Source organism: Chiloscyllium plagiosum, unplaced genomic scaffold, assembly GCF_037043375.1.
Source record: "Chiloscyllium plagiosum isolate Xiang-an unplaced genomic scaffold, Cpla_swu_hap1 HiC_scaffold_4, whole genome shotgun sequence".
Lineage (NCBI taxonomy): Eukaryota > Metazoa > Chordata > Chondrichthyes > Orectolobiformes > Hemiscylliidae > Chiloscyllium > Chiloscyllium plagiosum.
The window spans coordinates 145931130-146507845 of record NW_028270142.1 but is presented as its reverse complement, the minus strand read 5'-3'; the positions used below and the strand labels follow the sequence as shown (position 1 = coordinate 146507845).

General features: G+C 44.8%; 11 protein-coding genes, 2 long non-coding RNA genes, 1 other non-coding gene and 1 pseudogene across 30 annotated transcripts in view; 6 read left to right on the top strand and 9 right to left on the bottom strand.

Moving 5' to 3' along the window:
* The window catches only part of LOC122548758 (uncharacterized), an 81316-nt gene extending 71893 nt beyond the window's left edge, over nucleotides 1–9423 (bottom strand). For both annotated transcript variants that reach the window (XM_087986768.1, XM_087986769.1), the window contains exon 1: nucleotides 9315–9423. In XM_087986768.1, coding sequence (XP_087842894.1) covers nucleotides 9315–9338 — 24 coding nt within the window. In that variant the 5' untranslated portion in view covers nucleotides 9339–9423. The remainder of the gene's footprint in view (nucleotides 1–9314) is intronic.
* A 3161-nt stretch (nucleotides 9424–12584) lies between these two features.
* LOC148150499 (uncharacterized) lies at nucleotides 12585–183975 on the top strand. Its single transcript, XR_015756873.1, has 3 exons — nucleotides 12585–12720; nucleotides 29201–29273; nucleotides 183891–183975. It is a non-coding gene; the product is annotated as an uncharacterized LOC148150499 (long non-coding RNA).
* On the bottom strand, nucleotides 22354–25967 carry LOC122548799 (actin, non-muscle 6.2). The gene is made up of 2 exons (XM_043687576.2): nucleotides 25819–25967; nucleotides 22354–23941 (listed from the first exon to the last, which is right to left on the bottom strand). The coding sequence occupies exons 1-2, from the start codon at nucleotides 25942–25944 to the stop codon at nucleotides 22937–22939; spliced, it is 1131 nt and encodes a 376-aa protein (XP_043543511.2). The 5' UTR covers nucleotides 25945–25967; the 3' UTR covers nucleotides 22354–22936.
* LOC122548803 (L-lactate dehydrogenase B chain pseudogene) lies at nucleotides 94753–95560 on the bottom strand (annotated as a pseudogene).
* Nucleotides 112283–122297, bottom strand: LOC122548800 (actin, non-muscle 6.2-like). The gene is made up of 3 exons (XM_043687577.2): nucleotides 122165–122297; nucleotides 121733–121881; nucleotides 112283–113682 (listed from the first exon to the last, which is right to left on the bottom strand). Exons 2-3 carry the CDS (start codon nucleotides 121856–121858, stop codon nucleotides 112678–112680), a joined length of 1131 nt encoding a protein of 376 aa, XP_043543512.1. The 5' UTR covers nucleotides 121859–121881; nucleotides 122165–122297; the 3' UTR covers nucleotides 112283–112677.
* Nucleotides 128662–134854, bottom strand: LOC122548801 (actin-3). Its single transcript, XM_043687578.2, has 3 exons — nucleotides 134778–134854; nucleotides 134353–134501; nucleotides 128662–129727 (listed from the first exon to the last, which is right to left on the bottom strand). Exons 2-3 carry the CDS (start codon nucleotides 134476–134478, stop codon nucleotides 128723–128725), a joined length of 1131 nt encoding a protein of 376 aa, XP_043543513.2. The 5' UTR covers nucleotides 134479–134501; nucleotides 134778–134854; the 3' UTR covers nucleotides 128662–128722.
* LOC122548802 (actin, non-muscle 6.2-like) lies at nucleotides 150410–155664 on the bottom strand. Its single transcript, XM_043687579.2, has 3 exons — nucleotides 155541–155664; nucleotides 155131–155273; nucleotides 150410–151769 (listed from the first exon to the last, which is right to left on the bottom strand). Exons 2-3 carry the CDS (start codon nucleotides 155254–155256, stop codon nucleotides 150765–150767), a joined length of 1131 nt encoding a protein of 376 aa, XP_043543514.1. The 5' UTR covers nucleotides 155257–155273; nucleotides 155541–155664; the 3' UTR covers nucleotides 150410–150764.
* A 14368-nt stretch (nucleotides 183976–198343) lies between the features above and the next one.
* ttc19 (tetratricopeptide repeat domain 19) lies at nucleotides 198344–228526 on the top strand. The gene is made up of 10 exons (XM_087986766.1): nucleotides 198344–198503; nucleotides 199586–199677; nucleotides 204648–204758; nucleotides 214700–214738; nucleotides 214967–215023; nucleotides 215574–215635; nucleotides 218649–218743; nucleotides 220449–220603; nucleotides 225110–225272; nucleotides 227782–228526. The coding sequence occupies exons 1-10, from the start codon at nucleotides 198344–198346 to the stop codon at nucleotides 227934–227936; spliced, it is 1089 nt and encodes a 362-aa protein (XP_087842892.1). The 3' UTR covers nucleotides 227937–228526.
* A 14936-nt stretch (nucleotides 228527–243462) lies between these two features.
* LOC122548806 (uncharacterized) lies at nucleotides 243463–255234 on the bottom strand. Of its 3 annotated transcripts, none has more exons than XM_043687584.2 (2): nucleotides 255081–255234; nucleotides 243463–245189 (listed from the first exon to the last, which is right to left on the bottom strand). In XM_043687584.2, the coding sequence occupies exons 1-2, from the start codon at nucleotides 255172–255174 to the stop codon at nucleotides 243964–243966; spliced, it is 1320 nt and encodes a 439-aa protein (XP_043543519.2). In that variant the 5' UTR covers nucleotides 255175–255234; the 3' UTR covers nucleotides 243463–243963. The 3 variants fall into 3 exon arrangements, with proteins under 3 accessions (XP_043543519.2, XP_043543520.2, XP_043543521.2); XM_043687585.2 differs by having other exon boundaries at nucleotides 243463–245350; nucleotides 255081–255169; XM_043687586.2 differs by lacking the exon at nucleotides 255081–255234 and adding an exon at nucleotides 253994–254242.
* Nucleotides 255235–281578: 26344 nt separating this feature from the next.
* On the top strand, nucleotides 281579–305203 carry riok3 (RIO kinase 3 (yeast)). The gene is made up of 13 exons (XM_043687587.2): nucleotides 281579–281755; nucleotides 287639–287760; nucleotides 289883–290025; nucleotides 291097–291204; nucleotides 292773–292882; nucleotides 294127–294270; nucleotides 295908–296035; nucleotides 296971–297153; nucleotides 299022–299181; nucleotides 299377–299457; nucleotides 301851–301940; nucleotides 303241–303348; nucleotides 304843–305203. The coding sequence occupies exons 1-13, from the start codon at nucleotides 281699–281701 to the stop codon at nucleotides 304936–304938; spliced, it is 1530 nt and encodes a 509-aa protein (XP_043543522.2). The 5' UTR covers nucleotides 281579–281698; the 3' UTR covers nucleotides 304939–305203.
* A 7828-nt stretch (nucleotides 305204–313031) lies between these two features.
* Nucleotides 313032–384601, top strand: rmc1 (regulator of MON1-CCZ1). 6 transcript variants are annotated; one of them, XM_087986761.1, is made up of 20 exons: nucleotides 313032–313186; nucleotides 330354–330430; nucleotides 349747–349831; nucleotides 349929–349985; nucleotides 350086–350172; nucleotides 352320–352460; nucleotides 356792–356889; nucleotides 357866–357955; nucleotides 358043–358148; nucleotides 359067–359178; nucleotides 359908–359952; nucleotides 362520–362573; nucleotides 364472–364600; nucleotides 367809–367915; nucleotides 369795–369914; nucleotides 374914–374991; nucleotides 375075–375179; nucleotides 382434–382502; nucleotides 383944–384169; nucleotides 384406–384601. In XM_087986761.1, exons 1-20 carry the CDS (start codon nucleotides 313079–313081, stop codon nucleotides 384483–384485), a joined length of 1974 nt encoding a protein of 657 aa, XP_087842887.1. In that variant the 5' UTR covers nucleotides 313032–313078; the 3' UTR covers nucleotides 384486–384601. The 6 variants fall into 6 exon arrangements, with proteins under 6 accessions (XP_087842887.1, XP_087842885.1, XP_087842886.1 ...); XM_087986759.1 differs by having other exon boundaries at nucleotides 383929–384169; XM_087986760.1 differs by having other exon boundaries at nucleotides 374911–374991.
* npc1 (Niemann-Pick disease, type C1) lies at nucleotides 384508–422223 on the bottom strand. Of its 4 annotated transcripts, XM_043687589.2 has the most exons (26): nucleotides 422067–422223; nucleotides 413978–414109; nucleotides 412744–412850; nucleotides 408116–408276; nucleotides 407024–407191; nucleotides 405272–405521; nucleotides 405111–405187; nucleotides 404541–404908; nucleotides 403420–403646; nucleotides 401510–401610; nucleotides 400628–400730; nucleotides 399768–399957; nucleotides 397722–397904; nucleotides 397521–397635; nucleotides 397144–397271; nucleotides 396317–396451; nucleotides 395275–395364; nucleotides 395006–395196; nucleotides 394251–394366; nucleotides 393009–393138; nucleotides 390993–391193; nucleotides 389334–389565; nucleotides 387732–387845; nucleotides 385596–385758; nucleotides 384811–384886; nucleotides 384508–384713 (listed from the first exon to the last, which is right to left on the bottom strand). In XM_043687589.2, the coding sequence occupies exons 1-26, from the start codon at nucleotides 422127–422129 to the stop codon at nucleotides 384677–384679; spliced, it is 3858 nt and encodes a 1285-aa protein (XP_043543524.2). In that variant the 5' UTR covers nucleotides 422130–422223; the 3' UTR covers nucleotides 384508–384676. The 4 variants fall into 4 exon arrangements, with proteins under 4 accessions (XP_043543524.2, XP_087842881.1, XP_087842882.1 ...); XM_087986755.1 differs by having other exon boundaries at nucleotides 384508–384886; XM_087986756.1 differs by lacking the exons at nucleotides 408116–408276; nucleotides 422067–422223 and having other exon boundaries at nucleotides 413978–413992.
* Nucleotides 422224–433266: 11043 nt separating this feature from the next.
* LOC122548811 (uncharacterized) lies at nucleotides 433267–464252 on the top strand. The gene is made up of 3 exons (XR_015757059.1): nucleotides 433267–434892; nucleotides 451906–451979; nucleotides 459317–464252. It is a non-coding gene; the product is annotated as an uncharacterized LOC122548811 (long non-coding RNA).
* On the bottom strand, nucleotides 448984–559344 carry ankrd29 (ankyrin repeat domain 29). 6 transcript variants are annotated; one of them, XM_043687599.2, is made up of 10 exons: nucleotides 528640–528985; nucleotides 510379–510489; nucleotides 510058–510156; nucleotides 507913–508011; nucleotides 506549–506647; nucleotides 483311–483409; nucleotides 466675–466773; nucleotides 457145–457240; nucleotides 452243–452341; nucleotides 448984–449212 (listed from the first exon to the last, which is right to left on the bottom strand). In XM_043687599.2, the coding sequence occupies exons 1-10, from the start codon at nucleotides 528649–528651 to the stop codon at nucleotides 449132–449134; spliced, it is 894 nt and encodes a 297-aa protein (XP_043543534.1). In that variant the 5' UTR covers nucleotides 528652–528985; the 3' UTR covers nucleotides 448984–449131. The 6 variants fall into 6 exon arrangements, with proteins under 6 accessions (XP_043543534.1, XP_087842891.1, XP_043543535.1 ...); XM_087986765.1 differs by lacking the exons at nucleotides 510379–510489; nucleotides 528640–528985 and adding an exon at nucleotides 558738–559344; XM_043687600.2 differs by lacking the exon at nucleotides 457145–457240.
* On the top strand, nucleotides 551415–551486 carry trnaa-ugc (transfer RNA alanine (anticodon UGC)). The gene has a single exon. It is a non-coding gene; the product is annotated as a tRNA-Ala (tRNA).
* Nucleotides 559345–576716: the final 17372 nt, after the last annotated feature.

The following is a 576716-nucleotide window of genomic DNA, read 5'->3' as shown; positions in this document are numbered from 1 at the left end:
CGTGTGCTGTAGGTAGACCCACAATGCCCTTAGGGAGGGAATTCCAGGATTCTGACCCAGCAACACTGAAGGAATGGCGATACTTTTCCATGTCAGGATGGTGAGCGTCTCGGTGAGGAATCTGCAGGGGGTGGTGGTCCCATGTATCTGCTGCCCTTGTCCTTCTAGATGGAAGTGGTTGTGCGTTTGGAGGCTGCTGTTTAAGATCTTTGGTGAATCTCTGAAGTGCATCTTATAGATAGCTCAGCAGCAGTAGCGTGTGCTTCGGTGGTGGAGGGAGTGGATGTGGTGCCAATCAAGCGGGCTGCTTTGTCCTGGATGATGTCGAGCTTAATGAGTGTTGTTGGAGCTGCACTCATCCAGGGAAGTGGGGAGTATTCCATCCCACTCCTGAATTGTGCCTTGTAGATGGTGGACAGGCTCTGGAGAATCAGGAGGGGAGTTACTCACTGCAGTATTCAGAGAACAATACAGCACAGGAGCTGGCCCTTCAGCTCTCCAGGCTTGCACTGACATATTCTGCCCTTCCATATTAAAACTGCCTTCTGTTACAGGATTCTGGATTAGTGGTGCTGCAGATCAGGCAGCATCCGAGAAGCAGTAAAATCGACATTTCGGGCAAAAGCCCTTCATCAGGAATAAAGGCAGAGAGCCTGAAGCGTGGAGAGATAAGCTAGAGGAGGGTGGGGGTGGGGAGAAAGTAGCATAGAGTACAATAGATGAGTGGGGGAGGGGATTAAGGTGATAGGTCAGGGAGGAGGGGGTTGAGTGGATAGGTGGAAAAGGAGATAGGCAGGTAGGACAAGTCCGGACAAGTCATGGGGACAGTGCTGAGCTGGAAGTTTGGAACTGGGGTGAGGTGGGGGAAGGGGAAATGAGGAAACTGTTGAAGTCCACATTGATGCCCTGGGGTTGAAGTGTTCCGAGGCGGAAGATGAGGCGTTCTTCCTCCAGGCGTCTGGTGGTGAGGGAGCGGCGGTGAAGGAGGCCCAGGACCTCCATGTCCTCGGCAGAGTGGGAGGGGGAGTTGAAATGTTGGGCCATGGGGCGGTTTGGTTGATTGGTGCGGGTGTCCCGGAGATGTTCCCCAAAGCGCTCTGCGAGGAGGCGTCCAGTCTCCCCAATGTAGAGGAGACGGCATCGGGAGCAACGGATACAATAAATGACATTGGTGGATGTGCAGGATCCATATCCCTCTAGTCCCTTCCTATTCAGGTATTCGTTCAGGTACTTCTTGAATGCTGCTATTGTGCCTGCTTCCACCACCTCCTCCAGGCACTCACCACCCTGTGTGTGAAAAACTGTTTCACAATCTCTTTTAAATTACCTCCCCCGCCCCGTGAACCTGTGTCCCCCAATAATAACCCCTCCACCCTCGGAAAAAGCTTCTTACTTCCCACCCTATCCATGCCATTCACAATCTTATAAACTTCTATCATATCACCCCTCAACCTCCTGTGTTCCTGTGAAAACAAACCTAGTCTACCAACCTTCCTTCATGGTTAAAATCCCCCGTACTGGCAACATCCTGGTTAACCATATCTGTACCTTCTCCAAAGCATCCACATCCTTCTGGTCATGTGGCAACCAGCACTTTATACAATAATCCAGGTAGGGCCTCACTAAAGTTATGTGAAGCTGCAGCATAACTTGCCTACCCTTATACTCACTGCCCCTTCCAATGAACACACGTATGCCATCAGCCTTTTTCACTACTTTATCTCCCTGCACTGCCCCCTTCAGTGAACTATGGACCTGCACACCCAGATCCCTCTGCATTTCAACATTCCTAAGGGTTCTGCCATTCACTGTATAATTTCCACCTGTACTTGACCTTCCAAAATGCATCACCTCACATTTGTCTGGATTAAACTCCATTGGCCATTTTACTGCCCGTGCCTCCAACTGATCTATACCCTGCTGTATCCTCTGACAATCCTCACTATGCACAACTCCACCAATCTTTGTATCATCTGCAAACTTACTAATTGGACCAGCTACGTTTTCCTCCAAATCATTTATGTAGATTACAAACAGCAGAGGTCCCAGCACTGATCCCTGCGGAACACCACTAGTCATAACTGTCCATTCTGAAAAGCATCCTTCCCCCACTACCCTCTGTCTCCTATGACTAAGCCAGTTCTGTAACCATCTTGCCAGCTCACCCTGATACCATGTGACTTCACCTTTTGTACCAGTCTACCATGAGGGACCTTCTCAAAGGCTTTACTGAAGTCCATGTAGACAACATCAACCACTTTTCCCTCATCAATCACCTTCATCACCTTCTCAAAAAACTCAATCAAGTTAGTGAGGCACGACCTCCCCATGTACAAAATCATGCTTTTTATCATAATCAGTCCACTTACTTCTAAATGCTTATAGATCTTGTCCATGAGAATCTTTTCCAAGAATTTCCCTAGCACATGTGAGGTTCACAGGCCTGTAATTTTCTGGATTTTCCCTGTAACCCTTTTTAAACAATGGGACAACATTTGCTATTCTCTAATTCTTTGGGACCTCACCTGTGGCTGGAGAGGATACAAAGGTGTTTGTCAATGCTCCAGCAATTTGTTCTGTTGCCTCCCTCAATATTCTGGGATAGATCCCATCAGGACCCAGGGACTTATCTATCTTAATACTTTTTAAGATCCACAACACCTCTTCCTTTTTAATAGCAACTTGGCTTAGAAATTCAACATTCCCTTCCCTGAGATCATCATCCACCAATTCCTTCTCTTTGGCGTATACTGATACAAGGTATTCATTTAAGACATCACCTACCTCTTCTAGCTCCACACATACATTCCCTCCTTTGTCCTTGAGTGAGCTGACCCTTTCCCTCGCTACCCTCTTATGTTTTATGTCTGTATAAAAAGCCTTGGGATTCACCCTAATCCTGTTTGCTAACAACTTTTCATGACCCCATTAGCCCTAATTCCTTGCTTAAGTTCTTTCTTGCTTTCCTTATATACTTCAAGGACTTGTCAGTTCCCATCCTCCTAGACCTTACATTTGCTTCCTTTTTCTTTTTGACTAAGGTCATAACAACCCTGGTCATCCAAGGTTCACGTAACTTGCCATAACTATCCTTCATTCTCACAGGAAAGTGCCACTCCTGAACTCTTATCAACTGCCGTTTGAACTACTTTCATCTGTCCAATGTGGATTTACCCTCAAACAGCCGCCTCTGATCAAAATTCTCCAGTTCCTGCCTAATATTGTTGTAGATCACCTTCCTCCAATTTAACACCCTCACCCGAGGACTCCTCTCAATCCCTATCTGTGCACATCTTAACATTCTAGCTCTGACCTGCTTTGATAGCTACTGTGCTTATAATCTCCCATATATGTAAGAATTGTAAGGTTCAAATAGTAGGTGATTTTAATTTTCCAAACAGTGACTGGGACTACTATAAATGTCAAGGCTTGGATGATGAAGAATTTGTTAAATGTTAACAGTAGGAAGATTTTCTTTATCAATATGTAAATGTTCCTACTGGAGAAAGAGCAAAACTTGACCTTCTCTTAGGTAATAAGGCAGGGCAAGTGACTGAAGTGATAGCAGGGGAACATTTTGCAACCAGTTGTCATCATTTTATTTATGTTTAAATAGTTATGGAAAAGATTATAAAGGTTTGAATTGGAATAAGGTAAATTTTAATGGTCTGAGACAAGAACTTTTGCAAGTAGATTGAGTAGACTGTTCACTGAGAGTAGTAGGGGCGTGGAACCCACTGCCTGCCACAGTAGGAGACTCGCCAACTTTAAGGGCATTTAAATAGTCATTGGATAGACATATGGACAAGAATAGAATAGTGTACGATAGATAGGCTTCAGATTGGTTCCACAGGTCGGCGTAATATCGAGGGCTGAAGGACCAATACTGCACTGTAGAAGGATGTAAAAGGATGTCCAAATAAATGGGAGGCTTTCAAGAGTGTGATAACAAGAGTTCAGAGTCATCATGTTCCTGTTAAGAGAAAAAGATAAGGCTGGTGGGATCAAAGAACAATGGATGAATAAAGGTCTTCAGGTTCTTGCCAAGAAGAAGAAAGAATCATATATTAGATATTGACAACTGGGCACAAATGATCCTCTTGAACAGCATGAAGAGTGTAGGGGCATTCTTAAGAGGGAGATCAGGAAGGCAAAGAGGGGATATGAGATAGCCTTGGCAGGTAAGGTTAAGGATGATCCAAAGAGATTCTACAAATACATTAAGAGCAAGACAGCAAGTAGAAAGAGAGTAGGATCTCAAAGATCAAAGATGTCATCTAACTCAGGAGATGGGAGAGATATTAAATGAATATTTCATGTCAACTTTTACTATAGAGAAAGAAATGGAGGCTAGAGAGCTCAGGAAAATATTGATATTTAAAAAGTTTACATTACAAAATAGGAAGTGCCAGATGTCTTAGAAAATATAAATGTGGATAAATCTCCAGGACCTTATCTAGTGTATCCTAGAACGTTATGGGAATTAGGGAGGAAATTGTGGGGCTCCATGCAAAAAAATTCATACAATTTATAAATATGGGTGAGATGCCAGATGGAGCAGTGGTTAGCACTGCTGCCTCACAACGCCAGGGACCCAGGTTCGATTCCAGCCTCGGATGACTCTCTGTGTGGAGTTTGCACGTTCCCCCCTTTTCTGCATGGGTTTCCTCTGGGTGCTCCGGTTTCCTCCCACAGTCCAAAGATGTGCAGGTCAGGTGCTACAGTGCCCATAGTATTCATAGGTGCATTAGTCAGGGGTAAATGTAGAGTAATGGGGAATGGGCTTGGGTGAGATATTCCTTGGTGAGTGGGTATGGACTTGTTGAGCTGAAGGGCCTGTTTGCACACTGTAAGGATTCTAAGACTGGAGAGTGGCTAATGCTGTGCCTTTGTTTAAGAAGGGATGTTAGGAGAAGCCTAGAACCTACAGACCTATGATTCTGACATCAGTCAGGGTAAATTGTTGGAGGTGATTCTGAAAGATAGGATTTATATACATTCAGAGAGACAAGGACTGAATAGGAATAGTCAGCATGGTTTTGTGCAAGGAGACTTAGATTGAGGTTTTTGATGAAGTATCCGAGAAGATTGCTGACAACGGAGCAAAAGATGTTGTTTATTCAGACTTTAGTGAAGCCTTTGGCAAGGTTCCACACGGTAGACTAATTACTGGAGAAAAGTTAGGTCACATGGGGTTCACGGTGAGCTTACCAATTGCATACATAATTGGCTTAATGACAGGAGACAGAGTAATGGTGGAGGGTTGCTTTTCAGACTGGAGGCCGGTGACCTGCGGTCTTCCACAGGGATTGGTTCGGGGTCCTGCTTTGTTTGACATTTATATAAATGATTTAGATGAGAATATAGAAGGCATGCTTAGTAAGTTTCTGGATGACTCCAAAATTGGTGGTATAGTGGACACTGAAGAAGGTTATTGAAGATTACAAAGGGATCTTGACCAAATGGATGAATGAGCTGAGGAATTTATCCATTATGCATTTATCCAAATTAAACTCCATCTGCCACTCCTCAGTCCGTTCACCCAATTGATCAAGATCTCTCTGTGATCTCCGATAACCTTCTTCACCGTGCTACATTTTGGCAAAACAAACAAAGGCAAGACTTATATAATTAATGGTCGGGCCCTGGGGGGTGTTGTAGAACAGAGAGACCAACGGGTTCAGGTACATAATTCTTTGAAATTTGCATCACATGTGGATTGGATGGTTAAGAAGGCATTTAGCATATTTGTGTTCATTGCTCAGACCTTGGAGTATAGCAATTGGGATGTCATGTCGAGGTTGTACAGCGCACTGGTGCAATACTATGTCCAGTTCTGGTCACCCTGTTATAGGAAGGATATTATTAAGCTGGAGAGAGATTTATCAGGATATTGCCAGGACTGGAGGGTTTGAGTTTTAAGGAGAGGCTGGATAGTCTGAGACTCTTTTCACTGGAGTGTGGGACGTTGAGGTGTGACCTCATAGAGGTTTATAAAATCATGAGAGACATAGATATGAATGGCAAGTGTCTTTTCCCTCAGGTGGGGGATAATAAGACTAGGGGGCATGTTTTTAGGTTGACAGGAGAAGGATTTTAAAAAGACATGAGGGGGATTTTTTTCTTGGGACGCAGGAGTGGTTTGTGTGTGGAATGAACTTCCAGAGGATGTGGTGGATGCAGGTACAGTTATAATGTTTAAAAGACATTTGGATAAGTACAGGAATGTTTGGAGAGGGATATGGATCAAGCACAGGCAGGTGGGACTAGTTTAGTTTGGGATTATGATTGAACTGAAGGGTCTGTTTCTGTGCTGTGTGACTGTATGTGGCTGGTTGAGTTTCTGGTCAATGGTAACACCCAGAATGTCAATAATGGTGGATTCAGTAATGATAATACCATTGAATGTCTAGGGGTAGTGATTAGATTGTCTCTTGTTGAAGACAGTCATTGTTTGGCACGTGAGGCCATGAGGTTACAGATTGTGCTGGAGTACAATTCTGCTGCAGTTGATGGCCCACAGCACTTCACGGATACCCAGTCTAGAGTTGCTAGATCTGTTCAAAGTCTATCCCATTTAGCACGGTGGTAGTGCCACACAACACGACAGAGGGTATTCTCAGTGTGACGGCAGGACTTCGCCTCCACAAAGACCGTGCAGTGGTCACGCTTACCGATATGGTCATGGACAGATGCATCTGCAGCCAGCAGATTGGTAAGGATGAGGTCAGGTATGCTTTTCCCTCTTGTTGGTTCCCTCACCACCTGCCGTAGACCCAGTCCAGCAGCTATGTCCTTTAGGACCCGACCAGCTCAATCAGTAATGCTGCTGAAGGAGAGAGTGGGTACTGCAGATGCTGGAGATTAGAGTCAAGATTAGAGTGTGGTGCTGGAAGGGCTTTTGCCCGAGACGTCGATTCTCCTGCTCCTTGGATGCTGCCTGACCTGCTGTGCTTTTCCAGCACCACTATAATGCTGCTGCTGAGCCCCTCTTGGTGGTGGGACACTGAAATCCCCCGCCCCAGAGGACAGTTTGTACCCTTACCACCCGCAGTGCTTCCTCCGAGTGATGTTCACATGGAGGGGTACCGATTCATCAGCCAAGGACAGTACGCAATAATTACCAGGTGGTTTCCTTGCCCATGTTTCACCTGAAGCCATGAGACATCATTGGGGCCAGAGTCAATGTTGAGGACCCCCAGGGCAGCTTTCTCCCAACTGTGTCTCACTGTGCTGCCACCTCTGCTGGGTCTATCCTGCTGGTGGGACAGGACATATCCATGGACGGTGATGGTGGGGTCTGGGACATTGTCTGCAAGATATGATTCCGTGAGTATGACTATGTCAGACTGTTGCTTGACTAGTCGGTGAGACAGTTCTCCCAATTTTGGCACTAGCCCCCAGATGTTAGTGAGGAGCACTTCGCAGGGTTGACAGGGCTGTTTCTGCCATTGTTTTTCCAGTGCCTACATCAATGCCAGGTGACCAGTCCAGTTTCATCTCTTTGTTGAGATTTTGTTGCAATTGAAACAACTGCATAGCTAGGGCCTTTCCCCACAATGCTGAGAGTCTGGAGTCACATGTAGGCCAGACTGCAGGTTGGGACCACACCTTTCACATAATACATTAACAATGTAGAGGAAGGAACTGAAGGCATTGTTACTAAATTTGTAGATGACACAAAAATAGGTGAAAGGACAGGTATAGTGTTGAGGAAGCAAGGAGGCTGCAGAAGGACAGGCAATGAGAGTGAACAAAGAAGTGGAATACAATAACCAAAAGAGAAAATGCTGGAAAATCTCAGCAAGTCTGGCAGCATCTGTAAGGAGAGAAAAGAGTTGATGTTTCGAGTCTAACTGACCATTTGGTAAAGCTCAAAGTGGAATACAATGTTCGAAAGTGGGAAATTATTCACTTTGGTAAGAAGGATAGAGTCACAGACTACATTCTAAACTAGGAAAGGTTTTGGAAATCTGAAGCACAGACAGACTTGGGTGTCCTAATTCAGGATTCTGTTAAGGTTAACACAAATGATCAGTTGGCAGTTAGGGAGGCAAATGTATTGCTAGCATTCATTGCAAGAGAGCTAGAATACAAGAGCAGGGATATACTGCTGAGGCTGTATCAGGCTCTGGTCAAACCACATTTGGAACGTGGAGAGCAGTTTTGTACCCCATATCTAAGGGAGAACATTCTAGTGCTACAGGGAGTCCAAAGGAGGCTTACAAGAATGATCATTGGAATGAAAGATTGGTCCATATGAGGAGTGGTTGAGGACTCTGGGTCTGTAATCGATGGAGTTTAGATAGAAGGGAGAAGGGGTAAATTCTCATTGAGAATCTCTTAAAGAATACTGAAAGGCATGGACAGAGTGGACATGGAGAAGATGTTCCTGTTAGTAAGAGAGACAAGGATCCGAGAGCACAGCCTCTTAGTGAAGGGACAATCCTTTAAGAGGTGAAGAGGAAATTCTTCAGTCAGAGGGTGGTGAATCTGTAGGACATTGCGATGGAGGCTAAGTCTTTGAGAGTAATTAAGACAGAGATAGATAGGTTCTTGGTTGGTGAGGGGCTCAAAGATTACAGGGAGAAGGCAGGAGAATGGAGATGAGAAATATATCACCCCTGATCGAATGGCCCCATTCTGCTCCGACACCTTCTGCAGAAATCCAGGATCTAATCTCATGCTGCCCCTGACCCTGCCCCAGCCTTCACCCTGACCCTACCTCAGACCCAGCCCCTGACCCAATCCCTGACCCTGTCCCAGGTCCAGCCCCCTCCCCGGGGAGTGTTGGACAGGGTCAGGGTCAGGGTCAGGGACAGGGTCAGGGTCAGGGTCAGGGACAGGGTCGGGGTCAGGGACGGGGTCAGGGACAGGGTTGGTATTGGGCTCAGGGACAGGGACAGGGACAGGGACAGGGTCTGGGTCAGGGACGGGGACGGGGACGGGGTCAGGGACAGGGTCACAGTCGGGGTCAGGGACGGGGTCAGGGACAGGGTCACAGTCGGGGTCAGGGACAGGGTAAGGGACAGGGTTGGTGTTGGCCTCAGGGACAGGGACAGGGTCGGGGTCAGGGACAGGGACAGGGACAGGGACAGGGACAGGGTCGGGGTCGGGGTCGGGGTCGGGGTCGGGGTCGGGGTCGGGGTCAGGGACAGGCTCAGGGACAGGGTCGGGGTGTTGATCTCACTCTAACCCAGGCCTGGACGGGAGCAGCTCAGTCCCTGGCTCCTGTGAGGCCTACTCCCCCGCGGTCTCTCGTACTTCCAGAGGCCGGGCCTACCCCCTCCCGCCTCAGGCCGACAGTCACTCACCGCGGGGCCACCCGACCGCTCCATGGCCGCCCACTGCCGGAAACAGAGCGGCCCGAGGTCCGGACGCGGCCTCCAGACACCGGACACCGACCACCGGACACCGCAGAGCCCCGCCCCCTGCCCCTGTCAGTCACACAGACCCCGCCCCCTGCCCCTGTCAGTCACACAGACCCCGCCCCTGCCCCTGTCAGTCACACAGACCCCGCCCCCTGCCCCTGTCAGTCACACAGACCCCGCCCCCTGCCCTGTCAGTCACACAGACCCCGCCCCTGCCCCTGTCAGTCATACAGACCCCGCCCCTGCCCCTGTCAGTCACACAGACCCCGCCCCCTGCCCCTGTCAGTCACACAGACCCCGCCCCTGCCCCCTGTCAGTCACACAGGCCCCGCACCCTGCCCCTGTCAGTCACACAGACCCCGCCCCCTGCCCCTGTCAGCCACACAGACCCCGCCCCCTGCCGCTGTCAGTCACACAGACCCCGCCCCCTGCCCCTGTCAGTCACACAGACCCCGCCCCCGTGCCCCTGTCAGTCACACAGACCTCGCCCCCTGCCCCTGTCAGTCACACACACCTCGCCCCGTGCCCCCGTCAGTCACAGAGTCCCCGCCCCTGCCCCTGTCAGTCACACAGACCCCGCCCCCTGCCCGTCAGTCACACAGACCCCGCCCCCTGCCCCTGTCAGTCACACAGACCCCGCCCCCTGCCCCTGTCGGTCACACAGATCCCGCCCCCTGCCCGTCAGTCACACAGACCCCGCCCCCTGCCCCTGTCAGTCACACAGACCCCGCCCCCTGCCCCTGTCAGTCACACAGACCCCGCCCCCTGCTCCTGTCAGTCACACAGACCCCGCCCCCTGCCCCTGTCATTCACACAGACCACGCCCCCTGCCCCTGCCAGTCACACAGACCCCGCGCCCTGCCCCTGTCAGTCACACAGACCCCGCCCACTGCTCCTGTCAGTCACACAGACCACGCCCCTGCCCCTGTCAGTCACACAGACCCCGCCCCCTGCCCCTGTCAGTCACACAGACCCCGCCCCCTGCTCCTGTCAGTCACACAGACCCCGCCCCCTGCCCCTGTCATTCACACAGACCACGCCCCCTGCCCCTGTCAGTCACACAGACCCCGCCCCCTGCCCGTCAGTCACACAGACCCCGCCCCCTGCCCCTGTCAGTCACACAGACCCCGCCCCCTGCCCCTGTCAGTCACACAGACCCCGCCCCCTGCTCCTGTCAGTCACACAGACCCCGCCCCCTGCCCCTGTCATTCACACAGACCACGCCCCCTGCCCCTGTCAGTCACACAGACCCCGCGCCCTGCCCCTGTCAGTCACACAGACCGCGCCCACTGCTCCTGTCAGTCACACAGACCACGCCCCTGCCCCTGTCAGTCACACAGACCCCGCCCCATGCCCCCTGTCAGTCACACAGACCCCGCCACGTGCCCCCTGTCAGTCACACAGACCCCGCCCCGTGCCCCCTGTCTGTCACACAGACCCCGCCCCGTGCCCCCTGTCAGTCACACAGACCCCGCCCCGTGCCCCCTGTCAGTCACACATACCCCGCCCCTGCCCCTGTCAGTCACACAGACCCCGCCCCGTGCTCCTGTCAGTCACACATAGCCCGCCCCTGCCCATGTCAGTCACACAGACCCCGCCCCGTGCACCCTGTCAGTCACACAGACCCTGCCCCATGCCCCCTGTAAGTCACACAGACCCCGCCCCTGCCCCTGTCAGTCACACAGACCCCGCCCCCTGCCCCTGTCAGTCACACAGACCCCGCCCCCTACCCCTGTCAGTCACACAGACCCCGCCCCGTGTCCCCTGTCAGTCACACAGACCCCGCCCCCTGCCCTTGTCAGTCACACAGACCTCGCCCCCTGCCCCTGTGAGTCACACAGACCCCGCCCCCTGCTCCTGGCAGTTACACAGACCCCGCCCCCTGCCCCTGTCAGTCACACAGACCCCGCCCCTGCTCCTGTCAGTCACACAGACCCCGCCCCCTGCCCCTGTCATTCACACGGACCACGCCCCCTGCTCCAGTCAGTCACAGAGACCCCGCCCCCTGCCCCTGTGAGTCACACAGACCCCGCCCCCTGCTCCTGTCAGTCACAGAGACCCCGCCCCCTGCCCCTGTCAGTCACACAGACCCCGCCCCCTGCCCCTGTCAGTCACACAGACCCCGACCCCTGCCCGTCACACAGACCCCGCCCCCTGCCCCTGTCAGTCACACAGACCCCGCACCCTGCCCCTGTCAGTCACACAGACCCCGCCCCCTGCCCGTCACACAGACCCCGCCCCCTGCCTGTCACACAAACCCCGCCCCCAGCCCCTGTCAGTCACACTGACCCCGCCCCCTGCCCCTGTCAGTCACACAGACCCCGCCTCCTGCCCCTGTCAGTCACACAGACCCCGCCCCCTCCCCCTGTCAGTCACACAGACCCCGCCCCCTCCCCCTGTCAGTCACACAGATCCCGCCCCCTGACCCTGTCAGTCACACAGACCCCGCCCCCTGCCCCTGTCAGTCACACAGACCCCGCCCCCTGCCCCTGTCAGTCACACAGACCCCGCCCCCTGCCCGTCACACAGACCCCGCCCCCTGCCCCTGTCAGTCACACAGACCCCGCACCCTGCCCCTGTCAGTCACACAGACCCCGCCCCCTGCCCGTCACACAGACCCCGCCCCCTGCCTGTCACACAAACCCCGCCCCCAGCCCCTGTCAGTCACACAGACCCCGCCCCCTGCCCCTGTCAGTCACACAGACCCCGCCTCCTGCCCCTGTCAGTCACACAGACCCCGCCCCATGCCCCTGTCAGTCACACAGACCCCGCCCCCTCCCCCTGTCAGTCACACAGACCCCGCCGCGTGCCCCTGTCAGTCACACAGACCCCGCCCCCTGCCCCTGTCAGTCACACAGACCCCGCCCCCTGCCCCTGTCAGTCACACAGACCCCGCCCCCTGCCCCTGTCAGTCACACAGACCCCGCCCCCTGCCCCTGTCAGTCACAGACCCCGCCCCCTGCCCCTGTCAGTCACACAGACCCCGCCCCATGTCCCTGTCAGTCACACAGACCCCGCCCCCTGCCCCTGTCAGTCACACAGACCCCGCCCCCTGCCCCTGTCAGTCACACAGACCCCGCCCCCTCTCCCTGTCAGTCACACAGACCCCGCCCCCTGCCCCTGTCAGTCACACAGACCCCGCCCCCTGCCCCTGTCAGTCACACAGACCCCGCCCCCTGCCCCTGTCAGTCAGCCTCTCTTGCCCCCCTGAGATTTTGATGGAGGGGGGCATCTTGTTCCTCCTTTTGCCCTGATCCAGGGCCATGGTCGGATCTGATGGATGTCAATGTTCCACCATTTCCTGTGAGGAGCTTTGGGAGGCTGAGTCTGTGCTCGGCGCTAGAGAAATGTAAGACTGCAGTGACCTTCAGTTCTGCCTTGGGCCTAGCTGAGGTCCTTTAACTTTGTGTATTTTGGGTAATTTGCTGTGATATGGATTGGGGAGGAATCATTTGGGACCATCTTTACCTCACGGTTCAGTCATCAAGGTTTTAATTTTCAATCTTTGGAACATTCTGGAAATCTGAAATGAGAGTCGGAAAGTTCTGGAAATCCTGAGCACGTCTGGATAGGGACTGTCTCCGGAATGTGATCTCTGGACATTTAAACCACCCACCTTGTTTCCCTCTGTGTGTGTGTGTGTGTCTCTCTCTCTCTCAGACCGTCACCTGACGTCCGTTAGCGAGGGAAATCTGCCATCCTTACCCGGTCTGACCTACATGTGACTCCAGACCCACAGCCATCCGGCTGACTCTTCAAGGCCTTCTCAGGATGGGAATTAAATGCTGGCCTGGCCAGTGACACCCACAAATACAGTGAACACCTCTATCGAACCTCCCCGCCTGCTCCACTTGATGAGGTTCACCAGCCGTGTCTGGGCATTAATGTCCCTCAGCCCTTGACTTTGTCCAGTAAATCCGTCCCCTCCGCAACCTCTCCAAGTTCTTGTCAGCCTTCCCACAGGACAGGGCTCAGAATTAGACATTGCTGGGCGTCTAGGAGAAAGTGAGGGCTGCAGATGCTGGGGATCAGAGCTTAAAAATGTGTTGCTGGAAAAGCGCAGCAGGTCAGGCAGCATCAAAGGAGCAGGAGAATCGACGTTTTGTGCATAAGCCCTTCTTCAGGAATCCTGAAGAAGGGCTTATGCCCAAAACGTCGATTCTCCTTCTCCTTTGATGCTGCCTGACCTGCTGCGCTTTTCCAGCAACACATTTTTAAGCCTGGATTTCGCCCACCATTCAGCTTAATACACCCAGTGCATTAATGAAAGAACTGTCAGAGACAGGGACCTGATGAAGTGTATCCCAGGACTTTGTGGGAGGCCAGGGAGGAAGTTACAGGACCCATAGCAGAGATATTTGTATCATACACAGCCACAGGTGAAGTGCCGGAGGGTGGCTAATGTTGTGACATGGTGGGTTGTTGAGTCAGCTTAAATCTCACAGGCTCCAGGGAGAAATAGCCAGTTGGATACAACATTGGCTTGACCATAGAAGACAGAGGGTGGTGGTAGAGGGTTGTTTTGCAGACCAGATGCTGTGACTAATGGTGGCCCACAGTTATTGGTCATTTATATAAATGATTTAGATGAGAATTTAGGAGATATGGTTAGTAAGTTTGCTGATGGCATAGAGGGCATAGAATTAAGGTGAAAGGGGAGAGACACAAAAGAATACAGGGGGCAAATCTTTCACACAGAGGGTGGTGAGTGTCTGGAGCGTACTGCCAGAGAAAGTGGTGGAAGCAAATACAATTTTGTCATTTCATAAACATTTGGATAGGCACATGGAAGGGATAGGTATGGAAAGATACAGACCAAATACGACAAATGGGACTAGTTTAAATTGTGAAAACTGGGCAGCTAGACAAGTTGGGTCAAAGGGCCTGTTTCCATGCTGTAGACCTCTATGACTGTATGGGTCTAAGACACAGAAGTGAAGGACCGCATACTGACAAAACATCACAGAGAGTGCTGCACTGTTGGGGGGGCAGCGCTGAGGGAGTGCTGCATTCCTGGAGGTTGAGTACGCGCTGTCAAAGGGTCAGTATTGTGGGACGGCTGCACAGTTGGAGTGTCGATACTGTTGGAGTGCTGAACCTTCTGAGGGTCAGTGCTGCAGTATTGGAGGTCATTACTCAGGTATTGACACACTGTCTCATAGTAAGTGGTGAAAGCACTGGTGTGCTGGCCATCTTCATTTTCTGATATTATACCGAGACCCAGTCTGCTGTCTCATGCTGGTGGATGTAATTGATTCAAGGCCAATATTCATTTTGAGGAAGCGTTGGAAGTTTGCCCTGAGTGTCAAAATATGTATCTCGGTCACCAAAAAAAAATGCAGGACATGTGGCATATTGCATTTTTTTTAGATCCTCATTGTGTGCAAATTAGCTCTAATGATTCCTATGTGTAAAACAGTAACTACATTTCAAAACTATTGTTTGCAAAGTCCAATTTAATGTCCCCAACCAGGTATGAAACTAACATGGATTCTGAGCCCACCAGCTCAGAGTTGCAGGTTCTCAACCACTGAACCCCTTCTCTGGAAGGGACATTGAGGCTCCTGATTAAGATCTCTTTTTGACATTACATGTCATTTACTCGTTCTCTCACCTGCCACTCCTATAACCGACACTCTTGTGTGCTGGAGTTTTCTTCCATATAAGGTATGGAATGTGGAGTGTCTCTGCAGTTTCCGTTGGGGCAGGTTCCTGCCCTCAGGGTTCTCTCTGTCTCACACACTCTGCCTTCCTGTATGTCTCACTGGCCCGTGCTCAGGCTTGTCTCAGGCTCTCCAACTTTTCAATGTGTGCCTCAAAACTTTTATACTGTTTTCCACTGTTTGCTTGTTTGTGGTTGGCATAGAATTTACAACCCGGAAACAGGGCATTCAGAAGTCTGGTCTGCGATAGTGGGTTTCTTTTCACTTCTTTCACAGGATGTGGGTATTGCTGACAAAGTCAGCATCTGTTGTCCGTCCGTAAATGCCCTGAAACTGAGCGGCTTGTTCAGTTGTTTCAAAGGACAGTTAAGAGTCAACCACACTTATGCAGATCTGGAGTCACGTGCAGGCCAGGCCGAGTAAGAACAGCAGATTTCCTTCCCCAAAGAATATTATTAAACTAGATTACATTCTACATAAGCCGCCTCTTTGCCAATTCACAACTGATTTCAGCAAAGAAGGATAAAAGGATTGACCATGGGGGAGAAATAGAATAGGAGCGTAAGCTTGCCGGACCATCCAAACTTGGTAAGATCATCCTTCAGGCTTCTGTGCTACAGGGACAAAAGGCCCAACCTATCCAAACCTCACTTTATAACTCTTCCAGTCCAGGTAGCATCCCAATAAATCTTTTCTGAACTCTTTTTCGTTTAATGATATAGTAGGGTGACCAGAACTACATGCAGTACTGCAAGTGTACCCTCACTAATGTCTTGTACAGCTGACATAAAATGTCCCAATGCCCACACTTAATGCTCTGACTGATGAAAGCAAGCACACCAAAAGCCTTCTTCACCTGTCTACCTGTGACTCTACTTTCAAGAAGCTTTGAACCTGTACTCCTAGATCTCTTTGTTTTTTAACATTTCTGTACAAGTGCTAGAAACATAGAAACATAGAAAAAATACAGTGCAGTACAGGCCCTTTGGCCCTCGATGTTGCGCCAATCCAAGCCCACCTAACCTACACTAGCCCACTATCCTCCATATGCCTATCCAATGCCCGCTTAAATGCCCATAAAGAGGGAGAGTCCACCATTGCTACTGGCAGGGCATTCCATGAACTCACGACTCGCTGAGTAAAGAATCTACCCCTAACATCTGTCCTATACCTACCACCCCTTAATTTAAAGCTATGCCCCCTCGTAATAGCTGACTCCATACGTGGAAAAAGGTTCTCATGGTCAACCCTATCTAAACCCCTAATCATCTTGTACACCTCTACCAAGTCACCCTTAAACCTTCTTTTCTCCAATGAAAACAGCCCCAAGTGCCTCAGCCTTTCCTCATACGATCTTCCTACCATGGGAGAAAGTGAGGTCTGCAGATGCTGGAGATGAGAGATGGAAATGTGTTGCTGGAAAAGCGCAGCAGGTCAGGCAGCATCTAGGGAACAGGAGAATCGACGTTTCGGGCATTAGCCCTTCTTCAGGATTCCTGAAGAAGGGCTAATGCCCGAAACATCGATTCTCCTGTTCCCTAGATGCTGCCTGACCTGCTGCGATCTTCCTACCATACCAGGCAACATCCTGGTAAACCTCCTCTGCACCCGTTCCAGTGCCTCCACATCCTTCCTCTAGTATGGCGACCAAAACTGCACACAATACTCCAGATGCAGCCGCGCCAGAGCCTTATACAACTGCAACATGACCTCAGGGCTCCGGAACTCAATTCCTCTACCAATAAAAGCCAGTACGCCATATGCCTTCTTCACCGCACTATTTACCTGGGTGGCAACTTTCAGAGATCTGTGTACATGGACACCAAGATCCCTCTGCTCATCCACACTACCAAGTATCCGACCATTAGCCCAGTACCCCATCTTTTTGTTACTCTTACCAAAGTGAATCACCTCACACTTACCTACATTGAACTCCATTTGCCACCTTTCTGCCCAGCTCTGCAGCTTATCTATATCCCGCTGTAACCTGCCACATCCTTCCTCACTGTCTACAACTCCTCCGACTTTCGTATCATCCGCAAACTTGCTCACCCAACCTTCTAGCCCCTCTTCCAGGTCATTTATAAAAATGACAAACAGCAATGGTCCCAAAACAGATCCTTGCGGAACACCGCTAGTAACTGCACTCCAAGATGAACCTTTACCATCAACTACTACCCTCTGTCTTCTTCCATCCAGCCAACTCCTAATCCAAACCTCCAACTCACCCTCAATGCCATACCTCCGTATTTTTTGCAGTAGCCTACCATGGGGAACCTTATCAAACGCCTTACTAAAATCCATATACACCACATCTACCGCTTTACCCTCGTCTACCTCCTTAGTCACCTTCTCAAAGAATTCAATAAGGTTTGTGAGGCACGACCTGCCCTTCACAAAACCATGCTGACTATCCTTGATCACATTATTCCTATCCAGATGTTCATAAATCCTATCCCTTACAATTCTCTCTAAGACTTTGCCCACAACAGAAGTGAGACTCACCGGCCTATAGTTACTAGGGTTATCCCTACTCCCCTTCTTGAACAAGGGAACCACATTTGCTATCCTCCAGTCTTCTGGCACTATTCCTGTAGACAACGAGGACATAAAAATCAAGGCCAATGGCTCTGCGATCTCCTCCCTTGCTTCCCAGAAAATCCTAGGATAAATGCCATCAGGCCCAGGGGACTTATCTATTTTCACCCTTTCCAGAATTTCCAACACCTCTTCCCTACATACCTCAAAGCTGTCCATTCTAATTAATTGTGACTCAATATTCACATCGGCAACAATGTCCTGTTCCTGAGTGAATACTGACGAAAAGTATTCATTCAATGTCTCCCAAATCTCTTCAGCCTCCACACGCAACTTCCCACTACTATCCTTGACAGGACCTATTCCTACCCTAGTCATTCTTTTATTCCTGACATACCTATAGAAAGCCTTTGGGTTTTCCCTAATCCTACCAACTAAGGACTTTTCATGTCCCCTCCTTGCTGCTCTTAGCTCTCTCTTCAGGTCCTTCCTGGCTACCTTATAACTGTCAATTGCCCCAATTGAACCTTCACGCCTCATCTTTACATAGGCCGCCCTCTTCCCTTTAACAAGGGATTCCAATTCCTTATTAAACCACGGCTCCCTCACACGACCCTTTCCTCCCTGCCTGACAGGTACATACTTATCAAGGACACTCAATAGTTGTTCCTTGAACAAGCTCCACATATCAATTACGCCCTTGCCTTGAAGCCTACTTTTCCAAGCCACGCATCCTAAGTCATGCCTCACCGCATCATAATTTCCCTGCCCCCAGCTATAACTCTTGCCCTGCAGTGCACACTTATCCCTCTCCATCACTAGAGTAAAAGTCACCGAATTGTGGTCACTGTCCCCAAAGTGCTCACCTACCTCTAATTCTAACACCTGGCCTGGTTCGTTACCCAGAACCAAATCCAGTATGGCCTCACCTCTTGTTGGCCTATCTGCATATTGTGTCAGGAAACCTCCTGCACACATTGGACAAACACCGACCCATCTAACGAACTAGAGCTATAGCTTTCCCAATCAATATCAGGAAAGTTGAAGTCCCCCATAACAACCACCCTATTACTTTCACTCTTCTCCTGAATCATCCTTGCAATCCTTTCTTCTACGTTTCTAGGACTATTAGGAGGCCTGTAAAAAACTCCTAACAGGGTGAGCTCACCTTTCCTATTCCTAACCTCAGCCCAAACTACCTCAGATGGCGAGTCTTCATCCATCGTCCTTTCCACCGCTGTAATACTATCTTTGACAAGCAATGCCACACCTCCCCCTCTTTTACCCCCACCTCTGACCCTACTAAAACATTTAAACCCTGGAACCTGCAACAGCCAATCCTGTCCCTGTTCTACCCATGTCTCCGTAATAGCCACAACATCGAAGTCCCAGGTACCAACCCACGCTGCAAGTTCACCTACCTTATTTCGTATACTTCTTGCATTGAAGTATACACACTTCAAGCCACTTTCCTGTTTACAGGCACCCTCCTTTGAGATTGATGCCATGTTCCTAACCTCCCTACACTCCAAGTCCTGCACCCTAAAGCTACAGTCTAGGTTCCCATGCCCCTGCAGAGTTAGTTTGCTGCCCTGGTTTGACTCACCAAAATGCAACATCTTACATTTATCTAAAATAACCTCCATTTGCCGTGCCTCAGCTCACTTGCCCATTTGATCAAGCACAGCTATATTTCCAGATAACCTTCTTCACTGTCAACTATACCAGCAAGCTTGGTGTCGTCCTCAAACTTATTAACCATACCTCCTAAATTCTCATATAAATCATTTATGTAACTGATGAATGACAGTGAACCCAGCACCAATCACTGTGGCCCACCACTGGTCACAGGCCTCCAGTCTGAAAAACAGTCCTCTGCCACCATCTTCCGTTAGCTACTGTCAAATCAATTTTGTATTCAGTCAGCTAGCTCTCCCTGCATCCCATGAGATTTAACCTTACTCAACAACCCACCAAAGACCTTGCTACAGTCCACTGCACTGCCCTCATCTACCTTCTTGGTCACCCCAGTTGCTATACCAAGCTGTGATGCATCCCAACAGGATGCTTTCTGTGGTGCATCTGTGAAACATTGCTCGGAGTCATTGTGGACATTTATGTAACAGCAGACCATATAATCACAAGGCTGCTGTGTGCGGTTTGGGGTAAGGCCATGGGAGGAGGTACCTCAAACCCTAAAATCGTTGAATTCGATATTGAATCAAGAAGGCAGCAGAGCTCAGCAGCAGAAAATGAGACCCTGTTCATCCAGCTTGCGCCAAGCCCTGCTGGAACACTGCAGCCAGCCTGAGACAGAGATGTTGACCAGGGAATATGATGGTGTGTTGAAGCGGCAGGCAACTGGAAGCTCAGGGTGTTTTTTTTTTGCAGACAGAATGTAGGTGTTCTGTGAAGCAGTCACTGAGTCAACCCTTTGTTTCCCCAATGTAAAGGAGACTACACTGTGATCAGCGAATGCACTAGACTAGATTGAGTGAAGTGAAGGTAAAACACTGCTTCACCTGGAAGGTGTGCATGGGGCCCTTGGATACGGAGGAGGAAGTCAATGGGCAGTTGTTACACCTTCTGAGGTTACAGGGGAAGATGCTGTCAGGGGGATGTTGGAGTAAAGGTGGAGTAGACCAGGGTGCACTGGAGGGAACTGTTCTTGCGGAAAGCTGACAAGGGAGGGGAGCATGTGTCTGGTGGTGGCATCACCTGGAGGTGGCAGAAATGACAGGTAATGATCCTCTGGATATGGATGCTGGTGGGATAGTAGGTGAGGACAAGAGGGAGTCCTGATGAAAGGTGCGGACCTGAAAGGTGGACTCTCCTGCTCCTCTGATGCTGCTCGACCTGCTGTGCTTTCTCCAGCTCCACACTTTATTGACGAGGATGCTATTGTGGGAGGGAAGAGAGAGGGTGAGGTCTGAAGTGCAGGAGGTGAAAATGGACCCAGCTGAGGGCCCTGTCAACTACTTTGGTTGAAGCAGGTGGACAACCTTGTCAGAGTTAGCATCATCAGAACAGACGTGACAGAGACCGAGGAACCGAGAGAATGGAACAGAGTCATTACAGAAAATAGGGTGTGAGGATGTATCGTCAAGATAACGGTGGGAGCCAGTGGTTTTGTAGTGGATATTGGTGGCCAGCCTATCCCCAGAAATGGAAACACAGACGTGGAGGAGAATGGAGGAGTCAGAAATGGACCAAGTGAACGTGAGAACAGGGTAGAAATTGGGAGCGAAATAGATAAACATTTCCAATTCCGGATAAGGAAGGGAAGCAGTACTGGTGATATCATTGACGGACTGGAGAAAGTGCTCCGGTTTCCTCCCACAGTCCAAAGATGTGCAGGTCAGGTGAATTGGCTATGCTAAATTGCCCGTAGTGTTAGGTAAGGGGTAAATGTAGGGGTATGGGTGGGTTGCGCTTCGGCAGGTTGGTGTGGACTTGTTGGGCCGAAGGGCCTGTTTCCACACTATAATGTAATCTAATCAAAGTGTTGTGGGTGATGACCAGAACAGGATCGAATAAGGAATGTTCCACACACTCTACAGACAGACATAACTGGGGTGTGCAGATGGGTCTGTTTCCCTGCTGTACATCTCTAGGACTCTATGTTGAGAGCAAAGACAAGCTCTGCCAAACGGAGGCGGAAAAAAGGCCCGAACTATCTTCATCCACCACCACCACCCTCATCCTCGACAACCTTCCGACTTAATACTTGTCAAAATATCTTTTGAATGTTGTAATGGTACTCCCCTCTACAAACTTGTTCTATTTACACACCATTCTCTGGAAAAGTTGCCCCTCAGCTCCCTTTTAAACCAGAGATGAAACTACTAGGAGTGGTAGTGAAAATTGTAAATAGTTGAAAGTGGACCAGCTATGCTGGGAACTCATCCAGATCAGGACCTAGAGATAGGAGGGGGAAAAGTAACAAACCAGGAAGAGGGCGGTTCACATTCTGATATTGTAAAGCTGGAGGGTACCTGTCTGGAGGAGGAGAGGGTCCTCCAGCTTGTGTTAAGTTTTGCTGGAACACTGCAGTAGGCTGGATACAAATGTTAACAACAACAGCAACAGCATTGATGTGGCAGGCCCCTGGAAGCTGTGTTTTGTTTTAAAAAATGTCTTTCCCTATTTCAGCAATATCTTACAGGCCAAGACCAGAATTAGGCCATTTAGCCCAAAGTCTCCTCCACCATCAAGATGGGTCTAGTGGCCTTCTTGAGTGAGTGACCCAAGAAAGGGAATGCATTGGTGGGCATTTCCAAAATTCTGTAGACTACAGAACAGTCCCTCCACGGTGGTGGGTCGCTAACGTAACCCCTGCATGGAAAAGGCAAAGGAAGGTAAAACCAGCAGTTACAGACTTGTCAGCCTGGTGTCCATACTGGGAGGAGTGTAAAGATAGACTAAAAGGAAGTTTCTGTTGACTGGGAAAATTCAAACTAGGGGCTACAATGGGCCCCACTTATGCCTTTAACTTTATCCCTATAAAGGCTGAAATTTAGAGAATTGTTTTGGTGATGAACCGGTGGCATTATTTGCCCTGAAAATGCTTCAGGCAAAATTGAATATTTAAATAAAGTTATATACACATACACCACATGAGGGATCAAATCATACAAGGGTAAAGCAGGATCAGGCCAAGTTAGATGGATTACAGAGTAGGCTCAGGCCAACTCTTGCTTCTGTTCTGTCCCTTGTAAAGTGATTAGATTCTAGAAATTGTCATTTAGTAATTGAGAGCAATTAATGATTGAAACAAGATATCCATGACCAAAAGTCCATTTTATTATTCTACAATTGAACATGTATAAACAAGCAGTTATGTAACATTTCATAGTTTAAGCTTCCAGAAATCCAGAACATGGGGATTGGAGCAAAAATATAATGCCTGCAAGCTCCAACATCCCAAAAATCTTCCAATCCTATCATGAGCTATTGACAGGTTATAGGTGATTTCTTGAAGATGCTAATTGGTAGTGTGCACAGCTGCATAAAGGCAAGGTTTCTGTTACTATCAGAAGTTAGCAATCAGACGTTCTCATGTTGGGTCTAATTCTCAAGTGGAGCACAAATGCTGCTTTCATTCCCACCTCGACTGTCTTTTAAAAGAATTGAAAGAGAACTCTTACCAGTCATTCCAAAAGGAATGAAACTTGGATGTTTCACCAAAGGCTTCAATATTTCACACATGCCATTTAACCCAAGGATCAAAAGATGATCTTGGATTCAAGTGGGTTTTACAATGTGGCAAGGTGAAAGTTAGACCAACCAAATTCATCAATAGAAAGTGTTTTGGGAAGGTGACAATCAAGACAAGTCTAAATTAGTTCTGATCCCTACAGCAAGTTAGAAGCACTTGCGATGGACGATGGATGGTCCAGACTCATCATACTCCTGCTTACTGATCCACATTTGCTGGAAGGTGGAGAGAGAAGCTAAGATGGAACCTCCGATCCATACTGAATACTTCCTCTCCGGGGGAGCTATGATCTTAATCTTCATTGTGCTCGGAGCCAAGGCTGTGATTTCCTTCTGCATCCGATCAGCAATACCTGGGAACATGGTGGTTCCACCAGACAGGACAGTGTTAGCATACAGATCCTTCCTGATATCTACATCACATTTCATTATACTGTTATAAGTGGTCTCATGGATGCCAGCTGACTCCACACCAATGAAGGAGGGCTGGAACAGGGTTTCTGGGCACCTGAAGCGCTCGTTGCCGATGGTGATGACTTGACCATCAGGCAGCTCGTAACTTTTCTCCAAGGCTGAGGAGGTGCTGGCTGTCTGCATCTCAGCTTCAAAGTCCAGGGCAACGTAAGCAAGTTTCTCCTTGATGTCACGCACAATCTCCCTCTCGGCTGTGGTCGTGAAGGAATACCCACGTTCGGTCAGGATCTTCATCATGTAATCAGTGAGATCCCGGCCAGCCAAATCCAATCTCAGGATGGCATGAGGCAAGGCGTACCCTTCATAGATGGGCACGGTGTGGGACACACCATCACCAGAATCGAGCACAATGCCAGTCGTACGCCCAGAGGCGTACAAGGACAGCACGGCTTGAATGGCAACGTACATGGCTGGTGTGTTGAAGGTCTCAAACATGATCTGGGTCATCTTCTCCCTGTTGGCTTTGGGGTTGAGGGGTGCCTCCGTGAGGAGAACAGGATGCTCCTCTGGGGCCACTCGCAATTCATTGTAGAAGGTGTGGTGCCAGATCTTCTCCATGTCATCCCAGTTGGTCACAATACCATGTTCAATCGGGTACTTCAGGGTCAGAATGCCCCTCTTGCTCTGGGCTTCATCACCAACATAACTGTCTTTCTGACCCATTCCAACCATCACCCCCTAGAACAAGAAACAAACAGGATGGAACAAATCAGGATATTTTCAGGAGGCAGCTTGACTGACAACAATCTTGGGCTGTAAGTGGTTTTGGAATTCCTTTGTATTGGGATTAAGATCATGTTCTAGCTTGTTACTACACCTAGTGATTAATAGGCAATTTCACATGTTTAGCCATTATTCAACCAACCTTTTACTAACGAGCATAACAGGACCAATTAGATCTTCCTTCCTAGTGGAGGGATTAATTGCAATTCAAATTTGGTGAGAAAGTTTTAAAACTACAAAGGAATTAACAAGCTAGTATAAATAGAGTCATGGTACAAAAAGACTGCTTGCCAGTTTAGTCTACAGTGATATCACATCTGAGGAGACAAGTTCACTTAACAGTTTGTTTATGGCTGTGGCCCAAAAGTGTTTAAACTCCATTTCCCTGACCCCTAAATTTCCAATAATTAAGAGGCTAACTTTGCCTATTTCTAGGCAAAAGTGAGGACAGCAGATGTTGGAAGCCAGAGTTTAGATTAGAGTGGTGCTGGAAAAGCACAGCAGGTCAGGCAACATCCAAGGAGCAGGAAAAAAATATGTTTTGGGCAAAAGCCCTTCATTAGGAATCGCTTAAAAAGTTAACTTTCCTGCTCCTCAGATGCTGCGCTTTTCTAGCACCACTCTAATCTAAACTTTGCCTATTTCTAGCAAAGTGGGAATTGGGGCTTAGCAACCACTGTGAACCACTGAGTTTCAGTAATAACACGTTGTTATCACTAACATAGAAAGGAGGCAAAGCTTAAGCCTACAGTGAATTCAATTTATACCTTCCAGTGATTAATTGAAGATGTTCTGTACAGATGCAAGGGTGCCAGTATAGGACCAGGGTGGACAAAGTCAGAAATCAATGCTGGGGGGCTTCACTCAACAAAAGGATCAGCACGCAAAAGCTTGTAATTTCAAATACGACTGTTGGACTATAACTTGTTGTGACTGCTGACTGTGCTCCACACTAACATGTGATTAAACATGATCTGTAAACATTAAAAGTACACTTAACTGTACAATTTAATTCCCAGTACTCTGAAGTGCAACTACTTCAACCGGAACATCCCACAAACAGCAAGCCAGTGTTTGAAAGGTCTTAGAGGAGACATTTACATAATGAAATAGGAATTTCTCACAGCTCTAGGTATTTCCAGTACCTGAGGAGATGCATGACTTTCTGAACAAAGGTAGACACCTCTTGGACAGCACAGCATTAGAGCTTATCCACAGGACAGACCATTACTGAAAAATGTCTGTCAATTTTCTCAAACTGAAGGGCCACCACCTACACCAAGGGGAACAGCTAATTAATGCCATCAAATGACACCCATATTCCAGGAATTGAGTAAAGTTAGCTAAACTGTCACTTTATAGAGGGGCTAAAGGGGAAAGGAACACAAGTGCCATTCCCAATCTATTCTGGGGAGACTGCTCTTTGTACTAAAGTTGTATCAAAAGGGAAAGTTTATAAAAACTTGGAAAGGTTGAGGTACCAAGAGGATAATCAAATGACACAGCTTTGATAAACTCAAGTCACCACATGTTGCCAGTTTTGAAAGTGATAAGGTAAATTTTGGTCCTGTTGTATCCCTCACTCAATTGGAGTAGGCTCAAACCCTTGCCTCAAAAAAAGTCAAAGTCAGTTACATCCCACACTTGAAGACAAGTTTCCCCATCACTAAATGAATGAAATTAAATGGACAAGTAAATCAGTTGTTCACACTTTCATTTCAGTAATTGTTAAGCACTACAGCTTTAGTGACTAAATTACTTCAAGTTAATTGACATTTACATCTTGGATGAGCCAAAAAAAGTAGCAAATCACTTCTCATTTAAAAACTCACCTGGTGACGGGGGCGTCCCACAATGGAGGGAAACACAGCCCTGGGAGCATCATCACCTGCAAAGCCGGCCTTACACATTCCAGACCCATTGTCGACCACCAGAGCGGCAACCTCATCATCGGCCATGGTTTAGAATCTGCAGGAGGTGACTGAAAGAGAAAAAGGGAAAGACAGCCATTAAAAAATGGCCAAAGTACACATTTTACAGACCAAATTGATGTCCCCCTCAAGGACAAGTTACAAGAATCCCAGCAACTTGCACAGTTTAAGAGTAACAGCAACAATTTTTCAGGAAAAAACCTTCCCATCACCTTCTGGACACGATCCTGTTTAAGCTGTTACTTCCAAGGTAACAGATATGCTTCCTTATAGAGCCACTTTCTTTAAAGAGCATGAATCTCCACCCACATTCCCATCACATGAAGCAGCCAGCCAATGAAATGCAGCCAGACAAGCCATTGATGTGCAAGTGGGTGGAGTTCAATCATGCAATTATTTTGTGACTTCCTGGTATTATTCACTCCTTGAAACATAAAATATCCCATCCCAAGCCTAATTTTGGTATTCATTTCTCGTTTGAATTAATATTCATAATTGGATTTAACCATTTAGGGAGTGGACTTAGTAAGTCCACAATTCCCTGGTGACTATCAAGTGATGCTAAACTCAGGCACCATACCCTGGACACAGAAGGCATAAGCAGCAATTTGAAATGATGCTGGTTCATCCATTTTAAACGCTGAAATATTTTACAGGAAGGATTACCAAACTGATTTATACACTGAATTAGTTAAACTGGTGGGTTTTTGAAGGAGCTCCTTAAAGGATTGGGGAGAGGATTAGGGAGGGAATTTCAGAACAAGTAAAGCCACAGATGTCAAAGGTGCAATGATTAACACTGGGGAGATGTCCAAGATGTGGCTGTGAAGCAGACATCGTGGAGTGTTGTGGTGCTGAGGAGGTGACAGAGATAGGGGATGAGTTGTAGGAATGGAGGGATTTGAAAAGAGAGGTGAGAATTTGAAAGTGAAGTGTTGGTGGAGCTGGGCTCAGTGTAGGTCTGTGAGGTTGGGGCATGATGATAGGAGAATGGGACTTGGAGTAAGAAATTTGCCCAAATATTCACTGTCGATAAGATGTAAAGGATACTCCAGTCTTGGGCTGGTAGGTTTGGATCATAACACCTGACCTTTTATTTCTGTGCTCCGTTGAGTGAACCCAGCAAAGAAAGAGTAAGTCAACCTTAAATGATCCTGAATCTCCCTGAGTAAGTTAGGGCTGGGGAAATAGAACATACTGTTGTTCATCAGTGGCTGTGGTGATGCTCACCAGAGAATGTTTCCTCTCATGCTCAATATTCACCGTTTGCGTTTTGATGGAAAGAATGACAGCTCACTGTGAGCTGGCAGAATGTTCTTATAGCCAGCAAGTTTCAGTTCCAAAGAGCTGGGGAGCAATCAGTATCAGTACAATGGCAATCACCATAAAGCAAAGTGTTCCAGCACACAACGAGTTAAAGCACACACATTCTGTGCACTGTCTGACAAGCTGCACAGAATTTACCTTCTTTGGTAATTTACCTGCAGAGCTTGCTCAGCCACACCTTGATATTTAAAGCAACAGGCTAATGGAGAGCACTTAGCAAACTTTACACAATGTTCTCTGGTCCCAGAGAGTCTCCAGCTCATGAGGGCACCAAAATGAAACCAGACTTGTGCCAAATTAATTGGTTTCCACAACAGCAATCAGCACTGTTTCTTTTTCTTTTGTTTTGGACAAAAGCCCTTCATCAGGAATGAGGCAGGGAGTCTCGTTCCTGATGAGGTGCTTTTGCCCGAAACATCGATTTTCCTGCGCCTCGGATGCTGCCTGACCTGCTGTGCTTTTCCAGCAACACACTAATCTAGTCCATGAAAAGATTAGCAATGATCTTATTGAATGGTGGAGTGGGTTTGAAGGCCCAGATGGCCTACTCCTGCTCCTGGTTCTTATGTTCTTATATGGGAGACTGATAAAGAAGGTAAAAGCACATCTGATCCAGGGCATATGGTGAGATGGATCCAAAACTGGTATCATTGTAGGAGTCAGAGGGTGGTGGTGGAAGGCTGTTTGTGTGACTGCAGGTTGGTGTCTAGTGGCATACCACAGGGAGCTGGCTGGGTTGCTTATTGTTTGTGATATATATTCAAAAGGTATCAAAGAAAATGTGGGTAGATGATAAGTAAATTTGCAGACACAAAAATTGGCTAATAGGACATTAGGAAGCTCAGAGGAACAGAGGAATATGGAGATCCTTGTCCACAGATCCTTGAAGGCAGCAGGAGAGATTAATAAAGTATTAAGAAAGCATATGGGACACTTATGTTTATCAGAAAAGGCAAAGATTATAAGAACAGAGAGGCCATGTAGAACTGTACAAAACTTTACTTAGGCTACATTTGGAGGACTGTGTGCAGTTGTAGTCACCACTATAAGGAAGGATGGGATTGCATGGGAGGGGGTGCATCATGTAATGTCCTGGGTTAAAGCATTTAATGATGGAGAGAGGCTGGATGGACTCGGGTTGTTTCTTTAGAACAGAGATGGCTGGTTGGGAAATAGATTATAATGGACAAGTACAGTGTGGATAGGAAGCAGCCGTTCCCCTGAGGTGAAGGGTCAGTATTGAAATGGCATAATTTTAAGATGAAGGGCAGGAGATTTATTGGGGATTTGAAGAAGAGCTTTTTTATCGAGAGGGTGGTGTTAATCTGGAATGCACTGATTAGAAGAGTAGTAGAAGAGGGAATCTTCACAAACTTTAAAGGTTAGTGGGACAAGCACAACCTTCAGGGCATGGGCCTAGTGCTGGCAAGTGGGATTAGTATAGATAGGTTGGTGCAGACAGAAGGGTGTCTTCTGTGCTGTAAGACTGTATGACTTCAGATGAAGAGGGGTGGAAGGGGGCGCATGTGTAGCCCCAACATAGATCTGTTTACATTTCTCATGTGAGAAGACATTAAACCTGAGTATCTATCAGCATTGTTATTTCTAATTGGCCTTTGTGTTTTTAATCTCAGCTGGGACAGGTATCACCCGAAAGGCTAATGTTGCCCTCCCTGGTTTCCCTATTTTCAATACCATTCAGTAGTATTTTGGGCCGTTTCAGAGAGTATAGAATGTTGATATGGGTCTGGGGCCAGGTAGAATGGGTACGGACAGTAAGTTTCTCTCCCTAAACAATGTTAGTAAACCAGTAACAACCCAATAGTTAACTCTGCTTTCTTCCCACTGATGCTGCCAGATGTGCTGAGTTTCTCCAGGAATTACTGGATTTGTTTCAATATTTCATGGTTACCATTTCTGAAACTAATGTTTGCTTCCCTGATTTTTTTTTTGACAGAACGAGTCAGAGAAATGGGAAGGTGTGGCTGTAGAATGCAGGGAGGGGAGGAACCTGCCAGCGTAAGCACCAGGTAAACTCAGCATTCCATACCTTATATGGGAAAAACCTCATGCACAGCAGGGAGTCATATATCTGACGGTAAACAGGATGATAAGGGGGATGGGAATGCTGAAGGTGTAACCTTTATTATCTGGGCAGTTTTCAAGTTGCAGGGAGCAGTGTCTCCCAGGCAATCTGTACAATCTGCACCATGAAACCTCACAATTTATGACAAAATCTTACTGTATCTTCCACCTTCTCCACTCCACAGACACACTCTAATTCCCTTACTCACACACATTCATGTACGCAGTCACTCATGGTCTCACACACATTCGTGCATTAACTCACCGCCCCTTACACACGTACATACACACACTGACACATACTTTCACACAATAACTCATACATACACATAATGACATACGTACACATACATGCCCAATCACATCTCATCCACATTCAGAAACATACTCTCTCAAATACAAGTGACATTCATGCACACTCAGACTGACACAACCCTTGCAGTTGATAGTACCACTCGTGGATTGTGGTATTGTCACTAGATTTGTAGTTCTGTGGTCCAGGTACATGTGTTCAAATCTCACCACAGCAGCTGAGGAGTTTAACTCCAGTTAATTAACTTGAAATTAAAAGCTAATCGAATAGTGTCCATGGAAGTGCTGTTGATTTATCATGTGGTTCACTAATATCCATCAGGGAAGGAAATTTGAAGCCCTTGTTTGGTCTGGCCCACATGGGACTTTGGATCCACAGTAATGAGAGTAACTGTTAAAACATTCCCCTCTGCTGTCTGTCATCAGGATAAATACCACCTTAGCTGCTTTCAGTTCTGATGAAGTGTCACTGAACTCAAAATCTTAACTGTTTTATCTCTCCACATCTATTGGGTTTCTCCAGAACCTTCTATTTTTGTTTCAATATTTCATGGTTACCATTTCTGAAACTAATGTTTGCTTCCCTGATTTTTTTTTGACAGAACGAGTCAGAGAAATGGGAAGGTGTGGCTGTAGAATGCAGGGAGGGGAGGAACCTGCCAGTGTAAGATGAAAAGTGGGCGGCACGGTGGCACAGTGGTTAGCACTGCTGCCTCACAGCGCCAGAGACCCGGGTTCAATTCCCGCCTCAGGCGACTGACTGTGTGGAGTTAGCACATTCTCCCCGTGTCTGCGTGGGTTTCCTCCGGGTGCTCCGGTTTCCTTCCACACTCCAAAAATGTGCAGGTTAGGTGAATTGGCCACACTAAATTGGCTGTAGTGTTAGGTGCAGGGGTAAATGTAGGGGTATGGGTGGGTTGCGCTTCGGCGGGTCGGTGTGGACTTGTTGGGCCGAAGGGCCTGTTTCCACACTGTAATGTAATCTAAAAACCACTTGCTAGTTTGATGAGAAAAGCCTCTTATCTTAAACAAGATGTAGTCTATTGCATATGCATTATTAATTACAAGTCACACTGTCACAATTGACATTCTTACAAAGACTATGGGGTGAACCTTAATCTTTTTGGCTAAGTGTGAGTTATGTTGAATTCTTTTGGAGGGTTTTTGCAGTGAGGCTTGATGAAATTTCTCATCCTTTCTTACCAAATTTGCATCATTAACTACCTACCCAACCCATAATGTCCATCAAGTCCAATTCAGGCCTTGTCCTACCACATGCCATTTCCAGAAAAACTCACCACTCAGCAGATATCCACTAGAAGATTAGCATCTCTTGTATCCGTGCAATATTTGATAGTATGTTGTACACCCTGACAAACACTATCATCCAGAGCTGCCTTGCACAGCTCGTGATATTTACTTCGGACATGATAGACCAGATGTAATTGGTGCCACGCTGTGCAGCCAGGGTGCTGGAGGCACTGCTGGTTGGGTGGAACAAAGGCAGAACTCCCTCTTACCCCAGGACCAACAGTAGAGGCCACAATATCAGACCATGCCAGCCTGGTCTGAGATTGCCACCCAGTTTAAAGCAGTCTCAGCTGTCTGCAAGAAGAAGGTCAGTACTGGAGGAAGAAGATCAATGACTTGCATTTTGGAAAGTCAAGTAGGAGTTTCATGGTGAATGGTAGGGCCTTCAGTGGAACAAAGGGACCTTGGGGTTCAGGTGCATTGTTCTCTGAAAGTGGAGTCACAGATAGACAGGGCAGTGAAGAGGGCTTTTGGCACAATGGCCTTTATCAGTCAGGCATTGAGTATAGAAGTTGGGAAGTTATGTTGCAGTTGTACAGGATGTTGGTGAGGCCGCACTTGGAGTATTGTGTTCAGTTTTGGTCACCTTGCTATAGGAAGGATGTTATTAAACTGGAAAGAGTGCAGCAGAAATTTCCAAGGATGTTGCCTGGACTTAAGGGTCTGAGTTATATGGAAGCTAGGACTTTTTTCTTTAGTGCGTAGGAGACTGAGGGGGGGGGGTTCTTATAGAGGTGCATAAGGTTATGAGAGGCATGGAAAGAGTGAATGCACTCAGTCTTTTTCCCAGGATTTGGGAATCAAGGACTAGAGGGCATCAGTTTAAGGTTAGAGGGGAAAGAACAAAAGGGAACTTGAGGGGCAACTTTTTTAAACAGAGGGTGGTACACATATGGAATGAGCTGCCAGCAGAAGTGGTCGAGGGAGGTATGTTAACAACATTTAAAAGGCATTTGGACAAATACCTAGATAGGAAAGGATTAGAAGGATTTGGGCCAAGTGCAGAGAAATGGGTTAGCATGGATTGGTATTTTGGTCAGCATGGACCAGTTTGGGCCAAAGGGCCTGGCTCTGTGCTATAGGACTCGATGACTTTCTCCTCTCCAGCAGGGTAAGTGCCACCATCCTCTCTCTGTTACCTCACACTCACATTATCCCTGCTACTATCCTAGGACAGGCTAAGCAAAGACATGCCAGAGAATTCCTAGAGGCCTGGCACTCCAACCACAACGCCATAAACAACTGCATAGATCTAGACACCATCTACCAACCCCTCAGAAAATGAACAGGAAATGATATCACCACAAACCCCAGGAACCCCATCCAGGACAAACATATAAATAGAAAGCAGGAGACAACAGCTTCTCTTCACTTGGAGGTCGCCACTGATGATGTTACCTAGCCAGGTAATGAAACGTCTGGATATCAAACCTACAGCTCAGCGAGCAAACCTACACCCTAAACCTCTATCCCTGCTACTGTACCCACTAAGGCTCAAACGCTATTATTCTACCCAGTGCCTGTGACAACTTCGCTGACTCACTGTCACCTACCCTAAACCCCAACAGCACTAACCCTTTATACTGCCTATCCACTCGCTCAGGTCACTTCCTCGCATGTAATAACTATGGCACCCACTTTCATTTCCCTTACTACCCACATTTTAAAAATTATGTTACTGGGATGTGGGCATCGCTGGCTAGGTCAGCATTTATTGCCCACCAGATGGTAGTTAAGAGCCAACCACATTGCTGTGGGTCTGGAATCACATGTAGGTCAGATCAGTTAAGAACAGCAAATTAAATAAAAACTGAAAGAATGCAGATGCTGTCAATCAGAAAAAAATCCAGAAATTGCTGGAAAAGCTCAGCAGGTCTGGCATCATCTGTGGAGAGAAATCAGAGTTAATGTTTGGGTCCAGTGACCCTTCCTCAGAACAGATTTGTGGCAGATTTCCTTCTTTTCTTGAACCAGATTTTTTTTATTTACAACAATTGACAGTGGTCTCATGGTGTCCATTCCAGATTTTCTTTTTGAATTCACACTTCACTATCTGCCATGGTGGGATTCGAGCCCATGTGCTCAGCGATAGGGTTCTGAATTGCTAGTCCAACTAAATTACCACCTGTTACATGACCATATGTTCCAGTCACTCCTCCCGCTTTGTCAAAAGCATGAAAAACCCCATCAGTTTCCAACCTCTTCTAATTCCAAAGAAGAGTCATATTGGACTTTAGACAGTAACTTGGTTTCTCATAGAGTCATAGAGATGTACAGCACGGAAACAGACCCTTCGGTCTAAATCGTCCATGCCGACCAGATATCCCAACCCAATCTAGTCCCGCCTGCCAGCACCCGGCCCATATCCCTCCAAACCCTTCCTATTCATATACCCATCCAGATGCCTTTTAAATGTTGTAAGTGTACCAGCCTCCACCACATCCTCTGGCAGCTCATTCCATACACGTACCACCCTCTGTGTGAAAACATTGCCCCTTAGGTTCTTTTTTATATCTTTCCCCTCTCACCCTAAACCTCAGCCCTCTAGTTCTGGACTCCCCCACTCCAGGGAAGAGACCTTGTCTATTTATCCTATCCATGCTCCTCCTGATTTTATAAACCTCTATAAGGTCACCCCTCTGCCTCAGACGCTCCAGGGAAAACAGCCCCAGCCCATTCAACCTCTCCCTATAGCTCTAATTTTCCAACCCTGGCAACATCCTTGTAAATCTTTTCTGAACCCTTTCAAGTTTCACAACATCTTTCCGATAGGAAGGAGATCAGAATTGCACGCAATATTCCAACAGTGGCTGAACTAATGTCCTGTACTGCTGCAATAAGACTTCCCAACTCCTGTACTAAATGCTCTGACCAATAAAGGAAAGCATACCAAACGGCTTCTTCACTATCCTAAATACCTGCAAATCTGCATTCAAGGAGCTTTGAACCTACACTCCAAGGTCTCTTTGTTCTGCAACAAGGGACCTTAGCATTAAGTTTATAAGTCCTGCTAAGATTTGCTTTCCCAAAATGCAGCACCTCACATTTATCTAAATTAAACTCCATCTGCCACTCCTCAGCCCATTGGCCCATCTGGTCCAGATCCTGCTGTAATCTGAGGTAACCCTCTTCGCTGTCCACTACACCTCCAATTTTGGTGTCATCTGCAAACTTACTAACTGTATCTCTTATGTTCACATCCAAATCATTTATATAAATGACGAAAAGTAGAGGACCCAGCACCGATCCTTGTGGCACTGCACTGGTCATAGGCCTCCAGTCTGAAAAGCAACCCTCCACCACCACCCTCAGTCTTCTACCTTTGAGCCAGTTCTATATTCAAGTGGCTAGTTCTCCCTGTATTCCATGAGATCTAACCTTGCTAATCAGTCTCCCATGGGGAACCTTGTTGAGAACCTTACTGAAGTCCATATGGATCACATCCACCGCTCTGCCCTCATCAATTCTCTTTGTTACTTCTTCAAAAAACTCAATCAAGTTTGTGAGATATGATTTCCCACGCACAAAGTCATGTTGACTATCCCTAATCAGTCCTTGCCTTTCCAAATACATGTACATTCTGTCCCTCAGGATTCCCTCCAACAACTTGCCCACCACCGAGGTCAGGCTCACTGGTCTATAGTTCCCTGACTTGTCTTTACCGCCCTTCTTAAACAGTGGCACCACGTTAACCAACCTCCAGTCTTCCGGCTCCTCACCGGTGACTATCGATAATACAAATATCTCAGCAAGAGGCCCTGCAATCACTTCTCTAGCTTCCCACAGAGTTCTTTGGTACACCTGATCAGATCCTGGGGATTTGTCCACTTTCATGTGTTTCAGGACATCCAGCACTTCCTCCTCTGTAATATGGACATTTTTGAAGATGTCATCATCTATTTCCCTACAGTCTATATCTTCCATATTCTAGATTCTCCATAGTAAACACTGATGTAAAATGCTCCTTTAGTTTCTTCCCCATCTCCTGTGGCTCCACACAAAGGCCGCCTTGCTGATCTTTGAGCGGCCCTATTCTCTCCCTAGTTACCCTTTTGTCCTTAATGTATTTGTAAAAACTCTTTGGATTCTTCTTAACCCTGTTTGCTAAAGCTATCTCATGTCCCAATTTTGCCCTCCTGATTTCCCTCTTAAGTATACTCCTGCTGCCTTTATGCTGTTCTAAGGATTCATTTGATCTATCTTGTCCATACGTGACATATGCTTCCTTCTTTTTCTTAACCAAACCCTCAATTTCTCTAGTCATCCAGCATTCCCTACAACTACCAGCCTTTCCTTTCACCCTAACAGGAACATACTGTCTCTGGTTTCTCGTCATCTCATTTCTGAAGGCTTCCCATTTTCCAGCTGTCCCTTTACTTGTGAACGTCTACCCCCAATCAGCTTTTCAAAGTTCTTTCCTAATACCGTCAAAATTGGCCTTCCTCCAATTTAGAACTTCAGCTGTTAGATCTGGTCTATCACTATTTTAAAATAAATATAATTATGGTCGCTGGCCCCAAAGTGTTCCCCGACTGACACCTCAGTCACCTGCCATGCCTTATTTCCCAAGAGTAGGTCAAGTTTTGCACCTTCTCTAGTAGGTACAAATTTTGATGTTTTTAGGAAATAACGTCTCTAGTAGGTACACCCACATATTGAATCAGAAAAGTTTCTTGTACACACTTAGCAAATTCCTCCCCATCTAAACTCTTAACACTATGGCAGTCCCAGTCGATGTTTGGAAAGTTAAAATCCCCTACCATAACTACCCTATTATTCTTACAGATAACTGAGATCTCCTTACAAATCTGTTTCTCAATTTCTTGCTGACTATTAGGGGATCTATGATACAATCCCAATAAGGTGATATCCCCTTTTTTCTTTCTCAGTTCAACCCAAATAACTTCCTTGGATGTTTTTCCAGGAATATCCCCCCTCAGTATAGCTGTGATGCTATCTGTTATCAAAAAGACCACTCCCCCTCGTCTCTTGCCTCCCTTTCTGTCCTTCCTGTCCCACCTCCACAGATGCTGAGCTTCTCGGAAGCTTTCTGTCTCTACTTCAGATCTGCAGCATCTGCATACTTTGCTTTCATTTTATCAAATATCCTTGGTTACTTGTCTTGTAATTTAAAAATGGCCTTCAGATACACTCAGCTAAACGCCAGCCTGGTTACATGTAAACAGAAACTCTGGAAAGTGATAAATCTAGCTGGCATTACAGTTGCATAGCTGCACATGTTCCAATGCAACACTTGCTGCTAACGATGTCCATTAGTCATATAGACTGTATTTGTAATGTACATTAAGACCATAACACATAGGAGCAGCCCTTTAAATCTGTTTCACTATTGAATGAGATCATGGTTAATCCTGCAGTTTCCTCATACCCTTGATTCCCTGAATAATTAAAAACCTGTCTGTCTCAGCTTTGAATATACTTAATGACCCAGCTTTGACAGCTGTGGCCAAAGAATTCCCCAGATTCACTGCCCTCCGAGAAAAGGCATTCCTCCTCTTCTCTGTCTTAAATGTGCAATCACTTATTCAGAAATTACACCCTCTGGTCCTGGTCTCTCCCAAAAGGAGAAACAACCTAGCCATGTTTACCCTGTCAAGTCTTCTGACTGACTGTGTGGAGTTTGCACATTCTCCCCGTGTCTGCGTGGGTTTCCTCCGGGTGCTCCGGTTTCCTCCCACTGTCACAAAGATGTGCATTTCAGGTGAATTGGCCATGCTAAATTGTCCGTAGTGTTAGGTAAGGGGTAAATGTAGGGGAATGGGTGGGTTGCGCTTCGGCGGGTCGGTGTGGACTTGTTGGGCCGAAGGGCCTGTTTCCACACTGTAAAGTAATCTAATCTAATCTTATATATTTCAATAAGGCTGCTTCTCATCCTTCTAAACTCCAATGAGTACAAACCCAACATACCCAAATACTCCTCATAAGACGGTCCTTCCATACCTGATATCAGACTCATGAAACACACAAATACAGAAATTACTGGAGGAACTTGTAGTGACTGTCATGAGGTCAGCCTGGTGGACAGAATATGAATTCCCTGATTGAGTCTGTTAATCTGGTCCAATCACGGAGCCCTGGCTGACCGATATAAACAGGGGTGTAACAAAAAACGGGAAGGAATAAAAACATGGTCAAGACATTCATTTTAATGCAAAAAACTTCTGTACTTTAAAGTTTATTTACAAGTATAATGCTTTTGTTAATTAAGTTTATTACCGCATTCACATAATCTAAAGCATTTTCAGCCTAACTTGCCAGCACTTACTTTCTGAAATAGATACCCAATTCACCTGTTCTTTTTCCAGTGCCTGCAAATATGTCTTTTAAAAGTGTTTACCCAAATCTCTTTGAGAAATTACAATTACAATTACAATTTTTTAGGTTTCAGTCTGGTTTTAGTCAGTTATCTTCATTCATGTTAGGAAAATATAAACAGGAGTGTCAGAGGTTTTGTTCAATCTGAGAGCTGGCTCTGAGGGAGCTGGATCAGTGTCAAGGACTCGCCACGTGTGAATAAAGGTGAACTTGGCGACAGGATACCAGTCTCTGTGGAGTTATTTCAAACTGAGCAGCTCTGGCAACGTCTGTGGAGAGAAATCAGAGATAACATTTTAAGTCCAGTGACCCTTTTCCAGAACTGAAGAACTGTTCTGAAGTTTGTTCAGCAATTTCTTTTTTTTGTGTGTTTGAGATTTCAAACATCTGCAGTTCTTTGAAATATTATCAGCCAAGTGGACCTTTACTGAGTCAAAGAGGCATAGAGTTATACAGCACGGAAACAGACCCTTCAGTCCAACTCGTTCATGCCAACCAGATATCTTAAACTGATCTAGTCCCATTTGCCATCATTTTCTTGCAACTAATGCAACTTTGGCAACATAAAGTGTTCTAAAGAGCACAAGCAACCTTGTAATGGAATATTAGCATCCCAATCACATTTATCACCTTTGTCTGGATTTATGTGGACACCTTAGTGCTGACTCTCTGTGGCATTGCTCACAAACAAACCACAGAGATTGAGAAATTGGGCATTCACCGTAAATTGCGCCACTCATTTCCCGCTGTCAGGGGTGAATAAGTCATGTCAATTCTCGTCACACTGACCCATGGACAGCAATCAAAATGGCTCATGGAATGTTGTCCTTTGAGGTTCATAACCAAAAGAGAGGACTTAGTGCTGCTCCCATTTCTCATTAGAACCCTGTTGTAGCATTCTGGTCAGACTCCATGTGATCCCTGCACTCAGTCCTGAGCACTTCACCTCATGATGGATAGAATGACTTCGAAGGGGGTGCAGCCCCGGTTCACCCAGAATGATACTGGGGATAAAAGGGTTAAATTATGAAGGCAGTTTAAGAAGACCAGGTTCACATTCCCTTAAAAGATTAAAGGGTGAGCTATTTGAGATGCTGGAAATTTTCAAAGCATTGATAGGGTACAAAGAATTAATCTCTGTCCCTTGATTTGAGCAAAGGCAGCTAAATGGAGTTTAGATACAGATCAGCTATTGAGTGGTAAAACAGCCTCAGGAAGCTGACTAGCTGAAGAATGCGCCTAATCTCCTTTGGAGGCTGGAATTGCATCCACCCATTTAATAATCCTTTTACCTGGAGCACCCCATCAGTCCCTACCCCCTGTCTGGTGATCTTACAACAACAATCCGCTGGGCTTGCATTTTCTGCCATATAAGGTATGGAATGCTGAATGTAGCTGTTGCTTACGCCAGGACAGGTTCCTTGCCCCGAGGCACTCTGAAAGGTAACAACTTGTGTTCACCTGTCATTGCACAGTTTGAGGTAGTTTTCAAGTCGCCCACATTTTTGGAATCATTTTGCATCTCGAGCTCCACCCTTGCAGTGAGTGCCTAGAGAGTGCAGGTGGTGAGGGCAGGGAGTTGAGAAAGATGGGAGGAAATTGGCCTCCTGCTGTGCAAACCAGGTTTGTATGCTGTACTGCAATAGCGTATCCTTTTCCAAAGTTCATATTTTAAGTCTGAGTGAGTTGTTCTCCCCACCAGAACTTACTGCAAACAATTTACATGGGTGTTACTGTAGCATGTACTCACTTCTCTGGAAGTGGTTCACAGTCAATGAAATAGTTTTGAAATGCAGTTATATTATACTGTAGAAAATACAACAGCTAATTTGCACTGAAGCAAATTCCCCTACACATAGAACATAGAACAGTACAGCACAGTACAGGCTCTTTGGCCTATGATGTTGTGCCAACCTTTGATCCTAGTTCAAACTAACCTACACATTCTGTTCTCCTTTGAATAATGCCCGGACATCTTTTACATTAATTTGTCAGAACACATTAAGTCTTGGTTTAATGGTCCTATCTGAAGCAGGAGACTTTTGATAGTGCAACACAGTTTCTGTACTGCCTGTCCAAAGTGCAGTATTCCTTTGATCAGGACTGATCCTCCAACAGTGCAATGCTGTGTCTGCACTATCCTCTGACAACTCAGCTTTTCCTCTGTACTTACGCTCTGACAGTGCAGCTTTCCCTCAACATTGACAATACAAAGGTGTCAGACTTCCTCAGTACTGACCCTCTGTCAGTGCAGCTCTTCCTCAGTACTGACTTTCCTACAGCGTGGCATCCCCTCGACATTGACTGATAGTGCGGCACTCCCTCAGCACTGACCCTCCAACAGTGCGGCACTCCCTCAGCACTGACCCTCCGACAGTGAGGCACTCCCTCAACACTGACCCTCCGACAGTGCGGCACTCCCTCAGCACTGACCCTCCGACAGGGCGGCACTCCCTCAGCACTGACCCTCCGACAGGGCGGCACTCCCTCAGCACTGACCCTCCAACAGGGCGGCACTCCCTCAGCACTGACCCTCCGACAGGGCGGCACTCCCTCAGCACTGACCCTCCGACAGGGCGGCACTCCCTCAGCACTGACCCTCCGACAGGGCGGCACTCCCTCAGCACTGACCCTCCGACAGGGCGGCACTCCCTCAGCACTGACCCTCCGACAGGGCGGCACTCCCTCAGCACTGACCCTCCGACAGGGCGGCACTCCCTCAGCGTGGACCCTCCGACAGTCCGGCACTCCCTCAGCACTGACCCTCCAACAGGGCGGCACTCCCTCAGCACTGACCCTCCAACAGGGCGGCACTCCCTCAGCACTGACCCTCCGACAGTGTGGCTCTCCCTCAGCACTGACCCTCCGACAGTGCGACACTCCCTCACCACTGACCCTCTTACAGGGCGGCACTCCCTCAGCACTGACCCTCCGACAATGCGGCGCTCCCTCAGCACTGATCCTCCGACAGTACGACACTCCTTCAGCACTGACCCTCCGACAGGACGGCACTCCCTCAGCACTGACCCTCCGACAGTGCGGCGCTCCCTCAGCACTGACCCTCTGACAGAGCGGCAATCCCTCAGCGCAGACCCTACGACAGTGCGGTGCTCCCTCAGTGCAGACCCTCCGACAGTGTGGCACTCCCTCAACATTCACCCTCCGACAGTTCAAACTCCCTCAGCACTGACCTTCCAACAATGCGGTGCTCCCTCAGCATTGACCCTCCAACAGTGCGGCACTCCCTCAGCATCCACCCTCCAACAGTAGGCACTCCCTCTGCACTGACCGTCCGACAGTGCAGCGCTTGTTCAGCACTGATTATCTGACAGTTCAACACCAGCCGTCCCAGTTCGCAGAGTTCTTCCTAGATGGAACAAAACTCTAACAATTGAGAGTAGTTACTAAATCTATTCTCAGAATTGTCATTGGCAGGGCCAGAATCATAGAATGGTTCCTGCACAATAGAAGACAATTAATCTCATCATGTCCATATGTCTCACTTTAAGACCTAATCACCAAGTACCACTCCCTTATATTTCCCCGTAGTCTGCAAATGTCCACTTTTCAGATAATCATTCAGTCACTTTAAAATGCTTTGATTGAACATATCTCCAGCACATTCCCAGAGCCTGGGCTCTCAGTGCATGGAAATAGTATTCCTTTTATCACCAATTGAACTCAAGGTGCAATGCAGATTAATAGACAAGTTGTGCCATTTTAAACAAAAGGCAATTGCTGCCAAACATCTAGGAGAGATTCTAAGAGTCTTTTAAGAATTTCCTCTGTCCGCCCCTACATTAAAGGGAGGGGGCAGTGGTGGCAGCAGAGTTGCAATGTTAATGATCTAGCAATCCTCAGTCCCACAGTAAGCCCTGGAGGGCATAGGTTCAAATCCCACCATGGTGAAATTTGAATAAAATGAAGAAATGCTGTCTTAATAATTGACTGTTGTAAAACCCATATAGATCACTAATGTCCTTTAGGGAAGGAAGTCTGGCTACATGTGACTCCAGACCCACAGCAATGTCATTAACTGGGATTAGGGATTGGCAATAAATACTGGCCCAGCCAGTGACACTCACATCTTCCAAATTAAAGCAAAACGATAGTGGCCATTTGAGACTTGAGAATGGGATCTGGCAGGGACGAAGCCAGCTGTAGTCAATCAGACACCGTACACAGGCCAAAGTTGCAAACAGAACCCCACTCACAGTCCTGCCAATGTCCTTGTTATACCATTGCAGTAAGGTGTATTCACTGTTGTACTCCAATCCCTCTTGTACGAAAGCTAACAGAGCATTTTCCCTGTTGATTGCTTTCAGAGTTTGTATGTTTAATTTCTACGATGCATAAGTTGAGGGTAACTAAGCATTCTGGAGATGAAGGTACTTTTATTTTTTAATTTTTGGTCCCACATCCCTTAATGGACTCCATTTGTGATTAATTTGTAACACAGTTTCTGGGATACCAAGCCATGAAAACTTTCGTATACCTCTGTTTTTCTTGTCACTGTCCCCGTGTGCCCTCCCTACTCTGCTCTTACATGTACTTTACCATCCCATTGCCTGGTGTTCTTTATTTTACTTCATAAGGGATGTTAAATCTGAAGTACAGTCAGGTCTTTCTGAATACCTAGTCTCTTGACATTCTGAAAATCTGCTCCTTTATTTTTGTTTAGAATTAATTAGATTCCCTACAGCGTGGAAACAAGCCCTTCAGGCCAACAAGTCCACACCAACCCTCCAAAGAGTAACCCACCCTATATTTACCTCTGACTAATGCACCTAACCTACACATCCCTGAACACTATGGGCTATTTTAGTGTGGCCAGTTCACCTAACTTGCACACCTTTAGATTGTGGGAGGAAACCCACGCAGACAAGGGAAGAATGTGCAAACTCCACACAGACAGTCACACGAGGCTGGAATCGAGCCTGGGTCCCTGGTGCTGTGAGGCAGCAGTGCTAACCACTGAGCCACCGTGCCACCCACCTTAATCTGTCAAAGTGAGTGCAGTCATTTGTTGCCAGACAGTTACTCCTTGAGAAACTCCAGACAGTTTGCCTTTTTGTTGAATGGTGGGACCAGTGACCAGGCTCAAGGGGAATCTTTGGCCCAGGCTAGAAAAAAGTTAACTTCAGGGAACACAAAGGATCCTACAACACAAACAGGAACCAGAGAGAAGGATAGCAAAGCTCAACTGTCAATAGGTGCTGGTGATAAATATTGAGGAACTACCAGGATTTACAGTCAGTCAACCAGCCACACCCTTTTCACCTAATCTGTTCAATGTGGAAGGAATTCTATAGTGCCCTTCATCTCAAGGTGTCTTTTTGAAGTCTCGTCACTGTTATAGTGTGGGAAATACAGTGGCAATTTTATGCACAGCAAGAACTCACAATAGCACATGTAAACTTATAAATGGAGATAGGAGTAGGCCGTTTGGTTAGCTCAATTGGCTGGATGGCTGCTTTACAATACAGATTGACACCAGTAGTGTGTGTTCAATTCCTGCTCCAGCTGAGGTCATCATGAAGGTCCCACCTTCTTGGCCTCACTCATTACCTGAGGTCTGGTGACTCTCAGGTTAAACCTGCCACCAGTCCTCACTGTCCAATGAGAGAGTGGGACTATGGCTATGTCCCTTTGTAGACTCCTCATTTTCTATTCACACTCTCTGGTTCCTGTGAGCTACCCAATTGACTATCCATGTTAATATGTCAGCCCTTACACAAATGTTAATTGCTCAATGAACACTGTTAAGTTAGTCAATAAAGTGACAATCAGCTGTGTTTTTAGCTACATTGATGGAAAGACATATATTGACCAGGATACTAGAGATAACTACCCTACTCTTCAAGGATAGCGGTGGGCCATTTTATTTTAACAATTTCTTTGGATATAGTATTATTGCCTGGGCTTACTTAATAACCATTCATAATTGCCCTTGAGAAGGTGGTGATGAGCATCTTCTCAAACAGCTGCAGTGCATTTGGTGAAGGTAGACCCACAATGTTTTAAGGAAGGGAATCCCAGGGTTTAGACCCAGCAATAGTGAAGGAATGGATTGATATATTTCCAACACAGGATGGTAAGTAGCTTGAACAGGAACTCAAGGTTTCCATGCATTTGCTGTTCTTGTCCTTCTATATGGTTGTGGGTTTGGAAGATTCTATCTAAGGAGCCTTGGTTATTATCTGCAGTGCATCTTGTAGATAGTGCACACTGCTGCTCCTGAGTGTCAGTGCTGGAGGGGTGAATGTTGAAGGTGAATTGGTGCAATGCTGGCATTTGTGATGCTGGAAAGCACAGGAGGAGCCTGTGGACAGACGCATGTACTGGGCACTCCCATCATTGAAGGTGCAGATCTTTCTTGAGTCTTCTTCTCCTGTTAACTGTTTTATTGTCTATCACAATTGATGACTGGACGTGGCAGGAGTGCAGAGCTTAGATTTGATCCATTGGTCATGGGATCTCTTACTTCTGCCTGTTATTTGTTTTGCTCATGCAATCTAGCATGCAAGTGGTCTTGTTTGGTAGCTTCACTCGGCTGACACTTCAGTTTTAGGCATGCCATCCTGCATTGTCCATTGAACTAAGGTTGATCCCCTGGCTTGATGGCAATGGCTGAGTAGGGGATATGCTGTGCCATGAAGTTGTAAACTACACTGGAATATAATTCTGCTGCTGTTGATGGCCCACAGTGCCTCATGGATGCCCGGTCTTGTGTTGCTAGATCTGTTCAAAGTCTGTCCCATTTAGCACGATGATAGTGTCACACAACACGATGGAAGTTATTCTCAGTGTGAAGCCAGGACTCCACCTCTACAAGGACTGTGCAGTGGTGGCTCTTACCGATACTGTCATGGATAGATGTATCTGCAGTCGGCAGATTGGCAAGGATGAAGTCTAGTATGTTTTTTCCTCTTGCTGGTTCCCTCACCATCTGCTGCAGACCCAGTCCAGCAGCTATGTCCTTTAGGACCCGACCAGCTCGATCAGTAGTACTGCTACCAAGCCACTCTTGGTCATAGACATTGAAATCCCCTAGTCCTATGGATCTCTGGGAATTTGGCAACTTTATTAAGATTTTAATATTAGGTTCATACTGAATTTGAATTTCAAATGTGTAACGCAGGCTGCATCTCCTTTTTGGCATGGAAGTAATCCAGTGTTGTAGCTTCACGTGTAGTATTCTATTTATGTTATGCCTCATGCTACTCCTGGCATGCTTTCCTGCATCGAACCAGGATTGATCTCCTGGCTTGGTGGTAATGGTAAAGTGGGAGATCTGCCAGGCCATGTTGTTACGGATTGTGACTGAATACAATTCTGCTATTGTTGGTGGTATTGTCTCATGGATGCCGTTTTGAGTTGCTAACAGGACTTATACACTTAATGGTAAGGTCCTGGGGAGTGTTGCTGAACAAAGAGACCTTGGAGTGCAGGTTCATAGCTCCTTGAAAGTGAAGTCACAGGTAGATAGGATAGTGAAGAAGACGTTTGGTATGCTTTCCTTTATTGGTCAGAGTATTGAGTACAGGAGTTGGGAGGTCATGTTGCGGATGTACAGGACATTGGTTAGGCCACTTTTGGAATATTGTGCACAACTCTGGCATCCCACCTATAGGAAGGCTGTTGTGAAACTTGAAAGAGTTTAGATAAGATTTACAAGGATGTTGCCAGGGTTGGAGGATTTGAGGTGTAGGGAGAGGTTGAATAAGCTGGGGCTGTTTTCCCTGGAGCATGAAGGTTAAGAGGTGAACTTATAGAGGTTTATAAAAACGTGAGGGGTATGGATAAGATAAATGGAAAAAATCCCTTCCCTGGGGTCGGAGTCCAGAACTAGAGGGCATAGGTTTAAGGTGAGTGGGGAAAGATATATAAAAGAGACCTAAGGACAACTTTTTCACACAGAGGGTGGTACGTGTATGGAATGAGCTGCCAGAGGAAGTGGTGGGGGCTGGTACACTTGCAACATTTAAAAGGTATTTGAATGGGTATATGAATAGGAAGGGTTTGGAGGGATATGGGCCGGGTGCTGTCAGGTGGGACTAGATTGGGTTGGGATATCTGGTCGGCATGGACGGGTTGGACCGAAGGGTCTGTTTCCGTGCTGTACATCTCTACGACTCTCTCACTCTCTATGACTCTCCTTTCCCCAGCGATTTTTGTGATGTCCCGTGTCGTCATCTTCAGTGATCGAGGTTCCTAATGCTGTGCTTGGCAGGATGCCATCTTTCAACCATGTTGTTCATAAAAATTGACAACAGAGGGTGATGGTGGTGTAGTGATAATATCACTGGACTCATTAATGGGAGGTCCAAGCTAATGTATTAAATCCCATTGCAGCAGCTATGGGCTTGAATAATTCATCAAAAAATGAAAATAAAGAAATAATATTTTATTGTTAAAATCCCCAGCTGGTTCACTAATATCTTTCAAGTGAAGAAAGTCTGCCATCCTTACCCAGCCTGGTCTACATGTGATTGCCAATGACATCCACCTCCAATGAAAGAATTTTAAAAAACAAGTTGCATCTGATCCCATTCACCTGCTACACATGTGGCTCTCTGACCCACGCCATGTCAAGTTTTGGTGACCTCTCAAACATACAATTCTCCTGTGTTTAAATTCCACCATTACCCTCCCTGTCTCTGTAAATCCTTCCAGTCCTATGATTCCACAAGATCTCTACAAAACTCCAACTTTGACCTCTTGCACACACCCATTTTTAATAACGGCATCATTGTGCCGTCAGCTGCTGAGACTCTAAATTGTAGGATTCTCTCCTTTAAGCTATTCACCTCTCTAGAATCTACGGATTATTACAATCCTGCAAGCCATTCTGTCTATGCTGGCCCTCTGAAGGAGAATTCAGCCAGTAGCAACTGCCCTGTCTCCTCCCATAACCCTTCAATTTTCCACTTCTCAGATAATGATCCAATTTCCTTTCTAAGGCCTTGTCTGAATCATTCTCCAAGACACTCAGGCAAAGCATTCCAAAATAAATGCGCAGATGCTGGAGATTTGAAATAAAAACAAAGTGCAAGAGAAGCTCTGTAAATCTGACCGCACCTATGAGAGAGAAACCAAGTTAACATCTCTTCGTCACATCTGAAGGAGTGAAAGAATTTCTGAGGAGACATGCCAGACTCCAAACATTAACTCTAACTCTCTCTCCACAGATGTTGCCAACCTGCTGAGTCTCCAACACCTTCTGTTTTATTTTGGTGCATCCGTAATCCAAACCACTTGCTGTGTGAAAATGGTTTTCCTTATGTTGCCGTTGTTTCTTTTTGCCAATTACCTTAAATTTGTGTCTTCTTGGCCGCACCTGCTCCCCCAATGGAATTTCCCATTCCAATTTATCTAGGGCCCCCTCAATTTTCCAAACTTCTATTAAATCTCTTTTCAACTTTCTGTTCTCCAAAGAAACAGTCCCCACTTCTCCATTGAGCCTCAGAATTGAAGTTCCTCTTTCTTAGAATCAGTAAATTTTTAATTACAGATTTGACATAACTTCTTTGCTTGTGTACTATATGCCCATCTTGATTATATAATGTTTTAACTAGTTTTTCAACCTGTCCTGCCACCTTTGACAATTTGTGTACGTATACACCCTTTCCCTCTGCTTCTACAGGTCCTACAGATTTGGACAGTTTATTTTATATAACCTGACCTTGCTTTTCCTACCAAAATGAATCGCCTCACACTTCCCTGCACTAAATTCCATAGAGTCATACAACATAGAAACAGGCCCTTTGGCTTACCATGTCTATACTGACCAGCAAAGAACAAACTACACTAATATCATTGCCTGCACTTGGTCCATAGCCCACCATGCCGTGGCATTTTAATTGATCACATGAATGCTTCTTAAATGTTGAGAGTACCTGCTTCCAACACCCTCTTAGGCAGCATGTTTCATACTTCTACTACCTTACAGGTGAATTGTTTTTCTCCGATCTTCTCTAAGCCACTTAGTCCTCACCTTAAAATTGTGGCCTCTGGTCTTGGCCATGTCTGCCATGAGGAAAAAATCCTCATGATCTACAGTGTCTGTGCCTCTAATAATTTTGTATACCTCAATCAGATTCTCCCTCAGCCTCCTTTGCTCCTAAGAAAACAAACACAGCCTCTCCAGTTTCTCCTTATAACTGAGACTTTCCATCCAGGCAACATTTGGCTCAAACCCCTCTGTATTTGGCTTGCTGTCTTTCTCTCCTCTGCGCTCTCTCGCTGTCCCTCACGATGGCTCAATCTCTTCGCAGAGGGTAAGTAGATTAAAGTAAGAAAAAAATGCTGTGAAGGCAGGAAAAAATGTAAAATCAAATGAAGCAGATGAGCTCTGGGCAGGAGCATGAATACATTGAGGGTAAACGGATAATTAGGGAAAGAGGATGTAGGTAAGGTTCTGAATGAATAATTTGTGTCGGTGTTCTCTAGTCAGAGGGGTAATGTGGGCTTAGAAATCAGAATAAGAACCATAATTTACTGGTCCCTTAAGGTAGTGGTACAGGTAGATAAAGTTGTTATAGAATGCATATGGGATACTTAACAGTATTAGCTGATGCGTAGAATTTAAATGCAGAAAGGTTTTGCCAGAACTGTATAAAATGTTGAGTCGGCCATGGCCAGAGTATTGCTTACAGTTCTGGAATCCACATTATAGGGAGGATGCATTAGCACTGGAGATGTGTTCAGAGGAGATTTACCAGGATGTTGTCTGGGCTAGAAAGTTTCAGTAATGAAGAGAGATTCGACAGACTAGGGTGGTTTTCCTTAGCACAAAGAAGATGGAAGGGGACATGATTAGATGTAAAAATTATTATAAGGGGCATAGGTAAGGTAGAAATAAAAATACTGTAGATGCTGGAATCCAAGGTAGACAAGCAGGAGGCTGAAAGAACACAGCAGGCCAGGCAGCGTCAGGAGGTGGAGAAGTCAACGTTTTGGGTGTAACCTTTCCTCAGGAATGTGGGTGGATGTAAGGGGAGCTGCAGATAAAGGGCACGGGGGGGCAGGGTGGTGAGGTGGGGATAGGTGAAGGCAGGTAGAGGGTAAGACCTGGTTGGTCAGTGGGGGTAATTAATCCAGTTGGTAGCTGGAAGGAAGGGTGGATGAGAGGAATGGAAGCGAAGGGGGAGGGGCTGGGAAGGGAGTCAGGGGATGGGATGGGAAGGGAAGGGAGGTTATATGAAATTGGAGATCTCAATGTTGAGTCCTCTAGGCTATTGGCTACCCAGGTGGAAGATGAGGTGTTGTTCCTCCAATAGATAGGGTAGGTAGGAGGAACTTTTGGGGGAGGGATCAATGACTGAGGCAAAGTAAGGAGCAGTAGGTTTAGAGGGGATATGAGGAAAAGTGTTTTCACCCAGAAGGTGGTTGGTATTCTAGAACTCAGTCTGTAAAGCTGGTAGACGCAGAAACCCTCAGAGCATTGAAGATGGATTTAGATGTGCCAAGGCATACCAGGCTATGGGTTTGAGTGGTCAGCTGGCTGGGCCAAAGACCCGTGTTCTGTGCTGTAGATCTCTATGACTAAGGCAGCTCACCATCATCTTCAGCAGGACATTTAGGATGCCAGTAACACCCACATCTTATGAATTGATAAATTAAAAAAGGACTTGTTTCTCAATCTTATTATCCATTTGACATCAGTCATAAGCCTACTTCTCCTTTTTACATTCTCCTGTCTCTTTGAGCAAGCTTTGAGTCACTTGCCTTAATATTTCCTTATATGGCTTGTTTCAAATCGTATTTGACAATGCTCATGTAAATTGCCCGAGGATGTTTAACTATATTAGCATTTTTTTTTTGGTGTTGGTTTTTGTGATGAGCTGATCAATCTCTTTTCCCCTTTGTCGAATGGTTTGGAACCCTCAGCAAACTGTGTTACATTGGTTGAACCCTCAAAGTGTTGTAAGTTCGCTTTTGTGGTTATCCTGTTTCATCACGAACCATTGTGCTGCCCGACTTAAAATTGTGACCATATATGGTAGCGCAGTAGTCAAGTTGCGCAAGGCTAGGAAGTCAGAGTACAATTCTCAGAATGCATTCAAACTAGCAATTTGCAGCCCGAATTGCCAGACCTGGTGCAGGTGTCAGGTTGTACCTTGCATGGCCTGGCTTTTAAAATAATCCAGCAGTTTTCATGATATGGGCCCAAAACACAGCATCCACACTTTAGTTTCTGCTTGTCATTTTTGTTTCCTTTCCCAATCATTTTAAGGTGTGCCCCCTCATTCCTGATCCCTTCACCAGCAGGGACAGTTTCTCCCTGTCTGGTTTGTAACGTGAATTAGCTTCCATGTTGAACACCATTTGGAGGAAGCACTAAAGGTGACAAAGACATGGTATGTTCTGGGTGGGGGGGGCCTCCATGGTCATCCCAGAGTAGCTCAGTAGCAACACCATTGTCTGCGTACTGAAGGATGTAACTGCTAGACTGGGTCTGCAACATGTGGTCAGAGAACCAATAAAAGGGAGAAATCTATCTATGCCCTTCATCAGCTCCTGTTGAAATTATATCTTTCTGTTAGAGTATCAATAGCAAAAGCCACCACATGGAGATAGTGTTCTGCCTTCACATTGAGGTTACCAGCCATCATGTTGTTTGACACTAACACTTTGCTAAATAGGACAGACTTCAAACAGATCTGTCAGCTCAAGTCTGGGCACTATAGCCAAGTCAGAATAGGTTAAGAATTCTGCAGTGAATAACTCACCTTCTGACTCCCCAGAACATGTCCACTGTTGATAAGGCAGAAGTCAGGAGTGTGCTGGAAGACTGTTCAGAATTAGAATTAAAATTAGATTTTACTCTCACATGTACTCAAGTACAGGAACACATTGCTGGTGAAAAATGTACAAAGTCAACATTGCTGGCACCATCTTAGGTACAAAGGTGATTAAGTACAAAATCATATAAATTAGAAAAATAAGGAAACAAAGTGAAAGATTCAGCGTTACAGTCTTTCTAAAACAGAGCATTCCAAAAAAAAAGATGCACGCTGCTCTGGGGCTCAGCGTGAGGATGGGAGTCTGCACTGGGCCTCAGCGTGAGAATGGGAGTCTGGCCTAGCCTCAGCGTATGGATGGGAGTCTGCACGGGGCCTCAGCGTGAGGATGGGAGTCTGGCCTAGCCTCAGTGTGAGGATGGCGGTCTGCTCTGGGCCTCAGCGTGAGGATGGCGGTCTGCTCTGGGCCTCAGCGTGAGGATGGCGGTCTGCTCTGGGCCTCAGCGTGAGGATGGCGGTCTGCTCTGGGCCTCAGCGTGAGGATGGGAGTCTGCTCTGGGCCTCAGCGTGAGGATGGGAGTCTGCTCTGGGCCTCAGCGTGAGGATGGCAGTCTGCACTGGGCCTCAGCGTGAGGATGGCAGTCTGCACTGGGCCTCAGCGTGAGGATGGGAGTCTGCAGTGGGCCTCAGCGTGAGGATGGGAGTCTGCAGTGGGCCTCAGCGTGAGGATGGCAGTCTGCAGTGGGCCTCAGCGTGAGGATGGCAGTCTGCTCTGGGCCTCAGCGTGAGGAGGGCAGTCTGCACTGGGCCTCAGCGTGAGGAGGGCAGTCTGCACTGGGCCTCAGCGTGAGGAGGGCAGTCTGCACTGGGCCTCAGCGTGAGGATGGCAGTCTGCACTGGGCCTCAGCGTGAGGATGGCAGTCTGCACTGGGCCTCAGCGTGAGGAGGGCAGTCTGCACTGGGCCTCAGCGTGAGGAGGGCAGTCTGCACTGGGCCGCAGCGTGAGGAGGGCAGTCTGCACTGGGCCGCAGCGTGAGGAGGGCAGTCTGCACTGGGCCGCAGCGTGAGGAGGGCAGTCTGCACTGGGCCGCAGCGTGAGGAGGGCAGTCTGCACTGGGCCGCAGCGTGAGGAGGGCAGTCTGCACTGGGCCGCAGCGTGAGGAGGGCAGTCTGCACTGGGCCGCAGCGTGAGGAGGGCAGTCTGCACTGGGCCGCAGCGTGAGGAGGGCAGTCTGCACTGGGCCGCAGCGTGAGGAGGGCAGTCTGCACTGGGCCGCAGCGTGAGGAGGGCAGTCTGCACTGGGCCGCAGCGTGAGGAGGGCAGTCTGCACTGGGCCGCAGCGTGAGGAGGGCAGTCTGCACTGGGCCGCAGCGTGAGGAGGGCAGTCTGCACTGGGCCGCAGCGTGAGGAGGGCAGTCTGCACTGGGCCGCAGCGTGAGGAGGGCAGTCTGCACTGGGCCGCAGCGTGAGGAGGGCAGTCTGCACTGGGCCGCAGCGTGAGGAGGGCAGTCTGCACTGGGCCGCAGCGTGAGGAGGGCAGTCTGCACTGGGCCGCAGCGTGAGGAGGGCAGTCTGCACTGGGCCGCAGCGTGAGGAGGGCAGTCTGCACTGGGCCGCAGCGTGAGGAGGGCAGTCTGCACTGGGCCGCAGCGTGAGGAGGGCAGTCTGCACTGGGCCGCAGCGTGAGGAGGGCAGTCTGCACTGGGCCGCAGCGTGAGGAGGGCAGTCTGCACTGGGCCGCAGCGTGAGGAGGGCAGTCTGCACTGGGCCGCAGCGTGAGGAGGGCAGTCTGCACTGGGCCGCAGCGTGAGGAGGGCAGTCTGCACTGGGCCGCAGCGTGAGGAGGGCAGTCTGCACTGGGCCGCAGCGTGAGGAGGGCAGTCTGCACTGGGCCGCAGCGTGAGGAGGGCAGTCTGCACTGGGCCGCAGCGTGAGGAGGGCAGTCTGCACTGGGCCGCAGCGTGAGGAGGGCAGTCTGCACTGGGCCGCAGCGTGAGGAGGGCAGTCTGCACTGGGCCGCAGCGTGAGGAGGGCAGTCTGCACTGGGCCGCAGCGTGAGGAGGGCAGTCTGCACTGGGCCGCAGCGTGAGGAGGGCAGTCTGCACTGGGCCGCAGCGTGAGGAGGGCAGTCTGCACTGGGCCGCAGCGTGAGGAGGGCAGTCTGCACTGGGCCGCAGCGTGAGGAGGGCAGTCTGCACTGGGCCGCAGCGTGAGGAGGGCAGTCTGCACTGGGCCGCAGCGTGAGGAGGGCAGTCTGCACTGGGCCGCAGCGTGAGGAGGGCAGTCTGCACTGGGCCGCAGCGTGAGGAGGGCAGTCTGCACTGGGCCGCAGCGTGAGGAGGGCAGTCTGCACTGGGCCGCAGCGTGAGGAGGGCAGTCTGCACTGGGCCGCAGCGTGAGGAGGGCAGTCTGCACTGGGCCGCAGCGTGAGGAGGGCAGTCTGCACTGGGCCGCAGCGTGAGGAGGGCAGTCTGCACTGGGCCGCAGCGTGAGGAGGGCAGTCTGCACTGGGCCGCAGCGTGAGGAGGGCAGTCTGCACTGGGCCTCAGCGTGAGGAGGGCAGTCTGCACTGGGCCTCAGCGTGAGGAGGGCAGTCTGCACTGGGCCTCAGCGTGAGGAGGGCAGTCTGCACTGGGCCTCAGCGTGAGGAGGGCAGTCTGCACTGGGCCTCAGCGTGAGGAGGGCAGTCTGCACTGGGCCTCAGCGTGAGGAGGGCAGTCTGCACTGGGCCTCAGCGTGAGGAGGGCAGTCTGCACTGGGCCTCAGCGTGAGGAGGGCAGTCTGCACTGGGCCTCAGCGTGAGGAGGGCAGTCTGCACTGGGCCTCAGCGTGAGGACGGCAGTCTGCACTGGGCCTCAGCGTGAGGACGGCAGTCTGCACTGGGCCTCAGCGTGAGGACGGCAGTCTGCACTGGGCCTCAGCGTGAGGCTGGCAGTCTGGCCTAGCCTCAGCGTGAGGCTGGCAGTCTGGCCTAGCCTCAGCGTGAGGCTGGCAGTCTGCACTGGGCCTCAGCGTGAGGATGGCAGTCTGCACTGGGCCTCAGCGTGAGGATGGCAGTCTGGCCTAGCCTCAGCGTGAGGATGGCAGTCTGCACTGGGCCTCAGCGTGAGGATGGCAGTCTGCACTGGGCCTCAGCGTGAGGCTGGCAGTCTGGCCTAGCCTCAGCGTGAGGATGGCAGTCTGGCCTAGCCTCAGCGTGAGGATGGCAGTCTGGCCTAGCCTCAGCGTGAGGATGGCAGTCTGCACTGGGCCTCAGCGTGAGGATGGCAGTCTGCACTGGGCCTCAGCGTGAGGATGGCAGTCTGCACTGGGCCTCAGTGTGAGGATGGCAGTCTGGCCTAGCCTCAGCGTGAGGATGGCAGTCTGGCCTAGCCTCAGCGTGAGGATGGCAGTCTGGCCTAGCCTCAGCGTGAGGATGGCAGTCTGGCCTAGCCTCATCGTGAGGACGGCAGTCTGCACTGGGCCTCAGCGTGAGGATGGCAGTCTGGCCTAGCCTCAGCGTGAGGATGGCAGTCTGGCCTAGCCTCAGCGTGAGGATGGCAGTCTGGCCTAGCCTCAGCGTGAGGATGGCAGTCTGCACTGGGCCTCAGCGTGAGGCTGGCAGTCTGGCCTAGGCCTCAGCGTGAGGATGGCAGTCTGCACTGGGCCTCAGCGTGAGGATGGCAGTCTGCACTGGGCCTCAGCGTGAGGATGGCAGTCTGCACTGGGCCTCAGCGTGAGGAGGGCAGTCTGCACTGGGCCTCAGCGTGAGGAGGGCAGTCTGCACTGGGCCTCAGCGTGAGGCTGGCAGTCTGGCCTAGCCTCAGCGTGAGGCTGGCAGTCTGGCCTAGCCTCAGCGTGAGGCTGGCAGTCTGGCCTAGCCTCAGCGTGAGGATGGCAGTCTGCACTGGGCCTCAGCGTGAGGATGGCAGTCTGGCCTAGCCTCAGCGTGAGGATGGCAGTCTGCACTGGGCCTCAGCGTGAGGATGGCAGTCTGCACTGGGCCTCAGCGTGAGGCTGGCAGTCTGGCCTAGCCTCAGCGTGAGGCGGGCAGTCTGGCCTAGCCTCAGCGTGAGGAGGGCAGTCTGCACTGGGCCTCAGCGTGAGGACGGCAGTCTGCACTGGGCCTCAGCGTGAGGACGGCAGTCTGCACTGGGCCTCAGCGTGAGGACGGCAGTCTGCACTGGGCCTCAGCGTGAGGACGGCAGTCTGCACTGGGCCTCAGCGTGAGGACGGCAGTCTGCACTGGGCCTCAGCGTGAGGACGGCAGTCTGCACTGGGCCTCAGCGTGAGGACGGCAGTCTGCACTGGGCCTCAGCGTGAGGACGGCAGTCTGCACTGGGCCTCAGCGTGAGGACGGCAGTCTGCACTGGGCCTCAGCGTGAGGACGGCAGTCTGCACTGGGCCTCAGCGTGAGGACGGCAGTCTGCACTGGGCCTCAGCGTGAGGACGGCAGTCTGCACTGGGCCTCAGCGTGAGGATGGCAGTCTGGCCTAGCCTCAGCGTGAGGATGGCAGTCTGGCCTAGCCTCAGCGTGAGGACGGCAGTCTGCACTGGGCCTCAGCGTGAGGACGGCAGTCTGGCCTAGCCTCAGCGTGAGGATGGCAGTCTGGCCTAGCCTCAGCGTGAGGATGGCAGTCTGGCCTAGCCTCAGTGTGAGGATGGCAGTCTGCACTGGGCCTCAGCGTGAGGCTGGCAGTCTGGCCTAGCCTCAGCGTGAGGATGGCAGTCTGGCCTAGCCTCAGCGTGAGGATGGCAGTCTGCACTGGGCCTCAGCGTGAGGCTGGCAGTCTGGCCTAGCCTCAGCGTGAGGATGGCAGTCTGCACTGGGCCTCAGCGTGAGGATGGCAGTCTGCACTGGGCCTCAGCGTGAGGCTGGCAGTCTGGCCTAGGCCTCAGCGTGAGGATGGCAGTCTGCACTGGGCCTCAGCGTGAGGATGGCAGTCTGCACTGGGCCTCAGCGTGAGGATGGCAGTCTGCACTGGGCCTCAGCGTGAGGAGGGCAGTCTGCACTGGGCCTCAGCGTGAGGAGGGCAGTCTGCACTGGGCCTCAGCGTGAGGCTGGCAGTCTGGCCTAGCCTCAGCGTGAGGCTGGCAGTCTGGCCTAGCCTCAGCGTGAGGCTGGCAGTCTGGCCTAGCCTCAGCGTGAGGATGGCAGTCTGCACTGGGCCTCAGCGTGAGGATGGCAGTCTGGCCTAGCCTCAGCGTGAGGAGGGCAGTCTGCACTGGGCCTCAGCGTGAGGCTGGCAGTCTGGCCTAGCCTCAGCGTGAGGCTGGCAGTCTGGCCTAGCCTCAGCGTGAGGCTGGCAGTCTGGCCTAGCCTCAGCGTGAGGATGGCAGTCTGCACTGGGCCTCAGCGTGAGGATGGCAGTCTGGCCTAGCCTCAGCGTGAGGATGGCAGTCTGCACTGGGCCTCAGCGTGAGGATGGCAGTCTGCACTGGGCCTCAGCGTGAGGCTGGCAGTCTGGCCTAGCCTCAGCGTGAGGCGGGCAGTCTGGCCTAGCCTCAGCGTGAGGAGGGCAGTCTGCACTGGGCCTCAGCGTGAGGACGGCAGTCTGCACTGGGCCTCAGCGTGAGGACGGCAGTCTGCACTGGGCCTCAGCGTGAGGACGGCAGTCTGCACTGGGCCTCAGCGTGAGGACGGCAGTCTGCACTGGGCCTCAGCGTGAGGACGGCAGTCTGCACTGGGCCTCAGCGTGAGGACGGCAGTCTGCACTGGGCCTCAGCGTGAGGAGGGCAGTCTGCACTGGGCCTCAGCGTGAGGACGGCAGTCTGCACTGGGCCTCAGCGTGAGGACGGCAGTCTGCACTGGGCCTCAGCGTGAGGACGGCAGTCTGCACTGGGCCTCAGCGTGAGGATGGCAGTCTGGCCTAGCCTCAGCGTGAGGATGGCAGTCTGGCCTAGCCTCAGCGTGAGGACGGCAGTCTGCACTGGGCCTCAGCGTGAGGACGGCAGTCTGGCCTAGCCTCAGCGTGAGGATGGCAGTCTGGCCTAGCCTCAGCGTGAGGATGGCAGTCTGGCCTAGCCTCAGTGTGAGGATGGCAGTCTGCACTGGGCCTCAGCGTGAGGCTGGCAGTCTGGCCTAGCCTCAGCGTGAGGATGGCAGTCTGGCCTAGCCTCAGCGTGAGGATGGCAGTCTGGCCTAGCCTCAGCGTGAGGATGGCAGTCTGCACTGGGCCTCAGCGTGAGGCTGGCAGTCTGGCCTAGCCTCAGCGTGAGGATGGCAGTCTGCACTGGGCCTCAGCGTGAGGATGGCAGTCTGCACTGGGCCTCAGCGTGAGGCTGGCAGTCTGGCCTAGGCCTCAGCGTGAGGATGGCAGTCTGCACTGGGCCTCAGCGTGAGGATGGCAGTCTGCACTGGGCCTCAGCGTGAGGATGGCAGTCTGCACTGGGCCTCAGCGTGAGGAGGGCAGTCTGCACTGGGCCTCAGCGTGAGGAGGGCAGTCTGCACTGGGCCTCAGCGTGAGGCTGGCAGTCTGGCCTAGCCTCAGCGTGAGGCTGGCAGTCTGGCCTAGCCTCAGCGTGAGGCTGGCAGTCTGGCCTAGCCTCAGCGTGAGGATGGCAGTCTGCACTGGGCCTCAGCGTGAGGATGGCAGTCTGGCCTAGCCTCAGCGTGAGGATGGCAGTCTGCACTGGGCCTCAGCGTGAGGATGGCAGTCTGCACTGGGCCTCAGCGTGAGGCTGGCAGTCTGGCCTAGCCTCAGCGTGAGGCGGGCAGTCTGGCCTAGCCTCAGCGTGAGGACGGCAGTCTGCACTGGGCCTCAGCGTGAGGACGGCAGTCTGCACTGGGCCTCAGCGTGAGGACGGCAGTCTGCACTGGGCCTCAGCGTGAGGACGGCAGTCTGCACTGGGCCTCAGCGTGAGGACGGCAGTCTGCACTGGGCCTCAGCGTGAGGACGGCAGTCTGCACTGGGCCTCAGCGTGAGGACGGCAGTCTGCACTGGGCCTCAGCGTGAGGACGGCAGTCTGCACTGGGCCTCAGCGTGAGGACGGCAGTCTGCACTGGGCCTCAGCGTGAGGACGGCAGTCTGCACTGGGCCTCAGCGTGAGGACGGCAGTCTGCACTGGGCCTCAGCGTGAGGACGGCAGTCTGCACTGGGCCTCAGCGTGAGGACGGCAGTCTGCACTGGGCCTCAGCGTGAGGACGGCAGTCTGCACTGGGCCTCAGCGTGAGGACGGCAGTCTGCACTGGGCCTCAGCGTGAGGACGGCAGTCTGGCCTGGCCTCAGCGTGAGGACGGCAGTCTGGCCTGGCCTCAGCGTGAGGACGGCAGTCTGGCCTAGCCTCAGCGTGAGGATGGCAGTCTGGCCTAGCCTCAGCGTGAGGATGGCAGTCTGGCCTAGCCTCAGCGTGAGGACGGCAGTCTGCACTGGGCCTCAGCGTGAGGAGGGCAGTCGGCACTGGGCCTCAGCGTGAGGAGGGCAGTCGGCACTGGGCCTCAGCGTGAGGAGGGCAGTCGGCACTGGGCCTCAGCGTGAGGAGGGCAGTCGGCACTGGGCCTCAGCGTGAGGAGGGCAGTCGGCACTGGGCCTCAGCGTGAGGAGGGCAGTCTGCACTGGGCCTCAGCGTGAGGAGGGCAGTCTGGCCTAGCCTCAGCGTGAGGCTGGCAGTCTGCACTGGGCCTCAGCGTGAGGATGGCAGTCTGGCCTAGCCTCAGTGTGAGGATGGCAGTCTGCACTGGGCCTCAGCGTGAGGCTGGCAGTCTGGCCTAGCCTCAGCGTGAGGATGGCAGTCTGGCCTAGCCTCAGCGTGAGGATGGCAGTCTGGCCTAGCCTCAGCGTGAGGATGGCAGTCTGCACTGGGCCTCAGCGTGAGGATGGCAGTCTGCACTGGGCCTCAGCGTGAGGATGGCAGTCTGGCCTAGCCTCAGCGTGAGGATGGCAGTCTGCACTGGGCCTCAGCGTGAGGCTGGCAGTCTGGCCTAGCCTCAGCGTGAGGCTGGCAGTCTGCACTGGGCCTCAGCGTGAGGAGGGCAGTCTGCACTGGGCCTCAGCGTGAGGATGGCAGTCTGGCCTAGCCTCAGCGTGAGGATGGCAGTCTGCACTGGGCCTCAGCGTGAGGCTGGCAGTCTGGCCTAGCCTCAGCGTGAGGATGGCAGTCTGCACTGGGCCTCAGCGTGAGGAGGGCAGTCTGCACTGGGCCTCAGCGTGAGGATGGCAGTCTGCACTGGGCCTCAGCGTGAGGATGGCAGTCTGCACTGGGCCTCAGCGTGAGGCTGGCAGTCTGGCCTAGCCTCAGCGTGAGGATGGCAGTCTGCACTGGGCCTCAGCGTGAGGATGGCAGTCTGCACTGGGCCTCAGCGTGAGGATGGCAGTCTGCACTGGGCCTCAGCGTGAGGAGGGCAGTCTGCACTGGGCCTCAGCGTGAGGCTGGCAGTCTGGCCTAGCCTCAGCGTGAGGCTGGCAGTCTGGCCTAGCCTCAGCGTGAGGCTGGCAGTCTGGCCTAGCCTCAGCGTGAGGCTGGCAGTCTGGCCTAGCCTCAGTGTGAGGATGGCAGTCTGCACTGGGCCTCAGCGTGAGGATGGCAGTCTGCACTGGGCCTCAGCGTGAGGATGGCAGTCTGGCCTAGCCTCAGTGTGAGGATGGCAGTCTGCACTGGGCCTCAGCGTGAGGCTGGCAGTCTGGCCTAGCCTCAGCGTGAGGATGGCAGTCTGGCCTAGCCTCAGCGTGAGGCTGGCAGTCTGGCCTAGCCTCAGCGTGAGGATGGCAGTCTGCACTGGGCCTCAGTGTGAGGATGGCAGTCTGGCCTAGCCTCAGTGTGAGGATGGCAGTCTGCACTGGGCCTCAGCGTGAGGCTGGCAGTCTGGCCTAGCCTCAGCGTGAGGCTGGCAGCCTGCTCTGGGCCTCAGCGTGAGGATGGCAGTCTGCACTGGGCCTCAGCGTGAGGATGGCAGTCTGCACTGGGCCTCAGCGTGAGGATGGCAGTCTGCACTGTGCCTCAGCGTGAGGATGGGAGTCCATTCTGATCTTTACCTTGGAGCTTGGTGACCTCGAGTCCGTGCTGCGCCTCACTTAAGTTCTACTCTGGCCTTTGTATAGTGTCCTCGCTGGGTCAACTCACTGCCAGTGATGCCATCTGAGGATGGAAGGTAAGTAGAAACAAAAAGAAATTTGAAGTGAAAAATCGAAGAAAAGAAATTGACGAAGAAGAGGAATGTTCTGTTGCTTGGATGAATGCAGCTCCAATAACATTCAGGAAGCTCGACACAATTCAGGAACCTACTTAATTGGCACCCAATCCCCCACTCTCAACATTTATTTTCTTCACCAGTAACACACACTGACAACAGTGTGTGTCATTTACAAGATGCAATGCAACAATTCACTAAGGCTTCTCTCACATACCTTCCAAACCTGCAACCTCTACCACCTAGAAGGACAAAGACAGCAGATGCATTGGTTTAATGGAGGGTGCCAGGGAGCTGTGACAGGAGAAGCAACAAGCTTACCCAATGAAGGATTACTTGTGTGCTAATCCACAACCAATGTATCAGTTCTAAGCACTGCAGTCCTGCCACATCCAGTTTTGAATGGAAAAACTCCACAGTCTGGCAGCATCATGGGGAGAAAACAGAGTTAACATTTCAAGTCTGATGTCTCTTCATCAGAACAGTGATCACTCCTTGTTATATTAAGAAACAGATGGAGACTCTGGATACTGCAAAGTATAGGCTCTGGCAACAAAGTTGAAAACTTGTTCTCCAAAACTTGATTTGCGCCGAACCAAGCTGTTCCGGTATCACTCCAACATTGGCATCAGACCATCACGTCGTTCAGCCCATCAAGTCTGCTGTGCCATTCAATGACATCATTGCTGATCTGATAATTATCAACTCCATTTTCCTGCCTGTTCCCTTGAACTGTTGATTCCCTGACTAATTAAAAATGTGTTTACCTCAGCCTTGAATATACTTAATGACCCATGCTTGACAGTCCTCTCCATTAAAGAATTCTACAAATTCACTACTCCCAGTCTTAAATGTGCAGCCCCTTATTCTGAGATTATACTCCTCCTTTTCACATTTTCTCTGTCAAGTCCCCTTAGTGGGTGGCACAGTGGTTAGCATTGCTGCCTCACAGCGCCAGAGACCCGGGTTCAATTCCCGCCTCAGGCGACTGACTGTGTGGAGTTTGCACATTCTCCCCGTGTCTGCGTGGGTTTCCTCCGGGTGCTCCGGTTTCCTCCCACAGTCCAAAGATGTGCAAGGTCAGGTGAATTGGCCATGCTAAATTGCTCGTAGTGTTAGGTAAGGGGTAAATGTAGGGGTATGGGTGGGTTACGCTTCGGCGGGTCAGTGTGGACTTGTTGGGCCAAAGGGCCTGTTTCCACACTGTAATGTAATCTAATCTGTAATCTAATCTAATCTAAAATCTTGTATGCTTCAGTAAGGTCGCCTCTCATTCTTCAATGATCCGACACCCTGGAAAATTACTCCTTGTACAAAAGGACAAATCCAACCAAGTCAATTACCACCCCATCAATTTACTCTCAACCATCAGTAAAGTGATGGAAAATGTCACCAACAGTGCTATTAAGCAGCATCTGCTCAGCAATAACCTGCTCAGTGACACCCAGTTTGGGTTCCACCAGGGCCACTCAGCTTCTGACCTCATTACAGCCTTGGTTCAAACAAAAGAGTGACAACTCTTGACATCAAGGCTACATTTTACCATCTACTGGTATCAAGGACCCTTAGCAAAACTGGAATCAATGGGCATCAGGGGCAACCTGTCTGCTGGTTGGAGTCATACCTGGTTATGGTTATTGGAGGTCAGTCATCTCAGCTCCAGAACATCCCTGCAGCAGTTCCTTCGGGGAGTGTCCTAGATGCAACCATCTTCAGCTGCTTCATCAATGACCTTCCCTCCACCAGAAGGTCAGAAGTGGGGATGTTTTCTGATGATTTCACAATGTTCAACACCATTGGCAACTCCTCAGATACTGAAGCAGTCCGTGTTCAAATGCAACAGTATCCAGGCTTAGTCATTGTCTGGCACGTAAAGCCTATCAGAGATAATCTAGCCTTTGCCCCTGACATTCCCTGGCATTACCATCACTGAATCCTGTACAATCAACATATTAGGGGTTACCATTGACCAGAAATTCAACTAGACTGGCCATATACATAGGCTAGGAATCCCGCACTGAATGACTCACTCCCCAAAGCCTATTCGTCAGCTACAAGGCATAAGTCAGGTGTATGATGGAATGCTCCCCACTTGCTCGGATGAGTGCAGCTCCAAGAACACCCAAGATGCTTGACACCATCCAGGACCAGCAGCCCATTTGATTGGCACCACATTCACAAACATTCACTTCCTCCATCACTGACACTCAGTAGCAGTCGTGTACTATGTACAAGGTGCATTGCTGACATTTGCTGAGGCACCTTAGACAGCACCTTCCAAATCCACAATCCCCAGTACTATCTAAAAGGACAAATGCAGTAGGGGACACCATCCCACCAAGTTCCCCTCCAAGCCACTCAACATCCTGACTTGAAATTCTGTTGTTGTTACTTCAGTGGCACTGGGTCAAAATCCTGGAACTCCCTCTTAAACAGCATTGTGGGTGTTACACACCTTAAGAGCTGCAGCTGTTCAAAAAGGCAACTCACCACGACTTTCTCAATAGCAACTAGGAATAGATAATGAGTGCTATCCCTGTCATCAAAGAATTTTTACAAATCCTTCAGCACTAACAAGCCAACAGAGCAATGCCCCCTCAGACTGGTTGTCCCATAGAGCACTGACCCTTCAAAAGTGCAGCTTGTCTTCCAAACTGACCCTCCAACAGTGCGGCACTTCCATGGCACTGACCCTCTGACAGTGCAACGCTTCCTCAGATCTGAGCCTCCGACAGTGCGGCACTCACTCAGCACTGAGCCTCCGACTGTGCGGCACTCCCTCAGCACTGACCCTCAGAGACTACAGTGCTCCCTCAGCACTGGTCCTCCTAAAGTGTGGCACTCCCTCAGCACTGACCCTCTGACAGTGCGGCGCTCCCTCAGCACTGACCCTCTGACGGTACGGCGCTCCCTCAGCACTGACCCTCTGACGGTACGGCGCTCCCTCAGCACTGACCCTCTGACAGTGTGGCACTCCCTCAGCACTGACCCTCTGACAGTGCGGCGCTCCCTCAGCACTGACCCTCTGACGGTACGGCGCTCCCTCAGCACTGACCCTCTGACAGTGTGGCACTCCCTCAGCACTGACCCTCTGACAGTGCGGCGCTCCCTCAGCACTGACCCTCTGACGGTACGGCGCTCCCTCAGCACTGACCCTCTGACGGTACGGCGCTCCCTCAGCACTGACCCTCTGACAGTGCGGCGCTCCCTCAGCACTGACCCTCTGACAGTGCGGCGCTCCCTCAGCACTGACCCTCTGACAGTGCGGCGCTCCCTCAGCACTGACCCTCTGACAGTGCGGCGCTCCCTCAGCACTGACCCTCTGACAGTGCGGCGCTCCCTCAGCACTGACCCTCTGACAGTGCGGCGCTCCCTCAGCACTGACCCTCCGACAGTGCGGCGCTCCCTCAGCACTGACCCTCCGACAGTGCGGCGCTCCCTCAGCACTGACCCTCCGACAGTGCGGCGCTCCCTCAGCACTGACCCTCCGACAGTGCGGCGCTCCCTCAGCACTGACCCTCCGACAGTGCGGCGCTCCCTCAGCACTGACCCTCCGACAGTGCGGCGCTCCCTCAGTATGAGAGTGTGGGCTTCGGTTTAATGCTCAAGTGTCAGGTTTGGGGCTGGATTCCATGAGCTTCAGAGCTCGAAAAGTAAGTGCTATCCATTGAACCTCAGTTCTGGTGCCATTGTAACCCCTCATGAGCAATGCTTTTCCCCGATTTTCCCCCCCCCGCCCCCCCCACTCCTTTTATGTATTGATCAGCTTGTTGCCTTTCTCTGCCTGCAAGGTTTTTTTCCAGGTTTGGGTGTTTGCTGGGTCTTATGGGGGATATACTGTGAGCTTCCAGAAACACTCAGCCCTGGTGCAAGAGTGCACACAGTGAATGGTCTCAGGCAAGAAAACAGGAAGAGCGGTTAGTTCAATATGTTTAGGAACAAAGCTGTCATATGACTTCCCATCAAAAAAGATTGACAGAAGTTTCCTCATATTCAACGACAAACAGCACAAAATACAAGAGGAAACCACATTGTGGCGAAACTCTGATTGGTGGAGCTGTTCCTCTTTCACCACACTGCATCCTCTTCATGTCATCCTTCTCCCCCCCCCCCCCCCCCCCCTCATCTCAAAGGAGACAGAGTTTGAGGGCACAGAGTGCAGACTGATCTGGTTGTGCAATGGGCTATCCCGTTGTTCCTCTGAAATGCAATGAGCCTTTGGAATGAAAAGAAAAGTGAAGATTTAAATTCTATCATGACTTTCCCCTCATGAAATGCTAAATCAACTTGCCTGCGTTAAATAGCTCTGAAATGAACCATTGTTGTAATGTAAGAAATGTCACTGTCAATATGCACAAGATAAACTCCGAAAAACAACAAAGCGATCATGGTCCAGGATTCTCTGCTGTTGAATGATGTTGGGTGAGAGATATGTACTGACCCAGGAAAATGCAGGAGAATGCCTTTGCTCAATATTTTCAGAAACATGAATAAATGTGGAGTTGTACATTTCAGTCTGAAAAACGGAAAGGAAGAATATTATTAAACTGGTGTTTTGTTGAGAGGTGTGGATGTACAAAGGGATCTGAGTGACTTTGTACAAGTAGACAAGCAGGTGCAGCAAGCAGTTAGGAAGGCAAATGGTCCGTGGGTCTTTATTGCAAGAGGATTAGTGTTCTAAAGTAGGAATGTCTTACTGCAGGGCCTTGGTGAGGTCACGCCTGAAATAATCTGTGCAGAGTTGGTCTCCCTTCCTAAGAAAGAATATAGTTGCCATAGATGTAGTGCTGCAGACGTTCACTAGGCTGACACAGAGATAGCAGCACTGTTGTATGAGGAGAGATTGGTTCGACAAGGCCGTTTTCACAAGAGTTCAGAAAAATAGGAGGGGTTATAATTGAAACATTAATAGAGCTGGACAGTCAAGATGGAAGGAAGATGTTTTCCCTTGGGGAGTCGAGAGCTAGGATACCTTAGGACTGAGATGAGGAAATATTTCTTCAATCAGATGGTGGTCAACTTATGGAATTCTTTCTTGGTCACTGAGTATATTAGAGTCATAGAGATGTACAGCATGGAAACAGATCCTTTGGTCCAACCCGTCCATGCCGACCAGATATCCCAACCCAATCTAGTCCTACTTGCCAGCACGCGGCCCATATCCCTTCAAACCCTTCCTATTCATATACCCATCCAAATGCCTCTTAACTGTTGCAATTGTACCAGTCTCCACCACTTCCACTGGCAGCTCATTCCTTACACGTACCACCCTCTGCATGAAAAAGTTGCCCCGTAGGTCTCTTTTATATCTTCTCCTCTCACCCTAAACCTATGCCCTCTACTTCTGGACTCCCCAATCCCAAGGAAAAGACTTTGCCTATTTACCCTAACCATGCCCCTCATAGTTTTGTAAACCTCTAAAGGTCACCCCTCAGCTTCCGACACTCCGGGGAAAACAGTCCCAGCCTGTTCAGCCTCTCCGTGTAGCTCCAATCCTCCAACCCTGGCAACATCCTTGTAAATCTTTTCTGAACCCTTTCAAGTTTCACAACGTCTTTCCGATAGGAAGGAGACCAGGATTGCAGACAATATTCCAACAGTGGCCTAACCAATGTCCTGTACAGCTGCAACATGACCTCCCAACTCCTGTACTCAATACTCTGACCAATAAAGGAAAGCATACCAAACACCTTCTTCATTATCCTATCTACCTGCGACTCCACTTTCTAGGAGCTATGAACCTGCACTCCAAGGTCTCTTTGTTCAGCAACACTCCCCAGGACCTTACCATTAAGTGTATAAGTCCTGCTAAGATTTGCTTTCCCAAAATGTAGCACCTCGCATTTGTCTGAATTAAACTCCATCTGCCACTTCTCAGCCCATTGGCCCATCTGGTCAAGATCCTGTTGTAATCTGAGGTAACACTCTTTACTGTCCACTACACCTCCAATTTTGGTGTCATCTGCAAACTTACTAACTGTACCTCTTATGCTCGCATCCAAATCATTTATGTGAATGACAAAAAGTAGAGGACCCAGCACTGATCCTTATGGCACTCCACTGGTCTCAGGCCTCCAGTCTGAAAAACAACCCTCCACCACCACCTTTGAGCCAGTTCTGTATCCAAATGGCTAGTTCTCCCTGTATTCCGTGAGATCTAACCTTGCTAATCAGTCTCCCATGGGGAACCTTGTTGAACACCTTACTGAAGTCCATATAGATCACATCTACTGCTCTGCCCTCATCAATCCTCTTTGTTACTTCTTCAAAAAACTCAATCAAGTTTGTGAGACATGATTTCCCACGCACAAAGCCATGTTGACTATCCCTAATCAGTCCTTGCCTTTCCAAATACATGTACATTCTGTCCCTCAGGATTCCCTCCAACAACTTGCCCACCACCGAGGTCAGGCTCACTGGTCTATAGTTCCCTGACTTGTCTTTACCGCCCTTCTTAAACAGTGGCACCACGTTTGCCAACCTACAGTCTTCCGGCTCCTCACCTGTGACTATCGATGATACAAGTATCTCAGCAAGAGGCCCAGCAATCACTTCTCTAGCTTCCCACATAGTTCTCGGGTACACCTGATCAGGTCCTGGGGATTAATCCACCTTTATCCGTTTCAAGACCTCCAGCACTTCCTCCTCTGTAATATGGACATTTTCAAGATGTAACCATCTATTTCCCTACAGGAGAAAGTGAGGACTGCAGATGCTAGGGATCAGAGCTTACAAATGTGTTGCTGGAAAAGCGCAACAGGTCAGGCAGCATCCAAGGGGAAGGAGAATCGACGTTTCGGGCATAAGCCCTTCTTCAGGAATGAGGAGGGTGTGCCAAGCAGGCTAAGATAAAAGGTAGGGAGGAGGGACTTGGGGGAGGGGCATTGGGAATGCGATAGGTGGAAGGAGGTTAAGGTGAGGGTGATAGGAGGTCGGGAAGAAGATTGCAGGTCAAGAAGGCGGTGCTGAGTCTGAGGGTTGGGACTGAGAAAAGGTTCCTAGGAACCCTCCAACCACAGGGGATGAATGCAGATTTCTCCAGCTTCCTCATTTCCCCTGTCCTCACCTTTTCTCAGTCCCAGCCCTCAGACTCAGCACCGCCTTCTTGACCTGCAATCTTCTTCCCGACCTCTCCGCCCCACCCTCTCTCCGGCCTATCACCCTCACCCTTTCCTCCTTCCACCTATCGCATTCCCAACGCCCCTCCCCCAAGTCCCTCCTCCGTACCTTTTATCTTAGCCTGCTTGGCACACCCCCCATCATTCCTGAAGAAGGGCTTATGCCCGAAACATTGATTTCCCCTTCTCCTTTGATGCTGCCTCACCTGCTGCGCTTTTCCAGCAACACACTTTTAAGCTCTATTTCCCTACTGTCTATATCTTCCATATCCTTTTCCACAGTAAATACTGATGCAAAATACTCATTTAATGTCTCCCCCATTTTCTGCGGCTCCACACAAAGGCCGCCTTGCTGATCTTTGAGGGGCCCTATTCTCTCCATCGTTACCCTTTTGTCCTTAATGTATTTGTAGAAACTGTTTGGCTTCTCCTTAATTCTATTTGCCAAAGCTATCTCATGTCCCTTTATTGCCCTCCTGATTTCCCTCTTAAGTATACTCCTACTTCCTTTATACTCTTCTAAGGATTCACTCGATCTATCCTGTCTATATCTGACATATGCTTCCTTCTTTTTCTTAACCAAACTCAATTTATTTAGTCATCCAGCATTCCCTATACCTACCAACCTTCCCTTTCACCCTGACAGGAATATACTTTCTCTGGATTCTTATTATCTCATTTCTGAAGCCGTCCCATTTTCCAGCCGTCCCTTTACCTGCGAACATCTGCCCCCAATCTGCTTTTGAAAGTTCTTGCCTAATACCGTCAAAATTGGCCTTTCTCCAATTTAGAACTTCAACTTTTAGATCTGGTCTATCCTTTTCCAACATTATTTTAAATCCAGTAGAAATTGAATACTTTTTTAGGTATTAAAGCTATCATGGGGGATGGAGAGATACAAGGAATTTAGCATTGTGTTGGATGATCAGCCAAGATCATATTGGCTCGATGGGCCAATTGGTCGACTCCTGCTCCTACTTTCTAAGTTTCAAAGCTTGATGACCAGTGCAGACATAACGAGCTGAAGAGCTTTTCTCCATGCTGTTAAAAATTCTTTTACTCTAAAATTCTATATATTTTTACATATTGGCACAGAAGGAACAGCAGTAGATTTTCAAGTCAGAATGGTGAGTGCTTTGGAGGGGAACTTGCAGGGGGTAGTTTCCTATTGCATCTGCTGTCCCTTTCCTTCTCGCAGCCATGGGTTTGGAAACTGTTGTTTAGGGTACTGTAGAGAATTCAGTTGCTTCATCTTCCCTGCTTCATAAGGTCAGAAGTGGGGATGTTCAGTGATGATTGTACATTCTGAACTCCTCAGATACTGAAGCTATCTAAGTCCAAAGATCTGGATAATATCCAAGCTTGGTCTGGAAAGTGGTAAGTAACATTCTTGCCACACAAATGCTAGGTGTCACCCCACCCACTGATGGAGCATACTGGAAATCAAGCCTCACTATTTTCAGAGTCATCACAAAATTAAAATTCCATAAAATTCCTCAATTTACCTGTTTTTCATACACAGGTTGACAAAAAAACATAGACCAGGCTTCTGTACTTAACAAGAATGACTATTTATCCCAAATAAATACTGTAGCTACAGATAAATAATTATGAACCTTCAGCATATAATCTACATGTTAAAACTCTAATCCCACTCCTCTTTATAAACTCCTAATTGTGTAAGCAGTACACACAATGCTTTTAAAAAGTGCAGCAATGCTTCAACAATTCTTTGTTTCTAAGATAATCCTTTAGCTATTTCAATTCACAATCAAAAAAACAGAACAATATTAAGATAGAATCTTTACACAGGCTCATCTTTTATGAGGAGAAAGTGAGGTCTGCAGATACTGGAGATCAGAGCTGAAAATGTGTTGCTGGAAAAGCGCAGCAGGTCAGGCAGCATCCAGGGAACAGGAGAATCGACGTTTCGGGTATAAGCCCTTCTTCAGGAATGAGGAAAGTTTGTCCAGCAGGCTAAGATAAAAGGTAGGGAGGAGGGATTTGGGGGAGGGGCGTCGGAAATGTGATAGGTGGAAAGAGGTCAAGGTGAGGGTGATAGATCAGACTGGGGTGGGGGCGGAGAGATCAGGAAGAAGATTGCAGGTTAGGAAGGCGGTGCTGAATTCGATGGATTTGACTGAGACAAGGTGGGGGGAGGGGGAATGAGGAAACTGGTGAAATCCGAGTTCATCCCTTGTGGTTGGAGGGTTCCTAGGCGGAAGATGAGGCGCTCTTCCTCCAACCGTCGTTTTGTTGTGGTCTGGCGGTGGAGGAGTCCAAAGACCTGCATATCCTTGGTGGAGTGGGAGGGGGAGTTGAAGTGTTGAACCACAGGGTGGTTGGGTTGGTTAGTCCGGGTGTCCCAGAGGTGTTCTCTGAACCGTTCCGCAAGTAGGCGGCCTGTCTCCCCAATATAGAGGAGGCCACATCGGGTGCAGAGGATCCAATAGATGATGTGTGTGGAGGTGCAGGTGAATCTGTGGCGGATATGGAAGTTTCCTTTGGAGCCTTGGAGGGAGGTGAGGGGGGAGGTGTGGGCACAATTCTTGCACCTCCTGCGGTTGCAGGGGAAGGTGCCGGGAGTGGAGGTTGGGTTGGTGGGGGGTGTGGATCTGACGAGGGAGTCAAGGAGGGAGTGGTCTTTACGGAATGCTGATAGGGGAGGGGAGGGAAATATATCCTTGGTGGTGGGGTCCGTTTGGAGGTGGCGGAAATGACGGCGGATGATGCGCTGTACATGGAGATTGGTGGGGTGGTAGGTGAGGACCAGTGGGGTTCTGTCCTGGTGGCGGTTAAAGGGGCGGGGCTCAAGGGCGGAGGAGCGGGAAGTGGAAGAGATGCGGTGGAGGGCATCGTCGACCACGTCGGGGGGGAAATTGCGGTCCTTGAAGAAGGAGGCCATCTGGGTTGTGCGTTTTTGGAACTGGTCCTCCTGGGAGCAGATGCGGCGGAGTCGAAGGAATTGGGAGAATGGGATGGCGTTTTTACAGGGGCAGGGTGGGAGGAGGTGTAGTCTAGGTAGCTGTGGGAGTCGGTCGGTTTGTAGTAGATGTCCGTGTTGATTCGGTCGCCTGAGATAGAAATAGAAAGGTCGAGGAAGGGGAGGGAGGAGTCTGAGACTGTTCAGGTGAATTTGAGGTCGGGGTGGAAGGTGTTGGTGATGTGGATGAACTGTTCAACCTCCTCGTGGGAGCACGAGGCGGTGCCGATACAGTCATCGATGTAGCGGAGGAAAAGGTGGGGGGTGGTGCCAGTGTAGTTGCGGAAGATGGACTGTTCCACATATCCTACGAAGAGGCAGGCATAGCTGGGGCCCATGCGGGTGCCCATGGCTACTCCTTTCGTTTGGAGGAAGTGGGAGGATTGGAAAGAGAAGTTGTTCAGGGTGAGGACCAGTTCAGTCAGTCGAAGGAGGGTGTCAGTGGAAGGGTACTGGTCGGTACGGCGGGAAAGGAAGAAGCGGAGGGCTTTGAGTCCTTCGTGATGGGGGATGGAGGTGTACAGGGACTGGATGTCCATGGTGAAAATAAGGCGATGGGGACCGGGGAAGCGAAAATCCTGGAGCAGGTGGAGGGCATGGGTGGTGTCCCAAACGTAGGTGGGGAGTTCTTGGACTAATGGGGACAGGACCGTGTCAAGGTATGCGGAGATGAGTTCAGTGGGGCAGGAGCAGGCTGAGACAATGGGTCGTCCAGGGCAGTCAGGTTTGTGGATTTTGGGCAGGAGGTAGAAGCGGGCGATGCGGGGTTGTGGGACTATGAGGTTGGAGGCGGTGGATGGGAGGTCCCCTGAGGTGATGAGGTTATGGATGGTCTGGGAGATGATGGTTTGGTGGTGGGGGGTGGGGTCCTGGTCAAGGGGGCAGTAGGAGGAGATATCTGCGAGCTGTCTCATCTTTTATGAGACAGAACCTAACCATCACCTCTTGACATTCAATGACATTATCTTCACTAAATCTCCCAAAATCAACATTCTGGGATATCATTGACCCAAAACTGAATTGGATCAGATATAAAAATACTGTAGCTCCAAGAGCAGGTCAGAGGCTAGGAATACTGCACTGAGAACTCACCTTCCTGACTCCCACAAGCCTATCCACCATCTACAAGGCACAAGTCAGGAGTGTGATCGATAGATGCAACTTGAATAACACTCAAAACATTTGACACTATCCAGACCAAAGCAGCTCCTGCTTAATTGGCACCACATCCACCACCTTCAACATACATTCGCATGACCATTGATATGCCACAGCAGGGGGGTGTAGTATCTACAAGATGCCCTGCAGTAACTCCCAAATTTCCTTTGACATCATGTTCTAAATGTTTAACCTGTGGCTTAGTTTTCATTTTCTTGGCTTGCCTGCATATATGAGTACATCTTTGGGTTTCAATCAGTTTAACAAAATGTTATTGAGACTTCAGTGATTGATCCCAGTCTTTACTAATAATCAGTCAACCTTACCTCTAAAGATTCTGTTGTTTTTTTTTGTGTGAACTATGTCCCTCATGCAAGGTTCATGCTGCATTTGGGATGTCAGACAATGGTGGGACATATTACCCAATTCTCTCTTACCTCGGGTTGTTTCTGAATAATTGCATTCACCTTGCTACTGCTTATCTGTGGTTTTCTCCCACCCTCAAAATCAGCTTTTACAAGATGCTTTAACTAGAAATTTCAGTTTTGGAACTTGTTATCCAAGGTCTTATTAGAGCCAAAAATTGTCTTAGTTCTCACTTTGTCAGATCCAGTTGGAAATTAACAGGATCTTTTAGGTGTTGGAAGCAGGAAAACACATAGATGAGCAAAGGTAGCTGAGATGATGATTTCATAGGATTTTGGATTAATTCCTTAGAACAGCACATTCTGGGGCCAACCACAGTGGAGGCTATAATAGACTTGTATTGTGTAATGAGATAGGACTAATTAATGACTTTCTAATGAAGGTGCTGTGACACATCAGTGATCATAGGAAGGTTGAGTTTTACATTCAGTTTGAGGCAAAGAAGTGTTGTCCATGCGGTGCGGGACAGTCGACCTCGGACCTTCGGGTGACCATCCTACAAGGTGGACTTTGGGATAGGCAACAATGCAGAGTGGCCAAGCAGAGGCTGATAGCAAAGTTCGGTACCCATGGGATGGCCACAGCCGGGACCTTGGGTTCATGTCACAATACATGTGACACCGCTGCACTATACACACAGACGAACACACAGACACTCAGACCCTCTCTCATACACTCACACATACACTCCCACACACAACCTCTCACAGACTTAAACCCGTTTACACTCACAAACAAATACACACACTGACATGCACACATACATATATAAGGTTGTGAGGTGAATTTGTACTTGCAGAATTACATTTTACTTTGCATGAATCCATGTAAGATTCTGAAAATCCCTTGTTTAGAATCAGTCTGACCATTGTGGCACAGACAGCCTCACAGGGAGTAAATACCTTCAATACCTTATCTGGGCCGACATGACACCAATTGTTAAAGTGCACTTGAGAATGTAACTTTTTAAAAAAAGTTTTGCGATTTACATTAGAAAGAACTGATACCAACATGGTCATTTTAAAAGATGAGAGACATAACAAACATTTGAGTCTTTTTCAATATATAATTTCAGTTACATCACACTGGAAATAAATTCTGTCTCCACAATCACCTGTTGAAGGAGCAGCACTCCGAAAGCTAGTGCTTCCAATTAAACCTGGTGTTATGTGATTTTTAACTTTGTACTACCCGGTCCAACACCGCCGTCTCCAAATCTTGTCCAAGACTGGCTTTCAATACTTAAAAAGGGCAACTATGAGGGCATGAAAGCAGAATGAGCTAAAGTGAACTGGGAAATTACATTAAAGGTTAAGTCACTAGAGATACAGTGGCAAACATTTGAGGGGCTTTTCAGAATATACTCTCTCAAACTGAATGTAAAATTTATCATTACTACAACTGCTGATATGTAACAGCACCTTCAATAGAAAGGCATTAATTAGTCCTATCTTGTTGCACAATACCAGGTCTGTTATAGCCTCCTCTTTGGTACATTCCAATGAGAAAGAAAAAATTCAGGGGAAGGATCTGCCATCTATGGTTAACTAAAACATTAAGGATGGTACCAAACTTAAAGAAGAAGCATATTGTGTAAAGAATCACATAGGTGGGAGACAAATCAGAAGATTTGACAGAATATTTTAAAAAGCAAATAATGACTAAAATATTAATAACAATGGGAAAATGAGAACACAAGAGAAAGGCAGCAAGAAATAAAAAAAAGTTAGTAAACATTTCACCAGTTATTTAAATTGAATTGAATTGAATTTATTATCACGTGTACAGAGGCACAGTGAAAGCTTTGTCTTGCGAACAATACAGACAGATCACAGAGTTAAGTAGAATAGATAGTAAATAATAGGCAAACAGCGGCAAAAACAAAAACACAGTTTACAGGTGAATGCCTAGAGTTTGAGAGTCCATTCAGTATTCTAACAACAGGAGGGTAGAAACTGTTTTGAAACCGGCTGGTGCGTGTGTTCAGGCTTCTGTACCTTCTCCCCGATGGTAGAGGTTGTTGACAAACATTGCCAGGTTGGAATGGATCTTTGAGAATGCTGGCAGCCTTTCCTTGACAGTGGACCTGGTAGATGGATTCTATAGATGGGAGGTTGGCCTTTGTGATTGTCCGGGCTGAGTTCACCGCTCTCTGTAACCGTCTCCGATCTTGAATGGTACAGTTACCATACCAGGTAGTGATACATCCAGACAGAATGCTCTCGATGGTGCACCTATAAAAGATGGTAAGAGTATTCGCCGTCATGCTAAATTTCCTCAGCTGCCTGAGGAAGAAGAGACACTGTTGGGCCTTTGTAACCAATGTGTCCAAAACCAAAGGGGTATGAACATGGGTGTTGGTCCGAAAGAAAATGTTTTGGGGAATTAATGATGGCAAATAAGGAGAAGGCCGGTCAATTTTGCATTGGTCATCACTATAGAGGTTATAAGGAACATCCCAGAAATAGTTGTAAGTCACAAAGTGGAAGGGAGGAAGGGGCTCAGGAAAATCACAATCACCAGAGAAGTGATTTTGAATAAATTGTTGAAGTTGAGGACTAGCAAGTGCCTAGGTGCTGATGGATGTCATCTGAGGATCAGAAATGAAGTGGCTCGTGAGATGGTTCAAGTCTTGGTTTTCATTTTTCAAGATTCCCCAGATTCTGTGAGGGTTCCGTTAGATTGGAAAATAGCAGTGATAAATCCTTTATTCAACAAGGATGGGAGACAGAAAACAGGAAAGTAGAGATCAGTTAGCTTAACAGCTGTCAAAGGGAAGATGTTAGAGGTTAATATCAGCAAGGTACCTGGAAAAATTCGAGGTAATCAGGTAAAACCAACAAGGTTTTGTGAAAGAAAAATCTTGTTTATTTGCAGAAATAATGTGTGTTGTGGGATAAGGGGAACCAGTACTTAAAAGGTACTTGATAAGTGTTGCATCAAATGTAATTGCAGAATACAAAAACTCATCTTGTAAGGGGAAGCATGTTGGCAAGGATAGTGGATTTTCTAGCAAACAGAAAGTAGGTGTAAATAGATCGATTTCTGGTTGATAAGATATAACAAGTAGTGTCCCTCGAGAGCAGTACCGGGGTCTCAACTGTTTAGAATTTATCTAAATTTTGGATGAAAGGACAGATGTTTTGATAGATAAATTTATTGATGCCATAAAGTTAGGTAGGAAAGTGAAGAGGACATGAGGTTTGAAAAGGCAGGACCTGCATGGTAACATCAGTGGATTTAGGAACTAAACCTGTGCAGTTGATATCACTCTACATTATGAACTAGCTGTCTAGCCAACTGAGCCAAATGACGCTCCCCTGCCCCCTCCCCTTCCCCAGGATATATTGAAAAGGCTACAAACATATATAGATAGATTAAGTGAGTGAGTAAAAATCTGGCAAATGGAATACAATGTGAAAGATGTGAAATTGTCCATTTTGTCAGGAAGAATAAAAATGACGCATATTATCAAAATGGTGTGAGAGTGCAGAACTCAGAGATGGTATCGCAGTGCTCGAACTGAAAAGCTTAGTTTGCAGGTGCAGCGTGTAATTACGAAAGTTAATAGAATGTTTTCATTTATCACAAAAGGAAGTCAATACAAAAGGAGGGAAACTATCTCTCACTTATAAGGGCATTGGTGGGACCACATCTGTGGTATTGTGCACAATATTGGTCTAGGAAGCATGTAAAAGTATTGGAAGCAGTTTAGAGATGGCTGATTAAGCCAATAGCTGCAATGATTGCATTGTCTTGAAGGATCTTGACAAGGGAGATGTGATAAGGGTATTTCCTCTTGTGAGAGAATCTCGAACTGGGGTCACTGTTTAAAAGTAAGGGAATGCCATTTGAGATAGGGACGAGGAGAAATTTTTCCTATCAGAGGCTTGTGAGTTTTTCAAACTCTTTTTCCTGAAAGAGTGGAAGCAAAGTTGTTGAATTATTTTAAGGCAGAAGTAGATTGATTCTTGATGAGCAAAGGGAGTGAAAGGTGATTTGGTTTGGTGGAAATGCAGAGTATTCAAATCAGCCATTGTTTTATTGACTGGTAAAGGAGGTTCAAGGGCCCGAGTGCCTACACATGCTCCTGATTCCTACATTCATATGTTCACATGGAGCCTTGTCAACCCAGAAATTAGCCTTCTGTTTATTTTCATTCTATCCTTATCCTTTAAGAATTCTGGTGATCCAGTTAGGTTTTTAATAGCAACCTGCAAGTTTCCCTGGTGAATTTTCATCCTGCTAGCCCACAAATTTGCAGCTTTATTCAATCCATTTTCACAATTTGCTTTAAACACCAAAGATCAGACTTGCAACCATTTACTTCCCTCTCCATTTTACACTCAGTAAAAAAAGCTCAGTCACTTCCCCTTTCCTGGTCCTGTTTCCTCATTTTGAAACTTTTTCTCCTGGCATTTGGTTGATTTCAATCACACCTCCCCATCAGCTCCACAACTTCCTGATGTTAATAACATCATTGACTCTCACAGCATTGAAGGACACCATTCAAGCCCTTCTAGTCTGTGCCGGCTGTTTGAAAGAACTATTCAATTAGTTCAAATCTACTGCTCTCTCCTCAGAATTGCTTTGTGCATATTTCATCTTAAAGCACTTCTCTAGTTCCTTTTGAAAGTTACCATTGAATCTGATTTCATTTCCCTTTTGAAGAATCCATTCCAGCTCAGAGGAATTCACTGCGTAAGACTCCCCATCCTACTCTTTATGCAGTTGCCTTAAATCTGGGTCCTTCGGTTAGCAGATCTCCAGCCAGTGGAAACAGTTTCTTTTTATCTTTCATTACAATTCAAGATTTTTAATAATTCTACTAAATCTTTCATTAGGTTTCTCTGATTTAAGCAGAATGATCCCAGCTTTTCCAGTTACTCCATTAATGTTTTTGTTCACTTTGCTGGCTGGGCCAACATTTATTGCCTGTCGCTAGTTGCCCTTGAGAATTTGATGGCAAGCTGCCTTCTTGAACAGCCACAGTCCATGTATTGTAAGTAGACCCACAATACCCTTAGGGAGGAAATTCTAGGATTTTGGCCCAACACTGCTGAAGGAACAGCGTAATACTTCCAGGTCAGGATGGTGAGTGGCTTGGAGGGGAATATGCAGATGGTGGTGTTCCCATGGATCTGCTGCCCTTGTCCTTCTAGATGGGGCTTGGAAGGTGTTATGTAAGGATCTTTGGTGAATAACTACATTGCATTTTGTTGATGGTGCACCCTGCTGCTACTGAAAGTCAGTGGTAGAGTAACTGCAAGTTTGTGGTGCCAGTCAAGCAGGCTGCCTTTCCCTGGATAGGGTCAGGATTCTTGAGTGTTGTTGAAGCTGCGCTCATTCAGGAAAGTGGGAAGTATTCCACCATACCTCTGACTTGTGCCTTGTAGATGGTTGACAGGCTTTGGGAGTCAAGAGATGAGTTACTCATTGCAGTATTCTGAACCTTTAACCTCTCTTTTTTCTGCATTTATATGACTAGTTCAGTTCAGTTTCTGATGAATGGTAACCCCTAGAATACTAGCAGTAGGGTATTCAGTGATGGTAACACCATTGAATGTCAAGGGGTGGTGGTTAGATTGGAGATGATCATTACCTGGTATTTGTATGGCATGGAAGTTACTTGCCATGTTTCTGGATATTGTCCAGGTCTTGTTGCATTGGACATGAACTGTTTCATTATCTGGGGAGTCACAAGTGGTGCAAAACATCTTCACTTCTGACCTTATGATGGAGGAAAGGTCATTAATGAAGCATTTAAAGATGGTTGGACCGAGGACATAATCCTGAGGCGCTCTCACAGAGATGTCCTGAAGCTGAGATGACTGACCTCCAACCAACACAATCATCTTCCTACGTGCCAGGTATGACTCCAACCAGCAGAGTTTCCCCAATGATTCATAATCCTCCTTGATGCCACACTTGGTCAAATGCGGCTTTGATGTCAAGGACAGTCACTTTTATCTCCCCTCGGGATTTCAGCTTTTCTGTCCATGTTTGAACCAAGGCTGTAATGAGATCAGGAGTTGAGTGGCCCTGGCTGAACCCAAGCTGGGTGTCACTGATCATGTTATTGCTAAGCAACTACTGCTTGATAGCACTGTTGATGGCATCTTCCATCACTTTACAGAGCAGACTGATGGGGCGGTAATTGGCTTGGTTGGATTTGTCCTGGTTTTATGTACAGGACATACCTGGACAATTTTCCACATTGTCAGGTAAATGCCAGTGTTGTAGCTGTACTGGAACAGCTTGACTAGGGGTGTGGCTAGTTCTGTACTATTGTGGTACTATTGTCATAATATTGTCAGGGCCCATTGCCTTTGCAATATTCGGTGCCTCCATCCATTTCTTAATATCAGGTGGAGTGAACCAAATTATCTGAAGACTGGTATCTGTGATGCTTTGGACTTCTAGAGGAGGCTGAGATGGATCATCCACTTGGCACTTCTGGCTGAAGATTGCTTCAAAGGTTTAGCCTTATCTTTAGCACTGATGTCCCTTCCATCATTGAGCATGGGGATAGATTGTGGAGCCTGCTCTTAAGTTGTTTGATTGTCCAAAACCATTCACAACTGGATGTGGCAGGACTGTGGAACTTAGATCTGATCAATTGGTTGTTGGATCGTTTAGCTCTGTCTATCAGTTGCTGCTTATACTATTTGGCATGCACGTAACCCTGTTTGGTAAGGACATCAGGTTGACACCTCATGTTTTAATTATGCCTGCTACTACTTATGGCATGCCCTCCTGTACTGGCCATTGAAGCAGAGTTGTCCCCTGGCTTGATGGTAATGGTTGAGTGGGGGATATGCTGGGCCATGAGGTTACAGATTTTGCTGCTTTTGATGCTGTACAGTGCCTCATGGATGTCCAGTCTTGAGCTGCTAGCTCTTTTTGAGGTCCATCCATTTAGCACGGTAATAGTGCCGCACAAAACGATGTAAGGTATTATTAATGTGATGGCGGGACATCATCTCCACAGGGACAATGTGGTGGTCACTCTTATCGATACTGTCATGGACTGATATATCTGCAGCGACAAATTGGTGAGGATAACATCAAGTATTTTTCCCTCGTCTTGGTTGCCAAGTTTCCTGCCACAGTCTAGCAGCTTGTCCTTTAGGGCCTGACCAGCTCCAGCGGTAGTACACTAGTCTTGGTGGTGGACATTGCAATCCCCCCACCCAGAGCACATGTTTGTGTCTTTGCTATCTTCAGTGCTTTCTCCAAGTGTTGTTCAACATGGAGGAAACACAGAATCATAAGCTGAGGGAGAATGGTATGTGATAATCAGTAGGAGGTTTCCTTGCCCATGTTTGACCTGATGCAGTGAGACTTTTATTGAGGTCCAGAATCAATGTTAAGCTCTCCAAGGACAACTCCTACATGACTGTATACAATTGTGCCTCCACCCCAGCTGAGTCTGTCTTGTTGGTGGGACAGGACATTACCAGGGATGGCATAGTGGTGTCTGGGACATTACAAGGTATGATTCCATGAGTGTGACTATATCAGGCTGTTTAACTAGTCTGTGAGACTGCTCTCCCAATATTGACACTAGCCTCTAGATGTTAATAACTTTGCAGGGTCAACAGGGCTGTTTTTGCTATTATCATTCCTAGGTAAATACGAGGTGGTCTATCTGGTTTCATTTCTGTTTTGAGACCTCATAGTGATTGATACAATCAATTTACAGAACAGTTGCTATGCATTTGAAATCACACGAAGGCCAGACCAAGTAAGGATGGCAGATCTCCTTCCCTGAAGGACATTAGTGAACCAGATGGGAGGCAATGGTGTAGTGGTATTATTGTTGAGCTGCTAATCCAGAGACCAAGGTAATATTCTGAGGAATCGGGTTTGAATCCTGCCCTAGCAGATAGTGGAATTTGAATTCAATAAAAATCTGGAATTTATGGTCTAATATTGACCATGACTCCATTATCAATTTTTGGGGAAACCCCATCTGGTTCAGTAATGTCCTTTTAGAGAAGGAAATGGCCATCCTTACCTGGTCTGGACTAGATGTGATTCCAGACCCACAGCAACGTGGTTGACTCTTATCTGCTCTTTGGGCCATTAGGATCAGGCAGTAAATGCTGGCCTGGTCAGCGATGTCTACATCCTGTGATATTTTTTTAAAATGGTGTTTTCCTGACAATTGGCAATGGTTTCATGGTCATCATTAGATTCTTAATTCCACCATCACCAGAAACTCGGGTCACTTGATTAATAGTCCAGCTAATACAACTAGGCCATTGGCTTCCCTTAAGTGAAGTCCCTCCTGTCTTTGTTTTTTTTTAAATTCCTGTCAAAGATGTGAGTGTAAGTGGCAAAACCAACATTATTACCCATCCCTAATTCTTTTTGCGTAGCTGGTCGTCAGCTGCCTTCTTGAGCTGCTGTAAACTCACAATGCCCTTACAGAGGAAGTTCCACAATTTTCACTTAGTGACTCGTAAGGAATAACGATATATTTCCAAGTCAGGATGGTGGTTGGCTTGGAGTAAAACTTGCAGATGATGATGTTCCTATAGAACATAGAACATTACAGTGCAGTACAGGCCTTTGGCCCTCGATGCTGCGCTGACTTGTGAAACTAATCTGAAGCCCATCTAACCTAGACTACTCCATTTTCATCCATATGTCTATCCAGTGACCATTTAAATGCCCTTAAAGTTGGCCACTCCGATGTATCTACTGGTCTTGTCCTTCTAGATGGTAGTGGCCATTGGCATGGAAAGTGCATTTGAAAGAGCCATGTGAGACGCTACAGTGAATCATGTATTTAATATTGGTGTAACTGTGTGGTGATAGTAGAAAGAGCAAATGTTGAAGCTTGTGGATGTGGTGCCAATCAATGACTGCATTGTCTTGAATGGTGTCAACTTCTTGAATGTTATCAACCTCTTGAATTGGGTCTTGTAAATGTCGGACAGGTTTTGGAGAGTGAATTGCTACAGGATTCCTAGTCTCTGACCTGCTTTTTAAACTGTTGTATTTATATGGCTGGTGCAGTACAGTACCTGGTCTTTGTCATCCCCCAGGATGTTGATAGTGGGGGGTTCAGTATTGGTGATGCCACTGGATGCCTAGGAGAGATGTCATATTTACTCTTATTGGAGAAAGGCATTGTCTGGCACTTGTATGGTTTGAAAGTAATGTGTTATTCATGATTTGTTGTGATTGGAGGTTATACCAAGTGAGCAGGTGACTTTGGTTCTCAGGTTCCCAAATCTCTCAAGCCCCCCACTTCAAAAAACATAGAACATTACAGCGCAGTACAGGCCCTTCGGCCCTCAGTGTTGTGCCATCCTGTCATACCAATCTGAAGCCCATCTCACCTACACTATTCTATGTATGTCCATAAGCCTGTCCAATGACGACTTAAATGCACTTAAACTTGGTGAATCTACTACCGTTGCAGGCAAAGCATTCCATGCCCTTACTACTCTCTGAGTAAAGATTTTTTTTTTGCTCCCTCTCTGACTCAGGGCTTGTTTCTGAGCAGACACACACTTGTGTGTAAGGGGCCTGCAACACTGCAGAAGCCTCCTGCTTCCCCCTCCCCCCCCCCCGACCCCCATCAACGGGATTGACACAGCGAGCACTTGCTAAGTCTAGGCAGCTGCCCATCACGTGTGAGCTCCTTCCCCCACCCCACCCTCTCCCCCCTCAACCCTGTCCAAACCTGCCTCCCATCCATCTCCGCACAGAGAGAGCAAGAGATCCATCATTTGGAGATGGTGCCTGGACTCCCATCGATGTCCAGGACTGTTCTCAGCAGTATTTCAGTAAGCCGAGATCATTTCAGTCTGGGTCTGCCGTGACTCGGATTGACCTTAAGACCATAATATGTAGCAGCAGAATTAGATCATTTGGTCCATTTATTTTGTTCTGCCATTTGATCCTGGCTGATATATTTCAAAAACCTGGTGCTGGAAAAACACAGCAGGCCAGGCAGCATCAGAGGAGCAGGAGAATCGACGTTTCGGGCATAAGCCCTTCTTCAGGAATGAGGCTGGTGTGCCAAGCGGGCTGAGATAAAAGGTCGGGGGAGGGAACTTGGGGTAGGGGCGCTGGGAATATTATAGGTGGAAGGAGGTGAGATGAGGTGGGGGAAGGGGAAATGAGGAAGCTGGAGAAATCTACCTTCATCCCGTGTGGTTGGAGGGTTCCTAAGCGGAAGATGAGGTGCTCTTCCTCCAGGTGTCGTGTTGCCATGGTCTGGCGATGGAGGAGGCCAAGGACCTGCATGTCCTTGGTGGAGTGGGAGGGGGAGTTAAAGTGTTCAGCCATGGGGTGGTTGGGTTGGTTGGTCCGGGTGTTCCAGAGGTGTTCCCTGAAACATTCCGCAAGGAGGCGGCCTGTCTCCCCAATATAGAGGAGGCCACATCGGGTGCAGAGGATACAGTAAATGATGTGTGTGGAGGTGCAGGTGAATTTGCGACGGATATGGAAGGATGCATTGGGGCCTTGGAGGGAGGTGAGGGGGGAGGTGTGGGCGCAAGTTTTGCACTTCTTGCGGTTGCAGGGGAAGGTGCCGGGAGTGGAGGTTGGGTTGGTGGGGGGTGTGGATCTGACGAGGGAGTCACGGAGGGAGTGGTCTTTACGGAATGCTGATAGGGGTTGGGGAGGGAAATATATCCCTGGTGGTGGGGTCCGTTTGGAGGTGGCAGAAATGACGACGGATGATACGATGTATCCAGACGTTGGTGGGTGAGGACCAATATTGTTCTGTCCTGTTGGCGATTGGAGGGGTGGGGTTCAAGGGCGGAGGAGCGGGAAGTGGAAGAGATGCGATGGAGAGCATCGTCGACCACGTCGGGGGGGAAATTGCGGTCTTTGAAGAAGGACGCCATCTGGGTTGTTCGGTATTGGAACTGGTCCTCCTGGGAGCAGATGCAGCGGAGGCAAAGGAATTGGGAATATGGGATGGCGTTTTTGCAGGGGGCAGGGTGGGAGTCGGTCAATTTGTAGTAAATGTCCGTGTTGAGTCGGTCGCCCGAGATAGAAATGGAGAGGTCTAGGAAGGGGAGGGAGGAGTCTGAGACGGTCAAGGTAAATTTGAGGTCTGGGTGGAAGGTGTTAGTAAAGTGGATGAACTGTTCAACCTCCTCGTGGGAGCACGAAGTCGCACCAATGCAATCATCGATGTTGTGGAGGAAAAGCTGGGGGGTGGGGCCAGTGTAGCTGCGGAAGATCGACTGTTCCACATATCCGACGAAGAGGCAGGCATAGCTGGGGCCTATGCGGGTGCCCATGGCTACTCCTTTGGTTTGGAGGAAGTGGGAGGATTGGAAGGAGAAGTTGTTATGAGTGAGGACCAGTTCAGTCAGTCGAAGGAGGGTGTCAGTGGAAGGGTAATGGTTGGGTCGGTGGAAGAGGAAGAAGCGGAGGGCTTGGATGCCTTCGTGATGGGGGATGGAAGTGTATAGGGACTGGATATCCATCGTGAAGATAAGGCGTTGGGGGCCGGGGAAGCGAAAATCATGGAGGAGGTGGAGGGCGTGGGTGGTGTCCCGAATGTAGGTGGGGAGTTCTTGGACTAAGGGGGACAGGACAGTGTCGAGGTATGCAGAGATGAGTTCGGTGGGACAGGAGCAGGCTGAGACAATGGGTCGGCCGGGGCAGTCGGGTTTGTGGATTTTGGGCAGGAGGTAGAAGCGGGCGGTGCGGGATTGTGGGCCTGTGAGGTTGGAGGCGGTGGATGGGAGATCCCCTGAGGTGATGAGGTTATGGATGGTCTGGGAGATGATGGTTTGGTGGTGGGGTCATGGTCAAGGGGGCAGTAGGAGGAGGTGTCCATGAGATGGCGTCTAGCTTCAGCGGTGTAAAGATCGGTGCGCCAAACTATCACCGCGCCTCCCTTGTCTGCCGGTTTGATGGTGAGGTTGGGGTTGGAGCTTATGCCAATACAATCATCGATGTAGCGGAGGAAAAGGTGGGGGGTGGTGACAGTTTAGCTGCGTTACGCCAATACAATACAATACGAGGAGGTTGAACAGTTCATCCACTTTACTAACACCTTCCACCCCGACCTCAAATTTACCTGGACCATCTCAAACACCTCCCTCCCCTTCCTAGACCTCTCCATTTCTATCTCGGGCGACTGACTCAACACAGACATTTACTACAAACCGACCGACTCCCACAGCTACCTAGATTACACCTCCTCCCACTCTGCCCCCTGTAAAAATGCCATCCCGTATTCCCAATTCCTTTGCATCCGCCACAGCTCACCTTGTGTGAAAAATTTGCCCCTTAGGTCCTTTTTAAATCTTTCCCCGTTCATCCTAAACCTATGCCCTCCAGTTCTGGACTCCCCCAATACAGGGAAAAAAAACCTTGTCTATTTACACTATCTATGCCCCTCATGATTTTATAAACCTCACCGCTCAGCCTCCGACACTCCGGGAAAACAGCCCCAGCCCATTCAGCCTCTCCCTATGGCCCAAATCCTCCAACCCTGGCAACATTCTTGTAAATCTTTTCTGAACCCTTTCAAGTTTTACAACATCCTTCCTATGGGAGGGAGACCAGAATTGCTCACAGTATTCCAAATCCTTCAAAACTCCATTGACTACAGAGATAGAGTCCTCAATTGCTCCTCATATGATGAACCCTTCATCCCCGTGATCATTCTTGTAAGCCTCCTCTGGACCCCTCTAACGCTAGCATGACCTTCCTTAGATACGGGGCACAGAACTCACCATATTCCAAAATATAGGCAGCATGGTGTCTCAGTGGTTATCACTGCCGCCTCACTGTGTCAGGGACCTGGCTTCAATTCCACTGCCTGAGCGACTGTCCGTGTGGAAGCTTGCACATTCTCCTTGTGTTTCTTATGTGGGTTTTCTCTGGGTGCTCCAGTTTCATTTCACAGCCCAAAGGTGTGCAGATTAGAGTGGATTGGTCATGCTAAATTGCCCCTAGTGTCCAGGGCTGTGCAGGCTACGTGGATTAGCCATGGGAAATGTAGGGCTACAGAGATAGGGGAGGAGATGTGGTCAGGGTAGGATCCTAGTTAAAAACAAGGGCTGCAGATGCTGGAAACCAGATTCTAGACCAGAGCGGTGCTGGAAAAGCACAGCAGCTCAGGCAGCATCCGAGGAGCATGAAAATTGACGTTTCGGACAAAAGCCCTTCATCAGGAATAGAGCCTGTTTGGAGGGTTGGTGTATACGCAATGGGCCAAATGGCCTCCTTTCACATTGTAGGGATTCTATTCTATTCCAAATATAGGCTCTGATCAGAGCCTTGTACATCCTCAGCAGTTCATCTCAGCTGTTGTATTCTAACCCTCTTGAAATTAATGCCAACATTGCATTGCATTGTATTGATAGTCTTTTGCCTTCTGGCTCCCTCCCTTCTTAAACAGGGGTGTTACATTACCCATTTGCCACCCCTCTGGGTCTTGCTGCCACATCTCTGTGATACCCACAGTATCACACCTGCCAATTTCAATCTGCATCCCCCTTCTCATAGTTGTCCCCTTATTGGCTGTGCTTGAAGTTAGATCCCTGACCCTTTCCATAGTCCGTGTCTTGTTATTTGTTCTGGAAACTTTAATAACCTTTGCTGAGCATCCCACACCCCCACACCCCCTTTAAATTTCTCCATAGTTCAAGCAACTGAACGCACTCCCCCCTTCCCCCCCCCAACCTCAGTGTTCGGTTTAAAGTGCTATCCAAAGCCCTGGTTATGCGATTAGTCCCAGCATGGCTCAGGTGCAGCCTGTCCCACTGGAAGAGCTCCTTCTTTCCCCAGCACTGCTGCCAATTTCCCATGAATTCAAACCCGTTTCTCCTAACCAAATCTGGAGCAACCCATTTATCTCTTTAATCTTGTGGAGAGCCTTTGGTCACAGAAAACAGTGTCTATTCCCTGACTATGCTATCCCCGATTACAATTACATTTGTCTTTTCTCTCTTCCTTGAATGGCTCCCTGTACTATGGTGCTATGGTCAGTTTGCTCATCCTTCCTACAGCCACCATTCTCATCCACACAGGAAACAATGGACTAGCTCAAAGGCTGAGGCTCCTTCAGCACTACCTCCTGGATCCTTCCACCTGCCTCTTCTGTCCCTGACTACTGACTGGATTCGAGTTAGTGAATCTGAGGGGTGTGACTGCCTCCTGAAACACTGCACCCAGATAACCCCTTCCCTGATGTGTTGCAGTGTTTGAAGCTCAGACTCCAGCTCATCAACTCTGAGCCAGAGTTCCTCAAGCAACCAGCATTTGCTACAGATGTAGTCACTGAACCATAATAGGGTCCACCCCCATCTTCCATATCATGCAGGTACAACACATCATCTGGCCTGCATCTCTATTTTAATTAGTTTGTTCTTAATATGATATGAAAACTTTTTTTTTTGCTGGTCTTGTAATTTACAGCCTGCAAATATTTACCTTATTTACTTTTAATCTGAAAGTATCATATAAAAGGTAGTCAAATTAGTAGCTGTCACCAGTCGATGAACTTATGGTTCAACTATCATGTCAATTCTTTGTGATGGGCACCTGATCCTGGGCTTCAATTTATCCTGTTAAAGAAAAACTATCAAACTGTGAGCCAAAAAAAAGGCAGAAAGCACCTCTTCCCCTTTGCAGTGAATTCCCAGATTGCCTTCAAATTCACCAAATTATAAACTCATTTGGGCTGTGTCTCACTGTGGATAGGATCACTCCTTCCTGCCAGTGTGAAGGTTATTGAGATTGATATGCATTAGTTACATTATTGTTGTATCACGTGATTAACAGAACAATGTATGGTGAATTAGGTTGGCCCCAGCTATGCCTGTCTCTTTGTTGGCTACATAGAACAGTCGATCTTCCGTAATTACACCAGCACCATTCCCCACCTCTTCCTCCGCTACATTGATGACTGCATTGGCACCACCTCGTGCTCCCGCGAGGAGGTTGAGCAATTCATCAACTTCACCAACACATTCCACGCTGACCTTAAGTTTACCTGGATCATCTCTGACACCTCCCTCCCCTGCCTGGACCTCTCCATCTCCATTAATGACGACCGACTTGACACTGATATTTTTTACAAACCCACCGACACCCACAGCAACCTGGATTACACCTCTTCCCACCCTACCTCTTGCAAAAATGCCATCCCGTATTCCCAATTCCTCCGCCTCCTCCCAGGAGAACCAGTTCCACCACAGAACACACCAGATGGCCTCCTTCTTTAGAGACCGCAATTTCCCTTCCCACGTGGTTAAAGATGCCCTCCAACGCATCTCGTCTACATCCGGCACCTCCGCCCTCAGACTCCACCCCTCTAACCATAACAAGGACAGAACACCCCGGTGCTCACCTTCCACCCTATCAACCTTCGCATAAACCAAATCATCTGCCGACATTTCCGCCACCTCCAAAAAGACCCCACCCCCAGGGATATATTTCCCTCCCCCACCCCTTTCCGCCTTCCGCAAAGACCGTTCCCTCCGTGACTACTTGGTCAGGTCCACGCCCTTCTACAACCCACCCTCCCATCCTGGCACCTTCCCCTGCCACCGCAGGAACTGCAAAACCTGCGCCCACACCTCCTCCCTCACCTCCATCCAAGGCCCTAAAGGAGCCTTCCACATCCACCAATATCATTTATTGTATCCGTTGCTCCCGATGCGGTCTCCTCTACATTGGGGAGACTGGGCGCCTCCTAGCAGAGCGCTTTAGGGAACATCTCCGGGACACCCGCACCAATCAACCACACCGCCCTGTGTCCCAACATTTCAACTCCCCCTCCCACTCTGCCGAGGACATGGAGGTCCTGGACCTCCTTCACCGCCGCTCCCTCACCACCAGACGCCTGGATGAAGAACACCTCATCTTCCGCCTCGGAACACTTCAACCCCAGGGTATCAATGTGGACTTCAACAGTTTCCTCATTTCCCCTTCCCCCACCTCACCCTAGTTCTAAACTTCCAGCTCAGCACTGTCCCCATGACTTGTCTGGGTTTGTCCTACCTGCCTATCTTCTTTTCCACCTATCCACTCCACCCTCCTCCCTGACCTATCACCTTCATCCCCTCCCCCACTCACCTATTGTACTCTATGCTACTTCCTCCCCACCCCACCCTCCTCTCATTTATCTCTCCACCCTTCAGGCTATCTGCCTTTATTCCTGATGAAGGGCTTTTGCCCGAAACATCGATTTTACTGCTCCTCGGATACTGCCTGAACTGCTGTGCTCTTCCAGCACCACTAATCAAAAATATGGTGGATTAGATAAAGCTTAAAAATCACACAACACCAGTTTATAGTCCAACGGGTTTAATTGGAAGCACTAGCTTTCGGAGCGATGCTCCTTCATCAGGTGGTTGTGGAGGACACAATTGTAAGACACAGAATTTATAGCAAAAGTAGCAAAAGTTTACAGTGTGATGTAACTGAAATTATACATCGAAAAAGACCTTGATTGTTAAGTCTGTCATCTGTTAGAGTGACCATGTTAGTTTCCCTTTTTTTCATATGTAAATCACAAAGGTTTTTTTAAAAGTTACATTCTCAGGTTAACTGTAGCAATTGGTGTCAGCCTAGATATGTTGAAGGTGTTAGCCCCCTGTGTGCTGCTGTCTGTGCCATAATGTTTAGACTGATTCTAATCTAAAAAAGAATTAACAGAATCTTAGATGGATTCATGCAGTTTTTGAGCAAAGTACAATGTAACTCTGCAAGTACAAATTCACCCACAAACATATGTGTGCATGTGGGTTTATGTGTGTGTGGGGGGTGGGGGTTGTGAGTGTCTGTGAGAGAGAGTGTATATGCATGTGTGTGAGTGTAAGAAGCTCTAAGTCTGTGAGAGGATGCATGTGTGAGTGAGGGAGTGCGTGTGTCTGTGTAGAGGAGTGTCTGTGTGTGTGTGTGTGTGTGTGTGTGGGGGTAAGAGTGCCTCTGTGTGTGTGTGTGTAGGAGTGTCTGTGTGTGTATATAGTGCGATGGGGTCACCTGTAATGTGACATGAACCCAAGGTCCCGGTTGAGGCCCTCCCTATGGGTACCGAACTTGATCTTTTTTCACTCCTGTGATTCCTTTCTTTCGATGTTTCCATTTGATATTACCTGGACTTTGTGTTCAAATTCCTCTGGCATTTGTTAGTCTCATCTTATCTAGGCCTTGGCATGGATTTCTGAAGTAGTCTGTGCGCATATGCAACAAGACCTGGGACGTCTCCAGCCTTGCTTTGATAAGTGGCAAGTTACCATTCGCAGTAATGAGGCACATTTCTACTCCATCAATGCTGCAGGTCTTCTGATCAAACATTAGATCAAAGAGGTCTATTTGGTGTCAAAACATCAATACTGCTTCCAAACCACATCCAGGTCAGTGTCTGCATACACAACAACTATGATCTTTTTGTTAATATCCAAGCTCAAAGCATGTGAATACTCGTCATTCCACATTGCTGGCATTACCAGTCAGCCAGAAGCCAGAATTGAACATTGTCAGCTCTGGCTCAGTGAGTAGCATTCACATCTTTATAGCAGAGTGGCCATCAGGAGAAGACTTTGCTGAGTAAAGACAAAATAGTGATATGCCCATATAGCAGGTTATTGGCAATTGCATTCTGATTGGTTGAGGTGTTGCCATGGCGAATGCATCATTAATGCTGATTCACAGTTAACTACCAAGCTCTGTTTAATGTAGAACCAGGCAGTTTGACAAACTTCTCAGGGCATTGATCTGAGAAATGAACAACCCTTGTTGCTACTGCATAGTAACAGCTAGCTTCACCTGTTGGTTCACTTGGAAAGAGAATGTATCTCAAAACTTTCAGCAATAGTTGAAGTGAGCTGTTTCATGCTGCTATTCTGCAGCAGCAGTTCTTGTGGTGCTCACCACTAACAGGATGCTGCCAAAGAGACGTCCTGTCTATCACACAAATGAGTAATGTGGTATTTGAATTTCAGTTCCGGTGCGATGCTAGATATTTAGGCTATAGACCTCTGACTGATAGATTCCATCAAACAGCAAGACTCTTTTTGCTGTTTGCAGTAAGCAAGGCACTGACTGTATGCAATCAGACTGTACTTGTAAAAATCATAATCATGTCCAACATTCGGTTTGATTCTGTAATTGGTCAACATGTGCTGAAATCCTGAGCGTGTGAAGAAATACATTGGCAACCAGTTGTTTAAATGGTCAGTCTGGTTCGCAGTGGGCAGCGCTCACATATACTGAATCAGCATTTCTCCCGAAGTTCGCACTAATGAGTGTTACTGATTATAACGAGGTCAGCCAGGTGGACCTCATAGAATATGAGCTCCCTGATCCGGAATGTTAACCTGGTCCAATCAGGGAGGCCTGCTGCAAATCAGAACAAGAGTGTAAGACATCCTACTTGCTCTGCGAGCTGGCTTTGAGGGAGCTGGGTCAGTTTCAAGGACTCTCCACTTGTAAATAAGAAGGGACTTGGTGATGGGATACCAGCCACTGTGCACTTATTTCAGTGGGAATGAGAGAAAAGTACGCTCTTGAAGAAATTTGCTTGCAACAGTCATCTTTGGATTGGGATAAGCATTTCTGGCATCATATTGTTATTTGTGAAGCTTGACTTGTTTGATTCTGCTGTCAAAGATTGGGCCTAGTATGTAGAAAGGATGCATTATTTTTTTCAGGCAATTATATTGTACAGCACAGAAACAGACCCTTTAGTCCAACTTGTCCATGCCAACCAGATATCCCTACCTAATGTAGTCCTATTTGCCAGCACCTGGCCCATATCCCTCTATACCCTTCCTATTCATATACCCATCCAAATGCCTTTTAAATGTTGCAATTGTACCAGCCTCCACCACTTTCTCTGGCAGCTCATTTCATACACTCCCCACCCTCTGAGTGAAAAAGTTACCCCTTAGGTCCCTTTTATATCTTTCCCCTCTCACCCTAAAACCTATGCCCTCTGGTTCTGGACTCCCCATCCCAGAGAAAAGACCTTGTCTATTTATAAATCACACAACACCAGGTTATAGTCCAACAGGTTTATTTGGAAGCACTAGCTTTCGGAGTTCTGCTCCTTCATCAGGTGGTTATGGAGAATGAGATTGTAAGACACAGAATACATAGCAAATGTTTACAGTGTGATATCACTGAAGTTAAATATTGAAAAAGACCTGGATTGTTTAAGTCTCTCATCTGTTAGAATGACCATGTTGGTTTCAGTTCTTTCAGATGTATATCACAAAACAGTTTTTAAAAAGTTACATTCTCAAGTGAACTTTAACAATTGGTGTCACATTGGCCCAGATAATGCACTGAAGGTGTGAGCTGCCCTGTGTGAGGCTGTCTGTGCCACAATGTTCAAACTGATTCTCCTCTAAAATACAGATTTACAGAGTCTGACATGGATTCATGCAGTTTTTGAGCAAAGTAAAGTGTAATTCTGCAAGTAAAAATTCACCCCACAAACTTATATGGGTATGTGTGCATGTGGGGTGTGTGTGTGTGTGTGTGATGAGTGGCTGTAAGAGAGAGAGAGTGTGTGTGTGTGTGTGATTAGAGGGGTATAAGTCTGTGAGAGGGTGTGTGTGGGAGTTTATGTGTGAGCGTATGAGAGAGGGTGTGTGTGTAGTGTGATGGGGTCACCTATAGTGAATCCAAGGTCCCGGTTGAGGTCATTCCCATGGGTACCAAACTTGGTTATCAGCCTCAGCTTGGCCACTTCTCATTGTTGCCTGTCCCAAAGTCCACTTTGGAGGACGGTCACCCGAAGGTCTGAGGTAGATGGTACCTTGTCACGGTAGATGCTGCAAGACATGTTAGAATGTCGATACCACCATTACGCATGGGGACACCTCCCACCATATACGTGGCAGGTACTAATGCAACTCAGCCAATGTTGTCTATCTCATACGCTGCAAGCAAGGATGCCCTGAATCAAGATTAGAGTGTTTTTGCCCAAAACGTCGATTTTCCTGCTCCTTGGATGCTGCCTGACCTGCTGTGCTTTTCCAGCACCCCTCTAATTTTGACTCTAATCTCCAGCATCTGCAGAACCCACTTCTGCCAAGAATGCCCTGAGGCATGGTACATTGGTAGACTAAGCAGAGGCTACGGCAATGGATGAATGGGCACCGCACAACAATCAATGGACAGGAGTGTTCCCTCCCAGTCGGAGAACACTTCAGTGGTCCGGGACATTCAACCTTGGACTTTCGGGTGGCTATCCTCTAAGGTGGACTTTGGGATAGGCAACAATGCAAGTGGGAGAAAGTGAGGACTGCAGATGCTGGGGATCAGAGCTTAAAAATGTGTTGCTGGAAAAGCGCGGCAGGTCAGGCAGCATCCAAGGAGCAGGAGAATCGATGTTTCGGGCATAAGCCCTTCTTCAGGAATGAGGAGGGTGTGCCAAGCAGGCTAAGATAAAAGGTAGGGAAGAGGGACTTGGGGGAGGGGCGTTGGGAATGTGATAGGTGGAAGGAGGTTAAGGTGAGGGTGATAAGGTGAGGGTGATAGGCTGGAGAGGGGGTGGGGGCGGAGAGGTCAGGAAGAAGATTGCAGGTCAAGAAGGCGGTGCTGAGTCTGAGGGCTGGGACTGAGAAAAGGTGGGGGGAGGGGAAATGAGGAAGCTGGAGAAATCTGCATTCATCCCCTGTGGCTGGAGGGTTCCTAGGCGGAAGATGAGTAAGTCCCTCCTCCCTACCTTTTATCTTAGCCTGCTAAGGAGATTCTCCTTCTCCTTGGATGCTGCCTGACCTGCTGCGCTTTTCTAGCAACACATTTTTAAACAATGCAAGTGGCCAAGCAGAGACTGATAGCCAAGTTCTGAAATTCATATACACTACATCAACTGAATTTCCCTCATCCATCTATTTGGTCACCATCTCAAAGAACTCAATAAGGTTTGTGAGGCCAGACCTACCCTTCACAAAACCGTGTTGACAATCTCTAATCAACATATTCCTCTCTAGATGATAAGTCCTATATCTTATAACTTTGGGTTTGGAGGGATGTGGGCCGGGTGCTGGCAGGTGGGACTAGGTTGGGTTGGGTTATCTGGTCGGCATGGACAGGTTGGACCGAAGGGCCTGTTTCCATGCTGTACATCTCTATGACTCTATGACTTTACCCACAACCAAAGTAAGGTTCACTGGTCTATAATTATCAGGGTTGTCTCTACTCCCCTTCTTGAACAAGGGACAAGGGTTTAATTTATCTAAATTAAACTCCAGCTGCCACTCCTCAGCCCATTGGTCCATCTGATCAAGATCCTGTTGTAATCTGAGGTAACCTTCTTCAATGTCCACTACACCTCCGATTTTGGCGTCATTTGCAAACGTACTAACTATACCTCCTATGTTCATATCCAAATCATTTATGTAAATTTTGAAAAGTAGTGGACTCAGCACGGATCCCTGTGGCATACCAGTTTTGTATTGAAATAGCTAGTTCTCCCTGTATTTTATGAGACCTAACATTGCGAACCAGTCTCCCATGGGGAACCTTGTCGAATGCCTTACTGAAATCCATATAGATCACATCTACTGCTCTGCCCTCATCAATCCTCTTTGTTACTTCTTCTAAAAACTCAATCAAGTTTGTGAGACATGATTTCCCATGCACAAAGCCATGTTGACTATCCTTAATCAGTTCTTGCCTTTCCAAATACATGTACATTCTGTTCCTCAGGATTCCCTCCAACAACATGCCCACCACCGAGGTCAGGCTATCTAGTCTATAGTTTCCTGGCTTGTCCTTACCACCCTTCTTAAACAGTGGCACCACGTTTGCCAACCTCCTGTCTTCCGGCACCTCACCTGTGACTATGGATGAAACCAATATCTCAGCAAGAGGCCCAGCAATCACTTCTCTAGCTTCCCACCGAGTTCTAGGGTACACCTGATCAGTTCCTGGGGATTTATGGGTTTCTTTTCCCTGGGGTGGGGGAGTCCAGAACTAGAGGGCATAGGTTTCGGGTGAGAGGGGAAAGATATAAAAGAGACCTAAGGGGCAATATTTTCACGCAGAGGATGGTACGTGTATGGAATGAGCTGCCAGAGGATGTGGTGGAGGCTGGTACAATTGCAACATTTAAAAGGCATCTGGATGGGTATATGAATAGGAAGGGTTTGGAGGAATATGGGCCGGGTGCAGGCAGGTGGGACTAGATTGGGTTGGGATATCTGGTCGGCATGGACAGGTTGGGCTGAAGGGTCTGTTTCCGTGCTGTACTTCTCTATGACTCTAAGACTAACTGAGCTGTCAGGCTTCACAATCGGTACAACCGGTGCTGCCCATTCTGCAATCTGCACTGGTTTGATGATTTCTTCGCTCTCCAGCCTCCTGTGTTCCACCTCTACTTTTACCCGTAAGGCTAATGGTACCAGGCAGGCCTTGCAAAACTGTAGAATTGCTTCTTAGTCAACATGTAAAATGGCTTTGGCCCCTTTGATAGTTCCAAGCCCTTCCTGAAAAGCTCCTGGGTATTTCACTAGGACTTCACTGAGGCAGCCATTTTGTATTCAAAAAATGTTGAACCAATCAGGGTGAATCCTTCTCGACCAATTGTTCTAGTAGGCTTGGGCTTGAGCCTTTTACTACCATCAGTGGTAACTGTACCAACTGCTTCTCATAGGAGACCGGAACCAAAGTCATAGCCTTTATTTGCAATGGTTCCCCCGTGTATGTGCTCAGTCTGGCTGAGGTTTTGTGCAAACTGAAGGGTTGGAGTCCCAAATGAATCTTGTTAAAGACAGATTCTGCAACCACATAAAGCTGGATCAGTATCAACCTCCATGGGAACTGAGTGACCATTTAACCAAACATTAATTTTAAGTGGTTCCAATTTGGATGTTGCTAAGCCATTTAATTGTTCCAACCCACATATAGAGGAATTTTCCAAGGTGTGCACTCTCCTGGGTACCGGCCTGTGAGTTGTCTTACTCAAGACAGACTGTGTAAGACTCCTTTGCTGTCTTGAGTCTACATATTGGCAGCAACTACAATGGTTTGCCAGCCCAGATCCTGAAGAACCTTTTAACCACTTGGCTGAGCCTGGCTTTGTTGTGGGGGGTCTGCTGTGGGTTGGCCTAGGGTCCCCCTGCTCAGGATATGTCCTGCGTGAAGCTCTTCACTCAAGTGGTGTTCCCCAAGCTCAGCTGGACCGGTGAGGGTGACTACTTCCATTGGGATGCCCTGCAGCTCCCATGCTCCACTTGTCACATTTCCTTATGACAAGGCCAGCTGCAGTGCCTGCTTGAAGTTCAGTTAAGCTTCAGCTAGTAGGCACCTCTGCATGGTTACATTATTAATCCCACATACCAAACAGTGTCTCCCCATCTTGTTCAGAGTTAACCCAAAATCACATGCCTTTGCCAGTCTTCTTAACCTCGTTGAAAATCCCAATATGGATTCCCCTAGTTCTCAACAGCCAAATAAAACCAATAGTGTCTTTTGATTAGAGGAGGTTTGGGGTTATATTATTCCAGGAAGATTTTAGTGTCTGGTGCCTCTGGGAAAGTTAAGCCCCTTGTAACCAAAGAATGCTGTGGGTCCACAAGCAGTAAGAAGGACTATTCATTGCTTTTCATCTGCCTGGAAAAGATATTGCATTCTTTCCACATACTGGGCCCAGTCTTCGACAACAGGATCAAACCAGTTGGACTGAAGGGTCTGTTTCCGTGTTGTACATCTCTATGACTCTATGTGTCAAGCTTTCCAAATAAAGGCATAATGCCAGAAATGCTTACCCCAACTCCACATGACTGTTCCAAGCAAATGTTCTTGAAGCACATCCTGTTTACCCCTGTCGCCACTGAAATATCTGCATAGAGGCCGGTATCCTGTCACCAAGTCACCCTTTAGTTACTTGTGCTCAGTACACTGGGCTGTGACCAGCCAGCTCAGAGTCAGTCCCCAAACTGACCCCAAAAGGAGCACTGCAGTCAGCCTGAAAATTACAGATCCTTCTGTTCCCTCTGAACTTTCCACAATGTCTCAGCACTCTCTCTCAGCTGGGCGACCTCATCATCTTTCAGAGTTTGATTGATGACATCAGTTAGATCGTCTGCACTGAGTACATACGACAGGCTGAGGAAGACTTCATCCTCTATGCCATACATACCCTTTACCATGCTGGATACTGGGCAAATCTGTTTCAGATTCTTCCCAATGGATTCAGTCAGTTCAGCAACACTGAGGCCAATGGCCCAGTTACTATATCCTTTCAGGTTAATCACTTCATAAGCACTATCTGCCACCATTTTGTGGATGTCTTTCCAGTTCTCCTTATCCTGAGCAGTTCCAATATCAGGGCTCAGCTGCTGCAGTCCAACTCCCACTACATTGACAACACTCCAAACGGAAACAGTAGAATCTCGGTGTTCACCGAGCACACAACCATGGCAACTGGATGGATGGAGCCCATGTTTCTCAGCCACCAGGTAATGGAATCGAGTAGAATCCAAATGCTACCAGTCACACGGTTCTTTGGAAACCTGCTCATCTTCCACCGTATGTACGCCAGAATATCAACTGGATTGGATACTACAATGAGTGTGCAGTTGAGGTTGTACTTTACAATCTGGGTATGATGAATTTAAAGATGTTGACATTTCTCTGGACCAGATTCAGTCGGCTCTCACCCTCTTGTTGACAAGTTCCAGTAACGACCACAACTCAAGAATTAGCAGTTAACATATAATCTTTATCAGCCATAATCTTTGGAGTTTTGAGAAACAGGCTGCCATGAAGAAGATCCATCATTTCTCCCATCAGTTTGTCTTCCAGAACATCAACAAAGGCCACCTTATTGGTTAGTTCCCTTAAAAGAATGCTAACAGCACACGCCATCCCAATCTGGCCCACACCTACAATGGTGACCTTATTTCTTGAGGCTTCAGATCCATCTCGAGAAACAGGACGAATAAGTTTCTGCAGGACTTCCTGAGTGGCCTAGGTTACAACCCCAATCATAGTCAACAAGGTCCGCCTGATTCCAATCACTACAATTCCCAAATGGAAAATGAGGTACTGTTCTTCCAGCTTCTGCTCACTGCAGTAAGCCTAAGACAGGGATGTTGACCTGGGAACATGATGGTTTGTTAAAGTGGCAGGCTGGAAGCTCAGGGTCTTTTTTACAGACAGAACGTAGGTGTTCTGTGAAGTGGTCACGCAGTCTACGCTTTGTTTCCCCAGCGTAGGGGAGACCAAATTATAAGTAGCAAATGCAGTAGACTAGATTAAGAGAAGTGCAGGTAAAGCACTGCTTCACCTGGAAGATGTGTTTGGACTGTTGGATACTGAGGAGAGACAAAGTAAATAGGCATGTGTTACCCCTTCTACGGTTGCCAGGAAAGATGCTGTGGGAGTGATGTTGGGATTGAAGGTGGATTGGACCAGGTGTCCCGGAGGAAACGGTCTTACAGAAGGCTGACAGGGGAGGGGAGGTGGCACCCCCTGGAGGTGATGGAAATGGCGACCAATGATCCTCTGGATGTGGATGTGGATGCTGGTGAGGACAAGGGGGACTCTATCGCTGTTGTGGAAGGAAAGAGAGGGGGTGAGGGTAAAGTGCAGAAGATGGATCAGACCCAGTTGAGGGTGCTGCCAAGTACCATGCTGAGGAATCCTCAATTTAGGAACAAGATGGAAATTTTGGAAGCCCCTTGTCAAAGTTGGCATCATCAGAACAGCCATGACAGAGACAGAGAAACTGGGAGAATTAAATAGAGTGTTTACAGGGAGCAGGGTGTGAGGATGTGTCCTCCAGGTAGCTATGGGAGTTGATTGGCTTGTAGTGGACATTGCTAGCCAGCCTATCCCCAGAAAGGGGAACACAGATGTTGAGGAAGGGAAGGGAGGAGTCAGATTTGGACCGAGAGTGAGGTGGAAACAGAAAGTAAAATTGATAAACATTTACAATGTCAGGTGAGAGAGGGAGCAGCATGGATGATATCATTGATATCCTGGAGAAAGTGGGTTGTGGGTGGCAGCCAAAATAGGATGGAACAGGAAATGTTCCATGTACCGCACAAAGAGACAGGCATAACTGGGGCCCTGAAGAATTTCTGAAGAAAGGCTCGTGCCCGAAACGTCGATTCTCCTGCTCCTTGGATGCTGTCTGACCTGCTGCGCTTTTCCAGCAACACATTTTCAGCTCTGATCTCCAGCATCTGCAGTCCTCTCTTTCTCCCATGCAGGTACCCTTCTGACCTGAAGAAAATTAGAGGAGTTAAAATAGAAGTTATTTAGAGTAGGATGAGCTCAGCCAGGTGGAGGAGGGTGCTGGTGGATGGGGACGGTTCAGGCCTTTTTTCCAGGAAGAGCTCACCACATTAAATGACCCATTTGGCTGCAGAGTCGACAAGACTGAGTTACGCCCATTGGAAGATCAAGTGAGGGCAATCAAAGATGTCCTGGCTCCCACGTCTATACTGGATCCCTGGTGATCCCTGGAATGGTAGGCCTAACATATGATGAACGGCTGAGGATCCTGGGATTGTATTCATTAGAATTTAGAAGGTTGAGGGGAGATCTAATAGAAACTTACAAGACAATGCATGGCTTAGAAAGGGTGGATGCTGGGAAGTTGTTTGTTAGGCGAGGAGACAAGGACCCGTGAGCACAGCCTTAGAATTAGAGGGGGTCAATTTAGAATGGAAATGAGGAGACATTTCTTCAGCCAGAGAGTGGTGGGCCTGTGGAATTCATCGCCACGGACCATGGACCACAGTAGAGGCCGGGATGTTAAATGTCTCAAGACAGAGATTGATAAATTCTGAATCTTGCAAGGAATTAATGACTATGGGGAGAGTGCAGGTAAGTGGAGTTGAAATGCTCATCAGCCATGATTGAATGGTGGAGTGGACTCAATGGGCCGAATGGCCTTACTTCCACTCTTATGGTCTTATGGAACTTAGGTCTTTCCTTGGGCTAATGAAAATTATTATGAAAAGTTCCTACATAACCTGGCCTTCATCCTGATATTGTTGCACCAACTCTTAAAGAAGGGTCAGCCTTGGAAATGGTCACATAGCCAAGCTATAGCTTTCAGGGAAGTGAAGAAACAGCTATCATCCAGTAAGGTGTTGGCACATTATGACCCCAAGTGAGATCTTTTATTGACATGTAATGCCTCCCTGTACAGCATTGGGGTGGCATTAGCTCCGAGGTGGCCCGAGGGAGAGGAACACCCAATTGTGGATGCATTCAGGACTTTGGCTAATGCAGAGCATAAATAGTCCAGATAGAGAAGGAAGATTCAATGGTCAAATTTGGAGTCAGGGATACCTTTAAGGACATACATTTGTATTAATAACAGATGACAAGCCCCTGCTGGTCTACTTAAAGAGGAAAGGCAGTGCTGCCCATAGTTTCAGCCGAATTCAGTGCTGAGCCCCAATTCTAATTGGTGTAGAGTTGCAAGTTGGAACACCAGTAGCAAATGCAATTGCATTGAGCCACCTCCTGATACAACAACTGGAAGGGTCTGGAATGGTTTTAAATTTTCTGGGCACATTTCCAGTCACAGCTGCCAATATCAGGATTTGGACACAGAAAATTCCAGTCCTGGCATAACTGAAACAGCTGCTGGTGATGCAGGAAATCAAAGGGCCGTAACAACCAGAACTGAAACTTCTTTGGACCCAGAGAGACCCGATCACAGGAGAGGATGACATATTATGGGGAGCAAGAGTGATTATCCCGGTCAAAGGTCATCGCCAGATACTGGTTAAACTCCACCAGGGTCATCCAGGGGTTTCCAAAGTGAAGATGTTGGCGAGACATTATGTCTGGTGGTCAGGATTGGATGCAGACATAGCTGTGTTTGTGGGGCAGTGCCCAGAGTGCCAACAAGGACAAAAATTGCCAGCACTCTGTCACTTTTGTGGGAACAGCCAGATAAACCCTGAACTTGGTGACACATTGACTATGCAGAATCTTTTAGGCTACATGTTCTTAGTCACTGTGGATACCCACTCAAAGGGACTGGTCCTTCATACAGCTCATTTGTCAAACATAGGGATGACAATAAAAAACTGCGCGCAATTTTTGCAATTCACGGAATCTTGGAAGTGTTGGTCACAGACAATAGGACTTCGTTTACCAACAGGTAATTTGAGTAGTATTTCCTAAAGCCGAATGTTATTCGGCATATAGGGACAGTTCCATACCATCCATCATCCAATGGTCTGGCAGGAAAAGGAATCTGAACTTTAGCAGGCTTGAAAAACAGCCTAAAGTTTTACTAGATACCAAACTGTCCTGGTTCCTGTTTGATTATAGGACTACCCCATATGCAACTATAGGCATAGCTCCAGCAGAGTTGCTAATGAGAAGAAGACTCTGCACCAGGTTAAATCTAATCTTCCTGGTCTTGGGGGTGAGGGTAAAATGGCATCGGGAATGCAAAAGTCAGACCCAAGACTATGCTAAGCGGGAGAGACAACATATGGACTATATGAAAACTGCAAACTCACAAACATTGTGAGAGGAAAATGTGTCCGGCTCCTTGACTGCCTTTCAGACTATTCAGAAACCCGTGGGTTCTCACTCTCTGTCAAGCATTTAAAATATTTCAGAATCTGAGATGGATATGGCAGGTATCATTGCCTCAATGCCTTTGCCACCTGAAGAAGGGAATGAAGTTTTTGCAATTATATCTCTGCCTATAAATTCTGTGCCTGTGTTCTTCCCTCCACTTCACCTGACAAATAAGCAGCGCTCTGAAAGCTGTGATTTCAAGTAAACCCGTTGGACTATATCCTGATGTTGTGTGACATCTGAATTTCTTCTGAGATACTCCGGTGTAAGAGGCAAGTTACTGTGCATTACACACCACCAGTACCAGAGAGAGATTTGGAGGTACCTGACCTGGTGCTAAACCGCCCCAGGAGGAACTACAAAAAGAAAAGAGTAGGACTCGGAGGGGGAGGGCTGCAGTGATCGTAATGAGGTCGGCCAGTTGGACCTCATGGAATCTGAGTTCCCTGATTAGGGCTGTAATCTGGTCCAATCAGGGAGTCCTGGCTGACAGATATAAACAGGAGTGTCAGACATACTGTTCACTCTGAGAGCTGGCTTTGAGGGGGCTGGATCAGTGTCAAGGTAGTGTCAAGATCAGTGTCTCCTATAAGTAAAGGGTGACTGGTAATGGGATACTGGCATCTATAGAGTTATTTCAGGGTGCATTCTCCATGACACCTCTACCATTATAGATTCACTTACCAACCAATCAGCACTCTCTTTACATGCAGTATAAATGTTGGATTTCTCTTTGAATTTATATTCTTATAAATTGTCCTGATAAGTGCAAGACTGATATCTGGGATGTCAAGAGACTGGATCAGTTGGGAATATCTTCACTAGGGTTTCGAAGAATAATGGGTGGTTTCATAGACATCTATAAAATTCTGCAAGACTGGACATGGGTAAACACAGGAAGGGGAATCTAGAGAAGGGATCAAAAGTGTAAGGATATAGGATAGGCCAGAACAAAGAAGTGGAGAAATGCTTCATCCAGACAGTAGTGAGCCTGTGGAATTTGCTGCCACGGACCGTGGTTGAGGTCAAAGCATTGAATTAGACATCATACTTAGAGCTTAAGGTATCAAAGGTGGTGAGGAACAAATAGAGACATGGTATTGAGTTGAACAATCAGTCATGATCATACTGAATGGCACAACAGGCTCCAAGGGTTGAATGGCTTACTCCTGGTCCTACTGCTATGCTTCTAAGACGGAAGTTAAAAATCACACAACACCAGGTTATAGTCCAGCAGGTTTATCAGGAAGCACTAGCTTTCAGAGCGCTGCTTCTTCATCAGATGGTTATGGAGCAGGACCTGCTTCAGGACTTGATGAAGAAGCAGCGCTCTGAAAGCTAGTGCTTCCTGATAAACCTGCTGGACTATAACCTGGTGTTGTGTGATTTTTAACTTTGTACACCCCAGTCCAATACCAGCTCCTCAAAATTTAATTGTCTTTTTTGTTGAAGTATTAGGTCATTCAATCCCCAGATTTATCCACTGATCCATAAATGATTAGACAAGTAAGTAATTTTATGTTTTGCTTTGGGAGGACTATCTGGTGCCAGGATTGGGGATGTCACTGAGAAGCTGCAGGGCATCCTGAAGAAAAAGGGTGATAAGGAAAACATTGTACCAACAATATAGGTAGAACAAGGGATGAGGTTTTGCATGAAGTGTTCAGGAAGATAGGCAGTAGAAACAGGACCTTGAAGGTTGTAATGTTAAGATTACTTCCAGTAAAGAAATAAGGGAGTAAAGCAGATGGATGCATGCGTCAAGAGTTGGTGCAACAGGGAGTGTTTAAGATTCCTGGGACTGTTTCTGGAAAATGTAGGACTGCGACAAATGAGACGGTCTGAACATGAACCAGAATGGAATCAACATCTTTGTGGAAATGTTTACTAGTGCTGTTGGGAGCATTTTAAACTAGTTTTAGCAGGGACAGGAGCCACAGTGCATTAGTTTAATGTGACACAGCATAACTTAGAAAAGGAGACAAGTTCAGCCATGTGGTGCCTCAAAGGCAAGTCTGGATGGCCTCTACTTTAATGCCAGGAATATTAGAGGTAAGATGATGGACTGACACGTAGGACTGCAATGTTGTCATTGGAGAGACGTGGTTGAGGGAGGGACAAGACTGACAACTTAATATTCTGGGATGAAGGACCTCCAGGTTGGACAGGGGAGAGTGTAAAGGTGGAGGTGGTGTTACGTTATTAGTTAGGGAGTTAGTTACTGCAATAAGGTCAGACAATACGTTGGAAGGGTCATCAAGTAAGGCTCTGTTGGTAGAGTTTAGGAATAAGAAGGGAGCAGCCACACTGTTAGGAATATACTATAGGTCCCCAAACACTCAGTGGGCAATTGAGGAACAGGTATGTAGACACTTCACTAAGGCATATAAAAATAATAATAGGGAAATATTAGGGAATTTTAACTTCCTGATAATTGGGATAACCAGAGTATAAAGAGGTTAGAGGGGGCAGAATCCTTGTAATGTACTCAGGTGAGCTTTTTATCTTAACATGTAGAAGGTCCAACAAGGGACAGTATGGCGTTGGAGCTCATTCTAGGGATGAAGCCAGACAGATGTTTGAGGTGACAGTGGGGAGCATGTTAGTGATAGAGAAACCCCATATTGTATTCTTTTAGATTTGTAATGGAGAAGGAGAAAGGGGATCTGCAAAAGAGAGTTTTGGATTGGAGTAAGGCAGATTTAATTAAATTAAGGCAGTATCTGGCCAGAACAAGTGGGAATAGCCATTTGAGGGTAAACCTACAGCAAAACAGTTGGAGGCATTAAAAAGGTCTGGGGGGAGTACTGGCCCAACATGTTCCCTTTCGGGTGAAATGCAGAAGCAATCAGCCCAGAGAAGCTTGGATACTGAGGACTGGACAGAAAGGAAAAGAGAGCTGGAAATAGGTACAATGGGAGCAGAACAATTGAGGCCCAGGAGGAGTATGGGAAATGCGGGAGGGACTCAAAAAGCAAATGGGAGAGCAAAGAGAGGCTTGAAATAACACTGACGGACAAGTTTAGGGAGACTCCCAAAATATTCTACAAGTATATTAAGGGGAAGAGAATAACCAGGAAAAGAGAAGTGTCTAATCAGAACCAAGGAGGCAATCTATACTTGAGGCTGAAGGGCATTGGTAGAGAGTTAAATGAGTATTTCACATCTGTCTTTAATCAGGACACGGAGGGTGTAAGTACAGAATTCAAGAAGATGGACTGTGAAGTTTTTGAGCAGATTGATAGAAGAAGCAAAGTGGTATTGGAGGCTTTGGTGGATTTAAAAGGGGATAAATCCCCAAGTCTGGATGAGCTGTATCCCAGAGTGCTGTGGGAGATGAGGGAGGAAGTTAAACAAAGTTTGAAATCATCTCTGGCCACAGAAGAGGTGCCAGAGGACTGGAGGACAGTTAAAGTGGTTACACTTTACAAGAAGGGTGGTAAAGATAGACCAGAGAACTATAGATAAGTCAGACTCACCTCAGTGGTGGGGGAACTATTGGAGAAAACACCAAAGGAGAAAGTTAATCTCCATTTAGAGAGGCAAAGTTTGATCACCAATAGTCAGCACAGCTTTGTCAGAGAGAGACCACGCCTCACAAATCTGGTGGAAGTTTTCAAAGAGGTGACCAAGTGTTTGGATGAGGGTAGGGCAGTTGCTATGGTGCATATGGGTTTAAGCAAGGCCTTTGACAAGGCCCCACATAGGAAATTGATAAAGAAGGTAAAAGCTCATGGGAGTAGAAAGTGAGGACTGCAGATGCTGGGATCAGAGTCAAGAGTGTGGTGTTGGAAAAGTGCAGCAGGTCAGGCAGCATCCGAGGAGCAGGAGACTCAACATTTCTGGCATAAGGCCTTCATCAAGAATAAAGTGCTTATTCCTGATGAAGGGTTTATGCCCGTAATGTCAATTCTCCTGTTCCTCGGATGCTGCCTGACAGGCTGTGCTTTTCCAGCACCACACTCTCAACACTAAAAGCTAATGGGATCCAGGGTAACTTGGCAAGTTGGATGCAAAATTGGCCGAATGTCAGGAGACAGAGGGTGGTGACAGAAGGCTGTCTGTGTGACTGGTGCATAGTGTGTGGTGATGTATGACAGGGATCAGTGCTGGATCTCTTATTGTTTGTGGTATTCATAAATGATTATAGATGACAATGTGGGGAGGATAATAAGTTTGAGGATGACACAAAGATTGGCTGGGTTGTTGATAGTGAGGAGGAAGGTGTTAAGTTACAGGAGGATATAAATGGATTGATCAGATGGGCAGATCAATGGCAGATGGAATTTAACTCTGATAAATGAGAAGGGACACAGAAGGAACTAGACAATGAAGTACTCAATGAATGGCAAGACATTAGGAAGCTCCGAGGAATTGTGGGATCTTGGGGTAAGTGTTGCACAACAGATTAATAGGGTAATTAAGAAGGCATACGGGACACTTGCCTTTATCAGAAATGGATTATATGAGCAGGGAGATCATGTTGGAGCTGTGCAGAACTTTGGTTACTACAGCCTTCCTTATCTCTTCATGTTCCTCCAACTCCACATAATTCCCACTCCACATTCAGCTCCTTCAACCATCCATATCTATGTAAACTCCTCCAAACTCCTACAGTGCTACCTGCCTCTAAAATCTCCTCCAGCTCCTACATCATTCCCTTATCTATGCAACTCCACCAGCCTCTATATCCACCCCTAACTCTTTAAGATCAAAACATACATGAGCAGGCCATTAAACCCAAAGAGTCTGCTCTGCTATTTAATCGTAGCTGATACATTCTTCAACTGCATTCTCCTGCCTTCTCCCCGTAACCCTTGATCCCCTTACTAACCAAGATCCTATCTATCTCTGTCTCAAATACAATGATTTAGCCGCCACAGCCTCTCCAGCAATGGGTTCCACAGATTCCTCATCTCAATTCTAAAGGGTCGTCCTTTCAATTTGAGGTACTAGTCTCCCTTGTCAGTGAAACCATCTTCTCCATGCCCACTCTATCCAGGCCTGCCAGTGTTCTGTAAATTTCATTGTTCTAAACATTGTGTACAGACCAAAAATCCTCATACGAATCTTGGAATCATCATAGAATCCATACAGTGTAGAAGCAGGCCATTCGGCCCATCGAGTCCACAACAGCCCTCCGAAGAATATCCCACCCAGACCCACCCCCCTTCTCTAACCCTGTAACTCTATTTCCCATGGTTAACCCACTAAGCCTATACATGATGGGCAATTTAGCATAACCAATCCTCCTAACCTGCACATCTTTGGACTGTGGGAGGTAACAGGACCAACTGGAGGAAGCCCACGCAGACACGGGGAGAATGTAAAACCTTCACACAGACAGTTGCTCAGATCCCTGGTACTGTGAGGCAGCCAAGCTGTCTCTGTAAACCTTGTCTGGACCCCCTCCTAGGCTAAAACACCCTTTGTTTGATACGGGGCCCAAAACTGCTTGCAATATTCCAAATAAGTTGTCTGTGCGGAACATTGTGAGAAACTTGGGCCGTGTATCTAAGGAAGGATGTGCTGGCTTTGAGAGGGTCCAGATGAGGTTCACAAGAATGATCTTGGGAATGAAGGGCTTGTCATATGAGGAGCATATAAAGATGGTCCCAATCTCTCTTATCTCCTCCAATTCTTACAACTATACTCTTATCTCCACAATCTCCCCATATCCTTGCATCCCTCCCTATCTCTTGACTACCTCCAGTCCCCTCAACCATCCTAACTCTGCAAGCTCATTCAGTCCTTCTTCATTATGGGAGGCTATTGTGTAGTAGCAATGTACCAGAACTCCAGGGTAATGATCTGGGTATATGGGTTTAAATTGCACCCTTAGCAGATGTTGAAATTTGAACTCAATTAAAACAAAACTGAAACTAAAAACTAGCCTAATGCGAACCACAAAGCCATTATTTAATTTTGTGAAAACCCATCTGGTTCATAAATGCCCTTTAAGGAAATCTGCCATCCTTACCTGGTCTGGCCATGTGTAACTCCAGACCCACAGCAATGTGGTTGAATCTTAACTGCCCTCTGAAATGACCTAGCAAGCCACTCTGTTCGAGTTGGAGATGGCAACAAATGCTGGTCTAGCCAATGAGGGTCACATCCCTTGATCAAATTACGACAAAATCATTCCTATCCATGTAATGTATTCTAACCCCTGTGTTCCCTTTCTCTGTAATCTCCTCTAGACCCACAGCTGACTGACATCTCCATACTTCCTTAATTCTGGTCTCTTAAACTGTCACAATTTTCATCAATTTACCATTAGTAACCATGGTTTCAGAGTTTGGGATGCAAGGTCTGGAATTCTCTCCCTAATAAATATTTAAGGTGCTTCTTGAAACCTAACTCTTGGACCAAACTTTGAGTCACTTCTCCTAATGGAGGAGAAAGTGAGGTCTGCAGATGCTAGAGATCAGAGCTGAAAATGTGTTGCTGGAAAAGCGCAGCAGGTCAGGCAGCATCCAAGGAGCAGGAGAAGGGCTCATGCCCGAAACGTCGATTCTCCAGTTCCATGGATGCTGCCTGACCTGCTGCGCTTTTCCAGCAACACATTTTCAGCTCACTTCTCCTAATGCCTTGTTGCTATTTTTTTTCTGATGATGCATCTTGCAAAACCTTACTATGTCAACGGCACAATATACATCAAGTTTGATGTTGATGCTATTGTTGTATTTATATTCAAAGTCATATCTATCCACAGACATTCCTAGTAATAGAAATCCCAGAAGGTTGGGGGTGGGGAGGGGGAGAGTCTGGTTGTGGTTGGTAAGACTGGCATGAAGACAGAGGGAAATGTGGTGGTGAGCCTCTGAGTTCTGTGACTAAGTCAAATGGAAGCCACCATGGAAATCTTGTTGCCTCCTGGTCTCCTCAAATTACATGGCGCCAGGTGAAGCGATATTATGGAATCCTCCCACCCATGATGACTACCTAAAAACCACCACCAAGATTCTTCACCTTACATTGAGAGGGTACAGAAGTGATTTACCATAATTGTTTCAGGGATGAGGGATTTTAGTTACAAGATTTGTTTGGAGAAACTGGGGTTGTTCTCTTTGAAGAAAGGGGATCAAGGAGAGAATGAACAAAATTATAGCGGTTTGAGATAAGATGGACAAAGGAAAGCCATTTCCATTAGTTGATGATCGATGGACTAGGGGACACACATTTGCGGTTATAGGCTGGAGATGTTGAGGGGAATGTGAGGAAGAACATTTCATCTCAGCGAGTGGTAACAACTTAGAAACCAACGCCCACAAGGGTGATGGAGTGATGCCAATTAATGATTTCAAAAGGAAATGGGATGGGCACTTGAGAGAACAACAGGAATGGAGCTGGCGATTGGGCCGAATTGGATTGCTGTATAGAGAGGCAGCATAGACTCCTTGGGGCAAATGCCCTTTTCTGTGTCACAGTGAGTCCATGGCTTTGTGACATGCTTTATAACTGTGACCAGAGTAAACTATTCCTCCTTGTGCTTGTTGACCAGTTCCTATAGTTTACATAGTTGAACACAGTGTGAGGAAATGCCATTCAGGTAGATGATCATCCATGGTTTCAAATGACAGAGCAGCTTTCTGGGACCAAATGGCCTACTCTGCTCCCATGTTCCTATTCTCCTCCATTGCCTGTCCCCACATATCTATACTTAGCTCCCTGCTGTTTCTCAGTTTTGTGCTGTTTCCCCATCACATCATCACAAAATACAGTGTTAGCTTCCATTGTTGATCACTCTAAACTATATCACTCTCTTTTTATCTCTTCCAATCTGTCCAGTTCATATTACCCAGAGCAACAGCCAATGTAACAACTTTACTTAAAACAGGAAGGGGTCAAAAAAAGAGGTCACTCATCGGCCAGTAATCCCAATGTCTGTTATTGGGAAAATGTTAGAATTAATGTTAAACGATATAGTAACAGAACATTTAGAAATGCATTATATGATTAAGCAGTCAGAGTGACTTCATGAAGTAAAAGTCATTTCTGAGAAATTGACTAGAATTCTTTGAGGAGGTAACAGCATGGGAATGGAGGTAGACCATTCAGCCCCTCAAACCTATTCCAACATTCAATGAGGTCATGGTTGATCTTTGGCCTAACTTCATATACTTTTCTTTGGCCTATATCCCTTAATACTTTTGCTTAAAAAAGAATTATCTCAGGTTTAAAACTAACAACTTACCTAATATCAACTATAATTTGTGGAAGAGAGTTCAAAATCTTTACAATCCTATGTGTGCAGAAGTGCTTCATAATATCTCTCCTGAACTGCCTGACTCAAATTTCCTTGACAACCCAAAGAGAGCACCAGTGGGCAGTTTAGTGATAAGCAAATGCAGCTTAGTAGCCTGTCGATGACACTTTCCTTTGCTGATTCAGGATGGGGAGATAATTGACTGGACTGGATTTTCTTGCTGTTTGAGGAAAGAATTTGGACAATTTTTTTACATTATTGAGTAGCTACCGATGTTGGAACTGTACTGGAAAAGCTAAGATGAGATGGAGCTAGCTCTTGAACACATTTTCATCTAGAATGTTAATAGATGCATAAACATAGCTGTATCCAATGCCTTCAGCCATTTCTTGATACCTCATAACATGGATTGAATTGACTGACTGAACATTGGTCTATGCAAAGAGATCTTTCGCTGAAACTCAAAAGAAGAAATCAAAGTCAATTGTTGGAACAATCTTGTTATTATCATCCAGAAAGCTGGGTAATATCAAGAAGAACAACAAGATACTAATTAGAAGTGGGTGCTGAGATGGATGTGCGCCATTTTGGTCTCTGCATTTAAGGAAGAATGTAAGTGCATTAGACACAGTTCAATGGAGATTTTCTAGATTAGTATCTGGGATTATTAGGTTGTCTTTTGAGGATAGGTCGAATGAGACTGGGCTTATTTTCATTGTAGTTTATAAATGCAAGGGATGATTTGATTGAAGTGTATAAGATCCTGAATGGTCTTTGATAAGATGGAAGTGGAAAGGACTTTTCTTCTTGTGAGTCAGTTCAGAACTCATAGCACTGTTTAAAATTAAGGGTCACTCTTTCCAGACAAAGATGAGAAATACTTTCTCTCAGTGGATTGTGCAACTTTGGAACTCTCTGCATCAGAAGACGATGGAGGTTGGATCATTTAATATCTTTAAAGTGAAGGTAAGGCAATTGGGGGTTACTGTAGTAGATGAGAATGTGGAATTCAAACACAAACAGATCAGCCATGATCTTATTGAAAGGCAGGGTAGGCTTGAGGAATCAAATGGCTTACAGATTTACAGATTACATTACAGTGTGGAAACAGGCCTTTCGGCCCAACAAGTCCACACCGACCCGCCGAAGCGCAACCCACCCATACCCCTACGTTTACGCCTTACCTAATACTACGGGCAATTTAGCATGGCCAATTCACCTGACCTGCACATCTTTGGACTGTGGGAGGAAACCGGAGCACCCGGAGGAAACCCACGCAGACACGGGGAGAACGTGCAAACTCCACACAGACAGTCGCCTGAGGCGGGAATTGAACCCGGGTCTCTGGCGCTGTGAGGCGGCACTGCTAACCAGTGAGCCACTGTGCCACTTACTTCTGCTCTTACTTCGTGTGGAGTACAGCAACACTTAAAATAATGAACCAGCAGAGGATCGGTGAGAATTGTGTGGACAAAGAAAGTAGAAGAGATTGGATTGATCTGGTCATCTATTGAGATGAGAAAGAGGAAAAGGGTGTGTGTGTATGAATGTTTGAGGTGGAACTGTCAGGAAGAAGGGGAAGACAACAGCTGAAGACCCAATGGAAAAGTGAGGTGATAAGAGACTAGTATATTGAGGGGTTGGAAAGGGAATGACAGGAGGAGATGAATACAGAGGTGACCAACTCTAGTTGTGACTTCATATGAAATGAGAGAAAAAGATGACAACAGGATAACATGGAGGTGGGGATTTCAGTAAGGGTCTGAGACTGATAATTCATTTAGCATTTCTCACTTTGCTTTTGTATTGACCAGCTGACCATCAATGATAGGAACGCTGAGAGTTCAAGAAGTCATTTGATGAAGACCCTGATCATAGGCAGTTAACTAAAATTGAAGCTTATGAAGTGGAGGGCAAATTATTGATCAAAGGATGTCCTCTCTGTAATCTTGCAATAGTCTCCACAACAGCTGTATGGTGGTCACTCCTACTAATACGGTCATGAACAAATGCATCTTTCTCAGGTAGTCTGCTGAGGATGAGGCCAAGTAGGTTTTTTTCTTCCTCTGTTACATTGGGTCTGTACAGGTGATGGAACAACCAGTCTAACAGTTCTGGGGTGGCATAGTGGCTCAGCGGTTAGCACTGCTGCCTCACAGCACCAGGGTCCTGGGTTTGATTCCAGCTTTGGGCAACTGTCTGTGTGGAGTTTGCACATTCTCCCCATGTCTGTGTGGGTTCCCTCCGGGTGCTCCAGTTTCCTCCCATAATCCAAAATACGTGCAGGTTAGGTGAATTGGCTATGCTAAATTGTCCATAGTATTCAGGAATGTGTAGGTTAGGTGTATTAGTCAGGGGTTAATAGTGTGTAACAGACATATGGTGATAGTGACTGAATTCCCCTCTCCAGACTACACACATTCTCTTTGTGCCAGCCTTTGTGATGCTCAAGGAAGGTTCATCAGTAGGATGAAGGGAGCAGGAAGTAATTATTGGGAGGTTTCCTCACCCACATTTAATCTGTGCCAAGAGACATCATGGAGGCTGGAGTTGACTGTCAGGATCAGTTTCTCCTGTGTGTTATTGTACTACTGAATAGAGGTGACATTGAGACAGGACCAACCAAGGGCAATACTGAAGGATCCTGGGAAATTGTCTGTCAGGCACAACTATGTCAGGTAGTAAGTTAGAACAATGAACTGCAGCTGCTGGAAACCTGAAACAAAAAAAGTAATGGCTGGAGAAACTCAGGTGGTCTGAGAGAGAGAGAGAAAGGGAGAGAGAGAGAGACTGACTTGTGAAATTTATTCATTTCTGAAAAACGTTCACAGGAATTGAAGCCATGATTCGGTTTCTCTCTCTCTCCCTCCGCAGACGCTGCTAAGATTCGTTGATAATTTCTGTTGTTAGTTTCAAGCTGTAGCTTGTCCCACTGTCTCTCCTGACATCCCCAGCTACAAACTAAGGGAATGCAACAAGGTTGCCTATACTGTGTGTCTTTATGGAGTCAGTATCAAGTGGTTTGTCAAATCTTATAAAACCACTGAATAGCTTGCTAGAGCAGTTCAAAAGATACTTAACTTTTTAAGTAAATGGTTATTCCAAATTTGTTTTAACATACCCCACTTCTAGAATGAGATTTTAAACTCCTGTTCCAAGACCATTTGTTCAATGCTCCAGATTGCCCTTATATCTTCATTAACCTCCTAGAGTTATTAAAATTTACTTTTTCATAGCCTAAGTGTATGGCTGACAAGGCATTTCTAGATAATATCTTTGAGGAGAAAGTGAGGTCTGCAGATGCTGGAGATCAGAGCTGAAAATGTGTTGCTGGAAAAGCGCAGCAGGTCAGGCAGCATCCAGGGAACAGGAGAATCGACGTTTCGGGCACAAGCCCTTCTTCAGGAATTCCTGAAGAAGGGCTTGTGCCCGAAACGTCGATTCTCCTGTTCCCTGGATGCTGCCTGACCTGCTGCGCTTTTCCAGCAACACATTTTCATTTCTAGATAATAGACTATCATGCAGATGGGATGATTAGTGAAACCCATTCTAAGGTTACAGATTAGAGACATCTGAAGTACTGTTAAAAATGAAGCTAAACAAACACTGAAGGTACCAACTAAATTCATTTAATAGAACTGTTTCAGCAGGTCATGAGATTTCATTTGTGATGCTGGGTGTTTGCTGGCGTGTCCATTCTCAAAAGATGCTTTCACATGACCCAGAGGCAGGGAGAATCCAGAGGGTCTGGGTAAACTTGGCAGCTGTAGTGAATAACAGTGCTCTTGTATTTTTATTCTTTGCTGCAGCTAGCCTAGAATATTTATCATCATGAGTTAGGTATCTCCCTCTTCCTCCTTCCTATGGAGTGAAGGAAGGATACAGACAAAAGTGAGGACTGCAGATGCTGGAGATCAGAGTCTGGATTAGAGTAGTGCAGGAAAAGCACAGCAAGTCAGGCAGCATCCACAGAACAGGGAAAAAAAACCACAGCGTTTTGGGCAAAAGCCCTTCATTCATGATGAAGGGTTTTTGCCCAAAACGTCGATTTTCCTGCTCCACAGATGCTGCCTGACTTGCTGTGCTTTTCCTGCACCACTAATCTAGACTCTGAAGGAATGATATAGGTTAAGAACCACCTAAACCAAATAAGCTATTGAACCCAGTATGCATCACACTTTCAACTGAGCCAATTATCCCTTTCATTTACATAAAAGCCCTTGAATGAAAGGGTAAGATTAGCAGTTATGACTTCTAATCTTCAGTATTTCCACTGGAATCATTACTTCCATTCTGTATTAGAAATTTTCATGGACTGTTATTGAGTGGTCAAAATGGTTTTTCCTAGCCATTTTGAATAAGGTAACCAGTTGGTCATCAATTTGCTTGCAATTTTATGCTGTTTGTATGTAAATGGCAATCTACACTTAATACAATAAGCTAAAGGAGCAGAACTAAATAGACCAGAGGTCTGAGCCTGCATATTTGACTTTTACCTCCATGTCCAAGGCCATCACATGCTACTGTTTATGGTAAAACTGACTAGCTAACTTACATGGCAGATTGACCAAATGGTTACAATGAAGAATCACAACATAGCTGTAGTCTTCAGGAGGTCCATATTTCATCAGTATAGCCTTATTCATTGCAAAAGTCAACATCCCCATCCCTGCTGCTGGGTACTTAAGCCTAGAAATGAGTTTAAATTCTTAAAGGAGGAAGAGAACAGGAAATCAATTCAAGATTTTTTATTTCAGAATGTCAAAGATAAAATACAGACCCATTACAAAAGCAGATTTCTCAACTGTAGCACTGAAGCCTCGAGATTTGCATAATCCTGCCTGCTCCCTCTGAAATATTGGTATTCCTTGAAGCAAACTCTGGAACTATTACACCATTTCATATCTCAGACTGGTCTCCATTATTCATTGGAATATTAAACAGCAGTTCTCCTAGCTTTGAACAGAATTTAGAGGGAAGGATGTGAAAAAGGCACTAGGAAAGGCAGGATGTATGCAACGTGTCACAGTGGGCAAATGTAGAGTTGACAACCTGTGAAACAGCAGAGACTTAAAGTCACATTGAAAGTGACTAAGCTCTGGACAACGGCTAGAGCCCTAGAAGCATGTTAGAAACACTTGCGATGGACAATGGATGGCCCAGACTCATCATACTCCTGCTTACTGATCCACATTTGCTGGAAGGTGGAGAGAGAAGCCAAGATGGAACCTCCGATCCATACTGAATACTTCCTCTCCGGGGGAGAGATGATCTTAATCTTCATTGTGCTCGGAGCCAAGGCTGTGATTTCCTTCTGCATCCGATCAGCAATACCTGGGAACATGGTGGTTCCACCAGACAGGACAATGTTAGCATACAGATCCTTCCTGATATCTACATCACATTTCATTATACTGTTATAAGTGGTCTCATGGATGCCAGCTGACTCCATACCAATGAAGGAGGGCTGGAACAGGGTTTCTGGGCACCTGAAGCGCTCGTTGCCGATGGTGATGACTTGACCATCAGGCAGCTCGTAACTTTTCTCCAAGGCTGAGGAGGAGCCGGCTGTCTGCATCTCAGAGTCAAAGTCCAGGGCAACGTAAGCGAGTTTCTCCTTGATGTCACGCACAATCTCCCTCTCGGCTGTGGTCGTGAAGGAATACCCACGTTCGGTCAGGATCTTCATCATGTAATCAGTGAGATCCCGGCCAGCCAAATCCAATCTCAGGATGGCATGAGGCAAGGCGTACCCTTCATAGATGGGCACGGTGTGGGACACACCATCACCAGAATCGAGCACAATGCCAGTCGTACGCCCAGAGGCGTACAAGGACAGCACGGCTTGAATGGCAACGTACATGGCTGGTGTGTTGAAGGTCTCAAACATGATCTGGGTCATCTTCTCCCTGTTGGCTTTGGGGTTGAGGGGTGCCTCCGTGAGGAGAACAGGATGCTCCTCTGGGGCCACTCGCAATTCATTGTAGAAGGTGTGGTGCCAGATCTTCTCCATGTCATCCCAGTTGGTCACAATACCATGTTCAATCGGGTACTTCAGGGTCAGAATGCCCCTCTTGCTCTGGGCTTCATCGCCAACATAACTGTCTTTCTGACCCATTCCAACCATCACCCCCTAGAACAAGAAAACAAAACAAAAAATGAATCAGTTCACAATGAATTCAAATAAGGTTGAACTACTAGCCATCAGGGACCCAGTGATGAGGAATACCCAGCATCCAGATATTGTGCCAACAATTGAATTTTCTCAGATAAGGTTGGACATTGTTTAGAGAGATTTCTCAAAAGTTGCTTATCACCTTTAAGGACAGTGAATTTTTATTTTAACATCCAGTGACTGCACATCTCTTGGTTAAAGAAGTTGCAATGCATTTTGGGACTGAGATCAGAAACTTTTATTTCTACAGCTGCCTTTTACAATTATATTTTGATCATCTTTACTTCATTTCAAGAAATGAAGATTCAGCAATAGAGAGATAGTGACAACAGCAAAAAAGCAGGCAGATCAAAGCTGGTTAGTAGCTGACATTGAAGAGTTTGGATAAACGTGGAATGGATATTCAAACGGTGGTGATGGAGTTGATTCGTTTAAAATCAGAACTACTTGGTTTATGATGGACTGGGATCTTCTGACACTGGTAGTGTCACTATAAGACAGGACCAGACAGTCAGCATTTGCTAAAGAGATGACTGCTTGACAAATCTACTAGAATTTGAGGATGTTGAGTAGAGTTAACAAAAGGAGCCAGTGTTGTTTACTTGGACTTTCAGGAGGCTTTCGGTAAGGTTGTACATTAGCTTGGAAAGTTAAGAGTATGGGATTGGGAGCCATTTACTGAGAACTGGAATAAGGCACAATGCTAACAGATGCTGGTCTAAGAAAACGAAAGAAAGAGAGATAATATACTTAATGTTGAGTATGGCATGTCCCTTCAGTTCCATGTATCATACTGGATTAGAAACAACTTTCTCTGAAGATGCTGCCCAACCTGCTGATAAGCACAGATTTGGAGATACCTTAAGATACCGGGGCAGCACAGTGATTAGCACTGCTGCCTCAGCACTAGGGTCGATTCCAGCCTCAGGTGACTGTGTGGAGTTTGCACATTCTCCCCGTGTCTGCGTGGGTTTCCTCCGGGTGCTCTGGTTTCCTCCCACAGTCCAAAGATGTGCAGGTCAGGTGAATTGGCCATGCTAAATTGCCCGTAGTGTTAGGTGGATTAGTCAGAAGGAAATGGGTCTGGGTGGGTTACTCTTCAAAGGGTCGGTGTGGACTGTTTGGACGGAAGGGCCTGTTTCCACGCTGTAGGTAATCTAACCTAATCATTAAGTTGCGGTAGATTTGGGCCATTTGACCCACTGAATGGCAGATGATATTCAATCATAGCTGATTGTTTCTCAACCCTATTCTCCTGCCTTCTCCCCATAAATCTTGCTCCCCTTACTAAGGGGAGGCCCCAGCCGTCTTAAAGACATTCAATGACAGCCTCCACAGCCTTCTGTAGCAGTGAGTTTCACTGATTCACCACCTTGGGTAGAAGGAACTCCTCCGTCCTAAAGGGTTACTCATTTGGAGACTGTGCCCCCAGGTCCTCATCTCTCCTAGAATGGAGAGATGTTCTCCACAGCCACTCTATTCAGTCCTCAATTTTCTGAGAATTTCAGGAGATCACTCATCCATCTAAATTCAATGAGTACAGATCCTTACGTCTCTGTTGCTCCCCATAAGTCAAGGCCTTAATCCCAAGTTAATTCTTGTGAATCTCCTCTGGACCCCTTCAAGGCCAGCACATCCCTCTCCAATCTGCTGACTATTTTTTTTTAGATTAGATTACATTACAGTGTGGAAACAGGCCCTTCGGCCCAACAAGTCCACACCGCCCTGCCGAAGCGCAACCCACCCATACCCCTACATTTACTCCTTACCTAACACTATGGGCAATTTAGCATCACCAATTCACCTGACCTGCATATCTTTGGACTGTGGGAGGAAACCGGAGCACCCGGAGGAAACCCACGCAGACACGGGGAGAACGTGCAAACTCCACACAGTCAAATGCAGTCTGATCAGAGCCTTATAGCCTCAGCAGTAGTAACTCTTAGAACTGAGCTGCTCTTGTATTCTAGCTTTTCAGATGAATTGCATTTTCCTTCTGACTACCTAATGCTGCAAGTTATCCTTAAACTTGAGCTAGGACTCCATCCCTTTGTGCTTCAGATTTCTGAAGCCCTTCCCATTTGGAAAATAGACTATACCTCTTATTCCTGTCAAGTACATAACCTCACTTTCCCACATAGGAAAAGTGGCAGATGGCACACATTCTCCTAGCAACCTCCCCACCTCAACACTACTGTCCCAACACTCATGTAGTATCTGCAAACCTATCCACAAAGCACTCTGTTCCATCTTTCAGATCATTACAGTATAATGTGAATAGTTGTGGTCCCAATTCAGACCCCTGCAGAACTCAACTAGTCACCAGCTGCCATCCTGAAAAGACCCCTTACCCCACCTCTGCTTTCTGCAAGTCAGCCAATCCATTATCATGCCAGTAGCTTGGCTCTGACACCATAGACTCTTATTTAGCAGCTCCTGTGGCACCATGTCAAAAGCCTTCTGGAGATAGAAACAGACCACGTCCACCAACTTTCCTTTAACTTGCTCATTACCTCAGTTCCAATAGATTTGCTAGACATAACCTTCCTTTGAAGCCATGCTGACCCAGCCCTATTTTACCATGAACTTCTAATTACTTCACAATCTCATTCCTGATAATGGACCCTGAAAATCTTACCAAGAACAGAGGTCAGGCTAATCAGTCTATAGTTTCTGGTCTTCCGCCTCCCTCCCTTAAAACGGTTTGGGGGGTGGTGGGGGTGTATTAGCCCATTTTCCAGTCCGCTGGGATCCTCCTAGACTCCCATATTTCCTGGAAGATCAACATCAATGCCTCCACACAACCTCCTCAGTTATCTCCTTCAAAAGGGGGATGAGTCCATCCAGTCTGGTCTTTCAGCTTCCCAGCATGTTCTCCTTAGCGATAGCCACCACACTCCCCACTGTTCCCAACCACCCAAAGATCTGCTAAAACTACAGTGTTTTCTACCATGAAAACTGATGCAAAGTACCTATTCAGTTCCTCCACTATTTTGTTTGCTTATTACAACTTCACCACACATTTTCCAGAAGTTTTACAACCACTCTTCCTATTTCCCTTACATATAGTCTCAAAATAACTTCTATTCTTTTGTTTTATTCACTAACGTACCATATTTCATCTCACCCCCCCCCACATTGCTTTTTAAAAAGTCGCTGTCTGCTGGTTTTTAAAAAAAGGGCTTCAAATCCTCTGCTTTGAGAGAAATCTTAACCATGTTGTATACTTTCTCTTTTGCTTTTAAGTTGTCCCTGACTTCCCTCAGCCACAATTGCCTCATTCTCCCAGGAGGTGGTTTCTTCTTTGGGACACAAATTTTTGCTGTGCCTCCCAAATTATCCCCAGAACCTTCCAACATTGCTGCTCCACCATCTTTCCTACAAGACGCTCCTTCCAATTAATTTGTCCCTCACATTTCTGTAGTTACCTTTACTCCATTGTAATCCTGTTACATCTGCTTCCAGCTTCTCCCTCTCAAGCTACAGGGTTAATTCTATCATATTGTGGTCACTGCTCCTCAAGAATTTATTCATTCATCGGATGTGGGTTTCTTCATAAGGCAGACTTTATTAGGGAGTTATTAAGCATCACTAAATCCAGAATTGCCCATTTCCTAGTGGGCTGTACCACAAGCTATTCCAAAAACCCATCCTGTAGACATTCCACAAACTCCTTTTGTTGGGACCTAGTATTAACCTGGGGCTTTCCCAGTCCAACTACAGATTGAAGTCCCCCAGGATAGTTATTGTTAAGTCTTTCTGACATGCCTTTTTATCTCCTGCTTTATTTTCTGCCTCTCATCCCTACTGATAGGAGGCCTGTACAGGGTCTTTTTCCTTGGCAAAGAACTGGTTGGAAGACAAAACAAAATATCAATTAAAAGTATCTGTTTTCGGAGTGGCAGGCAGTGCCTAGTGTAGTATCACAAGAATAATTGACTATGGGGCCCAAGCACTATGTATTAATGATTTGGATAAGGAAACTAAAGGTAATACCTCCAGGTTGCAGATGACAAAGCACATAGGATAGTGAGGAGAGACAAGCAGAAATGCTTCAGTGTGATTTGGATAAGTTTTGTTTCAGACTGACAAGGAGAGATCGAATCAGTTTGTAAAAAGCAACAGACAGGATGCAGAGCTGGGCTGAGAAATGGCAGATGGAATTCAACCTGGATAAATGCGAAGTGATGCATTTTGGAAGGTCGAACTCGAATGCTGAATATAGGATTAAAGACAGGATTCTTGGCAGTGTGGAGGAACAGAGGGATCTGGGTGTGCAAGTACATAGATCCCTCAAAGTTGCCATCCAAGTGGATAGAGTTGTTAAGAAAGCATAGTGTTTTGGCTTTCATTAACAGGGGGATTGAGTTTAAGAGCCGCGAGGTTTTGCTGCAGCTCTACGAGTCCCTGGTGAGACCACACTTGAAATATTGTGTCCAGTTCTGGTTGCCCTATTATCGGAAAGATAGAGGCTTTGGAGAGGGTGCAAAGAAGGTTTACCAGGATGCTGCCTGGACTGGAGGGCTTGCCTTAGGAAGAGAGGTTGAATAAGCTCAGACTTTTCTCTCTGGGGAGAAGGAGGAAGAGAGGAGACCTGATCGAGGTGTACAAAATAATGAGAGGAATAGATAGAGTCAATAGCCAGAGACTTTCCCCAGGGCAGGATTGACTAGTATAAGAAGTCATAGTTTGAAGATATTAGGAGGAAAGTATAAAGGAGACGTCAGAGGTAGGATCTTTACGCAGAGAGTTGTGAATGCATGGAATGCGTTGCCAGCTGTGGTGGTGGAAGCAAAGTCATTCGGGCCATTTAAGCGACTGCTGGACATGCACATGGATAGCAGTGAGTTGAGGGGTGCATAGGTTAAGTTACTATATTTTACATTAGGATTAAGTCTCGGCACAACATCGTGGGCTTGAGGGCCTGTTCTGTGCTGTACTGTTCTATATTCTGTGTATATTGACTGAGTTTAGAAGAATGGTTACAGTAGAGGGACAGAATCTTTAAAAAACTCTACAGTACTAGATTAGATTAGATTACTTACAGTGTGGAAACAGGCCCTTCGGCCCAACAAGTCCACACCGACCCGCCGAAGCGTAACCCACCCATACCCCTACATTTACCTCTTTACCCAACACTACGGGCAATTTAGCATAGCCAATTCACCTGACTAGACAGTAAACATCAGGAAGAGTTTTCCCTGTTGTCAGGGGAGTCCAGAACCAGGGGGTCACAGTTTATAGGTGTCAGATGACTATCTACAATAGAAATGGGGAGAAATGTCTTCACCCAAGGAATAGTCAACCTGTGGAACTCACTGCCATAGAAAGCAGTGGAGGCTAAACGTTGAATATTTCCAAGAATTAGATATATTTCTTAGGGCTAAAAAGGGACCAAAAAAGGGCATGGGAGAGAAAGTTGTAACAGTGTACAAGTTTGATAATTAGCCACAATCTCAGGAACAGGCTTGAAGGGCTAGATGACCCACTCCTACTTTCTAAGTTACTAAAATTAGAGGGGGGGGGGGGGGGGGAAAAGGGACAGGGTTAAACCACTGTTTGGGAGGAGACTAATTGATTGATTTTAAAATTTGTATCATGATTGACCAGGTTTGAGGGAAGACCATCTGAGCTGTACGTAATGAACAGGAGTCTGCAAGCAGCATTAATGTGAATTTCAAATCACTCAGTTATGCAGGAAATATCTTGCAATGAAAAAAAAACACCCTATTAAACAGGTTGAGAAGGTTGTTGCAATAATCCAAAACAGATATGGGCAGAGCTGAAACACTACTTGCTTCAAATAACCACATTTCATAGGCAAGAAGAAAAAAAAAAAGAGGTTCCTTAGCAAGACAGGGCAGCATGTTAGCTCAGTGGTAAGCACTGCTGCCTCATAGCACCAGGTTTGATTCCAGCCTCGGGTGAATGTGTGGAGTTTGCACACATTCTCCATGTCTGCATGGGTTTCCTCCCACAGTCCAAAGATCTGGCAGGGCAGGTAAATTGGCCATGCTAAATTGCCCACTAGCATTAGTGCTGTTAGGAGGGAAATGGTTCTGGGTGGGTTACTCTTTGGAGGGTTGGTGTTGACTAGTTGGGCCGGAGGGCCTGTTTCCACACTGTAAAGGAAACTAATCCTCCATAACATTTCCCCAACCCAGCTCCAAAGTGGAGATCAAACAAAATCATGTCCACAAAACAGACTACTGTTGCTTTGTTTATATAGACTCTCCTTCCACTGGAAGAGCTCTGCCCTACTGCCCTTTCATTCTTCCTGTTAAACTTCTCAATCATTAGGCAGTCTATTGCCGAACTTCACAATCATCCCCCATTCTCCACCTAGAAACTTCAAAGATCCCAGCCACTGGTCTGTTTCTCTAACATTGTCCAGTAGAATTGAACAGGAGGTATTCAGCCCCTTGATCTGTTTTCTCAAAAATATTCAATTTCCCCCAAAGACCTTCTCTGTAGCATTCAAATGCAAATATTTCAGTTTAAGTATGGTCGAAAATGTCAGAGGCATCACACCCAGCAAATTTTGGAATTTTTCAGGTGGTGTTCAGGTATGTAGGTGCAGATGGTGCAGTTATGTTTATACAATACCACTAGTTTTGACAAGGTCCCACATGGAAAACTGAAAGGCCATTAATGCCTATGGGATCACCAGGGCAACTTAGTAAGATGGATCCAAAATTGGCTGTGTGGCATATCACAGGGTCGCTCATTGTTTGAGATACATTTAAAACAACATAAGAATGTTGGGTAGGGGAGATGTATTAATTTGCAGATAAACACTAAGTTGGCTAATAGTAATGAATGTACTCTTGGGCTGACAAAGATTAGATTGCTTTGTGGCTCAGTTGTTAGCACTACTGCCTCACAGCAGAGTCCCAGGTTCAATTCCAACCTCAAGTGACTTCCTGCATGGAGTCTGTACATTGTCCCAGTGTCTGCGTGGGTTTCCTCCCACAATCTAAAGATGTGAAGGTTAGGTGAATTGGCTACGCTAAAGTTGCCCATAGTATTGAAGGATGTGTAGGTTAGGTGCACTAGTCAGGGGTAAACAGAGTAATAGAGTAGGGGAATGGGTCTCGGGTTACTGTTCAGAAGGTCGTTTCCATGCTGTAGGGATTCTATGCTTTATCAGGTAGGCAGATCAAGTTTAACCTTAAGAGAAGGCCAGAGCAGAGGACAATGACATTATACAGAGCCAGGCCAGAGGTTATATCAGGAAGAATTTCTAACAGGCGAAATTCAATACAAAACCAAATAAAGTGTTGACACAAGTGGTAACGAAGGAAGCACTTCACAATTTCAAACAGGCCAATCAACATCAGTACACAAGCATATCAACCCATATAAAGCAAGGTTTCAGATAACCAAAAACCACAACCTAATTTGAATCAGAGAAGTGGTTCAAGGAACTGAGTAACTTCCTCTCACTGCTTCTGAGGCACATCGAACCATTTACTGACAAGGTTAAAGCACACCAGGGAGATTAAAACTATACAGAATGAAGAAGAATCTTAAGGGAGGAGCAAACATTGCCTGAAACACTGCTCCAGGAGGAGAGACTGGGAAAGGAATGCCTAGGTATAAGCTAGATCATCCCACACCTGGCTTAACCCTGTCCTGGCCACAATTCAAGGCCCAAAAAGGTCCAGCTTTCAGCCATTGGCAGTTTCCCCACTGACGCCAGATAAGGCCATCTGGATTTGCCAGAAACAGGAACAACTCAGTAAAGGGGTCAGATAGAACCCCAAACAGGAACAACCCCACACTAATGACCACACCCAAACTGCAAGAGCAGGAGCTAGCAAGGGTTAAAGTCAAACCCCAGTCTCTAAAGGAAAGAGAATGTAGACCACAAACAGTGTAAAAGAGGAAGCCGTAACAAGTGACAAGTTTACAGTTACAAGAAACAACAGTCTCCACACCCAAAGGGGAAAGAAAAACCAAGTCATAAAGGATAGGGACATTGAAAGACCATCCACAGAGAGCTCACCTGGTGACGGGGGCGTCCCACAATGGAGGGAAACACAGCCCTGGGAGCATCATCACCTGCAAAGCCGGCCTTACACATTCCAGACCCATTGTCCACCACCAGAGCGGCAACCTCATCTTCAGCCATGGTTTAGAATCTGCAGGAGGTGACTGAAAGAGACAAAAAAGATGTCCATTGACGCAGACACAAGACAGAGGAATTTAAAAAAAGCACTAACACAATACAGGAAGAGACATGGCTCACTAACTTGAAACAGACCCCACTACAACTTCTGGAACTTCCTTTTTTTTACCAAAAGGACAAACCCCAACACAAACTACAGACCCCCATAAACCAATGTCCCAACATTCAAAACTGAGAGCCCATTAGACACCCTCTGAGCAATGACAAGCCTTCACTCCTGCCACACCTTATTTTCCAAGCAGCACCTACCTCTCACACAAAATGCTACCTCTGCTTCTGCAAGAAGGAAATGAGACTGTTACTCTGCCTGCCTGTTGTCTTTATTAGTACTGAGCACCCCCCAGTCTCATCATTCAGCAGCCAGCCAATGAGCTGCAAGGGGAGGAACTGGTCCAGTTCAGGCTGCCTGTCAGGAGCTTCCACCTTCACCTTTTCGACCAGGGCTTTGTATATATATATATATATAGCCAGTAGCATAGCAGGGAGGGTGTGCTGCACTGTCAGAGGGTCGTAACTGTGGGTTTGCCACATTGGCAGATGATCAGTTCTGAGAGAATGCTGCACTCTGTTGTCATAGGGTCAGTGCTGAGGGAGTGCCGCACTGTCGAAGGGTCAGTGCTGAGGCAGTGCCGCACTGTCAGAGGGTCAGTGCTGAGGCAGTGCCGCACTGTTGGAGGGTCAGTGATGAGGCAGTGTGACACTGTCGGATGGTCAGTGCAGAGGGAGTGCCGCACTGTCAGAGGGTCAGTGCTGAGGGAGAACCACACTCTTGGACGATCAATGCTGAGGGAGTGCCACACTGTCAGAAGGTCAGTGTTGAGGGAGCACTGCATAGTCGAACGGTCAGTGCTGAGGAAGCGCTGCACTGTCGGAGGGTCAGCGCTGAGGGAGTGCCGCACTGTTGGAGGGTCAGTGCTGAGGGAGATCTGCACTGTCGGAGGGTCAGTGCTGAGAGAGTGCCACACTGTCGGAGGGTACGTGTTGAGGGAGCACTGCATAGTCGAACGGTCAGTGCTGAGGAAGCGCCGCACTGTCGGAGGGTCATTGCTGAGGGAGTGCCATACTGTCAGAGGGTCAGTGCTGAGGGAGTGCCGCACTGTCGGAGGGTCAGTGCTGAGGGAATGCTGCACTGTCGGAGGGTCAGTGCTGAGGGAGTGTCGCACTGTCGGAGGGTCAGTGCTGAGGGAGCGCCGCACTGTCAGACGGTCAGTGCTGAGGGAATGCTGCACTGTCGGAGGGTTAGTCCTGAGGGAGTACCATACTGTTGGAGGGTCAGTACTGAGCGAGTACCACACTGTTTGGGGGGGTCAGTGCTGTGGGCACACTTTACTGTCAGAGAGTCAGTTCTGAGGGAACGCCACACTGTTGAAGGGTCAGCGCTGAGGTAGTGCCGCACTGTTGGAGGGTCAGTGCTGAGGGAGTACCGCACTGTCGTAAGGTCAACGCTGAGGAAGTGCTGCACTGTCGGAGGGTCAGTGCTGAGGGAGTGCTGCACTGTCGGAGGGCCGCACAGTCGGAGGGTCAGTGCTGAGGGAGTGTCGCACTGTCAGATGGTCACTTTTGAGGAAGCGCTGCACTGTTGGAGGGTCAGTACTGAGGGAGTGCCGTATTGTCACATGGTCAGTGCTGAGGGTGTGGGCACTGTCAGAGGGTCAGTGCTGAGGGATTACCGCACTGTCGTAGAGTCAGGACTTGGATTGCTATATTGTTGGAAGGTTAACGCTAAGCAACAGCTGCACTTTCAGAGATTCAGTGCTGATGGATCGACATACGGATGGGTGAGTTCTGAAAGAGTGCCATATTGTCGGTGGGTCAGTACTACAAGAGTATCGCCTTGTCGGAGCTTCAGTGTTAAGGGAGAGTCACACTTTCAGGAGGTCAGTGCTGAGGGCATGGTGCATAGTCACAAGGTTGGTGCTGAGGGAGAACCACACTCTTGGACGGTCAGTGCTGAGGGAGTGCCACACTATCAGAAGGTCAGTGCTGATGGAGCACTGCATAGTCGAATGGTCAGTGCTGAGGGAGCGCCGCACTGTCGGAGGGTCAGTGCTGAGGGAGTGCCGCACTGTCGGAGGGTCAGTGCTGAGGGAGTGCCGCACTGTCGGAGAGTCGGTGCTGAGGGAGTGCTGCATTGTCGGAGGGTCGGTGCTGAGGGAGTGCCGCACTGTCGGAGGGTCAGTGCTGAGGGAGATCTGCACTGTCGGAGGGTCAGTGCTGAGGGAGTGCCGCACTGTCGGAGGTCAGTGCTGAGGGAGTGTCGCACTGTCAGATGGTCAGTGCTGAGGGAACGCTGCACTGTCGGAGGGTTAGTCCTGAGGGAGTACCACACTGTCGGAGGGTCAGTACTGAGCGAGTGCCACACTGTCGGAGGGTCAGTGCTGAGGGAGTGTCGCACTGTCAGATGGTCAGTGCTGAGGGAACGCTGCACTGTCGGAGGGTTAGTCCTGAGGGAGTACCACACTGTCGGAGGGTCAGTACTGAGCGAGTGCCACACTGTCGGAGGGTTAGTCCTGAGGGAGTACCACACTGTCGGAGGGTCAGTGCTGAGGGAGTGCCGCACTGTCGGAGGGTCAGTGCTGAGGGAGTGCCGCACTGTCGGAGAGTCGGTGCTGAGGGAGTGCTGCATTGTCGGAGGGTCGGTGCTGAGGGAGTGCCGCACTGTCGGAGGGTCAGTGCTGAGGGAGTGTCGCACTGTCAGATGGTCAGTGCTGAGGGAGTGCCGCACTGTCGGAGGGTCAGTGCTGAGGGAGTGCCGCACTGTCGGAGAGTCGGTGCTGAGGGAGATCTGCACTGTCGGAGGGTCAGTGCTGAGGGAGTGCCGCACTGTCGGAGGGTCAGTGCTGAGGGAGTGTCGCACTGTCAGATGGTCAGTGCTGAGGGAACGCTGCACTGTCGGAGGGTTAGTCCTGAGGGAGTACCACACTGTCGGAGGGTCAGTACTGAGCGAGTGCCACACTGTCGGAGGGTTAGTCCTGAGGGAGTACCACACTGTCGGAGGGTCAGTACTGAGCGAGTGCCACACTGTCGGAGGGTCAGTGCTGAGTGAGTGCCGCACTGTCGGAGGGTCAGTACTGAGCGAGTGCCACACTGTCGGAGGGTCAGTGCTGAGTGAGTGCCGCACTGTCGGAGGGTCAGTACTGAGCGAGTGCCACACTGTCGGAGGGTCAGTGCTGAGTGAGTGCCGCACTGTCGGAGGGTCAGTACTGAGCGAGTGCCACACTGTCGGAGGGTCAGTGCTGAGTGAGTGCCGCACTGTCGGAGGGTCAGTACTGAGCGAGTGCCACACTGTCGGAGGGTCAGTACTGAGCGAGTGCCACACTGTCGGAGGGTCAGTACTGAGCGAGTGCCACACTGTCAGAGAGTCAGTGCTGAGGGAACGCCATACTGTTGAAGGGTCAGCGCTGAGGTAGTGCTGCTGCACTGTTGTAAGGTCAGCGCTGAGGGATGCCGCACTGTCGGAGGGTCATTGCTGAAGGAACGCCGCACTGTCGGAGGGTCAGTGCTGAAGGAACGCCGCACTGTCGGAGGGTCAGTGCTGAGGGAGCGCCGCACTGTTGGCGGATCAGTGCTGAGGGAGTGGGCACTGTCGGAGGGTCAGTGCTGAGGGAGTGCCGTGCTGTCAGAGGGTCAGTGCTGAGGGAGTGGACACTGTCGGAGGGTCAGTGCCGAGGAGCGCAGCACTGTCGGTGGGTCAGTGCTGAGGAGCGCAGCACTGTCGGTGGGTCAGTGCTGAGGAGCGCAGCACTGTCGGAGGGTCAGTGCGGAGGGAGTGCCGCATTATCAGATGGTCAGTGCTGAGGGAACTCTGCACTGTTGGAGGGTCAGTCCTGAGGGAGTGCCATACTTTCGGACGGTCAGTGCTGAGGAGTACTGCATTTTTGGAGGGTCAATGCTGAGGGAATGCTGTACTGTCGGAAGGTGAGTGCTGAGGGAGGGCCGCACTGTTGGAGGGTCAGCGCTGAAGGAGTACTGCGCTGCCGGGTTTGGTGGGGGGGGGGGGGGGGGGGGTGGCGGCGGGGTCAGTCCTGATGGCAGGCTGCACTGTTGGGGTTCAGTGTTGTGGGCACAAACTGTCAGAGAGTCAGTGCTGAGTGAGTGCTGCACTGTTGGAGGGTCAGTGCTGAGGGAGAGCCGCACTGTCAGGGGGTCTGTGCTGAGGGAGTGCCACACTGTTGGAGGGTCAGTGCTGAGAGGGCCGCACTGTCTCAGGATCAGTGCTGCAATATCAGAGGGTCTTGTTACGCTAGAGCCACACTGTCAGATGGTCAGTATTGAGAGAACACTATTGTTGATGGGTCAGTACTGAGAGAATGGGTGCAGTGTCCGAGAGTCAGGTGTTGAGGGGGAGTACAGTGGCAAAGTGATTAACGCTGCTGCTTCACAGTATCAGGGACCCCAGTTTTATTCCAGCTTTGGGTGACTGTCTGTGTAGAGTTTTCACATTCTCTCCATATCTGCGTGGGTTTCTTCCAGGTGCTCTGGTTTCCTACCACAATCCAAAGATGTGCAAGTTAGGTCGATTGGCCATTGAATACGCAGGGTTACAAGGAGATGGTAGGGGTGAGATGCTGTTCAGTGGGTTAGTGTGGACTCAGTGAACTGCTTCAACTCTGTCAGAGACTCTGTGCCGAGGGAGCACCAGAGTTTTAATGCTGGAAATATTGTCACTCACCGCTATTCCAGTCTACTGTGGATCCCCTCTTTTTCCAGTCATCCAACTCCATATTGTCTCACCATGTCCTTCTGTGCACTTTATTTCAACCCTAAAACTAACTCAGTTTGGTATCAGCATGTACTAAACCCTCCCACACCATTCTCATCAATTTTGATGAATGTACTTTAATTACAGGAGTGGATCTGTAGATATTCATTGCCCATCCCTAATTACCCTGAAAAAGGAATGATCACTGTACTGCTAGCCCCCTCCACATATGTTGCTTATTCCAGACCTATGTACTCAACTAAGTGTGTAGTGTTGTGAGAAAAAGCAATCTCTACAAAAGAGAAGTAGAACCTGTGAATAGTTGCAGTAAGGTCAAGGCTTTTCTAGAGCCACGGCAATTGGAATACACGAGTGTCAAGCTGGAGGCCCCACTTTACATTTCCTCCCACCTTCTTCCCAGTGTTATGGGTGCAGAGATGATAACTGAAGAAATTACTTGATTAGTATTGTGTTATGAAACTCTCGTGATTCACTTGCAGTTGTGGCTGATGTAAAGAAGCAGTAATTACACTGAAGTCAGTTTAGATTACACAGTGTGGAAAAAGGCCCTTCAGCCCAACAAGTCCACACCAACCTGAAGCGCAACCCACCCAGACCCCTACATTTACCCCTTCACTTAGCACTACGGGAAATTTAGCATGGCCAATTCACCTGACTTGCACATCTTTGGACTGTGGGAGGAAACCCATGCAGGCATGGGCAGACTGACTGTGGAGTTTACACAGTCACCTGAGGTGGGAATTGAACCCAGGTCTCTGCCACTGAGAGACAGCAGTGCTAACCACTGTGCCACCATGCTGCCCACAATTTCTGTTAATGTCCCAAAGTATCGACAATCTGTTGAAGTACAGGAAATAGGAGCAGGAACAAAGGAAAACTTAATTTATATAGTACCTTTCACAGGCAGGCATCCCAGAGTGCCCATCCCTCAATTATGTACACTTGAAGGCAACTCAGGTGGAAAATGTGTCAAACTCATTTAAACATCAAGTGCAAGAATGGCTCAGTAATCTTTTTAATAATCCAAGATAAAATTTCTTCAGGTAAGGTAGAAAAAAGGTTTCCTATTACCTCAGTGCAATGAGTGGGGAAACAAATTTAAGTTTTGGACAAAAGCTGTAGTGAAATGGGAACATTTGAAGATAAAATGCAGGGAGTGGTAATGACTGAATTCTCTACCCAGCTCTCTTCACCACCACCCCCCCACCCCCCCAAAAACAAAACATTGATGGAAACAGAGACAAATCAGAGTTTAGAAAATTCACAGATGAAAACAGACCAAGGACTTGTAAAATGGGACAGCTGGATGGCTCGAGACCGGACATGTTTCAAGTGGCCTCCTGCTACGTAGCAAGTGACTCAAAGGATAATCTGCATGCTCTTAAATCATGTCAGCTTAATCACATCCTGAAAACTACATCCAACCCTACAGCAGAGTATGAGGACAAATCAGTGTTCAAATCCTGGATGTGAACCCACAACCTTTCACCCAAAACTAGAAGGATGCCTAAATTAGCTGTCAGCCAGCATAATTACTGACTTCACTTCCCTCACACAAGTCCCTCCAAAATTCATTTTTAGTGATTTATATGTTTAAATTGACATTTAAAGTGGTGACTTACAATATCCTTAAAGGGTTTAATGGAAGTTGCCACATTCAGGTCTCTATACTTTAGAAACTATGACACATGACAACTAAACATCAGCCAAAAGGAAATCTGAACAATCATTTATTTCAGAATGTTTACTTGTTACAATGAAACAAATTCAAAGCAAACCTTCAGCTTCACATGGAGATATCCTTCAAGTACATGATCAGGCAGGCAAAGTGAAGCTGCTTTAGAAAAATGTCAATCTTCACTGGCAATTGGACCCATTTCACAGCTCACATTAGCACTGTGTCCATTACCCATCTATAAAGTGGTCTAAAGCAGAATCTGCACAAGTGCAGAGGAATGGAAGAGGAAGCAGAAGGAACTGGGCAGAATGCATTATATCAGGATGGGCAAAGGCAGAGTTGTGAAAAAAACTGATTGTCCAGGGCTTGGTTGCTTTCAAAAAGACAGTGACAGACACCCTAGAAGTTAGAAGCACTTGCGATGGACAATGGATGGTCCAGATTCATCATACTCCTGCTTACTGATCCACATTTGCTGGAAGGTGGAGAGAGAAGCCAAGATGGAACCTCCGATCCATACTGAATACTTCCTCTCTGGGGGAGCTATGATCTTAATCTTCATTGTGCTCGGAGCCAAGGCTGTGATTTCCTTCTGCATCCGATCAGCAATACCTGGGAACATGGTGGTTCCACCAGACAGGACAGTGTTAGCATACAGATCCTTCCTGATATCTACATCACATTTCATTATACTGTTATAAGTGGTCTCATGGATACCAGCTGACTCCATACCAATGAAGGAGGGCTGGAACAGGGTTTCTGGGCACCTGAAGCGCTCGTTGCCGATGGTGATGACTTGACCATCAGGCAGCTCGTAACTTTTCTCCAAGGCTGAGGAGGTGCTGGCTGTCTGCATCTCAGCTTCAAAGTCCAGGGCCGCGTAAGCAAGTTTCTCCTTGATGTCACGCACAATCTCCCTCTCGGCTGTGGTCGTGAAGGAATACCCACGTTCGGTCAGGATCTTCATCATGTAATCAGTGAGATCCCGGCCAGCCAAATCCAATCTCAGGATGGCATGAGGCAAGGCGTACCCTTCATAGATGGGCACGGTGTGGGACACACCATCACCAGAATCGAGCACAATGCCAGTCGTACGCCCAGAGGCGTACAAGGACAGCACGGCTTGAATGGCAACGTACATGGCTGGTGTGTTGAAGGTCTCAAACATGATCTGGGTCATCTTCTCCCTGTTGGCTTTGGGGTTGAGGGGTGCCTCCGTGAGGAGAACAGGATGCTCCTCTGGGGCCACTCGCAATTCGTTGTAGAAGGTGTGGTGCCAGATCTTCTCCATGTCATCCCAGTTGGTCACAATACCATGTTCAATCGGGTACTTCAGGGTCAGAATGCCCCTCTTGCTCTGGGCTTCATCGCCAACATAACTGTCTTTCTGACCCATTCCAACCATCACCCCCTAGAACAAGAAAACAAACACAGAGGATGAGTTCACAGTGAACTCAATCAAGGTCGAACTACAAGCCAGTCGGGAACCCCCTGTTGAGGAATACAGCAGCATAATTATGTGTTCTTCAGTGCTAACAGTTCAGCCTGCTCACAGACCTATAACTGATCAGGACATTCTTTCAAGTTGTTGATCACTTCATGTCGGGTATATAGAATGAGTTTTACAGTCCAAAGGCTACATTTCACTATAGGCATTTTAGGATTTTGATATCAGAAACTTACATTCGTCTCCTTTCCACAATTACATCCTCATGATCTTTACTCCATCCCTTTAATGAAAGGTTCAGCAATAGAGATAGTGATGTCAGCAAGAGTGGAGTATATACAAGCTCTAGATAATAGTTTACATTGGACATTCAAACTCTGGTGACAAAATGGAGTTGATTCAATGCTAATGCATGAAGCAGGGACTCAGGAATAGTGTCCCTATATCTTCGCCAGGGGGACTGGGTTAAAGTCAATTTTAAAAATGAACTTGGACATATAGTTCAAATGGGTCAATCATATGTTGTGAACTGAGTCTACAAGCAGCATTAATGTGAATCTCAGTTGCTGTAAGGGTCTCAAAAACAAAAAAAACATCCACCCTATCCAACAGGTTGGGAAGATTGCTACAATAACCTAATGCTCACATTAGAATAACAGACAAAAAAGTCAATGGGACTGGAACAATATTTGTGGAGTGGAAAGAGACATTAGGCAGCATTTTGGGCATAAGCCATTTATCAGGCATGTACCCCCAGCACCACCATCCCTCCCCCAACTACTGGAGGGGGTGGGGGGGGGGTGGGGAGGATGGTAGCTTGGAAGGAAACAAGTCAATGCAGGTGGGGAGCAATGGTGATAAGTCAGTTAGGGTGGAGTGGACAGGTAGGAGAAGTTCACGAGGGCAGTGCTGAGTTGGAGGGTTGGATCTGGGATAAGGTTGCGGGGGGGGGGGGCAGGAAAACAGATGAGGAAGCTGTTGAGAGGGATATTGATGCAATGTAGTTGGAGGGTCCCAAGGCAGACGATGAGGTGTTCTTCCTCCAGGCATTGGGTAGCAAGGATGTGTCAGTGGAGACGGCTTTGGACTTGGATAATGTGTAATGGAGGGGGAGCACAGGGAGTTGAAGTGTTTAGCCACAGGGCAGTGAGGGTTTGGTGCATCTCAGATGCAGAGCATTTGAAACAACATCTCCAGAACACATGCACCCAACAACCCGACTGCCAACCACTTAACTCCCAAAGACATGCAAGTCCTGGGTCACCTCCACCGTCAAATCCTAGCTACCCAATGCCTGAAGGAAGAACACTAGTCTGTCGTGGGACCCTCCAGCCACATTGCATTAACATCTATTTCACCAGTTTCCCCATCTCTCCTCCCCTACTTTATCCCAGATCCAACCCTCTGAATTGGTACCACCCTCTTGAACTTCTCCCACCTATCTGCTCCACCTTATCACCCCACACCTGCAATCAACCCATCTTCTAAGCTACCTTCCCCACTGCTATTATCTCAGCCCCATAGCCTCTCTCCCCCCCCCCCCCCCCCCCAAAATAATCCTGGTGAAGGGCTTATGCTGAAATAAGAGTCTCCTGCCTCTGATGCTGCCTGTCCCTGCTGTGCTTTCCCAGCACCACACTGATCTCAAGCATCTGCTGTCCTCACTTTCTCCTGGAACAAATTTGAGTCACAGTGAACATATATCAATGAGCTTCATCCACAATATTTCCCCAACCCAGCTCCAGAGCGGAGATTAGTCAAACAGAATCACTTCCACAAAAGTTTATGTTGTTGACTGGGAGTGGTATAGAGTCTCTCCTTCTTTCACTGGAAGAGCCATGTCACACTGAATTTTCACTGCTCCTGTTATTAAAACCTTCCATGCTCTTTATGCATTATTGCCAAATTTCACCCAATCATCCCCTACCCAGCACTTTAAAGATCACAGCACTGGTCTGTTTCTCTAACCTTGCTTTAAAGGTCCAGTAGATTCTCAGTGCACAAGGAGAATATCAATTCCTTGAAAGAGAGAGTTTCTCCCACACCTAGTGGGAAATTTTCCATTTCAGTATGGGCAATTCCTTTTTAAAGTGCTCCTGTTGGATCTGCATCAGTTATGGCCATACAGCATTATCCAAACCAAGTTGTTTGGAGAAAATCTAAACCCAACTGCATCGTTCTCCCCTTGTGTTCCTCTTCCCCCCCCCCCCCCCCAAGTCTGGAGAGCAATGTTGGAAAAACTCAAGGTCTGGCAGCCTCTGTGCAAGAGGAACAAGATGGACATGACTCAGCAGAAATGGAGGCAGCTGGAATGATGCTTTGTTTTTTTAAAAAATGTTGATGACCAGGGTGGGGGGGATGGTAATAAAGAGGAGGAGAAGAAACATATTTGATGGCACCCAGAATAAAACAAAAAAAAAGAGACAGGCATGCTAATGGAGTGAGAGTGATCTACAATAGGTATGGGTCCTCTGTGCAGAACTCAATCAAAAAAGGTAGAGGGAGAGGGATGAATAAGATTGGAGAACAGAGGTCATGTTTTGTACAACTGTATGGAATCAGTCTGTAGAGGGACTAGGTATTACTCCTCCAGCTTGCAAACAGCTTGGTTGGTACCCTGAAGCAGGAACAGGACAAAAAGCATGCTAACACAGCCGGTCATTGCCTTGAAATCCTGGACCCAGAGGAATTTTGTTAGCAAACACCAGTCATCTTTCGTTATTTGTGTCAATGGGAATGTTCACAAATGTCTGCTTCTTCTGGCTTTACTTAAATCAAGAAAACAAAACACTCCACTTAGTCTCATGATGTTTTGGGATTCTCAAACATATTCAATCCACGACAGCATTCCTTTTCATCAAACTCACCACTTCGATAGTGGTGGGGTTGTTAGCTCAGTTAGCAGTTTTCATACAGAGCACTACCAACATGTTTCTCTGCTGTGCTTTATGAAGGACTCTTTCTCAACCTCCCCCCTCAGAGGCATCATGACCCTCAGGTTAAACCACCAGTCATCTTTCTCTAAGGGAGCAGTCCTCTGGGATTATGTCAACTTTATTCTTTAATGTTGACTACATTGGTGTATCTGAAAAGCTATTGGGCTCTCAAACCAACTGAATTCAACAGTAAAGCCTATGACTGACTAGCAACTTTAACTTGGAGATAGAGAAAACTGCAGCTGCAGTAGAGTTAGGTTACAGTATCTGCCTTTCCAGATCCACTATCTACAGCAATAATATTTTGGGTTGGATACACTGGATATCAATACTTAGCAACAATTTACATAATTCACTGCTTTTCTTTTGAAAAATCTAATCTGGAATTTAAGTAACAGCAGAAGATTTGAGGGGTCTCCAGTGGGGATGAAGCACAGATACACCAGAAAGATGTTGGGATAAGGTGGTCCTGGATACAACTTACTTCGTTTTCTCACTGTGGGAAGGGGTGGCAGTACCAGATAGAGAAGCCCCCCACCCCCTCCCAAAAAAAAAGGGAACAATAATGTTAAATACAGAGCCAGACCAGAAGGTACCAAGAAGCAATTCTTCAGAACACAGGAGAAACTCAACACAAAACCAAATAAAGTGTTGATACAAGTGGTAACGGAGGAAGTACTTAGCAATTTCAAACAGGCCAATCAACATCAGTACACAAGGATATCAACCCATATAAAGCAAGGTTTCAGATAACCAAAAACCACAACCTAATTTGAATCAGAGAAGTGGTTCAAGGAACTGAGTAACTTCCTCTCACTGCTTCTGAGGCACATCGAACCATTTACTGACAAGGTTAAAGCACACCAGGGAGATTAAAACTATACAGAATGAAGAAGAATCTTAAGGGAGGAGCAAACATTGCCTGAAACACTGCTCCAGGAGGAGAGACTGGGAAAGGAATGCCTAGGTATAAGCTAGATCATCCCACACCTGGCTTAACCCTGTCCTGGCCACAATTCAAGGCTCAGGTTTCAGTTCCCTCAGCTTAAAGCTGGTTTTACAAAAAATGGAGCATGTTACTGCACAAGGAGTGAGAAACTCTGTACTGACTCATTCCAACAGCAAAGCCATCAGTCCCACTTCTAATACCCCTGCAACGCCAGCTGGGAGAGATATTTAAATTATCCTTCAGCAGTTACTATTACCACCATATCCAAATCAAACTGCACTTCAAAATGTCACCCATGTGTATATATTTCAGCCTCATTTTATGGAAGAATGAAAAAGTGACCTCAAAAGGATTCCCTTTTATGTAAAGTGCAGAATCTAACTTTCAGCATTGACAGTTTCCCCACTGACGCCAGATAAGACTATGATTCAACAGGAACAACTCAGTAAAGGGGTCAGATAGAACCCCAAACAGGAACAACCCCACACTAATGACCACACCTAAACTGCAAGAGCAGTAGCCAGCCAGGGATAAAGTCAAACCCCAGTCTCTAAAGGAAAGAGAATGCAGACCACAAACCAGTGTAAAAGAGGAAGCCGTAACAAGTTTACAGTTACAAGAAACAAGTCTCCACACCCAAAGGGGAAAGAAAAACCCAGTCATAAAGGATAGGGACATTGAAAGACCATCCACAGAGAGCTCACCTGGTGACGGGGGCGTCCCACAATGGAGGGAAACACAGCCCTGGGAGCATCATCACCTGCAAAGCCGGCCTTACACATTCCAGACCCATTGTCGACCACCAGAGCGGCAACATCATCATCGGCCATGGTTTAGAATCTGCAGGAGGTGACTGAAAGAGACAAAAAAGGAGATGTCCATTGACGCAGACACAAGACAGAGGAATTTAAAAAAAGCACTAACACAATACAGGAAGAGACATGGCTCACTAACTTGAAACAGACCTCACTACAACTTCTGGAACTTCCTTTTTTTTAACCAAAAGGACAAACCCCAACACAAACTACAGACCCCCATCCAACCAATGTCCCAGCATTCAAAACTGACACCCTCTGAGCAATGACAAGCCTTCACTCCTGCCACACCTTATTTTCCAAGCAGCACCTACCTCTCACACAAAATGCTACCTCTGCCTCTACAACGAGGAAATGAGACTGTTACTCTGCCTGCCTGTTGTCTTTATTAGTACTGAGCCCCTCCCAGTCTCATCATTCAGCAGCCAGCCAATGAGCTGCAAGGGGAGGAATTGGTCCAGTTCAGGCTGCCTGTCAGGAGCTTCCACCTTCACCTTTTCGACCAGGGCTTTGGTACATTATACATTATATATATATAGCCAGTAGCATAGCAGAGAGGGTGTGCTGCATTGTTAAAGGGTCGTAACTGTGCGTGTGCCACATTGGCAGATGGTCCGTTCTGTGAGAATGCTGCACTGTCGGAGGGTCAGTGCTGAGGGAGTGCCGCACTGTCGGAGGGTCAGTGCTGAGGGAGCGCCGCACTGTCGGAGGGTCAGTGCTGAGGGAGCGCCGCACTGTCGGAGGGTCAGTGCTGAGGGAGCGCCGCACTGTCGGAGGGTCAGTGCTGAGGGAGCGCCGCACTGTCGGAGGGTCAGTGCTGAGGGAGCGCCGCACTGTCGGAGGGTCAGTGCTGAGGGAGTGTCGGAGGGTCAGTGCTGAGGGAGCGCCGCACTGTCGGAGGGTCAGTGCTGAGGGAGCGCCGCACTGTCGGAGGGTCAGTGCTGAGGGAGCGCCGCACTGTCGGAGGGTCAGTGCTGAGGGAGCGCCGCACTGTCGGAGGGTCAGTGCTGAGGGAGCGCCGCACTGTCGGAGGGTCAGTGCTGAGGGAGCGCCGCACTGTCGGAGGGTCAGTTCTGAGGGAGCGCCGCACTGTCAGAGGGTCAGTGCTGAGGGAGCGCCGTACTGTCGGAGGGTCAGTGCTGAGGGAGTGCCGCACTGTCGGAAGTTTGTCTCTCTTTCCCTTCATTGCCTTATTTTGTTATTTTGATACATTCATCTTGGTAAGTCCTTGTCTCAATATTTGTTTGCTTGTTATGTCCAGCCAGTGACTCCTTCCTCTCAGTGTAGTGGCAACATACAACATCTCTACCACTTTCTGATTTTTACTGATAATATCAACATTACCAATTTTGGGGAATCCACATTGATCCTGATCACATTTTTCCCTAATCTCTTTGTATTTATTTGCCTTGACTTTGATGTGCCTCAAACTCCCATTTGAAAATTTTCCTGTTTCTTTATTGCTTTTCCATTTGCCAAAGTTTGTTAAGATTAACCTACTTCTGTTCCTTTTTACTTTTATAACCAAGCTTGGTGTTTTTCTGTTGTGCCTGAGCACATTATTTATCGACAGCTCTACCTCCTGGCAGGAGAGCTGTTGTCTCCTATATGTTTGTTCACATTGATTTCTTCTCTTGAAGACTTTCAACTAATCTTGTCACTGTTGGCCATGGACAGATGGGCCCAGTTTACTGTGGATCTTGTCAGTTGCAATGCACATTGAAATGAATTGAACTGAGGCACAGTGAAAAGCTTTGTCTTGCGAGCAATACAGGCAGGTCACAGAGTTAAGTCGCATAGATAGTAAATAATAGGTAAACAGCAGCAAAAACAAAAACACAGGGACAGGCGAATATTAAGAGTTTGAGAGTCCATTCAGTATTCTAACAGCAGGAGGGTAGAAACTGTTATGAAACTGGCTGGTGCGTGTGTTCTGGCTTCTGTACCTTCTCCCCGACGGTAGAGGTTATAGAAAAACATTGCCAGGGTGGGATGGATCTTTGAGAATGCTGGCGGCCTTTCCGTGACAGTGGACCTGGTAGATGGATTCTATAGATGGGAGGTTGGCCTTTGTGATTGTCTGGGCTGAGTTCACCGCTCTCTGTAACCGTCTCCAATCTTGAATGGTACAGTTGCCATACCAGGTAGTGATACATCCAGACAGAATGCTCTTGATGGCACACCTATAAAAATTGGCGAGGGTATTCACTGTCATGCCAAATTTCTTCAGCTGCCTGAGGGAGAAGCGATGTTGTTAGGCCTTTGTAACCAGTGCGTCCGTATGAAGAGTCTAAGAAAGCTTGTTGTGGATGACCACTCCCAGGAGCTTGACACTCTCCACTCATTCCATTTCTGTGCTGTTAATGTGTAGGGGGGCATGAGTAACATCCCATTGGAAGTCAATAATGAGTTCCTTCGTTTTGCTGGCATAGAGAGCTAGGTTGGTCTCAGTGCACCATTTTTCCAGGTCTTCCATCTCCTGTCTGTTGTCTGTTTCATTGCCATCTTGAGATTTGACTGACTATGGTGGGGGCATCAGCGAACTTGTAAATGGCATTAGTCTGGTAAGTCATTGAAGGCAGAATTAGCTGAAGGTAGAACTTTAGTCACTGTTTCATGGTTCTCCCTCTGAAACACTATGTTGTAATCTTTAAAGCACTATTATTTAAACTGCTGATATATTTTTCCTCCTATCTTTCCTGTATCCCTGATATTCAGGAATTTTGATTATCCAGGCCTCTTTTCTGGAGCTAGATCTCAGTGAATATTTTCCTGTGTGATTATTTGTGATGGAAACATTGCTACACTAACTTCCATTCCAATCTACTTTGGACCGTATCTGCTGTCACCCAATTCCATATTGTTTCAAGCTGTTTCTCCTACTCTTCTGTGTACCTCATTTCAACTTTAATACTCGCTGATACCAAAACTAATTAATTTTGAATCATCTCCATATTCTCATGAATTTTTAAAAATGTATTTATTGATGGGATGTGGGTATTGCTGTCTGTACCAGCATTCACCCCCGCATTCCCCCCCATCCCTAATTAGATAATAGACAATAGACAATAGGTGCAGGAGTAGGCCATTCAGCCCTTCGAGCCTGCACCGCCAATGGCTGATCATTCCTAATCAGTATCCTCTTCCTGCCTTATCTCCATAACCCTTGATTGCACTATGCCCGAGAGAAGATGATGATCACAATGTGTACTGCCATCCATCATTTCTAAGTGCCTCGGTTCCTTCCTGTTTACATGCCAATTTTCAGTTTAGCAAGAAGAGGCTTATAAAGTAATTAGGTAGTTTCTTTTGCATCTCTGAAACCATTTATCAGTTATAAGAATAGATTTGCCCTAACTACAAAGACTATGGGGAGGTCTGTCACCCAGAAGGTCTTATTTTACTCTAATCTTAAATCCACATGATATTATCACAATGTTTGGTGCTTATTGAACTCAATTAAAAAAATCCTTCATATTCATGGAGAACACTGGGGAGCTGCCTTCTTGACTGATCACAACTCCTGTGGTAGGTATGCGCACACTGATGTTGCAGGATCTCGAGGCTGTGACAGTGAAGGAGTGACGGTCTGTTTCCAAGTCAAGATTGTGTGTGGCTTGGAGGGAAATATTCTTTTGGTATTATCCCCGCTCACCTGCTGTCCTCATCTTTGAAATGCTACAGGTTGCAGGTTTGAAAGATGCTGCTGAAGGCGCCTTAGTGAGTGGCTGCAATGTTTTTTGTAGAAAATACACACATTTGTCAAACTACGTCCTAGGTGGAAGGAGTGTAGGTGTAAGGAGAGAATGCAGAGTGAATAGAATGGGATACCAATCCCAGCAGGCTGCTTTGTCTTGGATAGTATCAAGTTGGAGTTGCACTCATCCAGGAAGTGGAAATTATCCTTTCACATTCCTGACTTCTGCTTTATTGTTAATGGACAGGCTGGGTAGTCAGCATAACTACCAGCTTCTTACCTACTCCTCTTGCTGCGGTAATGGTCCAATTCAGTTGTTAGTCAATAGGAACCCCAAGGATGTTAAAGCCTTTGAACATGTTTTTAATAGCCAACCTCTTATTCTGAGATTATGCCATCTAGTTCTAGATTCTCACACAAGGGAAACAACTGTAGGAGCGAATTAACACAGATGCTGAAACCTGTACTGAAAACAAAAAATGCTGGAGATCACGGCGGGTCAGGCAGTATCCATGGAGAGAAAACACGCTAACGTTTCAACTCTTCATCAGAGAAACAGCCTTTCTGCATCTAATTTATTTCAACAAGCTCACCCATTTTCAGCAGCAACAGAAGCGGGGAGAGCGAGGACCGGGGGCTGCTTGGAAGGTAAACTTCCCCCCGAAAGGACTTACCTCAAGAGTCAGGGAGAGCGAGGAGCTGAGTGGGAGTGGTCGAACTGCACTCTGGGATGGTGAGTGAACTAATATATTTGGGCAATGGCTGAACTCGAGATACGACGTGTAGCATCTCCCACCTGCCGCCTAGGTGTTGATAAGGTAAGGGTTTTCTATTTCTTTTTTATTGTGTGATTGGTACAACATTTTCTTTTTCTCTTTTATCTATTACTTGATATTATGGTTTGACTAAGTTAAATTTAAGATTAAAAATGGCAGGAGATCTCAGACCCGTGTTATGCTCCTCTTGCTCAACATGGAAGTTCTGGGACGTGGCTGATGTCCCTGGCTCCTTCACATGGAGGAAGTGTGTCCAGCTGCAGCTCTTGTTAGACCGCATGACAGCTCTGGAGCTGCAGATGCACTCACTTTGGAGCATCTGTGATGCTGAGGTGGTCATGGATAGCACTTTTAGTGAATCGGTCACACCGTAGATTAGGATTGCTGAGGGAGAAATGGAATGGATGACCAAAAGGCAGAGAAAGAGCGGGATCCAGTGCAGGTGTCCCCTGCGGTCATCTCCCTGTGGTTGAAAATGAGACTCCCTAAGGGAATGTTGCCTCCCAGTTGCACAGGTCAGGGATGTCTCCGATTGGCTGCAGAACATTCTCAAGGGGAGGGTGAACAGCCAGTTGTCATGGTGCATATAGGCACCAATGATATAGGTAAAAAAAACAGGATGAGGTCCTACAAGCAGAATTTAGGGAGTTAGGAGTTAGTTAAAAAAGTAGGAGCTCAGAATTAGTAATCTCAGGATTGCTAACAGTGTCACGTGTTAGTCAGAGTAGGACTGAAACAATAGGCAGGATGAATGCGTGGTTTGGGAAATGGTGGGGGAGGAAGAGGGTCAGAGTTTTGGCAATAGTTCTGGAGGAGGTGGGACTATTACAAATTGGACAGTCTACACCTTACAGATAACACCTCAGACACCGCCTTTACCATCCCCAGATAAGTCCCGTCCCACCGGCAGTGCAGACCCAGCAGAGGTGGTGGCACAGCAGTATACAGTCGGGAGGAAGTTGCCCTGGGAGTCCTTGACGTCAACTCCGGACCCCATGAAGTCTCATTGTTTCAGGTTAAACATTGGCAAGGAAACCTCTTACTGGTTACCATGTACCGTCCTCCTATGGCTGATAAAGCAGTACCCCTCCATGTTGAACATCACTCGGAGGAAGCACTGAGGGTGGCAAGGACACAAACTGTCCTCTAGGTGGGGGATTTCAGTGTCCCACCACCAAGAGTGGCTCAACAGCAGCATTACTGATCGAGCTGGTCGGGTCCTAAAGGGCATAGCTGCTGGACTGGGTCTACGGCAGGTTGTGAAGGAACCAACAAAAGGGAAAAACATACCTGACCTCATCCTTACCAATCTGCTGGCTGCAGAAGCATCTGTCCATGACAGTGTCAGTAAGAGTGACCACTGCACTGTCCTTGACATTGAGAATACCCTCCATCATACTGTGTCACATTAACACCATGCTAAATGGGACAGACTTTGAACCAATCTAGTAGGCCAAGACTGGGCATCCATGATGCACTGTGGACCATCAATAGCAGCAGAACTGTTAGGCAGCACGGTGGCACAGTGGTTAGCACTGCTGCCTCACAGCACCAGAGACCCGGGTTCAATTCCTGCCTCAGACAACTGTCTGCGTGGCGTTTGCACTTTCTCCCCGTGTCTGCATGGGTTTCTCCTGGGTGCTCCGGTTTCCTCCCACAGTCCAAAGATGTGCAGGTTAGGTGAATTGGCCATACTAAATTGCCTGTAGTGTTAGGTGAAGGGGTAAATGTAGATGAATGGGTCTGGGTGGGTTGCTCTTCGGAGGGTCAGTGTGGACTTGTTGGGCCGAAGGGCCTGTTTCCACACTGTAAGTAATCTAATCTAATCTAAACTGTATTCCAGCACAATCTATAACCTCACGGTCCGGTACATCCCCCACTCAACCATTACCATCAAGCCAGGCGACCAACCCTGTCCAATGGAGAGTGCAGGAGGCCATGCCAGGAGCAGCATCAGGCAGACCTGAAAATGAGGTGTCAACCTAGTGAAGCTACCAAACAGGACTACTTACCAAACAGCATAAATAGTAAGTGACAGACAGAGCTAAGCGATCCCACAACCAACAGATCAGATCGAAGCTCTGCAGCCCTCTTACTTCCAGTGGTGAATGGTGGTGGATAATTAACTCACTCACTGGAGGAGGAGGCTTCACAAATATCCCCATCCTCAATGATGGAGGAGCCCAGCGCATCAGGGCAAAGATAAGGCTGATACATTTGCAGCAATCTTCAGTCAGAAGTGCTGAGTGGATGATCCATCTTGGGCTCTCCTGTGATCCCCAGCATCACAGATACCACGCTTCATTAGTTCACTCCACGTGATATCAAGGAAGGGCTGCAGCCACTGGATACTGCAAAGGCAATGGGCCCCGAGAACATTCCGGCAATAGTACTGAAGACGTGTGCTCTAGAACTTGCCGCTCCGCTAGCCAAGCTGTCCAGTACAGTTCCAACACTGGCATCTACCCGACAATGTGGAAAATTGCCCAGTATGTCCTGTACATAAAAAGCAGGAGAAATCCAACCCAGCCAATTATTGCCCAATCAGTCGACTCTCCATCATCAGTAAAGTGATGGAAGGGCTCATCAACAGTGCTACCAAGCAGCACCTGCACCTTCCTGATGAAGGGCTTTTGCCCGAAACGTCGATTTCGAAGCTCCTTGGATGCTGCCTGAACTGCTGTGCTCTTCCAGCACCACTGATCCAGAATCTGGTTTCCAGCATCTACAGTCATTGTTTTTACCTGCTCAGTGATGCCCAGTTTGGGTGTCACCAGGGTCACAGCTCCTGACCTCATTACAGCCTTGGTTCAAACATGGGCAAAAGAGCTAAATTTCAAAGGTGAGGTGAGGTGAGAGTGACAGCACTTGACATCAAGGCTGCATTTGACTGAGTATGGTATCAAGGAAAGGAACATGATGAATGTTGAGACTAGAGTTAGAAGTTTGATTAGTCTGGATCACGTTGACATAAGTAGGGAAGATGTGTTGGGTAGGCAAGTGGTTATTAAAGTGGACAAATCCCCAGGACTGGATGGGATCTATTCCAGGTTGCTGAGGGAGGAGATAGAGGAAATAGCTGGGGCCCTGGCAGATATCTTTGTGGCATCCTTAAACACAGGTGAGGTGCTGGAGGACTGGAAGGTTGCTCATGTTATCCCCCCTGTACAAGAAGGGTAGGAGGGATATTCCGGGTAACTACAGACCAGTGAGCCTGACGTCAGTGGTGGGGAAGTTGCTGGAGAGGGTACTGTGGGACAGGATCTATTTATATTTAGAAAAGAATGGGCTTATCAGTGATAGGCAACATGGATCTGTGCAGGGGAGATCGTGCCTTACCAACTTAATAGAGTTCTTGGGGGAAGTGACCAAGTTGATAGATGAAGGAAGGGCTGTGGATGTCATATACATGGACTTTAGTAAGGCGTTTGATAAGGTTCCCCATTGTAGACTAATAGAGAAAGTGAAGTCACATGGTGTGCAGGGTGTTCTAAACAGGTGGATAAAGAACTGGTTGAGCAACAGGAGACAGAGAGTAGTAGTTGTTGAAGGGAGTTTCTCGAAATGGAGAAAGGTGACCAGTGGTGTTCCACAGGGGTCAGTGTTGGGGCCACTGTTGTTTGTGATATACATAAATGATCTGGAAGAGGGCACTGTTGATATGATCAGCAAGTTTGCAGATGACACGAAGATTAGTGGAGTAGAAGAAAATATAAGGGACTGTCAGAGAATACAGGAGGATATAGATAGACTGGAGAGTTGGGCGGAAAAGTGGCAGATGGAGTTCAATCCAGACAAACGTGAGGTGATGCATTTAGGCAAGACTAATTCTAGAGTGAATTATACAATGAACGGAAGAGAAGTTGGGAAAAGTTGATGGGCAGAGAGATCTGGGAATGCAGGTCCATTGTACCCTGAAGGTTTCTTCACAGTTGGCTAGAGTGGTCAAGAAAGTATGCTTGCCTTCATTAGACGGGGTATTTAGTATAGGAGCTAGCAACTCATGTTAAAATTGTACAAGACATTGGTTCGGCTGCATTTGGAATACTGTGCACAGTTCTGGTCGCCAGGTTACCAAAAGGATGTGGACGCTTTCGAGAGGGTGCAGAGAAGGTTTACGAGGATGTTGCCTGGTATGGAAGGTGCTAGCTATGAAGAGAGGTTGAGTAGGTTAGGTTTGTTTTCATTAGAAAAAAGATTGAGGTTTACAAAATCATGAAGGGTATAGACAGGGTAGATAAAGATAAGCTTTTTCCCAGGGTGAAGGATTCAATAACGAGAGGTCACGCTTTCAAGGCGAGAGGTGAAAAGTTTAAAGGGGATACACGCGGCAAGTACTTCACACACAGAGGGTGGTGGGTGTCTGGAACGTTTTGCCAGCAGAGGTGGTAGAGGCAGGCACAGTAGATTCATTTAAGATGCGTCTGGACAGATGCATGAGTAGGTGGGGAGCAGAGGGATACAGATGCTTAGGAATTGGGCGACAGGTTTAGACAGTAGATTTGGATCGGCTCAGGCTTGGAGGGCTGAAGGGCCTGTTCCTGGGCTGTACATTTTCTTTGTTCTTTGTTCTAAGGAGCACTGGCAAAACTGAAATCAATGAGTCAAGAGTGTGGTTCTGGAAAAGCACAGTAGGTCAGGAAGCATTTGAGGAGCAGGAAAATCGATGTTTTGGCCAAAAGCCCTTCATCAGCAACATCGATTTTCCTGCTCCTTGGATGCTGTCTGATCTGCGGTGCTTTTCCAGCACCACACTCTTGACTCTAACCTCCAGCATCTGCAGTCCTCACTTTCGCCTGGAATCAATGGGTATCAGGGGGCAAGCACTCCGCTGGTTGGAGTCATACCTGGCACAAAGGAAGATGGTTGTGTTTGTGGAGAGTCAGTCATCTCAGCTCCAGGAGTCCCTCAGGGTAGTGTCCCAGACCCAACAATCTTCAGCTGTTGCATCAATGACCTTCCCTGTGTCATAAGGTGAGGATTGTTAGCCGATGATTGCACGACTCCTCAGATACTGAAGGCTTGGGCCAACAAGTGGCAAGTAACATTTACACCACACAAATGCCAGACAGTGTCCATCACCAAGAAGAGACACTCTAACCATCACCCCTTGACATTCAACAGTATTACCATCACTGAATCCCCCACTGTCAACATCCTTGGGGTTACCATTGACCAGAAACTCAACTGGACTCCCCACATAAACACAGTGGCTACTAGAGCAGATGAGAGACTAGGTACACTGCAGCGAGTAACGCACCTCCTGACACCCTAAAATCTATCTACAAGGCACAAGTCAGGAGTGTGATGGAATACTCCCCACTTGCCCTGGATGGTGCAGCTCCAACAACATTCAAGAAGTTTGACACTGTCCAGGACAAAGCAACCCACTTGATTGGCACTAATCCCTCCACCACCGATGCTCAGTAGCAGGATTGTGTACTACCTATAAGATGCATTGCAGAAATTCACCAAAGATCCTTATACTGCACCTTCCAAACCCACAACCACTTCCAGCTTGATGGACAAGGGCAGTAGGTACTTGGGAACACCACCAGCTACAAGATCCCCTCCAAGCCACTCACTACCCTGACTTGGAAATATGCTGCCATTCCTTCAGTGTCACTGGGTCAAAATCCTGGAATTCCCCCCCAAGCAGCATTATGGGTCAACCCACAGCAAGTGGAGTGCAGCGATTCAAGAAGGCAGCTCACCAGCACCTTCTCAAGGGCAAATAGGGATGGGCTATCAACGCTGGCCAGCCAGCGACACATAAATCCCACAAATTAATAAAAAAAACTTTGGGCCAGATTGGAACCAATGTCCTTGGGGGTGCTTTTGCTAATGCTGTTGGGGAAGGTCTAAACTAATGTGGCAGGGGGATGGGAACCAAATGAGGAGGTTAGTGGACAGTAAGGGGGCAGTAACTAAAGCCTGTAAAAAACTGGATCATGAAGTCAGCGTGACCAAGGGGAAGAGAAGGCAGGGAGACGTTGATGAAAGGGACAGCTGGTCTCAGATGTATTAGTTTTAATGTGAGAAGTGTAGTCAGAATGGCAGATGAACTTAGGGGTTGGATTAGTATCTGGGAGTATGATGTTATTGCTGTTACTGAGGCTTGGTTGAGGGAAGGGAACGATTGGCAACTAAATATCCCAGGGTATAGATACTTCAGGAGAAAGTGAGGTCTGCAGATGCTGGAGATCAGAGCTGAAAATGTGTTGCTGGAAAAGCGCAGCAGGTCAGGCAGCATCCAGGGAACAGGAGAATCGACCTTTCGGGCATAAGCCCTTCTTCAGGCAGGATAGAGAGGGAGGTAAAAGGAGTGGAGGAGTTGCATTACTGGCCAGAGAGGCTATCACAGCTGTGCTGAAGGAGGGCACTATGGAGGACTCAAGCACTGAGGCAATATGGGCAGAGCTCAGAAATAGGAAGGGTTTGGTAACAATGTTGGGGCTGTACTACAGGCCTCCCAACAGTGAGCGTGAGATAGAGGTATAGATTATGGAAAGATGTAGGAGTAACAGCGTAGTGTGAAAGGAGATTTTAATTTTCCCAACATTGACTGGGATTCACTTAGTGTTAGAGGTCTAGATGGAGCATCCAGGAGGGTTTTCTAGAGTAGCATGTAAATAGTCCAACTTGGGAAGGGGCCATACTGGACCTGGTTTTGGGGAATGAGCCCAGCCAGGTGGTTGAAGTTTTAGTCGGGGATTACTTCGGGAATAAATGATCACAATCCCATAAGTTTTAGAATATTCATGGACAAGGACAAGAGTGGTCCTAAAGGAAGAGCTAAATTGGGGGAAGGCCAACTGTACCAAAATTCGGCAGCAGCTGGTGATTGTAGATTGGAGCAGCTGTTTGAAGGTAAATCCACATTTAATATGTGGGAGGCCTTTACAGAGAGGCTTATTAGAATGCAGGACAGACATGTCCTTTTGAAAATGTGGGATGGAAATGACAAGATTAGACAACCATGGTTGAGAAGTGAAATTGTGAGACTAGCTCAGAGAATAAAGGAAACGTACATAAGGTTTAGGCCACTGAAAACAGACGAAGCTTTAGAAGAACATTAGGAAAGTAGGACCAATCTGAAATGAGGAATTAAGAGGGCTAAAAAGGGTCATGAAATATCTTTAGAAACAGGGTTAAGGAAAATCCCAAAACCTTTTATTTGTATATAAGGAGCAAGAGGGTAAAGAGAGAAAGGGTTGGCCCACTCAAAGGAGGAAAGTTATGCGTGGAGTCAGAGAGAATGGGGGAGATTCATAACAGTACCTTGTATCAGTATTCACAGATGAGAGGGACATGATGATTGTTGAGGCTAGGGATTTGATTACTCTAGGTCAAGTTGGCATAAGGAGAGGGGAAGTATTGGTATTCTAAGGTGGACTAGTCCCTAGGTCTGGATGGGATCTGTCCAGGTTACTGAGGAAGAGAGGAGATAGCTGGGGCCTTAACAGATATCCTTGCAACATCCCTGAACACAGGTGAGGTCCTAGAGGACTGGAGAATTGCTCCTGTTGTCTCCTTGTTTAAGAAAGGTAGCTGGGATAATCCAGGTAATTGTAGTCTGGTGAGCCTGATGTTAATATTAGGAAAGTTGCTAGAGAAGATATTGAGGGATCGGATCTATTTACATTGGGAAGAAAATGGGCTTGTCAGTAACAGACAACATAATTTTGAGCAGCTTAATAGAATTTCAACTTAATAGAATTCTTTGAGGAAGTGACAAAGTTGATTGATGAGGGAAGGTCTATAGATGTCATATACATGGACTTCAGTAAGATGTTTGATAAAGTTCCCAATAGTAGGCTGATGGAGAAAGTGAAGTTGCATGGGGTGCAGGGTGTACTAGCTAGATGGATAAAGAACTATCTGGGCAGCAAAAGACAGAGAGTAGTAGCGGAAGTGAGTTTCTCAAAATAGAGACCTGTGACCAGTGGTGTTCCACAGGGATCTGTGCTGGGACCACTGTTGTTTGTGATGTACATAAATGATCTGGAGGAAGGTATAGGTGGTCTGATTAGCAAGTTTGCAGATGACACTAAAATTGGTGAAGTAGCAGATAGTGAAGGGGTCTGTCAGAATACAGCAGAATATAGATAGACTGGGCAGAGAAATGGCAGATGGAGGTCAGTCCGGGCAAATGCGAGGTGATGCATTTTCAAAGATCCGATTCAAGAGCAAACCATAATGTAAATGGAAAAGCTGTGGGGAAAATTGATGTACGGAGAGATCTGGGTGTTCAGGTCCATTGTTCCCTGAAGGTGGTAACACAGGTCAATGGAGTGGTCAAGAAGGCATACAGCATGCTTTCCTTCGTCAGACAGGGTATTAAGTACAAGAGTTGGCAGGTCATGTTACAGTTGTATAAGACTTTGGTTTGGCCACATTTGGAATACTGTGTACAGTTCTGGTTGCCACATTACCAAAAGGATGTGGATGCATTTGAGAGGCTGCAGAGGAGGTTCGCCAAGATGTTGCCTTGTATGGAGGGTGCCAGCTGTGAAGAGAGGTTAAGTAGATTAGGATTATTTTCATTAGAAAAACAGAGGTTGAGGGGAGAACCCGAATAAGGTCTACAAAATCATGAGAGGTATAGACAGGGTGGATAGGAAGAAGCTTTTTCCCAGAGTAGGGGTCTTAATTACTGGTCACGAGTTCAAGGTGAGGGGGGAAAATGTTAAGGGAGATATACATGGAAAGTTCTTTATGGAGAGGGTGGTGGGTGCCTGGAACATGTTGCCAGTGGATGGGTAGAGGTGGGCACAATAGCATTATTTAAGATCTATCTAGACAGATACATGAATGGACAGGGAGCAAAGGGATACAGATCCTTTGACAGGTTTAGGTAGAATCATAGAATCCCTAGTGTGGAAACAGGCCCTTCAGCCCAACAAGTCCACACTCTTGACAAAAGCACCAAACCTACACACCCTTGAACACTATGGACAATTTATCATGGCCAATTCACCTAACCTGCACACCTTTGGATTGTGGGAGGAGACCGGAGCACCCAGAGGAAACCCACAGAGACACTGGGAGAATGTGTAAACTCCACACAGACAGTCACCTGAGGCTGGAATTGAACTCGGGTCCCTAGCGCTGTGAGGCAGCAGCGCTAACCACTGAGCCACCGTGTTGCCCCTAAGGGGAGGATCTGTATATCTCTAAAGCCTGTGTATCTAAGGACTGAGATGAAGTGAAATTGCTTCATCCAGAGAGTGGTGAGCCTGTGGAATTCTATGCCACACAAAGCAGTTGAGGCCAAAACACAATGTTTGAGGAATTATCAATTTTGTTTTCAAAAAAGGTTCACTTGTGGGATGTAGGTGTCCCTGGCTGGGCCAGCATTCATTACCTGTCCCGAGCTGCCCTTGAGAAGACAACGAACTGTCCTTTTAAAATCACTGCAGTCCATGTGCTGCACATGGAGACGGAGGGTTAAATATATCAAAGGGTGTGGGGAGAAAGCAGAAACAGGGTACGGAGTTAAACAGTCAGCCATGATTACACTGAATGAGTTTGAAAATGAGAATGTCCTACTTCTTCGGATGAGGACTCCTAAATCCCTGTGCTATATAGCTTTCTGCATTCTTTATCAATTTAAATAATATTCAGCACCTTTATTCTTCCTGCTAAAGTGCCGAACCTCACATTTTAGTCGGTCAAGTATTTTGCCTACTTACTGGTCTCTATCCTTCCACCTACATCCTCCCACTTATTTTTTTGTCATCTACATTCTTAGCTATAGTGCAATAGTTTTCCTCATCCAAATTAACTTGCTGCCCCAGCACTGAGCTATAGATTTTCTCTTTTAGGAGAGAATCAGTCATTGTCTGAGCGACAAGCATTACTTCTCACTTAATCAGCTCAAACCAGCAGGGATGTTGGTTTAGGTGTAAGGTTCTCCATTTGGACTAGCCCCCACTACCACTGAACATCTACTCCTTTCCCTGGGGAGGCATACCTCCCTCTCTCACCTGGTCCCAAACTGACACAGGTCTGCATTATCTTCAAATCTATTCTCCTATTGATACAGCTATGCAAGTGTAGATTGAAGGCCTTTTAGGTATGGCATATTATGTCAAATTTTAAATCTCTTCCTCTCTACAGTATTGCTGCAAGTGTGAAGCCAGGTTAGACCCTTCATTGTGGTTAGTGATGGGTTGATTTGTCGCTGCATAAAACTTTGCTCTTAGATCTTCAGTTCTGCTTTTGTCAAAAATCCAAACAATTCACGATCGCCAGTTTAAAAAGGGGAAAAGCAGTTAATAATACTGCGTGAACAAGTTAGTAGAGATGTTGTCATGACACAGTCTCCAGGGTCAGGTTCCCACTGGAGGTCAGTACTGGTCATTCGGTCACTATTCTCCTTACCAGGACAACTAAGAAATAGTGATGTTAAGTACAAGATGAAAACCTTGCAGTGTCCTTTTCTTCAAAAAAAAAATTAAGTACACGTTTGTTGTGAAGAATCCAAAGGAGGCCATTCAAGTCCTTGAACCTGACCCAATATTTGACAAAATTAGTCTGATCTGCCCATACCTTGGCTGATAGGGACCCTCATCATGGACCTGGTTTTTAAGAAAAACAATCCCCTTCAAGTGCTTTGATGCCAGCTACAGCTTCAGTGTTTACAGTTGTGCTTTAAATGCATATGTAGATGGCAAGGAATCTCTCGAGAGGACATAATGTGCTCTAGTTAGAGAAATCTCCCTCAAGTGGAGGTATCAAAGTGTTATTTACATGAAATCCTATTAAATAAATGAAGTTATGTAAAAAAAATTCCCTCTCAGACCTCAGAAAACAGGAGCAAGAATAAAGACTGCAGCTTTTGTGAGCAGATAGAGTGTACTAGTGAACAAAGTGCAGTCACTGAAATGGGGCAGCAAACTGCTACATGAAAACAGGTGGAAAGGTGTTGCTGGAAAAGCGCAGCAGGTCAGGCAGCATCCAGGGAACAGGAGAATCGACGTTTTGGGCATAAGCCCTTCTTTCGGCTTATGCCCGAAACGTTGATTCTCCTGTTCCCTGGATGCTGTGCTTTTCCAGCAACACATTTCCACCTCTGATCTCCAGCATCTGCAGACCTCACTTTCTTCTCAATGAAAACAGAGGTGTCTGATTAAGACACCACTTAGAGCTGGTAGAAAGTGGAGTACTGTAGATAAATGCTGTTCCGGTTATGAAAAGAGCTTCAGCCAACTGAAGCCACACAATGCTGAATATGCTCCTTCAGGCAACATCTTGCTAAATAAGATGTCCTCCAATCAGTCCCATTAAAATTTGTTTTAGCAGTTATAATAAATATAAATTACAACATCTGCTATCTTAAAATGAAAGTTGTTGCAGTGAGGAGAAGTATAAATTTGAAACTGAGTCCAATTCTCAGCCTGACTGACTGCAAAACTCACTGAATTCACGTTTCTTGTTCTCAAAAGAAATGATTATCCAGAAAAAAAAATTGACAAAGTGATTTATTTTCACATGATAAAGTTACATTCACCACTATGTAAACCTTCAGTGTCACAGACATTATCCATCAGTTCATGAATTAAAGGACAGTAATGCTGCTTTTTAAAAAAGAAATTATTCTTCACTGGCAATTAGAGCCCATTTCAGATCATAATGGTATGGTCTCCATTGCCCAAAAAAGGAGATATTCAAACTGCACATGACTAAAGGAGGAAGTGGAAGAGGAAGCAGGAGGAACAGGGGAGAATGTATTAGATCAGCCTGAGCAAAGGCAGATCAGAGAGAAACAAAACATTATTCTCCAGGGATTTGTCACTTTCAACGGCTAGAGCCCTAGAAGCATGTTAGAAGCACTTGCGATGGACAATGGATGGCCCAGACTCATCATACTCCTGCTTACTGATCCACATTTGCTGGAAGGTGGAGAGAGAAGCCAAGATGGAACCTCCGATCCATACTGAATACTTCCTCTCTGGGGGAGCTATGATCTTAATCTTCATTGTGCTCGGAGCCAAGGCTGTGATTTCCTTCTGCATCCGATCAGCAATACCTGGGAACATGGTGGTTCCACCAGACAGGACAATGTTAGCATACAGATCCTTCCTGATATCTACATCACATTTCATTATACTGTTATAAGTGGTCTCATGAATCCCAACACACTCCATACCAATGAAGGAGGGCTGGAACAGGGTTTCTGGGCACCTGAAGCGCTCGTTGCCGATGGTGATGACTTGACCATCAGGCAGCTCGTAACTTTTCTCCAAGGCTGAGGAGGTGCCGGCTGTCTGCATCTCAGCTTCAAAGTCCAGGGCCGTGTAAGCAAGTTTCTCCTTGACGTCACGCACAATCTCCCTCTCGGCTGTGGTCGTGAAGGAATACCCACGTTCGGTCAGGATCTTCATCATGTAATCAGTGAGATCCCGGCCAGCCAAATCCAATCTCAGGATGGCATGAGGCAAGGCGTACCCTTCATAGATGGGCACGGTGTGGGACACACCATCACCAGAATCGAGCACAATGCCAGTCGTACGCCCAGAGGCGTACAAGGACAGCACGGCTTGAATGGCAACGTACATGGCTGGTGTGTTGAAGGTCTCAAACATGATCTGGGTCATCTTCTCCCTGTTGGCTTTGGGGTTGAGGGGTGCCTCCGTGAGGAGAACAGGATGCTCCTCTGGGGCCACTCGCAATTCATTGTAGAAGGTGTGGTGCCAGATCTTCTCCATGTCATCCCAGTTGGTCACAATACCATGTTCAATCGGGTACTTCAGGGTCAGAATGCCCCTCTTGCTCTGGGCTTCATCACCAACATAACTGTCTTTCTGACCCATTCCAACCATCACCCCCTAGAACAAGATGATAAAGATAAGAATAACTCAAGCACAGATTAATCTTTTAAAAAAAAAACACTCCTATTCAGACTATTTCAGTTGACATTCCAAAGTAGTCTTTTTAAAAGCCATTGCTGGGACAGTCACTGGGCCAACATTTTCCCTGGATTTCACTTTTTAAAGATACTGGTGAACTGCCCCGAACTACTGTAGTTGCAAGGTGGTGTCAAAAACTGTACCTTTAGAGGTAACTCCTAGATGGAAATACACTGCTCCAGTGTCATTCAAAGACAGGATTCAGTGTGGTTTGTCTGATGCACTGGTCCTTTCAGGTGGAACTAGGTTTGGCATACCCTCCCCATCATTTTGGGTCTACCTGGGCAGCATGGTGGCACAGTCATTAGCACGGTTGCCTCACAGCACCAGAGACCAGAGTTCAATTCCCACCTCAGGCAACTGACTGGAGTTTGCACATTCTCCCAGTGTCTGGGTGGGTTTCCTCCAGGTGCTCCGGTTTCCTCCCACAGTCCAAAGAAAAAAAAAAGTGCAGGTTAGGTCGATTGGCTATCCTAAATTGCCCATAGTGTTAGTGAAGGTAAAATGTAGGGGAATGGGTTTGGGTGGGTTGCACTTCGGTGGGTTGGTGTGGACTTGTTGGGCCGAAGGACCTGTTTCCACATTAAGTAATCTAATCTGACAGCTCAGAGGGTAGTAAGTGCTGGCCAACCATTGAAGCCTACCTTCCATAAAGGAATAATAAAGACTCTGGCATAAGGAACAAGATATCGGCTCATGAAGAGGATCTAGGCTACTTCTTTCATTCTGAGAAAGAGGTTATTTTCAGGATTAGGCAAAAGCTCATTTCACAAACAAGTGAAGTTAGCTTGTGGAGTAATATTACAAGTCACACTCACCACCAATGCTGCTGTCAAACCAAGACCATTTTTTGCCTATTACACAATGATGTCATAGGTGAATTTCAGGGCTGGGTTAATATCAGGCACATTGACCATGTATCCACACACTAGTGTTTGGTATCAAATAAGTAGTTTACAGGAGATAAGGTCTTGACTTTAATTAGGTTACACTGAAGATTCCAATATCCAAATGCAGTACCATAAGTGTTGGATAGCATTTGCTGAATAATCCAGGAATGCTAAATAATTGTAGAAAACCCAATTTAAAATAGACTGTTCAGCTCAGTTGTCTGTATTGGGAGTTCTGTTAGCATCCAGCCCCTGTCTTGGCAAGCAAACCTGTAAACAGTCGTTGTTTGAACAATTCTGCTTCATTCTTCAGAACAGTTCCTTTAGTGAAGTTATATCTAAAGCAAACTCTAGTTAGTGATCAAATATTTAAATAGTGCATTCTCCAGGTGACACCAGTTAGTATTCTTGTAAACTGTCTGTAAGCTTGGACTTTCACCATTCACACTAATGCAGTCATAATGGGGTGTACCATCCACAAGTTGCCCTATAGTAATGGGTCAAGTCCCCTTGGCAGCACCTTCTGAACCATGACCACTACCACATGGAGGACAAGGGCAGATGACATCACTGCCAGAAAACTCCACTCCAATTCACACCATCCTGATTTGGAGCACTGTTCTGCCACAAGTCAAACTCTGGAGCCCTTTCCAGACAGCAACCGTGGCTGCCTCCACACACCCAAGAGACCATAGAAATGCGAGTGAGCAATACCTTCACCAATGAGCCACAAATGTTGACTTTAGCATCACTACCTGGATCTCAGTTAAACTGAGTCCAAACATTGCACTTTAAACCTATGCACAAGTCTCAGCTCAGTGTAGCCAACACACCAAAAATGAAAGGCAAAAAACTAAAAAAAATGACCAGATCTATTTGGAGTCTGGATAAATTGTTTCCTTCTCAGGGAAAGATGCCCAAGAGTGGCTCGTGTAACTGCAAAGTTTTCAGATGTAACATCAGGAAACATGTTGCACAATACCAGAGAGTCAAGGGTACACACCCAAGATAGTGAGGTTAGTTAGGAATTTCAAAACTGGTTGCTGAATGAGGATTGTAGAACACTGGCAGTAAAGTGGATGAGGCTACAGATAGACAACAGCTGAACAGCCTCCTCCATATTCCACTGGGAGGAGAGACACCAGGACATTTTAAGGAAATGTAGAGCTTCAAAAGAGGAAGAGGAATTCTGTGGGAGGGACAGCCAGCCAGCCAACTTTTCTTCTCAGCAGGATTGAGGAATCAGGAAAGGAATGGCTACATAATCTGACCCATTCCACCGCTATCCTCAGCATATGCTAGGCTAAAAAAACCCAAAAATACCAGGTTTTAGTCCAGCAGGACTACTTGGAAGCACTAGCTTTTGGAGGACTGCTCCTTCATCAGGTAGTTATAGAGTATAACATTGTAAACCTTTGCTATAAATTGTGTCTTACAGTGTAATGTAACTGAAATTCTATATTGAAAGAGACCTGGATTGTTTGCCAATTCTCTCAGCTTTTAGATTGAGCATGTTGGCTTCAGTTTTTTCACGTGTAAAGAAAGAAACTTTAAAGTTACATTCAAGTAAACTTTAAAATTGGCATCATGTCAGCCCAGATAATGCATTTAAGGTGTGAGGCTGTCTGTGCCACAATCTTAAAAAAAACAGATTTAGGGACACTCAAATAAACCCCCTCTCATTCACTTCCACCGAGTTATACCACTTTACAAACACCGCACCCATAGGGTGAATTTGTACCTGCAAGATTACATTTGTTTTGTTCAAAACTGCATTCTGTAATTTCATTTTTAAAGATTAGAACCATTCTGAACATTGTGGCATGAGTCTCACACAGGGCACCTCACCTTCAATGCATTATTTGGCAGACATTACACTAACTGTTAAAGTTCACTTGAAAAACGTAAATTTTAAAAAGTTCTGTAATTTACATAAGAAATAACTGAAACCAACATGTTCATTTTAAGAGGTGAGACTTAAGCAATCCAGGTCTTTTGCAATATGATTTGTTACATCACACTAAACTTTTGCTATAAATTCTGCACCTTACAATCTTATTCTCCACACTTCCTGTGGAAGGAGCAGCACTCAAAGCTAGTGTTTCCAAATAAACCTGTTGGACTAACCTGGTGTTGCAAGATTTTTAAAACTTTGTTCACCCCAGTCCAGCACAACTAGGCAACAGCTCAGGTTTCAGGTCTTCAAATGATTTCAGGTCTGCTTTGATGTTAATTAGAAATATCAAATACAAACTGCTACTACAACATACTGCAGTTAAAAAAAAGACAGACTACAAAACTAGAGACATGTTATGTTTACACGAGAGATCGAGTTCCCTACATAACACTAGAGAGGAACAAAGGATCTTTTTGTTAAAATCAGAGCTCACCTGGTGACGGGGGCGTCCCACAATGGAGGGAAACACAGCCCTGGGAGCATCATCACCTGCAAAGCCGGCCTTACACATTCCAGACCCATTGTCCACCACCAGAGCGGCAACCTCATCTTCAGCCATGGTTTAGAATCTGCAGGCTAGAGGAAAAACGTTTTCTAAATCATAACACATTTTAGATCAATTTTTAATAAAAATAATCAAAATAACATCAGCCAACATGCCAGAACCAGCCCTTTTAATTGAAAAAAAGGGTTACAAAAACATTATATTCAACACAAACTAAAGTCTTTAAAGTCACAACAAACATCATAATATTTAAAGTTGAAACAAAACTTATTCCAACCAATTTAGTTAGAGCACAAATTCTACTTCCTCATACTCCTTAATTGCCAAACCCCACTTACCAGCTCACAGAGAACAGCAGGATTGTCTAACCAGGAAGAATACTACAGCAGGCTACTACCACTTCTGCCTTTATTGGTGTTGGTCCCCTTCATAGCCTGTGTTAGAACAACCAATCACTGAGGCTGAAGAAGGCGGAGGCGTGCCAATGCAACCAATTGAGAACTGGAGTGGGGTGGAGTGAAGAATAGCTAATTAAGGGAGGATGGGTATCACTAACAGTAATTGAAGGTCGAGGGAAAAAAAGTGCCTGGATCAGAGCTAAGAATCTCATTAACTCACCTTTTACACCTTAAATTCCTTTGAAGAATTGTTCACTTTTTTAGTTGTTTTTAATATTCATATTTACATCGAGACTGCTGCTCACATGAACATACCAAAAAGGAGTAGGCCAATCAGCCCCTTGAGCTGGCTTCTTCATTTATTAAGATCATGGTTGATTTGACTGTAACCTCAAGCACACATTCTCTCCTACCCCTGGTAATTTCAATACCTTGCTCGATAAGCATTTATCACCTCACAATAAAAATATTCAAGAAGTCAATTTAACTGCATGAGTCTCTGCCTTTCTCCCCCCTTTCCCCCTTCACTTTCTATCCTTCTCCCTGAAAGTGTTTCATATTCGTGTAGGGTTCTAGACCTAAGGGACATGGTTTCAAAATGAGACATCTCCCATTTAAGACAGAATGAGGAGAAATTGCTTGTTTTTGAGGATCATAAGTCGACCCCTCCTGGGCAGCGGATACTACGTCATTGACATTATACAAGGCGACGTCAGTCGGATTTTAGAGTAATGAATGTTTTGGGATTAATGTCGTATCAGATCAGCCACGATCTTATGGAATAGCTGATCAGGCTGGAAGGGCAAAATGGCCCACTGCTCCTGTCATGTTCTTATATGGAGGTTCTTGACACAGCAGTTCATGCAGGAGTGTGGAAACATAACCTTGTAACAGTCTGAGGAACATTGTTAGTATCTTGCTTCATCTTTTATGCTTTTCACAAGAAGCGTGGTGAGTTTCTCACTAGGCAGCAATGAGTAACCTTTTAAGGAAGATTTTTGCTAATGAAACGCCCTGTTAACAGCCCAGCTCACTTCATTAATATTCAGCTTCCTATATTACCAAACAAGCAAGACATCAAGAAAACTCGACCTAGATTTCGGAATGAAATCCGGCTGAATTCAGCTTGCCACTCGTTCTGAAGGACACCATTTAAACAGCAATTTAGGGCACAATCAACAAGCACCAGCTGCATCCAAGGACATTGCTGTCTGCCATTTACTGCCATAGCTCCCATATACTTGCAGCACATTCAGGAAAAAAAGACTGGCGTTGCAGGGCTCACCAGCAACTAACATTGAAAAACAGCAACAGAGAGACTTTGTGCACAGAGCCAGGGACTCTGCTCACCATTGACTGTATCTCAGGTGTTCACCTCGGTGGTGGGCAAGTTGTTGGAGGGAATCCTAAGGGCCAGGATGTCCATGTATTTGGAAAGGCAAGGACTGATTAGGGATAGTCAACATGGCTTTGTGCGTGGGAAATCATGTCTCACAAACTTGATTGTGTTTTTTGAAGAAGTAACAAAGAGGATTAATGAGGGCAGAGCGGTAGATGTGAGCTATATGGACTTCAGTAAGGTGCTCAACAAGGTTCCCCATGGGAGACTGGTTAGCAAGATTAGATCTCATGGAATACAGGGAGAACTAGCCATTTGGATACAGAACTGGCTCAAAGGTCGAAGACAGAGGGTAGTGGTGGAGGGTTGTTTTTCAGACCGGAGGCCTGTGACCAGTGGAGTGCCACAAGGATCGGTGCTGGGCCCTCTACTTTTTGTTATTTGCATAAATGATTTGGATGCAAGCATAAGAGGTACAGTTAGTAAATTTTCAGATGACACCAAAATTGGAGGTGTAGTGGACAGCGAAGAGGGTTACCTCAGATTACAACAGAATCTGGACCAGATGTGCCAATGGGCTGAGAAGTGGCAGATGGAGTTTAATTCAGATAAATACGAGGTGCTGCATTTTGGGATAGCAAATCTTAGCAGGATTTATACACTTAATGGTAAGGTCCTGGGGAGTGTTGCTGAACAAAGAGACCTTGGAGTGCAAGTTCCTAGCTCCTAGAAAGTGGAGTTATAGGTAGATTGGATAGTGAAGAAGGTGTTTGGGATGCTTTCCTTTATTGATCAGAGTATTGAGTACAGGAGTTGGGAGGTCATGTTGCGGCTGTACAGGACATTGGTTAGGCCACTGTTGGAATATTGCGTGCAATTCTGGTCTCCTTCCTATTGGAAAGATATTGTGAAACTTGAAAGGGTTCAGAAAAGATTTACAAGGATATTGCCAGGGTTGGAGAATTTGAGCTACAAGGAGAGGCTGAACAGGCTGGGGCTGTTTTCCCTGGTGCGTCGGAGGCTGAGGGGTGTACTTATAGAGGTTTACAAAGTTATGAGGGACATGGTTAGGGTAACTAGGCAAAGTCTTTTCCCTGGGGTCGGGGAGTCCAGAACTAGAGGGCATAGGTTTAGGGTGAGAGGGGAAAGATATAAAAGAGACCGAAGGGGCAACTTTTTCACACAGAGGGTTGTACGTGTATGAAATGAGATGCCAGAGAAAGTGGTGGAGGCTGGTACACTTACAACATTTAACAGGCATTTGGATGGGTATTTAAATAGGAAGGGTTTGGAGGGATATGGGCCGGGTGCTGGCAGGTGGGACTAGATTGGGTTGGGATATCTGGTCGGTATGGTCAGGTTGGACCGAAGGGTCTGTTTCCATGCTGTACATCTCTATGACTCTATGTTTGATGAAGCTGAAGCTGGTTGGGCCTAGGACACTACCCTGAGGAACCCCTGCAGAGATGTCCTGGAGCTAAGATGGCTGATCTCCAACATCCACACCAATGTTTTATATGCCAACCCATTAATTGTCATTGATTTTAGTTTTGCTCGGGTTCCTTGATGCCACAGTCAGTCCAACACAGCCTTGATGTAAGCCACTATGTATGAAATCAAGGGCTGTCATTCTCACCTGTCCTCTGAAATTCAGCTCTTTTGTCCATGTTTGATCCAAGGCTGTAATGAGGTTGTGAAGGTTATTGCTGTGTAAACTGCTGTTTGATAACATTATTTATGATATCTTTAATCCCTTTACTGATACTTGAGATTTGGAGATGCTGGTGTTGGACTGGGGTGGACAAAGTTAAAAATCACACAACATCAGGTTATAGTCCAACAGGTTTAATTGGAAGCACTAGCTTTCGCAGCACTGCTCCTTCATCAGGTGGTTGTGGAGGACACAATTGTAAGACACAGAATTTATAGCAAAAGTTTACAGTGTGATATAACTGAAATGATATATTGAAAAAGACCTTGATTGTTTGTTAAGTCTCTTCTCTGTTAAAATGACCATGTTAGTTTCACTTCTTCCATATGTAAATAGCAAAACCTTTTTTTAAAAAGTTACATTCTCAAGTGAAGTTATAAATTTTGCTATAAATTCTGTGTCTTACAATCGTGAACTCCACAACCACCTGATAAAGGAGCGTCGCTCCAAAAGCTAGTGTGCTTCCAATTAAACCTGTTGGACTATAACCTGGTGTTGCGTGATTTTTAACCAATTAAATCTGTTGGGCTATATCCTGGTATTGTGTGATTTTTAACTCTGATAATTGAGTAGACTGATGGCTGGATTGCAATTGTCCTGCTTTTTGTATATAGAGATTTGTGACATTCCTGATGAAGGGATTAAACCCAAAACGTCGATTCTCCTGCTCCTTGGATGCTGCCTGACCTGCTTTTCCAGCACCAAACGTTTTAACTCTGACTCTCCAGCATCTGCAGTCCTCACGTTTTCCCAATTTTCCACATTGTTAGGTTGATGCCAGTGTTGTAGCTGTACTGGAACAGCTTTACTAGGAGTGCAGCAAGTTCTGCACCACAAGTCAGCAGGACTATTGCTGCAATGTTTTCAGGTCCCAGCAATGTGGTTGATTCTTAACTGCCCTCCAGGCAATTAGGGATGGCCAAGAAATTCTGGCCTCCCCAAGATGCCAATGAATAAAAAAAGTCCAATGCCTCTTACCATTCCTTGACATTAGATGGATTAGCTGAAGACTGGAAGCTGTGATGATGGAGACCTCTGGTGGAGGGAGAGGTGGATCAGCCACTTGTCACTTCCAGCTGAAGATTGCTGCAAATACTTAGCTTTTGCACTGATGTGCTGAGCTCTTTCATCATTGAAGATGTTAATATTTATGGAGCCTCCTCCTCCTCCAGTGAATTGTTTAATTGTCCACCACCATTCATGACTGGATGTGGCAGGACTGCAGAGTTTGGATATGATTCATTATTTGTGGGATTGCTTAACTCTAGTTATCACTTGATGCTTTTGCTGTTTGATATACAAGCAACCCTGTTTTACAGCTTCACCAGGTTAGAACATAGACCATAGAAAAGTACAGCCCACGATGTTGTGCCAAATATAGTAACTTAACCTACGCACCCCTCAACATCCATGTGCATGTCCAGCAATCGCTTAAATGTCCCCAATGACTCTGTTTCCACCACCACAGCTGGCAACGCATTCCATGCATTCACAACTCTCTGCATAAAGAACTTACCTCTGACGTCTCCTTTATACCTTCTTCCTAATATCTTCAAACTATGACTTCTCATACCAGTCAATCCTGCCCTGGGGAAAAGTCTCTGGCTATTGATTCTATCTATTCCTCTCATTATTTTGTACACCTCGATCAGGTCTCCTCTCTTCCTCCTTCTCTCCAGAGAGAAAAGTCCAAACTTAGTCAATCTTTCTTCACAAGGCAAGCCTTCCAGTCCAGGCAACATCCTGGTAAACCTTCTTTTCTCCCTCTCCAAAGCCTCTGTATCTTTCCTATAGTAGGGCGACCAGAACTGGACACAATATTCCAAGTGTGGTCTCACCAGGGACTTGTAGAGCTGCAGCAAAACCTCGCGGCTATTAAACTCGATTCCCCCGTTAATGAAAGCCAAAACACCATATGCTTTCTTAACAACCCTATCCACTTGGGTGGCAACTTTGAGGGATCTATGTACTTGCACACCCAGATCCCTCTGTTCCTCCACACTGCCAAGAATCCTGTCTTTAATCCTATATTCAGCATTTGAGTTCGACCTTCCAAAATGCATCACTTCGCATTTATCCAGGTTGAACTCCATCTGCCATATCTCAACCCAGCTCTGCATCCTGTCAATGTCACACTGCAGCCTGCCGTAGCCCTCAATACTATCAATGACACCTCCAACCTTTGTGTCATCTGCAAATTTACTAACCCACCCCTCAATCTCCTCATCCAAGTCATTTATAAAAACTACAAAGAGCAGAGGCCCACGAACAGAGCCATGCGGGACCCCACTCAACACTGACCTCCAGGCAGAATACTTCCTATCTACAACCACTCTCTGCCTTCTGTCAGCCAGCCAATTCCGAATCCAGATAGCCAAATCTCCCTGTATCCCATACTTCCTGACTTTATGAATGGCCTAACACGGGGATTATCAAATGCCTTGCTGAAGTCCATATACACCACATCCACTGCTCGGCTGTCGTCGACCTGTCTTGACACCTCCTCAAAGAACTCAATAAGATTAGTGAGGCATGACCTGCCCCTCACAAAGCCATGCTGACTGCCTTTAATCGCACTATGCTTTGCCAGATAGTCATAAATCCTATCCCTCAGAATTCTTTCCAAAACCTTGCTGACCACAGACATGAGACTGACTGGTCTGTAATTGCCAGGGATTTCCCTATTACCCTTCTTGAAAAGAGGAGCAACATTCGCCTCCCTCCAATCCTCCGGTACGACTCTTGTGGAGAGTGAGGAGGCAAAGAGCTTCGCCAGCGGCTTCGCAACCTCCTTTCTCGCTTCCCGGAGCAGCCGAGGATAAATCTGGTCTGGCCCTGGAGACTTATCAGTCTTAATGTTTTCCAAACTTTCTAGCCCATCAACTTTATCAGTCTTGATCTGGTCAAGACTGTATCCCAGCTCCTCTAAGCTGACTAAGTTTTCATTTACAACAAGTTCCCTTTCCTTGGTGAAAACCAAAGCAAAAAACTCATTTAGGGCTTCCCCTATCTGCTCAGACTCCACGCACAAGTTCCCCACGCTATCCCTGATCGGCCCTACCTTCTCCCTGATCATTCTCTTATTCCTCACGTATGAGTAAAATGCCTTTGGGTTCTCCCTAATCCTTCCTGCCAAGTCTTTTTCGTGCCCCCTCCTGGCTCTCTTCAGTCCATTTCTGAGCTCCTTTCTAGCAAGCCTGTAATCCTCTATAGCTGTGCTAGATCCTTGCTTCCTCCACCTTATGTAAGCTGCTTTTGACGAGACATTCCTCTGTTCTCATCATCCAAGGTTCCTTCATCTTACCCCTTCTTACCTGTCTCAGAGGAACAAATTCGTGCATCACTCGTAATAACTGCTCCTTAAACAGTCTGTACATGTCTGCTGTGCCCTTTCTGTGGAACAATTGCTCCCAGTCTGTACTTCCCAACTCCTGTCTGATAGCGTCATAATTTCCTTTTCCCCAATTAAATATCTTCCCTCAGTAACTGCTCCTTTCCCTCTCCAAGGCTATGGTAAATGTGAGACTTACCTCAGGCGTTGGGGCCTCCATTTGCTGAGAAATATGAGGGAGGAGTGAAGGAATTCTGGGAAGTGTTTAAGTGGGTGAGCTCTAAACCCGAGACCCTACACCGTAGGGCCTCCCTCCCACCCACCTCCTCTAACCTTACTAAGAGTCTGTAAACTAGGTAAGTTTTCAGGTTTCTCTGTTTTTTCCTTCCCTTCCCTTGTTTAATCCTGTGCGGGCTTTCAGAGTAGCGGGATATGGATGTTAGGGCAGTTGCATGTTCCTCCTGCAGAATGTGGCAGGTGAGGGACACTTCACATGTCTCTGTCGACTACATCTGCGGGAAGTGCACCCAACTCCAGCTCCTCGAAAACCGAGTTAGGGAACTGGAGCTGGAGCTGGATGAACTACAGATCATCCGGGAGGCTGAGGGGGAAATTGAGAGGATGTACAGGGAGGTGGTCACTCCCCAGACACAGGATAAGGACAGCTGGGTTACTGTCAGGGGGAGGAAAGGGAACCGACGGTCAGAGCAGGGATCCCCTGTGGCCGTTCCCCTCAGCAATAAGTATACCGTTTTGGATACTGCTGGTGGGGACAGCCTACCAGGGGAAAGCCATAGTTGTCAGGTTTCTGGCACTATCCTGGCACTGTGGCTGAGAAGGGAAGGGGAGAGAATAGAAAAGCGCTAGTGGTAGGGCACTCAATAGTTAGAAGGAATTACAGGAGATTTTGTGGTCAGGAACGGGACTCCCGGAAGGTTTGTTGCCTCCCTGGTGCCAGGGTCCGGGATGTCACCGATCGGGTTTACAGGATTCTGAAGGGGGAGGGTGAGCAGCCAGAAATCGTGGTACATATTGGCACCAATGACATAGTCAGGAAAGGGATTGAGGATCTGAAAAGTGACCACAGAGAGTTAGGTTGGAAGCTGAAGAGCAGGACGAGTACAGTAGTGATCTCAGGTTTGCTACCGGTGCCACGAGACAGTGAGATGAGGAACAGGCAGCGAATGCAGCTTAACATGTGGCTGCAAGGCTGGTGGAGGAGGGAGGGCTTCAGATACCTAGACCATTGGGATACCTTCTGGGGAAGGTGGGACCTGTACATGAAGGATGGGTTGCACCTGAACTGGAGGGCCACAAATATCCTGGATGGGAGATCTGCTCGTGGGATTCAGGAAAGTTTAAACTAGTTTGGCAGGTCGGGGTGGGAATCAGAGTCACATGTCTGAGAGGGGGTCAGTTGCAGATGGGGCAGTAACAGGATATATTGAATCTATCAGGAAGGTTTCTCACGCGATGAAACAAAGGGATTGGTTAAAGTGTGTCTGCTTTAATGCAAGGAGTGTCCGAAATAAGAGTGATGAACTTACAGCATGGATCAGTACTTGGGGCTACGATGTTGTGGCCATAACGGAGACGTGGGTTTCACAGGGGCAGGAATGGTTGCTTGATGTTCCAGGGTTTAGAACGGTTAAAAAGAACAGGGAGGGTGGAAAAGAGGAGGGGGTGCAACATTGCTAATCAGAGAGTGCATCACGGCGACAGAAACGAAGGTTGTTGAGGAAGGTTTGTCGACTGAGTCAGTTTGAATGGAAGTTAGGAATAGCAAGGGAACAGCCACCGCATTGGGGGTTTTCTACAGACCCCCTAATAGCAGTAGGGGATTGAGGATCTCATAGGTGGGCAGATTCTGGAAAAATGCAGATGTAGCAGGGTTGTTGTTATGGGTGACTTCAACTTTCCCAACATCGACTGGAGCCTCCTTAGTGCAGATGGTTTGGATGGAACCGTTTTTGTCAGGTGTGTTCAGGAGGGTTTCCTTACTCAGTATGTAGACAGACCGATGAGGGGAGAGGCCATTTTGGATTTGGTGCTCTGCAACGAGCCAGGACAGGGGTCAGATCTCCTGGTGGGAGAGCACTTTGGTGACAGTGACCACAACTGCCTCACGTTTAGCATCGCCTTGGAGACGGAAAGGAGCAGTTACCGAGGGATGATATTTAATTGGGGAAAAGGAAATTATGACGCTATCAGACAGGAGTTGGGAAGTACAGACTGGGAGCAATTGTTCCACAGAGAGGACACAGCAGACATGTGGACACTATTTAAGGAGCAGTTACCGAGGTTGATATCTAATTTTTAATTATGACTGGTGCTGCTCCTGGCATGTCCTCCTGCACTCTCCACTGAATCAGGTTTGATCCCCTGGCTTGATGGTAAAAGGTTACAGATTGTGCTGGAGTACAGTTCTGCTGCTCTTGGTGACCCACAGCTTTTCATGGATGGCCAGTTTTGAATTGTTAGATATGTTCAAAGTCTGACCTATTTAGCACAGTGATAGTGCCACACAACACAGTGGAGGACATTCTCAGTGTGAAGAGGGACTTCGTCTCCACAAGGACTGTGTGGTGGTCAGTCTTACTGATACATTCATGGACAGATGCATCTGCACATGGCAGATTGGTAAGGATGAGGTCAAGTACATTTTTCCCTTCTGTTGGTTCCCTCACCACCTGCTGCAGACCCATTCTAGCAGCTATGTCCTTTAGGACCTGACCAGGTCAGTCAGTAGTGCTGTTATCCAGCAACTCTTAGTGGTGGAAAGTGAAATCTCTCACCCAGACTCTATGCCTTTGCCACCCCCTTGCAACACAAAGGATTACTAATTCATCAGCCGAGGGAGGACAATACATAGTACTTAACAGGAGATTTCATTGTCCATGTTTAACCGGATGTCATGAGAATTCATGGAGTCCGGAGTCAATGTTAAGGCACTCCATACTGTACACCACCTCTACTGGGTCATAGAGTCATACAGCATGGAAACAGACCCTTCAGACCAATTTATTCGTACCGAACCTGTTTCCTAATCTGAATTAATCCCAAATGTCTGTGGTTAGCCCATATCCCTCTAAACCTTTCCTATCCATGTACCTGTCCAAATATCTTTTAAATGTTGTAATTCTGCTCATTTATAGAGTCATAGAATCATAGAGATGTACAGCATGGAAACAGACCCTTCGGTCCAACCAATCCATGCCGACAGATATCCCAACCCAATCTAATCCCACCTGCCAGCACCCGGCCCATATTCCTCCAAACCCTTCCTATTCATATACCCACCCAACTGCCTCTTAAATGTTGTAATTGTACCAGCCTCCACCACATTCTCTGGCAGCTCATTCCATACCCGTACCACCCTCTGTGTGAAAAAGTTGCTCCTTAGGTCTCTTTTATATCTTTCTCCTCTCACCCTAAACCTATGCCCTCTAGTCAGTCTCTATGCCTTTGCCACCCCCTTGCAACACAAAGGATTACTAATTCATCAGCCGAGGGAGGACAATACATAGTACTTAACAGGAGATTTCATTGTCCATGTTTAACCGGATGTCATGAGAATTCATGGAGTCCGGAGTCAATGTTAAGGCACTCCATACTGTACACCACCTCTACTGGGTCATAGAGTCATACAGCATGGAAACAGACCCTTCAGACCAATTTATTCGTACCGAACCTGTTTCCTAATCTGAATTAATCCCAAATGTCTGTGGTTAGCCCATATCCCTCTAAACCTTTCCTATCCATGTACCTGTCCAAATATCTTTTAAATGTTGTAATTCTGCTCATTTATAGAGTCATAGAATCATAGAGATGTACAGCATGGAAACAGACCCTTCGGTCCAACCAATCCATGCCGACAGATATCCCAACCCAATCTAATCCCACCTGCCAGCACCCGGCCCATATTCCTCCAAACCCTTCCTATTCATATACCCACCCAACTGCCTCTTAAATGTTGTAATTGTACCAGCCTCCACCACATTCTCTGGCAGCTCATTCCATACCCGTACCACCCTCTGTGTGAAAAAGTTGCTCCTTAGGTCTCTTTTATATCTTTCTCCTCTCACCCTAAACCTATGCCCTCTAGTTTTGGACTCCCCAACTCCAGGGAAAAGACTTTGCCTATCCACGCCCCTCATAATTTTGTAAACCTCTCAGCCTCCGACACTCCAGGGAAAACAGCCGCAGCTGTTCAGCCTCTCCCTATAGCTCAAATCCTCCAACCCTGGCAACATCCTTGTAAATCTTTTCTGAACCCTTTCAAGTTTCACAACATCTTTCCGATAGGAAGGAGACCAGAATTGCACACAATAATCCAACAGTGGCCTAACCAATGTCCTGTACAGGCACAACATGACCTCCCAACTCCTGTACTCAATACTCTGACCTATAAAGGAAAGCATACCAAACCCCTTCTTCACTATCATATTTACCTGCGACTCCACTTTCAAGGAGCTATGAACCTGCACTCCAAGGTCTCTTTGTTCAGCAACACTCCCTAGGACCTTACCATTAAGTGTATAAGTCCTGCTAAGATTTGCTTTCCCAAAATGTAGCACCTCGCATTTATCTGAATTAAACTCCATCTGCCACTTCTCAGCCCATTGGCCCATCTGGTCAAGATCCTGTTGTAATCTGAGGTAACCCTCTTCGCTGTCCACTACACCTCCAATTTTGGTGTCATCTGCAAACTTACTAATTGTACCTCTTATGCTCGCATCCAAATCATTTAAGTAAATGATAAAAAGTAGTGGACCCAGCACTGATCCTTGTGGCACTCCACTGGTCACAGGCCTCCAGTCTAAAACACAACCCTCCACCACCACCCTCTGTCTTCTACCTCTGAGCCAGTTCTGTATCCAAATGGCTAGTTCTCCCTGTATCCATGAGATCTAACCTTGCTCACCAGTCTCCCATGGAGAACCTTGTCGAATGCCTTACTGAAGTCCATATAGATTCTAGATTAGAGTGGTGTGGAAAAGCACAACTGTTCAGGCAGCATCCGAGGAACAGGAAAATCGACGTTTCAGGCAAAAGCTCTTCATCAGGAATAGAGGATGAAGGGCTTTTGCCCGAAACGTTGATTTTCCTGCTCCTTGGATGCTGCCTGAACTGCTGCGCTTTTCCAGCAACACTCTAATCTAGAATCTGGTTTCCAGCTTCTGCAGTCCTTGTTTTTACCTAAATTCCATATAAATCACACCTTCATCAATCCTCTTTGTTACTTCTCAAAAAAACTCAGTCAAGTTTATGAGACATGGTTTCCCACGCACAAAGCCATGTTGACTATCCCTAATCAGTCCTTGCCTTTCCAAAATACATGTACATTCTGTCCCTCAAGATTCCCTTCAACAACTTGCCCACCACCGAGGTCAGGCTCACCGGTCTATAGTTCCCTGGCTTGTCCTTACCACCCTTCTTAAACAGTGGTACCACGTTAGCCAACCTCCAGTCTTCCTGCACCTCAACTGTGACTATCCATGATACAAATATCTCAGTAATCACTTCCCTAGCTTCCCACAGAGGTCTTGGGTACACCTGATCAGGTCCGGGGGATTTGTCCACTTTTATGTGTTTCAGGACATCCAGTACTTCCTCCTCTGTAATATGAACAATTTTGAAGATGTCACCATCTATTTCCCTACAGTCTATATCTTCCATATCCTTTTCCACAGTAAATACTGATGCAAAATACTCATTTAATATCTCCCCCATTTTCTGTGGCTCCACACAAAGGCTGCCTTGCTGATCTTTGAGTGGCCCTATTCTCTCCCTGGTTATCCTTTTGCCCTTAATGTATTTGTAAAAACCCTTTGGATTCTCCTTAATTCTATTTGCCAAAGCTATCTCATGTCCCCTTTTTGCCCTCCTGATTTCCCTCTTAAGTATACTCCTACTTCCTTTATACTCTTCTAAGGATTCACTCAATCTATCCTGTTGATACCTGACATATGCTTCCTTCATTTTCTAAACCAAATCCTCAATTTCTTTTGTCATCCAGCCTTCCCTATACCTACCAGCTTTTCCTTTCACCCTGACAGGAATATACTTTCTCTGAATTCTTGTTATCTCATTTCTGAAGGCTTCCCATTTTCCAGCCGTCCCTTTACCTGAGAACATCTACCTCCAATCAGCTTTCAAAAGTTCTTGTCTAATACCATCAAAATTGGCCTTTTTCCAATTTAGAACTTCAACTTTTAGATCTGGTCTATCCTTTTCCATCACTATTTTAAATCTAATAGAATTATGGTCGCTGGCCCCAAAGTGCTTCCCTACTGACACCTCAGTCACCTGCCCTGCCTTATTTCCCAAGAGTAGGTCAAGTTTTCCACATTCTCTGGTAGGTATATCCACATACTGAATCAGAAAATTGTCTTGTACACACTTAACGAATTCCCCTCCATTTAAACCTTTAACACTATGGTAGTTCCAGTCTATGTTTGGAAAGTTAAAATCCCCTCCCATAAACACTCTATTTTTCTTACAGATAGCTGAGATCTCCTTACAAGTTTGTTTCTCAATTTTCCTCTGCCTATTAGGGGGTCTATAATACAATCCTAATAAGGTGATCATCCCTTTCTTATTTCTCAGTTCCACCCAAATAACTTCCCTGGATGTATTTCCAGGAATATCCTCCCTCAGCACAGCTGTAATACTATCTCTTATCAAAAATGCCACTCCCCCTCCTCTCTTGCCTCCCTTTCTATCCTTTCTGTAGCATTTGTATCCTGGAACATTAAGCTGCCAGTCCTGCCCATCCCTGAGCCATGTTTCTGTAATTGCTATGATATCTCAGTCCCATGTTCCTCACCATGCCCTGAGTTCATCTGCCTTCCCTGTTCGGCCCCTTGCATTGAAATAAATGCAGTTTAATTTATTATTCCTACCTTCTACCATTTCCTCTGGCAATTCGTTCCATATACACGTCATTTTCTGTGTGAAAAAGTTGCCTTCAAGTGCCTTTCAAATTTTTCCCCTTTCATCTTAAACCTATGCCCTCTAGGTTTGGACTACCCTACCCTGGGAAAACGAAGTTTTCTATTCACCTTATCCATGCCCGTCATGATTTTATAAACCTCTATAAGGTCATCCCTCAGCATCCTATGCTCCAGGGAAAAAGTAGGCGAAAGTGAGGACTGCAGATTCTGGAGATCAGAGTCGAGAGTGTGGTGCTGGAAAAGCACAGCAGGTCAGGCAGCATCCGAGCAGCAGGCGAATCGACATTTTGGGCAAAAACCCTTCATAAGGAATGAGGGGGTGGAGAGATAAATGGGAGGGGGGTGGGGCTGGGGGGGAAGGTAGCTGAGAATGTGATAGGTGGATGGAGATGGGGGTTAATGGTGACAGCTCAGATGGGAGGGTGAAGTGGATAGATAGGAAGGAAGATGGGCAGGTAGGACAGGTCATGAGGGTGGTGCTGAGCTGGAAGGTTGGACCTGGGATAAAGTGGGGCGAGGGGAAATTAGGAAACTGGTGAAATCCACATTGATGTTGTGGGGTTGGAGGGTCCCAAGGCAGAAGATGAGGTGTTCTTCCTCCAGGCATCAGGTGGTGAGGGAGTGGTGATGGAGGAGGCCCAGGACCTGCATGTCCTTGTTGAAGTGGGAGGGGGAGTTGAAGTGTTCAGCCACGGGGCGGTGGGGTTGGTTGATGCGGGTGTCCCAGAGATGTTCTCTGAAGCGCTCTGTGAGTAGGCATCCTGTCTCCCCAGTGTAGAGGAGACCGCATCGGGAGCAACGGATACAATAAATGACATGCTTCTGGTCCCCTTTGAGAATTTTTTGCAACCACTCTGAGATCGCCTTCAACCTGGCATCAGGGAGGCAACACACCACCCTAAAGCCAAGATATCAGCTGCAGAAACACCTGTCTGTGCTTTTGACTATCGAGTCCCCTATCACAATTGCTTGTTTGGACTTTGCCACTCTCTGCTTTACAGCAGAACCAGTCGTGGTGCCAAAGACCTGCTGCTGCTGCTGCTACATTCCACGTCAACAGTATCCAAAATGGTATTGGATAGGACAGGACACTCCTGCACGACCTTAGACAGCACCTTCCAAACCCACGACCACTTCCATCTAGAAGGACAAGGACAGCAGGTATTTGGAAACACCACCCCCCTGCAAATTCTCCTCCAAGCCACACACCACCCTGATTTTGAAATATATCACCGTTCCTTCACAGTTGTTGGGTCAAAATCCTGGAATTCCCTGCGTAAGGGCATTGTGGGTCAACCCACAACAAGTGAACTGCAGTGATTCAAGAAGGCAGCTCACCAGCACTTTCTCAAGGGCAACTAGGGATGGGCTACCAATGCTGGCCAGACAGTGACTCCCAAGTCCCACAAATGAATTTAAAAAGAAACCTGCCTACCTTTCCTGGCAGTCAGCCATCTACCTGAGTGTACCTATGGTGTGACCACCTCCCTGAAACTCCAATCTGTCACGTTGTCTGCCTCCTGTATGCTCCTTATTAAATAACTCCACAGAGGCCAGTATCCTGTCTCCAAGCCACCCTGTACTTACACATGGAGAGTCCTTGACATTGATCCAGCTCCCTCAGAAAGAACAGGATGTCTGACATGCCTGTTTATATCTTGTCATCCAGGGCTCCCTGATTAGATCAGATAAACAAACAGCCCCAATCAGGGAACTCATATTCCATGAGGTCCACCTGACTGACCTTGTTACAATCACTACACCTCAGTGCTTCCAAAGGCTGCTCCATCTGATCCATATTGTCTGAGAGGAACCACAGCCAGTCACACTCTGTGCAGATATCAGCACCAGGGATAATCAACAGCTCCCTGAATTCCTATATTTGATAGGAAGGGTGTACCAGTGAGACATGACATACCCAGGGATGGGGTTGGTGGTGTCTGGGACATCTGTTTCAGATCTCCTCAAGGCAGTTGCGATCATGTCATTATGATGCAGTTGCGCGATTGTGATGAAGTTTCTTGGAAATTAAAATCTCTGGTGAGTAATCGACAGAGTCCTTTGAATTCCTTGAGTCAGATACTTTGGTCATGTCAATGGATGCAATGAAGAATTTTTTGTGTTGTCATAGTTATAATTCTTGAATTTTTCTGGTTACAATGGTCATGACAGATGTTCTGCTAGAAGGTCTAAAGCTGCACTGAGTCTTTAGGAGGGTTTCCTCAGTCACAGGAAGGAAGTGAATCAACAGGGAGGTGGTCAGGATCTGGAGCAGAGGGCACTAACCCAATATTTTCCACAGATGACTTTTCTCCCTTCTTGAAGGCAGTTAGAATGGTTTGTATCCCTGAAGTCAGGAATGGAGGAAGTTAATTTTTTTCCCAAATCCATAGGATGAGTGCACAAAATTGTGATGTCAGCAAAATCCCACCAGCAGCTTTGAAGATCTCAGCTGGAATATTTCCAGGGCCAGCAACTTTGTTTTTTTCCATGTGTTTGAATGCTTGTTGCAGCTCTCCATCGATTGGACTCCACTCATAGATTCTAACATACTTACCAGGGCTGCCGCTGGTAATTTATAGTTGAGCAGTTGTTGGAAATGTTCTTTCCAGTGTTGATGGATGGCACCATCATAAACTTTAAGAAGAGAGACACTGTCCAGTGAGTGAGGGAGATTTAGTCCATTTGACCTTGGCAGCTTCAGACAAGCTTTGCATATTGTGATTGAACATAGAACATAGAACAGTACGGCTCAGTACTACCTCTAACATCTCCCCTATACCTTCCTCCAATCACCTTGAAATTCTGCCCTGGGGAAAGGCCTCTGGCTATCTACTCTATCTATGCCTCTCGTTACCTTATACAACTCTATCAACACCTCTCTTCCTTCTTCTCTCCAGTGTGAAAAGCCCTAGCTCACTCAACCTCTCTTAATAAGACAAGCTCTCTAATCCAGGTAGCATCCTGGTAAATCTCCTTGGAAAGCATCTACATACTTCCTATAATGAGGCAATCAGAACTGGACACAATATTCCAGAAGGTGAGAGTGGTCCTAAGGGAAGAGTACTAAACTGGGCCAAGGCCAATTATATCAAAATTCAGCAGGAGCTGGGAAATGTGGATTGGACACAGCTATTTGAAGGGAAATCCACATTTGAGATGTGGGAGGCTGTCAAAGATAGGTTAAAGATAGTGCAGGATAGGCATGTCCCTTTGAAAACAAGGATTAGGAAGGGCAAGATTTGTGAACCGTGGATGACAGGAGAAATTATGCGACTAGCCAAGAGGAAAAGGGAAGTGTACATAAGGTCCAGGCAGCTAAGAACAGAACAGGCCCTGGAGGAATAGCGGGAGAGTAGGACCAATCTTAAACGAGGAATCAAGTGGGCTAAAAGGGGTCATGAAATAACTTTAGTGAGCAGAATTAAGGAGAATGCCAAGGCCTTTTATTCTTATCTAAGAGGCAAGAGGGTAACTAGAGAAAGGGTTAGTCCACCAAAGGATAAGGAAGGAAGGTTGTGTGTCGAACCTGGGAGAATGGGTGAGATTCTCAATGATTACTTTGCATTGGTGTTCACCGAGAAGAGGGACATGAGATTAGAGAGAGAAGTTTGTTTACTCTGGATCACATTGACATAAGGAAGTAAGATGTGTTGAATAGGCTAAAGGATATTAAGGTGGACAAATCCCCAGGACCAGATTGGATCTATCCCAGATTGCTGAGGGAGGCAAGAGAGGAAATAGCTGGGGCCCTGACAGATACCTTTGTGGCATCCTTAAACACAGGTGAAGTGCCGGAGGACTGGAGGGTTGCTCATGTTATCCTCCCATATAAGAAGGGTAGTAGGGATATTCCAGGTAACTACAGACCAGTGAGCCTGACGTCAGTGGTGGGAAAGTTGCTGGAGAAGGTACTGAGGGATAAAATCTATTTAAATTTGGAAAAGAATGGGATTATCATTGATAGGCAACGTGGTTTGTGATGGGATGTCGTGCCTTACCAACTTAATAGAGTTCTTTGAGGAAGTGACCAAGTTGATAGATGAAGGAAGGGCTGTAGATGTTATATAAATGGACTTTAGTAAGGCGTTTGATAAGGTTCCCCTTGGTCAACTAATGGAGAAAGTGAAGTCACATGGTGTGCAGGGTGTTCTAGCTAGGTGGATAAAGAACTGGTTGAGCAACAGGAGACAGAGAGTAGTAGTTGAAGGGAGTTTCTCGAAATGGAGAAAGGTGACCAGTGGTGTTCCACAGGGGTCAGTATTGGGTCCACTGTTGTTTGTAATATAAAAATGTCTGGAAGAGGGCACTGTTGGTCTGATCAGTAAGTTTGCAGATGACACGAAGATTGATGGAGTAGCAGAAAACATAGGGGACTGTCAAAGTATACAGGAGAATATAAATAGACTGGAGGGTTGGGCAGAGAAGTGGCAAATGGAGTTCAATTCAGGAAAATGTGAGGCGATGCATTTTGGGAAGTCTAATTCTCGAGTGAATTATACAGTAAACGGAAGAGCCTTGGGAAAAGTTGATGGGCGGAGAGATCTGGGAGTGCAGGTCCATTGTACCCAGAAGGTGGCTGCATAGTTGGATAGAGTGGTCAAGAGGGCATATGGTATGATTGCCTTTGTTGGAGAGGGTATTGAGTATAAGAGCTGGCAGGCCATGTTAAAATTGTACAAGACATTGGTTAGGCCGCATTTAGAATACTGTGTGCAGTTCTGGTCGCCACATTACCAAAAGGATATGGCTTTGGAGAGGGTGCAGAGAAGGTTTACAAGAAAGTTGCCTGGTATGGAAGGTGCTGGCTATGAAGAGAGGTTACGTAGGTTAGGATTGTTTTCATTAGAAAAAAGGAGGTTGATGGGGAACCTGTCTGAGGTTTACAAAATCATGAAGGGTATAGACAGGGTAGATGGAAATAAGCTTTTTTTTCCCAGGGTGAGGGATTCAATAACAAGAGGTCACACGTTCAAGGTGAGAGGTGAAAAGTTTAAGGGGGATACACGCGGCAAATACTTCACACAGAGGGTGGTAGGTGGAATGTTTTGCCAGCAGAAGTAGCAGAGGCAGGCACAGTAGATTCATTTAAGATGCGTCTGGACAGATGCATGAGTAGGTGGAGAAGAGAGGGACACAGATGCTTAGGAATTGGGTGACAGGTTTAGACAGTAGATTTGGATCGGCTCAGGCTTGGAGGGCCAAAGGGCCTGTTCCTGGGCGGTAAATTCTCTTTGATCTTTGTTCTTTCTTTATTTCAAGTGTGGTCTAACCAGGGTTTCAGGGAGCTGCAGCAAAACCTCGCAGCTCTTAAGCTCAATCTTAAGCTTAATGAAAGCCAAAACAACATAGGCTTTCTTAGCATCTGTATCAACTTTGAGGGATTTACGGACCCCAAGATCCTGCTGTTCCTCCACACTGCCAAGAATCCTGTCTTTAACCCTGTATTTAACATTCAAATTTGACCTTCCAAAATGAATCACTTCACATTTATCCAGGTTGAACTCCATCTGCCACTTCTCAGCCCAGCTCCGCATCCTGTCAATGTCTTGTTGTAGCCTGCAACAGCCCTCGACACTATCTACACCACCAACCTTTGTGTCATCAGCAAACTTACTAACCCACCCTTCCACTTCTTTATCCAAGTCATTTATAAAAACTACAAAGAACAGAGGCCCACGAATAGATCCCTACTGGACACCACTGGTCACCAACCTCCATGCTGAGTATTTTCCATCCACTACCACTCGCTGTCTTCTTTTGGCCAGCCAATTCTGTATCCAGGCAGCCACATTTCCCTGTATCCCATACCTCCTAACTTTCTGAATGAGCCTACTGTGGGGAACCTTATCAAATGCCTTACTGAAATCCACATATACCACATCCACTGCTCGACCTTCGTCAATTTGTCTCATTGCATCCTCAAAGAACTCAATAAGGTTTATGAGGCATGACCTGCACCTCACAAAGCCATGGTGACTATCTTTAATCAAACTATGCTTTTCCAAATAGTCATAAATCTCAGAATCCTTTCCATTACCTTGTTTACCACAGATGTAAGACTGACTGGTCTGTAATTCCCAGGGATTTCCCTTTTCCCTTTCTTGAACAGAGGAACAAAATTCACCTCCCTCCAATCATCCCGTACTACTCCAGTGGAGAGTGAGGATGCAAAGATCATTGCCAGAGGCACAGGAATCTCATTCCTCACTTCCTGTAGTACCCTTGGATATATCTGGTTCAGTCCTGGGGCCTTATCTTTCTTGATACTTGCCAGAATTTCCAACACATCCAATTCCTTAATATCAATTTGTTCAAGCCTATTAACTTGGTCCACAGTGTTCTCACTATCAACATGGTCCCTCTCTCTATTGAATACCGAAGCTAAAAATTCATTTAGGGCCTTCCCCCACCTCTTCAGACCCCAGGCACAAGTTCCCTCCACTATCCCTTATTGGCTCTATCCTCTCTCTGATCATTCTGTTATTCCTTACATAAATGTAGAAAACCTTTGGGTTTTCCCCAATCCTTCTCAGAGTCTAGATTAGAGTGGTGCTGGAAAAGCACAGCAGTTCAGGCAGCATCCGAGGAGCAGGAAAATCGATGCTTCGGGCAAAAGCCCTTCATCAGGAGTACAGGCAGAGAGCCTGCAGGGTGGAGAGATAAATGAGAGGAGGGTGGGGGTGGGGAAAAAGTAGCATAGAGCACAATAGGTGAGTGGGGGAGGGGATGAAGGTGATAGGCCAGAGAGGAGAGTGGAGTGGATAGGTAGAAAGGAAGATAGGCAGGTAGGACAAGTCATGGGGACAGTGCTGAGCTGGAAGTTTGGAACTGGGGTGAGGTGAGGGAAGGGGCAATAAGGAAACTGTTGAAGTCCACATTGATGCCCTGGGGTTGAAGTGTTCCGAGGCAGAAGATGAGGCGTTCTTCCTCCAGGCGTCTGGTGGTGAGGGAGCGGCGGTGAAGGAGGCCCAGGACCTCCATGTCCTCGGCTGAGTGGAAGGGGGAGTTGAAATGTTGGGCCATAGGGCGGTGTGGTTGATTGGTGCGGGTGTCCCGGAGATGTTCCCTAAAGTGCTCTGCGAGGAGGCGTCCAGTCTCCCCAATGAGGAGACCACATTGGGAGCAACGGATACAATAAATGATATTGGTGGATGTGCAGGTAAAACTTTGATGGATGTGGAAGGCTCCTTTAGGGCCTTGGATGGAGGTGAGGGAGGAGGAGTGGGCACAGGTTTTACAGTTCCTGCGGTGGCAGGGGAAAGTGCCAGGATGGGAGGGTGGGTTGTAGGGGGGCGTGGACCTGACCAGATAAGTTCAGCTTTTGCCCGAAATGTCGATTTTCCAGACTCTAGACTCTGGTTTCCAGCATCGGCCATCCTTGTTTTTACCTAATCCTTCCCACCAAGGTTTTCTCGTGCCCCGTCCTAACTCTCCTCAGTCCATTTTTGAATTCTTTCCGAACTACCCTGTAACCCTCTAAAGCTGTGCCAGATCCTTGCTTCCTTACCCTTAAGTAAGCTTCCTTCTTCCTCTTGACAAGAAGCTCTTCTTCTCTTGTCATCCGTGGCTCCTTCATCTTGCCATTCCTTGCCTGTTTCGGTGGGACAAAGTTATCCAAAACTTGCAACAATTGCTCCTAAACAGCCTCCACATTTCTGTTGTGCATTTCCCGTGGAACAGTTGTTCCCAGTTTATATTCTACAATTTATACACCACAGCTCCTGCCTAATAGCTGTATAATTTCCCCTCCCTCAGTTAATTACCTTCCCATACTGTCTATTCCTAACCCTCTCCATGGCTATGGGGAAGGTGAGGCAGTTGTGGTCACTGTCACCGAAATGCTCTCCTGCTGAGAGATCTGACACCTGGCCTGGTTCATTGCCTAGCACCAAATCCCACATGGCCTCCCCCCTAATTGGCCTATTGACATATTGAGGAGAAAGTGAGGACTGCAGATGCTGGAGATCAGAGCTGAAAAATGTGTTGCTGGAAAAGCGCAGCAGGTCAGGCAGCATCCAAGGAGCAGGAGAATCGACGTTTCGGGCATGAGCCCTTCTTCAGGAATATTGAGTCAGGAATCCTTCCTGGACACACCTGACAAAATCGGCTCCATCCAGACCATCTACACTAACGAGATTCCAATCAATATTGGGGAGGTTGAAGTCACCCATAACAACAACTCTGTTACATCTGCCCCATTCCAAGATCTGCTGTCTAATCTGTTCTTCCATCTCTCTGCTGCTATTCAAGGGTCTATAGAAAACACCCAATAAAGTGACTGCTCCTTTCCTGTTACTGACTTCCACCCATGCTGACTCAGTAAACAAACCCTCCTCAACAACCTCCTTTTCTGCAGCTGTGATGCCCTCTCTAATTAACAATGCTACTCCCCCTCCTCTTTTCCCCCTCCCTGTGTTTTTTTTAAAGATCTAAACCCTCAAACATCCAGCAACCATTCCTGCCCCTGTGAAATCATGTCTCTGTTATAGTCACAACATCGTAGTTCCAAGTGCTAATCCATGCTCTAAGTTCATCACTTTTATTCCTGACACTCCTTACATTGCAACAGACATATTGTAACCCTTCTCTTTTCTCTATCATTTGTATATTCTTCCTGATAACTACCCTCCTCCTCTGATCTGTACCTGTGGTTCCCAACCCCCTGCCAAACTAGTTTAAACCCTCCTGAAATGTTCTCGCAAATCTCCTGCCCAGGATATTGGTACCCTTCCAGTTTAAGTGTAACCCATCCTTCATGTATAGGTCCCACCTTCCCCAGAAGGTATCCCAATGGTCTAGGAGCCCTCCCTCCTGCACCAGCCCTGTAGCCACGTGTTTAGCTGCATTTGCTCCCTGTTCCTCACCTCACTAGCATGTGACACCAGTCATAATCCTGAGACTACTACTCTGCTTGACCTGCTTTTTAGCTTCCAATCTAACTCCCTGAAATCACCTTTTGGATCCTCATCCCTTTTCCTAGCTATGTCATTGGTACTAATGTGCTTCATGACTTTAGGCTGCTCACTCTCCCTCTTCAGAATCTTGTAGACGCGATCAGACACATCCTGGACCCTGACAACAGGGAGGCAATATACCTTCTGGGAGACTCGTTAGCGAACACAGAATCTCCTGTCCGTTTCTCCAACTATTAAGTCTCTTGCTGCTAACACTTTTCTGTTCTCCCCCCTTTCCTTTTGAGCCACAGAGCCAGGCTCAGTGCCAGAGACCACTGCTTCAACACCCAGGATGGTAAGCTTCCTGTTGCATTGCCCTTTTGTTTCCCCTTTTCTCTTCCAGTTTTGTCTCTGGGATACGGCATTAAGTTGTTGACGTTCTGCCATGTTGCTTTGTGACTTCACATTATTCTGCTTTGTGGTAAGGTCTGCTCACTTTAATTCTCGAGCCAGAGGAGGGGGGGGGGGGGGTCACATAATTCTGCATTGTTTGCTCAAACCTAATGTTCAGGACACAGGTGACTACTGTCGCTGACTTTATTTCATCCCATCATTCTGAAATTGAGCTGGCTATGTGGAGATTGTGAGCTGCTTTTGAAATTCCACTACGTTGTCAAAGTCATTTGACATGAAACAATCTGGCTGCCAGAGATGGATCCTGTCAGTTTCTATTCCAAAGAATAACTGCTGTTCCCACAGATTGAAGGTGAATCTGGGCTTATTGTTTGTGGTGTAATAAAGTTGCTTTTTCTTCCTTTCTTCTTTTATACACAACCTCGTCACTGTCAATAAACATATTCTCTTTTTTAAATATTATCACTAATATTATCATTTAAATTGTTTTCGAATGAGTATATTGACTTCACCAGTGTATTGAATGAGATTATTGTTTAGCACATTACCAGGTATCATTACTCATTCCTGAACTGTAGCTCCAAACTCCAGACATCTCCTGGAGCTGGTGGCGTAGTGGTAATGCCACTGGACTAGTATTCCAGAACACCATGCTCACTCTTCTCTGGGGAATAGCTTCAAATCCCAACATGCCAGCTGGTGAAATTTGAATTCAACACAAAAGAAATATGGCATTAAAATCTAGCCTAATTGATTGTTGTAAAAATCCATCTGATTTACTAATGACCTTTAGGGAAGGAAATCAGTCCGATATGTGGCTCCAGCCGCACAGCAATGCAGTTGACTTGTAACTGCTTGCTGGGTTATGAGGAGTGGACAATAAATATGAGTTTATCACTTTAGATGTACCTGGGCAATTTTCCACATTGTCAGGCAGATGCTAGTGTTGTGATTGTACTGGAACAGTTTGATTAGGGGAGCAGCAAGTACAGGAGCACAAGCCTTCAATACTATTGCCAGAATGTTGTCAGGGCCCATTGTCTTTGCAGTATCCAGTGTCTTCAACAGTTTCTTGGTATCATGTGGAGTAAATTGAATTGACTGAAGACGGGTATCTGTGATGCTGGGAACCACTGAAGCAGACTGAGCTGAATCATCCACTTGGCACTTCTGTTTGAAAATTGTTGCAAATGCTTCAGCCTTATAGATACATAAAATCCTGCAATAGAGAAGCAGCCCTTTGACCAATCAAACGTGTATTGCCAAAAGTATACCACTGGTTCCACTTTCCTGCACTGCGCCCATAGCCTTGAATGTTAAAACACTTCAAATGCTCATCCAAGCACATTTTAAAGGTTGCGAGGTTTTCTGCCTCATCTACCCTCCCAGTCAGTACATTCCAGACCCCAACCACCTTTTGGGATTTTCCTCTTGTTGGTACCCTCACCACCTGTCACAGATGGAGTTTAGCAGCCGTCCCCTTTAGGACCCGACCAGCTCGATCAGTAGTACTGCTGCTGAGCCACTCTTGGTGGTGAATATTGTAGGACTGCCCAGGTACATCTATTTCACAAAAAGCAGGACAAATCCAACCCAGCCAACTACCGCCCCATCAGTCTCCTCTCGATCCTCAGTAAAGTGATGGAAGGGGTCATCCACAGTGCTATCAAGCAGCACCTGCTCAGCAATAACCTGAAGCCACGGAACTTCATTGGAGTCTGGATTCAATGTTCAGGATTCCCAGGACAACTCTCTTCTTACTGTATCCCACAGTTACTTGACTAGTCTGTGAGACAGCTCTCCTATTTTTGGCACTAGCCTCCAGATGTTTTTACATTAGATTACTTAGTGTGGAAACAGGCCCTTCAGCCCAACAAGTCCACACCGACCCACCAAAGCGTAACCCACCCAGACCCATTCCCCTACTGACTGTTTCCACACTGTAAGTAATCTAATGTTATTAAGGAGGACTTTGGAGAGTTGTGATTGCCATTTCTAATGCCTTTTCCATCCAGTAGCATTACTTTTTTGACACTTTTAAGTGCTTTAATACATCTGAGAGATTTGCTGGGACATTTCAGGGAGCAGTTAAGAGTCAACCATATTTCAGATTAATGTGTAGACCAGACCAGGTAAGATGAACCAGATGAGATTTTACAAAAATCAACAGTGGCTTCATGGTCACCATTAGACTTTAATTCCATAAGACCGTAACATGTGGGAGCAGAAGTAGGGCATTCAGCCCATCAAATCGGCTCCACTATTCAATGAGATTATGGCGGATTTGGTAATCCTCAAATTCACCTTCCTGCTTTTTTCTCCACAACGCTTGATTTCCTGACTGATTAAAAATCTGTCTTTCAGCCTTGAATATGCTTAATGACCCTCTCTCGACAGCCGTCTGCGGTAAAGAATTCCACAGGTTGACTACTCTCTCTGAGAAAACAGTCTCTTCTCATCGCTCTTTTAAATATGTGACCCCTTATTCTGAGATTATGCCTTCTCAACCTCAATTCTTTCAAAACAGAAAACAACCTTGCTGCATCAACCCTGTCAACCCATCCAAGTCTTTAATATATGTATATTGTAAATAACTGGCACTAACACTGATTCCTATGGCCAGTTACAGGTTGCCATCTTGAAAATCCAAGCAGGAGATGACTGAAACAGAGAATGAGAATTTTAATAAAGGTCAGCTCAATATTTCAGTAAATTATCTGCTCAGTTTTAACATTTGTAAGTGTGTACTACTCTCTCTGTAAGGCAAGATCTGGATCAATAAAAACGTCTATCAGTCCTGCTTCTTTAATATCACATTCCCACACCCTTCCCCATCACATGAGACCACCATCCAATAAGGGTCAGGCCTGTGGATCTGAAAACATCCAATGCAGTTCAGAGGGGAGGAGGGGAAGCTGCACGCAGCCATTGGGGATTAGGGGTGTACCCGAGGTAATATTAAGATAATGAGGTTTCTTTCAATCCACTGCTTTGTGCATGAGACAGCTGTGGAATCCATAATCTCATTTTTCTTGTTTTTACACCTGAACAAGGAAAACTGTAATTTAAATGGATAAAATCATGAAATGGTTATCTCACAGAAGGAGGCTATTCAGCCCATCTTCTCAGCACCCAATCTCTGCAAAGGCAGCTCAGCTAATCCCACTCCCTCACATCTTTCCCCAAAACAAATAGTTGTTTTCCAATGCCTGTACAATTCTCTTTGGATACAATCTCAGACAGTGCGTTCCAGACCCTAACCACTTGAGAGTACCTGACCCTATCACACTCCCAGACAGCAATTAAGCTGTTATGATTAACTCTTGATGGTCTGCTGTGAAGATATAATTTTTAAAGCCCATCAGTACTGGAATTCTGTTCACTAGTGAGCAATGGAGGCTGTGTAAATGAATGTATTTAAAGCTGAGATTTTGGATCGTTAACAGTCAAGGGTTATAAGCAGCAAGCAGGAAAGTGGAGGAAGATCTCTATCAGAAAAGCTATGGTCTTAGTGAATGGTCGACCACAGCAAGGTCAAGTAACCTCCCTTTTCCTAATACTTGTGTTCTCGTGATTTCAAACATCACAGTCAAATCTCCCCTCATTCATCTCCTCTTTAATGAAACTTTCTCAGCTTCTTGAATCTGTCCTCTTCACTGAAGTTCCTTATCCTGGAACCATTCCTGTAAATCTATTCTGCATTCTGTCTAATCCCTTCAAAGTCGGACACAATACCCCAGCCATAGAACATAGAACATTCCAGCGCAGTACAAGTCCTTCGGCCCTTGATGTTGCGCAGACCTGTGAAACCAATCTGAAGCCTCCTCTATCCTACACTATTCCATTTTCATCCATATCAAAGACCATTTAAATGCCCTTAACGTTGATGAGTCTACTACTGTTGCAGGCAATGAGTTCCATGCCCCGAATACTCTCTGAGTGAAGAAACTACCTCTGACATCTGTCCTATATCTATCATCCCTCAATTTAAAGTTATGTCCCCACGTGCTAGCCATCACCATCCGAGGAAAATGGCCACGGCTAATCCTGTGTTAAAAACTCTTTGTTTTTGTACTCCATTCCTCCAATTGTAAAGCTGAGGATTTTGTAAGCTTTATTGACCACTCACCCAGTCTGGCCTGTTACCTCCAATGAAGTGTGTCATAGAGTCATAGAGATGTACAGCATGGAAACAGATCCTTTGGCCCATCCCGTCCATGCTGACCAGATATCCCAACCTAATCTAGTCCCACCTGCCAGCACCTGGCCCATATCCCTCCAAACCCTTCCTATTCATATACCCATCCAGATGCCTTTTAAATGTTGCAATTGTACCAGCTTCCACCACTTCCTTTGGCAGCTCATTCCATACATGCACCACCCTCTGTGTGAAAAAGTTGCCCCTTAGGTCTCTATTATATCTTTCCCCTCTCACCTTAAACCTATACCCTCTAGTTCTATACACCCCATCCCCATGAACAGACCTTGTGTATTTACCCTATCCATGCCCTTCATGATTGTATAAACCTCTATAAGGTTACCCCTCAGCCTCCGATGCTCCAGGGAAAACAGCCCCAGTCTGTTCAGCCTCTCCCTATAGCTCAAACCCTCCAACCCTGGCAACATCCTTATAAATCTTTTCTGAACCGTTTGAAGCTTCCCTCTGCTCCTATGTACCATTTGGAATGGTACTGTTTATTTTGTATGGTCAGTCCAAGTTCTTCCTACTAAAATGAATCAGTTCACACTGCTCTTCACAGTTCCCAAATCCACTCTATTCCCCATCCTTCTCTCGTCCAATTCCATTTCCTGGTTTCTCCTCTCGCTCCTCAATCTCTTAAATGACACTTTCCCTCCCATTCTCCTGCCCCCCACTCTCCAAACCAAATCCCTTTGGATTTTCTTTTAGCAACTCAGTGTCTTGCTGTGCCAGTTCAGAGGACAGCAAAAACCTGAAACATCGATTCTCCTGCCCCTCGGATGCTGCCTGACCTGCTGCGCTTTTCCAGCACCTGCAGTCCTCACTTTCGCCCATTTCAGGGGACAGTTAAGACTAAGTCACGTTGCTGTGGCTCTGGAGTCATATGTAGGCCCAGACCAGTTAAGGGGGCAGATTTGCTTTCCTAAAGGGCATTGGTGAACCAGGTAGGTTTTTATAACAATCAATTCATGGTTGCCATGGCTGGCTCCGGCTTTAAAGTCCAATCTTATAGATTTCTTATTATGTATTAATCGGACATGGGAGGGTCGCAGTCTGGGCCAGCATTTACTGCCCATCCCTAAATGCCCTGAGAAGATGATGGTGAGCTGCTGCAGTCCGTGTCATCTAAAGATGTCCACACTACTGTCATGGAGGAAGTTGCAGAATTTTGTACCATAACAGTGAAGAAACAGTGATACAATTCCCAGTCAACATGGTGTGTGGCTTGGAGGAGAACTGGAAGTGGTGATTATTAAACCCCATCAGGTGCCCTGTTAGGATTCGATCTGGGTTTCCGGCGCATTAGAGTTGATCTCCAGATTTCTGGTCAAGTGGCAAAACCATTATTGTTACCTTGGACATGTCAGACTTGTGTCTTGTAAATGGTGAACAGGCTTTGGGGAGACATGTATTGAGTTAATCACTGCTGTATTCCCACCAGCTCGGAGTTGCAGGTTCTCAACCATTGAACCCCTTCTCTGGAAGGAACACTGAGGCTCCTGATTAAGATCTCTTTTTGACATTAATGTCATTTACTCGTTCTCTCACCTGCCACTCCTATAACCGACACTCTTGTGTGCTGGAGTTTTCTTCCATATAAGGTATGGAATGTGGAGTGTCTCTGCAGTTTCTGTTGGGGCAGGTTCCTGCCCTCAGGGTTCTCTCTGTCTCACACACTCTGCCTTCCTGTATGTCTCACTGGCCCGTGCTCAGGCTTGTCTCAGACTCTCCAACTTTTCAGCGTGTGCCTCTAACTGTTTTTACAATTTTTCCGGAGTGGTCGGTTTGCTGGGATTGGAGGAGGTATTGGGGTGATGAGAAACAGGGGTGGGGGTTTGTTAAGGAAAGATTGAGTGGAATTAGTTGGATGGGAAGAGGTGTGAGGAGTTGGTGTTGCGTGAACCATGTGAGTGGGAGAAATGACAAGAGACAAAGACTGAACTGAACTAAACTGAATCCAAGGTTGCCTATACCTTTAAGGACATGCCTGCATGTCTCCTTTAAGGTTCCTGTTCCTTGAAGATCATAGAGTACATACAAACATATGATAAACCCATCAGACATAGGAGCAGAATTAGGCCATTTGGCCCATCAATGGCTCTGCAATTCCATCATGGCTAATATGTTTCTCAATCCCATTCCCCAATAGAAATTGAAGTTAAGTGGTCTGCAGTTTAAGGACCATTCGGTCCATCACATCTGCTCCGCTATTTGATTATGTCTGACATGTTTCTCAACCCCACTCTCCTGCCTTCTCCCCATAACCCTTGATCCCCTTACCTATCTATCTCTGTCTTAAATTGAGTGCCTTGGTCTCCACAGCCCTCTGTGGCAATGAATTCCAGACTACCACCCTCTAGCTGAAGAAATTCCTCCTCATCTCAATTCTTTCATTGTCCTTTCATTCTGAGGCTGTGTCCTTGGGCCCTAGTCTCTTCTCTATCCAGGCCACTCAGCATTTCGTAAGCTTCAATCCAGTCCCCTTCATTCTTCTAAACTCTATTGAGTACACACCCCAGAGTCCTCAACCTTCTTCATATTGATAAGCCTTTCATCCCCAGGATCATTCTTGTAAATCTCCTCTGGATCCTCTCCAAGGCCAGCACATCCTTCCTTAGATAGGGAGTCCAAACCTTTTCACAATATTCCAAAAACAGTCTGATCAGAAACCTTATACAGCCTCAGCAGTATATCTCTGCCCTTGTATTCTAGCCCTCTTGAACTGAATTCTAACCAGTCAGGGTTGAGTTGCCAATCCTGGACCCCATTTACCTTCCTAACCACCAACTGAACCTGTTATTAACCTTAACAGAATCCTGAACTAGGATTCACAATCCTGAGGGTCATGACTGTTGCTAGATAAATGCGAGGTTCATTCTCCATATCAAGGATTTATTTGATCTTTTGCAAAATCATTTCTTTCAGTTTCAAATCTGCTGAAAAGTCTGATAACATGGAATGTTAGCTCTGTTTCCCTCTCCACACACACTCCCTGACTTTCATTTTGATATAGATTTCCATCATCTGCATTGGTTTGCTCTTGTTTAAATGTTTCAAAAAGTTCACTAGTGAGGGTCTGAAACTGCTGGTGCCATGTAACTTGAATTTTCAGAAAGCCACACACTTCCATGGTTTGGATCCAGAAAGACCTAACTTGATGCACTGCCTGTGAAATACTAACTGAGGGATTTGCTGGTTGTCTGAGTGTTGAAATTGGAGAAACTCCCAGTTGGCTCCAACAGGAAGTCCACTCTGTGAGTGGGTTTGACTGGAATCAAAATGTGTCATTAGACATTGCTTTTACAGGTGTTGTTCGGATCTCTGACTGTCAACGTGAGAAGCAATTATATTTTCCTCATTCTGATGGACGATATTGAAAAGGAGTTGTCCACAGGCAACCTTTTTGTCTGTGATCTACTTACAAGGGTTGAGTTGCCAAAGCTGGACCCCAGCGCTTCCCAACAGATTTATCAACTGGACACTTTCTCCCTTTCACCAGTGAGACGACAGTTCTGGCCAAAGGGATAGAGTGTGGATGGTGCAGTTTCTTGACTGCACGCAATGAAAATACCTCACATTTCTATAATAACCAAGTGCTTTGATAAGTGTGTAAGCAGACTAAAACTGACTCCAAGCCAGAGAGGAGATTTTGGCATGTGTTACTAAAACCTTCGTAAGAGGTAATGGTTATTAGAAGGCACTTTCCACAAGGACAAAGATTCAGAGAGACCAGTTTAAGAAGGACATTCTACTGGGATGTACTGGGACGATAGCAGAAGGCACTGCTGCCACCTGGTGGTTTTAAGAGTCAAGAACGAATAACAAAATGGCATTGCAGGAATGTGGGAATGGTGGATTGCTTAATTGTCTGTTCCACAAGATTATAGGTGGCCAGATTATCTGGGCTCATTGTACCCTATGCATGGAGCTTGTGAGACAGTAAGGTTTTTGGTGTGGTTGCATGCAGTTTTGAAATGGAGTATAGTTAGCATTTGCTGAAAATGTGTTGCTGGAAAAGCGCAGCAGGTCAGGCAGCATCCAAGGAGCAGGAGAATCGATGTTTCGGGCATGGAGAATGGCTCATGCCCGAAACGTCGATTCTCCTGTTCCCTGGATGCTGCCTGACCTGCTGCGCTTTTCCAGCAACACATTTTCAGCTCTGATCTCCAGCATCTGCAGTCCTCACTTTCCCCCCCATAGTTAGCATTTGGTCAAGCTTGAATGCAGTCAGTAATGGGGTCCTGCCTACATGATGTCATTGATTGGCACCGCCCTCCTTTGCTGCAATTTATTTTAAAGCAGTTAGCTGATGTAATCTGGTCACTTTCCCACTGACCCCATTCCCGCTATTGGGGTTTTCAAAACCAGTTCAGGGGTCTTCTCCACTATTTCCTCATGATATTGCCTCTTTAAAGGTGTGTGCTCAAGCCATTGTACAATGCATCTGGTCTGCTATAACAACTAGCCTGAACTAATTATCTCATGAGTTATCCATAGATAAATCTTTCACAGTGCCTTGAAGTCTCCCATTTCCCACAGGAGTTGAACTTTTGGCTCACACCCTGTACATCAAGTTACATTGAAATTGCAATACAGCACCACTCATTCTGTTTCCTCTGTGTCAAACTCTATATTGAAACAATTGCTGTTGTCATCAGCTATTACATATTGCATCTGCTTCTTTGCTCTGTAAATTAAAGCTATTGACTGATGTACTTGCGACTTTTGGCCATTTCATAATAACATCAATAAGGTGTCAGGACCTTCATTGACCCTGCTTGCAATTGATAATGACTTGTTTCACCAGCAGGTCAGTAATGGAGACCTCCTGCTGTATCATGTTGCCAACCTGTTGGTCTGTTTCACTGTACAATGCTGTCTCAAAGGAATTGTGGTACTTTAAGAATGCATGAAATCATTCTATGAAATCGCCCTATTTGGACAACCTCCCTAGGATGCCAGACTGTGCTCTGATCCATGTGACTGTAGAATATTTTCAGGTGATGTTGACAAAACTCCGGTAACAGTGTAATAGTAGACTGAATGAAGGATGTGGTTGTAGTGAGTTGCTTGCTGCTGAATATTTCCTCCCTTGATCAGATCCTTGACAGCCTTTGTGTCTTGCTCAGTCCCAAATGGGATATCCTGCTACAATATTGTTTGTTTACTTCTCCTCTTACACCTAATACTCCTTCCTACTTTCCTTTACTTCTATTGCAAACTAACCCTAACCTTCTCAGATATTTCTGGAGTACTCTCCTTGCTGGCTTGTGTGTACCAACTAGCAACTCCCCTCTTCTTTCCTATTGCTCTGTGACCTGCCTCCATGCAGATGTTCTGACCTGAGCCTGTGGCCATCTATGTCCTGAAGACCCTCTCCATTCTGCTACCAGTGGCAAAGCTTCCACCTGTATAATTTGTATTGTATTGTGTCTGAGTCTCTCCCCCTCACTTCCCCATGCCTCCACTTCCAAAACATACCCCTTCAAACCAGTCTTTTGGTCATCATTCTAAATCCCCACATGCAAATTTTTTTCGAGACATTTGAAGAGCTTTTGTTGTATTTTCTAGCCACATAAATACAGCTTGTTATCAGCTCTTTTCAGGCAGGCAGGGAAGGGGAAATGACTATCTGGAAGACCGATGAATACTGATATCGACTCTCTATCCAACTGCTTATCGCTGTTACTATAGGAATGAAGCATTGGCAGAAAGCTGTTGGAGATTGTGTACTTTGCTTGTGGCAGTTTGCATTGTAATCAAACTGCCAGCCATGAATTCTGACTTTACTGATGTTTAAGCACTTCTAAGTTACTGATCACAACAAAAGAAACATAATTTCCTGTCCTTAATAAAAACAATAAATGGTAGCCTTTTGCCCATAAGGATATGTGGGAGAATCGTGCTGAAGGCTTGATATTTAAAGCTCCTTTAAAAATGTCCCAAAGAACGCAAGTACAATTAACAATTTTGAATTGTGGCATGTATTTGTGTAAGACTGTGGTACTGTCACTGTGCTAGTAATCCAGAAACCCACCTCTGTGTTGTGAGGACTGGGCTTCAAGTCCCAAAACTGCAGCTGGTGAAACTTTGAATTTGTTTAATAAAAACTGAAATTATTAAACTAAGTGATGATGACCATGAGACTATTGATTGTTGAAAGTAATTCAACTGGTTCACTAATGCGCTTTGGGGCATGAAATCTGCCATTGTTGCCTGGTTTGACCTGTATGTGTCTTCAGAGCAATAGGAGTATTGTTGATTCTGGATCACTCTCTGAGACGGGCCGCGTGAGCCACTCTGTACCAGAACAGTTAGTGATGGACAACAAATGCTGGCCTTGCAAGTGATGTTCCAAATCCATGAAAGAATAATAATTTTAAAAGCCATGTTGTGCTCAGCAAGATGGGCAGCACGGTGGCACAGTGGTTAGCACTGCTGCCTCACAGCACCAGAGACCCAGGTTCAAATCCCACCTCTAGCGACTGACTGTGTGGAGTTTGCACGTTCTCCCCGTGTCTGCGTGGGTTTCCTTCGGGTGCTCCGGTTCCCTCCTATAGTCCAAAGATGTGCAGGTCAGGTGAATTGGCCATGCTAAATTGCCCGTAATGTTAGGTAAGGGGTAAATGTAGGGGGATGGGTGGGTTGCTCTTCGGCGGATCGGTGTGGACTTGTTCGGCCGAAAGGCCTGTTTCCACACTGTAAATAATCTAATCTAATCTAATCAAGATACTGTTCAGTGATTGATGCTAATTGTTCCAACCGTGACAAAATGATCTGGCTGATTCACTTGAGGCAGTGGGCTGCAATGGGACAGCAGAGGGAAGTGTTTCTCAGGAGAAAGTGGGGACTGTGAATGTTTCTCACACCTCTTTGTGTGCATTTCTGTCTAACCATGAAAAGTTGGTGTTGTATAAAGAAATATTATTATTTTGACGGTTTTCGGACTGTATGGAGCAAATGTCATCACATCATCAGTTGACAGAAAGCCAAAGGTGAAGCTGTTTGTACTGATCCTAAAAAAGGAGTCACCCTGAATGTCTCCTTAGAGTCAGAGAATCATAGAAATGTACAGCACAGAAACAGACCCTTCGGTCAAACTCGTCCATGCCGACCAGATATCCCAAACTAATCTAGTGCCATTTGCCACCACTTGGCCGTTATCCCTCCAAACCTGAAGAAGGGCTTATGCCCGAAACGTCGATTCTCCTGTTCCCTGGATGCTGCCTGACCTGCTGCGCTTTTCCAGCAACACATTTTCAGCAGCTTCCTATTCATACACCCATCCAACTGCCTCTTAAATGTTGCAATTGTACCAGACTCCACCACTTCCTCTAACAGCTCATTCCATACACGCACCACCCTCGATCCCTCTGTTTTCATTTTGCTCTGTAATTTTATTTCATTTACTTTATTTCTTTTTAAATTTTTTTTTCACTGTTCTGTACCTCTTATTTCTTGATTGTCTCTCTTTCTCTCGCTCCCCACTCTTTCATCACCTTTTTCCTCTCCTCTTCCCCCTTTGCTACCCTTCTCCCCTGTTTTCCATTTTGCCTCTGCTTCACCCATCCCCCCAATCCCCCATCCCCACATGTTTTGTCACATAGCACTGGCTTCAGCCTTGGTCATTCACAGCTCCGAACCTCCCTAATATCTCTCTATGCACTGCCATTATCACCTCTTTATTACTACCTTTGCTTCTGCAGCCATGACTCACCTTCTCTCAGCCTAGTATAAATACCTCCCCATTTCTCCCTTTTTTTAAGCGTTGACAAAGGGTTAGTTAGACTTGAAACATCAGCTCTTTTCTCTCCTTACAGATGCTGCCAGACCTGCTGAGATTTTCCAGCATTTTCTCTTTTGGTTTCAGATTTCAGCATCCGCAGTAATTTGCTTTTTTCTCAAATCCTCCAACCCTGGCAACATCCTTGTAAATTTTTTCTGAACCCTTTTAAGTTTCACAACATCTTTCCAATAGGAAAGAGACCATAATTGCACACAATATTCCAACAGTGATCTAACCAATGTCCTGTACAGCCACAAAATGACCTCCCAACTCCTATACTCAGTGTTCCGACTAATAAAGGAAAGCATACCAAACACCTTCTTCACTATCCTGCGACTCTACTTTCAAGGAGCTACAAATCTGCACTCCAAGGTCTCTTTGTTCAGCAGCACTCCCCAGGACCTTCCCATGAAGTGTATAAGTCCTGCTCTGATTTGCTTTCTCAAAATGCAGCACCTCGCATTTATCTAGATTAAACTCCATCTGCCACTTCTCAGCCCATTGACCCATCTGATCAAGATCCTGTTGTAATCTGAGGTAACCCTCTTCGCTGTCCACTACACCTTCAATTTTGCTGTCATCTGCAAACTTACTAACTATACCTCCTACGTTCACATCCAAATCATTTATATAAATGATGAAAAATAGTACACCCAGCACCGATCTGTATTAAAAAATATGGACACTTTTGAAGATGTCATCATCTATTTCCCCACGTTGTATATCTTCCATTGATGCGCCTCATCTTCTGCCTAGGAACCCTCCAACCACACGGGATGAATGTAGATTTCTCCAGCTTCCTCATTTCCCCTCCCCCCACCTTATCTCAGTCCCAAGCCTCGGATTCAGCACCGCCCTCTTGACCTGCAATCTTCTTCCTGACCTCTCCGCCCCCACCCTCTCTCCGGCCTATCACCCTCACCCTCACCTCCTTCCACCTATCGTATTCCCAACGCCCCTCCCCCAAGTTCCCTCCCCCCACCTTTTATCTCAGCCCGCTTGGCACACCAGCCTCATTCCTGAAGAAGGACTTATGCCCGAAACATCGATTCTCCTGCTCCTTGGATGGTGCTTGGCCTGCTGTGTTTTTCCAGCACCACATTTTTCAACTCTGGTACTCCAGCATCTGCAGTCCTCTCTGTGGAAAGGTTTGTTCAACAACAAGGACTTGCAGTGATATTCCCAATGATTTGGAGGGGCTGGTGTTGGACTGGGGTGGACAAAGTTAAAAATCACACAACATCAGGTTATAGTCCAACAGGTTTATTTGAAAGCACTAGCTTTCGGAGCGCTGTTCCTTCATCAGGTGGTTGTGATGAAGGAGCAGCGCTCCAAAAGCTAATGCTTCCAAATAAACCTAGTGGGACTATAACCCGGTCTCGTGTGATTTTTAACAGTGATATTCCCTGTTTGCCAGCAAGAAAATGACCCAAGGAGCTCCCCTGTGGCTCAGCTACAGACAAATGAGCAGCAAAGAGAGAAGGTGAGGCCAAAATGTTGATTATGTAAATCTTAAGGAGATTTTTAAAGATGGAAGAAAGAGGTGGAGTACCTTATGGTAACACTTGAGGTACTTTTGGGTTTGCGTCATTGGCATAAATTGTGCAACTCTTACTTGGGTAAGTGGTTCCACAGTTACCGGCAGTCCTCTGAGTAACTAAGCAATTGTTCTTGTTGACTGTATTAGATATGAGGCTTATTCATTTATGTGGGATTTGTTTTCTTACACTGACTGTTCAACTGCAGGTAACTATTATTGTACTACCTTTATTTAGTCTTCCTCCAGCAGACAAGTGAGGATGATACAAGAAAATGCTCTGATCAGCAATGCTTCTCAGATTATTTGTTCCCTGTTGATGCAATAGATATGTCCTCAGGCCTATGGGAGAGATGAGGGGGTTAGAGTCCTGTGGGAGCATTCATCTCATTTGCATAATTCAAATTCACAGAGCAGCTAATTCTTCACAGGGGCTTTTCAACACAGCAAAGGACATGGCTACTTTAAAAGAATTTCCAATTTAAAGGGGCAGTGCAGTTTTTAGCTCCTTGTTGGAGCTCAGTTGTATCCTCAGAAATTGCAACCCCCCAGTGGTTTGGAGGCACTGTTTGGGAGGTGAAAATGTGTTGCTAGAAAAGTGCAGAAGGTCAGGCAGCATCCAGGGAACAGGAGAATCGACGTTTTGGGCATAAGCCCTTCTTCAGGATTCCTGAAGAAGGGCTTATGCCTGAAACGTCGATTCTCCTGTTCCCTGGATGCTGCCTGACCTGCTGCGCTTTTCCAGCAGCACATTTTCAGCTCTGATCTCCAGCATCTGCAGACCTCACTTTCTCCTCGAAGATTGTTTGGGAGGCCCAGTGCCAAAGTAAAATTTCCAACTAGATAGTAGGAGTGGGACAAAAGGTTTTAGGAAACTATGATGAGTCATTGGAACTGCATTTCAAGTCATTCTACTTGATAATAGAGCTAATTTTTTTTCATCCATTAATTGGATCTGGCTATCATTATCTGTCTAGGTCAGCATTTATTGCCCATCCCTAACTACCCTTGAACTGATTGGCTGGCTCGATCCTATTCAGTTGTGAGTCAGCCATGTTGCTGTGGGTCCGAGGTTACATGTGGACCAGACCAGGTAAGGATGGCAGATTTCCTTCCCTGGGGCATATTAATGAACCAGATGAACTTGTACAACTCATGACAATAGTTCCCAGTATACCAGCATTTTTAACAGACTTTTATTGAGTTCACCATCTGCCATAGTGTGATTTGAACCCATATCCCCAGAACATTAGTTCTGGATTCTCGATTTACCAGTTCAGCAACATTACCACTACACTGCCCACTTTGTATAAACTACAATAATTTGATCTTTTAGCATTAGGGTCCCAACTCTACAAGAGGTTGAATATCTACCTTGTGACTAAGCCTTATTAAAATGTATTCTGCCTGTTAAAATACTTTCAAATAATAATAAATGTTTACTAGTCACTAACAATAATATCTGCAGAAAGCTGGCCGGAATAATTATACCTATTGCTATAGGAACAGGGCTAGGCCGTTCAGTCCCTTGATGCTGTTCTGAAAATGCATGGAAATCATGGCTGATCTGTGGCTTGGCTGCATATATCCGTCTTGCCCCTTAATAACTTTAACAAACAATTATCTATTTCAGATTTAAAATTAATAACTGATCTAGCATCAAATTGGGCAAAGAACGAAAGAATTAGAATATCCCTTGTACTCTGATTTGCTGCTGAAATGTTACTAATCCTGAAGGTTCCTTAGTCTTCAATCTGGATGGGTATATGAATAGGAATGGTTTGTCAGGATATGGGCCAAATTCTGACAGATGGGACTAGATTAATTTAGGATACCTGGTCAGTGGGGGTGACTTGGACCAAAAGATCTGTTTCCATGTTGTACATCCCTAAGTCCCTTTGTGCTTCAGATTTCTGAAGCCTTTCCCCATTTAGAAAATGGCCTCTATTATGCAACAAAGTGCATAACCTCACACTTTCCCACATTTTATTTCCATCTGCCACTTCTTTGCCCACTCTTCTAGCCTGTCCAAATCATTCTGCAGCCTTCCCACTTCCACAACAGCTTTCTGTCTCCCTTTTTTTAAAATAATAATTTACCATCACAAGGAGCCTCAGCTTTTTGCAATTTATATCGATGTCTTAGATGAGAGGAGCAAAGGCAAGGTGGCTAAATTTGCAGATGTTATAAAGATAGGCAGTAAAATATTTTGTGAAGACGACATGCAGCAGGAAGCAGATGTGCTTTCCTTTATTGGTCAGAGTATTGAGTACAGAAGTTGGGAGGTCATGTTACAACTGTACAGGAGATTGGATAGGCCAGTTTTGGAATATTATGTGCAGTTCTGTTCTCCCTCCTATAGGAAAGAAACTTGAAAGGGTTCAGAAAAGATCTACAAGGATGTTGCCAGGGTTGGAGGGTTTGAGCTAGAGGGAGAGGCTGACTAGGTTGGGGCTGTTTTCCCTGGAGTGTTGGAGGCTGAAGGGGTGACGTTACAGAGGTTTATAAAATCATGAGGGGCAATGATAGGGTAAATAGACATGGTCTTTTCGTTATGGTGGGGGAATCCAGAGCTAGAGGGCATAGATTTAGGGTGAGAGGGAAATGATTTAGAAGAGATCTAACTGGCAACTTTTTCATGCAAAGGGTGCTGCATGTACAGAATGAGCTGCCAGAGGACGTGGTGGAGGCTGGTACGATTACAGCATTTAAAAGACATCTGGATGGGTTTAGAGGGATATGGGCCAAATACTGGTAAATGGGACTAGATTCATTTAGGATATCTGATTGGTATGAACAAGTTGGACTGAAGGATCTGTTTCCGTGCTGTACATCTCTGTGAGTCAATGAGCGGCAAAAATTTGGCTTATGGTGTATTATGTGGGAAAACTATAAACTGTTGACTTTGGCAGGGAGAATGTAAAAGCACAATCTTAGAGAGTCATAGAGTCAAACTTATCAGAAGTCAGGGTCAGTTGGATAATCAACATCTAACAATGGGACTGAAATTCTAACTACTGTGTTATAAAGTGCCACAGAGACCGTTTGTTCCTTAGAAAAAATACCTTTGTCAATAAAATTAGAAGGTAGGCCTATCTTGTAAGCTGATATATTTATGTGGAATGCAACCGTTTGTCTTAATAGAACTGGTTCCATCTCTCTCCACTACACAGTCCCCCCAACCCTGGAGGCTCCTTCACATGGTTCCTTCAGTTCTGAATCTTTTAATTCTGCTATATGTATTTATTTACAGATATATTTGATGATATTGAAACCCCTAGTTCCAGACTATAAAGGAGAAGCCTCTGCCCTGTACAAAGCAGTTAAAAAGCAAAATACTGTAGTATCTGGAAATCTGAAATTTTAAGTACACAGAAATTGCTGGAGGATCCCAGTAGGTCTGGCAGCTTCTGTGGAGAAAGAAACCGTTAACACTTTGGGTCAGGTCTAACTCCTCAGAACCTGTATGTGATACTCTCTCAAAGCAAAAAAATAATTACAAAACACCAGGTAATGGTCCGTCAGGTTTGTTTGGACTATAACCTGGTGTTGTGTGATTTTTAACTTCGTCCACCCCAGTCCAACATTGACACCTCCACATCATATCTCTCAAAGTAATCATCCTTCTTTCATTAAAGTAGTGATATAAAAACTACGTTTCAGCAATATTGGGTGTCACAGTGGTTAGCACTGCTGCCTGACAGTGCTAGGGACCCAGGCTCAATTTCGGCCTTGGGCAACTGCCTGTGTGGAGCTTGCACATTCTTCCTGTGTCTGTGTGGATTCCCTCCGGGTGTTCCAGTTTCCTCCCGTAGTCCAAAGATGTGCAGGTTAGGTAGGTTAGCAATGGGAAATGTAGGATTATGGGGATAGTGTAGTGGGAGTGAGTTTGAATGGGATGTTCTTTAGAGGATTGGTATGGGCTGAATGGCCTGCTTCCATGATGTCAGGATTCTATGAATATTCTTCAGTCAAATTTTTAGAGGCTTGAAATTATCTTCGACTTCTGAACAGCCAGTTAGCCAATCAATCAGCCTGTCCAAGGGATTTCATGCTGTGACCTCCAGCCTTGCACTTTTGGATTCCATTTTAAAACCAACGACATTGATAAACTGGTAACTCTCGGTTAGTTTGCACTTAGGTTTTTCTAACTGAATAATCCCCTTATCCTTTTCAGTTTAATCTCTCCTTGTGAGTCCATGTCAGCATGTCTCTGTTGTAAAGTATTCCCCACCTCTACACCTGAGAATGTGTGAAATGAACACTACTTCTGGCTAACTTTACAACTTAACTTTAAAGTCAGAGTTGAAAAGTGTGCTGCTGGAAAAGCACAGCAGGTCAGACAGCATCCGAGTAATGGGCATATGCTTTTCTCTGGGATATTAAGCCTAGATCAAGTCCCACTAACCACAGAGGTAAGTCTCAACATGTACACTTTTAATGAAGCATTTACAAAATCTTGAATATAGTTGTGTTAGGAGGTACACACGTGTAGATAAGTAAAGATGAGGAAAGATAAGACACAGACTCCAGTATCATCCGACAGCAAATGATTTTCTAGACCATAATACTCACAGCTTTCAATCCAAAATCTGAAATACAAAGCTGAAATCTTATTACTGGCGGAACTCAACACTGGAGCCCCCCAGGGATGCGTACTCAGCCCCCACTGTACTCACTGTATACCCATGACTGCGTCGCCAAATACAAGACTAATGCCATTTACGAGTTCGCTGATGACACCACCATAGTTGGTCGAATCTCAGATGGCGATGAAACAGACTACAGACAGGAGGTGGAAAACCTGGAAAAATGGTGCACTGAGAACAACCTAGCTCTCAATGCCAGCAAAACCAAGGGACTCATTACTGACTTTCGGTGGGATGTTACTCAAGCCCCCCTACACATTAACAGCACAGAGATGGATTGAGTGTAGAGTGTCAAGCTCCTGGGAGTGGTCATCAGCAACAAGCTTTCTTGGACTCTTCATGTGGACGCACTGGTTACAAAGGCCCAACAATGTCTTTTCTTCCTCAGGCAGCTGAGGAAATTTGGCATGACAGCGAATACCTTTGCCAACTTTTATAGGTGTGCCATCAAGAGCATTCTGTCTGGATGTATCACTGACTGGTATGGCAACTGTACCATTCAAGATTGGAGACGGTTACAGAGAGTGGTGAACACAAAGGCCAACCTCCCATCTATAGAATCCATCTTGATCTAGACTAAATATCCCAGGGAAAAGCATATGCCCATTACAACACACCCCAAAGTGATATTTAATCAACTGCAGTTAGCTAGGATAGTGAAGAAGGTGTTTGGTATGCTTTCCTTTATTGGTCAGAGTATTGAGTACAGGAGTTGGGAGGTCATGTTGCGGCTGGACAGGACATTGGTTAGGCCACTGTTGGAATATTGCGTGCAATTCTGGTCTCCTTCCTATCGGAAAGATGTTGTGAAACTTGAAAGGGTTCAGAAAAGATTTGCAAGGATGTTGTCAGGGTTGGAGGGTTTAAGGTATAAGGAGAGGCTGAACAGGCAGGGGCTGTTTTCCCTGGAGTGTCGGAGGCTGAGGGGTGACCTTATTGAGGTTTACAAAATCATGAGGGGCGTGGATAGGATAAATAGGCAAAGTCTTTTCCTGGAGTGGTTGATCCAGAACTCAAGGGCATAGATTTAGGGTGAGAGGGGAAAGATATAAAAGAGACCTAAGGGGCAACTTTCTCAAGCAGAGGGTGGTACGTGTATGGAATGAGCTGTCCGAGGAAGTGGTGGAGGCTGGTACAATTACAACATTTAAGAGGCATTTGGATGGGTATATGAATAGGAAGTGTTTGATTAGATTAGATTACTTTACAGTGTGGAAACAGGCCCTTCGGCCCAACAAGTCCACACCGACCCGCCGAAGCGCAACCCACCCATTCCCCTACATTTTACCCCTTGACCTAACACTACGGGCAATTTAGCATGGCCAATTCACCTGACCCTGCACATCTTTGGACTGTGGGAGGAAACCGGAGCACCCGGAGGAAACCCACGCAGACACGGGGAGAACGTGCAAACTCCACACAGTCAGTTGCCTGAGGCGGGAATTGAACCCGGGTCTCTGGCGCTGTGAGGCAGTAGTGCTAACCACTGTGCCACCGTGCCGCCCACGGTTTGGAGGGATTTGGGCTGGGTGCTGGCAGGTGGGACTAGATTGGGTTGGGATATCTGGGACAGCATGGACGGGATGGGCCGAAGGGTCTGTTTCCGTGCTGTACACCTCTTTGAGCAGCAGGAGAGTTGACGTTTTGGCCACAAGCCCTTCACCCTTTCTCCTTTTATAAAGTCAGAGTCCACCAGAAAGAGGCAGAGACTATATTCCCACAAAATCAGCAATGACCCCCCCCCCCCCCCGTGGACAGTTTGCCCCGATACCCTTTGGTTCCGGGTACCGGGTCCCTTTAAGAGAATGTGGGAGCCTGTCCCTTTAAGAATACGGGGCCGATCTCCCTAAAATGGTCATATTGGTGACGTCTGCTGGCACGTATTTCCGGTGTTGACGTGTTTCCGGCCTGTTGCTGTGGTGATGCTGCTGTCGGTGGGCGCCCGGGGCTTGAGCTGCGGCCGGAGGGTCAGGATCCGCGGGGCGTGGGGGGCCCCGGCCCCGGTCCCCGCCCCCTCCCCGGCCCCGGCCCCGGGCCGCGGAGCCCGCCGCGGGAGCGCCATCCCCAGCGCGGCCACTCTGGGTAAGAGGGGATCCCGATACCCCCCCTCCCTGAGCTCACACCGCCCCGTGCGGATCCCCACCACCCGGGGCCGGGGTCACGGTCAGGGTCACGGTCAGGGTCAGGGTGCACAGCGGGGTCCATGCAGGGAGTAATCCAAACCTGACCCGCTGTGATCTTGCCCCCCCTCCCCCCCCCCGTGTGATCTTGCCCCCCCTCCCCCCCCCGTGTGATCTTGCCCCCCCTCCCCCCCCCGTGTGATCTTGCCCCCCCTCGCCCCCTGTGTGATCTTGCCCCCCCTCGCCCCCGTGTGATCTTGCCCCCCCCCCGTGTGATCTTGCCCCCCCTCCCCCCCGTGTGATCTTGCCCCCCCTCCCCCCCCGTGTGATCTTGCCCCCCCTCCCCCCCCCGTGTGATCTTGCCCCCCCTCCCCCCCCCGTGTGATCTTGCCCCCCCTCGCCCCCTGTGTGATCTTGCCCCCCCTCGCCCCCTGTGTGATCTTGCCCCCCCTCGCCCCCGTGTGATCTTGCCCCCCCCCGTGTGATCTTGCCCCCCCTCCCCCCCGTGTGATCTTGCCCCCCCTCCCCCCCCGTGTGATCTTGCCCCCCCTCCCCCCCCCGTGTGATCTTGCCCCCCCTCCCCCCCCGTGTGATCTTGCCCCCCCTCCCCCCCGTGTGATCTTGCCCCCCCTCCCCCCCCAGTGTGATCTTGCCCCCCCTCCCCCCCGTGTGATCTTGCCCCCCCCAGTGTGATCTTGCCCCCCCTCCCCCCCGTGTGATCTTGCCCCCCCCCAGTGTGATCTTGCCCCCCCTCCCCCCCGTGTGATCTTGCCCCCCCCCCCCCGTGTGATCATGCCCCCCCCCGTGTGATCTTGCCCCCCCCGTGTGATCTTGCCCCCCCCCAGTGTGATCTTGCCCCCCCCCCCCCAGTGTGAGCTTGCCCCCAGTCTGCCTCTTCGATCTGACCCTCCATTCCCACCAATCTGCCCCATTATACTCCACATGGGACCCCATTTACCTGATTCTGGACTCTCTCATGATTGTGATTACCACTGATTTCCTTACTCTCTCTGACGTACTGTTTTCTGATTTCCTTCTCTCCAGCATTTGTCGCTGCCATCCAGTTGTTCTCCCGCCATGAGAGTGAGCAAGAGAACCCTGAGGATGAGATCATCCTGCTGATCAAAAAGGCCAAGGTTCGGAATTGTCTGTTTCTTTCTCTTTCTTCCTCCCTGTGCCAATTCAAACGTTGTCATCTCATCGACAACAGCCTGTGTGCGAGTCAAAGGGCAATCTTTCTACTCCCTATCTCAAAGCAGCAGTCAGTCATCTGGATTTCCATTCTGGCCCAAATGACACCCCACCTTCACTAGGAGGAATAAACCAGCACCAGCCTTCCAGCTGGTAACTAACCCCAATACATAATACAACTGCTAATGTCACCCCTGAATTTAGAAACGGGAGAAAACAAAAAATGGTAACTGGAAGTCTGTGACCTTAACATCTGTTATTGAGAAAATGTTAGGACCTGTGAAAGGATGTAATAGCAGATAATTTAGAAATATGACCAAGCAGCAGTAAGATGGTTTCAATTAAAGGGAAGTCTGACCTGATCACTTTTTTAGAATTTTTCGAGGAAGTAATGAGCAGAATGAAGTAAAGGGAAAATTGAAAATGTGATCTATTCAGAAGGTGCTGACCTGCTGTTCTTTTCCAGCACCACACGTTTGGACTCCAATCTCCAGCATCTGCAGTCCTCACTTTCTCCTACTTAAGAGGAGACAGTTTAATCCTGTGGATAGAGAACTGGCTAACTAACAGAAGACAGACAGTTTGGATAAGGGAGCATTTTCAGATGGCAAATATTAACTAGTGGAGTGCCACGGGGTCAATGCTGGGCCTGTAATTATTTACGATATATCACAGAATGGTTATGGCGCAGGCGGATGCTATTGGGCCCGTCATGTCTGCGTCACCTCCTCAAATGGGTGTCATTATCTAGTGCTGATCCCCCACATTCTCCCCCATACTCTTGCACACTACTTATATGCAAGTAATCATCAAATGCTGACTTTAATGCCTCACCGTGGGTGGCATGGTGGCACAGTGGTTAGCACTGCTGCCTCACAGTGCCAGAGACCCATGTTCAAATCATGCCTCAGGCAACTCAGTGTGGAGTTTGCACATTCTCCCCGTGTCTGCGTGGGTTTCCTTCGGGTGCTCCGGTTTCCTCCCACAGTTCAAAGATGTGCAGGTCAGGTGAATTGGCCATGCTAATTTGCCCGTAGTGTTAGGTGAAGGGGTAAATGTAGGGGGATGGGTCTGGGTGGGTTGCTCTTAGGCGGGTCAGTGTGGACTTGTTGGGCTGAAGGGCCTGATTCCTCACTGTAAGTAATCTAATCTAATTGAATCTGCCTCCACCACATTTCCAGGCTGTGCATTCCAAACCTTAACTACTCACTGTGAAAAAGAATTAACTCCCATCACATTTGCTGCTTTTGTATGTCACTAAATTTATGATGTGGAGGAGCTGATGTTTATTTTGAAGCACTAGCTTTCAGAGCACTGCACCTTCATCAGGTGGCTAGTGGGGCAAGATCATACGACACAGAATTTACAGCAAAAAATCAGTATCGTGCAATTAAAACAATATATTGAACAAACCTAGATTGTTGTTAAGTCTTTCATCTTTTAGAATGGGTTGCAGGTTTCAGTTCATTAAAATGTAAATCCCAGAACTACTTTTAAGTCACATTCTCATGATAACTTAAGATTTTATAAAACTGACATCTCAGTTCAGACAATGTCTTAAAGGTATGAGGTTAGAGTCTGTCTGTATCCCAATCTTGAGTTAGAATGGTTCTATTTCCAAAGTAGGAATTAATAAAATGTTGTATGGATTGACTGCCTGCAGACTGTGTGCTTTTTGAGCAAAAACAGATGTATCTGCAAATGCAAATTCACCCCATAGACGCGCGCGTGTGTGTGTGTGTGTGTGTATATGTATACATGCACACATGTGTGGGAGAGAGTGAGAGTGTGTTTGAGTGTGTGCATGTGTGTGATGGAGTATAAAGCTGTGTGAGGGTGTGTGTGAGTGTGGGGCATGTATGTGTGTAATTCCTACTTTGGAAATGGAACCAGTCTGACTCAAGATTGGGATACGGACAGACTCTGACCTCACACCTTTACTGCATTGTCTGAGCTGAGATGTCACTTTTTTTTTAATATATAAAACCTTAAGTTATCTTGAGAATGTGGCTTAAAAGAAGTTCTAGGATTTACGTATTAATGAACCAAAATCTGCAGCCCATTCTAAAAGATGGGTTTGTTCAATGTGTTGTTTCATGACACTGATCTTTTGCTATAAATTCTGTGTCTTATGGTCCTGTTCCACAGCTATCTGATGAAGGAGCAGCGCTCCGAAAGCTAGTGCTTCCAAATAAACCTGTTGGACTATAACCCGGTGTTGTGCGATTTTTAAATTTGTTGTCTAATTTTTGTTCCTTTTACGAGTGGAAGGAACTTCTGACCATCCACTCTCCAGCCCTTTCATGATATTATTATAGTATTAATTGCTTGGATGAAGAAAGTAATGTATTGTAGCCAAATTTGTGGACAGCACAAAAGTAGGTGGGAAGGCTAATCGGGAAGATGATGCAGAGTCTGCAGAGACCTATAGACAGGTGAAGCAAGTGGGCAAAAACCTGACAGATGGAATATTATGTGAGGAAAGGTGAGGTTATGCACATTGGCAGGAAGAGTAAAGGAGATGAATATTATTTAAATGGAGAGAGGCTGCAGAAAGCTATAGCACAGAGAATTTTTGATTCCTCCTGCATGAATTTCAAATTGCTAGCATCCAATCAATCGGTAATAGGGAAAGCAAATGCAATCTTGGCCTTTTTTAACAAGGAGAGTGGAGTGTAAAAGTGGGGGATATTTTTCTTAAACTTTAGGGTGGGAGAGGAAAGATATATAAGAGAACCTAAGGGGCAACTTTTTCACTCAGAGTGGTGCGTGTATGGAATGAGCTGCCAGAGGATTTGGTGGAGGCTGGTACAATTACAACATTTAAAAAGAATCTGGATGGGTATATGAATAGGAAGGGTTTGGAGGGATATGGGCTGGGTTCTGGCAGGTGGGACTAGATTGTGTTGGGATATCTGGTCAGCATGGACCGGTTGGACCAAAGGTTCTGTTTCCTTGCTGTACATCTCTATGACTATCCAAGGCACTAGTCAGACCACAGCTGGAATGCTGTGAGCAGTTCTGAGCCCCTTAACCAATGAAAGACATACTGGCCTTGGAGACGTTTTAGGGAAGGTTCGCTAGTTTGATCCTGGGTAAAGGCAGACTGTTTTGTGAGATAGATTGAGTAGGATGGGCCTGTACTCATTGGAGTTGAGAAGAATTTGAGAGGTGACCTGTTGGAACATACATGGTTCTTAGGCGACTTAACAGGGTAGATGCGGAGAGATTGTTTCCGCTTCTGAGAGAGTCTAGAACCAGAGGACATAATTTAGAAATAAGAGATTGTGTGGGTGTCACTGTACCAGGTGTGGAGAGAATGAGAGGAAAGTTGTGGTTTTAGGGGTCTGCAATGCCATTGAACAACTAAACTCATGCTCTCTGTCCACTGTCCAGTTTGGGAAACCCACAGCAGATGTTGGAGCAGTTTCCAAGCTGCTTCTCTGGGCTGGACAGTTAGAACATAGAAGAATACAGCACAGTACAGGCCCTTTGGCCCTCGATATTGCGCCGATCCAAGCCCACCTAACCTATACTAACCCACTATCCTCCATATACCTATCCAATGCCCGCTTAAATGCCCATAAAGAGGGAGAGTCCACCACTGCTACTGGCAGGGCATTCATGAACTTACGACTCGCTGAGTGAAGAACCTACCCCTAACTTCAGTCCTATATCTACCCCCCCTTAATTTAAAGCTATGCCCCCTTGTAATACCCGACTCCATACGCGGGAAAAGGTTCACACTGTCAACCCTATCTAACCCCCTAATCATCTTGTACACCTCAATCAAGTCACCCCTAAACCTTCTTTTCTCTAATGAAAACAGCCCCAAGTGTCTCAGTCTTTCCTCATACGATCTTCCTTCCATACCAGGCAACATCCTGGTAAACCTCCTCTGCACCCGTTCCAGTGCCTCCACATCCTTCCTATAGTATGGCGACCAAAACTGCACACAATATTCCAGATGCGGCCGCACCAGAGTCTTATACAACTGCATCATGACCTCAGGACTCCGGAACTCAATTCCTCTACCAATAAAAGCCAGTACGCATATGCCTTCCTCACCGCACTATTTACCTGGGTGGCAACTTTCAGAGATCTGTGTACATGGACACCAAGATCCCTCTGCTCATCCACACTACCAAGTATCCGACCATTAGCCCAGTACCCCATCTTTTTGTTATTCTTCCCAAAGTGAATCACCTCACACTTAGCTACATTGAATTCCATTTGCCACCTTTCTGCCCAGCTCTGCAACTTCTCTATATCCTGCTGTAACCTGCCACATCCTTCTTCACTGTCAACAACTCCTCCGACTTTCGTATCATCCGCAAACTTGCTCACCCAACCTTCTAACCCCTCTTCCAGGTCATTTATAAAAATGACAAACAGCAATGGTCCCAAAACAGATCCTTGCGGAACACCGCTAGTGACGGCACTCCATGAAGAAACTTTGCCATCAACTACTACCCTCTGTCTTCTTCCATCCAGCCAATTTCTAATCCAAACCTCCAACTCACCCTCAATGCCATATCTCCGTATTTTCTGCAGTAGCCTACCATGGGGAACCTTATCAAACGCCTTACTAAAATCCATATATACCACATCTACCGCTTTCCCCTCATCAACCTCCTTAGTCACCTTCTCAAAGAACTCAATAAGGTTTATGAGGCACGACCTGCCCTTCACAAAACCATGCTGACTATCCTTGATCACATTATTCCTATCCAGATGTTCATAAATCCTATCCCTTACAATTCTCTCTAAGACTTTGCCCACAACAGAAGTGAGACTCACCGGCCTATAGTTACTAGTATAGTTATAGTTCTTGTGTTGCCTCTGGTAAGACACTGTTTCTGGATCGCGGAGGGAGGTTGGTTGGCTCCAGTTAACCTGCGCTGACTCTCAACAGCTGAGTGCCATGATGGGGGAGCTGGAAGATGCTGACCATTATTTACACCAGGCCCTAAAGCTCGCCCAGCAGTCACAGAATAACCAGGCTGTCACCTACACCTTCATACAGGTAAGCAGCACGGGCCTAGGGTTCAAAGGCCACAGAGGGGAGGGGGGGGTGCAGGGTCTAACCTGAGAGGTTTACAGGGACATGGAGCCTGTTGGGAGTGGGGAGCCGTCCCGGGGAGTGGGGTGTTGTCCCGGGGGAGTGGGAAACCTGTTGGGAGTGGGGTGTTGTCCCGGGGAGTGGGGAACCTGTTGGGAGTGGGGTGCCGTACTGGGGAGTGTGGTGCCTGTGGGGGAGGGGGGCGGTGCCGTCCCGGGGAGTGGGGGGGGTGGGGGGGGGGGGGTGCCGTCCCGGGGAGTAAGGTGCTGTCTCTGGGGGTGGGGTGCTGTCTTTGGGACTGTGGTGCCTGTTGGGAGTGGGGTGTCTGTGGGGAGGGGGGGTGCCGTCCGTTGGGGGGGGGGGGGGGGGGGGTGCCGTCCCAGGGGGTGCTGTCTCTGGGAGTGTGGTGTCTGCGGGAGGGGGGGTGCCGTCCCTGGGAGTGTGGTGCCGTCCCTGGGGGTGCTGTCTCTGGGGGTGGGGTGCTGTCTCTGGGAATGTGGTGCCTGTTGGGAGTGGGGTGCTGTTTCTGGGGGTGTGGTGCTGTCCCGGGGAGTGGGGTGCCTGAGTGATCTCCAGCCGATCTCCGGTCCCCCAGTGCTGTGACCCTGTTCTGGTGGATGTTGTTTCCCAGTGTGCCTGTTTTCATGCCCAGGAGCTGAATAGGAGTTGGGTTCTTTGTGTTTTGTGGACACATCTGCCAGTGCAGGCAAGCCATCACCTGCTGAGCATTTGTTTGCTTCAGTTTTAGAACAGCTTTGTCAGACATAACCAGAGGCTGCAGCCACAGGGTGTGAGTGACAGTCTGTACGTTGTGTTTTATGGACAGGCATGTAGGTAGCCAGCTAACCTGGAACTTGCCCCAATGCTTGATCAAGGTATATTGTGGTGACATGGATACATTATCCAGGCTGCCACTTCAATTGCCATACGGAGGGAGCCCCGCACTGTCGGAGGGTCAGTGCTGAGGGAGCGCCGCACTGTCGGAGGGTCAGTGCTGAGGGAGCGCCGCACTGTCGGAGGGTCAGTGCTGAGGGAGCGCCGCACTGTCAGAGGGTCAGTGCTGAGGGAGCGCTGCGCTGTCGGAGGGTCAGTGCTGAGGGAGTGGGCACTGTTGGAGGGTCAGTGCTGAGGGAGCGCCGCGCTGTCGGAGGATCAGTGCTGAGGGAGTGGGCACTGTCGGAGGGTCAGTGCTGAGGGAGTGCCACACTGTCGGAGGGTCAGTGCTGAGGGAGCGCCGCACTGTCGGAGGTCAGTGCTGAGGGAGCGCTGCGCTGTCGGAGGGTCAGTGCTGAGGGAGTGGGCACTGTTGGAGGGTCAGTGCTGAGGGAGCGCTGCGCTGTCGGAGGGTCAGTGCTGAGGGAGTGGGCACTGTTGGAGGGTCAGTGCTGAGGGAGCGCCGCGCTGTCGGAGGGTCAGTGCTGAGGGAGTGGGCACTGTTGGAGGGTCAGCGCTGAGGGAGCGCCGCACTGTTGGAGGGTCAGCGCTGAGGGAACGCTGCGCTGTCGGAGGGTCAGTGCTGAGGGAGTGGGCACTGTCGGGGGGTCTGTGCTGAGGGAGCGCCGCACTGTCGGAGGGTCAGTGCTGAGGGAGCGCCGCGCTGTCGGAGGGTCAGTGCTGAGGGAGCGCCGCGCTGTCGGAGGGTCAGTGCTGAGGGAGTGGGCACTATCGGGGGGGTCTGTGCTGAGGGAGCGCCGCACTGTTGGAGGGTCAGCGCTGAGGGAGCGCTGCGCTGTCGGAGGGTCAGTGCGGCACACAACTTCAACTTAACGTCTATTCTTAGAAAAATGTAAGCTGTCTGTTTGTCGCTAATTGCGACTGAAACACAAGGATATTTATTTTGCCTGCAGACTGGGTCCTTTTTTGCATAAATGTATCTTCTTGCACAAGCAAATAAAGCAAGTAATGAGTCTGACTGTTAATCATCAAGTTTACAGAACAGAAGGAAGCCACTGAACCCATTGTGTCTGTACCAGCTCCTGAATGAGCTCCCCAGCTAGTCCCGTTCTCCAACCCAATATCCAGAATCATCCCTGTCAAAGCGATATGCAGCTCTTTGTTTTTGAAACCTTCTACGAAATCTGCCTGCAGCACTTCCCAGGCAACACATTCTAAATCCTATCAAGACCATAAGACATAGGAACTGAAATTAGGCCATTCTGCCCATCGCGTCTGCCCCACCATTCAATCGTGGCTGATAGGTTTTTCAAACCCATTTTCCTGCTTTCTCCTGGTATCCTTGGATCCCCTTGGCAATCAAGAACTTATCTATCTCTGTTTTAAATATACTCAATGACCAGGCCTCCACAGGCTTCTGCAGCAATGAATTCCACATATTTATCACTCTCTGAATAAAGACAATTTCTTCCCCACTCTTGCTGACAATTTTGAAATTGTGATCCCTTGTTACTGACATACCAGCCAGTGCAAACAGAATATCGTTCTGCACCCTATCCTTCATCATTTTGAACATCTCAAAACAGTCTCCTCTTAATCTCCTCTACTTCATGAAGAATAAGCCTAATTTCCTCTAATTTTTTCCCTTCCATAGAGTTTCAGGTGAATTCTTAGTGCAGTCAAGTGTTGTCCAAAGCAGAATCGCATCTGTTGTTGTTGACTGTGTGCACAGTTTTGCAGGCTTTGGATGCTCATGAAATGCCGCATTAGCCCTGAACAGTATTCCGTGTGTACACAGCCCTTTCCTCAGTGATCGAAAGAGGCATAATTAGTACAGTTGATCCCTGCTAAGTCTCCACTCCAAGGGTTTTACTCACTTGCCTGGCTTGAATTTAATCAGTTAATAAGAGTTAAGAGTTCCTTCAGGGCCAGCTCTAGTGTGATCAGTCAGCACCCTCTTTTGCATACTGTAGAAATCATTGCTTCCCTCTGTTTAATCAGTCTGCTCAGATTTGCTATGACACTGTTCAGAGGCACGAGAGACTGGAGGTAGGGACACTGTGACTGCACACCAAAGCTCTCTTGCTTCCTTTCTGAAGCTGGGTTTTCTTACATGAGAGAGAACGAGAATTTTCTGGACAGGACCTTCAGCGAAGTCATTACACAGAGCATACCAGAAGGGAGATGACGATAAGGAAGGAAGAGATTCATGTACAAGAGACCCTGGGGGAAGTACCTCTCGTGAGCAGGTTGACTCTCTTGTAAACTGTTGAGACAGATGACACTGCCAGTCCGAGAGGCAGACCGGTCTGCCAATCCAAAATTGGCGTGGAAGCAGAGCCAAGGAGTCAGACATCATGCATAGCTGCGGTAATAGGGGACTCCACAGTGAGAGGGACTGAAAAGGGTTTCTGCAATAACAGGTGGGATTTAAGGATGGTGTGCTGCCTTCCTGGTGCCAGGATCCAGGACATCACCAACAGAGTGCAGGGAATCCTCAAGGGTGAAGGTGAGGAAGCCAGAGGTGATGGTGTAAGTGACGTCGGGAAGAAGAGGAGGGCCATTCCACAGTGGGATCTCAGAGAACTTGGAAGAAAGCTGAAAAACAGGACTTCCAGGGAAGTTATCTACGGTTTGATTCCAGTTCCTCAGGCTGGAGAGGGCAGGAATAGGGGGATAATGGACTTGAATGTGGGGCTGCGGAACTGGTGCAGGAAGCAAGGATTTAAATTCTTGGATCACTGGGGTATGCTTTGTGGTAAGGATAAATTATACAAGAGGGACGGGTTGCACCTTAATAGGTGGGGGACCAGCATTCTGGCAGGCAGGTTTGCCACTGCAACACAGGGGTGTTTAAACTAAGGTGTATGTGGGGGAGGGGGGGGTGGGGGTGGGGGAGGGGACAAACTAGAAATTCAAGAAGGAAGTTAAAGGGAAAGTGAGGATGAGAGAAGTTAAAAAAGACAACAGAATCAACAGAGCAGAAAACTCAAGAAGGGATCATACAGTGTGGTCAAGTGAAATAGGGATTGATAGGAAGGGTGAGGGGAGTAACAAATTAAGAATATTACATATGAATACACGAAACAAGAAATAAGGTAGATGAGCTTGAGGCTCTTTTGGAAATTGGCAGGTACGATGTTGTGGGGATAACTGAGACATGGCTTCAAGTGGACAGGGCCTGGGAAATGAATATTCAAGGCTATAGAGAGTCATGGAGTCACCCAGGTGTACAGCACGGAAACAGATCCTTCTGTCCAACTCATCCATGCCGACCAGATATCCCAACCCAATCTAGTCCCGCCTACCAGCACCCAGCCCATAACCCTCCAAACTCTTCCTATTCATATACACATCCAAATGCCTCTTAAATGTTGCAATTGTACCAGCCTCCACCACACTCTCTGGCAGCTCATTCCATACACGCACCACCCTCTGTGTGAAAAAGGTGTCTCTTAATTCTCTTTCTATCTTTCCCCTCTCACCCTAAACCAATGCCCTCTATTTCTGGACTCCCCGACCCCAGAGAAAATACTTTGTCTATTTATCTTATCCATACCCCTCATGATTTTATAAACCTCTATAAGGTCACCCCTCAGCCACTGAGACTCCAGGGAAAACAGCCCCAGCCTAATCAACCTCTCCCTATAGCTCAAATCCTCCAATCCTGGCAACATCCGCAACATCCTTGTAAATCCTTTCAAGATTCACAACATCTTTCCTATAGGAAGGAGGCCAGAATTGCGCACAATATTCTAACAGTGGCCTAACCAATGTCCTGTACAGCCACAACATGACCTCCTAACTCTTGTACTCAGTACTCTGACCAATAAAGGAAAGCATACCAAACGCCGCCTTCACTATCTTATCTACCCGCGACTTCACTTTCAAGGAGCTATGAACCTACAGTCCAAGGTCTCTTTGTTCAGCAACACTCCCTAGGACTTTACCATTAAGTGTATAAGTCCTGCTAAGATTTGCTTTCTCAAATGCAGCACCTCACACTTATCTGAATTAAACTCCATCTGCCACTTCTCAGCCCATTAGCCTATCTGATCAAGATCCCATTGTAATCTAAAGTGATCTCCTTCGCTGTCCTCTACACCTCCAATTTTGATGTCATCTGCAAACTTACTCACTATATCTCTTATGCTCACATCCAAATCATTTATATAAATGATGAAAAGTAGTGGACCAAGCACCACTCCTTGTGGCACTCCACTGGTCACAGGCCTCCAGTCTGAAAAACAACCCTCCACCACCAACCTCTCTCTGCCTTCTACCTTTGAGCCAGTTCTGTATCTAAGTGGCAAATTCTCCCTGTATTCCGTGAGATCTAACCTTACTCACCAGTCTCCCATGGGGAACCTTGTTGAACGCCTTACTGAAGTCCATATAGATCACATCTATTGCTCTGCCCTCATCAATCCTCTTTGTTACTTCTTCAAAAAACACAATCAAGTTTGAGAGACATGATTTCCCACCCACAAAGCCATGTTGACTATCCCGAATCAGTCCTTGCCTTTCCAAATACATGTACATCCTGTCCCTCAGGATTCGCTCCAACAACTTGCCCACCACCGACGTCAGGCTCACTGGTCTGTAGTTCCCTGGCTTGTCCTTACCACCCTTCTTAAACAGTGGCACCACGTTAGCCAATTTCCAGTCTTCCGGCACTTCATCTGTAATTATCGATGTGCTATTGAAAGAACAGATTGACGGGCAGAGGGGGTAGGGTGGCCCTGTTGGTGAGGAATGATATTCAGTCCCTTGCGAGGGGCTCATAGAATCAGGAGGTGTAGAGTCAGTATGAGAAATTCTAAGGGGAGAACGACCCTAATGGGAGTTATCTACAGGCCCACAAACAGTGGTTTGGATGTAGGGTGTAAGTTGAATAAGGAGCTGAAATTGGCCTGTCGCAGAAGTGTTACTACAGTTGTTATGGGGGATTTCAACATGCAGGTAGACTGGGAGAATCAGGATGGTACTGGACCTCAAGAAAGGGAGTTTATGGAGTGCCTCTGAGATGGATTCTTAGAACAGCTTGTACTGCAGCCTACCAGGGAGAAGGCAATTCTGGATCTGGTATTGTGCAACAAACTCAATTTGATCTGGGACCTCGAAATGAAGGAACCATTAGGAGGTAATGACCAGAATATGATAAGTTTTTATCTGCAATTTGAGAGGGAGAAGGGAGAATCAGAAGTGTCAGTATTGCAGTTGAACAAAGGGAACTATGGAGCTCTGAGGGAGGAGCTGGCCAATGTTCAATGGTTCAATACCCGAGCAGGGATGGCAGTGAAACAACCATGGCAGGTATTTCTGGGTATAATGCAGAAGGTACAAGATCAGTTCATTCCAAAAAGGAAGAAAGATCCTAAGGGGAGGCAGTGGATGATGAGGGAAGTTAAGGACTGTTTTACGATAAGAGAAGTATAACATAGCAAAGATGAACGGGAAGCCAGAGTACTGCGAAACGTTTAAAGAGCGACAAAGGATAACGAAAAAGGCAATATGTGGAGAAAACATTAAGTACGAAGGCAAACTGGCCAAAAATATAAAGGAGGATAGTAAAACCTTTTTAGGTTTGTGAAAAGGAAAAAAAAATGGTTAAGACTAAAATTGGGCCCTTGAAGACAGAAACAGGTGAATTTATTATGTGGAACAAGGAAATGGCAGAAGAGATGAATAGGTACTTTAGATCACTGGGGAAGACACAAGCAATCTTTCAGATGTAATAGTGGCTGAAGGACCTCGGGTAATGGATAAACTGAAGGGAATTTATATTAGGCAGGAAATGGTGTTGGATAGACTGTTGGGTCTGAAGGCTGATAGATCCCTGGGACCTGATGGTCTGTATCCCAGGGAACTGAAGGAGGTGGCTCTAGAAATCGTGGACGCATTGGTGATCATTTTCTAATGTTCTATAGATTCAGGATCAGTTCCTGTGGATTGGAGTGTGGCTAATGTCTCACCTTTCAAGAAGAGAGGGAGAGAAATAACAGAATTACAGACCAGTTAGCCTGACGTCAGTGGTGGGAAAGATGCTGGAGTTCATTATAAAAGATGAAATTACGACACATTTGGATAGTAGTGACAGGATAGGTCACATTCTGCATGGATTTTATGAAGGGCCAATCGTGGAATATTTTGAGGATGTAATTATGAAGATGGACAAGGGAGAGCCAGTGGATGTAGTGTACCTGGACTTTCAGAAAGCCTTTGATAAAGTCCCATATATGAGATTAGTGAGCAAAGTTAGAGCACATGGTATTGGGGGCAAAATACTGACTTGGATTGAAAACTGACTGGCTGACAGGAAACGAAGAGTAGTGATAAATGGCTTCCTTTCGGAATGGCAGGCGGTGACCAGTGGGGTACCACAAGGTTCGGTGCTGGGACCGCAGCTGTTTACAATATACATTAATGATATAGATGAAGGTATTAAAAGTAATATTAGCAAATTTGCTGATGACACAAAGCTGGGTGGCAGGGTGAAATGTGAGGAGGATGTTAGGAGATTACAGGGTGACCTGGACAGGCTAGGTGAGTGGACGGATGCATTGCAGATGCAGTTTAATGTGGATCAATGTGTGGTTATCCACTTTGGTGGCAAGAACAGGAAGGCAGATTTCTACCTAAATGGAATCAAGGGGCAGTACAACGAGATCTAGGTGTTCTTGTACATCAGTCAATGAAAGCAAGCAGGCAGTAAAGAAAGCTAATAGCATGCTGGCCTTCATAACAAGAGGAATTGAGTATAGGAGCAAAGAGGTCCTTCTGCAGCTGTTCAGGGCCTTGGTGAGACCGCACCTGGAGTATTGTGTGCAGTTCTGGTCTCCAAATTTGAGGAAAGACATTCTGGCTTTTGAGGGAGTGCAGCATAGGTTCACGAGGTCAATTCCCGGAATGGCGGGGCTATCATATGTTGAAAGATTGGAGCGACTGGGTCTTGTATATACTTGTGTTTAGAAGAATGAGAGGGGATCTGATTGAGACGTACAAGATTATTAAAGGATTGGACCTCTGGAGGCAGGAAGCATGTTTCTGCTGATGGCTGAGTCCCGAACCAGAGGACACAGTTTAAAAATAAGGGGTAGGCCACTTAGAACAGAGTTGAGGAGAAACTTCTTCACCCAGAGAGTGGTGGGTGTGTGGAATGCTCTTCCCCAGAAGGCTGTGGAGGCCAAGTCTCTGGATACTTTCAAGAAAGAGTTGGATAGAGCTCTTAGAGAAAATGGAATCAAGGGTTATGGGGATAAGGCTGGAACAGGATACTGATTGAGGATGATCAGCCATGATCATAATGAATGTTGATGCTGACTCGAAGGACCGAATGGCCTACTCCTGCACCTATTGTCTATTGATAGTCCTGATGAGCAAATTGGAAAACTCCGACTTCACGTCTCATTAAGCAATATTGGTTTCCCTCCATCCTGGGAGCTGATAACTGTGCATGTGGTCTATACTTTGAGTGGGTCATGTTTCTCTGATGCATATTTTCTCTCCCTGTCTCTCCTCCCTTCTCTGTCCCTCTGACTCTGTCACCCCATCTCCATCCCTGTCTCCCTCTTATTATTATGTTCTTTGTCTCTCACTCTTTACTTGTTTTTTTCCTCTCTCTCTCTGGCTCTCTCTCTCTCTCTCTCTCTCTGGCTCTCTCTCTCTCTCTCTCTGGCTCTCTCTCTCTGGCTCTCTCTCTCTCTCTCTCTGGCTCTCTCTCTCTCTCTCTCTCTCTCTGCCTCTCTCTCTCTCATCTCTCGGCTCTCTCGCTCTCTCTCTCTCTGGCTCGCTCTCTCTCTCTCTCTCTCTGGCTCGCTCTCTCTCCTCTCTCTCTCTCTCTCTCTCTGGCTCGCTCTCTCTCTCTCTCTCTCTCTCTCTCTCTCCTCTCTCTCTCTCTCTCTCTCTGGCTCTCTCTCTCTCTCTCTCTCTCTCTCTCTGGCTCGCTCTCTCTCTCTCTCTCTCTCTGGCTCGCTCTCTCTCTCTCTCTCTCTCTGGCTCGCTCTCTCTCGCTCTCTCTCTCTCTCTGACTCGCTCTCTCTCTCTGGCTCGCTCTCTCTCTCTCTCTGGCTCGCTCTCTCTCTCTCTCTCTCTGGCTCGCTCTCTCTCTCTCTCTCTCTCTGGCTCGCTCTCTCTCTCTCTCTCTGGCTCTCTCTCTCTCTCTCTCTCTGGCTCTCTCTCTCTCTCTCTCTCTCTGGCTCTCTCTCTCTCTCTCTCTGGCTCGCTCTCTCTCTCTCTCTGGCTCGCTCTCTCTCTCTCTCTCTCTGGCTCGCTCTCTCTCTCTCTCTCTCTCTCTCTCTGGCTCGCTCTCTCTCTCTCTCTCTGGCTCACTCTCTCTCTCTCTCTCTCTCTGGCTCGCTCTCTCTCTCTCTCTCTCTCTCTCTGGCTCGCTCTCTCTCTCTCTGGCTCGCTCTCTCTCTCTCTGGCTCGCTCTCGCTCTCTCTCTCTCTCTCTGGCTCGCTCTCGCTCTCTCTCTCTCTCTCTGGCTCGCTCTCTCTCTCTCTCTCTCTGGCTCGCTCTCTCTCTCTCTCTCTGGCTCGCTCTCTCTCTCTCTCTCTCTGGCTCGCGCTCTCTCTCTCTCTCTCTCTCTGGCTCGCTCTCTCTCTCTCTCTCTCTCTCTCTGGCTCGCTCTCTCTCTCTCTCTGGCTCGCTCTCTCTCTCTCTCTGGCTCGCTCTCTCTCTCTCTCTCTCTCTGGCTCGCTCTCTCTCTCTCTCTCTGGCTCGCTCTCTCTCTCTCTCTGGCTCTCTCTCTCTCTCTCTGGCTCTCTCTCTGGCTCTCTCTCTCTCTCTCTCTCTCTCTGGCTCTCTCTGTCTCTCGCTCGCTCTGGCTCGCTCTCTCTCTCTCTCTGGCTCTCTCTCTCTCTCTCTGGCTCTCTCTGTCTCTCGCTCGCTCTGGCTCTGTCTCGCTCGCTCTGGCTCTGTCTCGCTCGCTCTGGCTCTGGCTCTGGCTCTCTCTGGTACACCGCCCCCCCCCCCCTCCCCCCCCATCCCTCTGTCCTGATGTTCTGCAGATGGCTAACCTGGCGTTTCTCCGGGGAGACCACCTTAATGTAAGTGATCGGAATTGTTGCTCTTACCCGAGCTTGAAATGTCCCTGGCATGTTGTCCGACCCTGTCTCCTCCACTGTCTCCCCCTCCTACTCGCCCTCCAGCTCATCTCCCCACTAACCCTTCTCTTCCTCCTCCTCCTCCTCCCACCCTGGCCCTGGGTCTACCTTGTTTTGTTAAACAGTCAGTTCTCACCACGTCTTTTTTGTTTTCTCTCTCTATCTCTTTAGGCTGAGAAACTTTTCAAAGCAGCAATGAGCCAGCTCTTGCAATCTGGAACTCCGGAGGTAAATGTGCCAGATCAGAAAAAGAGTGGGATGTGGGGGCAGGCGTTTATTGCCCGGCCCGAGTTGCCCATTGAGAACATGGGGGTGAGCTGCCTCCTTGAAAGACCCACAATGCCCTTAGGGAGGAAATTCCAGGATTCTGACCCAGTGACACTCAAGGAATGGTGATATATTTCCAAGTCAGGAGATGCATCCCTTTGAGGGCAATCTGCAGGGGGTGGTGTCCCCATGAATCTGATGTCCTTGTCCATCTCGATGGAAGTGCTTGTGGGTTTGAAAGGCGCTTTCTAAACCTTGATGAATTTCTGTAGTGCATCTTGTAGATAGTACACACTGCTGCTGCTGCGCGTTGGTGATGGAGAGAGTGGATACTTTGTCCTGAACGGTATTGAGCTTCTTGTGTGTTGTGTACTTGTGCAGAATGGTCAGTGTTTGGCTGCTGCCTGTGGCCACTGTCGCTGTTGTGAGATCGCTGAATCCTTTAACAAAGCACAGTAAGGAGTAGAAAATGTAGATGTGATTTGTAACTCTTCCCCTCTTGCTCTCTCAGGATGATAATGCAATGATTGAGATGTCCCTCAAATTGTGCAACATCTACGTGAGCACTGAACAGTGAGTAAACCAGACACCTCAAATGTTGGCAATCCATTTCCCAGCCCTCCACCCTCATTCCCACAGGCACTGGTGTACATGATTCATGGGCTGTAGCTGGAGTGCACAGGCACAGACTCTTGCTGTGGGCACTTAACCCTTGCCCCCTGCCAGGCTGGTGCCTCTGCTCAGGGTACAGCATCCTCTGGGGAGGCAAGAGTGGCTTGAGCCACTGACAACTCGCCTGGCCCGTTCACTCTCATTTTAAATAGATGCAGAAGCTTTTGCTGTCAGTTTTACGTTTCTAACTAGCTTTCTCTCCTCCTCTCTTTTCTTTCTCCTGATTAATCTCTTAACTGCTGTCTGTGGTTCTTTATGTTCTGTCCAGCTACCTGACCTGTCACATACCTTTGTGCATTTATATGCTTTTTCCTTAAGCATGATGCTTTCCTTAACTTCTTTAGTTAATCTCAGGTGGCAGTTCCTCCCTTTAGAATTTATCTTTCTAATGGGAGAATGTTTATTCTGAGCATCTGAAGTCACAGAATCACAGAATCCCTTCAGTGCAGATAGAAGCCCATTTGGCCCACCCAGCCTGCACCAGCCCTCTGAAGGGCATCCCACCTAGACCCATGTGTACTATAGTTAACCCACCCAACCTGCACCAGCCCTGGACACTATGGGTAATTTAGCATGGTCAATCCATCTAACTGCACACCTTTGGACTGTAGAAGGAAACCAGAGCACCCAGAGGAATTTCGCACAGACACAGGGAGAATGTACAAACTCCACACAGTCACCCAAGGCTGGAATTAAACCTGGTTCCTGGCGCTGTGAGGCAACAGTGCTAACTGCTGAGCTACCCTTAACAGAAATGTCCTTTTCAATGCCTGCCACTGAGTCTCTATTGATCTATGAACAACCCCAGAATCCCAGTTTGCTTCAGCTAGCCCAGCTTTCTTGCCTATATAATTGCCCTTAAATCACTCTTCTCTCTTTCAAACTGGGAGTACAATTCACTCTTAGTGCTGGTTACAACTACCTCGGGTTGCCTTAACTATGAGGTCACTCACTGACCTTGTCACACACTCACCATCATGTCTAATATAACCTGCTGTCTGGTTGGTTCCAGGATGAGCTGCTCTAAAACCCTCCATGGAAAGCACTCTATGAATTCCACACCCTGGCTCCTATTGCCATTCTGACCTTTCCAGTTAATATAAAGATTAAAATCACTCCATGATGATTGCTGTCCTTATCTCCACCAGGACAGACCCCCACTAGTCCTCACCTACCACCCCACCAACCTCCAGATACATCGGATCATCCTTCGTCATTTCCGCCACCTCCAAACGGACCCCACCACCAAGGATATATTTCCCTCCCCTCCCCTATCAGCGTTCCGGAAAGACCACTCCCTCCGCGACTCCCTTGTCAGGTCCACACCCCCCCACCAACCCAACCTCCACTCCCGGCACCTTCCCCTGCAACTGCAAAAAATGCAAAACTTGCGCCCACACCTCCCCCCTCACTTCCCTCCAAGGCCCCAAGGGATACTTCAATATCCATCAGAAATTCACCTGCACCTCCACACACATCATTTACTGCATCCACTGCACCCGATGTGGCCTCCTATACATTGGGGAGACAGGCCGCCTACTTGCGGAACGTTTCAGAGAACACCTCTGGGACACCCATGCCAACCAACCCAACTGCCCCGTGGCTGAACACTTTAACTCCCCCTCCCGCTCCACCAAGGATATGCAGGTCCTTGGCCTCCTCCATCGCCAGACCATGGCAACACGTCGCCTGGAGGAAGAGCGACTCATCTTCCACCTAGGAACCCTTCAGCCACACGGGATGAATGCGGATTTCTCCAGCTTCCTCATTTCCCCTCCCCCCACCTTTTCTCAGTCCCAGCCCCCAGCCTTCTTGACCTGCAATCTTCTTCCCGACCTCTCCGCCCCCACCCCCCTCTCCGGCCTATCACCCTCACCTTAACCTCTTTCCACCTATCACATCTCCAACAGCCCTCCCCCAAGTCCCTCCTCCCTACCTTTTATCTTAGCCTGCTGGACAAACTTTCCTCATTCCTGAAGAAGGGCTTATGCCCGAAACGTCGATTCTCCTGCTCCTTTGATGCTGCCTGACCTGCTGCGCTTTTCCAGCAACATATTTTTAAGCTCTTATCTCCAGTAGCCCAATATTTCACTTCCTTTGATCTGATGTAATCCCTCACTTCTTTGATTAACCATGATTGATCCACCTTTCCCTTTGTGTCATAGAAAACAGGAGGAGGTAGAGGCAATTTTGCCCTTTGAACTTGCTCAACCATTCATGTGTTCAACACCATATTCCCACTTTCTCCCCATATTCCTGATGGCTTTAAAGTCTAAACATGGGTCAATCTCTTTGTTGAATACAGTAATCTCCCCTCCATACTGGCAGGGGATATGTTCCATGACCTACCGTGGAAGCTTGAATCCGCGGATAGAAGCGATCCCATTCATTTCAGTGGGAAATTTACCCTCCTGGTTCCAGAAGGTTCTCTATAATATTTTGGACGGTGGGTAACAGAAACCATGGAAAATGATTCCGCAGATACAGGGGTCACCCTGTATTATATCCAGTTTTGTTGGGTCTTAGAATGTTCGTCTGCCGTAGACAAAGTAATGTTTCTTTAAATGCTAGCTATTGCCTAGCAGCACTTCCACCATTGCTAATTCGCTCCGATTTTAAGATCCTAGACTCAGAATGAATATGAAATTCTGTCCTATTATCGTCATTGTTTTCCAAGGGGATCTTTTACAGTAAAGTTATTAGTTTTTTTTATTACATAATACTGAATCTCCTCTGATCCAGCCTGACAGCTCAATGTGCTGCTCTAGAAACCCATCTCATACACACACTATTAATTCTTCCTCCCCAATATCAGTGCTGACTTCGTTAACCCAGCTCTGTCTGGTGTCACCCATCATTACTGTTACCTGCTCACCTGGATCATACCATGTGATGTTCCTTTTGGCTTTTACAGGCACGGCCTAGCTGTGGAGGGCTACAAATGGTGCATTGAGACATTGGAGGAGAAGGTCCAGAGAGAGAAGGATGTTCCTGAAGTATCCGTATCGGGTAAGATTGTCCATTGATGGGATTGAAACCATCACTGCACTTTAGTCTGGATTGTCACCACCTGCACATCGTGTGGGCTGTAGCTGCTTGGGAAGGCAGCACACCACCATCACCAACTCCAGGATCGTTAGGGGTAAGTGAGTAATAAATGCTGACCCTGTGTCGAAAATGATTGGTAGCTAAAGCTGCCCTCTGCTGTTTAATCCCAGTACAGCGAATGAGGGTTTGCTAGAGCGATGTCAAGAAATCTGGGTGGACAATTATCATCATTTGTCTATTAGTGTTCTGAGAACCTCTATATTACCCCGTGCTCTGAGCTTAGCCCAGGGCACGATATACTTGGACTGACTTTGTACTTATCTGTTTATGGTATGTGAGACATGTTGGCTCCTACCCCTAGTTGCCCCTTGAGAAGGTGGGGGTGAGCTGCCTTCTTGAACTGTTGCAGTCCCTGCTATGGGTAGACCCACAATGCTGTTGGGCAGGAAATTCTGGGATTTTGACCCAGGAACAGTAAGGAATGGTGATATATTTCCGAATCAGGATGGTGAGTGGCTTGGAGGGGAACTGAAGATGGTGGTTTTCCCATGTATCTGCTGCCTTTGGCCAGGGCATTGGAAAGTGGTGTCTCAGGAGCCTTGGTGAATTTGTGCAGTGCATCTTGTGGATAGTACACATTGTTGTTCCTGAGTGTCAGTGGTGGGTAGGGCAGTGATGGTCTAGTGGCATTATTATTAAACTATTATTCCGGAGACCTGGGTAATATTCTGAGGATGTGGAAGCTGTGGCAGATGGTGGAATTTGAATTCAATAAATATCTGGAATTAAGAGTCTAATGATAACCATGAAAGCCGTTGTCAATTGTCCCACTTCAGAATGTCCTGTAGCCACACTGAGACACCCTTGATCCTAGCCCCCGTTATCCTGGAGTGTTGATTGCACCTCCCTGTCTGTTCCCCTGATATTGAATCCCATGTTACTGCGGCATTCTCACTCAGCATCTTGCTTTCCACTGCAGCAGAGCTGACTATGGTTAGAGGGTTTAGCTGCTACATGTTTCCTCTGAGGCCAAACCCCCAGCATTATCTAAAGTGTTATAATTGTTTTAGGGGGAAATGGCCACTGGCTTTTCCTGCACTTTTTGCCTCCTCCTTTTACTCTTGCTGTTGGTCGTCCATTCCTCTGCTGTCTGTGGAGTGAGCACCTCTCTGTATGTGCTCTCCATGCTGCTCTCAGCCTCATGGATTCTCCATAGTCCTCAGGTGCTGCCCCAACTCTGCAAATCAGGCTTCCAGGAGCTGCAGCTGAAGACACTCCTGCAAATGTGCTGGCTCTAGGCGCTAGAACTGGGCCCGACTTTGCACATATAGTCACAGGAGGAACAAACCACAGCAAAACTAAAATAAGACTGTCAGCGCTGAGGGAGCGCCGCACTGTCGGCATGGCCAACAGGTTTGTTGGCATATTTAAAAATGCAGCAAATGTTCCAGTGCTGTGGGGCCCACATTTAAAGTCTATCAATAGCAGTAAATTTGGTTATTCAATCGTTATTACGTCACGGTTTGTGGGAGCTTACTGTGCAGAAAACAGTTGCTGCTTTTCCCACATGATGTAGGTGATGTGCTTGGAACTGCAGGCAGGTGCATTGGGATGTTCTGAGCAATGCAGTGGTTGCTGCAGTGACCCACCTGTGTTTGTTTTCTAGCTGCTGAGAAGGCCAATACCCGTCTGCTGTTGGGGATGTGCCTGGACTCGTGTGCTCGCTACATGACAAGCCAGAAGCAGCTGGTGTTAGCAGAGAGTCTGTATCAGCAGGCACTGGCAATCTCTCAGCAAGTGCAGGGGGAGACTCACCCACAGGTAAGAAAGAATCTGATGGTAGGGGGGGCTACAGTGGCTCTCCCCTGCCCTGTCTGTCCACTCGGTCTGTCTGCACGTACCTACTGTCTCACTGTCAGTCTCTGAAATATCTCCTGTCCCCTCTCTGATTTCTCCTGTTATCATCTGACCGATACACGGAATGATAGAACATACAAAGGTACAGCATAGAACAGGCCCTTAGGCCCACGATGTTGTGCCGAGATTTAATCCTAATGTAAAATATAGTAACTTAACATACAATCCCTCAGCTCACTGCGATCCATGTGCATATGCAGCAGTCGCTTAAATGTCCCCAATGACTCTGCTTCCACCACCTGGTGTTTGCTGCCTATCAGTAGGTACTGCAGAGCCACCTTGTTTAACCCTGAGTAGCACTAACCAAACTGGTGCAAGGCCTGTGAAACCTGGCAAGGAGGAAGAGAAAATGCTGGATATGAAGAGAGAAATGGAGTAAACGTTTCAGCTCTGCTCATTCATTGTTTGCAAGGTTGTCAGTAAGTTACTCACGTTAGCATTTGGGAATCTGGCCATTATCAATGGAGGCACAGACTAAATCCAAAGAGTTGGACCAAACCTTTATCTAACTCTCAGCTGGAGTCTTTTTGTTTTCAAAATTCATTCTTGGGATGGGGGTGTTGCTGTCTGTTGCCTGTTCCTAATTGAGTGACTTGCTTGGCCATTTCAGAAGGCAGTAAAGAGTCAGCCAGATCAGAAACTGGTAATGACCGAAGGTACAGAGAGGGGAAGAATGACAGGTGTAAATGTCTAAAAGGTGTTTGGGAAGCAGCAGGGTTTTTATGATTATTGACGGTGTTTCCAGCTCACCATTAGGCTGGCTTTCAATTCACATTTCACCATCTGCTGCGAGTTCACAATTCAGGAGTAACTTCCAAAAGGGAATTGGCTGAGTACTTGAAGATGAAGAAAACGTTGTGAGATATGGGACAGAATTGGGGGAGTGAGGCAAAAGAACCATTCATTGAATGAGCCAGCACAATCTCGATGGGCAGAATATCCATGTGATGGTCTTACTATTTGATGACTCCTGAGATCAGAGGCTAGCAGTTTAAATCTTTGATATGAAGTTGTATCATTCCACTCCCATCCCATTAACTTGCAAAGATGCCTGAGTTTCTGCCCCTGACTGTCCTCTCTCTCTGTCTCTTCCCCATCTGCCTCTTTCTCCCTACCTCCTACTGCTCGCTCGCTTGCTCGCTCTCTCTCTCTCCCATCCCCGCCCCCTGCACTCACCCTCTCCCTCCCTCTGTGCTGTCTCTCTTCCTCATTATGTGCTCACTTTCCTTCTCTCTGCATTCGCTCTCTTCCCCCCCCCCACACGCTCTCCCCCCCCCCGCACTGTCTCCCCCTCCCTCTGTGCTCGCTCTCTCCCCCCTCCCTCTGTGCTCGCTCTCTCCCCCCTCCCTCTGGGCTCGCTCTCTCCCCCCTCCCTCTGGGCTCGCTCTCTCCCCCCTCCCTCTGGACTCGCTCTCTCCCCCCTCCCTCTGGGCTCACTCTCTCCCCCCTCCCTCTGGGCTCACTCTCTCTCCCCTCCCTCTGGGCTCGCTCTCTTCCCCACTCCCTCTGGGCTCGCGCTCTCCCCCCTCCCTCTGGGCTCGCGCTCTCCCCCCTCCCTCTGGGCTCGCGCTCTCCCCCCTCCCTCTGGGCTCGCGCTCTCCCCCCTCCCTCTGGGCTCGCGCTCTCCCCCCTCCCTCTGGGCTCGCGCTCTCCCCCCTCCCCCCTCTGCGCTCGCTCTCTCCCCCCCCTCCCTCTGCGCTCGCTCTCTCCCCCCCCTCCCTCTGCGCTCGCTCTCTTCCCCCCCCTCCCTCTGCGCTCGCTCTCTCCCCCCCTCCCTCTGCGCTCGCTCTCTCCCCCCCTCCCTCTGCGCTCGCTCTCTCCCCCCATCCCTCTGCGCTCGCTCTCTCCCCCCCTCCCTCTGCGCTCGCTCTCTCCCCCCCTCCCTCTGCGCTCGCTCTCTCCCCCCCTCCCTCTGCGCTCGCTCTCTCCCCCCCTCCCTCTGCGCTCGCTCTCTCCCTCCCTCCCTCTGCGCTCGCTCTCTCCCTCCCTCCCTCTGCGCTCGCTCTCTCCCCCCCTCCCTCTGCGCTCGCTCTCTCCCCCCCTCCCTCTGCGCTCGCTCTCTCCCCCCCTCCCTCTGCGCTCGCTCTCTCCCCCCCTCCCTCTGCGCTCGCTCTCTCCCCCCCTCCCTCTGCGCTCGCTCTCTCCCCCCCTCCCTCTGCGCTCGCTCTCTCCCCCCCTCCCTCTGCGCTCGCTCTCTCCCCCCCTCCCTCTGCGCTCGCTCTCTCCCCCCCCCTCCCTCTGCGCTCGCTCTCTCCGCCCCTCCCTCTGCGCTCGCGCTCTCCCCCCCCTCCCTCTGCGCTCGCTCTCTCCCCCCCCTCCCTCTGCGCTCGCTCTCTCCCCCCCCCTCCCTCTGCGCTCGCTCTCTCCCCCCCCCCTCCCTCTGCACTCGCTCTCTCCCCCCCCCCCCTCTGCGCTCGCTCTCTCCCCCCCCTCCCTCTGCGCTCGCTCTCTCCCCCCCCTCCCTCTGCGCTCGCGCTCTCCCCCCCCCCCCGCGCTCGCTCTCTCCCCCCCTCCCTCTGCGCTCGTTCTCCCCCCCTCCCTCTGCGCTCGCTCTCTCCCCCCCCTCCCTCTGCGCTCGCGCTCTCCCCCCCCCCCGCGCTCGCTCTCTCCCCCCCTCCCTCTGCGCTCGTTCTCCCCCCCTCCCTCTGCGCTCGCTCTCTTCCCCCCCCCCCGCGCTCGCTCGCTCCCCCCTCCTCCCTCTGCGCTCGCTTTCTCCCCCTCCTCCCTCTGCGCTCGCTTTCTCCCCCTCCTCCCTCTGCGCTCGCTTTCTCCCCCTCCTCCCTCTGCGCTCGCTTTCTCCCCCTCCTCCCTCTGCGCTCGCTTTCTCCCCCTCCTCCCTCTGCGCTCGCTTTCTCCCCCTCCTCCCTCTGCGCTCGCTTTCTCCCCCTCCTCCCTCTGCGCTCGCTTTCTCCCCCTCCTCCCTCTGCGCTCGCTTTCTCCCCCTCCTCCCTCTGCGCTCGCTTTCTCCCCCTCCTCCCTCTGCGCTCGCTCTCTCCCCCTCCTCCCTCTGCGCTCGCTCTCTCCCCCTCCTCCCTCTGCGCTCGCTCTCTCCCCCTCCTCCCTCTGCGCTCGCTCTCTCCCCCTCCTCCCTCTGCGCTCGCTCTCTCCCCCTCCTCCCTCTGCGCTCGCTCTCTCCCCCTCCTCCCTCTGCGCTCGCTCTCTCCCCCTCCTCCCTCTGCGCTCGCTCTCTCCCCCTCCTCCCTCTGCGCTCGCTCTCTCCCCCTCCTCCCTCTGCGCTCGCTCTCTCCCCCTCCTCCCTCTGCGCTCGCTCTCTCCCCCTCCTCCCTCTGCGCTCGCTCTCTCCCCCTCCTCCCTCTGCGCTCGCTCTCTCCCCCTCCTCCCTCTGCGCTCGCTCTCTCCCCCTCCTCCCTCTGCGCTCGCTCTCTCCCCCTCCTCCCTCTGCGCTCGCTCTCTCCCCCTCCTCCCTCTGCGCTCGCTCTCTCCCCCTCCTCCCTCTGCGCTCGCTCTCTCCCCCTCCTCCCTCTGCGCTCGCTCTCTCCCCCTCCTCCCTCTGCGCTCGCTTTCTCCCCCTCCTCCCTCTGCGCTCACTCTCTCCCCCTCCTCCCTCTGCGCTCGCTCTCTCCCCCTCCTCCCTCTGCGCTCGCTCTCTCTCCCCCTCCTCCCTCTGCGCTCGCTCTCTCCCCCCCCGCCTCTGCGCTCGTTCTCCCCCCCCTCCCTCTGCGCTTGCTCTCTCCCCCCCCGCGCTCGCTCTCTTCCCCCCTCCCTCTGCGCTCGCTCTCTCCCCCCCCACCCCTCTGCGCTCGCTCTCTTCCCCCTCCTCCCTCTGCGCTCGCTCTCTTCCCCCTCCTCCCTCTGCGCTCGCTCTCTCCCCCTCCTCCCTCTGCGCTCGCTCTCTCCCCCTCCTCCCTCTGCGCTCGCTCTCTCCCCCTCCTCCCTCTGCGCTCGCTCTCTCCCCCTCCTCCCTCTGCGCTCGCTCTCTCCCCCTCCTCCCTCTGCGCTCGCTCTCTCCCCCTCCTCCCTCTGCGCTCGCTCTCTCCCCCTCCTCCCTCTGCGCTCGCTCTCTCCCCCTCCTCCCTCTGCGCTCGCTCTCTCCCCCTCCTCCCTCTGCGCTCGCTCTCTCCCCCTCCTCCCTCTGCGCTCGCTCTCTCCCCCTCCTCCCTCTGCGCTCGCTCTCTTCCCCCCCTCCCTCTGCGCTCGCTGTCTCTTCCCCCCTCCCTCTGCGCTGTCTATCTCTCTCCCCCCCTCCCTCTGCGCTCGCTGTCTCTTCCCCCCTCCCTCTGCGCTGTCTATCTCTCTTCCCCCCTCCCTCTGCGCTGTCTCTCTTTTCCCCCCCCATCTCCCTCCCTCTGTGCTGTCTCTCCCCCCCCCCCCCCCCCCTTCCTCTGCTGTGTCTCGCTGTGTGTGTCTCTCTCTCTCTTTTCCCCCCCTTCACCGCGCTGTCTCTCACAGACCGTTGTGCTGATGAACGATCTGGCCACCGTACTGGATATGACGGGCCATCAGGATCGAGCCTATGAATATGCCACAAGAGCCTCAAACCTGGCGAGAGAGACCAGCCACCCAGACCAATGTGTGATTCTCAGTAACCTGGCCAGAGTGCTCATGCATAGAGGTAACGGCAGTGCTGAACCACCATGGTATGGGATGGGGGGGTGGGGCTGATGTTGGGGGGTGAGGGGGGGAAATGGGTTCTCGCACTCCATTACCATGAGAAAAGGGGGAAGGGTCGCTTTTTTTTTTCTAGTCCCACCACAGTAACAGCACCTACATTGAGCTTTCATTTCCCACAATAATCTTACATGGCACCTGTTGAAATGGAAATCTAAGTAAATCCACCGGTTCCCCTTGGTACATCACATGTGTCACCTTCTCAAAGAACTCTCATCAACAGGGTTTCTCTTTCATAAACCATGGACGCTCTGCCTTGGTCTTGTACAAGTGCCCCAGCCTGTGGTGTGCTTCCTGTTACATGGCTGTCCATTAGTGACTGAAAGCCATCATTCCCTCACTGTAAGCTGTGTGCAGTGCAGGCGTTCTGACACACCATTTCCAGAAGCTGCGATCGTGTATGAGAGCTCAGAGCTCTGCTCAGCAGTAAGAACATTTCCAGGGATTTTAGATTCTGCCCTTGCAGTCCCTTTACTGGCCTCACTTTCAATCATGCTGTTCTCTCTCTGAACACTGTGTAAGCAAGAGGACCCGAGCCCAACTGTCATACCAGGCACACAGGAAGTTGGTTGTGTTTGTTGGAGGTCAGTCATCTCAGCTCCAGGTCTCCTCCACATGTTTTCCTCAGGGTAGTGTCCTCAGCCCAATCGCCTTCATTAATAAGGTCAGAAGTGCAGATGTTCGCCGATGAGTGTACAGCACAATTCACGACTCAGATACTGAAGCAGTCCGTGTTCAAATGCACCAAGATCTGGAAATTATCCAGGTTTGGGCTCATAAGTGGCAATTATGACCATCACCAATGAAGACAATTTAACCACTGCCCCTTGACATTCAATGGTGTTACCATCACTAAATCCTCCACTATCACAATCCTTGACCAAAAACAGAACTGGACTCACCAAATGAACAGTGGCTATAGTCAGAGGCTGGGAATCCTGCGCCGGGTAAGCTTAACTTGCAGAGGATGGTGTTTCCAGCTACCTACTGCCCTGGTCCTTCTGTAATAAACACAGCCTTGGAAAGTACTGCTTGAAGAAGTTGGCAAGTTTCTGCAGTGCATCTTGTCGATGGTACACACTGCTGACGGTATATAACTAAATAGGCTGTCTTGTCTTCAGTGTTGGAGCTGCTCTCAACCAGGCAAGTGAAGAGCATTTTCTGCATTTCTGTAATGCCAGTAAACTAGGAAATCACATTATTCAGACTTCCTGTGAAGCAGGTTAAAGAACATTTGACACTGAGACACGCACATACAGGAGATATTAGGACAGGTGACTAAAAGAAGCATCTTCCAAGTGGGAGGCTGAGCAAGGGAATTTAAGACCATAAGGTAAGAAACAGAAGGCTGCCTGGTCGCTCAGCTTGTTTCTCTGTTGTATACAATCAGCGCTGATCATCTACCACTACTTCACTCCCACTGGCTCCAAGTAGCTCTTGATTCCCTGGGATACCAGACTAGTTTGGATTTTGATCTCCAGTGTTCTCAATGGAGCATCTAGAACCCTCTGAGAAAATTCCCAAAATCTCAGAGCCTCAGGAGCCAGCTGGCTGAAAGTGGTCATGAACAAGACTGTGGTGGAGGAGTTGGGCCTGTTCTCTTTACTGCAACAAGTTGGAAGGGGCACTGGGTCAAAGGTGGGCAACACTGTGACCGGTTTAGCTACGGCACAGGGATCTGGGCAGGAAGAAACTGCCGAAAACCAGAGAATCCAGGTTTAAGGAGTTGGCAAAAGAAGCAGTGAAAGTGAGGAGTTACGTTTCCACACAGCGAGTGGTTGGGTTGTGGACTGCACTAACAATGACTGCAGATGCTGGAAACCAGATTCTGGATTAGTGGTGCTGGAAGAGCACAGCAGTTCAGGCAGCATCCGAAGAGCAGTAAAATCGACGTTTTGGGCAAAAGCCCTGTGGACTGCACTACCTGAGTGTGTGGTGTAGGCTGCTTCAATCGGGGCTTTTGATAGGCAATTCAATTATTATAACCAGGGCAAGTGTGCAAGGTTTTAGGGAGAAGGGGCAGAAAGTTAATCGAGTTATGTTGCTCCATTGCAGAGCCAGTACAGACACGCTAGTTGAATGGCCTCTTCTTGCACTGTAACCATTCACTGATAGTACAGGGTGACACTGATGGAGCGTTTTGGGAAAGAGATGGTGGGTCAAGTCTGAGGGGTTGGTGGGGAAGGTGTGAAGAAAAGGTTTCAATACAGTGAGCGGTAATGCCAAGAAACAAGCTGCGTGTGAGTGGGCTGGAAGCAGCAAGGAAGAAGGATTTCAAAAAGCAATGACCGTGTGGGATTTTGGGGATAGGCCGAGGGTGTGAGGCTTGCTGAAATGCTGCATTGGGAGCCATTATAGACTTGATGTGCCAAATAATTTCCTCCTGTGCTTTAGGAAACTGCAAGTGTCTTTTTCAACATTGAACCTCTGATTTCCTTCTGCTTTACCAACAGGGGACTATCATGAAGCCAGATGTGTTTATGAAGAGGCATTGACACTAGCAGAGTCAAGTGCTGACAAACCAATCATTCAACATATTCGCAATGGAATGGAGGAACTGCAGGCTAAGGCTCAGCAATCCCAGGAGGTCAGGGAAAGTACTCATTAAATGGGAGAACTTAAGACTAGTTTTTTCCTTGATGGTGCAACAATTCTCTGGAGGGTTTTTCCACAATGTTTGGATGTAATTAATGCTTTAACCAATGACTCAGCGAGGAGCCTTCTCATCTCAGAGTCAGAGCGTCACAGGTTCAAGCCCCAGTCCAGACACTGGAGCAAAACTCCAATCCTCTGTCGAGGGAGCGCTGCAGTGTGGAAGGGTCAGTACACTGGGAGTGTCTCAGTGCCGGAGGGTCAGTGCTGAGAGGGTGCGCTCTGTTGGATTGTCAGTGTTGAGGGAGTGCCGCACTGTCAGAGGGTCAGTGCTGAAGGAGTGTCGAGTCGTCTTCTTTGGGTGAAACCTTTAAACTGAGTCCCAGATTTAGCTGTCAGTGCCTCTGTTTGTAACAGCAGGAGTTAACATTCATTTTAAGGGAAGTACATTCTGGGGCAGAGCCCTGTGTGATTTTAGTGCAGTTATTTTAATAAAATAATCAAAACCAATACCATATCTGTGGTGCAGCCTGGGGAAGGGCAAGTGTGGTTGATGGAGCAGTGCTGTGAAAGCTCGTGTTTCCAAATAAACCTGTTGGACTGTAACTTGGCATTGTGTGATTTTTAACTTTGGCCACCCCTGTCCAACAAACAAACACCAGTTCAACTGGTTGGTGGGTGGGCCAGGATGGAGAGAGGTACAGCACACAAGGGAGTCTGGATAATACCCGCTCGCTCTGTCTGCAGGTGAGTGGTGAGTGTGGCTCCTTTTTTCAGCAGATAAATCCAATTAGATATTGTTAGGGCCTTTCATCCTGAAATACTTTCAGGCCTCTGGTCCTTGAAGGATTCAGTTCATAGTACCTGACCTGAGTGGGAGGCGTTGCATTCTTTGGCAGGCTGGTTTTGCCCATTCCTAATTCCCTCTCTGTGAACAGCTGCACCTTGTCCAGGTAAACCAGCTGTGCTTCAGGAGCTTCCTGGTATCCTCCGCCAGTGTGGGAATTGAACCCACGCTGCTGGCATCTCTCTGGCTAACTGAGCCCAGAAACAGAATTCAGTGGAGGAGGTGACAGCAATTCACCGGTTTTTAGAGATCTTCCAAAGGTATTGTCTCAGCAGCATATTTACCATGGATGGAGAGTTTGTGGGGGGTGGATGATGGTGGGGTACTGTGGGTTTTAGAATCACGGTGATCCAGTCACACGACCAATAATCTATTGATCAAGTTCAACTCACACGGGGAGCAGTTTGAATTAGAATTTAGTTTTAAAAAACCCAGGAGCTATGATTCTATGACTGTATGGCTGTCAGATTGTTGAGTGAGCCAAGGATTTTAATGTCCTGGGGGGGGGGGGGGGGGGGGGGCGGTCAAGAACCTCCCCTGACCTTACCTGGCAGGAACTCTCTGGTACTTCAGATGCAGGTGGCAGTACACAATGCAGCTGGCAAACAGAGAGCATCGACTCAGTGATCACGAGGACTCTGTACCCACCCCTTCCCTCTTACCACTCGTCCCAGGCTCAGGAGAGAATGGATGCAGTGAGCGTTGCTGTCCAACGACATTTGGGTCACATGTGAATCTCTGGACTCAACTCATCAAAGATCAGGAACCAGAAACTGTACATGATCTCCCCTATGAAGCCGCGGTTTATTTACTGGGAGGGTCACAGAGCAGCTTCTGAGGAGTCCATGCCTGACATTCAATCCCATCTCCTTTACAGACTATAATCTTCAGTGTGGACTGTTCTCCATGAACAATACCTTGTGAATGTATCACACTAAGACTCGGGCCAGGATTTTCAATGGAGCGTCTCTCTATCATGGTGGGTGTGGCTAAAAGCCAGGGGTCATTCTGCTAAGGACAGTGCCTCCTATTTCTTCTTCTTTCTTTATTGATTCATGGACTGAGGCTGCCACTGGCTAGGGCAGCATTTATGGCCTGTACCTGATTGCTCAGAGGGCAGTTATGAGTCAACCACCTTGCTGTGGGTCTGGAGTCACATGTATTCCAGCCCAGGTAAGGATGGCAGTTTCCTTCCCTAAAGGACATTTGTGACCCAGATGGGGTTTTTCCTGATGACTGATAATGGATTCATGAGCGCCAATAGACTCTTAATTCCAGATTTTTTTGGATTGAATTCAAATTCCCCATCTGCTGTGGTGGGATTCAAACCTGGGTCCCCTGATTAACAAGTGTCTGTCTGTCTGTCTAGATAGCCTGGGACATCTATCGAAGAGTTGAGAGTGTAGTGCTGGAAAAGCACAGCAGGTCAGGCAGCATCTGAGGAGCAGGAGAATCAATGTAAGGGCTTATGCCCAAAACATATAATCTCCGGCACCACACTCTCGACTCTGAGCTCCAGCATCTCCAGTCCTCACTTTCTCCTACACCTATGGAAGAGGTTGGTTTGCCTTTGGATGGGGGTATGATTCTTTCAGTACTGTGCCAGTGTGCAGGGTGATTGCTGCCCTCAGCAGCCTCCCCTCTTACCCCAGGGAACCCTGCCAGCCCACAATGAGAATCACAACTCCCAGGTCATTTCATCCTCAGCTGGATTTGTGGAGCTGGGATAAATCCCAACTGTGAGCAGCTGTAGAGAGAGAGATTCCTGACATTAATCTTGGTATTTACTGGTTTGTATTTTTACACTCCAATGTTTATAGTGCAGGAGGAATCAGTGCAAAGTATGCAGGTTGTGTTTATAAAGGAGTGGCATCAATCTGACATAAAGCTTAAGAAATGTGAGGTGACTAATAAAGAGGAAACCTTAAAGCAGCTCATTCTTATTTATTTCATGGGATGGGAGTGAATCCAGGGCAATGCTTATTCATAGAGTCCCTACAGTGTGGAAGCAGGTCATCTGGCCCGTCAAGTCCACACTGACCCTCCCACCATGGCTAATCAATCTAACCTGTACATCCTTTGGACTATGGGAGGAAACCCACACTGACATGGGGAGAATGTCCAAGCTTCACACAGTTGCACGAGGGTGGAATGGAACTTGGGTTCCTGGTATTCTGAAGTAGCAGTACTAACCACTGAGCCCCCATACCATCCATTGGTCAACCCTTGTTTTGAAGGAGAAAGCAGTGAAGTGAAATGATTAGATTCCTGACAGTGTGGAAACAGGCCCTTCAGCCCAACCAGTCCACACTGACCCTCCAAAGAGTAACCCACCCAGACACATTTCCCACTGACTGATGAACCTAACACTATCGGCAATTTAGCATAGCCAATTTACTGTGGGAAGAAACCGGAGCACCCAGAGGAAGCCCACACAGACACAGGGAGAATGTGCAAACTCCACACAGACAGTCACCTGAGGCTGGAATCGAACCTGGGACCCTGTTGCTGTGAGGCAGCAGTGCTCACCACTGAGCCCCCGTACCACCCCAGAGAGTCTAGAAAGTCTAGACAGAAAATTCCTGAGGTGACAGCAGACAGGCAGTTAAAGATATAGCTGCCAGTGTTGGAGTGAAGAAACGAGAATGGCAAGTTCAAAGGAATGTAGGGATCACAGAGGCTTATCGAACTGGAGGAGGTGCTGGGGATAGAGATGCTATGGAAAGATTTGATTCAGGAATGAGCGTTTTAAAATTGAGTCATTGCTGAACTGGGCTCTAAACATCGAGTGTGATAGGTGAACAGGAATTGGTGAGAGTTGCTGGATCAGCAGCAGAGTTTTGGATGAGCTCAAACTTTATCAGGGGAGTCTAATGAAGGCCAAATAGCAACAGGTTGGTGCAGTCGAGTCTGGAGGTAAGATGAGGGTTTCAGTACCTGATGAGATGGAATGGTATCAAATGCTTTTATGGTGGTGGAAATGATTTACTAAATATAGTCACATAGAAAATAGGAGTAGGCTATTCGGCCCTTTGAATCTGCTGCACCATTCATGATGATGGCGACTGATCATCCAACTCAGTTCCCTGTTCCTACTTTCTCCTCATATCCTTTGATACCTTTAACCATAAGAATTATATCTAAATCCTCCTTGAAAACATTCAATGTTTTGGCCTCAATTACTACCTGTGGCAGAACGTTCCACAGGCTCCGCACTCTCTGGGTGAAGACATTTCTCCCCACCTCAGTCCTATCCCGTATCCTTAGACTGTAACCTATGGTTCTGGACTCCCTGGTCATCAGGAACATCCTGTGTTAGAATGTTTTGGTCTCTATGAGATACCCCCATCATCCTGTGGTCTCACCAAGATCCTTACAGTTGCAGCAAGCTATCCCTTGGGCCAAAGGGCTTTTCACTGTGCTGTCAATCACTCTGACTCGATCCCTCCTCCTGTAATGGAATCCTCTTGCTATACTATTTACCAGCTGCACTCTCATGGTGACTTGTAATGGGTGTACAAGGACACCCAGGTCTCATTGCACCTCTCCCTTTCCCAATCTATTACTATTCAGAGAATAACCTGCCTATCTGATTTAACAGGAACTTTCCAAAAGGTGTTGGATCAATGCATGAAAAGGATAAAATTGCAGGGTTATTGTAAGGACATTTCATGATTAATTAAATTAATGATCATTGATTAATTGGTTACTGTTAAACAGAACAACATATGTCGATTTTAGCGCTTTAATATCATGTCAGTCTGCTAAGCCTCTCTTAAACCGAAACACACTGTGGGATTGTGACAGAATAAAAGCAGTAGTATACCAGGCGTCTCGGTTTGGCTCAGTTCTGTTTCAGGCATTGCCATTGGCAAATTGAGGCTCAACCAAATCCCAGCACATGGTTCCTTGGCCCCAAACTCCCAGAGCTTATTTCCCAGAGACAAGGACATCACGCACTGCTCCTTCCCGGCCACTGCTCTGCAGCTCCTGCTCAAGTTGGATAGCTCTCGTAAAGAGGCAGATTGGCCACACTGACTCCAGCTGTGCTGCCTGGTCCCTGTGGGAGGGAGGGAGGGAGGGACATCACACCCTCCAGCTGCTCGGTTTTCAGATGCCTATCTCCATGAAATTCTCTGGGTGACTTTACAATAATTGTACAAACATCAGAAGGGCGCTATATAAATGCAACACTTCCCAATGTTGCACACACAACAAACTTTGTTGTTTATTCAAACGATAGGAGAAGGATGCATCTAAGTACATCTTAATATCAAAATCTGTCAGCTTTCTTCCCTCAGTTGGAGCTGCATAGGAAGGTTGTGACACTCAGGGCCTGTACATCTCTGAGGCTGATTCCTGTCACCTTCATACAAAGTTATCATTCCTCAGTTTCCAAGTATTGGAAATTCATCAATCCTACTCAGCTTTTCTCACCCACATTGAAGGCACCAATACTCATCATGGACACGAGTCTTGCCTTTAGTGGAATACATTGTCAGAACAAGCTGTTTTTAGCTTCCAACACAATTGCAGAAATCTTGGCATATTTACCCAGGGCTGAAAATGTGTTGCTGGAAAAGCGCAGCAGGTCAGGCAGCATCCAGGGAACAGGAGAATCGACGTTTTGGGCATAAGCCCTTCTTCAGGAATGAGGAAAGTGTGCCCAGCAGGCTAAGATAAAAGGTAGGGAGGAGGGACTTGGGGGAGGGGCGTTGGAAATGCAATAGGTGGAAGGAGGTTAAGGTGAGGGTGATAGGCCGGAGAGGGGGTGGGGGCGGAGAGGTCAGGAAGAAGATTGCAGGTTAGGAAGGCGGTGCTGAATTCGATGGATTTGACTGAGACAAGGTGGGGGGAGGGGAAATGAGGAAACTGGTGAAATCCGAGTTCATCCCTTGTGGTTGGAGGGTTCCTAGGTGGAACATGAGGCGCTCTTCCTCCAACCGTTGTGTTGCTATGGTTTGGCGATGGAGGAGTCCTAGGACCTGCACGTCCTTGGTGGAGTGGGAGGGGGAGTTAAAGTGTTGAGCCACGGGGTGGTTGGGTTGGTTGGTCCGGGTGTCCCAGAGATGTTCTCTGAACCGTTCCGCAAGTATTTACCCAGGGGGTTAATACTCCTACAATCATTGTCAATCTCTTATGGACACAGCTGAAAATGTGTGCACCTGCACCTCCACACACATCATCTATTGCATCCTCTGCACCCGATGTGGCCTCCTCTATATTGGGGAGACAGGCCGCCTACTTGCGGAGCGTTTCAGAGAACACCTCTGGGACACCCGGACCAACCAACCGATACAGGAATGGTTTATTAAAGTGTTCCAAACCCCACAGGACACCACCAGAAACATAAAACCAGCAGATTTTTCACCTGAATCAGCCAGATCCTTTGTCTCTTAGACAAACAGGCTGTGTCCATAAGAGGAGAAAGTGAGGTCTGAAGATGCTGGAGATCAGAGCTGAAAATGTGTTGCTGGAAAAGCTCAGCAGGTCAGGCAGCATCCAGGGAACAGGAGAATCGACGTGTCGGGCTTAAGCCCTTCTTCAGGAATGAGGAAAGTGTGTCCAGCAGGCTAAGATAAAAGGTAGGGATGACGGACTTGGGGGAGGGGCGTTGGAAATGCGATAGGTGGAAAGAGGTCAAGGTGAGGGTGATAGGTCAGACTGGGGTGGGGCGGAGAGGTCAGGAAGAAGATTGCAGGTTAGGAAGGCGGTGCTGAGTTCGATGGATTTGACTGAGACAAGGTGGGGGGAGGGGAAATGAGGAAACTGGTGAAATCCGAGTTCATCCCTTGTGGTTGGAGGGTTCCTAGGCGGAAGATGAGGCGTTCTTCCTCCAACCGTCGTGTTGTTGTGGTCTGGCGATGGAGGAGTCCAAAGACCTGCATATCCTTGGTGGAGTGGGAGGGGGAGTTGAAGTGTTGAGCCACAGGGTGGCTCACCCCGTTTTGTTGTCAGCTTTCAGTTCATTAATGAACGAGGTTAGCAGGTCAGACCGGCTAGTCACTCACTTGGTCACAACGTGAATATCACTGAAAAGAAACTGTTGCTTTGCACTCATGAGGACAAATGTAAGAATGCAAAATGTCAAGCCATTGCAGCAATTTACACAACAGCAAAAACAGAAATTGCTGGAAAAGCTCAGGTCGGACAGGTGTGGAGAGAAAGTAGAGTTAATGTTTCTGGGCCAGTGACCCTTCTTCAGAATGATTCACAACCATTTCCACAACAGGAGAACAGGGTAATGATTGACTAGCAGGTCAATTAGCAGAAACACCATAGGGAGTAACAGTGTTACTGAACTTGAACCAGACCTCTTAATATTAATTTTAAAGATTCATTATGCAAACATTGAATTTGCAAATGGCTATTTTCAGTTTTGTTCCAACTTGCATACGGATGACTTTGCAAACTTACTCAAGCACAGGACTGTGTCTGTAAGCCAGGAGTTGCAGATATCTCAACCTGATTATTAGTGAAGCCATAGCATACCCAGGATTGTTGGGCAAGTTCTGCCGAATCATTAAATCACAGCTAAAGAACACCGAAGAATGGTTCACTGTCAGTAACTGGGGGTTTATCTGGAGTGTGTGGGTCTGGTTGACTTTGCAGTCACACTGTTAATGTGTCAGCAGTTCCACTGTGGCAACATGACGCAACAGCTGAGGAGAGGCAGTGACATATGGTAATGTGCTAGTCGTCCTGAACCCCAGATTAATGTTCTGGGGACTGGTTTGGATCCTTCTGAGGTACCTGGTGAAATTTGAAATCGATAAACTCAGGAATTAAAAGTTGGCCTCATGATGCCTTTCAGAAAAGGAATCAGCCTTACTTTTGCTCTTTAGAGAAGGAAATCTGCTATCCTTACCCAGTCTGGTCTACATGTGACTCCAGGCACAAGGCAACATTGTTGAGTCATAGTTCCCCTCTGGAATGCCCCAGCGTGTCACTTAGTTCAAGGACATGTAGACATGGATGACAAACTTTGGCCTTGACAGCCATGTCCACGGCCCACGTAGGAAGAAAAATTAACAATAATTAGAATCTTACAACAGTGAAAAAGGCCATTCAGCCATTAAAGGATAAAGCCACCGTAGTCTTACCCAATCATTGGGCTGCTCTCTCATTAGAGATAGAGAGATGACGGGTGGTGGTTTCACCTGAGGACGACCATGCCTCAGGCGAGCAGAGAGGTTGAGAAGGAGAGTCCTTCATGGTCACCTCAGCTGGTGCGGGAATTGAACCCATGCTCTTCGATGAAGGCGTCGATCTTCGCGTCAAGTTTGGAAATTACTTCCACGAAGCTCGCCACCATAGGTAAGTCCCCCGGGGCAGCTACGGACGCCTCTGTTGCAGCTGGGGAGGGTGGGTGAGGGGTTCCTGCCTGCTGAGAACTGTGGGCTCCTTTCCCTTTAGTCATTTTTGCAGGAGACTAGACTGTTTAAATTTAGTACCGAGCAACTAATTACATTAAGTAAAAACTATTTTAAATGATTTGGTGAGTGTGGTGGAGGCGAGAGACCCACTTTGCCCAAGTCTTGGGAGGAGCACTATAGACTCAGTCTTGCTGGCTCGCCGCCATCTTGGATCTCTGGCTTGAACCCATGCTGTTGGCATCACTCTACAGCACAAACCAGCTGTTCAACAATGGACCGCCATTATGTCAATGCTGACCCTTTGAAAATGTTGTCTGGTAATTCCCAATCCCTCGCTCCTTCCCCAAGCCCCAAATCAATCTTTGAATATCTTTGTAATTCTGTTGGGGTTAGGGAAGGGTAGTTCCCTGTTTGGCATTTGTGATACACTCTCTGAGCTGCAAAACTCTGTTTCCTTTACCCAACCTCCTTCAGTCACAAAGCAGAAATCCCGGCAATCTTTTCCCAGCATTGCACAGCAATGTGGTATTTGTACAATGTACAGATCGAATCGCTGGGTTTGAGGGGGGTTGTAGGGGGCAGTGAGGTAATGGGTAGCTGCAAGTCTTTTTCTGTGTTGATGGGTTCAAATGGAGTCGAGATCAATGATGAGTCTGCTCTGTTTGCATCATTTCAGTCTCTCAGCTGATCGCAGGTTCCTGTTATCAACTTCCCCCTTCCCAGAAAATAATCACAAAGCACAAAGTTCATCTACCATTGAGATAACTTGGTTTAACATTTCCAGAGTAGATTCCACATCGGCATTCGGAGATTTCTGTTCGTATTTCAGATTGAAGACCCACACTTATTTGTAAAATATATGAAGTTGCCTTTCAATTTCAAAGACAGGTGGTAGTAATGAGCAACTTGGATGGATGGGAACAGACACAAAGGTTGACCATAACTGGATTTAAACTGATCGGATCTGCGCCTGGATCTGCCAGTTTGCCATTTGAGGAGGCAAAAAGAAATGATATTCCAAGTTGTTAAATTAAACCAAGTTGTCAGGTACAGAACTCTGGATGCTAGAGATCTGAAACAAAAGCAGAAATGGTTGGAGAAACTCAGCAGGTCTGGCAGCATCAGCAGAGAGAAAAACAGAGTTAACATTTTGAAACCTTCTTCAGAATTTTGTCACAAATTCCGTTTCTCTCTCTGCAGATACTGTCAGACCTGCTGAGTTTTTCCAGCACACTCTGTTTTTGTGGTTGCATTAATTTTTTTCATTCTGGGCATTGATGTGTGGGGATTGCTTGGCATCATTGCCTATTCCTGGTAGCCAGCTTTCATCTGGCTGAGTTTCATTGATGGGTCATTTCGGAGGGAAGTTAAGAGTTAATTTTGCAGTAAAAGTGCAGTCACAGGTCAGCAGACATCTGGTTTCCTTCCCTAAAACACATTGATGAAACGTTATGAAATTTCAACATTTGTTCATGGGATTACTGGAACAGTTGGCACAACTTTTAGTTACTTGCTACAGCAAATAATTAGGAAGGCAGATTGCGTGTTGGTCTTTATTGCAATGGTGCTGCAGGAATAAGGCAAGAATAAGGAAGTTTTGATACAACTGTACAGGGCTTTTGTGAGATCGCTCCTGAACGGTGTGCAGTTTTGGTCCCCACATTTAGTGAGGGCTGTACTGACACCGAAGGTGAAGGGTCCTGGGATCAGATGATGAGTAAACTGGGACCACATTCTGTGGAGTTTGGCAAAATGAGAGGTGACATCACTAAGACAGGCAAGATTCTGAAGGGACTTGATGGGGTCAGTGTTGAGATAGTCTCCACTGGTCGAGAAATCTGTATCATGGAGTAGGGTCACAGTCTCAGAGTAAGGGGACAATGTCTTCACTCAGAGAGTAGTGCATTCTCAGAGAGTTGGGGGTGCTCCATTATTGAATATATTTAAGGCTGGTCCAGACAGATTCCTGGTCTCTAGCGATTAGAGGGATAAGGGAGTGGGCAGGAGAATGGAGTTGAATACTAAGATCAGGTGACGACATTAAATTGCAGAACAGGTTGATTAAAATATCTGTCAATGTTAGTTTCCGCTGACATCAGCATTCCGGTAAACTGGTCGGATCAGTCCGAGAATGGGTCTTTTCTTCTCCACAATACTCAGGTTTTCACAGAATCTAGAATTGTACTAGAATTGCAGAAGGAAGCCATTCAACCTATTATGGCAATACCAGCTCTTCAAATGAGCATCATTTGCCAGCAACAACCTCTTCCCTTTTCCCCATGTCCCTGCATAGGGACTAGATAAGGTTAAAAATCACACAACATCAGGTCATAGTCCAGCAAGTTTAATTGGAAGCACTAGCTTTCAGAGCGTTGTTCCTTCATCAGGTGGTTGTGGATTATATTAGGTTAGGATATCTGGGCAGCATGGATGAGTTGGACCGAAGGGTCTGTTTCTGTGCTGAACATCTCTATGACTCTGTGGCATCCAATGTCCCACTTCAATGCCTCAATTCAACCTGCCTCCACCATAATCAGACTGTGCATTCTACACCCTAACTGCTTACTGTGTAATAACCTCTCATTACCCTCACTTCGTTTGCACCTCTCTTTAAATCTACACCCCCTCACCCTTTGTTCTTTTACAAGCGGATTAGTTACTGAGGACAGGGTTCCCTGTTTGGAGAGTCCAGGACACAGTCACACTTCAGAATGAGGCATCAGCCATTTAAGATAGAAACAGGAATTACAGAGATGTTTGTTAAGGATATCTTTATATGTTGTATTTTGTGAGTTAACAAGGAGACATGGATTCTTAACATTTTGTGGGCTTGGTGTTGAAGTGTCTGGAAACATGTTGTTTATCTGCGTTTTAATTAGACTTTACAACCGTGACTCGAGTAGCTGGGGGTTAACAGGTTACTGCATTAAAGAATGGCAAAAGAAAATAAAATGTGCAGGGATCCAAGCCCACACCGAGAGACAGAACAATGCAGAAAGCAGTGAGTATGTATAGGTGTGCTACAGACTGGAGGCTGAAGTATTAAACTCTCCAGTGAGAATCTGGCAAAGGAGCTGCTGGAAGTGGAGTTGGTGGAGTCTTGTATTTGCTCTGAATTAAATTAATTACTTTACAGTTTAATACCTCCGAGATACCAGCTAAAGGAAAATAACTCCTTGTGGCAGCACAGAAATTCACTGGAATGAAACTAATTACACTGTGCCAGCCGGAGTGTGGAGATGCTGATAAATCTTAGGTGAGGGTTGGCTGTAAAGATATTGTAGAGATAGAAGCAATAACAATGAATCTGAATTTTTTTTTGGTATTTGTAATGATATCTTTATAGCTGTTTTCTCCAGTGGAATATATTTCATGTTTCCATTTCCTCAATAAACATTTTTTCTTTGTGTTCAGAGTATAACAACAACCTCTTGTGAACATGTTCAATAGCTGACCTCCATGGTTGAAAAAAAAGTTAGGAAAAACTAACCGGGTTTCACTCTGGGAACTGACTTGACCAGGATTAACAGCAGCTGAAATTGTAACATCCCACTGTGGAAATGGAGGGCATTTGACCCGTCACGTTTGGAACAGCTTTCCAACTGAGGATTTCATTGATTGTCACTCTCCTGCCTTCTGTCCTTAATTCCATGTTCCTTTTTACATAATAATCTCATTCCATTTTGAAAGCCTCGAGTGAACCAGACCCCACCACATTCTCAGACAGTCCAGTCCAGACCGTTACCACCTTCTTCATGAAAAGGTTTCTCCTCGTGTCACGATTGCTTGAGAAATTGGCTTAAATCTAAGTTGGGTTGTTGTTTTGTTGACCCTTCCACCAATGATTTATCATTCCCAAAACCATTCATGTAATCGTCCTCTCTGACATGTTCACATCCTTTCTAAAGTGTGAAAATGAGGCTGAGCCAGTATTTCTCATCGGCTGATGTATTTTCTTGCCATGGTCAGCATGGGATTCAGTTTACTTGTAAAGCTCACATTGTTTTATTTCACAGCTCAACCTACAACTTGCAGTTACACAATTAAGACATATAACCGAAGGAGGCCATTCAGCCCATCGAGTCTGTTGTACCATTCAATGAGATTATGGCTAATCTGATAATCCTCAATACTTTTCCCCATTACACTTGATTCTCTTCCTGATGAAAAATCTGTTTATCTCAATCTTGAATATACTCAACGTCCCAGCCTCGACAGCCCTCTGGTAAATAATTCCACAGATTCACTCCCCACTGAGAGAAAAGAAATCCTCATCTGTCTTAACCAGGTGACCTGCTATTCTGAAATTGTGCCCGCTACATAAGAACTCTGATTGTAGACTCTCCCACATGAGAAAATAAACTCCCCAAATGTTCTTTGTCCAGCCCCCTTAGACCTTATATGTTTCAATACAGTTACCTCTCATTCTCATAAACTCCAATGAATATAGGCCCAACTGACTCATTCTTTCCTCATTAGACAGTCCCTCCACCAGCCAAGTGAACCTTCTCTAGATTGCATCCAATCATTTCTTAGGTAAGGGGTCCCAAACTGTTCCCAGTATTCCAGCTGCAGTCTGACTCGTGCCTTGGATTGTTTTAGCAAAATCTCCCTCTATTATACTCCATTCCCTTTGAAATAAAGAACAACATTCGATTTACTTTCCCTATAATCTTCAGTGCCAAATCAGGAACTCCCTATTCTCTCTGTTCCATAGCTTTCTGCAGACTCTCTCCATTTAAGTAATATTCAGCTTCTCTTCTTCCTGCCAAAGTGCATAACCTCATATTTCCCCACATTATATTCTACCTCTAAGTTGGTGTGCACTCCTGAACCTATCTATATCCCTCTGTAGACTCTTTGTTTCACCTTCATCACTTGCCTCCCAACTATTTTTGTGTCATTGGTAAACGTGGCTGCAGTGCATTTACTTCCCTCACCCAAGTCATTTTTTTTGAAAGTTCACTCTTGGGCTGACGTATGGCTCATTGGCCACCATTTATTATCCCGTCCCTAGTTGCCCCTTGAGAAAGTGGGGGTGAGCTGCCTTCTTGAACCGCTGCAGTCCATGTGCTGTAGATAAACCCACAATGCCCTTGGGGAGGGAATTCCAGGGTTTTGACTGAAGGAACAGTGATATATTTCCAAGTTAGGAGCATAAATGCCTCGGAGGGGAACTGGAAGGGAGTGGTGTTCCCATGTATCTGCTGCCCTTGTCCTTCTAGATGTAAGTTGTCATGGGATTGAAAGGTGCTGTCTGAGGATCTTTGGTGAATATCTGCAGTGCATCTTGTAGATGGTACACACTGCTGCTACTGAGTGTCGGTGGTGGAGGGAGTTGATATTTGTGGATGTGCTGCCAATCAAGTGGGCTGCTTTGTCCTGGATGGTGTGCAGCTTCTTGAGCGTTGTTGGATCTGCACCCATCCAGGCAAGTTGGGAGTATTTCCATCACATTTCAGACTCTTGCTGATGATGGACAGGCTCTGGGGAGTCAGGAGGTGAGTTATGTGCTGCAATATTCCTGCCCGCTGACCTGTCCTTGTAGGCACTGTGTTTTTTGGTCAATGGTAACCCCTAGAATGTTGATAGTTAGGGATTCGGTGATGAAATGCGAAGGGGAGATGGTTGGAATCTCTCTTGCAGTGATGGCCATTCCCTGGCACTTGCGTGGTTCAATTGTGCTTGGTCCAAACCTGGATAGTGTCCAGATCTTATTGCATTTGGACATGGACTGCTTCAGTATCTGAGGAGTCGTGAATGGTGCTGAACATTGTGTAATCATCGGCGAACATCCCCACTGCTGACCTTATGATGGAGGGAAAGTTATTGATGAAGCAGCTGAAGATGGTTGGGCCTAGGACACTCCCCTGAGGAACTCCTGCAGAGATGTCCTGGAGGTGAGATGACTGACCTCCAACATCTGCGACCATGTTAAACTAAAACTAAATACTTGCATGTGCTGGAGATCTAAAACAAGCGAAAGCAGAAATTGCTGGAGAAGCTCAGCAGATCGAGGAGCATTTGTGAAGACAGTACAGAATTAACATTTGAGTCCATTAATCCTTCTGATCAGTTCCGAACGTTCCGGGGAAGGGTCACTCCACTGAAAACATTAACTCTGTTTCCCTCTGCACAGATGCTGTTAGATCTGCTGAGTTTCATCAGGAATTTCTGTTTTTGTTTCTACTCAACCATCTTCCTGTGTGTCAGATCTGACTCCACCCACTGGATAGGTTTACTCATGATTTCCATTGGGCTCCAGTTTTGATAGGGCTCCTTTATATTTGGTCAAATGTGGCCTTCAAGAGCAGTCTTTGGGGTGGTGGGGAGGCGTGGTGAAGTCATATTGGCATTGACTTGTCATCAGAAATGCACCAAAGCTCATTAGACATCAATATATATTGAAAATAATTGTGGGTCAAGCACTGATCCCTGTGATACTCCACTAGTTACAGGTTGCCATCCTGAAAATGTATCCTTATCCTAACTATGTCTTCCATCAGTTAGCCAATCCTCTATTAATGCTAACATATAACCCCCCAATACCATGGACTCTTACGAGTGGCTTAATGTGTTGCACTTTCTCAGATAACTGGAAGCTACTTGACTTGAAATTGCTTCTGCAGCACATAAATGTAACAGATTATTAAAGAAATCACATTGCTGCTTCTGGGGATTTTGCTGTGTGCCTATTAGTTCCTTATACTTCTTTTATTCCAACAGGGAACTCAGTTCAAAAGTACTTTGTTAGCTGGAAGCTGCTGTGCAGCATTGAAAATAGGAGCAGCAGGCCCTTCGAGCCTGCTCCTCCCTTCAATACAATCATGGCTGACCATCTGACTCAGTCCCGTTCCCAATTTCCCCCCATATCCTTTGATCCCTTTGGCGCCAATAACTGCATCTAACTCCTTCCTGAAAACATTCAATGTTTTGGCCTCAACCACTTCCTGTGGCAGAGAGTTCCACAGGCTCCCCAATATTTCCCCCCATCTCAGGGACTTCTTAGGGCTGCAAACACCATGATTACACATTTTTCTGTTTATTTCATTCCTCAGAATAAACAAATCTCTTCTTTTGTTAAAGGGATGTGGGTGCCATTAGCTGGGTCAGTATTTATTACCCACTCCTAATTGATCCAGAGGAGGTTGATTGGGGAAAATAGACTAAGGCCACATTAGGGACAATCATTTGTGGGGTATTTACAGAGTTCGTATTAACTGTATAAATTAAAGATGAGAATACAGGGGCTAATATGCCAAGACTTTGATCTGGAAATAACAGCGTTTATTAAAATAATGCAATGTACTCATAAATAGTCAAATTCAGTTGCTTCCTTTTAATAGTCAATATTATTGAAAAGACAAGTGTGTTTCTGAGCTTCTTGCTTTGTCCTCATCAGGACCAGTGCAAGAATACCAAATTTCAAACCATCACAACAATTTACACTGCAGGACGAAAAGCTGCTGATTGGTTGACAAGTTGGCTCTGATTGGGTCAGACCTTGCTGTGGAGGAAACTCCTATTTGATTCAGTCAGCCAATCACCGACAGTCTATGGCGTGTGACCCTGACATCATGTGGGGACCTTGCTCCCATGTGACCAGATAGCTACATCCTATTGGTGGAAATACTCATCGTGGGGCTTCAGCATACAGCAATGTGAAACAGCTGCTCAGCATGTAGCTCCAGTTTTGAAAATGTTTCTCTTTTTAGCAATACCCAAGTTCTCACACTGCCAAGAGGCTTTTGTGTAAATCAGCAGATATTTTAATATGTAAAACTGAAAGGGGATTCTTTTCAAAATCATTTTCAAGCTGATTAACATTGTGTCTTTGTACAGTCGATGTTGGTGGGTTGTCCTCCTGAGCCCTTGGCTGTGCAGATTGGATTGTTCCTCAGGAGCACAGAGGACACATTTGCAAACTCTCTGACGTCCCATTGCCCGATGAGGTTGTCAGTGGCCTGAAGGCAGTTCAGCTTTACCAGGTTATCAGCAAATCCCTTTGGAAAACCCTGCAGGCTGTTAAAGGAAAGGGCCAACTCTTCTAACTGTGAAAGTCCATCAAATACCGGCAGGTGCCTTAGGTTATTGTTATCTAAATACAGATAAAGGAGTTTCGGGTTATATTTGAATGTGTCAGCTGCCAGGGTGTCAATGAAATTGTCAGACAGTTTTAACAGTTGCAGCTCGCTGAGATTGGAAAGGAAGTTCAGTGGAAGAAATGTTAATAAGTTGCTGGACAGGTCGAGCTTCAATAGTTTTGTTAAGTTAGCGATCAGCTCAGGTGGAAAATTCCTGATGACATTTCCCGAGATGGTCAGATCCTGGAGATGATGCGGCTTGGAGAATAGAGTTGCTATGAGGTTTGTGAACTGGTTGTGGTCTAATCGCAGGTCGGTCAGTTTGTGATGGTGACTGAGGAACTGGGGAGGTAGGAAGCTAAGTTCGTTGTTTGACAAGTCAAGGACTTTGAGGAGAAGCAGTTGACTAAAACCTGTCTCTGGGAGTGTCTTGAGTTGGTTATTCTTAAGATACAGCGTGTCGAGTTGAGGAAAATGTTCAAATGTTTCTCGGAGCACTGTGAGGTTATTGTTGGACAGATCCAGGTAGGTCAGTTTAGTAAGTGACTTCTCTAGGTGAATGCTGCGTAAGTTATTGTTGGCTAGATTTAACCAAGTGAGATTGGAGAGGTTTTCAAATAGATCTGCTGGGAGTTCTGATAGGTGGTTTGCAGATAGATCCAGAGCCTGCAGTCTTGGCAGAGGATCAAAGATGTCATTCTGAAGGACGAGACGGTTACCAGATAAACCGAGATAGTTCAGCTGTCCCAAGTTGCTGAAGGAATTGAGAGGGATTCCAGTCAGAGAGTTACCATCCAGGAATAATGTCTGTGTGCTGGGATTGATGTCCACTGGGATGCTCTGCAGGGCAGTGCCTCGACAGTCGACAAGTTTTAAATGGCAAAAACATTTCTCCGGACAGGCAGAGAGAGCCCCAGCCCCAATGAGAACAACCAGCAACTCTAGGATTCTCCCCATGGTGCCTACAGCGGAGAGGTGAAGCTCAGTTATTGCCAGGCAGCTTTCAGGAAACATGTGACGGCATTTAATTTTCACCCATATCTTACAAAAGCAAAAACTGCAGATGTTGGGAATCTGAAATAAAACAACAATTGCTGGAGAAACTCAGCAGGTCTGGCAGCACCTGAGAGAGGAGAGAAACAGAATTAATATTTCATTTCAGAATTAATATTCCACCCCATATCTCATTAGTTTTGTGGTTGCATCCTCGTAAAGTCCCAGTTGGATGGAAATTATCCTTCAGTGCTTAACCCCTTTAGACAAAGCAAAACAAAATTCAAACACCTGCATTCATATCGAGCCTTACACAGCCTCAAGACGTTCCAAGACATTTCACACCAATGATGTGTCACTGTAGCTGTGACATTGGATAGATGGCAGCTAATTTACACACAGCAAGCTCCCATCAATGGCACAGTGCTCAATGAATAGATAATCCGTTCTGGGTCATCCTGGTTCAGGGATAAACATTGGCCATAGGACATTGGAGTTGTCCTCCACAAAGATTTCACATTTACTGATGGCATGGAATTCTGCTATGGATTTAACAAACTACATGAAAGAACCATTTCCCCAAGATGGAATTACACTCCTAGTAGTGAAAGTGAAAAAATCATTATGGCACTGTTCTACATGTGTCATAGGGTCATAGCGGTTTACAGCATGGGGAAACAGGCCCTTTGGCCCAACTTGTCCATGTCGCCAGTTTGCACATTGATTAGATTAGATTACCCACAGATTAGATTAGATTACCTACAGTGTGGAAACAGGCCCTTCGACCCAACAAGTCCACACCGACCCGCCGAAGCGCAACCCACCCATACCCCTACACTTAGCCCTTCACCTAATACTACGGGCAATTCAGCACGGCTAATTCACCGAACCTGCACATCTTTGGATTGTGGGAGGAAACCGGAGCACCCGGAGGAAACCCACGCAGACACGGGGAGAACGTGCAAACTCCACACAATCAGTCGCCTGAGGTGGGAATTGAACCCGGGTCCCTGGCGCTGTGAGGCAGCGGTGCTAACCACTGTGCCACCGTGCCGGCCCCATCTAGTCCCATTTGCCTGCGTTTGGTCCACATCCCTACACACCTACCCGTCCATGGATCTGTTCAAATGTTTCTCAGTGACCTCCATCACTACCTCCGGCAGCCTGTTCCAGATACGCACCACCCTCTGTGTGAAAAAAATGTCCCTTTGGACTCTTTTGTACCTCTTTCCTCTCATCTTAAACCTATGCCCTGTGGTTTTAGACTCCCCAAACATGGGGAAAACCTGTTGGCTATCTACCTTATTGATGCCTGTCAGGATTTTATAGACCTCTGTAAGGTCTCCTATGGTCCAGGGAAAAAAGAAATCCCAGTCTATTCAGCTTCTCCTTATAACTCAGACCTTCCAGTCCAGGTAACATCCTCATAAATCATCTCTGCAGTGTTTCTAGTTTGATATTATCCTTACACAGTAGAACGTGCAGAACTGCACGCAGTATGTTAAATGTGGCCTCACTGGTGTCTTGTCCAGCTGCAATAAGACGTCCCAACTCCTAGACTCATTGTTGTGGTTCTGTTCGCCGAGCTGGGAATTTGTGTTGCAGACGTTTCGTCCCCTGTCTAGGTGACATCCTCAGTGCTTGGGAGCCTCCTGTGAAGCTTCAGAGGAGGATGTCACCTAGACAGGGGACGAAACGTCTGCAACACAAATTCCCAGCTCGACGAATAAAACCACAACAACGAGCACCCAAGCTACAAATCTTCTCACAAACTTTGAACCTAGACTCAATGCTGTAACCGATGAAAGCAATGTTACCTTCAGCACCCTGTCCAACTCCTGTCTTTCAATTTTCAAGGCGCTATGAACCAATACACCTTGATTCCTTTGTTCTATAACTCTCCCAGGGCTCTACCACTGATTCCTGATGAAGGGCTTATGCCTGAAACATTGATTCTCCTGCTCCTCGGATACTGCCTGACCTGCTCTGCTTTTCCAGCACCGCACTCTGAACCACTCTGAATGCAACACCTTGCATTTTTCCAAATTAAACTCCATCTGCCATTCCCTGACTAATTGACCCAGTTGATCAAGATCCCTTTGCAATTTTAAATAACCTTCTTCACTTTCCACTATACCACCAATCTTGTTGTCATCTACAACCTTACTAACCATCCCTCCTAAATTCTCATCCAAATCATTTATATAAGTGATGAATGACAGTGAACCCAGCACCAATTCCTGTGACACACTGCTGGTCACAGGCCTCCCATCTGAAAAACAACCCTCTACCACCACCTTCGGCTTTCTCCTTTCAAGGTCATAAGTCACACTGGTCACCTGATGAAGGAGCAGCGCTCCGAAAGCTTGTGATTTTAAATAGCATGGTTTCATATGACTTCTGACCTTGTCCACCCCAGTCCAACACTGGCACCTCCCCATCATGTTATCCTTTCAAGCCAATTTTGTATCTAATTGGCTAGCTCTCTCTGAAGCCCATGAGATTTAATTTTACTCAACAACCCACCATGCGGTACCTTGTCAAAGGCCTTGCTACAGTCCATGTCTACCACACTGCCCTCATCTGCTTTCTTGGTCACCCCTTCAAAAAACTCAATCAAATTCACAAAGCCATGCTGACTATCCCAAATAGTCCTTGCCTCTTCAAATGCGTGTCAATCCTATCTCTCAGAATCCTCTCTAACAACTTACCCACCACAAACTGTAGGCTCACTGGTCTGCAGTTCCCATGCATTTCCCTGCAGCCTTTCTTAAATAGTGGCACAACTTTTTCCACCCTCTAACCTTCGGGCACTTCACCCATGGCTATCGATGATACAAATATCTCCTCTAGGGGTCCCACAATTCCCTCCCTAGCTTCCCACCAAGTCCTGGGATACACTTCATTAGATTCCTGTGGATTGATCTACCATAATGAGTTTTAAAGACTTTCAGCACCTCCTTCTCTGGAATATGGACTCTCTTCAAGACAACACCATTTATTTCCCCAAGGTCCCCAGTATCCATACCTTTCATGATGGTAAATACTGACAAGAAATATTCATTTAGGATCTCACCTAGAACACTCCGCACGTAGATGACCTTGTTGATCTTTAAGGGGCCCTATTCTCTCCTTAGTTACTCTTTTGCTCTTCATGCATTTGTAGAATTCCTTTGGATTTTCCTTTACCCTATCTTCAAAGCCATCTTGTGTCCCCTTTTAGCCCTTCTGAGTTCTCTCTGAAGTGTACTTCAAAACCCTGTATACTTCTCAAGGGATTCACTTGATCCCAGCTGTCTCTACCTGACATATGTCTCCTTCTTTTTCTTGACCAGGGCCTCCACACCTCTAGTCCTTCAGTGTTCCCTACTCCTGCCTGCCTTACCCTTCACTCTAACAGGAATGTGTTGGCTTTGAACCCTCATTAACTCACTTTTGAATGCCTCCCACTTCCCATAAGTCCCTTTGCCTGCAAACAGCCTCCCCCAGTCAACTTCTGAAAGTTCCTCTCTAAGACCATCAAAATTGGCTTTGCCTCAATTTAGAACTTTAACTTGTGGACTAGACCTATCCTTTTCCATAGCTACTTTAAAACTATAGGAATTATGGTCACTGGTCCCAAAGTGCTCCCTTACTAACACATCAGTCACTTGCCCTGCCTTATTTATCAAGAGGAGGTCAGGTTTTGCCCCTTCTATAGTAGGACCATCTACATGTTGTATCAGAAATTCTTCCTGAACACACTCAACAAATTTATCCCCATCCAAGCCCTTAACACTACACCAGTCCCAGTCTGTGTTTGGAAAGCTAAAATCCCCTACTATTGCAGCTGTATTATTCTTGCAGCTCTCTGTGATCTCCCGACCAATTTGCTCCTCAATCTCCTGCTGACAACTGGGGGGCCTAAAGTACAATGCTATCAGTGATTTCTTCCTTCTTATTTTTCAGTTCCACCCATACCGACTCAGTGAATGTACCCTGAAGAATATTCTCTTTCAGTATTGCTATGATGTTCTCCTGAATCAAAAACACCATTCTCCCTCCTCTCTTGCCTCTCCTCTATCCTTCCAATAGCATCTATCTATACCCTGGAATATTGAGCTACCAGTCCTGTCACTCTCTCAGCCATGTCTCTGTAATAGCTATGATATCCCAGTCCCATACTCCTGTTCATTACCTGTCAGGCTTCTTGCATTGAAATAAATGCAGTGTAACTCAGACTTCCCATGCTTCCTGTCTAGTACTAGGATTACCAGCACTACCTTTAGTATTTAACTTGCTCTGCTATCCTCAAGCTCCTCTTTCGTCTCCACTTTAGATCTTCCCACCCCCCCAGCCTCCTCCCCAGATTAGTTCAACCCTGGGGATTGACTCTATCAAATGTCCCCACCAGGACATTGGTTCCCCTCCAGTTTAGGAGAAACCCATCCCTCTTGTACAGGTCACCTCTACCCCAGAAGAGATCCCAAGGATCCAAGAATCTGAAGCCCTGCCCCCTGCGCCAGCTCTCAATCCACGTGTTCATCTGCCAAATCCTCCTATTCTTACCCTCACTAACATGTGGTACTGGAAGTAGTCCAGAAATTACTTTCTTTGATGTCCTGCATTTTGACCTTCTGCCTAACTCCCTATAATCACGCTTCAGGACCTTATCCCCTTTCCTACCAATGTGTACAACAATCTCTGACTGCTCCACCAGAATACCAAGCAACCGCTCAGAGATGTCCTTGACCCTGGCACCAGGGGAGGCAACACACCATCCTGGACTGTCCAACATAGCCACAGGAAAGCCTGTCCTTGCTCCAACTAGTGAGTCTCCGGGCATTGGTCTCTTGGATCTTGCCCGACCCCACTCTATGGCAGAGCCGGGAGTTTGTGGCAGCAGACGGGATTTAAGGATGGTGTGTTGCTTTCTTGGTGCTAGAGTGAAAGACATCGCGGACAGAGTGCAGGAAATCCTCAAGGATGAGGGTGAAGAGCCAGAGGTGGTGGTACATGGCGGCACAAATGATGTCGGGAAGAAGAGGAGGAACATACTACAGCGAGACTTCGGAGAACTAGGAAGAAGGCTGAAAAGCAGGACGTCCAAGGTGGTTATCTCCGGTTTGCTTCCAGTTCCTCGGGCTGGTGTGGCCAGAAACAGGGAGATAATGGACTTGAACGTGTGGTTGGGGAACTGGTGCAGGAAGCAAGGATTCAAGTTCTTGGATCACTGGGGTATATTTTGTGGTAAACATAAATTCTACAAGAGAGACGGCTTGCACCTTAATAGGTTAGGGACCAGCATTCTGGCAGGCAGGTTTTCTACTGCAACACCGCTACATTTAAACTAAGTAGCGGGGGGGAGGGGACAAGCTGGATGTTTAAAAAGGAAATTGAAGGGAAAGTTAGAACAAGAGAAGTCAAGAAAGACAACTGTATTAATGAGGCAGAAAACTCGGAAAGGCATCATGCTGTAAGGTTGAGTGAAATAAGGGTTGATGGGAAGGGTGAGGGCAGTAACAAATTAAAAATACTATACATGAATGCACGAAGCATTAGACATAAGATGGATGAGCTTGAGGCTCTTTTGGAAATTGGCAGATATGATATTGTGGGGATAACTGAGACGTGGCTTCAAGTGGACAGGGCCTGGGAAATGAATATTCAAGGCTACACGTGCTATCGTAAGGACAGACTGACGGGCAGAGGGGGTGGGGTGGCCTTGTTGGTAAGGGACGATATTCAGTCCCTTGCGCGGGGGGAACCTAGAATCAGGAGATGTAGAGTCAGTGTGGATAGAGCTGAGAAATACCAAGGGTAAAAAGACCCTCTTGGGAGTCATCTACAGGCCCCCAAACAGTAGTCTGGATGTCGAATGTAAGTTAAATCAGGAGCTGAAATTGGCCTGTCACAAAGATGTTACTACAGTTGTTATGGGGGATTTTAACATGCAGGTAGACTGGGAGAATCAGGATGGTATTGGGTCACAAGAAAGAGACTTTGTGGAGTGCCTCAGAGATGGATTCTTAGAGCAGCTGGTGCTGGAGCCGACCAGGGAGAAGGCAATTCTGGATCTGGTATTGTGTAACGAACCAGAATTGGTCAGAGACCTCGAAGTGAAGGAGCCATTGGGAAGTAGTGACCATAATACAATAAGCTTCAATCTGCAATTTGAGAGGGAGAGGGTACAGTCGGAAGTGACAGTACTTCTGTTGAATAAAGGGAATTATGGAGCTATGAGGGAGGAGCTGGCCAAAGTTCAATGGTGCAATACCTTAGCAGGGATGAGTGTGGAGGAACAATGGCGGATATTTCTGTGTATAATGCAGAAGTTGCAGGATCAGTTCATTCCTAAAAGGAAGAAAGATCCCAGGAGGAGGCATGGGCGGCCGTGGCTGACGAGGGAAGTAAAGAAACATATAAAGTTAAAAGAGAAAAAGTATAACATAGCTAAGATAAGTGAGAAAACTGAGGACTGGGAAGCTTTTAAAGAGCAACAGAGGATTACTAAGAAGGGAATACACAGAGGAAAAATGAGGTACGAAGGTAAACTGGCCAAGAATATTAAGGAGGATAGTAAAAGCTTTTTTAGGTATGTGCAAGGCAAAAAAATGGTTAGGACAAAAATTGGGCCCTTGAAGACAGAAACAGGGGAATATATTACTAGGAACAAAGAAATGGCAGAGGAATTAAATGGGTACTTCAGATCTGTGTTCACTTGGGAAGACACAAGCAATCTCCCTGAGGTAACAGTGGCTGAAGGACCTGAACTTAAGGGAATTTATATTTGCCAGGATTTGGTGTTGGAGAAGCTGTTAGGTCTGAAGGTTGATAAGTCTCCGGGGCCTGATGGTCTGCATCCCAGGGTACTGAAGGAGGTGGCTCGGGAAATCGTGGATGCGTTGGTGATTATTTTCCAGAGTTCAATAGATTCGGGGTCGGTTCCTGAGGATTGGAGGGTGGCTAATGTTATACCACTTTTTAAGAAAGGTGGGCGAGAGAAAGCAGGTAATTATAGACCAGTTAGTCTGACCTCAGTGGTGGGAAAGATGCTGGAGTCTATTATAAAGGATGAAATTACTGCACATCTGGATAGTAGTAACAGGATAGGACAGAGTCAGCATGGATTTATGAAGGGGAAATCATGCTTGACTAATCTTCTTGAATTTTTTGAGGATGTAACTATGAAGTTGGACGAGGGAAATCCAGTAGATGTAGTGTACCTGGACTTTCAGAAAGCTTTTGATAAAGTCCCACACAGGAGGTTAGTGAGTAAAATTAGGGTGCATGGTATTGGGGGCAAAGTACTAGATTGGATTGAAAATTGGTTGGCTAATAGGAAACAAAGGGTAGTGATAAACGGCTCCATTTCGGAATGGCAGGCAGTGACCAGTGGGGTACCGCAGGGATCCGTGCTGGGACCACAGCTTTTTACAATATATGTTAATGATATAGAAGATGGTATCAGCAATAACATTAGCAAATTTGCTGATGATACAAAGCTGGGTGGCAGGGTGAAAAGTGATGAGGATGTTAGGAGATTACAGGGTGACCTGGACAAGTTAGGTGAGTGGGCAGATGCATGGCAGATGCAGTTTAATGTGGATAAATGTATGGTTATCCACTTTGGTAGCAAGAACAGGAAGGCAGACTACTACCTCAATGGAATCAATTTATGTAAAGGGGCAGTACAGAGAGATCTGGGTGTTCTTGTACACCAGTCAATGAAGGCAAGCATGCAGGTACAGCAGGTAGTGAAGAAGGCTAATAGCATGCTGGCCTTCATAACAAGAGGAATTGAGTATAGAAGCAAAGAGGTGCTTCTGCAGCTGTACAGGGCCCTGGTGAGACCACACCTGGAGTACTGTGTGCAGTTCTGGTCTCCAAATTTGAGAAAAGACATTCTGGCTATTGAGGGAGTGTTCACGAGGTCAATTCCTGGAATGGCGGGACTACCTTACACTGAAAGACTGAAGCGACTGGGCTTGTATACCCTTGAGTTTCGAAGATTGAGAGGGGATCTGATTGAGACGTATAAGATTATGAAAGGATTGGACACTCTGGCAGTAGGAAACATATTTCCACTGATGGGTGAGTGCCGAACCAGAGGACACAGCTTAACAATACGGGGTAGACCATTTAGGGCAGAGCTCAGGAGAAACTTCTTCACCCAGAGAGTGGTGGCTGTGTGGAATGCTCTGCCCCAGAGGGCAGTGGAGTCCCACTCTCTGGATTCATTTAAGAAGGAGTTGGATAGAGCTCTCAAAGATAGTGGAATCAAGGGTTATGGAGATAAGGCAGGAACAGGATACTGATTAGGAATGATCAGCCATGATTATATTGAATGGCGGTGCAGGCTCGAAGGGCTGAATGGCCTACTCCTGCACCTATTGTCTATTGGTGCTATGGGCCTGGCTGCTGCTGTTATATTCTCCTGAGGGGTTATCCCTACAACAGGATCCAAAAGAATATATCTGTTAGAGAAGGGAATAGCCACAGGACACTCCTGCACTACCTGCTTCTCCTGTCAGTCACCCATCTACGTGCCTGTTACATCCCTGTAACTATTGTCTGTCACACTCTCTGCCCCCTGTCTGCTCCTCAGTGTGTCCAGCTGCTGCTCCAAATGAACCACGCAGTCTGCAGCCAGTCACACTTCCTGCAGACACAGTCCTCAGGGACATCAGACTGCTCCCTGATCTCCCCCATCTGGTAGGATGAGCATACCACTGCCCAAACTTTCATCACTGCCCCTTTTAGACTAAGACAAAGAACAAAATATTACCCTTACCTTGTTGCTGATCGCCCTCCTCACTGAAGCCTGGTATTCACCAAAGCTCACACTTAAACCTCCAGCAGCTCTCTAACCACAAAGCAGTCCTTCTCAAAATGGCTGTTCTGCTCGAGCCTGCCTTCCTTGCTTTGCTCCTGGGTTGTCACGGTGACTGAGCCAGATCCTCCCAGAGTCCTCCTCAGTTGCTTCTCAGCACCTCCCTTTGTCAGCAATTTCCCCTTACAGTGAAGTTAGGCATTTTGGTGACTATGTTAGAATAACAAACAACATCGACACTAAGTCCTTGCTATATCACCCTCTACATGTTCCTTCCCAGACACCCTGATAAATTAATCTCCTGAAAATGTGACAAAGGCACAGAAAACTGATGGATCTTAAACATATTCAGAAACTTGTTTCATTGGAAGTTGCAGATATGATTGGAGAAGTGTTGGAACGAGGATTCTAATCAAAGGCTTTCCTAACAACATTTGAGAATTGAAAGTATCAGTTGAATGTGAAGTAAATTTGAAGGAGAGGAGGGGAGTTCTCCCCACAGTTTTATGCTCAGCATCATCACAAAAACTAACAAAGTGTCACTTTCCAGGTTGTGGGAGCTTGCTGTGTACAGATTCCTACCTTACAACGGTAACTAGACTTCCAAAGTTCTTCATTGGCTGTGAAAGGCTTTATGCTTGGCCTGACATTGTGAAAGGTGCTATTTAAATGAACAACCTAATGAACTGCCCACACTGATGTACGGAGACGGGTCAGTTGGCTGGACAGCTGGTTTGCGATGCAGAGTGGGTTTGATTCCAGCTGAGGTTTTATTGCAAAGATTATCTTTCTCAAGTTGTGCCCTCAACTGAGGTGTGATGACCCTCAGGTTAACCCATCACCAGTTATTCCTTTCTCCTGAGAACAGCCCTATGGTGTGGTACAACTATGGCAACTTTACTTCTTACCTGTATTGAAAAAAAGACTCAATCCAACTTAATTGATGTCCCCAATGGATTACAGATAAAATTATTTCCTCTCTCTTCCTGTAGATCAGACATGAATGCATTTGATAAAGCTATTCCAAATTAAACACACCAATACTCACCAGTAAGCTCTGTCCTGCAAACCTCTTCTGAACAACTCCGTTCTGCCTGTCCACAGCATTGCAGAAATTTGTTTTCTTGGGCATGTTTGTTCATGAGGTTAATGATCTTGCAATCATTGTCAGTCAGTTGTTGACACAGCCTGTTTTCCTAAGAATGATGATCTTTAACAGATTAAGGTCAAAAGTAAATCTCTCAGTTGAATTTGATTTTTTTAAAAAAAGTTAATTCATGCGATGTCAGTGTCACTGACTGGTCCAGCATTTATTACCCGTCCCTAGTTGCCCCTTGAGAAGGTGGGGGTGAGCTGCCTTCTTGAACCACTGCAGTCCATGTGCTGTAAGTAGACCCACAATGCCCTTAGGGAGGGAATTCCAGGACTTTGACCCAGCGACACCGAAGGAACGACGATATATTTCCAAGTCGGGATGGTGAGGGGCTTGGAGGGAAACCTGCAAGGGGTCGTGTTTCCATGTATCTGTTGCTTTTAACCTTCTAGATAGAAGTGGTCATGAGTTTGAAAGGTTCTTGCCTTAGTGACTTTCTGCAGTACATCTTGTAGATGATACATACTGCTGCTACTGACCATTGGAGGTGGGGGGGAGTGAATATTGAAGGGTATGATGCCTTTGCTTTGCCCTGGATGGTATCACAAGCTTCTTGAGTGTTGTTGGGGCTGCACACACCCAGGCAAGTGGGGAGTGTTCCATCACACGCCTGACTTATGCCTTGTAGATGGTGAACAGGCTCTGGGGAGTCAGGAGATGAGTTACTCACTATAGTATTCCAGTTTCCCAACTTGTGCTAAAATACTTTCTTTATGAAATAATCATTCTCTCTGTTTTCAGTTCATTTAACCAACTGGGTAAGAAAGATCAGATAAGTAGCTAGTTTAAGTGTTTTGCTGGTGTTTGTCTGAGTCAGGGTTAGCTGCTGTGTTGGTATGACTTTGTAACTCTGATAAACAGGTAGGAGCAGAAGGAGGTCCTTGTGTTTTTCTGCATCATTCAGTGTGATTGTGGCTGACATATTTCTTCGTTCCTTTTGGCAAAAGTAAGGACTGCAGATGCTGGAAATCAGAGTCTAGATTAGAGTGGTGCTGGAAAAACACAGCAGGTCAGGCAGCATCCGAGGTTCCTTTTACCTCACAGCAGCAGGGTCCCAAGTTCGATTCCAACCTCAGGCGACAGTCTGTGTGGAGTTTGCACATTCTCCCCATGTCTGCTTGGGTTTCCTCCGGGTGCTCCGGTTTCCTCCCACAGTCCAAAGATGTGCAGATTAGGTGAATTGCCCATTGGAAATTGTAGTATTCAGGGATGTGTAGATTGGGTGCATTAGTCAGGGGTTAAATGTAGGGGAATGGGTCTGGGTGGGTTACTCTTTGGAGGGTCGGTGTGAACTAGTTGGGTCGAAGGGACCGTTTCCACACTATAGGGATTCTAAAATCTGATTCCCTACCCTGACTAACTCTGTTGAAAATAAATTATTAATTTCAATCTTCAAACTTTCAATCATCCTCCAACCTCAACTGGTTTTGTCAATATCTTCCCAAATGCGTCACCTCACACTTCTCCAGGTTAAATTCCATTTGCCACTTGTTTGTTCAGCTGACCCAGTCCATTGATATCGTCCCACGGTGTACAGCCTCCCTCTTCACTTTTACCCATGTGCACAGTGTTTGTGTCATTTGTAAATGTGTTGATCATGCTCTCATATTTACATTCAAATTATTAACATATACCACAAAAAGGAACCTGGTACTGAGACCTGTAGACCACCTCGAGAAACAGAATTCCAGGCACATGAATATCCAACAATTACCCTCTATGTTCTGTTTGCAGTTTGCTCCTATATCCTGCATTCATAGGAGTATTTTTTCACCGGTCTTCCATATGAGACCTTGTCAAAAGCCTTTCTAAAACCCATCGACACCACATCGACTTCACTATACTCTTCTCCTTCTTATAACTTCTTCAAACATTTAATCAAATCAGCGCCTTGTACAGCTGAAACATGACCTCGTGGATCTGAAACTCAATCCCCCTACCAATAAACGCCAACACACCATGTGCCTTCTTAACAACCCTATCAACCTGGGTGGCAACTTTCAGGGATTTATGCACCTGGACACCAAGATCTCTCTGTTTACCTCACCGCCAAGAATTTTACCATTAGCCCGGTACTCTACATTCCTGTTATTTCTTCCAAAGTGAACTAACTCACACTTTTCCACATTAAACTCCATTTGCCACCTCTCAGTCCAGCTCTGCATCTTATCTATGTCCCTCTGTAACCTACAACATCCTTCGGCACTATCCATAACTCTGCCTACCTCAGTGTCATTCGCAAATTTACTAACCCATCCTTCTCTACCCACATCCAGATCATTTATGAAAATGACAAACAGCAGTGGCCCCAAAACAGATCCTTGTGGTACACCACTAGCAACTGAACTCCAGAATGAACATTTTCCATCAATCACTACCCTCTGTCTTTTTTCAGCAAGCCAATTTCTGATCCAAACTGCTAAATCACCTTCAATCCCGAAGCTCCATATATTGTGCAATAGCCTCCCGTGTGGAACCTTATCAAACACCTTACTGAAGTCCATATACACCACATCAACCACTTTACCTTCATCTACCTGTTTTGTCACCTGTTCAAAGAAAGTTCCTTGAAGGTGGAATCGTAGGTAGATAGAATGGTGAAGAGGTAGACAGGGTAATGAAGAAGGCGGTTGGTATGCATTCCTTTATTGGCCAGTGCATTGAATATAGGAGTTAGGAAGTCATGCTGCATCTGTACAGGACATTGGTTCGGCCACTGTTGGAATATTGCGTGCAATTCTGGTCTCCTTCCTATCGAAAAGATGTTGTGAAACTTGAAAGGGTTCAGAAAAGATTTACAAGGACGTAGCCAGGGTTGGAGGATTTGAGCTACAGGGAGAGGCTGAACAGGCTGGGGATGTTTTCCCTGGAGCGTCGGAGGCTGAGGGGTGACCTTATTGAGGTTTACAAAATCATGAGGGGCATGGATAGGATAAACAGACAAAGTCTTTTCCCTGGTGAAGGTTGATTCCAGAACTAGACAGGCAAAGATTTAGGGTGAGAGGGGAAAGATATAAAAGATATCTAAGGAGCAACATTTTCACACAGAGGGTGGTATGGGTATGGAATGAGCTGCCAGAGGAAGTGGTGGAGGCTAGTATGATTGCAACATCTAAAAGGCATCGGGATGGGTACATGAATAGGAAGGGTTTGGAAAGAAAAATGCTGGCAAATGGGACTAGATTAAGTTAGGATGTGTGGTTGGCATAGACGAGTTGGACTGAAGGGTCTGTTTCCATGCTGTACATCTCTATGACTTGATGACTCTATAACTGCAATAAAATTCATAAGATCAGATCTAAAATAAAGTTAGTCATATATAAAGAACAAAGAACATTACAGCACAGGAACAGGCCCTGCGGCCCTCCAAGCCAGCACCGATCCAGATCCTCTATCTAAACCTGTCACCTATTTTCTAAGGATCTGCATCCCTCTGCTCCCTGCCCGTTCATGAATCTGTCCAGATACATCTTAAATGACACAATTTTGTCTTTCTCTACCACATCCGCTGGCAATGTGTTAAAGGCACCCACCACCCTCTGCGTAAAGAACTTTCCATACATATCTCCCTTAGACTTTTCCCCTCTCACCTTGAACTCGTGACCCTTAGTAATTGAGTCCCCCACTCTGGGAAAAAAGCTTCTTGCTATTGTTATGAAGGTGTGGGTATACTCTAACATTAAGAGAGACAAAAGCAAGCAGTGACAGCACCAAGTGTTCTGAAAAAGATACAATGTAACATGTGCTCCAGCTACTGGCGTAGCTCAGGTAGCTGGTTGCCTGGAAATGACAAAACAGATTTGAATTAGGCCAATCAGTTAAATTATACCCTGAAAAATACCAAATTCCAATCCAGTTTGACAACCTTAAAATCCAATGGAAAATTTAATAGTTTGGAGGAGAACTACCAAGCTCCCAGCATATAAAAACACAGCCCAAAAATAGCTCTCTTAAAGGTACCTTTATCGATCAGTAACCTGTGAAGTAAAATCCCCAAGAAGTAACAAAGAAAACAGGAACATGGAGAAAACCGAAAGCTGCCTGGTTTTGAGATAAGACGTTTTGTTTTGTAAATCTTTAATCGGTGGGTTATTAGACTAGTATTGTAGAAGGGAAAGATAAAAGATAGGTTAGAGTAAGGAGTTGTAAATAGTTGTTAATTATTCTCTGTTATAGTTTAAGAAATAAAGTTGTTAATTTTTACTTTAAATAGTTAGATTAGATTCCCTATAGTGTGGAAACAGGCCCTTTGGCCCAACCAGTCCACACCAACCCGCCAAAGAGTAACCCACCCATACCCATTTCCCTCTGACTAACACACCTCACACTATGGGCAATTTTAGCACGGCCAATTTACCTGACCTGCACTTCTTTGGACTGCGGAAGGAAACCGGAGCAAACCCACACAGACACAGGGAGAACGTGCAAACTCCACACAGACAGTTGCCCGAGGCTGGAATTAAACCTGGGACCCTAGTGCTGTGATGCAGCAGTGCTAACCACTGACCCACCGTGCCACCCAGTCCTTGGCCTCTTGAATTTTCACAGATTACTGCACAGGTTAAATCTTTTCTGTATTTCTGGGTGAGGGTTTACCCTGTGTCGTAATAATTTGGGGGCTCAGGTCTAGGATTTGAACTGGTTTAGACAGATTTGAATAGATTTAGGAAAACGAAAAGTCCCGGCAGATTTAAACACCTGCAGGTTAGTGTCCTAGATGTTTAAATAAACCGTAGGTGAGACAATTTGTTTAATTTCGGTGACTTGTGGTTGATTAAATTAAAAGTGAGAGAAATGGCTGTTAAAATTGCTGAAGAGGTTCTGGGATTTGAAGATGATTCTCAGATTTGCCAAGAAAGTTTAGAAGGAAAGAAATAGGCCATACTTCTGGAATTTGCAAAGAATTTAGATTTGGGTTTAACCGAGGACAAAAATAAAGCTGAAATTGTAAGGGAATTACTCAAACACTTAGGTGTGTCAGAGAAACAGACAAGTGCAGCAGAGGTAGGAAAACTTAAATTACAATTGAGGAAAATGGAGTTAGAAGATAAATAAAGAGAGAGAGGAAAGAGAGAAGGAGAAAGGGAAAAAAGAGAGCAGGTTCTTGGCTGAGCAAAGAGAGAGAGAACAAAGGGAGAGGGAAAGAGAGAGAAGAGAGAGAGGAAAAAGAGAAAGTTCTTAGCTGAGCAAAAAGAGAGAGAATTTGAACTTGAGAAGTTGTGACTTAGTCAGCAAAGTCAAGTTAATAGGATGGAGATTAAAAGAGAAGGTAGTGATGTATACAAATATGTCAAAACTCTGTCACATTTTGATGAGAAAGATATTGAAGCCTTCTTTATTTCATTTGAAAAATTGGCTAGGCAGAGGGAGAGGATTTATGGGTAACGCTAGTTCAGACTAAGCTGGCAGGCAGAGCTAGTGAGGTGTTTGTCGCACTGTCAGATGAGGGGTCAAGAGATTATGAAGAGGTTAAGTGGGCTGTTTTATGTGTATGGTACCAGAAGCACATAGACAGCGGTTCAGAAACAGAAGATGGAACCAGGTCTGACTTATGCTGAGTTCGAAAGAATTAAACATAGTCATTTTAATCGATGGGTGCTTGCTTTGAAACTAGATCAAACCTTAGAGGCTCTAAGAGAGATTATTCTGCAGGAGGAGTTTAAAAACTCATTTCCAGAGATGATAAGAATTCACACGAAGGAACAGAAAGTTCAGGAAGTGAGAAGGGCAGCAGAATTAGCAGATGAGTACATGTTGGTGCATAAGACAAGCTTACGGCCAGAATTTCATCCTGTGAGGGATAGAAGTTGGGAGAAGGGGAGATCCTACACTACTAAACCAAGAGTAGAGAGCACTGGTAAAAATTTACTACAGGATTAAAAAGAAGCCCCAGAGAGTGGACAGGGTGGTGAAAGGCCTCAGGTGTTATCTCTGTAACGGAGTGGGACACAGACAATGGCAGTGCCGGTGGTTTCAGAAGGGCACTGGGAGAAGGTGCTTTCACTGCCAGAAGGTGGGACACTTACAGACACAGTGCTGGTCGTTAAAGAGTGGCATTCGTGAAGGTAATAAAGGAAAGCTCAAGAAGGGCCGAGGAGCTGCAGGAGAGTGCACAGCCCAGGCAGGGGCTGGGGATGGAGTTAGTTACCTGATCTCTGAAAACAATTCCCCTCTGTGGGTAACGTTTACTCAGAAAGAACAGGGGGAGAAGGACAAGAAGTTATAATTTTGAGAGATACAGGATCTAACCAGTCGCTGATAGTAAGGGATGAGCGAGTATGCACTCTTTCTGATCTGTTACCCGACAATGGGGTAATTTGTGGGATAGATGGACAGAAATTTAGCATATCCCTATTTAAGATCAGGTTAACATAGAACATAGAACAGTACAGCACAGAACAGGCCCTTCAGCCCACGATGTTGTGCCGACCATTGATCCTCATATATGCACCCTCAAATTTCTGTGACCATATGCATGTCCAGCAGTCTCTTAAATGTACCCAGTAACCTCGCTTCCACAACTGCTGCTGGCAACGCATTCCATGCTCTCACAACTCTCTGTGTAAAGAACCCGCCTCTGACATCCCCTCTATACTTTCCTCCAACCAGCTTAAAACTGTGACCCCAGTATGCCCTGGGAAATAGTCTCTGGCTATCGACTCTATCTATGCCTCTCATTATCTTGTACACTTCAATTAGGTCCCCTCTCCTCCTCCTTTTCTCCAATGAAAAAAGTCCGAGCTCAGTCAACCTCTCTTCATAAGATAAGCCCTCCAGTCTAGGCAGCATCCTGGTAAACCTCCTCTGAACCCTCTCCAAAGCATCCACATCTTTTCTATAATAGGGCGACCAGAACTGGACACAGTATTCCAAGTGCGGTCTAACCAAAGTTTTATAGAGCTGCAACAAGATCTCACTACTCTTAAACTCAATCCCCCTGTTAATGAAAGCCAAAACACCATATGCTTTTTTAACAACCCTGTCCACTTGGGTGGCCATTTTAAGGGATCTATGTACCTGCACACCAAGATCCCTCTGTTCCTCCACACTGCCAAGAATCCTATCCTTAATCCTGTACTCAGCTTTCAAATTTGACCTTCCAAAATGCATCACCTTGCATTTATCCAGGTTGAACTCCATCTGCCACCTCTCAGCCCATCTCTGCATCCTGTCAATGTCCCGCTGCAGCCTACAACAGCCCTCTATACTGTCAACGACACCTCCAACCTTTGTGTCATCTGCAAACTTGTTGCCCCATCCTTCAATCCCCTCATCCAAGTCATTAATAAAAATTACAAACAGTAGAATCCCAAGGACAGAGCCCTGTGGACCACCACTCACCACAGACTTCCAGGCAGAATATTTTCCTTCTACTACCACTCGCTGTCTTCTGTTGGCCACCCAATTCTGTATCCAGACAACTAAGTTCCCCTGTATCCCATTCCTCCTGACCTTCTGAATGAGCCTACCATGGGGAACCTTATCAAATGCCTTGCTGAAGTCCATATACACCACATCCACAGCTCGACCCTCATCAACTTTTCTAGTCACATCCTCAAAGAACTCGATAAGGTTTGTGAGGCATGACCTGCCCCTCACAAAACCGTGTTGACTGCATTTAATCAAGCCATGCTCTTCCAGATGGTCATAAATCCTATCCCTCAGAATCACTCAGTTGGAGTGTCAACTCAAGACTGGGGAAGTTACAGTGGGAGTGATTGACAGAGTGTCAGTTCCAGGAATTCAGTTTGTTCTTGGGAATGATTGGGCAGGATCCAAGGTGGGAGTGACACCCCTTGTTGTGGAGAAGCCCAAGGAAGACCAAGAAACTGAGGAGTTAAAACAGAAATATCCTGGTATTTTCCCAGACTGTGTGGTAACCAGATCCCACGATCATAAGTCACAGCATGAAGTGAAAAGTAAAGAGAAAGATGAAGGAGTTGAGGTTCAGTTAGCAGATACCCTGTTTGACGTAATGGTGCAGGAAAAGCCTGAACAGGTAGAGGGTCAGACAGAAGTGTTTAGTCCTGAAAGGCTAAGGGACGTGCAACAGCAAGACAAGATGATAAAAGATATATATGTGGATGCGTACTCCAGAAAGGAGGCAGAGAATATTCCGGAGGGTTAATATCTGAAAGATAGATTCCTCAGACGGAAAAGGGAGACCACGGCAGGTTAGTGCAGAGGAGAACTGGGCCGAAGTGCATCAGATTGTGTTGCTGGTAGCATACAGACGGGGGGGGGGGGGGGGGGGGGGGTTATGGGTAGCACATGAGCTACCTGTAGGAGGTCACCTAGGGGTATGAAAGATCCAGGCTGAGGTACAAAAACATTTTTATTGGCCTGGAATGCACAAGGATGTGGTTAAACCTTTGCCGTACGTGTCATACATGCCAAATGGTAGGTAGGCCACAGGCGGTAATAAAACTTTGTAACCAATTCCCACATTTGAAGTACCTTTCACGCGGGTTATAATTCATTGGGCAGGTCCCTTCCCGAGAACTAAAAGTGGGAACCAGTACATGTTAACCATAATGGATGTGTCTCCCAGATTTCCGGAAGCAATTCCATTACGGAGTATCAAGGCAAAAAGGGTGGTAGAGGAGTTAGTAGCTTTCTTCACGCGGTGTGGGCTACCCAGAGAGATTCAGTCCGACCAAGGGTCACATTTTACTGTGAGGCGGTTTAAGGACGTTATGAAGAGGTTAGGTATCCAGCACTTTAAATCAAGTGCATTTCGTCCTGAATCCCAGGGAGCATTAGGAAGGTGGCATCAGACCCTGGAGACCATGTTGACAGCAAACTGTCAGGATTACCCGAATGATTGGGATAAAGGTATCCCATTCGTATTGTTTGCCATTAGAAATTAATCTACTCAGTTCACTCCTTTCGAGTTAATATTCGGTCATGCAGTGAGAGGCCCTTTGAAATTAATTAAAGAAAAATTGACAGGACAAAAGTCGGAGATCTCACATTTAATCAAGTAGGTGAGTTAGCTAAACAGCATCTGAAGAGGGCACAGTGTAGAATGAAGCAGGTGGCAGATAAACGCTCTGAGACTCGGACATTTTCCTGAGGGGATGACGTGTTAGTACTGTTACCAGTGATAGGAGATCCCTTCAAAGCCAGGTTTAGTGGTGAAAATGTTTTGCTGGAAAAGCGCAGCAGGTCAGGCAGCATCCAGGGAACAGGAGAATCGACGTTTCGGGCATAAGCCCTTCTTCAGGAAAGGTCAATTCTCCTGTTCCCTGGATGCTGCCTGACCTGCTGCGCTTCTCCAGCAACACATTTTCACCTCTGATCTCCAGCATCTGCAGACCTCACTTTCTCCCCAGGTTTAGTGGTCCCTATCAAATTAAGAAAAAGTGGAGTCAGGTGAACTATTTAGTGAAGATACCAGATAGGAAAAAGAGATATCAGGTATGTCATGTGAACATACTGAAACCATATTACACTAGAGAGAAAGAACTGGAGAAACAGGTGTTAGTTACTGCCCTGCAGAGTGAGGAATCAAATCCAGATGATATGGATTTTGAGATGTCTCAAAATAGAATAAAAAATAAAGAAGTCCTTTAGGAGTGGAATGGGTTAGGAAGCCTGCTCCTGTCTCAGGAGCATAGAACGGAGTTGAAAGATTTGTTACTGCAGTACGAGGACATATGTAAGAATCAGATGGGGAGGACTAACACTATTGTCCATGAAGTAGATGTCGGGAATACAGCTCTGATAAAACAACACCCCTATCGGCTTAATCCTTTCAAAGCCAGACAGGTGCAGATGGAGGTAGAGGCCATGCTCAACGAGAACATCATTGAACCAAGCCAGAGCGAGTGGAGTTCACCGATCGTCTTAGTTCCTAAACCGGACAGAATTCGATGATTCTGCATGGATTATCGGAAGGTTAACACTGTCACAAAATTGGACTCATATCCAATTCCAAGATTGGAGGACTGTATTGAGAAACTGAGACAAACCAGTTACATCGCCAAGTTGAACTTACTGCATGGTTACTGGCGTGTACCTTTATCAGAGAAGGCGAAAGAAATGTCTGCGTTTGTGACCCCAAATGGACGATATCAGCTTAAAGTGTTGCTGTTTGGAAAGAAGAACACACCCACCACATTCCAAAGACACATGAACAGAGTTGAGGCTGGGTTAGCAAACTGTGCAGTCTATTTGGACGATGTAGTGATCTTTAGTAAGTTCTGGAAAGATCACATGGTACAGTTGGCAGAGCTCTTTGAATGACTATGGGAAGCAAAATTGATGATAAACTTAAATAAAACAGAATTTGTGAAAGCAGAGGTGATGTTCTTGGGACATGGAAGGTTGACCCCATGGAAAACAAAGACGAAGGCCATCGAGGAATTTCCACAACCAACCTCAAAGAAAGAGGAGCTTCAATTCTTAGGACTCAACGGATTCTATCAGAAGCTTGTTCCAAATTTCAGTAGTGTAGTGGCACCAGTAACCGATTGGCTGGAGACAAACACAAAATTTCGGTGGACAGAACCATTCCAGGAGACATTCGACCATTTAGAATCAATATTAACCACCAAACCAGTTTTAACTACACGTAGCCTTTCAAAACCTTATAAAATGGCCATCAATGCTAGTGACCTAGGAGTTGGAGCTGTACTCCGACAGGAAGGTGAGGATGGGATTCAGCTGCCAGTTGGTTACTTTTTGAAGAGGACCAACATCCACCAGATGGAATACTCCACAATCAGAAAGGAACAATTGGGTTTGGTCCTGGCCTTACAGCGTTTTAATGTGTATGTCACAAACAATGTGTACACTGATTACAATCAGCTTGTATTCTTAGAATGCTTTAAAGACAAGAATACTAGACTATTTCATTGAAGTCACAGAGTTTTAATTTAAAAATTGTACATGTTGCAGGTTGTAAGAATGTAATCGCAGATGCATTATTGCGGATTTAACTGATAGAGTTTAGATGAGATTTGTATTTAATGTTTTGGGTATGTGTGTTTAAAAAAATTGAAAAAATGAAGCCATCTTTTCATTATGATGGCTCTTTTTTTTCTTAAGGGGGGGGGAGGTTTTATGAAGATGTGTGTGTACTATATCTTCAAGAGAGTTAAAAGCTAGCAGTAACAGCACCAAGTGTTCTCAATAAAATACAATGTAACGTGCTCCAGCTACTGGGGTAGCTAGGGTAGCTGGTTGCCTGGAGACAAAAATAGATTTGAATTAGGCCAATTTAAATTATATCCCCCAAAAAATACCAAACTCCAATCTAATTTGAACTGAATATATTGACAATCTTAAAAGCCAATGACACAATCCGATGCTTGGGGAGTATAAGACCGGGGAAAATTGAACAGTTGAGAGGAGAACTGCCAAGCTCCCAACATGTAAAAACACTGCCTCAAAAATAGCTCTCTTAAAGGTATCTTTATCAATCAGTAACTTGCGAAGCAGAATGTCCAAGAAGAAGAAAAGAAGACAGGAATACAGAGAAAACTGAAAGCTGCCTGGGTTTGAGATAAGATGTTTTGTTTTGTAAATCATAATTGGAGGGTTTTATCAGACTAGTATTGTAGAAGGGGAAGGTAAAAGATAGATTAGAGGAAGGAGTTGTAAATAGTTGTTAGTTAATTCTTCACTGTTCTACTTTAAGAAATAAAGTTGTTAATTTTTGCTTTAAATAGTTTTTGGCCTCTCGAATTTTCACAGATTACTGCACGGGATAAATCTTTTCTGTGTTGCTGGGTTAAATTGAGCAGGAGGGTTTACCCCATGTCATAACCCACCCTATCTATACCTCCCATGACTTTGTACACCTCAATCAGGTGCCCCTTCAACCTTTGTCTTCCTAATGAAAATAATCCTAACCTACTCAATTTCTCTTCATAGCTAGCACCCTCCATACCAGGCAACATCCTGATAAACCTCCTCTGCACCCTCTACAAATGCATCCACATCCTTTTGGTAATGTGGTGACCAGAACTGTATGCAGTATTCCAAATGTGGCCGAACCAAAGTCTTATACAACTGTAACATGACCTGCCAACTCTTGTACTCAATATCTCGTCTGATGAAGGAAAGCATGCTGTATGTCTTCTTGACTGCTCTATTGACCTGTATTGCCACCTTCAGGGTACTATGGACCTGAACACCCATCTGTACATCAATTTTCCCCAGGGCTTTTCCATTTACCGTACAGTTTGCTCTTGAATTGGATCTTCCAAAATACATCACCTCGCATTTGCCCGGACTGACCTCCATCTGCCATTTCTCTGCCCAGTCTATCTATATTCTGCTGTATTCTTTGACAGATCCCTTCACTATCTGCTACTTCACCAATCAGTGTCATCTGCATACTTGCTCATCAGACCACCTATACCTTCCTCCAGATCATTTATGTACATCACAAACAACAGTGGTCCCAGCACGGATCCCTGTGGAACACTGGTCACGGGTCTCCATTTTGAGAAACTCCCTTCCACTACTACTCTGTCTCCTGTTGCCCAGCCAGTTCTCTATCTAATTAGGACACCCTGAACTCCATGTGACTTCACTTTCTCCATCAGCCTACTAGGGGGAACCTTATCAGATGCCAATTTGAAGTCCATTTATATGACATCTACAGCACTTCCCTCATCAAACAACTTTGTCACTTCCTCAAAGAATTCTATTAAGTTGGTAAGACATGACCTGTCCTGCACAAAACTATGTTGCCTGTCACTGATAAGTCCATTTTCTTCCAAATGTAAATAGATCCTATCCCTGTTGAGTGGGCCAACCCTTTCTCCAGCAGCTTCCCTACCAGTTATACCAGGCTCACCAGTCTATAATTACCTAGATCATCCCGGTTACCCTTCTTAAACAAGGGTTAACATAAGCAATACTCCAGTCCTCTGGGACGTCACTCATGTTCAAGGATGCTGCACAGATATCTGTTAAGGACCCAGCTATTTCCTCTCTCACTTCCCTCAGTAACCTGGGACAGATCCCATCCGGACCTGGGGACTTGTCCACCTTGATGCCTTTCAGAATACCCAACACTTCCTCACTCCTTATGTCGCTTTGACCTAGACTAATCAAATATCTATCCCTAACCTTAATATCTGTCATGTCTCTCTCCTCTGTGAATACTGATGCTAAGTACTTATTACGAATCTCCCCCATTCTCTCTGACTCCATGCATAACTGGAGTGGGCCAACCCTTTCTCTTGTTACCCTCTTGCTCCTTAAATACGAATAAAAGGTTTTGGGATTTTCCTTAACTCTGTTTGCTAAAGATATCTCATGACTCCTTTTAGCCCTCTTAATTCCTCATTTCAGATTGGTCCTACTTTCCCAATATTCGCCCAAAGCTTCGTCTGTCTTCAGTCACCTAGACCTTACGTACGCTTCCTTTTTCCTCTTAGCTAGTCTCACAATTTCACTGGTCATCCATGGTTCCCTAATCTTGCCATTTCTGTCCCTCAATTTCAGAGCAACATGTCTGTCCTGCATTCTAATAAATCTCTCTTTAAAAGCCTCCCACATATCAAATGTAGATTTCCCTTCAAACAGCTGCTCCAATCCACATTCCCCAGCTCCTGCCAAAAGTTGGTATAGTTAGTCTTCTCCAATTTAGCTCTTCCTTTAGGACCACTCTCGTCCTTGTCCATGAATATTCTAAAACTTATGGAATTGTGGTCACTATTCCCGAAGTAATCCCCGACTGAAATTTCAACCACCTGGCTGGGCTCATTCCCTAACACCAGGTCCAGTATGGCCCCTTCCCGAGTTGGACTATTTACATACCGCTCTAGAAAACCCTCCTGGATGCTCCTTATAAATTCTGCTCCATCTCGATCTCTAACATTGAGTCAATATTGGGAAAATTAAAATCTCCTATCACCACCACCCTGCTGTTCCTACATCTTTCCATAATCTGTTTACATATTTGTACCTCTCGCTCATACTCGCTGTTGGGAGGCCTGTAGTACAGCCCCAATATTGTGAGTGCACCCTTCCTATTTCTGAGCTCTGCCCATATTGCCTCAGTGCTCGAGTCCTCCATAGTGCCCTCCTTCAGCACAGCTGTGATAGCCTCTCTGACCAGTAATGCAACTCCTCCACTCCTTTTACCTCCCCCTCTATCCCACCTGAAACATCAATATCCTGGGATATTTAGTTGCCAATCATGCCCTTCCCTCAACCAAGCCACAGTAATAGCAATAACATCATACTCCCAGATACTAATCCAACCCCCATGTTCATCTGCCATACTGACTACACTTCTCACATTAAAACTAATACATCTCAGACCAGCTGTCCATTTGCATTCATCATCGTCTCCCTGCCTACTCTTCCCCTTTGTCACGCTGACTTCATGATCCAGTTTTTTACAGGCTTTAGTTACTGCCTCCTTACTGTCCACTAACCTCCTCATTTGGTTCCCATCCCCCTGCCACATTAGTTTATACCTTCCCCAACAGCATTAGCAAAAGCACCCCCAAGGACATTGGTTCCAGTCAGGCCCAGAAGTAGACTGTCCAATTTGTAATAGTCCTACCTCCCCCAGAACTGATCCAAATGTCTGAACCCCTCTCTTTGCACCATCTCACACTGCACCTTCATCCTGCCTACTGTTTCATTTCTACTCTGACTAGCACATGGCACTGGTAGCTATTCTGAGATTACTACCTCTGAGGTCCTACTTTTTAACTTGGCTCCTAACTCCCTACATTCTGCTTGTAGAACCATATCCCGTTTTTTACCTGTATCATTGGTGCCGATACCATTAGAGCTAGGTTGGAAGCTTAGAGCTAGAACAAATAGATTTGTTATGTCTGGTTTGTTTCCCATGCCACGTGCTAGTGAAGCGAGGAACAGGGAGAGCGCGGAGCTGAACATGTGGCTGCAGGGATGGTGCAGGAGGGAGGGTTTTGGATTCTTGGATAATTCAAGCTTTTCTGGGGAAGGTGGAACTTCTACAGACAGGATGGTCTTCACCTGAACCAGAGGGGTACCAATATCCTGGGGGGGGGGTGGAATTTGCTAATGTTCTTTGGGGGTGAGGGGTGGGGGGGGTGGAGTTTAAACTAATGCAGCAGGGGGATGGGAACCTGAATTGCAGTTCCAGTGTACAGGAGGTGGAGGGTAGTGAGGTCAGGGATAGGTTTACATGGTTGCAAGAGGGCACCAGCAATTGGGATGTTGGTTTGAAATGTGTGTACTTCAATGCCAGGAGCATCTGGAATAAGGTGGGTGAACTTGCAGCATGGGTTGGTACCTGGGATTTCAATGTTGTGGCCATTTCAGAGACATGGGTAGAGCAGGGACAGGAATGGTTGTTGCAAATTCTGGGATTTAGATGTTTCAGTAAGAACATAGAAGATGGTAAAAGTTGAAGCGGGGGGATGGGGGTGGGGGGGTTGTGTGGCCTTGTTACTCGAGGGTAGTATTACAGCAGCTGAGATAATATGTGAGGACTCATCTACTGAGGTAGTTTGGGCTGAGGTTAGAAACAGGAGAGGTCACCCTGTTGGGAGTTTTCTATAGGCCTCTGAATTGTTCCAGGGATGTAGAGGAAAGGATAGCAAAGATGATTCTCGATAGGAACAAGAGTAACAGTAGTAGTTATGGGGGTCTTAATTTCCTCAATATTGACTGGGAATACTATAGTTCAAGTAGTTTAGATGGATCAGGAGAGTTTTCTGACGCAATATGTGTACAGGCCAACAAGGGGCGATGCCATATTGAATTTGGTACTGGGGAATGAACACCGTCAAGTGTTAAGATTTGGAGATAGGTGAGCACTTTGGTGATAGTGATCACAATTCTGTTATGTTTACAATAGCAATGGACAGGGATAGGTATATACCGCAGGGAAAGAGATATAACTGGGGGAAAGGCAGTTATGATGTGATTAGGCAAGATTTAGGATGCGTAGGCTGGGGAAGGAAACTGCAGAGGATGGACACACTTGAAATGTGGAGCTTATTCAAGGTACAGCTACTGCGGGTCTACCTATCAGGCAGGGAGGTAGTTGTCAAGCGAGGGAGCCATGGTTTACTGAAGAAGTTGAAACTCTTGTCAACAGGAAGAGGAAGAGGAAATGTAAATCCTGGAGCTCAGTTACTACTGGGGTACCACGAGGACCTGTTTTGGAGCCATTGCTGTTTGTCATTTTTAATAAACCATCTGGATGAGGACATAGAAGGATGGGTTAGTAAATTTGCAGATGACACTGAGGTAGACACTGAGTTGTGGATAGTGCCGAAGGATGTTGAAGGTTACAGAAGGACATTGATAAGATGCAGAGCTGAGCGGAGAAGTGGCAAATGGAGTTTAATGCGGAAAAGTGTGCGTAGTTCACTTCAGAAGAAATAACAGGATTGCAGAGTACTGGGCTAATGGTAAAATTCTTTGCAGTTTAGGTGAACAGAGAGATCTCGATGTCCAGGTGCATAAATCCCTGAAAGTTGCCACCCAGGTTGATAGGGTTGTTAAGAAGGCACATGGTATGTTGGCGTTTATTGGTAGGGGGATTGAGTTTCAGATCCATGAGGTCATGCTTCAGCTGTACAGGGCACTGTTGCGGCCTGGAGTATTGCGTGCAGTTCTGGTCACCGCATTATAGGATGTGGAAGCTTTGGAAAGGGTTCAGAGGAGATTTATTGGGATGTTGCCTGGTATGGAGGGAAGGTCTTATGAGGAAAGGCTGAGGGAACTGAGGCTGTTTTCCTTAGATAGAAGAAGGTTGAGAGGTGACTTAATCGAGACGTACAAGATAATCAGAGGGTTGGATAGGGTGGACAGTGAGAGCCCTTTTCCTCGGATGGTGAAGGCTAACATGAGGTGACGTAACCTTAAATTGAGGGTGGTAGATTTAGGACAGACATTAGGGGTAGTTACTTCACTCAGAGTAGGGGACTTAGAATGGCCTGCCTGCATCAGTGGTAGACTCACCAACATTAAGGGCATTTAAATGGGCATTAGGCATACATATGGATAATAATGGAATGGTATAGGTTAGATGGGCATCAGATTATTTTCACATGTTGGTGAAACATCAAGGGTCGAAGGGCCTGTACTGCACTGTAACGTTCTATGTTCTATATGCACCACGTAAACTGGCTTACCACCCTCCACCTTCAGAATGTTCTGCAGCCAATCTGAGACATCCCTGACCCATGGATACCAAGGCAACATACCATTGGGGAGTCTCGTTTTCGACCACAGAACTGCCAATCTACTCCCCTTACAACTGAATCCCCAATGACTATATAAAGTTACATGATTATTCTTAATGTTAGAATTCTTTAACCAATGGGTTGCGAGCAGTTTCTGTCCTACTTGACCTTGGAGGGTCTGGCCCCTCTATCTTGCAGCTGCAACTATGACTCCTTCTATTCACATGCTGTCTGGAAGTGTATTTTAAACAGGAGATTGCTTCTTAGATCAAATTTACTGTCCCTACTCTAAATGTTTCCATACTAACTTTTACTTATAAAGACACCATCAATTCAAATTCCATTAATAAAATTGAAACTCAATCACTTGTCCGAACTCCTAAGATTTTACAAAATATATTCTTGTTCTCCTTTCAGCTGATCATTTGTCCCTGTCCTTTCTCCTTTGACCCCTGGATGAATGACTTCATTTGAGCTGTCTCGATTGTTATTATTTCAGCTGTGAAGCTGCTATTGTTTATCTTTTGAGGTTGAGCCGGTGTCCTTTCGAGGATCTCTATTTCCCTGTTGGCCGTTCTCCTTCACTTACCGGGTGGGGACTCCTCTCTCCAACCTATAGCTCTTTGTTTAAAGGAATTCAGCCACATTTCTTCATGCTGGGTGTTGATTTCTTTGCTGACTTCCTCAAAACTCCATCACCTATCATTGCAGGATCACACTTTCCCTTTAATTTTGCTCAACTACAAACGTCAGGTTGTCTGCTCTGCTCCCAGACATCTTATCAGACTGTCTATTACAAACATCTGCAGCTGTGGGCTGTACAAACCTCCTTAGATTATAATTTGTAAGATTCTTTGTTCTGCCCAGACCTGGTTACCCTGGGTTTATTCTATTCTCAAAGCTACCATTGTCCTAATTTATGATCTCATCCGAATGCTGAACCAAACAAGCCATTGCTTTCGTTACTGCTAAAAATGTTCTTCGCCATATTTGTGCCAACTAAAAATCCACAGGCAGTGATCTTGTGGCAACTCTGACCGTCAGCTGCCCCACAAGGGGTGTGATGTGGTGGGGTGGGGATGAGTAAACAGTTTAGTGGAGGTGGAGCCGAGAGAGAGAGAGAGAGAGAGAGAAAAGGTAGACTAGGGGACTATTGAAAGCAGGTCAGAACAGAAGAGAAACTGAATAAATGGTAATAAGAGCGGAGAGTAGGAGAGAATGGGTTATCTGTGCAAGAATTAACTTATGTCATCACAGGTCTGAGTGTGAGGATGCGTAAAAAAGATGGAATCAGGCTCTAAAGTTAATGAACTCGATTCTGAGTTCCAGAGGCTCCAGGGTTTCCAGCAGAAAAATAAAATGTTGTTATAGAGTCATAGAGACATACAGCATGGAAACCGACCCTGCCAACTATCCTAAATTAATCTTGTCCCATTTGCCAGCATTTGGCCCATATCCCTCTAAACCCTTCCTATTCATATATCCATCCAGATGCGTTTTGAATGTTGTCATTATATCTGCATCTACCACTTCCTCTGGCAGTTTATTCCAAACAAACACCACCCTCTGTGTGAAAAAGTTGCCTCTTAGGCCCCTTTTATATCTTTCCCTTCTCACCTTAAACCAATGCTGTCGAGATTTAGACTCCCCTAAAGAGTAGGGCCGATCAGGGAGAGCATAGGGAATTTGTGTGTGGAGTCTGAGGGGGGAGGGGTAGCCCTAAATGAGTTTTTGCTTCTGTCTTTATGAAAGAAACAAACTTTGTAGTGAATAAAACGTTTGAAGAGCAGGTGTGCATGCTGGAATGGATAGAGATAGAGGAAGCTGATGTGCTGAAAATTTTGTCAAACATTAAGATTGACAAGTCGCCAGGCCCAGACCAGATTTGTCCTCGGCTGCTTTGGGAAACGAGAAATGCAATTGCTTCGCCACTTGCGAAGATCTTTGCATCCTCGCTCTCCACTGGAGTCGTACCTGAGGACTGGAGAGAGGCAAATGTAATTCCTCCCTTCAAGAAAGGAAATAGGGAAATCCCCGGCAATTACAGACCAGTAAGTCTCACGTCTGTCGTCTGCAAGGTGTTAGAAAGGATTCTGAGGGATAGGATTTATGACCATCTGGAAGAGCATGGCTTGATTAAATGCAGTCAACACGGCTTTGTGAGGGGCAGGTCATGCCTCACAAACCTTATCGAGTTCTTTGAGGATGTGACTAGAAAAGTTGGTGAGGGTCGAGCTGTGGATGTGGTGTATATGGACTTCAGCAAGGCATTTGACAAGTTTCCCCATGGTAGGCTCATTCAGAAGGTCAAGAGGAATGGGATACAGGGGAACTTAGCTGTCTGGATACAGAATTGGGTGGCCAACAGAAGACAGCGAGTGGTAGTAGAAGGAAAATATTCTGCCTGGAAGTCAGTGGTGAGTGGTGTTCCACAGGGCTCTGTCCTTGGGCCTGTACTGTTTGTAATTTCTATTAATGACTTGGATGAGGGGATTGAAGGATGGGTCAGCAAGTTTGCAGATTACACAAAGGTTGGAGGTGTCGTTGACAGTATAGAGGGCTGTTGTAGGCTGCAGCGGGACATGGACAGGATGCAGAGATGGGCTGAGAAGTGGCAGATGGAGTTCAACCTGGATAAATGCGAGGTGATGCATTTTGGAAGGTCAAATTTGAAAGCTGAGTACAGGATTAAGGATAGGATTCTTGGCAGGAACGGAGGGATCTTGGTGTGCAGGTACATAGATCCCTTAAAATGGCCACCCAAGTGGACAGGGTTGTTAAGAAAGCATATGGTGTTTTGGCTTTCATTAGCAGGGAGATTGAGGTTAAGAGTCGTGAGATCTTGTTGCAGCTCTATAAAACTTTGGTTAGACCGCACTTGGAATACTGCGTCCAGTTCTGGTTGCCCTATTATAGGAAAGATGTGGATGCTTTGGAGAGGGTTCAGAGGAGGTTTACCAGGATGCTGCCTAGACTGGAGGGCTTATCTTATGAAGAGAGGTTGACTGAGCTCGGACTTTTTTCATTGGAGAAAAGGAGGAGGAGAGGGGACCTAATTGAGGTATACAAGATAATGAGAGGCATAGATAGAGTCGATAGCCAGAGACTATTTCCCAGGGCAGAAATGACTAACACAAGAGTTCATAGTTTTAAGCTGGTTGGAGGAAAGTATAGAGGGGTTGTCAGAGGCGGGTTCTTTACACAGAGTTGAGAGAGCATGGAATGTGTTGCCAGCAGCAGTTGTGGAAGCATTGGGGACATTTAAGAGACTACTGGACATACATATGGTCACAGAAATTTGAGGGTGCATACAGGAGGATCAGTGGTTGGCACAACATCATGGGCTGAAGGGCCTGTTCTGTGCTGTACTGTTCTATGTTCTATGTTTTACCCTGGAAATAAGATCCTGGCTATTCACCCTATCCAAGCCCCTCTTGGGTTTTATAAACTTCTGAAGTTTATATCCATGCCCCTCAGCCTCCAACACTCCAAGGAAAATAGCTTAAATCCTCCAACCCTGGCAATATCCTTGTAAATCTTTTCTGAATCCTTTCCAGTTTCACAATATCTTTCCCATACCAGAATTGAATGCAGTATTCCAATAATGGCCTAACCAATGTTCTGTACAGCCACAACATGACCTTCCAACTCCTGACCAATAAAGGCAAGCATACCAAATGCCTTCTTCATTACGCTGTCTACCTCTGACTCCACTTTTTCAATGAAGTATGAACCTGTACTCCAAGGTCTCTCTGTTCAGCAACACCCCCAGGACCTTCCCATTAAGTGTATAAGTCCTGTCCTGATTTGCCTTCCCAAAATACAGCACCTCACATTTATCTAAATTGAACTCATTCTGCCACAACTCAGCCCATTGGCCCATTTGATCAAGGTCCAGTTGTAGTCTGAGGTAACCTTCTTTGCTATCCACTACACTTCCAATTTTAGTGTCATCTGCAAATTTACTAACTATACCTTCTTTAATCACATCCAAATCATTTATATAAATGACAAAAAGCAGCGCACCCAGCACTGATCCTTGTGGCACACCATTGATCACAGGCCTCCAGTCTGAAAAGCAACCCTCCACCACCACTGTCTGTCTCCTACCTTCGAGCCAGTTTTGTTTCCAAATGGCTACCTCTCCCTGTATTCCACATCATCTAACCTTGTTAACTAGTCTACCATGTGGAACCTTGTTGAGTGCCTTACGGACATCCATAGAGACAATGTTCACTGCTCTGCTTTCACCAATCTTCTTCGTTACTTCTCCAAGCTAGTGCTGGGGCTTGCTGGATTATTGCACAGCCCTGAGGCAGAAATGCTGGCGTGGGAATACATTGGTGTGTTGAAGTGACGGGCAACTGGAAGTTCTGGGTTATTTATACAGACAGAGTGTGGGTGTTCTGCAAAGTGGTCACCTAGTCTGTGTTTTGTCTCACCCTTCCTCCCCCACCAACCTCATCTTCACCATAAATGCCAGCCTTAGCTGCTTTCCGTTCTGGTGAAGAGTCACCGGCCTTGAAACTGTAACTCTGTTTTCTTCCCACAAATGCTGCCAGACCTGCTGAGTTTCTCTAGCAATTTCTTTTTTAGTCAGAAGCTAGATTGTGTTCAGGAGACCTTCCAATGTGTCCAGTTGATCATGAGAGGAGGCACTGCTTCTGGCCTGGTTCTTGGGAATGAGGTGTCAGTAGGAACGCATTTAAGACTATAAGATATAAGAGCAGAAATTAGGCCATTCAGCCCATCGAGTCTGCTCTGCCACTCAATTACAGCTGATAAGCTTCTGAACACCATTCTCCCTGTAACCCTTGATACTCAAGAACCGATCTATCTATTCCTGTTTTAAATATACTCAATGACCTGGCCTCTGCAGCCTTCTGTGGCAGTGAATTCCATAGATTCCCCACTCCCTGGCTGAAGATGTTTCTCCTTATCTCGGTTCTAAAAGGTCTTCCCTTTACTCTAAGGGTGTGCATTCGGGTCCTAGTCTTTCCTACCAATGGAAACATCTTCCGAACATCCACTCTATCCAGGCCATTCAGTATGTTTCAATTAGATCTCCCCATATCCTTTGAAACTCAATCAAGGATTGACCCAGTGTCCTCAATTGTTCCTCAAATGGTAGGCTTTTCATTCCTGGGACCATTCTCATGAACCTCCTCCAGGGCCAGTACATCCTTCCTGAGATATGCTGTCCAAAACAGCATACGATACTCCAAATGTGGTCTGACCAGAACCTTATAGAGCCTCAGAAATACATCCCTGTTTTTATATTCAAGTCCTCTCAAAATAAATACCATCATTGTATCTGCCTTCCTAACGACTGACTCAATTTGCAAGTTAACCCTGAGAAAATCCTGGACTAGAACTCCCAGGTTTCTCTGCACTTCAGAGTTCTGAATTTTCTCCCCATTTAGAAAATAGTTCATGCCTCTATTCTTCCTACCTCACACTTTCCCACATTGTACTCCATCTGCCATTTCTTTGCCCACTTTCCTAAACTGTCCAAATCCTTCCGCAGCCTCCCTGCTTCCTCAGGGACAATAATCATTCAATCAGGAGATTTCACATGACAGACCAGTTAGTTTAGCATTGGTAGTGGGGAAAATGACAGAATCTGTTACAAAAGACAGGATAAAACTGAGATGAAGAGGAATTTCTTCTCTCAGAGGGTTTGATCCTTAGGAACTCATTGCCACAGATGCCTGTGTGAGCGGAACAGTTGAGTAAAGTTAAGGTACATGGGGTGGGGTAATGTACTGGCATTGATTGAGAACTGGTTGACTGGGATCACTAGGAATAAATCAGTCTTTTTCTAAATGGCAGGCAATGAACGTATTCAGGTAGGTGCAGTGAGCAATTCGGAAAGCAAATGGAATATTTGCTTCATTGCAAGAGGATTTGAGTTCAGAAATTGAAAAGTCTTACTGCACAGGGCTTTAGTGAGACCACATCTGGAACATTCTGTGCAGATTTGGTCTCCTAACCTAAGAAAGGATATACGTACCATAGATGGGGTGCAGCAGAGGTTCACTAGATTGATAGCACAGATGGTAGGAGTGTTGTTATAAGGAGAGATTGGTTTGACTGGGCCTGTATTTTCTCATATTTACCTTAACTTCCACAGTGCATGTTTACCTTCACTGGCTGGTGTGCAAGGAATTTTGAAAGATGACCACCAATACATCTACTATTTCTTGGGCCTTACCAATACATTTACTATATCTGGCAAGGCCTTGTGGATTTATTGGCCTTCAATCCCATCAATTTCTCCAAATCCATTTCCCTATTTATACTGATTTCCTTCAGTACCTTCCTCTCACTAGATCTTGTGATCCCTAATATTTCTGCACCGTAAGACCATTGTGTTCATCCACCTTCTGAAGATGGAACCAAAGTATCTATTTAATCAGTTCTCCCTGTCTTTGCTACTTACTGTAATTTAGTAAATTCTAATCACAAGCGAACAGCTATGAACTATCAGCATCTGGTGCTAGGTTAAAACTCCAATGCTCTTTTAAAACCTTTATGCACAGGTACAGATATAAAAACAAATAAAAAAAAAATGAAGGGAAGAAATCTGGGAACCGCAGTTCAATAGCACCAGACTGAGATGTTCCTTTTGCATTGTCAGGATTTTCTGTTCCCAAGTCCCATCATTTCTTTGCAGGAGGAATGAGCAATTAGTGCACTAACTGCAAAGTCTCTTAATCATTGGTCAAAGGCAACAGCTTATAGCAACAGAAAGAAGAAGATAAATGACATTCTTCAAGCTTTTTTTTAACGATAGAAATGAAGACATACAATCTGTCCCTTCAAGCAGTCTGAAAACCTCTCACGCTATATTTCATGCTATCAAACTGATCAGCCAACCAGCATCCAATCAGAGAGTGGTCATCAGGCAGATGACTTCTGGTATCACTGATGGTTCAAAACTGCACAAATTGATCAGCTACTTGTTGCCAGGTGAATCTCACTCTGCACGAATCCCCCGGGGCTGGGCTATCTACAGACAACTTTCCCCTCTGCTTGAACAAAACAGCAACATCTATAAACACACAAAATGCATTTCAGTATGTTACAACATGGGGTAAACGTTTCTGCTTACTGTAAATCATCAACATAGAAAAGAATTATCTCGTGCAGTAATCTGTGAAAATTCTAAAGGCCAAGAACTATTTGAAATAAACATTAACCACTTTATTTCTTAAAGTAGAACAGAGAATAATTAACTAATGACTATTTACAACTCCTCTCTAGCCTATCTTTTACCTGTCCTTTATAATACTAGTCAATAAAACTCCCAATTATGATTTGCAAAACAACACTTCTTATCTCAAAACTAGGCAGCTTTTGGTTTTCTCTGTATCGCTGTCTTCTTTTCTTCTACTTGGGGATTCTGCTTCACAGGTTACTGATTGATAAAGACAGTCTTTGCCTGCTGGTAGATGGCAGTTCTCCTCTCAATTGTTCAATTTCCCCTGGTCTTATAACCCCAAAACATTGAATTGTGTCATTGGCTTTTAAGGATTGTCAGTATACTCAATTCAAACTTGATTGGAATTTTGTATTTTCAAGGTGTAACTTAAACTGATTGGCTGAGTTCAATTCTGTTTTTTTTTGTCTCATAGCAACACAGCCAGTGGTATCTGTTCTGAACCAAAGGTTACATTGTTTCTTATTGGGAACACACGGTGCTATCACTGCTAGCTTTTAACTCTCTTAAAGGTACAGTACACCCACACTTTCATAGATTAGATTCCCTGCAGTGTGGAAACAGGCCCTTCAGCCCAACCAGTCCACACCGACCCTCCGAAAAGTAACCCACCCAGACCCAATTCCCTCTGACTATGCACCTAACACTGTGGGCAATTTAGCACAGCCAATTCACCTGACCTGCACATCTTTGGACTGTGGGAGGAAACCGGAGGAAACCTACACAGGCACAGTGAGAACGTGCAAACTCCACACAGACAGTTGCCCAAGCCTGGAATCGAACATGGGACCCTGGTGCTGTGAGGCAGCAGTGCTAACCACTGAGCCACTGTGCTGCCCCAGCAAGTAACTTAATTTAAAAATTATTTTCCATGTTAGTCTACAATCTAAAACACAGAAAATAAAAACAAAATATTTACAGAACGATGTGAAAGTCCTGGAGTCAGTTTGCTGGAATGGTTCCAGGAATGAAAAACAGTGAGGAAAGGAGAGAAATTTAGACTATTTTCCTCTTTGGACAGAGATGAGAGGACATAACATAGGGGTGTGCAGAGGTTTCTGGAGTCTGGACAGAGTAGGTAAGGAGAAATGATCTTACTCTTCAAAGAATCACGAACAGTGGGCATAGATTTAAAACAGTTGATAAAAGAATGAAACACTACACAAGGAAAAGACTTCAGTGTGCAGTTAGGGTCTGGATTTCAGTACCTGAGAGTTCGGAGTGGGGTCGGGGAGTGGTTCAATTGAAGAATTCAAGATTGTTTGAGAAGGAAAAAAAGCATGTAGAGTTACGGGTAGATGAGAAGGCAACAGCATCAAATGGGATGATAATTGGCAAAGACATTGCAGATATGATGGGCTGAATGGCCTCGTAATGCACCAAATCCCAGTCACAGAGTCATAAGGGTCTACAGTACAAAAATAGACCCTTCAGCATAACTATTCAAATCCCATTTTTCAGCACTGGGTTCACTGCTTTGTACAAGTTGGTGTCACAAGTGCGCATCTAAAGTCAAAGTGCACGGAAACAGACCCTTTGGTCCAACCAGTCCATGCTGAACAAAATCTCAAACTAAACTATTCCCACCTTCCTAATTGCCATGACAGTTTCCTACCTCTTCCAACCTTTCAGGCAGTGAGCTCCAGACTTTCATCACCCTTTGGGTGATAAGTTTTTTTTCCTTAAATACTATTTGCCATTGATCAGACTATTTGACTGGCTTCTGTAATCTGGTCAGATGGGCAAATGGCAATCAATCAGGTAAACATGATGTATTTGGTTAGATTAAACCAGGCAAGGCAATATCAGGATACTGTCAAAACTCCGAAATCCTGCTTTTCAAATCTCGGTTATACTCTTCCTGTCCCTGACAGACTGAGGGAAAACGAGGTGACAATGGCGGACCTTTGCACCACCCTCTGACGTCATGAGAAAGTCCCCTATGCGGATGACGGGATCGTTTAACCTCTGACCCCGGGCCCGCCCCGGTTTCCGGTTCCGGCCGCCGCCATTTGCATCGGGAGCGGTGGCTCCGCTCGGAGTGAAGTTCCTGATTCTCCCGGACACTCGGCCCCAGCCCCGGCCGCAGCCTGAGCCCGAGGCCGAGGCCCCCATCTCCTCCGTCAACCGGGAGGATGGAGCCGGTAGCGGCCCCGAATCCGGCCGCCGGACCCCAGCTCTGGAGGAACCAGGTACCGGAGGCGGCTCACGGGACCCGACATATTATCTCAACAGACCCCGCCCCTAACCCCATGTCACACCATACGTCATTTCCTCCCCCTCCCCTACCCTCCTTCCCCCCCCCTCCTTCCCTCCACCCCTCCACCCCCCCAGCCCCCCTCCACCCTCCCCCCTCCACCCCCCCCACCCCCCTCCCCCCTCCCCCCTCCCCCCCACCCCCCCTCCACCCTCCCTCCCCACCCCCCCTCCACCCTCCCCCCCCACCCCCCCTCCACCCTCCCCCCCCACCCCCCCTCCACCCTCCACCCTCCCCCCCCACCCCCTCCACCCCCCCTACACCCCCCCTCCACCCCCCCTACTGGAGAAGATACTGAGGGATAGGATCTATTTACATTTGGAAGAAAATGGGCTTATCAGTGATATGTAACATGATTTTGTGCAGGAAAGGGTGTGTTTTACCAACTTGGTAGAATTCTTTGAGGAAGTAACAAAGTTGATTGCTGGATGGTTTGTCAATGTCATATACATGGACTTCAGTAAAGCATTTGATAAGGTTTCCCATAGTAGGCTGTTGGAGAAAGTGAAGTCAGATGGGGTCTAGTGGGTATTAGCTAGAAAGTTAGCGGCATGGTGGCACAGTGGTTAGCACTGCTGCCTCACAGCGCCAGAGACCCGGGTTCAATTCCCGACTCAGGCGACTAACTGTGTGGAGTTTGCACATTCTCCCCGTGTCTGCGTGGGTTTCCTCCGGGTGCTCCGGTTTCCTCCCACAGTCCAAAGATGTGCAGGTCAGGTGAATTGGGCATGCTAAATTGCCCGTAGTGTTAGGTCAAGGGGTAAAATGTAGGGGAATGGGTGGGTTGCGCTTTGGCGGGTCGGTGTGGACTTGTTGGGCCGAAGGGCCTGTTTCCACACTGTAAGTAATCTAATCTAAAAGTTAGAGACCTAGCTGGGCAGCAGGAGACAGAGTAGAAGTTGAAGGGAGTTCCTCAAAATGGAGAACTGTGACCAGTGGTGTTCCGTGTTTGGACCACTGTTGTTTGTGATATACATAAATGATCTGAACGAAGGTATAGGTGGTCTGATTAGCAAGTTTACAGATAACATTAAGATTGGTGGTGTAGCAGATAGTGAACGGGACTGTCAGATAATGCAGCAGAATATAGACAGATTGGAGAGTTGGACAGAGAAATGGCAGATGGAGTTCGATCTGGGCAACTGTGAGGTCATGCATTTTGGAAGATCCAATTGTAGAGTGAACTATATGGTAAATGGAAAAGCCGTGGGGAAAATTAATGTACAGGGTGACCTGGGTGTTCATGTCCCTTGTATCCTGAAGGTGACAACGCAGGTTGAAGGAAGTGGTCCCGGTGCTACGAGCTAGTGAGGGTAGGAACAGGAGGATTGAACAGATTAATGCATGGCTGAGGAGCTGGTGTATGGGAGAAGGATTCATATTTTTGGGTCATTGGAATCTCTTCTGGGGTAGAAATGACCTGTACAAGAAGGATGGATTGCACCTGAATTGGAAGGGGTCTAATATACTGGCAGGGAGATTTGCTAGAGCTGCTCAGGAAGAGTTAAACTAGTAAGGTGGGGGTGTGGGACCCAGGGAGATGTCCTGATAAATTAAGCTGCATTTATTTCAATGCAAGAGGCCGAACAGGGAAGGCAGATGAACTCAGGGCATGGTTAGGAACATGGGGCTGGGATATCATAGCACTTACAGAAACATCGCTCAGGGATGGGCAGGACTGGCAGCTTAATGTTCCAGGATGCAAATGCTATAGGAATGATATAAAGGGAGGCAAGAGAGGAGGGGGAGTGGTGTTTTTGATAAGGGATAGCATTACAGCTGTGCTGAAGGAGGATATTCACGGAAATACATCCAGGGAAGTTATTTGGGTGGAACTGAGAAATAAGAAAGGGATGATCATCTTATTGGGATTGTATTATAGACCCTCTAATAGTCAGCAGGAAATTGAGAAAAACACTTGCAAGGAGATCTCAGCTATCTGTAAGAATAATAGGGTGGTTATGGTAGGGGGTTTTAACTTTCCAAACATTGACTGGGACTGCCATAGTGTTAAAGGTTTAGATGGGGAAGAATTTGTTAAATGTGTGCAAGAAAATTTTCTGATTCAGTATGTGGATGTACCTACTAGAGAAAGTGTAAAACTTGACCTACTCTTGGGAAATAAGGCAGGGCAGGTGACTGAGGTGTCAGTGGGGGAGCACTTTGGGGTCAGCGACCATAATTCTATTAGATTTAAAATAGTGATGGAAAAGGATAGACCAGATCTAAAAGTTGAAGTTCTAAATTGGAGAAAGGCTAATTTTGACAGTGAGGCAAGAACTTTCAAAAGCTGATTGTGATGTTCACAAGTAAAGGGATATCTGGAAAATGGGAAGCCTTCAGATAACAAGGGTCCAGAGGCAATATATTCCTGTCAGGGTGAAAGGAAAGGCTGGTACGTATAGGGAATGCTGCTTGACTAGAGAAATTGAGGGTTTGGTTAAGAAAAAGAAGGAAGCATACGTAAGGTATAGACAGGATAGATCGAGTGAATCCTTAGGGTATAAAGACAGGAGGAGTATACTTAAGAGGGAAATCGAGGGCAAAATGGGGACATGAGATCCTTTGGCAAGTAGGGTTAAGGAGAATCCAAAGGGTTTTTACAAATACATTAAGGACAAAAGGGTCACTAGGGAGAGAATAGGGCCCCTCAAAGATCAGCAAGGCAGCCTTTGTGTGGAGATGCAGGGGAGATACTAAATGAGTATTTTGCAAATATGTTTACTGTGGAGAAGGACATGGAAGAGATAGAATGTAGGGAAATAGATGGTAACATCTTGCAAAATGTCCAGAGGAGGAAGTGCGAGATATTTTGAAACACCTAAAAGTGGATAAATCCCCAGGACTTGATCAAGTGTATCTAAGAACTCTGGGAAGCTAGGGAAGTGATCGCTGAGTCCCTTACTGAGATATTTGTATCATCGATAGTCACAGGTGAGGTGCTGGAAGACTGGAGGTTGGCTAATGTGGTTCCACTATTTTTAAAAAGTGGTAAGGACAAGCCAGGGAACTATAGACTGGTGATCTTGATGTTGGTGGGCAAGTTGTTGGAGGGAGTCGTGAGGGATAGGATTTACATGTATTTGGAAAGGCAAGGACTGATTAGGAATAGTCAATATGGCTTTGTGTGTGGGAAACATGTCTCACAAACTTGATTGAGGTTTTTGAAGAAGTAACAAAGAGGATTGTTGAAGGCAGAGCGGTAGATGTGATCTATATGGACTTCAGTAAGGTGTTCAACAGGGTTCACCATGAGAGACTGGTTAGCAAGATTAGATCTCATGGAATACAGGGAGAACTAGCCATTTGGATACAAAACTGGCTCAAAGGTAGAAGACAGAGGGTGGTGGAGGGTTGATTTTCAGACTGGAGGCCTATGACCAGTGGAGTGCAACAAGAATCAGTGCTGGGTCCACTACGTTTCGTCATTTATATAAAGGATTTGGATGTGAACATAGGAGATATAGTTAGTAAGTTTGCAGATGACACCAAAATTGGAGGTGCAGTGGGCAGTGAAGAAGGTTACCTCAGATTACAACGGGATCCTGATCAGATGAGGAGTGGCAGATGGAGTTTAACTTAGATAAATGCGTGGTGTTATTGTGGGAAAGCAAATCTTAGTAGGACTTATACATTTAATGGTAAGGTCTTAGGGAGTGTTGCTGAACAAAGAGACCTTGAAGTGCAGGTTCATAGCTCCTTGAAAGTGGAGTCGCAGGTAGATAGGATAGTGAAGAAAGCGTTTGGTATGCTTTCCTTTATTGATCAGAGCATTGACAATTGGAATTGGGAGGTCATGTTCTAGCTGTACAGGACATTGGTTAGGCCACTGTTGGAATATTGCATGAAGTTCTGGTCTCCTTCCTAACGGAAAGATGTTGTGAAACTTGAACGGGTTCAGAAAAGATTTACAAGGATGTTGCCTGAGTTGGAGGATTTGTTATAGAGAGAGGTTGAATAGGTTGGGGCTGTTTTCCCTGGAGCATTGGAGGCTGAGGGGTGACCTTATAGAAGTTTACAAAATCATGAAGGGTATGGTTAGGATAAATAAACCCTGGGGTGGGGAAGTCCAGAACTAGAGGGCATCGGTTTAGGGTGAGAGGGGAAAGATATAAAAGAGACCTAAGGGGCAACTTTTTCACACAAAGGGTGGTATGTGCACGGAATGAGCTGCCAGATGAAGTGGTGGAGGCTGGTACAATTACGGCATTTAAAAGGCATCTGGATGGGTATATGAATAGGAAGGGTTTGGAGGGATATGAGCCGGGTGTTGGCAAGTAGGACTAGATCAAATTGGGATATCTGGTCAGTATGGACGAGTTGGACCGAAGGGTCTGTTTCTGTGCTGTACCTCTCTGACTCTAAATCATGATCTGGAATATTTGATTGGGCTCAGTGGCTGAACGGCCTACTCTCCCGATAATTCTCTGCAGTCCTACAAATGTTTTTTTTGCATGACTCACTGGCTGTCAGCTGATGTTTTGTAATTCTGATGTGGGTGGGGGCATGCTGTTCGCCCTCTCGCCACTTGTGGAGCTCCAGTTACTCCTGTTTCTCCTGTTTTTAAAGCTACTGTGATAACATTCAAATCTCTTCAAACTGACTCCATTTTGCGTATCAGATTTTATTTAATACATTGCAATATTTGATTATTTTACAAAGAGAGGCACTAGCTTTGGCATATTCCTTCTATTTAATACTGGTCTGCTTGCTCAGGTGCGAATGATCTAAGCATTTGTAGGATATACTTTAAAAATTAGGGAGATCCCTGTAGCCATAGTCGCCACAGATTCTGTGCGCGGGCACGGAACATAGGGTAGAGGAGCCTTTTCTGCTTTTCAGTACAGCACAACCTTTCTCTCAATGTAGTTGATGATGCAATCTAAGACCTTCAGCACAGGAAGTTCAAACTGAATTAAACCTGCATTTTTGTAACAGTTTTCTGAAGTTGAGACTTCCCATGATGGACATCAGAATCTCAAATGGGATCATGCTGCAGTCCCAAATCAGGCAACAGTGAGGATCTCTGACTGAGCTATAACAGCTGGTACTCCTGCTCCATAACAACTTCTCTCGATCTCTCTCTCTCATCACAAACATGCACGTACATAAAAACATCTGCTTTCTGTCTTGTCATTGAAGGATCATAACTTTCAGCTTCAGAATAGGATCACAGCTGGAAAGGCTGGGAAGCACTCTAAGCCATGACATGAAAGATAGAAAGATACCAGTGCCAACGATTTTTATAATAATCTGCAACTTAGTGAAGCTTAATGCTGGAAATTTGTAAAAGGGGAATTTGTTTCGAAATGTACAAAGGTTCATACATTGCCATTGAAGGAGAAGTAAGCTCCGAATCTCATCCTGTACATCTCCACTGTTGTGGAACAATTAATTTTTGTGTCACCCTGAGAACTGGAAAACCAGAGAATTTTCAGAAAAGTCTTTCTGTTTAAAGAGGGCAGCTTCAGGACATTAAACTCATACAATGTCTGATCTGTGCAATGCTCCTGAAGCCACCAGTGCATTCAGGAAGAAGGTTATCTGCAAATTGTTACAAACCTGAGAGTCCAACGTACATTGCACTTGGAGCTTCTTTCCCAAAATCTCAATCAATATGGCTATTTAGTAGAATTTTGTCGCAATTGCAGCAAATAAACAGGATCATAACAGCGTGTGGTGCATTAAAAGAATCATGCCTAACTGTGTAATGGGTCACAATAAATGTCATGAGGAGGAGGAGTGCTCCCTTTGTGTCATTGGTTGTGATTGAGATGTCATTCCTCTCTCTGTAACGTTCTTTTGATGTTGTTCACAGTGTCCTTGGGTGTCAGTACCTTCCACCATTACTCCCTGTTCCCTTTCTGACGTAATGAGTGAGGAGCTTGCCAAAGAACTGCAGCAACAAGAGGAGAGTGCGGCATTCCCTCATGCCATTAGGTATGTGACAGTTTTTTTAAATGCTAGCGTTGGGAGCTGGGTGGAGAAAGGGAGAATGTAATTTGGTTAGGGGCTCCATTACTCTCTGCCACACATGAGATCCTGTGCAACTGTGATCATAGTGAGCTTGAAAATACTTGACCTCATCCTTACCAATCTGTAGGATGCAGATGCATTTGTCCATTTGGATTTAATTTATTGTGTGTACTGGGGCACAGTGAAAAGTTTTGTCTTGCGAGCAATACAGGCAGATCACATAGCTAAATAGTATAGATAAGAAAATAATAGAAACCAGCGGCAAAAACAAAAGTACAGGCGAATGCTAAGAGTTTGAGAGTCCATTCAGTATTCTAACAACATTAGGGTAGAAACTGTTTCGAAACCGGCTGGTGCGTGTGTTCAGGTTTCGGTACCTTCTCCCTGATGGTAGAGGTTGTAGAAAAACATTGCCAGGGTGGGATGGATCTTTGAGAATGCTGGTGGCCTTCCTAGATACGGGCCTGGTAGGTGGATTCTATAGATTGGAGGTTGGCCTTTTTCAATGGTCTGGGCTGAGTTCACCACTCTCTGTAACCATCTCCGATCTTGAATGGTACAGTTGTCATACCAGGTAGTGATACATCCAGACAGAATGCTCTTGATGGCACACCTATAAAAGTTGGCGAGGGTATTCGCCGTCATGCCAAATTTCCTCAGCTGCCTGAGGAAGAAGAGACGTTGTTGGGCCTTTGTAACCAGTGCGTCCACATGAAGAGTCCAAGAAAGCTTGTTGCTGATGACCACTCCCAGGAGCTTGACACTCTACACTTGTTCCATCTCTGTGCTGTTAATGTGTAGGGGGGCATGAGTAACATCCCGCTGAAAATCAATAATAAGTTCCTTGGTTTTGCTGGCATTGAGAGCTAGGTTGTTCTCAGTGCACTATTTTTCCAGGTCTTCCACCTCCCATCTGTATCTGTTTCGTTGCCATCTGAGATTCAACCAACTATGGTGGTGTCGTCAGTGAATTTGTAAATGGCATTAGTCTGGTATTTGGCGATGCAGTCATGGGTATACAGTGAGTACAGTAGGGGGCTGAGTACGTACCCCTGGGGGATCCAGTGTTCAGTGTTAGTGATAATGAAATATTGTCCCCAATCTTCACTGATTGTGGCTTGTGGGTCAGGAAACTGAGGATCCAGTTGCAGAGAGTGGGGCTTAGTCAGCGATCACTAAGTTAGTAATCAGTCTTGAGGAGATAATAGTGTTGAAGGCTGAACTGTAGGCAATGAGGATTCTTACGTAGCTGTTCTTGGTGTCAAGATGTTCTAGGGAGGAGTGAAGGGCAAGGGGTATGGCATCTGATGTGGATCTGTTGGTCCGATAGGCAAATTGGAGTTGGTCAAGAGTAGTGGGGAGGTTGGAGTTGATTAATGCCATGACCAGCCTTTCAAAGCACTTCATGACCACTGAAGTTAGAGCCAGTGGGCGGTCGGCATTGAGACATGCTGCATGAGTCTTCTTAGGCACAGGGATGATGTTGACCCTCTTGAAACAGGCAGGAACAGTGGCCTGCTGCAGGGAGAGGTTGAAGATGTCTGAGAAGACCTCTGCCAGTTGATCGTTGCGTGCTCTGAGTGCACGGTCTGGTACTCCGTCTGGTCCCATCGCTTTCCTTGGATTCACACGAAGGAAACCTGATCTGACCCCTGACTGTTGGTTCATCAGGACTTGTCGGAATAGGTGTTACCTCTCTGCTGAAATTCTGCTCAAAGCGAGCATAGAAGGCTTTGAGACGATCTGGGAGGGATTTGTCATCCATGAGAGTATGTGTAACCTCATGGTCTGGCATATCCTCCACTCAACCATTCCCATCAAGCCAGGGGATTAATCCTGGTTCAGTGAAGGGAATGCCAGGAGCAGCCCCAGGAAACCTAAAACTGCTCCCTTTGCTGTATTGTTGCTGGCACCTGATTCAGACAATGTTACAATCCTAAAACTTCTGTTTGGCTCACTATCTGGATTTGTCTAATTATGTTCCTGTTTCAGCACATTGAACATTTCCATATAGGAAAATGTTTAAGTTTTCATTTCAATTTTCATAATTTGTGGGCAAAAAATTAATTCCTTCTCTTGTGTTCAGTCTTGATACAACAGCTCTGCTCGGAGAGGGGGCTGAAACCGACAGTGACCTCCTGCTAGCACAGATGTTGCAGATGGAGTTTGATCGGGAATATGATGCTCAACTTCGCCGTGAAGAAAATAAATTTAACGGTGACAGCAAAGGTGACCGCAAAATCTGCCATTTTTAGACAGTGAACTGCCCCAATTCAGGTTTCAATATCTTTGGTTTACTGGAGGAATGTGATTTATTATAACTCAGTATTAATATTGTTTTAGGAAGTTTCAGTTTGTACTGTCCAAGGCTCCTGTGACAACACCTTCCAAATCTACAGCCTTCGCTATCTGGATACAAAACAGTGGCAGATACATGGGAACACTACCACCAGCAAGTTCCCCTCCAGGCCACACAGCGTCCAGATTTGGAAATATATTACTGTTCCTTTAGTGTCACTGGGTTAATCACCTGGAATTCTCTCCCTAATGGTATTGTCGCTGACCCTACACCTTCCAGTTGTTTCCAGGAAGTGGCTAACCGTCTATAAATGTGTAACAGTATGAATACTAAATAATTCAATGTATCTTTTCTAAAACATCACTGCCTGACAGGCATCAATACTCAGCGTTGGAGTGGATGCACCGAACAGCAGGAATCATAAGCAAGAGTTTATTTAAACACATTCTCTAAACTACAGCAAACTGAACTCCTCTTTACAATCACAGCATAGTCTCTTAATTGATTAGGCTTATTTCCTTAGCCTCAATAATGAAACATCGTAATAGATTAGATTAGATTAGATTAGATTAGATTACTTACAGTGTGGAAACAGGCCCTTCGGCCCAACAAGTCCACACTGCCCCGCCGAAGCGCAACCCACCCATACCCCTACATTTACCCCTTACCTAACACTATGGGCAATTTAGCATGGCCAATTCACCTGACCTGCACATCTTTGGACTGTGGGAGGAAACCGGAGCACCCGGAGGAAACCCACGCAGACACGGGGAGAACGTGCAAACTCCACACAGTCAGTCGCCTGAGACGGGAATTGAACCCGGGTCTCTGGCACTGTGAGGCAGCAGTGCTAACTACTGTGCCACCGTGCTGCCCAAAATGTATAGAAGTGACTTGTAAACTTAATTCCATTTACAGTATTGTGTCGGTAGGTGTGATCAATGTAAGGGATTATGGTGTTTGTGTAGAAAATCTAAGGTTTATTGCTCTCTCTTGTTCAGTATCTATTTCATTTGAGAATTATCGAATGGTTCATCCTTATGAAGACAGTGAAAGCTCAGACGATGAAGTTGATTGGCAGGATACACGGCATGATCCCTACAGACCTGGTAATGTCTCACTTAATGTGATAGAGCTTTCTTGATGTTTCCAACTAGATTAACTGGTCCTGAACCTCTGCGCTTTTTATGTGGCGCATGATATTGATTCCGAGAGATTTCCTGAAGTCATTTCTCCTTTGCTATTTGAGAAATCCTGTGAGAAATCATAATTGTCTGATGTTGCCCACATAGTGAGAGAAAACATTTTGCAGCAGCGCTTTTTGAGTTCACCTTTTAATCTTTTCAGTGAAAGCATCTATGCATGTTGTTAAACCAGTTAGTTCACTTGTGTTTGTAGAGAAGGAATCTTGCTGTTACTATGCTGCCTGTGCCTGTACCTATCTCATAGGAACAGGAGTAGGCTATTCAGGCCCTCAAAGATGGTCCATCATTCAGTAGATTAGGGCTAATCTGTACCTTAACTCTATGCACCTGCCTTTGGTCCACATCCCTTAATACCTTTGTTTAACAAACATGTTATCTTTCTCACATCTAAAACTAACAATGGAACGAGTACCCACTGCTGTTTGTGGAAGAGAGTTCCAAGCATCTACCATGCTTTGTGTGTAGAAGTGCTTCCTAACATCTTTCCTGAATGGTCTAGCTGTAATTCTCTGACTATGCCCCCTCATTCTAGAATCCCTAACCTATGGAAATAGGTTATCTTTATTTTCCCTCGTTTTCCTGTTAATCTATTTGATCAGATTACAGTTTAACCTTCTGAACTCTCAGGAAAACAGTGGGGTCTAACCAAGGATTTGCATAGTTGAAGCATAACTTCTACATCCTCATACTCCGGTTCAGTAGATATAAAGGCCAGCATTTCATTAGTCCTGTATTAATATGTGGGGTCAGCTATTAACCGGTCTTAACTGTTCTCTGAAGTGGCCATCGGTCTTAGGGTAAATGTTGGTCGTCTTAGCAATTCCCACATCTCAAGAATGATTTGGTTTTTTAAATTGTGGCTGTGCTTGCTGTTTGAAATGGCTGACTTCTCATTCTTTGTGTTTCAAGTATTCCTTTTACAAAAAAAAAATCATAAATCTATGAATCTAATTCCTTTTCAAAAGACTTCACTGGCTGAGGGGGTCAGCTGTGTCTTAGTGGATAGGTCTGCTGCCTGAGTCTGGGTGAAGTCCTATTCCTTGGTTTGAGTGCAGCAGTCCGGCTGACGCTGCAATACAGAGAAAACATTAAACCTAGGCACCATATGTTGTCATGTTGCTACAACTTAGATGTGTTTCAATTACTTTTTCTATCCTTGAATAATGGATATTGAGAAATGTGCTGTGAAAAATAGTATTAAGGATTAACCACTTGCTTATCCTTTTGGAAAAGGGAAGTTTCCATTTATTAAACTAAAGGAATCAAGATACATCAGTATTGTGCTGAAGGAATGCTCTAGGTAGTGCTGGATAAATATAAGGGTGATTCTTGGTAGCAATAAATACTAACAGAGATGTGTTTCAAGAGCCTAAAATGAGTTTTGTTTTTTACATTTTAATTAAGGCTTTTTCTTGTGTATCTTTATTTTCTTAAATAACATAAGTGAGGTCTCAAAATGTGTATGTTGGCAGATAAACCTTCACCAAATGCAAAGCGAGGATTTGTGGGAAAGGGCAAAGAGATTACTACCAAGCACGATGAGGTGACATGTGGCAGAAGAAATACTGCACGAATGGAAAATGTAAGTATTTCCCTATAGAATTCCTGACAGCAGGCCATTTGGCCCATCGAGTCCACACTGATTCTCCAAAGAACATTCCACCCAGACCCACCCCCCTGCCCTAGTCCTGTAACCTTGCAGTTCCATGGTTAATGCCCCTCGCCTACATATGCCCAGACACAATGGCCAATCCATCTAATCTGCACATCTTTGGACCTCCTCCCTCACCACCACCCAAGGCCCCAAAGGGGTCTTCCACATCCATCAGAGTTTCACCTGCACATCCACCAATGTCACTTATTGTATCTGCTGCTCTCGATGCGGTCTCCTCTACATTGGGGAGACTGGATGCCACCTCGCAGAGCGCTTCAGGGGAACATCTCCGGGACACTGCACCAATCAACCCCACCGCCTTGTGGCCCAACATTTTAACTCCCCCTCTCACTCTGCCGAGGACATGCAGGTCCCGGGCCGCCGCCTCCATCGCTCCCTCACCAACCAATGCCTGGAGGAAGAACGCCTCATCTTCTGCCTCGGAACATTTCAACCCCAGGGCATCAATGTCGACTTCACCAGTTTCCTCATTTTCCCCTCCTCCCACCTTACCCCAGTTTCAACCTTCCAGCTCAGCACCGTCCCCATGACCTGTCCTACTTGCCTATCTTCCTTTCCACCTATCCACTCCACTCTCCTCTCTGACCTGTCACCTTCATCCCCATCCCCATTCACCTATTGTACTCTTTGCAATCTTCTCCCCACCCCCCCTCTCATTTATTTCTCTGCCCTGGAGGCTTCCTGCCTCTATTCCTGATGAAGGACTTTTGCCCGAAACATTGATTTTCCTGCTCCTCGGATGCTGCCTGACCTGCTGTACTTTTCAGCACCACTCTAATCTAAACTGTGAGGTAGCAGTGCTAACCATTGAGCCACCGTACTGCCCCATCTGAAGTGTCATAAATTTATATTAGGGATTGAGTAGGAGTGGTGGTGTCTACCTTTGTTTAATTACTTTTTCTATCCTTGAATAATGGATATTGAGAAATGTGCTGTGAAAAATAGTATTAAGGATTAACCACTTGCTTATCCTTTTGGAAAAGGGAAGTTTCCATTTATTAAACTAAAGGAATCAAGATACATCAGTATTGTGCTGAAGGAATGCTCTAGGTAGTGCTGGATAAATATAAGGGTGATTCTTGGTAGCAATAAATACTAACAGAGATACTCATCTCACAGGAACAAATGATAAAATGTGTTTGTGTTCACAGTTTGCTCCAGGGTTCCAAGTGGGCGATGGGATCGGGATGGACTTGAAGCTATCTAATCGTGTCTTCAATGAACTGAAGCAATATTCTTATTCCGAACAGCGGCGCAGTGCTAGAATTCATGAAAAAAAAGAGCATTCTACTTCTGTACGTCGCACTTTGTTAACTCTGCCCTTACACTTAGTGATATAATGTAGCAGGAGGCCACAGTTCATCACAACCATGCAAGGTTGTGAAAAGAGCCTTCCAGTTTGTTCTACCACCCTCCTCCTTCCTCTATAACCTTGAGAGTTTTTCCTCTTCCAGTATTTACCCAATTCAACCTTTTGAAAGTTACTGTTGAATCTGCTTCTCGTCCCTATCACTGGAGTGATGACCCGCCAGTTTTGCATCCTCCTGTCTCTGGGAATAGAGTAATGGAGGAGTAGCTATTAGGAAATCAAAATGACCAGTGTGGATACGATGGAAATGTTGATATTCTCTCGCTCATACCTGGTGTTTGTTGAAACGACTAGTTCTTGAAATTCATTTAAAATCAGCAGCTGGTAATTTATAATAAAAACAAAGTACTGTGGTTGCTGGAGATCTGAAATAAAACCAGCGCTGGACAGTTTCAGCAGATCTGGCAGCATCCAAGAAGCAGGAAAATTGACGTTTCGTGCAAAAGCCCTTCATCAGGAATGAGGCCTCATTCCTGATGAAGGGCTTTTGCCTGAAATGTTGATTTTCCTGCTCCTCGGATGCTGCCTGACCTGCTGTGCTTTTCTAGCACCACTCTAATCTTGACTCTGATCTCCAGCATCAGCTGTACCCACTTCTGCTTAGTTGATTTTGACTTCACTGCGAATCCTCTTCCAAGGATACCTACCTCAAAGAAGTTCTCCTCCTCTCTCTACAAGGATCTCAGTGAGACTCTCTCTCACTGCAACCTGCAAGTCATCCCGTCTGCCCTGAAGCTCTTCAAGACCTCATTCCTGATGAAGGTCTTTTGCCCGAAACGTCGATTTTCCTGCTTCTCGGATGCTGCCTGACCTGCATTGCTTTCCCAGTACCGTAATCTCCATCATCTGGAGTACCCACTTCTGCCTAGTTTCAGCAGGTCTGGAAGCATCTGTGAGAGACAGTTAATGTTTTAAGTCTGGTATGACTCCTCTTCGGAACTGAAAGGATTGGAAACTTATGGTTTTTATGCTTGTGATAGAGGGGTAGGAGCAAGTAGAACAAATGTTAAAAACATCCAGAGATAATGGTGGGAAAGGACTGAGAGTAAATGAAGGAACATGATGGGTCGACTCTGGAGGTGGGGTCTGATGGATTCAGTGTTTAAGAAGACAACTTCGAAGCCAGAGCCCATGATGTTTATTGTCTCCTTCCATTTCCTCCCCATACCCAAACCCAGACTAGACTTATATGTACCTTGTTCAATTTGCTTTCAGCTGAGAAATTTTGTTTTTACCCTTTCATACCTTAACTTATGAATTTACTTATTCATATTTACTCTATTTGCTTTCAACATAATTGGCCACTGACATTTGCACTCAGCACCATCTCCTCCCATGACTCATCATCTGCCTCTGTCAAAAGTATCAAAACCACCATTTCCCAACCTGTTCCAGTTCTGAAAAAGTCATCCCAGACTCAAAGCATTAACTCCATTTCTCTCTGCACAAATGCTGCTAGTCCAAGCTGAGTTTCTACAGCATTCTGTTTGTGACAAACATAAATATCTTTATTTTTGCTTGCCAGTGACTGGATAAATTCTTTCTTCTTTCTTACTGTTTCAGGATCAAGCCATAGATTCGAAAACTCGCTTGCTTCTGTACAAAATGGTGAATGCTGGGGTGTTGGAAAGCATCAATGGTTGCATCAGCACAGGCAAAGAATCTGTGATCTTCCATGCTAATGGCGGAAGGTATGTATCCATCCATCCAAAGATAAAGCTTCTCCCATCCCTGACCAGCACCCCACTGGCAATTGCACCTATCAGAAATTGAATTAGAAAAGGGAAGACTGAGAGCGGGTGAGCGGGTCAAGATCTTTAAAATTATGGAGGTGTACGATAGGGCAGTATTGTAGAGTTCAGACCATTATCAGATCAGTCTTGGTTTCATCGAATGAAAGAAAAGGCTTGAGGGCAAGTGGGCAGCTCCTACTAATAAATAGTAATTTCTGATTATGTTGGGAGTCTAAAACTTGGCTATAAATGTAAAATGATCTGTAATAAATTCCAATAGAAATCCCTTTAAACAGAGAGCAGTGAGACTATGGAACTAACTGATTGATTTTATCCTTTTGTGGGATGTGGAAATCCCTGGCGAAGCCAGCATTTTTTTGCCCATTCATTATTGCTGTTGAACTGAATGCCTCGCTCGGCCATTTTAGACGACAATTAAGAATCAACCACGTGGCTGTGGGTCTGGAATCACGTGTAGGCCAGGCAGGGTAAGGCTGGCAGATTTCCTTCCCTAGAGGACACTCCTGAATTGGGTGGATTCACCTGACAGTTGATCATCATTTGGACTAAATACCATCTGCTGCCATGTCCTCGAAGAATTAGGGACTCGGGATTACCATCTAGTGACATCACCACTACACCATTGCCTCCTCTTGTTTAGTTCCTTAGGTGGAAGTACACGTGAGTTCCCTCCGATCTGCTGAAGGTCTGTAAATTTGGCAAGTGTATGTTGACCACTGGTTATTTTGTTAACAATAAATAGAATTACTTAACTACTTCAGTTCTTTCTATTACATTCCAAACGATCAAGTTGATTCATGCTAACTAAATCGGGAAGCTGGAATTAATATTTGAACAAATTTGTTGTGGTTTCTCTGTCTCTCTTTCTGAAGCATGGATGATAAAATGGTCCCTGCAGAGTGTGCCCTTAAAGTTTTTAAGACGACGCTTAATGAATTCAGAAACCGGGATAAATACATCAAGGATGATTACAGATTCAAAGACCGCTTTAGCCATTTGAATCCTCGAAAAATCATTCGCATGTGGGCTGAGAAAGAAATGCACAATTTGATCAGGTATCATCTCTTTCCTTTGAATTGAAATATTAAATTAATTTTGAGATGCCAGAATGTCTTGTGTATTTTCATTTTGTATCATGCTGTTGCATATTTATTTTAAAATTCTGTTTGTTTATTACGGGAGAAAATTGCAGTGGTATAGAGTAGTGGCCACGGTTTGAGAGATGAATCAATAAGTGCGTCCACAGTTAGCTCAGTGGACTGGCTGGATGTAGATCTGGCTCATGTCTGGGATACCCAGACTGATTGTAGTCTGGTTCTAACATACACCTGCACCATAATATTATATAGGAGACTCCTTATTTTTAAACTATGCCTCCACAGTTTAGGCTCCTGCGTAAGGTGAAACATCTTTTCAATATTCAATCTGTTAAGTCCTGTCAGAATTGTATATTTCAAAAGGCTACCCCTCGATATTCTAAACTCCAGTGAAGTGAGCATTGGTCCTACCTGCTTGTCACCTTCTCATCAGATGACGTTTTTAACCCAGGAATCGGCTGAGTTTTTATTATTTAGTGTGTGGTCATGTAATAGCCTTGTTAGTGGCTTCATGTTATACTTTAAGAAATAAAGTTGTTAATTTTTACTTTTGGGATAGTTCTTAGCCTTTTGAATGTTTACAGATTATCACACAGGGTAAATCTTTTCTGTGTTACAGGTTTAAGTTAGTAGGAGGGTGTACTCTATGTTGTAACCCCCCCTCCCATATATCTCTCCACCCTGGAGGCTCCCTGCCTTCATTCCTAATGAAGGGCTTTTGCCCGAAATGTCGATTTTCCTGCTCCTCGGATGCTGCCTGACCTGCTGTGCTTTTCCAGCACCACTCTAATCTAGCTTCATGGTGGTGTTTGTTAAGCTTGAAGGCAGGCTTACTCAGTGAATATTGCTTGACAATGTGAGTCATTGTTCATATTTAACTGCAGATGCAATTGGATGGTTTTTGGCCACATTAGTGATGTTGGCAAGTCCAGAATCAGTGGGGTCATCGATGAGAAACATGGTTTTGGGTGGATGTTGCCTTGCCAGTCTTCCTACCGCTGGTCTGCAGCTGTTACTCCTTGATATGGTGGCTTTAACCATGCAGGTGGCATGAGGGAAGGTGCACTGCTGTTTGACTGAGGAGATTATCAAGGGCAAGCTTAGACTGGAAAAATCTTTCTCCAGAAGCTTGCTTGTTGTAGTACCTTCCTGAAAGGGAGGACTTGGGGTGTGGGTCCCGGCCTGGGAGCTGGGGGAAATGAGTAGCTGTGATGATGAGCATTGCCTTGTGCAGATGTTAAGACCATGAGATCTAAGATTTGGCCATTCAGCCCATCGAGTCTGCTCTGCCATTCAATGAGATCATGGCTAATCTGATAATCCTCACTTCACCGTGCTGCCTTTTGTCCATGACCCATAATTTCCTTCCTGATTAAAACTCTTATCTCAGCCTCGAATACATTTAACAGCCCAGCTCTGACAGCCCTTTGTGGTAAAGAATTCAACATTACCCACTGAGAGAAGAAATTCCTGCTTCTCTGTCTTACCACATTCTCATTCTAAACGACAGTCATACTGGATTTGATATGTTAACTGTTTCTCTCTCCATAGATGCTGCCAGACCTGCTGAGTTTCTTCAGCATTTTCTGTGCTTGTTTCAGATTTCCGGCATCTGCAGTAATTAGCTTTTACTGGACGTTGGATATTTGAAAGTTTTGAGACAGTGAACGAATTGAGCGGTATGGTGCTGAGGTCATAAATGTACGTGTGGCTCTGTTTTGCTCTTGCGAAACTCTTTTTGGGGGTATTTCCTTTGCTAAAGGTGCTATATGAATGTCAGTTGTTGAAATGGCAGTTATGAATTCTACTGATTTGTTTTTCTGCAGAATGCAAGAAGCTGGAATTTGTTGTCCAGAGGTCATTGTGCTCAAGAAGCACATTCTGGTGATGTCCTTCATTGGCCAGGACCACGTGCCAGCTCCTAAATTAAAGGATGCTATACTCAGCTCTGAAGATATGAAACAGGCTTACTACCAGGTTTTAGATGTAAGTGATTTTTTTTTTGCACAGGTATTGGGAGGGTTCTTGTCTGTTTACAACACAAACACATTTCCATTGTCTCTACATCAACTCTGCCTTTCATTATTTCCAGAACCTTCATCAGATCACCTCCTCTTGGTTAATGTTTTTTGGCAAAAAGGTTTCTATGTGTGATGTGTTATGGTCTGTCTTCTCTTGCAGATGATGCAGCAGCTGTACACAGAATGTAAGCTTGTTCATGCTGATCTAAGTGCATACAACATGTTGTGGCACATGGGAAAGGTGAGAATATTTTTGCATTTGCAGGAGGCAAGAAAGTTTGGAAATGTTGCTGAGGATGGAAAAGAAACAGACAACTAGATAACCAGACATTAGTGAGAGTAGTGGGTGACACGGTGGCACAGTGGTTAGCACTGCTGCCTCACAGCGTCAGAGACCTGGGTTGAATTCTCACCTCAGGCGACTGACTGTGTGGAGTTTGCACATTTTCCCCGTGTCTGCGTGGGTTTCCTCTGGGTGCTCCGGTTTCCTCCCACGATCCAAAAATGTGCAGATTAGGTGAATTGGCCATGCTAAATTGCCCATAGTGTTAGGTGAAGGGGTAAATGTAGGGGAATGGGTCTGGGTGGATTGCGCTTCGGCGGGTCGGTGTGGACTTGTTGGGCTGAAGGGCCTGTTTCCACACTGTAAGTAATCTAATCTAAAAAGTACTCTTAATGGGATGGAGTGCAAAGTCCTAGCTTTATTGCACTGGGAGCCAGCATTTATTGCCTGTCCCTAGTTGCCTCTTGAGAAGGTGGGGGTGAGCTGCCTTCTTGAACAGCTGCATTCCATGTGCTGTAGGTTGACCCACAATGTACTTAGGAAGGGAATTCCAGTATTTTGACCCAGCGACAGTGAAGGAACAGCGATATATTTCCAAGTCAGGATAGTGAGTGGCTTGGAGGGGAACTTGCAGGGGTGGGGTTCCTATGTATTTGCTGTCCTTGTCCTTCCACATGGAAGAAGTCATAGATTGTCTCTCAGAAGGCTGCAGGTAGGTTCAACTATTTTTTTAAACTCAAAATAAGTATGATTTTAAATTAATTTCCTTTAAACGACAATCATCATTTATATCTTATTAGGAATGTGGGAGATGAAGCCATTCAGCCTCTTGAGCCCATTCTGTCATTCAGTTAGTTCATGGCTGGTCTGTATTTCAACTCCATTTTGGGGTGGCAAGATGGCTCAGTGGTTAGCACTGCTGCATCACAGTGCCAGGGACCCGGGTTCGATTCCAACCTCAGGCAACTGTCTGTGTGGAGATTGCACATTCTCCCTCTGTCTGCGTGGGTTTCCTCTCGGTGCTCCAGTTTCCTCCCACAATCCAAAGATGTGCAGGTTAGGTGAACTGGCCATGCTAAATTACCCCATAGTGTCTAGGGATTGTAGGTTGGGTGCATTAGTCAGGGAAAATGTAGGGTAATAGGGTAGTGGAATGGGTCAGGATGGGATACTCTTCAGAGGGTTGGTGTGGACTTGTTGGGCCAAATGGCCTGTTTCCATACTGTAGGGATTATCCACCTTGTTTCAAATTATGATGTCCAACAAAGATTTGTGATTACAGTTTTAACATTTTTATTTGACCCAGATTCATTTTCATCACTACTGAGCCTAAGTTTAAATTCCCAATTTCTTTCGATTAATTGAATTTAATTCCGCATGTTATCAGAGCATTAATCTGGGCCCCTTGAGCTTACTAGATTTTTGTTTTTGGCTGTGTTCCCTTACCTTGAAAGGTTCATATTGCTCATGAAGAATGTTCTCCGAAGGCAGATTTTATGACATGCTCTAACAGTATAAAACATGGTGGTGTCCAAATATTCATCATAAATAAGAGTGAATGGAATGGACTGACGTCACTAGCAGCACTGGTGTGTTTTGTACACGTGAACTGTGTGCGCTTTGGGGTTGTCAGCAGACATCCTCTCTCTCTTTGTTCTTTGGATGTAGGTATTGCTGGCTGGACCAGCAAATATTACTGATCACTAGTTACCAGAGGACAGCGAAAAGCCAACCATATTGCTGTGGTTCTGGAGTCACATATAGGCCAGACTGGGTAAGGAAGGCAGATTTCCTTTCCTGAAGGACATCACTCAACCAGATGGCTTTAGTGACAGTCAACAGTGGTTACATTGGGGCCAGTTAGCTCAGTTAGCTGGCTGGCTAGTTTGCATTGCCGATAGCATGAGTTCAATTCCCTTACAGCTGAGGTTACCAGGAAGAACTGTTCTTCGTGGTGGTGACCCTCAGTTTAAACCATCACTGTTATCTCTCTGTAATAGGAGAGCAGCCCAGTGGTATGGTAGGATTATGGTGACCTTACCTTTTTACATGGCCACAATTAGACTATTTCTTTGATTCCAGATTTTTAATTCAAATTTAACTACCTGCCATAGTGGGATTTGAACCATTAGCCTGTGGCTCTGAATTACCAGTTCAATGTCATTATCACTATGCCACTGTAAGCCCATACAGTGTAGATGATAGCATGAATTATGAAATCAATGTTCAAAGACATGTTGGTGACCCTTCCCACCACACCAACTGGAATTCTGATAGGATAGAGAGCAGACCTGCTATTTTTTCCCACGTTGTTATGATTACAACCTTCCCTTTTTATTGTTTCTTTACAGGTTTGGTTGATTGACGTCAGTCAGTCTGTGGAACCTACTCACCCTCATGGGCTCAAGTTTCTCTTCAGGGATTGTAAAAATGTTTCTCAGGTATCAGAGCTATGTTATTCAGTGGTTTAGCTATAATGAATTTGTGTATTTTTATGTATAATATTAATTTATAACCCCAACACAGGCTATTTGGTCCTAAGGGTCCAACAGTTTTAGGCTAGTGCTGATGTTCTCTACCATACACCTATTTTAATCTTTTCCCATTTCATCATCTCCATTCTTTTTTCCCGTATGTAATTACTGTAGATGTCAACACGTAAGTTGACATTTTGAAGCCTCAAAATCCCTCTAAAAACAGTCACCTTATAAACTGAGAATAAAAGTGTGGCTTGCCATTTTGCAGTGTCTCAGGCATCCCAAAGTAGAGTGGCCATGTCTTAAATTTCCATCTCCATTTGCAACACAGCCCATATTGACTGCGTTATCCCTTGTGTCTCGTTAGAAGATACCGGGAAATAAAACATAAATTTGTGGCAGAAAAATTGAGTCTGACAGCTAATGCAAGGGGTATGCTGGTGATGTTGACTTTTACACTAGGTATTTACAAACACGTGACATTTTGAGCTGGTAAATTGGGGTTGTTCTATTGACAGAGTTGATGTCTCCACTGTAACTTATGGTGTTTAACTTCCCTCTGATTATGAATTAGTACAATTTACGTTAATCACTCCTGATGATTGTGAGTTCCACATTTGAGCCAGTGTCTTGGATAAACATTTCTGCTGATTTCTCTGATTTATAAATGTCTTTTCTACATCTGCCCTACCAAACCTCTTTCTAATTTTAAAGACCTTTATCATAACGTTCCTCAGCCTTCTCTTTTCTACAGAAATTCTCTGGCCTTCCCAGTATTTATAATTTGTTCCTGTTCTAAAATTATCCTAATGAGTCTCTTCTCCATTTGCAGTATCTTTACATCTTTTGAGTTCTTTGGGAACTAGAACAATTCACAGTATTCAAAGTGTGGTATAATCAAAGTTCTGTGAAAGTTTAAAATAACTTCAGTTTGAATTCAAGTTCTTTAAAATAAAAGTAATAAAACCAAGGTTCTGTCAGTCCCCTTATTTACATGCTCATAGCTCTGCTCAAAATGCAGTGTGTCTTGATGCTCAATATTTATCCTTCAACAACATCACTAAAACAGATTGTCTGGTCATTAACACAGCACTGTCTGTAGGAACTTGGTGTGTGGAAACTGGCTGTTGTGTTTTTCTATATTAGAATATCAAAGTGAATGTATCACATTTTGAAATTAATTCTATTAGAATTGTTATGTGGTTAAATTTATGGTTTTCTAATATTACGTACAGTCATCTTAATACTGCTTCCCTTCTTGCAGTTCTTCCAGAAGTCAGGAGTTTCTGATGCAATGGGCGAAAGGGAGCTTTTCAATGCTGTCTCTGGTTTAAATATTAACGCAGATAATGAAGTGGACTTCCTTGTTGAGGTAAAGTCTTTTCATGGAATAAAGTGTGGCTTTTCAGTGTTTTAAGCTGTGTTTCTGTGTTAAAGGAATTGTGAACACTCAATAAAACTGCAAGTGCTGGATGAACTCAGCAGGTCTGGCAACATCTGTACAGAGAGAGAGAAATCAGTTTATGTTTCAAGTATGGTTTAACTTCTTCAGAATGTAAAGGACTCTAGAAAATGAAATTGGAATTGGAAGTGAGTGGAACTGATGGTGAAAATGCTGAGAACAAAAAGCAAAGAATATTAATGGTTACAGAGGAGAGGAGATTTAGATGAAGAATAATTGTTAATAGCAGAAAATTAGGTCTGCTGTGCTGAGTACAAACAAAATGATGGGGGAGAGGAGGGATGGAATCAAAATGGAGCAGTGTTCATGGTCTGAAGTTGTTGAATACAATGTTGAGTCCAGAAGGCTCTGAAGTGCTTATGCAGAAAGAGTGTTGTTTCTCCAGCTTATGCTGGGCTTTGTTGAAACACTGTGACAGGCCTAGCATGAGAACAAGGTTTATTGAAATGGCAAGCGACTGGAAGATTGGGGGCATTCTTATGGATTGGGCAAAGGTGTTCCAAAAAGCAGTCACCCAGGCTGCATTTGGTTTTGCCAATTCAGAGGAGACTGCAATGTGAGTAGCAAATACAGTGAACTCAATTTGCCTGGAATGTGTGTTCTGGGCCTTGGACATTATGGAGGACTGAGCTGACAGGGCAAGTGTTACACCTCTGCAGTTGCATGTGTGTGTGTGTGTGTGTCAGAATGGCAGGAAAGGAGTATTCGCGAAGAGGTGACTGAGGAGTGGATCAGGGTGTCATAGATGGAATGGCAATTGTGGGATGTTGGGACGGGAAGATGTGTTTGGTCAACTTATTCTTTATCTACATCTCAGCTGTATAGCATTAGCATTTCCTGTGTCTTTTGCTGTGGGTGCCATCACCACCTGTTCCACTCACTCCTCCTCTCCCTTTGTTAACAATACAAAAACCATTGCTTTTCCAGCCCCTCTTTATTTCAGAGGAAGTCAGAATGATTGTGAAACATTAATTCTATATCTCTTTTCAGATGTTTCCAGGCCTCCTGAGTTTCACCAGCATCCACAGTACTTTGCTTTTATATATAAAAATAAATTCTTTTTGATGGCTAACCTTTGTAAATATCCCACTGTATAAACCAATAACTTGCAGTATTCTCCAAAAGTGGGGAATATAATTAAGTTACTTAACCATTTTTCCCCAGTTTTGTCAAATCCTGATTAGTTGAGAAATTATTTCACTTAATATTTACTTGAGTGAATATATTCTAGCTGTTGTACTGGAGACAGAGATTCTGGCTTTAGAGACATTTGAAATTTTTAGTTGAGAAAGCTAATGTGCAATTCTTCAAAATATACAATTTAAAATCAGATTAGCAGAACCATTGAGTTTAATATATCTTGTGCTAAAAACGTATTTGCCTTTCTCAAACAAAAACATCTAGATTGAAGCTTTGGAAAAAATCAATGAAGACCATGTCCGACAGATGGGGAAGCGTGTGCAGATGACCTATGAATCTGATGTTCCAGAAGAGAATTGAAGAAGGAATGGTTTTTAAATGTTTTTTCAAGCTGTAATTTGACACCAATGGAAATTTGTGCAATTTAATTTGATTTAAAATTAGAGTATCAATAGATTTGTATCATTGATATTTGTGACAGGAATGAGACTGGTGTGACAATGTTGAAGATGCTGCTGCAGTTCCTTCTCCCTACACTGTCTGTGTTGAGTTGGGAGCTGTGACTGATTCTCTTGTGTTAGCAAAGTTTCTAATCAAATAAATAACACACCAACTTTAAACTTTATTTTGAGTAAAATCTGTAATATGTCATTTAGTGTAACTACAAAATGTTGCATGTTTTAAATTTCACATTGAAATGGAGTGAGTGTAATGCACACATTTAGTGGTGCTGGAAGAGTACAGCAGTTCAGGCAGCATCCAAGGAGCAGTGAAATCGACATTTCGGGCTGTGCTCTTCCAGCACCACTAATTCAGAATCTGGTTTCCAGCATCTGCAGTCTTGTTTTTACCTCACACACATTTACTGTTTGTTTTTTTTTAAACTCGCCACTTTGGGTTGTGAAAGGGGCAACTAGCAATATAACACCTGGTACAACTTGTTTCAACCAGATTCACTGAGACTTTACAAACTGAGGGCAATATAAGGTCATCTGAAGCAAAGCTGACAGGCCTTTTAATTCAGTTTAAAATGAGTTTGAAACTACATATTTTGTGCCATTAATTATAATACAACAAGACCATATGACTTAAGAACAGAAGTAGGCCAGTCAGCCTTTATCCTAGAATCCATACAGTGTGGGAACAAGCCATTTGGCCCAACTAGTTCACACCAACCCTCCGAAGAATAACCCACCCAGACTCATTCCCCTACATTTCCCCTCAACCTACACATCCCTGAACACTATGGACAATTTAGCCAATTCACCTAACCTGCACATCTTTGGATTGTGTGAGGAAACCGGAGCACCCGGAGGAAACCCACGCAGACACTGGGAGAACATGCAGACAGTTGTCCGAGGCTGGAATCGAACCTGGGTCCCTGGTGCTGAGAGGCAGCAGTCCTAACCACTGAGCCACAATGCCACCTCCTATTCAATGAGACTATGTCTGATCTGATAATCTTCAAAACCACTTTCCTGCTTTGGTACATGGCACAAGGAATAATCCATAGATTACAACCTTGGAGGTCCAGTTTGTCAATCTGCAACTAAACTCCCTGAGTTGGTTGTCCTTGTTACAGGCCATTTGCAGATGACACTAAGCTGGGTGGCAGTGTGTGCTGTGAGGAGGATGCTAAGAGGCTGCAGGATGACTTGAACAGATTGGCTGAGTGTTCACATACTTGGCAGATGAAATATGATGGGATAAATGTGAGGTTATCCAGTTTGGTCAGAAAAACAAGAAGGCAGATTATTATATGAATGGTGGCAGTTTAGGAAAAGGTGAAGTGCAACAGTTGCTGAAGGTAGGCATGCAGTTGCAGAAGGCAATGAGGAAACCTTCATAGCAAGAGGATGTAAGTATCTAAGTAAGGATGTTTTACTGCAGTTAAACAGGACCTAGGTGAGGCCACACTTGAGTGTTGTGTGTGGTTTTGGTCTCCCAGTCTGAGGAGGGACAGTCTTGTTATTGAAGGAGTCCAGCAAAGGTTCACTAGACTGATTCTCAGGATGGCAGAACTGATGTGAGGAAAGACAGGATTGACTGGACTTGTACTTGCTGGAGTTTAGAAGAATGAGGGGGTTTCTCATAGAAACATATACAATTCTGAGGGGACTGGATAGGCTAGATTGAGAAGAATGTTCCTGATGTTGAAGTCCAGAACTAGGGGTCGCAATTTAAGAAGAAGGGGTAGGCCATTCAGGACTGAGATAAAGGAAAATTCCTTCACTCAGAGTTGTGAACCTGTGGAATTCTCTCCAAAGGAAGCTGTTCGGGCCAGTTCATTAGACATTCAAGAGGGAGCTGGACATGGCCTTTGCAGCTAATGGGATCAAAGGGTAAGGAGCGAAAGTGGGATGCTGAGATTGCACGATCAGCCATCATCATACGGAATGGTGTTGCAGCCTTGAAGGTAAATGGGTCTACTCCTGCAGCTATTTTCTTTGTTTCTATGATTCCATTTTTCTGCTTATGTCATTGGTACTAAAGTGAACCAGGAATGCTTACCTTCCCCCTTCAGCTGCAGCTATTCACTGACATCCTGGCCCCAGGGAGGCAACATATTGTCTTGGAGTCACATCTGCAGCCTCAAACTCCTATCTAAACCTCTCACTTTGCAGTCTTCTATCACTATGTCTTTTTTCTGTGCTCCCACCGTGTGCAGTTGGGCTCTGATTATACCCCCCCCCCCCCCCCCCCCCCCAGTGTAATGGTCATCTCGCTGTCCTTTCCTTGTAACACTGGAAAGAATTTATAAATTTACAAAATATGCAAAATGCTGCAGACACTAGAAATCTGAAATAAAATACTGACCAAGTCTAGCAGTGTCTGTTGAGACAAAAACTAAGTGTTTCAGATTGATCACCCTGCATCAACGCCTGAACCAATATGCAACAGATTTTGATTGGTGATTTAGGACAAGGACAAAAGAAAGCTCTGTGATAGTGATGTAGGAGTAGGCCATTCAGTCCAACAAGCTTGTCATTTAATTGCTGGTCATCCATTTGAGTGCTTTTTTTCCCCAAACTATCCCATGTGTCTTTATATTGTTGTATATACAAACCAGCAAATCTCCAAACGTATCCAAAAACTGTGCTTCCAAGCACTGGAGTTGAGAATTCTAAATAATTGCCACAATAAGTAAAAAGAGTCTCATACCTAAATGGCATCCCCCTTATTTTTATGTTGTATCATCAGTTCTAAAGTCCTCAACCATTGAAAACACCACAACTGCATCTACTGTGTCTTTAAATATTTTGTAAATTTCAATGAGATCACCAAGCGTTCTTCAAAATTTTCAAGAACATAGGAGACCAGGATTCTTTGTGTTCCATAATTTCCAGTTTTCTGGTTCTAGGCACCTTCACTTTGGATGTACAATCTGTCTACACATCAATCCTCTTGGTTGTAAGTTTGCTCACTGAGCTGGAAGGTTTGTTTTGAGACAATTCATCACCATACTAGGTGACATCTTCAGTGAGCCTCTGGTGAAGCGCTAGTGTTATGTCCTGCTTTCTATTTATGTGTCTTGGTTTCCTAAGGTGGGTGATATCATGTCTGGTTCTTTTTCTCAGAGGATGGTAGACGGGGACCAAATCGAAGTGTTTGTTGATGGAGTTCTGGTTTGAATGCCAGTCTTAAGGTGGGTGATATCATTTCCGGTTCTTTTTCTACACTCCACTGGAGGCTACTGATGGTATTACCTAGTATGGTGTCGAAATGTCTGAAAACAAAACTTCCAGCTCAGTGAGCAAACTTACAACCAGAAGCTCAACCTGCACTACAAATCTTCTCAAAAATCACATCAATCCTCCATTAGGATTGACTGAATCTCTCCACGTCCTTGAAAAGAGGTCTGCACATGCCCCATCCATCACCAACCTCCACCTGGTTGAGTTTGTTCTCACTGAAAAGTTATCCTTTAACTTAACTCATTTCCCCAAATCAAATGTGTGGTCATGGGTAACCCTAACCTCAGCAGGGGTTAAGTTATGAGATATTCAAATTAAGTCTGTTTTTCTTAGAATTTAGAAGATAAAGGGATGATTGATCAAATATATTACCAGGAGAAAGTGAGGTCTGCAGATGCTGGAGATCAGAGCTGGAAATGTGTTGCTGGAACAGCACAGCAGGTCAGGCAGCATCCAGGGAACAGGAGAATCGACGTTTCGGGCATAAGCCCTTCTTCAGGAAGGGCTTATGCTCCTGAAGAAGGGCTTATGCCCGAAACGTCGATTCTCCTGTTCCCTGGATGCTGCCTGACCTGCTGCACTTTTCCAGCAACATATTTCCAGCAAATATATTACCAGGCAAAGGTACGTATTTTCACTTGTTGAAGATTCTAGAACTGCGTGTATAGTCTGAAAATTAGGACCAGATCACTCAGAAGGGACGTTAGGAAGCACTTCTACACAAAAAGGGTGATAGAGGTTTGGAACTCCCTTCCTTCCACAAATGTCCTCGTATTCAGTCATTAGCTTTAGATTTGAGTTTTTTTTATTAAGCAAATATTTTAAGGATTATGGACCAAAAGCAGGTATATGCAATTAAGCTTTGGATCCAGCATAATCTCATCGAAGGGTGGAAGAGGCTCAAGGGGCTGAATGGCCTACTGCTGCTCCTGTCACCATTTACTACGAGCTAGTGAGGGCAGGAATAGGAGGATAGAGCAGATGAATGCATGGCTGAGGAGCTGGTGTATGAGAGAAGGATTCACATTTTGGGGTAGAAGTGACCTGTACAAGAAGAACGGATTGCACCTAAATTGGAAGGGGACTAATATACTGGCAGGGAGATTTGCTAGAGCTGCTTGGGAGGATTTTAACTAGTAAGGTAGGGGGGTGGGACCCAGGGAAATAGTGAGGAAAGAGATCGATCTGAGACGGGTACAGCTGAGAACCGATGTGAGTCAAACAGTCAGGGCAGGCAGGGACAAGGTAAGACTAATAAATTAAACTGCATTTATTTCAATGCAAGGGGCCTAACAGGGAAGGCAGATGAACTCAGGGCATGGTTAGGAACATGGGACTGGGATATCATAGCAATTACAGAAAAATCGCTCAGGGATGGGCAGGACTGGCAGCTTAATGTTCCAGGATACAAATGATACAAAAGGAAGGATAGAAAGGGAGGCAAGAGAGGAGGGGGAGTGGCATTTTTGATAAGGGATAGCATTACAGCTGTGCTGAGGGAAGATATTCCTGGAAATACATCCAGGGAAGTTATTTGGGTGGAACTGAGAAATAAGAAAGGGATGATCACCTTATTGGGATTGTATTATAGATCCCCCAATAGTCAGAGGGAAATCGAGAAACAAACTTGCAAGGAGATCTCAGCTATCTGTAAGAATAATAGGGTAGTTATGATTAGATTAGATTACTTAGGCCCAACAAGTCCACACCGACCCGCTGAAGTGCAACCCAACCAAACCCATTCCCCTACATTTACCCCTTCGCCTAACACTACGGGCAATTTAGCATGGCCAATTCACCTAACCTGCACATTTTTGGACTGTAGGAGGAAACTGGAGCACTCAGAGGAAACCCACGCAGACATGGGGAGAATGTGTAAACTCCACACAGTCAGTTGTCTGAGGCGGGAATTGAACCCGGGTCTCTAGCACTGTGAGGCAGCAGTGCTAACCACCGTGCCGCCCACGGTAGGGGATTTTAACTTTCCAAACATAGACTGGGATTGCCATAGTGTTAAAGGTTTAGATGGAGAGGAATTTCTTAAGTGTGTACAAGAAAGCTTTCTGATTCAGTATGTGGATGTACCTACTAGAGAAGGTGCAAAACTAGACCTACTCTTGGGAAATAAGGCAGGGCAGGTGACTGAGGTGTCAGTGGGGAAGCACTTTGGGGCCAGCGACCATAATTCTATTCGTTTTAAAATAGTGATGGAAAAGGATAGACCAGATCTAAAAGTTGAAGTTCTAAATTGGAGAAGGGCCAATTTTGACGGTATTAGGCAAGAACGTTCGAAAGCTGATTGGAGGTAAATGTTCACAGGTAAAGGGACGGCTGGAAAATGGGAAGCCTTCAGAAATGAGATAACAAGTATCCAGAGAAAGTATATTCCTGTCAGGGTAAAAGGGAAGGCTTGTAGGTATAGGAATGCTGGATGACTAAAGAAATGAAGAGTTTGGTTAAGAAAAAGAAGGAAGCATATGTCAGGTATAGACAGGATAGATCGAGTGAATCCTTAGAGTATAAAGGAAGTAGGTGTATACTTAACAGGGAAATCAGGAGGGCAAAACTGGGACATGAGATAGCTTTGGCAAATAGAATGAAGGAGAATCCAATGGGCTTTTACAAATATATTATGGACAAAAGGGTAACTAGGGAGAGAATAGGGCCCCTCAAAGATTAGCAAGGCGGCCTTTGTGTGGAGCCACAGAAAATGTGGAGATACTAAATTAATATTTTGCATCAGTATTTACTGTGGAATAGGATATGGAAGATATAGACTGTAGGGAAATAGATGGTGACATCTTGCAAAATGTCCAGATTACAGAGGAGGAAGTGCTGGATGTCTTGAAATGGTTAAAAGTGGATAAATCCCCAGGACCTGATCAGGTGTACCCGAGAACTCTGTGGAAAGCTAGAGAAGTGATTGCTGGGCCTCTTGCTGAGATATTTGTATCATCGATAGTCACAGGTGAGGTGCCGGAAGACTGAAGGTTGGCTAACGTGGTGCCACTGTAAAAGAAGGGCGGTAAAGACAAGCCAGGGAACTATAGACCGGTGAGCCTGACCTCGGTGGTGGGCAAGTTGTTGGAGGAAATCCTGAGAGACAGGTTGTACATGTATTTGGAAAGGCAAGGACTGATTCAGGATAGTCAACATGGCTTTGTGTTTGGGAAATCATGTGTTTTTTGAAGAAGTAACAAAGAAGATTGATGAGGCAGAGCAGTAGATGTGATCGATATGGACTTCAGTAAGACATTCGTCAAGGTTCCCCATGGGAGACTGATTAGCAAGGTTAGATCTCATGGAATACAGGGAGAACTAGCCATTTGGATACAGAACTGGCTCAGAGGTAGAAGACAGAGGGTGGTGGTGGAAGGTTGTTTTTCAGACTGGAGGCATGTGACCAGTGGAGTGCCATAGGATCGGCGCTGGGCCCTCTACTTTTTGTCATTTGTATAAATGATTTGGATGTGAGCATAAGAGGTCCAATTAGTAAGTTTGCAGATGACACCAAAATTGGAGGTGTAGTGGACAGCGAAGAGGGTTACCTCAGATTACAACAGGATCTGGACCAGATGGGCCAATGGGCTGAGAAGTGGCAGATGGAGTTTAATTCAGATAAATGCGAGGTGCTGCATTTTGGGAAAGCAAATCTTAGCGGGACTTATACACTTAATGGTAAGGTCCTAGGGAGTGTTGCTGAACAAAGAGACCTTGGAGTGCAGGTTCACAGCTCCTTGAAAGTGGAGTTGCAGTTAGATAGGATAGTGAAGAAGGTGTGCTTTCCTTTATTGGTCAGAGTATTGAGTACAGGAGTTAGGAGGTCATGTTGCAGCTGTACAGGACATTGGTTAGGCCATTGTTGGAATATTGAGTGCAATTCTGGTCTCATTCCTTTCGGAAAGATGTTGTGAAACATGAAAGGGTTCAGAAAAGATTTTCAAGGATGTTGCCAGGGTTGGAGGATCTGAGCTACAGGGAGAGGCTGAACAGGCTGGGGCTGTTTTCTCTAGTGTCGGAGGCTGAGGGGTGACCTTATAGAGGTTTACCAAATTATGCAGGGCATGGATAGGATAAATAGACAAAGTATTTTCCCTGAGGTGGGGGAGTCCAGAGCTAGAGGGCATAGGTTTAGGGTGAGAGGGGAAAGATATAAAAGAGACCTAAGGGGCAACTTTTTCACACAGAGGGTGGTATGTGTATGGAATGAGCTGCCAGAGGAAGTGGTGGAGGCTGGTACAATTGCAACATTTAAGAGGCATTTGGATGGGTATATGAATAGGAAGGGTTTGGAGGGATATGGGCCGGGTGCTGGCAGGTGGGACTAGATTGGGTTGGGATATCTGGGACAGCATGGACGGGTTGGGCTGAAGGGTCTGTTTCCATGCTGTACATCTCTATGACTCTTAAGTGTAAGGTGCTGACCTGCCACAATCCATCTAAGAAATACCCAGAAGATATGTTTCCACTAATAAAGTAGACACCCTCCTATTTTTCCCCATTATATACTCTCCCATTCACTCAGTGAGCTCAGCTGAAACACAGCACTGCTCTCTCCGCCTACACCTGTTGAGAGGCGGGGCCGGGGTGGGGAGGGAGAAAGACTGCAATACGCGTGCGCATTCTGGCGGTATCGGACATACGCATGCGCACAGCTCACGGGCCGCCGGCGATACGCCTGCGCAGAGAGCCGGGTTGCTGTCTGACGAGCGTGCGCAGAGCCCCGCGATGTCGATGACGCGCGTGCGCAGTGCGGGGAAGTGACTGTAAATTGATGGCGGGAGGCTAAGTTCCTGTTGACGAAGATGGAGGCCCCGTCGTGCGGCCATTACCTGGAGCTGAGTGACACTCCCGTGCAGTTCGAGAAAGTCTCCACCGTCAATAATGTCTTTTTCGATGAAGCTAATAAGCAGGTGAGAGGGTGGACCAACAACTCCTGTCAGTACCTCCGACAGTGCAGCACTCCCTCAGCACTGACCCTCCGACAGTGCGGCACTCCCTCAGCACTGACCCTCCGACAGTGCGGCGCTCCCTCAGCACTGACCCTCCGACAGTGCGGCGCTCCCTCAGCACTGACCCTCCAACAGTGCGGCGCTCCCTCAGCACTGACCCTCCAACAGTGCGGCGCTCCCTCAGCACTGACCCCCCGACAGTGCCCACTCCCTCAGCACTGACCCTCCGACAGAGCGGCGCTCCCTCAGCACTGACCCTCCAACAGTGCGGCGCTCCCTCAGCACTGACCCTCCGACAGTGCCCACTCCCTCAGCACTGACCCTCCGACAGTGCCCACTCCCTCAGCACTGACCCTCCGACAGTGCCCACTCCCTCAGCACTGACCCTCCGACAGTGCGGCGCTCCCTCAGCACTGACCCTCCGACAGTGCGGCGCTCCCTCAGCACTGACCCTCCAACAGTGCCCACTCCCTCAGCACTGACCCTCCGACAGTGCCCACTCCCTCAGCACTGACCCTCCGACAGTGCCCACTCCCTCAGCACTGACCCTCCGACAGTGCGGCGCTCCCTCAGCACTGACCCTCCGACAGTGCGGCGCTCCCTCAGCACTGACCCCCCGACAGTGCGGCGCTCCCTCAGCACTGACCCCCCGACAGTGCGGCGCTCCCTCAGCACTGACCCCCCGACAGTGCGGAACTCCCTCAGCACTGACCCTCCGACAGTGCGGCGCTCCCTCAGCACCGACCCTCCGACAGTGCGGCGCTCCCTCAGCACTGACCCTCCGACAGTGCGGCGCTCCCTCAGCACTGACCCTCCGACAGCGCGGCGCTCCCTCAGCACTGACCCTTCGACAGCGCGGCGCTCCCTCAGCACTGACCCTCCGACAGTGCCGCGCTCCCTCAGCACTGACCCTCCGACAGTGCGGCGCTCCCTCAGCACTGACCCTCCGACAGTGCGGCGCTCCCTCAGCACTGACCCTCCGACAGCGCGGCGCTCCCTCAGCACTGACCCTCCGACAGCGCGGCGCTCCCTCAGCACTGACCCTCCGACAGCGCGGCGCTCCCTCAGCACTGACCCTCCGACAGCGCGGCGCTCCCTCAGCACTGACCCTCCGACAGTGCGGTGCTCCCTCAGCACTGACCCTCTGACAGTGCGGTGCTCCCTCAGCACTGACCTCCCGACAGTGCGGCACTCCCTCAGCACTGACCCCCCGACAGTGCGGCACTCCCTCAGCACTGACCCTCCGACAGTTCCCACTCCCTCAGCACCGACCCTCCGACAGTGCGGTGCTCCGACAGTGCGGCACTCCCTCAGCACTGACCCTCCGACAGTGCGGCACTCCCTCAGCACTGACCCTCCGACAGTGCCCACTCCCTCAGCACTGACCCTCCGACAGTGCCCACTCCCTCAGCACTGACCCTCCGACAGTGCGGCCCTCCCTCAGCACTGACCCTCCGACAGTGCCCACTCCCTCAGCACTGACCCTCCGACAGTGCGGCTCTCCCTCAGCACTGACCCTCCGACAGTGCGGCACCCCCTCAGCACTGACCCTCCGACAGTGCGGCACCCCCTCAGCACTGACCCTCCGACAGTGCGGCACCCCCTCAGCACTGACCCTCCGACAGTGCGGCACCCCCTCAGCACTGACCCTCCGACAGTGCGGCACCCCCTCAGCACTGACCCTCCGACAGTGCGGCACCCCCTCAGCACTGACCCTCCGACAGTGCGGCACCCCCTCAGCACTGACCCTCCGACAGTGCGGCACCCCCTCAGCACTGACCCTCCGACAGTGCGGCACCCCCTCAGCACTGACCCTCCGACAGTGCGGCACCCCCTCAGCACTGACCCTCCGACAGTGCGGCACCCCCTCAGCACTGACCCTCCGACAGTGCGGCACCCCCTCAGCACTGACCCTCCGACAGTGCGGCACCCCCTCAGCACTGACCCTCCGACAGTGCGGCACCCCCTCAGCACTGACCCTCCGACAGTGCGGCACCCCCTCAGCACTGACCCTCCGACAGTGCGGCACCCCCTCAGCACTGACCCTCCGACAGTGCCCGCTCCCTCAGCACTGAGCCTCCGACAGTGCCCGCTCCCTCAGCACTGAGCCTCCGACAGTGCCCGCTCCCTCAGCACTGAGCCTCCGACAGTGCCCGCTCCCTCAGCACTGAGCCTCCGACAGTGCCCGCTCCCTCAGCACTGACCCTCCGACAGTGCCCGGTCCCTCAGCACCGACCCTCCGACAGTGCGGCGCTCCCTCAGCACCGACCCTCCGACAGTGCGGCGCTCCCTCAGCACCGACCCTCCGACAGTGCGGCGCTCCCTCAGCACCGACCCTCCGACAGTGCGGCGCTCCCTCAGCACCGACCCTCCGACAGTGCGGCGCTCCCTCAGCACCGGCCCTCCGACAGTGCGGCGCTCCCTCAGCACCGGCCCTCCGACAGTGCGGCGCTCCCTCAGCACCGGCCCTCCGACAGTGCGGCGCTCCCTCAGCACCGGCCCTCCGACAGTGCGGCGCTCCCTCAGCACCGGCCCTCCGACAGTGCGGCGCTCCCTCAGCACCGACCCTCCGACAGTGCGGCGCTCCCTCAGCACCGGCCCTCCGACAGTGCGGCGCTCCCTCAGCACCGACAGTGCGGCGCTCCCTCAGCTCCGACAGTGCGGCGCTCCCTCAGCTCCGACAGTGCGGCGCTCCCTCAGCACCGACAGTGCGGCGCTCCCTCAGCACCGACAGTGCGGCGCTCCCTCAGCACCGACAGTGCGGCGCTCCCTCAGCTCCGACAGTGCGGCGCTCCCTCAGCTCCGACAGTGCGGCGCTCCCTCAGCTCCGACAGTGCGGCGCTCCCTCAGCTCCGACAGTGCGGCGCTCCCTCAGCACCGACAGTGCGGCGCTCCCTCAGCTCCGGCAGTGCGGCGCTCCCTCAGCTCCGACAGTGCGGCGCTCCCTCAGCTCCGACAGTGCGGCGCTCCCTCAGCTCCGACAGTGCGGCGCTCCCTCAGCACCGACAGTGCGGCGCTCCCTCAGCTCCGACAGTGCGGCGCTCCCTCAGCACCGACAGTGCGGCGCTCCCTCAGCACCGACAGTGCGGCGCTCCCTCAGCTCCGACAGTGCGGCGCTCCCTCAGCTCCGACAGTGCGGCGCTCCCTCAGCTCCGACAGTGCGGCGCTCCCTCAGCTCCGACAGTGCGGCGCTCCCTCAGCTCCGACAGTGCGGCGCTCCCTCAGCTCCGACAGTGCGGCGCTCCCTCAGCACCGACAGTGCGGCGCTCCCTCAGCACCGACAGTGCGGCGCTCCCTCAGCACCGACAGTGCGGCGCTCCCTCAGCACCGACCCTCCGACAGTGCGGCGCTCCCTCAGCACCGACAGTGCGGCGCTCCCTCAGCTCCGACAGTGCGGCGCTCCCTCAGCTCCGACAGTGCGGCGCTCCCTCAGCACCGACAGTGCGGCGCTCCCTCAGCACCGACAGTGCGGCGCTCCCTCAGCACCGACAGTGCGGCGCTCCCTCAGCTCCGACAGTGCGGCGCTCCCTCAGCTCCGACAGTGCGGCGCTCCCTCAGCTCCGACAGTGCGGCGCTCCCTCAGCTCCGACAGTGCGGCGCTCCCTCAGCACCGACAGTGCGGCGCTCCCTCAGCTCCGGCAGTGCGGCGCTCCCTCAGCTCCGACAGTGCGGCGCTCCCTCAGCTCCGACAGTGCGGCGCTCCCTCAGCTCCGACAGTGCGGCGCTCCCTCAGCACCGACAGTGCGGCGCTCCCTCAGCTCCGACAGTGCGGCGCTCCCTCAGCACCGACAGTGCGGCGCTCCCTCAGCACCGACAGTGCGGCGCTCCCTCAGCTCCGACAGTGCGGCGCTCCCTCAGCTCCGACAGTGCGGCGCTCCCTCAGCTCCGACAGTGCGGCGCTCCCTCAGCTCCGACAGTGCGGCGCTCCCTCAGCTCCGACAGTGCGGCGCTCCCTCAGCTCCGACAGTGCGGCGCTCCCTCAGCTCCGACAGTGCGGCGCTCCCTCAGCACCGACAGTGCGGCGCTCCCTCAGCACCGACAGTGCGGCGCTCCCTCAGCACCGACCCTCCGACAGTGCGGCGCTCCCTCAGCACCGACCCTCCGACAGTGCAATGCTCCCTATGTTGGCACTGTGGCGGAGCAGCGTTGCCTCAGTAGTGAACCTCCATCTGTGCAGCCGTCAAGAGTGTGTTCAAGTGTCATGCACGATCTTTGTGTCAAAGATTTGGAGTGTTGCTTTTGTTTTCTCCCTGTATTACTGATATGTTGAGAGTCTGGCATATTCGAAGAAATAATGCTGATAGTGTTTAAGCTGGACAATGCTCATGGAAGGAGTGGGAGGAGAGGAAGAGAGAGAAAGAACAAAAAACAATGTTTTTTGTTATTGACCTGATCAAGGAATGCTTGGCATGACAGGATGATTGATTTACCATAGACTCTCTCCAGTGTAGGAACAGGCCATTTGGCCAAACAAGTCCACACTGACCCTCCAAAGGGTAACCCACCCAGACTCCTACCCTTCTGACTAATGCTCAAACCTACACATCCCTGCACAATACAGGCAATTGAGCATGGCTGAATCACTTCAGTTGCCCATCTTTGGGCTGTGGGAGGACACCGGATCACTCAGAGGAAACCCATGCAGACACAGGGAGAATGTGCAAGCTCCACATAGACAGTCACCCGAGGCCGAAATTGAACCGGAATCCTGGTGCTGTGAGGCAGCAGTGCTTACCACTGCGCCACTGTGCTGCCAGGTGCTGTGAATGCACATCTGTTAAAAGTTCACATCATTTGTATGTTCTCCCAGTTGAAGTCTGTGGTTGTAATATGTATTTTTGCAGCACATGAAGACCAATTTGCAGTCCTGAGATGCCAGTTTCTGAAGAAATAACAAACCACATCTCAACATCTGAAGAATACCATTAATGCAGTTGTCCCCATCTTTGAGTTCCCTCTTTCAACAATAACCTAATTGGCATAGTTCAGAAAAAGGCCATTTGCCCCACTGGATCTGTCCACCCCTCTGAATGAGCGTTTCACTTTGCGCAGTTCTCCTGTTTGCTCTCCATAACTGGGATAGGATCCATCAGATTGAAAAATAGCAGATGTGATGCCTCTATTCAAGAACTGCACGCAGCAAAAAGCAGGAAACCACAGACCAGTTGGCCCAATATCTACTCTTGGGAAGATGCTCGAATCTACATGGATAGAAGTTAGAGCTGGACACTTGGAAAATTTCAACAAGATCAATGTGGTTTTATGAAAGGGAAATCCTGTTTGATTATTAGAGTTCTTTTGAGAAAGTAATAAGCAGTGTAGCTAAAGGGATACCTCTGAATGTATTGTGCATAGATTTCCAGAAGGAAGTTAACAAGGTTTGACATCATGGTTTCTGCATAAATTAGGGGCCTATGGTCTTTGGACTAACATATTGCACAAATTGGTTGGCTGATTGGAAGCAAAAGGTGTACATAAATGGGTTGTGTTTCTGTTAGCAGGATGTGATGTGTAGTCTGCCACATGCTTTCAGTATTGGTGCCTCAATTATTTACAGTCTATGTTAATGATTGGAGGGAGGGACCAAATGAATGGTTGTTATGGATGGCACAAAATTAGGTTGGACAATAACTGTGCAGAAGACATAAGTCTGAAAACGAATGTAGATCCTAAAGTGGGTTGGCAAAAAAATTTCAAATGGAATATATTGTGGGGGAAAAAACATGAACGTGTTGACTTTGCAGGACGAATTTTTGGATGATGTGAATGGTAGTGGTCAATTAAGCAACTCACTGCAGGAGGTGGCTCCACCAATTTCCCCCATCCTCGATAATAGAAGAGCCCAGCACGTCAGTTAGGAGATGAGGCTGAAGCATTTGCAGCCAGTAGTACCGAGTGGATGATCTATCTTGGCATCCTCCAGAGGACCAGGCATCACCGATGCCAATTTCACACAATTTAATTCTCTTCACATGATATAAAGAAAGGGTTGGAGGCACGGATACTGCAAAGGCTACATGGGCCCTGACAACATTGTGGCAATAGTACTGAAGACTTGGGCTCCAGAACCTGCTGCTGTCCTAGCCAAGCTCTTTCAGTACAGTTACAATACAGGCATCCACCTGACAATATTGGGGGAAATGACAGCCTTGTGGCATTATTGCTGGACAGTTCGTCCAGGGACCTAGGTAATGTTCTGGAGACCCAGATTTGAATCCCACCACAACGGATAGTGGAATTTGAATTCAGTCGGAATTTGGAATGATGGCCATGAATCTATTGCTGATTGTCAGGCAAAATATTCTTTCGGGAAGGAAACTGCCATCCTTACCTGGTCTGGTCTACATGTCACTCCAGACCCACAGCTGACTCTTAACTGCCCTCTGGGCAATTAGAAACACGCAATAAATGTTGGCCTAGCAGGCACACCCTCATCCTTTGAATGCATTCTTAAGAATGTGGAAAATTGCCCAGTTATGTCCTGCATACAATAAATAGGACACATCCGACCCAACCAATTAATGCTTCATCAATCTACTTTTGGTCATCAGTAAAGTGATGGAAGTCATCAACAGTGCTTTAAAGCAGCAGCTTGCTCAGCAATAACCTCCTCACAGATGCTCAGTTTGGCTCTGCTATGACCCCTTGACTCCTAACCTCATTACAGGTTTGGTTGTTGTCAAGAGTTGAATTCCAGAGGTGAGGTAAGAGTGGCAACCCTTGACATCAAGGTGGCTCTTAACCCAGTATGGCATCAAAGAGCTCTACAAAAAATGGAATCAGTGGGTATCGGGGTAAATTCTGTATTGGTTGGAGTCTTACCTGACGAATAGGAAGATGGTTGTGGTTGTTTTCGGTCAGTTACCTCCGCTCTGGGGCATCTCTGCAGGAGTTTCTCAGGTTAGTGTCCTAGGCCCAACCATGTTCAGCTGCTTCAATGACCATTCTTCCAACATAAGGTCAGAAGTGGGGATATTCATTCACGATTACATGATGTTCAGCACCATTTGCAATTCCTCAGATACTAAAGCAGTCCATGTCCAAATACAACAAGGTCTGGACAATATCCAGGCTTGGGATGACAAGTGGCATGTAACATTTGCACCACACACATGCCAGCAATTACTGTGTCTCCAATAAGAGACAACATAAGCACTGCCCTTTTAACATTCAACATCCTGGAGGGGGTTATTGTTGACCAAAAACTAAGTTGGTCTTGCTGTATTAACAATGGCAACAAGAGGAGGTCAGAGGTAGGAATACTGCAGCGAGTAACTCCCCTCCTTACTCCTTAAAGCCTGTCCATCATCTGCAAGGTACAAGTCAGATGTATGGTGGAATACTTCCCACTTACATGAAGGATGCAGCTCCAACAGCACATCCAGCACAAAGTAGCTGCTTGATCAGCAGCGTATCCACTCCCTCCACTACTGATGCTCAGCAGCAGCAGTGTGTACTATCTACAAGATGCGTTATAGAAATTCAGTTTGTCTTCTCTGATAGCACATTTCAAACCAAAGCCTTCGTTTAAAAATACAAGGTCAGTAGATACATGGGAGCGCTTTCAAGTTTTCTTCCAAGTCCCTCACCATTCTGACTTGGAAATATATCGTTGGGTCAAAATCTTGGCACTCACTCCCTTAGGGCATTGTGGGTCTATCTACAGCACATGGACTGCAGCTGTTCAAGAAGGCAGTTTCTTGAGGATAGCTAGGAATGGGCAGTAAATTAATACCTATATCCCATGTTTGAATAAACAGGAAAAACTTCAAACAGTGAGATAAAATGTGATCTGGGTGTCCTGATATTTGGGATAAAAGTGAGGGTCTTTATCTTGAGTGCAAAATTACATACTGGGCCTATATCTGTTGGCAAGGAGAAGAGTGAGAGTCAATCTCATTAAAACATAGCGAGTTTTGAGAAGATTTGTAGTTCAGGTTGAGATTCTGGATGTAAGTTTGCTCGCTGAGCTGGAAGGTTTGTTTTCAGATGTTTCATCACCATTCTAGGTAGCATCATCAGTGAGCCTCGGGATGAAGCACTAGTGATATGGCTCGTGGCTCGCTTTCCATTTATATGTTTGGGTTTCCTTGGATTGATGATGCCATTTCCTGTGGTGATGTCATTTCCGGTTCTTTTTCTCAGGGGGTAGTAAATGGGATCCTAGTCAATATGTTTGTTGATAGAGTTCCGGTTGGAATGCCCTGCCCAATGGTACCTAAAAGAATGGGTACTCAATGAACACAGTTGGCCGAGTTCTCAGCAACAAACCCGAACAAGCAGACAAAATATGTCCAGAAACCCTAGCCACTCTCCCCTCCATCAAAGATATCTCGGAAATGACTGCCAGACTACTCAGACCTCTTGGCATCATGGTAGCCCACAAACCCACCGACACACTAAAACAGCAGCTAATGAACTTGAAAGACCCTATATAGACAACAAACAAAACTAATATCATTTACAAAATACCTTGTAAGAACTGTAACAACACTGCATTGGACAAACAGGCAGAAAACTAGCCACCAGGATACATGAACATCAACTAGCCACAAAAAGACATGACCCACTCTCACTAGTATCCTTACATACAGATGAGGAAGGACACCACTTCGATAGGATGAATGTGTTGTCCCAAAGATAAGCCAAACAGAGACGTGGACGAGAATTCCTAGAAGCATGGCATTCCAACCGGAACTCTGCCAACAAACACATTGACTTGGATCCCATTTACCAACCCCGAGAAAAAGAACAGGAAATGGCATCACCAATCCAAGGAAACCTAAACACATAAATAGAAAGCGGGCCATACCACAGTGCTTCATCCAGGTGCTCACTGATGATGTTACCTAGTTTGGTGACGAAATGTCTGAAAACGAACCTCCCAGCTCAGTGAGTAAACTTATATTCGTTCAAACATGTTGGAACCTGAGTGAACGTGACACTTGACAGTGTGAATGGTGGAGGAGTGTTTCTTTATGTGGTTGAGACTAGACCTAGATTTAAAAATAAGTGGTCATAGAGTTTAATAGCTCAAGAAGACCCTTTTGGCCTATCATATCTGCACTGATCATCAAGGACCTATCTGTTCTTGTCCTGTTTCTCAGATCTTGGCCCATAGCCTTGGATGCAATGGTATTTCAAGTAAATTTAAACAAAGAACTGTGGGTGCTGGAAATCTGAAGCAAAAATGAAAATTTCTGGACAAACTCAACAGGTCTGGCAGCATCTGTGGAGATAAAGCAGAGATCTATACTTAGTGCCATGTGCTTCCACAAATACACTCTCTCGACTTTTCTCTCCATCAGCACCATCTAAAGCTGGATCAGAGCTGCCCTGCCCCCGTCCCCTATTTCATTTCATTCTTCGGCTTGTTTGCCAATAGCAATTCAAGTGTTCGTTTAAATGCTACATAAATGTTTTGTCTCATTTAGGGATGGAGGTGAACAGAATTTTTTTTCTCTGAAGGATGTTAGTCTTTGGAACTCTCTCCAAAGGAAAAGAGATTGGTCATTTATGGCAAGGATAAATAGATTCTTACCAATAAGGGAGTCAAAGATTATCAGGGCTATGTGATTAATATGCATTTGAGACCATAATCAGATCAGAGGGGCAGAGTAGCCTGTTATTTCTTTTAATTTGCGTGTTCATAAATGCCTATCTTCATTTTCAGACAAAAATCTAAATTCATGTTACGTGAATGAATTTAACAAAAAAAAATTCTCAATTCTGTCCAGTTCCTTCATGATTTTGAACCTCTCTGTTTCAGTGTTTATTTCTAGGTATTCTCAGGGTATGGGCTTCACTGGCTGGGCCAACATTCGCTGCTCATCCCCAATTGCCCTTGTGAAAGTGGTGGTGAGCTACTTCCTTGAATCGCTAAAGCCCATACGATGTCAGACTACTCATGATGCTGTTATGGGGAAGTTCCAGAATTTTAACCTAGGTGATGCTGAAAGAACATTTCTCCAGGTCAGAATGGTGGGTGGGTTGAAGAGAATCTTTGAGGTGGTGGTGTATTGAGGACTCTGACCGTTTTCCCAGCTGACAGGAAAGTAAGTTGTGCTGTTTGTGCATTAGGTGAGGTGCCCACTTTTGACCCACTCAGCCACATTCTGATGTTGCTGCTGTCTCTGAATTGTGCATTGGATTGACCACCATTTGTGCCACTGTAAGGTACAAAAGAAAGACAAAACAAATGCACAAGAAAGCTTTTATTTATAAAAGTAAAAGAGTAGAAATAAAGTTGAACTGATAGTGAAGGAGGGGATAATGTAGAGAAATAATGAAAGAGCTTTTTGCAGCAGAGAGTGGCGGGAGCTGGGCGGAAGTGAAGTCGGAGCGCAAAGCCGGTCGGGAAGGTAAGTGATTGTTATTTGAGTGGAGAAGGAACCCGAGACACTACACATGTAGTGTCTCCCACCCTCCCTCCTCCTCTAACCTACAAAAAAATGGTTAGCTACTTAGTGTTCTTGTTTTGGAGACTAAGTGTAGAGTAATGGCAGCGCAGACAGTGGAATGTTCCTACTGCAGGATGTTTGATGTAGGGGTGACCACCGATGCTCCTGCCGACTTCATCTGTAGGAAGTACAGCCAGCTCCAGCTCCTCACAGACCGCGTTAGGGAACTGGAGCTGGAGTTGGATGAACTGAGGATTATTCGAGAGGCTGAGAGGGTGATAGATAGAAGCTACAGGGACATAGTTATGCAAGAGAACAGAGGTAGCTGGGTAACAGTTAGAGGTGGGAAGGGGAGGAAGCAGGCAGTGCAGGGATCCCCTGTGGTCGTTCCCCTCAACAATAAGTATACCACTTTGGATACTGTTGGGGACGGCCTAGCAGGGATAAGCTGCAGTGACCGGGTCTCTGGCATGAGGTCCGGCTCGGAAGGGAAAGGAGGAGAGCACGAGTTATTGGAGACTCTATAGTTAGAGGGACAGACAGGCGGTTCTGTGGACATGGGCGAGACTCTCGGTTGGTTTGTCGCCTCCCGGGTGCCAGGGTCCAAGACTCCTCGGACCGTGTCTTCAGAATCCTTAAGGGGGAGGGTGTGCAGCCAGAAGTCGTGGTGCACATTGGCACCAACGACATAGGTAGGAAGAGGGGTGGGGAGGTCATTCAGGAGCTCAGGGAGTTAGGCTGGAAGCTAAAAGCTAGGACGGACAGAGTCGTCATCTCTGGGTTGTTGCCGGTGCCATGTGACAGTGAGGCAAGGAATAGGGAGAGAGTGCAGTTGAACACGTGGCTGCAAGGATGGTGTAGGAGAGAGGGCTTTAGGTATTTGGACAATCAGACTGCATTCTGGGGAAGGTGGGACCTGTACAAGCAAGACGGGTTGCACCTGAACCAGAAGGGCACCAATATCCTGGGAGGTAGGTTTGCTAGCACTCTTCGGGGGGGGTTTAAACTATTTGGCAGGGGGATGGGATCCGGACTTGTAGTCCAGCAAGTAGGTTAGCTGTTTTTCAGGATGTCCAAGAATGTAGGGAGGCTGTGGAGAAGGTAGCACTGACAGGGAATACTTGCGGACACCGAGATGGGTTCAAGTGTGTATACTTCAACGCAAGGAGTATCAGAAATAAGGTGGGTGAACTTAAGGCGTGGATCGGTGCTTGGGACTACGATGTTGTGGCCATCACGGAAACGTGGATAGAAGAGGGACAGGAATGGTTGTTGGAGGTTCCTGGTTACAGATGTTTCAGTAAGATTAGGGAGGGTGGTTAAAAAAAGGAGGGGGGGTGGCGTTGCTAATTAGAAATGGTATAACGGCTGCAGAAAGGCAGTTCGAGGGGGATCTGCCTTTGGAGGTAGTATGGGCTGAAGTCAGAAATAGGAAAGGAGCAGTCACCTTGTTGGGTGTTTACTATAGGCCCCCCAATAGCAGCAGAAATGTGGAGAAACAGATTGGGAAACAGATTTTGGAAAGGTGCAGAAGCCACAGGGTAGTAGTCATGGGCGATTTCAACTTCCCAAATATTGATCGGAAGCTCTTTAGATCAAGTAGATTGGACGGGGCAGTGTTTGTGCAGTGTGTCCAGGAAGCTTTTCTAACTCAGGATGTAGATTGTCCGACCAGAGGGGAGGCCATATTGGATTTGGTACTTGGTAACGAACTGGGACAATGATGGACTTGTTAGTGGGTGAGCATTTTGGTGATGGTGACCACAATTCTGTGACTTTCACCTTGTTTATGGAGAGAGATAGGTGCGTGCAACAGGGTAGGTTTTACAATTGGGGGAAGGGTAAATACAATGCTGCAAGACAGGATCTGAGGAGCATAGGCTGTCAGGGAAGGATGTCATTGAAATGTGAAACTTTTCAAGGAACAGATACGACGTGTCCTTGATATGTATGTACCTGTCAGGCAGGAAAGAATGGTCGTGTGAGGGAACCTTGGTTGATGAGGGAGGTTGAATGTCTAGTAAAGAGGAAGAAGAGGGCTTACATAAGGTTGAGGAAACAAGGTTCAGACAGAGCGTTGGAGGGATACAGGATAGCCAGGTGGGAGCTGAAGAAAGGGATTAGGAGAGCTAAGAGAGGGCATGAAAAATCTTTGGCGGGTAGGATCAAGGATAACCCCAAGGCCTTTTATGTGTATGTGAGAAACATGAGAATGTTGAGAACGAGGGTAGGTCCAATCAAGGACAGTAGTGGGAGACTGTGTATTGAGTCGGAAGAGATAGGAGAGGTCTTGAATGAGTACTTTTCTTCAGTATTTACAAATGAGAGGGACCATATTGTTGAAGGGGAGGGTATGAAATGGACTGGTAAGCTAGAGGAGATACTTGTTAGGAAGGAAGATGTGTTGGGCATTTTGAAAAACTTGAGGATAGACAAGTCCCCGGGCCTGATGGGATATATCCTAGGATTATGTGGGAAGCAAGAGAGGAAATTGCAGAGCCGTTGGCAATGATCTTTTCGTCTTCACTATCAATGGGGGTGGTACCAGGGGACTGGAGAGTGGCGAATGTTGTGTCCCTGTTCAAAAAAGGGAATAGGGATAACCCCGGGAATTACCGGCCAGTTAGTCTTTCTTCTGTGGTAGGCAAAGTAATGGAAAGGGTACTGAGGGATAGGATTTATGAGTATCTGGAAAGACACTGCTTGATTAGGGACAGCCAGCACGGATTTGTGAGGGGTAGGTCTTGCCTTACAAGTCTTATTGAATTCTTTGAGGAGGTGACCAAGCATGTGGATGAGGGTAGAGCAGTGGATGTAGTGTACATGGATTTTAGTAAGGCATTTGATAAGGTTCCCCATGGTAGGCTTATGCAGAAAGTCAGGAGGCATGGGATCGTGGGAAATTTGGCCAGTTGGATAGAGAACTGGCTAACCGGTCGAAGTCAGAGAGTGGTGGTAGATGGTAAATATTCAGCCTGGAGCCCAGTTACAAGTGGAGTTCCGCAGGGATCAGTTCTGGGTCCTCTGCTGTTTGTAATTTTTATTAATGACTTGGATGAGGGAGTCAAAGGGTGGGTCAGTAAATTTGCAGATGATACGAAGATTGGTGGAGTTATGGATAGTGAGGAGGGCTGTTGTCGGCTGCAAAGGGACTTAGATATGACGCAGAGCTGGGCTGAGGAGTGGCAGATGGGGTTCAACCCCACATCATCGTGGGCCGAAGGGCCTGTTCTGTGCTGTATTGTTCTATGTTCTAGTGAATCAAGATTTGATTATTTAGTGCCGTGCTGACCACCCTCCGACTTAAAATTTGAGACTTGGGCTGGAAACAACTATGCTGAGCTTAGATGACAATTGGTAATTACAAAAGATTGGGGGCAGAACTAGCTGGGAAAGGGGTTTGGCAGGGTGAGGATCAATGACAGATGTTTAATCTAAAGACACAATCTCAGAATAAGGATTTGCCTATTTAAGACAAATGAGACATTTCTTCCGAGGGGATTGAATCTGTGCAATTCTTGTTGAGACTGTGATGGAATGATTTTTAATTAGTAAGGGAATTGAGGTTCATGAGGTTGTGGGGGGGATGGGGGTGGGAGTCAGGAGAGTGGAGTTGAGGATTATCAGTTTGGCCATGATCTCATTGAATGATAGAGTAGATTTGTTGGGCTGAATAGCCTATTTCTGCTACTATGTCTGGGGTCTCAGCCTTGTTTTCAAATTTCTCATTGGCTTAATACAACTCTCTTCCATCTCTGTAATCTCCAAACCCACAATCCTTCAATTCAGGAGTTGCTCCTCCTGGAGTTTTAATGATTGTGTCATTGGCTGCTGTACCTTGAGATGCCATGGCCTTGAACTCTAGAATTTCTTGCCTAATTGTCTCCATTTCTCTGCTGCCCTCTCCTCTTTTTATGACAGTCATAGAGATGTACAGCATGGAAACAGACCCTTTGGTCCAACCTGTCCATGCCGACCAGATATCCCAACCAAATCTAGTCCCACCTGCCAGCACCCGGGCCATATCCCTCCAAATCCTTCCTATTCATATACCCATCCAAATGCCTCTTAAATGTTGCAGTTGTACCAGCCTCCACCAGTTCCTCTGGCAGCTCATTCCATACACGTACCACCCTCTGCTTGAGAAAGTTGCCCCATAGGTCTCTTTTATATCTTTCCCCCCTCACCCTAAACCTATGCCCTCTAGTTCTGGACTCCCCGACCCCAGGGAAAAGGCTTTGCCTATTTATCCTATCCATGCCCCTTATAATTTTGTAAACCTCTGTAAGGTCACCCCTCAGCCTCCGACGCTCCAGGGAAAACAGCCTCAGCCTGTTCAGCCTCTCCCTATAGCTCAGATCCTCCAACCCTGGCAACATCCTTGTAAATCTTTTCTGAACCCTTTCAAGTTTCACAACGTCTTTCCGATAGGAAGGAGACCAGAATTGCACGCAATATTCCAACAGTGGCCTAACCAATGTCCTGTACAGCCGCAACATGACCTTCCAACTCCTGAACTCAATACTCTGACCAATAAAGGAAAGCATACCAAACGCCGCCTTCACTATCCTATCTACCTGCGACTCCACTTTCAAGGAGCTATGAACCTGCACTCCAAGGTCTCCTTGTTCAGCAACACTCCCTAGGACCTTACTTTTAAGCAATTTCTCCAGACTTTGGTTGCCTATCTTCTTTTGAGCTCAGTATCAAAGTTTCTTTCTGTGGAATGTCTTCAAGCAGTTGACTCCATCTATGAGTAGTTTATAATAAGAAGTTGTGAAATGAGAGAAGGATTGCGATAAAGACAGAATGAGTCGAGCGGGGTATAGTTTTTATTTCTCAGAAAAGGAATTCTGTAGTAATTCTCACTTTGCTGTATGTAAACTGACTGCCAGCTGTCAGTAAAAATGGTGTCTACACATTGAAAGTTTCTAGATGAATTGTTTGGGATGTTGTGAGCTAGTGAAAGGTGCTATGTAAATGCAAGTATATCTTGGTACAACACAAGTAAACTTTGTTTTGTAGTACAGAGCCTGAGTTTTGGTAATAAAGCTCTTAACAAATAGTTTTTTATGTATTGCACAGATCAGGATATTTTGCAAGAACACAAAATCAAAGTCCATCCTAATTTAGTTATCAGTTTATGTCAGAATGCAAGATGCAAAGCTTTGACAAGGTATCATTTTTTCAGTAACAAAATTCAGTTTTAGGCTTACGTGTTAGGCAAAGTTAGTTTTCTATGGATGCAGTAGAGGTTGGCTGATAAACTTCCAATACTAAGCCCCAAAATTTGATGATACTGGTCGTTCTGCTTAACGCATGTTTTGTCAGCCTGAGTTGGTTATAACACACATGACGAATTGTGGATGTTGTTTGGATAACACGAACTTTCTGCTGAATGGCTATAGTGATTTTCTATTAGTGATCTGCAGCACGATTTTCTACAGTGGTTTTTCTATAATGTGAGGTTGCAGAGGAACACTACTGCCATGTTATAGCATAACAACCTGTAGTGCAGAGATATGCTTTTATTCTTATTCATTCATGGGTATGGGCATTGCTAATTGGATTGGAATTTATTTCTCAGCCCATGTTACCCTTGACAAGATGCCCCTGAAGTACTTTACTGCTGCAGTCTTTGGGGTGTAGGAACACCATATGGTGGGTTTAGGAACTGAGTTCCAGGATTTTGACTCCGTGCCAATGAAGGAACGCTTCTATAGTACCATGTCAGGGTGGTATGCGATTTGAAGTGGAATTTGCCAATGCTGGTGTTCCCACGCCGTTCTTGATGATAGGGTTGTGGATCTGTAAGATGTGAGGACTCCAGATGAGTGACTGTGGTGCATCTTGCGGATTGTGTGCTCTGCAGCCATTGTGTATCAGCTATAAAGGAAGTAAACATGGACTTTGTTAGATGAATGCCAATCAAATGTACTGCTTTGTCCTGGATAGTGTCAAGCTTCTTGATGTTTGGAGCTGCACTTCTTCAGGCAGGTGTGCATTATTCCATAACACTGTTGACCGGCGCCTGTAGCCAATGTTCTGATATCAGGGGTGGCATGGTGGCTCAGTGGTTAGCACTGCTGCCTCACAGCAACAAGGTCCTGGGTTTGATTCCAGCCTTGGGCATCTGTCTGTGTGGAACTTGCACATTCTCCCCTTGTCTGCCTGGGTTTCCTCTGGGTGCTCTGGTTTCCTCCCACAGGTCAGGTGAATTGGCTATGCTAAATTGCCCGTAGTGCTAGGTGCATTAGTCAGGGGGAAATGGGTCTGGGTGGGTTACTCTTTGGAGGGTCGGTGTGGACTAATTGGGCTGAAAGGCCTGTTTCCACACTGTCGGGGATCTAATCAAATCAGGGAGACAGATATTCATCCCTGTTTTGTTTTATTCCATTGTTGGCATGTAAGTATCACTGAGCCAACGTTTATTGCCAACCCTAGTTGTCCTTGAGGAGTTGGTCATTAGCTGTCTACTCAAACTACTGATGTCCTTTTTTTATATAGTAACACCCACAATGTTCTGGAGGGGGTTCCAAGATTTTGATCCAGCAATACTGAAGGAACAGCAGTTATTTTCCTAGCCTCTGGCCTGCACTATGGTCACAATATTTATATGTCTAGCCCAGTTTAGTTTCTGGCCAGTCGTAATTCTTGTATTTTGATAGTGGGAGATTTTTTGGAATAAATCCTCCAAGGAAAGTACATTTTCTGTTTGCTGTCCATAGGTGTTTGCTGTTCGATCTGGGGGTGCTACTGGTGTGGTGGTTAAAGGGCCTGATGACAAGACCTGCGTCTCTTTCAGGTAAGGCATGGTGTAAAACCACAGGATAGGCATTTCAAACCATTTGGTGGAGACATTAAGTAGAAATTGGAAGGAGGTTTTTATAAACACATTCTTCAATCCTCTTGCCAAATAGCTGTCAACTACTTGACATGGCAGTATTTAAAACAAACCTTTTTAAGAAAGCTCTGAGATTTGCAGATTAATGTTGATATGCTGAGGCGAGGTAAAAACACATTTATGGTTCACTAGAGATAGTGCACCTCAATCTTACATGTGTTCTTGTGTTTAATGGGTTTTTCTGCGTACAGCTAAGTCATCAGAATTTCACTGATTATGACTCACCATCTTCATTGGCTGGGAGCAGGGGTGTAGTGGCGGTGTCACTAGACTAGTTATTGCAGAGGCCCAGTCTAATGAGGACCTAACTGCAAAGTGGTGAAATATAAATTTAATTTAATAGGAGATCTAGAATTGTGACCTAATCATGGTGGCCATCGCAGCTAGCCCAATGGGAACCATGTAATTATTGTAAAAAGCCATCTTGTTTAGGAAAGGAAATCTGTCATCCTTGCCTTGTATGGTCTACATGTGACTGCAGAGCCACAGCAATGTGGTTGGTTCTTAAATGTCTCTGGGCAGTTGGAGATTGGCAACAAATGGCAGCCTAACAAAATGCTGGTCTTGCCAGCAATGCCCACATCCCATGGAAAAAATAAACATAAGTGGCAGAGAATTTATTCAGTCTTTCTTCCAGCTGGAAACCAAAAATTAGGAAATGAAATTTTGAGTCAGTCAGTCTCTTTCCTAATAATTATCTACAACTGACTCTGTCAATTCAGTTGGAACACAAAACTGCTGGGAGTTTTTGTGGACGGAGAAATCATTAACACTAGGATGGATGGATGGACTTTTTGAGCTGGGAAGGTTTGAGATGTAACAGATTAAAAGCAAGTACAGAACCGGGACGGAATTTGGGAATGAACAAAAGGAAGGCCTGTTGTGTGCTGGAAGGCAGGAAAAATTAAACGGGAGAAAGCACAAGATGATGGGACAGGTATCAAAACAATAGCTGGGACTGTAGATGACAACAGCAGAATCCATTGTCGGTCTGAACTAAATTGGAACAATGGTCTATTTCAAGATGAAACTCGTGCCTTTGAGCGAGGTAGAACAGTTTCCTGAAGTGGCCATGAATACTTTCATCCTCCCCAGTAACACTTGCACATCCAAAGACAGGAGCTAAGAAACTGACTGGTTCCTAATTGTGGTGGTGCACTGTGGCAGGGCTGTAAGATAATCATGGTTTTGGTACCTTTCTTAGGAACCTTCATTTCCACTTTCTGACTTGAATTATTTAAAAAACAGGAAATGGTTTTGTCTCGACAGAAAAGAATTTACCATTTCTTTTTATTAATTTATTGACAATATGATAAAAGTTAAAATGATCTCTTACTGTGAACAAAACATGCACATCACAAAACCAGGTTTGCATAGCTGTTCATTCTAAAGCCAGTGGCGTTTTAAAAACTGTCTGCAACTTTTGCCAGTTATTAAACCACAGAATTAAGTTATTATGCTTTTTAATCAATCTGATTTTAAAAAAATAACAGCATTTTATTCTGTATACAGCTTAAAAATTTTGCCTATCACAACTTGCAATATTATAGCACCTGCTCTGGACTTTGTAAGAGGGTTATCAAATAAAATTTGACACCAGTCCGCATCATGAGATATTAGAACATGTGCTCAAAAACTTGGTCAAAGGCAAAGGTTTTCAGAAGCAGCTGAAGGGAGAGGAGGGAAATGGGGAGATTTGAGAAGGAAATTACAAAATTTGGATCTAGATAGCTGCCAGCTCAGCTGCGATGCGTGATGCAATTATAATGAAAAATGTATAAGAGACCAGAATATGGGAACAGGAGAAGGCCATTCGGCTCCTTGAGCCTGTTCTGCCATTCAGTGAGATTGTGGCTGATCTGTGGCCTAACTCCATATGCCTGCCTTTGGCCCATCTCCCTTAATACTTTTGCTTGAGAAAAATGCACCAGTTTTTGATTTTAAAACTAACAACTATCTAACGTCAACTGCCAAAGATGGAAGAATGTTCCAAAGAGTATGTACAAGTCCTTCTTAATGTCTCTCGTAAATCATTTGTCACTAATTTTTAAACTATGTATCCTAGTTCTAGAATTGCCAACCAGTGAAAATAGTTTACTTTTCTCAAGTCTTTTTTTCTGTCGAAGAAAAGGCAGAGTGCCTGTAATTAGATTTGTGAAAAGGCCTAATAAAAATATTTCCACTTTATATAGGCATCTGAAATTAGGCACAAGTCCATCAATCCAAGACAATCACTAGTATTTACAACTTGAAATGTAGAGAGCAGTGAATACATGCATCTCACTGCCCCAGGGGATTTGTGTGGTGGCTAGGTCAATATTTTATTGCCCCTCCCTAGTAGGTCCTACAATCCATGTGCTGTAGCTGCAGCCAAACAGTTGTGAGGGAGAGAGTTCCAGTTTTTTAACCCAGTGATACTGAAGGAATGGTGATATGTTTCCAAGTCAGGATGGTGGGTGGCTTGGAGGGGAACTTGCATGTGGTGGTTCATCATATATGTGCTCCCTTGTCCTTCTAGGTAGAAGTGGTCAGGTTTAGAAGATTTGAAATGAGACTTGGTTAATTATTGACAGGCATCTATATTTTTTACTGTATTGCCACTGTATGTCTGTGGTGAATGGAGTAAGGATGAAGATGGTGATAACTGGTGTTAAACAAGTCATAAAGTCATAGAGATTTGCTGAGCTGAAAAAGGCCCTTTGACCCATTGCATCCACACTGATCAAAATCGACACCAAATGATCTTTCTCATTTGTAGCTTTTGGCCTATAGCTTTGTATGCCTTCATGTCACAAATGCACATCCAAATACACTACAATGTGCTGAGGGTTTTTGTCTCTCCCTCCCTTACAGGCAGCGCATTCCAGATTCCCCACCACCCTATGGGGGAAAAGGGTTTCCTCACACCCCTCTAAACATCTTGCCCCTTATCTTAAATTTATGCCACTTGGTCATTGATCTCCCCATCAGAGGGATAGGTTTCTTCCTGTCTACCTTATCTTTGCCCTTCATAATTTATACATGTCGCCTCACAATTCCTCTGCTCCAAGAGAAACAAACCCAGTCTGTCCAATCTCCTGTTCACATCTGAAACTTTCCAGCCCAGGTGACATCCTGGTAAATCTCTTCTGTACCCTGTCCAGTGCAATTACATCCATCCTATAGTGTGGTTTCCAAAAGCCCCTTCAATACTTTTTTGCTGTGGCCTAACCAATATTTTGTACAGTTCTGGCACAACCTTTCTGCTCTATGCCTTGGCTCATAAAGCCAAGTATCCCATATGCTGCCATCATCACTTTATCCACCTGTCCTGATATGTTAATGTACCTGCGGACATGCACATCAAGGTCAGAGTCAGAGATTTGTACAGCATGGAAACACACCCTTCGGTCCAACTTGTCCATGCCGACCAGATATCCCAACCTAATCTAGTCCCACCTGCTAGCACCCGGCTCATATTCCTCTAAACCCTTCCTATTCACATAACCATCCGGATGCCTTTTAAAAGCAATTGCAATTGTACCAGCCTCCACCACTTCCTCTGGCAGCTCCTTCCACACACGCACCACCCTCTGCGTGAAAAAGTTGCCCCTGAGGTCCCTTTTAAATCTCTCCCCTCTCACCCTAAACCTATGCCCTCTAGTTCTGGACTCCCCCACTCTAGGGAAAAGATTTTGTCTATTTAACCTATCCTTGCCCCTCATGATTTTATAAACCTCTATAAGGTCACCCCTCAGCCTCTTGACGCTCCAGGGAAAACAGCGCCAGCCTATTCAGCCTCTCCCTATGGCTCAAATCCTCCAACCCTGCTAACATCCTTGTAAATCTTTTCTGAACCCTTTCAAGTTTCACAACTTTCTTCCATTAGGAAGGAGACCAGAACCCATCTGATCCTTGGTGCTTCCCAGGGTCCTACTGTTCATCATGTATTCCCTTGCTGTGTTCATCCTGTCCAAATGCATCACTTCACGTTTATCTGGATTGACTTCCATTTGCCATTGCTTAGCTCATCTCTATCCTTCTGTAATCTAATGCTATCCTCCTCACTATTTACCATCTAATCTTATTGTCTGCAAACTTACTAATCACCTTTCTACATTCAAGTCTAAGTTATTTATATAAGCTATAAACAGAAAGGTCCCCATCACTGACCGTGCAGAACTCCAGTGGAGGCAGACTTTCAATTGAAAAAATGTCCCTATTATGGATCCAATTTGCCAAATTTCCTTGGATCCCATGAGCTGTTACCTTTGCTATTCATTTCCAATACTGGGACCTTATCAAGAGCCTTGCTGAAGTCCAAGTAGACTATGTGTAAAGCATTGCCCTCATTTCCACATTGGGCTGCTAGTAATGGTCCCGGATGGTGTCATGCCTTTTTGTTGTTGTTAGAACAGCACCAGGCAAGTGGGGAATATTCTATACTCCTGACTTGTGCCTTGTAGACGATGATTTGGTTTGGCCATTCAGAAGGTGAGTTACTTGCTGCAGGATTCCTAACCACTGTCCTGCTTTTATAACTACTATATTTATATGGCTAGTACAGCTCAGTTTCTGGTCACTGCTAACCTCCAGGATGTTGACAGCGGTGCATTTGGTGATGGTAACGTAATTGAATATCAAGGGGCAACGGCGAGATTCTCTTTGTTGGAAATGGTCATTGCCTGGTTCATACATGATTCAAGTTATACTTCAGTATTCTATATATTTCTGGGGCAGCAAGGTGGCTCAGTGGGTTAGCACAGCTGCCTCACAGCGCCAGGGATTCGGGTTTGATTCCAGCCTCGGGAAAGTGTCTGTGTGGAATTTGCACATTCTCAGTGTCTGTGTGGTTTCCTCCGGGTGCTCCAGTTTCCTTCCACAGTCCAAAGAAGTGCAGGTTATGTGAATTGGCCATGCTCAATTGCCCATAGTGTTCAGGGATGTATAAATTAGGTGCATTAGGTAGGGGTAAATGTAGAGTAATAGTTTCAGGGAATGGGTCTTGGATGGGTTATTCTTCGAGGGGGTGGTGTGGACTTGTTGGACCAAAGGGCCTGTTTCCACACTGTAGAGATTCTATCTGAGGAGTTGTGAGATTTGACTTTAACATATGTTGGATTTGTTTCTATTTAATAAATGTTCAGAGCTCAGTAATAAAAATAGAAACACATGACTATTTGGCCTTGAGTGTCTTGAAGAGGGTTCAGTGCTGAAAGTGGAAGTGGTGTGAAGAAAGGAACTGACTCCTGATTCAGTTACCAATGTGTTTCTGTAGCTGGTGAGCTTCCTTTTAATAGGTAACTATTTAACTGACAAAATCTTGTTGGAAAATTGATGGTGTGTCAATCATAATTTATACCATTGTTAAAGTGGAAAACAGTTAGCAATTTCAGACAGATCTTGCTGCCCTTTGGTTCACAAACAACATATTGCTCTTAGCTCCCTGTATTTGAGAACTTGTTGGATGTGTCTATTTATAATCCATTAAGGTCAGCACAGAAAATTGGGCTGGTGACATGCATGCAGTATACCCATGCTGATTGTTGATGCAAACTGATAACCTCTCTGACCTCCAAAAGAGAATAATTTACACAGTTTCCTTTTCATTGCAGCAGGTAGGGGACAGTCACTTGGAAGGGTGAGATAGTCACATTGTGATTCGCGTCACTGTCCGGTAATCCAGAGGGCCAGGCGAATGCTCTGGGGCGTGGGTTCAAATGTTACCCCAGTAGCTGGTGGAATTTAAATTCAATCAGTTAATCTGGAGTTGAAAGTGAGTCTCCATGATCATGATCTTACAGATACCATGACTTGTTGTGAAAGCTGATCTGGTTCACATGTCATTTATCATGTGACTCCACAGCATTGTGGTTAGGAACATACAAATTAGGAGCCGAGTACGTCATCTTTGATCTGTTCGTGTTTCAAGTTCCATATTTTCATCTACCCCCAATGACCTTAGAGTTTTGTTAGTCAAGACAACACAGTCTATCTTTTTAAAAAATATTCAATGACCACACCTCTACCAGAGAAGCTCTGGGAAAGCCTAGGACTAGAGGAGAATAATCTCACAGCAAAGGTTGCCCATTTAAGACCAAGATGAGGATTTTTTTTTCTCTGTGGAATGCTTTACTGTAGAAGGCTGTAGAGGTTGGGTTGGTGAATGTATTCAAGGCTGGGATTTTTTTTTTTAATTAGCAAGGCAATCAAAGGTTGTGGGGATAAGGTAGGAAAATGGAGTTAGGATTGGCAGATCACTTATGATTTTATTGAATGGCAGAGCAGACTTGATGGGCCAAATGGCCTACTTCTGCTTCTACATTTTATAATTTGAGACAAATATTTCCATACTTGCACAATCCTCAGAGAGGGAAAAAAATGCTTATCTTTGTCCTGAAAGGGCAAGCCCTAATTCTAAAACAGCACAAGGCAAATTGTGGAACATAAGTCTTCAGTACTGTTGCAGGAATATTGTCAGGGCTCATATTTTTGGATTATCCAGTGTCTCCAGCCATTTCTGGTTATAATGTAGAGTGAAATGAGTTGGCTGAAGACTGGTATTTAAGAAGCTGAAACCGCTTCTTCAGCTTCTTCCACTCAGCATTCTGGCTGAATATTGTAACATGTGCTTCAGTGTTATCTTTTGATGGATCTCCCATTATTGAGGATGGGGATATTTGTGCAGCCACCTCCTCCAATGAGTTGTTTAATTATCTGCCACCATTCATGACTCAGTGTGGAACGACTGCTGAGTTTAATCTGATCTGTCAAGTCGCTGCTTTCACCTCTGATTGCTGGTGGCTACAAGCTGAGCCTGTTTAGCATTTCCTCATGAGACAACCCGCCCGTTCCAGGTATTAGTGCTGTAAACCTTCTCTGAACTGCTTTCAACATACTTATTTACATTCGTTCTAAAAATTCTTTCATTGATGCATACACTAGGACACTTTGATAACTCTGCACCTTGGAATTCTGGAGTTATACCTGTTTAAGTAGTGCCCTATTTCTTCATCTCTCCTGGTTGACTCTTAACTGCTCTTTGAACTGGTCTAGCAAATAATTCAGTTCAAACTCCATTAGGGATGAGCAACAAATACAGGATTGCAAATACTGCCCACATCCGATGGAAGCATAAGAAAGGAATGTAGAATTTTACAGTTGTTTTCCTTTACTTTTCTCTCTCATAAGACTATAAGAAATAGGATCAAGAGTAGGCTGTTTGGCATCCTTGCCGCAGGTTGGCATGATGGCTCAGTGGTTAGCACTGCTGCCTCGCAGTGCCAGGGACTCCGGTTCGATTCGAACCTTGGGGGGACTGTCTGTGTGGAGTTTGCACATTCTCCCCGTGTCTGCGTGGGTTTCCTCCGGGTGCTCCAGTTTCCTCCCACAGTCCAAAGATGTGCAGGTCAGGTGAATTGGCCATGCTAAATTGCTCATTGTGTTAGGTGCATTAGTCAGAGGGAAATGGGTCTGGGTGAGTTATTCTTCGGAGGGTCGGTATGGACTGGTTGGGCTGAAGGGCCTGTTTCCACACTGTAGGTAATCTCATCTCAAGCCTGCTCTGTCGTTCAAGAGGATCATGGCTGATCCAACTTCCTCACGTCCACTTTGTTGCCCTTTCCCTGTAACCCTTGATTCCTCGACTGATCAAGAATTTATCTATCCCAGCCATTAACATACAACAATGACTCTCCCCTCATAGCTTTCTGTGGCAAGGTTTTGCAAAGACACTCAACCCTATCAATATAATCTTGCTCTCTCTTCTCGCTTTCTGGGCCTGATTTTTGACTACAATGTACCGAATTTCCTTTTCCATCGTTCTTCTGTGTTTTTCTCAATTGTTGAATCCCGTTGGTTTAGGAGACAGACGTTTTCCAGCTCCTTATCAGGACACTATATTCCAGCTAGATGTGGCCTTTTGTTTTTTTTAGTCTGGGATTTAGGTGATAGTGAAGGACTATATTTATTTCCCTAACTCCATTAGGTATTGATGACACCGTCAATATTTGGAGAAAGTCTACACAGTTCTAAATGGATGTTGTATCTTTCTACAAGCTGTGTTACACATTAATGAAAATCATTTATTGGGTTTGTTTCTGAACTGAAAATGCAACAGTGATTTTTTTTTGTATTGTTTGGTGATTCACCTGTGATCTTTTTAGAAAAGAGTATATTCCCATAACCGAGACAAAGGAATGTCTAGTGGATGACACAAATGGTAATTCTAGAGTTCTGAAATGGCGCCTCAGTTTTTCACTCCCAACATAAATGGTTTCAATGTAAGAATAGAGTTATTTATCCAAATTACCTGATGACTGTAATTTTATTTATATTCATAGAGAAGATGTGGATATTACTGATGGGCCAGCACTTATTATCCATCCCTAGTTGCCCCTTGAGAAGGTGGGGGTGAGCTGCCTTCTTGAACCACTGCAGTCCATGTGCTGTAGGTAGACCCACAATGCCCTTGGGGAGGGAATTCCAGGATTTTGAGCCAGTGACACTGAAGGAACAGCAATATATTTCCAAGTCAGAATGATGAGGGCTTGGAAGGGAAGTTGCAGATCATGGTGTTCTCATGTATCTGCTGCTCTTGTCCTTCTATGTGGTATTGTCATGATTTTGGAAGGTTCTGTCTTGGCACTCTTACTGAATTCCTGCAGTGCATCTTATTGATGGTACACATTGCTGTTACTGAGAGTTGATGGTGGAGGGAGTGGATATTTGTGGATGTGGTGCCAACCATGCAGGTTCCTTAACCATCCAGGCAAGTGGGGAAGTATTCCATCACACTCCTGATTTGTGTCTTTGTATTTGGTGGACAGCCTTTGTGGAGTCAGGAGGTGCAGGATTCCTAGTCTCTGACCTACTTTTGTAGACACTATTTATATGGCCAGTGCAATTCAGTTTCTCATCATTGGTAACCCCAGAATGATGTCAGTGCGGTATTCAGTGATGATAATGTCATTGAATGTCAAGGGTTGCTGGTTAGATTCTCTCATTGGAGATAGTCAATCATTGCCTTGTTCTGTGTGGCATGAATGTTGCTTTCCACTTTTCAACCCAAGCTACGATATTGTCTGGATCTTGCTAAATTTGGACATCGGCTGCTTTTGCATCTGAGAAGTCTCAAATAATGCTGAACATCAGCAGACATCCCACTTCTAACCATATAGTAGACCAAATGTGCAAGTAATAAGGTATATGGAGTTAAAGATGGATTAAATGCACAGAACTGTGGCAAATAGAGGAGGTCAGTATGGATTGGATTAGATGGTAACATAGAACATAGAAGAATACAGCGCAGTACAGGCCCTTTGGCCCTCGATGTTGCGCCAATCCAAGCCCACCTAACCTACACTAGCCCACTATCCTCCATATGCCTATCCAATGCCTGCTTAAATGCCCATAAAGAGGGAGAGTCCACCACTGCTACTGGCAGGACATTCCATGAACTCATGACTCGCTGAGTAAAGAACCTACCCCTAACATCTGTCCTATACCTACCCCCCCTTAATTTAAAGCCATGCCCCCTCGTAATAGCTGACTCCATACGTGGAAAAAGATTCTCACGGTCAACCCTATTTAAACCCCTAATCATCTTGTACACCTCTATCAAGTCACCCCTAAACCTTCTTTTCTCCAATGAAAACAACCCCAAGTGCCTCAGCCTTTCCTCATACGATCTTCCTACCATACCAGGCAACATCCTGGTAAACCTCCTCTGCACCCGTTCCAGTGCCTTCACATCCTTCCTATAGTATGGCGACCAAAACTGCACACAATATTCCAGATGCGGCCGCACCAGAGTCTTATACAACTGCAACATGACCTCAGGACTCCAGAACTCAATTCCTCTACCAATAAAAGCCAGTACGCCATATGCCTCCTTCACCGCACTATTTACCTGGGTGGCAACTTTCAAAGATCCCTCTGCTCATCCACACTACCAAGTATCCGACCATTAGTCCAGTACCCCATAACTGGAACATTTTCTTTCAAGTGAGATACTGGAAGCTGTGGAGGAGGAAAGGAATTTAGGAGTGTTGCATGACAAAGTACTGAAATCCAGTGGAAAACTCCAAAAAGCTGTTTTAAAACAGAATGCTGGCCTTTATCGGGAGAAGGCAGGGAAATGGGATAAAATGAATTGCTCATTTGGAGAAGCAGGCAGACATGATAGGGCCTAATGGAGTCTCAACGTTGTAACAGCTCTGCCAATCCATGATCTTAAGGATGGTAAAATACTGTCGGGTGCAAGTCTTGCTTCAGTAGCTGACAGCATTAGTCATATCCCATCTGGAGTAACTGCATTTCTGCACACTGTTTACAGAAGATGGAAACGTCTTTGTGGAGGTGAGGTACAGTGTAGACTTCATCGATACCACAGTTCAAAAGGTTAGATTGTGAAGAACCTAGACTAGCAGTTCTGAAGAATAGTCCATGTTTGAATTGACCTTAACTTTATTTCTCTATCAGCAGATGTGACCAGTTTTGCTGAGTTTCTCCAGCATTTTCTTTCAGGTTGCCAGCATCTGGAGTACTTTGCCTTTATTTGGTTTGTGTTTGCTTTATTTTGAGAATTAATTTAATTGAAGCGTTAAATAATGTTTCACAGAGTCAATAAGGAAATGGGTCCGGATCAGGGGTCCTTTAAAGTTGGGGCCTGGCCATTCAGGTGTGGTGTCAACAGTATTTCTCCACAAAAAGGAGAGGAAATCTGAAAGCTTTTGCCCCCCAAAAATATTGAAGCTGGGGATCCATTAGAAGATTTAAAAGTTAATTTATTAGTTACTTTTTCATTGGGCAAGTTAAGGGTTTTAAAAAAGGTGGATAAATGGAATTCAGATATATGATCTTTTTGGTGATATAGACCTGAGGTTGAATGGCCTCTTGCTTTCATTTGTCCAGCTGGTGTCCTGCCATTGCCCTTGTGACGTTACTCAGGAGTGAGTGAACTTTTATTTGGTCATGTCAGCAGGTAATTTAAATAGAGGCTTATCTACTCCTCGCCAGATATCCAAAGATATTGATTATCAGCAAGGGTTTTGGTTAGCAATTAAGTGAGAATACTGGTTAATTATTCCCTCTGACCATGTCATTTGTAGCCTGACAGCAAACTCAGCTTCAAACCACAGCTGTGGGAATTTATATTTTATTGGGGGGGGGGGGTAGAGAGGTGGCATTAAACAGGAAATTAGATGTGAGCAATAAAGGTCCACCTGTAATTATGGTCAAATTCAATTTACATGTAGATTCAGCAAATCAAATCAGTAACATATACCAGAGGGAATGAACTTCTGGAGTATGTTCAGGATAGTTTGAGATAAATATGTTGAGGAACTGATGAAAACATGCCCTCTTAGACTGTGTATTGTGTAATGAGAAAGGAATAGTCAGCTATCTAGCTATGTGAAGTCCCTTGGAGAAGAGGGACCATAGTGTTCTAGAATCCATCATTAAGATGGAGAGTGACATAGTGGATTTTGAGAATCCACTAGCTTTACAGGAGCATATAAACTGATTTGTAAAAGCTTCTATAGGTATGTGAAGACAAATGAAGGTCCTTACAATCAGAAACAGTAAAGTTTTATAATGGGAAATAAAGAGATGACAGACTAATTAAATGCATATGTTGATTCCGTCTTCACAAAGGAGGACACAGTAATGTTTGGACTGCAGGATCTTGTGAGGGAGGAGCTGAAGGAAATTAGTACTACCAGTGAAATGGAGTTGGGGCACTTATTGGGATTGAAGTAAGATAAGTCCCCAGTGCTCATCTGCATCTCACTGCATTTATGAAAGTGGTCCAAGAAATAGTGGATGCATTGGTGGTCATATTCCAACATTCTATAGTCTCTTTCTAAGCTAACATATAAAAGGTGGAGACAAAGCAATTATAGGCTGGTTAGCCTGACGTTGAGCCGTAGAGTCATAGAGATGTACAGCATAGGAACAGACTCTTCGGTCCAACACATCCATGCTGACCAGATATCCCAACCCAATCTCGCCCCACTTGCCAGCACTTGGCCCATATCCCTCCAAACCCTTCCTATTTATATACCCATCCAGATGCCTCTAACAGCTCATTCCATACACGTACCACCCTCTGCGTGAAAAGGTTGCCCCTTCGGTCCCTTTTTATATCTTACCCCTCTCACCCTAAACCTATGATCTCTAGTTCTGGACTCCCCCCACCCCAGGGAAAACTACTTTGTCGATTTATCCTATCCATGCCCCTCATTATTTTAAAAACCTCTATAAGGTCACCCCTCAGCCTCCGACACTCCAGGGAAAACAGCCCTAACCTATTAAGCCTCTCCCTAAACCTCAAATCCTCCAACCCAGGCAACATCCTTTTAAATCTTTTCTGAACCCTTTCAAGTTTCACCTTCTCCTTCCGAAAGGAAGGAGACCAGAATTTCAGGGTTTGGAGGGATATGGGCCGGGTTCTGACAGCTGGGACTAGATTGGGTTGGGATATCTGGTCGGCATGGAAGGGTCTCTTTCCGTGCTGTACATTTCTGTGACTCTATGACTCTATAACCGGTCTCCCATGCTGAACTTTGTTGAACGCCTCATTGAAGTCCAGAGATCATGTCCACCATTCTGCCCTCATCAATCCTGTTTGTTACTTCTTCAAAAAACAATCAAGTTTGTGAGACATGATTTCCCATGCACAAAGCCATGATGACTATCCACAATCAGTTCTTGCCTTTCCAAATACATGAGGAGAAAGTGAGGTCTGCAGATGCTGGAGATCAGAGCTGAAAATGTGTTGCTGGAAAAGCGCAGCAGGTCAGGCAGCATCCAGGGAACAGGAGAATCGACGTTTCGGGCATAAGCCCTTCTTCAGGAAGGGCTTCCAAATACATGTACATCTTGTCCCTCAGGATTCCCTCCAACAACTTGCCCACTACCGACGTCAGGCTCACTGGTCTATAGTTCCCTGGCTTGTCCTCACCACCTTTCTTAAATAATGGTACTACATAAGCCAACCCTCCAGTCTTCTGGCACCTTACCTGTGACTATCAATGATACAAATATCTCAGCAAGGGACCCAGCAATCACTTCCCTAGCCTCCCACAGAGTTCTGGTGTACACCTGATCAGGTCCTGGGGATGTATCCACTTTTACGCTTTACAAGACATCCAGCACTTCTTCCTCTGTAATATGGACATTTTTCAAGATGTCACCATCTATTTCCCTACAGTCTATATCTTCCATTGATGCAAAATACTCATTTAGTATCTCCTCCATCTCCTGCAGCTCCACACAAAAGCCACCTTGCTGATCTTTGAGGGGCCTTATTCTCTCCCTAGTTACCCTTTTGACTTAATGTATTTCTAAAAACCCTTTGGATTATCCTTAACCCTATTTGCCAAAGCTATCTCATGTCCCCTTTTTGCCCTCCTGATTTCTCTCTCAAGTATACTCCTCCTGCCTTTATACTCTTCTAAGGATTCACTCGATCTATCCTGTCTATACCTGACAGATGCTTCCATCTTTTTCTTAACCAAACCCTCAATTTCTTTAGTCATCCAGCATTCTCTATATCTGCCAGCCTTCCCTTTCACCCTAACAGGAATATATTATCTCTGCACTCTCGTTATCTCATTTCTGAGGTCTTCCCATTTTCCAGCTGTCCCTTTACCTGCGAACATCTGCCCCCAATCAGCTTTTGAAAGTTCTTGCCTAGTACCGTCAAAATTAGCCTTCCTCAAATTTAGAACTTCAACTGTTAGATCTGGTCTATCCTTTTCCATCACTGTTTTAAAACTCTTAGAATTATGATCGCTGGCCCCAAAGTGCTCCCTCACTGACACCTCAGACACCTGCCCTGCCTTATTTCCCAAGAGTAAGTCAAGTTTTGCACTTTCTCTATTAGGTACATCCACATACACATTCAACATTTTCTTGTACACTCTTAATAATTTCCTCTCCACCTAAACTCTTAATTCTTAAGTATATGTTTGGAAAGTTAAAATCACCTACCATAACTACCTATTATTATTATTATATTTAGCTGAAATCTCCTTACAAATTTGTTTCTCGCTAACTATTTGGGGATCTATAATACAATCCCAATAAGGTGATCCCTTTCTTATTTCTCAGTTCCACCCAAATAACTTCCCTGGATGTATTTCCAGGAATATCCTCCCTCAGTACAGCTGTAATACTGTCCCTTATCAAAAAGGCCACTCACCCTCCCCTCTTGCCTCTCTTTCTATCCTTCCTATATTGCATTTGTATCCTGGAACATTAAGTTGCCAGTCCTGCCCATCCCTGAGCCACGTTTCTGTAATTGCTATGATATCCCAGTCCCATGTTCCTAACTATGCCGAGTCCATCTACCTTCCTTGTTAGACCTCTTCCATTGAAATAAAGGCAGTTTAATTTATCAGTCCTACCTTGTTCTCTGCGTTGCCTGTCCTGGCTGTTTGACTCGCTTCTTTTCTGAACTCTACCAGTCTCGGATTGATCTCTTTCTTCTCACTATTGCCCTGTGTCATTCCCCGCCCCCTCCCCCAAGCCTTACTCGTTTACATCCTCCTGATCAGCTCTAGCAAATCTCCCTGCCAGTATATTAGACCCCTTCCAATTCAGTTGCAATCCACCCTTCTTGTACAGGTCATTTCTACCCCAGAAGAGATTCCAATGAATCAAAAATGTGAATCCTTCTCCCATACACCAGCTCCTCAGCCACAAATCATCTGCTCCAGTCTCCTAATCCTACCCTCACTTGCTCTAGCACCGGGAGTAATCCAGAAATTACTCCCTTGCTGGACCTCCTTTTTAAATTCCTGCCTAACTTTCTATAATCTCCCTCAGAATCTCCTCCTTTTCCCTTCCTCTGTCATTGGTACCAATGTGTACAATGACCTCTTGCTGGTCCCTCTCCCCTTTTGAGAATATTCTGCACCCTCTCGTGAGTCATTCTTGTTTCTGGCACCAGGGAGGCAACACACCATTCAGATTTTTTGCTGTTGGCTGCAGCAACGTCTGTCTGTGCCTCTGACTTGGGAATCCCCTAACATAATCGAACGCTTACAACCCGACGTACCCCTCATTACATTATAGCCTGTCTTGATTCCAGAAACTTGGCTGTTTACGCTACATTCCCCTGAGAGTCCATCATTCCCTACATTTTCCAAAACAGAATACTTGTTTGAAATGGGAATAGCCACAGAAGATTCTTGTACTACTTGCCTACCTCTTGTACCTTTCTTGGAGTTAACACATCTACCTGACTCTATCTGTGGCTTTTCTCCCTTCCTATAACTGCCACCTCCTACACTCTCTTGTAAATTCCTCATTGCCTCTAACTGTCGCTCCAACCAATCTATTCGATATGACAGGATTCGCGACCAATGACATTTATTGCAGATATAATCCTCAGTCACCCTTAAACTCTCCCAAACCTCCCGCATCTGACAAGGAGAGCTAAGAGCAGCAAGGAGGGGACATGAAAGGTCCTTAGTCGGTAGGATTAGGGAAAACCCTAAGGCTTTCTATAGGTATGTTAGGAATAAAAGAATGACTAGGGTAGGAATAGGTCCAGTCAAGGATAGTAGTGGGAAGTTGCGTGTGGAGGCGGAAGAGATTGGGGAGACACTGAATGAATACTTTTCTTCAGTATTTACTCAGGAACAGGGCATTGTCGTCGATGCGAATACTGAGTCACAAATATGTAGAATGGATGGCTTTGAGGTATGTAGAGAAGAGGTGTTGGAAATCCTGGAAAAGGTGAAAATAGATAAGTCCCCTGGGCCTGATGGCATTTATCCTAGGATTCTCTGGGAAGCAAGGGAGGAGATTGCAGAGCCATTGGCCTTGATTTTTATGTCCTCTTTGTCTACAGGAGTAGTGCCAGAAGACTGGAGGATAGCAAATGTGGTTCCCTTGTTCAAAAAGGGGAGTAGGGATAACCCTAGTAACTATAGGCCGGTGAGTCTCACTTCTGTTGTGGGCAAAGTCTTAGAGAGAATTGTAAGGGATAGGATTTATGCACATCTGGATAGGAATAATGTGATCAAGGATAGTCAGCATGGTTTTGTGAAGGGCAGGTCGTGCCTCACAAACCTTATCGAATTCTTTGAAAAGGTGACGAAGGAGGTTGATGAGGGGAAAGCGGTAGATGTGGTATATATGGATTTTAGTAAGGCGTTTGATAAGGTTCCCCATGGTAGGCTACTGCAGAAAATACGGAGATATGGCATTGAGGGTGAGTTGGAGGTTTGGATTAGGAATTGGCTGGATGGAAGAAGACAGAGGGTAGTAGTTGATGGCAAAGTTTCTTCATGGAGTGCCGTCACTAGCGGTGTTCCGCAAGGATCTGTTTTGGGACCATTGCTGTTTGTCATTTTTATAAATGACCTGGAAGAGGGGTTAGAAGGTTGGGTGAGCAAGTTTGCGGATGATACGAAAGTCGGAGGAGTTGTTGACAGTGAGGAAGGATGTGGCAGGTTACAGCAGGATATAGAGAAGCTGCAGAGCTGGGCAGAAAGGTGGCAAATGGAATTCAATGTAGCTAAGTGTGAGGTGATTCACTTTGGGAAGAATAACAAAAAGATGGGGTACTGGGCTAATGGTCGGATACTTGGTAGTGTGGATGAGCAGAGGGATCTTGGTGTCCATGTACACAGATCTCTGAAAGTTGCCACCCAGGTAAATAGTGCGGTGAGGAAGGCATATGGCGTACTGGCTTTTATTGGTAAAGGAATTGAGTTCCGGAGTCCTGAGGTCATGATGCAGTTGTATAAGACTCTGGTGCGGCCGCATCTGGAATATTGTGTGCAGTTTTGGTCGCCATACTATAGGAAGGACGTGGAGGCACTGGAACGGGTGCAGAGGAGGTTTATCAGGATGTTGCCTGGTATGGAAGGAAGATCGTATGAGGAAAGACTGAGACACTTGGGGCTGTTTTCATTAGAGAAAAGAAGGTTTAGGGGTGACTTGATTGAGGTGTACAAGATGATTAGGGGGTTAGATAGGGTTGACAGTGTGAACCTTTTCCAGCGTATGGAGTCGGGTATTACAAGGGGGCATAGCTTTAAATTAAGGGGGGGTAGATATAGGACTGAAGTTAGGGGTAGGTTCTTCACTCAGCGAGTCGTAAGTTCATGGAATGCCCTGCCAGTAGCAGTGGTGGACTCTCCCTCTTTATGGGCATTTAAGCGGGCATTGGATAGGTATATGGAGGATAGTGGGTTAGTATAGGTTAGGTGGGCTTGGATCGGCGCAACATCGAGGGCCAAAGGGCCTGTACTGCGCTGTATTCTTCTATGTTCTATGTTCTATCACTCTACTAAAGGCCATTTTGCTCCTTCCAATCTACAGACCCAGAAAATAGCACCGTCTTATTCCTCTTTTAAAAAACACTACTCCAGTGTAATGTAACGCCTATATGTAAAAGATTTAATCAAGAGACAGAACCCAATAAAAACATATACTCAAGAAAGAACTCACTCTATGCATTATTGTAGATTTACAGCAAGGCTATACTTAAAACTATTCACTTATCTGTTTCTGTGATGTGACCTCTCCCAAACAGGTTCCTCTAACATCAGTTGTAAATTTCACTGTTTGTTAATTTTCCTGGACACACTAACGTCCAGTTATCCGTGAATTCAAATAGCAAAGGCAGTAACTGTGCAGATTCACTGCTGAGTCAGTTGGCAAAACAATGCAACAGTATATAAAACAGTAATTGCTGCTCCTGGAATTTGAAATTTTTTCTGTCCTCCATCTTGAATTACCCAGACGCTAGAGTCCATTATTAAAAACTTAATAGCTGAGCCCTTGGAAAATAGTCACAGGATCAGACACAGTCAACATGGATTCACAAAAAGGGAATTGTGATTGACAAATCTATTGGATTTGTTTGACTGTCACTTGTAAAGTTGATAAGGTGGAGCCAGTGGATGTAGTTTACTTGGACTTTAAGAAGGCTTTTGATGAGGTCCCACATGCGATTAGCTTGTAAAATTGAAGTGCATGGGATTAGGGAGTAGTGTATTGACATAGATAAATAAATGGCTGGCAGACTGGAAACAGAATAGGAATAAGCAGGTCTTTGTCCAAGTGGCAGTCAGTGACTTGTAGAGTACTGCAGATATCAGTGCTTGAACCCCCGCTATTCACAATATAAATTACTGATGTAAATGTGCAGATGACAAAGCTGGATGGGAGAGTGAACTGTGAGGAGGATGCAGAGATGTTTCAGTGTGATTTGGACAAGCTGAGTGAGAGGGAAAGTGCATGGCAGCTACAGTGTAAGGTGGATAAATGTGAGATTATCCACTTTAGTAAAAACAGGAATGGTGATAGATTGGAGAAGGGGAAGGTACTGCAAGACCTGGGGGTCCTCGCACAGCAGTCGCTGAAAGGAAGCACGCAGCTGCAGCAGGTGGTGAGGAAGGCACATGGTATGTTGGCCTTCAGAATGAGAGGATCTGAGTCCAGGAGCAGGGATGTCTTGCTGAAATGATCAGTGCCTTGGTGAGACCACATCTTAGTAATTGTGTGCAGTTTGCTCTCCTTATCTGAGAAAGGATGCCCTGGCTATGGAGAGATTTACCAGACTGATTCCTGGTGACAGCACTGATGTATGAGGAGGGATTGGGTTGGTTGAGACAATATTCACAGGAGTTTAGAAGAATAAGGGGAGATCACATAAAGACACATACAATTCTAGACAGAGTAAGCTCAGCAATAATGTTCCTAATGACCATGGAGTTCAGAGCCTGGCGTCACAGTTTAAGGTTAATGGGTGGGTCATTTTGGACTGAGTTAAGGAGATGTGTCTTCACCCAGAGAGTGGTGAGCCTGTGGAATTCACTGCTACAGAAAGTGATTGAAGCCAAAGCAATGGATCTTTTCAAAAGAAGGAGTTGCATAGATTCTTACAGCTAAACAGATCAAAGGATATGGGGACAAAGTGGGAAAGAGGACTGAGTTGAATGATCAGCTGTAATTATGTTGAATGATGGAGCAGGCTGGAAGGGCCGAATGGCCGACCATGGCCCTATTTTCTATATTTCTGCATGAAGATGAACCTTAGCTCACTGACCCATTAAGCCCTTTTCTTAAAAAAAAGATGCACTGGATTTTAAACTACTTGCGTGTTTTTGTTGAAAAAGCTATTTTTGTCTTTTTTGCTTTCCTGCTGACAAATTTTGTATTCTAGTCTTGTTCACTTTGCTCTAAAAGTATCTTTATTATTCCTCTCAAAGAATGGAAGATAAAGGAGAAGTGAAATGCATCAAATTTTCACTTGGGAACAAGATTCTAGCTGTGCAGAGGACACTAAAGGCTGTGGTAAGGAAAGATTTTAACTTTTTTCATGTCACGGCTAAAGACTGAAAGGAAGTAGACTTGTGTCAGTGTATGATAACATTGTCAAGTTCTTTTTCAGGATTTCATTAACTTCATTCCTGACCTACCCCAAACAGAATACTCTCAAGAATGCAAGGTAATGATTGGAATTGGAATTAAATTTTGTGTACTTTGAATCTAAAGTATAATTGTCTGCTGATGTAAACAGTATCTTTTTTAATTTGTTTCCTCTGTAGACCAAAAATGCCAACATCCTGAGTTTCTGTTGGATCACTGCTAATGAAATAGTATTTATTACTGACCAGGGCATTGAATTTTATCAGGTAAGTACTGTACATATGAGTCTATACCCAGAGTAAAGACCAAACCGTTTGGGACTCAACTCAGTGGGGGTTAGGAGAATGAGAGGCGATCTTATTGAAACATGAAGAATTCTTTAAGGGGTTTGACTGGGGTAAATACTGAGAGGATGTTTCTCGTCATAGAGTCTAGGACCAGAAGGCATAATCTCAGAATCAATTTAAGACTGATTCGAGGAGCAGTTTCTTCTCCCAGAATGTTGAGAGTCTTTGGAACCCCTTGCCATAGAGAGCTGTGGGGACAGATTCCTTGTGTATATTTAAGGCTGGTCTAGATTCTTGATCAGTCAGGGAATCAAGGATTACAGGGAAAATACAGACAAGTTGATGTGTGGGGTGTTGCATCAGCCATAATCACATTGAATGGCAGAGCAGGCTGGAGGGGTTGCACGGTCTAGTTCTGTTCCTGTTTCCTATAGTCTTGATATTGAATTAACTGCCCTCTGAACTGGGTTAAGTAAGCACTTAACGGCCATTAAGGATGTGCAGTAAATGCTGACCTTACTGGTGAAACCCATGTCCCAAAAAAATATAAAGATAAAGAACATTGCAAGTCTAAGAGCACAATACTGCAAGTGCTGAAAGTCTGAAATAAATCCACAAGATGCTGGAAATGCCCTGCAGTTCTTCATAGAATCATGGGAGGCACGGTAACTCAGTGGTTAGCGCTGCTGCCTCACAGCATCAGGGTCCCTGGTTTGATCCTAGCCTCAGGTGACTGTTGGTGTGGAGTTTGCACATTCTCCCTGTGTCTACGTGAGATTTCTCCGGGTGCTCTGGTTTCCTCCCACAGTCCAAAGATCTGCAGGTCGGGTGAATTGGCCATGCTAAATTGCCCATGGTGTGAGGTGTGTTAGTCAGAAGGAAATGGGTCTGGGCGGGTTACTCTTCAGAGGGTCAGTGTGGACTTGTTGGGCCGAAGGGCCTGTTTCCACACTGTCGGTAATCTAATCTAATCCCTACACTATAGAAACAGGCATTTCGGCCCAACAAATCCACACGCTGAAGAGCATCCCGTCCAGACTCTCCCCCCATGTATCCTATCCCTGTAACCCTGCATTTCCTATGGTTAATCCACCTTTGAACAGTGGGAGGAAACTGGAGCACCAAGAGGTAACCCACACAAACTCCACACGAGCTGGAATTTGAACCCAGATCCCTGGCAGCAGTGCTAACCACTGAGCTTCCATGTACCCTGTGTGGCAGCCTGTGTGGAGAAGCAGAGACCAAGTTAACATGGATATTGAGGGATGAGGAGTTGAAAGATTAGATGTCAAGTATTAAATATTAAGAGCATTTGTGCAGAAAGCAAATTTGAATTTGAAAAATAGTCCATGGTAAATGAGTGGGTTGTAAATGGTTTTGGAGATCAAGTGAGGATGACCTCTACCAACAACAGTTGTGTATTGAATGGTAGATAGGCCCGAAGGGTGAAATGGCCTATTGCTGCCCCATGACCCCATGTGGCCTCATTCATCTACTAACTAGCTTCTGAATGCAATTCAGAGTCAGGTCTAACTGCTTTGTAACATTGGTGACCAATTTTCTCTTGGTTGTTTGAATATATCCAAAGATATAAGTAATTTACAAAGGCTTTAATTCTGCATTAATTATGTGGAAAGATTCCTCTTTTAATTACAAAGGAGTAAATCCTTCTACTTCTCTAGTGAGAACAGGAACACCCTCTGAATCTTTAACACTTTCTTCTCCTTGTATCATTAAGTCTTTTATTTCTGTTAGGCTAGTCCTCACAGGCCGAGTGTTGTGAGTGAAAAGAGCGTAAAGCTCCTTCTGCCATCACTAATGTATGGGGTCCTGATTTACAAAGGTCCCAGTTAGGAATGCTCATAAAGACTGACATGCAATCATTTCCTGAGCTTATGAATATCTCCTTTATGTTGTCCTGTCTTAGGTTCTGACTCATGTACAAATTGATTTGCGAACCGACTCGAGAATGGGACCTGTTCGCAAATCAGGGACGGTAACGAGGAAATTGCATTTTGATCTAAATCTCTAGTCCAAGATCAGCAAACTGAATATAAAATGCTGAAATTCAGAGTTACACCTTCTGGAATATGGCCTGAGCTGCTGTTGTTTTTATTATTCTATAGGTATTACCTGACAAACGAAGTTTAAAGCTGCTGAAAAATCAGAGCATTAATGTTAACTGGTGTATGTACTCACCAGAAACTGCTGTTCTCCTCCTGTCTACCACAGTACATGGGAATGTTCTTCAACCATTTTATTTCAGGGTAAGTTCGACTTCTTTCTTTGTCACCACCTGCAAGCCGTGCATATTTCTTTTGTTATGAATATGTGAGTGTACTGTATCAGATGGGGAGGACTAATGCTATTGTATATGAAGTTGATGCAAGGTATACTGCTCTGATAAAACAACACCCCTATCGGCTTAATCCTTTCAAAGCCAGACAGGTGCAGATGGAGGTGGAGGCAATGCTCGACAAGATCATCATTGAACCAAGCCAGAGCGAGTAGAGTTCGCCGATCGTCTTAGTTCCCAAACTGGACAGGACTCAACGATTCTGCATGGATTATTGCAACGTCAACGCCATTAATACCTAGTTACTGGCAGGTACCTTTATCAGAGTTGACGAAAGAAATTTCTGCATTTGTAACCCCAAATGAGCTATATCAGTTTAAAGTGATAGCTTTTGGAATGAAGACCACAGCCACCACATTCCAAAGACTCATGAACAGAGTTGTGGCTGGGTTAGCAAGCTGTGCAGTCTATTTGGACGATGTAATGATCTTTACTATGTCCTGGAAAGATCACATGGTACAGTTGGCAGAGCTCTTTGAATGACTATGGGAAGCAAAGCTCGCGATAAACTTAAATAAAACGGAATTTGTGAAAGCAGAGGTGACGTTCTTGGGACATTGGTCATGGAAGGTTGACCCCACGGAACACAAAGACGAAGGCCGTTGAGGAATTTCCACGACCAATCTCGAAGAAAGAGGTGCATCGATTCTTAGGACTCAGTGGATTCTATTGGAAAGTTGTTCCAAACTTCAGCAGTGTAGTGGCACCGTTAACCAATTTGCTGGAGAAAAACACAACGTTTCGGTGGACAGAACCATGCCAGGAGGCATTCAACCATTTGAAATCAATATTAACCACCAAACCAAGTTTTAGCTACACCAAACCTTTCAAAATGTTTTAAAGTTGCCATCGATGCTAGTGACATAGGAGTTGGAGCTGTACTCCTACAGGAAGGTGAGGATGGGATTGAACTGCCAGTTGGTTACTTTTTGAAGACGACCAACATCCACCAGAGGAAATACTCCACAATCAGAAAGGAACTATTGAGTTTGGTACTGGCCTTACAACATTTTGATGTGTATGTCCCGAATAATGTGTCAGTGACAGTTGTGTATACCGATCACAATTTCCTACATTCTTAGAATGCTTTAAAGATAAGAATATGAGACTGTGACATAAGACTCCAATGAAATAGAGTTTTAATTTAAAAATTGTACATGTTGCAGGTCATAAGTAATAATAACTATAGATCAAAAGTTTAGATGAGATTTGTCTTTATTTAATGTTATATACATATATACAGTTATATATGTTAAGGTAAAGTTAGATTAAAGTTATCTGTATGTTAGGGTAATATGTTAAAAGAATGGAGGAAAAAAAATTGAAGCCATCTTTTCATTATGATGGTTCATTTTTTTCTTAAGTGGGGGGATGTGTTATGAAGATGTGAGTGTCCTGTAGGAGTACAGCTCCAACTGCTATGTCACTAGCATCGATGGCAACTTTAAAACATTTTAAGAGAGTTAAAAGCTAGCAAAAACTACTTGACACTGCACTGAAAAAGATATATAATGTAATATTTGGACGAACCACAGTCGATTAGCTGGTTGCCTGGAAACGACAAACAGATTTGAATTAGGCCAATCAGTTTAAGTTATACCCCAAACTCCAAACCAGTTTGAATTGAATATATTGACAATCTTAAAAGCCGATGCTTTGGAGGGAAACCTGAACAGTTGGGAGGAGAACTGCCAAGCCACCAGCATGTAGAGACTGCCTGAGGAATAGCTCTCTTAATCAATCTATGACCTGTGAAACAGAAATTCCTAAGAAGGAGAAGAAAAGAGGGAGGAAGAGAAGATTTGACGTCTGGCTGGTTTTAAAAACTTGAATTTTTGGTAAACCTTAATCGGGGGTTTTTATCAGAGTAGTATTGTTTAGATGTTTAGATACCTACAGTGTGGAAACAGGCCCTTTGGCCCAACAAGTCCACGCCGACCCTCCAAAGAGAAACCCACCCCCTTTATTTACCCCTGACTAATCTACCTAACACTGTGCAATTTAGCATGGCCAGTTCACCTAATCTGCACATCTTCGGACTGTGGGAGGAAAACGGAGCATCAGGAGGAAACCCACGCAGACGTGGGGAGAATGTGCAAACTCCATACAGACAGTTGCCCGAGGCTGGAATCGAACCTGGGACCCTGGTGGTGTTATACTTTAAGAAATAAAGTTGTTAACTTCTACTTTAACTAGCTCTTGGCAACTCAAATTTTCACAGACTACTGTATGGGATAACTCTTTTCTATGTTGCTGGTTTAAATTAAGCAGGAGGGTTTACCCTGTGTTGTAACACTTTGATCCAAATTGTAAAAATAAAGTACATAGAAGCCCTAGATAATGTGGAAAAATAAATATAGTAATAACAGAACCTCTGGGTTGGTGGGGTGGGGGGGGATTTGTGACAGTTGTACCTATCAGAAAACATTCACAGACTGTAGCAGTTTTGTCTCAAAGAGAAGGCGGAATGGCAAGATGAAAGAAATCTTAATATTATGAAAGCATTCAGTAGTGTAGAGTCATTGAGTCCTACAACACAGAGACAAGCCCTTTGGCACAAACTGGTGCAAGCTGACTAAAATGCCCATCCATTCTCTGGCAGCCCATTCCATATATGCACCACTCTCTGTGGGAAGAAGTTGCCCCTCAGGTCCTTCTTAAATTTTCTCCTCTCACCTTAAACCGAGGTCCTTTAGTTTTCAATTCCTCACCCCTGGGAAAAAGACTGTGTGCATTCATCCTATCTGTGCCCCTCATGATTTTATACACCTCAATAAGGTCACCCCTCATTCTCCTACATTCCAAGGAATAAAGTCCTATCCTGGCTGACCTCTCCCTATAACTCAGGCCTATTAGTCCTGACCTCATCCTCGTAAATCATCTTTGCACTCTTTCCAGCCTTTCCTATAACAGGGGGACCAAATCTGTACACAATACTCAAGTGTAGCCTCACAAATGACTTGGACAACTAATAACATATTGTCCTAACTCCTATACTCAATGCCTCGACCGACGAAGGCCAGCATGCTAAATGCCGCCTTCACTGCCCTGTCTTCCTGTGATGCAGCTTTCAACAAACCTATGTATTTGTACTGCTAGGTGTCTCTGTTCGACAACACTTCCCAGGAACTTACCATTTGCTGTATAAGTCCTACCTTGGTTTGACTTTCCTAAGTGCAACACCTCACACTTACCTGTATTGAATTACATTTGCTAATTCTCCGCCCACTTCCCCATTTGATCAAGATCCTTCTGTTTTTTTTTTGATAAACTTCCTCACTATCAACAATACCTTATAATTTTGTATCATCCACAAACTTATTAATCATGCCTTGTACATTCACATCCAGATCATTTGTGTAAATAACAAATAACAAAGATCCCAGCACCACCCCTGTGGCACACTATTAATCACATGTTTCCAGTCCGAGAAACAACCTTCAACCATCACCCTCTGCTTCCTACCATTGAGTTAATTTTTAATCCAATTAGCTAGATCTCCCTGGATGCCATGCGATCTAATCTTCATAACCAACCTGCCGTGTGGGATCTTGTCAAAGGCCTTACTAAAGTCCATATAGACAACATCCACTCCCCTATCCTCTTGGTTACCTCTTTGGAAAAACCCAAAGATTTATCAGACATAACTTCCTGCACACAAGTCATAGTTAGATTTCTCATGTTGTTTCTTTTGTGGAATAAAGCCAAATCTGCAAAATGCTTACTTATGAGGTGGTATTTCACTAAAACTTTAAATTATCGAGCAAGCCAGATTTTATTCTGGGGTTTTATGTAACCAAGAGTAACTCAATTGGGATCTTAACCACAAAGGTGACAATGGCTAGATGGCCAAAGCTCGGTCGTAGAGTTTTAGGAAATTTCTAAAGGAGGAAAGTGAGGTAAATTGGAGGAAGTACCAGAGCTTGGGGCCTAGGCAACTGACAGCATAACCACAAGTGTGGAGTGATTATGATTTGGGATTTGTAAGAGGCCATAAGTAGAGGAGTGTAGATATCTCAGCACTGTGAGGATGGAAGAAGTTATAGTGGTAAGAAGGGGGTGTGAGACCTTGAAGGGATTTGATAACTAAGATGAGAATTTTAAAGTTTGACCAGGAGTTAATGTAGTTCAGCAAATTGTTGTGGTACATTGGTTTACCTGTTTAGAAACCAATCCATATATCTCAATGAGAAGTTGTGGATGTGTTTTTAGTTTTAAGACAATTTGATTTTACCTTTCCAGAGTGGAACAATGTCCAAAATGCCAAAATTTGAAATTGAATTACCAGCCTCTCCCAAATCTACAAACCTCAGCCTTTCTGATATTATAATGGCCACTATGTAAGTAAGAAGCTTCTCTCTAAGTGATAATGTCTAATTCTGTGTTTATTTTTCATGCTTCAGAAGAGCATTTCTAACAGTGCTACCAGGCTCAGATGGTGCTACTCCATGGAATTAATTTAAAAGGACTTTTAGATCTGCTTGGTCCTGACTATTTAGTTATTCCACACTCCAGAGAGATGATAAAACTAACCAATTCCTTCTGCTATTAATTTAATGTTACCCTGATTCCCCAGGATGTCTGTCAAATCCAACCAGAGTTCTCTAGTAAGTGATCTTCCTGCACTCAGACTGCCACACCTGGTCTCTTTGACAATTTGGGGGCATTTCGGGGTTTTTAAATTGAAGCATACCCAAGTTATGTAAAAACGATTTGGATTGCTATTGTTAACTGTATAAAAAATTGAAGTGGTTTTCAAAAATTTTGAGCAGGCCTGATACAGACTGGCTCCCAAAGACTTGCCAAGTGACTAAAAAGGGAATGAGAGAAGGAAGCCCTGTTTGTATCAAGATTGCTGAGCTCTAGTGACTGACCCACTGCTTTAAATTGTGGACTATTTAGGAAGAGGATGGTTAACTGGTAACAATTCAGTTTATAAAAATGTGAAACCTAGTTAAGTAAGAGATTTGTGAAACTTTCTGGAGATCCTGTGGAGCAGCAGATTATTTCTGACTGAAACAGGGTCCCTTTTGTGCATTATTGGTAGGGAAAGAGGTCGAAATATAATTTAAAAGAGCAGCTTGCTTTAGTCTCCACTTATGAGGAAGCTTTTGATTTTCTCTGGACATTTTAGCGTGCTGCAGTGATTGGACAAATCATGATTGAGTGTGTTCAGAGATCCTACCAACTGTTGTCTTTAGTTGGTTGGCACCAACCATTCTTGTCATGTTGATACAGAAATTTTACTGTATCTCCTAATGGTAGGAATAATCTTTCGACTGCAGTAGTAATTTTTAAATCTTTATTTTTACCAAGATATGGACAACTTTACGTGCTTTATCTGAAGCACCAACCAAGGACTCCAAATAACCCAGGGGCAGAAGTGATCTTGTATTATTTACCCAGGTAAGACTTGCTCATTCAGATCCCACTGAGTCTGTGTTATACTTTTTAAGATGAGTTTCCTAAATATTTACTGCATTTTAATTGCAGGGAAGGTCAATGTAAGAAAATGCACATATTAAAATTAAATACCACAGGCAAATTTGCCTTGAATGTTGTTGATAACTTGGTTGTGGTGCATCACCAAAGTTCTCAGGTAAGGAATTTAACTAGTCTCTTTGCCTCATAATAAAAATCTAAAGAACTGTGGATGCTGTAAATCAGAAGTTGCTGGAAAAGCAACTATGAAGTCTGGCAGCAACTATGAAGTGAAATCAGATTTAACATTTCGAGTCTGGTGACTCTTCCTCAGAACAGTTCTGAGGAAGGGTCACTGGACCCGAAACGCTAACTCTGATTTCTCTTCGCATGTACTGTCAGACCTGATGAGCTTTTCCAGCAACTACTGTTTTAGTGTCTCCTTACTCGCTGTTCATTGCTAATCTTAGTGGATCGGTAACCATTTCAAATGATCTCTGTCCCCACAAACACATGGAGCTGTTCAGTAGGCTGTTCAGTTCTTGAGCCTGTTCCTCTATTCAATAAGATCATGGCTGATCTAATTGTAACCTCAAATCCACATTTCTGTCTACTCCTGAAAATCTTTCAACTCCTTGCTTGACAAGAAACGATCAACCTCTGCCTTAAAAATGTTCAAGGATTATGCTTCCACCATCTTTCAGGAAAAAAACTTGCAAAGATTCACAACCCCCCAGAGAGAAAAAAACCCCACCAACTCTCTGCTTTAAATGGACGGACCTGATGTTTAAAGAGGGGCCCCTAGTTCTCGATTCTACCATAAGAGGAAGCAGGCTCTGCACAACTCAGCATCACATTCTCTCTATCTTGTATGTGATCTGACTCCCATAGTCTCTCACCCCATCCTCTCTCTGTCGCTTTCTAATGGCAATTATGTTTCCCAATCAGGATGGCATGGATGTTTTTATCTTTGGAAGTGATGTGGCTGTATGTGTTTTGGGAATCAGTTGTTCTCTTGGTGGGATTCACTGTAGGAGGAAGTGAGAAAAATTGTCTGCACACCGTTTGACCCTGTGATTTCTTTGAATTTCTTCAGACATCAATGATCTTTGATATAAAACAGCGAGCAGAGTTTGATGGAGTTGTCACCATTCATCATCAAGTGCTTCCAGCTTTATCTATTCACCCATGCAAGATTCCTCGGGCAGGTGCGTATGTTCAGAATAACCTTGAGTACAGGTGATTGTTCACATACTTTGGTGCTTTGACATTGAGCTTAGTTTTGATTGTCAATTAAAGTAGATGTAGTATTGAAAATAAATTTTTCCATTTCCTGTTGAAAACCATCCCATGAGATTTCCTGATTTAATGAGGATCGAGAGAAGCAATGGGAATGTTAAAACTACCCTCTGTGCACTTCCCAGTCCTGAGGGGAAGGTTAGCAGGATTCCTGCTTCTCTCTCCAATGACTTGTGTTACATTGTGTACGCATGTTCCTTATACAGGAAATGCAAGCTTTGAGTCAGCTGTGGGACCTTCTGAAAGTAGCTCACCAACATGTACTGCCCACACACACTCATATAACGTGGTCACTTTGGCGAGGTAACAGAGGCTGCAGTTTCCTTTCTCTGTCTGAAGCCTCCTCCAGTTTCGCTTCTTTGCATCTTTCACTACCTCTCCCCTGCCATTGGCAGCCATGCCCTAAGCTCAGGAATTTCCTCCCTAACTCTCTACTTCTCTCTCCTCCTTTTAAGCTGCTGTTTTAAAAACTACCTGTTTTGATCCAGCTTTTGTTCTTCTTTCCTAATATATTGCTCAATATCGAATTCTGTTTGATAACACTCCTGTGCAGTTAAATCCGGACATAGAAACTACATCTCTTTCTGTCTTTGTTGTAGTCATGTAATATTGTATTAATGTCTTAATTCTTTGTCCAGGTCCATCAGCTGTAACAACACAAAGCCCTGTCCCATGTGAACTTTGTATCCTTCAGAGTGAATCGTAAGCTAACATCTAAAATTGCCATGTGAATTTCTGACTAAGCATTAAAATGAGCCAAGTTCCATCAGTGGGACAATTTACTTGAGAGTCGGGCAGCATCTGTGGAAAGGGTAACGGTTAATATTTTCATATCAATTCATCAGAAGAACAATAAAGTTAGACACAACATCTTCTCAGAGCTGGGAGGGTGGGGAAAGAAAAGCCACAAGGGAAGTGGAGAACAGGTGTGATTGGCCAAGTTAAGAGGGTTAGACAGGGAGTGAGAATCTCTGCAAGCTGAGAGGAAGTGTTTTATGAAAGGGTCTGATGGCGTGAAGGATGGAATCAAACTGCAGATCAGGGCAGCTCTTAAAGTGAGGACTGTCCATGTGAGTTGCTTAAATTTGTTCACTCCATCTGGCTAGGCCATCATTCGTTGGTATCCCTGATTAATTAGAGGGCAATTAAGAGTCAGACACACTGTTGTGGATCTGGAGTCCCATGTAGGCCAGAGGTAAGATTTCCCTCCCTAAAGGACGTTGGTGAACCTGATGGGTTTTTTTAATGACAATCGACAGCGGTTTCATGGTCATCTGTAGACTAGCATTAAATTCTAGATTTTATTGAATTTTTTTGGGATTCAAACCAACATCTCCAGAATATTTAGCCTGAGTTCTGGATTAGTAGTTCATTGACATTATCACTATACCATAGACCTGGGTGATTCATGACATTAAGTGTGTGTCTCAGGAAGCTTATGCCTGAAACATCGACTCACCTGCTCCTCGGATGCTGCCTGACCTGCTGTGCTTTTCCAGTGCCACGCTTTTTGACTTGATCTCAGGAAGCAGGAATGGTTATAGGGCCTGGGACAGAATGGGGTTGGAGGCCGGGGCCAGAAGCTGCATTGTGGCCAGTCATTCCTCTTCCTGTCCCTCGATAGTAATACAGTCTCTATATATCTGGACCAGTAATCAAGAGGTCTAGATAGTAATCTGGGGACCAGAGTTCGAATCTTGCCACAGCATCTCAGGGAATTTTAAACTCCATTCTTAAAATGGTTTTAGAAAGTTAGTGCTGTATTGTTGTGTCTGATTCATTAGGGAAGGAATTCTGCTAAACTAAGTGTGATTCCCAGAGCCACAGCAATGTTAAATTTTAACTTCTGTCTGAAATGGCCTAGTAAGTTACTCATTTGTTTCCAAGGAAACAGATCTCCAACAGCACCACAAGAGGCAACTTGGGGTGTGTCACTGCCTGAACCTGTTAACTTAATAAAATGGCTGGATATCATGGACATAATTATGTTCATGGGTGAATCCAAAACATAAAGGGTGGAAAATGAAGTGGCATTCATGTGGAATAATATAGAGCTAGAGATGGTTACTATTAAAGTCAGTTTTAATGGACATGTGGTCAAACACAAGGAGAGGAACCTTTGCGAACTCTTGGGTGAACTGTGAAACTGAGGCTGCCTGCCCCCTCGGAGGGACATAAAAGACCAAGGGCACTATTTGGACAAAGAGCAGGAGAGTTGTTCCTTGTTTCCTGGTCAGTGTTGATCCTTCAGTCAGCATCATTACAGAATATCTAGTCACTGACATGTTGCTCTTTGTGGGAGCTTGCTGTGTACAAATTGGCTGGTGTGCTCCCTACATCACAGCAAGTGATAGGATTTCATTGGTTATAAAGTGCACAGTGACTATGAAAAGTGCAATGTATATTTCACTTTGGTAAAAGTAACAAAAAGATGGGGTACCGGGCTAATGGTCGGATACTTGGTAGTGTGGATGAGCAGAAGGATCTTAGTGTCCATGAACACAGATCTTTGAAAGTTTCCACCAGGTAAATAGTGCGGTGAAGAAGGAATATGGTGTACTGGCTTTTATTGGTAGAGGAATTGAGTTCCGGAGTCCTGAGGTCATGTTGCAGTTGTATAAGACTCTGGCGCGGCCGCATCTGGAGTATTGTGTGCAGTTTTGGTCGCCATACTATAGGAAGGATGTGGAGGCACTGGAACGGGTGCAGAGGAGGTTTACCAGGATGTTGCCTGGTATGGTAGAAAGATCGTATGAGGAAAGGCTGAGGCACTTGGGGTTGTTTTCATTGGAGAAAAGAAGGTTTAGGGGTGACTTGATAGAGGTGTACAAGATGATTAGGGGTTTAGATAGGGTTGACCGTGAGAACCTTTTTCCACGTATGGAGTCAGCTATTACGAGGGGGCATAGCTTTAAATTAAGGGGTGGTAGGTACAGGACAGATGTTAGGGGTAGGTTCTTTACTCAGCGAGTCGTAAGTTCATGGAATGCCCTGGCAGTAGCAGTGGTGGACTCTCCCTCTTTATGGGCATTTAAACGAGCATTGGATAGGCATACGGAGGATAGTGGGCTAGTGTAGGTTAGGTGGGCTTGGATCGGCGCAACATCGAGGGCCAAAGGGCCTGTACTGCGCTGTATTCTTCTATGTTCTATGTTCTATATTCCAGCTTTCTTTAAAATCAAGTACAAATGAATTCAGTAAAAAAGATCCTTGCTGTGTCAGTGCCTTTTGAGGTTTCTTTAACTTTTAGATTCTTCCTCATGGACTGTGTTTCAACCTGACATTATAATCAATGCCAGTGAAGGTGAGTGAATTCTAGGAATTTCTTCTTATTTGTACTGTGGGCTTTTATAAATTTACAATGCGTCAATAATGTGGTTTGCAACAGTCTCTAACTCAGCCTGAAAATTGTGAAAAACCTCTTGTTTTTGTAGTCAATGTTCATGTGTAAATGTGCAGTGTCTAATTGGAGGGTGTGGTTTACTCCTCCTTCTTTTCTTCCTAATTCCTTGTGCCATGTGTCCTCCCCTGACCTGCCTGTTGTCTTGCAAGTCTTCCAGAAACAAGGGGATAGAGGAGATGGGGATAATTTTTTTTTTAAAGCAGTGTGATATTACTATTTGAAAGGTGCTGCCTGAAAAGTTGATGGCAGATACTAAAGCTTTCAGAAAGAAATTTGATGAGCATCTGAAGGGGAAACATTAACAGAGCGATAGGGAGTTGGCTTAACAGTTCTTTCAAAGAGTTGGCACAGGCATGATGGTCTGAATGGCCTATTGTGTTGTAAGATTCTGTGAAGAATCTCAAGATAGAATTGTTTTTAAACATTGGAGAGAGACTTGACTACTTTTAGAGATAACCTGACCATAATTATTCAACTGTTTCCCTTTTTAATCCTCCTTACATTGACTAGAAAAAGAGTTGTCCCTTTCTCAGTTGCTGCAACCTCATTGGCCAAGTTAAATATTAATTTTGCAATTCACTATTTCCCTATTTCCCAAGCAGATGAATATTTGCCTTGCCCATCCTTAAACAAAGGGATTTAAAATAAACTGGAGGTGGGGAGATTTTGTTGGGGTTGGGGCTGGGGTCGCAAAGTAGTCTAACTGATCCATACCAGTGGTCAACCCTCAGTGTTTAAAAATGAACTCTGAAGGAGTGGGCATCTTTGGTTGGGCCAGTGTTTACTGCCCAGCGCTAATTGTTCTTTGTCTTGGTGAGTTGCCTTCTGGAACTGCAACCAGCTTTGTGTGTGTCCAATATGACTCTAACCAGCAGAGAGTTTTCCTCCTGATTCCTGTTAAATCCAGTTTGGTTAGGGCTCCTTGGTGCTAGAACTCAGTTAAGTCTGGCCTTGATGTCAAGGGCTGTCACTCTCTACTCCCCTCTGGAATTCAGCTCTTTCGGTCCAAGGCTGTAATGAGGTCAAGAGCTGTGTGGCCCTGGCGGAACCCAAACTGGGCATCACTGAGCAGGTGCTGCTTGATAGCACTGTTGATGACCTCTTCCATCACTTTACTGATGATTGAGAGTAATCTGAGCTGTACTTGGCTGGGTTGGATTTGTCCTGCTTTTTGTGGACAAAATGTAAGTTAACAATTTTTCCCATTGTCGGGTAGACACCAGTGTTGTATCTGTACTGGGACAGCTTGGTTAAGGGAGCAGCATGTTCAGGAGCATGTTGCTGTCCCAAGTTTGGTTTTCTCTCTTGGAAATTCCTCTTTGTTTCTCCTAACAAATTGTTCATGATTTTATTAAACAACCAACAGGAAACCAGAGTTTATCTTTAGAGGAAAGAACTGCGGTCTGTTCAGTCTCTAATGTCTAAATTGTCTTAATTCTGAAAGCATCTTGGAAGTCTTTGTTTTGCTTAATCCCCATTACCTCTCCTTTTTCTCATATGGAAATTGCTACTGACTGGATTGTTCTGTGAGGAGGTAGCATCAACTCGATGGTCCAAATGGCTGCTTTCCTGACTGTAAATGACTTTGACTTCAATGTCTTCATAACTTTGAGCCTCTTAAATCTTCTCTTTATCTTTCCAGTGAATCTCCTGTACACCCTGTTCCATTTTTGACATCCTTCCTAAAGTGTGAAGAACAGAGCCAGTGTTCCAGCTGACACTTGAGCAGTTTTATAGAGGTTTGTTGTAACTTGCTTACTGCAGCTTTTATATTGACTGGGTTCTCTGATTGTGGACAGGTTACCTGTGGTGTCTCCAGATAAAGCTGCAGCCCATTGTCCACATGCTTCAAGACAAAGGACGGCTAATGGACTTCCTTCTACAGAGGAAGGACTGTAAAATGGTCATCTTGTCTGTATGTTGTCAGAGTGAGTACCTTCCTGCACTCGGAATGAATCATAACTATTTGTCTGGTAACCACATGAATAACAAATGAATTTTTAAGTGAGCCTTCAGTATTTTGTTCAGAATGTCCTCCTCCTATTATTTTTTTATTGTGGCCATCGATGTCTTTCTGTTTTGCACGGCAGAGAGCAATATAGCTTTCACAATATGATACAGAAATTCCCCCTGCTGGATGACTGAGTTTTATAGTATTTACTCTGTCTGATTAGACATGGGAAATTGAGGGTTAATTGATGAGCACAGGTTGCATAGGCTTCAATTCCCTGAGTGTTTATGATGTAATTGTTGATCTAATTGAGGTGTTAAAAATAATTGAAATAATTCAATAAGTTCAGTATAGAAAAACTACATCCCCGGTATGGGGGGGACCTGACAAAGAGGGGTTAGTGCTGCAGGAATCTCCCCAAACAAGGGGTCAGAACCTTAAAATTCATGCTTGGCTGTTCGAGAGATTGTCAGAAAGTTCTTTGGTACGACGTCTAGAATTCTTCTCCCGGCAAAAAGAGGCTGGAAGTTGGTTCCCAATTTCAAGATCGAGCTTGGTGAATTTTTATTGGAACCAAGGCAGTTGGATGAGTTGAAATGCAGATCAGCCAAGATCTAAGCAGGTCTCTTATGGTGCAGTGGTAGTGTCACTACCTCTGGACTGGAAGGCTTGGATTCAGGTCACATCTGCTCATCGAGTGGCGGAAAATGCTGCATGATCTTCTCCAGTGCTTCTAGAACATAGAACATAGAACAATCCAGCATAGAACAGGCCTTTCGGCCCACGATGTTGTGCCGAACTTCTAACCTAGATTAAGTACCCATCCATGTACCTATCCAAATGCCGCTTAAAGGTCGCCAATGATTCCGACTCTACCACTCCCATGGGCAGCGCATTCCATGCCCCCACCACTCTCTGGGTAAAGAACCCACCCCTGACATCTCCCCTATACCTTCCACCCTTCACCTTAAATTTATGTCCCCTTGTAACACTCTGTTGTACCCGGGGAAAAAGTTTCTGACTGTCTACTCTATCTATTCCTCTGATCATCTTATAAACCTCTATCAAGTCACCCCTCATCCTTCGCCGTTCCAACGAGAAAAGGCCGAGAACTCTCAACCTATCCTCGTACGACTTCCTCTCCATTCCAGGCAACATCCTGGTAAATCCTCTCCAAAGCTTCCACATCTTTCCTAAAGTGAGGCGACCAGAACTGCACACAGTACTCCAACTGTGGCCTAACCAAAGTCCTGTACAGCTGCAACATCACTTCACGACTCTTGAATTCAATCCCTCTGCTAATGAACGATAATACTCCATAGGCCTTCTTACAAACTCTATCCACCTGAGTGGCAACCTTCAAAGATCTATGTACATAGATCCCAAGATCCCTCTGTTCCTCCACCTGACTAAGAACCCTACCATTAACCCTGTATTCCGCATTCTTATTTGTTCTTCCAAAATGGACAACCTCACACTTGGCAGGGTTGAACTCCATCTGCCACTCCTCAGCCCAGCTCTGCATCATATCTAAGTCCCTCTGCAGCCGACAACAGCCCTCCTCACTGTCCACAACTCCACCTATCTTCGTATCATCTGCAAATTTACTGACCCACCCTTCGACTCCCTCATCTAAGTCATTAGTAAAAATTACAAACAGCAGAGGATCCAGAACTGATCCCTGCGGAACTCCACTTGTAACTGGGCTTGATGGCATCTTAGACTGCAAGATATAGGAGAATTAGATGATTCGGCCCATCGAGTTGGCTCTGCCTTTCAATCATGGCTGATGTGTTTCTCAACCCCATTCTCCTGCCTTCTCCCTGTAACCCTTGATCCCCGTTACTAATCACAAACCTATCTATCTCTGTCTTAAATACATTCAATGATTTGACCTCCACAGCCCTCTGCATCGATGAGTTCCACAGATTCACCATTCTCTGGCTGAACAAGTTCTTCCTCATTTCACTCAGGCCGTACCCTCAGGTCCTCATCTCTCCTGCTTATGGAAACATCTTCTCCACATCCACTTTGTCCAGGTCTCTAAGTATTCTGTAAGTTCTAATCAGATCCACCCTCCTTTCTCTAAACTCCATCAAGTGGAGACCCAAAGTCCTCAACTGCTCCTCATGACAAGCAAATAAAAACTGAAAGAACTGCAGGTGCTGGAAATCAGAAACAAAAATAATTTTTTGGAAAAGCTCAGCAGGTCTGGCAGCATCTATGGAGAGAAATCAGAGATAATATTTTGGGTCCAGTGACCCTTCCTCTAAACATATTCACTGGTCCCGACACATTAATTCTGATTTTTCTCTACTGGTGCTGCCAGACTTGCTGAGATTTATCACCTATTTCAATTTTTGTTCCTCATATGACAAGCCCTTTATCCCCAGGGTCATACCTGTGAACCTCCTCTGGAACCCCTCCAAAGCCACCACAATCCCCCTTCGATATGGGGCCCAAAGCTGCTAACAATATTCCAAATGTGGTCTTACTGAATCCTTATACAGCCTCAGTAGTACATCCTAGCCCCTCTTGAAATGAATTCTAATGTTACATTTGCTTTCCTAACTGTGCCAACTGAACCTGCAAATTAACCTTGAGAATCCTGAACCAGGACTTCCAATTCCCTTCGTGTTTCAGACTTCTGAAGCCTTTTCCTGTTTAGAAAATAGTCGGTACCTCTTTTTCCAAAGTATATAACCCCAAGCTTTCCCACCTGTCAGTTCTTTGCCCACCCTGCTAGCCTGTCCAAGTCCTTCTGCAGTCTCTGTACTTCCTCAATGCTACCTGTTCCTCCACCTATCTTTGTCTTATCTGCAAACTTAAGAACAATGCCCTCAGTTTCTTCATCTGGATCATTAATGTATAATGTGATTAGTAATGGTCCTAACACTCACCCCCATGGAACTCCACTAGTCTCCAGCTGCTATCCTGAAAAAAACATTTTATCTGTATACTCTGCCTTTTGCCAGTCAGCCAATCCTCTATCCATATATTTCCTTGCCGTTAACAACATGGGCTTTTATCTTATTTAGCAGACTCCTACACATCACCTTGTCAAAGGCTTTCTGGAAATCCAAATAGATAGGCTTTCCTTTGTCTAACTTGCTAAGGAATTTGATCATTTTTGTGTATCAATACGTGGAGATTGCAGTAACCCTGTTACATTTCTTTTGTTTCAGTGTTGAGTGCAGCAGAACGTGGTAGCTTGCCAGTGATTGCTACCATATTTGATAAACTGAATCAGGTCTACAAGGAATATCTAGAAGCTGAGCAAAACTACACCTTGGTGAGAACTGTCTAGAGACTGTTCATTGTTGTAATGTTAAGTGTGGTATGTTGACATGTGGTAGGCAGTTTAATCTACAGCTGGATAACACACAGCAAGAACATTGTATTCTGCAGTTTGTTCTGCTACCTTGATGTACTTTGTATTTTTCATTGTATCTCAGTACAAGTGACAACAATAAATCAAACTCAAACTCGGTCTCCCTGCCCTTTCCCTCGATAAGCTGACCCTCCTGTGAAATTCAAAGCACAACAAGCTTGTAATTACTCTTTGGAAAACAGAACCAAGAGGGGAAAACAAAAGGATGAAACAGTTTTCATCTTGTACTCACTGGAACAGACTGTGAAGGTTAATCATATTTAACCAATTTGTTGGAGTCCTTTGAGGAAATGTGTGCCATGCTGTGGATAAAGGGGAACTGTGGATTTACTGGATTTAGACCTCCAGATATCATATAATGCCACAATGGAAGGCTATTGTGGAAAATAAAAGCTCATGGTGTAGCGGTTAGCATATTGGCATAGATAGGAGATTGGTTGGCTAACAGGAAGCAGACAGTAGACTCAAATGGGTCTTTTTCCAGTTACCACTGCTTTGACTCTGGTTTACAATTACATAAATGAAGGAAAGATGAAAAAATAGAAGAGATGGTTTCCAAATTTGCTGATGACACAAAGATAAGGAGGTAAAAAATATTGTGAAGAGGACATTAGGAATCTACAGCGAGATATAGATAGTGAGTGGGCACAAATCTGCTGATTGTCAGAAGGTGTGAAATTGTCCATTTTGGTAGGAAGAATAATTATTTTACTTTGGTTAAAGGAGACTTACTAGAATAATACCAGGAATGAAGGATTTTAGATACAAGGAAAAATAGAGAAACTAGGCTTATTCTCGTTGGAACAGAGAAGATTGACCTTATTGAGATGTTCAAAATTATGACCAACTTTAACAGGTTAAGAAAGGATATTGTGTTTCCACCAGTTGGAGACCGGACTAGCCGAATAGCTCTTTCAGAAGCTGCTACAGACATAATTGATCAAATGGCCACCTGTACTGTAAATTTCTATGATGAGAGCTTGCAGCTCTCTAAGATAGACTGGGACATGGGTGTCCTTCGGAATGAATTGTAAAAGGTTAGAATGCAAGTGCAGTAAGTAGTTAGGAAAGCTCATAGAATGTCCCCATTTATCAAAGGGGAATTGCATACTGAAATAGGGCAATTATGCTTCAATTATACAGGGTACTAGTGTGACTATCTTGAGCACAGCAGGCAAGATGTTAAAGCATTGAAAGCAGTTCAGAGAATGTTCACCAGACTAATTCTGGAATGGATAGGTCCTGTTATGAGGAAATATTGAACAGGCTAGGCTTGTATCTGTTGGTATTTAGAAGGGATGATTTGATTGAAACACACACAATCCTGAGAGATCTTGACAGGGTGAGTGCGGAGAGATGTTTCCTCTTATGGGAGAATCGCAAACTAAGAGTCACTGTTTTAGATATAAAGGATTTAAAATAGATCAGGTGAATATTTTTTGAGGGAATTGAGAGTCTTTGGAGCTTCTTTCTTGAAAAGTGATGAAAGCACTTTGAGTCCTTAAATATTTTCAAGACAGTGAGATAGATCCTTAAACAAGAGGGTAGAAGGTTCTCCAAGGTAGGCAGAAATGTGGATTTGAGGATTCAGTCTAATTTGAAGTCAGTTCTAATCTAGTCAGTTTTTCTAAATCGAGATGAGGAATGGTCTACCTCTGTGAAAGATCCTGTACCTCCCCTTTAGAATCCTATCTCTCGCCTTGCATCTCCTCAGCCCATCAACAGAATTTGAGAGTAATTATGTTTCGTGCGATGATTGAAATATTTCTCTTTTGCTTAGGCTGTGGAGTCAGGAACAAGTCGCAGTAGCACGACTCAGAAGAGGCCTGTGCGTACGCAGGCTGTCATTGACCAATCTGACATGTACACTCATGTCCTGTCAGTCTTCACTGAGAAGAAGGTTTGTCTCACTGAATGTGATTCAGCTGAACTTATGAAAGGAAAAGTTAACAAAAGCAAAATGGACCAGAACCCATTCTGACTGATTGACATGAAGGGATTGTTGATCCCAAAGAGACAACTAGTATTGTTGGGGTTATGAGAAGCTAACTTGATACCGAAAACTCAAATATTTAAATGCTTGATGTAGAAAGGACAAACTTGTATTTATAATGCACCATTCATGACCTCAGGAATCGCAAATAGTGATGAAGAAGTTACCTAGTAGTGATAAGCTAGTGCAACATCTGTTGGCTTTATCATTTTTCCCTCTTGTAGCTTGCATGGAACTATTTTTATGTGAATTACTGTAAAATAGGAAAAGGTGCGGCCAATTCATGTATTGCAAGTTCCAACAAAAAGCTCTGAGGAAGAATCAGGCATTTTTTTGTTGAAATGTCAACCAGAAAACTACAGAGAACCTCCCTGCTCTTACTTGAAATAGAGTTGTGGGATTTTTGTGACCACTTGAGAGAGCAGATGGGGCTTTAGCAGTTTGGATCAGACATTGGCTAGCCGAAAGAAGACAGAGGGCGGTGGTTGATGGGAAATGTTCATCCTGGAGTTCAGTTACTAGTGGCGTGTTGCAAGGATCTATTTTGGGACCACTGGTCCTTGGTCATTTTTATAAATAACCTAGATGAGGACATAGAAGGATAGGTTAGTAAATTTGTGGATGACACTAAGGTTGGTGGAGTTGTGGATAGTGCCAAAAGATGTTGCAGGTTACAGAGGCACATATATAAGCTGCAGAGCTGGGCTGAGAGGTGGCAAATGGAGTTTAATGCAGAAAAGTGTGAGGTGATTCACTTAGGAAGGAGCAACAGGAATACAGAGTACTGGGCTAATGGAAAGATTCTTGGTCATGTAGATGAGCAGAGAGATCTCTGTGCCCATGTACATGATCCCTGAAAGTTTCCAACCAGGTTGATAAGGTTGTTCAGAAGGCATATGGTGTGTTAGTAGAGGAATTGAGTGTCAGAGCCAAGAGGTCGTGCTGCAGCTGTACAAAACTCTGGTGCAGCTGCATTTGGAGTATTGTGTACAGTTCTGGTCACTGTATCATAAGAAGATATGGAAGCTTGGGAAAGGGTTCAGAGGAGATTTACTAGGATGTTGCCTTGTGTGGAGGGAAGGTCTTACGAGGAAAGGCTGAGGGACCTTAGGCTATTTTCATTAGAGAGAAGAAGATTGAGCAGTGACTTAATTGAGACATATAAGATAATCAGAGGGTTAGATAGGGTGGACGTTGAGAGCCTTTTTCCTTGGATAGTGATGGCTAGCACAAGGGGACGTAGTTTTAAATTGAGGGGTGATAGATATAGATCAGATGTCAGAGACAGTTTCTTTGATGTTTCCTCCGGTGTTTATAGTGGTCTGTTCCTGCCGCTTCCGGTTGTCAGTTTCAGCTGTCCGCTGTAGTGGTTGGTATATTGGGTCCAGGTCGATGTGTTTGTTAATGGAGTTTGTGGATGAATGCCATGCCTCTAGGAATTCCCTGGCTGTTCTCTGTCTGGCTTGCCCTATGATAGTAGTGTTGTCCCAGTCGAATTCATGTTGCTTGTTGTCTGCGTGTGTGGCTACTAAGGATAGCTGGTCGTGTCATTTCGTGGCTAGTTGATGTTCATGTATGCGGATTGTTAGCTGTCTTCCTGTTTGTCCTATATAGTGTTTTGTGCAGTCCTTGCATGGTATTTTGTACACTACATTAGTTTTGCTCATGTTGGGTATCGGGTCCTTCGTTCTGGTGAGTTGTTGTCTGAGCATGGCTGTTGGTTTGTGTGCCGTTATGAGTCCTAGGGGTCGCAGTAGTCTGGCTGTCAGTTCTGGAACAGCCAGGGAGTTCCTAGAGACATGGCATTCATCCACAAACTCCATCAACAAACACATCGACCTGGACCCAAAATACCAACCACTACAGCGGACAGCTGAAACTGACAACCGGAAGCGGCAGGGACAGACCACTATAAACACCGGAGGAAACATCAAAGAAGCGCTTCGCAGGAGGCTCCCAAGCACTGCTGATGTCGCCTAGCCAGGGGACGAAACGTTTGCAACAAAAACTTCCAGCTCGGCGAACAGAACCACAACAACGAGCACCCGAGCTACAAATCTTCGCATAAACTTTGAACAGTTTCTTTACTCAGAGAGTAGTAGAGGACGTGGAACGCACTGCCTGCAACAGTAGCAGACTCGCCAACTTTAAGGGCATTTAAATGGTCATTGGATAAACATATGGATGAAAATGGAACTATGTAGGATAGATGCGCTTCAGATTAGTTTCACAGGTCGGTGCAACATCAATGTAATGTTTTTTTTTTAGATTAGATTACATTACAGTGTGGAAACAGGCCCTTCGGCCCAACAAGTCCACACCGACCCGCCGAAGCGCAACCCACCCAGACCCCTACATTTACCCCTTACCTAACACTATGGGCAATTTAGCATGGCCAATTCACCTGACCCTCACATCTTTGGACTATGGGAGGAAACCGGAGCACCCGGAGGAAACCCACGCAGACACGGGGAGAACGTGCAAACTCCACACAGTCAGTCGCCTGAGGCGGGAATTGAACCCGGGTCTCCGGCGCTGTGAGGCAGCAGTGCTAACCACTGTGCCACCGTGCCGCCCACTGTTATATAAAGAGCCTTAGCCTGTGTCGCTGCATTGATGTGCTACATAAATGCAAGTTGTTGTTATTTGAAAAATAATCCCATTGATAATGCAGTGCTCTCTCAGTACTATACTGGAGACTCTGCCAAGATTTTGTGTTCAGAGTATGACATGAACTCAAAATTCTTACTTGGAGAAAACTACTACTATCTGAATCATGTGTAACTGAACTGTACATGGATTTTTCCTCATCTGCTTTTGTAATTCGATTTTTGTTTTGGGAACATAGAAGCTAGGAGCAGGTGATTTGTCCTCTTAAACCTGCTGTTCCATTCATTATGATCATAGCTAATCATTGAGCTCAGTATCCTAATGCTGCTCTCCTTTTTAGATATGCCTTGATCTAGTTAGACACAATCTCTATCTCCTTGAAACTTGAGAAATCAAGCCACATTATTAGATTGTATTCTGCTCACAAAGCAAAACTTAACTGTTGTGAAAAGGAGGGAAGTTGTTGAAACCTTTCATCTCGCCTTCATCAGGATGAGTTCACAAGAAACCAACCTTGAAGAAAGGAATACCAATAGACATATTGGGAGAAGAGAGTGAGATGAGTTTTTCACTTTCTCATAGTAACATCCTAACCAATCAGAGTCCAAGTGAATGAATTGAGGACTAAGATTGATAGCTAACTGTTCTTGCTGCATCTCCATGCCGTGATGACCTAATCTAGTCACCTTCATCTCATACAGTGTGCCAAGAAGCTTGACATCATCTAGGACTAACCAGCTCACTTGATTGGCACCACATTCACAAATATCTATTCTCTCCCCCACCAATCCTCAGCAGCAGCAGGAAGATCCTGTCAGTAGCTTCCAAATCCAGGACCACTTCCATCTAGAAGGACAAGGACAGCAGATACATGGGAACACCTGCAAGTTCCCCTCCAAGCTACTCACCATCCTTACTTGGAAATATATCTCAGCTGCTTCACTTTCATGGAGTTAAAATTCTGGAATTCCCTCCTTAATGGCATTGTGGGCCTACCCGCAGCATGTAGGATGCAGCGGTTTAACAAGGCAAATCATCACCACCTTCTCCAGGATCGCTAGAGATGGGCATTAAATGCTGGCCTAGCCAGTGATGCCGATATCCCATGACTGAATAAAAATACTGTTTATTCCATTACAAGCTGAGTCTATCAGTGATGATCAGCACAAGACAAACACTGACGTTCCAGATCCTAACCACTTGCTGAGTTTAATAACAAACGTTTTGCCTTGTGTTGTCTTTGGTTCATTTACCAATCACCATGAATATGTGTCCTTTGGTTGTTGATCCTTCTGCCAATAGGAGCAGCATCTCCCAATCTCCAGACCATTCATAATTTTGTGCGCCACCATTAAATATCCTCCAGACCTCCTCAGTAAGAGAAACCGGTCACTTGCCTATTCCACTCACAAGACCTTCCTGGAGTTCCTCATCCCTCTGGCTAAGCCTTCACATCCTAAAAGGTCTCCTGTGATGCAGTGGTAGTGTCTCTATGTCTGAGCCAGGAGGTATGGGTTCAAGTTGCACCTACTCCAAAGGTCCATGAATAGGTTGATAAAAGATACTAACCCCCTAAAGTACAACAGGGAGAAAGTGAGGACTGCAGATGCTCACAGCAGGTCAGGCAACATTCGGGAAGTAGGAGAATTGACATTTCGGGCATAAGCCCTTCATCAGGAATGGCTTTCCAGCACCACACTCTCGACCCTAAAGTACAACACCCAGCTTTGGACTCAGTACTCCAGGTGACAATTTCACTGTTATCGTTTAAACTCTGTTAATATTTAGTTTTTTAAAAAAGTAAGATTTGAATTATAGCTTGTAATACTGGATTTTTTAATAGCAGATGTTCTGGAGTGGTGGTTAGCACTGCTGCCTCACAGCATCTGGGACTTAGGTTTGATTCCTGACTGTCTGTGTGGAGTTTGCACATTCTCCCCGTGTCTGTGAGAGTTTTTTCTGGGTGCTCTGGTTTCCTCCCACAACCCAAAGATGAGCCGGTCAAGTGAATTGGCCAATCTAAATTGCCCACAGTGTTAGGTGCATTAGTCGGGGGTTAATATAGGGTTAGGAATGGGTCTGGATGGATCACTCTTCAGAGGATCAGTGTGGACTTGTTGGGCCAAATGACCTGTTCCCATACTGTAGGGAATCTAATCTATTGTAGTTAATTATGTACAGGTAATGATTAATGTCACCACCTTGCTGGTTTTACATGTACTGCTAGAAATGGAATTGATGGGCTGAATGGTCTTGTGCACACTTGCATATGATATTCTACAACTTCTTTTAGCAGGATCTCCCCCACAAGTTTGTTAGCGCAGTGTTGATGGAATACATCCGGTCCCTTAATCAGTATCAAATTACAGTCCAGGTAAATCCATGCCCTTCAATCAGAAATGTTAATTCTTTTGTATAATTACTTGTGCTTTCTCTAAAACATTGTATTTATTACAGCATTACCTGTACGAATTGGTGATAAAAACCCTTGTCCAGCACAGCCTATTCTACATGCTTCATCAGTTTCTTCAGTACCATGTGCTTAGTGACTCCAAACCACTGGTGAGATACTAAACTTCTGGAATTATTCACCTGAATTGTTGAATTGAACTTTTAACTGATTTACACACTGACATAATGAACAAAAGTCGGCCCCTCGGGCCTTTGAGCGAGCTTCACTCTTTAATAAGAACATGGCTGAGCTGAACTTAACCTCAACTCTACATTCCTGCACATCCCCGATTAATCTTTCTCCCCATGGTAATCAGAATTCTATCCACCTCTACCTTGGAAAAGTTTATTAATCATGTGTATTTCATACTTTTAATATCATTTGAAGTGGTAATGGCAGGGTGCAGTCTCAAGAGAAAACTGGAGCTGTGTGATAAGCACCTCTGTTTTCAGCCTTTTTAAAAATACGTGAGTGTCGCTGGCTGGGCCCAGCATTTAATGTCCATCCCCAATTGCCCAGAGGGCAGTTAAGAGTCAACCATATTGCAATGGTTCTGGAGTTATATGTAGGTCAGACCAGGTAAGGTTGGCAGTTTCCTACCCTACAGGACATTAATGAACCAGATGAGTTTTTCTGACAATCAACAATGGATTCATGTCCACCATTTGATTCTTAATTCCAGATTTTTTAAAAATTCAAATACCACCACCTGCTACAGTGAGCTTCGAACCGATGTCCCCAGAACATCGGCTATGTCTCTGAATTGACAGTCCAGCAATTATAGTATTAAATTATCATCTCCTCTCTGAATATATCTCAGCAATTTGAGATTGTAATCTGCCCATTCCATTTCTTGTTTGTATATATCCTCTCATTTCTTTGATTAAGTTTGCTTGCTGAGTTGGAAGGTTTGTTTCCAGATGCTTTGTCATCATGCTAGGTAACATCATCCGTGTGCCTCTGGTGAAGTGCTGGTGTTATGTTTTGCTTTCTATTTGTGTCTTGGTCTGTTAAGGTGGGTGATATTTTTTCCAGTTCTTTTTCTGAGGTTGGTAAATGGGGTCCGAATTGATGTGTTTAATGATGGAATTCTAGTTTGAATTCCAGGCCTCTAGGAATTCCTGTACATGTCTCTGTTTAGCCTGTCCCAGGATGGATGTGGTGTCCTTCTTTTGTCTGGATGTCAGAATTCTAGTGAAAGTGGGTCAGGTCTTTTGATGGCTAGTTTTCTGCCAGTTTGTCACAGTCCTAGCATGGTATTTTGTAAATGATGTTCATCTTGCTGGTCATTTGTATAGGGACCTTGAGGTTCATGAGCCACTGTTTAAGTGTGTTGGTAGGTTTGTGGGCTATTGTGGTGCCAAGGGTCTGAGTAGTCTAGAAGTCATTTCAGACATATCTTTATGTAATGTGGGCGTGTTGTGTCTGCTGCTTGTTTGGGTTTATTGTTGAGAAAGCAGCGGATTGAGTTTGAATATCTGTTCTCCCTGAGTATGCTGAGAGTATTTTTCTTATATTGTTGGTAGTTCCTGGGTGTTGCAGTACATTGTGGATTGTTGAAATAATGCCTGATGCAGCTCAATTTGTGGTTGTTGGGATGATTGCTTGTGTAGTTATATATCCCTCTGTATGTTGTTTTCCTGTGGATGCTGGTTTGAAGTTCTCAGTTAACTATTCTTTCTACTTTGACATCTAGGAAGGGGTGTCTATTGTTGTTCTCTTTTGTGAATTTTATGCCAGTAGGAGTTGTAGGTTTCCTCTAATTTGTTCAGTTTAGTGATGATGTCATCCATTTGACAGACCGAGATTGGGGGTTGGATTGTGAGAGCAGTTTGCTGGAGTCTCTGCATTACTGTTTCTGCCCAGAACTCTGGTGATTCTATGGGTGTTCTATTGATTTGTTTGTAAGTCTTGTTATTGATGGTGAAGTGGATAATGAGATATAGGTCCGCTAACTTAAATGTTGTCCTTGCTGCTGAAGTTAGTGCTGGTGGTGTTTGGGTCCTTGGTTTGTCGAGCAGTGTGGTCAGTGCTTCTTTGGCCAGAGTGGTGGTAATTAATGTGAACAGGGCTATTACATCAAAGGAGACCTTTATTTCATCCTCTTGTCTTTGATGTTGAGATTCTTGGATATAATGAATGGAGTGGTACACGTCTCCTAAAAAGTATTTCAATGGAGTTTTTTTTTTGCTGGTCTGCTGGGGCGCCCCTGGTTTGTATATACAGAACAATATAGTACAACACAGGCCCTTCAGCTCTCAATGGTTTCATAGGTCAGTGCAATAATCTGAAGCCTCCTCTATCCTACACAATTCCATTTTCATTCATAGGCTATTTAACTGGTTGTTGAATAGATTTAGTAGTAGATTCTCCAACAATGAGTAAAGAAACTACCCGACATCTGACCTCCATCATCCCTCAATTTAAAGCTACACCCCCTCGTGCTAGCCATCATCAGAAAAACAAAAGGCTCTCACTGTCTACCCTATCTAACTCTCGGCTTGTCTTGTGTATCTCAGTCAAGTCACCGCTCAACCTTCTAACAAAAACAGCCTCAAGTCCCTCAGCCTATCAATTACCAGGCAACATCCTAATAAATCCCCTCTAAAGCTTCCACATTCTTCCTTTAATGGAGTATCGCATACAGTTCTGGTCATTACAAGTGCAGCCTTACCAGAGTTTTGTATAACTGCAACATGACCTCAGTTCCAAAACTCAATCCCACTACTAATAAAGCTTAACACACTGTATGCCTTAACAACCCTATCAACCTGGGTGGAAACTTTCAGGGATCTCTGTACCTGGACACCGATCTCTCTACTTATCTACACTACCAGGAATCCTACCATTAGCCCAGCACTCTTTATTCCTGTTGCTCCTTCTAAAGTGAATCACCTCACATTTTTCTACATAACTCCATTTGCCACGCCAACCCAACTTTGCAGCTTATCTATGTCCCTCTGTAACCTGCAAAATCCTTCAGCCTTATCCACAACTCCAGTGACCTTAGAGGAGGGTTAGTAAGTTTGTGGATGACACCAAGTCATTTTTATAAATGACCAACAGCAGTGGCCCCAAAACAGATCCTTATGGTACGCCACTAGTAACTGAACTCCAGGATGAACATTTCTTATCAACCACCACACTGTCTTTCATTTAACCAATTTCTGATCCAAACTGCTAAAATCACCCTCACTCCCATGCCTCTATTTTGTGCAATAGTCTACCATGGGGAACCTAATCAAATCAAACACCTTTAGAATCTATATACCACATCCACTTTACCCATACCACCTGTTTGGTCACCATCTCAAAAGGGTTGAGGCACAGTCTACCCTTCACAAAACAGTATTGACTATCCCCAAATCAACTTACTCCTTTCTAGATAAATCCTCTTATAGGTAAAGTTTTGGAAAGGGTTATAACTGAAAGGCTCACTGGTCTACAAATTACCAGGGTTATCTCCATTCTCTTTGAGAAAGGGGACAACATTTGCTATCCTCCAGTCATCTGGTGTACTTTAGCTAGTCCATAGAAGCAACTGTCTTTAAGAAAGAAAAAAGAAGTCTCGTTTTTGTGCTGATTTCTGAATCCTTTTCAATATGGATGTGATATGGTTTGAGTTGTGGGGTCAGGTCTATTGCCACTTGTTGGTAAAGGTCTGTATCTGCAAGCAGTGGGTTCACTTTTTCAATGTGAATGTACTCAGGTCTGTTTAGAATGAGGAGCATGTGCCCTTTGTCGGCAGTAGGATTACTAGGTTGTCTGAGTCTTCCCTGTGTGTTGGGTTGGTCTACTGGGTTTCTTCAGTGAGTCAGATTTCCTTCAGTATTAACTACTGCTAGGAAGTCTTTTTGTCTGTAGTTTAGTGCTCTTACTAGGATGGTTGTGTGTCTATTAGACTGACCATTAAGTTTTTAAAATCCAAGTCTCTGTTCTTTGATAACCTGTCCAGTTTTTCATTTGATGCTTCTGGCTCATTCTAGTGTCTGTACCACACAAACACGCAGACAATGCACCCAGAAACTAGCCACATTCCAAGATGCCTTTGAAAGGTAAGTTACTTCCAGACTCTGACCCCTTGGCATCATGGTAGGCTTTGTGGGCTACAAATACTTAAACAGCAACTAAATGAACCTAAAAAAAAAGGAAACTTTATTGCTGGAACAGCACAGCAGGTCAGGCAGCATCCAGGGAACAGGAGATTCGACGTTTCGGGCACAGGCCCTTCTTCAGGAATGAGCAGAGAGTGTTCAGCAGGAGAAGATAAAAGGTAGGGAGGAGGGGCGTTGGAAATGTGATAGGTGGAAAGAGGTCAAGGGGAGGGTGATAGGTCGGAGTAGGATGGAGGCGGAGAGGTCAAGAAGAAGACTGCAGGTCAGGAAGGCGGTGCCGGGCTGGAGGGATCCGGCTGAGACAAGGTGGGGGGGGGGGGGATGAAGAAACTGGTGAAGTCCAAGTTCATCCCCTGCGGTTGGAGGGTTCCCAGTCGGAAGAAAAGACGCTCCTCCTCCGACTGTCGGGTTGTTGTGGTTTGGTGGTGGATGAGTCCAATGACCTGCATATCCTCGGTGGAGTGGGAGGGGGAGTTGAAATGCTGTGCTACAGGTTGGTTGGGTTGGTTCGTCCGGGTGGCCCAGAGGTGCTCTCTGAATCGCTCCGCAAGTAGGCGGCCTGTCTCCCCAATATAGAGGAGGCCACACCGGCTGCAGCGGATGCAGTAGATGATGTGGGTGGAGGTGCAGGTGAATCTGTGGCGGATATGGAATTTTCCTTTGGGGCCTTGGAGAGAAGTGAGGGGGGAGGTGTGGGCGCAAGTCCACCCACATCATCTACTGCATCCGCTGCAGCCGGTGTGGCCTCCTCTATATTGGGGAGACAGGCCGCCTACTTGCGGAGCGATTCAGAGAGCACCTCTGGGCCACCCGGACGAACCAACCCAACCAACCTGTAGCACAGCATTTCAACTCCCCCTCCCCCTCCGAGGATATGCAGGTCATTGGACTCATCCACCGCCAAACCACAACAACCCGACGGTCGGAGGAGGAGCGTCTTTTCTTCCGACCGGGAACCCTCCAACCACAGGGGATGAACTTGGACTTCACCAGTTTCTTCATCTCCCCCCCCCCAACCTTGTCTCAGCCGGATCCCTCCAGCCCGGCACCGCCTTCCTGACCTGCAGTCTTCTTGACCTCTCCGCCTCCATCCTACTCCGAACTATCACCCTCACCTTGACCTCTTTCCACCTATCACATTTCCAACTCCCCTCCTCCAAGTCCCTCCTCCCTACCTTTTATCTTCTCCTGCTGAACACTCTCTGCTCATTCCTGAGGAAGGGCCTGTGCCCGAAACGTCGAATCTCCTGTTCCCTGGATGCTGCCTGACCTGCTGTGCTGTTCCAGCAATAAAGTTTCAACTTTGATCTCCAGCATCTGCAGTCCTCACTTTCTCCTAAAAAAGAGGACCCTACACAAAACCAAGTAATTTATAAAATACCATGCAAGGACTGTAAAAACATTGGATAAACAGGCAGAAAGCTAGTGACCAAAAGACATGACTCACGATCACCCTTAAACACAGATGAAGGACAACATTATCCTAGGACAGGCTAAACAGACACAGGAATTTCTAGAAGCCTGATGTTCTAACTGAAACTCCATCAATAAACACATTTGTACCTTATCTACCATCCTGAAAAAGGAATATGAAATGATATCACTCACCTTAACAGACCAAGATACAAATAGAAAGTGGGACAATGCCAATGCTTCACTGGAGGCTCACTGATGATACTACCTAACAAATGATCAAAAACAAATCTTCCAGTTCAAAACTTACAAGCCAAACCTCATCCTGGGCTTCAAAATCTTTGCCATTTGCACCTCCTCCAGATAAACCAGTTTACTTGGACCATTCGCTTGCTTTGTATTATGAAATAGACCATCCCTTCAGTTTTCAACCCCATTATATCTCCAAATTTAAAAGCAATGTTGTAGTCAATGTTTTTAAACAGTACAGAAAGACCTTTCTGCCCATCCTATCTGTGCCTAGTCATCAAGCATCAACCCTTCAAAAGGGCATTTCCCAGCACTTGGTTGTAGGTTTTTCAAGCACTTACCTAAATAAGAAAATATCTTGGAGGGTGGAAGATACCAGCAGCATACCATTACTTCAGGGACAGTAGTTAGTATAGTGGCCATCATTAAGATGCTGCTGGGGAAGTGGAAAGGTCTGAAGGTGGAGAAAAGTCACCCAGAACAAATGCTGTCATCATTCAGACCATTGCATAAAAAAGGAGTTGGGACATGTTTTACAGGAAGTTAGTGAGGCCACTTCTGGGGTACCATGTATAGCTCTGGTTGCCCTGCTATAGGAAGGCCATTAAATTGGAAAGGATGCAGAAGAGATTGACACACATTACCATGGTTTGAGTTGGAGAGGCTGGAACTTCTTTCCTGGAGTGCAAGAGGTAGCTTTAAAGTTTAGAATCATGCAGGGCATAGATAAAAAAAGATTAGCAAGATGTCACTTTCCTAAAGTAGGAAAGTTCAAAAGTTGAAAAGGTATAAATTGGGAGGAGAAAAAGATTGACAAAAGGACCTGAGGGGCAACTTCACAGGTTTTGTATGTGGAATAAACTGCTGGAGGAAGTGCTAGATGCAGGTATAGATAGACCTTTAAGACAGGTACATGAAAAAGTAGTTTAGCAGGATATGGACCAAATACAGGCAAATGGGACTAGTTTAGTCCAGGAAACTGGTCAGCAGATGGATGAGATGGACCAAAGGGTTTTTCTATGCTGTATGACTCAGCAGGGAGGCTGCAGAAGGACTTGAACAGACAAGGAGTGGGTAAAGGAATTTGAAGATAGTCAATCTGAAACAATCCAGAAGGCTGGAGGTCAAGTCATTGAATGTTAAGGTAGAACTAGGTTCTTAATTAAAGGGATCAAATGGTTATGGGGAGTGGTGAAGAATAAAAGTTAAACTGGGGGCAGAATGGCCTAACTGCTGTGATCTTTGATAAAACTAAGATGCACAATAATCATATTGGTGGAGTAATGCTACATGCAGCTTCATCTTAACCTAGTTCTCTTGCAGCTGCTGGAGATCTAAAACAAAATGCAAGAAAAGCTGCTGGACTGGCAGCATCTCCAAAAGAATCTGCAGGAGTTTCCAAAGTAGTCATACTGTGGAAAATGTCACTGTTTCAAAGAGAGATATTGCCAGTTCAGCATATCTCCAGCACTATTAAATTCTGCTTCTTGGTGTATGGAGGACAATGCAACTGAAAAAACCCACCAAGTTTGACAATTGTTTTCAACTGGACAGGCACCAAGAGTTTGATGTGCTTTTGTATTCCAGGCTTGTCTACTTCTGTCACTAGAGAGCACGTACCCTCCTGCGCATCAGCTGTCCCTTGACATGCTGAAGGTAGGACCTTGCACTTTACAGATCACAAAGCTCTGAAGGTAAAATAATCCCAAATGCTTTCTGGCAACATTTTACTTTGGATTCCTCAGGAGGAATAGATGGACAGATTTTTCATAGCATTCACTGGATCCTTTACAATTCAATAGTTGGTCATCCTAGCATTGAGTGTCCACTTATTCTGAAGCAGTTTTTTCACCCAAGACTAGAGATAATCCAAAGAAGTTACTTAGTCTTAAATTGGTGTCCCTTTATTCTGAGGCCATACTCCTAGCCTGCAGTGAGGGGAAATAGAGTTTACCCAGTAAGCTCTTAAGGATCCCATGTTTCAATAGGAATCTTTTCCAAAATCTACTGTCCCAACCTTTTTCAGCCTTTAAAAGGCAATCCCTCCATACCAGAGATTGTAGGGAACCTGCTAGTGGGTCTCCAATGTAATCTTTTCTTGGAGAATGGGACAATACTGCTCATGGTATTCCAGATGAGATTTTACCAGTACCTTGTACAGTTGCAGCAAGACTTTATTCTTACTAGAATCTCTTTGATAAGGCCAAGATCCCACTTGTTTTTATCCTCTCCATTTAAATTTTGTTCCTTTCAAGTCTACCAATTCCTACTTACTGAGCATCCCATCCACAAACAGCTTGCTGCAGGATAGATCTGCTATTGTACCAGCTGTAGAGCTGAAGACACTATCTTGGAACTGCCTACAGAGTTTTGAAGGGAGCACAAAATTACCCACCATGAATAGGTAGCACAAACTATCACAAAATAGCCCATTGTCCCCAGTGACAGCTATTTATTTTCCCAGGCTACCTTTTACCCCATTCCTTCAGTTTACTAACTAGTTCACCCAGGTGCATGCTAAAGATGGAGTAATGACTGGTTGTCAGTTGAAGGGTCACTGGACCCAAAAATGTTAACTTTTTCCTCCAGATTCTGCCAGACTGGCATTTAACTTAATGTGATCAGCCTAGTTTTTGAAGCAAAAGGTAACTGAATCAATGTATAAATGGAGGGGCAGAATGGCCTACATTTCCCTGTTTTTAACATAGTTAACAGCAACATGGCAAAGTTGGTCACTGTCCAGAATTGGAGGAGCTGTTATTAATGCAGAGGGACAGGATTTTTCCAACCTGCAACATACAGCACTGTGGGTGTCTTAACTTTAGGCAGCTCACCTTCAAATAGCAGTTAGGAATGGGTAAGCATTGGCATTGCCAGGGACATACTGCATGGAAAAACCACTGACAGGGGTCAGTCAGTCATAAAAGTTGTAGTTACTGTCTTTGTTCAAAGAGTTAGGGAAGTGGAAGCGATAGAGATTTTTTTTAAATTGAACTCCCTTGGCAATATTCCCAGGATGACCACATTAGTCTTGAATGCTTTCACAAAAGTCAGCATGAAATTATATTTCTAATCTGTCCAGTTTAAAATATTGCAGCGACTGTCTACAGCCAATGATGAGATTGTGGAAGTCCTACTATCCAAACACCAGGTTTTAGGTGCACTACGGTTTGTTCGTAGTGTTGGTAGCCATGATAATATATCAGCACGCAAGTTCTTGGACGCAGCCAGGCAGACTGGAGATGCAATGCTGTTTTACACCACCTTCAAGTTTTTTGAACAGAGGAATCAAAGATTAAGAGGAAGCTCACACTTTACACCAGGTGAGTACAAACTGGAAGTTTGACTAGGTGGATGGATGGGGTGGGGATGTTGCTTTCTAGCAAGCATTGAGATGGGAATGGATACAGTCACTTTAAGTGACCATCCAGTTAGTTGCTGAAGGAAAAAAAAAAGTGGAAGCAAATGTGGAGGGAAAGATTGATGGTAAAGTGGAAGATGTAAAACTAACCTGAGTCTAGTCCCAGCACCATTACATTGTGGGTTGTTTTAATTGCAGGAGAGCACTGTGAAGAGCATGTTGCCCATTTCAAAAACCTTTTTGGAGAACAAGCACTTCTGACATCCATGGCTGTATAAACTCTGGACACAAAGCAATGCATTAGTTATTGAACACAAACTTTATTAAATGTGCATTATAAAAAAAGACTGAAAAATATCTACTTTTGGCATGTATTAAAACTGCATTAGTGTCACTTCCCAGTGTCATTCTTCAGTGGTCAACCAGAAAGAATCTTGCATTTTGTAGTCTTAGATTCATTGTTGAACTGCTAGTTACCAATCCAAAAAAATGGAAACAGCTGGAACCTGAAATAAATATTTCAGCTATCATACAAGTTTCCTGAGTTCAAAATCCTTCATTTAGGATCTGTCCTTTATGCAGAAATTCATTTAAGTTATTTACTTTAGCAGTTGCTCCTCTTCAGTGTTCTTGTAATGGTTTTGCAGAGCTGAAACTTTCCCTTTGTTAATGGTTGGTCCTAGAAAGAGTGGATTCAGTGAACAGATGTACAAATCAAAAACTTTTGAATTATGTAATGACCAAACCTAGATTAAGTAGGATCTGCTTACTGTAGCAAGCACTTGAAGTAGGGGCACCAAGTTATACTTGTTCAAGAAAGGATGACTGGTAATTTGTGAACAGAACATAGGCTAAGTGCTGTTGGGAAATCAAGGTGGCTCCTCAAGATCCACATGGGCATGGCACTAATTCATCCCACCTAATGAATTACTTGCAGACCTCAACCCCTTACATACGCCAATGGTTTCAGTGTTTAAAAAGTTAGTGAAAATATTCGTGGCTGATCCAGTTTAAAAAAAATCAGGCTTCAGTGAAACCTAATCCATTTTCAGATTTCTTCATATAGTTCCAAAATTGATACTTGTATTGCCTCAAATAAGTCTCTATGCCAACTTCCTTTCAGGATCATCAGTTCCATATACTGAACTATCATGCTGCTTGCCATTTACATCACTTTCAAAAGTCACCCATAACCTAGACTCTAGGGAAATACAAACTTGGTTTCTATACCTTTATTTAGCCCTCAAAACAAGGGTAATAGTATGGAGTAAGTTTGAATAACTTTGTAGAATAAGAGGAAGGTAGTAGAAAACATTAGTGAATCTGCCTATCAGAAGTAGTATGCAAGAATTTGTGTCAGTGATCAATGATAGGCAAGTTGTTCTTACCCACGTAAGAAAGGAAGACTGGAAGGAATATGAGGCCATGAGCAGCTCCCAAAAGCACAATTGCCAAGTACATCCTGAAGTAGAAGATCTGGAAAATCTGAGATTTGGCAAATGCCAGGACCACAATACCTCCAAACTTGGTCAGTGTGATGCCACTAAACACCTGCAGGAAGAAAAACTTAGAATAAGACTTTCACAGCACAAATTCTAGTCTAACTTTGAGAAAAAACAGACTGCAGATGCTAGAGAGTGTCTTAAAAAAGTATGGTGCTGTAAAAGCACATGATGAATCAGTTAGTTTCAGGCTTAGCCTTCAGTAGGAGCATGGTACCCAATTTGCCTATGCCAGTTTGCCATACTGAGCCTGCCTGCAGTTGGCCATATCCCTCATTCCTATTCATGAGGTACCTAAGTTGTAGCTATACCTTCATCTAGCACTTCCTGGCAGTTATTCCACATGCAAGCTGTGTAAAGTTGCCCCCTCAGATCCTTTTTAAAGTCTGCCCATACCTTTAAATGTTTGTTTGAACTCACCCACCCTAAGGAAAAGCACTTGCTTGTCATCCTTTAAACCTCAAAAAAGGTCACCACTCAGTCTAGTGTGGTCCAGATTGGAAAAAATGTTAGCCTATCCTAACTCTAGCCCCAACACCAGGGGAGGGGGTGGGAAGAATAAAAGCAAGTCTTCTGAACCCTGTCCAATTTAATATCCTTGCTATAGAAATTAGACTAGAATTGTACATCACATTCTGAATTGGATTCACCATCTTGTACAACTGCAAGATGGATGGCAAAATGGCTCAGTGGTTAGCACTGCTGCCTCAGCACCAGGGTCCGAGGTGCAATTCTGGCGGTTTGCGGGGGGGGGGGGGGGGGGAGAAAGAGAAAGAGGAGAGAAAACAAGGAGGGAAGGATGGATCCAGGTCCACCAGCCACCCCCCACAGTCCAAAGTGCACAGGTCAGGTGAACACGCTGTGCTATAGTCACCCACCATTAGGAAATGGGTCACTCGAGGGACTCGAAACCCCTGTACTCAAAGGAGTTAGCAAATGCATAAAGTGCACTGAAACATCAAATCTTGTTCACCTGTGATGCATCTTACATTGGTGTACCTGAACTAGTTTAACACTACACAGGTGAGCCCTACCACAGTTGCAGATTCCTTTGTTTTACACAAATGCAATACTCCAATGAAACTTCATTTACCATTCCTCAGCCCAGTGACTCAGTTAATCCTGATGATTCCTTTGTGTTGGAGGTAACCTTTTGTCCACTATACCACCAGTTTTGCAGTCTTACTAACCATGCCTTGACATTTCTAATCCAAATACTTGAGAAAGTGGCTCCAGCACTGATCCTGCAGAACACATTTGGTCACAGGTTTCCAGTCTGAAAACCTTCCACCATCATGTCTCCTACAGTCAAATCATTTTTATCCATTTGGCAAGCTCCCTGAATCCCATGTGATTTAACTTTCACTGACCAGTCTACCATCAAGACCTTTAAGATTCTGAAAAGTTAAAGAAATATAAACAGCTACTGTTCTGCCCTCCAATGGCAAGAATTTCTCATAAGCCCCTCAAAACATACCCACCAAAATATGTCAGTCTATAGTTCCCAGGCATTGGGAACTTCAAGGCATAAGATTAGCCACTTTTGATCAGGGGGAAAAAAAAAGGGTGAAACTTGACAAACAGGTTGTTCTGCTACAAGTGGTGGTTTAATGAATTCACAACTGTTTTGATTGGGAACACTTTCTAAAAGCATGAAGTTTTAGAGAGTGTGGTAATGAGATTCTGGCCCCATTAGTTTAGTGGTGCTGCTCTTATGCAATCTCACCATAAGAATGTTGAGAGAGCAGAATTACTGTTATAGCAGAATAGACTGTACACTGAAGAACTACAGTACTTAAGACTGATGTAGGATCCCATGATAGGTCCACCCTACTCTAGCAAACTGCAGTGTGGTATCAGCAGGTGCTGGCCTTATCAAAAGCATCTGGAATTCATATTTTAGTATTTGAAACAGTTTCCCAATTCCCCAAAAGAACAATCAAAATTGCAGATCCAATATTTACTATATTGAAGTTACAAGTCATAGATCTTGGAATGGTAGGATTTTAATTGTTTACTTACAGAACTGCCCATATTTGCCAATGCTTCCTCAGCACGCTGCACTCTGGTTTCCTTCAGACTGACCGAAAATGCTCGAACAATATGGCTACAGAACTCAACTGAAATACCACAGCACTGGAAAAAAAGTTATAGCATATCAATTGTATTGCTCAAGACCAACACTGCAGCACTGTTCAGTCAAGTTATTACTTTCTAGTACAAGTACACTAGAGGAAACCATTTAATTAAATTCAAGATATGAATATATGTCCAACATGAAAGTTGAAGATAACTATTTCTGAGCATTCATTTTGGGGCATGGGTGTTGCTGGCTGGCCAGCATTTTGTCCCTAGTTGCTCTTGAGACTTCTAGAGGTGAACATATTGTCAGTGATGGTGGAAGCAGAGTCATGAGACATTTAAGTGACAGCTGGACATGCACAAGGAGGTGTTGAATTGAGGGATGCAAAGGTTATTTTAGGAATTTAGGAATAATCTTCAGCAGTGGGCTGAAGGGCCTGCTCTGTTCTGTAAAAAAAGTGAGCTGCCTTGAACTGCTGCAGGTCACCTGCTGTAATCTGTTAGGTGTATTAGGTTGAAATAAAAAAAGATCCAAAACAATATAGGACCCACAAACAAGTGAAATTCAGGACCTAGTGGTATTAACCCTATAATCTGCCCACACAGGCTTATGAAATAGAGTCACAGCAATTCTCCACATGCAGCATCTAATCTCAACCCGAGCATGGATTAAATCTCAAAAGTGGAAAAACACCAAGTACAAGATTCAGAATGCTCTAGTGTACATGGCCAATTGGAGCATCCAAGTGAATTTACCTTGCAGCTATACTAGTGAATTAGTTATCACCAATTTAAAAGCTTATTCACTTTAGCTGTTGACTGACCAGCATTTAATGCCAATTCCTACTTGCTCTTCAATAGAGATGGTGAGCACTTTGAATCACTAGTCAGTGTGCTATAGGTAGATCCACAATACCCTTTAGGGAGGTACTGCCAGGATTTTGATCTAGTGACACTGAAGGAACAGCAATATAAATTCCAAGTCAGGATGATGGGTGGCTTGGAGACAGGGGTGGAAAAGAAATGTGCAGAGAGTGGTGTTCCCTGTATCTGCTGCCCTTGTTCTTCTAGATGAAAGTGGTTGAATGTTTGAAAGGTGCTGTCCAAAGTTTGGAGTTTCTGCAGTGCATCTTGCAGATGTTATATAGCTGCTACTGAGTGGTGGATGTGGTGCCAGATTAGTAGGCTGCTTTGCCCTGGATGGTGTCAAGCTTAGAATGTTGTTGGATCTTCACCCATCCAGGAAAGAGATGATTACTCCATTAACTTCTGGAGTGTGCTTTTATAGATGGTGGCCAGGCTTTGGGGAGATTAGGTGGAGTGTTACTTGTGGCAACAATCCCAGCTTCAGTTCTGCTCTTGAAGCCATGTTTATGGGGAGTTCTGTTCAGTTTCTGGCAAGTTGTAACCCCCAGGAAGTTTAGTGGAAAATTGATGTGACACCATTTAATATCAAGGAGTGGTGGTTCAAATACACCAAAAGCAAACAAAAAAAAAAAAGTGATTCAGTTCTGGGTGAGTAACTGAAGTTTACCTACTTACCATAACCAGGTTTACTAATGAGACTGCATTAAGACTGATGTTCCACAGCCACATAACTCCAAACATGTTTGTTATGATCATAGAAATGGTGATGCAGACAATCATGGCAGACCAAACTTCACAGCCCAGCAGGATTGTAGTCACAGTGAACACAGCTCCCAGAGAGACACAGATGTTGAAAATAGTGTCTTTCACAATTGTGAAATATTGTTCATAAAATACATAAAACACACTGTAAACAAACAGAACAAAGCTTTTATCATCATATGTCATTTGCTGCATTTAAAACTTCTAGGACAGCATGGAAGTGTAACAGAAGGCTGGAAGCACTTCAATTTATTGCTCCAGCCTGGGAAGAGTGTATTGCACTGGTATTGCCATAAGCCCACAGGGGTTGAGGCCCCAGTGGAAGTTTGTTTTCCAGAGGCTATAGCTAGTCCTGGACCCATCCTGTAAGGTTTACTTAATTCAGGACAGATGATATTTCAGACATTGGGCACAGTAGGAGAGTCATACACCAGTCATCCAGCAATTTAAATTCATAAAAATCTGTTATGGTGGGCATAAGTTTTATGCAGCATGAACAGTGTTGCTGAACAAAGACCTTGGAGTGCAGGTTCATAGCTCCTTGAAAGTAGATAGGATAGTGAAGGCAGCATTTGGTATCCTATCCTTTAGCAGTAAGAGTATTGAGTACAGGAGTTGGGAGGTCATGTTGCAGCTGTACAGGACATTGGTTAGGCCACTATTGGAATATTGCGTGCAATTCTGGTCTCCTTCCTATTGGAAGGACGTTGTGAAACTTGACAGTGTTCAGAAAAGATTTAAGGAGGTTGCCAGGATTGGAGGATCTGAGCTACAGGGAGAGGCTGAACAGGCAGGGGCTGTTTTCCCTGGAGCAGAGGGGTGACCTTAGAGGTTTACAAAATTGGAGGGGCATGGATAGGATAAATAGACAGTCTTTTCCCTGGGGTTGGGGAGTCCAGAACTAGAGGGCATAGGTTTAGGGGGGAGGGCAAGATATATAAAAAAGGCAACTTTTTCATGCAGAGGGTGGTATATGTATGGAATGAGCTGCCAGAGGATGTGGTGGAGGCTGGTACAACTGCAACATTTAAGAGGCATTTGGATGAGTATATGAATAGGAAGGTAGAGGGATATGGGCCAGGTACTGGCAGGTGGGACTAGTCTGGGTTGGGATATCTGGTCAGGTTGGAGTGAAGGGTCTGTTTCCATGCTGTATATCTGACTAAGCCTTTGGGAAATGGAATTATGTAGATATGAAAAGCCTGTTCCTTATATTCTACTCAGGTGTTCCCTCCAACATCAAGTCCAGCTGTCAGCTAAGAAACAACCAATAGAACAGCAGCTGCTGTAAGTCAGGCAGCATTTGTGCTGAAAAGTTAGTGTGGTGACTCAATTGGGAAGGGTCACTGTCCTGGAAGGTTAACAGATTTCTCTACAGATGCTGCTGGACCTGAATTTTTACAGCAGTCTGTCATTGTTCCAGCTGACAGCCATCTATTCCTTCCCAGTGTTTTGTACCCCTCTGCTAGAGTAGAGGGAAACCAGAACTCCCTGATCTGGGAGGACTGCAAACATACGTACACTGTTTTAACTAAGACAGATTCCTTCTGAGTAGACAGTTTATATAGTTACCTGTATGGAAAGACACGATAGCCTTTGTGAGAAATGCCCATGGATTCAGTTATGTTTTCTGCCAGACTCCATGCATGCTTGGCAGCAGCAATGAAATCAGCTGATGTTTTCAGTACTGTGTGAAAGGTCATGAAATAAGTGGCTCCCACAGCAGTATTGTTTTCAAGCATGTTCACTGCAGAGCTGTATGCTGCATGGCCTCTGTACAGAATAGAAACACTTAACAGTTTATGACACCATCAAAATCTTCTGCAGCAGACTTAAGCATCAATTTCATGCCACAATCCACAATTGGCATCTTGTGGAAATTTGAAGAGGTAATCAGGAAGACTAAACGAGGTGGCTAAAAGATACTTAGTGTCCAGAAGTAGTAAAAACATTAAATATTTGACGGAGGGAGAAAGAGGTCACTAGTATTTTAAAACCAGGTGATATAAAAGTGTTATATATCAGTTTAAGATTGAACAGAACCAAGGTGATAGCTGGTGTTGCAAGTGAAACAAGTGAGCATATTCCATACAAGACAATCCCAGCTGCTGGCAACAGATTTGTTTTATGACCTCACATTAAGAGGCTGCTGTTACTGTATTTCCAACAAGTTTGGAGTTTGTTGGTGTAATTATACAGTAATGGTTTACAAGAGATTCATCCAAGCAATATTTGGACAAGTGAAAGGTCATCCTAACTTTAGTAAAAAAAACCAACTTAATTGGAAGTGTGGAACCTCATCAAGGAGTAGTTAAAAACACCCACTTGGTTCATTGATGTTCCACAGGGAAGGAACTCTTCCATCCTTACCCATCTGGTCTATGGGTGACTCTAGACCCACAGCAATGTAGTTAAATCCCCTTCACTGAATGGAGAGCAAGCCTCTATTCCAGTGTAATTAAATATGGCAATAGTAGCCCAGTGACATCCACATATTACAAAATAGACTGACATCTACCTGATGTGGTAACTTGCCCAGGTATGGTCTGTACAGAACAAGGACAAACTAATGCAGCCAATTACAACATTGTTAAAGCATCAGATGGAAGCTGAACAATGACAAAAGACTTCAATCTCGGCAAATAAGAGTGTGCAGTGAAGGGAAACTTCACTGGTCATACCTTAAAATTGTAGCTAGAGGTAAACCTCAGCCCAGGACACTGGTAAAATCAGGAGGCACTCAGCCTTTTGAGCTTACTCTGCCATTCAAGTATATTGATCTACCTCAGCATCCTGCATTCTCATCTGTCATTTGGATTTTAATGAAATCCAAGTCTTGAACATGTAGGGCAATGTTTAAATCTGCTACCCTTTAGCAGAAAAAAAAAAGAGTGGAGGAGTTACTTAGTGACAAGTCTAGAATGGATGACTCCAGAGTGCAACAGATTGGATAGAGTACATTTAGAGAGTTTGTAATGGTTGAAGGGTACACAAAAGTGGAGGCCAAGCTTAAATCAGCTGGTAATTACATTGAAGTGACAAGCTGGAGGAGCAAAATTGCCTGCTGAGTTCCTTGGTCAGGAGTCCAAAGCAGCATGCAATACTCCAGGAGTGATCTTACATGGAATTTGTAGTACCTCCAGTGAGATCTTTATTATATATAAAACTTTCCCAGTAAAGAGAAAGGTGGAGAAGTAGGTAAAAATTGGTTGGTGGGTAGGAGCTATAGTTCCTTAAAAGATTTAGCTTTATTTATAGGAATTCCACATGCAGTCAAGGTCATGGTAGACACTTTCTAGGAAGGAAAGAATTACTTGAAAGTGTAAAAGCCTGTGTATTTAAACTTTGTTACCATTCCTATAAAACCAACCCCATTTACAGACAGCCAAGTGAATGAAGCAGCCCTGAATTGGAAATTCAAGCAGTTAGCAGCTTAACAGACCAAAAGTAGTTGTGGCTTAGACAGTAGTAGTGATTGAGGAGTTCTCCCCTCAAAGTCAGATTATAACATGGAATATAGTTAATAGGATGACCCTTGCTCAGGTGATTAACATCTTCACTAGTGGAATGGAGATTTTAGTTTCTTACCCTTTGCCACATTTTGGACTTGGATTATCAGACAGAAACATGGGGAGAAAGTTCATGAAGTCTTCTCCATATGGTCTCTCTTTTCCCTCTCGGGAAAGTGGGCGGCAGCGAATGCACGAATCATCAACAACTAAAAAAAAACAGAACAAACAAGCTTGTTCCTTTCCAAAGTTTGGTGGAGTCCTTTTTCCCTTCCCACCCTCAGCTCAAGGACTAGGTAGCATATTATAAAACCAATACTGGGCCAGGGCTTAAGTTGATCCCAAAAGGGGATTGGAAAGTCTACCTAATGCCCTGAGGTACCTAGAAATCTGTTTATTACTCAAACTGTTTTGCAGAGTATTGGTGACTGAAAGTTCAGATAGTGAAGTCCTGTTTTATTCCATTTTGGAATAAAGAGGAAATGTGCTCAATCCAGTACCACCAGTTTGAGAATTGTTAAATATATTTCTGTATTAATGCAGGCCTCAAGTTGAAGTCATTGGAAGGGACACAATTGTGCATATTGTTCAAAGACAGGCCCAGCAGGGTCAATAGCAAGAGTTCATTTTTCATTCATTGAATGGAAATAGAACTGCATATTTTGCTTTAGACCCTATTGGGCCCATGACCAATGAAACTTTATGTTATTGGTTTTCTGAAAAACTGCCAAGAACCCCTGATCTCACTTTGAAAAAGTCTAATTCAGCATGTATTCTTTTCAGAAATAAAAAACCTTGGTTTGCTCAGGAAACTTTCTGCAAAGTGACTTGGCCATATGCCAGTACATTGTAAACTGTAGAACATCCTACATATCTTTCTGGCTTCAGGAAAGGCCCACTTACCTAGAAAGTCAGCCAACATGAAGTGTTTCTTTTATCCCTGTCCCCAAAGGTTTTGGAATAGAGAAATACTAAAGTATTTCAGAAAAAGTATTCTATAATTACTCAAGTTGTCTTGATAAGAATATTTAGAAGTGTAGTTATAAAAAACTTGAAACAAGTTTAGGTCATGTGACATCTAAAAGACAGTGGTCTAGACAACTATGCACTCCAACTCCACTGAGTATTGGAATAGAGATACTTTACAATCTACAAATTATTTTCAAATTTGATAGTCTCAATTTCCAGTTAAGGTGTTGCTTTAAAAACCCTGAATGGCCCTTACCCATACATCCCAGAGAAAAATAAATTTTATCTACTTAAAAAGTACACTAGTGTTCCATATGAAGGAGGAGCAAATATTAGTCAAAAGTGTAGTCACCTGAAGCATTGCAGAAGCTCTTTGTAGTATTGTAGACTCTGCAGCAGGAGGATTGTGGCTTCACCCAGTCAAAGTAATCATCAATCCACGATGATGGTGGAAAACCAATTCTTGTACTGAGGAAAATGGAACCAGTTTCAAGAATTATACACTGACTTGATGAGTAGCCTGCAAGTATTGTTGAGAAACCTTGTGATCCAGAATGGGTCTTTAAAAGTTGAGACAGTGCAACTGCAGAATCTTGGATTGGTCAGACCCAATTGGTCTAGTGTCCAGAATTGGACATAAAGTCCAAGGGCACAGAAAGAGAGATGTAGTGATTTCAAAGTTAAGGATCTGTGTGCTTAAATGATTATGGTCATAACATTTGATTTATTGTTGCAAATTCATTCCATATTCACTGGTCAAAATCAATCCAGAAAAGAAATTAAGCAGATTAGCTCAATCCAAGGGTTGAACATTTGATTGCCTTTAAAAATTAGATTTCAGCTCAGACCTTTGAATAATCTAGAGTAGCTCACTGTACATAGTTGGCAAAGTTAACCAGATGTAGCCCAAAGCTTCAGTCTGGTTAATTGCAGTTAAAACAGTTTGACAAAAGAAAAGCATTGCCTAAAATAGCCACCCTGGATGAAAGGTAAAAAAGTTTTGCTGATTAGAGATTGTATGGTTGACAAAGATGAAGGAAGGAAGCTAGCTATGTGACTAGCAGTGTGCAACAAGGTATTGCCATGCCCTTGATTAAAAATACTTACTAGTTGTCTAATAAAGCAGCATTATAAATTTGTTGGACGAGAGAGTCATTGTTACAACCAACACCACCGCACACAGTATTTTGTCCTTCTGGAGAAGTGTAATTATGTCCTTTTTCTATCACGAAGTAGACAGGAGGGCCTGCATGCAAGTACTCAGCCATTGATTCAAAATAGTGTAGAACATATGAATCCTGGAAGGAATAATCCTGTTAGTTCAGAAAATGCACTACCACAGCCATTAAAAATATGAATTCAAAGGATGTACTTACATCTGGCATTGAATAACTCTGATTCAGTCCAATCTCAACTTTATTTAATACTGCAATACTGAATGACAGTAGACCAACAAACATAGATATCTAAGGGCAAAAACAAAATTCAGTGCTGATGGTTTCAATAATTATGAAACAAGATTAGCCTTGGAAAGTGATTAGTCTGATAGTTAAGAGTTTTTACAGCCTTAGACAGGTTAAAAAAGTACCAATTGGGGTAGCCCAGAGGGCTTCCCAACTATTCTAGGACTCCATTCCCATTGGACATCTAACCAAAAGATTAAGACATGGCTGAACCTCATCTAGTTTGACATTTGAGTGCTCCCCAGGTTAACTCCACCCATATACTAAATATTGTCAAAAGGGAAGGGCAAGACTATTTTTCAATAAAGGTGGAGCTCAAACTCCACATCTAGTCTGAAAGAAGCTTATTCAAACAGCATTATCCTTTAGTGCCTTCGGGACTGCTAGATTTAGAAACCAAAAAATTCTAGCTTTAGTCCAGGCCAGCAACTATTCTGTAACTGCACAGCTAGTAAATTGTTTGACAAGTGTCCTGATCACATTCAGGAACTTACACCCATAAGTGCACAATTTGATTACTAAAATAGCCAGCTTTGCTTTTAGTACCAAACAACTTTCAGGAAGCTACATTTTCAAATGCAAGTTGATATTAACCGGTAACTTCAAAGTATATATTTCATAATTAAGGTGGTACTGAAGGCCAGTTATATTGTGACCACAGTCCAAAGTTACTCAAAAATATTGAGGTAACAACCATTAAGCTTCCAAACTTTAACCATGAAGTCATGCAGTCTGGCTGTTTCTGCTTGGCTTTCCCCTTGATTGCAAGAGTTTAAAATTTAAATAGTTAATAGTATGAGGCTCCTTGCAGAAGGCAAGCCTTTGTCACCCTTCAGAGTCCAGATTCCTCCCATATTTATGGACTACAAGTGTGCTACTTATTGCACAGTGAAAAAGCTGTAGAATGAAATTTTAAAAAAGGTAGAATTCTTAGAATTCTAGATTGAGTACTTACTACAACAGGCCGCATCCAGTTGGTTAATAGAAATGGTGCATATATATGTTTGAAGACTCTGAAAAGAAGTTCCTCTGAATGACCATCAACATTTTCTTGTTTTTTCACACAGCACACAATATCCATACGATTACTCTGTAAATAGTGACAGTGACCTTATTATCTGACAGAACACTGACATCTACATCACATGCAAAGAGGCAAGCTTAAAAAGTAGAGCGATGGTCAGAAAGTAAAGCTTACAAGTTTAGCATGGGATGGGGGTGGGGGGGGGGGGGGGGTGGGGGGTGGGAAGAAGGGGAAAGAAAGAGGGAGAGGGGAGAAGAGAGAAGACATTCAAAAAAAGTATGATATAGCAAGCTAGTGACCTTGTACAAAAAAAAAACTCAAGCACAGTAGATGTGTATGAACACCATAACCTGAAAAAACACTTTCCTAAAAATTACAGATTTGGAAATAAATCACTATTTGACTACTTGTAATGTTGAGGGGGCTTGGGGGTTCCCAGGATTTGCGATGAGGTCTAGTGGTTCATGATGCAGCTCACCAGCACCTCCAGGGAGAGAATTATGGATAGGTAATAGATATAAAGTTCCAGCTAGCAATACCAGCAGATTTGTTTAGTGTATATGGTCAGAATTAGATGTGAAGCCTGTTGCAGGGCTGGGGAGAGGGAAAAAAAAAAAAAAAGAGGATGGATTAAAGTACAGAAAAACAAGATGAAAAGTTGTCAGAATAGGAATTTCATCCAAATAAAGTCTGCCAGTGTTAAACAAAAGTAAAAGATGAAGCTCACCATGACTTAATCCAGTGTTCAGACAACTCACCTCTTGGCGCTGGACATCCAACCCAAAGAGACTTACAAAGCAGGTTATCTGCAGTATGAAATCTATAAATACAGCCATCCCTGCAAAGAGGGAGAAGGTGCGGACTGCTGGCATTGTTGATAAAGAACCTAAAAAAGTTTGAATACACATTAGTACGAATTCCAAAAAACTTCCTGCCCATAGATCCACTCTGGAAATATCCTCCCCTCTCTTCACCATTACACACCAACACTTCTACAGTAAGTGTGACTGGTTATATTAGGCACATTAATTTTATGAATTATTGATTTAAGTTACAGAAAACCTTATGTAGCATTTTCCCCTTTACCCAGTTACGGTTAAAAAATTTATAGAAGGGATATCAGTAAGTTACATACCCAGAAAGAAGGCCACTGTTTCAGAAAAGGCAGAGAGGAATATACTTGGTGCAACTTCTCCCAAAACTCTACCAATCTGTTGGTCAATGGACTCATTCTGTAAACGTGTGTCTCTCTGGATGAGGGGAAGGAAATGATACTTCATGCATACATGAAAGTGACTGCAGGTGAAGACACTAAGCACGAGAATAGAAACAGTACCCGAAATGTTTGAACGATGATAAAGATGTTGTCTACACCAACTGCCAACACCAAAAAGGGGATGACTTCAATCACAATCAGCGTGAGGGGAATGCCAGCATAACTGAAGATACCAAGAGAACAGGCCACAGAACTTAGGACAATCACAATACCAGCAATTCCCAGTGAAATCTTTGAGTCCACCTAAAGAGATTGAAAACAGCAAGTCATTTGTAACAAACATTTTGTTTCATATACCCACAGCATTGTAAATACCAATAAAACAGTACAAGTGACAGCATTTGTGGAAAGGAACAGTTATGCTGTCAGTCTATGCAGATTGGAAACCTTATTTTTGCCACAAGTGTTGCCATGCCTGGAGATCTAAAGATATTGGCTTTGTGCATACTATGTTACAGTGATTTTGCTTTTAATCAGTCTGGAGGCTACAACACTAAATTTTGAATACAGAAGCAAGCCTTTACCAGAAGTAAAGCATCCAAGCAAAGACACAGGTCAAACATTAAGCACTTAGCTAATCCTGGTCATTGAGGAGAATACAAGGGCTGGAGACTTTACTGCTAAAAAGCAATCAGCTGTACTGGCGCCTTGTATAAATTGGTGGATCCTCTAGTCACAGGAAGAGACGAGCTAATATTGTTCCTTTGCTCTTAAAGTAGAGATAATCCATGAAATCACAGGCTGGTGAGCCTTGGTGTTAATATTCAGTTTCCTTAGGGGTAGGAGTTACACATTTAGAAAAATGGGCTTAGCAAATAGGCAGCATGACTTTGTACTCCACTTGAGTTGAGGAAGTGACAAGGATGATTGAGGGAAGGCAGATATTGTCTACACAGACAGACACCAACAAAGGCTGTTGACAAGGTTCCTTACAGCAAGCTGATAAAAGTGTGAAATCAGATGGGATCTGTAGTGAACTTGTAAGATTGATACAGAACTAGCTTGGTCAAAGTGTTTTTCTGACAAGAGATCTGTGACCAGTGGCATTCTGTAGAAAAAAAAGTGCTGAGACTAAAATCTAGGTCGTCTGATTTGTACATTTCTGAATATGTTCAAGATTGGAGAGCTGTGGGATTGCCAGAGGCTAAATAAACTGGAGCAGAGAAGTGACCAATGGAATTTAATCTGGATAAAAAGATAAATATACAGTAAATAGCAGAATCTTTAACATACAGACTGAGTTCCTGAAAGTGACACAAGTTGATAAAAGGTAGTCAAGAAAGCATATGGCATGTTGGTGTATTATAAGTTGCAAGCTATTAGAATTAGAATTCCTACAGTGTAGGGAAAGGCCATTTGTCCCAACAAGTCCACATGGTCCCTCTTCAGAGGGACCAACCCAGACCCCTATTCTACATTTACCCCTGAATGCACCTAGCCTACACATCCCTGAACAATTCAGCTAACATGCTTAGGTCTTAAGGAAACCCAGGCAGACATTGGGAGAACATGTCAACTACAGAGACAATTGCCAGAGGCTAGAATTGGACTAGAGTCCCTGGTCCTGTGAGGCAGCAGTGCTAACCACTGAGCCACCGCATTTTATAGGTATATAGAATGTTAGGCTACATTTGGAGAGTGGTGTATGGTTCTGGTCCATGGTGGCTTTAGTGTATGGAAACTTGACCAAGATCTTGCCTGGATTGGATGGTATTAGCCATGACAGATTGGACAAACTTTCCCTTGTGTTGAGGGTGACCTGCTAAATATTTACAGAAGAGGCATGCATAAAGTGCATAGCTGGTGTTTTTTACCCTTGGGTAAAAAAAGTTTACTTTTAAACCTAGTAAAAAAAAAGGGACATTAAAGATAGATGAATGGCTGGTTTTATTTTAAAAGTGGCAACTGGCTGGAATGTGCTGCCAGGGGTGATAGCAGATACAACAGCTACCATAATTTATGAATGGGTAGAGAACAAAAGGGATTATGACTGGAGGCAGATATTTCCTTTAGAAAGGCACATCTGTTGGCAATCTTAGTGGGCTAAAGCATGTTCCCGTGATGTACTGTTCTTTATTCTACCATTTGAGACCTGTCTATACCCACCATGAAAGTCCAGCAGCTTCTGATGTGCCCCAGAGCGATGGAGATGTACAAGAACATGATTGCATAGCTAATGATAATGGTATTGATATCACTGTTACTCTCCCGATTAATCTCATCTTCAATGCTCCGTTCAGTTGAGAATGCAATTGTCAAGTTAGACTCATTGTAAGCTTTCAGAAAATCAATAAGTCTGGAAAAAAAAACCAAGATAGTCATTTGGGCAATCTGGTGCTTCACAGATGATTCCAAAAACAAAATCTTTAGTATTTACTTTAATGTATGGTCAATATATAGGTTTTTTTTCCAGTGCAGAGGGGTCTGTGTGTCAACTCTCCAAGTATCTCACCCAGTGCTATTCTCTGGCATTCTGCCTACAAGCTTGCCTGTTAGCAATTTTAAAACAAATCACCTTTGAGTGGCTTGATTGCACCTGCCTCCACCAGGAGGTGGATTCTAGATCCCAACTGCCCACTGAAGGCAGTTGATGTTGATTTTACTACTCAGGTAAAATCAGGAAACTTTTACTCAGATGAAACCCATGGATTTTGAATTCTTCCATGTGCTTCCCTTGCCAAGTTGGGGCCATCCCACTTTCTAATCTTTCATAATGAAAATGCCTCCCCTAATACTATAGTAAATCTTTCAACTGTTTCAAAGCTGTAAATCAGCATCTTTCCTAAAAGTAGTTTCCAGAAATATAATATTTTAAGCTGCTGACGCCAAACTAGTATCTTAGGATACTCACTTATTCTTGTACTCCAGGCCTGTTTACAAGCCTAGTATTGCATGTTTTACATGTTATTCAAAAATCAGTCTGTTTGTCTTTAAAATGATATGCATAAGATTAAAAGGTTACTTACGCTTTCTCCCAAGCCAGTGCTTTGTTCAGTTTCTCAGTGTCATTAAGATAATTATTTACAGGGAAAGTGATTACTAGTGCTGTGGCATTGTTATAATCATCACCTGTGAAGTCAAAAATATTATTTCAGTCTTTAGCCGAACTAAGCTGTATTCAGCTTAATGCTTCCAGCATTGTGGTTGTGGGAGTCAGAAATGAACAATTTGAAATACAACATCCAAGCTTTGTTTGAGAGAAGCCAAGTTAACAAACTTTCCTCCTACCCTTTAAATTCTGAATGCATTGGTAAATATAGAAGCATAGCTAGATCTAAACATCTATTTTCATAAGACTGGTATCTTGGCTCAATTTAGTGGGCAAGTAGTGAGCTCATAGGCAAGAATACAAACTACAAGCTAACTCACTCAATCTGCATGGCACCACACAGTCTCAAACTAACAATGATAGTGAGTGATTAAGTGATCCCTTTGGGGTGCTGGGGAGAGGGGTGTCCATTCTTTGTAGAAAAAAGGAAATTCCCAAACTGTAGCGGGGATCCCTGGCAAATATAGATAGTTTCCCCAAGTCACAGTTCACTGAAGGTCAGGCATTTTGTTCCATTTGCTATGGAAATTAAGGTTTAAATCAGGCTACAAGTGCTGCATTGAGTTCTGTGTGGTCAGGTGACAGGACCAGAAGCCCAACATTGGCAACAATCCACTAAGGAAATTTTACTGCTCAAATCATAGTACATTAGAGTTAATCATGGTTGCTGATTAAACTCCAAACTAAGTGTTGTTTCACTACTGAAATACAAACTGCCTACTTTTAAAGAGCCTGACCTGAAAACATAAGCAAAACAATTGAAGGATCAGAAACTTTCTCCACCTAATGACTAGCTTACCATTATATCCACCTAGAACCAGCCATGGAAATACTGGTCCACCAAATGTGCCCAAACAAGGATCATGAAGCATAGTTGTATCATTCAGTGAAGCTGGTGCCCTGTTAAACAAAATTTAAAATTAGATTTTATTTCAATAGACCTCTTCCATAAAAGAAGGTTTGTAGCAACAGCAAACAAAATTGTCAGCTGTTTAAGCCAATGCCAGCATTAACTTTACCCATCCCCACATCCTGCTGGGACAAAAATCACAGGAAATCCATTTGTGTATGGCAGGTTTCATGCTCCTGCACCCTCTATTCAATTAGTTTGATTTGATTTACTTGGGACTTGGTTAACATTTTGCCCATCCCCAGAAAAGGTGGTATATCCACCTGTGTACATTAGAAATATTTTGAGAATTAGTTACAAGACATGGTCAGAAGTTTTGCAAGTGACAAAAGGTCATCTAGTGGAAAGAAGTTATTTCAGAGTAGCAAAGGGATCTTGATCATCTGGGTCAGTGAGCTGAGTGCAGACTGAGTTTAATTGGGATAAGTGAGGTCTTCATCTTGAAGAAACAAAGGCAGGATGGCACAGGGACCCAGGTGACTGGAGTTTGCAGGAGTTTCCTCTGGGGAGACCAAAGCACCCAGAGGAAAGATGTGCAGGTTAGGAGAGGTGAAAGAATGTGCAGGTCTTTTCCCTAGGGTAGGAGAAATTTTTTTAATAAAAGGGACAATTTCTTCTAGTGGTTGTTTCAATGTGGAATGAATGGCCAGAGACATTGGCAGATGTTTTAAGTGTCGCTATAATGTTACAACATTTGGATAGGTACATTAATAGGAAAGGTAAGGGATATGGCTCAAAGTGTAGGTGTGGGACAGGTTTAGTTTGGAAACTTGGTTGGCATGGGTGAGTTGGATTAAAGGGGTCTGCTTCTGTACAGTAGCATGACAAATGTTGGATAACCAAAGGAATAATGCCACATTTCTAAACTAGGTTATTGTGGAAAAACAAGTATAAAATTGTTTTAGTGTTAACTGACTGTTTAGAGTTCACAAAAGACCCTGGTCATCAGGGATTACACTAGCAAGGTTTGTTTAAACAGTAGCAGTTTGAATGTTTACTCCATTCTTGCAGTAGAGTCTGGTAGTTTAGATAATTGGCAGTTCAAAAAAACCGAAGCATTGCAAAAGGAAAAGTTGGCACAGCAAGATGGACAATTTTGATGCATTTCCAATTGCAAATCTGCCACAAGTGGAAGCAACCCCATTGGTTTTTGGGTTACACCTAGGCCAGCACACTAGTCTAGGAGAGGACTGCTTTTGAAAGGTGTTCAAATTTCAGTTACTGGGCAGTAGGTTCTGCTGCAAACAGCTGGGAAACAGGTTGGACAGTAGAGTTAAATTTTTGGGGTCCAGTTAAACTAGTGCCTTTGTTTTTAGTTTAATGTATTGCAATCAATTCAGTTTTAATATCTATTGGAATCTAAATTAACTGAAGGGTCACCAGATCCAACATTAACTCCTTCTCTACAGATTTTGCTCAACTTTATTACTAGCATCTGCATTTTGTTTTACAACAGCTGGGTGATTGACAGATTTAGTACAAGGATATTCAGGCATCACACTGGTCCTTGAGAATTTTTAATATTCTTGTTTTCCTGTTACCAAGTTAAGGTTATTGGACCTAGTTCTGTTTTAGGGATACACATCCTAAATGGATAGGACAACCAACATCTTTAGCAATTCCCAAATTCGTGTTGTCAACTGTGAAGTTATGACTTGTAAAATTTTGCTCATCTCTCCATCATGAAGTACAGAATCCTTGTTACAAGATTGAAGGGTAGCTCCAAGTCATGGAAGGAGATTTTGGGGGTGGTGGTGGGAAGTGTGTAAAGAGATTCTAGCCAGTTAGTAGTCACATACCTAGTGCAATACAGAAAGTGGCTATGGTAGTCAGCATATGTATAAAAGTCATCACCAACAGAATGATCAAGGACAGCATGACTGTTTTGGTAATAGTTCAGGACACTCAAGATGGTACAGTTATTATTATATGGAGCCAAAGGTGACAAGCAGATGTCCTTCAGCTTCACAGTTTCATTCTTGTAAGAAGCTTCCAAGTCTTGAATAGCATCCTGTAAATAAAGTACCTAAAAAAGACAGACATTGGTCTTAATTAGAAAGAAGGCTTAAGTTAGAAATTTTCCATTTGCCATTGTGCAAACAAACATTATAGCAAGGCAAGCTTCCAGGCACAGAACATTGCTGAATTTGTAAAGCACAGACCAGATGGTCTTGAATGTTTCTACATTTTGAATACTAACAAGTGCATGTGGGGACAGGGTATGAGGAGAGGTTGGAAGAACAGTATTGAACAATCCTAGAACCAGCATGGATACAACAGATAGTCCTTCTGTGCTGTGTCAGAATCATTTCAGCATGGCTAGATTTTAAAAAGGTTTAACAAACTTGTGGTTCTCAAACACTCCCAAGATAGGTTCAACATGTACAGTAATGGGGTAGCATCCCTCTATTCACCACCTGCAAATATTGCAACACTAGTCTTGGAAAGTTTAGAAATACAAACAAAACCACAAGCCATTTTAGGACAGAAATAGGGACTCAGTGTGAATACCTAGCCTAGACAGTTGTCCAAGTTCAGTTATTCAACCTGTTCAGTGTATTTTAGATTTCTTTACACAAATCTGTTTAGGGAATTCTGGAAAAATATAGTTGGAGATAAATGGCAGATCAGCAACATTTGAAATAAACAGGTTCATGGAGCTCAGTTTACTTATATTTATGTTTCTAGAGGAAAAATGTCAATTGTATTCTCTCTACATAGAGAATGCCATCCCTTTCCAAACAGGAAATTCCTTAGATACTTCCAGATAAGTAGTCTCAGTGATAAACTTGCATCCATCCTGGTCATCAACCCTTCATGGAGTAGTGGGATAAAAGCTATATCAAATAGAAGCTTCTCACTATCAAATTGCAGTTTCTTAACTTGTGCACTAGGAAACAGCTGATTCTGAAGAACAAACCTGATGCAGGATGTCTTTGTCCAGTGGAGGGCCAAATGGTACATCTGCCCCAGATGGATAAGGAGAATAAATGGTCCAGGAACTATTTGGAGCTGTAATAATTAGCTGCTCTGTCCGGAAAAAGGGTCCAAAGTGGGTATCAAAGTAATACTTTTCCTTGCGAGCTTGGCTGGATGGGGCAGACCAGATTTCAACTGGATCAGTAGTTATTTTCATGTATACCAAACCAGAGCTGCAGACTCCCACAGCAAAAATGGTCACCACAACAACTAGGAAAGGTTTTCTCACACATAAGGACCCCCACTTTGTGAATAGATCACGCAGGAGAACTTCAGATTTTGCACCAAGCTGTTCACAGCAAGAAATATCTGATGAGAGAACAGAATAGGTGGTGAGTCTAAGTACACCTGGACGCCCCTTTATTTGGGCAATGTTCAATTGAAGATCCATAGAAGCAAGCTACTTAATCCATATGGTGTCTAAAAATAGTTTAGAGCTAGAATAAATTGGTCAACTTCAATGTCTTCTAGCTTATAATTGAAAATAGGTTGCAATCTGTGAGTAACCTACCTAAATGATGCACGTTAACCAAGTGATTTGCACTAGGATCACTGATTGGTGTATATTCTGTCACCATGTGACTTTTCCTGTAGGCATATTAATTGCAAGGTATTAGACAGTTAAAAACTTCCAAACTTGAAATTACAGCAAGTTTATTGAAAAATTATTACCTGCAATAAGACATGCCAATAACAGCTCCCCCAAAGATAGACAGGAAGATCAGATAAGAGATCCACATCATAACAGCCATAGCATCTAAACCAAAAATGGTCCATGGGATAGGTAATGGTGGGGGAGCTGGTTTTGGGCCACAAACCAGTGAACAGTCTTGGCAACTGCATGCTGGAGAACCATCATCCAACGTCTCATTGCAGCCTTTGGTTTCGTTATTCATGGGGATCATTCTTCCAATTGGATTATCTACCAAGGAGAAAAGTGATGTTTTCAGTACTACAATTATATCTGTCTATTGTAATAATGGACATCACTGTTTACAAAGCCAAAGTGAGTCTTGATAGTACTATTAATGAGCAACTAGATTTGGACAGTTGCAAAGCTCTCTACAATAAAAGGGGGATTGCTCTAGAATTATAGTGACTCATCCATTCTGCCACAGGCAAATCATGATAACTTGCATCCATCCATTCTAGTTGATGGTAAAGGTTCATCTTGGAGTGCAGTTACTAGCGGTGTTCTGCAAGGATCTGTTTTGGGACCATTGCTGTTTGTCATTTTTATAGATGACCTGGAGAAGGGGCTAGAAGGTTGGGTGAGCAAGTTTGCGGATGATACGAAAGTCGGTGGAGTTGTTAACAGTTAGGAAGGATGTCAGGTTACAGCGGGATATAGATAAGTTACAGAGCTGGGCAGAAAGGTGGCAAATGGAGTTCAATGTAGCTAAGTGTGAGGTGACTCACTTTGGTAAGAGTAACAAAAAGACAGGGTACTGGGCTAATGGTCAGATACTTGGTAGTGTGGATAAGCAGAGGGATCTTGGTGTCCATGTACGCAGATCTTTGAAAGTTGCCACCCAGATAAATAGTGTGGTGAAGGCGGCATATGGCGTACTGGCTTTTATTGGTAGAGGAATGGAGTTCCAGAGCCCTGAGGTCATGTTGCAGTTGTATAAGACTCTGGCGCAGCTGCATCTGGAGTATTGTGTGCAGTTTTGGTCACCATACTATAGGAAGGATGTGGAGGCACTGGAATAGATGCAGAGGAGGTTTACCAGGATGTTGCCTGGTATGGTAGGAAGATCGTATGAGGAAAGGCTGAGGCACTTGGGGCTGTTTTCATTGGAGAAAAGAAGGTTTAGGGGTGACTTGATAGAGGTGTACAAGATGATTAGGGGTTTAGATAGGGTTGACCATGAGAACCTTTTTCCACGTATGGAGTCAGCTATTACGAGGGGGCATAGCTTTAAATTAAGGGGGGGGTGGGTAGGTATAGGACAGATGTTAGGGGTAGATTCTTTACTCAGCGAGTAGTGAGTTCATGGAATGCCCTGGCAGTAGCAGTGGTGGACTCTCCCTCTTTATGGGCATTTAAATGGGCATTGGATAGGCATATGGAGGATAGTGGACTAGTGTAGGTTAGCTGGGCTTGGATCGGCGCAACATCGAGGGCCAAAGGGCCTGTACTGTGCTGTATTTTTCTATGTTCTATAAGCAGGTGAACTTGTGTAAAGTTCAATTAGAACACAGATGGCTTTAATACCCTGTGAACCAAACCATTCCTATGCTAGTCTGAACAAGTGTAATGTTAAACATTTGTTAGAATACAAGTGCTTTTAACTATTAGGTTATGCATCATATCTTCATGAAGCCTGGGAACTTCAACTGCACAGAAAACTTGACAATTAGCCATTATATCCTGGAAGACTATGATAAATGATTTACTTAATGTAAATGCTAAAGACTTACCACTGAAAATGGGAATAATGTTGAAGGGAGTCTGTGCATTACTTGTGCTACACATATATTGAATCCAGTTGGTCGCATTGCACTCTTCTACATCTTTTCCACAAAAAAGTCCCAGAGCTTTGTCATTACTGGATGGGGACTGAACATCCTTGCATGCATTATACATAGCTTTTAAAAAAAAAAGAAGAGCTAATTCAGAAGCAGTAGTCAGATGTAGTTAAAGTGCAACATGAATGTTTGCAACTCAGTAATCAATCCTGTTTGATGGGCATGTCCAGTGGGTTAAACAGGCCATTGCTAGTGAACAAAAAGTCCTGCAGTGACTGACAGTCTAGTATTTTTATCATGTAAGAAAGTTTAACACATTGATTTGAATGAAACACTACACTTCTAGAAGTTGTTCATGGTGGAATTTTGATTATTTCAATTTGAAAAAAAGGTGCACCACAAAGTGATTCTCTCAATGCAGAGAAGTAACATTTTCCTGAGTTGGTTTGAGGTTACAAGTTAAAGAACTTGTAACCTCAAAGTCAAGTCAGACTGGCATTTGAGTAGAGTTACTGTTTTGATCACTTGCAGTCTTGCACGCTGCCTAAGGCAAGAAGTTCAATCTGATTGGTTCTGTGTTTTAGTGGTCTAAGCTTAGTTGGTGGAAGATATCCAACCAAGGAGGGAAAAAAGTTACTCTGGCAAACAGGTCAGTTTGAAGGAGTAATTTCACAACTGTAATCTTGAATCAAGGATTTCACTACTAGTATGAAGCTAAAGGGACAAAAATTTGTTAGTCCTAATCAATGGTTTAGGAGTATTGATGATTAGGCTAACAATCAGAACAGGAATAGATGACAGTCTCATTGAGGCAGTGTGATCCACCTTATCACATTTATGTACTTCACTATGTTTCACCCCCTGCCCAAGGATTAAAAAAAAAAAGTGTCTGGCTTAGAAATGCTTAAAGCCTGCTTCTACTGCAGGAGGTTTCCAAAGAATCACAATCCTCAATCTGTTACATTAAGTAATCATGGCATGTATTAGAATGGTCTTCACCCTCCCAAAAAGAGGAAGCTTGTTACATGAAAGCTTGTTTCTCACCATTTGCAAAGTGTGATCCAATGTAATATTCCACTTCTGTAATGCTGATTTTGTCCTGAACATATTTTTCAAATTTGGTGGCATTCAGAAACAGGGTCTGAGTGGGACTGCAGGTCAGTTCACAATAAAAGGTCATAAAATTGTGAAAACAGGATGGACATCTGCAAGTCAACAGGTTTTAGGCAGTCATGAGATTTAAAGAAGATTTTGTTAAAAAAAAACAGTTCCACAATATTTATTCATCTCATTAAACTGGTCTATAAATTGCTTAGCCTTCATTCCCAAAGACCAAGCTGTTCAGCTTGGAGCCTGTTACAAGTTGGTCATATTCTAATTTAATGCGTTTCATTTAATGTTTTGACTTCACATCCTGAAGATTTAACCTAACAGACCCTATATAGTTTTACTAGTACAGGTGACCTCAAGCTGCCACAAAATCTGTCAGAATTCCAAAATTTCTTGTACCCGTGGTATGAGATGCTTCTTAGCATCACTCCTGCCTGGTTTTAAAGGTTATCACCCTCATTCTGGTTCTCTCCAGACCATAGTGTCTTAAAATTTACCTTAAGCTTTAAAAAAAGCAGTGTAAAGACAATACAATTCTGTTGGTTATTAGTGGTAAGTCAACTTGTAATCTATAACCCCAGGCTTTGGGGACATGGATTTGAATCCCATCATGGGATAGGAAATTTCACTCAATGAAAATCTGGAATTAAAAGTAATGACAGCTACTTAGATAATCCAAATGTTGACCTTCTGAAAGGAATCAGTAAAAAAAACTGCAATTGTTACTCAGTTAGGCCTACATTACTCAGATCCATAGTAATGTAGTTAACTTAGCTGGTCAAAAATAGTCATTGCATCTCTAGTGACTGAATTTAACATTTGTAATAGTAACATTTAGACATGTGAACTGACATGTCTAATAGTGGGATAGTGGGTGTATGCCATATAGTAGGCAGTTTGAGATGGCTCATCTTCCTGAGTCATGGAGATGAGTGTGGATTTCTATTAGTGGTGTCTACAAAGTGGCATGTATCCCAAGTGAGCTTCAAATTACTGAAGTGGAGCATATACAGATTCTGGGTCAAGATTAGAGTGGTGCTGGGCAATCACAGGTCAGGCAGCATCCATGGAGCAGGAAAAACCTGACATTTCAGCAAAAGCCATCAGAATGCCTGATTTTCCTGCTCCTCGCATGCTGCCTGACCTGCTGTGCTTTTCCAGCACCACTAATCACCAGCATCTGGAGTCCTCACTTTTGCCATATACAGATTCTGGTTCAGTCAAGGTATATGCCATTTGTAGCAATCAGAGCAGGGGGCTGCTGGGAAGGCACATTTCCCTCTTAAAGACTACCTCATGAATAGATGGAGTGAAGGCTCGACAGGAGTGGATGCAGACATTGATTGCTGGGCATGTGAATATTCAGCTGTGACTAAACCCAAGACACTACATGTGTAGAGGATAGAGGCTAGAGCAGTTGCATGCTCTTGTAAGATGTAGGATAGAAGGGTCACTAGTGGTGACCCTGCTGACTTCACCTGCCCAAAGTGCAGGAACTGACTTCTCAAACCATTTTATGGAATGGAGATGGATAAACTGATTCATTCAGGAGATTGAGTGATAAAGTTATAGGGAGGTAGTCACACCTCAGTTACAGGTGAAACAAAAAAAAAAAAATAGTAGCTGAGTAACTGTCAGAGGGAAAGGGAATAGACAGATAGAGGGTCCTGCACTATGACTGTTCCTTCAAGTATATGGTTTTAGATACTGAGCAGGAAGGGACAGATAACCTCCCAGGGAGAGCTAGTAGCCAGGTTTCAGTTACTGAGCATGGACTGTGGCTCAGAAGGGAAGAATAAGAGGTGAAAATGACAGGAGATTCAATGGTTGCAAGAGAGACTCCCAGATGGAGTGTTACCTTCTGGGTGCCAGGGATGTCTCAAATTGAGTCTACTGGATTCTTAAGGGGGAGGAGAGCAACCAGAAGTTGTCATTGGTACTGATGTGTACCACAGCTATGAAAAAGGGACAGGACCTGAAGAGAAATCCAGAGTTAGGTTGGAAGCTATAAAGCAGGATGAGCAGAGTAATGTCAGGATTGCTGCCAGTGCCACAGGCTAGGAACAGAGTGAGTGTAGCCAAATACATGGCTGCAGAGCTAGTGTAGTGTAGAGGGAGGGCTTCAGATATGTGGATCATTGAGATACCTTCTGGGGAAGGTAAGCCCTGTGCAAGGATGGTTTTACTGGAACCAGAGGGGCACCAATATCCTGGGCAGAAGGTTTGCTGGAGCTCTTGGGTTTAAGTTAGATTGGCAGGGGGTGGGAATATGAGCTATGGATCAGATGATCAAGTAGGTAGTAAATGGCCAGATGTGTGCAGAGTGGGAGGAGAAAGACTTGATAAGGGATGTTGCAGTCAGTGTGATGGGTTGAAGTGTGTTTATTTTAAACAATTTGTGTCAGGAAAGAATTTAGTTAATCACCTTTTCAAAGTACAATTCATGCTTTGAGATGTTGTGGTGATAAGACTTAGATATCACAGGGGCAGGAATGGTTGTATGTTCCAGGGTTTAGATGTCTCAAAGGATTGGGAGTGGAATTGCTAATCAGGGATAGTATCACAACTGCAGAGGGTTTATCTACAGAAAAAGTATGATCAAAGTCAAACAGGAAAGAAGCGGTCATTTAGTTTTCTAAAGACCCCAAAAGCAACAGGGACATGGAGCAGATGGGAGGCAGATTTTAGACAGGTGCCAAAGGGTTATCATGGATGAACTTCCTGAATATGAAGTGATTGGAACCTCAGTTCAAATAGGTTGGATGCAGTTTGTCAGATGTGTCCAGGAAGGGTTCCTGATTCAATGTAGGCAGGCTGACAAAGGGCAGGCCATATTGGGTTTAGTGCTTGACAACAAGCCAGGCCAGGTACCTGATCTCAGTGGGAAAGCATTTCAGTGACAGTGATCAGAACTCAATGACCTTTACCATATGCTGGACAGGGATAGCAGATGGTATGGAAAAGTTTAATTGGGGAGCAGGAATTACATGCTATTAGACAGCAACAGGGGTGCCTAAATTGGAAACTGATTTTCAGGAAAATGCACAAAAGAAAGATTGAGGGTATTTAGGGAGCACTTGCTGATAGTGGGACAAACTTGTCCAAAGGCTGGAAGGGATGGCAAATTGAAAGAATTGTGACAAGGAATGTGGAACACCTAGAGGTGTCTGGCCCATAGACAGAGGTTGATGGTAGATGGAAAGTATTCAGCCAGGAGCTTGGTGACCAGTGGTGTTCTGCAGGGATCTGTTCTGGGACCGGTCATTTAAAAAAGGGGAAGGGTGAATTAAGTTTGCTGACAACATGAAGGTTGGTAGAGTTGTGGATAGTGGGGAGGGCTGTTGTTGATTGCAGTGGAACATTGACAGAATGCAGAACTGAGCTGATAAGTGGCAGATGGAGTTCAAGCTGGAAAAGTGTGAAGTTGTTCATTTGGGAAGGTCAAATTTGTGTAGAATACAGGATTAAGGCAAGATTCTTGGCAGTGTGGAGGAACAGAGGGATCTTGGTCTACATCCATAGATCCCTCAAATGTTACCACTCAAGTGTTGTTAAGGCATAGGGTGTTGACTTTCATTAGCAGGGGGATTGAGATCAAGAGCTACAGTTTAGGCTGCAACTCAAAAGCCCTGGTTAGACCACACTTTGAATATGGTGTCCAGTTCTGGTCATCTCATTATAGGAAGATGTGGAAACTTGAGGGTGCAGAGGAGACTTACCAGGATGACTCAAGGTTGAGGGAACTAGGGCTTCATTGGAGAAGAGAAGGGGTGATTTGGTAGAGGTGCACAAGATGAGGCATAGATAGTGTGGATATCTAGAGACTTTCCCAGGGTGGAAATAGTTATGAGGGATCATAGTTTTAAATGTAATGGAGGAAGGTTTAGGGGAGATGTCAGAGGTAGGTTCTTTACAGTGGTGGGTGTGTGGAAGGAATGCACTGCCAGCAGTGGTAGAGTCAGATACATTAGGGACATTTAAAGGGACTTAAATAGCGAAAAAGTCTCATGTCCCAAGGATGCTTCAGAAAAGGGAGCAACAGCATCTATGGTCCTTTAAAGCAGCTAATTCTAGGATTGCACTTTAACACCCAAGGATTTCAATATTTTTATGGCAGCACTCAAGGTTCAACTTTGAAAAGCCACAAAACCATATCAAGTAGTTTAAATTGTCATAGCTAAGTGTGCATCAAGAGGGCAGTAGCTCCAGTAATCCAGGAGCCTGGACTATGTCAGAAAATTCAATCCCCCTATTGATAATAAATTCAGAATCACTAGTCTCATTTTATGAACTGATTATGCTTACCACTCAATGCAACTGAAGTTACTTGAGTTGCATGCAGCTCCAGACCTATGCCAGCTATTCCATTCTTAATGGCCTTCGAAAGAATGTTCTAACAAGTCACTAAGTTGGAAGCAGCTTCCCAGATGTAATAGCCATGCAGTGAATATTACCTTACCAGCAAATGCTCACAATCCGATAAACCCTTTGAAGTCAAGGAAGATTAACCAGAATCCACACTTGGCCTCTTTAATATAAAGACAGAAGGCAAGAATGGATACCTGGACAGGAACTGCAGTGGTAGTTGCATATTATCCTTAAGTGTTTGTAGTTGTTCAACATCACAGCAAAGACTAAGATTCCCATAGTGAAAACTGGGGCACAATTCCTGCCAAGAAAAAAGGCAAAATTCACTTTAATGATCATACTAGCTTAAGAAGTTGAACAATTTTTAAATACTGTCAGTTCAAGGTTAGTGAAAGTAGTTAAACTAAAAACTGTTCCTAGCTGCTTTAATATATCAAAAATCTTCAAACATTGACAGCTCCTGTGCAATTTGTCTGGAGGAGATTAGATCAAAGTGTTAAGGTATCATGAAGAAACTGAGAATTAAAAGCTCTAAGCATGGCCATTGCTGGCTGAAAGAGATCAGATGCTCACAGGAGCAGTGCAGGAAGGAGGCCACAGAAGAAAATTGAAGGGAGAACAGAGTGGCAAAAAAAAAGCCAAACTTTGAGCAGAGGAAGTGGCTAAAGCAACTAGCTAGAGATGCTGAGGGGAAGGAGGACAGCACAGTGGCTCAGTTAGCAATGCTGCTTCAGTGCTAGTAACCAGACTCAATTCCATCTGTAGGAAACTGTAGAGTTTGCATGTACTTCCTGGTCTGCATGGAAGTCTGCCAGGTGCTCCAGTTTCTTCCCACAGTCCAAAGATTTGCAGGCTTGGTGAATTAGCAATAGTAGGGGAGTTAGGAGTACAGAGTCATGGTGGTTTAGAGGAATGGCTTACAGAAAATAAACTAGTTGGCCAGATTGGCCTGTTGGTGCTGAGTATTGTTACCTTTCAGAAACCAAAGCATCACCAAGAAGTTTACCCAGGTCAATGAACATGGACACTTCAATTAGGCAGACTGACTAATTGATCAACCGACTGATCATTTGCTTCAATGATGCATTGATAGTTTCTGGCAAGCTGGTATTTCAGTAGGCACATCAGCACTGGAAACAGCCAAGCATTTGGTTATATAGAGCCAACAAGTGCAAACATTGCAAGTTAGAGATTAAGAATGCTGCTTCCCTCCCTAATTATATCCTCCTCGGGAAGAGAGGAAAGTTAATTAAAAACAACCATCTGTTGAAACCATAAAGTGATAAAAGTATGATAAGGAAATGGACATTTAGTTTGTAGGTTCTCCACTGGCATAATAAGAATCTACACAAAATACTGAAGAATCTGGGAGGGAATTTATTGCAAACAAATTGAGCAAATCTAAGTTTATAATCATAGCTTACTTACATCAATTAATTCATATCCTGCTTTTGGTAGTGCTTTTGGGGGGCCATTGTATTTACAGTTATACCGCTTGTGTGTGATAGGATCTGTCCCACATTGTCCATACCATATGCAAGTTCCATCCTGTGCAAATATCTTGAAGAAAAAAGTTTGGATTAATAAAATTGCAAGAAATAAACTGCAAGTTGTGAAAGATTTAATGTTAGTGAAGTACACCAGTTCAAGACAGCCCATACTAAATTTGAATTTGGAACTTCCCCCTGCCAATGATTCCATACTTTCAGCCCAGCCAGTTCTATCCATTGGTCAAGAGTCTGCATGGGCTCCTTTACAAGGGTGGAGCCATTTTATCCAACCACTTAAGGTACATGCAATGATTGAGGACAATCCAATGTCTTGATGTGGTCCACAATGTTAAACACTGTTGCAAAAGTCTGACATGACAACATTGTTCTTCTGCTAATCACCTTAAAATGGAATTTGGGTGAATGACCCTTCAACCACTGAAAGGTTCTTAACATTTCACTTTCTTGAAGTGAGCACTGACTTCTGCAGTCTATTTGCATTTAATGACATGGTGCTCAACTAAATCAAATTCAGTTAAAGCTCTTGGAGTGACATGTCATTAAATGGCTTTTGCCCAATGTGTTATTGTAGATTAAGAGCTCATTTAAAGATTTAGTGAATAGCACAATTACCTGACTGGCAGAAACAACTAAGCCCAACAGATTTGTCAGATTGGCCACTGGGTCAATATATAGCCCTCAATCTTAAACATTTAGAGGGGAGCAAAAGGCATTGTAGCCAAGTTTACAGACAGATAAAATTAAGACAAGGGAGGATGCAAATGAGATGTGTTGAGGTGAGCAAAAATCTGGCAGATGAAATAAGATTGGGAAAAGTGACACTCTTGCAGCATTCCAAGGTGCAGAAGAATTTGGGTGTTCTGGTGTCTGAAGGGCTTATGCCCAAAACATCAGTTCTCCTGCTCCTTGGCCTGCTGTGTTTTTTCAGCACCACATTTTTCAATTGTTCTGGTATCGGAGTTTAGTTAGGATACATGTGCAACATGCAATCATATTCCCTGGATTACAAGGAATATTGAAGGATGACTTTCATGTATCATGAAGGCAACAAAATCTCAAATGCAGTATACACCTCAGTGAAGGAAATTGTAAAAGAGGACCACAGGACTCGAACTAGGGGTTGTTTAACCCAATGGTTAACACACTTCAAGGGTTGAGGTTTATACAAGAGACTTCATTGTGACTTGAGAGAAGTTGTGCTGTTGATGTCACTGAATTGCAAGCCAGTCATCCATCTCTTACAAAAGGAAGATGTTGGACATGCTGGACTCATTTGCATTGAAGTTTGGTGACTAGACTGAATGTTAACTCCTGAACAATCAGGAAGTAGAGGTGGAAAGGATATTCCTCCTGTGGAGGAATCCAAAACTAAAAAGCCACCGTTTTTAAAGTTAAGTCATCCTTTGGAGAGAAGATTTGTAGCTCGGGTGCTCATTGCTGTAGTTGTTTGCCGAGCTGGAAGTTTGTTGCAAACATTTCATTCCCTGTCTAGGTGACATCCTCAGTGCTTGGCAGCCTCCTGTGAAGCGCTTCTGTGGTGTTTCCTCCGGCATTTATAGTGGCCTGTCCCTGCCGCTTCCGGTTGTCAGTTTCAGCTGTCCGCTGTAGTGGCCGGTATATTGGGTCCAGGTCGATGTGTTTGTTGATGGACTTTGTGGATGAGTGCCATGCTTCTAGGAATTCCCTGGCTGTTTTGTTTTGCTTGCCCTATAATGGTAGTGTTGTCCCAGTCAAATTCATGTTGCTTGTCGTCTGCGTGTGGGGCTACTAGGGATAGCTGGTCGCATCGTTTCGTGGCTAGTTGATCGTGGATGCGGATCGTTAGCTGTCTTCCTGTTTGTCCTATATAGTGTTTTGTGCAGTCCTTGCATGGGATTTTGTACACATTAGTTTTGCTCATGCTGGGTATCGGGTCCTTCGTTCTGGTGAGTTGGAGTGTGGCTGTTGGTTTGTGTGCTGTTATAAGTCCTAGTGGTCGCAGTAGTCTGGCTGTCAGTTCAGAGATGTTCTTGATGTATGGTCAGTGTGGCTAGTCCTTTGGGTTGCAGCATGTCCTCGTTCCGTTGTCTTTCCCTTAGGCACCTGTTGATGAAATTGCGAGGATATCCGTTTTTGGCGAATACCTTGTATAGGTGTTCCTCTTTTTGCAGTTCTGGTGTGCTGCAAACAGGAAGACAGCTTGAAAGCTTGATCAGCCATGGTCTTATGAGACAGTAGGTTCTTTTAAAAGAAAGTGCTATATTACATGTAGTAGGATCGTGGAAATGGGTTTTCAACACTGCTGTCCAATCCATTAGAAGGGTTTGTTTTAAAGTTTACTTGGTCAGACCTGAAAGCCTCAGTCTGAGAAAATATTGTGAAGGTGATAGAGAATCAGTCAAGTAGGAAGTTAGAGTTGAGAAAGAGTGATAGATTTATTCTGATAATCATGTTACTCAGAAGCAGGCTGAAACTTGGTTCAGCAAGATCTGGTCATGTACAGTCAAAGTGTCACACAGCCTTTGTTAAATAGCATTGACTCCATGAATGTGTTGTGACTAAACCACAGTAACCAACTAAAACATTAACTTTGATGTACTAACCCAAATATCATCAGGATTGATTTGTCCAGTGTGTTACCATTACTTATGGAAGTGAATTAATAGTAGACATTCAAGGTAGAGTGGCAGGGCTAGGTCAGCAAGAGGTAAGTGGAGGTTGTATAGAGCATAAATACAAGTTAGAAGTCCTGTTTGTATTGCAACACAGGATTAGGAAAGTTGTTAACTGAAAAGTGTATTCTTCAGAGAAAGGAGGGAATACCAAATGCTGGAGGTTTGTAGTCCATTTTTAAAATGGTCCAAAAAAAAAATGGACAGAGGAGTTAGAAACCAAGCAGTTTAAAGAATTCTTTAATGTAAAAGGTTGAGCATCACCAAGTTAAATCAAGAACCCTCAACCCAAACAGAACTTCCAAGCACAGTAGTGTGCTAAACTACCTCAGCAGGTCAAACCTGAAGCTATTAAGCAAGTTTCAAAAGATAGATCCAGAAGACAAAAATTGTCAGCTGTTTATAATATTATCTTAATTTCTCCTTTGGCTTAAAGATATATTTGCACGTTTCCAAGTTATTTTTGAAATTGAGTAAACCCATCCCCCAAAACAACTAGTCACATTAGAAGTACTCAACAGGAATGCCTACCTACAAGCAACTGAAATAAAAATGAAGTATCACTCAAGAAACACTGCTTTCAACAGATCTTTAAATTTAGAAAACAATACCACCAAGTGAGATTCTCGTCAGTAATATTTAAGACAGTCTCAAGTAACAAGCCAGTTCAATCTATGCCAATCCAGACCTGGGACAAAGCAACTCGACTGAGATTTCAGTCAGTTTAGTGGTGGGACAAAGGAATGAATGAAAGATATATTTCACCATCAAGATGTATGAAAACTGTATACTATCACCACAATCCAAAACCATTGTGGTACTATATGAAGATAAGTTACGTAAAAAGTTCACCTATTTAAAGAAATGAGGTCTCAAGTACACCTTGAGTTTCTGCTTTAAAAAAGTCTCTGCAAGGTGTTCTGGTTCAAGGGGTCTCACTCCAGGAACAGCTCACTGCTGTCACTGTGCAACAGTGAAGGGGATTGACAAGTTGAAAAGATCAGTTACTAAACCTGGATTGCAGTCAATCCACATTTCCTCCAAAGGAAAGTCTAAGCCACCAGCTCAACAGGTCAATCACTGATTAATCGACTTACTAGCCAAGAGAGACAAGTCTGACCTCAATTCAGCTTGCACTATACAAGCTTGACTCAAGACAAAGCCTCCATCACCAATAAGCCAAAGTACAATTCCTTCCATTTTTAAATATTAGATTGTTCAGTCCATAGGGTGACTTAGTGTCTAGCATGCTAGAAGATTTATATATAAAGTAGCATGCTGTTAGGAATTCTAAAGTGAATAACTTTCCTAATCCTAAAGCAAGTTTACATGTTACTCCAATGTCAATCTAGAAAATTAACAATACTAAAGTCTGAAATTTGATAGACACCTACAAAGTTTTAGGTAATGGAGAAGCAGGCAAGAAAGGAGTCAAGAACAAAGGAGTGCACCATGATTTTATTAAAAATGCAGGCTCTAGGTTCATTTGGTCTACTGTTTCATTTGTGTTGTATGATTGTTAGAAGATGGGAACATTTGTTGCTTCTCAGCAAGGGAAGCGAAGTCTGAAAATAGGAGGAATAATTCTTGTCCTGCAAGATTCAGAAGTCCATTCAGCAAGACCAATGTCAGGAGAAAGCAGATATTCAAGATCCACCATATGGATAGACAGAAGGACTCAAATGGAAAAGCTTCCAACCTTTCCTGATGAAGGGCTCCTGCCTGAAACATTGATTTTCCTGCTCTCAGGTGCTACTTGACCTGCTGTGTTTTTCCAGCATCACTAATCTGGACTGATCTCCAATCCTCACTTTCACCAGGTGAAGTGAACTGGCTATGCAAAGTTGTCCATAGTTTTAGGTGCATTAGTCAGGGGGTAAATGAGTCTGGGTGGGTTACTCAGGGTCAGTGTGGATTTATTGGGCCAAAGGGCCCGTTTCCAGTGTAGGGAATCTAATCCAAATTGTCCATACTTAGAGGTGTGTAGGTTAGGTGCATTAGTCAGGGGTAAATGTAGGGTAGGGGAAGGATTCTGGGTGGGTTACTCAGAGGGTCAATGTGGACTTGTTGGGCTGAAGGGGCCTGTTTCCACACTGTAGGGATTCTATATTAATGAAAACTGGAGAATCTTTCCAGAATTCTTGCAAGGTTCAAATCCAGAGCAGGCCAGTCTAACTCCTACCAACATTCAGGCAAGATGATCGGAGACATTAACTGCACTTCCCTGCTCAGCTTTACAACATGACCCCCTCAAAAAAAAAACCAAAGACATACCTCATTCACAGCCAGACCTCAACTGGTGAGGAAGAATTTTTTATGGGATCTTAGTCTGAGGAAAGGAAGTTCTCCTGTCATTTAAATAGATATCACCTCAGTTTTAAGATTCTTCCATAAAGAATAATCTATCCTCAACAGTAAGTTCAGAGGGTTAGATAGGCTCTCAGTGTCCAGCTTTTTCCCTTAGATGGAAGTGGCTAGCACAAAGGGACAGCTTTAAGTTTGGGGTTGGGGTGTTGACAGATAGGACAGATGTCAGGTAATTTCTTTACTTAGTAGGGGGTGTGGAATGCACTGCCTACAGTGGTAGACTAACTCCAAGGGATTTCAATTGTCATTTGATAGGCATATGACCAAGAATAGTGTAAGTTAGATGGGCTTCAGACTGGTTCCACTGGTTGGTACAACATCAAGGGCTGAAGGGCCTGTACTGCACTGTAATATGCTATTCTAGATGTGATCATACTACCCAGTAAAAGCTTTCTGCCCATTCCCCCTGCATTGATATCTTTTTATTAGTCATTAAAAATTGGTTGGGCCAGCATGTTATTTTTTTCCTATTGTCTGGAAGAGTTGGTGAGAAGCACCAACTTCTTGAAGCACTACAGTACAGAGTGTAGGAGATCCATACTACCATTAGGAAGGGATTGCTGAAGAAACTCAGGTCTGGTAACATGTGTTTTTCCTCAGATGCTATGAACCAGGCCAAACCCCCCCCAAAATATTTTGAGTCAGACCCTTTGGTCCAACCCATCCATACTAGTTATCCCAACTAATCTAGTCAGACCTGCCAGCAGCCAGCCCATATCCCTCCAAACCCTTCCTATTCATATAGGCATCAAAATGCCTTTTAAAGGTTTAATTGTACCAGCCTCCACCATGTCCTCTGGCAGCTCATTTCATACACTTGCCACCCTCTGAAAATGTTGCCCCATAGGTCTTTTATACCTTTCCCCTCTCACCCTAAACCTATGCCCTCTAGTTCTGGACTCCAACCCCAGGGAAAAGACTATTTATCCTATCCATGCCCCTCAATTTTGTAAGCCTGTATAAAGGTCACCCCTCAGCCGCCAACACTGCAGGGAAAACAGCCCCAGCCTGTTCAGCCTCTCCCTGTAGCTCAAATCCTCCAACCCTGGCAATATCCTTGTAAATCTTTTCTGAACCCTTTCAAGTTTCACAACATCTTTCCAATAGGAAGGAGACCAGAATTGCATGCAATATTCCAACAGTGGCCTAACCAATGTCCTGTACAGCTGCAACATGACCTCCCAGCTCCTGTACTCAATACTGACCAATAAAAGAAAGCATCCTAGACTATTTTAAAGGCAGATGTGAATTGGATAATCCAAGGACACAGCTGGTCAAGCCACTCTGCTTTAAGTGGGCACAGTGGTTAGCACTGCTGCCTCACAGCACCAGAGACCAGGGTTTGATTCCCACCTCAGGCAGCTGAGTGGAGTTTGCACATTATCCCAGTGTCTGCGTGGGTTTCCTCTGGGTGCTTCAGTTTCTTCTCAGTCCAAAAATGTGCAGGTTAGGTGAATTGGCTATGCTAAATTGCCCATAGTATTAGATGAATGGGTAAACGTAGGGAATGGGTCTGGGTGGGTTGCACTTCAGTGGGTCGGTGTGGACTTGTTGGGTCGAAGGACCTGTTTCCACACTAAGTAATATAATCTAAAAAAGTATATTTAGAACTATTTGAAACAGAATTTAGAACTTATCCATTGGAAAACCCAACCAACTAAATGCAGTAACTTAAGGAGCATTCCAATTTTTGTAACATCCCATAAATACACCTTAGTAAAAGGTAATTCAAAATAAGCTCTTACAAGCAGAAGGAAAGAACTTCAGAGAGTACTGACTGGCTCTGAAATCCATCCATTGAAGGTCAGAACTTTCCCTGCAGCCTCAGTTACAAGTAGAAAAAAACTTGGAACTAGCAGAACTGACCACATCCCTGCCATTGTTAAACTAGTCTCTTGCCCAGAGATTTTGGCACCTCTGCCTTTGCAACCTCTTGAACAAGCCCAAGGACAAAACCTTGTTAAAAAAGGGGTAGTGTCATGACACATTGTAAATCCAATGTCTGAAGACTGGTAATGTTAACTGCTTTTCTCCCCACAGATGCAGTCAGACCCAATGCATGCATTTCTCCACCGGGTCCCATGTTTCAGATTTAGACTAACTATAGACATTGGGCATAGTGAATCATGCCCTGAAAAGCCCAGAGAGATACAAGCCAAAAAATTGTAAATACATGCCAAAGTTCGCAGGTATAATCACCAGCGAGGGGGTTAAAGTAATCTCCTTCCATAAGTAGGACGACAAAAAGATAGTCAGTGCTACCTTCCAGAAAGACCCATTATAGGGTCTACCTTCCAGAAAGACCCATTATAGACAGCTTCGCTGTCTGCAGAGTGGCTCTAGTGTGACAGAGCACATGTCACGAGGTTAGTTCATACGCAGGCGCAGTGAGTTCCGATGTGACCGGGTGAGGGGGCAGGTCACGTGCATATGAGCCATGGGGGCCAGGCGATCCCAACAAGGGGGGGGTTGACAGCAGCCACGGGGATATCAAATTGGGATCCAATAGCCGGGTGGGCAAAGACACCCCTCTCTTGTCGAAAATCTATATCGATCCTTCTACTTAAAAAGAGGACCTGGTAACAGTAGTGGGAGAGTCAGCTTGCTCACCCGGGAGGGGACGGCACGGCAGTAGGTAGGGGAAAAGAGGGTGGTTTATTCTCACTGAGCGTATAAACAATTAACCAACTGCACCCAAAACACCTCTGAACAGGAGATGCACCAAATAGTCTCCCCATACACTTTCCAATAGCGGGGCCGGTTAATTTACATTCCAACGTTAGCATCACAACGCAGTATAACCGATTGCTATAAGCCAACCACAATTGCAGCCTCTAAAATTTCCCCTTCAGGCACAGGGGTTTACCGCCGCTCCAACATCGGTAACAGATTAGTCTTCACTAGCGGCGAGGTGCACGCCGTCCGAGCAGTCAGTCCACCCGCGCGCCCAGCAGCCGTTAAGATTTGAACGCGGCTCGCGCTACTCACCGAAGGTTCCGGAAGGATCAGGACCAGCAGCGCGACGGCGACAACGCCGCACGAACTGCTCATGGCTACCGCTTCGGCTAAAAGACAGGACACACGGAAACACCAACACTTTCACAACCAAGCCCGAACGACCTCCTCTCCTTATATTCAATTCGACCCCGCCCAGAGACGGGGCATTTACGACGCCCACCTTTACGTTCGCCGCTCGAACCAGTCCAACCCATAACTCCTCCCCCATCAATTAACTCGCTCAGAAACGCCACTGAAGAGTGATTTTCAATTGAAGCCGCAACGACGCTCTTCCCTTGGCGAAGTCCGACATCAGAGACTTCACCGTAAAAACGTTGGCGGAGGCTTTCAGTGCAGTGCTGAGGGAGCGCCGCACTGTCGGAGGGTCAGTGCTGAGGGAGCGCCGCACTGTCGGAGGGTCAGTGCTGAGGGAGCGCCGCACTGTCGGAGGGTCAGTGCTGAGGGAGCGCCGCCCTGTCGGAGGGTCAGTGCTGAGGGAGCGCCGCCCTGTCGGAGGGTCAGTGCTGAGGGAGCGCCGCACTGTCGGAGGGTCAGTGCTGAGGGAGCGCCGCACTGTCGGAGGGTCAGTGCTGAGGGAGCGCCGCACTGTCGGAGGGTCAGTGCTGAGGGAGTGCTGCATTGTCGGAGGGTCAGTGCTGAGGGAGGGGACACTGTCGGAGGGTCAGTGCTGAGGGAGCGCCTCACTGTCGGAGGGTCAGTGCTGAGGGAGCGCCGCACTGTCGGAAGGTCAGTGCTGAGGGAGCGCCGCACTGTCGGAGGGTCAGTGCTGAGGGAGCGCCACACCGTCGGGGGGTCAGTGCTGAGGGAGCGCCGCACTGTCGGAGGGTCAGTGCTGAGGAGTGTCGCACTGTCGGAGGGTCAGTGCTGAGGGAGCGCCACACCGTCGGGGGGTCAGTGCTGAGGGAGCACCACATTGTCTGTTGGTGGGTCAGTTTATTGAATCTGTAGCCTCTAAATTATTTAAGCGGAAAATGAGTGCTGTTGGAACAGCAGGCCTAGGACAGAAATGTTAGTGTAAGAGAATGAACAATACTAAAGCCGAAACTAATTTATGGATACCTTGGGCTCGGCTGTTGTCAATTTGTGCTTAAGCTGTCTAGATTAACATAAGTGGGAATGCCATTAATGGAAAACTTTTGTCTAGATAAAGCAAACAGAATTGGTGTGCACTAAAACCAAATAAAGAACTGCAGATACTAGAAATCTGAAACAAGAACACAATTTTAGCTGGAGAGACATCACAAACTTGGTAGACTCTGTGGAGAGACAGCAGCGTTAACGTATCAAGTCCAGTGACCTTCTTTAGGCGTGTTTGTACTATTTGCAGTCATTTTGAAGCTGTTTAGACAATGTAACATAATATTTGAAACCACAGATCTGATAACATCTATGACAAGAGAAATAGGACGAACATTTAGAGTTCAAAGAGCTGCTGTTTGAAGATCATGCTCAACATTGAGACACTAATTTCTTAAAATCGGCTTTAATGAGAAACATGTAGTTTGTTTGCCTGACACCAGACTCCCAAAGCAGATGCTGTACTCAGAACTTAGACGCAGCATGAGATTCTCAAGAGGAAAGCAGAAGGACTTTAGGGGATGTCTCCAAAGCATCATTGGCTCATGGAAGATCTTGATGTGTAACCAGTCAAAATGGGGAAAGTGAATTTGGGAAGGCACCGAGCACACCAAGAAACTTTTTATTGGGGGTATGCAAAGGCAAAGTCCAGATGTCCAAGACAGCACACAGACCTGCAAACAGTTCATCTATCTAACCCCCAATCTGAAAAACAGGAAACTATAGGATAGTTAGCTTCGATCTGTTGTTAGTAAAATGCTATAATCTACCGGTATTAGAGTCATAGAGATGTACAGCATGGAAACAGACCCTTCAGTCCAACTCGTCCATGCCAACCGGATATCCCAATCTACTCTAGTCCCACCTGCCAGCACCCAGCCCATATCCCTCCAAACCCCTCCTGTTCATATACCCATCCAGGTGCCTTTTAAATGTTGTAATTGTACCAGCCTCCACCACTTCCTCGAGCAGCTCATTTCACACACTTACCACCCTCTGCTTGAAAATGTTGCCCCTTAGGTCGATACATAAATTCAAACTGCAAAGGCAGTAACTGCGCAGGTTCTGTGGTGTCAATTTCTTTCTTTTTCTCTCTCCTACACTGACCTCACCATGTGCTTCCTTTGTCTGTACCTCTCCCTTTTAAAACTGCTGTTGTTTTGACTTTTTTTTTGTCTAAAGCTCCAAAATAATGCAACAGCATATAAAACAGTAATTGCTGCTTCTGGAATTCTTAAGGAAGAAATAGCAGGATATTTAGAAAAGCTTAATGCAGTCAAAGAGAGTCAGCGTGGTTTTGCTAAGGGGAAATCATGTTTGACAAATTTGCTAGAGTTTTTTGAGAATGTAACAATCAGAGTTATTATAGGGGAACTGGTAGATGTATTTTCTATGAAGCATTTGATGTGGTGCCACATAACAGGTTATTGCTGAAGATAGTAGCTCACAATATTGAGGATAGCATATTTGTTCAGATGGAGGATTGTTTAATACATCAAAGATAGATTCAGAACTAATGGGTCTTTTTCAGGTTGGAAATAGGTACAGTCCGAGGGCCAAAATGTATACTAATTAGTAATTAATGTATTCATCGATTTGAGAAGGGTCAGATGTAATGTATCTTGATGTGCTGACAATTCAAAAGCAGATGGGAGGGCACGTTATAATGAGGACATAAGGAATCTGCAGGAGGATATGATAGGTTGATTGGATAGACACAAACCTGGCAGATGGAGTTTAATGTAGAAAATTATGGGGTTATGCATTTATTTAGGAAAAATCAAAAGGCAGAATATTATTGAAATGGTAAGAATGACTCCATATAAGTGCAGTGCAGGGTGATCTGAGTGTTTTTGTTTATGAAATGAAAAGATAGTAAGCAGGTGCAGTAAGTAATTAGAAGGCGGCCAGTGAAAACTTGGCTTTTATTGCTCAGGGTTTAGAAATAGGGAAGTCATGTTGTGATTATAGGGGGGGGTGTTGAGGTCACACCTGTAATACCATGTACAATTTTGATCCCAGTGTTTAAGAAGGGATGCAAAGGTGTTGGAGAAATAGAGTCATAGAATTATGCAGCACGGAAACAAACTCTTCGGTCCGACTTGTCCATGCTGATCAGATTTCCTAAACTAAACTAGTCCCACATATCCCTCTAAACCTTTACTATCCATGTATCTATCCAAATGTCTTCTAAATGCTGTAACTGTATCTATATCTACCATTTCCTCTGACAGTTCATTCCACATATGAATCACCCTTCGTGGGAAAATGTTGCTCCTCAGGTCCCTTTTAAATCTTTCTCCTGTTCCCTTAAAAATATACCCCCACTCTAGGGAAAAGACCTTTGGCAGATCAAAAGATTTTTTTTACATTAGATTACCTACAGTGTGGAAACAGGCCCTTCGGCTTAACAAATCCATACCGACTCTCTGAAGAGTAACCCACCCAGACCCATTTCCCTCTGACTAATGCACCTAACACAATGGGCAATTTAGCATGGCCAATTCACCTAACCTGCACATCTTTGGACTGTGGGAGGAAACAGGAGCACCTGGAAGAAACCCACCCAGATACGGGAAGAATGTGCAAACTCCACACAGACAGTCGCCCGAGGCTAGAATCGAACCTGGGTTCCTGGCGCTGTGAGACAGCAGTGCTAACCTCTGAGCCACTGTGCTGCCCCTATTTTATAAACAGATCCCTGAGACAAAGGGGTTGACCTTCAAGGACAGCTAAATACGTTAGGTCATCATTCATTAGAATTTATAAGAATGTGTGTCATTTAAATATACAAGATTCTGAGACAGTTTAATAGAGTAAATGTTGAGAAGATGTTTCTACTAGTGGGAAATCTCGATCTAGGGACATAATTTCAGAGTGAAGGGACACTCATTTAAAACTGAATGCAAAAGAATTTCTTCTCCCATAGTGTAATAAAATCTTCTATCCCAGAGAGCTGTGGAGGCGAGATCTCTGAAAGTATTTGAAGTCAAAGTAGATAGAATTTTGAAGTATCAAGGAGTTGAGGGCTATTTGAGTTGGTACAAAGAGGTGTTCAGGCCTAGGGTAGTAAACCATGATCTTGCTGAAAGCTTGAGGGGCAGAATGATCTATTCCTGCTCCTATTTATCCTGTTCTTATTAATCTGTGCCCCTGCAGCAGAGTCCGTAGATGTTCATTATATTCTGAAATGGATGATGTCCATCAAACGCCATTGGAAGCAAGCCATTGTCAATTCTGAGGGACTGCCTAAAAAGGAAAGAAGTCTGAGTCAGTTATACTTTTGGTACTATGATGTACTGCATTATCTCATGGATGAAATGATGGCCCAGATCTTCCAGCCTCTAGATCATTCCCCTGAAGGTGTACATTGAGCGCTTTAGAAAATCTGATACTGACGATGTGAGAAATGCCCTGGAGGTTTAAGCTTGTGATGGACAATACTCTTGTGATGGAGCCATCTGAAAAGGACTCTTGTCTATTGAATTAGAATTATTGGCGTTGGAAGGTTCTGACTCACTTAACCTGGCTAACTCTTTCACCCTGTCTACACACACACACACGCACACACTCACTCTCTCTCTTTCTTTCTCTCTTTCTCTCCCATTATGAGATTAATCCCTCTCCATTACCAGACTAATCACCCTAGGTGTAGATTAAAGTGGTGCTGGAAGAGCACAGCAGGTCAGGCAGCATCCGAGGAGCAGGAAAACCGATGTTTTGGGCAAAAGCCCTTCAACCCCACCGCCCAGTGCCCAACATTTCAACTTCCCCTCCCACTCTGCCGAGGACATGCAGGTCCTGGGCCTCCTCCACCACTGCTCCCTCACCACCCGAAGCCTGGAGGAAGAACTCATCTTCCACCTCGGAACACTTCAACCCCAGGGCATCAATGTGGACTTCACCAGTTTCCTCATTTCCCCTTCCCCAGCTCACCCCAGTTCCAACCTTCCAGCTCAGCACCATCTCCATGACCTGTCCTACCTGCCTATCTTCCTTTCAACATATCCACTCCACTCTCCTCTCTGTCCGATCACCTTCATCCCCACTGCCATTCACCCATTGTTCTCTTTGCTACCTTCCCCCACCCTCTTCTCTGACCTATCACCTCCATCCCCACCCCCATTCACCTATTGTACTCTACTTTCTCCCCATCCCCACCCTCCCCTCATTTATCTCTCCACCCTGCAGGCACCCTGCCTCTATTCCTGATTAAGGTTTTTTTGCCCGAAACGTCGATTTTCCTGCTCCTCGGTTGCTGCCTGACCTGTGCTTTTCCAGTACCACTCTAATCTAGACTCTGGTTTCCAGCATCTGCAGTCCTTGTTTTTACCTAATCCCCCCAGGTTCCCACTCACTGCACCCCAATTGATCTCACTCCTTGTGCAACTACCCTCCACCTATCAAATACCTTATCTGCTCATCTAACACTTTGTCACCCGACTTCCCCCACCATTCACTTACTTGCTACCGTGCCTCTCACTAATCCACCTGCCATATTGGCACAACTTTGAGATGTTCTGCACTGCTGCCTCCAATGATACCTTAGCTTGATGAGTTCTGCAGGATTGTTCATTACAAGATACGCCACATTAGATCACAGGGAGGCATACGTAACTTATTTGTCTCATCTGAGATAAAAATGGGAATTACAACCCAGATCGGAAGAATTGAGCCATTAAATAAAAGCTCCACCCATCTGTCCCAGTAGATGCCAAACACCTTGTGTTGCTGTTTTGGGATGAAAACGTATTTGGTTAATATTGCTGTCTTAATCATAAAATTCAAACCAAGAACCTTATTAACCATCTATTTTCTCTTTACAGGTATATGGCTCCCATCTTTATCTTTATAAAAACAATAATTCATTGGGGTTTCAAATAAGAGCTATTCTGGACTTGAAATGTTAACTTTGTTACTCTTCACAGGTGTTGCCAGACCTAATGAATTTTTCTAGCACTTTCTGTTTTTATTAACTCATTGGGATAGTTGTTCTCTTTGTGCATAAGTGTAAATTGAGTGACAATGAAAGAGCAGCCCTATCTACTTCAATTAGAAATAAAGATTGACAGGTCAAGATCTACCACAACCCATGTAAAGTTATCTTGGAACTTCTTTGAAAGCCATTTTAATGCCATCTAAATGCAATTTTCCCTTCATCATTTAGCAAAGAAGTTATTGTTCCATTCTTTTTTTTATCTCCCATATCTTCTTCTTTGAAAGATACACTCAGAACAATATCATGCTGGGTATGACTTCCTAAATAATTTTGCCAGTCTTGGAAACTAGTTTTCGTATTAGATTAGATTGCTTACAGTGTGGACACAGGCCTTGCGGCCCAACAAGTCCATACCAACCCTCTGAAGAGCAACCCACCCAGACCCATTCCCTTACATCTAACATTATGTGCAATTTAGCACAGCCACTTACCTAACATGCACATTTTTGGACTGAGAGGAAACCGGAGCACCCGGAGGAAACCCACGCTGACACGGAGAATGTGCAAACTTCACGCAGATAGTCGCCTGAGGCAGGAATTGAACCCCGCATCTCTGGCACTGTGAGACAGCAGTGCTAGCCACTGTATCACTGTGCCGCCCGATATGTCCTCACATATAAAGGTTGTCTCCTTTCCAACTGATGAATCTCCAAACAGCTAATATAGTGCATATTCCACTGTTACTAGGACAAAGTATATTGAGATCTTTCTCTGTTACAAATACTACACATTTCGTTCCAAGTTGTTGCAATCTTTGCACCTTCAGTAGTCCTGTTGAAAGTGACATCCCCATCACAAGGACTTGAGCTGAACTTAATAAAATAATTCAGTGCAGACTAAATTCAACAGCACTCTTTCCCACACAAATTTACCTCCCATCATAATAAAAATCAACTGTCTCCTATATCCCACTGGATTCCACAGTTATTATAAAGTCATAGAGATATACAGCACAGAAACAGACCCTTTGGTTTAACATGTCCATGCTGACTAGATATCCTAAATTAATCTAGTCCCATTTGCCAGCACTTAGCCCACATCCCTCTTAAACCTTTCCTACTCATACCCATCCAGATGCTTTTTAAATGTTGTAATTGTACCAGCATCCACCACTTCCTCTGGCAGTTCATTCCAAAAACTCACCACCCTTTGCATGTAAAGGTTTGTCCCTTAGGTCCCTTTTAAATCTTTCCCCTCTCACCCTAAACCTATGCCCTCTATAGTTCTGGACTTCCTCCTCCTCCCCCCCCCCCCACCCCCACCCCAGGAAAAGACTTTTGTCTATTTATCCTTTCCAAGCCCCTTGTGATTTTATAAACCTCTATAAGGTCACTCCTCAGCCTCTAACTCTCCAGGAAAAACAGTCCCAGTCTATCCTGCCTTTCCATATAGCTTAACCCTCCAACCCTGGCAACATCCTTGTAAATCTTTTCTGAACCCTTTCAAGTTTCACAACATCCTTCCGATAGGAAGGAGCCCAGAATTGCACAAAATATTCCAAAAGTGGCCTAACCAATGTCCTGTATAGCCGCAACATGACCTCCCAACTCCTATAGTCAATGCTGAACATAAAGGAAAGCATACCAAATGCCTTCTTCACTATACTATCTACCTGTGACTACCTGCGGTGTAGGGTGCCCAAGTGGAAAATGAGGTGCTGTTCTTACAGCTCCAACTCTCTACATTGGGAAAAGAAGCATAAACTGGATGACTGCTTCACATTCTGTCCGCAAAAAAGACCCTGAGCTTTCGGTTGCCTGCCACTTCAACACATTACTGTATTTCCTAGACAATCCTCTGTGAAGCTCAGCGCAAAGTTCAACAATTGTAGGGCTTGAGGCACTTTCTCCAATGTCCTTACCTGAACCCCCACATACTAAGCCTTGTTCTCACATGATCTGCTATTACATGCCACCCATTGTTAGCCATGAATAATACCTGTTAGCAGCTACTCATTCTGCTCGGTTGACCGTTATCCACTCCATTCTCTCTCTCTCTCTCTTTGGGCTTAACTCCATTTATCGTTTACTTCTTAGCCTGTCCCCCAACCCTATATTCTGTATTAAAACCAACTTTTTCCTAGCTACCATCAGTTCTGAAGAAGGGTCACTGGACCCAAAACATTAACTTTCATTTTACTGCTCTTCGGATGCTGCCTGAACTGCTGTGCTCTTCCAGCACCACTAATCCAAAACATTAACTCTGACTTCTCTCCACAGATGCTGCTAGACCTGCTAGCTTTTTCCAGCAATTTCTGTTTTTGTGTCTGATTTCCAGCATCTGCAGTTCTTCTGGTTTTTTAACATGAGCAAAGTGTAAGATTCTTTGTGAGGAACTAATTAAACCCCCACAAATGGTCCAGAATTGGTTCTCTCCATCTGCCTCTTGACCCAAGCAGGGCAAAGTAACTTCATGATTAATAAAAAAAAAATAGAAATACTCAACGGGTCAACAGCATCTCTAAAGAGACACAAACACAGAGAATGCTGGAGAAACTCAGGAGGTCTGGCAGCATCTGTGGAGGGAAAAATTGAGTTAACATTTCAAGTGTGACTCAGGATGGCATGGTGGCTCAGTAATTAGCACTGCTGCCTTACAGTGCCAAAGACCCAGGTTTGATTCTAGCCTTGGGTGACTGTCTGTGTGGAGTTTGCACATTGTCCCTGGTCTGTGTGGGTTTCTTCCCACATTCCAACAATGCTAGATTACATTAGATGATTAGATTTCCTACAGTGTGGAAACAGGCCCTTTGGCCCAATAAGTCCACACTGACCCTCTAAAGTGTAACCCACCCAGACCCATTTCCCTCTGACTAATGCACTTAACACTATGGGCAATTTAGAATGACCAATTCACCTGACCTGCATATCTTTGGACTATGGGAGGAAACTGGAGCACCTGGAGGACACCCACACAGACACTGGGAGAATGTGCAACTCCACACAGACAGTCACCCAAGGCTGGAATCGAACCTGAGTTCCTGGCACTGTGAGGCAGCAGTGCTAACCACTGACCCACCATGCTAAATTGTGTATAGTGTCCATGATGTGCAGATGAGATGGATTAGTCATGGGAAATGTAGGGATATATGTGGGATGGGATGGGGCGAGAGGTTTGGATCTGGATGGGACACTCTTCGAATGTGTGGACTGAGTGGCATACTTCCACACTGGAGGGATTCTGTGACTTCTCATCAGAATGAAAGGATTTTGGAAAGTAGTATTTTTTAGTATACGTTAATACACAATTCAGAGGAGGAGCAAGGGTGCAAATGGTATAGAGATCAAATGCAAAAGACAATGGGGTTGTTAATGATGATGAAAAAGTAAGGTGTTAAAGTGAGAGAATTGGTCCTTGCTCAATATATATTGCAAACAGTTGTGGTCATGGTGCTGATCCTGTGGAACTCGTGGGTCACAAGTCAACAGTAGCTCCAAGCTGTGAAGCTTGGAGAAATGCTCTTGACTTTCAAAAATAATTTAAAACTTCCTGCTATATGTTTTATTGAGCAACATAACATGGTGCATGATCCACGATTAACATCAACATTGACTTTAATTACTTTATATTTTTTAATGTCAGAGGATGGAGTCTGCAAACATATTGACAATAGGGATGACAGAGTCATGATTTTTATAGATTAATGGAAAATACCTGCTTTTTTTTTGGTGTGCTTCAACCTCTCAGCAGAAAATCTCCCAGAAAAATATGGACTACTGAATCTTTCACCCTCATTCTAAACGCCATACCAAGTTTCTGCCAGGTAGAGAGAGTTAGAATCTCTGGTTGGATTGGTGACAAGTATCTTAAGTCTGTGATGTAATGTGGCCTGACTTGCACTGCTGTCGAAATATGGGAGGAGCCTAAAATCTGTAACTGAGTAAACCACTCAGTTAGTTTCACACTCACTTGTTATTTCAATATGATATTTGGACAGTATGTAGCAGTGTTTGCTTTGTTACAGAAAGATAAAGATTGAGAGACAATCATAGCATCATCTATGCCTGGTAAAAACAATGACTACAGATGCTGGAAACCAGATTCTGGATTAGTGGTGCTGGAAGAGCACAGCAATTCAGGCAAAATCCGAGGACAGGCTAAATCGACGTTGCTGGCAAAAGCCCTTCATCAGGAATAAAGGCAGAGAGCCTGAAGCGTGGAGAGATAAGCTAGAGGAGGGTGGGGGTGGGGAGAGAGTAGCATAGAGTACAATAGGTCAGTGGGGGAGGAGATGAAGGTGATAGGTCAGGGAGGAGAGGGTGGAGTGGATAGGTGGAAAAGGAGCTGGGCAGGTCTGACAAGTCCGGACAAGACAAGGGGACAGTGTTGAGCTGGAGGTTAGAAACTAGGATGAGGTGGGGGAAGGGGAAATGAGGAAGCTGTTGAAGTCCATATTGATGCCCTAGGGTTGAAGTGTTCCGAGGCGGAAGATGAGGCGTTCTTCTTCCATGCGTCTGGTGGTGAGGGAGCGGCGGTGGAGGAGGCCCAGCACCTCCATATCCTCGACAGAGTGGGAGGGGGAGTTGAAATGTTGGGCCACGGGGCGGTTTGGTTGATTGGTGCGGGTGTCTCTGAGATGTTCCCTAAAGCGCTCTGCTAGGAGGCGCCCAGTCTCCCCGATGTAGAGGAGACCACATCGGGAGCAACGGATACAATAAATGATATTAGTGGATGTGCAGGTAAAACCTTGATGGATGTGGAAGGCTCCTTTAGGGCCTTGGATGGAGGTGTGGGCGCAGGTTTTGCAATTCCTGTGGTGGCAGGGGAAGGTGCTAGGATGGGAGGGTGGGTTGAAGGGGGGCGTGGACCTGACCAGGTAGTCACGGAGGGAATGGTCTTTGTGGAAGGCGGAAAGGGGTGGGAAGGGAAATATATCCCTGGTGGTGGGGTCTGTTTGGAGGTGGCGGAAATGTCGGCGGATGATTTGGTTTATGCGAAGGTTGGTGGGGTGGAAGGTGAGCACCAGGGGCGTTCTGTCCTTGTTACGGTTGAAGGGGTGGGGTCTGAGGGCGGAGGTGCGGGATGCGGACGAGAAAAAATATTCGGATCATCGGTCTGCCTGAGGCTAAGGAAGGTGAACGTGTGGCTGAATTCCTTAACTTGGAGGTTGGCATGAGAGGCTTGAGGGCTCACTGGAACACGGTGCGAAGGTCAGGTCTGGGTCAACGTCCTCATCCTTTATTGGTGCAGTTTCATCACTATAAATTTTTTGAAGAAGTAACAAAGAGGATTAATGAGGGCAGAGCGGTAGATGTGATCTATATGGACTTCAGTAAGGCGTTCGACAAGATTTTCCATGGGAGACTGATTAGCAAGGTTAGATCTCGTGGAATACAGGGAGAACTAGCCATTTGGATATAGAACTGGCTCAAAGGTAGAAGACAGAGGGTGGTGGTGGAGGGTTGTTCTTCACACTGGAGGCCTGTGACCAGTGGAGTACCACAAGGATCAGTGCTGGGTCCTCTACTTTTTGTCATTTACATAAATGATTTGGATGCGAGCATAAGCGGTACAGTTAGTAAGTTTGCAGATGACACCAAAATTGGAGGTGTCGTGGACAGCGAAGAGGGTTACCTCAGGTTACAATAGGATCTTGACCAAATGGGCTGAGAAGTGGCAGATGGAGTTTAATTCAGATAAATGTGTGGTGCTGCATTTTTTGGGAAACCAAATCTTTGCAGGACGTATACACTTAATGGTAAGGTCCTAGAGAGTGTTGCTGAACAAAGAGACCTTGGAGTGCAGGTTCATAGCTCCATGAAAGTGAAGTCGCAGGTAGATAGGATAGTGAAGAAGGCGTTTGGTATGTTTTCTTTTATTGGTCAGAGTATTGATTACAGGAGTTGGGAGGTCATGTTGCGGCTGTACAGGACATTGGTTAGGCCACTATTGGAATATTGCATGCAATTCTGCTCTCCTTCCTATTGGAAAGATGTTGTGAAACTTGAAAGGTTCAGAAAAAATTTACAAGGATGTTCCCAGGTTTGGAGGAATTGAGCTATAGGGAGAGGCTCATCAGGCTGGGGCTGTTTCCCTGGAGCGTCGGAGGCTGAAGGGTGACCTTATAGAGGTTTACAAAATTATGAGGGGCATGGATATGATAAATAGACAAAGTCTTTTCCCTGGGGTTGGGGAGTCCAGAACTAGAGGGCATAGGTTTAGGGTGAGAGGGGAAAGTTATAAAAGAGACCTAAGGGGCAACCTTTTCACTCAGACAGTGGTATGTGTATGAAATAAACTGTTAGAGGAAGTGGTGGAGGCTGGTACAATTGCAACATTTAAGAGGCATTTGGATGGGTATATGAATAGGAAGGGTTTGGAGGGATATGGACCAGGTGCTGGCAGGTGGGTCGAGATTGGGTTGGGATATCTGGTCAGCATGGATGGATTGGACCGAAGAGCCTGATTCCATGCTGTACATCTCTATGATTCTAAATGAGGAGAGAATCGTGGAAGCTTCCAGAATCCAGGGAAAGGATCCGAAGGCCCTCATTTTTGAAGGCTCCATGATCATGTTCTTCCAGGACTTCTCAGCAGCAATGATCCAGAAAAGAAAATCCTATGATGGCGTCAAGAGAAGGCTGAGGGAGCTTGGAATTCAGTACTTTCTGAGGTATCCAGTAGTGCTTCAATCACCTTAGATGGATCAGTATATCTCTTTGTCACGTCCGGAGAAGGCAAGAAACTTTGTGGACAAATTAACCTAATCTGAACAATTTTGTAAGTACAAATAGTAGTGTGTATGTGTATGTCATTTTTTTAAAATGGAGGAAGTCTGGTTGGATCTTTCTTTTCCTTTTTTTATTGGTAATAATTTGGTTTGAACTATGTTTGGCGGCGGTTGAGATGTGTACTTTCAATTTCTAAGTTATGCCAAAGGATGGGTGGGGTATTTACCCCTTTGTTTTTCTTATAAATCTTTTAAATATATTTTCTTTATTCATATTGCTATTCCATGGTGTATTTACTTACTTTTCTGCTTGTATCTGTGCTGTGGCTCTAGCTAGGAGGAGGGAAAGTGGTTGAGATGGCTAGATGCCTACTTACGGGCAGTTTGGGATGGGTAGTTGCCCCCTTTGGGCAGGGGGCGATCCCCTATTCAGCGCCGTTGGCACTTTATATGTTGGTTTGTTTTCTGGTTTTTGTTGTATATAATCTTTGATAGCTTTGTACGTTTGTTAAATGTAGTGGTTTTAGTTTATGTAGTTTTTATGTTCGATGGATCATGTCACACTAAGGTTCAGCGATTTGTGGTTTGAGTTCCTCTTCGGAATCGAATGTGACTGCAGAAAGTTATGGCTAATGACTTGATTAAATGGAAACTGGAATTTTAAGGGGAGTCACTCACCAATTAAGAGGAAGAAGGTACTTTTGAGTCTTAGAAAGAAGGTGGATATTGCTTTATTACAGGAGACACACTTGGATGATAGGGAGCATTTGAAACTACAGCAGAATGGCTTTGATCAGGTTTACTTTTCATCTTTTAATACCAGAAGTAGGGGAGTGACTACATTGGTTAGGAGGAATCTCCCATTTAAGTTACGAGAGTGTGTTAAAGACATACACGGGAGGTCTGTAATTCTCAAAGCCCTGATAAATGGGAAAGAATATGGGTGTTCTAAATTTTTAATGCCCTCCAGCTTATCCCCTTAAATTTTTGGTAGATGCATTTTCTAAACTGATCATCTCGAATCCTGAGTTTTGAGGGAGATTTTAACTGTCTCATGGATCTCACAGTAGACAGGTTGCCCAATAGCCCCTCAAAACCCTCTGTACAAACTAAACAATTAGTGGATCTATGTGTGGAGTTAGGGCTTGTGGATGTCTGGAGGCGGCTTCACCCTACAGGCAGGGATTTTACATTTTTTTCCAATCCACACCGATGTCACACCAGGATTGATTTTTTTTCTGACCCCTGTGGCAACCCTGGACTTGGTGGCATCTTGTACGATTGTTAATATTACCATCTCCAATCATTCTCCAGTGTACCTTTTGGTTAAGATTAAGGATGTTATCGTGGGTTCGAGGAACTGGTGACTGGATCCCTTTATCCTCAAGGATAAGTTTGTGGAGCATTTATCCAGGGAGTTTCAGGCGTTCCTAGACATTACCTCAGGCTCGGTTAGTAGCCCATCCATCCTTTGGGAAACTGCCAAAGCCTATGCCGGGGTTAATTATTTCCTATTCTGCCAGCAGCGTCTCCTCGAAGCACGGTTGAAGGCAGCTGAGAAGGCTTACTTTGACAGGCCCTTGTTGGTCAAGCTACGGAGGATGACAGCCTGCGGTCTGCATTGAATTCCGTGCTCATGCAGACAGCAATGAAGGAGCTTACTGTTGCAAAGCAAAGATTATATGAGCATGGTGACAGACCAGGCAAATACTTAGCATATCATGCCAGGAAAAGTAGTGCCCCTCAAGCCATTATGGCGATTAGGGAATGACCTAATATGTGATTCCAAAAAAGATGAATGTGGCATTTCAGAGATGTTACTCTAAATTATACCAATCTGAAGGTTGTTTGGAGGGGCGGACCAAAATGAAATCCTTTTTAAAGGATCTGGAGTTCATAGATGTGACTCCCGAATAAGAGTCCTTTCTCAATGCTCCTTTATCAGAGCAGGAGGAGCAGGAAGCTGTGAAGCTGTGGAATGGCACCCGATCCTGTTTGACTTCCCAGCAAATTCTATAAGGAATTTATAAATGTACTGTAAGGTCCGATGCTCAATATGTTTAATGACTCATGATTGCCATCTCTGAAAGAGGCCAAGGACTGTGCTTTGTACAGGCCCATTTCACTCTTAAATGTGGCCTTTAAAATCCTCTCTAAGACTCTCGGTGTTAAGGCTGGAGACTGTATTACCTTCTACTGTTAAAGAGGACCAGACCATCTTCATAAAGGGCTGCAGATCCTCCAATAATGTTAGGAGGCTGTTTAATGTAATTCAAGCATGCCAATAACAGTCAATACAGGGTTGGTGATTTCTCTAGATGCAGAGAAGGCATTTGACCGGGTTGACTGGCCGTACCTTTTCTATACTCTGGAGCAGTTTGGCTTGAGCGAAGTCTTTGTGAGATGGGTAAAAGTTCTCTACAGTGACCCTCTCACTGCAGTCATCACTTATAGGGTGCCATCCAGAATTTTAACATTTTTAGGGGAAGCTGGCAAAGCTGTCCCCTTTCACCCTGCTTTTTACATTGGTGATTGAACCATTGGCAGAGGCTATTCGTAGGGATCCTAATATATCTGCTCCAGAAGTGGGGTCAAAATTACATAAGATTTCATTGTACGCAGACGATGTCCTAACTTTTTTGTCAAATCCAGCAGTTTCGGTGCATTGTCTGATACAATGCATTTGCGTGTTTGGTGCCTTTTCGGGGTACAAGATTAATCTTGCAAAATCCGAGGCTGTGTCTATGGGTGGTCTTACGAAGGTGTTAGGTCTTGAGGGCGAATATCGATTCCGATTTAAGTGGTTAAAGAGGGGTTTTGTGTTTTGGGCATATTCGGCTGTTCGGCTGGATCGGCTGTTCAAGACCAATTTTGTTCAATTATTTGGCAAAATCAAACAAGACCTTCAAAGATGGGAGGGGCTTCCGGTCTCGTGGTTGGTTCAGATAGCGCTTATTAAGATGAATATCCTCCCCCGTTTATTATACCCTATACGGATGCTCCCCCTGATTTTCAATAAGCAAACATTCAGGAGACTGAATGGCTGGTTCCGCTCCTTTATTTGGCATCGTAAGCTGCCCCTCATTAAATTAGCTAAACTGCAATTGCCCTCTCAGATTGGGGAGAGTGGACCTTCCGGACATTAAAAGCTACCACCTAAATTCGCTTTTGTCCAATGTGAGTGATTGAGTCTGTGGGGACCCTCTTTCCCTTACTAGCTTGCTGTTTCTGGACAAAATGAGGACAGTTAAGGAATTTTGCTATAACCCAATAGTTATCAATACTGTTAAAGCACGGAGGGCAATTTGACAGAGGGAAGGCAATATTGACAAAACATCTTCTTTTACGCTTTTATTGGTATGCCAGGTTTTTAACCGGGATGATAGATTCAGGATTCAAATACTGGGCAGCTAGAGGTGTGTCTTGCATGGGCAATTTATTTGAGGCAGACACAATGATATCCTTCAATCAATCAGTTAGCACGGAAATACGAGCTATTTAACAGGGACCTCTTTCGGTTTTTTCCAAGTTAGGGATTTTATTTTTAAAAAACCTGCACTTTTGAATGATCCCTACAAATCTGACATAGAGAGGAGGGTGCTCAGTGCTAAGAGTACACTTTCTGTAAGCACTTTATATCATCAATTATGGGGGGTGCCCTTTCAGATGAGTTCGATTTACTCTGCAGGGTGTGGGAGAGAGAGTTAGGTATTGAAGTCTCCTCAGAGGCATGGGAAGATATTTGGGAAAACGCAAGAAAGCTATCAATTTGCAATAGGACTCATGGAGGGAACATCTTGTCATTATGCCTTGACTTCGCCTGTCCAAATCTTGGTCTGTATTAAAATTAGAACTGTTGACTTCATAGCTGGTTAACCTGGGTGTGAGAGACCAGTAAGTAACTGATCCACCTGTCCCAATCCTAATACATATTTTGTTTCTCTGTTACATAAAAGAAATAACATTTTCAAATCAGGCTGCAAACATTAATGCTACAAGAATTTATTAACCTGGACCAAATGTTTACTATTGTGTCAATATATGACTGTACAGTAGAAGGTTTCCAGCTAAGGCCAGAAGCACACCATTCACCTCATCATGTCTGCTCCACCGTTCAATGAAGACAGGCTGGAAGAACACAGCAAGCCAGGCAACATCAGGAGGTGTAGAAGTCAATGTTTTTGGGTGTAACCCTTCTTCAAGGCCACCATTCAATGAATTCATGGCTGATCTGATCATCCTGTACTCCACTTTCCTGCCTTTCATTTCCTTACTGACTAAAAGTCTGTCTATCTAATTTTGAATATACTTAATGACCCAGCCTCTACTTACCTTTGCGGTAAAGAATTCAGAATCTCATACTGAACTTCCTGCATTTCAAACCATTTATTATCCAACGTACCATTCAGACTATTTACAACAGCAGCTCCACCTGCTGGGCAAAAATACAGTCTCAATCAATTTTTATATAAACTGCAACATTAGGGCAATTAAGACACTCTAGCGTGTTTTGCCACAATAAGTCATAGAGATGTACAGCACGGAAACAGACCCTTCAGTCCAACTCGCCCATGCCGACCAGATATCCCAACCCAATCTAGTCCAACCTGTCAGTTCCTGTCCCATATCCCTCCAAACCTTTCCTATTCATATACCCATCCAAATGCCTCTTAAATGTTGCAATTGTACTAGCCTCCACCACTTCCTCGGACAGCTTATTTCAGACACGTACCACCGTCTGAGTGAAAAAGTTGCCCCTTAGTCTGTTTTATATCTTTCCCCCTCACCTATACCTATGCCTATGCCCTCTAGTTATGGACTCCCCCATCTGAAGGAAACGACTTTGTCTGTTTATCCTATCCATGCCCCTCATTATTTTATAAACCTCTAAGGTCACCCCTCAGCCTCCGATGCTCCAGGGAAAACAGCCCTAACCTATTCAACCTATCCCTGTAGCTCAATTCCACCAACACTGGCAACATCCTTGTAAATCTTTTCTGAACCCTTTCAAGTTTCACAACATCTTTCCTATAGGAAGGAGACCAGAATTGCACGCAATATTCCAACAATGGCCGAACCAATGTCCTGTAAAGCCTCAGCATGACCTCCCAACTGCTGTACTCAATACTCTGACCAATAAAGGAAAGCATACCAAACGCCGCCTTCACTATCATATCTACCTGCGACTCCACTTTCAAGTAACTATGAACCTGCACTCCAAAGTCTCTTTGTTCAGCAACACTCCCTAGGACCTTACCATTAAGTGTATAAGTCCTGCTAAGATTTGCTTTCCCAAAATGCAGCACCACACATTTATCTAAATTAAACTCCATCCGCCACTTCTCAGCCCATTGACCCATCTGATTAAGATCTCATTGTAATCTGAGATAACCTTCTTCACTGTCCACTATACCTCCAATTTTGGTGTCATCTGCAAACTTACAAATTATACCTCTTATGCTCACATCCAAATCATTTATATAAATGTGAAAAGTAGTGGACCCAGCACTGATCCTTGTGGCACTCCACTGGTCACAGGCCTCCAGTCTGAAAAACAGCCCTCCACCACCACCCTCTGTTTTCTACCTTCGAGCCAGTTCTGTATCCAAATGGTGAGTTCTCCCTGTATTCCATGAGATCTAACTTTACTCACCAGTCTCCCATGGGGAACCTTGTCAAATGACTTACTGAAATCCATATTGATCACATCTACCGCTCTGAGTTTGAAGTCATGGCTGACGAATATCCTAAATCCATCAGTCTATCTTACAGTATATTACGTAAAATAAGTAAAGTCGCCATAGTCTTACCAGACCACAGAGCTGCTCTCTCATTAGAGAGAGACAACTGAAGATGGTTTAATCTAAGGATCACCATGCATCAGGTGAAGGTGGAGATTGAGAAGTAGAGTTCTTCAGGGTAGCCTCAACGGTATGGAAATTAAATTCAGTTGTCTGGAAGAATAGTTTGAAATGCAGAGCAATGCCAACAGTATATTCTAAGCCAACAGAAATCTTCACTTGCACAATTAGTATTTTCACTTACCCCCAACTTCAAAATATTTTGATGGAAGAGAGTTCAAATCCATCATTGCTTTATTAATATTTTTGATATATTCAATTAAATGCTAGCCATTACACAGCAATATGGAAAATTATCCATATATGTCCCATCCACAAAAGCAGAACAAGTCCAACCCAGCAAAGTACAGTCCTATTGCCTATTCTTGGTCATGAACAAAGTGATGGGAGAGATCAATAACAGTGTTATCAAGCGACAATTGCCCGGTACTAACCTACCAATTGACACACAATTTGGGTCCTCCCCAGGGCCACAGCTCCTGACTGAATTACAATCTTGGTCCATATTGTGTACTTGTATTTGATTTGTCACTTTCAGAGTCTAAACATATGATATCACAATGTCACTTTGGATGGAAACAGTTTGCTGTCTGGTAGAGAAGGAAACAGGCAATGAAGATAAAAACTGCTTTAAGATCCGCTGGAACAATCCGCTGATCCATTTTAAAAAAACTACAGATCTCTTAGGCTGTTTGGAAAAGAAGAAATGACCGGAACAGTCACTGTAGGTAAAAACGAATTTCCCCCAGGGAAGAAAAGTGAATTGTGCAGAAGAAGTTCGCCATATATTACACCGTTAAAAAACAGTGTACCCTATACAGATGGAAGTGTTATGAAGTCAGAGTGTAGACTCTAAAGAAAAAGGCAGCCTTGTGGTTTTGAACAGGAGAAAGCAAGGTAGTGCTAAAATTTTTATGGTACAAAATTTTCAAGCCCTTGCTATTTAAACATTTATAAAAAAGGGCAGGACAATTTAGTGCCATTGGATTGTGTGATGAAAATACAGAGAACTGGAACTCATACACAATTTTGTTCAAGCTAACAAAATTGAAGCAAATTTTAAAAATCACACAACACCAGGTTATAGTCCAACAGGTTTATTTGGAGGCACTAGCTTTCGGAGCACTGCTCCTTCATCCACCTGAAGCTCCGAAAGCTAGTGCCTCCAAATAAACCTGTTGGACTATAATCTGGTGTTGTGTGATTTTTTAACTTTGCTTCAATTTTGTTAGCTGTTGGTGTTGTGGGATTTTTAATTTTGTCCACCCCAATCCAACACTAGTTCCTCCAAATCAAAATTGAAGCATATATGGTTGTTCCTACATTCCTTAGTATTAGTGGGGGGAATAATTTTAATCTTTTGAGGAGTCTGGTACAGCCAGAGAAACCAGATTCCAAAATTTATGAGTAAATAGTAGAAATCCTACAGAACCATTTTCTACCAAAACCATTGGTAATTCCTGAAAGGTTCTGATTACACAAATACGACCAGAATGATGGTGAATCTATTTCTAAATTCAGAACACTCTTCTAGCGTCTTTAAATATGCTGTGAGTTTGCAAATCCTCTAAATGATTCTGTCAGAGACAGATTGTTGTGCAATGATCCAGAAGAGATTACTAATGGAAAATAACCAAATCCCAAAGAAAGCATTTAAAATGGCAATCTTGTTGGCAGCCAGTTAAACTTGAGCATGGGAGCACACAAAATGGTGGCTGAGAGGTGAGCATCAACGCAGACTTAAAACTGCCATTGGTATGAAAAGAATATTTCACGCAGCAGCAAAACTGCTGGTATAAAAGAAGTTGCATGCATAAACTAACAAAAATTGGCACATTGAACAGCTGCGTTTGAGGAAGAAATACAAACAACAGAGCAAAAGTACAGAAATGGAAGAGTTGGAAGAAAATCTACATGATACGAAAAGGGCATGAGAAAAGCCAAGATTTACAGTCCGAAGCAGAGTTGTCAGAGTTACAGTTGAAGAGGAGCTGTTATTAAGCATACTGACCACTGTTGGCAACACCAACCAATACTGGATCACCCCTTATTGAATGACAAATCAGCAAGAATGGAGGTGGACACTAGAGTAGTGGTTCATTGATATCTGATATGTGCATCAGGAGCAGTGGAGTCACACTGTGCTGCAACTCTAAAAATGTTACTAAAAACATAAAGAGGTGAACCAGTGCCCTTAAGATCTTGTATCAATTTAAATATTCAGTTATTTGGTCAGTCTGAGGATTTGTCCTTACATGTTGTCAGAAGAAATTTTCCAACATATTGGGCAGAAATCAAACTCAAACTGACTGAAGTAAATAGTTTGTCAGATTCTGAGGCTGACTAGAATGCCTTTGTGCTTCAGATTTCCAAAGCTTTTCCCCCTTTAGAGAGTAGTCTTCTCCTTTATTCTTCTTCCCTTACACTTTCCCAGATTATATTCCATCTGCCACTTCTTTGCCCACTCCCTAGCTTGTTCATGTCCTTCTGCAGCCTCCCGGCTTCTTCAATACCACCTGTCCCTCCACCTATCGTTACGTTATCTGCAAACATAGCAACAATGCCCTCAGTTCCTTCATCCAGATTGTTAGTGTATTATGTGAAAAGCTGTGGTCCCAACACTAAGCCCTGTGGAACTCTATTAGTCACCGGATACCATCTTGAGTACATGCCCTTTATCCCATTCTCTGCCTTCTGCCAGTCACCCCATTCTCTATCCATGTCAGTACCTTGTCACAATACCACGACCTCTTACTTAGCAGCCTCCTGTGGGGCACCTTGTTAAATTCCTTCTTGAAATCCAAGTAGATCATGTCCACTGGATCTCTTATCTAACTGGCTCATTTCCTCCTCAAAGAATTGAAACATTTGTCAGACATAACATCCTGTTGACAAAGCCGTGCTGATTCAGCCCTATTTTACCATGCACTTCCAAGTCCTCCACAATCGCATCCTCAATAACGGATTCTGAAATCTTACCAATCTTACGGGCTAACTGGCCTATAATTTCCTTTTTAATGCCTCCCTCCTTTCTTAAAAAGAGGTGTTACATTAGCTATTTTCCAGTTCTCAGGGACCATCCCTGACTCCAACGATTCATTAAAGGCCCCAATGCCTCCACAATCTCCTGAGCTATCTCCTTCAGACCCCAGGGGTGTAGTCCATCCGGTCTGAGTGATAGATCCACCTTCAGACCTTTCAGCTTTCTCCTTAGCTGTGGTCACTACGCTCACCTCTAACCCCTGACTCTATTGAAGTTCTGGTATGCTACTGGTGCCTTTTACCATGAAGACTGATGCAGAGTACTTATTCAGTTCCTCCATTGTTTCTGTGTTCCCCATAACTACTTCTCCAGCCTTATTTTCCTAAGGTCCAAAGACCATTCCTGCCTCACTCTTACCTTTGATATATCTAAACAAAACCCTTACAATCTTCCTTTATATTACTAGCTAGCTTATTCTCATATTTCATCTTCTTCCTCTTTATTACTTTTTTAAAGTTATTTTTTGGTGGTTTTTAAATGCTTCCCAATCCTCTGGCTTTCCATTAATCTTCACCACATTATATACGTTTTTTTGCTTTTATGCTATTGACTTCCCTGGACATCCATGGTTGCCTCAACCTCCACAGTCTTCCAAGCAACTCTGGCCAGCTCTTCCCTCATGTTTCTGTAGTTACCTTTACTCAATTGCAATAGCGTTCCAGCTTCCCCTAATCAAACTGCTGCATGAATTTTATCACATTTTGCTCACTGTCCCAATAGTGGTTTCTTCACATTACATTCTCTTGTCAACTCTGCCTCAATGCACGTCCCACATTCCTGATGAAGGGCTTATGTCCAAAACATCAATTCTCCGATTTCTCGGATGCTGCCTGACCTGCTGTGCTTTTTCAGCGCTATGCTTTTTGACTCAATACAGATCCAGACAAGCGAAAAGGAGGTAAACATGATTCAACACTGACCTACTATGCCTACATACTTCATGCTACTGCATTCAAAGAAAAATTGGTAAGCAAATCCAAATGGCAGTGAAATGGTAAATTATTATTTCTATTTCTGTGAACTGTTGGATATATGATTATAAATGTTTTCATCGCAGGAGCTGCAGATGTAAAGGGGGAGGGATATATGTGTAAGTACGTTCGACTGATATGTTAAAGGTCTGATCACATGATTCATGATGATATCATTGGCCATTTTGGAGGATAACAGCTCAGTCTAGCTTGATGTCTTGTAAAGTGAACACATCCTTAATAAAAGCTTTTGCTGTTGTTAAACACTTAAGCCTTCTAGTGGTTCTTGAATGTAACAGTCCAAACATGCTGTACTTTACGGTTGAGGTGAGAGTGATTACCCTTGACATCAGACAGCATTTGACTAAGTATGATAGAGGAGAAAGTGAGGACTGCAGATGCTGGAGATCAGAGTCAAAAAGTGTGGCACTGGTAAAGCACAACAAGTCAGGCAGCATCCAAGGAACAGGGGATGGCCTATGATTTTAAGGACTGTAATCTTCCCTCCCACGTGACTACCAATGCCCTCCAGCGTATCTCCTCCACTTGCCACACCTCCACCCCCAAATCCCACTCCTCCGACCACAAGAATAGAACCCCCTAGTGCTCACTTTCCACCCCACTAATCTCCAGATACAGTGCATTATCCTCTACCATTACCACCACCTACAATCAGACCCGAGCACCAGAGATATACTTCCCTCCCCACCCCTATCAGCATTCCGCAGAGACCATTCTCTCAACTCCCTCAATAGGTCCACACTCCCCACCCCCCTCCCTACCATCAACCCACCCTCCACTCCCAGCACCTTCCCTTGTCACCACAAGAGGCGTAAAACCGGAGCCCATAGCTACCCCTTCATCTCCGAAGTCCCCAAAAGATCCTTCCACATCTGGCAAAAACTTTCCTGCACATCTAAACACCTCAATCTACTAAATCTGTTGCTCTTGATGTGGTGTCCTGTACACTGGGTCACAGGATGCCAACTTGTGGAACATTTCAGGGAACATCTCTGGGACACATGCACCAAACAACCCCATGCCCCTTTAGCCAACCACTTCAACTCCCCCTCCCACTCTGACAAGGATATGCAAGTACTGGGCCTACTCCACTGCCAAATCAAAGCCACCCACTGCCTGGAGGAAGAATGCCTCACTTTCCACCTCTGGACCTTCCAACCACATGGCATCAACATCAATTTCACCAGTTTCTGTCAATGTCCCCTTCCCCACCTCATCCCAGATCTAGCCTTCCAACTCGGCAGCACCCTCTTGAAATGTCTTACCTGTCCATCTTCCTTCCCATCTATTCACTCTACAGTCCGCTCCAACCTTTTACCATCATCCCCCACCTGCATTGACCTATTGCCTTCCCAGCTGTCTTCACCCCATCCCCACCCTTTTTTTCCTCAGCCCCCTTCACCCAGGTATCCATGTCAATACTCATGGTACACACATGGTACTTTGGCGAGACGAAGCAGACACCATGACAATGCATGAGTGGACAATGTGCAAGAATCGCCAGACAGGGATGTTCCCTTCCAGTCAGGGAACACTTCAGTGGTCAAGGACTTTTGGCCTCGGATCTTCAGGTGACAATCCTCCAAGGGAGACTTCGGGGTATGCAACAATGCAGAGTGACCGAGCAGAGGCTGGTAGCCAAGTTTGATACCCATGAGGATGGCCTCAACAGAGGCCTTGCGTTCATGTCACACTACAGATGACCCCACTGCAGTATACAGTCTCACACACATATACACACACACAGATCCTCTCTCTCACACACGCTCTCCCCTACACACATGCGTCCTCTACACTCACACCCACACTCCCCCCTCGCAGGCTTATACTCAGTCACACTGGCCCTCTACCAAGCATGTGCACATGCAAACACACCCCCTCTCACGTGCGCACACATTCTCTCATGCACACACACGCATCTATGAGGTGAATTTGTATTTGCCGAATTGTATTTGCAGATACATTCTATTTTGCTCAAAGAGCACACAATCTGCAGGCAGTCAATCCACATGACATTTTATAAATTCCTACTTTGGAAACAGAAGCAGTCTGACTCAAGATTGGGATACAGACAGACCCTAAACTCTCACCTTTAATGCATTGTCCGAGCTGAGATGTCACTTTTTTTTTTAAAAAAATAAAACATTTAAGTTAACTTAAGACAGTTCTGTGATTTACATATTAATGAACCAAAACCTGCAACCCATATCAAAAGATGAAAGACTTAAAGCGATTTAGGTTTGTTCAATATATTGTTTCAGTTGCACCACACTAATCTTTTGCTATAAATTCTGTGTACTATGATCCTACTCCACAGCTACCTGATGAAGGTGCAGTGCTCTGAAAGCTAGTACTTCCAAATAAACCTGTTGGACTGTAACCTGGTGTGGAGAGATTTTTAACTTTGTCCACCTCAGCCTTCAACTATCACATGCAAAAACATATAACCTGAATGTTAAATAATACTCCTATCTAAAACATATTGAACATATTCAGGGACAAATAAAAGCAGGTAAGTTTTATTATGAATTATATAAATATCAAATAATGCATTGGCTTTTTAAGTTGGGTCATAGGTTGAAGTCCCACCTTGACATTTGAGTGAAAGACGCACTCCTGAAGGGATTGTTGCACTGTCAGAGGTGGTGTTCCTAGAGACGAGATGTTAAACAATGGTTGATCAGAAATAAAAACAGAAACTGCCGAAGAAACCAAATCATGTCTGGCAGGATCTGCAGACAGAGAAACAGAGTTAATGTTGAGCGCCCAATATGACTTTTCTTCAGAAATTAAGTCATTGGACTTTAAATGTTAACTTTGTTTTTCTCTCTACAAATGCTGCCAGACCTATTGAGCCACTCTCGCAGTTTGTTTTTATTTCGGATTTCCAGCGTATACAATATTTTGATTTTGTTAAAGGCTGTGTCAGTGCTCGAGTTAAGGTAAATGACCCCGTAGCCATATTCAAAGAAGAGGCTTCTGAAGAGAACATATATATTTTTGTTTTAACAGCATCTAAACTTATATTAATATGAAATTGGGGGAACAATAATATTTGTCAGCTTGCAGTCACCAACCCCAGCCCCTCATATATCCAACCCACCCTACCTTGCAATGTCTGCCTGAGGACTTTTGGGGATGTGTGGTAATGAGACTTGAGATCCAATATTGATTGGGCTTTGGGACTTTAATTTTGGTGCTGAGATTGCCCTTTTTGTGTTGGTTTGACAATATAAGTAAATTTCTAACTGACTTTGAAAGGACTGAGGAAAGGAGAAATTTCTTTATATAGCAGGTTGTGACAGTTTGGAGTTCTCTACTGCAGAGGGCTGAGGATGTTTGGTATATTTAAGTGTTTGTGTATATTTAAGGTTCAGATTACTAGATTTTTTAAATTTAAAGGAATCAAGGGGTTAGTACAAAAAGAGTTGAGAAAAAAAAAACAACTCTTACCTGAGCCAGCAGCAACGTGCAAAAGGGCAGGTACAACCTGCATCTGACATCTCAAATTACCCTGATACTCTAATACTATCAAGGTACTTTGTCAAAAAATGCTTTTCAAAATCCTAGAGGATTTTCCAACAAAGCAATCATATTGGTAATATTTCAGAATAGTTTTGGTTTAATCCAACAGTAGTAATTTAAAGATTGTTATTTGGTTCAGTACAATTTAGAAGAAAGTGAGGACTGCAGATGCTGGAGATCAGAGCTGAAAATGTGTCGCTGGAAAAGCGCAGCAGGTCAGGCAGCATCCAAGGAGCAGGAGAATCGACGTTTCGGGCATGAGCCCTTCTTCAGGAATTCCTGAAGGGCTCATGCCCGAAACGTCGATTCTCCTGCTCCTTGGATGCTGCCTGACCTGCTGCGCTTTTCCAGCGACACATTTTCAGTTCAGTACAATTTACCTAACTTTCCGCACATACTTGTGTGGTGTGGGGCTTAGAAAATTTCAACCCTGGTTTCTTTTAAAATGACAAACTATCATTTCAACACTGCCACTGATTAACTATTGAATGGCTGTTGTTTTAAGATTATACTTATGTAGGAAACTTGACCGTTAGCAGGAGATATCGGGGAATAGTTTTTTCTTTGCTATTTCTGACAGAAGTGTTTATAATTTCATCACCAATGGCTAGTAGGAAATTCTACCCATCAGCTCTTAATCAATCAAGTTTTAGGCACCAGGAAAAAGGCTAAAATTACATGTAATTTCCAATATTAAATACAATAATATAAAAAAAGATGGACAACAAACCCTTTATATAGCTCAATAATTTTTATGGAACAACCAGAAGAATGGTGACCTTGGTCAGAGTGGTGCCATTATACAGTTCTCACTGTACTCTGATGGGTTTGTCAGAATGAGCCTTGAACCTAGTTTGGTTCCACATCTTCAGCTTTCTCCACTTTGTTTTGATTGAAGCTGTTGGATTAGGCGATCATTCCTTGTAAGATCTGCTGGCAATTCCTCTGCCTGAAATACAAAGTACAAACTGAGACTTGATATTTCAGTGCAGCAGGTTTCCATGAAGGAACTAGAGGTCATGGAAGAATACATGTGGAATCTAGTACTGTCAATGTATAATAGTTACCACATGGACACAGACTGGTCCGTCTCTCTGTTTACCTCCATTTAATCAGATCGTTTCAGTAACATTCACACCCTGTTCCCTTTGTTATAATCCCAGCTGATGGTAATACTGGCCAAGTTAGATCCCACAGTGAAATCTGGCTTGATAAATCAAAAGTTTTATTTTTCTTTCGGTTTACCATGGAGGTCTGTTACTGAACATATTCACAACAGGTGGTCAATATACTTTTGACAAAAGAACATGAAAATATATAAAAAGAAAAAAACTATATTACATTAGACAAAAAGCAGTTGAACAATTTCAATACAATCAGAAACAAAGATTCATGACTTTTATCCTGGCAATGTCCTTTCAGACATTCAAAACTCAGTGAAGAGTCATGCCTGTGTCCATTCTAAAGCTTCTTGCTCAGCTGGCACGGCTATAATCCATTTTCTTTTGGAAAATTGATGCCAACCATTATAGGCTATTTTCTTCTGGTAATGTCTCTCCTATGAGCCCCTTACAAACCTTTTCTGGCTCATTCCCTCTCTCTTTGGGAAGGACCTAGAATTGGGCTGTGTAGGGTTAGAAGATTTCTCTATCCATAGATGCTGCCAGACCTGCTGAGTTTCTTCAGCATTCTGTGTTTGTTTATAACTCCATTTCACTTCAGCTGTTTTTTCCTTTATCTACAAGGAGGTAATAATTCAAGCAGTTATTTATCACAGTGCATGTAGAATCGTGTAACAAAGAGGAAGCCCTTTGACCCAATGCACCTGCGCTGGCTCTTTGAAAGACCTATACTATTAATCCTACCTCAGAGTCCTGCAATTCCTTTTAAAACTTCAAAACTATGTCCAATTCTACTTTCAAAAGCAAATATTTTAATACTTAATGTTTCTATAGCTGGCCTAGAGATCTTGAGGCACAGTCTTGCCTCAGAGTCAGAAGCTTCAGGTTCAAGTCCATGTCCAAGATTTGATTTTTGAGCAAAGTACGATCATATTGTAACAAAACCAGGTTGGGGATTCAAATGGAGTTCCTTTCAATGTACACTAAGTGGGAATACATGACAGAAAGACTCCTGGTCAGCCATCTGAAAGAATGAAAATTAGAGCTTCTACCATTACTCTGGATAGCTCCTGACTATAATTTGCATGGAGAATGTGTTGCTAGAACAAAAGGGGAGGTGGTAGTGTCAGGGTAATATCACTGGACTCTTAACCCAGAATTCCAGGCTAATATTACTGCAATATAGGTTTGAATCTCACTACAGCAGATGGAGAAATCTGATATCAGTAAAAGCTAACCTATTGGTGACCACTCTCAATAAATACTGTTTAAGGAACGAAATCTGTTGTCCTTATCGGGTCTGGCCTATACGCGAGCCCAGATGCACAGAAATGCAGGTGACTTTTAACTGCCTAGTGGGCAATTCTGGATGGGCAATATATGCTGGCCAAGCTAGTGACACTCGCATGCCACAAATGAATATTTAAAAAATGAGAGGGTTGACTCAGTTGGTTTAATGGTTGGATGTGGATAAAATTGCTGCTTAACAAAACCAGATTCAAAAGCCATTCCAACTGGGAGTACCTGTGGTGGAGATTGGGGTGCTGTGGGTCAGAAATGCCTTTGGGCCAAGAATTGAAAAGCAAGCCCAGATTTGCATATTTGCACTGCCAATGGTCACAAATCAGCTATAAATTAAGGAATTGAAATCCATTTTGCCAAGCTGGTGAGGGAAATACATGAGGCAATGTATCTAGTCTATAATTCTGCATCCAGGGAAAGCCTACTATGTAGGTGGAATCTAGTGCTCTTATATCCTGTGGCACTTGTGAATGAAGGTTTCCTCCTGTGTCTAGACAATCACAGTGAGCTCTCTGATACAGTTGTGGATTGGAGTTCTGGAATTTCAACTTTTAATGTGAAAGAAGTTTGTAGTGTGAAGGTTGAGAGTCATGCAGACCTATATAGACACAAGCCAATGCTGTCAATGTTGTGGTTTGAGGATGGAATTGAAGACTTTGGTCTAAGATATTGCTCCTCCTGAGTAAAATACATGTAGACTGTCCATTATATGACCTCTAATTCAGTGTTCTTCTCATTTTAGTGATCCTGCTCCATAGTGTCTTCCTTGCTACTTTTAAATTTCAGCCCCTAAGCCATCCCAAGGAGACCACCTATAATTGCTACCAAACTATTTCTGATGTAGCCATGAACAGCGCATCAGTTTTTCAGTTTGCAAGAATGAACATTCCAGAGAGTGATTAAAACTTACAAAAAGTCATCATAGAAGTTGACCAGTACCTTGAAATGAGAAACTAGGAATTAAATTTGTAAGAACAAAATGATCTCTTTAAATAGCTCTGGCAAGGGGCTTTCCTACTTGCGAGCACATACCAAGTGAAGTACCGGGACAATCTAATATTTATTATATGTCCTGCAAATAGTGCAGACCTTCATTTGATTAAATTATTACTTCCTTTTAAATGTTTCTGACACATGCTCCTGAAACTTTGACCACTTTCACCAATGATGAAACTCCTCACAAATCTGAAATGTTAAATCTTTTTCTCTCTCTCCACAGATTCTACCTACAGCATATGTACTGCCGTAGTTCAAGGCGGCGGCTCACCATCACCTTCTCAAGGACAACTAGGGGTAGGGAATAAATAACACTGCTCACATTTCATGAGTGAGTAATAAAAAGGTGGCATCAGGCCTGTTATGTATTTTAAACCTTTTCCAGTATATATTTCACCAAAACAAAGCTCGCTTCCAGCCTGAAATTTGAACCTGCTTCCCCAATACTGGGGTCTTGGTAGGCTGGTTAAGACCTGAAAAATGAGTTACACGAAGTTGAATTTCTAGACTTTGACTTTACAAACATCAGGAAACAGAGGGAATAGGTAAACACTTATTACCGTATTTCTTAGGTTTGGATCTGCTCCAGAATCAATGAGAAGGCCCACTGTTCTGACACTGCCTCCTAAAACTGCAGCGTGAAGAGCTGTTGTTCCATTCTATTCATGCAAATAAAATGTCGTTAATAATCCATTCTGTGTTCAAGGCAACTCAACACAACACTAATTAAATCATAATATGACTTAACAGATCACATGTTAAATGATTACTTGTGGTTAATGCTGCTATCTCAGAGCTAGGGACCCACATTTGATTCCAGCCTTAGATGACTGTCTGTGTGAAGTTTGCATGTCTGTGCAGATTTCTACCAGGCGTTCCAGTTTCCTTCCAAAGATCAAAGATGAGCAGGTTATGTGGATTGGCAATGCTAAATTGCCTGTAGTGTCCAGTGATGTGCAGACTAGTTGGATTAGCCATAGGGATAGGGTGGGATCTGGGTCTGGGTCTGGGTAGGTTGCTCTTCAGTGTTGGTGCAGACTTGATAGGCCAAATGACCTTTCTCCACACTGTAGGGATTTTATTCGACTTGTTTCAGGTGAAGATAAAATCACCACCATACCACAAACCTTCTTGATTAGGGAAATGTAGTACAACATATGGGAATGAGTTCAAGAAAGAAGAAATATATATTGGAAATAAATTTTAAATGAAAATAAAATCAAATGATCTTGAAAATTCAGCAAATTATCAACCACATCTGCTTATTTTAAACTTGGAATACTTTGAATATGGTTATATAATGTTGATCTATAAGGAATATTTTTACAAGGCTATGTTGCCAACATGGGACTTCATTCCACTGCCAGTTCAAATGAGATAATCAGATGTATGCTGACCACAATTTTCCAACCATTAGTCGTTTTACAATTGCCCCTTCACAATTAGTTCAGTAATCCTTCTTCTGTGATGTTGTTATGTGTAGCATTAAAGAACCAGACTTTCCTAGAAACTGAGTCAAATGTTCATTTGGGGTCAAGGTCAAGAGCGATTATCGGTGGAACATCAACCTTCAATCCATTGTTCTAGCTCCCTGCCATGTTCCTGACTGTTTTCAAAAAGGCCAGTATTGGACAGCCAGTTATCTCCAAATTAGCTAAGGGGGTCTGTGATGACCATTTCCAGCAGAGAATCACACTTGTTACAGTGCAGATCAAAGCCATTCAGCACATTGTGTCTGAGCACTTTAGTGCCAAACTCCTGCCTTTTACCCCTCTCCTCCTTTGTAGTATTTCTTTAAGTTTTGATCTAATGCCCTCCCGAACCTACCTCTACAACACTCATAGGAGGGCATTCAATCCAAACCACTCCTTGTGTAAGAATTTTTTTCCACACCTTACATCTGTTTCTTTTACAAGATATTTTAAATCCACGCCCTCTGCTACTCCGAAGAGCAGGAACAGTTTCTCCCCATCTACTGTGTCCAGAAAATGTAACATTTACAGTACACGGTGTTCCAAGAGTAATTAGGTGGCAGCATTCAATTCTGCTCTCCAAGTTTCTGATTGGTCACTCAGAACAGTCAGAGTTCAATAAAAAGTCGAGGGGCTCAGATGATTCTTGGAGCATTAATATTTTAGTGCTGTTGTGAGAATGGGCTTGAATAGCCCTAAGCAGTATTTCCTGTATATTACGGAGCAAGATTAGATCTCCGAGAACACCCAGGGACACATCTAACTTGATGAGGTTAGATGTTGGTGAAAAGTTGGAGTTGTGACCAAGTACAGGACCATTTACACATTTATAGCATCTTACCATTTAAGAAATACTCTGCAGATCGGTTTCTCCCAAAGTGGATGACATCATTCTTTCCACACTTTATTCCATCTGACATGTTCTTGCCTGCTCACTAAGCCTATCCAAATCCTCCTGAAACTGCTTTGCATCTTCCTCACAGTACACTCTTTCTTAACTTTGAATCGTCTGCAAATTTGGATGCCTTTTTTTTCTCTTGCTCCTTTCTTAAATGGTGGGGTGGCATTTGCTAGCTTCCAATCTACAGCAATCAAACTAGAATCAATGGAATTTTGGAAGATGTTCAGCAATGCATTAACATCTGTTTAGGCACCTCCTTCAACATTTTGGGAAGTAGACGGTCAGCTTCTGGGACTTATCAATTTCCAATGCCATTTATTTCTCCTGTACAACTTTTTAATCAATATTGATTTCCTTCAAATCCTGATTCACTGTAGTTACTTGGATCTTTAATTCTGGGAGATTTCTAGTATCTTCCTTAGTGAAAACAAGCACAAAGTTAGCTTCAATTACCATTTCTTTATTCCTCCATTATAAATTATGCTTACTACAACATTCCTGCCTATGTTTTCTTTTTGTTTCACTCTCAGCAGAGTGAATCCATTTTTCCTCCTTTTCACACCTATCATTTAAATCTATTTTACATCTCTATTGCTCTTTTACCACCATCAGCATTCCTGTTGTCAGTTGCTCTTGGTACCCTCACATCCTGACTATTTATTCCATTTACTTCTCCTCCCCTTTGTGAACAGAATATAAAACCCACCATTTTAGTTCTGAAGGTGGTGCATATCAGTCTTGAAACAGTAACTGTTCTCTTTCCACAGATGCTGCCTGACCTGCTCAGCTCCCCCAGCAAATTTTGTTTTTATTTTTTATTACTTAAACATGATATTTTCTTAACATCCATACTGCCTTTCTTTAATTAATATACATTTGCCTAAGTAACTCAATTTTGTCCTGAATTATCATTTCTAAAAGCTTCCTCAGCACCAAGGTTAAACTGGTTGTACTGAAGTTCATGATTTATCCTAACTTTTGTAATATTTGTGATTCTCTAGTCCTCAGGTACCAGTCTGAGTCAACAGAATAATTTTGAATATTTCATAATTCAATGAGATTTAAAGTAGATGGATTTGGGAAAGAAATAGAAGGTTTTAGATTTTGACTTTATTGTCACATGTCAGAATTGAATTGGTATGTTAAATGACCGTTTCTAATTGCTACAGAACAGGAACAGGCTCTTCAGCCCACCAAGACTGCATTGATTCTTAATCTTTATTTATACCACTACTTATTGCCCTATCCATCCATTCGTTCACATCATGTTCATATGTCTATTAAAATATGCCTTACTAATATGCCTGCTTTCCCACCTCCACTGGCAGTGCGTTCCAGAGACCCATCACCTTCTGTGTAAAAACCTTTCCCTGCATTTCTCCCCTAAAGTTTCCCCCACCTCACCTTGAACCTGTGCCCTCTTGTAGTTGACCTTTGCATCCTGGGAAAAGCCTCTGACTATCCACCCTATTTGGGCCTCTAATTTTGTAGACCTCTATCAGGTTGCCCCTCAGCATCCAACTTTCTAGTGAAAGAAATCAGTTAATCAAACCTCCCCTCAACTAAAACCCTCCAGACCAGACAACCTAGTAAATCTTCTCTGCACCCTCCCCAAAACATCCACATCCTTCTGGTAGTGTGGCAACCAGACCAGAATGCAACAAAGCAAATGTGGCCTAACTAAAGTTTTGTACAGCCGTAGCATTGATTTGCCAACTTTTATATTTGGTGCTCTGGCTGATGAAAGCAAGTGTGCTGTATACTTTCTTGACCACCTTATTCAAATGTACGAAGCAGATCACCTATGTTTTCCTCCAGATCATTTACATATATTACAAAGAACGAAGTTTCTAGCACTAATCCCTGTGGAACACCAATACTTACTGATTTCCAATCCAAAAGCTCCCTTCCACTCCCACTGTCTTCTGTGACCAAGCCAGTTTTATATCTATCTAGCCAGCTCACCCCGGATCCAGTGTAAATCTGCCTTCTGTACCAGCCTACCATGAGGTACCTTCTCAAATGCCTTACTAAAGCTCATGTAGTCAACATCCACTGCCCTTCGCTCATCAATTATTCTTGTCACCTCCTTTAAAAACTCAATCAAGTTGGTGAGATCTTCCCTGCACAAGCTCATGCTGCCTATCACTAACAAGTCTTTTTGTTTCCAAATGTAAATATATCCTGTCTCTTAGTATCTTCTCCAACAGCTTTACCACCACTGATGTGAGGCTCACCGGACTGTAATTACCTGGATTATCTCCCGTTTCTCCTTTTAAACAAAGGAACAACTTTGGCCATTCTCCAGTCCTTTGGAACCTTGCTTGAGGCCAAAGATGACGCAAAGATATCTGTTAATGCCCCATCTACTTCCTCCTCTGCTTCCCACAGTCCTCCATTACATTGACCTGCCTGACAGTATCCACACATCTTTCCCAAACCTCAATATCCCTCTTTTTGGTGAATTCCGATGTAAAGCACTCCTTAAAAGATTTCACCCATTTCCTCTGGCTCCACACAACTTCCCTTCTTTATTCTTGAATGGGCGTACTCTTTGCTTAGCTACCCTCTGCTCCTAAAAAAGGTATAAAATGCCTTGGAATTCTCCTGAACCCTGTTGATCAAGAATATTTCACAGCCCCTTTTAGCCCTCCTAACTCCCTGTTTGAACTCCTTCCTACTTTCTCTATATTCTTCAAGGACTTGGTTTTTAGTTGCCTGGACCTTTGATATGCTTTGTTTTTTTTGACTAAGCTGATAATTTTCTGTCATCCAAACTTCCCGAATCCTGCCATTCCTGTCCTCTATTTTCACAGGAACATGCCCTGTCCTGCACAGAATCAATTGGTCCTTAAAAAGACTCCCACGTATCAGATGTGGATTTACTCAGTCGCTCCCAATCCACATTCTCTAATTCTTGACTAATTCAGGTATAGTTGGCCTTCCCTCAATTTAATACCAGAGGTCCACTCTTGTCCTTATTCATTAGCATCTGAAAACTTACAGAATTATGGTCACTATTCCCAAAATGCTACCCCTTTGAAACTTTCTTACAGCAACACTGATATAATAATATTCCAATTTTTTACCTTAAGAATTCCCAATGAAGGAGAACATGTTAGTAACTCTCGAACAACTTCAATAAAACCTTTGTATGCAGCTTTGAATAAAGGTGTTGAGCCATCCTTTAAAAAGAATAATTTGTTAATTATTAGTACACAATACGAGTATTGATGAGGAAAATAGACATCTTGTTGAAGCTGTTCATCTTGTACTCATGTAGATAATTTAGCAAGAAATAATCAAAGTAAGAGAAAACCTTATTTATACTGTATGAGGGGAAGTGATGATTGGTGGGCAACAGACATTTGATTGGTTGAGTCTTGCCTTAGAGAATGAATGAATGGATGACAATTAACTTCCAAGCTTTGTTTAAATTTTAAACAAGATAGGCCTGACACTAATGCACCAAGACATTACCCTGAAATGAAACAGAATGTCCGTCATTTATTTTGTTAAATTGAAATAGGCTCAATTTGGGTACAAGTTCTTTCTGTTTACAAAGAATAAAATCCTATATATGAACATTTGCAGTACATACAAGTGCCTACATTGTGACTGACAATACTAATTGGGTATTACAACTGTTTGCAATGTTAAGATAATGTATTAAAGGTTGTCCAAGGACAAAGGCACAGATATATGGCAAAATGACCACCTGCAAGTTCCACTGCAAGCCACACACCATTCTGCCTTGGAACAAGAATGATGTTTTTTTATTAGATTAAATTACATTAGTGTGGAAACAGGCCCTTCGGCCCAACAAGTCCACACCGCCCCGCCGAAGCACAACCCACCCATACCCCTACATTTACCCCTTACCTAACACTACGGGCAATTTAGCATGGCCAATTCACCTGACCTGCATATCTTTGGACTGTAGGAGGAAACCGGAGCAAACCCACGCAGACACGGGGAGAACGTGCAAACTCCACACAGTCAGTCAGTCACCTGAGGCGGGAATTGAACCCGGGTCTCTGGCGCTGAGAGACAACAGTGCTAACCACTGTGCCACCCATTCTTTTACCATTATTGTGTCAAATTCTCCCATTAACAGAACTCCCTCCCTATACCACAGGGATTCAAGAAAGCAGTTCACCACAACCTTCTCAACGCAAATGGTGACAGGAAATAAATGGTAGCCAACCAACTTGTGAATGTCTAAAAACGATGTGTGTCACAAATATCATGTTTCTATATGTCAGTTGAAGAGCTACAATTATTTTACACTGGTCATTAAGTAATCTTAATTTCTTTGAACTGATCACCACATGAGAGTTAACTGTTCAACATAGAATACCTTCTTGCACCATCTTTTATCAGTCTTCAAATTAAGTTTCAACTTGACCAGATTCAGCCATTCAGCCACATACCCCTTGCTTCAATCCTGGCCAAATCTATCTCTTGGCAGTATTACCTCTAACATCCTTGCCTAAAAAAAGTCTGTCAATCTCAGTTTTTAAATGTTTAACTGACACCCATTTCACAATGACATTTTGAGGGATCACAAATCAAAAGTTTTGTATAAAGAACTAGTTCCTAATAACACTCCTAATTTTAAGATTACAATGACTTGTTCTGGACTCCATCCACCAGCGAAAATGATTTCTATCTACCTGATAAGATCTTTTAACCTGAGTTGCATTATTGCATATGTATTTGGCATACTTTGCTGAGGAATTATTTGAACTCCTCTGCTACTACTGACTTCCAAGAAGACTGTGGAAGTTTCCAGCCCCACGGAAAAGTTCTCTGAAGGTACAGAAGCTTACTTTGTTTTAGTCATGCATGTCTGCAGCTCTTAATGGATGGAGTAATGGACAGAAGGGAGTTCTCTTCCCAGAGCATGGCACCAATAGGTAATTCCATCAAGTTTGCACCCAGATAGCAGCACAGTTAGAACCAGTGGCCCTCTAAAGCATTAAGTTTAAGTGACAATCTCTCTGCTAGCTCACACTCAGTCTAACTGTGCCACCAAAGGCATCTGACAAAGGGTCATAGCCTGCAAGCTTCTGGATTCAATGCATGATATGCACTCAAAGGTTCACACCCAATTCATGCTTCAAACCAACTACCTTTTCTAGGCACTGCAATTCCTATTCACTTTCCAGAGATGGCTTATGACCTTATATTGTTTTGCACACTCACAAAAGTGCTCCTGTATCTTTTGCTGTCACACTGAAACCTCTATCTTATTGCAGGACAAGCTTGCCCACAATTGCAGAGAAGGCCTGGCCGAGAGGTGCCAGACAAAGATTCTCACCCACTTTGATGAACAGGCACAAATTGGCTGAGAAGACAGAGACTCAACCCATGGCAAGTTGGAGACATGAACAGCCTAGGAAGCAACATTGCTTTCTGTCCTTCTCAGCTGTGCATTAAGGCAAACATATTGCTTTGCATGAGATATTCTGTATCTATACCAACTACTCCTTTATCTTTTCTATGAACACCACCAGTAATCACAATTCATATACGATGAAAGAGGCTGGAGACCCTCTGCTCCAGCACCATTTCAGAGGACAAGGACAAGGACTCAGGAGTCCTTAGACAGCCCACTTACAAGGTGTCACCTGCAGCCTCCACCTGCACAGTCAATCACCTCAATGGTTAGGTTAGACTTGATGATGTAATCTAGTGAGCAAATCAGTGTGACAGGTCCACTGCCCGTGAAAGATGTCTCTGACACTCAAAGGACTGCCAGAGACCAGGTGCCTGCAAAGCCCCATACAGAAGATTATGACATGGTCAACCTGCAGGAAGAGGCAGGGAACACCAGAAAGGTGTAACAGAGGTTCTCATAGACTTCAGCAAAAGATGGACAGGATGGTGGTCATCTTGGAGATCCAGTCCAACAGAATGGTGCGTGGCTGCCGGTTATGTGCTTAGATCTGGACTTCAGTGATCTAGCCATGGATACTCAGCATCACTGGCAAAGTGAGGCATCTCAGCATCACTCCAGATGAGAGTGTGGTGCTAGCAGGCAACCACAGGGAGGAGATGAAACCACCAGGTATCACAGCAACATCTTCTCAGGACATTCCAGAGATGTCCTGTCACTACACCTTCCCTCTGCCAGTGACTCCGATGCCTCCAAAAGCCGAGGCCAAGAAGAATGTACTTGCACCTATGCAGGATACTCTTAGCAGGCCAGGGACCTCTAGGAACACTAACCAAACTCTTCAAACTCACCTAGGCACTTCAGTCAACAAGTTCCTTCCACCGTAGCTGTGAATGTCAGACCTACACTTAGATATAGTTGGGAGGTGGGGAGCAAAATACAAACTTAAGGGCATAATGGTGGTATGGGTGTTCAATCAATGAACTGCATTTTTTGAAATGCGTACTTACTTATGAAGTAACTGCACAGAGGCTGGTATCCCACCAAGTCACCCTTTATTTACATGTGCACAGTACACTGGCTGTGGCCAGCCAGCTCAGAGTCAGTCCCTCAGTCTAGTGTCAAGCAAACGTCAGAGTCTGAGATGGATGCAGCCTTGATACTGTTATTGCCGGAAGAGGAGGAGGAAACTCTCCAGAGACGCTCCGCATGCAGGAAATAGGCTACAGAGTGGTACACGTCACTCGAGTCAGAGTCCAAGTCACAGAAACTGTACCAGAAGTAAAGATGTCATAGGAAAAGCTACCGGAGAAAGACCAGGCTTACCTCCCAGACTTAGGGAGTGAGGGATGAGGCGATCGGAACTAGTCTATTAACCTGGGTCTATCCCGGAGCCCTGGGCAACAGATATAAACAGGAATTCTGATCACACAGCATTGCCCTTTTGTGAAGGGCACTGCTTGTCACTGGCCACTCGGGTGCTTGCCTATCTTCCTGGTGGTGGAAATTGAATAAAGATTCGTGCACTGTGTCTCACACCTGCACACACACACCATGGGTGCTGAGGAAAAAATAAGCACTACCGCAGTTAGGGGGTTTAAAAAAAAAGGAAAGAAATAAAAAAAAAAACAGGAATTCAAAGTCTCCTTGCTGCTGGCACTGACTCCAAGCTGGCTGGCCACAGCCAGTGGACTGTGCACATGTAAATAAAGGGTGACTTGGTGATGAGATACCAGCCTCTGAGTAGTTATTTGAACTTCCACTGTTCTAATGTCTGTTGAGGTCTTATTTATACCAATAGGAGCTAAGAATGTTCTTGGAAGTGAACGATGTGGAGCACCCTCCACCATCGAAAGAATGTGCTGCTTTTCAAACACTATACACCTTGGTACATCTCTCATGATCATTAAATTGGGTAACTAGAGATCAGTCATCTATCTATAGTTGTAGGTTGGAGTCAAGATGCTCCAGATTATTCTTGGGGACACAGATGTTAACAATAACATTTTATGAGAGAAATCAGGTCTTCATTGGGAGGGAGGATCATGCTCTTTCAATTTATTGTAGCGATGACACAATCAGTCATGAACTTACAGGCCTTAAGAGGGAAAGGTTTGTTCCATGACTGGGGTTCTGAAAAACATGCTATACATTTAAGGCCAAACACTAGCTTATAGTCTAACAGGTTTATTTGAAATTGCAAGCCTTCAGAGCTCAGCTCCTTCTTCAGGCGTGGTATGATTCAGCTCTGATCTTAGGGTGAGCATCCTCCAAGGCAGACTTCAAGATATGCAACAACGCAAAATTGCTGAGCAGAGGCTGATAGTTCTACACCCATGAGGATGGCCTCAACGGTGATCTTGACTTCATGTCACACTACAGGTAACCCCACCACACTATATACTCTCACACACATGCTGGGGGGAGTAATTTCATTCAAGATTCTTTTCTATCAAAAAAATTAAAATCTGACCTCAGCTTAAAACAGATTTGAAATGGGATCTCACACCTCGAGTGCACTAACCAACCTGAGATGATGTGGAGTGCTGGTGTTGGACTGCAGCGGACAAAGTTAAGAATCACTCTAACCTCACATATTTAATGCATTGTCTGAGCTGGGAGATCACTTTTTAAAAAAAAACTGATAAAACCTTAAATTATCATGGGGCTGTGACTTAAAAGAAATTCTGGGACTTACATATTAATCTATCAAAACCTGCATCCCCATTCTAAGTGATTAAAGACTTAACAATCTAGGTTGGTTCAATACATCTCATCAGTTGTATGACACTTTGATCTTTTACTATAAATTCTGTGTCCTATGATCCTGCCCCACTAGCTACCTGACTAAGGAGCGGAGCTCCAAAAGCTTGCAATTTCAAATAAACCTGTTGGACTATCACCTGAAGTTGAGTGATTTTTATCTCTAATGCAAGATGTCATCTCTTGTACATTGATAAAATCTTCAATTATCTAGGGGTGATGACCTGAAAGGAATCTAGATTTTGCATTTTAATCAGTGGTCTACCTCCTAACTGATTAAAGGATTCAACAAGGGCAGCTAGTTTTAAAGTTGTTAGTATTTTATAAGCAAAAAAGTTATGTCTTATACTTCTCTATTGTACCACACCGGAGGAAGGAGCTGAGCTCCAAAAGCTTTCAATTTCAAATAAACCTGTTGGACTATAATCTGGTGTCCTTTAATTTTTGATCTTGTTCACCCCAGTCCAACTCTAGCATCTCCACATTGTAAATTATAAGGTTGTGGTGTTGGCAATGGCCAAGTCACATGTCAAAATCTTATCACTGAGCCAAGTGGAAGAACTCAAAACTTCTAACACATGGAAATGGTAGCTTTGCCAGTGAGCATGCTCAGTAATTGCAAGGGTACAGTGAAGGATCATTCTGTAACACTATGTAGAGATTGTAGGGGTGTAAGGTACATGAGGGGCAGACTCAGGATGTGGGAAAACTCGGCAGTATTCACAAGAAAATGTGCTTCCTGATGTGACTCCAATCTCCATAACTCAAGATTTTGATACAACTGCACAGAAGTGCTCTATGAATCTTACTGCTTTAGTGATAATCAGAGAATGATGGTCCAAGGCAAGGTTTACGCATTTTTGCTTTTATTGAGGTGAGGACATCAGAACCAAATTTGAAAGGGAAAGTCACATACAAGTTATTGTATGACTAAAGCAAATGAAAATCCAGTTCAGCCCTCGAGGAGTCTTACATATAGCAAGCAGAGGACTCAATCAATTTTATAAATGGAAGGGGAACATATAGAAAATATCACTCCCAGCTCAATCAACCCGGAAATGTGTCACTAAAACATTGTTAGCCTCTCTGAATCAGTACACTGTTGTCTTCTTTATCGAAACCAGGAGCAGATATGGACCATTCAACCCTTTGAATTTGTTGTGCCATTCAATGAGATCATGGCCTGATCTGATAATCCTCCACTTTCTGCTTTTTCTACATAACCTTCGATTCTTTTAAAGAATCTGTCTATCTTATTGTTGAATTTACTCAACAACCCATTCTTCCTCTGCAGAGAGGAATTTCACAGATTCACTACCCTTGGAGAAGAAATTCCTTCTCGTTTCTGTCCTAATTTACTCACCTTACTTTAAGATACCACCCTCTAGTCCTGGTCTCTCCTAAAATGGGAACCAACCCCTCCACATCTACCTACCCCGCAAACATCCTAAAAATATTATGTTTCAATAAGGTCACATCTCATTCTTCTAAACTCCAATGAACACAAACTCAACCTACTCAACTTCACAGAAAAAAAACCCTTCCATACCCGGTTTCAGCCCTCGTGAAGCATTTCTGAGCTGCCTGCAATGCCAGTACATCTTAGATGTGGGAATCAAAACTATTCACAGTATTTAAGATTTGGTTATGTGGTCAGGTATCTGAAGCATTGAGCATCTTGATTGTCAGATATTAATTAGGAAACTGAAATGAATTCCGGTGAGCTGTGCAATTAGTGAGATACAGATATATGCAATATTATGTTCTTGCATCTGTTGACAAGAATTTAGACTCACTTTTTGAGGAGAGAAGACTTAATTGTTAAAGTTCACCTCAACAGCAAGATTCTGATTTTGGATTCTGCCTCATTCATGTTATCATGGTTGCAACTATTCTTGCCATCTCCGGGAGCAGAAAATTGCTCATTGTCTCTGTATCTACTCTACCAAATCTTTCATAATATTAAAAACTGATATTACATCATGCCTCAGATTTTCTTTCAAGAGAAAAGGAGACCCAGCCTACCAAACCTCTCCTGGTGTGTAAAGTTATGACTGTGATCATCTTTGTAAACCTTTCCTGCAAACCGTCCAGTAGCTCTATGTAGCTTTTTATGATATCACAGCCAGAACTATACAAAGTAGTGTAAATTTGTCTAATCAAATTCAACACAAGCGCTTTTTATTCTTTAGTGAAATGTGACAAAACCAGAAGTTGCTATCCATCCCTAAATGTCCCCTGAACTGAGTGGTTTGCTGGACCATTTCAGAGGGCAGTTAAGAGTCAACCACATTGTCATTCTTCAGGACATTAACCAGGTCCACTGGATTACTAGTCCAATGACATGAGCACTATCCATTCTAATAGCAAAAATATAAGTTGCTGGAAAAGCTCAGCAGGTCTGGCAACATCTACAGAGAGAAATTAGAGTTAACGTTTGGGTCTGGTGACCCTTCCTCAGTTCTGAAACCCATTGAGCTTTTCTAACAACTTCTGTTTTGTTTCTGATTTACAGCATCCGCAGTTCTTTTGGATTTTATTTACCATTGTGATAACCTTGGCTTTCCTACATTCCTCTTCTGACCCTCTGGATATGAAGCCTAGGGTTTTTTCCAAAAAAAGTTATTTCATGTAAAGTGAGTGTTTTGTGGCAAACGATCATTTGTGGCAAACAATCAGCCACGAAACGACACGACCAGCTATCCTTAGTAGCCACACACGCAGACAACAAGCAACATGAATTCGACTGGGACAACACTACTATCATAGGGCAAGCCAGACAGAGAACAGCCAGGGAATTCCTAGAGGCATGGCATTCATCCACAAACTCCATTAACAAACACATCGACCTGGACCCAATATACCAACCACTACAGCGGACAGCTGAAACTGACAACCGGAAGCAGCAGGGACAGACCACTATAAACACCGGAGGAAACATCAAAGAAGCGCTTCACAGGAGGCTCCCAAGCACTGATGATGTCGCCTAGCCAGGGGACGAAACGTTTGCAACAAAAACTTCCAGCTCGGCGAACAGAACCACAGCAGTTTTAAAATAGTTATGATCACTTGCCCCAAAATGCTCCCCCACTAACACCTTAGTCACTTGACCTTTTGTCAGGAAATAAGGGTAAGTATTGCAACTGCTCCAGTAGGTACATCCATATAGTGTCATAAAAATGTACAGCATGGAAACAGACCCTTTGGTCCAACCCATCCAGATATCCTAAGTTAATCTAGTCCCTTTACCAGCACTTCGCCCATATCCTTCTAAACCCTTCCTATTCATATATCCATCCAGATGTCTTTTAAATATTGTAATTGTAACAGCCTCCACCACTTCCTCTGGCAGCTCATTCCATACACGCACACCCTTTGCATGAAAAAGTTGCCCTTTAGGTTCCTTTTAAATCTTTCCCCTCTTACCCTAAATTTATGCTATATAGTTCTGGACTCCTTCAACCCAGGGAAAAGACCTTGTCTATTTACCCTATCCATGCCCGTCATGATTTACAAACCTCTCAGGTCACCTCTCAGCTTCCGATGCTCCAGGGAAACAGCCCCAGCTTATTTAGCCTCTCCCTATAGCTCAAACCCTCCATCCCTGACAACATCTTTGTAAATCGTTTCTGAACCCTTTCAAGTTTCACAACATCCTTCCTATAGCAGGAAGACCAGAATTGCACATAATAGTCCAAAAATAGCCAAGCCAATTCCTTACAGCCACAGCGTGGCCTCCCAACTCCTATACTCAATGCTCTAACCAATAAAGGAAAGCAGATTAAACACCTTCTTCACTATACTATCTAACCGAGTCTTCGCTTTCAAGGAATTATGAACCTGCACTTAAAGGTCTCTTTGTTCAGCAACACTCCCCTGGAATTTGCCATTAAGCTTATAAGTACTCCCCTGATTTGCTTTTCCAAAATGCAGCACCTCAAATTTATCACATTGAATTAAAAAAAAGATTTCTTGTATATAGTTAACAAATTCCTCCCCATCCAAGCCCTTAACACTATGATAGACTGGGACTATGTTTGGAAAATTAAAAATCAACAAGTTAAGGACTGTTCATGTGTAAATAAAGGGTAATGTGGTGATGGGATACTGGCCTTTGTGGAGTTATTTCAATAATATTCATCTTCACATTAATTAGATAGCAAAAATTCTAATATACGATAGGACTATGACTTTATAAGCATCTGAGCAATAGGCCATGATAGCCTGGTGCCTCTGTATTCACAAGGGCACAACCATTATTGAACAAAATCTCCCAAACAAGGTTTTATGTTTAGATTATAGATTGTCTTCAGGATGGAAGGAAAGTTGCACAATCTTGGAGGGTGGTGCTGTCCCTGATATAGATGTTAAACCATTGCTCACTATTCCAGTCCCAGTCACCAAATTTTACCAGATGTTTTCAGCTGAAAAAGTGTTAACAAAGAGAGATCTAACCTTACGAGCAGTATCTGAATGAGCTCCCCACTGAAGCAGCAGCTTTACAACTTCACTGTATCCCATCTGTGCTGCTATCCACAATGGAGTCGTTAGATCCTAAACAAAATCAATAAAGAGTTTTTAGGATAGGCTTTTCCAAAGAGCTAGCTTTTGAGAAAGAAGGAAAGAGGATAAGGGGTTTAGGGAGAGAATTCCAAAGCTTTCTCAGAGACAGCTGAAATCTTGTTTGATAATTGTAGGGTTAAAACCACTGCGAATGAACAAGAGGCCAGAACTGGAAGAATACCGAATACTTGGGAGATTTGTAAAATTTGAGAAGGTTACAGACTAAGGGAGCGATGCCATGGACAAGTATGAAATTTAACTTTAAGCCACTGTACGACCAGGAATCAATGTTGGACAGTGAGCACAGGAGGCATAGGAGTGAATAGATTGGAATAAATCTGAATTTATGAACTGATGTAAAACCAGCCAAGGGAGCACTGGTCTGAAAGTAACAAAATAATTTTTATGTAACACTGATATTTTAAAAAAATCACAACACCAGGTTATAGTCCAACAGGTTTAATTGGAAGCACACTAGCTTTCGGAGCGACGTTCCTTCATCAGGTGATAGTGGAGGGCTCGATGGTAACACAGAATTGATAGCAAAGATTTGCAGTGTGATGTAACTGAAATTACACATTGAAAAATTGATTGTCTGTTAAGCCTTTCATCTGTTAGAATACAGTGATAGTTTCACTTCTTTCATGTGTAAATCACAAAACCCTTTTTTTAAAGTTGCATTCTCGGGTTAGCTGTTAACAATGGTGATAGCTAGACAATATGTTGAAGGTGTTAGCCCCCTGTGTTTTCTGTCTATGACCTGATGTTTAGATTGATTCTAATCTAAAAAGTGAGATAACAGAGTTCTACATAAATTCATGCAGTTTTTGAGCAAAGTGCAATGTAACTCTGCAAGTACAAATTCACCCCACAAAATATATGTGTGCATGTGGGTCTTCGTCTGTAGAGAGAGCATGAGAGAGTGTGCCCAAGGTCCCGGTTGAGGCCCTCCCTATGGATAGAACTTAGCTATCAGCCTCTGCTCAGCCACTTTCCTCTGCTGCCTGTCCCGAAGTCCACCCGAAGGTCCGAGGCTGAATGTCCTGGACCACTGAAGTGTTCCCCAACTGGGAAGGAACCCTCCTGTCTGTTGATATTTGTGCGGTGCCCATTCATCCGTTGTCGTAGCCTTTGCTTGGTTTCCCCAATGTACCATGCCTCCGAGCATCCTTGCCTACACACTCCCTTACAGACTTAAGACACACTGCACTCACCCCACACACACACACTTTGTGGGGTGAATTTGTACTTGCAGAGTTACATTGCACTTTGCTCAAAAACTGCATGAATTTATGTAAAACTCTTATCTCACTTTTTAGATTGATTCTAATCTAAACATCAGGTCATAGACAGAGAACACAGGGGGCTCACACCTTCAACATATTGCCCAGCTATCACCATTGTTAACAGCTAACCCGAGAATGCAACTTTAAAAAAAAGGGTTTTGTGATTTACACATGAAAGAAGTGAAACTATCACTGTATTCTAACAGATGAAAGGCTTGACAGACAATCAATTCTTCAATGTATAATTTCAGTTACATCACACTGCAAATTTTTGCTATCAATTCTGTGTTACCATCGAGCCCTCCACTATCACCTAATGAAGGAGCATCGATCCGAAAGCTAGTGTGCTTCCAATTAAACCTGTTGGACTATAACCTGGTGTTGTGTGATTTTTAACTTTGTACACCCCAGTCCAACACCGGCATCTCCAAATCATGACTGATATTTTAGTGTTTTATGTGGACAGATTATGAGCTAATTATTAAATTAAATCTAATAGATTTTAGTTGCAAGGATAACAGCTTAAGTGCAAAACAGGTTAAGTGAGTGGGCCATAAGCTGAGTGATGGAGCATAATCTAAAAATGTGAGGTTATTCACGTTAATGATAAGAACAGAATAGCAGATTTTTAAAAAAAGACATGAAACATTGAAATGTTGACATTCAGAAAGACTTGGATATACTCATACAATGAATACAAAGTTAAAAAAGTTAACTTTACAGGGAACTACAGCAGTGTTACATCACAGAAGGAATCTGCGTGGCCCACCATGCTTGCACTGACAAGCAAATGAGCATTACCTCGTGCCAATCTCCTCTTTTTCACCATACCCTTCCACATTATTTTTATCCAAATAATCATTGAATGTTCTCTTGAATGCCTCAGTTGAACTTTGTGCCTCCATCACATTTCCAGATAATGTATTCCAGATCCTAACTACTCACTGTCATAACGCTGTTCCTTTTCTCAAGGATACCATGTCCTTGGTATTTTTCAGAGGGGTCGTAAAACAGTTCTCAGCTCAGAGATGGCTACTTTGGTACAGAGATGAAAAAGGATTTTGAGAGGCCTTTTGTTTATATGTAAACAGATGAGACTTCAGGCCAAAGTGGTCATGATTTAGAAGTAACCTGTGTAAGTCAAGGGGGCATGGCCAGCTCTCTAGCTGAGCAGTTCAGTCCAGAACTAGTTTGGGGGTTCAACTGTGGGCTTTGTGGAAACAGGTTGCTAGACTCTCTCTCCCCTTTTGCCCTTCTAACTTCAACCTGTAAGCCTTTGTTTCATTTTTACTATGTTTAAGGGGTTCGCTTATTGGGACTGTTGTGTATATTCAGAACAACATAATTAAGTCTAGTTTGGATAGACTGAGTTCTGTAGGGGTTCTTTATTCTGTTCTTTGCATTTTATTGTGTAATTTTGTGAATAAATTTTTGTCTGTTTTAAAATCTGGTAGTCAACCTAGCTAATGTTCACTGTACACTTACCGAAACAAATTGCAAAGTTATGGTCTGGGTTGCCTGCTTAAGAATATTTTAAGTAGTCTGGCCTAGTCCATAACAGTGAAAAACATTTTCCTTACTTTATTTGCATATCACTTTACATCTACACCCTCTTGTTCCTATTATTAGCAGAAGATTGGTTGATGATAATAACAGTTTCATGATCAGAATTTTAATTCCAGATCTTAATTGAGGTAAAGTGGCAGAGTGGGATGGGGAGTTGAAATGTTGGGCCAAAGACTTCCACTCTGCTGAGGACGTACAGGTCCTGGGCTTCCTCCACCGCCACTCCCTCACCACCAGATGCCTGGAGGAAGAACGCTTCATCTTCTGCCCCAGAGCATCAATGTGGACCAGTTTCCTCATTTCCCCTACCCCCCCATCTTACCCCAGTTCCAACCTTCCCCTCAGTACCATCCTCATGACCTGTCCTACCTGACAATCTTCCTTCCCACCTATAACCTTTACCTCCACCTATTGTACTCTTGACTACTTTCTCCCCAGCCCCACCCCCCTCCCATTTATCTCTCCACCCCGGAAGCTACCTGCCTTCATGCCTGAAGGGCTTTTGCCTGAAACATCTATTTTTCCTGCTCCTCGGATGCTGCCTGACCTGCTATGCTTTTCCAGCACCACTAATCTAGACTGATTTCCAGCATCTGCAGTACCCACTTCTGCCTGGATACAGAATTGGCTGGCCGATAGAAGATTGGCGTTGGTGGTAGATGGAATGTATTCAGCCTGGAGCTCATTGATCAGTGGTGTTTCACAGGGATCAGTTCTGGGACCTCTGCTCTCTCATTTTTACAAATGACTTGGATGAGGAAGTGGAGGGGTGGGTTAATAAAATTTGCTGATGACACAAAGATTGGTGGAGTTGTGGAGTGTGTGCACGGCTGTTGTAGGTTGCAACAAGACATTGACAGGATGCACAACGGGGCTGATAAGGGGCAAATGGAGTTCAATCTGGAAGAGTGTGAAGTCATTCATTTTGGAAGGTTGAATTTAAATACTGAATACAGGGTTAAGACAGGATTCTTGGCAGTGTCCATAGATCCCTCAAAGTTGCCACCTAGATTGATAAGGCTGTTATGAAAGCCAACAGATCACATGCCTTCTTTAGCAGAGGGGGTGAGTTTAAGAACCACGAGCTTATGCTGCAGTTCCGTACAGTCCTGGTTAGACCATACTTGGAATAGTGTATTCAGTTCTGGTTGCCTCATTATAGGAAGGATATGGAAGTTTTGAGGGTACAAAGCAGATTTACCAGGATGCTGCCTGGACTGGAGAGCATGTCTTATGAAGAAAGGTTGAGGGAGCTAGGCCTTTTCTCACTGGAGCGAAGGAGGATGGGAGGTGACTTGATAGACGTGTACAAGATGTTGAGAGGCATAGATAGAATGGACAGCCAGAGATTTTTTCCAAGGGCAGAAATGTCAATCACAATGGGGCATAATTTTAAAGGTGATTGGCAGAAGGTTTAGGGGAGATGTCAGAGGTAGGTCTTTACTCAGTGGTGGGTGCCAGCAGTGGTAGTAGAGTCAGATATATTAAAAGGACATTTAAACGACTCTTGGATAGGTGCATGGAAGTTAGTACAATGAAGGGTACGTAGACTGATCTTAGACTAGGATAAAAGACCAGCACAACATCGACAGCCGAAGGGCCTGTACTGTGCTGTACTGTACTGTTCTATGTTTGGTGTCTGGCAGGAGAGCCACTATTGCTCTGTCATTCTCACATTCCGATCACTTAATCTGAACTATCAGCATCTTTTCTCCATCAGAATCCTACACTCACTGTCCCTCCCAAACTATAGTATATAAGCTGTCCCCTCCATATTTCACTTCAGCTCTGAAGAAGAGGCATCTAGACTCGAAACATTAACTTGCTTTATCTCCATGGGTGCAGTGCTCTCGAGCATTTGTTGCCACCAGCACAGATTCCAGCATCTGTAGCAATTTGTTCCTATACCCTGAGAACATTATCCTGACTTGCTAGTTCAGGAAGAATACTGCTTGGCTATTACCTTCCCTGATAACCTTTGCTGCACCCCCTCGATAGCATCGTCAGATAAAGGAGATCAAAACTGCACACAATAGTCTGGGTATGGTCTCACCAAGCCCAAGTATAATTGCAGCAAGACATCCTTGCTCATGTACTCATATCCTCTCTCTCTGAAGATTTGGAGATGTTGGTGTTGGACTGGGGTGTACAAAGTTAAAAATCACACATCACCAGATACTAAATGAATATTTTGCATCAGTATTTACTGTGGAAAAGGATATGGAAGATATAAACTGTATGGAAATAGATTGGTGACATCTTGCAAAATGTCCAGATTACAGAGGAGGAAGTGCTGGATGCCTTGAAACGGTTAAAAGGTGGATAAATCCCCAGGACCTGATCAGGTGTATCTTAGAACTCTGTGGGAAACTAGAGAAGTGATTGCTGGGCCTCTTGCTGAGATATTTGTATCATTGATAGTCACAGGTGAGGTGTCTGAAGACTGGAAGTTGACAAACGTGGTGCCACTGTTTAAGAAAGGTGGTAACGACAAGCCAGGGAACTATAGACCGGTGAGCCAGACCTCAGTGGTGGGCAAGTTGTTGGAGGGAATCCTGAGGGACAGAATGTACATGTATTTGGAAAGGCAAGGACTGATTAGGGATAGTCAACATGGCTTTGTGCATGGGAAATCATGTCTCACAAACTTGATTGAGTTTTTTGAAGAAGTAACAAAGAAGATTGATGAGGGCAGAGCAGTAGATGTGATCTATATTGACTTCAGTAAGGCGTTCGATAAGGTTCCCCATGGGAGACTGATTAGCAAGGTTAGATCCCATGGAATACAGGGAGAAATAGCCATTTGGATACAGAACTGGCTCAGAGGTAGAAGACAGAGGGTGGTGGTGGTGGTGGAGGGTTGTTTTTCAGACTGGAGGTGTGTGACCAGTAGAGTGCCACAAGGATTGGTGCTGGGGCCCCTACTTTGTCATTTATATAAATGATTTGGATGGGAGATTAAGAGGTACAGTTAGTAAGTTTGCAGATGACACCAAAATTGGAGGTAAGTGGACAGCAAAGAGGGTTACCTCAGATTACAACAGGATCTGGACCAGATGGGCCACTGGGCTGAGAAGTGGCAGATGGAGTTTAATTCAGGTAAATGAGAGGTGCTGCATTTTGGGAAAGCAAATCTTAGCAGGACTTATACACTTAATGGTAAGGTCCTAGGGAGTGTTGCTGAACAAAGAGACCTTGGAGTGCAGATTCATAGCTCCTTGAAAGTGGAGTCGCAGGTAGATAGGATAGTGAAGGTGTTTGGTCAGAGTATTGCGTGCAGGAGTGAGGAGGTCAAGTTGCGGCTGTGCAGGACATTGGTTCGGCCACTGTTGGAATATTGCGTGCAATTTTGGTCTCCTTCCTATCGGAAGATGTTGTGAAACTTGAAAGGGTTCAGAAAAGGTTTACAAGGATGTTGCCAGGGTTGGAGGATTTGAGCTACAGGGAGAGGCTGAACAGGCTGGGGCTGTTTTCCCCAGAGCGGAGTCGGAGGGGTGACCTTATAGAGGTTTAAAGAATTATGAGGGGCATGGATAGGATAAATAGACAAAGTCTTTTCCTTGGGGTCAGGGAGTCCAGAACTAGAGGGCATAGGTTTAGGATGAGAGGGGAAAGATATAAAAGAGACCTAAGGGGCAACGTTTTCACGCAGAGGGTGGTACGTGTATGGAATGAGCTGCCAGAGGAAGTGGTGGAGGCTGGTACAATTGCAACATTTCAGAGGCATTTGGATGGGTATATGAATAGGAAGGGTTTGGAGGGGAGGGATATGAGCCGGGTGCTGGCAGGCGGGACTAGATTAGGTTGGGATATCTGGTTGGCATGGACAGGTTGGACCGAAGGGTCTGTTTCCATGCTGTACATCTCTATGACTCTGTGACTCTGACTGCCTGCTGCACCTGCATGGTTACCTTCAGTGACAGGCATATGAGAACCCCGTCTCAATTTATAGCCATTCAGATAATAATCTGCCTTCCTCCTTTTGCTCCTAAAGTATCCACATTATACTTCATCTTTCTTTTGTCCATTCACAGGATGTGGGCATTGCTGGTTGGGTCAGCATTTATCACCCATCCCTAATGGCCTAGAGGGAGGACAATTACCAGTCAACAACATTACTTGGGGTTCATTTGCCCACTCATCAACTTGACAAGATGCATTCTCGAAGAATTCCAGTAGATTTGTTAAGCAGGATTTCCCTTTTGTAAATCCTTGCTGAATCTGTCCAATCCTGCCTCTATTTTCCAAGTGCTCAGTTACTAAATATTTTATGACTGGCTGTAGCATTTTCCCCACCCTCTGTGTACTCTAAATGTTTGCTGATTTTTCACCATCACCACTTTAAATAACGTTCCCAAACTATCACAGCCAACTTGCACCTCATATCATTATAATTTTCCCTCTTTAGATTAAGGACCCTAATCTCAGTATCAGTTTTGTCTCTCTTCACCTTGATGAGGAATTCTATCATATTATGGTTACTTATCCTCTAGGGGCCTCGCACAACTAGATTGCAAACAATTTCTTTCCTATTACACAATATCCAGGCTTGTTGGTCCCTCCACGTATTGATCCACAACCCATCTTGTGCACTCAAAAGAATTCCTTCTCTAGTTGTTAATTTGATTTGCTCAATCTTTATGCAGATTAAAGTCACCCATAATTAGACATGTTCCTTTATTGCATGCATCCACAATTCCCTGTTGAATACCATTTCCAACATCACCCCTAAAGTTTGGGGGTTTATATACACAACCCTAAACAATATTTATTGCCTCTTGCTGTTTCTCAGCTCTATCTACACAGCATCCACATTATTGGAGCTAATATCCTTCCTTGCCGTTTTTCACGTTACTTCTCCTGTTCTCATATTTTTCACTGTGGCTCTAATTGACCCTGCCATTTTTCTTATTCCTCTTTTTAACCTATTGGTTTTGCCTTTGATCGCTCTTCTTTTGACTCATATGGGTTCCCATACTTCTGCCATTTTAGATTAAAACCTCCCCAACTATTATGGGAAACACATCCCCTATGACATCAGTTCTGGTGCTGCTCAGGTGTAACTTGTCCAGTTTGTACTGATCCCACCGAACCCAAAACCATCTCAATGCCCCAGGAATGTGAACCCCTCCCCATCTCACCATCTCTTCAGCCACGTTTTCTATTCTGACTAGCATATGACACTAGCAACAATCCTGACATCATTACTGTTATGGATGTTATTGGGATGCTACCCCTTTATAAGTGAACTGGTCAGCTGACTGAAAGCACAGAGCTGGGGGTTCAGTCTTGAGCCAGTTGTAGAGGTGTGAGCATCTAAAATATAGTGTAAAAACTGAAAGAACTGTGGATGTTTTAAGTCAGACACAAACAGAAATTGCTGTAAAACTCAGGATCTGGCAGCATCTGTGGAGAGAAATCATAGTTAACATTTTAGGTTGTGATCCCTCCTCAGAACTCCAAGTTTTGACCCAAAACATTAATTCTGCTTCCTCTCCACAGTGCTGCCAGACCTGGTGGCCTTTTCCAGCAATTTCTATTTTTGCTTGTGTTTAAAATAAAGTGTTCCTTTTCCAAGTCTTACTTGTGCCTCCCTGGTGTATAATTCCTGATTCCCAGCAAATTAGAAGCTTTATATATTCGCTTCCTGAAGGGCTTTTGCCCAAATTGTCGAATCTGCTGCTCCTCAGATACTGCCTGACTGCTGTGCTTTTCCAGCACCATACTCAACTCTGATCTCCAGCATCTGCAATCCTCACTTTCACCTATATATCTCTCGGAGGCCCTACTTTTCAACTTAATTCCCTGTGTTTTGACTTTAGGACATCTACGCCATTTGTACCAATGTGTATCACAGTCACTGGCTATTCACCATCCCCCTCCAGAATGTCCTGTAGCTGCTGAGACATTAGTAATCCTAGCATCAATGGTGGTGGTCGGGGGGGGAAAACAAACCATCCTGAAGTCTCATTTGCGGCCACAGAAACACCTGTCTGTTCCCCTTACAATTGAATCCCTTATAACGGTTGCATTCCAATGCTCGATACTCTTCCCCGGTGCAGCATAGCCAACCACGGTGCAATGAATGTGGGTGTGACTAATAAACTCATTGGACTATAACCTGGTGTTGAGAGATTTTTGACTTTGTCCATCCCAATCCAACATCCACACCTCTACATCATGTTCACCTAAGAGGTCATTGCCCCTCAACACTATCCAAAGCCATGTATGTTTTACAGGCGAGTAGCCACAGGAAACTCCTGCACTGCCTGTCTGGTCCTATTGCTCTGCCTTGTGACGACCCATTCCCTCACTGTCTGTGAAGTCTTAGCTTGTAGGGAGGGGGTCACACTACATGTGCTATCCCTGATACTCTCCGCCTCACGGATACTTCACAGTATTGCCAGTCACTGCTCTAGTTCAGAAATCTGGGCTTCTAGAAGCTGCAGCTGGAAGAACACACCACAGCTTTGAGCTTCCTGCCATGATTTACTTCTTTAAATTGAGCTCTTTCAAAGATGCTTAATATCAACTACTGTAGGGCTCTTATTCCCTTGTCCTCGTTACAGTAGAATGTAGTCTTTACACACTATAAGCCACACAAAAAAAAAAGCAAAAGGAAAAACCAGCTTTTCCCTCTGCACTGAACTCCCACTGCACACACTGTCTCACTTAGGAGGAGTTCTCTCCCACTGCTCATGCAAAGCTTATTGTAATAGCAAGAATTCAAAAAAAGATCAGTTAACCATGGTTAACAAAGGAAGTTCAGGATGCCATTCTTGGGTCTACCTACAGCAAATAGACTGTAGTCGTTCAAGGTGGCAACTCAACCACTACTTCCTGCAGGTTACAGCACAAGTGCAGATCCAGATTCCTTTTAAATGAGTCAAGGCTTCAGCCTTAACCAACAAACTGGGGCTACAGTTCAAATCTCTACCATCTTCTGGGTTAAAAGATTTCCTTGCTAAAATTTCTACCAATCACCTTAAATTTGTGTTCCTCATCCTGGGGGAAAAAGAAGTCGTACTATCCACTCCATCTAAGCTCCTCATTATTTAATACACTTCAATAAAGCATTTTATTAAATGAGGCATAAAGGTGCTCAAGGGCAATAGAAGATCAAGGAAATAACTACCTATTACAATGCAAGGTGGCTGTGCTCATTCTTAATGTCCTAGCCCAGCCATCATCAACTGGCTCAATGGTCTGCCTTCAATCATGACATCAGAAGTAGGAATGATTTCTGATGATTGCAGTGTGAAATCCCATTGTTAACTTTGCAGTTACAGGGGCATACCATGCACTCCAGAAACTTGGCAAATGCTCCCTGAATCCCACGTGATTTAACCTTACTAAATCAGTCTACCATGCAGATGCTTGTTGAAGGTTTTCAAAGTTGAAACTTTATTGCTGGAACAGCACAGCAGGTCAGGCAGCATCCAGGGATGCTGCCTGACCTGCTGTGCTGTTCCAGCAATAAAGTTTCAACTTTGATCTCCAGCATCTGCAGACCTCACTTTCTCCTCGAAGGTTTTCAAAGCACAAACTGACTGCATTGTGTGCCAACCTCAACTGTACTTTTCAAAACTTCCTCCTCCAACATCTGGGAGACAAGGGCAGCAGGTACACGGAAATACCCATGACCTACAAGTTCCCTCCAAGCCTCACATCTTCCTGAATGGGAACTGTCTTGCCATTCCTTTACTGGTGCTGGATCAAAATCCTGGAAAATCTTTCCCAGCAGCACTGGGTGCACTAAACCACTGCACAGGGACTGCAAGAGTTTCAAATTCAGCCATTTCATTTTGACAGTTCAATTTTGGCCACTTATTTTAAACAGGCATGCCAAAGTTTATAAGTATTTTATATAGCGAAGTCTTCAGGATGAGGGTATGGTTTCAAATAGGTTCTGGGTGAATGCTCAGAAGGAACAACGTGAAGGCAAGAGAAAGAAACAAAAATTTAAATTGGTTCAAGTGATTGACTGAGGGCTACCACTGAAAATGTGTTGCTGGAAAAGCGCAGCAGGTCAGGTAGCATCCAAGGAACAGGAGAATCGACGTTTCGGGCATAAGCATTCCTGAAGAAGGGCTTATGCCCGAAACGTCGATTCTCCTGTTCCTTGGATGCTGCCTGACCTGCTGCGCTTTTCCAGCAACACATTTTCAGCTCTGATCTCCAGCATCTGCAGCCCTCACTTTCTCTTAAGGGCTACCACTGCAGGGTAAACCCTCTGAAGGAACTGTTTTGACAGGCACAATACCTAGAAAAGTCACCCCATGGGAAGGCAAATTTCTCTGAAGGAAATTGCTCCATTGTGCAATGTTTTGAGGGAACACTCCCAGGCAGACTGCTGTGAAGGAGGGACACTGAGTGAAAACGTTTGAGCACTGCTCCCTGGAGACTCAGTCTAAGGGACTGGTCAAAAGGAACACCACCAAAACGCAAAATTCCAAGAGGACCTGAAATAATTTTTTAAGAGCTGGCAGCTCATCAATAATCACCTTTTTCTTTTTACTAATGCATAGTCTTTGACAGTAGCACTGCTGCCATTCCAGAGCCTCAACATCCCTGACATTCACCCTTCAAGTCAGATCTCCCTGATTGGATCAGATTAACAGCCCTATCAGGGAACTTATATTCTATAAAGGTCCAGCTGGCTGACCTTATTATAATCACTACATCCCTCCTCCTGAGTTCACGGTCACAAGGTGGTCCAGTTCGTTTCAGAGCCTCCTGGAGTGTTTTAACATTGGGTCAGGTTCCTCCAGCTTTGAATTCAATAGGAGAGCCATGTAGTGAATAGGAGCTCACCTCTTGTGTCTGGAGCACCTTGGTAGACATGCACACTTCTTCTGGAGGCAGAAGCATTGAGGTGGCTAGTTTCATCATGTCCATCTCTGATTCAGAGGACTTGATGTTTGATGGAGAGGATGAATCAATGAGTCCCTGAAGTATTTCTGAAGGTTCTGAGGGACAGGACAAGTTTTACTCTGCACAGTCTGCAAACTTGTAGCTTTAAAATTGTCCTCGTGCTTTGTTCAGAATAGTTGCACCTACCCAAAATTTATAAGTCACTGGTCCTGATCTCACGACAATCATGCATCCTGCACATGTGGGGCCACTTCCATGATTCTTACACCAGACTTCTGAATCAAACAGTTTCTCTCACTTGGTGGAATCTTGGTTTGGCATTGGGTTCCTGTTGTTTCATCCTGGGTGAAGTCTGGGAAGATAAGACTTAGCCTGGTGCAGAGTCTCCTACCCATTAGCAACTCTGTTGGTGTTATCCCGTAGTTGAATGAGGGGTGTTCCTATAATCAAACAAGAACAATGAAAAATCTGGTACCTAGTGAGGCTATAGCTGTTTTTTTTCAGTCTAGCCTTCAAAGTTTAGATCACTCTTTCTCCGTATTGAATGGTGGTGGGGGGAGATAATGGAACTGATCTAACACATCAAATCCCATTTGACTTTCAGTGGTAACTAAATTCCCTGCTGGTAAACAATGGCCCATTGTCTGTGACCAATACCTCCAGGACTCCTGTGTCACAAAAGGTGTGTGCAATGTTTCTATCGTTGCTCCAGTGTTTGCCAAAATGGATTCTATGCATGTCCAACCACTGAGTGGACGTTTACAATGATTAAAAATAGTCGACATGCAACAGAGTCCAAGTTTTACCCAGACATTTCCATGAATGTGAGAAAAGTGTTGGTGTTACTTTCTGTCCTTGTTGAACATTCTGGACATTGTCCCACCATATGGCCTGGCCACCAGATATAACTCCTCACCAACATCTTCATTTTGGAAACTCCAGATGACCTTGGTGGAGTTCAGCCAGAATGAGGGCGACAATCACTCTTAATCCCCATTACATGTCATTCTCCAAGTGAGCGATCTCTCCAGTCCAAAAAAGTTTTCAATCTAGCTGTGATGACCCTTGGTTTCCCCCATTAATATCAATTGTTTCAGTTTAGAAAGGACTGGATCTTTATGTCAAAAGTTTGATATTGTTAGCGGTTACTGGTAGCCTGTCCAGAAAATTCAATGTCATGACAGACTCTTCCATTGGGGGTACCACAGATGATGTGTCTGCTAATGGAAGGCAGCTCAATGCATCCACGTTTGCTGTTCAGCCACCGAGACAGCGTTCTAATTTGCAATTATACACATTTAATATTAGAGCCCACTGCCGAATATGGCCCAAAGCTAACGTGTGGCCCTGCCTTATCCACTTTAAGTAGACTGTTTTAAAAAATTCTCAAGGTCAGGTTCGTAGGAGAGTAGTCTGACACAGAACAAACGACCAAGAGGCGAGTCTGCTAGAATATGGGCATTTTATTCCCCGCAGCGTCGCCACAACCAGGTCTCATACAACGGGTCTGGCTTATACTCACTCTACATGTTACCGGAACTGGGAGCCGTCAGTTCTCGTAGAGCGGTTGCCAACAACCCACGCTCGGCGGTTAAACGTAACCCCGGAGCAGACTCACCGAACTGGAGACTTTTCCAGCTGATATACTCTTTTCCAGATATAAACATTCATGTGAACAGCAGAGCAAGGCTAAAAAACACATTCCATTCTGGTTACATACAGATAAGAAGATTCACACGGGGAGGTGTGTAATAAGATTCACACGGGACTAAGCAACACCTCCATTCCGGTTAGATTCACACATGTATTGGGACATAATTTTTAACCGTTTCACCACATAGACCAAGTAGTGGTTCATGACCCATTATCATGAATTTTCACCCATAAAAGACATTGATAGATTTTGTGACTTCAAATATGACCGCCAATCCTTCTTTATCTATTTGGGCATATTTATGCTTTGCACTAGCTTAAGTACCAAGGACTTTGGCTATGGGCATTCTTCTCCAGTGGGCCACCTATGAGCTTATACCACCTCGATGCCATTCCATGAGGCAATGCACATCAATGACAGATCTTTCTTGGGATCCTAGTGTGCCAATACATTAGAGGATGATAGTTGCTGGTTTACTTCATTGAAAGCTACAGCTGGTTTCTGAGACCCATTTCCAAAGCTGACCTTTTAGTAAGGAGTTGCCAGGATAGATGCCAGGTATGAATTCTCCACAATAATTTACTAGATCCAAAAATGACTTAAGCTCCTAGAAAAATGTGGGGCCAGGTCATCTTTGGTCACCCACACTTAATTCTCCAACAGATGTAACTCAGTCTTGTTGATTCTTTAGCTAGGTAGGTCACTTCTGGGGTCTGGAACACACATTTTTTCCCTTCTTAGGCATATGCCTGCCTTGGAAAAACACCTTAGGACTATATCCAGGTTCACTAAGTGTCCCTTATTAACCTTCCCTGCTATCAGGATGTTATCTAGGTAAATGGCAGTCTGAGGTACGCCTTGCAAAATGTTCTCAATCAGCCACTGAAAAATTGAACAGGCTGACAATACACAATGTATTGTGCCCTTATGGATATTAATCATATGACTATCCAATGACCGTTTAAATGCCCTTAAAGTTGGCGAAACTACTACTGTTATAGGCAGTGCTTTCCATGCCTCTATTAGAGTAAAGAAACTACCTCTGACATCTGTCCTATATCAATCACCCCTCATGCTAGCCATCACCATCTAAGGAAGAAGGCTCTCACTGTTCACCTAACACTGAATATCTTATACATCTAAATTAAGTCACCTCTCAACCTTCTCTCACAAAAACAGCCTCAAGTCCCTCAGCCATTCCTCGGAAGACCTCACCTCCATGCCAGGCAACATCTTAGTAAATCTTCTCTGCACCCTTTCTAAAGCTTCCACATGCTTTATTTAAATGCGATGACCATAATTGTACGCAATACTCCTAGTGTGGCCACATCAGGGTTTTGTACACCCGCAGCAAGACCTCGTAGTTTGAAAACTCAATCCCTCTACTAATAAAAGCTAACACATCGTATGCAAAAGGTACCTAATGACAGAAAAAAAAAAAGCTGCAGCTCCATAAGCTGTTAGGAGCTCTATTCATTTTTCTTCAGCCTCAACATAGTTAGCCTGGAAAAACATAATGCATTCTTTACAACTTTGGGCACAGTCAACCGAGTCAAACTTCCCACATAGAAGCTGGATGTAAGAAAATGCTTACCCAGTCACCCCTAACTGTTACGAGCAAGTTTCTTCAGTATCGTTCTTTTACCCTTATCACTACTGAAATAACACCTCAGAGGCTGCATCCCATCACCAAGCATCCTTTGTTCAGAAATATTTAGCCTTTGACATTAGCAATGTCTCTCACCGAGAGAAACGTTCACATTCTCAACATCCCTGACATTCATCCTTTTATATCAGCCTGATTAGACCAGAATAGCCCCAATTAGGGAATTTATATTCTGAGAACCAGCTGGCTGATCTTGTTACAATCACTGCAGATCAAATCAAGGAGACAATTCCAAAGATTTTAATAGAGTAAACAAGGTGAATCTATTTCTACTGCTTGGAGATTTAATAGCAATGAATTTATCTGGCTTAATAAAAATCTGGAATTAATAGTTCATCTCATGATAACCATGACAGTTATTATGGATCGTTATAAAAATCCATCTGGTTCACTGACGTTCTTTAGGGAAGGAAATCTGCTGTCCTTACCAATGATGCCCCTATCCCATGAAAGAAAAAAAAATAAAACTCGCAAAAGAACTGGATAGGAGACGAAGGGGATGTATGTTACAAGGGGTTTGTGTTATATTTCCCGCTGCGTGTCTCCCTGCCACTGGAGAAGTCCATGATCAGTCCACCTATCTAATGCCCAGCAGCCTCAATTTGCAGATGGCTGCTTAACTGAGTCAGAATGGGGTTTCTGATCTCATTTGGGAGCTTTGGGAGAGCTGTGAGCCAATCTGATTGATGATTGCTTGTCAAACCAAAAGTGGTCAAAGTCATCTGATGGATCCTAGATTTTATTAAGCCCAGGGAATTTGGTGGAGGGTGTGTGCAGGCGAAATGGCACAATCCATGAAGAAAAGGAAGAGGGACCCAAGCTTTAGACCATTATTTAGCTACTTACCAAGAGGAGGCAAGCCACCTGACCCCCTTACATGCTCAATATTAGGTCGGAGGTGGTAGGAAGGCAGCAGGCAGGCCATGTATTTTATTTCTTCAAGTACGCCAGCAGTGAGCTTTAAAATTCAAACCAATTTGAACTATTTTGCAATGAATTGATAAGATTTGGATAAGATTTGGATTGCAGTGATTTGGAGTGGCAGAAGCATATTCAGTAATACATTTTCAAATGGAAATTGGGTAAATACCTTGTGGAAAGATTCACAGGGATATGGGAAAAGTCTTTTTGATTTATTGAATAAAATAAGTCATGTACAAAAAAAGTGTTCTTAGTGTCAGCATTCACGCAGTGCGAGTACACACTAGGAATTGTAGACTTGCATTATAGACTTACAAACTTTTCGAATGTTCTGTGGATACTACAGAGTTTTGTGCACTGGGCCAAGAACTAGCATTGAGGAGTACAATATACAGAAAGTTGAATAGGCTTTAACATCCAAAAGGTGTGGTGCTTCATTAGTCAAGATTGCATTTTTCTTCGCTCTTATTTTCAAGACAAGGTTAAATTCAAGTTACTGTTTCAACAGTCAAAGTGACTTAATTCACATATCCCTTCAATTGTAAGTATAATTTTGTGTACCTGTCTTGGTTGGTCAATCTTTGCTCCTGACGCAAGCAGCATCTTAACCACATTTAGATGGCCGCCTTGTGCTGCCAGGAAAAGTGATGTAGCACCATCCTGCAAAAAGAAAGGAATTTGGTCTATCACTGATTTTAATACAAAACTTGGAAAGTAGGAGAGTGAAGTTACTCTCCTCAACTTTGAACAAAAGCGCAATAAGGCTATAAGGCATAGAAGCAGAAGTAGGCCATTCAGCCCATCAAGTCTACTCTGCCATTCAATGAGATCAAGGATAATCTGAGCAAATTTTCTTCAGAAGTGTACTGTTTTCTCATCACCACTGACGTAACTGAAGAGGCCAGTATCCCATCACCACATCATCCTTTATTTACATGTGCACAGTACATGGGCTCTGACCAGCCAATTATAGAAGCATAGAATAGAATCCCTACACTGTGGAAGCAAACAATATGGCTCATCAAGTCCAGTGACCTTCCAAAGAGCATCCCACCCAGGCCCATCCCCCTACCCTACTCCTGACACATCAAGTCCATCCCCCTACCCTCCAAAGAGTTGAAAGTGTGGTGCTGGAAAAACACAGGTGGTCAGGCAACATTTGAGGAGCAGGAGAATCAACATTTCGGGCATAAGCCCTTCATGAAGAACGAGGTTTGTGGGCTGGGGTGGGGCTTGGGGAAGACAGCTGAGAATGCAATAGGTAGATGAAGGTGGGGGAGAAGGGAATAGCTCAGAGAGGAGGGTGGAGCAGATAAATGGGAAAGATGATGGACAGGTCAACAGGACAGTGCAGAGTTGGAGGCTTGAGACTGGGATAAGGTGGGGGGTGGGGTGGGGAATGAGGAAACTGGTGAAATCCACATTAATCCTGTATGGTTGCAGGGTTCCAAAGCAGAAGATGAGGCGTTCTTCCTCCAGGCATCAGGTGGTTAGGGTTTGGCAATGGAGGTGGTCCAGGACCTGTGTGTCCTTAGTGGAGTGGGAGGGGGATTTGAAGTGATCAGCCACAGGACAGTGGGGTTGGTTGGTGCTGGTGTCCCAGAGATGTTCTGAGACGATCTGCAATTTGGTGTTCTGGACAAAGGTTTGTGGGGGGTGCGAAGGTGTGGGTGCAGCTTTTATACTTCTTGTACTGGCAGGGGAAGATACTGGGAGTGGGATGAGGGCTGGTGGGCTTGCCAAAATGTCAATTCTCCAGCTCCTCGGACCACACTCTTGACTATGATCTCCAGCATCTGCAGTCCTCACTTCTTCCTAGCTGACCCTCCAAAAAGCATCCCAACCAGACCCATTGCCATCCCCTATTCCTGTAACCCTGCATTTCCCATGGCTAATCCTACTAGCCTACACATCCTTAGACACTGTAGGCAATTTAACATTCGAAGCTCCTTGGATGCTGCCTGAACTGCTGTGCTCTTCCAGCACCACTAATCCAGAATCTGGTTTCCAGCATCTGCAGTCATTGTTTTTACCCAATTTAACATAACACCAAATCCACCTAACCTGCACATCTTTGGATTGTGGAAGGAATGAGGAGACTCTGAATCTTCTGATTGTAAACTGTACTGTTGAATAAAACAAAACCAATGTATTCATCTGTTAATGTTAATTCTGAGAAACAGCAATTTACAAGGGAGAGGAGTGGCAAAGCCAGATGTCAAACCCTACCATTCAACCAGTTTTCAAGGACAAACTTCAAATCCCACTTTCACTCATGACAACAAAGCAGTAACAAATTCATACAAAACAGTCCTGTTAGATAAGAAACCGTGCATAGAATACAGAATACACCCCAGGAATGCAGCATCCATTACCATAAACATCAAAATGTAGAGTCCATTCCCCAGGAACAGAGTCCACTCCAGTATACAAAGTACATTGTCAGAAATTGAGTTCACTCCAAACTGCAGAGTCCATTGCCAGACAGAGGGCACAGACCACTTCTGAAGGCAGCAAATGCACACCCCACAGCACACACACCCGTGTCTAGTCTCCATAGGGGCCTGGCCCATCCATTGAGAATTAGGCCCACTCTCAGAAAGAGACTACATTGTAAAGGTACAGTTAACTCAGAGGTTTGGTCCACTCCCAAAGCCCAGGATCCAGCAAATGCTCACCTCCCAGCACTAACACAGTTGTTCAGTCTTTACAGAGGCACAGTCCACCGACAAAGGACCAGGTCTACCCACAGGAACAGCTCATCTGGAAATGTGTATTTTCTTACAGACGCTCATCCAAACACCAAAACAAAAAAGTGAAAACACATACAAAATGAAAGAAAACCAGAGAGCAAGGACTAAGCCCTTGTCAACATTTCTCTTTCACTTTGAGAAAAGGACAAAGAGTAACACACAGACTATAACCAGCCAGTGAAACAACAGTTCCCTAATGAAGGCTGAATTACACCTGAAACACATTGACTGTGTAGACCACGCAGTTTAGAAATCAGTCCTCAATTGAAAAGGAACATCAGATAACAAAACTAGCTTTGTAAACCAGCCAGTTCAGGAATTAGGTTCTTCCAAAAAAGCAGAAACTAACAGAAGCAGTAACACACTATGGCCTAGCCAGCATAGAGTCTGTCCGAAATCTCCTGTTTATTTTCTTTATAGAGCCAGCTCTCAGAGTGAGCAAGATGTCTGACACTCCTTTTTCTTCTTTGTTTTCTTTTGTTATTTTCCCCCACACTACCATCTAACAGCTGTAGTGCTTACTTAAATCTCCTAGTTATATTTTTTCTTGTGCTTATTTTTTCTCCTGTTTTTTTTTCCTATTTTCCCCTGACACTAACAGTGGTAATGCTTATTTGAATTTCCTGTTGTTTTAAAACAAACTTTTTTCTTATTTTATCAATACACAGGTTTACAAAACAATTAACATTAACAGCTGTGTACAAAGAAACAGTAATTTTACAAGGGAGAGGAGTGGCAAAGCCAGGCCCCAAACCCTACCGTTCAACCAGTTTTCAGGGAAATGAGGACAAACCTCAAATCCCAGTTTCAATCATCGCAAAATAGTAACAATGACAAATACATAAAAGACAGTCCAAATACATAGAGTGCATAAAATACAGACCCCCAGCAAGCCACTGTCCCTCCCACCTTCCGGCCACTAAGGCAGCCCACCCCTACGCCCCTGTCCACCCCATGCTCCTTCCAGTTCTTGGTCTGCCCTGACATCTTTCAACCACCTCTAGGACAGCCCATCCTTCTTCCCCAACCCCACCAGGCTGACTGCAGTCAGGACGGCCCACCCACTTTCCGGCTACCCTAACGCCTTTAGCACCTCCCAGCCATCTGTAGGACAGCCCGCCCCAGTGCCTACCCAGGGTGACAGCACTGAGGACGGCCTACCCGCTTTCCAGCTCTCGGTCTGTTCCAACATCAAACTCTCACCTACCCCGATGCGCCATCTGGCCTGTAGACTATCTTGACACACCTTCTGGCCACCTCTAAGACAGCCCGTCCCTTTCCCTGGGACGACAGCATGCAGGACAGCCCATAAGCCTTCCAGATCTCAGCCCATTCCAATTCCCTTCTGGGTCTCGGCCGCTATGACACGCCTTCCGACCACCTCTAAGACAGCCTGACCCGATCACCCCTTCTCGGGACGACAGCACCCAGAATGGCCTACCCACCTTCAGCTCTCGAGGCAACCGGCCTCAGGGTGGCCTACCCACCCTCTGGCTTTTGGGACAGCTCATCACTTTCAGGTTCATAGGACAACCTACCCACCCTCCAGCTCTCAGGATGATGGCTTTCAGGACGATCTGAGCCTCCCAGCCCACAGTAAGGGATACAAGACAGCACAGGTGATAAACCCAACAAGCAACAAGGCAGTCAATTACCAACAAAGAGTCCTTTCTGGTAGAGAGTCCATTGCCATAAACAGTTCTCTTCAAAATGTGGCATCCATTCCCAGGATCAGAGACCACACTCCAGTATACAAAGTGCCTTCTCAGAATGAAGTGCACTCCAAACTGCAGAGTCCATTGCTAAAAACAGAGTCCATAATGGAGGGCAGAGTCCACTCCTGAAGGCAGCAAATGCACACCCCACAGATGTTCAGTCTCCTTAGAGTCCTGGCCCATCCATACAGAACCAGACATACTCACAGGAACACAGTACATTGTAAAGGTGTAGTTAACTCACAGGGGTTTGGTCCACTCCCATACTCCAGGATGCAGCAAATGCTCACCTCCCAGCACACACACACAGGGGTGTTCAGTGTTTACAGAGGCCTAGGTAGTTTCTACCCACAGAAACAGCTCATCTGGAAAGTTGTATTTTCTCACAAGGGCTCAGTCTAAACACCAAAAAACAAAAGGAAACTAGAGTCCAAGGGCTAAGCCCTACTACAAAATCAACATTGTACTTTTCTCAAAGTAAAAGAGAAAAGAGTAACACAGCTGTAACCAACCAGTGAGACAACAGATCTCTAATGAGAACTAAGTTACACCTGAAACACAGTGACTGTGTAGATCAGGTAGTTTAGAAATCAGTCCTCAATAAAAAAGGAATACCAGTTAACAAACTAGCTATATAATTTGGCCAGTTTAGGAATCAGGTTTTCCCCCAATAAAAGCAGAAACCTAAATGTCATTGTCACTGTCTTGTCATATGTGGAACTGGGATTTGAGGTTTGTCCTCCTCTCCCTGTGAAATGGTTGAACAGTAGGGTTCGGGGCCTAGCTTTGCTGCTCCTCTCCCTTGTAAAATTGCTGTCTTTTGTGTACAGCTGTCAATGTTTTTTGTAAACTGGTTTGTAATTTGTTTAATAAAATAATATAACCAGGAAAAAAAAAAATAAAAGCAGAAACCAATAGCAGCAGTAACACAGTGACTGTTGCCTAGCCAGCACAGAGTCAGTCCCCTAAACGGAGGAGATTCTAAATCTCCTGTTTTTTTTTCCCTTTATAGAGCCAGCTCTCAGAGTGAGCAGGTTGTCTGACATTCCTGTTCTTTTCTCTCTTTGTTTTTTTTCCTATTTTCCCCCACACTACCACCTAACAGCAGTACTGCTTATTTAAATCTCCTAGTTATGTTTTTTTTCTCATGCTTATTTTTTTCCTGTTTTTTTTCCTATTTTCCCCCACACTACTGCCTAACAGCAGTAGTACTTAATTGAATCTCCTGGCCCAGATTGACAACCCCAATTAAGGATTGCATAGTCAATGAGATCCACCTGGTTCTCATTCCAATCACTACAATGACGTTCTCAAAATATAGACAATAGACAATAGGTGCAGGAGTAGGCTATTCTGCCCTTCGAGCTTGCACCACCATTCAATATGATCATGGCTGATTATCCTTAATCAGTATCCTGTTTCTGCCTTATCTCCATAACCCTTGATTCCACTATCCTTGAGAGCTCTATCCAACTCTTTCTTAAATGAATCCAGAGACTGGGCCTCTGGGGCAGGGCATTCCACAGAATCACCACTCTCTGGGTGAAGAAGTTTCTCCTCATCTCTGTCCTAAATGGTCTACCCCGTATTTTTAAGCTGTGTCCTCTGGTTCAGGATGAGATTCTGAGAGGACTGGATAAGATAAATGTTGAAAGAATATTTCCTATCGTGGGAGAAATAATGCTTAGGCCACACAGATCCAAAATAAGTGAGTTCTCATTTAAGATGTAATGAGAAATCTTTTCTTTCTGTGGATTATGATACTTTGGAATTCTCTTACCCAGAGAGTGATGGATGCAGATTCACTGAATTTTTTTTTAAGGTGGAGATGGCTGAGATTCTTGACTTACAGGGGTGTCAAAGTTTTTCGGTTAGGCAGCAACATAGAGCTGAGTCCACAATCAGATTAGCTATAATATTTTTAAATGACAGAGCAGGTTTAAGGGGCTGAATGGCCTACGCTTACTCCACATTCATATGTCAAATAGTACCAGGTGTAGGTATTTAACCCCTCATACCTATTCCACCATTTAATGACAACATGACTAATTGTGGCCTAACTCCATCTGAGGTATAGTTAGTAAGTTTGCAGATGACACCAAAATTGGAGGTGTAGTGGACTGTGAAGAAGGTTACCTCAGATTACAACAGGATCTTGATCAGATGGGCCAATGGGCTGAGAAGTGGCAGATGGAGTTTAATTCAGATAAGTGTGAGGTGCTGCATTTTGGAAAAGCAAATCTTAGCAGGACTTATACACTTAATGGTAAGGTCCTAGGGAGTGTTGCTGAACAAAGAGACCTTGGAGTGCAGGTTCATAGCTCCTTGAAAGTGCAGTCGCAGGTAGATAAGATTTGGTATGCTTTCCTTTATTGGTCAGAGTATTGAGTACAGGAGTTGGGAGGTCATGTTGCTGTACAGGACATTGGTTAGGTCACTATTGGAATATTGTGTACAATTCTGGTCTCCTTCCCAGCGGAAAGATGTTGTGAAACTTGGAAGGGTTCAGAAAAGATTTACAAGGACGTTGCCAGGATTGGAGGATTTGAACTATAGGGAGAGGCTGAACAGGCTGGGGCTGTTTTCCCTGGAGTGTCAGAGGCTGAGGGGTGACCTTATAGAGGTTTACTAAATTATGAGGGGCATGGATAGGATAAATAGACAAAGTCTTTTCCCGGGGGTTGGGGAGTCCAGAACTAGAGGACATAGGTTTAGAGTGAGAGGGGAAAGATATAAAAGAGACCTAAGGGGCAACTTTTTCACGCAGAGGGTGGTGCGTGTATGGAATGAGCTGCCAGAGGAAGTGGTGGAGGCTGGTACAATTGCAACATTTAAAAAGCATCTGGATGGGTATATGAATAGGAAGGGTTTGGATGGATATGGGCCGGGTGCTGGCAGGTGGGACTAGATTGGGTTGGGATATCTGGTTGGCATGGATGGGTTGGACCAAAGGGTCTGTTTCCATGCTGTACATCTCTATGACTCTATGAGATGTTAAATGGGCCTCAGCTTAATATCTGGTGCCTGCCTTGACTTCCTGCTCATGTATCAAAAGAGAAGCTTCAATTCACAACATAATAATTTTCTACTTCTTTAACCAATACAAAATAATTACCAAAATGTGACAGACTATTAATACGTAACATAAATGTTAATTATTCAGATAACAGCCATCACCTTCCCATTTTAAGCAATCAATAATATAGATTTAACATTTTTTTTGCTTAACACATCGTTAAACATTTCCAAGCACTTAGCCATGTTTGTCTTGAACAATTAGTCCATGTGTCTTTAATTAAATGAATTGACAAAACAATGTGATGATATTTCCTAGAAATCAAACTGAAATCCTTTCTTGGTAGATTCAACAAAGCTTCATTAGTTATCTATGAGTATGGTACAGTACTGATGAAGCCTGACACAAAGTTGTGGACTCCAGTCCTGCTCCAGATACTGACATAATCTAGGCTGACACTCCAGAGCATTTGGAGGTGCTGAGATATCAAATCAAGCCTCTGTCTGCTCTCTTGGGTGGGCATAAAAGATCTAATGGCACTACTTTAAAAAGCAAGGGAATGTCCTAGTGTTTCAGCAATATTTGTTTCTCATTCAACATTACTAGTACAAATTATCTGGCCACTAATTCATTTGCTGGTTGTGGATAATTGCTGGACACAAACTAGCTATCATGTTTCCTACATTATAACACAAGTCCACTTCAAAAGCACTTAAATGGTTGTAAAGCACTTTGGAATGTCATTAGATTGTGAACGGTGCTTTAAAGTTTCAAGTTTCTCTTTCTTTATTTTCCCTTCAAAGGTGATGTTGAGTTACCTTTTAGATCAATGTGTTCTACAAAGATTTTTTTTGGTATTGTAGAGTAAAATTGATCTGAAAAAACAAAGATTGTGGAAAGATTAATTGCAGTTTTTTAAAAAGGAGATTATTGACACTCATTGTAAGTACTGTTTACACAGGTGTTTGTTCAAGCAATGGGGGGGAAAGTCTAGTTCCAGACAAACTTGAGTCAGGGGGGTTTGTGGGGTGAGAGCGGAGGTGGAGATGTATGAATGGAGATTCAGCCATCAACAATTAACTGATTTGTCTGGGGAATCATGCGTGCTTGTCAATTACAAAGGCCTTCTACCTGATTTGATTTGATTTAAACTTTACTGTCAAATGTAAAAAAAGTACATTGAAAAGTGTGTAATGTCACCACACATGGTGCCATCTTAAGTATGAAGGTACCTAGGTACAAAACATAGCGAAACACAGCTCCAAGTAAAACATTACCATTGTTATTAGTATAAGTGGAAAAATAAAGGAATAAAGTTAAAGGTTAACATTATTTTTCCATTTAATACTAGGAAGGATTATAAAGGGATAAAGGTAAGAGTTTAACATTCTTTTCTTAAGTGCACTCCCTGAAAGGGCTCGGTCTCATATGCTTTGGCCCATTCTCTGAGAAACCTTGAGCTTTTTGCTATCGCGCCACAGATGCTGTGGGACCTCCCTCACTGACACTTCGGGCTTGCTCCAACCACGCTTAACTCAGGCCCACAGCCGCTTCCACCCAATGAATCTTCAGCCAATGCCACTCATGACCCACAGCCTCTGCCAGTCTCCCCATGATGCAACTGCTGGCTCTCTCTCTAGAACTCCAGAAGATAGGAAAGACGAGAAGTGAAAAAAGAATGCAGCCAGCCTAAGGCGGATGGGCCTACTATGCCGGTATCACCCTCTGGAGTAGCTGGCTCATTCTACTCTCCCACTGCTGGGTCCCACAATCTGTCCACCCACACTGCCGGATCCCACTCCCTCCTCCACACTGCTGGCCTGCTTTCACCTGCTGCTACTTTAAAAAGCCTTTAAAACAAAACAAAAAAGCAAAAAGAAAGAAAAAGAAACAATGAAAGCATACAACAGCAGACAAATCCCAGAGCAGGAGCTTGAATGCAGTGCAATTACTCCGATGCTGCCATCTAGTGCTTTGGTTGTGTTGCCAATAGCTCCTATAGCTAAGCAGCCTGGGGTAGGGGAGGGAGAAGGAAGGAAGGAGCTATACTTCTCTTTAGAGTGAAAAAAAACTTATTTGTATTCCAAGAGCAAAACGAAGTGTTGAGCTCGATCAGCCTATGTACCAGACAGAAGATAGAGACTTCCAGATCTCAATCCTATCATCTCCCACCAACTGCTGTGGGGCTTGTGTTGTGTGTGTGGTGGGGTTGAATTCCTCTAATAGACACCTATGCGGGACATCTTTTGATATGCAACAACATTCCCATGTCAACAGACATATGGTCGTTGACACAAGGCATACCCAGTTCCAGTAGCAAGGAAACCTTAACAATTGGGGATTTTCATCCCCTATCACAGCTGTTGATATCACACAAGTATCTTTTCCATACATCACTGTTGAGGACTCTTTTTTTTTGGATTATGTTTTGTCGGATTCCTCCTCTCCAACCTTACTGTCATGGGTGGCCCTCCCAGGAGTTGAGAATTCCTGACAACATCACTTTCAGGATCAATGGAAGCCTCTCGACTGCAGTAAGGATACAATGCACAGAAAAGATTCACAAAGCATTAAAGTGCCATTAGACACCAAAGAAAATAAAAGTGGACAGAAACAAAAATGAGGAGAAATCATATTTCCATTTCATAATATAAGATAAGATACTCTTGACACCCAGGTAAGTGGAATTTTTAGCAGCATTTAAACATGAACCTCCGTACATAGCAAAACATGCGATTGGATACTGGAACCATGGCTACACCCTGATGGTACTATGTCTTTAGGAGAGATTTGGTCTGTGTTATTTCTTGAAGGGAGATGTTGACACTGTGGTTCTGGAATGTCTGCTTCAAAAACTGTGGGTAAATAGTGCGAAGCTCCCTGGGTGTTTTTTAGAGAAAAAAATTGAGTGGGTGGAGTCAGGCTCTCACAGACCCAGAATTTTAGTTTTGCTTTCATTTGGGTTTTAGAGTTAGCTGTTGAAGCTGATAGATGCAGTTCTCCCTCTATTGCTATATTGATTCTTTCAGTGTTCCTTTCTCCTGAACTGGAAGGGAGAAAGCATGTGAGGAAAATCTGTTTTGCTGAAATTGTCTTCACCAAGGCTATGGTTATGGGATAAAATCTGAAAGAGCTGCAGATGCTGTAAATCAGAAACAAAAACAGAAATGGCAGCATCTGTGGAGAGAAATCAGAGGTAACATTTTGGGTCCAGTGACCCTGCCTCAGAACACATCCTTCTGAAATGTTAACTCTGATTTCTCTTCACAGATGCTGCCAGATCTGCTGAGCTTTTCCAACAATTTCTGCTTTTGTTTGTGTTTATGGGAGGCTGCTATATGGGAACAGATGATTGGTAGTTGAATAATATTTTATTAAGTATTTCAATAGAGTTAAATTTATAACAATTCTTCTTTTTTTGTTTGTTTCTTAACTGTGTTGGAAGAATAAAGTGTGCTTTGATTAAAGCCTAATAGTGAATCATTCAAATACACTGGAACACGGTGCCTTACACTTGTCTTTAAATAAAATGAAGTATTAAGGTCTAGGCTATCATCTTTGCATATTTTGAGGCGGCTTTGTCTGGTCCATTACAATACCATATTGCAAAGTCAGCTCATACCAAAAAAACATGTGACTGTTAAGTTGTGTATAATATGTTGCGCAAACAGCATTACAGGCAAAAGAGAAAGTACAAACGATAGGCTGAATTTTACCAAAAAAGGATTTAATTGCAGGGAATTTCATGGAAAGCCTCTTTTTTTTTATGGGCTTGACAGAATTATCACACATTTCTCTTCTGCCCAGCTCATTATGTTTGCCCCACCAAGTATGGCACTTTGCTTGTGCTATCATGCGTACACCAACGGAGAAAGTACTCAGCACTGCTGAGACCTTCTGGGATTTATGCTGCAGGCACCATTTTTAAAGATCAGCTGTGCGCTCGGTTAATTGCCAACTACAAAGGGCCATTCACAGTAAACAGTGGGATGGAAATGAAAAGAATAGCCTCTGAGGCCACAAAGGCAGCCTGAGCAATACTTCAATGGAAAGAGAGGTTCACATTACTGATTTACATCATCATCTCTGATCATTGTGATTATAACTGTAGCTGCAAGAATAAAGCTACAAAGGCTAAATATCGTTCGAACTATGTCATGTTAGGAAGCACTTCTACACACAAACGGTGGTAAAGGTTGGAAAATCTGTATCACAAACAGCATTTACACCAGATCAGTTGTTAATTTTAAATCTGAGATAGTAAAATTTTTGTTAAGCAAAGGTATTAACAGATATGGGTCAAAGGTAGATAGATAGAGTTAGACCACTGATGTGCCATGATCTTATTGAGTAATAGAACATGCTCAAGGATCTGAATGGCCTCCTTGTGTTCCTATATAAAGTACTGCCTACAATAACATCTGGTCAATGTTCAATGTGGGAGATTCATTGGTGTGAAGCTTCAAAGTATTAATTTTAACTTTTATTGAGCAACAGGAAAAGCAAAGAAACATCAAACAAGAAAGCTGTACTTCCTTCTGGTATTAAGCACGGGCTGCTTGCCTTTTGAACAACCATGAAGTTAGAGTCAATGAATGGTGACCTCACTCAATTCACAATTATTGAAATTGGGTGTCAATTAGATTAGATTACATACAGTGTGGAAACAGGCCCTTCAGCCCAACAAGTCCACACCAACCCACCGAAGCAACCCACCCAAACCCATTCCCCTACATTTACCCCTTCACCTAACACCACGGGCAATTTAGCATGGCCAATTCACCTAACCTGCACATTTTTGGACTGTGGGTGGAAACCGGAGCACCCAGAGGAAACCCATGCAGACACGGGGAGAATGTGCAAACTCCACACAGTCAGTCGCCTGAGGCGGGAATTGAACCCAGGTCTCTGGCCCTGTGAGGCAGCAGTGCTAACCACTATGCCACCGTGCCACCCATAAATCCCAGCTGTCTTGTATAACCTGATACTACTCTATGCTGTAGGTGATGTTCCTCTTGCTTCATATCTTCATCTTCAGTAGACTGATGCTGCTCTTCCAGCTCTTCAGCACAATTCCATCCCTCTTTGCTTGTTCCATTCATGCAGGACAAAGTATGCAAATGTTACTATAACACACTCTATAACCTGTCTGGACTGCATTGCATGTCCCCACTCCCACCTCATCCAAACTGATCCAAGCATTGGAACCCCATATTCCAAAGGCCTACCTTCTGTTCCACCATGGTCCTGGTGAAAGAATAGGCTGCATTCTAACTACATTTGCCATCAGTCAGGGGATGTGTTACAGATTCATCAGCTAGGTTTGCATGCTTCTCTTGTAAGGTATTTGGCCCCTGAAATAAATCAGGTACATGAGAGTTCTCAAGAAAAAAGCATCACGGCAGCTTGCAGAGTACCTGGCACAGACTTCTAAGGTATGGTGCCTTTGATCATAGATAACTTATCCATTGATGAAATGGAACTTCAGTTGTTGAAGTCAGTGACATTAAAACATGTGTAAAGTCTATAGTTGGCTACATCTGGGGGAAGCGAGCCACGTTGGAAAGTATACTGCCTGGTTGGTAACATTAACTATATCACAAGGAAACAATATGAAGCGGTTTGATCTGACACACATTGCATTGGTAATGACTTTGATATCGTTGTGAATTGAGGATTGCCAGATCCCCCCAAAGGTCTCCAATGCATTCTTGCAAGCAGCCAGATGCATAACATAGCCATGTTTGTCCTATGACCATCTACTCCTTCAAGTCACCAGTCCCAATCCAGGAGATGACACAGAAAGGTCAGGTCTCATGTCATGTCCCGAATGGAGTGGAAAGATTATCGAGCCCTGCTCCTGGTTCAGAAAGTTGCTGCTCCAAGTTTCCTGGAGCTGCGCTGTGCTGTATACCTCGTGGTTCCTGACATCAAGAGGTGGGTTTTCACTGGGCCCCTCATGATATCCAGCATATCCTGAGTGTGGGGTGCTCATTTCCTCTCACCTTTTGACACTTTTCCTCTTCTGTGCATGGTGATCCTCCCATACATCTTTGTTGGAAGAGAAGTTGTTGATGTGTCCTTTGTACAAATGTTGCTTTCCACTCTGCTGTTGACCTGAGGTGGACCTGTTTGAGGGAAGGGTTTTCCTTTTGTAGTTACTCCTCACCACCTGCTACACCTCCCACCATTTTGTTCAGTGTTGTCTCCTCCATTGACTCTGTATTCTCAGGTGGAGGTTCAATCAGTTTAATCATTCTCAAAATCTTCATTTCTTTTCCAACAAATCTTGCCTTCCTTGATTATATATTTTCTGTTGTCTTCTTGGAGGCTGGTACTTTACTAGGCATCTATTGCTTGAGTTGCCACTTCTGGCCAAATGTGCCTATGTGGTCCCAGTCTTGCACATACATTGTATAGGTGGCCTGCTTCTCCACACAGGTTGCAGCTCTTGGACTCTTTGCAGTCCTTAGTCATGTGAGCCTTCTGTTTGCAGTTCCTGCAGAGGGTCACTTTGCAGTCCACTGCCATGCATCCTGACCTCCCTCAGGTTTGGTATATTCTAGACGTCTCCACATATATCAGATAGCCTCAGCTCCCTCCGATTGTAAAACTGGAGGGCGGGTAGAGGATGTTCCCCTGGGTCACCTTGACCTGTCACTTTCTGTGTTGCCTGTTCCAAGCTATGTGTAACTTCCCAGGAAAGTCAGGATATCTATTGCCAGGACATCAGGGTTGTAAATACAGATTATAACAACCTGGCTTCTCTGCATGAGGAGGATAAACAATGACACCACAGACAGGATGGAGAGGGGACCTTCACCTTCTTCCCCTTCAAATATCTTCACAAGCTGCTCCTGTTGCTTCACGCTTCAGAAGGTCACACCGAAACACCCCTACTGGGGAAATTCTGTACACAGAAAATATCCACTGCTTGGAAATCGCAGCAATTCAGGAGGACCTTCTTCACAAAGAAGGTCCAGTCGACCGACGATCCTTCCTCCACCTTCTTCATGGTTACCATAACTGTGTCCAAACACCCCGGCCTAGGGCATGGGTATTTGCACAGGCCATAGATCTGGCTGGCTGTACACTTAACTGGCATTAGGCCAAAGTCAGCATGAAGATTACCGATGGCAGCTCAGCTCAACTGATGATCTTCCGATGTCCAATCATGATCCAGTGATGATCTCAAAATTCTCTGATGACTCACAACTTGGAGCTCCCACTTGGTCTGAGCCAAAACAATCAGAAACATAAGCACTTTTTTTGCCTCAATATAGTATCACTTTGGAAATCAAGCTCCTCTATTTTAGGAGTCGTTACAAATCTTCAAAGTTTTATTGAAAATAGCAAAACTCCACATTCATCGGATTTCCAATGACAGGTTATTGAAAGCATAGACCAGGTATCAAGACTTAACAAGAATTATTTATACTCCAACTGCAGATATACAATTATGAATCATGACATATAATTCTACGAGTTAAATGTTTAAGCCACTTAAAACTTCCCCCACAAACACACACACACACACACTTGTGTGCACTTTCAGCTCCAGCTCACGTGCTTCTTGATCCAGCAGCTGTGTAAACAATGCCTACAATGAATGTCAAGTTATCCATGTTCAAGGAATGCAATAACCCTTCAGCAATCCTTAGGTTTAAAACAGTTCTTTTCCCATCTCATCCCCACAATTTAAAGTACATAAAAATTAAAAGACAGTTATTTAAAGCTGATTATATGATATTAAAAGTAAAACAACAGTTAAGGAAAAGATAGGCCTAATTGAATACAAAAAAAAGGATGCCCAAGGAATATGCAAGACCAAATAACAACGAGCTTGTTCCCTTGCATTTCATCTAATCCCCCTCCCACTCCACCAAGGACATGCAAGTCCTGCGCCTCCTCTATCGCCAAATTCTAACCACCTGATGCCTGGAGAAAGAACACCTCATCTTCTGCCTTGGGACACTCCAACAACATGGTATCAATATGGATTTCACCAGTTTTCTCATTTCTGTTCCCCCACCTTATTCCAGATGTCACAATGTTGGTCTGTTTACAAGGTTACCAAGCTCTTGTGTTTTTCCAGAGAGGGGGTAATTGGCCAGGCTCCAACTAGGCTGGGTTTGAAGATAATGCCTCCGGCCTCAGGTTTTCATGTCTTAAAAAAGGTATAATCAAAGGGGAGTGGCTAGCTAGCCGTCATTTAAATTAGAGTTTTTGATTCAGTTCAGTAGCAGGGTGTGTGAAGAAAGGCTGCTGGGGCATTTCCCGCCAGGTACTCTCTCTCTCTCTCTAACTTCAAGTCTGTAAGCCTGGTTTGTTTCATTTTTACTCTTTGTGCTAAGGGATGTGTTTATTGGGACTGTTGCAAGTATTTTCGGAACACCGTCATTAAGTCGGGATTGTACGTTGGGTTTTAGATGGGCTAAGTTATCAGGTTTTTTCTCTGTTCCTTGTGTTTCATTAATTTTGTAAATAAATTCTGTTTGTTTAAAACTTGGCAGTAGGCTCAGCTAATTCACTTCAGGAATATCCACTATACACTTATCTAAAACAAATCACAAAGTTATGGTCTGGGATACCTATTTTAAAATGTTTTGAGGAGTTGGGCCTGGTCCATAACAGACTGGGGGCTCTTTGCAGGGTTAACAGGGAGGCAGCGGGTGGTAGGTGTTGGTGTCTTTGTTCCAGGTGTTGATTTGGTTGGTTTAAACTACGCTGGGATAGCAATGGGTGTTTCAGTCACCAGAGTTTTCTGGAGGTGGAAGAAGTGACCTTGGGGGTTTTTGAAAAGGCAAATAAGACCAAGCTGTGGGAAGTGGTAAACAAACTGGAGTTCAAGTTACCTCCTAACGTAAGGAAAGATGAGATGATTGCAGCATTTAAATTTGCTGGAACCCCATTCGGATCTGAAGAGATAGCTAAACTTTAATTGCAAATGAAGAAGCTTCCATTAGAAGCAGAAATGAAACAGTTTGGGTTCTGATTAAATCGGATGAGAAAGAAAATAAACCAAGGACTTTAGCAGAAGGGAAAATGAAAGAGAGAGAGAGTTTGAACTTCAGAAAATGACATTTAGAAAGGAAAGTCAGCTTAAAAGGATAGAGATGAAGGCTGAAGGTAGGCTTAATGAGTAAATGAGTGAGGATGAGCAAGCCCCTGGTAATCAAATGTCTGGTGAGAATCTGCTTAAGTATATTCATGCCTTGCCTAAATTTGAGGAGAAGGATGTTACAGCCTTTTTCATCTCATTTGAAAAAGTGGCTAAACAAATGCAGTGGCCAGTGACCAAGTGGGTTTTGTTGATCCAAACCAAACTTGTTGGTAGAGCTAGTGAGGTACTTGCATCATTATCAGAGGAGGTGTCTGGGGTGTATGAGAATGTGAAAAAGCTATCTTAAGTGTATCTTAAGCTATCTTGAGCTTGTACCAGAAGCCTACAGACAAAGTTTCAACAATCTAAGGAGGGACCCTGGTCAAACCTATATTGAGTTTGAAAGGATCAAACAAAGTAATTTTGATAGGTGAATAAGAGCTTTAAAAATATAGCAAATCTATGACACTCTTAGAGAGAGAGACAATTATTTTGGAGGAATTCAAAAATTCACTGCCTGAAGCATGTGGAAGAGCAGAGAGTTAAATCGACAAGGTTAGCAGCTGAAGGGGCTGATGGTTATGAGCTGGTCCATAAAACACGGTTTGGCTTCCAGAATCAATTTCAGTCCATGAGGTATAGAAAATGGGGCAAAGAGAAATCCTCACGTGGAAAGGGAAAGGTAGATCTCAGTGAACATCATAAGGATAATTTACCACAGGGTAAAAAGGAAACCCTTGAAGGGGACAAAGAAAGTAAAATGCTCCGGTGTTTTGATTGCAATAAAGTGGGCTACGTGAAATTAGTGTTAGTGGGCTAGGAAAAAGCCAGATGTAGGAAAACAGGATAAGCCTGGAAGTTTGGAATGGTAACAGAAAGCACAGTGAAAGCTAGAAAGCTGCATCTGACTGTACAAGCTGATCGGGTGTTGGCTAAGGAGGAAGTGCCAGATCTGCTTAGAAAATATACCTGCAAAGATAAAGTTTGTTCACATAGGCGAGGTGTAGCAGGTAAAGGGAGACACTATTAAGGGAGACAGGATCTTCTCTGTCAGTGATGCTGAAAAATGAGATATTAGTAACGGGAATTCATGATGATACAAAAAGTGCTGAATTATGTAAAGTGAGGCTAAAATATCCAGAAAACAGTAGAAAATTTGTGGTAGGAGTACTGGACAAACAGTCAGCTCCAGGAATACAACTTGTCCTTGCAAAAGATATAGCTGATTCACTGGTAGGCGTGCTGCCTACTGTGGTTGAAAAGCCAGTGGAAACTCAGGCAACTGAAGCAATGCAGGATTTTTACCCTGGAATCTTCCCAGATTGTGTAGTAACGAGGTCACAGAGTCACCAGTTGAAACAGCAGAGGTCAAAGGGTATAGATAAGGAAGCTGAAATGGCATTAGCAGAGGCTGTGTTCGATCAGATAGTTGAGATAAAAACAATGACTGCAGATGCTGGAAACCAGATTCTGGATTAGTGGTGCTGGAAGAGCACAGCAATTCAGGCAGCATCCGAGGACAGGCAAAATTGACGTTTCGGGCAAAAGCCCTTCATCGGGTTGAGATAACACAAGAACAAATAGGTAATTATGCAAATATCTTTAGCACTGCGAAAGACATTGAGTTACAGCAGAAAGATGAAAATTTAAAGCAGTTATACCAAAAGGTATATACAGAGAAGGAATCTGAATGTATCCCTGAGTGTTACTACCTGAAAAATGATGTCTGAATGAGGAAATGGAGACCATCACATATTCAAACAGATGAGAAATGGATAGAAATTCATCAAATTGTCTTGCCAGTGGGATACAGAAAGAAGGTATTGTGAGTGGCGCATGAGATACCACTTGGAGGTCATTTAGGAGTGAGGAAAATACAGGCTAAAATACAAAGATATTTCTACTGGCCTGGACTGCATAAGAATGTGGTTGAATTTTGCCAGATGTATCATACATGTCAGGTAATTGGAAAACCACAGGCTGTAATAAAACCTGCACCTTTAATACCAGTTCCAGCATTTGAGGCCCTTTTACAAGAGTCTTAATTGATTGTGTAGGTCCTTAACCTCAAACAAAAAGTGGGAATCAGTATTTGTTTACAAATGGTGATAGCTATTGTTAACAATGGTGATAGCTATGGTGATAGCTAGACAATATTGTCAACATATTGTCTAGCTATCACCATTGTTAACAGCTAACCCGAGAATGCAACTTTTAAAAAAAGGTTTTGTGATTTACACATGAAAGAAGTGAAACTATCACTGTATTCTAACAGATGAAAGGCTTAACAGACAATCAATTTTTCAATGTATAATTTCAGTTACATCACACTGCAAATTTTTGCTATAAATTCTGTGTTATGATCGAGCCCTCCACTATCACCTGATGAAGGAGCGTCGCTCCGAAAGCTAGTGTGCTTCCAATTAAACCTGTTGGATTATAACCTGTTGTTGTGTGATTTTTAACTAATTAATTGTTAGCATAGTCAGCTTGAGACAGGAGACTAAATATCTATCATGACAGGTTAGTCTGCAATGGAAGATCACTGTAGCAAAGTTAGCAATAAATACCTAACCGTGCCATTAGAATAACATTAAGTAGAATGTACAACTAAAGAGATAATGGGAACTAACATCACTGGTTTATTGTGTAGCGAGAGTGAGATACTTTGATTAATATAGTTGGACATGCTGATAAGCTAACAGAAACATGATAAAAAAAGATATAAAAATCCACAGACCCTGAGGTTCGGGGGCATTAGAGAATCTGCTTTCTCAGTGTCATGGTTTTTTGTTTGCAAACAAAAGACCTACTTCTTAAAGAACTCTCTGCTTCTCCTGGTGGTTCTCTATATTTTCGCCACAACACTACCAATATAGATACAGAGTCAAACTTCACATCCAATCTATTCAAGGAGGTTAAAGAAAGCTTAGAAATAAAATAATTCAAATCTACTGCATACCATCCAGAATCGCAAGGAGCGCCAGAAAGATGGCATCAAACATTAAAGAGCATTTGAGGGCTTATAGTCAGGACTATCCAGATGAGTAGGAAAGGGAATTCCTTTTGTACTTGTTGCGATCAGAGATGCATCAAATGGATCGACTAAATTCAGTCCATTTAAATTAGTTTTTGGGCATGAAGTGAGAGGACCGTTAAAATTGATTTAAGTTAATAAGTCAGAATTCTGAGATGACGTATTTGGTCTGTGTGTTCAACTTTTAGAGAACGATTAAATAGAGCTGGGGAGTTGACTAGACAGCATTTAAAAACATCGCAACATGCAATGAAATAGGAAGCAGACAAGAAATCAAAAATTTGCAATTTTACTATCGGGGACAAGGTATCAGTAATATTTCCAGTAATAGGTGAACCTTTAAAAGCAAGGTTTAATGGACCATATCAAATTGAGAGGAAATTGAGTGAGGTGAATGACTTGGTAAGGACTCCAGACAAGAAGAAATCTCAGTCTGTCATGTGAATGTGCTCAAAAGGTATTTTGATTGGGAAGGAAAGCAGGAGGAGAAGCTGTTAATGATTACAGTACAGAAGGAAGAACCACGTTCAGAGGATTCCGAATTGGATATTCCTCAAATCAAATTGGACAATGAGGAAGTTGTCAAAAATTGGGATAATTTTTTTTTATTAGATTGCTTACAGTGTGGAAACAGGCCCTTCGGCCCAACAAGTCCACACCGACCTTCCGATGAGCAACCCACCCAGACCCATTCCCCTACATTTACCCCTTACCTAACACTACGGGCAATTTAGCACGGCCAATTCACCTAACCTGCACATCTTTGGACTGTGGGAGCAAACCAGAACACCCAGAGGAAACCCACACAGACACTGGGAGAATGTGCAAACTCCATACAGACAGTTGCCCGAGGCAGGAATTGAACCCGGGTCCCTGGTGCTGTGAGGCACTGTGCCGCCCACAATTATTGAAATTATTGAATTAGCTTTCTGAGAAAGATCAAAATGACCTGAAAGAGATATTACTATCACATGGGGAGATATGCGGAAACAAACTATGATGTACTAACTTAATTGAGCATGATGTAGATATAGGAGATGCTGTTCTAATTAAGCAATATCCTTATAGGCATAACCCTCTAATGTTGGCACAGGTTCATAAGGAGAGAGAGAGAATGCTCCAAGACTACATAGTCGAAGTAAGTTATAGTGACTGGAGCTCACCCATAATCATGGTGCCAAAGCCAGATGGTACCCAACAGTTGTGTGTGGACTATCACAAAAATCAATGCAATTACAAAGACTAATGCAATTCCAATTCCAATTCTGCAGTTGGAAGACTATGTTGAAGAAGTGGGAGAAGCAACTTACATTTCTATGTTGGATTTGCTCAGAGGCTACTGGCAAGTACCTTTGTCAGAAAGAGCAAAGGCAGTTTCGGCATATGTAATGCCAAATGGACTGTTTCAGTTTAAAGTCATGTCATTTGGTACAGCAAACACTCTGGCCACATTTCAGAGATTAACCAATAAGGTCATTGCTGGATTACCCAACTATGTTGTGTATATCAAAGAACTGGTGATTTTTAGTCACACGTGGAAGGACGTTTACAGCATTTATCTGACTTGTTCAATCAACTTCGGAAGGCAGGCTTGGTGGTAAACCTAGCTAAAAGTGAATTTGCCACAGACCAGGTCATCTTCCTGGGCCATGTTATTGGACATGGACAAATGGCCCCACAGGATGCAAAAATAACAGTAATTGGGGAATTTCCCATGCCATCGACAAAAAGAGCAGTACTACGATTCCTGGGATAGAATGGATTTTATCAAAAGTTTGTGGCTGCTCCACTCATTGAATTGCTAAAAAAAGGCAAAAAGTTTCAGTGGACAGCAGACTGTCAGAAGGCATTTGACAGCCTGAAGACTGTGATTAACCACTGTCCTGGAATTCACCACATCTGATTACACAAAGCCTTTCAAGGTGACTATCAATGCAAGTGATGTGGGTATTGGTGCTGTGCTCCTGAAGAAAGATGACAAGAAGATAGAAAGACCTATCAGGTATTTCTCCAGGAAGTGTAATGTTCATTAGCAGAAATATTCAACAGTTGAGAAAGAGACTTTGAGCTTGGTGTTGGCACTACAACATTTCTGTGTTTATATTACCAGCAGCACATCTGAGACAATTGTATACACTGATCAAAATCCATTGAAATTTATGGACAAATTTAAGGACAAAAATACCAGACTGTTTAGATGGAACCTGTTGTTACAGCCATTCAATTTGTAATGCCATTGAAAGGTTTATTGAGGTCCTTTTTGTTTACCCCTAACAGATAATGCTTTCTGTCTAAGGCTTTCATGTCTTTGAAAAGAAAATGATATGATCAAAGGTGAGCGGATAGGATATGTTATCTGGTATTCTATTTTCTGTATTTTGTGTTTCATTCCATAATTTTGTAAATAAATTCTGTTTGTTTAAAACTTGGCAGTCAGATCAGCTAATTCACTTCGGGAACAACCACTATACACTTAGAGTTATAGAGTCATAGAGATGTACAGCATGGAAACAGACCCTTCGGTCCAACCCGTCCATGCCGACCAGATATCCCAACCCAATCTAGTCCCATCTGCCGGCACCCGACCCATATCCCTCCAAACCCTTCCTATTCACATACCCATCCAAATGCCTCTTAAATGTTGCAATTGTACCAGCCTCCACCACTTCCTCTGGCAGCTCATTCCATACACACACCACCCTCTGCGTGAAAACGTTGCCCCTTAGGTCTCTTTTATATCTTTCCCCTCTCACCCTAAACCTATGGCCTCTAGTTCTGGACTCACCCACCCCAGGGAAAAGACTTTGCCTATTTACACTATCCATGCCCCTCATAATTTTGTAAACCTCTATAAGGTCACCCCTCAGCTTCCGACACTCCAGGGAAAACAGCCCCAGTCTGTTCAGCCTCTCCCTGTAGCTCAGATCCTCCAACCCTGGCAACATCCTTGTAAATCTTTTCTGAACCCTTTCAAGTTTCACAACATCTTGCCGGTAGGAAGGAGACCAGAATTGCACGCAATATTCCAACAGTGGCTAACTAATGTCCTGTACAGCCGCAACATGACCTCCCAAATCCTGTACTCAATACTCTGACCAATAAAGGAAAGCATACCAAACACCTTCTTCACTATCCTATCTACCTGCGACTCTACTTTCAAGGAGCTATGAACCTGCACCCCAAGGTCCCTTTGTTCAGCAACACACTCTAGGACCTTACCATTAAGTGTATATGTCCTTTTAAGATTTGCTTTCCCAAAATGCAGCACCTCGCATTTATCTGAATTAAACTCCATCTGCCACTTCTCTGCCCATTGCAGATCCTGTTCAAGATCCTGTTGTAATCTGAGGTAACCTTCTTCACTGACCACTACACCTTCAATTTTGGTATCATCTGCAAACTTACTAACTGTACTTCTTATGCTTGCATCCAAATCATTTATGTAAATGACAAGAAGTAGAGGACCCAGCACCGATCCTTGTGGCACTCCACTGGTCACAGGCCTCCAGTCTGAAAAACTACCCTCCACCATTACCCTCGGTCTTCTACCTTTGAGCCAGTTCTGTATCCAAATGGCTAGTTCTCCCTGTACTCAGTGAGATCTAACCTTGCTAATCAGTCTCCCATGGGGAACCTTGTCGAATGCCTTACTGAAATCCGTATAGATCACATCTACCGCTCTACCTTCACCAATCCTCTTTGTTACTTCCTCAAAAAACTCAATCAAGTTTTTATCTGAAACAAATAGCAAAATTACTGTCTTGGCTACCTACTAAAAATGTTTTGAGGGGTCGGGCCTGGTCCATAACACAGATTCAAACTTCCAACTCTGCACCATACTCTTGAACTGTTCTAACTGACTATCTTCCTTCCCACCTATCCGCTCCACCCCCTTCTCTGACCTAGCACCTTCATCTACCTATCACATTCCCAGCTAGCTTTCCCACAGCCCCAACCACCATCCATTTATCGCTCAGCCCCCTTGGGCCACAAGCCTCATTCCTGATGAAGGGCTTATGCTCAAACATCCATTCTCCTGCTCCCCGGATGCTGCCTGACTGGCTGTGCTTTTCCAGCACCACACTCTTCGAGTCTCCCCAAGGTTTTATGTATGTTTATTTGTCCAGGACTCATGTTCCAATTTCAATTGTTCCATAGTCATGTCCAGCTCTCACCTTAAGCTGGATGTTAACATTGCATCTTCTGTTGAGTAATATATCCACCACTTTGATATGTCCATACTGACTGGCAATTGAAAGTGGAGTAGCACCATCCTGCAGAAGAAAAACACATGGAAATTTACTTTATAAATCAATTTTCTTTTATGTTCTAAAGATGCTCATTCTTTGTTCAAACCTCACTCTCACATACACTGGACAAGCACTGGAACACTATTCATTCTTCATGTTTAAATTTTGATAGTGAGTGAAAATAAGCTACATTATTACTGTAGGCACTGTCAACCACAAGTGTACCTGACATGTGTTTCCAAAAGAGAGTCACTAGGTATCAATCATGGTTTGAAACCAAGCTAACCTTTCCCTTTCTAATGCAAGAGTACAGAGGCCAATTGAAACAGCAAAAGGGAAAGATCTTTAGTGAAGCAACTGAAGTTGGTTGTGCAAAGGACATTTTTGTGAGGAACTCCGGAAGTGACAGCCTAGGACTGAGCTTATTGGCTTTCAACAACCATTTTCCTTTACGCTCAGTATGCTTCCAGCCACAGGAGACATTTTCCTTTACGCTCAGTACGCTTCCAGCCACAGGAGACATTTTCCTTTACGCTCAGTACGCTTCCAGCCACAGGAGACATTTTCCCTCCAATCTTCATTAATGTTTATTTTACAAATCCATATTTGGTCATTGGATCCATGTCAGCTCTCTATGAGAGCAACTCAATTGATCTCACTTCCTCATCCTTTTACCCATATCTTTAAAAATACTTTCTCTTCACATAATTATCCAATTCCCTCTCCAAAGTCATGATTACATCTGTCTCCCCCAAACCCTCAAGCAATGTAATCCAGATTCTAACTATTTGCTGCATTTATCTCATGTTACCTCTGGTTCTTTTGCCAAACACTAAACTGATATCCTCCTTCTGCCAATGGGAATAATTGACCCCTGTCTACTTTGTCCATGTACCCTTCATGATTTAGGACACCTTCAACTAATCTCCTCTCAATCTTCTTCAACAAGAACAATTCTAGATTTGCGAATCTACTCAAGTAACTGACATCTCTCAGCCTCACAACTATTCTCGGAAATCTGTTCTGCACCTTTTCCTTTCCAATTCCATTTTATTCTCTTAAGGAAGTATGGTGTTCAGAATTGAACATAATTGAACACATTCAAGTCTGAACTAATATTTCCTTACATTTGTACCCTATGCCTCTATTTATAAAGTTCAGGATCCCACAAGTTTCATTAACCACTTCTCAAACTGCCTTGCCATTGCACATATGAAATCAACCTGGGCCATACTGGCATGTTGCAGATTAAAGCCTCCAGTCTCATTACAGACAGTAAGTTCTCTTACTTTAGTTGCTAGTTCAGTGGAGGCCCCATACTCCAAAAGAAATTTCACAATGGTATCGTTTCCTTGTTGAGCAGCAAAGTATAATGCTGTGGAACCTGACTGGGAGAAAAGGAAGGATATCAATTCAATCAGCATAAATCTGCAACTGCTCTTAATTTCTTTCAGACTTTAATTAAGTTACTTTTAATGATACTCTTGTTAATGTTTCTTTAAACTCACACTGACAAATATTTTCTTCTAACTTGGTTTAACTCACTTCCTGGACAATTTTTCTGGATGGAGTTTTCTCCATCAGCTGCCATAACTTTGGTGTAAGATCTACATGGGGCATTAACCAGGACTTGTGCTGATTCTCTACCAAACTTACACTGGCCAATCGAAAGAACTCCAGAACAATTTTCCTAATTTAAAAAAAAAACAAGGTGGCAAAAAAAATGAACTCAATTTACAGCATATAAACGGTTTATTTTGCCCCATAAGTCTGTGTTGAGATGCATGTTTCACTTGCGCTTCCTTCTACCTCATTTCATTACCCTATCAGTACTTCCCTCTATTCCTTTCTCCCCCATGTGTTTATCTAGTTTCCCTTTAAACACATATGATATTTGCCTCAACCAATCCCAATGGAAGCAAGTTTCGTTATAGTTGTGGGGTGGGCAATGACCTAGTGGTAGTATTGCACGACAATTAATCTAGATACTACCTAAATGGAGTCAATTTAGGTAAAGGGGCAGTACAAAGAGATCTGGGTGTTCTTGTACACCAGTAAATGAAAGCAAGCATGCAGGAACAGCAGGTAGTGAAGAAGGCTAATAGCATGCTGGCCTTCATAACAAGAGGGATTGAGTATAGAAGCAAAGAGGTTCTTCTGCAGCTGTACAGGGCCCTGGTGAGACCGCTCCTGGAGTATTGTGTGCAGTTCTGGTCTCCAAATTTGAGGAAAGACATTCTGGCTATTGAGGGAGTGCAGCGTAGGTTCATGAGGTCAATTACTGGAATGGCGGGACTATCTTATGTTGAAAGATTGGAGCGACTGGGCTTGTATACCCTTGAGTTTAGAAGACTGAGAGGGGATCTGATTGAGACATATAAGATTGTTAAAGGATCGGACACTCTGGAGGCAGGAAACATGTTTCCGCTGATGGGTGAGTCCCGAACCAGAGGACACAGCTTAAAAATAAGAGGTAGGCCATTTAGGACAGAGATGAGGAGAAACTTCTTCACCCAGAGAGTGGTGGGTGTGTGGAAGGCTCTGCCCCAGAAGAGCATTCTGCCTACTTGCGGAACGTTTCAGGGAACACCTCTGGGACACCCGGACCAACCAACCCAACCACCCCGTGGCCGAACACTTTAACTCCCCCTCCCACTCCGCCAAGGACATGCAGGTCCTTGGCCTCCTCCATCACTAGACCCTGACCACACAACACCTGGTGGAAGAGCGCCTCATCTTCCGCCTCGGAACACTCCAACCACACGGGATGAATGTAGATTGCTCCAGCTTCCTCATTTCCCCTCCCCCCACCTTATCTCAGTCCCAACTCCCGGATTCAGCACCTGCAATCTTCTTCCCGACCTCTCCACCCCCACCCCTCTCCGGCCTATCACCCTCACCCTTCCCTCCTTCCACCTATCGTATTCCCAGCGCCCCTTCCCCAAATTCCCTCCCCCCTACCTTTTATCTCAGCCCGCTCGGCACACCAGCCTCATTCCTGAAGAAGGGCTTATGCCCGAAACGTCGAATCTTCTGCCCCTTGGATGCTGCCTGGCCTGCTGTGTTTTTCCAGCACCACATTTTTCAACCCTATGCAATTAGGGATGGGCAATAAATGCTGGCGTAACAAGCAAAATCCACATCCCATGAACAAATAAAAAAATTCTCACCACTCTCTTGGTAAAGCGGGCTCTCCTGAACTCCTTATTGGAATTAATAGCCTCTAACCTATATATTTGGCCCTCATTTTGGTTTCCCTCAGAAGAAACAAAAGAAATTGGATACATCTACTCCACATTAACTTATTGAAATTCTTTCATAATTTTGAAGACTTGTATTAGGCCAATGATCAAAACAATGTTGTTAAATATGTTCCTGGGTGAATAGTGCCGTCCTCAGATATAGACATTACAGTAATGCTTGCTACACATTACCTCTCTTTGGAGATTAATGTCTGCTCCTTGCAGGATCAGTTCTCGAACACAATCCTTATTATTGCAGTATGAAGCCACCATCAGAGCAGTGGTCCCAAGCTGCCAAGAAGAAAATATTAATGATAAACAAGAACCAGATGCCAGGTTGGGATAATTATTCTAATCACGCTGAGTTGAATGGAGTTAGCTGACAACACATGCAGTTAACTACACACAGAAAAAAGGTTTGGTTTTAATTGTGAAAGCTTTGCTGTAAGCCCTACCACAATGAATTATGGGAAAGGGATACACTTGCTGTTGACATGCATTCATTGACCATACACTGTCTTTGCAGTCTGCATCCATTCGACCACTGTTTAAAAGTAGCCTCAATAGAGTCACGTTTCCTTTTCGTGCAGTCCAGAATACCGCATTTGCAAGTGGCATTTCTCTCTGTTAGAAAAATACAATTTCTGTTTCAGTAATGAAATATCATCTTGAAAATATGTAAAATGGTTCTGAAACACTTTGTGGAGAACATTGAACAGTATAGTACAGTACAGGCCCTTTGGCCCTCGATGTTGTGCCAACCTTTTATCCTACTCTAAGATCAAAGTAACCTGCATACCTTTCATTTTGCAATCATCCACGTGCCTATCCAAGAGTTGCTTAAAAGGTCCCTAATGTATCTGACTCAACTCCCACTGCTAGGAGTGCATTCCATACACCCCCCACTCTCTGTGTAAAGACCCTACCTCTGACATCTCCCCTAAACCTTCCTCCAATCACCTTAAAATTATGACCCCTCATGATAGACATTTCCACTCTGGGAAGAAGTCTCTGGCTATTCACTCTATGCCTCTCATTATCTTGTACATCTCTACCAAGTCACCTCTCATCCTTCTTCGCTCCAGTGAGAAAAGCCCAAGCTCCCTCAACCTTTCTTCATAAAACATGCCCTCCAGTCCAGGCAGCATCCTGGTAAATCTCCTCTGCATCCTCTCTAAAGCTTCCATTTCCTTCCTCTAATGAGGCGACCAGAATTGAACACAATATTCCAAGAGGGGTCTAACCAGGTCTCTACAGAGATGCAGCATAATCTTGTGGCCCTTAAACTTAATGCCCCCTACTAATGAAAGCCAGCACACCTTATGCCTTCTTAACAATCTTATCAACTTGGGTGGTAACTTTTAGGGATCTATGGACATGGACCCCAAGATCCATTGGCACTGTTCCTCCACACTGCCAATAATCCTGCCTTTAACCATGTATTCTGTATTCAAATTTTACCTTTCAAAATGAACAACTTCACACTTTTCCAGGTTAACTCAACCTGCCACTTATCAGCCCAGTTCTGCATCCTGTCAATGTCCCGTTCCAACCTACAACAGCCCTCCACATTATCTACCAGTCCACCAACATTTGGATCATCAGCAAATAGACTAACCCACCTTTCCACTTCCTCATCTAAGTCATTATGAAAATCACAAAGAGCAGAGGTCCCACAACCGATCTCTGTGGAACACCATTGGTCGCTGAGATCCATGCTGAATATTTTCCATCTACTACCACCCTCCATCTTCTATGGGCCAGTCAATTCTGTATTCAGCCAGACAGCTAAATTTTCCTGTATCCCATGCCTCCTTACTTTCTAAATGCCCCTACCATGGGGAACCTTATCAAACGCCTTGCTAATATCCATGTAGACCACATCCACTGCTCTACCTTCTAATTTTCAGTTTTGCTTTTTTATCTCGAGATCATTCGTTACACAAATTCTGTATTCCAAGCATGTTTGTGGTTAGTAATATGCTTGGGTCAGACTAAGGGGCAGAACTATAGCTTAATAGTAAAATTTACAAAACATTACAATACGGTGGCACAGTGGTTAGCACTGCTGCCTCACAGCGCCAGAGACCTGGGTTCAATTCCCGACTCAGGCAACTGACTGTGTGGAGTTTGCACATTCTCCCCGTGTCTGCGTGGGTTTCCTCCGGGTGCTCCGGTTTCCTCCCACAGTCCAAAGATGTGCAGGTCAGGTGAATTGGCCATGCTAAATGTCGGGGTATGGGTGGGTTGCGCTTCGGCGGGTCGGTGTGGACTTGTTGGGCCGAAGGGCCTGTTTCCACACTGTAAGTAATCTAATCTAAAAAAAAATACAGCACCAGAACAGGCCCTTCAGCCCACCAAGCCGGTGTCAATTCTTATTCCTTACTTAGACCCACTACTTATTGCCTAAGCTGTTTCTATTAGTCTGTTTGCCTCCCGTTTATATGTCTATCAAGATATGCCTTAGACATTGTTAAATGTGCCTGCTCCAACCAGTGCGTTCCAGGCACTCACCACTCTGAAAACATTTTCCTTGCACTTCTACCCTAAAAACTTTCTTCCTCTTAGCATGAACCTGTGCCATCTTGTAGTTGACCTTTCCATCCTGGGGAAAAGCCTCTGACCATCCACCCTCTTGAGGCCTCGCATAATTTTGTAGACTTCTATCAGGTTGCTCTTCAACCTCCATCTTTCCAGTGAAAACAACCCGAATTTATCCAATCACTCCTCATAACTAAATCCCTTCAGACCAGGCGACATCCTGGTAAACCTTCTTTGCACCGTCTCCAAAACATCCACATCCTTCTGGTAGTGTGACGACCAGAACAGAATGCAACAGTCCAAATGTAGCCTAAGTAAAGTTTTGGACACATGTAACATAATTTGCCAACTTCTTGGCAAATTATGCCTTCTTGGCAAGTATGCCTTCTTGATCACCTGTGTTGCCACTTTTAGGGACCTGTGGACTTGTACGCCCAAATCTCTCTGTATGTTAATGCTCTGAAAGGTTCTGCCACTTGCCACATAATTTGCCTGAATTTGATCTTCCAAAACGCATCACTTTGCAAATTTTCTGGTTTAAACTTCATCCGCCATTTCTTTGCCCAAATTTGCAATCTATCTATCCAGCTGTATTTTTTGACAGTCCTTCTCACTATGTGCAACTCTGCCAATTTTGGCATCATCCTTAGACTTACAAATTAGACCACTTACATTTTCCTCCAGACCATTTATATATATTACAAACAGAGATCCCAGCATTCATCCTTGCAGAACACCACCAGTTAATGATCTCCATTCCAAAAAGCACCTAACCACCGTGCTCTCTGTCTTTATGACCAAGCCAGTTCTGCTTCCATCTACGCATTGCAGAACTTACAAAGCACTTCATAATTATGGCAGTATTTTTGAAGTATAAAGAAAGCAAAGATTTTGTAATGCAAGAGAACCATAAGGCGGCTCTCTCATTAGATGGAGATTACTAGTGGTGAGCTTAACTTAAGGGTCACCACACCTCAGGCATGGGGGAAATTGAGAATGAGAGTCCTTCATGGTAACCTCAGCTAGTGTGGGATTTGAATCTTTTAGTGTCACTCCGTATCACAAACCAGCTGTCCAGTGAAGTATGGTCACTGTTGGAATAATAGAAAGAGGAAGCAGGAACATAGCCAGATTCCACAAACCACAACATATTAATGAGGAGATAAACATTTTTTATTATGTTGAGTAAGGGACAAATATTGGCCTTGGACACCATGAATTATTCCCTTTCACCTCTTCAAAATAGGGCCATTTTATGTCCACTTGAAAGGGCAAATGAGGCAGAAATTTAATTTTTAAAAATTCATTCATGGGATTGCTGAGCTAGGCCTAATTTATTGCCTAGTTATGCTTGAGCAAGTGGTGGTAAGCAGCCTTCTTGAACCACAACACCCCATCTGCTGTAGGTGGTCTCACAATGCTGTTAGAGAGGGAGGTTCCAGGATTTTGACATGACACTGATGAAAAGGCGATATATTACCAAGACAACATGGAATGTGGCTTGGGGAAAGCTTTCGGGTGGTGTTGCTCCCATGTAACTTTGCCTTGTCCTTCTCGATGGAAGCGGTTGTGGATTTGGAAGGTGCTGTCTAAGGAGCTTTGGTGAAATTTATGCAGTAAAAGGCAACCCTATATACAGTGCAGCAATTCCTCTGTCTTTGAGCACATTGTACAATACAAAATCAACAATTTGCCATTATATTGTGTCGTCAAGATAGTCTACTCCCAAAACACATCTAAAGTATGTCAATCACTCAAGTCAATATTGGAACATATGATCAAAAGCTTGGTCAAAGATAAAGGTTTTAAGGGGAATCTTGAAGCATGAGAGGGAAGTAACAAAAAAAAGAATAATTACTAGATTTACATCTCCCAGTAAGTGAGCTGAATGTGGAGCAAATAACATTTGGGGAGCTCATGTGGGCTTCCAATTTTAATGTTGTCCTTCTCAAGTGCATCCTTCTCAAATGCATCCAGTTCAGTGTCATTAGAAAATTTGGAAATATTGCAACTAGTGCCACATCCAAATCATTTATATAAAATTTAGATAACCACTAATTAAGAGATTTTCAATTCCCAAACGGGCAAAAATCTAATCTAAAGCTGTTTGCTAATCTTGTCTTGTTGCCTCATAGCATCGACAAATTTCATTACAAAGGATTTGGACTTTTCTTATATTAAAAGTGCTATATGTAAAATCAAATTGCTGCTGTTGTTCTAAAATAGGATTCTCTGGTAGATTCCACTTTCAATTTGCATATACCTTTAAAAATGGAATTAGTACTCTTCAGCCTATCATGGAGCACATGCACTCCTCAACTGAAACTGCAAATATACCAATTCATTTAGGGAAGGAAATCTGCCAACCTTACCTGATCTGCCTACAGGTGATTCCATGCCCACAGCACTCTGAAATGGCCTAGGCACTGGAAACAACAACATCAAACTCAGCCATATTGAACCTGCAAAATTGTCCTTACTAACATTTGCCCACTCAGTCATCTTCTCCAAATCACCGTGGGCGGCACGGTGGCACAGTGGTCAGCACTGCTGCCTCACAGCGCCAGAGACCCGGGTTCAATTCCCGCCTCAGGTGACTGACTGTGTGGAGTTTGCACGTTCTCCCCGTGTCTGCGTGGGTTTCCTCCGGGTGCTCTGGTTTCCTCCCACAGTCCAAAAATGTGCAGGTCAGGTGAATTGGCCATGCTAAATTGCCCGTAGTGTTCGGTAAGGGGTAAATGTAGGGGCATGGGTGGGTTACGCTTCGGCGGGTCGGTGTGGACTTGTTGGACCGAAGGGCCTGTTTCCACACTGTAATGTAATCTAAAAGAGTGACATCTTGATACCTTGAAGATGTTACAGAGGTGGTGGTGTAGGGCGTCTTAAAACAGACCAAGGTGGATAAATCCCTGGGATATGCCAGAACTTTGTGGGAAGCTAGGAAAGTGATGGCTGGGCCCCTTGCTGAGATAGTTATGGGTGAAGTGCTGGAAATATTACAGTGTGGCTAATGTGGTGCCATTATTTAAAAAATGGTAAGGAAGAGCCAGGGAACTATAGACCAGTGAGCCTTATGTAAGTGGATTCTGTGGGACAGCATTTACTGTACATGTATTTGGAAAGGTGAGGACTAATTAGTCAACATGACTTGTGTATGAAATAGTGTCTCACTAATTTGATAGAGTTTTTTGAAGAAATGACAAAAAAACTGAGGAAGGCAGAGTGGTGGACATTGTCAATATGGACTTCAGAAAGGTGTTCAACAAGGTTTCACATGGTAGATTGATTTTTAAGGTGAGATCACATGGAATCCAGGGAGAACTAGCCATTTGGATACAAAATTGGCTAGAAGGTAGGAAACAGAGGGTTGTGGTGGAGGGTTGTTTTTCAGACTGGAGGTCTATGACCAGTAGTGTGCTGCAAGGATTGGTGTTGGGTCCATTGCTTTTTATCATTTATATAAATGATTTGGATACAAATATAGGAGGAATAGCTAATACGTTTGCAGCTGACAGCAAAATTGGTGATGTAGTGGATGGTGGAAGAGGTAATCTCAGAGTACAAGGGACATTGATCACATGGGCTGATGGGCCAAGGAGTGGCAGATGGAGTTTAATTTAGATAAATCTGGGTGTTGCATTTTGGTAAGGCAAGTTAGGGCAGGACTTATACACTTAATAGTAGGGTCTTTGGGAGTGTTGCCGAACAAAGAGACCTAGGAGTGCAGGTTCACAGTTTCTTGCAAATAGAGTCACAGGTAGATAGGGTAGTGAAGAAGGCATTTTGTTGGTCACTTCATTGAGTACAGGAATTGCATGTCATGTCATTGCTGTACAGGGCATTGGTTGGGCCACTTTTAGAATATTGCATTCAATTCTGGTCTCCCTGTATAGGAAAGATGTTATTAAACTTGAAATGTTCATAAATTATTTACCATAATGTTGCTGGGTTGGAGTGTTTAAGCTATAGGGAGAGGCTGAATAGGCTGAAGCTATTTTTACTGGAGCATTGGAGGCTGAGGGGTGACCTTATAGATGTTTATAAAATCATGAGGGGCATGGATAGGGTAAATAGACGAGGTCATTTTTCCAGGGAAAGGGAGTTCAAAACTATAAGGCATAGGTTTAAGGTGTGAGGGAAAAGATTTAAAGGGACCTAAGTAGCAACCTTTTCACACAGAAGGTGGAGAATGTATGGAATGAGCTGCCAGAAGTGGCGGAGGCTAGTACAATTACAACATTTAAAAGGCATCGGAATTGGTACATACATAGAAACATTTTAGAGAAATATGGGCCGAATGCTGGCAAATGGGATTAGACGAATTTAGGATATCTGGTCAGCATGAACAAAGGGTTGGACTGAAGGCTCTGTTTCCATGCTGAGCAACTCTTTGGGGGCCAGTGCCAAACTTGGAGAGCTGTCTCACAGACTAGTTAAGCACCCTTATATTTGTCATACACAGAATAATTTCTTACAGAATATCCAAAACACTGCCATCACCAACCTGGATATGTCCTATTCCAGTACAGACTCAGCAGCATGCCAGCATAGTGGTATACAAAAATTCACCATTATTCAACACCTTCTAAACCTCAAACCAGTACTACCTAGAAGGACATGGCTGCAGATTGGAACTCTTTCTGGGAGAGGTAGGATCTCTACAAACAGGATGGTCACCACCTGAACCAGAGCGGTACCAATATCTTGCGGGGGGGGGGGGGGGGGGGTGGGTGGGGGGGGGGGGGGGTGGAGAGTGAAATTTGCTAATGCTTTTCTGGGGGTTTTAAACTAATGCAGCCGGGGGATGGGATCCTGAATTGTAGTTCCAGTGTACAGGAGGTTGAGGGCAATGAGATCAGGGATAGGTTTACAAAGGTCGCGAGACGACACGGGCAATCAGGGTATTGGTTTGAAATGCGTGTAATTCCGGATGCTCCTGGCATCAAAGAAGGTAGATGAACTTGCAGCGTGGGTTGGTACTTGGGATTTCAGAGACATGGCTAGAGGAGGGACAGGAATAGTTGCAGATTCCGGAATTTCGATGCTTCAGCAAGAAGAGAGACGATGGTAAAAGGTGGGGGGGGGGGGGGGGGGGCATTATTAATCAAGAGTAGTATTACAGCAGCTGAGAGAATGTTTGACGACTCATCCACTCCTCATCAGTCGTTTGGGCTGAGGTTAGAAATAGGAAAGGAGAGGTCACCCTGTTAGGAGTTTTCTACTGGCCTCTGAATTGTTCCAGGGATGTAGAGGAAAGGATAGCAAAGATGATTCTCGATAGGTCCCCTTAACTTCCCCAATATTGACTGGGAATACTATAATAGTTAGATGGGTCAGTTTCTGTTCAATGTGTGCAGGAGTACTGGGCTAATGGTATAATTCTTGGCAGTATAACAGAGAGAACTGGTGCATAAAACCCTGAAAGTTGCCACCAGGTTGACAGGATTGTTAAGAAGGCATATGGTGTTTTAGCATTTATTGGTAGGAGTATTGAGTTTCGGAGCCACGAGGTCATGCTTCAGCTGTACAAGAGACTAGCAAAGTCACATCTGGAGTATTGCGTGCAGTTCTGGTCACCGCATTGTATGAAGGATGTGGAAGCTTTGGAAAGGGTTGAGAAGATTTACTGGGATGTTGCCTGGTATGGAAGGAAGGTCTTACGAGGAAAGCTTAAGGGAACTAAGGCTATTTTCAATGGAGAGAAGAAGATTGAGAGGTGACCTAATCGAGATGTATAAGATAATCAGAGGGTTGGATAGAGTGGACAGTGAGAGCCTTTTTCCCTGGATGGTGAAGGATAACATGACATAGCTTTAAATTGAGGGGTGATAGATTTAGGACAGATATCAGGGTGGTTTCTTCACTCAGAGAGTTGTAGAGGCAAGGAACAGCCTGCCTGTAACAGTAGTAGACTCACCGACCTTAAGGGCATTTAAATGGGCATTGGCCATACATAGGGAAAATAATGGAATGGTGTAGGTTAGATGGACATCAGATTAATTTCACAGGTCGATGCAACATCAAGGGCCGAAGGGCCTGTACTGCACTGTAATGTTCTATGTCGTATGTTCTATGATACGTGGGAACACCATCACCTGCAAGTTCCCCTCCAAGCTGCTCACCATTCTGACTTGGAAATATATCACTGTTCCTTCAGTATCACTGAGTCAAAATCCTGGAGCTGCCTCCCTAAGGACATTGTGGGTCTACCCACAGCATATGGACTACAGCAGTTCAAAAAGGTGACTTACTACCACCTTCACAAGGTCAAATGAAGATAAGTAATAAATGTTGATCCAGTCATTGATGCCCACATCCCCCAAGTGAATGCAAAAAATTGGTCTTGTTGTTGAGACCCTTGGTCAAGGAACTTTTGATCTCTTTTCGCATGGAAAGTAGGGAAATTGATGGGATTAGAGGCAGATAAATCCGCAGGCCCTGATAATCTACATCCCACTGTATTTGAGAAAGTGGCCTTGGATTAGTGGGGTCACCTCTAAAGATTCTGAAGAGTCTGGAACAGTTCCTACAAATTGGACGGTAGCTAAGCGTAACCTTTCTATTTGAAAAGGGAGGCAGGGAGAAAAACAATGAAAGTGGAGTCGCAGGTCGATAGGATAGTGAAGATGGCGTTTGGTATACTTTCCTTTATTGGCCAGAGTATTGAGTACAGGAGTTGGGAGGTCATGTTGTGGCTGTACAGGACATTGGTTAGGCCACTTTTGGAATACTATGTGCAATTCTGGTCTCCTTCCTATCGGAAAGATGTTGTGAAACTTGAAAGAGTTCAGAAAAGATTTACAAGGATGTTACCAGGGTTGGAAGATTTGAGCTATCAGGAGAGGCTGAACAGGCTGGGGCTGTTTTCTCTGGAGGGTCGGAGGCTGAGGGGTGACCTTATGGAGGTTTATAAAATCTTGGGAGGCAAGGATATGATAAATAAACAAAGTCTTTTCCCCGGGGTGAGTGAGTCCATAACTAGAGGGCATAGGTTTAGGCTGAGAGAGGAAAGAAATAAAAGAGAACTAAGGGGCAACTTTTTCACGCAGAGGATAGTACGTGTTTGGAATGAGCTGCCAGAGGATGTGGTGGAGGCTGGTACAATTGCAATATTTAAAAGGCATCTGGATGGGTATACGAATATGAAGGGCTTGGAGGGATATGGCCCGGGTGCTGGCAGGTGGGACTAGATTGGGTTGGGATATCTGGTCGGCATGGACAGGTTGGACCAAAGGGTCTGTTTCCGTGCTGTACATCTCTATGAAACAGGAATTATAGACCAGTTAGCCTAACATCTATAAGAGTGAAAATGTTCAAATTAATTAAAAAAGATTTAATATGGAAAAGAATGCCAGGTTTGGACAGTATCAGAATGGATTTACGAAAGGAAATCATTCTTGACGAATCTACTGAAACTCTTCAAAGGTGTAATTCGTAGAGGGGAAGCCAGTAAATGTGATTTAGTTGAACTTTCAGAAGGCTGTCAATTAAATTTTATAAAAGTGATTAGTGTTTAAAATTAAAGTATGTGGGATTGGAGTAATGTATTGAGACAGATAGAAAATTGGTTGGCAAACAGGAAACAAAGAGAGGGAATAAATAGTCTTTTACAGGAGTAGTGCCAGAAGATTGGAGGCTAGCAAATGTGGTTCCCTTGTTCAAGAAGGGGAGTAGGGATAACCCTAGTAACTATAGGCCAGTGAGTCTCACTTCTGTTGTGGGCAAAATCTGAGAGAGAATTGTAAGGGATAGGATTTATGAACATCTGGATAGGGATAATGTGATCAAGGATAGTCAGCATGGTTTTGTGAAGGGCAGGTCGTGCCTCACAAACCGTATTGAATTCTTTGAGAAGGTGACTAAGAAGGTGGACGAGGGGAAAGCGGTAGATGTGGTGTATATGGATTTTAGTAAGGCGTTTGATAAGGTTCCCCATGGTAGACTACTGCAAAAAATACGGAGGTATGGCATTGAGGGTGAGTTGGAGGTTTGGATTAGGAGTTGGCTGGCTGGAAGAAGACAGAGGGTAGTAGTTGATGGCAAATGTTCATCTTGGAGTGCCGTCACTAGCGGTGTTCCGCAAGGATCTGTTTTGGGACCATTGCTGTTTGTCATTTTTATAAATGACCTGGAGGAGGGGTTAGAAGGTTGGGTGAGTAAGTTTGTGGATGATACGAAAGTCGGAGGAGTTGTAGACAGTGAGGAAGGATGTGGCAGGTTACAGTGGGATATAGATAAGCTGCAGAACTGGGCAGAAAGGTGGCAAATGGAGTTCAATGTAGCTAAGTGTGAGGTGATTCACTTTGGTAAGAGTAATAAAAAGATGGGGTACTGGGCTAATGGTCGGATACTTGGTAGTGTGGATGAGCAGAGGGATCTTGGTGTCCATGTACACAAATCTTTGAAAGTTGCCACCCAGGTAAATAGTGCGGTGAAGAAGGCATATGGCGTACTGGCTTTTATTGGTAGAGGAATTGAGTTCCGGAGTACTGAGGTCATGTTGCAGTTGTATAAGACTCTGGTGCGGCCACATCTGGAGTATTGTGTGCAGTTTTGGTCGCCATACTATAGGAAGGATGTGGAGGCACTGGAACGGGTGCAGAGGAGGTTTACCAGGATATTGCCTGGTATGGTAGGAAGATCGTATGAGGAAAGGCTGAGGCACTTGGGGTTGTTTTCATTGGAGAAAAGAAGGTTTAGGGGTGACTTGATAGAGGTGTATAAGATGATTAGGGGTTTAGATAGGGTCGACAGAGAGAATCTTTTTCCACGTATGGAGTCGGGTATTACAAGGGGGCATAGCTTTAAATTAAGGGGGGGTAGGTATAGGACAGATGTTAGGGGTAGGTTCTTTGCTCAGCGAGTCGTGAGTTCATGGAATGCCCTGCCAGTAGCAGTGGTGGACTCTCCCTCATTATGGGCATTTAAGCGGGCATTGGATAGGCATATGGAGGATAGTGGGCTAGTGTAGGTTAGGTGGGCTTGGATCGGCGCAACATCGAGGGCCGAAGGGCCTGTACTGCGCTGTATTCTTCTATGTTCTATGTTCTATGTTTCCATATAGTAGGCAGTGACCAGTGGGGTACTGCAGCAATCAGTGCAAGGACCCCAGCAATTCACGATATAAATTAATGATTTAGATGAGGAACCTAAATGCATATCTCCAAATGTGCAGCTGTCTCAAACCCTGGTGGGAGGGTCAGCTGTAAGAAGGATGCAGAGATGCTTCATTGTTAGATTAGATTAGATTATTTACGATTTGGAGATGCCGGTGTTGGACTGGGGTGTACAAAGTTAAAAATCACACAACACCAGGTTATAGTCCAACAGATTTAATTGGAAGCACACTAGCTTTCGGAGCGACCTGATGAAGGAGCGTCGCTCCGAAAGCTAGTGTGCTTCCAATTAAACCTGTTGGACTATAACCTGGTATTGTGTGATTTTTAGATTATTTACAGTATGGAAACAGGCCCTTCGGCCCAACAAGTCCACACCAACCCACCGAAGCACAACCCACCCCCCTACATTTACCTCTTCACCTAACACTACGGGCAATTTAGCATGGCCAATTCAACTAACCCGCACATGTTTTGGACTGTGAGAGGAAGCCCACGGAGACACGGGGAGAATGTGCAAACTCCACACAGACAGTCGCCTGAGGCGGGAACTGAACCCGGGTCTCTGGCGCTGTGAGGCAGCAGTGCTAACCAGTGTGCCCACGGTGATTTGGAGAAGATGACTGAGTGGGCAAATGCATGGTAGATGTAGCATAATGTGGATAAAGTGAAGTTATCCATGTTGGGAGAAAAAAAAGGAAGATGGATTGTACTCTGAATGGCTATAAATTGTGAGACAGGAATAGGAGTCCTCATGCATCAGTCCCTGAAGATAAAATGCAGGTGCAGTAAGTGGTCAAGAAGGCAAATGGTATGTTGGCCTTCCTAGTGACAGGATTTGAGCACAGGATCAGGTATCTCTTGCTGTTATTATAAATGGCCTTGGTGAGACCACACCTAGAGAATTGTGTGTAGTTTTGATCTTCTTATCTGAGGAAGGATGTTCTTGCTATGGAGGGAGGGCAGTGGAAGTTTACCAGACTGGCTCCTGGGATGGCAGGACTGATGTAGGGGAATGGTTGAATCAGTTAGGATTATATTTGTTGAAATTCAGACAAATGAGGGGGATTCTGATAGAAACCCATGGAATTCTAACAGTTATCAGACAGGTTAGATTCAGGAAGAATGGATAGTCCAGAAGCAGGGGTCACAGTTTAAGGATATGGGGTAGAACATTAGGACTGAGATGAGGAAATAATTTCTTCAGCTTAGGAGAAGTGAGCCTGTGGAATTCACAACCAGAATCGTGACCAAAACATTTTAAGAAGGAGGTTGGCTATAGCACTTGCAGCTAAAGGGATCAAAGCGATGAAAATCAAGAACAGACTATTGAGTTGGATGATGGAAATGTGTTGCTGGAAAAGCGCAGCAGGTCAGGCAGCATCTAGGGAACAGGAGAATCGACGTTTCGGGCATTAGCCCTTCTTCCTATTGAGTTGGATGATCAGCCATGATCATAATGAATGGCGAAGCAGGCTTGAAGGGCTGAATGGCCTAATCCTGCTCCTATTTTCTATGTTTTTATGGCCATCAATCAGTAAAGCCGTGTCTTCCCCAAATTAAGCAAACGACAGATGTCACAATTCTCCAAGTCCCACAGGAAGTAATGATGAAAAAAATGGCTTGGAAGTACCAAGGATATACCTGAGAAAAAGGTAGGCAGGAAAGAGATTGTTGGTATTAAGCCAGGGAAGAACAGAAGCTAAATAGATGATAATGGGAGCTATGAGTGGGTGAAAATAGTTGGCTGTGCTGAAAGCTACTCTGTCGTGATAGAACCTGTGGTGTGGAGGTGGGTAATAAACATGGAAGGAATTGTTCATGTTTTAAAATTATTAAATGTGATATTGAATTCTTACGGCTGTTCTGTATCCAAGCGGATGATGAGATGCGGTTACACCACTTTGTGATAAGCCTCACTGGAGCACTGCAGCAAGCCCAAGACAGAAATGTTGGCATGGGAACACAGTCGTGCAGGCTGATTTCAACAGAGAGAACGTAGGTCCTCGGCAAAATGGTCACCAAGTCTCTAGTATGTCACCCAATGCAGAGGAGACACACTGTGAGCGGCGAATACAGTACATTAGATTGAGTGAAGTGGCAAATCACTAGTTCACTTTCAAGGATCTGGGGCCTTGGATAGCAAGGAGTGGGAGTTGGGGGTGGTGGTGGAGGGGAATAAATGGCAAGGGTTGCACATTCTATGATTGCATGAGAAATTTCCGTAGGGATGAACGGAGGTGTTGAGTGTGGAGGAGTGATCCAGAGTGTCACAAAGCGAATGGTCCCTGTAGAATTCTGACAAGAGGGGGAGGGGAATACATGTCAGGAATAAGGGTTCCACTGGAGGTGGAGGAAATGGTGGCTTACAATCCTTTGGTTATAGAGGTTGGTGAGGTGAAAGGTGAGGTCCAGTTTGTAGTTGGAAAGGGGAGCGATGAGGGCAGAAGTGCGGGAAATGTATTGACATGACTAAGGGTCCTGTCAACCACAATGGCAGGGAATCTTTGGTTGAGGAAAAAGGTGGACAGGTCTGAAGCTCCCCGAGAAGGTGGAATATTCAGAACAGATGTGACAGAGATGGAGGAATTGGGAACATGGATTGGAGTCCTTACAGAAAGCAGGGCGTAAGAAGGCATAGGTAATGTGGGAGTCAATGGATTTGAAATGAATATTGGTGGCCTGCCTATCTTCAGAAATACCCACTAGGGTTTAGAAGAACTGGAAGCATCTAATTGAGGTATAAAAGACAGATAAAAGATGTCGAGAGGATGTTTCCCCATAAGGGGCAATCTAGAATGAGACCAGCCTCAGGCGACTGTCTGTGTGGAGTTTGCACATTCTCCAATGTCTGTGTGGGTTTCCTCCGGGTGCTCTGGTTCCCTCCCGCAGTCCAAAACGTGCAGGTTAGGTGAATTGGACATGCTAAATTCCCCATAGTGTTTGGGGATGTGTGGGTTAGGTGCATTAGTCGGGAGCAAATATAGGGTAGGGGGAATAGGTCTGGGTGGGTTACTCTTCACAGGGTCAGTGTGGACTTGTTGGGCCAAAGGGCCTGTTTGCACACTGTAGAGATTCTACGATTCTATGATTTTAGGGTAGGTGGTGGCAGATTTGAAACAGAGATTAGAAGGAATTACTTTTCTCTCAGTATTTGTAAATCTGTGGAATTCACTGCCCTAGAATGCAGTGGTCACCAGGACACTGAATAATTTAAGGAGGAGATAAACAGATTTTTAATTAGTAATGAATTGAAGGGTCATACGGAAATGTGCAGGAAAGTGGCATTAAGACCAAGATGTTATCAGATTTATGATCGGACTTTTCATATATTAGAATTGATCTTTCCTTGACCTTCTCTGTAGCTGTAACACTATATTCTGCATTCTAATGCAGTATCCTGATGTACTAATAGAAGGTATGATTGGTCTGGTTAACATGTAAAACAATACTTTTCACTTACCTCAGTACATGTAACAAATATGGTGGGATGTTACTCATGCCCCCCCTACACATTAACAGCACAGAGGTGAAATGAGTGGAGAGTGTCAAGATCCTGGGAGTGGTCATCCACAACAAGCTTTCTTGGACTCTTCATGTGGACGCACTGGTTACAAAGGCACAACAATGTCTCTTCTTCCTCAGGCAGTTGAGGAAATTTGCCATGACGGCAAATACCCTTGCCAACTTTTATAGGTGTGCCATTGAGAGCATTCTGTCTGGATGTATCACTACCTGGTATGGCAACTGTACCATTCAAGATCGGAGACGGTTACAGAGAGCGGTGAACTCAGCCCGGACAATCACAAAGGCCAACCTCCCATCTATAGAATCCTGCTGTCAAGGAAAGGCCACCAGCATTCATCTCACCCTGGCAATGTTTTTCTACAACCTCTACCATCGGGGAGAAGGTACAGAGGCCTGACCACACACTCCAGCCGGTTTCGAAACAGTTTCTACCCTATTGTTGTTAGAATACTAAATGGACTCAATCTCTTAACATTTGCTTGTACCTGTGTTTTTGTTTTTGCCGCTGTTTATGTATTATTTACTTATCTATGCTACTTAACTATGTGATCCGCCTGTATTTCTCACAAGACAAAGCTTTTCACTGTGCCTCAGTACACGTGACAATCAATTCAATTCAAATAATAATAAATCAATTCAAATCAAATGAGATCAGCCATGACCACCTCAAAAGGTGAAGCAGGCTCAAGGGGTTGAATTATCTACTCCCATTTCTAGTTCTTGTGTTCCCGATGCACCTGCACCTTTAAAATTGTACTTTTTTTTTACAAGGTTCATCCATGTTCTTCCTACCAAAGTGCATCAGCTCACACTTCTCTCCATTGAACCTCATCTGCCACCGAGCTACCCATGCCACCAACTCATCAATGTCCTTTTGGAGTTCTACAAATCCTCCTCACAGTTTATGATGCTTCCAAATTTTGCATCATCTGCAAACTTTGACATTGTCCTCTGCACACCAAGATCTCAATCATTTAAGTCTGCTAGGTAAAGTATGAGTCCCTGCCAATGGCTGCTGTGGAACACCATTACAAACCTTTCTCCAGTCTGAAAAATGTACATTAACCATTAACAACAATGGACAATGCTGGAGAAACTCAAGTCCCATAGGATTCTTCTTCAGAACTCAAATCATACCAGACTCAATATTAATTCTGTTTCTCTCTCCACAGATGCTGCCAGACCTGCTGAGTTTCACAGGAATTCTCTGTTTGTCTCAGATTTTCAGCATCTGCAACATTTCACTTTTTTTTCCACTAGCCATTAGTCTGTTTCCTATCACTCGTCTAATATTATATCCAAGTTGCTTCTGTTCCTTTTATTCAATGCATTATAAAACTTTTCTCACAAGTCTGATGTATGGCACTGTACTGAATGTCCTTTGGACCTCCATGTACATCACATTATTAGTATTACCTTCATTGGCCCTTTCTATTACCTCTTGAAGAAACTCAATGAGTTAGTTAAACATGATTTCCCTTTTAAAAATCCATTATGGCTTTTTCTAAACAATCCATCTTTTTCTATGTGAATACTAATACTATCCTGAATAATTGTTTCTAGAAGGTTCTTTTCCTTTATTTCCTTTTTTACTTTAGCTCTGAAGTTTTCATATTTGCATGGCTTACTTTGTATTGTCAAGTGAACATCAGTAAGAGGCTTTCTCTTTTGTCATTAGTGAGCTTTGGAAAGAGAATTGGATAAATATTTGTGAAGAATACAAGTTTTGGAGAAAGAGTGCATCTGATGGGGAGGGTGCAGTAAAAGAAGTGAAGTTAACTGGACAGATCTTTGTGTAGCTGAATGACCAGAATACTGCCTCTGATTGCCAGTGCTATCAAGCAGTACCTGTTCAGTAATAACTTGCTCAGTCACACCCACTTTCGTTTCTGCCAGGGCCACACAGCTTCTGACCTCATTACAGCTTTCGTTCAAGCATGGACAAAAGAGCTGAATTCCAGAGGGGAGGGGAGAGTGACAGACCTTGACGTCAAGGCTGCATTCAACAGAGTGTGGCATCAAGGAACCCTAGCAAAACTGGAATCAATGGGAATCAGGGGCAAACTCTTTGCTGGTTGGAGTCAGACCTAGTACATAGGAAGGTGGTTGTGATTGTCGTAGGTCAATCATCTCATTTCCATCTTCATCCAAGCTATTTAAATAAATTGTAAACAGTTGAAGTCTCAATACCAAGCTCTGCAGCACACCAGTTGTTATATCTTGTCAACCAGAAAATGACCCATTTATAGATAGGCCTCAATCATTTTCACTCTACCATGAAGTCAGAAGTGGGGATGTTCACCAATGATTGCATAATGTTCAGCACTATTTATTACTCCACAGATACTGAAACAGTCCATGTTCAAATACAACAAGATCTGGACAATATCCAGGCTTGGGCTGACAAGTGACAAGTAACATTTGTGCCCCAGAAATGCCAGGCAATGACCATCTCCAATAAGAGAAAATCTAATCACTACCCCTTGATGTTACCATCACTGAATCACCTACTATCAACATCCTGGGAGTTACCATTGATCTGAAATTCAACTGGACTTCCATCTAGAAGGACAAAGGCTGCAGATGCTTGGGGACACCACCTGCATGTTTCCCTCCAAGCCACTCACTATCCTGACTTGGAAATATATCGCCATCTCTTCAGTGTCACTGGGTCAAAATCCTGGAATTCCCTCCCTAATGTGTCAACCCACAGCACATGGACTGCAGCGGTTCAAGAAGACAGCTCACCCCCACCTTCTCAAGGGCAAATAGGGATAGACAATAAATGCTGGTCAGCTAGTGACATGCATGTCCCACAAATGAATAAAAAAGCTTCCAAAACATGCTATCCAATAATTACGCTGTACCTAAGGAGGAATACTCCCAACTCCCAATCCTTCCACAGCAACAGCAGGATCTACAAATACAATCAAAAATCTGTAGTTAATAGTGGATTTATTTCCAGTTTTTGATATGTCATCTTGGAGCCAACTCAATCAATTTACCTCCTGTTCCACCCTCTCACGTGATCCACACAAAATTACACTGATTGTGCATTGCATAAACAGGCCAATCCGCCCTGCTAATTCATATCACTGTTTACATCCCAGGAAAAACCTTCCACCAAATTACATCTCACCCTGCCAGAATAATATTCTGTTCCTTTCTGCCTCTTGCATTTATCAACCTTTTCTTTGGAGAAACAACTATAAGTAATCAGACTGGAAAAATGAAGGAAACTGCAACATCTGCCAACTGGTTGCAAAAGCTTTACGCAGTGTATTTTTCCAATTAAAAGATGATAAATTGATTTTCTCCTGATATCTGCAGGATGTGCGCGCGGCTCTCCATAAGAACACATTGGGTTACATTGGCTGTTCAGACCTTTGGGAGAAAATTCGCTATTCCTCGATTACAGTGTAAAATGTGCAAGACAAGGTTACACACAATGAAATGGCTCCACAGCTGATCTCATTTCACCCAGGATAAATTTTTAAACAAAATAGCTCAACATTCCTGTATTTTTTTAATAGTTTGCTTCACCGCAATCGTCTACGAGCCGGGGATAGTCTGAATCAAATATCTTTACCTTAAAAGACATCCTGCTGCAATTTCTACAGATGATGTGAAGCTAAAGGTGACCTACGCCTTGTGATATGCTTTTTTTTTTGCTTCCTGTCACAGAATTAGCAGCCGCACTGTAAATAAATGAAGCGGCTCAGTCCTGCAGAGAATCCGGCACCAACATCCCGAATCAATACTAAGCTGACTGCTGAATGATGAACACGGTCCAGCACAGGGTCAACGCAAGCAGCTGCCTCTGCGCGAACCCGAGAGCTGCCAGTTGTCTTTTGTAGACCTGCCTGGTCCTCGCCAAACCCCGGCAGTACTGACTGATGGAAGCTTATAGCATAGAACACCGTGCATGTGAAAGGGCTATCCAGCTATTTTCAATTTCACATTTTCCTCGGTTCACCTGCCCAGAAATTTACCTCTTGTACAGTGAGTGAGTAACGTGCTACAGATAAAGGGGAAGGCTCTGTGTTACATCTCGGCGGTAAAGAGTCGGCTGCTAAAGAGCCTGTTTTGTACTGCATGATTCTGTTCACTTAGATTCCCAACAGTCATTTAATAAAGTACTACATCAAAGGTTATTGCAGAAAATAAAACCTCGTGGTGTAGGGGATAGAACATTAACATGGATATAAGATTAACCGACCAATGGAAAGCAACAAGTGGGTATAAATGGGTCATTTTTCTGGTAGGCGAGACATAACAAGTGGTGTGCCAGAGTTTGGTGTTCAGACCACAACTGTTTACATTTTATTTACATGCAAATTTAAATGAAGTGATGGATGGGTTGGTTGTGAAATTTGCTGATAACAGGGAGGTAGGAATGTATGATGATACTGTAGAGTCATAGAGATGTACAGCATGGAAACAGACCCTTCGGTCCAACCCGTCCATGCCGACCAGATATCCCAACCCAATCTAGTCCCACCTGCCAGCACCCGGCCCATATCCCTCCAAACCCTTCTTATTTATGTACCCATCCAAATGTCTTTTAATTGTTGCAATTGTACCAGCCTCCACCACTTCCTCTGGCAGCTCATTCCATACACATACCACACTCTGTGTGAAAAAGTTGCGCCTTAGATCTCTTTTATATCTTTCCCCTCTCACCCTAAACCTATGCCCTCTAGTTCTGGACTCCCCGACCCCAGGGAACAGACTTTGTCTATTTATCCAATCTATGCCCCTCATACTTTTGTAAACCTTTATAAGGTCACCCTTCAGCCTCTGACTTTCCAGGGAAAACAGCCCCAGCCTGTTCAGCCTCTCCCTATAGCTCAAATCTTCCAACCCTGGCAATATCCTTGTAAATCTTTTCTGAACCCTTTCAAGTTTCACAACATCTTTCCGATAGGAAGGAGACCAGAATTGCACGCAATATTCCAACAGTGGCCTAACCAATGTCCTGTACAGCCGCAACTTGACCTCCTCACTCCTGCACTCAATACTCTGACCAATAAAGGAAAGCATACCAAACGCCTTAATCTCTATTCTATCTACCTGCAACCCCACTTTCAAGGAACTATAAACCAGCACTCCAAAGTGTCTTTCTCTCTTTGTAGCTGTAAGAGGTGTGTTTTGACTGGTTTCTTTTTTCAAGAAAGATTGGGGGACTGGTGTCAAGCGGTCTATGAGAAGATAAACAACTTGTGAAACATTTAAGGCTTTTTTGGAACAATAGAAGCAGCCTGAATGGGTTTGGTCAAGCCCCCACTCATTGAACCAGGAGTTTTAGATTTTTCAGTGGCAGAAGCTGCTGTGGTTGAGAAAAAGCTGCCACTTCTTTCTTCAGTACAGCTGAAAACTGGAGTTCTCTCTCTGTCAAAATCGTCTTTTGATGTTTTTTCCTCCGGGATTGGAGAAATGCATGTGAGACAATCTGCTTTCTGAATTTGCCTTTTGCCGACACTGTGTCCATGGAATGTTCCTATATTGGAACTGTTAGTAATAGTTACTGTATCAGTTATTTTGTTAAGCATTCCAATACAGCTAAGTCAATTATTTTCTTTATTCTTTCTTTTGTTGTATTTTAATGATAATGTTTGAATAAATTACATTTTACTTCATGTTGAGTAGTGCAACCAATCGAATTGTATCTGGAACAAAGCACCTCGCATTTACTTTTAAAATAAGAAAAGGTTACAGTCTAGGCTACCTTCTTAATATACGGTCTTGTCTATAACAAATGTAGGTTGTCATAAAGTCAGAGATGTAATGAAAAGAGTATAATGAGGCTGTAAAAAGTATGCTGTTTTGAAGTCATCATACCAGACTCACAACATTGACTCTGTTTCTCTCTCCACAGACGCGAGCAGATCTGCTGAGTTTCTCTAGCGTTCGGTGTTTGTATCAATTTTTCAGTGTGCTTAATATTTTGTCTACATACAAAGGTAGGTTAAGTGAGTGACCAAGGACCTGGCAAATATGGGAAAATAAAATGGTCCACGTTGGCAGGAAGAATGGACAAGAAGCATATTATCTGAGTGGTGAGAGATTGCAAAACTCTGAAATGTAGAGAGATCTGAGTGTTCTCGGGCATGAACCACAAACTCGAGCATGCAGGTAGAGAAAGGAAGTAGGAAAGACATGATCAGAATAATTTATTGCATGGGGAACTGATTACAAAATAAGCAAGTTATACTTTAGTTACACATAGCACTGGTGAGTCTGCATCTTGAATATAATGTATACTATAGAACATAGAACATAGAACAATACAGCACAGAACAGGCCCTTCGGCCCACGATGTTGTGCCGAACATTTGTCCTAGCTTAAGCACCTATCCATGTACCTATCCAATCGCCGCTTAAAGGTCACCAATGATTCTGACTCTGCCACTCCCACAGGCAGCGCATTCTATGCCCCCACCACTCTCTGGGTAAAGAACCTACCCCTGACATCCCCCCTATGCCTTCCACCCTTCACCTTAAATTTATGTCCTCTTGTAACACTTTGTTGTACCCGGGGGAAAAGTCTCTGACTGTCTACTCTATCTATTCCCCTGATCATCTTATAAACCTCTATCAAGTCACCCCTCATCCTTCGCCGTTCCAATGAGAAAAGGCCGAGCACTCTCAACCTATCCTCGTACGACCTATTCTCCATTCCAGGCAACATCCTGGTAAATCTCCTCTGCACCCTCTCCAAAGCTTCCACATCTTTCCTAAAATGAAGCGACCAGAACTGCACACAGTACTCCAAATGTGGCCTTACCAAGGTCTTGTACAACTGCAACATCACCTCACGACTCTTGAATTCAATTCCTTTGCTAATGAACGCTAATATACCATGGGCCTTCTTACAAGCTCTATCCACCTGAGTGGCAACTTTCAAAGATCTATGAACATAGACCCCAAGATCCCTCTGCTCCTCCATCTTACTAAGAACCCTACCGTTAACCCTGTATTCCGCATTCTTATTTGTCCTTCCAAAATGGACAACCTCACACTTGACAGCGTTGAACTCCATCTGCCACTCCTCAGCCCAGCTCTGCATCATATCTAAGTCCCTTTGCAGCCGACAACAATCTTCCTCACTATCCACAAGTCCACCAATCTTCGTATCGTCTGCAAATTTATTGACCCACCCTTCGACTCCCTCTTCCAAGTCATTAATAAAAATTACAAACAGCAGAGGACCCAGAACTGATCCCTGCAGAACTCCACTTGTAACTGGGCTCCAGGCTGAATATTTACCATCTACCACCACTCTCTGACTTCGACCGGTTAGCCAGTTCTCTATCCAACTGGCCAAACTTCCCACTATCCCATGCCTCCTGACTTTCCGCATAAGTCTACCATGGGGAACCTTATCAAATGCCTTACTAAAATCCATGTACACTACATCCACTGCTCTACCCTCATCCACATGCTTGGTCACCTCCTCAAAGAATTCAATAAGACTTGTAAGGCAAGACCTACCCCTCACAAATCCGTGCTGGCTGTCCCTAATCAAGCAGTGTCTTTCCAAATACTCATAAATCCTATCCCTCAGTACCCTTTCCATTACTTTGCCTACCACCGAAGTAAGACTAACTGGCCTGTAATTCCCGGGGTTATCCCTGTTCCCTTTTTTGAACAGGGGCACAACATTCGCCACTCTCCAGTCCCCTGGCACCACCCCCATTGACAGTGAAGACGAAAAGATCATTGCCAACGGTTCTGCAATTTCCTCTCTTGCTTCCCACATAATCCTAGGATATATCCCGTCATGCCCGGGGGACTTGTCTATCCTCAAGTTTTTCAAAATGCCCAACACATCTTCCTTTCTAACAAGTATCTCCTCTAGCTTACCAGTCCATTTCATATCCTTCTCTTCAACAATACGGTCCCTCTCATTTGTAAATACTGAAGAAAAGTACTAATTCAAGACCTCTCCTATCTCTTCCGACTCAATACACAGTCTCCCACTACTGTCCTTGATTGGACCTACCCTCGTTCTCGTCATTCACATGTTTCTCACATATGCATAAAAGGCCTTGGGGTTATCCTTGATCCTACCCACCAAAGATTTTTCATACCCTCTTTTAGCTCTCCTAATCCCTTTCTTCAGCTCCCTCCTAGCTATCCTGTATCCCTCCAACGCTCTGTCTGAACCTTGTTTCCTCAGCCTTATGTAAGCCTCCTTCTTCCTCTTTACAAGACATTCAACCTCCCTCATCAACCAAGGATCCCTCACATGACCATCTCTTTCCTGCCTGACAGGTACATACATATCAAGGACACGTCGTATCTGTTCCTTGAAAAAGTTCCACATTTCAACGACATCCTTCCCTGACAGCCTGTGCTCCCAATTTATGCTCCTCAGATCCTGTCTTGCAGCATTGTATTTACCCTTCCCCCAATTGTAAAACCTGCCCTGTTACATGCACCTATCTCTCTCCATAACCAAGGTGAAAGACACAGAATTGTGGTCACCTTCACCAAAATGCTCGCCCACTAACAAGTCCATCACTTGTCCCGGTTCGTTACCAAGTACCAAATCTAATATGACCTCCCCTCTGGTCGGACAATCTACATATTGAGTTAGAAAAGCTTCCTGGACACACTGCACAAACACTGCCCCATCCAATCTACTTGATCTAAAGATCTTCCAATCAATATTTGGGAAGTTGAAATCGCCCATAACTACTACACTGTGGCTTCTGCACCTTTCCAAAATCTGTTTCCCAATCTGTTTCTCCACATCTCTGCTGCTATTGGGGGGCCTATAGTAAACACCCAACAAGGTGACTGCTCCTTTCCTATTTCTGACTTCAGCGCATACTACCTCCAAAGGCAGATCCCCCTCGAACTGCCTTTCTGCAGCCGTTATACCATTTCTAATTAGCAAAGCCACTCCCCTCCTTTTTTACCACACCCCCCCCCCAATCTTACTGAAACATCTGTAACCAGGAACCTCCAACAACTATTCCTGTCCCTCTTCTATCCACGTTTCCATGATGGCCACAACATCTTAGCCCCAAGTACGGATCCACGCCTTAAGTTCACCCACCTTATTTCTGATACTCCTTGCATTGAAGTATACACACTTGAGCCCATCTCTGTGTCCGCAGGTATTCCCTGTCAGTGCTACCTTCTCCACAGCCTCCCTACATTCTTGGACATCCTGAAAAACAGCTAACCTACTTGCTGGACTACAAGTCCGGATCCCATCCCCCTGCCAAATTAGTCTAAACCCCCCCCTGAAGAGTGCTCGCAAACCTACCTCCCAGGATATTGGTGCATTTCTGGTTCAAGTGCAACCTGTCCTGCTTGTACAGGTCCCACCTTCCCCAGAATGCAGTCCAATTGTCCAAATACCATCCTTGCAGCCACGTGTTCAATTGCACTCTCTCCCTATTCCTTGCCTCACTGTCACGTGGCACCGGCAACAACCCAGAGATGACGACTATGTCTGTCCTAGCTTTTAGCTTCCAGCCTAACTCCCTGAGCTCCTGAATGACCTCCCCACCCCTCTTCCTACCTATGTCTTTGGTGCCAATGTGCACCACAACTTCTGGCTGCACACCCTCCCCCTTAAGGATTCTGAAGACCCGGTCTGAGACGTCTCGGACCCTGGCACCCGGGAGGCAACAAACCATCCGAGAGTCTCGCCCATGTCCACAGAACCGCCTGTCTGTCCCTCTAACTATGGAGCCTCCTATAACTAGAGCTCTCCACCTCTCCCCCTTTCCCTTCTGAGCCTCAGAGCTGGACCTCGTGTCAGAGACCCGGTCACCGCAGCTTACCCCTGCTAAGCCATCCCCCCCAACAGTATCCAAAGCGGTATACTTATTGTTGAGGGAAACGACCACAGGGGATCCCTGCACTGCCTGCTTCCTCCCCTTCCCACCTCTAACTGTTACCCAGCTTCCACTGTTCTCTGGCGTAACTATGTCCCTGTAGCTTCTATCTATCACCCTCTCAGCCTCTCGAATAATCCTCAGTTCATCCAACTCCAGCTCCAGTTCCCTAACGCGGTCTGTGAGGAGCTGGAGCTGGCTGCACACCCTGCAGGCGAAGTCGGCAGGAGCATCGGTGGTCACCCCTACCTCAAACATCCTGCAGGAGGAACATTCCACTGTCTGCGCTTAGTCTCCAAAACAAGAACACTAAGTAGCTTACCTGTTCAGCCGACTGAGTCCTTTTTTTTTAGGTTCTTACCTTCCCAGAAGCCTCTGTCGACGACTTTCGGGTTCCCGCTCCGAGTTGTAAAAAAACACAGACTGCGAAAAGAAAAACATTAATTTAACCTGGTCTCCGCTTACCTTCCAGCTCCCCTCTCTGTGCGCCCGCTGTAGCACTGAGCACTATCAGTCACCTTATTGAAGGAAGGATCTAATATGTTCAGTGAACTCATCAGATTAATACTTTTAATGGTTCGCTTGGTTTCAGGGTAAAGGTTGTACATGCTAGGTGTGCATCAGTCTAAAAGAGCTCAAGGCAACACAGTTTTGACAAAGAAATTAATTCATGGGACATTGGTGTCATAGACTGGACCAGCATTTATTGCCAATTTGCTCTTGAGAATGTGGATTTGTTGGGAACAATCACATCAGCAATAATCTTATTAAATGCTGCAGCAAGGTTGAGGGGTCAAATAGGCTACTCCTGCTCCTTGTTCAAATGTTCATTAGTATTTCACTAACCTCAGGAATTCGAGTTTTAGGCCCAATTAATAGTGGAGCATTTGACTTAGAGATTGATTCTTTAGAGGTCAAAATTTGAAGAGCACAGAGGATTCAAAGGCTTGTAGTACTAGAGAGAATTATAGTGATATAAAGGAGTGACACCCTGAAGAGTTTCCAAAACAAGGGTGAGATTTTTTACATTGATGTGTTGTCAGACTGGGAGCCAATGCAATTCAGCAAGTACAAGGGATTTGTGAATGAAACTTGGTGTGAGTTAGAATATAAGGTAGAGTTTTGGAGGAGCTCAAGTTTATGTGGGTGGAACATGAGAGGCTGGCTGGGAGAGCATTGGAATACTCAAGTCTAATGGTAACAATGGGTGAAGGTTTCAGCCACAGATGAACAAAATTTGTGTAAACTAATATTGGGGTCAGATATGATAGGAGGAGAAAGTGAGGACTGCAGATGCCGGAGATCAGAGCTGAAAATGTGTTGCTGGAAAAGCGCAGCAGGTCAGGCAGCAATCAAGGAACAGGAGAATTGATGTTTCGGGCATAAGCCCTTCTTCAGATATGATAACAAGGTTGTAAACTGTCTTAATTTACCGCAGACACTTGTCAGCTAGGAGCATACCAGATGGCAGATTGAGTCATAGTGTCAAACAGCATGAAACAGACCCTTCACCTCATCCCGTCCATGCTGATCAAGTTTCCTAAACTGAACTAGTCCCATTTGACTGTATTTGGCCCTCTAAACTTTTCATATCCATGTAACTGTCCAAATGCCTTTTAAATGTTATAAATGTACTCACCTCTACCACCTCCTCTGGCAGATTGTTCCAGATATGCACCAGCCTCTGTGTTAAAAAGTTGCCCTTTAAGTCCCTTTTAAATCTTTCCCCTCCCACTTTAAATTTACGCCCTTTAGTTTTGGACTCACCCACCTTTGGGAAAAGACCTTGGCCATTCACCTTATATAAAATCACCTCTCAGCCTCCTCTGCTCCAGGGTAGAAGTCCCAGCCTATTCAACATTTTCTTATAATTCAAACCCTCCAGTTTCAGTAATTTTTTTGTAAATCTTTTTTGCACCCTTCCCTTAGCCGGGCAACTGGAATTGTACATGGTCCTCCAAATTTGGCCTTACCAATGTCTTGTACAGGCATAGCATGATGTTCCAACTCCTGTACTCAGTGCATTAACTGATGAAGGCAAGTGTGCCAAATGCCTTCTTTCCCAAACAGCAGGAGCAAATTATTGCAGATACTGGAACCCGTACTGAAAACAAAAAATGCTGGTGATCACAACGGGTCAGAGGGCATCCAAGGAGAGAAAATAAGCTAACGTTTTTAGTCTGGATGAGTCTTCAGAGCTGAAGCAAAGTGTGAAGGGAGTAGCATTTATGCGATAGTGGGGGAGTGGGGTTGGAATACTGGGGGAAGTAGAATGTTGGTAAGGAAAGCCTGTGTGCCTGTGACACCACTTTCAAGGAACTATGTACCTGCACCCCTCAATCTCTGTTCGAGAACACTCCCCAGGGCCCTACCATTAACTGTGTAAATCCTGCCCTAATTTGTTTTCCCAAAATGCAACACTTCTGGGGTTCAGATGCTGCCATAGGAGGGGTGGAAGGGAAGTCAAAAGAGGATTAACTTTTGAAGGTTCCTGTCTAATACTATTCATCTACATTAAACTCTATCTGCCATTCCTTAACCCAATGGCCCAATTGATCAGGGTACAGTTGTACTCCGAGATAACTTTCTTCACTGTCCATTATACCACCAATTTTGGCCTCATCAGTAAACTTACTAAGTGTGCGTCCTACATTGGCATCCAAATAGTTTATGTAAATTAACAACAGTGGACCCATCACTGATCCTTGTGGCATAGTGCCAGTCACAGGCCTCTAATCTGAACAACAACACTCCAGTACCACCCTCTGTCTCCCACGGCAAACCAATTTTGTTTACAGTTGGCTAGCTGTCTCTGGATCCTTTGTGATCTTACTTTACTAACCATGTGGACCCTTGTCAAAGGCCTTGCTAAAGTCCATGTAGAGAATGTCTACTACTCTGCTTTCATGCATCTTCTTGCTAAACTCTTCAAAAAATTCTGGATAAAAGCAAATTACTGCGGATGCTGAGCTTTGACAAAGGGTCAGTTAGACTCGAAACGTCAGCTCTTTTCTCTCCTTATAGATGCTGCCAGACCTGCTGAGATTTTCCAGCATTTTCTCTTTTGTCTTAAAAAAATTCAATCAAGTTTGAAAGACACAATTTCTCATGTACAAAGCCATGCTAACAATCCCTAATCAGTCCTTGCCTTTCCAAATGCATGTAGATCCTGTCTCTTAGAATACCCTTCAACAACTTAACCATCACTAATGTCAGACTCACTGGCCTGTAGTTCCCTTGCTTTTCTTTGCAGCCTCTCTTAAATAAATAATGGCAGGACATTAACCACCCCCGAGTCGTCCGCTACCTCACCCATGGCTGCCAATGATATAAATGTCTCTGAATGAGTCCCCACTTCTCACAGTGTCGTGGAAAAACTTGATCAGGTCCTCAGAATTTAGCTATCTTTAGGCATTTTAGGACCCACAACACCTCCTCTTCTGTAAAGTGGACGTTTTTCAAGACAACACTATTTATTCCCCGTGTTCCCTAGCTTCCATGACTCTTTCCACAATAAGTACTGACATGAAATATTCGTTTAAGATCTCATCCATCTCCAGTGGTTTCACATACAGAAGGCCTCATTGATCTTTAAGCATCCCTATCCTCTCCCTGGTTACTCTTTTTTACTTAATGTGCTTCTAGAATCCCTTTGGATTCTCCTTAACCTTATCTGCCAAAGCTATTTCATGCCCCCTTTTTGCTCTCCTGATCTCTTAACTGTAATTCTACAAGATAATCAGAGGGTTAGATAGGGTGGACAGTGAGAGTTTTTTTCCTCGGATGATGGTGGCTAGCACGAGGGGATATAGCTTTAAATTGAGGGGCGATAGATATAGGACAGATGTCAGAGGTAGGTTCTTTACACAGAGTAGTAGGGGGTGTGGAACAAATTACCCGCAACTTTAAGGACATTTAAATGGTCATTGGATAAACATATGGATAAAAATGGAATAGTGTAGGATAGATGGGATTCAGATTGCTTTCACATGTCAGTGCAACATCAAGGGCCAAAGGCCAAATTATTGCGCTGTAATGTTCTATGTTCTATGATAGGGTTAGGGTACAGATTCCTAATCTTAACCCTACACCCCTCTCCTCCTTAAAGGATTCACTTGATCCCAGCTGTCTAAACCTGACACATGCCTCTGTCTATTTCTTGACCAGAGCCTCAATATGTCTAGTCATCCAGTGTTCTCTACTCATGCCAGCCTTCACATGAACAGGAACATTCTGTCCCTGAATTCTCGTTATCTTGAGGCTTTTGAAAGCTTCCTACTTGCCAGATGTCTCTTTACCATGAACAACCTCCACCAATTAACGTTTGAAGGCTCCTGTCTAATACTATCAAAATTGGCCTTGCCCCAATTTAGAACTTTAAATTCTGGACCAGGCCTATCCTTTTCTATATTTATCTTCAAACTGATAGAGTGTGGTCATTGGTTCCAAAGTGCACCCCCACTAACATCTTCAGTCATTGCCCTGTTCTATTTCTTAAGAGGAGGTTGAGTTTTGATTCTTCTAGTAGGTCTATCTACATATTGATTGAGAAAGTTTTCTTTAACGCACTTAAGTTTCTTCCCATCCAAGTACCTAACACTATGACAGTCCCAGTCTATGTTTGGAAAGTTTAAATCCCCGATTATTACAACCCTCTTATTCTTGCTGCTATTTGCGATCTCCTTATATATTTGACCCCCAATCTCCCGCTGAGTACCGGGGGCTTATTGTACAATCCCATTAAAGTGTTCACTCCTTTCTTATTTCTCAGTTCCAGCCATGTAGCTTCACTGGCTGATCGCCTGGGAATATCCTGTCTAAGTACTACTGTGATGTTTTCCCTAATTAAAAAAAAACACCTCCCTCCTCTTTTGCCTTCCCTTCCATCCCTACTATTGCAGCATCTAAACCCCAGACCATTGAGCTGCTAGTCCTGTCCCTCCCTCAACCGTGTTTTTATAATAGCTATGATTTCCTAGTCCCATGTTCTTATCCATGTTCTGGGTTCATCTGCCCTACCTGTCAGGCCTTTTGCATTGCAACAAATGTAGTTTAATTCAGTCTTCTTATTCTCTGCTATGCTCTTGCCTTCCTTGTCTATTTAACTTGCTCTTTTTAACTTCTGTACCAGTCTCAACCTTCTGTCAAGATTATCACTTCTCCTAAATTGTCAGATTGATCATCAGGTAGTGCTGGGTATCCTCAGCATATGTTTGAGACCAAGATAGTTAAAAAAAAAGGAGGGCGCCAATGATTTAGACGATTCCAGATGTAACATTGTGGGAGTGAAATCAAAAGCCATTGCAGATGATTCTTTAGTTATGACAAAATAAAATAGAACTGAAAAAAAGCACACTGCATGTTCTGGGGAAACTCAGCAGTCCTGACAGCATCTGAATGGAGAGAAACATAGTGAATGTTTCAAGACCAATATGACAGTTATTCAAAATAAAAAAGAGGTTGGAAAATGTTTTTATATGTTTTGACAAAGGCAGGTGAAATAGGTAGTGTACAGGCCCAGTGCAAAAATGGGTGTTAATGGTGGTGAAAGAGAAAAAGAGATGTAAAATGACTTTAAACTAAGCAGTGGTTAGCACTGCTGCCTCACAGCGCCAGAGACCTGGGTTCAATTCCCGCCTCCGGCGACTGACTGTGTGGAGTTTGCACATTCTCCCTGTGTCTGCGTGGGTTTCCTCCGGGTGCTCCGGTTTCCTCCCACAGTCCAAAGATGTGCAGGTCAGGTGAATTGGCCATGCTAAATTGCCCGTAGTATTAGGTAAGGGGTAGATGTAGGAGTATGGGTGGGTTGCGCTTCGGCGGGGCGGTGTGGACTTGTTGGGCCGAAGGGCCTGTTTCCACACTGTAAGTAATCTAATCTAATCATGAAAGGGAGAGAATAGGAGAGAATGAGAATTGGAGTAGAATACTTCAAATTGTGTACAAGGAGAAAAATATACATATGTAAGAACAGAAGAATATGTGAAAAATAGGAGCAGGAATAAAGTGTGAGTCAAGGTTGGGGTTAGATTTAGCAACCAGGAAACTCAGAAACATGGGCTTTGGATGGTCCTGTTGAATTAAACAACTGGCCACAATGTAGGTTTTTTTGAATGCAAGCTGTAGCTAGATTCATTGAGAGAGCTAGTTGGGGTAGGCAGCAGAGGAACCAAGTGGAGCTGAGTTAGAATTGGGTTTGAGGTGGAATATACAATTGGATGTGAAGCACCCAAAAGCAAGGATGTGGTTGACCAGTTGAGGAATTTGGATTAATATAAAAATGAAAGGAAGATAGGCAGATGCTGGCAATCTAAAACAAAAACAGAAATTGCTGCAAAAGCTCAGCAGCTCTGGCAGCATCTGTGGAAAGAAAACAGAGTCAACATTTTGGGTCCAGTGACCGTTCTTTAAAACTGGGACTTTGGATTGCAGTTTATGAGCTGACGTGAGGAAATTGGGGTAAGTGTGGGCAAGGAACGTATCTGTGGCATTTAGCCTAAATTGCATCTTTGTAGCTGTCGGGTTTCACAAATGCCAGAGTTTATCAAATATTTGAGGTTGAATAAAGATGATTTATTTTAATTGTACTCTACAATGGACAGCATAGTAAAATAAAGTGAAAAGCCTCAACTATTAATATTTTAAGAATAAAAAGATAAAGCTGAAAGAAAATCCATCTTTGTTCTGCCTCCTCTGCCCTGAGCCCTGAGCCTTGAGCTGGCTGACCAATGACACATGCGCTGCCACTCCTCTGCCACCTGTGCCGGATCCATCAATGTCAGAGTCACTACTCTTCAGGTGCTATCTCTTCATCGCTAGGCCCACCTCTCCCATGGGCCGCTAATGCTGAGTCCTGTGCTGAACCCAAACTCAAGAACCCCAACTTCATTGCTGCATGCTCACTGAATACCAGGAGACCCTGGCTCTGGGTCCACCACAACCAGGAACTGCTGCTTTGCTATTAACTAGGAATCCCTGCTCCAGGCCTACTGCAACTAGGAGTATCTGGCTCCACTGCTGCAGACTTGACAATACCTAGAGTCCTGCTCCGGCATAGTCCACACCATTGTCACTTCAGCTGCCGCCGACCAATGCCTGGAGCCCGTGCTCTGGGCCCATCACAAAGAATCCCTGACTGTGGGCCAGGCCAGGCCACTGTCTCTCCAAAAGTTCTGCTCTGACTGTCCTCCTCTGCGAGTTCACCTTCTCCCCTGGCATAGAACATAGAACATTACAGCACAGTACAGGCCCTTCGGCCCTCGATGTTGCGCCGACTTGTCACACCAATCTGAAGCCCATCTAACCTACACTATTCCATGTACCATATGCTTGTCCAATGATGACTTAAATGCACTTAAAGTTGGCGAATCTACTACCGTTGCAGGCAAAGCATTCCATACCCTTACTACTCTCTGAGTAAAGAAACTACCCCTGACATCTGTCCTATATCTATCACTCCTCAATTTAAAGCTATGCCCCCTTGTGCTCACTGTCACCATACTTGGAAAAAGGCTCTTCCTGTCCACCCTATCTAACCCTCTGATTATCTTATATGTCTCTATTAAGTCACCTCTCAACCTTCTTCTCTCTAACAAAAACAGCCTCAAGGCCCTCAGCCTTTCCTCTTAAGACCTTCCCTCCATACCAGGCAACATCCTAGTAAATCTCCTCTGCACCCTTTCCAAAGCTTCCACATCCTTCTTAAAATGCGGTGACCAGAACTGTACACAATACTTTCAAAGAACTCAATAAGGTTTGTGAGGCACGACCTACCCTTCACAAAACCATGCTGACTATCCCTAATCAAATTATTCTTTTCCAGACGATTATAAATCCTATCTCTTATAACCTTTTCCAACACTTTACCAACAACTGAAGTAAGGCTCACTGGTCTATAATTACCAGGGTTGTCTCTACTCCCCTTCTTGAACAGGGGAACCACATTTGCTATCCTCCAGTCTTCTGGCACTATTGCTGTAGACAATGACGATTTGAAGATCAATGCCAAAGGCTCAGCAATCTCCTCCCTGGCTTCCCAGAGGATCCTAGGATAAATCCCATCTGGCCCAGGGGACTAATCTATTTTCACACTCACTGCCAATGGGAAGATGATGAAGAGAAAGAAAGGAAAAGGAAAGATGACAAAAAAGATAAAGAAAGAAGAGAGGAAGCGGCCAGTTTAGAACCCAAATGCTGCCTAACTTGATGGCTAGGAGGCCAAGCCTGGGAATTCTGCAATTAGCTCAATGGGTGCAGTTCCATGCCGCAGCGAGCTCTTACTGAGCAATGAACAGCTCAGAAAGTAAGTTCCAGTGAAGGCCATACCATTTCTAATGCCGGCTGACCTGAATCCATAGAACAAATCACCCTGCCAATTCTGGACAAAATTTCAAAGTGATCAAAGTTTCAATTGTTTAACCCCCTGTGTTCACAGCCATCAGGGGCCAACCCAGTGAAAATTAGGCTCTTATCTATTGCTGATTTATCATTTATGTACTACAGTATTGGGGTTTCTTTGTCTGAGACAATATTACTCCAATAGGGGGCAGTGTGAGCTAACATAACACAACAGTTCAGCTTCTCCATGATGTGTCGGGGTCTGAAGGAGTATGTTTCTCTCTGAGCAAGAACATTTAAATCCATAAAGTTTCAGGGCCCCTTAGTAAAAGGACTATGCTTACTGTTATAAAATTAACATCTCATAAGATAATTATATTGAGGAATTGTAACTTTTAACAAATTAGCACTTACTTTAACCAAGCTGTGTTGTTTCCAACTCATTCCTTCCCCTTTCACTATCTTGCTCCTTTCTTCCATGGCTCCAGCCTCTTCCCCCCCTCCCCCCAACCCATTCCTCACTCTAAATCCAATTATTCAACCATCCTCTAACGCTGTTTATACTACAGAGCCCTTTGTTTTGACAGTGATTAGTAGAATCTTAGTACTGTAAACTTTACACTGCAGAAAGAGGCTATTAATCTCATTGAACAGGAGCGTTGCAGGGGCCCATCAGTTTCACTACCTTATTTTACAGACTTTAAGACTTAGGAGAAGAAGAAGGCCATTCAGCCCACTGAGTCTGCTCTGCCACTCAACGAGTTCATGGCTGATCTGATAGTTCGAAACTGCATTTTTCTGCCTTCTCCCCATATTTTTATAGTTCTTTTACAGATAAAAACATTGCTTGTCTATCTCAGCTTTGGATATATGTAATGACCTAGCCTCAACAGCCTTCGGTGTTAAAGAATTTCATAGGTTAAATATTCCTGGAGAGAAGTAAAACTCCTCCATATTTCTGCCTTAAATGTGCAACTCTTATTTTGAGAGCAAGCTGCCTGGTCCTGGGAACTCTCACAAGGGAAAGCAACCTTCCTGCATCTACCCTTCAAGTGCCCTAAGAATCTTGTATGTTTAGGGTGTAGGTTTGCTCGCTGAGCTGTAGGTTTGATATCCAGACATTTCATTACCTGGCTAGGTAACATCATCAGTGGTGACCTCCAAGTGAAGCCAAGCTGTTGTCTCCAGCTTTCTATTTATATGTTTGTCCTGGATGGGGTTCCTGGGGTTTATGGTGTTCACAAACCTTGCAATCTTGTATGTTTCAATAGGTCACCTCTCATTTTGTAAAACAATAATGAATACAGGCCATAACCTACTCAACTTTTCATCATAAGACAGACCCTCCATCAGCCTAGTAAACTTGTCTGGACTGCCTTCAATGCCAGCACATATGTCCTTCGATAAGGTACCCAAAACTGCTCACAGAATTCCATCTGTGGTCTGACTAGAGCCTTAGTTTCAGCAAAATCTCCCCACTTTTATACTCCATTTCTTTTAAAGTAAAGAGCAACATTCCATTTGCCTTCCCTACTATCTGCTGAACTTGGATGGTAGCTTTTTGAGATTTATGAACAAGGATTTTCTAATCTTTTGTTCTGTAACTTTCTGCAGTCTTTCCTCATTTAAATAATATTCAGCTCCTCACATTTCCGCAGAATATATGCCAAGTTTTTACCCACTCGCTTAACCTACCTATAACCATCTGCAGGTTCTTTGTATTATCCTCATCACATCCCACCTAACTTTGTGTCATCTGAAAAATTGACGATAACAAATTCACTTTCCTCATCCAAATCATGAATGTACATTGTAAATAATGGAGTCCCAAATGCAGATCCCTGTGGCACTCCACCACTTATAGGTTTCCATCCTCAAAACGTTTTGACCTTAACTCTCAGTCTCCTATCAGTTACCCAATCCTCTGTCAGTTTTAATATATTATCCCCAACATCCTATGCTGTTATTAAACAGTTTTATGTGTGGAACTTTACTGATTAGAGATAGTCAGCATGGCGTTGTGCATGGGAAATCATGTCTCACCAACTTGATTGAGCTTTTTGAAGTAGTAATGAAGAGGATTGATGAGGGCAGAGCGGTGGATGTGGTCTATATGGGCTTAAGTAAGGCATTCGACAAGGTTCCTTGCGGTAGATTGGTTGGCAAGGTTAGATCACATGGAATACAAACAGAACTAGCCATTTGGATACAGAACTGGCTTGAAGATAGTTGACAGAGAGTGGTGGTGGACAGTTGATTTTCAGACTGGAGGCCTGTGACCAGTGGAGTGCCACAAGGATCAGTGCTGTGTCCACTGCATTTCGTCATTTAAGTAAATAATTTGGATATGAACATAGTAGATATGGGTTAGTAAGTTTGCAAATGACACCACAAAATTTGAAGGTGTAGTGGAAGAAGGTTGCGTTAGAGTACAATGGGACCTTGATCAGATGGGCCAATGAACTAAGGAGTAGCAGATGGAGTTTAATTTAGATAAATGTGAGGAGCTACATTTTGGTAAGGCAAATCAGGGCAAGACTTATACACTAGGAGAAAGTGAGGACTGCAGATGCTGGAGATCAGAGCTTAAAAATGTGTTGCTGGAAAAGCGCAGCAGGTCAAGCAGCATCAAAGGAACAGGAGAATCGACGTTTCGGGCATAAGCCCTTCTTCAGGGAGGAAGGCTTGTGGGCTGGGAGGCTGAGAGATAAATGGGAGGGGGGATGGGGTTGGGGGAAGGTAGCTGAAAAAATGATAGGTAGATGAAGGTGAGGGAGAAGGTGATAACGGAGTTGGGGGTGGAGTGGATAGATCGGAAAGGTGATGGACAGGTCAGGAGGGTGGTGCCGCATTGGAGGCTTGGGACCAGGATAATGTGGGGGATGAGTAGGTGGTGGAGGCTGGTACAATTACAAATTTAAAAAGTATATGAATAGAAAGGGTTTTGAGGGATGTGGGCCAAATGCTGGCAAATCGGACTAGATTAATTTAGGATATCTGATCAGCATGGATGAGATGAACTGAAGGATCTGTTTCCATGCTGTACAGTTCTATAGCTCTATGACTCCAAATTCCTTTTAGAAATCCAATATATTACATTGATCAGTTCCTCTTTATCTGATCTTTAAACTAGAGTGGGAGGGGGTTGGGAACCAGAGCAGCAGATCAGCAAATAGAGGGTTTGAGGGGAAGGTAGATATCAATACCAGTAAGTCAGAAAGGACAGGCAGAGACAGGTAAATGAACACAATGTATTAAAGGGCTGAAGTGTGTTTATTTCATGCAAGGAGTATTATAAGTAAGGCAGGCGAGCTTAGAGCCTGAATCAGTACATGGGACTACGATGTTGTGGCCATTATCGAGATTTAGTTAAAGAGAGACAGGATTGGCTACTAAATGTTCCAGGGTTTCGTTGTTTTAAACGAAATAGAGAGAAGGTAAAAGAGGTGAGTTGCATTACTAACCATTGGGAACGTTAAATCTGCACTCAGAGGACATGTTGGAAGGCTCATCCACTGAGGCAATATGGGTAGAGCTGAAAAATAAGATGGGTGCAATCATACCCCAACAGTCACCAAGAGATAAAGAACACATATGTAGTCAAATTATGAAAACGGTGCAATAAGAACAGAGTTGTCATTGTGGGTGACTTTAACTTCCCCAATATTGACTGAGACTCCCTTAGAGAAGAGGCTTAGATGAGGCAGAAGTTGTTAAGTACAGCCAAGAGGGTTTCCTGAAGTAATATGTGACAGTCCAACTGAAAGGGGGGGGGGCCATGCTGAACCTTATATTGCTTAACGAGCCTGGCCAGGTGTCTGACCTTTCAGTGAGAGTGCATTTTGGAAACAGTGGTCACAACTCCTTACATTTTAGGATAGCTATGAACAAGAATAAGTTAGGACCTTGCGGGAAGGTACTAAATTGGGGTAGGGAAAACTGCATCAGTATTAGGAAGGAGCTAGGGAGTGTTAATTGGGAGGAGCTGTTATCAAGCAAGTCCACATTTGACATGCGTGAATTGTTTAAAGACCTGCTGATGAGAGTTCAAGACCAGCATTTTCCAGTAAGGAGGAAGGACAAGGATGGCAAGGTAAGGGACTTTTGATAATGAGGGAGGTTGTGAATTTAGTCAAAAGGAGAAAAGAAGCATATATAAGGTTTAGGATACTAAAATCGGACAGACCCCATGAGGAATATAAAGAAAGCAGGAAAGTACTCAAACAGGGAATTGGGATAGCAAGAAGGGGCCATGAAATGACCTTTTCAGGGTTAAAGAGAATTCTAAGAGATTCTATAGATACATTAAAAACAAAAAGGATAACTCGGGAGAAGGTAGGACCACTCAAGGATAAAGGAGGGAACTTGTGCTTGGAGGCTGAGGATGTAGTTGAGATCCTAAATGAGTACTTTGCATCAGTATTCACCCAAGAGAAGGAGATGGAGGATAGTGAGATTAGTGTGAAGCATACTAATATACTAGGGTATTTTGAGATCAAGAAAGAAGTGCTGTTGGATCTCTGGAAGAGGGCCCGATGGTATCAGGTTATTCAGAGGGGCAAGCGAGGCGATTGCTAGGGCCTTGGCCAAGATTATTGTATTCTCATTAGCCACTGGAGAGGTCCTGGAGGATTGGCGAGTAGCTAATGTTGTTCCTCTGTTCAGGAAGGGAAATAAGGATAATCCAGGAAACTATAAATTGGTGAGTTTCATATTGGTAGTTGGGAAGCAATTGGTTAGAATTCTTAGGGATAGGATTTATGCACATTTGGAAAAGCATGGCCTAGTTATGGGCAGTTGGAATGGCTTTGTGCAGGGCAAGTCATGTCTTACTAACTTGATTGAATTTTTTGAGGAGACGATGATGAAGGTGATCGATGAGGGTAGAGCAGTGGATGTTGTCCACATGGATTTTAGTAAGGCTTTTGACAAGGTCCCCCATGGTAAGCTCAACCAGAAGATTACGATGCAAGGGATCCATGGTGACTTGGCCATGTGGATTCAGAATTGGCTTGCCCATAGAAGACAGATGGTAGTGGTGGAAGGATGTTTTTCGAGTTGGAGATCAGTGACGAATGGTGTTTGCAGGGATCTGTACTAGAATCTCTGTTGTTTGTGATATATATAAATGAGTTAGATGAAAAATCTAACTCATTTATATATAATCACAAACAACAGGACATATAAAGATCGGTGGAGTTGTGGATAATGTACAACGTTGTCAAAGGATACAGTGGGATATGGATCAGTTGCAGATAGGGGCAGAGAAATGGCAGATGGAGTTTAATCTGGGTAAGTGTGAAGTGCTGCACTTTGGGAGATCAAACATTAAGGAAAAGTACACAGTTAATGACAGAGTTCTGAATAGCATTGATATAAGGAGGCTCTTGGGGTTCAAGTCCAGAGTTCCCTGAAAGTAGCCACGCAAGTTGATAGGGCCATAAGAAAGGCATATGGCATGTTTGCCTTTACTGGTCAGGGAATTGAGTACAAGAGTCATGTTGCAGCTTTAAGACTTTGGTTATGCCACACAGAGTATGGCATCCAGTTCTCGTCACCACATTACAAGAAGGCTGTAGAGACTTTGGATAGGGTGCAGAAGAGGTTCACCAGGATGCTGCCTGGATTAGAGGATGTGAGCGATAAAGAGAGGCTAGGAAAACTCGGGTTGTTTTCTCTTGAGCAGTGAAGACTGAGGGAAGACTTAATAGAAGTCTATAAAATTGTGAACTCCATAGGTAGGGTTGACAGTCAGAATCTTTTTCCCAGAGCTGAAATGTCTAATACTACGGGCCATGCATTTAAGGTGAGAGGGAGAAAGTTCAAAGGAGAAAGTTCAAAGGAGACATGAGGGGCAAGTTTTTTTTTAAACACAGAGTGGTAGGAATCTGGAATACGCTGCCAGGGGTGGTGGTAAACAGATATATTAAGGGACTTTTTGATAAGTACATGACTATTCAAGGAATGGAAGGATATGGACCAAGAGCGGGCAGAAGAGATTAGTTTCATTTGGCATCATGTGCAGCACAACATCGTGGGCCAAAGGTTGAACAGCTCTATGTTCAACCTGTTTATTCCTTCTTTGAAGAACTGCAATAAATTTGTTAGGCAGGATTTATCCTTCATTAAACAATGCTCGATTACTTTATGTTTTCTAAATGCTCAGCTGTTAGATCCTTTGAAGGAGATTCTAACATTTGCCCAATAATACATGTTAAGCTAACTGGCCTGTTTATTGCTCCTCTCCCTTTTTTGAATAATGGTGCTACATTAGCAGTTTTCCAATAGTTTGGTATCTAAGGATTCTTGGAAGACTAGAACGATTAAATCATAGTCCATGCCAATTCAGACACACCAGACACTTTCTAATCCCATATTCCTGCACATGGCCTGTACCCTTGCAGCTTACAACAATTAAGGTGCAGATCCAGGTACTTTTAAAAGGGTTTAGAGTCTCTGCCTCCATCAACTCAGGCAGTGAGTTTCAGACCCCATCACCCTCTGCATAAAAACATTTTTATAAAAAAAGTAAGCTTAACATTTGGAGTGGCAAAGTGGTTTGCACTGCTGCCTCTTGGTGCTAGGGACAGAAGTTCAATTCCAGCCTTGGTGACTGTCTCTATGGAGTTTGCACACACTCTCCATGTCTGTGTGGGTTTGCTCTGGCTGCTTCAGTTTCCTCCCACAGTCCAGAGGTGTACACGTTAGGTGGATTGGCCATGTTAAATTGCCTGGAAGTGTTCAGGGATGTGCAGGCTAGGTGGATTACCCATGGTAAATGTGGAGTACAGAATGGGGTGATTCTGGGTTGGAGGATTGGTGCAGAGTCAATGAGCCAAGTCACCTCTTTCCACACTATAGGGATTCTATGATTCGCAATCCAGAGGTCCTCTGGCACCACCCCTAATTCCTTAATTCATCTTCACAAGATTGCTAATCTAAATGGTCCAAACTTCCACCAGACAATGAACAATTTTGTGATGTTGATTCGCTCCCACTGGGATCAAATTGCCAAAATTATAGTTTTTCCTCCATGTTCCTTGGATGCTGCCTGACCTGCTGTACTTTTCCAGTGCCACCCTTTTTGACTGACTGTCCAACATCTGCAATCCTCACTTTCTCCTAATTGCTGAAAACCTCCACATCCCGAGGAAGGGTTTATGCCCGAAATGTCGACTCTCCTGCTCCTCATGTGAGAAACACACTCAATAAAATTTTAGACGAAACCAAAAAATCTGGAAACAAGACAATTTATTACGGACTTGCAAGTACGGGCTGCAACTGCACAAAGCAATTGAGCGTATTAGACTTGGGTTAGTTTACAATTATACCTTTGAGCTGAGTGAGGTCACCTCTCCAGACTCCTAATTACCCAATCTCTCTTACTAGGCTATACAACTGCCCATCTTCGCTCCACCCTTGTTACTACCTCTTCCCCATGTTGGCAACCTTCCTCCCTGTTAGTGCTGACATTTTCATTATTTTGTCGATAGTACATCAAGATATAGTTTAACATTTTGTATCAATACTGCTGGTACATTCCATTCTCCGTACACTTCATCAACTTTGTATCATTTTTGTACAGCTCAGGCATTTTAGTTAACTCAGTTTTTTTTTGCTGAAAACTTATTTTAAAAGAGTTAACTTGCTTATATTATACTCCAGAATTACTATTTAATTAACCATAATTAAAAGTAAAGATACACTTCCCTAAGTACCTGCAGAGTTAATAATTTTTCTGCTGGACCCCTTTTCTTCATGTTCTTTTAATCTGCAAAAACAACACTTCTTTTCATTTCTAACACTCGGATGCTACCTGACCTGCTGTGCTTTTCCAGGCGTCCTTTTCAACTCCATTAGGGATTGCCTTTCTAGCAAGTTTTAAACACTATTATTAAATTCTTCCTTATGTTTAAACCTATCCACCATGAGGAGTTTTAATACAATGCATTGGAAGAAACAGTTTCCACTCCAAGGGTCAGTAAAGAGAGGGCACAGATTTAAGATATTTGGCAATAGGCTAGGGGGAAAATGAGATAAAATATTTTTACTGAGTGATAAATGATCTGCTTGAAAGTACAGGGCAGTTAGCCTGATACTGATGTTGAGAAAACTTTCAGAAACAATAGCCAAGACTTTGTAACATAAGCAAAGCATGATCAGTAGCTTTCGGAGGGGATGTAGCTCAGTTGTAGAGCACGTGTTTTGCATGTACGAGGTCCCATGTTCAATCCATGGCATCTCCAGAGATTTAGGATCACACAGTGGTTAGCACTGCTGCCTCACAGTGCCAGAGACCTGGGTTCAATTTCAGCCATAAGTAACTGTGTGTGGAGTTTACACATTCTCCCAGTTTTGGTATGGGTTTCATCTGGGTGCTCCAGCTTCCACCCACAGTCCAAAGATATGTGGATTAGCTACGCTAAATTGTGCTGTAATGTACAGGGATGTGCAGGCTAGGTGGATCAGCCATCGTCAATGTGGGGTTACAGAGATAGATTGGAGAACTGGGTCGAGGTGCGATGTTCAGAGGGTTGGTGCAGACTCAATGGGCTGAATGACCTCTTTCTGTACTATAGGGATTCAAGCTTTCAAAACGGAATTTGATTCTTTTTCATTCATGGGATTTGGACATCAGTGGCTTGACTAGCATTTATTACCGATCCCTAATTGCTGGGAGGGCAATTCAGATCCAATCACATTGCAGTGGTCAGGAGTCATATGTAGGCCAAACCAAGTAAGAGTGGCAGTTATCTTTCCTGAAGGACATGAGTCAACTAGATGGGGTTTTCCCAACAATTGACAATGTTTTGAGAATCATCATTAGACTCAATTCTAGATTTTTATTGCATTCAAATTCTTTGATTCAGTGTGCTTCTTTGATTCTGTGCTGAAACCAAATCTTACTGTACTGCCACGTCAAAAATATTATTCAAGGTTTACTCTGTATCATAATCAGAAGTTACCCAAATCTTATCACATTGTTCTTTATACAGTACTTCATTGTGGTAATACTGGTTATCAACTTATTTCTCTCTTCTGCGGCACCTTTATAGTTTAATTAGACATTGCATCCGGTGCCACGCAGTTGTCTTTCACAAAGAAAAAAGTTTATTTTTGTTTTGAAATGGGTGTGAGGGAATCCTGATGACAGATTCTCTTTTGTGTTTTCTGTAAACAGCAAGAATGTGAGTACAGTAAAGATGTTGAATGTGGAAATTGTTTTTAGTGGCATAATGACAGCGGAAGTGTTGTACAAAGTTGTTTGCATCAGCTTGGTTGCTTTTTCCTCAGTGCTGGCAATATTTGATTATTTGGAGATATTTTGACTACACATATCTAAAGAGCTGGTTTGCTCAATTCCGTTGATATAATAATTACACTGTGAACATACAGTATTCATACTGAATTTAGAAACTTAGAAAATTAGATCAGGAGTAGACTATTCAGCTGATCGCATTCTGGATCATAGCTCATCATCTATCTCCATGTCATTTTAATGCACAATCCCCATGTCCTTTGATATCTTGAATATCTAGAAATCTACCAATCTCAGTTTTGAATATAGTCAATGGCTGTGCCTCCACAGCCCTTTAGGGTAGAAAGTTCAAAGATTCGCTACCCTCTGAGGAAAGAAGTTCCTCCTCATCTCAGTGCTGAATGGGGTACCTCTTACTCCAAGATTATGTTCCCTGGTTCTAGATCTCCCATACAAGGAAATTCAGTGCAACCAACCCACCTTCAAATGTTCATCGTCCCCATTATCATCTATCTAGCTTCCCTTCTTCCCTGGCTTACTATCACCAATCCCTTTGTCTGCTAACATTTTTTCTCAGGCTCTCTGGGTTCCCTCTCTCCTTGCTCCTTTTCCTCCAGCCCCTCTCATCAGTATAAATGCCTCCTTTTCCTAGCTGCTTTCTGTTCTGAAAAAGGGTGACTGCACTTGAAATGTTAACTCTGTTTCTCTTCACAAAAGCTGCCAAACCTTTTGAATTTCTCTGGCAATTTCGATTTTTGTTTCTTTAAGGCAAAATTACTTCCCTTATCTACACTGTAGAGCCCTTTAAGAGTTATATATATATTTCCATGAGATTAATACTCATTCCTTTACACTCGTCAGAACATAGGTCAATTCTTGTCAATCTCCTTTGAATCCATGCCAGTATATTACCCGCTATACCACATACTCTTGTTTTGTTTACTGTTAAGATCCCACTTGGTGGTTGAATTGGAAAAGTGTGCCCCAGAGTGAGACCCGGCTTGATGTCCTGTAAGTTTATAGTTTTCCTTTTGTTGGTTTACCCACAGAGGTCAGTCACTGAACAAATTGCAAGAGGTTGTCAATGTACTTTTAATAAAAGAACATGAAGGTTTATGTTAGAAACGAAAATCGCTTCTCAATAATCGCTCTAGACAAATTCAGGAAAACAAAGTTTTATTAACAAGTCAAGTCTGCAGAGTTGGGCACCCTTGAAGAAAAGGCGCGCTGAGGCTTACAAAGTCTCCCATTATATACAGTATAAGTCCCTCCTCTCCTTGGCTCTAACAAGCCATGAGGTTCACATTCTTAAAAACATCATTATTCTTATCACAAAGTCTGCAACAAATGTCTCCAGAGTCTCTAAAGTTGTTGTTTTTCTCACCCTGTAGTCTTATCAGTCAAAGACTTATTCTTCTCTGTCTGTGCAATCTGTAGCAGATGTCTCTCGAGTCGTTTCCCTATCCTGGAGTCTTAGCAGTCAAGGACTCATCCTTCCCTGCCTGTGTTAATGGTTTCATCAATCAAGGACCTGTTTGTTTTTACTCTGCTCACAAATTGTCAGCATTCTGCACAATTTAAACTAGCCTGTTTGTTTTTACTCTTCTCACAAATTGTCAGCATTCTGCACAATTTAAACTATTCTACTTTTGAGTATATAAAATGTTCTAGAAAAGAAACAAAAGTTTTGTCTTTTATTATAGATCAGTCTGTGGTCCAGGCACATCTTAAAGTTTAAACCGAAATTACCTCTCACAATTCCACCCTTTTCTTTCTTTAAGATGTGCCTGACCAAGATAAGCCCCCCCTCCCTCAAGGGCCTGGGAAATCCTTGGTCTTTCGCAGCAACATCACTTTAAGTTCCCGCGTCCCATGTTGTGGAACCACCACTGCCTGGAGTCGGGAAATATTTTTCTGAATTAAAAACTGAATACAGGGAGTTAGGCAGGGTAATACGAGAAGAAGAATCATGCCTCCCCCAACCACCAGCAACGCCGTGCGCCACCAGCTACCACCTAGGAGACCATCCCACCATCTGATGCCACTAAGAGGACGCCAAGATTGTACTGGCACATGGGCCAATTTTCGAATTTCATCGGAAATTTTCAAAACCGCTTTACCATTATCGTCAATTTCTAGACAGCAGTTTGTCAGGTTAAATTTCCCGCACACACCCCCCTCCGAGGCCAACAGATAATCCAAGGCAAGTCGGTTTTGATATATAGCAGCCCTCATCTGATCCTGCTGCTGAGCCAACAGCTCTAGGGCCAGGGCAGTCCGGTTAGTAATGACCTCTACGACTGCTTGGAGCCTGATAATTCGATTTAACATATAGATAGGAGTACGATATCCCCATGATCCGTCCTGTGCCCACGTAGCCGGCCCGTAGTATTCAATAATCCGGGCCGGTGGCCACTCATCCCCTCAATCACCGACTTGGATATCCCTTGGCGACCTACGCAGGGAGTCAAAGAGTTTAACTCCCAAATCATCGCCTTCCTCCCGGGGTAATAGGAAGAACGCAGGTCGTATTAGACCCAGGAAGCATACCCCAGCCCATCCCATGGGCAGTTTGGAGTATGCCCGATTACCGCATATCCAAAATAGGCCATCTGGAGCAGGCCCTCCCTGCCTCACAACGTCATCCCACAGCTCCTTTACCCCGGGGATGCCCTCATAAGGACCAGGACCACTGCAATTCCAGTATTCGGACTCCTGGACCAGAGTCTGGACAGGAGTATCCCAGCATCGATTCCCCCGACAACCACCACTCCAGACTCTCATCATGCCATCGGAAGAATCAGAACCTAATTCATCAGAGGAGGAATCAGTATGTAATGGAACGCAATTTTTATGACCTCGGTTTGCAATGTATCAAGTAATATCCTCAGGCCACCATACTCGCGTGGCTGCATCCAATATATTCTGACAGGGGCTAATCCCTACCTTCACGGTCCCCTTGCCTTCAATACAGAACTGGCCCTCAGGGCTGTTTGTCAGTCTCCACCCCTGGCTTTTTCTGTCGTTGTCATGAGTCCAAGTGGTTTGCAGCAATTCCCCTATGTCTAAGCTTTGACCAGTCCACCTTTTGTCCTTCTTGTCCCAGTTTGTCATACAAAAATTTTACTAAAGTGGTGTAACTTTCAATCCATATCCGGCAATACCCTACTAGTCCCAGGAATTGTCTGACTTCCTTCTTCGTCCTGGGTATTGGCATACCCGTAATCCCTGATATTCGTTCTGGCGTGATACGGCGGTGCCCCTTACTGACTTGATGGCCCAGATATCTTACTTCTCGCTCCACAAACTGGAGTTTTGTCCTGGAGACGCGTAGACCCTGTTTACCCAGGAAGTTCAGCAGGGCAACGGTGTCTGCTCGTACCTCCTCTTCTCTTGGTCCTGAGAGTAAGAGATCATCGACATATTGGAGCAATTGATTCTCCGCGTTACACCGAAATCCTCCTAAGATCTGCTCCAGTATTTGTCCAAACAAATTGGGTGACTCCGTGAATCCCTGCGGCAAGACCGTCCATCTTAACTGTCGCTTTCGTCCTGTGAAGGGATTCTCCCATTCAAAGGCAAAAAGGTTCCGACTTTCTTCGTCAAGGGGGCAACTCCAGAAAGCATCCTTCAGATCTATTACGCTGAACCATTCATGTTCGGGGGGAATTTTACTCATTAACGTGTAGGGATTAGGTACCACCGGGTATCTAGCCTGGACTACTTCATTCAACCCCCGCAAGTCTTGCACCAGCCTATATGTCCCATCCGGCTTCCTCACAGGGAGTATTGGAGTATTGAAAGGGGACATGCATTCCTCCAGTAGTCCATCTGTGATTAATCTTTCTATCACAGGTTGTAACCCCTCCCGTCCTTCCATAGCAATCGGGTATTGTTTCCTTCTTACCGGGCCTCTTGCTGGTAACATGGTGATTTGGAGAGGTTTGATGTTTAGACCCCCTCTGTTCCCCTCTCGGTACCATACTTCCGGGTCTATTTGTTGATCATCTTCTTCGGTGAGGGCGAACAACCTTACCACCATTTCCCCGTTATTTGGTACCGTTCCGATCCCTAGTTTGACCTGCAAGTCTCTTCCTAACAAATTAAACCCCGCCGATGGCAGTAGAAGGAGGTCTCGTTTAGTAGTTCTGTTTTCATACCCAATTTCCACGTCCTCCACTACTGGGACTTGTAATTTCTGTCCTCCAATTCCAGATACCCCCATAACTTTTCCTCCTGCTCGGGTGCCGGGGGGTATTTGGATTATACTTGATCTTTCGGCTCCCGAGTCCACCATAAATGTGATCTCCGATCCTTGGGGCCCTACTTTCAAGTTTACCAGGGGTTCCTGTCGATAGTCCTTTTGCCCCAAGGGTAGGAACCCCCGACCTCCCTAATCTTCCTCCATCAGGGCGTACGACCTCACCTCCCGCTTGTAGCGGGAGCACTCCCGTTTAAAATGTCCCTCTTCATTACAATAGTAACATCTGAGTGTCCTCTTCGTTTCCCTGTCGCGGTCTCGCGTTCCTCCACTCTTCCTTTCTTCCGGCCATGGTTCTCTTTTCCTCTGCTCTTGCCACGACTCTCCCCTTTCCTGTTTCTGCCACGGCTCTCCCTTTTCCCTTCTTCCAGCTGTCATTTGTTGCACCGTTTGCATCATTATCTTTGTCGCCTTCTTTTGCTTCTCATCGTCCCTTCTCACAAACACCTTTTGCGCCTCCCGTAGTAATTCACTTAAAGATTTACTATCCCAATCATCCATTTTCTCTAACTTCCTTCGTATGTCCGGCCAGGCCTTTGATACAAACTCTACCCGTATGAGTTGTTGCCCCACGTCCGTCTCAGGGTCCACCCCAGCAAACTGCTGCAAATTCTTCCTAATCCTGTCTAGGAAGTCCGTAGGGGTTTCCTCCGGGTTTTGATGATTACCAAAGGCCTTGGTAAAATTGTGCCCCTTCGGGGCTGCGTGTCTTATTCCTTTTATCCAATATTCCCACATGTCTCTCATGTTGCGCCGTCCTTCCTCCGTGTTCTTATCCCACTCGGGGTCGGTGAGGGGAAACTTCTGCTCCCCTCCTTCTCCCCCCTCTCTCTCCCAGACCAAGAGCGCAGCTTGTCGTATCATCTGACGCTCCTGGCTAGAGAACAATGTTTTCATGATGGAACACATCTCTTCCCACGTGTAAGTATTCGGACCCAGGAACTTATCCAATTGTTCAGCAAGTCCCATGGGGTCCTCTAGTAGACCCTTCATCTCCCTCCTGAAATTCCGTACTTCAGTACTCGTCAAGGGAACGTTCACATATCCCGTTCTTCCTTCCTCGCCCCCCATGGGCACTTCCCGGAGTGGATTCATTCTTGCAATCGAGACAGAGTTTTGTCTGTGACCCTTTCCAGCTTGAGATCTGGTCTGTACCCCTGAGGTAGTTTGTGATTCCTCCCCATTTTCTTCCCCTTCCCCTGAATCGTCGTCACCCGAAGGAACATTTTGTGGGGCAGACGGGGTCACGTAGGGCGGCGGTAAGTGATCTAAAGGGTCCCATTCTTTCTGCCCTTTCGAGTCTTTATTAGTTACCTGCATTTGGCAAGATATCGTAACCGGTAGCCAACAAAAGGCATAATCACTTTCTTCCAGATTAACATCAGGTTTTGAATTGACATATAAAATGAGGGCTTGCCGGACCCAGTCTTCGTCAGTACCGAATCTAGGCCACCATACTGAGTCGCCCTGAATAGGTTTCTGGGACCACTTTTGACAGTATTTTACCATCTTCCTTTTAGATTTTCCCTTTCTTCCACCCTGATCCCAATTATTTAGCATTCTCCCTAACGGACTATCGTCAGGTACCCCGGGGTATGTGTCATTGTCCCTGTTTAAGCCTACCTTTCCCTTAATCGCCCTAGATCCCTTATTTCCCATTTCCGAGGACTTCGTATTTTTCCCGTGATAATCTATCACAATGTAGCCAATTCCCGGACCTTCAGTCCCGTGATCGCCCAGGTTCCTTTGCAGGCACCCCCGGTCTTTGGATTCCTGTGTCCTACGTCTCTGTGACACAAATCACAGGCACCCCGTAGGTACACGTTCCTCCTCAAACACGGTCTCTGCAAAATCCCTCACAGGCGAGCCCCGGTCTCTAGATTCCTGAGTCCCACGTCTCTGTAGAAAAAAAAATCCACAGGCACCCCGTAGGTCCCCAGTCCTCTGGAAACACGGTCCCCGCAAGTTTTTTCTTACCTGGGTTCGGTGCACCAAAATTACTCGATCGTTAACCGTCCCCACTGCCTCGGGTACACCCCTCCTTTGTTTTCCTGAGCCTCCCGGATATCACTCGCTCAAGCCGCGCGGGGCGACAAGCAAGGAATCAGGGACTGCCGAACTCGGCAGGGTGCACCTTCTCCGATATCCTTCCTCAACTCCCCTTGCGGCCGGAGTGTTGATCCCGGATGACGAGCCCCCAAGTTGTTAGAAACGAAAATCGCTTCTCAATAATCGCTCTAGACAAATTCAGGAAAACAAAGTTTTATTAACAAGTCAAGTCTGCAGAGTTGGGCACCCTTGAAGAAAAGGCGCGCTGAGGCTTACAAAGTCTCCCATTATATACAGTACAAGTCCCTCCTCTCCTTGGCTCTAACAAGCCATGAGGTTCACATTCTTAAAAACATCATTATTCTTATCACAAAGTCTGCAACAAATGTCTCCAGAGTCTCTAAAGTTGTTGTTTTTCTCACCCTGTAGTCTTATCAGTCAAAGACTTATTCTTCTCTGTCTGTGCAATCTGTAGCAGATGTCTCTCGAGTCGTTTCCCTATCCTGGAGTCTTAGCAGTCAAGGACTCATCCTTCCCTGCCTGTGTTAATGGTTTCATCAATCAAAGGCCTGTTTGTTTTTACTCTGCTCACAAATTGTCAGCATTCTGCACAATTTAAACTATTCTACTTTTGAGTATATAAAATGTTCTAGAAAAGAAACAAAAGTTTTGTCTTTTATTATAAATCAGTCTGTGGTCCAGGCACATCTTAAAGTTTAAACCGAAATTACCTCTCACAGTTTATTTCACTAAACAGGACAATCCTGCCATCCTGAGAATCAGTCTGGTGAACCTTTGTTGTACTCCTTCGATGGCAATTAGATCTTTCCTTATAAAAGGAGAGTAAAATTGTACACTATGTTCCAGGTGCAGTTTCACCAAGGCTGTGCACAATTGCAGCAGAATTTTTTTTAAAATTTAAGCTACGTTGCTAATTAATCTCTTCAGAGATGTTATTATATAACTCTGGGACTTGAAACCTATCATCCTGGTCCAGGGGTGGGGACTGTGCTACTGCACCACAAGAGGGCGCAGAAGGACCTCTTTACTCCTGTACACAAATTGTCTTGCAGGCCTTCACCCTATTTATCTTCCTACTTGTATGCCTTTAAATAACTAATGAACAAGGATACTTTAGGCACCTTTGCACATCAACAGTTACCAATCAAGCACCATTTAAGAATTACATTGCATTTGCTTTTCCTCCCAAACTTCACACTCTTTTAAATGTATTTTTATTGAAAAATAGATTTTTCAATATTTAAACTTCACACTTATTCACTTCATAATCCACCTGCCATGCTCTTTCCATTCACTCAGCCTGTATAAATCCCCTTGATGAGAAAGTGAGGACTGCAGATGCTGGAGATCAGAGCTGAAAATGTGTTGCTGGAAAAGCGCAGCAGGTCAGGCAGCATCCAGGGAACAGGAGAATCGACGTTTCGGGCATAAGGGCTCCCTGACTCTCCTGTTCCCTGGATGCTGCTTGACCTGCTGCGTAAATCCCCTTGAGGCATCTTTGCATCCTCCTCACTGAAATAACTCCACAGAGGCTGGTATCCCGTCACCAAATCACCCTTTATTTACACTTGGAGAATCCTTCACAGTGATCCAGCTCCCTCAGAGCCAGCTCTCAGTGTGAGCAGAAACTCTGACACTCTTGTTTATATCTGTCACAAAGGGCTCCCTGATTGCACCAGATTAACAGCCCCAATCAGGGAACTGATTCTGTGAGGTCTACTTGGCTGACCTTGTTACAATCACTACACTTTCCCACCTATTTCATGTCATCAGCAAACTTGGAAATATTACATTTGGTTGAAATACACAAATCATTGACAGATTATGAACAGCTGGGGCCCAAGACCTAATCCTTGTGGCACATCACAGGTTACAGACTGCTAACGCAAGAATAACCTGTTTCGTCCTGCTTTCTGTCCATTAACCAATCCTCAGTTCATGCCATTATATTACCTGCTATCACACATGCTCCAATTTAGCTTGCTATCAAGATCTGGTAAAAGTCACCATTGTCCCAGAGGGTGCTCTCTCATTAGAGAGTGAGAACCAATGATTAGTGGAGGAATTAACTGGAGGGTCACCACACCTCAGGTAAGGGACATGGCTGAGAAGGCAGGATCTTCATGGTGATCTCAGCCGGTACATGAGTTGAACTGTTGGCATCACTTTACATCATAAATCAGCCATCTGGCAAACTGAGCTAACCACCCCCCCACACCCCCCCCCCCCCCCAATTGACAGCAGTATTGGACAAATAGGTCCCAGTTTGAGAGCTGGCTTGATATTCCATCAATTTTATATTTTTATTTCCGTTTGTTTCCATGGAGATCAATGAAAGAACATGTTTGGTTATTTCACAAAAGGAAAACACAGGTTATATGACTCTAAATAAGAACTTATTCAAACATCAGAAAAAGTATTCTACGTAAGAAAAAGTCCAAAAGCCAAATGGCATATATCTGCTTCTATTTTCTACATTTCTATGTCAATTGCTTTTTGGAAATAAGCACAATCTTTTATAAGGATCGGGTAGACAGGCTGGACGTTTTTTCCATTGGCATGAGGGGTGACTTGATTGGAGTGTGTATGATTCTGAAGAGCCTTGGAAAAGGTGGGAGTAGAAAGGGTGTTTCCTCTTGTAGGTCAGTCCAGAACCAGGGAACAACTGGTTTAAAACCCTTTCATGTCTGAGAAGAGGAGAATTTGTTTCTCTTAGAGGGTGAGACTTTGGAACTCTCAGCCTCAGAGGACAGTGGAGGTGGGCCATTGCATATTTCGGGGCAGAGATAGGTAGATTATTATTAGCCAGTGGGAATCAATGGTTATCTGGATAGTTGAGAATGTAGAATCAGAAACAGAAATATACTATTGAATGGTGAAGCAGACTCAAGCACCTAGATGGTCTACTTAGATTCATAGACATTTACAGGTCAGAAGGAGGCCTTTAGCCACAATGTACACATTGGTCAATGCTATTCCTATTTTCCAGCTTTTGGCCCAGAGTCATAGAGGCTTTGGTAATGAAAGTGTCAGAGTCCTACAGCACAGAGACAGGCCCTTTGGCCCAAACTGGTCCATGCCAACCAAAATACCCATCCACATGAACCCCTTTCCCTGCACTTGGAGCGGGAGGGGGAGGATCCAGTTGTTGTGGTCCACGTTGGGACTAACAACATAGGCAAAGCTAGGGTGAAGGACCTGTTTGGGGATTATCAAGCACGAGGAAGGAAATTGAAGTACAGGTCCTCAAGGGTCATAATCTCCAGATTACTGCCCGAGCCACATGCCAATTGACATAGGGTTAAGAAAATTATGGAAGTAAACACGTGGCTAAGGGATTGGTGTGGGAAAGTGGGATTCCACTTCATGGGTGAAAATGTGTTTCTGGAAAAGCGCAGCAGGTCAGGCAGCATCCAGGGAACAGGAGAATCGATGTTTCGGGCATAAGCCCTTATGTCCGAAACGTCGATTCTCCTGTTCCCTGGATGCTGCCTGACCTGCTGCGCTTTTCCAGCAACACATTTTCAGCTCTGATCTCCAGCATCTGCAGACCTCACTTTCTCCTCAAAGATTCCATTTCATGGGGCATTGGCATCAGTTTTGGAACCGGGGGGATCTGTACTGTTGGGACGGTCTCCACCTGAACCGATCAGGTACCAATGTTCTAGCGAAGAAGATAAATAGGAAGGTCAGTAGGACTTTAAACTTCTGAGTTGGGGGGGGAGGGAAAGTGAAAGCGACAGGGAGTATGGAGTTAAATGGAAAGATAAACGGCAGGATAGCATGTGTGCAGGCGGATTTAAACTTGAGGCAGACTGGGAATGCAGCAAAAAGGAAGGATAACTTAGGACATCTTATGACTTCAAAAATCTCTAATGATAAGAAAGTTAGCATTAAGGCACTCTACCTGAATGCTCGTAGCATTCGTACCAAAGCAGATGAACTAATGGCACAGATCATCGTGAATGATTATGATGTGGTAGGAATTACAGAGACGTGGTTACAGGGGGGTCAGGACTGGCAGTTAAACATCCAAGGATTTTCAACTTATTGAAAAGACAGGGAGGTGGGCAGAGGGGACGGGGTTGCCTTGTTAGTTAAGAACAAAATTAAATCTATGGCACTGAATGACATAGCGCCGGATGATGTGGAGTCTGTGTGGGTGGAATTGAGGAACCACAAAGGCAAAAAAACCATTATGGGAGTTATGTACAGACCTCCTAACAGTGGTCAGGACCAGGGGCGCAACATGTACCGGGAAATAGAGAAGGCATGTCAGAAAGGCAAGGTCACGGTGATCATGGGAGACTTCGATATGCAGGTGGACTGGGTAAATAATGTTGCCAGTGGATCTAAAGAAAGGGAATTCATGGAATGCTTACAGGATGGCTTGTCATGGAGCCCACAAGGGAGCAGACTATTCTGGACCTAGTGCTATGTAATGAACCAGACTTTATAAAAAATCTTAAAGTAAGGGAACACTTAGGAAGCAGCGATCATAATATGGTAGAGTTCAGTCTGCAGTTTGAAAGAGAGAAGGCAAAATCGAATGGTGTTACAGTTAAATAAAGGTAATTATGAGGGCATGAGAGAGGAATTGATGAAAATAGACTGGAAGCAGAGCCTAACGGGGAAGACAGTAGAGCAAAAATGGCAGGGGTTTGTGGGTATAATTGAGGACACTGTACAGAGGTTCCTCCCCAAGAAGAGAAAGATTATCCGGGGAGGGATTAGACAGCCATGGCTGACAAAGGAAGTCAGGAAATGTATTAAAGAAAAGAGAGATCCTATAAAGTGGCCAAGAGCACTGGGAAATCAGAAGATTGGGAAGGCTACAAAAACAAACAGAGGATAACAAAGAGAGAAATAAGGAAGGAGAGGATCAAATATGAAGGTAGGCTAGCCAGTAATATTAGAAATGATAGTAAAAGTTTATTTCAATACATAAGAAACAAACAACAGGCAAGAGTAGACATTGGGCCACTTCAAACTGATGCTGGAAGTCTAGTGATGGGAGATAAGGAAATAGGACAATTTAATAAGTACTTTGTGTCAGTCTTCACAGTGGAAGACATGAGTAATATCCCAACAATTAAAGGGAGTCAGGGGGCTGAGTTGAGTATGGTTGCCATTACAAAAGAGAAAGTGCTAGAAAAGCTAAAAGGTCTTAAAATTGATAAATCTCCTGGCCCCAATGGGCTACATCCTTGAGTTCTGAGGGAGGTGGCTGAGGAAATAGCAGAGGCATTGGTTGAGATCTTTCAAAAGTCACTGGAGTCAGGGAAAGTCCCGGATGATTGGAAGATTGCTGTTATAACCCCCTTGTTCAAGAAAGGATCAAGACAAAAGTTGGAAAATTATAGGCCAATTAGCCTAACCTCAGTTGTTGGTAAAATTTTAGAATCCAATATTAAGGATGAAGTTTCTAAATTCTTGGAAGGGCAGGGTAGGGTTAGAACAAGTCAACATGCATTTAGTAAGGGGAGGTCGTGCCTGACAAACCTGTTGGAATTCTTTGAAGAGGTGACAAGTAGGTTAGACCAGGGAAACCCAGTGGATGTGGTCCATCTAGACTTCCATAAGGCCTTTGATAAGGTGCCACACGGGAGGCAGCTGAGCAAGGTGAGGGCCCATGGCATTTGAGGTGAACTACTGGTATGGATTGAGGATTGGCTGTCTGATAGAAGGCAGTGAGTTGGGATAAAAAGGTTCTTTTTCGGAATGGCAGCTGGTGACAGGCGGCGTCCCGCAGGGTTCAGTGTTGGGGCCGCAGCTGTTCACATTATATATTAATGATCTGGATGAAGGGACTGGGGGCATTCTAGCGAAGTTTGCCGATGATACGAAGTTAGGTGGACAGGTAGGTAGTACTGAGGAAGTGGGGAGGCTGCAGAAGGATCTAGACAGTTTGGAGGAGTGGTCCAGGAAATGGCTGATGGAATTCAATGTGAGCAAATGCGAGGTCTTGCACTTTGGAAAAAAGAATAGAAGCATGGACTACTTTCTAAACGGTGAGAAAATTCATAAAGCCAAAGTACAGAGGGATCTGGGAGTGCTAGTCGAGGATTCTCTAAAGGTAAACACACAGGTTGAGTCCGTGATTAAGAAAGCGAATGCAATGTTGTCGTATATCTCAAGAGGGTTGGAATATAAAAGCACCGTTATGCAACTGAGACTTTATAAAGCTCTGGTTAGGCCCCATATGGAGTACTGTGTCCAGTTTTGGTCCCCACACCTCAGGAAGGACATACTGGCACTGGAGCGTGTCCAGTGGAGATCCACACGGATGATCCCTGGAATGGTAGGTCTAACATATGAGGAACGGCTGAGGATCCTGGGATTGTATTCATTGGAGTTTAGAAGATTAAGGGGAGAGCTAATAGAAACTTATAAGATAAGTTGGCTTGGAAAGGGTGGACGCTAGGAAATTGTTTCCATTAGGCGAGGAGACTAGGACCCGTGGACACAGCCTTAGAATTAGAGGGGGTAAATTCAGGACAGAAATGCGGAGACATTTCTTCAGCCAGAGAGTGGTGGGCCTGTGGAATTCATTGCCGCAGAGTGCAGTGGAGGCTGGGACGCTAAATGTCTTCAAGGCAGAGATTGATAAATTCTTGATGTCACAAGGAATTAAGGGCTACAGGAAGAATGGAGTTGAGTGGAGTTGAAATGCCCATCAGCCATGATTGAATGGCGGAGTGGACTCGATGGGCCGAATGGCCTTATTTCCACTCCTATGTCTTATGGTCTTATGTTCTTCTAAACCTTTCCTAACCATGTATTTGTTCAAATGCCTTTTAATTGTTGTTAATATACCCACCTCAATCACTTCTGCTGGCAGCTCATTCCATATGCATATCACCCCCTGTGTAAAAAAAGTTGCCTGTCAGGTTTCTTTTTATTCTTTCCCCTCTAACCTTAAACTGATGCCCTCTAGTCTTTGATTTCCAACTGAGTGCATTCACCCTATCGATGCCTGTTGTGATCTTTTATACCTCTACAATGTACCCCCTCAGTCTCCTACGCTCTAAAGAGAAAAAGCCCTAGCTTGTCCAACCTCTCCCTATAACTCAGTCCCTTGATTCCAGGCAACATCCTTGTAAATTTCTTCTGCACTCTTTCTAGTTTAATAACATCCTTCCTATAACAGTACAATACCCCAAGTGCAACCTCACCAATGTCCTGTACAACTGCAATGTAACTTCCTAACTTCTATAGATTGGAGTGGTGCTGGAAATGCACAGACGATCAGGCAGCATCCGAGGAGCAGGAAAATCGACGTTTCGGGCTATTCCAGCACCATTCTAATCTTGACTCTGATCTCCAGCATCTGCAGTCCTCACTTTCGTCTTCCTAACTTCTATACTTAATGCCCGACTGCTGAAGGTCAGTGTGCGAAAAATGTGAATATCTAAATATTGTTTAAATGTTTTGAGTGTGTCTGAATCAAACATTCTGTCAGGCAGTGAAATTCAGACTCCCACCACTGAGTGAAAAACCTTATCAACTCTTCTCTTAACCTTCTGACTCTTACCTTAAATCTATGCCCCCAGTTACTGACCCCTCTAATGATGGAAAAATTGACTTTCTACTCACCCTATCTCTACTCCTTATAATAGTAAACATCTCTACTAGGTTCTCTCTCAATCTTTGCTGCTCTAAGAAAAACTATCCCAGCTTATCCAATGTTTAGATATTAGATTAGATTCCCTACAGTGTGGAAACAGGCCCTTCAGCCCAACAAGTCCACACCGACCCTCCGAAGAACAACTCACCCAGACCCATTCCCCTACATTAACACTACGGGCAATGTAGCATGGCCAATTCACCTGGACTACGGGAGGAAACCATAGTACCTGGAGCAAACCCACGCAGAAACAGGGACAATGTGCAAACTCCACACAGACAGTTGCCCGAGGAGGGAATTGAACCCTGGTCCCTGGCGCTGTGAGGTAGCAGTGCTAACCACTGAGCCATGATGCCACCCTCATAGCTCAGACATCCCAGCCCAGACATCAACCTGCATTCTTTCAAGTGCTGTAGTTATGGCCTAACGAGCATTATATATACTTTCAACATCACCCCCTTACCACTGCAACCTTTTTACATCAACCCGGTCAATTCCCCTAAAAATCTTATATCTATATTTAGCTAATAAAAGGAAGTATCTATCTTATCTATCTACTCAGCTATCTTCAGGAATCTGTGGATATGCATACCAAGGTTCCTCTGATCTTTACTACTTTCCAGAGTCCTACCATTCATAGCGTAATCCCTTGCTCAGTTAACCTTCCTAAATCCATTACTTTGTACTTGTGGGTTGAATTCACATTGGACACTACTCTGCCCAGCTGACCAGCTTGTCAATATCCTCCTGCAGTTTATGGCTATCTTCACTATTTATCATCCTGTCAATTTTTGTGTAATTCACTAACTTCTTGATCATACCTGACATACTTAAATCCCAATCATTACTGAATCATCCAAATCTCACTGAAGAACTGTACCTCAGCATTGTTGTACCTCAGATGGCACCTTAGGTAATGACTTGTAAACTTTTCACTGTACTCATCTAAGCACACGTGACAATAAAGCTAATTCAATCATGAATGTACCCCACAAGCAGCACCAGGCCCTGCAGAACACCACTGGAAACAAACTTGCAGTCACAGAAATATCTAATATTACACTCCTTCCTGTCTCTCAGCATATTTCAGATCCAATGTCCCATTTGGCCTTGGATCCCAAGGGCCCTTACTTTTCTTGACCAATCTGCCATGAAGGACTTTATCAATTGTCCTGCTTTTACCACATCCAATGTATTACTCTCATAAATGCTTTTGGTTTCCTTCAATGTTCCCTTTAAGCTGCTCTCCAAGGTTTCTGGCATAGTGGTCTGCATCGGCATGCCAGTAGTAACTTTGAGTTCTGGTGCTGGAAGTCATTACTGTGCACAAACCTTGGAGGCCCACTTAGCCAGAAAGAAAATTCAAGGGAACACTGGTTACCCCCTCACAAAATTTGATTAGATTTGTCAAACATGACTTTGCTTAACAAATTTACGCTGACTATCTTGAGGAGATTTATTCTGTTCCTCAATTCTTTCTAATAACTTCTGCACCACTGAGGTTAGATGGACTTTCCTGTCATTTTCTTGACTATCCCTTCCCTTTTTAATGACGTAATAATGTTAGGCGTTCTGCAGTCCTGTGGCACCTCGTCTGATTCCAGAGAGGGTTTGAAAATGACTGCCACAGCTCTTGATATCTCCTTCAGCAACTTGGGATACATCTCATCCAGGCCTTTAGATGTGTCAACGTTTCAGACTGTTAAACCCTCTAGTCCCTCTCCTTTTTCCCTCTATGTTAATTTCTTCTAATATTTCACAGTCCTCCAGTCTGATGGCTGTACCTGCATCTTTTTCCATTGCAAAGCCTGACTATATATTCAGAGGGCCGAGTCCATACCTTTCAGGTCCACTCACAGATTGCTTTTATAGTTCTCAATGGGCCTTATACTCTTTAAAGTTATTCACTTGCTGTTTACATATTTTAACATTTTACACTAGGGTTTTCCTTTTTTCTACCTGCCAGTGCTTTCTCATGCACTCACTTCCTTTTCCGAATTTCATTTTTAACTTTCCTCCTGCACTTTGTATAGTCCTCTAGGCAGTCTGCCATAGTGATCACTTGGTATCTGCCATATGTTCTCTTTTTTATCTTAATCTTAGCCTTTAAGTTCCTTGATATCCAAGGTTCTCTGGTCTTCGTCCAATCCTTTGTCTTTATGGAAACATTTGTCCTATACTCTTCACTATTTCTTCCTTGAATGCCTTCCTGTGATCTGACAGTTCTTCTCTGCAAGGAGCAGCTCCCAGTCTGCCTAGGCCAAATTGTATTTTATTTTAGTAAACACAGCCTTTCCCCAGTTAGAACTTTTATTCTTGGCTCATATATAGGACAGTTATTGTCAAGAATTTGAGTTATGGCCATTAGCTTCTAACTGCTACAATACTGATATGCCTTCCATCTGCCTGACTTCATTTCTGAATATTTGATTTAGATTTATTGTCACGTGTACTAAATATGGGGACAAAGAGTACAGTGAAAAGTGTACAATGTCACCGCATACAATGCCATCCTCGGTACAATGTACCTTGGTACAAAATCTTAGTAACAGAAATTGGAAAGAAATAAGTTAAAAAGCTTAACACTTCAGTCTTCTTAGCATGAAAGTAGAAAAATAAAGAAATGAAGGTAAAATGTCAAACGTTAGAAATATTAGATCCAGACTTATCCCCACTTTTGTTGAGTTTAATAAGAAGGAAGATAGAAAATAGGAGCAGGAGTAGATCATTTGGCTGTTCAAGCCTGCTTTTCCATTCAATATAATCATGGATGATCATCCAACTCAGTATCCTGATCCTGCTTTCTCCCCATATTCTTTGATCCTTATAGTGCTAAGAACTATATCTACATCTTTCTTGAAAGTCTTCAATATTTTGGCCTCAACTGGTACCGGTGGTAGAGAATTCCACAGGCTCACCATGCTCTGAGTGAAGAAATTTCTTCTCATCCCCATTTTAAAAGACATACTCCATATCCTTAGATTGTGACCCCTTGTTCTGATCTCAGGTGATTACAAAGACCAAGAACCAAGAGCCAAGAACAATATAGCACAGGAACAGGCCCTTCTGCCCTCCAAGCCTGAGCCGACACATTCTGCCCTTCCATTTTAAATGGTCTTCATTTACAGAATCCGTATCTCTCGAGTCCCTTCCTATTCAGGTATTCGTTCAGGTACTTCTTGAATGCTGCTATTGTGACTGCTTCCACCACCTCCTCCAGGCACTCACCACCCTGTGTGTGAAAAACATGCCTCACATATCTCTTTTAAACCTATCCCTTCGCACTTTGAACCTGTGTCCCCTCAACCCTGGGAAAAAGGCTCACACTTCCCAATCTATCCATGCCATTCACAATCTTATAAACTTCTATCAGGTCACCCCCCAACCTCCTGCACTCCAGTGAAAACAAACCCAGTCCATCCAACCTTTTTTATAGCTAAAATCCCCCATACCAATGTACCCTCTCCAATGCATCCACATCCTTCCAGTAGTGTGGTGACCAGAACTGTATACAACATTCCAAGTGTGGACTACCTAACTTTAAAGCTGCAGAATAACTCATCTACCCTTCTAGTCAATGTCTCTTCCAATGATGGTAAGCATGCCATAGGCCTTTTTTACTACCTTATCTATGTGCACTGCCACCTTCAGGTGATCTATGGACCTGCACAACTGGATCTTTCTGCATATCAATATTCCTAAGAGTTTTGCCATCCACTGTACGATTTCCACCTGTACTTCACCTTCCAAATGTATCACCTCACATCTTTCTTGCCATGCCTCCAAGCGATCTATATCCTACTCTATCTTCTGGCAATCCTCCTCACTATCTGCAACTCTCCCAATCTTTGTATCATCTGCAAACTTACTAATTCAACCAGCTATGTTTTCCTCGGAATCATTTATATAGATCATGAACAGGAGATGTCCTGACACTGATCCCTACAGAACACGATGAGTCATCAACCCTCCATTCCAAAAAGCATCCTTCAATCTCTACCCTCTATCTCCTATGACTAAGCCAGTTCTGTATCCATCTTGCCAGCTCACCCCAATGCCACTTGACTTCACCTTTTGTACTAAGCTGCCATGAGGGATCTTGTCAAATCCTGTTTGCTAACAACTTTTCATGACCCCTTTTAGCCCTAATTCCTTGCTTAAGTTCTTTCCTGCTTTCCTTGCATACTTCAAAGACTTGTCAGTTCCCATCCTCCGAGACCTTACATGTGCTTCCTTTTTCTTTTTGACTAAGGTCATAACATCCCTGGTCATCCAAGGTTCACATAACTTGCCATAACTATCCTTCATTCTCATAGAAACATGCCAGTCCTGGAGTTCTATCAACTGCCATTTGAAATAGTCCCAGATGTCCAGTGTGGATTTACCCTCAAACAGCCACGTCCAATCAACACTCTCCAGTTCCTGGCCAATATTGTAGTAAATTGCCTTCCCTTTACCTGAGGGCTGCTGATATCCCTATCCATGAGTAACTTAAAACTCATGGTATTATGGTCACTAATTCCAAAAATGCTCCCCTAATGAAACTTCATTCATCTGGTTGGGCTCATTTCCCAAAACAAGGTCCAGTATAACCTCTTCCTGGTTAGACTGATTACATACTGTGTCCAGAAATACATTTGAATGGTCCTTACAAATTCTGCTTCATCTAAGCCGTGAGCCTGAAGGAAGTCCCAGTCAATATACGGGAAGTTAAAAATCACCCACCCCAACAACCATGTTGTTTTCACATTTTCTAAAATCTGCCTACAAAGTCTCTCCTTTATCTGCCACTGCCTGTTGGGAGATCTGTAGTGTACCCCAGTATTGTGATTTCACCTTTTCTACTCCTGGGTTCTACCCATAGTGCCTCGTTGTACAAATCCTCTGATGTATCCATCTCAGTACAGCTATGAGATACTCCTTTACTAGTAATGCAACTCCCCCACCCCTTTTGCATCCATTTCTATCACACCTGAACATTTGAGACTGAGATTGAGAACATCTTTCCTACATCTACCCTGTCTTACCTTGTTCAAATTCTATCGATTTCTATGCGATGCCTCTTCATTCTTCTAAACGCTAGCAAATATAGCTCTAGCCAATTCAGTCTGTCCAAATACAGCAGTCCCGCCATCCCAAGAATCAATCTGGAAAACTTTCTTTGTGATTTCTCAACAGCCAGAACATCCTTCTTTAGATAAGGAGACCAAAAGTGTGCACAGTATTTAAGGTGTGGTCTTACCAATGCCATGTACTCCCTGCTCCTATACTTGAGAGTTTTGCTATGAAGGTCAACATACATTGTACAGGACTTGGGATGTCATGTTGCAGCTGTACAAGACGTCAGTTAAGCCACTTTTAGACTGAATTTAGAGTACTGCATTCAATTCTTGTCTCCCTGCTATAGGAAAATGCTGTTAAACTTGAAAGGTTTCAGAAAAGATTTACAAGGATGTTGTTGGGATTGGAGTGTTTGAGCTATGGGGGATGCTAAATATGGCTATTTTCCTTGGAACATTGGAGATTGAGGGGTGACCTTATAGAGGTTTAAAAAACCATGAGGAACATGGATAGGATGAATAATCAAGGACTTTTTCACAGGGTAAGGAAGTTCAAAAGAGAGGGCATAGGTTAAAGGTGAGAGGGGAAAGATTTAAAAGGGACCAAAGGGGCAACATTTTCATGCAGAGGGTGGTGCATGTATGGAATGAGTTGCCAGAGGAGGAGGAGGAGGAGGCTGGTACAATTACATTTAAAAAGGCATCCAGATGGGTATATGAATAGGAAGGGTTTAGACTGATATGAGCCAAATGGGACAAGATTTATTGGGATATCTGGTCAGCATGGATCCATTGGATCGAGGATTTGTTTCCATGCTGTATAACTCTGACTCAATAGCATATCATTTGCATTCTTCACCTCCTGCTGCACCTGCATGCTTACATTCAGCAACTGGTGACAAGGAGAGTCTTGTTGCACCTCCTCTTTCCCCAATTTATTGCTATCAGATAGCAATCTGCCTGCCTAAAGTGGATAACCTCACATTTATCCAAATTATACTGCATCTGCCATGCATTTGCCCACTTAACTAACTCCTCCAAATCACACTGATGTATTTGTGCAATCTCTTCACAACTCACTCTCCCATCCAGCTTTGTTTTATCTGCAAATGTGGAGATATTACAATTATTTCACTCATCTAAATCATGCATATATATTGTGAACAACTCTGCATTACTAGTCACTGCCTGCCACTTGGAATAAGGCTCATTTATTCCTATTCTTTGTTTCCTGACTGCAACCTGTTCTCAATCCATTTTAGTACATGTCTCCGATTCCATGTGCTTTAATTTTGCATTTAAATCTCATGTGAGACCTTATCAAAAGCCTTCTGAAAATCCAAGTAAATCCACCCACTGGCACTTCCCCCTAACTTTACTATTTACATCCTTGAAAAATTCCAGCAGATTTGTTGAGTACGACTTCCCCTTTGTAGATACATACTGATTCTGTCCAATTCTGTCAGTTTCTTTCAAGAGCTCTCTCTTATACCTTTTATGATGGACTGTAACATTTCTCCCAATATCTACGTCAAGCTAACCAGTCTATAATTCCCCATTTTCTCTGTCTCCCATCTTAAATAGTAGTGTTACAATAGCTACTCTCCGATCCACAGGGACTGTTCCAGAGTACAGTTTTGGAAGATGACTACTTTACACATCTACTATTTCTAAGGCCACTTCATAAGTACTCTGGGATGAAGCATATCAGACCCTGGGTATCTATATGCATTTAATTCCATTAGCTTTGCAAATACTATTTCTCTATTAAAATTCATTTCTTTCAATTCCTCCTGCCCATATTTTAGGGATGTCATTTGTGTCTTCTTTTGTAAAGACAGAACTATATTTAATTGGTCTGCCATCTCTTTGCTCCCCATTATAAATTCCCCTGTTTCTTACAGTAGGGGACCTATATTTATCTTTCAAAATCTTTCTCTTCACATGCCTCTAGAAGCTTTTACAATCTGTTTGCATATTCTCTGCAGGCTTACTCTTATACTTTATCATCTAAACTGTTCTCAATGTAGGTCCTAAGTCTGTTATTTTTGTGACTAATTTGTCTGCCTCTCCTTCATATTTAATCCTATCCCTGGAATTAGTGATATTCCTAATCATGGTCTAGAATGTTGCTACGCATGACCTATCAGCACTGACAATGTGATAATGCTGGAAGATATCGATAGCTTCACATATCTAAGCTATAAATCACCAGCAATGTCACTTGATGACGAAATCCAGGCACACATTATAAAAATTGCAGTTGTTATGTCCATGCTGTGTAAGAGACTGTGAAATAACAGCAACCTACTTCAAACTGCTCATCTACCAAACTTGCTTTCATAGGACATTCCTCTACGATAGTGGACAAAATATAAAGGTAGATGAAATGCTGAACTGATTTCACCTTAAATTTTTCAAAAGTTGCCTTGCATCTCTTGGTAGAAGGTCACCATCTCAGATGTCCTGGAGCTTGCAAATTCCATGAACAATTCCATGGTTTTGCTAAGCCAACAACATCTTGACAAATCAAAAAACAACTGAGGATGCTGGAAACCTGAAACAAAAACAGAAACTGCCGTGGAAACTCAGCAAGTCATGGAGAGAAAGCAGAGTCAACATTTTGAGTCTAGTGACCCTATTTCAGGGAGGATAGCTCTGAAGATTGTTCTTCTGGTTTCAAATGGCTTACTCCTGCCCCTTTTTTTAAGTACTCTATTACAGCTGGGATACACCTTTCTTTTGAAGAAATGCAGCCTAGCTTGAAAAGTGTAGGGTAACTTTAACCATTCACAACATTGGACCATCTACAGTGCTATCAATGCTAGCTGCATGCAGCAACCATCATAATGAGCAGGTAACACAAGGTTTGTGTGGTGCCTGAACTTTACTCAACAGCATAATCCAACAGCCATTTTGAGATTATTAAATCAAAGCCCCTATGAACCTCCATACCCAACAAGATCAACTTTTCAGCCTGGAATAACTTGAATACTTTGTCCAGAAAGTATAATCAATCTATCGCAGATTTTATACATTCGACTGTTCTTAATTTATCCACATATTCACTTTATCATAAGATTATAGCTTCACTAATTCATCTCTTATATTTTAAACTGAAATATTGCATAGCAAACTTCCAAATCTCTGACAAAACTCCAATTTATAAAGACATTTGAAAATCAGTGGCTAGATTTCAATACTCTAACTTTTCCACTTAGGGATTTTTTTTCAGTGCTATAATTGCTCTAATACTTTCCCAAGAGACCTTTCATTCACACAGTCAACAGCAACAACTTGCATTTTTATAGAACTTTAATTAAAGGAAAAACAACGTTCATTTGTATTATACCTTTCACAACATCTGAGAGCGTTACAAGCAATGAGGTCTTGTTTGAATCGTAGTTACTGTATAAAATGTAGGAAACACAGCAACTAAATTGTGCCAAAGAAATGCATATGGAAGGTAAGAGATTACCTGTGATATTGATTGAGGGATAAATATTGGTCAAAATGTCAGGAAGAACTCATCTACCAAATACTGTCATGGAATCTTTTATAACCACCTGATAGGGCTTTTAGTTTAATTACTCATCAGTAATTAAGGAGACACAATGGTGTAGTGATAATGAACTAGGTTGGTAATCTAACAACCCAGGGTCAAATTCCTCCATAGAAGCTGATACAATGAATAAATTTAGAATTAAAAGCTATGCTCAGTAATGACAACCATCAAAGATTATTTTCAAAAACTTATCTAGTTCATGAATGCCCTTTACAAAAGGAAATCTGAATCCTGACCTGGTCTGACCTTCACACCTACAATAATGTTGACTCTTATCAGCCCTCTGAAATAGCCAAGCAAGCTAATGAGTTCATGTATGACTAGAGATAGTCAACAAATGTTGTCCTCACCACTGATCTCCATCCCAGAACGCAATTTTAAAAATCTGCACATTCTGCACTGGAGTAATTCTAACTTCTATGATCAGGTTCTGAGAGTGGAGATTTGAATCTGTGATCTTCGATGTTGAGGTGAGGCTACCTACAGTATCACAGTGGAGAACTTTAAGGACAGGGGGAACAGTAAATATGGGCAGTATAAGGAATGGAGTTGTCAGTGCTGGCTGAATGAATTTCTGGTGTTCTGAACATGTGGTTTGATCTTTTGAATTCTGACATGTGATATTTAACTGAGATGCTTTCCAGCAGTTTACAAATGTTGTACTTAACTTGCTAAGTTTAGGTCCCATGTATTTGAGGACCTTTGCTCATTGGGATGCTGAAAAATTAAAGTGTAACTTTTTTTAATAAATTCAACAAAGGCAGTTTTAATTCTGTAATTAAGGAGACACTGATACATTCTTGACAAAGAGATTGTTTTAGGGTGTAAGGGAAAGATCAAGATGGGGAAGTAGAGCTAACAATTTGGATAATGGGGAGATTGAGAATATAGATTAGATTTCTACAGTGTGGAAACAGGCCCTTTGGCCCAACAAGCCCACACTGACCCCCCGAAGAGTAACCCACCCAGACCCATTCCACTACCCTATATTTACTAATGCACCTAACGCTACGGGCAATTTAGCATGGTCAATCCACCTGACCTGCACATCTTTGGATTGTGGGAGGAAACTGGAGCACCCGGAGGAAACCCGTGCAGACACGGGGAGAACGTGCAAACTCCACACAGTCAGTCGCCTGAGGCTGGAATCAAACCTGGGTGCCTGGAGCTGTGAGGCTGCAGTGCTAACCACTGAGCTACCATGCCACCCAAATATAATGAAACAAAAAGAGGAAGTATTATGTATATCAGGTAAATTCTTCAAGTGAGAACAAGGATAAATGCAATAAGTTGAGAGGGGCGTTGAAAAGGAAAATAAAATATGGTGAATAAAAAACATGAGAAGAACAACAATTCACATAAGGAAACCCAAAACTCTTCCATCATCATTTAAACTGTGAGGGGTAGGAAAAGGTAGGCTGGGGCCTGTAATGAACAAATCATTGATTTACACTTCGGGGTACAGGACAAGGCTTAATACTTAATAAGCACTTTATATCAGGATTAATGCTTTGAAAATATTGGTAAAGGTAAAATGTATAGGTCAAAGATGGAGTGAACACTGATCGACAGATTGTACTGGAAAGACTGCAGAATCTTAGAGTGGATAAGATAGATAGGAAATGAGTTGTGAA

Excerpts from the sequence above, each read along its gene's own strand:
- LOC122548806 (XM_043687584.2), bottom strand. The coding sequence starts at position 255,174 with ATGAACAAACATGCCCAAGAAAACAAATTTCTGCAATGCTGTGGACAG. Across the intron at positions 245,190-255,080 it reads TTGCAGGACAGAGCTTACTG|GCACCATGGGGAGAATCCTA; the intron begins GTGAGTATTGGT and ends TCTCCGCTGTAG.
- ankrd29 (XM_043687599.2), bottom strand. Across the intron at positions 510,157-510,378 it reads ATGCAGACTGCAAAGACAGT|CTTGGGACCACTGCTCTGAT; the intron begins GTATGGTCAATG and ends TCTTCTTGGCAG. Across the intron at positions 506,648-507,912 it reads CCACTGAACTAGCAACTAAA|GATGGTGCTACTCCACTTTC; the intron begins GTAAGAGAACTT and ends TTTCTTCTGCAG.
- ttc19 (XM_087986766.1), top strand. The coding sequence starts at position 198,344 with ATGCTGCTGTCGGTGGGCGCCCGGGGCTTGAGCTGCGGCCGGAGGGTC. Across the intron at positions 214,739-214,966 it reads TCCGGGGAGACCACCTTAAT|GCTGAGAAACTTTTCAAAGC; the intron begins GTAAGTGATCGG and ends CTATCTCTTTAG. Across the intron at positions 215,636-218,648 it reads ATCTACGTGAGCACTGAACA|GCACGGCCTAGCTGTGGAGG; the intron begins GTGAGTAAACCA and ends TGGCTTTTACAG.
- LOC122548800 (XM_043687577.2), bottom strand. The coding sequence starts at position 121,858 with ATGGCTGAAGATGAGGTTGCCGCTCTGGTGGTGGACAATGGGTCTGGA. Across the intron at positions 113,683-121,732 it reads TGGGACGCCCCCGTCACCAG|GGGGTGATGGTTGGAATGGG; the intron begins GTGAGCTCTCTG and ends TTCTTGTTCTAG.
- LOC122548802 (XM_043687579.2), bottom strand. The coding sequence starts at position 155,256 with ATGGCTGAAGATGAGGTTGCCGCTCTGGTGGTGGACAATGGGTCTGGA. Across the intron at positions 151,770-155,130 it reads TGGGACGCCCCCGTCACCAG|GGGGTGATGGTTGGAATGGG; the intron begins GTGAGCTCTGAT and ends ATCTTGTTCTAG.
- rmc1 (XM_087986758.1), top strand. The coding sequence starts at position 313,079 with ATGGAGGCCCCGTCGTGCGGCCATTACCTGGAGCTGAGTGACACTCCC. Across the intron at positions 313,187-330,353 it reads TCGATGAAGCTAATAAGCAG|GTGTTTGCTGTTCGATCTGG; the intron begins GTGAGAGGGTGG and ends TGCTGTCCATAG. Across the intron at positions 358,149-359,066 it reads TGCATCACCAAAGTTCTCAG|ACATCAATGATCTTTGATAT; the intron begins GTAAGGAATTTA and ends GAATTTCTTCAG.
- LOC122548801 (XM_043687578.2), bottom strand. The coding sequence starts at position 134,478 with ATGGCCGATGATGATGTTGCCGCTCTGGTGGTCGACAATGGGTCTGGA. Across the intron at positions 129,728-134,352 it reads TGGGACGCCCCCGTCACCAG|GGGGTGATGGTTGGAATGGG; the intron begins GTGAGCTCTCTG and ends TTCTTGTTCTAG.
- riok3 (XM_043687587.2), top strand. The coding sequence starts at position 281,699 with ATGGAGCCGGTAGCGGCCCCGAATCCGGCCGCCGGACCCCAGCTCTGG. Across the intron at positions 296,036-296,970 it reads TTCCATGCTAATGGCGGAAG|CATGGATGATAAAATGGTCC; the intron begins GTATGTATCCAT and ends CTCTTTCTGAAG. Across the intron at positions 303,349-304,842 it reads AAGTGGACTTCCTTGTTGAG|ATTGAAGCTTTGGAAAAAAT; the intron begins GTAAAGTCTTTT and ends AAAAACATCTAG.
- npc1 (XM_043687589.2), bottom strand. The coding sequence starts at position 422,129 with ATGAGCAGTTCGTGCGGCGTTGTCGCCGTCGCGCTGCTGGTCCTGATC. Across the intron at positions 395,197-395,274 it reads AGAGTTATTCAATGCCAGAT|GATTCATATGTTCTACACTA; the intron begins GTAAGTACATCC and ends TATTCCTTCCAG. Across the intron at positions 389,566-390,992 it reads TATCGTGTCTTTCCATACAG|TGTGTTTTATGTATTTTATG; the intron begins GTAACTATATAA and ends GTTTGTTTACAG.
- LOC122548799 (XM_043687576.2), bottom strand. The coding sequence starts at position 25,944 with ATGGCCGATGATGAGGTTGCCGCTCTGGTGGTCGACAATGGGTCTGGA. Across the intron at positions 23,942-25,818 it reads TGGGACGCCCCCGTCACCAG|GGGGTGATGGTTGGAATGGG; the intron begins GTGAGTTTTTAA and ends TTCTTGTTCTAG.